The sequence below is a fragment of the Balaenoptera musculus genome, chromosome 4 (assembly GCF_009873245.2).
Source record: "Balaenoptera musculus isolate JJ_BM4_2016_0621 chromosome 4, mBalMus1.pri.v3, whole genome shotgun sequence".
Taxonomy (NCBI): domain Eukaryota; kingdom Metazoa; phylum Chordata; class Mammalia; order Artiodactyla; family Balaenopteridae; genus Balaenoptera; species Balaenoptera musculus.
The window spans coordinates 40,072,799-40,649,514 of record NC_045788.1 but is presented as its reverse complement, the minus strand read 5'-3'; the positions used below and the strand labels follow the sequence as shown (position 1 = coordinate 40,649,514).

Below are 576,716 nucleotides of genomic sequence, written 5' to 3'. Positions count from 1 at the left end.
TGTGTGGGAAACCCTCCCCGCAAACATACACATGTTAGAATTGGGTCCAGGAACCTAATTTAGTACTGATACTGCACAGGGCCCTATGGGGCTCCTGGGCACAAAGCCTTTCTGTGACCACCATTTCTTTGATTATAGGAAACAGCCTTCATTCAGCCTCCATGACCTTCCCTGAGTTCCAATAGGCAGATTCAAGCAGTTGTTAATTAGGGAAGGGAGGGGATATGAGACTGGGGGAAACAAACAGTCAAGAGCAGCCTTGGGGCAAGGTTCTGTTTCCCCATCAATGGATACACACAGTATCTTTGAGCTATTTTGAAGATACTGAAACCCCCTCCAGACAGGAGAAGTTGGGCTTCCCTGGTGGCGCAGTGGTTGAGAATCTGCCTGCCAATGCAGGGGATGCGGGTTCGAGCCCTGGTCTGGGAAGATCCCACATGCCGCGGAGCAACTCGGCCCGTGAGCCACAATTACTGAGCCTGCGCGTCTGGAGCCTGTGCTTGGCAATGAGAGGCCCACGCACCGCGATGAAGAGTGGCCCCCACTTGCCACAACTAGAGAAAGCCCTTGCACAGAAACGAAGACCCAACACAGCCATACATACATACATACATACATACATTAAAAAAAAAGAATGTAAGCAGACAGGAGAAGTTAACGGATTAACCGATGGTATGCTGCCAACAAGCATGTAGACCTCAGACCAGCTGGACATGAAGGTTGATGATGCTGACTCCTACTTACCTCACCACCAACTCATCAGAAGAATGTCCATGAGCTGATCACGCCCTCTTTGAACAATTACTATAAAACTTCTCACTATCTTCTCCAAGTTGGGACACATAGTTTTTCAAGGCAGGAGCCTGCTGTGCCCCTCTTTGCCTGGCAAAGTAATAAAGCTATCCCTTTCTGCTTCACCCAAAACTCTGTCTCCAAGATTTGATTCAGCACCAGTGTACAGAGAAGCTGAGCTTTCGGCGTCAGTACTGAGTATGCACAACAGAGTAGTACACGTACATAGGTAGCCTGTGAGTAACTATGAAGTCAGCATGAAGTTTCACACAATTGAGTAAAGCAGAAGAAAGAATATTTATACTTCTCTTGTCTCCTTGAGAGATAAGTAGTTACTCAAAACAGCCTGCTAGGTTAACTCGAGAATTGTGTGTGGACATTTCTAGGGGGTATGAAGCCCAGACCTTGGAGACAACTCTGCATAAGGAGAGAGGATATGGGGCTTATTTATTTAGCCCTGAAGAAATCTGCCTACATTCCAAAAAGTTAAAGTAGGGACTCAAGGACTATTCTGTTTCTAAACAGACCCTTTCAAAAGCGAAGGAAGAGAGAACGTTCTTCTTCTCCTTTACAAGCAGAGAAAAATCATTTTTATTTATACTCACACATGGGCAGCAGCTTTTTGGACTTTTGGGATGCTGTGTATGAAGGGTGGGACTACATGATAGCGACAACTGGCAAACAACTGAAAGTTGAGCTTTTTATTTATATATCCTGGTTGTTAGCCTTCTGGCAGCCACAGTTACTGGAATTTTGCCTGGAGCACCTCTATCTCAGCAGAGTCTGGCCTCCTGCCATGTTTTCTTATTCCCTTTCTGACTCCATATTCTCTGCTTCTCCCTCTACAGGCTCCTTCCTCCCCTAGGTTTCCCCACGAAACTCTATTTCCCTTGTATTATTATGCAGAGTAATTTTGTTTTCCATCCACTACTAGTCTCTGGAGCATCAGAGACATTTCTATTCCCCAATGCTTTAACAACTCAGGTATCAACTCCAGATCCCACTCCTTATCTGCAGAGAAAAATGGGCAGAGGCTTTGCAACTTCAGTCTTTTCCCTTCTTTTTTCCCACCAGTGTTTGAAGGGAAGGAAGAGAGAAGTAGAGATGTGTTGCCCAACTGCTGATATGAATTATGCCATCCTTCTCCTCGATACCCCCCTCAGAAGGCAGCAACAGCTATACTCAGGTTTAGTTTTAAATTATTATTTTCCTCTGATTTTTCAAATTTCTTTGCTCTAAGATATCTGTTTCTATTCATGTCATCTAAAAATTGAGATATATCTTATATATATGCCATCAAGTGATAAGATACCACTTTTATGTATAAAATTAGTAAAGACTTTTGGTTTTGTAGGATCAGAGGAGTTAAAAATATATTGTCAGTAGCAAGCTGAGTAGTAAGTTGGCATTGAAAATCATATTCAAGGTTCAGTTTTAACCTAAGTTTGGTGTCCTAATGTTCTTAAATTTTCTTCAAAAATTGTGCACCCAAAGTATGCTGAGATAGAGCTACAGAAAGTATACATCTTGTGAAGTAAATATTAGCCACTGAGGAATGACCACAGATAGATAAATCTGTCTTTCTTACTGTTACTAATACAAATGCAAAATGACTGCCTGTCACATGCCAGGAAATGTTGTCAAAGGCTGGAGAAATTATCAGAGCTTTTGGAATAGATCACACAATGCTCAAGGCTAGGAGAAGTTGATGTGACTGATCAATGCTTCAAAGACTCTCAGTAAGATGTTGACCATCAACTTGTCAAAAGCCTTCTTCTGACTTTTAGGAGAAGCTATTTATCTTCCTTCAAAATACAATTCATTCAGGAACGCAACAAAACCTACAAGTTTAGCCAAATAGATAACAATCAAAACGCTGAAATTCCTTGATAAGCCTCAAAATAGAACTGTCTGCAACGTCTGCCTGAAGGTTGCTAGAGAACTCACAATCAGGAGCACGTTCTGGACATTATCATGTCTCCATGATGATCTGCAGGGAATCTTCATATTCAAAATGTGGGAAAGTCCTGGACTCGGATTTCCATTGCAATACTGAAAAGCGGTAATTAGGCATATAACATTGTATTAGGCTGCCATAACAAAATACCACAGACTGGGTGGCTTAAACAACAGAAATTTATTTTCTCCCAGTTCTGGAGGCTGGAAGTCCAAGATCAAGGCATTGGCACGTTTGATTTCTCCTATGGCCTCTAAATTTGGTTGCAGATGGTTGCCATCTTGCCTTGTCCTCAAATAGTCTTTACTCTGTGTGTGTTCACCTCTGGTGTCTCTCTATGTGTCCAAATGTCCTCTTCAAAAGGACACCAGGGCTTCCCTGGTGGCGCAGTGGTTGAGAATCTGCCTGCTAATGCAGGGGACACGGGTTCGAGCCCTGGTCTGGGAGGATCCCACATGCTGCGGAGCAACTAGGCCCGTGAGCCACAACTGCTGAGCCTGCGCGTCTGGAGCCTGTGCTCCGCAAGAAGTAGAGGCCGCGATGGTGAGAGGCCCGCGCACCGCAATGAAGAGTGGCCCCCACTTGCCACAACTAGAGAAAGCCCTCGCACAGAAACGAAGACCCAACACAGCCATAAATAAATAAATTAAAATAAATTAAAAAAATAAAAAAACGCAGTTCAAGTACTTTCTTAAAAAAAAAAAAAAAAAAAAGACACCAGTCATATTGGATTAGGGTCTTCACTCTACCCCCGTTTAACTTAATCACCTCTTTAAAGGCCCTATCTTCAAATGCATGGCAAGGCCCACCTTAAACCATATGTTAGAAAACCTCATAAAAATCCTGCCTTTGCCCTCCGCACTCTGAAACACTAAGACCTTTCAAGGTAGCCTTCTCCTTCACCATTGTCAGCAATAAATAAACAAACTCAGCTTTGTTTTATCAACAGAATTTTTTTTTAACATCTTTATTGGAGTATAATTGCTTTACAATGGTGTGTTAGTTTCTGCTTTATAACAAAGTGAATCAGTTATACATATACATATGTTCCCATATCTCTTCCCTCTTGCGTCTCCCTCCCTCCCACCCTCCCTATCCCACCCCTCTAGGTGGTCACAAAGCACCGAGCTGATCTCCCTGTGCTATGCGACTGCTTCCCACTAGCTATCTATTTTACATTTAGTAGTGTATATATGTCCATGCCACTCTCTCACCCTGTCACATCTTACCCTTCCCCCTCCCCATATCCCCAAGTCCATTCTCTAGTAGGTCTGCGTCTTTATTCCCGTCTTTCTACTAGGTTCTTCATGACCTTTTTTTTTTTTTCCTTAGATTCCATATATATGTGTTAGCATATTTGTTTTTCTCTTTCTGACTTACTTCACTTTGTATGACAGACTCTAACTCCATCCACCCACTACAAATACCTCCATTTCGTTTCTTTTTATGGCTGAGTAATATTCCATTGTATATATGTGCCACATCTTCTTTATCCATTCATCCAATAATGGACACTTAGGTTGCTTCCATGTCCTGGCTATTGTAAATAGAGCTGCAATGAACATTTTGGTACATGACTCTTTTTGAACTATGGTTTTCTCAGAGTATATGCCCAGTAGTGGGATTGCTGGGTCGTATGGTAGTTCTATTTTTAGTTTTTTAAGGAACCTCCATACTGTTCTCCATAGTGGCTGTATCAATTTACATTCCCACCAACAGTGCAAGAGTGTTCCCTTTTCTCTACACCCTCTCCAGCATTTATTGTTTCTAGATTTTTTGATGATAGCCATTCTGACCAGTGTGAGATGATATCTCATTGTAGTTTTGATTTGCATTTCTCTAATGATTAATGATGTTGAGCATTCTTTCATGTGTCTGTTGGCAATCTGTATATCTTCTTTGGAGAAATGTCTATTTAGGTCTTCTGCCCATTTTTGGATTGGGTTGTTTGTTTTTTTTGTTATTGAGCTGCATGAGCTGCTTGTAAATCTTGGAGATTAATCCTTTGTCAGTTGCTTCATTTGCAAATATTTTCTCCCATTCTGAGGGTTGTCTTTTGGTCTTGTTTATGGTTTCCTTTGCTGTGCAAAAGCTTTTAAGTTTCATTAGGTCCCATTTGTTTATTTGTGTTTTTATTTCCATTTCTCTAGGAGTTGGGTCAAAAAGGATCTTGCTGTGATTTATGTCATAAAGTGTTCTGCCTATGTTTTCCTCTAAGAGTTTGATACTGTCTGGCCTTACATTTAGGTCTTTAATCCATTTTGAGTTTATTTTTGTGTATGGTGTTAGGGAGTATTCTAATTTCCTTCTTTTACATGTAGCTGTCCAGTTTTCCCAGCACCACTTATTGAAGAGGCTGTCTTTTCTCCACTGTATATGCTTGCCTCCTTTATCAAAGATAAAATGACCATATGTGCATGGGTTTATCTCTGGGCTTTCTATCCTGTTCCACTGATCTATATTTCTGTTTTTGTGCCAGTACCAAACTGTCTTGGTTACTGTAGCTTTGTAATATAGTCTGAAGTCAGGGAGCCTGATTCCTCCAGCTCCATTTTTCGTTCTCAAGATTGCTTTGGCTATTCGGGGTCTTTTGTGTTTCCATACAAATTGTGAAATTTTTTGTTCTAGTTCTGTGAAAAATGCCATTGGTAGTTTGATAGGGATTGCATTGAATCTGTAGATTGCTTTGGGTAGTAGAGTCATTTTCACAATGTTGATTCTTCCAATCCAAGAACATGGTATATCTCTCCATCTATTTGTATCATCTTTAATTTCTTTCATCAGTGTCTTATAATTTTCTGCATACAGGTCTTCTGTCTCCTTAGGTAGGTTTGTTCCTAGATATTTTATTCTTTTTGTTGCAATGGTAAACGGGAGTGTTTTCTTAATTTCACTTTCAGATTTTTCATCATTAGTGTATAGGAATGCAAGAGACTTCTGTGCATTAATTTTGTATCCTGCTACTTTACCAAATTCATTGATTAGCTCTAGTAGTTTTCTGGTAGCATCTTTAGGATTCTCTACATATAGTATCATGTCATCTGCAAACAGTGACAGCTTTACTTCTTCTTTTCTGATTTGGATTCCTTTTATTTCTTTTTCTTCTCTGATTGCTGTGGCTAAAACTTCCAAAACTATGTCGAATAATAGTGGTGAGAGTGGGCAACCTTGTCTTGTTCCTGATCTTAGTGGAAATGGTTTCAGTTTTTCACCATTGAGGACGATGTTGGCTGTGGGTTTGTCATATATGGCCTTTATTATGTTGAGGAAAGTTCCCTCTATGCCTACTTTCTGGAGGGCTTTTCTCATAAATGGGTGTTGAATTTTGTCGAAAGCTTTCTCTGCATCTATTGAGATGATCATATGGTTTTTCTCCTTCAGTTTGTTAATATGATGTATCACGTATCAACAGATTATTTTGGTGGTATTTTCAGGGAGTCAGTTCTCAAAATTTAGAAGACTCTTGAGAAGTTGTCCAGTCCTACTGTCCACCATACTTGAGTCCCTCATATATTATCCCTAACAAATAACATTCTGTTTTCTACTCATATACTTCCAGGGCCTGGGATCTCACTATCTCTAAGCCATTGCCCTTTAGACAGTGACATCTTTGGAGTTGTCCAGGTATTTAACAGGAGGTAACAATATGATGGTAATAAATGTCATCTGAGCGAGTGAAAGGATAGATGGTACATGTCAGGCTTCATTGGTATTCCTTCTAGTTAGCTGAGAAAACCATGATTAAAAATTTTACTTACCTCCTTTCAATCTCCTTTCTTTTTCTGTTTTATTTCTTCCCTACTCCATCATTATAAAACAATTTTTAAATGATTTTTGTGTGTGTGATTAAAATATTCTATGTGTAGAACATTGTTGGAAACTTTAAAAAGAAGTAAAGAGGAAAATAAATCTTTGGAAACTGAAAAAAAAAGCTTAGGTAATAGATGAAATTTTAGAAAATATGTTTACTTACACAGCTTTATAATTATTTTCTATAGATTTCTGATTTCTTTGTTATACTCTTTCTGAATTCACTTTGAATGAATGAAGACATTCTGAAATAATATTAATTTTAAAAATGAATAGGGCTTCCTTGGTGGCACAGTGGTTAAGAATGCGCCTGCCAATGCAGGTGACACGGGTTCGAGCCCTGGTCCAGGAAGATCCCACATGCCGTGGAGCAACTAAGCCCGTGCGCCACAACTACTGGGCCCATGTGCCACAACTACTGAAGCCCATGTGCCTAGAGCCCATGCTTGACAACAAGAGAAGTCACCGCAATGAGAAGCCCGCTCACCACAATGAAGAGCAGCCTCTGCTTGCTGCAACTAAAGAAAGTCCGTGCGCAGCAACAAAGACCCAACGCAGCCATAATAAATAAATAAATAAATAAATTTATTTATTTATTTAAAAAAATAAAAATTAATAAAACCAGCTTGTGAAAAAAGAAACGGAAAAAATATGACTAGCTTCCCAAAATCTATTAATGAGGAAAAATATAAACTGCTGACATATCAGCAAGGAGAATACCATTGCTGATTATCGTTTTGATGCAGAAAAACAGACGCATTTGCCAAAAGTTCCTGCCAGTAAACCAACTGAAAAGAAAACTGAAAATCTTTCTGAAGTTCTACTTAATATTCTAATTATTTCAAGGAGGGGAAAAATGTAAGAATCAGTCTGAATTAATAAGATATTAGTAATCAGTATATACAGAAAAGATGTGTATACATGTCTGGAGTGTTTTCCAACACCAACAGCCAATTCTCTGATTCTCTGGACACCAACTGGGTGTCCTATAATTCAATTTTGATATGAAATACTAATTCTAATACTCAGAATTAGCATAGATCCCACAGGTTTAGGACTCAGTCCTCCATAAGATTACCCCCACTTCAGATGCCAATCCCAAGTCTGGCCACCCATACTTCTAACCTACTGCTATAAATTGTGGGTTCCCATGATCCCCTTCTAAAGTTTGCTAATTTGCTAGAATGGCTCACAGAACTCAGGGAAACACTTTACTTACATTTATCAGTTTATTATAAAGGACATAACTCAGGAACCGTCAAATGGAAGAGATGTGTAGGGCAAGGTCCAGGGTTGGGGCAGGCATGGAACTTCCATGCCTTCTCCTGACTTGCCTCCCTCCCAGCACTTCATATTTTCACCAACCCAAGAAGCTCATTAAATCTCATCATTCAAGAGTTTTTATAGACTTAACTCTCCAGACCCAGCTTCTACCCCTGGAGGTTGATGGGTAGGACTAAAAGTTCCAACCCTCTAATCACTTGGTCTTTCTGGTGACCAGCCCCTCCTGAGGCTATCTAGGACCCCCACCCAAAGTCATCTCATTAGTATAAATTCAGGTGTATCTAAAGGTGCTCATTATGAATAACAAAGATACTCCTATCACTCAGGAAATTGCAAGGGTTTTCAGAGCTCTGTCCTCCACTTCCACCCTCTACCACACATGGTGTGCCTGAGACCTACTCCTCTGGTTCAGTTTCTCCAAGATATAAGCTTGTGATTGCTGCCTGGGGATAGTCACTAGGCACATAGGAGGGCAACTGGGGGTCTAGCCTCTCTGAATACCGACTTGAGAAGATCCTCCTGTTTTCAATACCATACCTTAACCCGTGGTATCTCCAATATGTGAATCCTTCAGGGATTCTCTAGGGCAAACCGACTCACTTCTTGACTCTCAGCTAGTCTTTAGCTTGTTTTGACCAATACAGTATGGTAGAAGTAATGCTGTGTGATTTCTGAGCCTCAACCTCAAAAGATGTTGCAGCTTCTGCTCTTATCCTCTTGGAACCCTGCCCTGACACTACCATGGAAGAGGCCTGGTATGACCTGCTGAAGACTGAGAGGCCACATGGAGAACTGAGGCCCCAGTCAGCTGCCAGACATGTGAATGAGGCGATCGAGAACCAGCTATTTCTCAGCCAACCTGCCAGCTGAGCACAAATGTATGACGGAGCCCAGACAAACCCACATTGAGCAGAGGAAAATCACTACAGCCAGGCCCTAGTCAAAGTTCCAACCACAGAATCATAAACAAATAAATGATTATTTAAAAATACTAGGTAATTTGTTCCCTAGCAAAAGTTAAACTGATACAGTGGTAAAGTATAATGATGTTTGCAACTTACTTTCAAATGTTTCAGAAAAAAAGTATATATATATATATACACACACACACACACACACACACACACATATACATACAAATATCTATAAAAATATATATTTGAGAAAGGTAAAGCAAATATGTCAACATATTAACATATTAGCAATTATTAAATCTAGGTGAAAGGTATGTGAATATTCACTGTACTATCCTTTCCATCTTTATGTACATTTGAAATTATTCAAATTAAAAGTTGAAGGGAAATAAAATTTAAAATACAGAGGAAAACAATATTGGCAAAATGTTGATAATTGTTGAAGGCAAGTAATGGATATGCAGGGATTCACAGTACCAATTTTTGTTTATGTTTGACGTTTTCACAATAACAAGTTTTAAAATATATAGCAGGAATGATTACCAGACAGGGAGTTAAAATTTAGCTCCTACTCCATTTCAACAGACATGCTTCTGTTGCCCCAACTAGGCTTTATCAATTTTTCTAAAGTTACAGGCTCTCTAGGTTGCCTACCTACTTTGCAACCCTCTTCTTCCTTCCTGGCAGGATTTGTTTCCTACTAAAGAAACTGAAAATGGCAAACTATCACCTCCCTAGCTCAGCTGCACTTAGGACATGGGCACGTGACCCCATTCTGGACCCATTCCTCTGAAAAGTGTTGATTTTTGTTGTTGTTGTTGTTTTACTAGGCAGTTTACTTGGGTGGAACCAAACCCCAAACTTTGTCTTCCCTGTGGTGGGTGTACATCTGAAATCACTATCACTATGCGGTTCTTTTATCCTTAACTGGGCTGTTTAGAGCCTTCCCCATGCACGTGTGCTTTAGAGTCCAACCAGAGGTTTAGGCAGAGTTTATGTGCAGAATTTGGGGTGCCCCTCTCTGACTCCTTTCCAGGATGTTCCCCTTTATCTTCCTGCTGTTGTGGTCCCTCTGACCTCTATCCCTGGTACTTTAAGCCAGTAAATTTGTGTATTTCTGTGCACAGGGGTTTAGCTCCCCTCCTAGGGCTTGTCCTCAAGCTAAAAGTCTTTAAAAATCGGGAAACTCACCCAGTTCATTTTTCCTTTTCCAATCGCAGACCCAATTTCTACCTGTTTTTAGTCTCTGATGCCTTCAGGGAATTGTTTATTTTTGCCCAGACTTTATGGTTGTCATATGCAGGAGGGCAGAAGCTACATCACACTTACCTCACAATTCTCTTTCAGAAGACAAAAGAAATATGACACGGGACTCATCATTTTTAGGTATTCAACCTTACAGAATACATAGTATGAAGAGAATTAGAATCTCTGTAGAGACTGCTTAATCTTGCTTTTTACTAAATATCCCAATTCTTTGAAGAACTGCTAATATTAAATGCCTTCATTTTTTAAATAAAAAATGTCCACTGTCTTAATATTTTAAACAGATAAAACTATTGATTTTTCATTCTTATATATAAAAGGAAATATTGTTAGTGATCATTTGACTTCCACTTGGATTGACTTGACTAATTTAGGGTCTTGCTCAACATTTTATAATCAATAGCAGTCTGGGAAAGTATGGGCACTTCATAAGTTGTTAAAATAAAATTCATACAATGAGTAATATATACAATTAATGGAGCCATTCTCTTTGCAGTTTTAATTGGGAAAGAGTATATTCCAGGTCAAAATTTAGAATGCAATAAATTTGACCCAACAGACTATCAGAAAAACAAAGTATTCTATATTACTTTTTTCAATAGCCAGAAATCAATAGGGTCCAAAATAGTAGCTGTAAGAAAAACAATACATAGGACAGAAATAACGGAATGTGAACCAATCTGCAAGAGGCTAAAGATGTCATCTTCCCTCATTTTCCAACAATTCCAAAGGTTTCTCCTGCTATGTAATTATGCATTTATAATATTCCTGAGATTATGATTAAGGACAACAGACTCAGATTTTACGTGCACAGTAGTGATAAACCTTGTGAAAGTGAAAAGAGTAAGGGTTAAAATAGAGCACAGTTATTTTGGACCCTCCAAATTGCTGACATAACTGAAGTGACTGTGATAGAATCCCAGCTTTCCTGACCCTTATGATGGTGAAAGTTAGCCAACTGACAGATGACCTTTTCAAGACTGGCTTCCATTTACTTCCATTTACCCATGTGAGTAGTTGTGTGTATTTGTATGTGTGTGTGTGTGTGTCTGATTGTATGCTGTGTGTTTGTGTGTGTATCTGGATGTATTTGTATGTACTTTTGTGTGTGTGCCATGTGTATGTACACACAAACATGCAGGTGGTAGTGGGAGAGAAAGACTCGCAGTATTTTCAAAGAGAGTTGATAGGAATAATGCTCACCAACAATAATACTGGTTATTTCAAGATAGTAGGATTCAGGGACGTTTGCTGCTTTTTACTTTAAATCTTGCTCTATTGCTTGAATAAGCAAGTGTCACTTTTTAGAGAAAAAAATCTCTTCTTTAAAATAATATTTTTTAGAGGGTAACTTTTCTTGTACTGACATGGAAATATGTCTAGACCATATTATTAAGTCAAGGAGTTTCAGAATAATAAATATAGTATTATCCCATTTTTGGAAAAAAATTTGGATAAAAATTTAATGTGGTATGAATATAGGTGGGTCCCAAAAGATACATACTAAATGTTAAGATTGTTTATCTCTGGGGTTCGGGCTGGAATTGGGTATTGGAAGTATGTCATACGCAACTGCCTAGAACACTGTCGTAAACAAGAAAGGGGGGTATTTTTGCTCACATAAGTCCAGAGGTAGGCTGTCTCGGGTAGGGGTGGGGGGAACCTCAAAGTTCTAGGCTCTTTCTAGCTTTGGTCCCACCATCTTTTGGGTGTGTCTTCCACACTCACAGTTAAGGGATTGTTACTCCAGCTCTAGGCATTGCCTACAAATTCCAGTCAGGAAGAAGATGGAAAGATAGAAAAAGATGTGTGCCAGATGAGTTTACCTCTTTTTCCCAGAACAGCTTTCCCAGAAGTCTTTCCCAATAGACTTAAAGTTATATCTCATTAGCCAAAACTATGTCATGTGGCCACATGTGGCTGCAAGGAAGCCTGGGAAACCTAGCTTTTCAGTTGTCACACTGTTACCCCAAACATAATCAGAATTTTTTTACATTAAGGGAGAAAAGATATATTCTATATATATTTCTCTGTGTGTGTATGTGTGTGTGTGTTTAATTTAGGAAGAATCCATGTATACAATAAGTGAAGGGAGGACATTCCAGATAGAGAAAATAGTCTGACTGATTTAAAATATCTAAATAGATGGAAAGTATTTCTAATATAATTGTATGTAATTGTGTATAGTTTTCATTAAAAAAATGAATTGCTAAAATGACCCAAACTGTTAAAATAGATTTCTTATGCAACATAATTCACTATGTTCAAGATACAATGTTTACAATAAGCTAAGAGCTGGAGAGAATCCTGCACCAGTGTAACTGAAAAAAAAAAACTCCAGATTTGCGCTTTATATTCAAATTACTCTAAAAAAATTATTTGTAAATCAAAGCTTGAAAACAAAAAAACTTACCTTCAATTATTCTATGACTATTTTTAATTTTAAAACATTCCTGCCTTTCTAGTCCTTATCCTTCTGTGTACATGTTTTACTTACCTCTAATCTCAAATGACTTTCTACTTCGTAAACTGGAAACCAATTATTACAGAGAAGAATTAATGCAAAGGTTTTTCTCATTTGCATAAACAAATAAAGAGACGACATACAAAGCAGTGAGATCTGAGAGAATAAATAGTGCAAGGTATTATCTTCTCAGTGAGCTTTTTTTTGGTTTTCCAAAACTCTGTATTTGAGAGTAGGTGATTCAGGATTTTTTTGTATTTTTAAAAATTGTCTTTCTGATGAACAGTGCTTTCGAGGCATTAGAAGAAAGGTTTCAGAAGGTGAAGCTCCCCAAACAGATTGTGGGCTCTGGTTAGAAGAAAGCAGCTGCCTGAGAAGAAACAGCAGCAGCTCTGGATGAGCCTGAGCGCCCTGGGGAAGGGCCAGAGCCCAGAGCCGACAGGATGACAAGGTACTGAGGGTGTGAAGGATGAGTCAGAAGCCTGAGCTGGGTGAAATCCAGATGACCTGGGGACAAGGCAAGTTCCTCATTTCAAACACTGACTTCCGGAGGGAAGTAGTTCCCTGCAACCTTGTGTGTTTGGGAGAAAAGTAATTGTTTCTAGAGTATGGCACAAAGAAAGCAAGGCGAGTGGACAGAGAAAAAGACCTACTAACTGCAATAACGATTTTAAAGGTCTAGAAGTTTAAAAAAAATGAAATTAAATACCATCTGCAAAGCCTCCAATAACGTAGGTCCGCAAAAAAATGTTAGCCCCTTCTGCCCCACTGGCTTTGTAGGCCCCTTGGTGCCTGTATGGTGCTTTGCATTTGCTAAGTGCTCACTAAGAACATACTGCACGACTGAGAATAGGGCTGATGGCCACAACCTATTTGTCCCAGGAGATATTTGTACAAGATTTATAAGATTTCATATTTATAAGCCTGGCTTTCTCTATCTCATAATCCTCTCTCAGCATCCCTTGAGTCCAATTTCTCCGTCTTTACCATCTTCCAGAGAATTGGGATCCTACTGCTTTATAGAACTCTCCAACCTATAGCCCTTGGGACCTCTTTCCTTGTCAGCATTTGAATCTAGGATTGAAGATTCATCTCTCCCACACTGGTGGCCGCACACTCTTCCTCACACCAACTCTGTCACTAGCTGTGTTGCTCCCTGTCCCCAGTGAGACACCAGTCATGGCACCCCATCACGCCAGGTGTGGACTAAGCAGGGGAATCCATCCTAACCACTGGCCTTTGGGCCAGCAGTCCTCCAGGGATGATAGAAACTTTTTTTTTTTTTTTTTTTTAAACTAAAAACAACCAGCTTAGCAGTTTTCCTTTTTCATATTCTTCTTCTTTCCTGCACTTAAACATTAACTATTTAAAAATCATGCCAGGTTTTACTAGGAATATTTAACACCTTGCCAGTATTTCAAACTCTAGTTATGATTCATACATTCCACGGCAGTTACGTCATCTTTGTTCAATACGAATATTCATGAGCACTCTCTTGCATGCCTTTTCTCCTAATTCAGACCATTAATACACCTCATGTAGATTCTCTGATCTGCCTAGCTCCTGGGGGAGGACAGGCCCTCCAGGCCCTACGTCACATCCAGTTTATCTAACTACCATGTCCTAAGACATCTTCGTGAAACACAGACCTGATCATGCGACTCTCCTGATCAAAACACCCTTGATGATTTCCTGTTGCAGAAAAGCAAACACCAGCTGCGTCTCAGTCATGCCTACCTCTGCAGCACCACATCTCCTTGGGCTTCATTCCACACACCTTGTCTCCGTCTGTCGTTCAAGGTATTCCTGATATACTGAGTGTCCCCTAACCATAGAAGTTTTCCTAGACCCTTGTTGTCTCAATCTTCCCCTCCTCCATACTCCAAGAGCTTTTTGAACCTCTTTCACAATCTGCCTTGTGCTGAAATGATTATGTATTGGCCTCTTCTATAAGATTGAGACCCAGGGACCAGAACTGGTATTTTACTCATCCTCCTCACTCCCATTTCTTCTTGGGTAATTTACCTGTGCGGTCCACAGTGTTAAAGCAACATCACTAATTATACATGATCTTGGAACCCTCCTTCCTGTGGCAAAAGCTGACTGGATGGGGCTGGATGGATACTTGACGTAGGCTAGGCCAGTCAGATCCTTCTGAATTTGGAACTAGAATACACACAAACTCACTTACACACACAAAATCTAGGAAGGTCATGTAGGTTTAGGGTCTGAAGCTCTAATTTGGGGTAGTCCTGATGGGTCATCTACAAGCAGGTCAGAGAGCAGAGAAGAGGCTTACAGAAAGCAGAATGAAGCAGAAATATTGCAAGGGTAGGACGCCATGCAGTAAACGAGAAAAAGGAAACAGAAGTGTTGACCAAAAACAAATAGACTGCCAGATATTTCTCCAGCAAAAAAATGGGCTTATTCAGGACCAGCAGAGAATTGCAGTTCGGGGTCTGCAATCATGGCGAGCCTTGTGCAAGTTCCCGCAGGCAAGGGAAGGAGAATGCTTTTATAGAGAGGAAAGGAGGTGGGGAGGGCTAGAGTACAAAGAGTCCATGGCTTTTCATCGGCTGAATCCTTCTCAGGAAAGAAGCAGAGTCTTTCTTCTTCCTGTTCAGGGCTCTGCTATCTTGCAGGGCATGAGAGCTCCCCACTCTGGTCACCCGCGCCCTTGGCTGTGAAAGCACAGAGTCCTAACCACTGGACCACCAAGGAATTCCCTCCCTACTCTATTAAATTGAGGTTTCTTTGTATTAATTTTCTACAGAAGACAGAACCAAAGAGGGTGTGTGGATAAGGGGAAGGGAAGGCAAAAGATGTCTGGCAGCTTTCTAGTTCCAGTGAGGCCTGACTGTCTTCCTAGCAGAGGTTTCTCTGCACCCTTACCCTTCATACAAACAAATCTGAGTTAGAACTGTCTTTCCTTATGACTAAGGGATCCCTTATTAATACAACCTAGCATTGTGCTTTGCTCATTAAATGTCTATTAAATTGAAGTGTTGGGACTTCCCTGGTGGCCCAGTGGTTAAGAATCTGCCTGCCAATGCAGGGGACATGAGTTCGAGCCCTGGTCCGGGAAGATCCCACATACCGCAGAGCAACTAAGCCCGTGTACCACAACTACTGAGCCTGTGCTCCAGAGCCCGCGAGCCACAACTACTGAGCCCACGTGCCACAACCACTGAAGCCCACGAACCTAGAGCCCGTGCTCCGCAACAAGAGAAGCCACCACAATGCGAAGCCCACACACTGCAATGAAGAATACCCCTGCTCACCGTAACTAGAGAAAGCCTGCGTGCAGCAACGAAGACCCAATGCAGCCAAAAATAAAAATAAATAATTTTTTTTAAAAATTGAAGTGTTGAACAACATTACATTGAATAGAATTTCCTTAAGTTGAATTGGGACTGGACAGCCTCAGGAATACAAGACACAAGTGGACCAACGTGCCATGCATGATGTTTGCTGGTTGTTCCCACTGAGTCGATACTCCAACGTGGAGGAGAGAGGGTAGGACTTTCTCCACTCTCCCAAACTGTCTCATAAATTTTACATTAAAAAATCATGAGTCATCTCTCCAGAGAACACACATTGATTACCTATGCTATTAAAAATGAATGATTCAATATTTTATATTTTATTCTAGATTTTCAGTAATCGTGAGGTTAATTTGACGTTGATTGATAGAATGAGCACTATTACTGGAAGCTACATATAAAATCCTTACAAGCACCATCCTATGGACTGATTTAGTCACAGGAGATTTGATTAAGATATATAGAATTCCATCTTTGCTGACCTTAACATGAGGGCCAAAGGACAGTTCCCATTATAATTAAACCCTGCATCCTGCATCAGAATTGACCTATAGGAAAATTTGACCATTATTTAGACATTTCTATTCTGAAACCCCTTCCTGAATTGGAATAAATAAATTATATATTAGTCAGCTCTAAAGCAAGAAATACTTTAAACATGAAATTTAGCTTGCATACAACCGAGAGGCTATGTTGCTACAAACAAATGTTAAGAACAGATTTTACATGTTGTACCTCATAACTATTACCTTTTCCATGTGTGCAGTTAAGCATACATATGTGACCAGAAATGTAACACAATACCTGTACCATAAGGTATGCTTTTTACAACAGTGAGAAATAGAGAGTAGCTTGATTTCCTCATCAAATAAAAGAGAGTGTTTTATATGTTCCTTTCCTTTCCTCATTCAATTTTATTTTTTATATGCACATGTGTGTAGCTAGTTATGCAAAGCAGAGTGAAATGCAAGATCCAGGTCACTGGGGCCAAAGAAATGGAAAATGTTAACTGTTTTCTCCACTTGGTTTCACCTCTGGCAGTAAAAAGGAGTTCACCAAGAAATTCAATGCTGGTGCAGACTGAAGGAGGTGCTGTTGAGCAAGACATTAAGCAATGCTACTCACATTGAAACTATACATATATAATCTCCTTATGGAATTCATTTATGGAAAGCAATTTGGGTAGATTGTATGTGCTTTAAAATGAAAAAGAAAAAATAAAATGACAGTGCTCCAGCATTCTTCTGTCTTTCCAAACCCTTTCTGTGAGCCTGTTAGTCTGGAAGTTTATAGTGCAGACCTGGCCAGTTTTATACAAGCAAAGCAGAACTGGTACCCAGTCCACTAAGTTGCTGAGTCGAAGAATTAGCGGAACAGTCCAGGGTGGTGTGAGCTGGGAATGGACACTGCCCACATTTATCAGCTAACTCTCCCCTGCCCATTTGATCTGACCTTGTCAAACCAGTCATATGACAAGTTCTACATTGCTGAAGCATGTGACACTTCACTTTTAGAGCTTATTAGGTCTTTGGACCAATATTTCAACTTGATTCATTATAAACCAAGATGTAGTTCAGTGAAAGGATCTGGATAGGTTAAGAAGTAACAAAATTATTTTGTTCTTTTTATGTACATTTCATGATAGACGTATTTTTGACTTTTTCTTCTTTAAGGAATATAATACAGTATCAAAAGATCAATGAGGTAAACTCTGAGATATTATGCAATGGAATATTAATGGAATAATATACACTCATTTGAATTATATGTATAGAGACAAAGTTCTTTGATATAATAATAAATAAAAAAGAATAAAAAGCTACATACATAATATGATTTTGACTATGTAATGAAAATCTACGCATAGAAAAAACACTGGAAGGAAATATATATAATAAAAATATTTATAGTGATTGTGTTTGCATGCCACTTGATGTCTCACTCATCGCGGAAAGAATTCAGTGAGAGACAAAGTGATAGGTCAGAAGTGGATTTATTTAGAGAGAAACACACTCCACAGACAGAGCGTGGGCCATCTCAGAAAGTGAGAAGGGCACCAGGGTTTGGGGTTGTCAGTTTTTATAGGGGTGGGTAATTTTATAGGCTAATGAGTGGGAGGAGTATTCCAGCTATTTCGGGAAGGGTCAGGGATTTCCAGGAATTAGGCCACCACCCACTTTTTAATCCTTATGGTCAGCCTTGGAACTGTCATGGCACCTGTGGGTGTGCCATTTAGCTTGCTGATGTGAGCATATACTGAGGCTCAAGGTCTAGTGGAAGTCGACTTGTCCGCCATCTTGGACCCATTTGGTTCTAATCAGTTTAAGTCATGTCCTCGGGCTATGTCATTCTTTCAAAGGTTGTGCCCTGGCCCCTTCCCTCCTCTTTCAGGATCATTAGGAGGTGAGGTGAGGTAGAACTAGTGACAGATTAGACGTGGAGGTAAAGGAGAGAGAAAAGTGTAGGCTGAGTCCCAGATTTCTCTATTCTACAAATGATGACTAGTAAGTGAGAAGACAAGAGAAGGAGTGTTTGGAGAGTGGGTAGAAGAGGAGGGAATTCCCCATTTAGAATTTTTGGGGGATCTAGGCGAACATGTCTAGTGACCAGTAGAATGGTCATGTGTAGAGGAAAAAAAGAGGATTAAGGGACAAATTTTAAAGTCATAAACAAAAAGAAAGCAATTAAAGTTATGGAAGAGATGACCTTTCTTAGAGAGACGCAGACACTTGAACCTAAGAATTTCCTCAAATGACACATGGAAATCAGGACTTTTACTGCAAATACATGGGTAGCACTTTCTTTATGAAAGACTTCAAAGACTTCTTCACAGACTTCCCTAGGCAAAATTAAGGCTTCCCATGTGTATTAGTTTGGAAGGGATGCCATAACAAAATACCACAGACTGGGTGGCTTAAGCAACAAAAATTTATTTTTTCACAATTCTGGAGACTAAAAGCCCAAGATCAAGGTGTTGGCAGGTTTGGTTTCTTCTGAAAGCCTCTCTTCCTGATTGCAGATGGCCATATTCTCACTGTGTCTTTACATGGGCATCTCTCTGTGCATGTCTGTGTCCTAATCTCCTCTTCTGATAAGGACACCAGTCATACTGGATTAGAGCCCACCCTAATGACCTCATTTCAACCTAATTACCTCTTTAAAGTCCCTGTCTCCAAGTACAGTCACATTCTGAGGTACTGGGGTTAGGACTTCGACATATGAACTGTGGGTGTGGGGACACAGTTCAGCCCATGGCCGGGCTAACACCACATCCCTGCCTGATCTTCCCCGCGTGTGCCATTATGCTGTGCTCTGTGCCTCTGCCCACATGCCCATCCCCTCATGAGACTCAGAGCTCCTTCTGGGTGGTAGCAATGTCTCACTCATCTCTGTGTCCCCAGGCACTGAGCCATTACCACTGGTTTCCAGAAGTTATTTGAAAGCTTGAGCATACTCTTAAGTTTGGGGGAAAACACCTCATTAACAAAACAGGCTTTTCCTAGACCAGAAACAGATGGCCCAAGGACAAATTCCAGTCCACAGATGTGTTTTGTTTGACCACATCATTTTTGTTTTATGAAAGTAAGAGGTTTTACTTTTTCTAAATCTGAAATTTTTTCTTCTTTTGAAAAATGTATAGATTTGGTAACTTGAGGCTTTGTTCCTGTGTAGCAATCAGCTTGGGCTTATTGGCAGCTGCCACCTTTATTTCTTTTTCTAATTTTCATCATGAATATTATAATGAATCCTCTTGTACCTTTCACATAACTGCAGCAATTATTATAGTTTTGCCAATCTCATTTTACCTATCCTTCTCTGTTCTTTTGTTTGCTTTTTGCTTTTTTTTTTTTTGGCCACACGGCATGTGGGATCTTAGTTCCCCGACCAAGGATCGAACCCACGCCCCCTGCAGTGGAAGCACAGAGTCTTAACCACTGGACCGCAGGGAAGTCCCATTTGCTTAAATATTTTAAAGCAAATTCCAGACATTTTAGTATGGCTTTGTAACTGAAAAAGATTTTATTTTTTACATAACCACTATGACATTCTTGTATCTCTAAAATTAGCAATAATTCCTTAATAACATCTAATATACAGTCTACATTCATATTTTCCTATCTAAAAATTGTCTCTTTATACTTAGTTTGTTCAAATTGGGATTCAAAATTACTCATCACAGTTAATTGTTATGTATCCTAAAGCCTTTTAAAAATATCATTTAGTTTTTGAAAAAAGTAAGTCATTTGTCCCACAGAATGACTTGGCTGGTTGTTTCCTCATGGCATCATTTAATTTATCCTTCTAGTTTTCATACTTCCTATAAACGGGTAGTTTGATCCAAAGCAGCTCTGCTCAATGTCACTTCCTACAAGGGATGAAGATTTTCTGTCTGTGCTGTCCAATAGAGCAGCTGTGAGCCACATGTGATGAGTAAGCCCTTGAAATAATGGAGGAACTGAATTGTCCAGCCCGTCTTCCAGCTATCTACAGCTATGAACTAAGATTTAGTGCATAGGAAGTAAAAGGAAGTGATGGGCTCAACTTCTGGGTCTTGCCTCTAAAGGGAAGGGAGTTATCTTTCACTCTCCCTTCTTCAGACTTCAGATTTCTGCCTGTGTGAACGCAGCGATGAGTCTTTCCCACTATATGCATCTAAGCAATATTCTACAGATGACAGAGCAACAAGATAGAATGAACCTGGATCCTCAATACCGTATCAACCCCAGACTGCTTATGTTTAAACTATTATGGGAGAGTTACGTGTGCTTCTATCTTACTTTAAGCCACTGTTAATTTGGATCTTACTACAAAGAAAACAGATTCTCTGACTAATACATATCCCATTTAACTCATCACACAAGCCTACGATGGAGGGAGGGAGGAGGCTTTAAATAACCATACACACAGGAGAACTGTTTCCATGGATGTTAGTCATCCTTATTCCTCAACCTGCTGGGTGTGTCTCTAATTATCTAATGAACAAAGTACCAACAGTCACTTGCAGAGATGGCAAACACACGGATTCAATAAGGGATTTTCCCTCCCAAAGGCCCACCCTGCCACTGTTAAGGGATTTTCCCTCCCAAAGGCCCACACTGCCACTGTTGAGTACTTAATTTTCCAGTATGGTAGCAAACCCTAGCACCAAAATACCTCTAGGGTCCTGACAACTAGCTACCTGTTGCCAGGCTGATTTTATTTGACCCCTTTCATCATGTAGACCATAAGAATAGATGCTTAATTCTGCATTTACTTGGCTTCCCCTACCCATCATTCTTCTGCCAGCACTAACATCTGTATATTTATTGAATATCCTATACACCACCATGCTTTCCTAGTCAATGTTGCCTCCAAACAGGAATTTTTTTAATGGCAAAGAAATGTGAAGCAGTGGTATAATGCTCCACCTGTTCTTATCATGGACTTTGGCCTTAAAAGCAGAAAAATGGAATGAATAAAGGAGAAGGGAAATCATTAATGCCAAACTAAAGCTGCATGACCAGCTGTAAAAATGAGAACAAAACCTCTACTGTATTTTCTTAATTGGGTACCTGGCCATCAGAATAAGATTTACATTTTCCAGCCTCCCTTGCAGCTGTCTGTGACTATGAACTAAGGTTTATAGAAGTTAAATAAAGTGATGGATTCAACTTCTAGGTTGTGCCTCTAAAGGGAAGGTAGTAGCTTTCATGTTCCCTTCTTCAGACTTCAGATTTCTGCCTGGTATGTAAGTGTATTGCAAGAAGCTTGAATCATCACCCCTTCTCCCTATTCTTTTTAAGATATAGCATAATTTGAACAAAAATCTTTCACCTCTTTACTCTTCCTTTTTCCCTGTTGTTGTTTATAGCAGTAGTCTGCAAATTTCTTTGCCAGTAATTCCTCAGAAGAATTTTTTTAAAAACTTTGTTGCACGATTTTAAGTTACCTAAAGTTTTTCAGCATAAGTTTAAATGGTTATAATGTGGAGTATATTATAAAAATTGACATTTTAAAATAAAATACACCATTCTTTCAAATAAATTCAATAGAAACAACAATATAGCAATATAAAAATGACCAGCATTCATTTAAGATTAGAAGAACAAGCTCTTTTTTAACAGTCAAAAGTTTTACATCATTTTTTTCTCCTTAAACTCATATTTGCATTCTACTTCCTTCACAAACTTTCACCCTAATGTATTATATTTCTATGCTTGAGTGTCTTTTACTGACCATTCTCTCATACTCTGTGTAGCAAAAATATGCATATATATTAAATTACTGTTTTTAGATTTTCTGTGAATTTAAGACTCTAAGATTTTTTTAAAATGTCTTCTAGATTGGATCAATCATACAATTATTATGTAAACACAAATGATCAAAACAATTTACATATAAAAATATTTTGATCAAAGAAAATAAAAATAAAAAACTTATTAGACATTTGTCACTTTCTGAATTAAATGGAGCTTTTTGAAATATATAACATGGATTTATGGGTGAATAATTAATTATATTCCAATTTTTAAATTTTTATAGATTTTATTGATGATAAATCTTATTCATACAAATAAGTAGTTGGGAAGAAAAGGAGTTTCAGTCTAATGGTATCATTTGGTTATTTGAATTCCTTCTGAGTTGTTTTGTAAAAACCATAAAATAAATTAAAAAAAAAAAGAAAACCATATGGTATCTAGCATCAAAAATATTTTTAAGAATCTAATACCTTACAACACAATTAGGTTCTCCTTCAATTTTATTGCTAGCAAAGAATTAGAAACCACTTGACTTATAAAGGAATTAGAACAGAAAAAAAGGCATTGGGTCAGGACCTGCACCCTGGGAGGGATCTGTAAGGAAGAGAAAGTTCACACGGACAGACCCTCGCCCTGGGGAGCGGGCAGGTCGAGCCACAATCTGGGTGTCCCAGTCTTGGAGTCCTGTGTGGAGGAGGCAAGCCCTCTTACCTGCTGGGAAATCTGCTGAGACAGACAGAAGGACTGGAGAAGCCTAGACTCTACTTGGGAGGAGTGTGCACATGCTGGCTTGCCAATATTCAGGGTAGAGAGAGCCGTACACTGGCAGCTGCTGCCCTGTCACATTTCCCAATCTGAAGAGGGGAACACCCCAATCCTGCTCACTCTACACCACAGCCTGGTGTGAGATCTGGGACAACTGAGCCCTGGGAAATGACTAGCTACAGAGAGACAGAGTGGGGTGCCTAGGGTGTAATCCAGATGGAGCCTCAGAAGCCATTGTCAACACATGCATGAGGTGATATCACAAGTGTGCTCAGTGGCTAAGTGCTGAATCTTGGGCAGACAGGCCCTGGGAGAGGACTCATCTAGCTACACAGGGACAGCCTGGAGGGCTTGGGGTGTGGTCTGGGTGTGGCGGTGATGGCTGCTGTCAGCACACTTAGGAGTAATGTTTCACCTCCCAGTGAGAGGGCCCCAGCTCTGCCCACTCCACACTACAGCTTAGTGCTAGCTCTGAGGCAGACAGGTCCTGGGAGAAGACTGCCACAGAGGCAGCCCAGGTCTCAGGCAGCAGTGCAGCCACCTCAGTTCCTGCAGCCACAATAACCTGATCTGCAACCCCAGCCTACTCCACACCACAACCTTGCACTGGATCTGGGACAAACAACAGAGAAATGGATGCAACCTTGGGCTGCTTCTGAGTGGAACTGAGGACACTTACACAGGTGGTGCATAGGTCCTCCATGATCGCACGGGCCTCACTTGCTTCAACAATCACCTCCTTTGTGGCAGGGCATGCACTCAAGGGCAATGGAGTCTGATCAAACCTGACCCTCAGGGTTTCTAATCCAACAACTGGGGCGCACACCCCACCCTGACAGGGTGGCATCAGCTATGGAGCAGAGAGGAGGCCCCACAAAATATCCAGTGCAGGCTCTGGACACCACAACACCAACCACATCCCCTATCAAGGTGATAACAGCCAGCACACCCTGAGAAAAGACATGGCTGGCATCCATACCAAAATCAGCCCTCACACCAAAAACACTGGATACACACAGCCTACACAGGGACGCTCCCTCATAAAAACACCCCTTAATGAGCACAGTAAATAACTGTTCCTCCTAAACTCATAAAGACAGAAGAAGTTAAGTAAAATGAAAAGGCAGAGAAACAACTCCAAATTAAAAGAACAAGGGGAATCCCCTGAAAGAACAAATAATGAAACAGAGCTCACCAATCTACTAAATCCCAAGTTCAAAAAAGTGGTAATAAAAGTGCCAACTGAATTATGAAAGATTATTGATAGAAATGCGATCACTATAACAAGGAACTGAAACAATAAAAATGAATCAATCAAAAATAGACAATTCAATTGCTGATATAAAAATTTATCTAGAATCAAAGAATAGCAGACTAACTGGCAAAGAAGAATGAATAAATGATTTGGAAGATAGAATAATGGAAATCACCCAACCAGAACAGCAGACAGAAAGACAAATTTTAAAAAATGAAAGCAACATATGAGATCTATGGGATAATATAAAACATATGCCAACCTATGTATAACAGGGGTTCCAGAAAGAGAAAAGAGAGAGAGGAGGATTGAAAATATATTTAAAGAAATTATGGATGAAAACTTCCCAAACCTAAATAAAGAAACAGATATCCAGGTACAAGAAGAAGCACAGAGGGTCCCAAACAAGATGAACCCAAACAGACCTACACCAAGACCTATCACAAAAAGTTAAAGAAAAGTTCTAAAGGCAGCAAGAGAAAAACAAAGAGTTGGTTATAAGGGAACCCCCATAAGACTATCAGCTGATTTCTCTGCAGAAACTTTGCAGGCCAGAAGAAAGTGACATGATATATTCAAAGCCCTGAAAAGGAAAAACCTGCATCCTAAGATACTCTATCCAGCAAGATTATCATTTAGAACAGAAGAAAAGATAAAGAATTTCTCAGACAACCAAAAACTAAAAGAATTGAGCAATACTAAGCCTACCGTAAAAGAAATATTGAAGGGTCTTTTCTAAATAGGAAAGAAGCAGGAAAATTTAGGAAAGGGTAAATCACAATAGGAAAGGCAAATATGTAAAAGGATTGAAGATCACTTATATAAGACAGTACATAGATTAAAAAACAATCAAAAAAAATTTGTAAAAGCAATTATAACTACAATTAACAGTAAAAGGATAAACATGAAGATGTAAAATAGGACATCAAAATCACAAAATGTGGGGGAGGGAAGTTAAAAATGTAGATCTTTTAAAATGTGTTTGAACTTGAATGGCTATCAGTATAAAGCAAGTAGTTATAGTTATGGGTCAACATATTTGAATGCCATGGAAACCACAAATCAAGAACATACAATAGATTCACAAAAACCAAAAAGAAAGGAACTCAAGCATACTACAAAAGAAAATCATCAAACCACAAAAGAAAAAACAAAAAGAAGAGGAAATGACCAAAGAAGAACTACAAAAACAATTGGAAAACAAGAATTAGAATGACAATAATTATATACCTATCAATAATTACTTTAAATGTCAATGGACTAAATGCTCTGATCAAAAGACAGAGTGGCAGATTGGATAAGAAAACAAGAAACCACAATACGCTGCCTACAAAGACTCACTCCAGGGCGAAAGACACACACAGGTTGAAAGTGGGGATGGAAAAAGATATTTCGTGCAAATGGAAATGACAAGAAAGCAGGGGTAACAATACTCATATCAGACAAAATAGACTTTAAAACAAAGGCCATAAAGAAAGACAAAGAAAGGCATTATATAATGATAAAGGGATCAATACAAGAGGAAGATGTTATACTCATTAACATACACACCCAATATAGTAGCACCTAAGTATATAAAATAAATACTAATAGATGTAAAGGGATAAATTAACAATAATACAATAATAGTAGGAGACTTTAACATCCCACTGACATCAATGGGCAAATCATCCAGACAGAAAATCAATAAGGCAATAGAGGTCCCAAATTACACAATAGACCAGTAGAACTTAATTGATATCTACAGGACACTACATCCCAAAACACAGAATATACATTCTTTTCAAGCATGCATGGAATATTCTCTAGGATAGATCACATACTAGCTCACAAAACAAGCCTCAACAAATTTAAGAGGAAAATTATTTCAAGCATCTTTTCTGACCACAACAGTATGAAACTAGAAATCAACCACAGAAAGAAAAATGGGGAAAAAACGAACACATGGAGATTAAACGACATGCTACTAAAAAACCAATGGGTCAACGAAATCAAAGAAGAAATCAGAAAATATCTCGAGACAAGTGAAAATGAAAATACAACCTTATAAAATCCATAGGATGCAGCAAAAGCAATTCTAAGAGGGTAAGTTCATAGCAATACAGTCCTTCCTCAAGAAATAAGAAAAATCTCAAACAACCTAACTGACAGCCCAAAGGAATTAGAAAAAAAAAGAACAAACAAAACCCACAGAAGGAAGGAAATAATAAAGATCAGAGAGTAAACAAATAAAATAAAGATTAAAAAAACCAGAGAAAAGATCAATAAAACCAAGAGCTGGTGTTTTGAAAAGATAAACAAAATTGACAAACTTCTAGCCAGGCTCACCAAGGAGAAAAGAGAGAGGATCCAAAATAAACAAGATAAGAAATAAAAGAAAAGAAATAAAAAACTATACCACAGAAAATCGTAAGAGAATACTATGAATAGTTATGTGCCAACAAATTCGACAACCTAGAAGAAATGGACAAGTTTCTAGAAACACACATCCTGCCAAAACTGAGTCAAGAAGAAACAGATAATTTGAACAGGCCAATCACCAAATGTGAAATAGAACCTGTAATAAAAGAAACTCACTGCAAACAAAAGTCCAGGACCAAATGGCTTCACTGGGAAGTTCTACCAAACATACAAAGAAGAACTTATACCTATACTTCTCAAACTCTTCCCAAAAATTGAAGAGGAGGGAACACTCACAAATTCATTTTATGAAGCCACCATTATCCTGATATCAAAATCAGACAAAGATACTACAAAAAAAAAAATAAAATTACAGACCACATTTTTGATTAATATAGATGCAAAAATCCTCAATAAAATATTAGCAAACCAAATCCAACAATACATAAAAAGGATCATACACCATCATCTAGTTGGATTCATTCCAGGGGCACAAGAATGATTCAATACATGCAAATTAATCAATGTGATACACCACAGTAACAAAAGGAAAGACAAAAAAAAAAAACAAACCACATGATGACTTCACAGATGTGGAAAAAGCATTTGACTAAATTCAACATCCATTTATGATATAAAACTGTCATATAACATATAACAAATAACAAAAGCCATTTACAACAAACCCACAGCCAGCATAATACTGTCAGTGAAAAGCTGAAAGCCTTCCCACTAAATTCTGGGAGATGACAAGGATGCCCATTCTCATCACTTCCATTCAATATAGTATTGCAAGTCCTAGCCACATCAATCAAACAAGAAAAAGACATAAAATGTATCCAAAATGGAAGGGAAGGGGTAAAACTATCACTATTTGCAGATGACATGATACTCTAAATAGACAACAACTCCAAAGACTCCACACAAAACTATTATTATTAATAGATGAATTCAGCAAGGTAGCAGGATACAAGATTAATATACAGAAATCTGTTGCATTTCTTGCACTAACAATGAAATATCAGAAAAAGAAGGTAAAAAAAAATCCTATTCAAAAATCACATCAAAAAAATAAAATACCTTGGAGTAAACTTAACCAAGGAGGTGAAAGACCTATATGCTGATAAATATAAGACACTGATAAAGGAAACAGAAGATAGTTCAAAGTAATTAAAAGATATCCCATGCTGTTGGATTGGAAGAATTAATATTGTTAAGATGGCCATACTACACAAAGCAAACTAGATTTAATGCAATCCCTAGCAAAAATACCCATGACATTTTTCACAGAACTAGAACAAATAATCCTAAAATTTATATATTACCACAAAAGGCCCAGAATTGCCAAAGCAATCCTAAGGGAAAAAACAAAGCTGGAGGTATCACCCTCTGAGACTTCAGACAATACTCAAAACTACAGGAATCAAAACAGCATGGTATTGGCACAAAAACAGACATATAGATCAATGGAACAGAATAGAGAGCCCAGAAATAAATCCACACACCTATGGACAATTAATCTATGAAAAAGGAGGTAAGAATATAGAACAGAGAAAAGACAGTCTCTTCAACAAGTGGTACTGGGAAAGCTGGACAGCTACATGTATATTAATGCAATTAGAATACTCTCTCACACCATATACGAAAATAAACTCAAACTAAGGAGCTTTTGCACAGCAAAGGAAACCATCAACAAAATGAAAAGACAACCTACGGAATGGGAGAAAATATTTGCAAATGATGTACCTGACAAGGGCTTAATATCCAAAATATATAAACAGCTCATACAATTCAATATCAAAAAAACCCCAACAAACCAAAACATACAAACAAACCAAAAAAACCAGCAGAAAACCTAAATAGACATTTTTCCAAAGAAGGCATACAGATGGCCAATAGGCACATGAAAAGATGCCCAACATTGATAATTATTAGAGAAATGCATGTCAAAACCACAATAAGGAATCACTTCACACCAGTCAGAATGGCTAGCATCAAAAAGTCTACAAATAATAAATGCTGGAGAGAGGGTGTGGAGAAAAGGGAACCCTCCTACACTGTTGGTGGGAATGTACATTGGTGCAGCCATTATGGAAAACAGTATGGAGGTTCCTTAAAAAACTAAAAATAGAGACCATATGATCCAGTAACCCCACTCCTGAATATATAACCATAAAAACTGAAAACTCTAACTTGAAAAGATATATGCACCCCAATGTTCATAAGCAGCACTATTTACAATAGCCAAGACATAGAAATAACCCAAGTGCCCATCAACAGAAAACTGGCTTAAGAAGATGTGATGTATACATATACAATGGAATATTACCCGGCCATAAAAAAGAATGAAATATTGCCATTTGCAGCAACATGGATGGACCTAGAGGATATTATACTTAGTGAAGTAAGTCAGATAGAGAAAGATAAATACTATACAATATCACCTATGTGTGAAATCTAAAATATAACACAAATGAATCTATATACAAAACAGAAACAAACTCACAGACATAGAAAACAAACTTATGGTTACCAAAAGGGAGAGGGAGGCTGGGAGGGACAAATTGGGAGTACTGGATTAACAGATACAAACTCCTTTACATGAAATAGATAAGCAATAAGGATTTACTGTATAGCACAGGGAATTATATTCAATATCTCATAATAACCTACAATGAAATATAATCAGAAAAAAATAACTGAATCTCTATGCTGTACACCTGAAACTAACAGAATATTATAAATCAACTATAGTTTAATAAAAAGAAAAAAAAGAATAAAATAAAATTCAAAACATAGTCCTGTTTGTTAATATATATCTAATTAGTACATTTTAGGACTAAATAAATGAGCAGAGAATTGGTTAATGAGTGACAGCTAGCTGTAAACTTCACTCCAAGTAAAAATAAATATGGATTTGGAGTAAGTAACACTCTTGCTAAACATCAATGAAAATGATTCTTCTACCAGTCTGAGTAAGAGATCAACAAAGGGCAAAACACTAACACTCTCAATGTAAGTTCTTTTTCTTTGAAGATATAATATTAATCTATTTCTCAGAAGTAAAAATAGAATTTTTAGCTTCCTCTTTCTTGAAATAAAAACAAAAACAAAAAACAAAACAAACAAACAATAAAAACAAGAAATGTACAACTGAGACATATACCAAGGCACAAGGGCATGGAAGTAACCACCAAGCAAATGGAGAGCGGTGTAAATGCAGAGAGAGGTTGCTTCTAAGCAAATGGGTATTTCTCGAACTGGTCTCATAAAATCTTTTTTGTTTCTTTCCAGTTTTATTGAGGTATAATTGACATACAGCACTGTATAAATCTAAGGTGTACAGCATAATGATTTGACTAACATACACCATGAAATCATTATCACAGTAAGTTTAGTGAACATCCATCCTCTCCTATAGATATAAAACTTAAGAAATAGAAAAAAAGAATTTTCCTTGTGATAGAACTCTTAGGATTTACTCTCTTAACAACTTGCATATATAATGTACAGCAGTGGGGTTTTTTCTTAATTGAATATGGTTCCCTGTGCTATACAGTAGGCCCTTGTTGTTGATCTACTTTATATATAGTACTTTGTATCTGCTAATCCCACACTCCTAATTTAGCCCTCCCCCAGCAGCGTTACTTATATTTCTCATGTTGTATGTTAAATCCCTAGTAGTACTTAATTATCTTGTAACTGGAACTTTGTACCTTTTGACCACCTTCGTCCAATTCCCCACCTCCTGCCTCTGGTAACCACAAATCTGATCTGTTTTCCTATGGGTTTGTTTTTGAAGTACAACTGACCTACAACGCTATGTTAGTTCCTGTTACACAACACAGTGATTTGGTATTTCTATTCATTTCAAAGTGATCACCATGATAAGTCTAGTTAGGATATGTCACCATGCAAAAATATTACATAGTTATTTACTATATTCCCTGCACTGTAGATAGCCGGTTTTTAAGTTGCTGATCCCTTAAGTTCAAACATATTTTAACAACTCTGCGGATTTTGACATCCTATTTTATATCTTTTGTTTGGGTATTCTTATTGCTGATATAGATTATTTTACTACTTTTATCTTTTAATCTTCCTACTAGCTTTATACATGGCTGACTTTTTACCTTTACTGTATATAATTGCCTTTACCGATGAGATTTTTCCTTTCTTCATTGTGTGTTTCTAGATGCGGTCTTTCTTTTTCACTTAGAGAAGTCCCTTTAACATTTCTTGTAAAGCTGGTTTGGTGGTGCTAAACTCTCTTAGCCTTTGCTTGTCTGTAAAACTTTTGACCTCTCCATCAAAGCTGAATGAAAGTTTTGCTGGGTAGAGTATTCTTGGTTGTAGGTTTTTCCCTTTCATCACTTTAAATATATCGTGTCACTTTTAAATATATCGTTCTGGCTTGTAGAGTTTCTGCTGACAAGTCAACTGATTACCTTATGGGAGTTCCCTTGTAGGTAACTTGTTGCTTTTTCCTTGAAGCTTTTAACTCTCTCTCTTTATCTGTAACTTTTTCTATCTTAATTGCAATGTTATTGGTGCGGTCCTCTTTGAGTTGATCCTGTTTGGGACTCTTCTGCTTCCTCGACAGAGTTCCAGCTTGCTGATCCATTCCTCTGTATCATTTAATCTATTATTGATTTCTTCTAATGTATTTTTCATTTCAATTATTGTATTCTTCATCTTTGTTTGGTTCTCCTTTATATTTTCTAATTCTTTGTTTAAAACTTCTAACTTCTCACTCTGTTCACCTAATCTTCTCTCAAGTTCTTTGAACATCTTTACGATCATTCTTCTTCTGGGGTTTTATCTTGTTCCTTTATCTGGAAGCTATTCCTCTGTAGCCACATTTTGTCTAATTTGCTGTTTTTATTTCTATGTATCTGGTAGGTTGGTTACACGTCCTGACCTTGGAGAAGTAGCCTTTTGTAGGAGATGTGCTATGCATCCCAGCAGTACACCCCACTCTGGTCACCAGAACTACATGCTCTAGGGGTGCCCCCTATTGGGTTGCATGGGTCCTTCTGTTGTGGTGGGCTGACTACTGTTGGGTGGTCTGGTCAGCGTGGCTGGCCCTCAGTCTGGTTTGTTGCCAGGCCCTGCCTTGTGTAGAGGTTGCCACAGCCACTGGTTGGCAGGGCTGGGTCACAAAGCTGCTAGCTGGGAACTCCCTGGCAGTCCAGGTTAGGACTGATTAGGACTTGGTGCTTTCACTGCCAGGGCCCAGGCTCAATCCCTGATCAGGGAACTAAGATCCCACAAGCTGCATGGTGTGGCCCAAAACAAACAAACAAAACAACAAAAACAAAAACAAAGCTGCTAGCTGCAGACCCCAGGTAATCCAGGGTATAGTACTGGCCCACTGGTGGCTGGAGCTGGATTCTGGAGCAGGTGGCTGTGGAGCTGGGGGTCCCAGATCTAGTGTTGGCCTGCTGGTGGTTAAGGCCAGTTCCTGACACAGCTGGCTACAGGGTTGGGGGTATCCCAAAGCCAGTTTTGGCCTGGTGGTGAGTAGGGCTGAATCCTGGGGCAGCTGGCTGAGGGGTCCAAGGTGTCTTGGATCTGGTCTTGGCCTGCTAGTGGGTGGGGCTAGGGTACAGGAGGTCTTGGGTTTAGTGCCAGCCTACTGATGGGCAAAGCCAGGTTCCCAGGTCTCTGGTTGCAGGACCCTGGGGGTCTGAGTGCTAGTGTCAGTGCACTGATAGGCAGGGCCAGGTCCTGGGCTCTCTGGTGGACAAGCCTGGGTCCTGGGGTGGCTGTGGGTTCATGGGGTCTTAAGGCAGCAGGCCTGCTGGTGGGTAGGACTATGTCCCTGCCTGGCCAGCTGCTTAGCCTGAGGCATCCTAGTACTGGTGTCAAAAGGCTGGTGGGTAGGACCAGGTCCCATTGCTAATAAGCTAGAGGGTGGATTCCAAAACAGTGCTTGCCAACACCACTGTCCATGTGGTAGAATGGACTCCTAAAGCTGCCTCCAGTGTCTATGGACCCAGGGTGAGCTCCAGTTGCCTCCTGCCTCTCCAGGAGACTCTCCAGGATCAGCAGGTAGGTCTGACCCAGGCTCCTTTCAAATTACTACTTCTATCCTGGGTCCCCGTGAGACTTTTTGTGTGTGCGCTTTTTTTTTTTTGGCTGCATTGGGTCTTTGTTGCTGTGCGCAGGCTTTCTCTAGTTGCGGTGAGCTACTCTTCATTGCAGTGGCTTCTCTTGTTGCGGAGCATGGGCTCTAGGCACATGGGCTTCAGTAGTTGTGGCACACGGGCTTCAATAGTTGTGGCTCGTGGGCTCTAGAGCTCAGGCTCAGTAGTTGTGGCGCATGGGCTTAGTTGCTCTGCGGCATGTGGGATCTTGCCGGACCAGGGCTCGAACCCGTGTCCCCTGCATTGGCAGGCAGATTCGTAACCACTGCACCACTAGGGAAGTCCCTTGTGTGCGCTCTTTAAGAGTGGAGTCTCTATTTCCCACAGCCCTTTGGGCCTCCTGAAAGTAAACTCCACTGGCCTTCAAAGCCAAATGTTCTGGGGGCTTGTCTTCCAGGTGCAGGAGCCTGGGACTGGGGAGCTGGATGTGGGGCTTGGATCACTTGTTCTTTGGGGAGGACCTCTGTGATTGTAATTATTTTGTTTGTGAGTCACCTGCCCAGGGATATGGGTCTTGACTATACTGCATCTCTGCCCCTCCTTCCCATCTCATTGTGGTTCCTTCTTTATATCTTTAATTGTAGACCATTTTTCCTGCTAGCCTTCCAGTTTTTCTCATCAATAGTTGCTTTGTACAACTATTTGGTGTGACCGTGGGAGAAGGTGACCTCAGGGCCTTCTTACTCTGCCATCTTGGCCTCACCTCTAGTCTTGTCAAATCTTTAGTATCCAAGTTAGACAAGACACAGATTCTTGTCATGGGTTTATCACCTAGGTGAGATAAGGGGCCAGAGCTCCCATTTCCTGCCAATGGTCTTTGCTCTGATTTTAAGGGACCCTCCCACAGAGGCATACTTCTTTTACAAGCCTCGGGGGTTAAGAAGACTAAGTCATTGAAGGAAAATTGTCATTTCTCCTGCTGTGCCACTTCCTAATATATCTGAATTCAGAATATCCTATTTCTAATGTTTTTCTCTCAACCAAAACACATGTTAGATAGCAAAAGACAAATAGCTTTCCTGTGGATTTATGGTGCCTTGATTAAAGAAAGCTTCTCCAATATGAATGGCCTAAGATAGCTTGTCGTTTGTTCCTCTGGAGTTTTACACCCTGATAAATGAACCATAGTAAGATCCATGATGGGGGAAAGGTATACTTATAAAGTAAGTCAGAGCCTACTGTAAAAGAGGAGATGGGGAAGCAGAGAGACTCAAGAGTCCTCTAACTCAAACACATTTCAGGGCTTCCCTGGTGGCGCAGTGGTTGAGAATCTGCCTGCCAATGCAGGGGACACGGGTTTGAGCCCTGGTCTGGGAGGATCCCACATGCCGCGGAGCGACTAGGTCCGTGAGCCACAATTACTGAGCCTGCGCGTCTGGAGCCTGTGCTCCACAACAAGAGAGGCCGCGATAATGAGAGGCCCGTGCACCGCGATGAAGAGTGGCCCCCACTTGCTGCAACTAGAGAAAGCCCTCGCACAGAAACAAAGACCCAACACAGCCATAAATAAATAAATAAATAAATAAATAAATAAATAAACCCAAAGTTAAAAAAAAACAAACAAAACACATTTCAGACAGATCAGTTGTAGGAAAGAAGCTGAGAGTCTGAACATTGATTCCCTCAAAACTTTCAATGCCGGAGTACCTCTTGGAACGTTTTTATGTACCTCTAAATTTACTTGTACCCCAGTTTGAAAAACCACTGTAATTTAGGATGTGTTAGTGATGATTAAATTTTCCAGCTAATTGATGTGTTGTATTGGGTTAGCCAAAAAGTTTCTTCACTTTATAAGTAAAAATAAAAGACACATCTTTCATTTTCACCAAGAACTTTATTGAACAACGTATTCACTGTTTTGTTCCACTATCTTCTGCCATTTTTCAGGCAGCTTCATAATTCCATCTTCCCAAAACTTTTTATCTTTTTGAGCAAAGAACTGGTCCAGGTGCCTTTTACAGTCTTCCAGGGAATTGACATTTTTTCCATTAAGAGAATTTTGTAAAGACCAAAATAAATGGAAATCCGAAGCTGCAATGTCTGGTGAATACGGTGGATGAATCAGAACTTCCCAGCCAAGCTGTAACAGTTTTTGCCTGGTCATCAAAGAAACATGCAGTCTTGCGTTAGCCCGATAGAAGACTATGCGTTTTCTGTTGATTAATTCTGGACACTTTTCATTGAATGCTGCTTTCAGTTGGTCTAATTGGGAGCAGTATTTGTTGGACTTAATTGTTTGGTTTTCCGGAAGGAGCTCATAATAGAGGACTCCCTTCCAATCCCACCACATACACAACATCACCTTCTTTGGATGAAGACCAGCCTTTAGTGTGGTTGGTGGTGGTTCATTTCGCTTGCCCCATGATCTCTTCCATTCCACATTATTGTACAGTATCCACTTTTCATTGCCCGTCACAATTTGTTTTAAAATGCAACATTCTCGTGAGGTTTAAGTAGAGCATCGCATGAGGAGATACTGTCAAGAAGGTTTTTTTCACTGAACTTATGTGGAACCCAAACATCAAAGCAATGAACATAACCAAGCTGGTGCAAATGATTTTCAATGCTTGCTTTGGATATTTTGAGTATGCTGGTTATCTCCCATGTGGTATAACATTGATTGTTCTCAATTAATGTCTTGATTTGATTACTATCTACTTCAACTGGTCTACCTGACCGTGGAGCATTGTCCAGCAAGAAATCTCCAGCACGAAATTTCACAAACCACTTCTGACACCTTTGATCAGTCACAGCACTTTCTCCGTGCACTGCACAAATCTTTTTTTGCGTTTCAGTTGCATTTTACCTTTCTTGAAATAATAAAGCGTAACATGCCAAAAATGTTGCTTTTTTTATTCCATCTTCAATATTCACCAGTTTTGATAACTTTTTTTTTAAATGCATGCTAATATGACAGCTGTCACAATACAACCTAACAAAATTGTTTCAAATGAAGTTAAAGACAACTAAGCGCTACTAGAGCCATCTTAACGGAAAAAACTGAACGAACTTTTTGGCCAAGCCAATAGAATATGTAAGGGTATTTTGACAGAACTGGAGGATTGAGCATGCTCTAGGAAATCCTTGACTTGCAGCTGTATGACCCTATGACATTGCCTCTAGATCAATACAGGGACAGGAGTTTGCATCATCTCTTATTGGAAAGTGGTGGCTGCAATTGTGTGTGGGAGAGATGTATCATGCAGAGATAGGAAAGCTTCAGATGTATGAGATGGGCAGGTGGGCATAATGGAGTAGACAGTTTCTAGAGTAGTGTTCAGCTCACAACACTTTGTTTCTTTGCAAACTTCCACTGATATACAGGGTTGAACACCCAGCAGTCATGTCTGTAATACATGGATTTCTCCCCCCCCAAGAATAGATAATTGATTTGGGGACTAATACTCAACCTAAGCTAAGCAAATCAGATTTTCCAAGGAATTTGAAATTTTGGACTACAAGTCACCCAGAACCTGAATTTTAGAGCTGAGTTACTTTAATGGCAGAATTCTAGAAAGAAGAACTATTCCTTGAAGCTTCCTGATTTCTGACATTCCAGAGGCTTAGGTTTTTAGTAGTTCCTTATATTTCATGCTATATTATAGCATCATCATAGTACCATTTTAAAAATTTGGTAGTACTACATAAATAAGTAGATCAATGAAACAGAATGGAATCCAGAAATAGACCCAAATATATTGAATTTAATATGAGAATATCATATGACAATATTAATATGAAATTATAAAAGTTGTATTCCAAAAATTAGTGGAGGAAAGAATTGTTCAATAGATGGAGTTGAGACAATCTCATTCCTTTTCCCAAAATAAGCTTAAGATAGATCAACTATCTCAATGAAAAAAATTCCATAAGTTATACCAAGAGGATTTTCCTAGCATGTTTTCTTCCAAGATTTCATTCAAGGTATGATTTGGGAGGAAGCCTTTCCTGGGAATGTACAACTTTTGGAGCTGACAATGCTGAGTGCAGATTTGGAGCTGTGATTATTTTAAGGATTGAAGTTCATAAGCTGTTGCTTTAAAATTTTTTGGCTTGTGATTACTCCAAAACTTAGTAGACTTCTGGTGTACTGTGAAAACCAGAGCCAAAAATTTATCCAGGCATAATTTTAATGTACATGCTTATCAGTTACTTGCTGGCCTCTCCATTCTGCATCCCTCTCATCCATAGGTAGCTTCAGACCATTTGGAAGATAGCACTCTTACTTTGAGCTTTGCTAATAAGTTTGTTTCTATTTTCTAGATGAAGATTCTAGGGAGATGTTACTGGAAAAGGGTTGAGGCACAGACTTCAGTAAGGCTACTGCTTTACAGTCACCAAATATTTAAAACAGCTCTAGTGTGGGACATAGAAGCAGTTGGCTTTTTCAAGCTCCAAAACAGAGTGGTCAGGGCTTGGATTGCAGGCTGCAACAAAAAGCACTTCCTGTATCTCCAGGCTGAGTTACATTCACGTTTGATTATTACTATTAAGGGGGGGAGGAATATTATTTTATAGGTGGTGGTGTGTTCTTCCAGGCACAAAATATCTGTTTACCTGTCTTTTTATGAAAATAACAGCCACTGGGGTTCAATGCTTAGATTCAATAATTCATTAGAGACTGTCAAAAAATGCTGATATTCAAATTCAATTCTTTCTTCTTTAGTTTATTTGATTGACCACTTCCATAAAGACCAACCTCACATCATCTACTATTTGGTTACCTAGTGTTACAGTTTATACAGGAAAGGCAGGATAAATGCTTGATTGTTTTCTTTTATTTACCAGTTTTCAAAATAAAGAGAGGGAATTCCCTGGCAGTCAAGTAGCTAGGACTTGGCGCTTTCACTGCTAGGGCTCGGGTTCAATCCCTTGTCGGGGAACTAAGATCCTGCAAGCTGAGAAGTATGAAAAAAAAAAAAAAGTTAATTCCTTAGCATCCTCCAGTGATGACCAGTTTTTTGCAATAGGATGAAATCATGGTTTTAAATATATTTGATGTGTTTCGATCCACTGAAGCTATTATTTTCACTGAAACTCAAAATGTTTTTAAAAATTTTTTTTAACATCTTTATTGGAGTATAATTGCTTTACAATGGTGTGTTAGTTTCTGCTTTATAACAAAGTGAATCAGTTATACATATACATATATCCCCATATCTCTTCCCTCTTGCGTCTCCCTCCCTCCCACCTTCCCTATCCCACTCCTCTAGGTGGTCACAAAGCACCGAGCTGATCTCCCTGTGCTATGCGGCTGCTTCCCACTAGCTATCTATTTTACATTTGGTAGTGTATATGTCCATGCCACTCTCTCACTTTGTGCCAGCTTACCCTTCCCCCTCCCCATATCCTCAAGTCAATTCTCTAGTAGGTCTGCGTCTTTATTCCCATTTTGCCCCTAGGTTCTTCATGAACATTTTTTATTTGTTTTAGATTCCATATATATCTGTTTGCATATGGTATTTGTGTTTCTCTTTCTGACTTACTTCACTCCGTATGACAGACTCTAGGTACATCCACCTCACTACAAATAACTCAATTTCGTTAATTTTTTTAGCGGAGTAATATTCCATTGTATATATGTGCCACATCTTCTTTATCCATTCATCTGTTTTTTAAAATTTTTATTTATTTATTTATTTATTTATTATTTTTGGCTGTGTTGGGTCTTCATTTCTGTGCGAGGGCTTTCTCTAGTTGCGGCAAGTGGGGGCCACTCTTCATCGCAGTGCACGGGCCTCTCACTGTCGCGGCCTCTCTTGTTGCGGAGCACAGGCTCCAGACGCACAGACTCAGTAGTTGTGGTTCACGGGTCCAGTTGCTCCACGGCATGTGGGATCTTCCCAGACCAGGGCTTGAACCTGTGTCCCCTGCAGTGGCAGGCAGACTCTCAACCACTGCGCCACCAGGGAAGCCCCATTCATCTGCTGATGGACACTTAGGTTGCTTCTACGTCCTGGCTATTGTAAATAGTGCCGCAATGAACATTGTGGTACAGGACTCTTTTGAATTATGGTTTTCTCAGTGTATATGCCCAGTAGTGGGATTGCTGTGTCGTATGGTAGTTCTATTTTTAGTTTTTTAAGGAACCTCCATACTGTTCTCCATAACGGCTGTATCAATTTACATTCCCACCAACAGTGCGAGAGGGTTCCCTTTTCTCCACACCCTCTCCAGCATTTATTGTTTGTAGATTTTTTGACGATGGCCATTCTGACGGGTGTGAGATGACATCTCATTGTAGTTTTGATTTGCATTTCTCTAATGATTAATAATGTTAAGCATTCTTTCATGTGTTTGTTGGCAATCTGTATATCTTCTTTGGAGAAATGTCTATTTAGGTCTTCTGCCCATTTTTGGATTGGGTTGTTTGTTTTCTTGATATTGAGCTGCACGAGCTGCTTGTATACTTTGGAGATTAATCCTTTGTCAGTTGCTTCGTTTGCAAATATTTTCTCCCATTCTGAGGGTTGTCTTTTCGTCTTATTTATGGTTTCCTTTGCTATACAAAAGCTTTTAAGTTTCATTAGGTCCCATTTGTTTATTTTTGTTTTTATTTCCATTTCTCTAGGACATGGGTCAAAAAGGATCTTGCTGTGATTTATGTCATAGAGTGTTCTGCCTATGTTTTCCTCTAAGCGTTTGATAGTGTCTGGCCTTACATTTAGGTCTTTAATCCATTTTGAGTTTCTTTTTGTGTATGGTGTTAGGGAGTGTTCTAATTATTCTTTTACATGTAGCTGTCCAGTTTTCCCAGCACCACTTATTGAAGAGGCTGTCTTTCCTCCACTGTATATTCTTGACTCCTTTATGAAAAATAAGCTGACCGTATTTGTGTGGGCTTATCTCTGGGCTTTCTATCCTGTTCCATTGATCTATATTTCTGTTTTTGTGCCAGTACCATACTGTCTTGATTACTATAGCTTTGTAGTATAGTCTGAAGTCAGGGAGCCTGATTACTCCAGCTCCATTTTTCTTTCTCAAGATTGCTTCGGCTATTCGGGGTCTTTTGTGTTTCCATACAAATTGTGAAATTTTTTGTTCTAGTTCTGTGAAAAATGCCAGTGGTAGTTTGATAGGGATTACATTGAATCTGTAGATTGCTTTGGGTAGTAGAGTCATTTTCACAATGTTGATTCTTCCAATCCTAGAACATGGTATATCTCTCCATCTGTTTCTATCATCTTTAATTTCTTTCATCAGTGTCTTACAATTTTCTGCATACAGGTCTTTTGTCTCCTTAGGTAGGTTTATTCCTAGATATTTTATTCTTTTTGTTGCAAGGGTAAATGGGAGTGTTTTCTTAATTTCACTTTCAGATTTTTCATCATTAGTGTATAGGAATGCAAGAGATTTCTGTGCATTAATTTTGTATCCTTCTACTTTACCAAATTCATTCATTAGCTCTAGTAGTTTTCTGGTAGCATCTTTAGAATTCTCTACATATAGTACCATGTTATCTGCAAACAGTGACAGCTTTACTTCTTCTTTTCCAATTTGGATTCCTTTTATTTCTTTTTCTTCTCTGATTGCTGTGGCTAAAACTTCCAAAACTATGTTGAATAATAGTGGTGAGAGTGGGCAACCTTGTCTTCTTCCTTATCTTAGTGGAAATGCTTTCGGTTCTTCACCATTGAGGACGATGCTGGCTGTGGGTTTGTCATATATGGCCTTTATTATGTTGAGGAAAGTTCCCTCTATGCCTACTTTCTGCAGGGCTTCTATCATAAATGGGTGTTGACTTTTGTCGAAAGCTTTCTCTGCATCTATTGAGATGATCATATGGTTTTTCTCCTCAATTTGTTAATATGGTGTATCGCATTGATTTGCGTATATTGAAGAATCCTTGCATTCCTGGGATAAGCACCACTTGTTCATGGTGTATGATCCTTTTAATGTGCTGTTGGATTCTGTTTGTTAGTATTTTGTTGAGGATTTTTGCATCTATGTTCATCAGTGATATTTGCCTGTAGTTTTCTTTCTTTGTGACATCTTTGTCTGGTTTTAGTATCAGGGTGATGGTGGCCTCGTAGAATGAGTTTGGGAGTGTTCCTCTCTCTGGTATATTTTGGAAGAGTTTGAGAAGGATAGGTTTTAGCTCTTCTCTAAATGTTTGATAGAATTCGCCTGTGAAGCCATCTGGTCCTGGGCTTTTGTTTGTTGGACGATTTTTAATCACAGTTTCAATTTCAGTGCCTGTGATTGGTCTGTTCATATTTTCTATTTCTTCATGGTTCAGTCTCGGCAGGTTGTGCATTTCTAAGAATTTTTCCATTTCTTTCAGGTTGTCCATTTTATTGGCATATAGTTGCCTGTAGTAATCTCTCATGATCCTTTGTATTTTTGCAGTGTCAGCTGATACTTCTCCTTTTTCATTTCTAATTCTATTGATCTGAGTCTTCTCCCTTTTTTTCTTGATGAGTCTGGCTAATGGTTTATCAATTTTGTTTATCTTCGCAAAGAACCAGCCTTTAGTTTTATTTATCTTTTTAATCGTTTCCTTCATTTCTTTTTCATTTATTTCTGATCTGATTTTTATGATTTCTTTCCTTCTGCTAACTTTGGGGTTTTTTTGTTCTTCTTTCTCTAATTGCTTTATGTGTAAGGTTAGGTTGTTCATTTTATTTATTTATTTTTGGCTGTGTTGGGTCTTCGTTTTCTGTGCGAGGGCTTTCTCTAGTTGCGGCAAGTGGGGGCCACTCTTCATCACAATGCGTGGGCCTCCCACTATCGTGGCCTGTCTTGTTGCGGAGCACTGGCTCCAGATGCACAGGCTCAGCAATTGTGGCTCACGGGCCCAGTCTCTCCGCGGCATGTGGGATCTTCCCAGACCAGGGCTCGAACCCGTGTCCCCTGCATTGGCAGGCAGATTCTCAACCACTGTGCCACCAGGGAAGCCCGGTTAGGTTGTTTATTTGTGATGTTTCTTGTTTCTTAAGGTAGGATTGTATTGCTATAAACTCCCCTCTTAGAACTGCTTTTGCTGCATTCCATAGGTTTTGGGTGGTCGTGTTTTCATTGTCATTTGTTTCTAGGTATTTTTTGATTTCCTCTTTGATTTCTTCAGTGATCTCTTGGTTATTAAGTAGTGTATTGTTTAGCCTCCATGTGTTTGCATTTTTTACAGATTTTTTCCTGTAATTGATATCTAGTCTCATAGTGTTGTGGTCGGAAAATATACTTGATACGATTTCAATTTTCTTAAATTTACCAAGGCTTGATTTGTGACCCAAGATATGATCTATCCTGGAGAATGTTCCATGAGCACTTGAGAAGAAAGTGTATTCTGTTGTTTTTGGATGGACTGTCCTATAAATATCAATTAAGTCCATTTTGTTTAATGTATCATTTAAAGCTTGTATTTCCTTATTTATTTTCATTTTTGATTATCTGTCCATTGGGGAAAGTGGGGTGTTAAAGTCCCCTACCATGATTGTGTTACTGTCGATTTCCCCTTTTATGGCTGTTAGCATTTGCCTTATGTATTGAGGTGCTCCTATGTTGGGTGCATAAATATTTACAATTGTTATATCTTCTTCTTGGATCGATCCCTTGATCATTATGTAGTGTCCTTCTTTGTCTCTTGTAATAGTCTTTATTTTAAAGTCCATTTTGTCTGATATGAGAATTGCTACTCCAGCTTTCTTTTGATTTCCATTTGCCTGGAATATCTTTTTCCATCCCCTCACTTTCAGTCTGTATGTGTCCCAAGGTCTGAAGTGGATCTCTTGTAGACAGCATATATACAGGTCTTGTTTTTGTATCCATTCAGCCAGTCTATGTCTTTTGGTTGGAGTATTTAATCCGTTTACATTAAGGTAATTATTGATATGTATGTCCTATTACCATTTTCTTAATTGTTTTGAGTTTGTTATTGTAGGTCTTTTCCTTCTCTTGTGTTTCCTGCCTAGAGAAGTTCCTTTAGCATTTGTTGTAAAGCTGGTTTGGTGGTGCTGAATTCTCTTAGCTTTTGCTTGTCTGTAAAGGTTTTAATTTCTCCATCAAATCTGAATGAGATCCTTGCTTGGTACAGTAATCTTGGTTGTAGGTTTTTCCGTTTCATCACTTTAAACATGTCCTGTCACTCCCTTCTGGCTTGCAGAGTTTCTGCTGAAAGATCAGCTGTTAACCTTATGGGGATTCCCTTGTGTGTTATTTGTTGTTTTTCCCTTGGTGCTTTTAATATTTTTTCTTTGTATTTACTTTTTGATAGTTTGCTTAATATGTGTCTTGGCGTGTTTCTCCCTGGATTTATCCTGTATGGGACTTTCTGTGCTTCCTGGACTTGATTAACATTTCCTTTCCCATATTAGGGAAGTTTTCAACTATAATCTCTTCAAGTATTTTCTCAGTCCCTTTCTTTTTCTCTTCTTCTTCTGGGACCCCTATAATTCAAATGTTGGTGCTTTTAATGTTGTCCCAGAGGTATCTGAGACTGTCCTAAATTCTTTTCATTCTTTTTTCTTTATTCTGCTCTGCAGTAGTTATTTCCACTATTTTATCTTCTAGGTCACTTATCCGTTCTTCTGCCTCAGTTATTCTGCTATTGATCCTTTCTAGAGAATTTTTAATTTCATTTATTGTGTTGCTCATCATTGTTTGTTTGCTCTTTAGTTCTTCTAGGTCCTTGTTAAAAGTTTCTTGTATTTTCTCCATTCTATTTCCAAGATTTTGGATCATCTTTACTATCATTATTCTGAATTCTTTTTCAGGTAGACTGCCTATTTCCTCTTCATTTGTTAGGTCTGGTGGGTTTTTACCTTGCTCCTTCATCTGCTGCGTGTTTCTCTGTCTTCTCATTTTGCTTAGCTTACTGTGTTTGGGGTCTCCTTTTCGCAGGCTGCAGGTTCATAGTTCCCGTTTTTTTTGGTGTCTGCCCCCAGTGGCTAAGCTTGGTTCAGTGGGTTGTGTAGGCTTCCTGGTGGAGGGGACTAGTGCCTGTGTTCTGGTGGATGAGGCTGGACCTTGTGTTTCTGGTGGACAGGTCCACGTCTGGTGGTGTGTTTTGCGGTGTCTGTGGCCTTATTATGATTTTAGGCAGCCTCCCTGCTAATTGGTGGGGTTGTGTTCCTGTCTTGCTAGCTGTTTGGCATAGGGTGTCCAGCACTGTAGCTTGCTCATTGTTGAGTGGAGCTGGGTCTTGGCCTTGAGATGGAGACCTCTGGGAGATTTTCCCCATTTGATATCACATGCAGCTGGGAGGTCTCTTGTGGACCAATGTCCTGAACTTGGCTCTCCCACCTCAGAGGCACAGCCCTGACGCCTGGCTGGAGCACGAAGAGCCTGTCATCCACACGGCTCAGAATAAAAGGGAGAAAAAAAAGAGAAAGAAAGAAAGAAAGAAGAAGATAAAATAAAATAAAATTTAAAAGTTATTGAAATAAAAAATAATTATTTTAAAAAATTTTTTAAGTAATTAAAAAAAAAAGAAGAGAGAAACCAAACCAAAAAACAAATCCACCAATGATAACAAGCACTAAAAACTATACTAAAAAAAGAAAAAACAAACAAAAAAACCGGACAGACAGAACCCTAGGAGAAATGGTAAAAGCAAAGCTATACAGACAAAATCACACACAGAAGCATACACATACACACTCACAAAAAGAGGAAAAGGGAAAAAAATATATATATATATCGTTGCTCCCAAAGTGCACCTCCTCAATTTGGGATGATTCGTTGTCTATTCAGGTATTCCACATATGCAGGTACATGAAGTTGATTGTGGAGATTTAATCCGCTGCTCCTGAGGCTGCTGGGAGAAATTTCCCTTTCTCTTCTTTGTTCACACAGCTCCTGGGGTTCAGCTTTGGATCTGGCCCCGCCTCTGCATGTACGTCTCCAGAGGGCATCTGTTCTTCACTCAGACAGGACGGGGTTAAAGTAGCAGTTGATTTGGGGGCTCTGGCTCACTCAGGCCAGGGGGAGGGAGGGCTACGGGTGGGGGGCGAGCCTGCGGCAGCAGAGCCCAGCATGACGTTGCACCAGCCTGAGGCGTGCCATGTGTTCTCCCAGGGAAGTTGTCCCTGGGTCACGGGACCCTGGCAGTGGTGGGCTGCACAGGCTCCCAGGAGGGGAGGTGTGGATAGTGACCTGTGCTTGCACACAGGCTTCTTGGTGGCTGCAGTCGCAGCCTTAGCATCTCATGCCCATCTCTTGAGTCTGCGCTGATAGCCGCGGCTCATGCCCATCTCTGGAGCTCCTTGAAGCAGCGCTCTTAATCCCCTCTCCTCGCACACCAGGAAACAAAGAGGAAAGAAAAAGTCTCTTGCCTCTTCGGCAGCTCCAGACTTTTTCCCGGACTCCCTCCCAGCTAGCTGTGGTGCACTAGCCCCTTCAGGCTGTGTTCACACAGCCAACCCCAGTCCTCTCCCTGGGATCCGACCTCCGAAGCCCAAGCCTCAGCTCCCAGCCCCCACCCATCCTGGCTGGTGAGCAGACAAGCCTCTAGGGCTGGTGAGTGCTGGTTGGCATCGATCCTCTGTGGGGGAATCTCTCCGCTTTGCCACCCACACCCCTGTTGCTGCGCTCTCCTCCGTGGCTCTGAAGCTTCCCCCCTCCGCCACCCACAGTCTCCGCCCACGAAGGGGCTTCCTAGTGTGTGGAAACCTTTCCTCCTTCACAGCTCCCTCTCACAGGTGCAGGTCCCGTCCCTATTCTTTTGTCTCTGTTTTTTCTTTTTTCTTTTGCCCTACCCAGGTACGTGGGGAATTTCTTGCCTTTTGGGAGGTCTGAGGTCTTCTGCCAGTGTTCAGTAGGAGTTCTGTAGGAGTTGTTCCACATGTAGATGTATTTCTGATGTATTTGTGGGGAGGAAGGTGATCTCCAAGTCTTACTCCTCCACCATCTTGAAGCTCCTCCTCTTTTTTTTTTTTTTAATTTATTTTTGGCTGCGTTGGGTCTTCGTTGTTGCACGCGGGCCTTCTGTAGTTGCGGCGAGCAGGGGCCACTCTTCATTGCGGTGTGCAGGCTTCTCATTGCAGTGGCTTCTCTTGTTGCAGAGCACGGGCTCCAGGTGCACGGGCTTCAGTAGTTGTGGCTCATGGGCTCTAGAGCACAGGCTCAGTAGTTGTGGCGCACAGGCTTATTTGCTCTGCGGCATGTGGGATCTTCCCGGACCAGGGCTCGAACCCGTGTTCCCTGCATGGGCAGGCGGATTCTTAACCACTGTGCCACCAGGGAAGTCCCCTCCTCTTTAATTTTTATTTATTTATTTTTGGCTGCATTGGGTCTTCATTGCTGCACGCAGGCTTTCTTTAGTTGTGGCGAGCGGGGGCTGCTGTTGTTGTGGAGCATAGGCTCTAGGTGTGTGGGCTTCAGTAGTTGCAGCACACGGGCTCAGTAGTTGCAGCGTATGGGCTTAGTTGCTCCACCGCATGTGGGATCTTCCCTGACCAGGGCTCGAACCCATGTCCCCTGCATTGGCAGGCAGATTCTTAACCACTGTGCCACCAGGGAAGTCCCCATACTCAAATTCTTCCATCTTTAGTCAGTAGGAGCCAATAACAATACCACCAATGTGATTATTGGAAAGAGTTACAAATTCTTTTGCATATGCTCTCCCCATTCTCACCCCAATTTTTTGCAGTTGTGCTGTACCTACATTGCCAGAGCACTCAGCTACTACATACTACAGACTCTTCCTTATATCTCTCATTTAGTCTTAGTTATACATAGAAATTATATGCTCATCTTCAGTCATTTTGTCCTGTCTCTTAAGTATTTTGCTTGTTCAATCCCCTTCTCCAGTAGATTCATAACGAATACTATTCCCTGAGTTCTTACATGTTGATGACAGCTTGTTTAGATATAAAATCCTTGCCTTTTATTTTCTTTCTTTGAATATTATAAATATGTTACTAAATTTTCTTCAAGCATAAAGTGTTGATGTTCAAAAGTTTAAAGACAATATTACTTTCTTCCCTAAGTGACTTGGGCTTTTTCTCTCAGTGCCTAAAGGATTTTTATTTCCTTTCCTTTAAAGTCCAGTAATTTCACTAGACTATGTCTCAGTGATGGTCATTCTAGGTCAATATTATCAGATAAGCCAAGTGCCCTCTCAATATTTCATTTCAATTCACATTTTATTTGTTTCTTATATTACAGATTTCAGGGTTTTTTTTTTTCTTTGTCAGGGTTTTCTGCAGATATTCCATATATATATATACATATATACATATGATATATACATATATATGATCTTCTCTGCCTGTCTTATTGTTCCTTTAATCCTTTTCATCTCTCTGTTCTTCCAGTGTAGTTTTAAAAATTTCCCTTCTTTTTATCTTCCATTGAGGCATTATCTTGTATTCATTCTAGTTTTGCTTTTATTTTAGTTTCCATTTCTTAATAATTTTGTTTTAATTATTTTCTGAGTTCTGTCACCTCAGATAAATTCTGATTTATTTGTTCTTTCATTTGTTATGTTGTTTTCTTTGTGTCTACTAGCTTGTTTTGAAATATTAATTATAATTTTTACTCTGCTTTATGGGAATGTCTTTTGGACATGATTTCATCATCTGTAGGAGTATTATTCTCTTTTTCCTTAATTTTGATGGAATTTGATTTCCATCTTTTCTGTTGCTTAATTTTTATGTCAAAGTAATTTAGAAAGCTCCTAAGCTTTTAGAAAGAAGATGTTGTTCTGGATAACTTTTTAAGCTTAACTTTCTATCTAAACTTTGATAACTTTATAGCTAACTTTTATACTTCTGAGTTCTCTTGCATTGATGTTTTTTCAAAGCATTCAAGAACATGTCAGGTTACATTTTGAAATCTCCTGACAGTTCTCTCCTGCCCCAACCCCAATATTAATCTGGATGTTCTTTTTCTTTGGCCTTTTCTATCTGTGTCCTGCTAAATTTAGATTTTATTCCCAGATGTTACTCCTCTTTGAGGAGTTTTGTCCTGGAAGGGAATTTAACTTAGAAGAGGTATGTGGCCCTGACCAGCCTTTTCAGATTCTGCTACAAACCCTTGCACTCCCCTCACAGAAAAACATGTAATATTGACTTTAGCAAGAAAAAAAATAAAGGGAAGTTAAGATACTAAAAATGTACGTCTGAGGTAGAAAAAAACAGGAAGAAAAGTTCTCTGAGGAAAGTCCTTTACTAGCTATTACAAAACTAACAAAAATAACTTAAAAAGTAAGATGCATGCCGCAACTAAGAGTTTGCATGCCACAACTAAGCAGCCTGCCTGCCGCAACTAAGACCCAGCACAACCAAATAAACAAATAAATATTTATTTATTTAAAAAATAATAAATAACTTAAAAAGAGAAATTCCCCAAAATTTCATGCAGAAAACACCATATTGTTTAACATTTTTCTTAAAAGTAATAGAAACCACCTCAAATTAGCTGAAACAAACAAATTTAATTTATCCTAAGGAAGAAGAGCTGATCACCTGAGGGTAGGATGCAACCAGGCCAAGAAGTCTTCCTACCCCAGCTTTCAATTCAGCTTTAATCTCTGCCTCTACTTTTTCCTCCTCTCTTACTACACACTGTCTTGGCCTACATCCTGGTTCACAAGGTGGAAATATCCACTGACATCTTCTGAGTTTCCATCTCCTTTGTTCCAAAACCCAGCAGAATAAGCCTAGAATTTCTTAGTCTGAATTCTAAATGCTGGGAATTCCTTGGCAGTCCAGTGGTTAGGACTCCATGTTTCCACTGCAGGGGGCCTGGGTTCGATCCCTGGTTGGGGAACTAATCCCGCAAGCTGCTTGGTATGGCCAAATAAATAAATAGATAGATAGGTAGATAGGTTCTAAACGCCTGCAGAGGGATTCTGATCGGTCCTGAGTGTATCTCTGTGGCCAAGAGAGTGGGGCCAAGTTGTTAGGAGAGGAGTGTTCCCACTGTGAGGAAACGATGGCACGGATGGAGCATAATGATGCGACGGGGGAGGGGCAGGGCAAGTGGAAAGAAGGCAAAGAGGGAGCCAAACAGACAAAATGAGAATGAAATCCAGATTTCTATTTTCATTAATATTAGACATGTGTATTGTACACATGATATATGCCTATAAAGAGTCAGGGGTTAAAAAAAAAAAAACTGGTTCAAAAACTAGGAGAATGAGTAAGAACTAGGAGATCTTTTCTACTCCATCTCCAACATTATTTTTTTAAACAACATCAAGACTGTGAGATGTAAAATTGCTGCCTGGGAGGTTAGAAGCAACAAAAACATAAAACAGAATATCCAAACTGAATGTTGAGTTTTAAGGAAGATGGGTTTGCTGAGCACTATTTTGCTAACTTTTCAGAAGCAAATTTAGACCCTCCAGTAAAATGAAGATGTAAAAGTCATATGAGCTTCTGAAATATTTTGTTTAAATGAACACAGAGAGGTTAGCTACTGAGCTTAATATAAGCAAAATAGAGTAAAATTCATATTTTGGAAGCATATACTTTACAAGCTAAGCTACTGGCTCCACTTGAGAAAGGTTAGCTATTTGAAGTAACTGTGATCAGTGACAGTGTAACTGGCAGCAACAGTCAGAAAGTTTGAATCCTCAAAAGATGCATTTTCAGAGGAATACAAGTCTCAGATCCTAGAATCAATTTACTGTCAGCTGTCACTTAGATTTATTATTTATTGTTTTACCTTTTTTTTTCAGTTTCAGATGAACAATAAATCCTCTTAGACTTTGGAAAGCAAATGATTTGAAGATAAAAATCTCAATTCTGCTGTCATATCCTTGATAAAGTCTTCTTGAGGAAGATACATGTCATTCATATGTGTAAATATCTCTGGTACATAAATTTTTTTTAAATAAATATATTTGTTTTTGGCTGGGTTGGGTCTTCATTGCTGCACATAGGCTTTCTCTAGTTGTGGCCAGGAGGGGCTACTCTTCATTGCAGTGCACGGGCTTCTCATTGTGGTGGCTTCTCTTGTTGTGGAGCACAGGCTCTAGGCATGCGGGCTTCAGTAGTTGTGGCATGTGGGCTCAGTAGTTGTGACTTGCGGGCTCTAGAGCGCAGGCTCAGTAGTTGTGGTGCACGGGCTTAGTTGCTCCGCGGCATGTAGGATCTTCCCAGCCCAGGGATCGAACCCGTGTCCTCTGCATTGGCAGGCGGATTCTTAACCACTGTGCCACCAGGGAAGTCCCTATGGTACATAATTTTTAAAAACAGATTTGGGCTTCCCTGGTGGCACAGTGGTTGAGAGTCTGCCTGCCAATGCAGGAGACACGGGTTCGAGCCCTGGTCTGGGAGCATCCCACATGCCGCGGAGCGGCTGGGCGCGTGAGCCACAATTACTGAGCCTGCGCGTCTGGAGCCTGTGCTCCGCAACAAGAGAAGCCGCGACAGTGAGAGGCCCGCGCACAGCGATGAAGAGTGGCTCCTGCTTGCTGCAACTAGAGAAAGTCCTCGCACAGAAACGAAGACCCAACACAGCCATAAATAAATAAATAAAATAAATAAATAAAAACAGATTTGGGGCTTCCCTGGTGGCGCAGTGGTTGAGAGTCTGCCTGCCAATGCAGGGCACACGGGTTCGAGCCCTGGTCTGGGAAGATCCCACATGCCACGGAGCAACTAGGTCCGTGAGCCACAACTACTGAGCCTGCGCGTCTGGAGCCTGTGCTCTGCAACAGGAGAGGCCGCGATAGTGAGAGGCCCGCGCACCGCGATGAAGAGGGGCCCCCGCTTGCCGCAACTAGAGAAAGCCCTCGCACAGAAACGAAGACCCAACACAGCCATAAATAAATAAATAAATAAAAATTAAAAAAAAAAAAAAAAAAAAAAAAAAAAAAAACAGATTTGAAGTTTAAAATACATGTATGAATTTACACTGTATAAAAAGTTACATAGTTACACCTGAGGTGGGCTTTCTATCATAGGAGAATCCTTCCAGAGAATGAGTGGGTTTTTTCATTCATGGTGAGGAAAGTTGGCATCTGCTTCACCATTTTCAAAGACAAAGAATCTTCCTGCAAATGTACTACTCTGGTGGGAGATGCTGATAATAGGGGAGGCTGTACATGGGTGGAGGCAGGGAGTATACTGGAAATCTCTGTACCTGACTCTCAGTTTTGCTGTGAACTTAAAACTTCTCTAAAAAATAAAGTCTTAAAAAAAAAAGAAAAGAATCATCCTGAAGTAGATCTGGATCTTTAAACTATCACTTGAGTGTTCTTTCCTGGATATGCAAGTTCCAGTATCTGGTGTCCCAGATCTGTTGACTGAATTGTCAAGGGGAGGCAGGTGGCCAGTAGGTCCACCAGGAATAACATCTGATTTTGCACACAAGCAATGACAACTGCAGCAGTCATGCCTGCTGCTTCGTTAATCACAATCATAAGACGCTAGCAGTTGTTAAATGCATCTCAGGTTCAGAGAGGTTTTTAAAAAAATAAAATGTTTTTTTAAAAGGTTTTTTAAAAAAATGTTTTTAAAAAATAAAATAAAAGTGCAGCTTAGAAGCAGCATAATTATTTCAGGTGTATCTCTGAAGTCATCTTTCAAGAGAAAGGTGAATGTTAGAAAGAACTGAGCCATGCAGAAATCTGGGAGAAAAGCATTCTAGGCAAAGGGGACAGCAAATGGAAATGTCCAGAGGTAGGATGTTTAACAGAAGGAAACAAGGGCAGCATGACTGGGGCAAAATGAGCCAGAAGTGAGGAGGGTAGGGGCCAGATGAAACAAAGTGCTGAGTCCAGTATTGAGGCTGGTTTCAAATACGGCAAAATGAGACGATGTCCAAGGGTGAACACCACATATTAGATGTGTGTCTATATGCAATTATTTCATTCGTCCTATGTCTAAAAATTGCTGAGGCAGCTACTTAACCAATGAGCATTACTGAAGCTGAATATCACCTTATTTTTTTAAGTTTACTAAATAATTAGGCTTTACAAAATCTCGGGGAGGCCCAAGCAGCTTTAAAATGTGAGACCACTCACCCCTTGGATTTAGTTAGATGGATATCATTTAAAATCATCATTTGGGGACTTCCCTGGTAGTGCAGTGGTTAAGAATCCACCTGCCAATGCAGGGGACATGGGTTCGATCCCTGGGCGGAGCAACTAAGCCAGGGCGCCACAACTACTGAGCCTGTGCTCTAGAGCCCACAAGCCACAACTCCTGAGCCCACATGCCACAACTACTGAAGCCCGTGCACCCTAGAGCCCGCGCACTGCAACTAGTGAGCCCACGTGCCACAACTACTGAAGCCTGCATGCTCTAGGGCCTGCATGCTGCAACTACTGAGCCCATGTGCCACAACTACCGAAGCCCGTGCTCCACAACAAGAGAAGCCACAGCAATGAGAAGCCCGCACGCCACAATGAAGAGTAACCCCCGCTCGCCACAACTAGAGAAAGCCCACACACAGCAGCAAAGACCCAACACAGCCAAAAATAAAAATCAAATCAAATCATCATTTGTGGTGCAGCTTTATCTTAATCCCTTGCACATAATTCTACTGAATGGAAGTCACAATTTGAGACTCCCTTGAACTTGAGGCCCAGAACAAATGGCCCTGACCTCTGGGTCTGCCACATGAAGTTCTGCAAACAGTTCACTGCACATTGGCATGCCACTGAGGGTATAAGTTAGGGCTGAAATCCAGCCCAAGTTCCACTAAGCCAGCTGTGTGTCCTGGCACTGGGCTGTGTCCACCAAAGGGGCATCTTTTTCTAATTTGCACAAAGTCATCATATGACCTAGCTTTGGCCCACTCCTCGTCCCACCCCCTGCTTTCTGGGTTTTGTAAATATTATAATCTGTTTGTATAACACTTCATAACTTTCAGAGGGATTTTACTGTGTTCTCTTGTCACATAAGGCAATCTTATTACCCCAATTTTTTTAGAGGAGTGAATGAAGGATCAGTGAGACAGAACAGCTGGTTCTGAGGGTGGCAGAATTGACTGAAAATCACAGATGTTCAGCTGGGGTCTCACCCTGCATCCCGATACCTCGGGTGTGATTAGAGTGGGGAAAACCACAGCTCTGCCTGAACTGATGCTCCAGGCTTTATATGCTCCAGGGACTTTTCTAACCACAGAAAGCACCTGTCCATCTGCAGGGCTAGCATTTCTTCCCCTTCCTCTCCTTATGTTTAAAACAGAACAGTTGCTACAACCAATAAAACTGGCTATTTTATTTCAAAAAACAACCACCAATTTTTTCACTTCACATAAGCTATAAAAAATATATAATTTTTTTTCCTCAGTTTTTTTTCAAAATACACTTTATTCATTTATTTATTTGGCTGCGCTGAGTCTTAGTTGAAGCATGCAGGATCTTTTAGTTGCAGCATGTGGACTCTAGTTCCCTGACCAGGGATTGAACCTGGGCCCCCTGCATTGGGAGTGTGGAGTCTTAACCACTGGACCACCAGGAAAGTCTCTCCTCACAGTTTTTCCATGCCAGAGAAGGGAAATGTGTTAAAGAAAGCAGAATAGAGATGATTTAATAGATTCAGATGTTATTCTCTAAATAGGTCATTCTAGTACCTTTAATTGTTTTACGACAGCTCTTTGATTTCCATTGTGGACTGCACCACCATTCATCTCCAATGGGTTTGCAATCTCTTCACACAACCCCACACCCACATCATGCTCATCTTTTCATGCCAGGCCTCCTTTCGGTTAAGGTCTCAAGAACCAAGGTTTGAATTCTTTCCAACTCATCCTAGAATCACTTCCTAGGCCTGAGTCCAAGGAAACATCTTTAACCCTCATTTACTAGACTGTGATCTCCCTCTTAGAAAGCAAGAAGTTCTCCGAACTTATGGTTACTGGGGGGCAGGTGGGGGAGGATGGGGGGAAGGGATAGTTAGGGAGTTTGGGATCAACGTGTACACACTGCTGTATTTAAAATGAATAACCAACAAGGACCTACTGTATAGCACAGGGACCTCCGCTCAATGTTATGTGGCAGCCTGGATGGGAGGGGAGTTTGGGGGAGAATGGATACATGTATATGTATGGCTGAGTCCCTTTGCTGTGCACCTGAAATTATCACAACATTGTTAATCGGCTATACTCCAATATAAAATAAAAAGTTAAAAAAAAAAAGAGAGCAAGAAGTTCTCACTTTAGCTTTCTTCCCAATTCTTTGTTAATTTAGAAGTCAGGAAAATATTAAGGTAGTTCCTTCTAATGCAGATGGAAAGTGAAACAGGCGAGTGAGAGAGTTTTCACCTGCTGACACAAAGAGAGAAAAATGACAGTGCAGTGAATTTTGAATAAGATTGAATTTATCCAATTTGACCATCCATTATTCTAAGGTTGTCTTTGTGCTTTTATGTTAGAATAGCTTTTTTAAAAAAATTATGATGGTAACAAGTAGAAAGCTGTTTTGTTTTATTTTGCTTTTTTAATAATGTCCTTTGACATTGGCAAAACAAGGTCACAAAGCCACAAGGATGGGAGCTATTTTCCTAAGGTACAGGATGAACAAAAACTCTCTGTGGAAGATACTTCCATTTTCCTCTCATGTGTGTTCCACCTTGTGGCCAGGGCTGACTCAGCAAAGTTCAGTCTATCATGGAAGCAACCCACTCTGCTATGATGCTGTGAGCAGTTATTCTGAGAATAGAGCACCGAAAGAACTTAAGTACCCATTAAAAAGGAAATGGTTAAAAATACCATAGAACTAGGGATATCATGCAGCAGTTACAAAGAATGAGGCTGTTGTAAATGTATGACAGGAAAGCTCTCCCTGACCAAGTATTTTATGAAAGAAGGAGTGCATTGGTTATCTAGTATATAGTCTGGGTTCTCCAGAGAAACACAATCAATAAATATATATTCTCTAAATACATAAATAGATACATACCTCTATACATCTATATCTGTATCTGTATCTATATCATCTACACATGGCGAGAGAGAGATTTATTTTAAGGAATTGGCTCACGCAATCATGGAGGCTGAGAAGTCCAACATCTGCAGTTGGCAAGCTGTAGACTCGAGAGCGCCTACAGTGTAAGTTCCAGTCCAAGTCCAAAGGCCTAAAACCCCAGAGAGCTGATGGCATAAGTTCAAAGTCCAAGAGTTCAAAGGCAGAAGAAGACTGATGTTCCAGCTTGAAAATAGTCAGGCAGAGAGAAAGAATTCTTTCGTACTCAGCTTTTTATTCTATACAGGCCTTCAGTGGATTGGATGAAGCTCACTCACATTGGGAAGAGCAATCTGCCTTACTCAGTTTACTGTTTCAGATGTTAATCTCATCCAGAAATAACGTTTAACCAAATATCTGGGCACCCTATGTATTGTTTTGTGTGTTTTTTAATTAATTAATTTACTTATTTATTTATTTATTTTTGGCTGTGTTGGGTCTTCGTTGCTACGCACAGGCTTTCTCTAGTTGAGGCGAGCGGGGGCTGCTCTTCATTGCAATGCACAGGCTTCTCATTGCAGTGGCTTCTCTGGTTGCGGGGCATGGGCTCTAGGCGCATGGGCTTCAGTAGTTGTGGCACGTGGGCTTAGTAGTTGTGGCTCGCGGGCTCTAGAGCGCAGGCTCAGTAGTTGTGGTGCATGAGCTTCATTGCTCCGCAGCATGTGGGATCGTCCCGGACCAGGGCTCAAACTTGTGCCCCCTGCACTGGCAGGTGGATTCTTAACCACTGAGCCACTAGGGAAGTCCCCTTACGTATTGTTGACACACAAAATTAATCATCACAAGTCCACTCCTTGTCAACTTGGCACTCATATGCACCTTCTTAAACTATACTTAATCTCCAAAAAACACATTAACAAGATCATAATTCCACCTAACATGATACAACTGTTCTGTGTATAACCAGAAACGTACTAATCCCTTACCCAGAAGAGGTAATATAATGTCCCTGAGTGATGTTTACTCTTCTCCTTGATATCCTATAACTTAAATACTATGACATAAAGTCAATACATCTTATGTTACACAATTAGGGAATAAGAGAGGGAAGAAAACAATGATATTTGTTTTAAAATACACACAGACACACACACACATATTCATAACAAAATAAGGAGGAATACTCGTGACAGTTACGGTCCCCATATCTGTAACTGGTCACATGGTCATAGCTGGTATTTATAACTACCTTCCTCCACTACCCATACTATATTCCCTTTGCCTTCAGTAAACACCTCAGCTGGTTGTGGTTCTTTACACACTGAAGTGATACAAACCTTCATTCCCGAAGGATCTGGGCCATTAGTAGTCCTGCCTGGATTGGGTTGTTGTTGTCTTCTACTGACCTTAATCTCAAGGAATGGTTAATACTAAGAGCCTTCTTAAGGGATCTCCTGCATTCCAGACATACTCTTCCATATCTCTGTCGTGGAGTAGAAGTACAGTTTCCTCTTGGTAGTCAGGATCAATTGTCCCAGCCAGCACAGTAACTCACTACTTTGCCTGCTGAGTCAGAGGCATGAGGAGTCCAAAGTGGCCAGACAGCAATTTTAACTTTCAGTTCAATGGAATCATTATTGTGTCTCCTGGCGGAAACATTTTTCTCTTTGGCCTAAGCTCTCTAAGCCAATAGAGCATTAGGTCATGGGAACAAGAAGCAAAAATTTTGCTAGCAGGTCACTAGGGATAATAGTGAGTAGAGCCGCTCCCATTTCCACCCCTTGACGCATGAATCTTTTTTTTTTTAAATTAATTTATTTATTTGTCTGCATTGGGTCTTTGTTGCTGCACGCGGCCCCTCTCTAGTTGCGGTGAGTGGGGGCCACTCCCCGCCGTGGTGCGCGGGTTTCTCACCGCGGTGGCCTCTCTTGTTACATAGCACGGGCTCCAGGTGCGCAGGCTTCAGTAGTTGTGGCACGTGGGCTCAGCAGTTGTGGCTCGCGGGCTCTAGAGCACAGGCTCAGTAGTTGTGGTGCACGGGCCCAGTTGCTCCGCGGCATGTGGAAACCTCCCGGACGAGGGCCCGAACCCCTGTTGCCTGCATTGGCAGGCGGACTCTCAACCACTGCGCCACCAGGGAAGCCCCTTGACTCATGAATCTTAGCTTTAGGAGACATAGCGACATATGTTGGACACTGATTCAGAGCATTCACAGCCTTCTGGAGAAACTCGGCCCAGTCCTGCAACGTATTGCCATCTAGTGGATGCTGTAACCAAGTCTTCAAAAGGCCATCCCACCATTCAATCAAGCCAGCTGCTTCAGGATAGTGGGGAACAGGTAAGGCCAGTGAATTCCATGAGCACGGGGACATTGCCACACTTCTTTTGCTGTGAGGTGAGTTCCTTGATCAGAAACAATGCTGTGTAGACACCATGATGGTAAATATGGTATTCTGTAAGTAAGATGGTAGTTCTGACAGAAGCATTGTGTGCCAAGAAAGCAAATCTGTATCCAGAGAATGGATCAGCACCCTGGGGAACAGTGCCATATCTAGGACTCACTGCTGGTCTCTGTTGCTGGCAGATTGGGCACTCAGCAGTGGCCATAGCCAGGTCAGCCTTGTTGAGCTGAAGGTCATGTTGCTGAGCCCATGTATAACTTTCATCCCTGCCACAATGGCCACTTTGCTCATAAGCCCGTTGAGATGACAGGGGTGGCTGGGAAAGAGGCTGACTGGTTTCCATAGAAAGGGTCATCCTATCTACTTAATCATTAATATCCTCCTCTGCTTAGGTCACCCTTTGGTGAGCATTCATACGGGACTCAAATATCTTCATGTTTTTGTCTATTCAGAGACATCTATCTATATCCCTCTTCCCTAGATTTCCTTGTCACCAAATTTCTAATCATGTTCTTTCCAAGCCCCTGACTATCCAGGAAAACCACTGGCCACAGCCATGAACCAGTATATAATCACATGTCAGGCCATATCTCCTTCCAAGCAAAGTGAACAAATTAGTGCAATGCTCAAAGTTCTGTCCACAGGGAGAGTTGAATGTAGCAATTTGGCCCTTGCCATCCACAGATCCTACTGCCCTTAGGTTTCCCAATTCAGTGACTACAGTCCCCACTGTAAGGTCTGGTGTACAGAGAAGACCAGTCACAGAACTCTTTAAGAATGCTGGGGCTCCTCTCTCAAATTTATTTCTCGCAGTAGTGATGACTGGTATATCTTCTGGACCCTCCAGTGCGGGTAAGTAGGTCTTAAATGACAAATCCAGTCTAATATTCCAAACTCCATAAGCCTTTGAATCCCTCCCTTTACATTAAACCAAGGCATGTCTACCATTTCTAATTTGGTCATCATGGGCCACTTTTTGATCCATGTTTCAGCCAACAAAGCAAGCAAACTGCTAGAGCTCTTCCTAACACTTCAAGCTGCAATATTAAATGCAGAATTTCTGCTTAGAGAGACCGTATCAACACATTTGGCCCGATCCAACTTTATGTTCCTTCTACCACTAACCCACACCTTAATATCCATTCCCACACATATTCTCCAGATTTCTTTCTGTACAAATTATAAAACTTAACTTAGTTCTTTTGGAGTATAGCACACCTCCTCATGGGTTACACTTTGTATCTCACTTTTAGGGCTGCTGGGACTTGAGTCTACTTATAGGTCTAGAAGCAGAGAGGGGTAGTGGGGGTGGATTATAAGGAGAACCAGCATTGCCTTGTTTAGCAATTGCCTCAGGGGAGGCCATTACAGTTTCCTCAGACAAGTCAGGGTTAATCCCCTCAGATAGGGGTGAAAAGACTGCTACCACTGGGGTAGGGAAGCCACTTCTAACGGGGATGGTGTGAAGAAGGACTTTCACACTTTCTTTTCATTTGCATTGTTTGAATTGTTTTACCAGAATGTATTAAAGTGTTACGTGTGTAACTGAAAATAAACACAAATCCAGAAAAATCCTCACTGAATTCCATAAAATATTCCTGTTCGTTGTTCAAGGAAAAAAAATTCTTTTAAAGGAATGAAATGTCATGATCACTAAATGTTCTTATATTGAAAGAAGAGCTTTAAGAATATCTGTAGCTTACATTATGAGCTACATGCAAAGGTACAATAAAACAGTGGGTTTTTAGTTTGGAATTGATTTTTCTAGGTTGAATGGAGCTCTGGTAGTGGCTTTTAATTGTTCTCTGATTAAATACGGCTAAAAGTATCTACTCAGGTTGTCAGTGGGAACCAGTAGGGCAAAGGGCAAGAGTTAAATGGGAGAGACTTCTTCATAAGCTAATTTTTGAGAATGATTTTTTTTTTTGCATACTCCTGAGATGGAATACAATTTTTCCCTGATAGACCTAGAGGCTCTTGGGAAATAAAGTGTGCTAACAATGATTAAGCTATATAACACCTTTCGGATACTTAATATGTGCCAGGCTCTGTGCTAAGAGCCTTACATACATTATCCCATTTAATCCTAACATTCCTATGCAGAAGGCATTGTAATTGCCCTCTTTTTCAGACTAGGAGAGGTGAAGTAAATGGCTCAAGGTAACACAGCAGTAAGTGGTTAAGCCTTGATCCAAACAGAGATCCTTGCTCTTGCCCTTCTCCATGAGAAATGAGGCCTATCTCTGACCTCAAGAACAGGAGCAGACTACCTGGCAGGAAATGTAAAGTGATGATGAAATTAAATTACACCTCTTTCCACCTGTTGTTCTCCAGAGCAGGGGTCCCCAACCCTCAGGCCACAGACCAGCACCAGTCCGTGGCCTGTTAGGAACCAGGCCACACAGCAGGAGGTGAGCGGTGGGTGAGCGATTGAAGCTTCATCTGTATTTACATCCACTCCCCATCGCTCACATTACCGCCTGAGCTCTGCCTCTGTCAGATCAGCAGCGGCATTAGATTCTCATAGGAGCCCGAACCCTACTGTGAACTGCAGGTGCGAGAGATCTAGGTTGCACACTCCTTATGAGACTCTAATGCCTGATGATCTGAGGTGGAGCTGAGGCAGTGATGCTAGCGCTGGGGAGTGGCTGCAAATACAGATTATCATTAGCAGAGAGGTTTGACTGCACAGAGACCATAATAAATCAACTGCTTGCAGACTCATATCAAAACCCTATCAGTGGGCTTCCCTGGTGGTGCAGTGGTTGAGAATCTGCCTGTCAATGCAGGGGACACGGGTTTGAGCCCTGGTCTGGGAAGATCCCACATGCCGCGAAGCGACTAGGCCCGTGAGCCACAACTACTGAGCTCCCACTGATTTTGCATTATGGTGAGTTGTATAATTGTTTTATTACATATTGCAATGTAATAATAATAGAAATAAAGTGCACAATAAATGTAATGCACTTGAATCATCCCGAAACCATCCCCCCCCACCCACCCCCATCCGTGGAAAAATTGTCTTCCACGAAACCGGTCCCTGGTGCCAAAAAGGTGGGGGACCACTGCTCCAGAGCACTTGCCTGCCCAGGACTTGATCTTTTTTTTTTTTTTTTAACATCTTTATTGGAGTATAATTGCTTTACAATGGTGTGTTAGTTTCTGCTTTATAACAAAGTGAATCAGTTATACATACACATACACATGTTCCCATATCTCTTCCCTCTTGCGTCTCCCTCCCTCCCACCCTCCCTATCCCACCCCTCTAGGTGGTCACAAAGCACCAAGCTGATCTCCCTGTGCTATGCGGCTGCTTCCCACTAGCTATCTATTTTACATTTGGTAGTGTATATATGTCCAGGACTTGATCTTAAGGTCTGGTGCCCAGCCCCTCCCAGACGGTGGATCTGGTTTTACTCAGGCCCTATGTCAGCACCCAGGAGAAAGGCCAGTTCTGGAGTACATACGGTATACTATTATGTGAAAGATTCCTCAGGCACTAAATAAGGAGATGAATGTTTTCTACTATCAAGACCAATGTTTTCTTCCTCCAACCAAGACCAACAGGAAAAAAGGGGGCCGCACACCAATAAATCAAACATGTTTTATCCACTGTGAGGGGGATGCCCAGTACGCAGGATTAAAAGGATATTGGGTACATCTACAGCAAAACTGCCTCATTTTACAATTGAGAAATCCAAGGGCCAGAGAGGAAAGTGATTTGTTCATGGACTTTCTACCAACAAGGGTGTAGCTGGGAGTAGAGGCCAGATCTCCTGGCTCCTGGCTGATACTCTTTTTCCATCATGTGTCAGGGTGAAGGCCTTGGGTCCTTCTGGCTGAGATATGCAGTGGGGTTAACAAAAGTGCCGGCTGGAGGGGAAATAATAATAAAGTGACCAAGCGGGGGTTGGAAACACAAAGAACAGGAAATCATTTAGGATCAGAATGAGAGCACCTCATCAAAGCCAGAAACGCAGGAGAGGGTCACTCACTCTGCAGCACGCCTTGCCACCAGGGCCAGGACCACAGTGTAAAAGAGTGAGAACGGCACCAGCTGGCACAGGCTGAAAAGCTACAGGGCAACTACCGGGCAGGTGGAAAGAAATGCACTTACTGTAAAGGGCTTCAGTGAAGACAGCCAGTTCTTGGGAAGATATCCCAGGCCTGGAGAAAGGAACAGACAAGGAGTGAGTCCGGGGGAGCAAGCCCCTTATGGAAAACGCCGTGGGCTCTGTCAACTTAAGGTCATTGGTGGGTCAGAGCTACAGCTAGGATGGTAACCCAGGTGGAGTCCAGGGACTTTGAGGAAAAAACTTTGACTCTGGGGAACAGTAGGGATGGAAAACTGAAATGCCTTCAGTAGCTGGAGGCATAATAAAAATAAATGATGTGAGCAGGGTGACTAGAAGCCTTTGCCCCACCACCCCTGTCCATCCCTCTCAAAAATATACATATATATTAATAATAATAACTACCAACTTAAAGGAAGATGGATTTCTAGGTTTTGACTAATTTGAGTCTCATATCATAGTTGAGAGTGGTGGAAACTGTGGCAAATAGACAATTTTCCCAGCAAACAGAGGAGCTGCTTTTCAGTCCCAGCAAACTTCTGATCTGTCAGAATGCAAAGTCAATACTGCTAGCTTTCCAACTTCCCAATAGACACCAGAAATCTAGACGTTTATGTGTAACCTCCTGAGTTTTTACTGTTGGCAACACATGCAGATATTTTAAACCTGTGCGGACTAGGCACAGGTCCTATCTTAGAGCAGGAGCCGGGGTGGGGTGGAGTTTATATCCAAGGATCAAAAGAAACAGGCCCTGCTTCCCTAAGGGTCCTGAAGCAGATCCCCAGCTTAAAGGAAGGTTAATACAGCTACAAATCCCATATCTAGGTCTAAATCCTCATCCCTTGTGGCCAGACAGGTTTTGGAATTCAGCAGTTTTCAGATTTTTAATTTTTCAGATTTATGGGGCCCCTGCCATGGAGCATGCCCAGAGAACTCCTGAGGCAGTACCCTATTAACAAACACATCAATTTTTCTGTAGCAAAGCATATAAATATTCAGAAATCAAGTGAGATAAAGAGTATAAATAATCTCACATAAGTTCCAGTCAAGTTTTGCCACCATATGAGACAGTTGCAAACTTATGAAAAAAATATTTTTTCAAAATCATTGGGATTTCAGAATTACTGATAGGAGATTGTGGACCTATTATAAGGGAGAGACAACCAATGAGTAATGGGTACATACTCCATTAATTAACAGGCACATAGAATTTATGTCTGACGACCTCTACCCTTTGGAAAATATGTTTGTATCTTTGTTAACTGGCAACATCTCTGCTATCTCCCCTTTGGCTCCAGGGGAGAGGTAGTGTTTTGCCCTTTACCACCATCCCCCTAGCTGGGGCAGGTCCTTCCCTTAATCACCTCAGCACAGCTGAGACAGGCTGTCAGGGAAGTTTAGCACAGGCAGTCACGTCCTTCCAGATGCTCTTAGAAGTGGCTTCTCTCAGAGATGCCACCCCCAGTGGGCCCTGCCTTGACTGCCTCCCAGTTGGGCTCCCAAATATCTTGATGTCTCAAGGTCCACACCAAACTCTCAACAAGGACCCAAACCAGGCGAAAAGTTCTCCTTCCTCTCTAGTTCCTGCCCCTCTTCCATGCTGAAGTTTTACACCCCAGTAATTTATAATTGTGGACCTATTATAAGAAGGGCAGACAGCCAATGAATAATGGGTACACACTCCATTATTTAGGTGGATGACTGCCAGTGGAATTATGTTTCCCTTCAAAAGAATTCCCACCCTAACCCTCAGGGCTTTGGTTATCCTGAGCTCCACCCCCTCTCACCCCTCAGGACAATTACACATAAAACCTAGTATCAGCACAATCTGGATTATGGAATCTCAGTGGGTGTATCCACAATCCACTCTGTGCTAAACTGTACCTAGTCCAGCTCACTTCAAAGTCCCAGAGGAAGATGAGGTGTGCATATCTCTCCTGCAGCTTTAGAGGTTCTGCTCCTGACTCTCTGTCATTACTCCACAAAGAAGAACATATACACAACTCCAGCGATAATAACCAAACAGAGCACAGTCTAAATCCAAATATGGAAAAGAATCCTTTCTCCTGTGGAAGACACAATTCTGCAAGGTCTTGGCTTTGCTAAAATACCTCTTTGGGGCAAGACACACCGGATTTACGTTACAAAATAAAGCACTTGGTTTAGCTTCTGAACATCTCTACTCTGATAGCCTCAGTCTCCCTCAGTAACAATATTTTTGTGTCTCTAGAGGTAGGAGCATTCCAAAACAACATACCCAAAGACAAACGGAAGTCTCTTCTTCCAATGACGATTACTGTTGAAGAACTCATAAAAGAGCTCCTCCCATTTCCAGGCTACTGAAGGTTTATAAAGATCAGCGTACTAGTCTCAACACATTCCAGGTGTGTGTGTGTGTGTGTGTGTATGTGTATTATATTGTAATTAATAAGTAACTGTGGGTGATACATGATAACATGTGAATATCCTATTGCTCAATAATCCTGCAAATGGCATTATTTCATTCTTTTTTATGGCTAAGTAGTATTCCATTATATATATGTACCACATCTTCTTTATACATTCATCTGTTGATGGACACTGAGGTTGTTTCCACATATTGACAATCGTAAATAATGCTGCTATGAACATTGGAGTGCATGTATCTTTTCGAATTAGTGTTTTAGTTTTTTTGGGTATATACCCAGAAGTAGAATTGCTGGGTCATATGGTAGTTCTATTTTTAGTTTTCTGAGTCACTTTGGAATCATGGGTTCTTTTCTAACTCAAGATAATATAACCATTACCACCATTATTCTTTTTGATGGTCAACTTATCACAAACTTGGCCAGTGGGAACAACTTTAAGCTAGCTCTTGTATCCTCTGACATGTCCCCATTAATTGTGAGCACTTCCTCACGTTTGTGCACCAGACGTCTCCAACTTACTGTGTACTTTCTGTATCCCAGACTTGGAATCAGCCATTTCTCCAAAGAACCTGAGTTCCTTTCAGTGGAGAACAATATTTAGAAATCAGCATCCGCATACTAGGTATGCCCAATGTTATTGAAATATTATTGCTTCTAGGCTTTTCAGGAGCCTAGAAAATAAAAATTTCAGAGCTAGAAAATATTAAACCATGAGTTAATATTGATAACTCCAATGCAAATCAAATCAAATTAAAAAAAAATGATTCTTCCTAACCTTCTCCTATTGCAACTGGTATCTCCGTTCTGCCATAGTGAGAAAAAACCTGGTTTCCAACAATTTTCTCTAACCTATAATAGATACAAAATATTTTCAGAATTTCTTCACTGATATCATTATAAAAAACAAACCTAAGAAAAGATCAGTATTTCTCTGTAATTCTTTTTGTACTTAAAATACATTTTATTTAGGGAGTACACTGCTCAAAAGTCAGTTGAATTAATTCTTTTTTCTGAATGGCCATGGTATCAATTTGATAGTTTCATTAATTAGGTTAATTTGTGGCTGTTTGTGTTCAACATTAGGACTTGCCTTTTAAATTTTTGTTGATTTAATATGCAAAACAGTTACATGGTTCAAAAGTGAAAACTATATAAAGCACTAAGCTCAAAGAAGTTGCATTTCATTTTCAACATTTTTGTTAGTTGCTGCTTTATCCTTCCTATATTTTTTAAAATTATAAGCAAATATATATGTAGTCTTTCTCTCCTTTTCATATGTTTACATTAAATATAATGTTTTATACCTTGCTTTTTTTCATTTAACAAAATATTCCTTGAAAACACTCCATATCAGTACATAGAGATCTTTGCTGCATAGTATTCCATTGTTTGGATATACCATCATTTATTCAACTAATCTTATATAGATGGGCATTTTAGGTAGTTCTCTATTTCTTCTCTGAAAATTGATTTGTTTAAACTTCAGTGACAATTTTGGAAATTTTTATTTTCCAAGGGAATTATTTGTTTCAACTAGGTTTTCAAATGTATTTGCATTAAGTTGTGCAGAGTGGTGTCTTAAATGTTTAACATTTTCTTCTCTTTCAATGCTTACATATCCCTTGTCATTTCTTGTTTTGTATATTTTCTCCCTTTTTTTTCTTTTCATGATTAGGTTAGTTGGTGGTTTGTCTATTTAATTGTTTTTTCAAAGAACAATTTAGATTATTTTTCCCAAAGATTTATTTATTTATTTTTCCTATTGTAATAATTAATTTCTGCTTTCTAATCTTTATTATTTTCTTCTCCCTGTTTTCTTTCGGTTTATTTTACTCTTCTCTTGCTAGGTTTGGAACTGAAATTTTAGTTCATTTATTTTTCAATCTTCAATTTTTACTGATAATATTATTTTAGGCTATTGATTTTCCTCCTATCACTGCTTTAACTGTTAATTCTTCCTCTAACCCCTATATTTCCTATAAAGTAGACTTAGATCTAGAAGCCTGATTAGATTTTTATCCAAGAATACTTCACCAATGGTGTTGTGTGCTTCAAATTACGTTTTACCACAAGGCACACATTACCAGCTGTTCTAGTTTTACTGTTGCTAAAGGTCTTCAGGTTCTGGTGGTGTTGGCCAATTTTCTCCACTTTAATGTTCCCTATCAACATTTTACCTAATATTTTTGGTAGCTAGATAGCCTTTATTTCATTAGAGGTTGCAAAATGGTGGAGGGCTATTCTATCACTGCTTCTTTATTCATTAGCTGAAATTCATCTATAAAAAAGGACTCTTCCTCATTAATTATTTCATTGATATGGGAAAGGTAGGATCCTTGATGTTTTTCCCTTTATTCATCAATGTTTAGAGTAGTGACTTAGTAATCTAGCAACCTCCAATGGTAACCAGTGTGTTTTTAAAGCAGCATCATGAATTCAGATTTATATATATTTGATGTTTCAATCCGTTGCAGTCATTATCCTGTTTTTACTTAACTTTTAAAATTTTACACTTGTATCTCTTTTCTCTTGCTGTGAAAATCTGTTTCTAATGGCATTAACACAACTATTTACTTGTTTGTTTTTTTTCCTACATCATGTCACTATTAGTGTTACAAAAAGAATGCAATATAAAATTTCTTTGTGGTTCTTTTTTTCTTTAGACTATATGCCACTAAGGGTATCCTATATTTTTAAATAAGGAATTATTTTCTCTATGCCGCTATGGCATCAAATTGATATACGGTTAAGTTCATTTGTTTCCATTTGTGTTCAATTTTAGGGATTTGTTTTTTCCCATTTTTGAATCATATAAACATTTATATGGTTCCAAAGCCAAAAATGCACCCACGGAACTTTTTCTTCTATCCTTGCCCCTTCATCTTGCACCCTCTCTTCCAACCTAGGAAACCGTTCTCATTAGTTTTTGATGTGTCATTTCATTGTTACCTTTTGAAAAATATCACAAATATGTTTATGATTTATTTACCCACTGTTTCTCACACAAAACGTAGCACAACATAAACACCGTCCTGCATCTTGCTTTATCTCATTTAACAATCGCCTAGTGATAGTTCCATACCAATATATAGAGGCCTCCCTCATTCCTTTTTATAGTTGCGTGGTTCTCCATTGCTTGGATGCCCCATAGTTTACTAGACCATTTCCCTATCACTGAACATTTGGGTTGTTTCCAGTTTTGTTTTTGTTTTGTTTTGTTTTTACTATAGCAAACAATGCCACCATAAGTAGCTTTATGCCTATTATAATAATTTTTATGTAATAACAATTTTATGTTATGACATAAACATAAATTGCTATATGTCATAACAATTTCATATTTTTGCAAGTATGTCTCCAGGAGACTTTCCTGGAATGAGTGGATGTTGGGTCAAAGGGTAAATGCTCATGTAATTTTTCTAGACATTGCCAAACTCCTCACCATAGTGGTTATACTACATTTTTTTGCCTTGCCACTAGCAATGAGAAGGCTTGTTTCCTCACAGCCTCACATAATCAAAGTTTTAGATTTTTGTCAATCTGATAGGTGAGAAATGGCATCTCAGTGCAGTGTTAATTAGCATTTCTTTGTTTTATTTTTTACTTTTTAAAATGTTTTTCATTGTAGTAAAATACACATAAGTTTTAACTTTTTAACCACTTTTAAGTGGACAGTTCAGTGGCATTAAGTATGTTCACATTGACTATCGTCACTGTCCATCTAGAGAACTTTCATCATCCTAAGCTGAAACTCTATACCTATTAAACAATAACTCCCCACTCTTCCTTCCCCTCATCCCCTGGTAACCTGTGTTCTACCTTCTGTCTCTATGTATCTAAGTATTCTAGGTACCTCATGTTAAGTGGAATCTTACAATATTTGTATATTTGTGTCTGGCGTATTTCACTTAACAGTATATCCTCAAGGTTCATCCATGCTGCAGCATGTATTAGAATTTCACTCCTTTTTAAGGCTAAATAATATTCCATAGTACGTATATGCTCCATCTTGTTTATTTATTCATTCATTGATAGACACTGGGGTTGTTTCCATCTTTTGGCTATTGTGAATAATGCTGCTATGAATATTAGTTTACAAGCATCTGTTCAAATCCCTGCTTTCAATTCTTTTGTATATATACCCAGAAGTGGAATTGTTGGATCATATGGTAATTCTATGTTTGATTTTTTGAGGAACTGTCATATTTTTTTTCACAGCAGCTGCATGACTTTACATTGCCACCAGCAACACCCAAGGGATACAATTTCTCCACATTTTTGTCAACACGTCTTCTGGTTTTTTTGATAATAACAATTCTAATGGGTCTGAAGTGGTATTTCATTGTGGTTTTGATCTGCATTTCCCTCATTATTAGTGATGTTGAACATCTTTTCATGTGCTTATTGGTCATCTGTATATCTTCTTTGGAGAATTGTCTTTTCAAGTCCTTTGCCCATTTTTGAACTAGAGTTGTGTGTGTGCATGTGTGTGTGTGTGTGTGTGTGTGTTGTTGACTTTTAGAAGTTCTTTATATATTCTGGATATTAATCTTTATCAGATATATGATTTGCAAATATTTTTTCTCATTCTGTGAACTGCCTTTTTACTCCATTGATAGTGTCCTTTAGCATACATAAGTTTTTAATTTTGATGAAGTCCAATTTCTCTTTTTTTTTCTTTTGTTACTTATGCTGTTGGTACCATATCAAAGAAATTATTGCCAAATCTGATGTCATGAAGATTGTCCTCTGTTTTCATCTGAGTTTTTATAGTTTTAGCTTTTATGTATAGGTCTTCAATCCATTTCGAGTTTATTTATTTATTTATTTATTTATTTATTTTTGACCATGACACACAGCTTGTGGGATCTTAGTTCCCTGACCAGGGACTGAACTCGGGACCTTGAAGTGAAAGCACAGAGTCCTAAACACTGGACCACCAATGAATTCCCAGTTTTGAGTTAATTTTTATATATGATGTTGGATGAGGGTCCAACTTCATTATTTTGGAAATGAATATCCAGTTCTCCCAGCACCATTTGTTGAAAAAGTCCTTTCACCATGAATGGTATTGGCACCCTTGTTGAAAATCGTCTGACCATATATATGAGGGGTTATTTCTAGGCTCTCTATTCTATTCCATTGGTCTATATGTTTGTCTTTATGCCAGTTCCACAGTGTTTTAATTACTGTAACTTTGTAATAAGTTTTGAAATCAGGAAGTGTGAGACCTACAACATTTTTCTTCTTTTTCAAGATGGTTTTTGTTATTTGGGGTCCCATGAGAGTCCACATGTATTTTAAGATGTATTTTTCTGCAAAAAATGTTAGGATTCTGATAGGGATTGCATTCAATCTGTAGATCACTTTGGGTGGTACTGAAATCTTAACAATATTAAATCTTTCATTCCATGAACACACAATGTTTTTTGCATTTATTTGTGTCTTCTTTCATTCCTCTGTGCAATGTTTTATAGTTTTCAGTATACAAGTCTTTCACTTACTTGGTTAAGTTAATTCCCAAGTATTTTTATTCTTTTTGATGCTATTACAAATGGAATTGTTTTCTTAATTTCCTTTTCAGATTGTTCATTGTAAAATATTTCTCTTACGATGGGCAGGCTGAGCACCTTTTCGTGTGTTTAAAGGCCATTTGTATTTCTTTTTCTGTGGAATTGTCTGTTCATATTTTTTACTCATTTTTCTATTGCACTGTTGGCATTTTTCTCTCAATTTTTAGGAGCTCTTTATATATTACTAATATTAGCCTTCTGGGTCGAGGTTTAAGTCACAGAGATATACGTATTTGTCAAAAATCAGTGAACGTACAATTAAGATTTGTGTATTTCATTCTATTTAAATTTTATATCAGAAGAAACACCTTAAACAAATACTGAATTCTGGTTAATAATATACATGCATCAATATACCGGTTTGCAATTTATTTTGAAATGCAACAAAAAATAATATAGATTGACAGATGGATAGAGATAAATTACATACATGATAAAGCAAGTATCAATACAGTAAAATGTTGCTGGTAGGATCTAGAGGGTGCATGTTCTCTACAAAATTTTTTCAGATTTGCTACATGTTTGAAAATGTTCATAATGAAATATTGGGGGAAATATTAGCCCTCTAATGATAGACATTACAAATATTTTCTCCAAGTTGTCAGGATTTTTTACTTGCTTATAGTTTTTCCTCATGAAAAGTGTTCTTTTAAAAGCTTATGTATAAATGCATTTATGAATCTTTTATTGCTTCTTCATTTTGAGTCATATTTTGTGGGGTTTTCCCTTTCTTATGTTATATAGCAATTCATTCACACTTTCTTCTACTACTTGCATTATTTTCTTTGTGTGTCTGTGTGTATTTCAGTTAAGTGATTATTTTTTAAGAAATAAATCACTGTAGCTTCAGTGAAGTGCCCTGTGCCACCCTAGTCTCTGTCCCCTTACCCTTCACTACAGGTGATCACTCCTGTGCTTTGGTTATATATGTTTACTATATATGACATATATACTTATAATGCATATATAAATTTATAATACATTTATATTTACAATACATATATATATTTACAAACAATAATATAATTATGTTTTTCACATTTGTAAAACATATTCATAAATAACACCTTTCTGGAACTTGCTTTCTTTGATCAACATTATATTTTTGAAATTTATCCAAGCTGAGAGGTATAGCTCTAATCGATCCATTTTAACTATTACATGAAATTCTTCCTAAAACATGCTGCATTTATTTATCAATCCTCCCATTTGTGCATGTTAGTTTGTTTCAGATGCCTCTCAGTTAAAAGAAAGCTGTCATAAACATTGTTGTACACACCTTCCTGTGCACATGTGCGTGTTTCTCCAGGGAAGACATCTAAGAGTGGAACTGCTGGTTTACAGGATATGCACATCTTCAATTTTATTAGATAAGTGATTTATACAATCATCAGCAGTGATTACTACCTGACAACTTAATATTATTGGACTTTAAAATTTCTGGCAATGAGTAGGTATAAAACTGTATCTCATTATGGCTTTAATTTGCATTTCCTTGATTCCTATGAAAATGTGCATCTTTTCAGATATTTACTGGCCATGCAGATTTCCTCTTCTGTAAATTGCTTCTTCATACCCTTTGTGAATTTTTCTACTGCCCATTTGCATGAGCATGGGAACTGTGCAGTCACACAGGGCCCTGCACTTAGAAGGGCCTTGTGCTTTGTTTAATGCTCTGCTGGTGCTGTTTTGAAATTCTTAATAATTTCTTACAAGGGGCCCTGCATTTTCATTTTGCACTGGGCTCCACAAATTGTGTAGCTGGTCCTTAGGCTGAGCCATGTTTGAACTGAGTTTTGACAGACAAAAAGGGATTCATATAGATCTGCATTGTTCAATATGGCGGCCACTTAGCCTTATTGTTCAGTATAGCGGCTACATTAATTTAAATTAAGTAAAATTAAAAATTCAGTTCCTCAGTCTCATGAGCTTTGTAACCCTTTAGACTGTGCCCTGTGGGGAACCACTGACCATTTAAAACCAGAAGTGCATGGAAAGATCTGGGTTTGAGGAAGACAGCCCTCGTGGTAATGTGAAGGACTAGATAGGCAACTCAGAAGTCAGGGGAGCAGACAGAAAGCTCTGACACAAACCCAAGTGAGAAGTGAGGCTTTTGGGGGAGCGGAGGATCAGAAGGTCAGGGTCTCAGAGAGAGAAAATCCACAGGGTCTTGGTGACTGTCTGGACATGTGGAGTAATGGAGAGGGAAGAATTGAGGGTCAGACTTGGGCGACTGATAAATGGGGCTGCTTTAACCAAATCCAGAATCCAGAAGAATAAACAGATTTTATGGGAAGGTACTGAAGTTGGCTTGACACATTCTTGAGGTATTCTGGGACAGTTGTTCACCAGTCTCCCTACCTTCTTTTTTTTTTTTTTTTTTTTTAAATTTTATTTATTTATTTATTTATGGCTGTGTTGGGTCTTCGTTTCTGTGCGAGGGCTCTCTCCAGCTGTGGCAAGCGGGGGCCACTCTTCATCGCGGTGCGCGGGCCTCTCACTATCGCGGCCTCTCTTGTTGCGGAGCACAGGCTCCAGACGCGCAGGCTCAGTAATTGTGGCTCACGGGCCCAGTTGCTCCGCGGCATGTGGGATCTTCCCAGACCAGGGCTCGAACCCGTGTCCCCTGCATTGGCAGGCAGATTCTCAACCACTGCGCCACCAGGGAAGCCCTCCCTACCTTCTAAATGAAGGTAGTGGTAGCATCTGTCCCACAGGACTGATGTATTAATAATCAACTGATACAGATATGTGAATACACTTTGTTAAATGTTTAAGTGCCATATACATGTTATCTAGCGTCAGTCCTGTATGTATCTGAGGTCTGATGGAAGGAAGAAGCAGTGGAGGGACTGAAATACTGTCTGCGTTTGCACAAAAGGAGCACCATCCATCTAGTTCAGTGAGACAGGAGATGCTGGAGGAAAATGCTGAAGAGAATGAAAAATGTGGATAGTCAAGTAAGAAATACAGGATAACAAATCATCAATTAGAAATACACCCTAGCTGCTTCTAAACATAATAAATTGTCAAAGCTTTCCATCAAGTGGAAGAAGACGGAGTTACAATGAGATCTGGGAGAAAACACATATTAAAAAATTCAACTAAGCAATTAGTAGCAGCATTTACTGTAGATTAGAAACCCTCTCCAGAATTACTTCTGCCTTGGAACATACACAGCATATATTCCAAACCGCTGTTACTTTTTTTTTTTTTTTTCACTTGATAGCATATATTTATTGGATTTGTTTTTCTCCCCTTAACCTCACTCTTAATGGGTTTGGATTTTTAACATTCTCCCTTCCTCCACTTATTAATTTTTTTTATTGGAGTATAATTGCTCCACAATGTTGTGTTAGTTTCTGCCGCACAGCGAAGTGAATCAGTCATACGCATACGCATCCCCTCCCTCTTGGACCTCCCCGCCTGCACCCCCATCCCACCCAACTAGGCCATCACAGAGCAACAAGCTGAGCTCCCTGTGCTGCTACATTTTGATTGTCATCTGCAGACACATTTAAAGTTAAAATGTAATATGTCCTTAAAGCTGATTGCTAGTTCAAACTTGTCATTAAGCATACTGCTTCCTAACGTTTGATTATATGTTTGGAAAACTGCTAGGAAGTTTAACTATCTGATTGATTAGACAGTATTTGGGTGTGAAACGTAACTCTTTGACGCATGCTGTTCTTCCAGAATTTGGAGGTAATGTGCAAGATTCTTAAATTAGTTTTGCTCTTGTGAAGTAAGCAAATAACCTGATGTTAAACCTCAGTTAGGCTATTTAATTAAATTCCGTACCTATCTATTGAAGATATATCACAGCAAGGCAGCGTGGTAGGGCATGGTCCTTCCTTCAAGGAGCTGATATCTCTTAGCAGAGACACCTATAAACTAGTACTGAGGGAAATGAGTGAGTGCTCACAGAATTCGAAACAGTCTGGGGTGATATGGTCAAAAGGGAGAGTAAGAACAGTGGCTGCCATCAGAGATCATAAATCCATAGTTTCTGAAGTTATCTGAATAAGGCTCTGAGAGCCAATCTAATATCAAGGTCAGCATCAGCCCTCCATCTCCCTGGGTGATGCAGACAGCAGAAGTCCTCCACTTAGTTAAGCTGGCTGTGGCCAGGATATCGGCAGCTCCTCCCACTGACAGGGAGTCTCTTGTCCATCCCTTCAATCTGGGTTGGCCTCGTGGTCTCCTCTGATCCACAGAATGTGGCACGTGTGACCCTGTGTGATTCCCCAGCTATGCCTTAACAAGTCTGACAGCTTCCACCTCCACTGTCTTGGGCGCTGCCCTCAGACTGACAATGGAGCCCCTGGAGGACGAGAAGCCCTGAAGATTCTCCAGAAGGAGAATCATGGCCTTCAGTGGACGGCATCACCAAGTGCCAGACATGTAACTGAGGTCACCTTTGACCTTCAGCTTAGCTGACTTTCCAGTTCAGAGGCTGGCAAACCACAGCCTGTGGACCAAATCTGGCCCTCAGACTGTTTCTTTGTAGGGCCCTTGAGCTAAGAATAGCTTTTGCTTTTTAAAGGTTTGTAAAAAAAAAAAAAAAATCAATAAATAACAAAGAAGAATATGCGACAGACACAAAACCTAAAATATGCACCATCTACCACCCCTTACAGAAACTTTTACCAGCCCCTGTTATAAGTGAATATAACTGTGTGAGTAAACCCACACGAAACCACAGAGGAGTCACCCAACCAACCCTCAGAATCGTGAGAAATATTAAATGGATATTTTTAATATCTGAGATGCAATAGATAACTGAATCACAAGCTGAATAAATGCTACACAAGGAACAAGGAAACTGCCTCAAAGGAAATAAGCTCTTGAAGGTTTTGGACCTTTTCTTCTCAATCATTTCACTTGAGAGGATTTCTTCCCCCTAGTCTGCTGTCCATGGCTCTGTTTTGCATCCTAGGGAGGTTTTGCCATCTATGAGCACATATATCCACTCATTATTCATGGGACATTCAAAACATTTTAAAAACAGGTATTGGAATATAACTTTTCAAAATAAAAATACAGAATTTGTAAGATATACTATCAGTGTCCTAAAGCATCCTTTCAAATACAGAGGTCTATTTTTTCCCATATATTACTCTATTTGCAATGGAGCCTTCCTAGTTTTGTTACCAACGGATTTCCTTTACTTAGTGAGGTGAACTGTCAGCCAAGGTGAGGTGAAGCATGGTTGTGATAAAGGCATCAGCAGGTAGCAATCACTTTACCCTTTGCAAAGGGCACAGCTATCTGCCAGGGCTGGAGCCAGAAAAAGAATCACAAGCAGGGATTCAGATCTGGATATTTACACAGTGTCAAAGAAGTCCAGTGCCTAGACTTACACTGCTACTATCCAAAAATAGTTTTGTTGTACACCCATTTTAACTCCTATTTCCACCTCTGTTATTTTCAGAGAACCTCCAAATTACCATAAATAATTTAAAAATGTACATTTCATGCCCCTATTCTTTCTCCTTCCTGTAGGGGGAAAAAAACACAAAAAAACAACGCATTTGTAAGGGAGAAGCAGTTGAACCAAGAAATCTGTAAACAAAATGAAATGGAGGCGGGGGGGGGCGGGTACTTCCCAGGTGGCGCAGTGGTTAAGAATCCGCCTGCCAATGCAGGGGACAAAGGTTCGAGCCCTGGTCCGGGAAGATTCCACATGCCACAGAGCAACTAAGCCCGTGCACCACAACTACTGAGCCTGCGCTCTAGAGCCCACGAGCCACAACTACTGAGCCCACGCATCTAGAGCCCGTGCTCCGCAACAAGAGAAGCCACCGCAATGAGAAGCCCACACACCGCAACGAAGAGTAGCCCCCGCTTGACGCAACTAGAGAAAGCCCGTGCGTAGCAACGAAGACCCAACGCAGCCAAACTTAAATAATTAATTAAATTTAACAAAAAAGGAATGGGGGCCCATATTTATAGTCTTGATGTAAATCTATAGATCACAATTGGGGATGGGTGATTATGACGAGGCTTGAAGTTAAATAGATGATCCAGACCCACCTGATTTTGAGCAAAGCACCACTACGATCAATACTACACATCTAAGTTTGCATTTGGCCTAGAGCAGTGTGGTAGCTCCCTTCCAAATATGTTCCCTCTCCACTCCACAGTGAGCCTCATCTCCTGGTGTTCATGCCTTGTCTGATCCCCTCCCCTTGAATCTTGAACAGTCCTATGCTTGCTATTGACCAATAAAATGTCACAAAAATGATACAACATAACTTTCAAGTCTAGCTTCTGCCTTGCAGCTTCTGCCTTGGACTTTTAGAAAGCTGACTCTGATGAAATTCAGATCAACTGGCAGAGGCATGAGCAGACACTAATTTGCTGATGCAAACAAAAACCATTGATATGATCCACTGACTCTGACTCACTAAAAATTGTAAAAGTGGAGATACAGGCTCTGTTTAGAACCCTACATCTGTCTGTGGAATAGAAGATGCCCTTTGAGAGTTCTCTTGTGGGAGTTGAAGTGGTCACTGTTATACAGAGTAAACTTGACGTAGATCTCACCCAGTGGAGCTTATAAGCTTAAATGGATGAGCTCACACCCACAGGTGTTTGATATGAGCCAGAGACCAGGTGATCACAGACCGAGTTTACACACAGTATTACATATTCTTGATTTGTTTCTGTTGTTAGAATGGAACTGGGAGTTTAGTTCAGGTATGCCCAGTTAAATATAGGAAACTCCTCCTGGATTTTATCAAGCCTTCTTAAAACATACATCACAAGACCTTGTAGAAAGTATCACTGCTTTTACCAGAATTATCCACAGGAACCCTAAAGTGGCCCAAACTCCAGAGAGTCCAGAGTTTTACTGTTCTTTGAATGAAGCTAGTACCTAATTCAATGAAGCACCTAACACTAGGTACCAGAATGATCCAGATGATTACTCTATCCACCTAGATGAATGGATTTGTAACCCATGTCCTCCTTGCAGGGATCTAAGACTTTCTCCTCCAAACAGATCCAAAGTCTCCACCCCACAGATTACCTATTAACCACAAAAGAGAAAATGGAGTTTAACAGAGAAATCTGGAGAACACTTCAGATTTCAGTGACCATTGATACTGGGACAACCTAATATTATGCATATAAAAATAACAGGGGTCTAATATTTATTATTATGTTCTTGCTGATGGAAAACAATAAGAGAACCTCATAAAGTGTGCCATCTTAGAAGGATTCTTGCCATCTAATCAGACCTCTCAACCTTCCTTTGAGCTTACAGGAAATATGGGATCTAGAGAAAAAAATTCAATGACATCAGGAGGAAAACAAGGTCAGACAAATTGTGAAAGTAGAACCCTCTGCCAAATAACTGGCCTAGACTCTTCAAAAAGTTAATACCACAAAAACAAAACAGGTGGAGGATTGCTCCGCATTAAAAGAGACAACCATAACAACAAATACAATGCATGAATCTTCACAGGACTCTCTTTTTTCTTTTTTTCTTTTGACTAGCAGCAGTTTTTAATGTAAATGTCAGGCAGAGATCCACACAAATTCGAAAAAAAGTCTTTAACTTGAAAGAGCTTAAAACAATAAAAAAAAGATTAAATAGACAATTCAGGAAACAGAGGAAACTCAAAAGAGAAAGTCCTGAAATTTGTCTTATTATCCATTTGGTAAGAGAAGATATTGCATCCCTTAAATAAGAACTGGACGCCATGGGACTATCTTTCTACAAAACCTATATATGACTTTTTTTGCTAACTGGAGAAATTTGCATATGGGCTGGATATTAGGTGATGTCAAATTATTAAGTTTCTTAGATGTAATTTAGTTTCTTATGTGGTTGCATAGGAGAATGTCTTTGTCTTTACTTAGGCGAGAGAGAAAGAAAGCAGTTACCGCAAAATGTTGAGTTATTCATTCTCGGAGGAACGTACATGGTTGTTCACTTAACTATTCTTTCGACTTTTCACACCGTGATGCCGCAGCCGACCTGTTCACAGTGCGACAGACAAGCGGCCAGAATGGGGAACTGTCTTCGGATGGCATTGTGTCAGGGGTGCCGAGAGAGGAGAGTAAATACTATCTTTGAATTAATTCAACAACCTCCACCCAGAGGCCGGTACAACCAGAGCCCATACAGCACACTCAGTTCCCGCGCCTCAAAGCTTCTCCATTCCTCCCAAGAAGCAACAGTTAGTGACAACTCGGGGTGGGACAGACCTTCTGTGAATTCTCCAGACCAAAGGAGAGTTTCGAGAGGCATTTCTCGAGAGCATGCGACTCCCGGGACTCCTGTTCACACCCCAGACCACTGTAACCCTGACTATCCCCAACCTTCTTTTTCTGTTGATTCTACAAGGAGAACGCGCATTTCTTCTGCGAGAGCAAAGAACTTCCCAAGGTGTCTTCTTCCCTTCATAGCTCTGTGCGGATTTTAAAAAGTAAATCCCTCCCGGACTGCCTCGAGGCCGAGCACTTACGCAACTTGAAAACAGGGCAAGCCGGGCAAAGAGAAGCAAGTCTTAAACAGAAATCCTTCCCGGGGTCAGCCCATCGACTAACCGCTGCCAGGCTCGAATGTAAAATGCCTACCTAGCACCGCGGTGCATGGAATGCAAGGTGACGCCGAGAATCCAGAGGTCGCGCCCGGATCAGCGCGGAGGCCTTGGGGCCGCGCGACGCCGCCCTCCTGGGGGCTCAGGGCCCGCGCGTGCGTGCGTGCGAGCGAGAGGACGAGTAAGGAGCTCCGGGCCCGGCGCGTGGTCTGCGCGCGCCCGGCCGCGCGTGCGGCTGCGGGAAGGCTGCGTGTGCGCGCGGGGCGGGAGCTTCGGCCATCCGACCACGTCGGAGCACGGTACGCGCCGCGCGGGAGGTGAGTGTGGTCAGGGGTGGGTGCTGGGGCGGCGCGGAGCCCTCGGAGGCCCCCGGCCTGGGTGGCGGGCGTGGCGCTGGGACCTGATCCGCTCGCGACGCGCCCTCCTCCGGGACACTGAGGCCCGGGCGGCTGGGCCGGGAGGCGGGCAGGGCGGCGCCGCCCACTCCTCCGGCCCTCTCCCGGGCGCGGCCGGGGTTGAGCCGCGAGCGGCCGCGCCCAGGGTCTTGGGCCTCCGCAACTATCCGCTCCCCCACCGGGTGAGCGCGGGAGGTGGGGCTGCGGGCGACACCGAGGAGCGCCGGGGTGCGTGGTAGGGCCAGGCCGAGGCTGCGAGGAGCACGCTGTACGCCCTGCTCTATCCCAGCGCGCAGCCCACCTCCTTCCCGTCGCCTCGGGGAGCAGCATGAAGCAAGTTGGCCGGGTCGGCGGGGGAGCGGACGGGGACGGTGATTCGGTGTCGGATTCCCCAGCCAGGCCTGGAGTGAAGCATTGACGAGGAGTTAGGGAAGGGCCCAGCAGCCGAACTGTGGGAGGCTTGTTCCTCCTGGGGAGGGGTTGGGAGGAATATGGACCTAAGGAGGAGAATGGGCGAATTGGGCAGAGAGAGGAGGACACCCGAAGAGGCTAGGGCTACATGATTTTTAAAAGGGGTCTTAGCAAGCATACAGGCATTTTAAAGGAAATCTTTTAAGGTGCAGTGGAGCCTCACTTTTCAAGCAATAGGGAAGGATGCCAGCACAAGCACGAGTGGCATTCCGTGTTCCTTCTCTCTCTTCCAGTGTTCTAGGAAGGAGAATGTGCAAAGCAGAGATGGTTTTCTTTCCTTCATGTGTTTTGCACATAGTACCAGCGTTTAGGAGGTGACTGCTTTGTCAGGTAAACCTATCAGTAAGGAACAAATTACCAAACCATGTCTTTTTTTCTGTTTTCAGAGGTAAGGAAGATTTGAGTTTGCAGTCTTCAACTGGGAACAGCCTTGTGTTTTAGCTTTCCCCAGGCGGCTTAGACAGAGGTAGGGAGCTGATTTTGTGCTCTCAGAATGTGTTGATGCCTGATAAAAGCATACATTGAACTTGTATCAGTGTAGAGAAGGGAACTATTTACTATTTAGAAATAAGAGTTTAAGACTTTTTTTTTTCTCCTGACTAGAAAGTTCATTCAAATGAATGGTTGTTGGGTAATTCCAGTCCTGAAAATAAAGCCTGTTACCAAGACAGTGGCCAAGTATAATTCCACATGAGATGAATGAAGTGATTTGAGAGCAAGGAGGAAGAAGAGAGGATCACAGCTTTTCCGAAAATGAAAAGAATGTTGATATATAATGGTTTGCTCCTATAGCAGCTTGCTAGATATAGAACATTAATTTTAGATATCTCATGCCCAATGTTGTTATGACTGAGATATATTCTTTTTCTGTTCTTCTGTTCAGTAGTGCACGGCAAATCTTTTAATTAAAGCATGGAATACGGAAAACAAAAAACTTCAGCTAGTGCTTTAGTCTCATCTGAAATGCTACAGGTAAGTTCCTCTTATTTTATTTTATTTATTTATTTATTTATTTTTTTAGCAGCATGATGAGTGGATTTATTTTTATTTTTTATTTTTTTTCACACACACACACTGTATTTTATTTTTATAAGAGATAAATAGACTGACACCAAGCATTGTACATGGATGACCACAACAAAAGCAACAATGATTGCAATTACCAAACATGAAACACACTCATACTATGTCATAATATTGACATTCAGTCCAGTAATCCTCCACTGTAACAGCTCCTTTACTTTGCAGTGAAAATTGATTTGTATATTCTTTGCCTCTGAGTCCTTGTGGGATTTTTTTTTTTTTAATTCAGACAGAAAGTCACAAAAATTATACTCATCCTCATCAGTTCACTCAGTCCCATGTAATTCATTTTTTTTTTCATCTTGATATTTTGTTAGCACTTTTATGAGTTCATCAGTTTTTCATTAGAGTTCTGAAAATGCTTATTCATTCAGTTCAGCAGTACAGTCAGTTACCAGAAACCTGTACTTGTCAGAGTCTTTTCCATGAATTTCTTGAAGATGGCACCCTTTTATAGGAACATATTTGCAAAATCATCAGAGTACACCCAGAACTGTCTGTAAATGACAAAAGACTTAAAAATGACCACGGTTAAAGATTTGATGAGAGTTCATAATAATGCAGTTGACAAGAAAATTAGTTATTTCTGAGATATACATTTTAAAGTAATAACTAGGATTATTACTTATAACATTATACCAGAACATATAAGATTTTTAGAAATTTCATGTAATGTCTGAAACATTTATATTAACATATTTCCATACATATTTCCATACAAATACAAATATAAGATTTTTAGAAATTTCATGTAATGTCTGAAACATTTATATTAACATATTTCCATACAAATAACCCAATGAAAGTTTAGTATTAGTTGTTTTGTTTGTTTTTTTATACTGCAGGATCTTATTAGGCATCAATTTTATACACATCAGTGTATACATGTCAATCCCAATCGCCCAATTCAGCACACCACCATCCCAACCTCACCGCAGTTTTCCCCCCTTGGTGTCCATATGTCCATTCTCTACATCTGTGTCTCAACTTCTGCCCTGCAAACTGGCTCATCTGTACCATTTTTCTAGGTTCCACATACATGCATTAATATACGATATTTGTTTTTCTCTTTCTGACTTACTTCACTCTGTATGACAGTCTCTAGATCCATCCACGTCTCAACAAATGACTCAATTTCGTTCCTTTTTATGGCTGAGTAATATTCCATTGTATATATGTACCACAACTTCTTTACCCATTCGTCTGTTGATGGGCATTTAGGTTGCTTCCATGACCTGGCTATTGTAAATAGTGCTGCAATGAACATTCGGGTGCATGTGTCTTTTTGAATTACGGTTTTCTCTGGGTATATGCCCAGTAGTGGGATTGCTGGGTCATATGGTAATTCTATTTTTAGTTTTTTAAGGAAGCTCCATATTGTTCTCCATAGTGGCTGTATCAATTTACATTCCCACCAACAGTGCAAGAGGGTTCCCTTTTCTCCACACCCTCTCCAGCATTTGTTGTTTGTAGATTTTCTGATGATGCCCATTCTAACAGGAGTGAGGTGATACCTCATTGTAGTTTTGATTTGCATTTCTCTAATAATTAGTGATGTTGAGCATCTTTTCATGTGCTTCGTGGCCGTCTGTATGTCTTCTTTGGAGAAATGTCTATTTAGGTCTTCTGCCCATTTTTGGATTGGGGTGTTTGTTTCTTTGATATTGAGCTGAATGAGCTGTTTATATATTTTGGAGATTAATCCTTTGTCCGTTGATTCATTTGCAAATATTTTCTCCCATTCTGAGGGTTGTCTTTTCGTCTTGTTTATGGTTTCCTTTGCTGTGCAAAAGCTTTGAAGTTTCATTAGGTCCCACTTGTTTATTTTTGTTTTTATTTCCATTACTCTAGGAGGTGGATCAAAAAAGATCTTGCTGTGATTTATGTCAAAGTGTGTTCTTCCTATGTTTTCCTCTAAGAGTTTTATAGTGTCCAGTCTTATATTTAGGTCTCTAATCCATTTTGAGTTTATTTTTGTGTATGGTGTTAGGGAGTATTCTAATTTCATTCTTTTACATGTAGCTGTCCAGTTTTCCCAGCACCACTTATTGAAGAGACTGTCTTTTCTCCATTGTATATCTTTGCCTCCTTTGTCATAGATTAGTTGACCATAGGTGCGTGGGTTAATCTCTGGGCTTTCTATCTTGTTCCATTGATCTATGTTTCTGTTTTTGTGCCAGTACCATATTGTCTTGATTACTGTAACTTTGTAGTATAGTGTGAAGTCAGGGAGTCTGATTCCTCCAGCTCCGTTTTTTTGCCTCAAGACTGCTTTGGCTATTCGGGGTCTTTTGTGTCTCCATACAAATTTTAAGATGATTTGTTCTAGCTCTGTAAAAAATGCCATTGGTAATTTGATAGGGATTGCATTGAATCTGTAGATTGCTTTGGGTAGTATACTCATTTTCACAATGTTGATTCTTCCAATCCAAGAACATGGTATATCTCTCCATCTGTTGGTATCATCTTTAATTTCTTTCATCAGTGTCTTATAGTTTTCTGCCTACAGGTCTTTTGTCTCCCTAGGTAGGTTTATTCCTAGGTATTTTATTCTTTTTGTTGCAATGGTAAATGGGAGTGTTTCCATAATTTCTCTTTCAGATTTTTCATCATTAGTGTATAGGAATGCAAGAGATTTCTGTGCATTCATTTTGTATCCTGCAACTTTACCATATTCATTCATTAGCTCTAGCAGTTTTCTGGTGGCAGTTTTAGGATTCTCTATGTATAGTATCATGTCATCCGCAAACAGTGACAGTTTTACTTCTTCCTTTCCAATTTGTATTCCTTTTATTTCTTTTTCTTCTCTGATTGCCGTGGCTAGGACTTCCAGAACTATGTTGAATAATAGTGGTGAGAGTGGACATCCTTGTCTCGTTCCTGATCTTAGAGGAAATGCTTTCAGTTTTTCACCATTGAGAATGATGTTTGCTGTGGGTTTGTCATATATGGCCTTTATTATGTTGAGGTAGGTTCCCTCTATGCCCACTTTCTGGAGAGTTTTTATCAGAAATGGGTGTTGAATTTTGTCAAAAGCTTTTTCTGCATCTATTGAGATGATCATATGGTTTTTCTTCTTCAATTTGTTAATATGGTGTATCACATTTATTGATTTGCGTGTATTGAAGAATCCTTGCATCCCTGGGATAAATCCCACTTGATTGTGGTGTATGATCCTTTTAATGTGTTGTTAGATTCTGTTTGCTAGTATTTTGTTGAGGATTTTTGCATCTATATTCATCAGTGATATTGGTCTGTAATTTTCTTTTTTTGTAGTGTCTTTGGTTTTGGTATCAGGGTGATGGTGGCCTCATAGAATGAGTTTGGGAGTGTTCCTTCCTCTGCAATTTTTTGGAAGAGTTTGAGAAGGATGGGTGTTAGCTCTTCTCTAAATGTTTGATAGAATTCACCTGTGAAGCCATCTGGTCCTGGACTTTTGTTTGTTGCAAGATTTTTAATCACAGTTTCAATTTCATTACTTGTGATTGGCCTGTTCATATTTTCTGTTTCTTCCTGATTCAGTCTTGGAAGGTTATACCTTTCTAAGAATTTGTCCATTTCTTCCAGGTTGTCCATTTTATTGGCATAAAGTTGCTTGTAGTAGTCTCTTAGGATGCTTTGTATTTCTGCGGTGTCTGTTGTAACTTCTCCTTTTTCATTTCTAATTTATTGATTTGAGTCCTCTCCCTCTTTTTCTTGATGAGTCTGGCTAATGGCTTATCAATTTTGTTTATCTTCTCAAAGAACCAACTTTTAGTTTTATTGATCTTTGCTATTGTTTTCTTTGTTTCTATTTCATTTATTTCTGCTCTGATCTTTATGATTTCTTTCCTTCTGCTAACTTTGGGTTTTGTTTGTTCTTCTTTCTCTAGTTTCTTTAGGTGTAAGGTTAGATTGTTTACTTGAGATTTTTCTTGTTTCTTGAGGTAGGCTTGTATAGCTATAAACTTCCCTCTTAGAACCGCTTTTGCTGCATCCCATAGGTTTTGGGTCGTCGTGTTTTCATTGTCATTTGTCTCTAGGTATTTTTTTATTTCCTCTTTGATTTCTTCAGTGATCTCTTGGTTATTTAGTAACGTATTGTTTAGCCTCCATGTGTTTGTCTTTTTTACGTTTTTTTCCCTGTAATTCATTTCTAATCTCATAGCGTTGTGGTCAGAAAAGATGCTTGATGTGATTTCAATTTTCTTAAATTTACTGAGGCTTGATTTGTGACCGAAGATGTGATCTATCCTGGAGAATGTTCCATGCGCACTTGAGAAGAACGTGTAATCTGCTGTTTTTGGATGGAATGTCCTATATATATCAATTAAATCTATCTGGTCTATTGTGTCATTTAAAGCTTCTGTTTCCTTATTTATTTTCATTTTGGATGATCTGTCCATTGGTGTAAGTGAAGTGTTAAAGTCCCCCACTATTATTGTGTTACTGTCGATTTCCTCTTTTATAGCTGTTAGCAGTTGCCTTATGTATTGAGGTGCTCCTATGTTGGGTGCATATATATTTATAATTGTTATATCTTCTTCTTGGATTGATCCCTGGATCATTATGTAGTGTCCTTCCTTGTCTCTTGTAACATTCTTTATTTTAAAGTCTATTTTATCTGATATGAGTATAGCTACTCCAGCTTTGTTTTGATTTCCATTTGCATGGAATATCTTTTTCCATCCCCTCACTTTCAGTCTGTATGTGTCCCTAGGTCTAAAGTGGGTCTCTTGTAGACAGCATATATATGTGTCTTGTTTTTGTATCCATTCAGCCAGTCTATGTCTTTTGGTTGGGGCATTTAATCCATTCACGTTTAAGGTAATTATCGATATGTATGTTCCTATGACCATTTTCTTAATTGTTTTGGGTTTGTTTTTGTAGGTCCTTTTCTTCTCTTGTGTTTCCCACTTAGAGAAGTTCCTTTAGCATTTGTTGTAGAGCTGGTTTGGTGGTGCTGAATTCTCTTAGCTTTTGCTTGTCTGTAAAGCTTTTGATTTCTCCATCAAATCTAAATGAGATCCTTGCCAGGTAAAGTAATCTTGGTTGCAGGTTCTTCCCTTTCATCACTTTAAGTATATCATGCCACTCCCTTCTGGCTTGCAGAGTTTCTGCTGAGAAATCAGCTGTTAACCTTATGGGAGTTCCCTTGTATGTTATTTGTCGTTTTTCCCTTGCTGCTTTCAATAATTTTTCTTTGTCTTTAATTTTTGCCACTTTGATTACTATGTGTCTCGGCGTGTTTCTCCTTGGGTTTATCCTGTATGGGACTCTCTGCGCTTCCTGGACTTGGGTGGCTATTTCCTTTCCCATGTTAGGGAAGTTTTCGACTATAATCTCTTCAAATATTTTCTCTGGTCCTTTCTCTCTCTCTTCTCCTTCTGGGACCCCTATAATGCGAATGTTGTTGCGTTTAATGTTGTCCCAGAGGTCTCTTAGGCTGTCTTCATTTCTTTTCATTCTTTTTTCTTTAGTCTGTTCTGCAGCAGTGAATTCCACCATTCTGTCTTTCAGGTCACTTATCCGTTCTTCTGCCTCAGTTATTCTGCTATTGATTCCTTCTAGTGTAGTTTTCATTTCAGTTATTGTATTGGTCATCTCTGTTTGTTTGTTCTTTAATTCTTCTAGGTCTTTATTAATCATTTCTTGCATCTTCTCAAACTTTGCCTCCATTCTTATTCCGAGGTCCTGGATCATCTTCACTATCATTATTCTGAATTCTTTTTCTGGAAGGTTGCCTATCTCCACTTCATTTAGTTGTTTTTCTGGGGTTTTTTCTTGTTCCTTCATCTGGTACATAGCCCTCTGCCTTTTCATCTTCTCTATCTTTCTGTAACTGTGGTTTTTGGTCCACAGGCTGCAGGATTGTAGTTTTTCTTGCTTCTGTTGTCTGCCCTCTGGTGGTTGAGGCTATCTAAGAGGCTTGATGGGAGGCTCTGGTGGTGGGTAGAGCTGACTGTTGCTGTGGCGGTCAGAGCTCAGTAAAACCTTAATCCACTTGACTGTTGATGGGTGGGGCTGGGTTCCCTCCCTGTTGGTTGTTTTGCCTGAGGCAACCCAACACTGGAGCCTACCCGTGCTCTTTGATGGGGTTAATGGCAGACTCTGGGAGGGCTCACACCAAGGAGAACTTCCCAGAACCTCTGCTGCCAGTGTCCTTATCCCCACGGTGAAACAGAGCCACCACTCGCCTCTGCAGGGGACCCCCCCAACACCAGCAGGTAGGTCTGGTTCAGTCTCCCCCAGGGTCACTGCTCCTTCCCCTGGGTCCCGATGCACACATTACTTTGTGTGTGCCCTCCAAGAGTGGGGTCTCTGTTTCCCCCAGTCCTGTCAAAGTCCTGCAATCAATTCCCACTAGGCTTCAAAGTCTGATTCTCTAGGAATTCCTCCTCCCGTAGCCGGACCCCCAAGTTGGGAAGCCTGACGTGGGGCTCAGAACCTTCACTCCAGTGGGTGGACTTCTGTGGTATAAGTGTTCGCCAGTCTGTGAGCCACCCACCCAGCAGTTATGGGATTTGATTTTACTCTGATTGCGCCCCTCCTACCGTCTCACTGTGGCTTCTCCTCTGTCCTTGGACGTGGGGTATCCTCCTTGGTGAAGTCCAGGGTCTTCCTGTCAATGATTGTCCAGCAGCCAGTTGTGATCAGTTCCTCTTATTTTAATTGAGAAATTATCCTTATCGGTTAAGATTGACCATAATAGTCTCCTTTGTAAGATTTTAAGGATCATTTATGCAGCTACAAGTTTTGTTGTATATTCTAGTATATTTCTTTCCCTAAAGGATTTGAGGAGTTGGAAGAGTTAAGCTCAATTAAACCATTTTAGGTTATATATATCATATTATAACCTATTATAATTATATTATAATTATAATAATTATAATTATTATATAATATGTATATATTATATATATTATATATATATTTTTTTAAATTGAATCATTATTAAAATACCATGGTATCTCAGGAAAACTTAACTATATAAACTTATTTTAGTGGTCATATTCAACTCAAGATCAGACTCAATTCTCTTTATCCCTACGAAAATACTCCAGTGGTTACTTTTCTCTCTTTTCCTTCCCTTTCAAATGATTTGCCTTGTCTCTGCCCAGTCTCCAGCTCTGTTCTGTCCACCATTGGATGATACAGGTAGAATCCCATTTTAGGAAATGCCTTTATTCCTTCTGCAACCATAAAATGTCCAGGCCAAATACGCTTTTCTGTTGCATCAGAAAACAGCTATCATTGCTCATCCCTGCTCACTGTGTAGTAGATAAACACACTACAGCTTCATGAATGAGGTCAAAACTGGAGGGTCAAACAGGATGCTCTTAAAAGACCTGGCACAACAGGTAAATTCAAAAGTTGCAGTTCATTTAACAGCAGGTTCTTTGGCAGGTATCTTTTTTTGGACTATGAGCAATGATTTTGTTTTAGTAAAAAGTTGCATATTATAAATATCGATTTGCTTTTGCAACCGGAGCTTTTGATACATTGTGAATTAGAAGAGAAGGGAAGGCGATGGTATAAGTTAGAAGCAACTTGTAGGGGGCATGTCTAGATGAGGAGGAAATGAAGCCACAGAACAGTCTGTAGTGTGGGACCCTGAGAGGCTACAGGCTAGAAGATTTGGCCAGGGGTGTAACTTGCACCCCTTGAAACTGAGAAATTAAGGAATAAAAAACAGAGCTAGAGTAGATTGTTTCTCATTCTGTGTGGATCTGACCCTGACACAGGTAGTTAGTCAGGAAGCCAAGGCCTTTTGTTGTCCCCTTATAGCATCCACAGCCTAGTTTAATACTTCTCAGCCCTTCTACCCTCCAGGAACCATTTCATGTAGGGAACATGTTACGAGCGCTAGGATCCCCTTTTCAGTAACATAGCCTTCTGGGGTAATGAGGAAACAGAGAAGAGAGATCTTAGGAGGTTTTGTTGCTGTTCTGAGATGCCATTTCATGGGGCTAGACAAACACTTTCAGACCAGCAGCCTATTTTGAAAATGGTTTTATTGGAGCACAGTCACATCTATATGTTTAATAATGTCTACGGCTCCATTTTCGCTACAAAGGCAGAATCAGGTAGCTGGGATAGAGACCATGTGGCCCACAGAGAAAATATTTGTCATTTGGCCTTTTATTTTTAAAAAGTTTGCCCACTCCTAGAACACAGATTTTTGCTAACCTCCAAAGCAGTGCACTTTAAGTAGGCTCTTTTAAGTTTGAATTAAGGAAGTACTGCTCCTGTTAAACATTTCACAAGTCTGCAACCACCTACTACCAGCATGACAGTGAGGGCTCCAACCATGTCTCTTATCTGGAGCTATATTTGGCTATTTTTTTCGGTAACAGAATTTGTTTTCAAGAATGGAGTTACCCACTTGCTGAGAGAAAAAATTATAATCAACTCTTATCTCAGTATTAAATAGTTTCATTCTCTAAACTGATATAATTTGTATAATTTGCACTTTTGGGGGGCATCTACACATTCTGAGAGTGCCAACTCAGCACCTTGTCATGAATGGTGGCCACAGGTTTGGAGACATTTGAGCTGGGGGTGGGGGGGTGTCCCTCCATCTTCTCCAGGTGGGCTTTGCTCATAATGTTCAGTCTAAAACTTGGAGTCATGAACCTTCCTCCATGCTCTGCATCGTGTCAGCAACTTGAGGGCCAGGCAGCCTAGCCTGTAACACAGGTCCGGCATATCGAATGAATGAATGAAATACATTCAAATAGCTAAGGACAGGGGAAACAGTAACTTAGCTTGACAGACAAGAATGACAAAGATCTGTAATACTCCTCACCTAGGGCAACAACGGGAAGAAGTGTTAACTAGAGCAGCTTGCACTGTCCTCTTCCTCCAATGAGTAAAGCTGTTTGTAGCAAAACAGAGACAGGCAGCTCAGCTCTCAAGGCAGCCTTGGCGCTAGTCTGCCTGACTTGTGTCATCTTTGCTCTGCTCCAGTTTTCCTAGCTTCTCTGAACCTGGTTATCCTGTTGCCTCTTCCCACAGGCTGCTCTGTCACATGGCTCCCTCAGACTGCCTACCACTCAGGGCAGAGTGTGTCCACTTTTGTTGTACTCTTTGCTCCCTACCCAGGAATCTCAAGAGGCTATGGGATTGGGTGTGAGGTTGGGCTCTTCTGCAGGCACTGTGCTCTGGAGAAGGAGCACAGCATTTGGAGTTGAACCTAAGTTTGGGTTCCAGGTCTGCTTGTATCTGGGCTGCACCAGTCTCTGAAAAATGAGATAGTGATACCTATTTTACCATGTTGTGAAATGTGCTTTGTAAATTGCTGTACAAGTGATACAGACTTAAGCCCAAGAGTCCACTTAACCTTAAAAAAAAAAAACCCTGCTTAAAATTCTAAGAATTCTAAGAATTAGAATTAAAATTCTAATTTGTAATTGCAAATTACAAAGAGTACCTTTTTTGTGTGTGTTGGATACAAGTGCAGATAAGGCAGAAGCAAAGAGAAAATCTTGAGTGAATTTTCCTTGTCAGGTTCTACTACTTTGGGCTGCTCCTCATCTTTCTAAGTCTTTCTCATGCCACAAGCCCAGAAATCTATAAAATACAGTTGTCCTCAGTATCTGCAGGGGATTGGTTCTAGGGCTCCCTCAGATACCAAAATCCATCTCAAGTCCCCAAAATGGCATGGTATTTACATATAATCCATGCACATCCTTCATATACTTTAACTCATCTCTAGGTTACTTATAATACCTAATGTAATGTAAATGTTATGTAAAACATAACGTTTAGTTATGTTAGTTGTAAATACAATGTAAATGATATGTAAATAGTTGCCAGCACACATGGCAAATTGAAGTTTTGCATTTTGGAACGTTCTGGGATTTTTTTTTTTTTTTAATATTTTTGATCCAAAGTTAGTGGAGCCCATGGTTGCAGAGCGCTGTGTTCCCATATATTGTTATTCCTACAATAAAATACTTTGTTTACAAACTGTATATGATATGTGTTTTTAAAATATGTTTTTAAAAACCCAGGTGTCTTCTACCTTAACATGCAAGAGGCTGGAGGTTTCCATTTTAATGAGGCTAGAATGAAGGGCATTCTCCCATACATCTCAGAATATCTGAAGGTGGTATCACTGCAACCAGCAGGGGATGCAAGGGCAGAATGGGGAAATAATGGAGCATTAGGTATTTATACTCACTGTCTACCTAAAACTGTGTAACAACCACAGAGAGTTATGCTTCATATGGGGGGTTTTCTTAAACTTATTGAGTACTTCAGATTCATTCTTAAAAATGGAGCAGTTTTAAAATTTTATGCAAAATGAAACCTTTTCTTTTTAAAGGTTTTTTAAAAATATATTTATTTATTTATTTGGCTGCATTGGGTCTTAGTTGCAGGATCTTTGTTGCAACACTCAGGCTCCTCTCTAGGTGTGGTGCGTGGGCTCTAGAGCGCACGGGCTTAGCTGCCCCGCGGCATGTGGGGTCTTAGTTCCCCGACCAGGGATCGAACCGGCGTTCCCTGCATTGGAAGGCGGATTCTTAACCACTGGACCACCAGGGGAGTCCCAACCCTTTTCTGTATACTACATTTTAAACATGAATAACAAAGTCATGGAATCTTGGAGTTGGAAGGGACCTTAGAAGTTATCTAAAATAACTTAAAACTCAGTGAGGAATTAACCTTCGTAACATTCCTGCCAGCTGCTTGAAGATTTCTGTTGGTGAGGAGCAGCCCATTCTAGTAATCTTTACTGAACCTTCCCACTGATTTTTTTTTTCTTTTTTTTTTTTTTTTTGCCCGCGTTGGGTCTTCATTGCTGCACGCAGGCTTTCTCTAGTCGCGGTGAGCGGGGTCTACTCTTCGTTGCAGTGCACAGGCTTCTCATTGCAGTGGCTTCTCTTGTTGCGGAGCACGGGCTCTAGGCGCACGGGCTTCAGTAGTTGTGGCGTGTGGGCTCAGTAGTCGTGGTTCGCGGGTTCTAGAGCGCTGGCTCAGTAGTTGTGGCGCACGGGCTTAGTTGCTCTGCGGCATGTGGGATCTTCCGGGACCAGGGCTCAAACCTGTGTCCCCTGCATCAGCAGGAGGATTCTTAACCACTGCGCCACCAGGGAAGTCCCCCACTGATTTTTATCTTTGGGCTTCCATTTGCCTTCTGGAGTTACACTGACGTATTGTTCAAAATATCTGAAAGCATCTACCACGGCCCTTTTAAGCTTTTGTTTTCCCCGGAACAGAACATTCCTCAGTTCCTTCAACCACTGCTCCATCCAATTATTATGGGAGTTGAGAAACCAAACCCTTAACCTTCCTCTCAACTATAACTCTAACTTGTCGATGATCCTTTTAAAATGGAACATACATGTGGCTATGGGTTTATGACCCCTTTTGCCCAGACTCCTTTCTCTTTCTTGAACCCAAGAGTGCATTAGGGGTTTTAGTGTGTGTGCTGGGGGAGGGAGACACATTATGGTACTAGCATGTAGGATTTCTGTTAGCACTGCCATTCATTTACAAGCTCCTGGGGAATGCTTTCCATGCTAGGTGCTGGGGACACAGCAGTGTACAGAAGTGAGCATTGTCTTTGTTCTGGTGGAGCTAGATGGGATCTGAGAGGTATCCTGGCCCAGTCCCTTAAAGGCTCTGATGAGAGAAGCAACTCCCTAAATTCAATAACTTGCCCCCTCCCCCAGCCACTGGAACTAGAATCCTTGTTTCCTGCCTCTCCAGTTATTCCTTTACACCATCACCTTTCTTCATACTGAATTCATACTCAACTAAAGCCTTTAGGTCTTCCTTAGATGGGTGTTAAAATGGTCTCCCATCCTCTCTTACGCAGTTGGTTTTTTGAACTGTGATATAAGACAGTAAATTTTTTCCCATCAGATTTCACCTTGCTTTGGCTCTATTCTAACCTGTTGAAAGCTTTTTAGGTTGCAATTATATCTTCTAATGAGTTTGCTATTTTTTCCTGCTTTGTCTTGCCTTCAAAATTGAATAAACCCATATTCATTTGTCTTTGATAAGAAATATTAAACAGGAAAAGGCTAAAGATAGGCCTGTGATTAAACCCTAGAGATTTTCTCCCAGGTTGACAGAGATGCTCTAACAGCCTTAGAACATAATTGGGAGGACAGGTCTTTGGCTGTTTTGGTCGATACTGTATTCTCACAGTCTAGCTTGAGCCCAAGAGGCGTGTGTTGAACAAAAGACTGGCTGTGAAAAATCCACTGGCCAAGATGGATCAGCCGATTTTGAACCATCTAGGCGCTGCCACTGGACTCAGCTTTTTCCATTTGGTTCAGAGGGACCCTTCAGTGCACTGCCCTCTTCAGAGAAGCTTCATTCTTGTGTGTTATCTGAGGCTTCCCTTGATCTTCTGGTCAAGGAACCCTTTTGAATATGGAAATGAGGTTAGTCAGACGAAGTTTTCTTAGTGACTCTGCTGGTTCCTGATGGTCACTGCTTCTGTGTCGAAGTGTTCACTAATGTTTACGTAAGTGTGGGAACTTAACTCACAGTTATTTGGAATATAAACTCACTAACATTATTCCCCCTCAGCAATTCCGCCATTTCTGAAAAGTGTACTTGGAAGAGACTTGTTGAAAATTGTTTGGGTGAGAATTAGAAAGAGCTGAGCATGATTTGCTCGGAGATTGAACTGTGTTTGCATTTAGGATTTCCCTTCTTTTAAGTTTCTGGTTTAGCTTTGTCAACTCTTTATGCCTGGGGAAGAACAGAGGTGCTTCACTACATGGAGGAAAGTATGAAGACATCAGACTAGATTCATAAAAACAAGTCAGGAAGGATGCTTTGTACTGCAGAGGTTCCAGACCTCACTTATGGGGTGAGGACACCTGGATTTCCAGCCCTGCTCTGCTGCCTGTGAGCCCCTGACTAAGGAGCAGGTCTCCAAAGCACTTACTATAGTGCCAGGACCAGGCAGGTGCTGTTGCTGCAGTTATGGAGAGAGGGGAGTATGAAGAAGTTAGGTAAGATAGAAAGCAAGTTCTTTTTGCCATTAACTTTGTTCGCCCCGACAGAGTAAAGAATATTTCATTTTTAAGCATTATTAGATTATGCACATGTAGTGGTTGCAGTTCATTCATTCAGTAAATAAAATTTGATTCCCTGTTATACTTCCAACTGTGTGCTTCAAAGTAAGAAGAAGTGTAAGTCTTATCAAATATGCTTAATCCTTAAAGTAGCTTGATGCCTCTTAAATATCTCATACCTCAGTTTGGAAAGGTTCGTGTATTTTGTAGTTCTCCTCCAGTTGCTAGAAGTACCTACTGTAGGACTTTGGACAGTGTACACCATCCCCAGTTGTAGGAAGACTGTGGGGCAGGGGGGAGGATCATAGGAGAGTGAAGCATGTGTATGGAGGAGGAACCAAAAGGTCCATATTTGGCATCATGGACCTATTAGTAGTTCCATGGCTTCTGTGTGCGTGGTAGCAGAACATTAGGAACTTTAAGATGCTATAGGAAACATAATCCAAGCCTCTAAAAGAAGGCCTACTGATTTGCAGGGGGAAGATGGATCACCTAGGATTTATTTGCATGTTTAAATGTGTCATGAAGCATAGAGCGTCATGTAAGAGACATCAGGAGCTAACAGCAGGGTTTGTAAATGGAACAAATTAAGAAAATAAAAGTAAGGGGAGTTCCCTGGCGGTCCAGTGGTTAAGACTCTGTGCTTCCACAGCAGGGGGCGTGGGTTCGATCCCTGGTCAGGGAATTAAGCTCCCACATGCCGTGTGGTGCAGCCAAAAACAAACAAACAAGCAAATAAATAAATGGTTTCCAAATTAAAAAAAAAAAAAGAGTAAGTTAGAGAGAGCATACAGTGGATGTGATAATAATAACAGTTCTCCAAGAGATGATAATATGCAATAAAGTTTGAGAACCACTGGCTTAAGAAAGAAAAGGGAAGGGAGAAGTAGTGGTCAGACATCACTGGTTCTGTTTCTAATATAATTGGAGGAGGTAAGAATGACAGAATTTTATATTGCTTTGTTTATGAATTAATGTGTTCAGTTTGAGAGGGTACTACTAGGGAAATTTTCTTCAAGGATATGTATTTTTAAAATAAATTTATTTATTTTATTTTTGGCTGCGTTTGGTCCTTGTTGTGGTACACGGGCTTCTCATTGCGGTGGCTTCTCTTGTAGCAGAGAACGGGCTCTAGGGGCACGGGCTTCAGTAGTTGTGGCTCACAGGCTCTAGAACGCAGGCTCAGTAGTTGTGGAGCACGGGCTTAGTTGCTCCGCGGCATGCGGGATCTTCCTGGACCAGGGATTGAACCCATGTTCCCTGCATTGGCAGGCGGATTCTTAACCACTGTGCCACCGGGGAAGTCCTATCATTTTGTATTAAACCCTATATGCATAGGACCTTTTTTAGGCAATTAGGATTTCTACTCCTTTGTAGTATCATGTTTTATGCAGAAGTCAGAATGTTGCACAGCTGGCAGCAGTTTAGTAATTATCTTTTTTTTTTTGGCTACTTGCGGGCAGGATCTTCGTTCCCCAACCAGGGATCAAACCCTGCAGTGGAAGTGTGGAGTCCTAACCACTGGACCACCAGGGAGTTTCCAGTAATTATCTTTAATAGTTAGCTCATGTTTTCTCCTTGGATGACCCTGAATCTAGCATGCTTGGGCCCAGAATTTCATTGAAATTTGTTTTTCGTTTGTTTGTGTGTTTGTTTTTTCCTGTCTGGTCCTTTTTTTTTTTTTTTTTTTAATAAGCAGACATTCATTTTAAATATTATTTATTTATTTATTTATGACTATGTTGGGTCTTCGTTTCTGTGCGAGGGTTTTCTCTAGTTGCGGCAAGCGGGGGGCCACTCTTCATCGTGGTGCGTGGGCCTCTCACTATCGCGGCCTCTCTTGTTGCAGAGCGCAGGCTCAGTAGTTGTGGCTCACGGGCCCAGTTGCTCCGCGGCATGTGGGATCTTCCCAGACCAGGGCCCGAACCCATGTCCCCTGCATCGGCAGGCAGATTCTCAACCACTGCGCCACCAGGGAAGCCCCTGGACCTTTTATTTTTAAATGAACTTTATCAGAATCAGTGCAGCCTGTTAGAATAAGGCTTTGTATTAGAAAATAGCTGAAGAATAGTAAGCATAATCTAACAGAAACTCAGGAATTTACTTTTGGATTCAGTTTATTCTTGGGAATATTTTCGTAATATGTTAAGTGGATAAAAACACATTACCAGACCATTTGTACAATATTTAGATATCCATCAAGCACCTACTGTGTGCTAGGCTCTGGGCATATGGCATTGAACAAGATGGGCAAGGCCTTTCCTTCATGAACTTACATTCTTGTGAAGGGAACAGACAACAAACAGGCAAAGAATTCCAGGTAGGGCTAAGGGCTTAGAGGAGAATAATGAGGAATGTGATAGAAGATAGGGGCTGGGGGAACTACTTGAGATAAGGGGCCAGGAAAGGGCTAAACTAAATGACATTTTGCTGAGACCTAAAGCATGAGAAGGAGCCAGACTTTCCAAGAACCAGCTTTTGAGTTAGAGGGAGAACAAGGGCAGACTCCCTGAGGGAGGGAAAGAGTTTGACACAGTCAGGGATCAGAAAGGAAGCCCTTGTGGCTGAAACAGGGGTAGGATGAGGGCAGTGGCAGCTGGTGGGATGGGGGCTTATGTTTTCCTGAGGAGAGGCAGGCTTGATAGATCTTCATCAAAAATGTTAACATTGCGGGACTTCCCTGGCGGTCCAGTGGTTAGGATTCTGTGCTTCCAGTGCAGGGGGCGTGGGTTGTTTTTTGGTTTTGTTTTTGTTTTTTTGTGGTGAGAACAGTTAAGATTTACTCTATTAGCAACTTTCAAGTACTAACAGTACAGTATTGTTAAACGGTCCACACATTGTACATTAGATTCCCCAGAATACATTCTTTTTTTTAAAATTTTATTTATTTATTTATTTATTTATTTATTATTTATGGTTGTGTTGGATCTTCGTTTCTGTGCGAGGGCTTTCTCTGGTTGTGGCAAGTGGGGGCCACTCTTCATTGCAGTGCGCGGGCCTCTCACTATCGTGGCCTCTCTTGTTGCGGAGCACAGGCTCCAGACGTGCAGGCTCAGTAATTGTGGCTCACGGGCCTAGTTGCTCCGCGGCATGTGGGATCTTCCCAGACCAGGACTCGAACCTGTGTCCCCTGCATTGGCAGGCAGATTCTCAACCACTGCGCCACCAGGGAAGCCCCCAGAACACATTCTTATAACTGGAAGTTTGTACCCTTTGACCAACATCTCCCCATTTCTCCCACCCCCTAGTTCCTGGCAACCACCATTCTACTGTTCCTATGAATTAAATGTTACTAGATTCCACATATAAATGAGACCATGCAGTATTTGTCTTTCTCTGACTTATTTCCCTTAGCCTAATGATCTCAAGGTCCATCCATGTTGTTACAAATGGCAGGATGTTTTCTTTTTTATGGTTGAATAATATTCCTGTGTGTGTGTGTGTGTGTGTGTGTGTGTGTGTGTGTATGCCATATTTTCTTTATCCATTCATCCATCAATATGCATTTAGGTTGCTTCCATATCTTGGCTATTGTGAATAATGCTGCAGTGAACATGGTAGTGCAGATATCTCTGAGGTTTGATAATTTCGTCTTCTTTGGATATATACTCAGAAGTGGGATTGTTGGATCATATGGTAGTTCCATTTTTAAGCTTTTGAGGAAACTCCATACTGTTTTCCATAGCGGCTGAACCAATTTACATTCTTACCAACAGTGCCCAAGGGTTCCCTTTTCTGCATATACTCTCCTACACTTGTTATCTCTTGTGTGTTTTTCATGGTAGCCATTCTAACAGGTGTGAGGTGATATCTCATTGTGGTTTTGATTTGCATTTCCCTGATGATTAGTGATACTGGACACCTTTTCATATACATGTTGGCCTTTTGTAAATTTGTAAATCTTCTTTGGAAAAATGTTTATTCAAGTCTTTTGCCCATGTTTTAATTGGACTTTTTTTTTTTTTTTGCTATTGAGTTGTAAGAGTTCCTTATGTTTTTTATTTTTAATTTTTATTGGAGTATAGTTGCTTTACAATATTGTGTTAGTTTATACTGTACAGCAAAGTGAATCAGCTATACGTATACATATATCTCCTCTTTTTTGGATTTCATATATCCCCTCTTTTTTGGATTTCCTTCCCATTTAGGTCACCACAGAGCACTGAGTAGAGTTCCCTGTGCTATACAGTAGGTTCTAATTAGTTATCTATTTTATACATAGCATCAATAGTGTATATATGTCAATCCCAATCTCCCAATTCATCCCACCCCCTCCTTTCCCCCTTGGTATCCATGCATTTGTTCTCTACGTCTGTGGCTCTATTTCTGCTTTGTAAATAAGATCATCTATACCAATTTTTTCAGATTCCACGTATATGTGTTAACGTACGATATTTGTTTTTCTCTTTCTGACTTCACTCTGTATGACAGTCATTAGGGTGTGGAGAAAAGGGAGCCCTCTTACACTGTTGGTGGGAATGTAAATTGATACAGCTGCTATGGAGAACAGTATGGAGGTTCCTTAAAAAACTAAAAATGGAACTGCCATGTGACCCAGCAATCCCACTAGTGGGCACATACCCAGAGAAAACCATAATTCAAAAAGACACATGCACCCCAATGTTCATTGCAGCACTATTTACAATAGCCAGGACATGGAAACAACCTAAATGTCCATCAACAGAGGAATGGATAAAGAAGATGTGGTACATATATACAATGCAATATTACTCAGCCATAAAAAGGAAAAAAATTGGGGCACAGATTTGATCCCTGGTCTGGGAACTAAGATCCTGCATGCCGCATGGTGCAGCCAAAAAAAAAAAAAAATGTTAACATTATCTTTCAGCTTTTATTGTCTTTGTGCTTTGTTTTTGCATTCACAGTTCTCTGATGAACATGTATTACATTTGCAATTAGAAACATTTTATATATTTTTTAAATAATTAAATTTACTTTCACTTTGTAGAAAATAACCAACATTTTTGCACCCCAGGAAAGAATATCAGGTTATTTTTGCTTAAATAATTGTACCATTGCTGTAACTCAACTCTCTTTTCCATTTCTCTAGAGCCCTTGCATTTGAGCTGATCACTCCGCCCACCGCCCCCCCAGTTTATTTTCTTGTGCCTAGCATGTTTTTGATGCAAAATAAAAGGTCCATACCTGCATGAATTATTAGTTACTATTCATTACTGTTGTTAGTAACTCATATTTCAGATTTTGAGAATGTGAATCTTGAGTGTTTCTGTGTAAAGATGGTAAGGCTGTGATGCTGCTTTACTGTTTCTCTCAAGGTTCAATGGTTCCAAGAAGTTAAAACCCACTCAGAGCAGCTCTGGTCAAGAGGGCTGCGGCAGACTCCCCAGGATAGGAAGGGCAGTGGCCAAGAACGTGAGGTTTGGAGTCCTGTTTGATTTTTGTCTCTACCACTTACAGCCTGTGACTTTGGGCAAGTTACTGACTCTCTCTAAGCCTTAGTTTCCTCACCTGTGAAAGGTGAACAGTAAAGGTCTTTAAAGCTCCTTAATTCGTGGGCTCTCTTGAAGATGACGTGGCTTAGTGCCTGTGCTCTTCCCATAGCTGGGGCATCCAGGGCCAGCACATCGTGTGGACACCTGCCTACACTGAATGCACATAGTATCTGAGTAAACAGATAATTGATTGGACTGCCAAGCTCTTTTGTACATTTCTATTGAAGTATGGCATGCAAAAAGAAAAGTGTGCAAGTTAGAAGATAAATTATCAGAGTGAACACACCTGTAGCTACCATCTAGGTACAGAAACAGCACATGGCCAACACCCCAGAAGGTCCCCTCCAGTCTCTCCCAATTATATTTCCTCCTTCTCCCCAGAAGTCACCAGTGTCCTGAATTCTAATGCTTTAGATTACTTCTGCCTGCTTTTCAACTTTGTGTAAATCTCATTGTAGTGTCTGTTCTTTCTGTACCTGGCTTCTGTAGCTCAACCTTATGGTTGAGAGATTCTCCGTGATGTCATGTGGAGATGTAGTTTGTTCGTTTTCATTTTGTATAATGTGCTATTCTCTAAATTTCTTTCTTCTACTGTGGGTTGTTTCCAGGTTGGGGCTCTCATGAATAGTGTGCTATTAAAAACTTTAGTGAACATTTTTTGGTGTCCTTATGGACATATATGTTGTTGAGTGTTCTGCCTGAGGGTGTAGTAGCCGTGTCATTGGGTACATGTACGTTATATCTTAGTGAATAACACTAAAAAATTTTCCAAAGTAGTTAAACCAGTTTGTTTAGTTTTTTGGGTTTCCTTTTTTGCTTCAAACTACTACTTAAATATTTATTTATTAAATCATCAAAATTAGTTTCGTGATTCAGTGAATACAAAGATGTTCTAGGATAGCATTTCCCAAAGTGCGGAATTCTAGTCCTGCCAGAGGCTCTGAAACTTAAAATGGGTTCTTTGTTCAGATAAGTTTGAGAAACATTGCGTAATATATCCTCTTCTCAGAGAACGTACATTAACATATTAAAAACTCTGAAAAGCCCTCCATTAAAAAATAATAGTTTAAAAAAAAAAAAAATAATAGTTTGAATGATGTCCAGTTTTTTGGTCCACAGCCCTTTTGAGGCTCTGTAACACCTGTAGATAAGACACAGGTGCAGCCATCTTTGGCTGCCATAAAGTTCTGTGCTTAATAACTGAGATGTTGGTTCCTTCTCTGAGGACAGTGGTTTCATTTGATGGTTAAAGCATTTGCATGCTTAATAATCTGGAAGCTGACACCTGTTCTGTCTCTGTAGGTTTTCTGGGCTTTTCTATTATTTGAGATGTTTCTTCAGCTGTTGTTGATCAGTCACCAAATCAACAGTAATTCCTGGTGGCCTGCTGTGCACCCAGCGTTGTGCTACACTTGTAAGATAGAGAAGATGGTTTGCTTAATGTAAATTATTTAGAGTCTAGTTGGTGAATGCATGTGCAGTTAATACAATCACAAGTTTATTTTTTATAAAATGAAAATTATTTTTAAATTATAATTTATTTGTTGACGGTGCTATGTGACATTATTATTTAAGAAGTCAGTAGTAAAATAATAGTGTCCTTGTTGGGCCTTTTTATATTTTTCTATGCATTGATGTTTTAGGTTTTTCTTTCTGTCCCTCCCCTGGGACATGGGATTTAGAACAGTGTCAGGGTTCACAAAGACCACTGCTCAGCCTTCCTAAGAAGACCTGTGCTCCCACTGTCAGGGAATGAGCCAATCCCAGATCTCAGGCCAGGCCAGCTTGACTTCTGTGACCTCATAGTGTGTGCATTTATCTGCATGGCTGAACGTCGTTTAACTTCAGAAACTACAGAGTGCCCTAGTGCTGACTGGCTAATTCATGTTCTCCACATAAACCTCACAGTAACTAAATTGGTACTGATGATGTATATCTGGAAGGAGACACTTTTGAGAAGTTAACTTCTCCAGGGTCACACAGCCATTAAGTGTTGCAGACAAGATTGAGGGTGAGCCATCTAACTGCATTTTTATTATGCTTTTTTTCCTGTTTTGATAAATTTAAATTACAAAGAAAACTATGAGAAGGCCTATTTTTCTATCACCCTGAATTAACAACTGCTAATATTTTATAGTATTTGTGTCTAATCTGTTTTCTCCTGTTTTCCCCACACACCCCCTTCATTCTTTCACAGTGACACCCACACTGCTTAGTGTGGAAGGTGTTCCTGCAGTCCCTTTAAAAAATAGTTTTATAGCTGCTTCTGAAAGCTTACTGTTTCTTGTATGTGGTTTAAAACTGTTTATCTAAATGGTGTATTTTATATATGTGTAATCATTCAACTTGTATTTTTTTACTCAACTTTTTATTTTCAAATTGATATACTATGTACAAATCTAGTAACTGTCTTGTAGGATTCCACTGGAAGACAGACCAGGTTTTATTTATCTATTATCTTATGGATAGACAATTAGGTTACCTCGAATTTTCCACTTTCGTAGTCCCCCTAATGAGCATGCTTGTACATGTCTCCACATGGGTACACGTATGAGAGTTTTTCTAGGGTGTGTTCCCACAAGAGGAGTGGCTGGTTTTCAGTTTTGCTAGATGCAGCCCTATTGCTTACCAGAGGGGCTGCAACAGTTTGTGCTTCACAGTGTGTGACAAATAGCATTTACTCCAGTACCTGATTAATATTAAACTTGGAGATTTTTCGATGGTTTAAAAATTTTGTATCTGACTTTAATTTGCACTTCCGTGATTACTATTGAGATCAACTTGCTCTTTTCATGTCCGTTGGCCACTCTTTCTTTCCTCTTCTGTGAACGTCTTGTTTATGTCACTCATTTTCCTTTTGATTGGTAAGTTTTATATAAACTTTATATAAACAGAAAATAATGACAGCAGATTATTACAAATATATATTATATAACAAATATATATCCAGAAGAGATTCTGTATACCAGTCCTTTGTTTTTACTTGTTGTAAATATCTTCTCTGAGCCTGAGGCTCATGTATTTTTTTTTTAATATTTTATTTTATTTTATTATTTTTGGTGGCACCACGTGACATGCAGGATCTTAGTTCCCTGAGGAGGGATCGAACCCACGCCCCCTGCAGTGGAAGCATGGAGTCTTAACCCCTGGACCACCAGGGAAGTCCCATGTGGCTCATCTTTTAACTGTGTTTATGGTGTCTTGTCTTATAAGTAGTTTGATATCTTGTTGTGACCCAATCTGTTTCGCCTCTCTTTTATGGGATATGCTTTTTGTGACTTGTTTACAAAGACTTTCCCCATGCTAAGGTCACAAATCTATTCTGTATTTCTTATGGTGGTATTAGTTTTGCTTTTTTTACATTTAATTCTTTTATCGACTCGGTATTTTATTTTAGAAATATGAATATAATTTTACTTTTTCCACATTTATTCCAAAACAGTTTATTGAATACTTTCCCCATTGATTTGCAGAGCCACCTCTGCCATTTTTCAAGTCCCTATGGATGGGTGGGTCTATTTCTGGTCCTGTTATCCAGCTGTTTAATACGTTGTTCTATTCCTCTGGTTTAATTACTGAGCTCTGCAAAATATTTGATAACACCAAATCCACCAGAACCCCAACTTCATTCTTTGTTCTCAAAATTTTGCTGGTTATTCCTAGATCATTAAGTTCCTTTCATAATCCTATGAATGTATTGATCAGTTTGGGGAAGTGGAATCTTACACTGGAGTTTTCTTATCCCTGAACATGTTATCTCTGTTGTTTATTCACATCTTTTTTATACTCTTCAGAAAAGTTTTTTAGTTTTCTACATCAGGGTTCAGCGCATCTTTTGTTACCTTTATTTGACACTGTAGTTTTTGTTGCTATTGTGTTTTTCATGTTAGATTTTAATTTTATTTATTGTTTTAATGTTTCTGATTTGTATGTAAGCTCATATCCAGCATCTTGGTAAACCTGTTAGTTCTTTGATGTTATCTTTTTCCCCTTGAGTTTTCTATGTAGATGATTATATAATATGAAAATAAGGGCAGTTTTTTCCCTTCCTTGACGATTTTTATATCTTATTTCCTCTTCTTGTTTAGGGGATAGTAAGGCTCACTAGAAAAACACTGAATAGTAGAGGTGATAGTGGGCATCCTTGTCTTTTTCCTGACTTTAATGGAAATACTTCTGAAGTTTCATCATTAAGTTTGCTATGGTTTCTTCAACAGGTTAAGGAACTTCCTTTCTATTCCTAATGTTTGTTTTTTTAATAATCATCTGTATTGGTTTTTGTTTTTCATTATTTTCTGTTTTATCTTTATTATTCCTTTTGTTTTCTTAGTAATAACATAGGAATTTTTTAAATTTCTTATACTCAGATCATTTATTTTCAATCTGTTTTTTAAAATATGTTATCTGTTAATGCTGATGAAAGAAGACAGACTAAAAAGTCTGCATAACATATCATTTCATTTATGTGACATTCTGGTAAAGGCAAAAATATAGGGATGAAAAACATCCGTGGTTGCCTGGGTGTTGGGGGAAGGACTGATTACAAAGGGACACCAGTAGAATGTTTGTTGTGATGGAACTGTTTCATATCTTGATTGTGCTGGTGGTTACATAAGCGTCAAAACTTACAGAACAGTACAACAAAAAGGATGAATTTTACTGTATGTAAATTATAAGCCAGTAAAAAAATATATCACATGGATACAAAAAATATATCACATGGATACAAAAAATATATAAAGTAATTCTACTTTTTTAAAAAGGTACATTATTTTTATGTTTTCTTTTTTCTTTTTTTATAAATTTATTTATTTTTGGCTTCATTGGGTCTTCGTTGCTGTGCACGGGCTTTCTCTAGTTGCAGCAAGTGGGGGCTACTCTTTGTTGCGATGTGCATGCTTCTCATTGCGGTGGCTTCTCTTGTTGCGGAGCATGGGCTCTAGGCATGTGGGCTTCAGTAGTTGTGGCGCGCAGGCTCAGTAGTTGTGGTGCACGGGCTTAGTTGCTCTGCAGCATGTGGGATCTTCCTGGACCAGGGATCGAACCCGCGTCTCCTGCATTGGCAGGCGGATTCTTAACCACTGTGCCACCAGGGAAGTCCTAAAAAAGTACATTATTTTTAAAAGTTAATTTTCTGTAAGGATTGTTTTAGTAATACCCAGTGCATTTTCATATGTAGCACTTTTTTAAATGAGGGAAAATTTTTGTTTTCATTGTTTTGAATTTTAATGTATTCAAGTATAAGAGTCAAAATAATATTTAAAATATATACAGGTAACAATGTAATATAACAAAGTGATGCCAAGTAGTATAACAAAGTAATATAAAAAGGAGTGCTCTCACCTTTCTTTCTTATCCACTGCATTCCTCTCTGTCCACTATGTGTGTCTTTCCACTGTTTTTCATATGTACATACAAATATTGGTTTTAATTCGTATTCCTTTCTGACACAAAAGTTAACATATTGTAAACATTGTTCTATATCTTACTTCTTCACTTGATGTATTCTAGAAATCTTTCCATGTCAGTACTTAGAGAACATCCTTATTCTTTTTTTTTTTTTTTTTACTGCTGTAAAGTTTTCTATTGGGTGGATGTATCATGGTGTATATAAGAAATCTCTCATTGTGATCCCTTGGCTTATTTTTAATTATTTACTGTTACAAACAGTTTTGCAGCCAATAACCTTATATACATGCATCATTTTGGACATATGCACCTGTATCTGAAATAAACTTCAGGAACAAAATTACTGATAAAATAATAAATGTATTTGTAATTTGTACAAGTATGTATTTCCAAACTGCCCTCCATAGAGGTGTTACCACTTTTTACTCCACCAGAAATACATGAGCGAGGGAATTTTTTTGTTTTCTTAACTCTCTTTAGTTTTTATTACTGAAATATTTTAAATTAAATATAGATATTGTGACATTCTACTCCTAAATATATCAGTGTATGACTCTTAAAAATAGGAAAATATTTTTTAAATTAAAAAAAATTTTAACAGCTTTATTGAGGTATGACTTACATACCATACAATTATTTCATTTTAATTATACAATTGAATGATTTTTACTAAATTTACAGGGTTCTGCAACCATTACCACAATCAAATTTTAAAATATTTCCATTACCCTAAAAAGATCCTTTATGTCCATTTGCAGTCAGTCACTGATCCCACCCCCAGGTAACCACTAACCTACTGCCTATAGATTTGTCTGTCCTGGGTATTTCATATAATATATGGTCTTTTGTGTTGGGTTTCTTTTACTTAGCATAATGTTTTTTAGGTTCACCCATTTTCTGAATTCTTTTTTTTTTTTTTTCTTGAAGTGTAGTTAATTTACAATGTTGTGTTAGTTTCTGGTGTACAGCAAAGTGATTCAGTTTTATATATGTGTGTGTGTGTGTGTGTGTGTGTGTATATATATATACACACACACGTATATATATATATATATATATATATATATATATATATATACATACACACACATATTCTTTTTCATTATGGTTTATTACAGGATATTGAAGATAGTTCCTTGTGCTATACAGTAGGAACTTGTTTATTTACTTTATATATAGTAGTTTGTATCTGCTAATCCCAGACTCCTAATTTATCCCACATCCCCCTTCCCCTTTGGTAACCATAAGTTTGTTTTCTATGTCGGTGAGTCTGTTTCTGTTTTGTAAATAAGTTCATTCGTATCATATTTTAGATTCCACATATAGATGATGCCATATGATATTTGTCTTTCTCTGTCTGACTTCACTTAATGTGGTAATCTCTAGGTCCATCCATGTTGCTGCAAATGGCATTATTTCACTCTTTTCTATGGCTGAGTAGCAGTCCATTGTATTCCACATTTTCTTTATCCATTCATCTGTCAATGGAAATTTAAGGTTGCTTCCATGTCTTGGCTATTGTAAATAGTGCTGCTGTGAACATTGGGGTGCATGTATCTTTTCAAATTAGAGTTTTTTTCTGGATATATGCTGAGGAGCGGGTTTGCTGGACCATATGGTAACTCTAGTTTTAGTTTTTTAAGGAACTTCCATACTGCTTTCCATAGTGGCTGCAACAGTTTGCATTCTCACCAACAGTGTAGAAGGGTTCCCTTTTCTCCACTCCCTCTCCAGCATTTATTATTTGTAGACTTTTTGATGATGACCATTCTGACCAGTGTGAGGTGATACCTCATTGTAGTTTTGATTTGCATTTCTCTAATAATTAGTGAAGTTGAGCATCTTTTCATGTGCCTGTTGGCCATCTATATGTTTTCTTTGGAGAAATGTCTGTTTAGGTCTTCTGCCCATTTTTTTATTGGGTTGTTTGTTTTTTTGTAACTGAGTTGTATGAGCTTTTTGTATATTTTGGAAATTAAGCCCTTGTCAGTTACATCGTTTTCAAATATTTTTCCCAGTCTGTAATTTGTCTTTTCGTTTTGTTTATAGTTTCTTTTGCTTTGCAAAAGCCTGTAAGTTTAATTATATCCCATTTGTTTATTTTTGCTTTTATTTCTATTGCCTTGGGAGACTAACATAAGAAAACATTGCTACAATTTATGTCAGAGAATGTTTTGCCTATGTTATCTTTTAGGAGTTTTATGGTGTCATGTCTTATATATAAAGTCTTTAAGCCAGTTTGAGTTTATTTTTGTGTGTGGTGTGAGGGAGTGTTCTAACTTCATTGGTTTACATGCGGCTGTCCAGCTTTCCCAACACCACTTGCTGAAGAGACTGTCTTTTCTCCATTGTATATTCTTGTCTCCTTTCAAAGATTAATTGACTATAGGTATATAGGTTTATTTTGGGGCTTTCTGTTCTGTTCCATTGATCCATATGTCTGTTTTTGTGCCAGTACCATGCTGTTTTGATTACTGTATCTTTGTAGTATTGTCTGAAGTCTAGGAGAGTTATGCCTCCAGCTTTGATCTTTTTTCTCAGGATTGCTTTGGTGATTCCATATAAATTTTAGGATTATTTGTTCTGGTTCTGTGAAAAATCTCATGTGTAATTTGATAGGGATCACATTAAATCTGTAGATTGTTTTGGGTAGTATGGCCATTTTAACAATATTAATTCTTCTAATCCAATAGCATGGTATATCTTTTCATTTCTTTGAATCAGCTTCAGTTTCCTTTATCAATGTCTCATAGTTCTCAATATATAAGTCTTTCTCCTCCTTGGTGCGGTTTATTCCTACGTATTTTTCTTTTTTGATGCAATTTTAAAAGGGATTTTTTAAAAACTTTCCCTTTCTACATTTCATTGTTAGTGTAAAGAAATGCAACAGATTTCTGTATGGTGATTTTGTATCCTGCTAACGTACTGAGTTTGTTTATCAGTTCTAGTAGTTTCTGTGTGGAGTTTTCTATATATGGTATCATGTCATCTACATATAATGACAATTTTTACATCTTCCTTTCCAATTTGGATACCTTTTATTTCTTTTTCTTCTCTGATTGCCGTGGCTAGGACTTCCAATACTACGTTGAATAGAAGTGGTGAGAGTGGGCATCCTTGTCTTCTTCCAGATTTTAGTGAGAAGATTTTTAGCTTCTTACCACAAGTATTATGTTGGCTGTGGGTTTGTCAAAAATAGCTTTTATTATGTTGAGATATGTTCCCTCTATACTCACTTTGATAAGAGTTTTTAACATGAATGTATGTTGAATTTTATCAGATGCTTTTTCTGCATATGTTGAAATGATCATGTGGTTTTTTCTTTTCTTTCGTTGATGTGGTGTATCACATTGATTGATTTGCATACGTTGAACCATCCTTGTGACCCTGGGATGAATGAATCCAACTTGATCATGTTGTATGATCTTTTTTTTGTGTTCTTGAATTCTGTTTGCTAGTATTTTGTTGAGAATTTTTGCATCTATATTCATTAAAGATATTGGCCTGTAATTTTCTTTTTTGGTGGTATCTTTGTCTGATTTTGGTATCAGGGTGATAGTGGCTTCATAGAATGACTTTGGGGGAGTGTTCCTGCCTCTTCAGTCTTTTGGAAGAGTTTGAGAACGATTGGTTTAAGTTCTTCTTTGTATGTTTGGTAAATTCCCCAGTGAAGCCATCCCCATGTTCTGAATTCTTAAATAAAATGTTATAGCCTGTATCAGTACTTTGTTTCTTTTTATAGCTGAATAGTATTCCATTGTATGGATATAGCACATTTATTTACCCAGGAACATTTTCAGTTAACATCATCACACCTAACAAAATAAAGAATCCTTTTCACATCACCTAATATCAACATTGTCTTCAGTTTCTCCAGGATCCAGTCTGGGATCATACACTGCAATTGTGTATGTCTCTTAATCTCTTTTAATCTCAAGCCATCCCTTGTTTTACGGGATTGACTGGCTGTAGACACCATGCTAGTTGTCCCATAGAACACCCCACCTCCTGGGTTTGTTGGAGTGTTTCCTTGTGGAGTTCTTAGCTTGTTCTTCTATTCTCTGTGTTTCATATAAAACGTGATTAGATTCCAGTTAAACATTTTGGCTAGGATGTACACTTCACATTGTATCTCATTTGGAGACACATAATATGTGTTTGTTCCATTATTTATAATGCTGAGATTGATGATTGGATGAGAGTGGTAGCATTCCTTCACTGTGAATTTTATATTTTTTTCAGTCCTTACAAGTAAAAAGTAATCTTTGTGGTGTTACTTTGGTACCATACAATGTCTAATTCCCCATCAATCTTTCATTTGATGATTAAAACACTGATTGATAATCATTGCCTGAATCAGTAATTTCATGAAAGGTTGCAACATGATAGTTTTCTTATTCTGTCATTCTATCTACATTCATAATTAGCAGTTTTCTATAAAGAAGAGCTTCTCCTCTTCACTTGGAGCTATTTGTCTTCCCTGAACTACAAATCACTCTTTAAAACAAAACAACAAGAGAAAAAAATTGACTTGTCTTCTCCCCCAGTAATTTTCAAGTAAGGGATTGGTATAATATCTTCCTCATTGAAATGTTATACATTGCTGGTATTCAGTTGTATGTATTTTATGATTACCACTGTGGCATTCTCTTTAAGTTCATGGATTAAACAAAAGTTGGGTGTGTAAGGGTTTTGAGTTTCCTGACAGGATTTTTTGTGTGTTTGTTTATGTGCTTTTCAAGATATGTTTTGATAGTTAAGCTGAAATAATACTGTGGTCAGATAATGGGGCCTGTGTTAAATTAAGTTTTGAATTTTGGAGACAGCTTATGTAACCTAATATGATCAGTTTTTTTTTTAGTATAACCATTTTATTTTTATTTATTTATTTATTTTGGCTGCACTGGGTCTTCATTGCCGCGCACGGGCTTTCTCTAGTTGTGGCGAGCAGTGGCTTCTCTTGTTGAGGAGCATGGGCTCTAGGCGTGTGGGCTTCAGTAGTTGCAGCACGTGGGCTCAGTAGTTGTGGCATGCAGGCTCAGCAGTTGTGGTACACAGGCTTAGTTACCCCACGGCATGTGGGATCTTACTGGACCAAGGATCAAACCCATTTCCCCTGCATTGGCAGGTGGATTCTTAACCACTGGACCACCAGGGAAGTCCATGATCAGTTTTTTAGTAAATGTTTCGTGTGGTCTTGAAAAGAACATTCCTGTTCTTTTTAATTGAATGAAAGGTACTAAATCAAGACTATTAATAATATTAATAATTTTATTTGAAACACTCACATCCTTATTTTTTTCTGCTTGATGTATTTAGTTATTTAGAGAGATTTGTTAAAAATCTCCTATTAGGATTATAGATTTTCCCATTTGTACTCATACTTTTCAGAGTTGGCTTTATGTATTTTGAGACTATGTTTCTATGTTTATATAGCTTCATGATTGTTAAATTATCTTTATCTGTGTGGAATGTATATGTTGGTTCCTTTTATTAGTAACAAAATCTCCTTGTCCCTTTTAAATGCTGTTCATTTAAATACATGATGTTAATAAATAACCACAGCAGATTTCTGATTGACATTTTCCTGATTTTTAAAAAATTTCCTAATTTTTAAACTTTTTGTGTTGTTTTGTTTTAGGCATGTATCTTATAAGTAGTATATGGCAGAGTTTTAAGCCAATCTGAGAGTCTGTTTTTCAGTAGGTGAGTTTACGTTTATATTTACTCTGATATCAGATGCATTTAAATTTACTTTAGCCACCTCCTTCTGTGGTTTTCCATTTGCCATGCATTTTCTCTGCTTTTTTCCTTTTCTCCTGCCCTCTGTTGAGTTGATAGCTTGCTTTGTTTCTTTTATTTCTTAATCTGTGTGGAATGTATATGTTCAGTGTCTGTTCTTTCAGGGTCGTCACTCTAAAGGTTAATATACATTATTAAATGAAACTCTTTTTACAGCAACCACATCATTTTTATATAGTATTTTGGTTTCACTTTTTTAACCACACCAAAAAATACTGTTTTTGTGCTTGTTCTTCGCTCTCTCTCTCTCTTTTACTATGTATATTTACTAGTTTTCATTATCTTTCAATAATCTCTTGACTTACCTTTGTTTCTTGAATTCCTTTCCTTCCTCCTGAGTTCATTTTTCTTCATACTAAAATACATTCCCTTGGTACTTCTTTTAGCTAGAGTTTGTGCACTTTATAAGTCCTAGTCCATTTCAGAGTGTTTTTATTTCACCTTCATTTTACTTGAACTCTAAAAGTCACCTGTAAAATATGTACAGTAAAACCAGTTGGCCCACAATATAGGGTTATTGGGGGGAACTAATAATATTTGTTGAAACACTTTATAAACGGTTTTGTGTGTGTATGTAATGCTATTATTATTAGCTAATATACATCCTATTAGAGGTATATTAGAATTACAGTGTTTTGAATGGATTTTAAAATCATTGCTTACTGTATTTAGTTAATATTTACTGAGACAAAAGAGAATAATACCTACTAGAAATATCATGAATTGTACATGCTCACACCTTGGGAGAAGAGCTGAGATAAGGTGAAACTTGGGATCCTAACTGCTAGCTTAGGGTTACTACCATTCAGTGGAACTTTGAGATACGCAAACATGAAGTCCAATTTTTTTACTTTGTTTTTATCTATTTACAAAGACAGTACACAAATAGTGTGGAAAGTCCAAATGATAAAAAAAAGAAAGAAATCTTCCAGGAAGTCCACAGAATTGAAACCATTGACATATTGGGACACATCCTTCCAGACATCTTGCTCTGCACGTGTGGCTATGTGGATTTATGGAGACTTGTCTTTTCATCTTTCAAAAGGAATCATACTACATATGCAATTTTGCTACTGCATCTTTCACTAAGTAATATATCAAGAGAATATAGCTAAGCATCATTGCATATAATGAATAAATGTATACTGTTGTATGGATGTATCATAATTTTGTTTAACCAATTCCCTATTGGGAGACTTTAAAATAATTTTTTATATTATAAATTATGCACAGTTGCCTGATTATTTCTTTAAGATAAATTGCTAACAGTGATATTGGTCAAAGAGTGTGCACATTCAAGTTTTTGATACATGTTTAATAAATCTCTCCAGAAAGTGCACAAGAATGCCTCTTTTCCTCACACAAACTAAGTATTGTCATTTTTCCCCCTTAATTTTCCAGTTTGAGATTTTTGTCAATATCTCTGCTTACTTGTGAGTTTGGATATCTTTTCTTGTTTTATCGATCATTTGTAATTCTTTTGAGAACTTCCCCTTTGGCTGTTTATTCTCTTTTTGCATTCATCTATTTCTTATTAAGCTGTATGAACTCTTATTTGGCTTATAAATTATTATAAATATCTTAGGTATTTTTTCCCTGTTTTTTTTTTTTTAATCTTTTAATCTTGTTTGTGCTTTTTATCACGTTGTTTTTTTGCTTTTCAACCTTGTTCAAGAACTTTCTGAAATTTTTATTTGATCAATATTTCCTTTATGAGTTCTGGGTTGTTTCCTTAGTTGGGATAACTAAAAGTTCTTCCCCACTTCAAAACTGTTAAATGTTCATTTGTATTTTTTGTATGTCTGTGCTCCTAGCAGTTTATTTTTCTCCCATTTGAATCTTTAATCCATTTGGAGTGTTTTTGGTATAAGGAGTGATACATATCAGTGCCTTCCTGTTTGTCACATCCTATTCTGGTTTTTAAATTTGACTGATGAAAATCAATATATGAGCATCCTAAAGCGTGGCAGGAATTGAGATGTGCTGCATAGTTTTCAGTTTACTAATGTGTCTTGGGTATTTGTAAGTAGAGATAGAGGTTCACAGGGGAGGGAGTAGATTGGGAGGTGGTAGTTGACAGTCTCATGTCAGGGTTGCCTTCTGTGTATGTGTGTGAAACAGAGAATTAAAGAGAGGATACCAGCAGAGTGTCTCTTAGAAGTTTCATGTTTCACTCCTTTTAGTGACCCTGAGTTCTTTATCCAGGCAAGTGGAACTGTGGTAGGATGTCATAAGACACCATCTGCCGTGAGAACTTAGAGGTTTTACGTCTTGAATACCAAGTGCTCTTCTTCCATGATGAACCCATGAACTCTCTGAATTCTGTAGATTCGTGGGCTTTTTTTAACGTTTTATTTCAGCACATGTTCAGAAAGAAATTGGAATGGGGAAGGGGGTTCCCTTCCCCTCTTTGACGTCTAATTCCCTGACCCATAAGTAGATGCTGTTAAATTTCTTATATATCTTACAGAAATTTCAAGCACTGTTTTTGACTACTACTTGCTACTGAATGTTCAGTTGATGAAATTGAAGGTCTTTCACTCAGAAGAAATAAATCAAGAAGGTAAGAAATAAAATCTGTTTACGCTTTGAAACATTCATCAAGTAAGAAGAATTCATCAAGATTATTTCTTTAGGATAATCCCTTTTGACAATAAAAATCAATTTAGTGAACATAAACAGGATGGAATAGCTGCAAAGGGTGGAACACGGCTCATGATGACAGCCTCTGTTTGTTGCGTACCTGACACAGGCCATCTGTGCTTTACACACGCTGTCACTAATTCACACTGTATTAACATCTTCATTCTGTAGAGATGAGGAAACTGAGGCTTCCAGAGGTAAATACATACCCATAGCTCTCCCTGGTTGGCAAAGGATAGAGCTAGGTGTGGGCTCTGGTCTCTGCCTTTGGAGCCACCTGTGTTGTGGGTAACCTGAAGTCTGTTCCAGCCAATCCTTGAAAGACCTTCCCCCACTTTTGGAATAGATAGTTCCTCTTCTTTTTGCTGCTACTTTATTTTCTTCATAGGCCCGTAAGCAGTAGACATCATAACTGCAGACACAATTTCACATTTATGAACTGTGGCTTGTAGAATGCATATAGGATAACTTTTATAATAAGATTTGCTGTTTTTGAGTTCTTCCCATTATTGAAGAGTAGCCAGGCCTCCATTGCCTGTGTGCAGTTATACATGAAGCCCCTTACTCAGGATGCTTTCCTTCCATTTGTCCGAAATTTGTTATAATGTGCCGATTTGTTAGAATGAGACGTAAAACTGCCATTTGATAACAGTTGTAATAAATGCACAGGTCATCGATGGCTGAGATTAGATGGAGCTCCGTAGGGTTGTGCTGTGTCTAGTAGCCAGGTGAGGAGAAAGTGTAAGAAGATATTAATTCCTTCCATAATTCTCATTCTAGGTCTATTCTCTTTCAGGTTTTTCTGGGAGCTAGCTGTGTAAGGCTAGCAAGGGGGAGAAAGGAGGATGGGGGTGGGATAGGTAGACCTACATTTTATGTTTATACAAATAGAAATAGCATATCAGACAGGTCAGTGTTCATTGCACTCTTGCTGTAGGTCTCTGTCTTGTACTTTGACTCTTGTCAAAAGAAAAATGTTTTTTCCGACAAGGTCATAGAGTATAAGTGGAAAGGCAAGACACATATACATGAAACCGAACTAGAGAGTTTGCCGAAACATTCCATTGTACTGTGTGACTTAAAATATAAAAAACATTAGAGGTAGGAAAGGATATTGTAGCAAGAAGTAATCAGGGCAGGTAAGATATGGCCAGAGGGAAAGGACAAAGAGTCTTGAGATCCTGTCATTTTTATATGTATTAAGAGGCAGAAGAACTGTGTGTCCAAAGACCTGAGATTGCCCCAAGGTAGAACCCTTGGTAGACCAGCCTTTCCATATAATGACATTAATGTGCGCCCTCCATAGCAAATTCTGGGTTCCCAGGATCTCTCCCCCAGTTGACTGTGGGTGAAAGGGCATGGTCAGAAGCTTCCTCAGCCTGCCCCTCATGTTGTTGATCTGTCCCTCATTCTGAAGTTCCTTAGCATTTGATGTAAACAGTCTGTACTACATTGCTGTGACATGTTTACTTGTTGCCTTGGGATTTGTACTCCTCCCATTTCCTTCTTCCTTTGGCCTCCTTAGTGCCTGGTGCAGTCTGTGGATGTTGAAGTTCTAGTAAACACTTAGTACATGAATGTCTTTGGACTGAAGCCCATGATCATGGCACCAGGAAAGCCCTGTGGGATCCCGAATTGTAAACCAACCTTATCCTTGGGATCCAAAGCAGAGCTGAGGCTGCGACTGTGAATGCGCTGTGTCTCCTAGCTCAGTTTTCTTGTCTCAGCTAGAAGTTCCGTGTAAAAGCAAGTGTTCTAGGAGGTTCCATCCCATGATTCTGATCTGGTGCAGGATTTCTGAACAGGGAAGTTAGATTAGATTAGATTGGAGTGGGATTAGAATGGGAAACACACAAAAACTCATACTATGGGCAGGCCTTTAATTTAAGCACTTGCTGTCCAAACTGAGCATTGAGTTCAGCTAGTGAGGTAGAAAGGGGGCTGGGGTGGTATTTTGGGCAGGTAAAAGCTGTTTCATAGTCTTGTGCATTTGAAAACTCCAGAGATGGTTATCGTTCTTGTGTTTAGAGGCCTCACCTTTCGGGGGAAGCATCTCCACCTTTATCTCATCCCATATCAAGCAGGTCACCATGAATAATTGTAGTTATTGGGTTTTTTTCTTACTCCTGATTTGCTAGAATTCACATCAGATCACACAGCTGAGAAAGACCCTTGGTTTATTTGGACATGTTGCTGATAATATCTCTTTGCATTAATGATTTTGTTGCTGATAATATCTCTTTGCATTAATGATTTCATTCTGGATATCCAGAGGGACAGAAAAAGATGAGTAATGGGGGAGTTACAAAATAAATCTACAGTAAAAACTAAAGCAAACTGCTTCTCTTCTTTACCATTATGAAAAAGAAGTAAAGAAATATTTCAACAGTTATGTCAAACAAGAAGTATTAATTTTCCTCAAATAATTAAGGGTATGTTTTTAACATTGGTCTTGATGTAAAAAGCTGAAATATACTTTTGGTTGTTGGTATCCGTTTGCTTCTAGTTAAATGAAGTTAAGTAGATTCAGGTCAGGATTTTTGGTTTTGCTTTGGAGCTTTTGTTCTCCCAACTCTTTTTCCTTAAGTAGATGATGAGGTATCATTTGAAAATGTGTTTTGGGTGGTGGCATACTAAGCAGGTCTTTGATAACTCTTCCAGAACCCGAGGCTCGCGTGCTCCTGAGTTGCTGTGAATGGCCCCGGCACTCCTGACCACCCTTCCGGGTAGGATGTCACTGAGATCCCTGAAATGGAGCCTCCTGCTGCTGTCGGTCCTGAGCTTCCTGGTGATGTGGTACCTCAGTCTTCCCCACTACAATGTGGTAGAACGCGTGAACTTGATGTACTTCTATGAGTATGAGCCCATTTACAGACAAGACTTCCGCTTCACACTTCGAGAGCATTCGAACTGCTCTCATCAAAACCCATTTCTGGTCATCCTGGTGACCTCACACCCCTCAGATGTGAAAGCCAGACAGGCCATTAGAGTTACTTGGGGTGAAAAGAAGTCTTGGTGGGGATATGAGGTTCTTACATTTTTCTTATTAGGCCAACAGGCTGAAAGGGAAGACAAAGTGTTAGCATTATCCTTAGAGGATGAACACCTCCTTTATGGCGACATAATACGACAAGATTTTTTAGACACGTACAATAACCTGACCTTGAAAACAATTATGGCATTTAGGTGGGTAACTGAGTTTTGCCCCAACGCCAGGTACATCATGAAGACAGACACTGACGTTTTCATAAATACTGGCAATTTAGTGAAGTATCTTTTAAATTTAAACCACTCAGAGAAGTTTTTCACAGGTTATCCTCTAATTGATAATTATTCTTATAGAGGATTTTACCAAAAAACCCATATTTCATACCAGGAGTATCCCTTCAAGGTGTTTCCTCCCTACTGCAGTGGGTTGGGTTATATAATGTCCAGAGATTTGGTGCCAAGAATCTATGAACTGATGAGTCACGTAAAACCCATCAAGTTCGAAGATGTTTATGTTGGGATCTGTTTGAATTTATTAAAAGTGGACATTCATATTCCGGAAGACACCAACCTTTTCTTTTTATATAGGATCCATTTGGATGTCTGTCAGCTCAGACGCGTGATTGCAGCCCATGGCTTTTCTTCCAAGGAAATTATCACATTTTGGCAGGTTATGCTAAGGAACACCACATGCCATTATTAATTTGACATTCTACCCAAAGCCTAGAGAAGGGAGGGATACTTTGTGGAAAACGTTAAAGTTAGACTATGAAATCTCCAATGGAAAACTCATGGGAAGGTCACTGTGTGGCTTACACGGAACTGAAACTCATGAAGAGGCTATAGGCTGGAGACTGGAGGGTTGTACTTGACCTGTGGTTTATTTTGACAACAATCAAGTCAGGCCTTTTAAAGATGATATTCAGAGGAATTAAACATCTTACAAAGGAATGGGAGGTTTTTGTTCATAAAACTCATAGGACCAAACAATTTGAACATGTCATTCTGTAGATTAAAACTTCTTAAGTGGGTTTCATTGAATTATAAACTCATTTGTCCATAACAACAAAGCAGTGTGGAGTATTATTCATTGAACAATCTAGTCAGTTCAGGGTTTTGTGTATATCTTACATGGATTACAGTTTTTTTAAATATATAGTTCTGTGTAAAACAACTGAAGTTATACTGAACAAAATTTCATCTCTTTTTGGTCATTCGGAAGGTACTTCAGGATGTTGCAGTATTTCAGTTATCAATTATTATTTAATATTACTTAAAGTTTTGCACTTTTATGAGCGTTTGAATGTTATGGTTGTTTCAGTATTGTATAAACAGAATAGTGAAAAATCACTCTATATTTAAACTTCTTTTCCAGTTACTTCACTGATGAGTTTATTATGAATAGCTCCATTAATGTGTAGATATTGGTCATTATTGCATATCAGTAATCTCTTGAACTTTGATAAATATTTCTTCGTGGTAATATAGAGAAGAATTAAAGCAAGAAGATCTGAATTATTGTCTTGTTTTTAAAAATATAATCCCTGGTGTTTTTAGATGTCACTTCATCTGTCTCATTGTTCCACCTGGAAATTAGGAGTAATGTAGAATGCCAGGCAGCATGTTTCCTTTTGGAAAGGACTCTGAAGCCAAAAAGAAAAGAGAGAACGTGATGGCCAGAATATTATGAAAGGAGTGTCATATTTCAGTGCTTGAGCTGGAAAGAGAAGACTAAAGATTCAAGTTGCATTGTTAACTGCTCCGTGTTTTTTTCTCATTAACAATCAGTTTGAGAATAAAAAGGAAAAAAAAAAAAAACCCACTGCTGCTATTGTTATTAGTTTCACATCAAGAGGAAAGCCCTATTATGTGGTCTAAAATCAAGTCTGATTTCCATGTCATGGAGAAGCACATTTTTTCATAGGAGTGGTGATGTAGGTCAGCTTTGACCTGCTAGTTGGTCCAAGAGGAGCACTCCTTGCCCCCCCCTCCGCCGTATTCTTGGGATTGTGCAATTTCCCATTATGCCTGATATGGGACAAGTGATTTCTTTTTTCTGGATTACATGATGGCGAAAGATCAAATCTGTTGGCAGAAAATATGAACTTGAAAATATATAGTCAGCTCTTGTAATACTCATATATTTATAATTCTCCTATAAGAAAAGCTTAATTTCAATTGGAACCATTATAATGTTTGATTCTTTATAACAAGGCTATTTCCATTTCCCTCCTCTCAGACCTGATCCAGTTACAATAAAATCAATTAAATGAAATACTCTGTGGAATTAATCTATGCCCTTGCTAATTCCCATCCATAAGAGAGTTACTTTCTTTTTTTTGTTTTTGAATTTTATTTATTTTTATACAGCAGGTTCTTATTAGTTATCTATTTTATACATATTAGTGTATACGTGGCAGTCCCAGTCCTCCAATTCATCCCACCACCACCACCCACCCTCCGGGAGTCACTTTAAGACACAGATGGTGGGTATTTTTGTGGTAGGATTAGATTTGATCGAATTTGCGTAACTTTATATTGGTGTTTGGGAAGCTAAGTCAAAGAATTTACAGAGGGAGAACTTTTAAAATAAAAGATAACTTCCCCTCACTTTAAGATGAGACCAAAAAAAGCAGTAAATTGTGAGTAATAATTGCCAGTTTTAGAAGATTGTTCCTTTTCAGCTACAGATTGGTGCTTAAGAGATCTCTAAAGAGTTAAATGATTATGGAAAACATTGAGGTTGGGTCGTTATATTTTTTGTTTTTAACTTCATGTTTGCTTTCAAGTAGTATTAGTCAGCTGTGTTATTAAAATCTTGGCCTCTGATGTTTAACCACATCAATAGCACCTTTTATTTTAACTGGTAACAGAGTTTAATACAGAGCCTAACCTTAGGCTGCTGCTTTTCTGCCATCCACAGCCCTGCCACATCCCCATGGCCTTCCCTGCTCTCTGCCTCACTCATTTACTTTGCTTGCCTGTAAGCATCGAGTCTGTGACCCCAGCATGTTAGCCTTTGCCAGATTATGCTGCAAGAACAGCTCCCAGATCTCAGAGGTTGACAACAGCCACGTGTTCTTTTCATCCACACCGCACGCCGCTGGTTACCCGCCTTGGCTACTGTGTGTATCTTCTCACCTCAGGGTCCCAGCTGAAGGGCAACGCCTGTTTGGAACGTGCCATTCTTGTAGAGGGAGAGGAAAAAGCTGGGGGAAACACTAGCATCTATATCCACTGACCAAAGCAAAGCCCATGCCAAGCCCAGTGTCCGTGGCGGGGTGGGGCAGGGATTTGGTCTCACAGGAAGTAGTGCAAGTCATTTTTTGGCAGCCAGGAATATTTTGTTCTTTTACAGGGTGGGGAAGGAATAGTTGGGTACAGTAATCTGCCACACCTAGTGCATGAAAGGGAGAAGGGGCTCAGGGACCTGGATTCTGAGTCTGGCCCCAGTGCATCAGAGGTTTTCTGGCTCACTTGGTTGGAGCTGGTGCTTTGAGCCCTTCCCTGAGAGGGCTGCCCTTTCACCCTCCTTAATCTTTCCCTAGCTCTATGCTAAATGGTCTTGGCATTATCATGTTCCCATCGACTCGCCAGATGAAGAGCGGCCAGAGCTGAGCTATTTATAACAGTATTTCTGAGTGTGAGGTTGGGGATAAAGCTCTTTTCTCTTGGCGTCTGGTAGGCAATTATTGCAGGATGGAGGGAGAGGGGAAGGGTGAGTATGAGAAATGTGGCAGGCCCATCTGACGTCTTTGGGGTTCTTTTAATCCACTGGGAATTAATCTTTATATTAAGCCAGCTCCTCTGGATTTTGTGTGAGCTATTAGAACCCTCTCACAGTCTCCATCAGCTGCTTGATTATCCCACGTGTAGTTAATATAGGACCAAACCTTTAAGGAGTCAAAACAGGTGACATGTGTTGATGGATGTGTTGGTAGGAGATGGAAGCAAGCGTGGGAAATGGGCCCCGAAAGCCAAGAGGCAGTTTGAGTGGGCAGTCCCTTGGCAGAATTTGTGCCCAAGGGAAGAGCCGACTCATGGGTCTTGTAAAGTCAAAGGAGGGCCCAACAAGGATGGATACCGTTGCTCTGTATTTAAGGTAAGTGATGGAAGCACAAAACTTGCACTTAGATAGTCTCTCCTCACGTGTGACCCTTTCTTCGCATTTGCAAGCCTTACCCTTCCTTTAGGTTTCAATGAATAATGTCTAAAATGTCTGCCAACTTAGCCCTTTTTATGTTTTACTCTCACCCCTTAGAGTAAAACATGGGAGGGAGGGTGGAGGTTAGCACTACTTACGTTTCCCCCTTAACCCCCTTTGAGACATTTCCCAGATAAAAAATCAAGGCCCCTCGTGGTGAGTTAACATCATTCTCTTAAAAGGCTGCAGCAGCTGCGGTGAAGGTTTTAAATAACACTCTTCCCCCTTCTCCCCCTTCTTCCCCCTTTCTCCCTGTAGAAACCGTACAGAAACAAGCAGGAGGAGAAAAATACCAAAATGTTAACAGGAGTTGCCTCTCAATGACTTTGCTCCCTTTAAGGTACCTTTTATTACTTCATTCTCAACAACAAGGATGAATTGCTTTTATAACATAAATGTTTTAACTATGTGAACAAATTTAGGTAAAGGTAAAAAGCAGAGTCAGAAGGTGTTGTGGGAAAAGGCTGGCGGGGGACAGGGTCAAAGGCTGGCTCTCTGCTGAGCTGCCAGCCCCTTCTGCGCCCTCCCGCTTTTTCCCGCAGCAGACTCTTGTGAACCAGTCCCTGCCGGTGGGACCCCAAGTGAAACCACACAACTCTGATTGGGACTTGAACCACTGTTAGTTAAAATTGCTCACTTCGTGTCAGGACTTGCTGAAGCTCAGGTTCTTTGTGTCTCATCGCAGACGGAATTCAGAGACAAAGTGAAAGGTAAGAGGTGGATTTATTTAGAGAGAGAGCACATTCCATAGGCAGAATGTGGTCCGTCTCAAAAGGCTTGAGAGCAACCCCAGGGCATGGGGTCGACTCAGAAAGGGAGAGCAGCCGTGGGAGAAATACACTCCATAGACGGAATGCGGACTGTCTCAGAAGGTGAGAGCGCCCCGAGGTTAGTTTCTGTGGGCCGTGTAATTTCATAGGCTGACTACAGTGGGGGGATTATTCCAACTATTTTGGGGAAGCGGCGGAGATTTCCAGGATTGGGGCCACCGCCCACTTTTTGGCCTTTGATGATCAGCGTCAGATGTCATGGTGTGTCATTTAGCGTATGCTAGTGTATTACAATGAGTGCATAATGAGGCTCAAGGTCTGCTGGGAGTCAGATCTTCTGCCATCTCGGACCTAGTCGGTTTTAGCCAGTTTATGTCATATCTTCAAAGGCTCTTGTCATTCTTTTAAAGGTTGTGCCCTGGCCCCTTCCTTCCTGTTTCACAGGTGATGTCTGCCTGTGGCCTCCTGTGTTCCTCCCTCATTAAGAAAAAAAGGAGAAAGCCTCCTTTTCCTTGATAAGATGTTCTGCCTACACTGCTGGAATCTGCAGCTAGCATGGTGATCCCATGAGCCTAAAGGCCAAGGCAGTGGGCTGAGGCGGTGAGCCTGGGCCCACATTCTTCTAGACCCTTTGGGTGTTAAGTAACCACACACATTTGGATGTCGTGGGTCCGGTGGTCGGTTCCTCACAGCTGGGGGAACCTAACTCCAGGGACGTAAGAACAGTTTCCCTGACTGGAGCCGTTGTGCCCGTGGTGAGTGGGGAGATGTGAGGAGATGAATCAAACTCTCCTCCAGGGCAGAGAGAAAACAGCTGGTTCGTGACCCGGGAGCTCTGAGGCTCTGGTTTGGATCCCGCTGGGGGATGGTGCCCCGCCTGCGAGCAGCCCACAGGGACGCGGTGGACACTCCTCTCTGGTCGGTGCCCGCCATCCGTGTCGTGTAGCGGGTCTGCAGTTGCACCCGCGGGGGGGCAGAGCGGGGAACAGAAGGCCGTGGGAGGGAGCCCTGAGCAGTCAGTACCTGTCTCACCTGTGGAGCCGGGTCTTCTCATTTGGGAGAAGAGAAGCCAGGGCCACATCTCTTTGCCTTTCATGGTTTACTGCCTGCCTATCATCCGAGAAGGTTTGTGTTACGCTCTTGGCACAAAGTAGTTTCAGAGTCTGATGGTAACGCCATTCACTCTGCCCTCTTTGTAAATGAGAAGCTGGAAAATCTCTGGATTTTGGTGAATTCACAATGAAATGACCGGAGAGCACCCAGGTCTAGCTGTTCTTCTGTGCCCCGAGGCTGCTATAATTACTTTAAATTTATTTATTTATTTATTTTTGGCTGTGTTGGGTCTTCATTTCTGTGCGAGGGCTTTCTCCAGTTGCGGCGAGCGGGGGCCACTCTTCATCGCGGTGCGTGGGCCTCTCACTATCGCGGCCTCTCTTGTTGCGGAGCACAGGCTCCAGATGCGCAGGCTCAGTAGTTGTGGCTCACAGGCTTAGTTGCTACGTGGCATGTGGGATCTTCCCAGACCAGGGCTCGAACCCGTGTCCCCTGCATTGGCAGGCAGATTCTTAACCACTGCGCCACCAGGGAAGCCCTATAATTAGTTTATTAAAAACGAAGTGTCTCAAGGTTTCAGGACAAAAACTGTTGAAAAGCCATAAATGACTAATTTGGTGTTCAAAGGTCAAGTGATCATCAAGCCTGTCTCTTAGCTCAATGAACATGAGGAGGAGGAAAGTAACAACCTCACCTTTGTTACTGAATCTCTTTTTATATGAATCTCTAAAAAATTTTGCACATTGTTTCTCTCTCCTTTAGTGAACCTTAACATAAAAACAGTAAAATTTTTAAAAGTGTTATATAAGAAGAAATTACATTTTGTATTTCTCAGCCTTAAATTTGAAAGCAAGTAGACAGGCAGTTATTATTTTGCCTGCTGAACAACCTCCTTCTTGAGAAACTTCTACTTTTGAGAAATGTCTTATCCACTAACTCCTTCTGCTTGGTTAGTACAGTGTGACCCAAGCCGTGAGGATTCTCCCCATCTTAAGATCCCAGTTCCCTGGTGACAGTCACCTGGTCCACTTGACACTACTGGGCAATTGCAGTTCCTCTTAAAGAATTTAGAATTAAGGCTAAGCAGTCTCAGTCTGAGCGTTTTCCCAACTAGGAGATATAAATCTGGGAAATTTTGATATTAGATGTTTTTTTAAAAAATACATTTCATTTTTTAGAGCAGTTTTAGGTTCACGGCAAAATTGAAAGGAAGGAACAGAGATTTCCCATATACTCTCTGCCCCCATGTACACACTCCCTCCCCCACCATCAACATTCCCCATCAGGACAGGACATTTATTACACTGGCTGTTGCCACAGTGACACATCGTTATCACCGAAAGCCCACAGTTTACACTGGACTTTTGGTGGATTGTCAGTGAGGCTAAGACTGTAATCCCTGAGGAAAGCTTCAGAGCTGGAGTCTTGGGCTCACGGAAGGGAAGTACTTTACAGAAACAGAAAAGGCCCACATTCAGATAAGCCCTTCGCCAGGGCCAGTTCCCCTTCTTCATGGCGGCCTAGGGCCAGGCTGGTGGGCCTGAGGCTCTGCAGGCTTCCCTTCCACCAGACCTCACAGGAAGCAGCAAGGATTCCTATGGATGCCAACCCTAGGCTGACCTCTGTACCAGGTGGGCCTGGAGGGTAAAGGAGTAAGATTGACATTTGGGGGATCCAGTAGCTTCAGGAGTATGGTTTCACATTGCAAATGAAGCCCAGCACCCCTCAACCTCTGCCCCATGCCTTGCATACCAGCCTTCTCCACTCTGCCCTTTGTTTCTCAGGCACCCCAGGCCCATCCATGCTGGCCTAGCTGCCTTCATCTCAGCTCTTTACCTGGAGTGTACTTTGCTTTTTCTGGATCTCCATTTCCTCATCTATGAAGAGGGTTAGTAGTTCTCATTCTCTTCAGAGTCAGATGATGATTTAAAGATGCCGGGACCATCAGCCTGGAGAAGAGGAAGCCTTGTGGCAGAGAAAACGGTCTTGACCAGAGTGACTCTGGAAGGCAGGACCAAGATAGTGGGAGGAGTGGCAGGGAGAGAGATTTTAGTATAGGATCAGAGAAATCCAGAGATAGAGCAGGATGCTTCAGGAAATAACAAATTCCCAACCTTAAAGGAGGTAAAAGAAGCTGGAGAATCCTTTGGTAAAGATGCTGGGAGTGGAGAATTAACAGGACCTGGACTTGAAAAGTCTAGCTCTGAGAGAAGTACTAGCATTAGCTTTGGAGTCACACAGATCTGAGTTCAAGTCTTAGTGCCACCTCTTACTAGCTGGATTACCCTTCTCTCTGAACCTCATTTGCCTTACACATGGCAGGAAGGTAATAAGAGTGTCTGGCTTGTAGTGCTTTTGCAAGAATTTGTTGAAATAGGAGATGGGAGGACCCCACAGGAAGTAGGTGCTCAGTACCTGGGAAATTTCATTAAATCACCATTTGGTCCTAAAAGATGGTTGTAAACAGTGGAGGGCACTATGGGGAGGATATTCCTGCTGCCCCCAGGGCCAGTCTGGAAAGGCCGCCAGCAGGAAGACAGACTGGAAGCAAGTAGTATATTCTAAGAAGAGGAACAAGGGAAAAAATGAAGGGGCAATAAGTGTATTGATTTTTTTTTTTTTTTTCCCTGAGCTCTGTAATTCTGTTCCATTGCTCTGTAAGTCTGCCTTACCATCACTGCCATACTATCTTGATTACTCTGGCCTTATACTAAGTCTTAAAATCTGATGATATAGGTCTTCCAACTTTATTCTTTTGCAATGTTGTTTTGACTATTACATGACCTTTGAATTTTCAAGAAAAGTTTGGAATCAGCTTTTCAATTTCTATAAAAGAGTCTTCTAGGCTTTTGATTAGAATTGCATTAAATATAGAAACTGGGGGGAAAAGGCTGTTTTTACAATATCGAGTCTACTGATTTATGAATGGTCTACCTCTCCATTTATTTAGATTTTCTTTAATTTCTCTCAGCAATATTCTGAAGTTTATAAAAAGGTAACAATCTTGCATATATTTCATTAGATTTATTCCTAAGTATTTTGTATTTTTTGATGCTATTGTCAATGAGTTTTTTTTATAGAGGTATAATTAACATACAGTAAAATGCACAAACTTAAGTGCTCAGTTCAATGATTTGGGGCAGTTTTATACATCTGTACAAACATCACCTAAAACAAGATAGAGAACACTTCCGTCATCCCACGAAGGTTCTTAATGCCGTTTTCCAATCAATCCCTACTCCTACCCCACCCCCATTACAGAGCAACCACTTCCTGGTCTCTATCACTGTAAGATTTAGTCTTGCCGGTTTGGGATTTCATGTAAATGTATTCATGCAGTGGGTATCATTTTGAGTCTTGCTTCTCTGATGGAACATAATGTACTTTACATTAATCCATGTTGTTTTGTGTGTCAGAAATTTCTTTTTACTGCTGAGTATTATTCCATTATATGAGTAAACAGCAATTTGTTTATCCATTTGAGTTGTTTCTAGTTTGGGGCTATCATGAATAAGACTGCTATAAAGATCCTTGTATGAGTTTTTTTGTGTGTATTTATGTTTTCATTTCTCTCTGTAAACACCTAGGAATGGAACTGCTGGGCCATAGGGTAGGTGTGTGTTTACTATGAAATGCCAAACAGTTCTCAAAAGTGTTTGTACCATTGTACATTCCTACCCAGTTTTTCTTTTATGGTTTATACTTTTTGTGCCCCACCCAAGAAATCTTTACCTACACCAAAGTGGGGGAGATTTTCTCCTATATTTTCTTCTAGAAGCTTTATGGTTTTAGGTTTTACATTAAGGTCTATGATCCATCTCCAATTTAAATTTTTATTCAGAGTGAGAAAGCATTTGAAATTCATTCTCTTTCATGTAAATATCTAGTTGTCTCAGCAGCATTAAAAAAAAAAAAAGACTTTCCTCATGAGGGAGTGTTTAGTCCATTTATATTTAATGTAATTTTTATATAATTGGGTTTAAGTGTACCATCCTGTTACTTACTTTTCATTTTGCACCTCTGTGGCCCCTTCCTTGCCTTCTTTTGAGTTAACTGAGTAGTCACTAGCATTCCATTTAATTTCCTCAATTGCCTTCTTAGCTATTGCTCTTGTTTTTGAAATTATTATTATTATATATATATCTATTTTTTGGCTGTGTTGCGTCTTAGTTGCAGCACATGGGATCTTCTTTGAGGCATGTGGGATCTTTTGTTGCGGCACGCAGGCTCTTCGTTGCAGCGCACAGGCTCTTCGTTGCAGCGGGTGGGCTTCTCTCTAGTTGCGGTGTGCGGATTTATCTCTCTCTAGTTGTGGTGCACGGACTCCAGGGCACATGGGCCCTGTAAGTTTGTAGCACGTGGGCTCTCTCGTTGAGGTGTGCGAGCTCAGTAGTTGCGGCACGTGGGCTTAGTTGCCCTGCAGAATGTGGAATCATAGTCCCCCGACCAGGGATTGAACCCACAACCCCTGCATTGGAAGGCAGATTCTTTACCACTGGACCCCCAGGGAAGTCCCTGAAATTATGTTTTTTAATTGATTGCTTTAGAGCAGAGCTTCTCAACCTTTGTACTATTGACATTTTGAGTCAGATAATTCTTTGTGGGGTATGCTTTCTTTGTATTTTGCTTCATTGTGGTCTGCTGATCTTCCTGGTTTTACACACTGATGTTTTTCATAAAATTTGAGAAATTTATGATTTATCTATCTATTTCTTCAATTATTTTTCTGCCCCATTCTCACTCTTGTCTCTTTCTGGTATTTGAGTAACATATAACTTACACTGCTTTATAGTGTCCTACATGTCTTTGTAGAACATGTTCAATTAATTTTCCTTCAATCTTTATTCTTGTCTTTTCTTCAGACTAGGTAATTTGTATTGATCAAGTTTACTCACTTCTTCGTCATCTCCAAGTTCTTTTAAGCCAATCCAGTGAATTTTCATTCCAGTTTTTTTATTTTTCTCTTCTAGAATTTTTATCTTTAATTTTCAATTTCTCTGTTGAGATTCCTTATCTATTTTCTCACTAAGACCATAGTTGCCTTCAATTCCTTGAATGTATTTATTATAGCTGCTGTAAATCTGCTAAGATTAATATCTAGGCCTCTTGGAGTTGACTACTATTGACTGCTGTTTTTTCTTGACTATTGGTCAACTTTTCCTGTTTCTTTACATGTCTGGTAATTTCTCAATTTTATATTGTACTGGACAATATGAGTGATATGTTAAAAACCTGTAAATATTCTGGATTCTATTACCTTTCTCTGAAGAGTTTTGATATTTGTTTTTTGTTCTCATAAGTAAAGTAGTTCAGTTATTAGCTAACTACCTTGATTATTTTTTTTTTCTTTTTTCTTTTTTTTTTTTTGCAGGGGGAGTCACGGGGAATGTGTTATGGTTTGTCTCAGCAAATCTGTAAAAGCTTAAGGTGTTCCCAAGCCCCTTCAATTTGTTGCAACTCAACTTCCCTACTCTGTCTCTCTTACGGATCTTGTCAGCACTTGGTTTTAGGCTCAGTTAGGTTAGATCTGAAGTGGGCCTTCATTTAGAGAGTGGTCCTTATTCTTAATGCACAACCTAAGTGTCTCCACTGGATGTCTCTCTACTCTGCTTGGGCCAGAACTTGATATTCCCCAGCAATACTCAGTCTCTAGTGTTTTTATTCCACTCTCAATCCCATAGCAGCCACGTTCAGTTGAGCCTCAGTGCTGGACCCTGCGCACGTGCAGTGAGCCCTCGGCTAAGGACTCATGAGGTGCCCACACGTAGACTTCCGAGCCTCCCCCTCTGTTACAGCTCTCCACAGACTCCAGCCACATTCCGTATCTTCGCTTCAATCTAGCTCTGCTTGGACTCCAGCTTGCTGTGCCACAACCAGAAAAGTGTCGCCTCACAGAAAGCTGAGGTGATCGCGGGGCAGCTTGTGATCCCTTCTCTCAAAGATGTTATCTTGCACTGCCTGTTGTCCAAGTTGTCCAACGCCTGAAAACAGTTGCTTAGCACAGTTTATCCAGTTTTATAGTTGTTTATGGTGGATGGCCTAGTGCAATACCGGTTAATCTGGGAAAGCTGGAAGAGGAAGCCCCTGTAGACTCCTTGAGAGTTTTTGAGTCTTTAGGTGTGCATTGTTCCCGAGGCCCCACTTAAATACTTATTGCCTTTGGATTCCATGAGGCACCACTAAAATCCTTATATTAAAGTCCCCTTTCTGTTGTTGTTACCGTAAAAAAAACAAATAGATTGTCACTAGTGTATTTCTAAAATAAAACAGGAGGAGGGAAAGAGAGAGAATATAACCCATCACTGAAGTGAAGGTAGGGTGTTTGTGTCTCTTGCTTCCCATTTCTCTGGATCTGTGGTTGGTGTTGGAAACGTCCATAATTCTTACTCTAATCCAGATAACAAATATTCACCCTGAAATCTCTAATCACATCCTTCATTTTACGTTAGAAATTTTCTATCCAGAGAAAGGAGTGGAAGACCAGAATTTGCAGACTGCACATTCTACTCTGGCTATCAAATATTATTCTTAATGAGAAGGAGAAAAATAATCCAAGGCCTCATTTTTCTGCTTTGTTACACCCAATTCCAAATTCAGCAATCTGGTGATTAACTTTTATTGTTCTTCTTCTAAGTTCCAAGTGCTGTTCACATCTAAGCATTTCATCTTTAGAATACTTAAAAATAGTATTACATGTGTACATGTGTGTGTGTATATATTTCCCTCTGTCTCTAAATTCCACACTCTTCCTTCCTGAATCTTGTGAAAACCTTTGCAGATGGATATTCTCTTCTGAACACTTTTCTCAGAGGTGTGTCATGTCATGTTGCTGGAGTTTACATGTGTGTATAGCTAGTTATCACCTAATACTGGTTACACTATATAAACTTTGTTGCTGTGGTATAAAGCTGGGATAAAGGTTGCGTTAACACTAAACAATTTTTACTGCATACACTTGTATACTTTTTTAAAAAAATAAGTTTATTTATTTTTGGCTGCGTTGGGTCTTCGTTGCTGCGCGCAGGCTTTCCCTAGTTGCAGGGGGCGGGGGCAACGATGTAGTGCGCAGGCTTCTCACTGTGGTGGCTTCTCTTGTTGCAGAGCGCGGGCCCAGTAGTTGTGGTGCACTGGCTTAATCGCTCCGCGGCATGTGGGATCTTCCTGCACCAGGGCTCAAAACCGTCTGCCCTGCACTGGCAGGTGGATTCTTAACCACTGCGCCACCAGGGAAGTCCCCAAAATATACAAATTTATCTTGCTTTGAATCGGAGCCAGGCTTATTCCTGTTCCGAATGAGAGCACCTTAAGTCTCGGTATCTCCCATATCTCTTATTTCTGTTACGCTTTTGTCTTATCCTCAGGCCATGAACTGTTTTTCTGCTTTCTATGTGGAATCCCAACTTAACAGCCACTCCAATGCAAAAGCATTGAAAAATTAGAAAATTCCAGCACAGACATTAGAATGTAAGATAAGTTTAACCAAAAGAAAAAGAATAGCAGCAGCTCTATGTATGAAGTCCAATAGTTTAAAAAAAAAAAAAAAAGTCCAATAGCTTTAATGTGTTTATTTTTGCTTTAATCTTGTCATCAAGGGTGAATTTTTAGCTGTTCATTTTGTATACAACACAGAATCAGTGATAGCATGAACACATTAGTCTCGACAATGCTAAATCTACCCCTAGCACACATCCAAGGGACCTGAGACACGCGCCATGCATCTTGAATGACCGTGCGCTGCCGTATACTCTGAGCTCAACATCAAATTGACATTTTAACTTTTTTTCAAATGTCTCTTAGAGACAAATATAGACTAGTAGGTATAAAAACCTCTGAAGAGTACCAAGAGTAATGAGGTTTTGCCAAGGTTTTGTTGTATTTTATGGATAGTTTTCAGGGACTAACTTACCAGACAGTCTGATTGATTTGAGCAGTCATTCTGACCCATGGTTTAATTATTAAATACAATTGGGAGATTCCTAAAAGAAAGCATTGTCTAATATTTTATGGATCCTGCTATCTTTTTATAAACAAATAACATCTTATGATTTTTAAAATAGCAAGAAAATGCTGATGGAAAATTTTTCATGATGTTAAAATAGGTATAGTAAATGCATATACAAAGTCACTGTTTCAAAATTCAGCAGGGAACAAGAGCAGAGCTTTTGAGATATACCATTCATGAAAAATACTTCTCAGTTATGTGGGGTTTTTTCTCTTACTCCCTGCAACCCGCCTTTCCTTCCTTAATAACTGGACTCCTCCTATGGTTTTAATCTTAACAAATCAGAAACTGGCTTGACTTAATTTGCATTTCTTGTTGTATGTTCTCATGATTAAAAACAAAACAACAAAAATTCCACTGCTGACCACAATGAGATATTCCCAATCTCTTATTCACTCTCTGTTATTCTAATTCAATAGAATTCTAATATAATTTGGCAAAAGCTAATATTACTTGGATAAAGAAGCAATTGGCATAAACAGAAAGAGATGTCTAGGGAAGATGACCAGCCAAAGATTTTAGAAAGAAGTGATGGCTTCTGTGTTTAAAAATAAAAGTCTGGCATTTAGTTTTGCTTTGCTATGCAGAAAATAGATGTTGCTATTCTTGTTCAAAATATAAAGCTTAAATTCCATGCCTAGAACCTGGAAAGTCTAAAGTAACTATGGATACCAAATTTATGCTTTTAAAAAAATCTGGCATTTAGTCTTCACAATTAAGATCAAGAAATAATTGTATTCCTGAAATATGTTAATTTTCTATATGATAAATTTGCTAATTTACATAATCAAGGAACACTGATGATAAAAACTCTCAGTGCGGGGTTCTCATTTGGGACATGAAGTTGGTACATAGCCTCTTGGGAACAAAAATAAAAACAAGCCATGGAGAGATGTTCTCAGTGTTCCCTGTTTGCCTTTGCTGTAATTCTCTCCTTCCTCCAGAGGACCTTGTAGAGAGAGACACCCTGGCTTGAATCATACCACTGCTGAGCCCTTGCATGGCTGCTGTCCCAGTGATGGCTCCTCACTGGGACAGCCCTACCCCTGCCCTGGTACCCAGAGGCTCCCTGTCTCACCTCCCCACTCCATCCTTGGGAAACTAGACGACCTAACGTGGAATAATTATCTGATGCAGTTTGCTTGGGTGTGGGCAAGATATTCCGAATCTGTTACCATTCACTGTCTTTAAAGTGTAGGAGAGAATGACTCTAATTCTGCCCTGTCTTTACACATCTAAACCCATTGGAGAAAATCATGAAAGATGCCCATTTTTATCGCATTCAGCCAATACTGAGCATTACGGTATCTGTGAAGCCTCCACTGGGCTGTAAGTGCCAAGGCAGGGATGGTGCCCGAGTGCTCACCTCTAGATACACTCCCTTAGGTGACCTGCACTTGGCATATGGTCGGTGCTCAAAAAAGTAATAATAGCAATAATAATAATAATGGAAAGAATATACAAGCCGATTTACTTATAGCAAAAATAGTGTAAAGATGTTAAAAAAAAATAGTGGCTTTCTCAATTAAATCTGTTCATAATGTAGATCAATGTTTTATGAATCCAATGATGCTTTTTTTTTTTAAACTTGTATATTTGATATATAGGAATTATGTATATGAACATAGTTCACACTGGGGTGTTTTGGAATGAACTGTTTCATTACTATTTTTCAGGCTTGTTAGAATAATCATTCCTCTGAACTCTAAAATGTCATCGTTTTTTGCTTTTGTTTTCTTTTTCCCGGCTGACCAAGGAGGCATTGCAAAATAGATTTCAACCCTTTATAATCTGAACTGAAATTATGTGAGTGCTATAAATCAAAGCCACTGGCTTTAGTAACTGACAGAGTAAACCAAAAACAATGCTGTAGATGTCAGTGTTTCAATGTGAACATGTATTTCTGACAAAATTTTAAAAAGGCAAACACTGCTTTCTAAAATAGGAGCAAAAGTTATTGGATCTTCTCCAATTCTGTATTTATTACTCCATTTTTCTGAATATATGCCTGAGATAAAGGGAAATCAAGACGAAAAATACATAGACTGGTTGTAGTCTTGGAGCCTAAATAGGGGGAGTATTCTTGCTTAATATCCCATGGTTATTGTTTTTTCCCATGTAGCCGGATTTATATCTTTTCATTATTACACTAAGCAGTCACTGTTTGTCTCTGCATATACTGAGACAGATGGGGATATAAAACGTGCGCAAGAGACATCATTCTCTTCAGTTAGAGATGTCTAATACAACATTTCTACAGGATTAAAAAAAAAATTATATGAGCAAACATGACCCTTTTCATTATATGGAAAACTCTCTAGGAAGCAGGAACATTAAATAACCCTGTGCTTTGTCTTTGTGAAATCGTCTGTTTTAAATTGAATACTCACTGGTATTCATGTTGGCATTTGGAAAATTACCAGTTTTAAAACTCGCTCCCAGATGTAGCTGTGACTGTGTTCATCTGACTTTAGTTTTATTGGGGCACTCTAAAATGGAAGGTCTATCATTTAGTCTCTCTTACTAAAAAGGGGTATTCCCTCCTTGAAAATGCACAAATTCTAAGGATTCAGGGTAAAACGATGTCTAGCATTTGGAAAGTAAACAGTACCTAGGACAGTAAAAGTGGTTTAGGAGAACAGTAAATAAGACCACATGTATCTATTTTCACTGGGAAAGAATGGAATAGGGATTGTAATTTTACTAACTTTACAAATAACTCAGAATTCATTCTTACTTCAGTGTTATCTCAGCTTCAGAAAGAGCACAAATATCAGAAAGCATGATTCACGATGTAATAAAATGTCTTAATTTAAAATATTTTATATTATTCTTCGATTTTTGTCTTGTATACTTTATTTTTTTAATTAATTAATTAATTAATTAATTAATTTTTTTTTAATGAAACTCTCTAGGAGTTAAGCCAGCATTTTTATTTATTTATTTATTTATGGCTGTGTTGGGTCTTCGTTTCTGTGCGAGGGCTTTCTCTAGTTGGCGGCAAGCGGGGCCACTCTTCATCGCGGTGCGCGGGCCTTTCACTATCGCGGCCTCTCTTGTTGCGGGGCACAGGCTCCAGACGCGCAGGCTCAGTAGTTGTGGCTCACGGGCCCAGTTGCTCCGCGGCATATGGGATCCTCCCAGACCAAGGCGCGAACCCGCGTCCCCTGCATTGGCAGGCAGACTCTCAACCACTGCACCACCAGGGAAGCCCCTAATTAATTTATTTTTATTTATTTATTTGGCTGCACTGGGTCTTGGTTGTGGCACATGGGATCTTCGTTGGCGTGTGCAGGATCTTTCGTTGCGGCATGAAAACTCTTAGTTGCGGCATGTGGGACCTAGTTCCCTGACCAGGGATCCAACCTGGAGCCCCTGTATTGGGAGCGTGGAGTCTTAGCCACTGGACCACCAGGGAAGTCCCTGTCTTGTATATTTTCTTGAGAATGCTTTTCTTTACATTCTGACTTTGATCTCACTGGAAATTAATTTTGCATTTTTTAAAAAAAATGTTCCAAATTATTTTGCTTAAATGTTATTCTACCTGTGCCATCAGTCCTAAGAAAAGGAGCTTTAGAATTGTGTTTGTTAACATGTAAGCAAAGCATTAGCCAATACTCTGAATGGGAAGCCTTGAATCTCAATAGGTGAAAAGTGGGGAAAACTGCCTTCTACAGATGTATGTGCAGGTGTCAGCAATTGCTATTAAATACAACCTATGCAGGTAAAAGTTTAATAATCTAAATTTTTGATAACCTACTTTTTATGTTTTTAATGTCTGAGTATCCTAAAGGTTTTCTCCACCCCCCACCTCCCCCAATTCCTTGACTATTACTTCTACCTTTGTTTCTGCACGAACACATTTTAAATTATGCATTGTCTAATTAATACAGGAATATGTTGAGATACTGCATGACATCACACTTAACCTCTGAATTTCTGCATGACAAAAGGTGATGGGAGAGTGTGGCTGAAACATGGGCCCTTTCCTATGGAGGCAGAGACCCAGGCAGACTCCCCTGCCCCCAACCCTCCCCACAACCACAATCTGCCATTGGAGCCCTCACAGTACTCTACTTGTGCTCAAAGCTAGGGACTGGTCCTTGGAGGTTTTGAGATTAATTTGGATTTGGCAAATGTCAGAGGGGATTATAATGCCAGATTATAGGATTTCTAGAGTAAATGGAACCACATCTCTAAATGTAATCTACACTTTTGCTACTTGCTTGCTTTTTGGTGGAGTTTTGAACTGTGCAAATGCTTATAATGATCTGCTAAAATGAACAGTTACTCCACGTTTTCTTCTAAGTCCTTAACTTGTATTTACTGAAGTGATTGTACAAATGATGGTGTCGTTACTACTAAACACATAAACATGATCATAATCAACCCTTGGTTAAACAGTTTGCAGCTTAACAGTAGTAAAAATAAAAAATAATGGACAAAGCATCAACATTATTAAGAATTAGAAAATAAATTTACATACTAGAAAACAAGTTTAGAGTCACATATCTAACAGAAGCCTTACAGTGTCAACTGTCACTTGCCCTTTGCAATCTGCCACCTAGTCTAAGTGATTTTACTTTCTGTTTTATACTATTCTGGATAACAACCAGAGGGAGGGTGTATTCCTAAATACTGGATATAATTTTAAGATAATGACTTTATCCTAAATTCACTTTGTACCATATTTTTGACTAGATTTGCTTCCTCTGTGATTTGGGGATTCTCTCTCCAAATAACTTGCCAAACTTAATTATATATATATAAAATGTGAAAGGTGGGACAACATGGGACAGGGATTTCAGAAAGAATAAGAAAAGAGAGTAAGTGTAAATAGTTTACATTTCCGTTATTATACAATGGATACATAATTTTTAAAAATCTAGTTAGAATTTAAAAAATGAATTAATACCAAATATGCCACTCCCCCTTTTCTATTATTTTAAATATTTTTTTTTACTCTCACATAGTGATAAAATGTAAAAATATTTATTTTGATTCCATCTGGAAAGCAAAGATAACTTCAAAAAAGCAACTGAAAGCCCTTGGAACAAATTTGAGAAATCCCTAGCTATGGCAAGGCTCTTGCTTATTATTCACGTAAAAAGAAGGGAGCCCATGTTTAGAGTTTCAAGCAGGATTGTTGGGCTTCTGCCATCAATAAAATTAGATTAAATCATACTATTTCTTAATACTGCTTTCACTAACAAATCAGTCTCTTCCGTGAAAGAATTAGTGCTGCTAAATTGCAAACTATACTGCAACTGCTAAGAGTCATAGTGAATGAGAAAACAGTAATATTTCTTTTAGCAGAATTTCCTGAAGTGGGTGCTGTGGAACATGAGCTCCTTGGAGTGTTACTAGGTGTTACTCAGAAAAGTTTACGTGGTCAGATTAATCTGGAAAACCCTGGAATTACATTTGTGGTGTTTATTTATTTCCCCTGGAGGATATTTAAATTAGAACCTTTGATGTGCTTATATGTACTAACTTTCTAGGATAGTATGTTTCCCAAACTCATTTGACCCTGGAGCCCCGTGTTTGGAACAGTATCTTTGGAACTTGTGTCCTGTGGAGCACACTTTGGGGAACACTGTATCTCATTACTCCTGCAGTGTTCAACTAATTAGCTTAGAAGTCTAGATGTGAAGGATTCAATCCAGAGTCAATTAAATAGGACCCAGCATGGTATCTAATGGTCATGTCATTTCTGCAGAGCTGAGTCAGGAATGCTGGTGTGATGAGCTAAGGTAATTTGGGGGGAAAATTAAGAGAAGATCAGTCTAATAATGGGTCAAAAGGAGGAAACAATTTTCTGAGGTCATTGGAAAATAAAACCTTATCCAGAGTATGAATTCCTATACTTACAAGTGTACAATGAAATGTTGCCCTTTCTAAAGTTTTTGTGTTCCCAGTTGCAAGAGAGTTCGATCTGGCCACAACTCGTGGGGAAAAATGTCAGGAAAATCAAATTTACCTGGCAAAGGAAAAAGCGATCACTCCCTTTGTGAATCCCTCATGTATTGCCAGATATCCTAGCGATCCAATTCAATCGTGTAATCAGCTTCCCAGGATCACTTCAAATAGTGTTGATGATGCCATCACTCATGCAATCCTGTTTGCACAAAATGTTCATGGACTTGAAATCATCACAGCTGCATGAAATATGACCTGTTTTAAATTATCCAGGTCACATATGCTCCATCACTCTATAAAACACTCTGTAATACTCTTACCACATAGACAAGATTCTAGAGCCCAATGCCTTCAGTCCAAGGCAAGGAATACAATGTAGCCACTGGTTACCAGTAAGATGTACAGTCATGTTGCATTAGAGCAGCGACCTCAGAGTTAAGTGCCTTGGGCAAGTTGGTCGTGTGAAATAAATGCCGGTCTTGGGAACTAGCTTTGGAGTTTTCCATATAAGTATTATTTATTCCTTTTATTAGAGAATTGCAAATACAGTGAATTAAAAAAAAAGTTTCCCTGTCTCTCCCCCCACCCCCCAATCCCAACCCATTTTGAGAGTACAAATTGCCAGTTGAGCAGCGGGAGAGCAGTGCATTAATGAAGACCTGGGCTTGGCATCTTGCTGGGGGCTCATAAGCACATGATCATCGGTTCCCAGCTTCATTTCTAAAAGACTATAAAACCATTCCAAAATTTGGCACCGTGGGGGCTATTGGCAATGCGAACTCAGGCTAGGGGGTCTGGGTGACAATTCCAAAGCTTTGGCAGTGCTGTTTAGGGAAGCTTCACATGCAAACTTCTCAAATCAATTTTCCTAACTAGACTCAACCTTCCCTGTCCCTGGAAAATGGGAGTGGCTGGCCGGTGAGCCACAGGGCATGCCGGGTGATGTCTGCAGACCCCCGACAGCTGGAGGCGGCTCAGGGAGAGAGAGCTCCAGGAGGATGGGGAAAGGGAACAAAGTAGCCTGATTTGAGACATAACTATTAATCAAACTGCTACTATTTTGCCTAGAACTTCTGTTTTTCAAGAATCTACAAGCCAAAGTGGGAGAAAAAGAGGCAGAAAGGGAGTAAAAAACACACGCACTACTTGATTAAAGTCAGAAATGAATTAATTCTACAAAGCAAAGTTTAGAAGATGCCTTGTGAACCTCAGAGGGAAAGCCGTGCACTCCTGCACTCAGCACCATCGAGTAAGACATTTTGCAGGGCAAATAAACACTGATTTACTAACTTAGTCGCTTTTCTCCTTCATTGTCACCAAAACAGTAGTACCGTTTTCATTTTAGACAATCACAATGATCATAGAATTTAAAAATGTCTTTCCATCGTTATTATGAATTTGGGGTTAAGTTAAAAATAAAAAAGGAAAATTAACTGCGTACCGTAATACGCTGACACTGCTTATTCCTGGACTCCGGTTAGAGGGTGGGCTTTGGTAACTCTCCAGAATCAGAACGTCCTAAAATCACCAAGCAAACTCAGGCCTCCTGGCCTGACTGTCCCATCACTGATCACAACCTGCATGTTTCCCACATTCCCTTCCCAACCCCCGCCTCAAATACACACATCCAAATGCTCAGTGTCTCTCAATAGGCAGGTACTCCAATCTAACATGGTGGCAGGTTATTTTGTACTAGAACATTCTATGGCTTAAAAAAAAGAAGGAAAAAAAACCGAGGTTCTAATTCTCATATTGTAAATTCTAATGTCATAGTTTACCAAAGTAAGCACGTCTCTTGGGAAACCACTATTAATTCTTTCAGTCAAAGAAAGGTTAAGTGCTTAGAGGAATCCAGACAGATTACAGTCCTTGGCAGCCACAAGGGAATCTTTTCATCCTCCTGAGTTCACTCCTAGAACCCGCTTCAGCAAAGCTCCACAGCTGAAGAAGGCAGGGAAGCGGCATGGTGGGCAGGAGGTGTCCAGTGAATGGGGCCTTTGAGAAGCTATAAAGGCAAATGCTCGCTCTGGAAGGACAAAACCAGGTGGACGCCCTGGCATTTCAGACACAGAGGGGTGGGGATGCAATGAAAATCTTGCTTGGCTGTTGGAGCCCCTCAGCCAGGGAAACAGGACGACCCAGCATTTTCTGTAATTAACTTATAAAATACTGAGATTGGAAATGTGGCTTTGGTGATAAGAAATGAAAAGCGGCAAGTCTGGCCGCAAAAATAACTCAGTAGTTTGCAACCAAATGTTAAAGACTGCTGCCTTTCCGCTGTCTAGCAGGAGCACATCCCAGTAGTTTACCACCAAATTCCAGAACTTGTCTGCGAACTCTGTACTCGGCTTCAGGGCACACCCGTGCAGTTCTACACCGCTGCTTCTCAGAACGCTGCTTCAGAGACACCTGAAAGCTACTAGAACAGGAGAGGAAAAAATGCACAAAACTGGGCAGCTGGAGCTCGATTCGAGATGGCAACCTCACCAGCGTTCTCTCTGAATGCAAATAGCAGACCTCCCAAAGGGCGCTGTGACTTATTCGGCCATGGTTTCCTCTATCTACCCTTAAAGGTGGAAGGAATTATGGTACTGTGATTTGCTTTTTTCACTTGGTAATGTAAAAAAGTCGTGGTGTCTGGTGGTAAAGTTTTAACAGCTGCCTATTACATTAGGTAAGGTGTAGGCCAAAGATTAAGGTCATGCATGATTAGGATAAACACACAAAGACTGGTCAGGTGGTACACAAAGTCTATTTAACTAATAAAGAAAGCGAGGGAAGAAGGTTACTTCTGCCGTGCAAGCGGCTCTCATCCTCCCCACGTCCCTCAGCCTCCAAGAGCAGCCACGGAATAATAAACCATTTCCGAATCTGTTTCTGCAGGGCTGCTGCAGGGCAGAAAACCTGGGCTCAGGAGGGCAAAGCATTCTCAGGACAGCTCTGCCCCTCTCAGCAAAGGGTGTGGCCACATCGGCCCTGACTCACTGCTCCAATGAGAGGACACAAAGGCTGATGCCTGGAGGGCCCTGTAAGGGATCTTGAAAACAATCGTAAAAGGAGAATATATGGCACATATGCCATTCACTTCATACATGTGACTCTACAGCTATATATTTATATATTTTGAACATTGGATGAAAGAGTTGGGAAAACACGAAGAAACCATTTTCCAGCCTCTCAACTACATTGGCCAAGGGCACCCTCTGTTCATCACGGCACATAGACCTAAGACGGCCGGGGATGGGGAACCCCATGTCTGGGATGGATAATCCTAACTGTAACTCCCACACCTTTCACTACATTAAAAGAGACCAGTGTGTTGAAAGTCCTTTAGTCTAAGGCAGCTGCAACCCCAAAGGGTTCACTGCTCTTCTGTTTTGCTGCTATTCCTGAACTTCACCACCATGACTGTTATGTTGTCAGGGCAGCCTCTGTAAAATGACTGTAAAACTATGCTCTTGGCCCCAAAGTGAGGTTCATCCAAGCGGTCCTTGATGAATCGAACAGCTTCTTCGTTGCTGAAAGCATCCCAGAGGCCATCTGATGCCAAGATCATGAACTCGGGCTGGAGCTTGTCCAGGTCAAAGGTCAGGATATCTGGGTCTGGGATGACCACGTTGAGATTTTTCAGCGGATAATCCCCCAGGGATCGAGACATGGCCAGGATTCCCTGGACCCTCCAGGAGCCATTGAAACTGATGAAACCACCTGGAAAGATAGAATGAGCCCATTAGCTTGACCAGCTGCTCTCTCACACCCCGGGTGCGGTCCGCGTGCATCTGCAAAGGGCTGACCTACTGCATGTGACCTGTGTGCTCCCCTCACCCCACCTTGGCGCTACCAGGAGGGAACAGTGTTCCTCTGCATGGCTTGAGGTTTGACGCTCTACGGGTAGATCCTCAGGCCCTCATCCTTGGTATCTTAAAAGGCTTCAAGACCAAATTAATAAGAAAATTGAAGGTAGGAGGTATGGACGGGTGAGGGCATCAGTTTTAACTTAAGGACACCTTGGCAGCTCGGTGACTGACAGTAGGGAGCTCTAGGGTGGGGATCCAGGGACAGCAGCAAAACAGCACTGAAAGGCAGGTGGATGGTACCAGAGAAAACCACTGGGATCCATCATTAGCTTGAGGCTGCCCTTGGGTGTGCCTACATCTCAAAACACCTCCCCAGATAGAATCAGGATTAAAGAATGGTGTATTTTAGCACAGTTGTTAAAGGCTCAGGCTCTCGGGTCAGACTGCTTGGATTTGATTCCTGGCTCTGTTACTTTTAGCTTTGTGTGACTTTGGATGAGAAACTCTTTCTGATCCTTGGTTTCCTTGGTTCAAAAATTGGGACAATATCAGTACCTATTCCACTGAGGAGTTGTGAGAAATAAAGGAGTTAGTTATTCCATATTAATCACCTGGCACAGTGCCTGCATGTACCATGCATTCAGTATTATCTATTATTATTTTTTCTTTAAGGGAGCTAGAACTTTGTCCATTTGCATATTATTTGTCAGATATTTATTAAATATATATTCCATGCAGGGCAATTTGCAGGCTATAAAGTTAGACAAGATCCAGACCTTTCTATAAAGAAGTAGACAACCTGGCAGGAGGGAAAAGCCACCTGTATCAACAGCTACAAGCACAAAGCAGTATTTCTTCGGGGAGAGACTAGTACCTGCTAAATGCTGTAGGCAGATGGGGAGGAGGGAGCGAAGATTTCTGGTTGTGATAATCAGGGAGGAGCAAGCATTAAAGCTGGGCTTTGAACGACGGGTAGGACTTCCATGGGCAGGGATGTACGAGAACATTCCAGGAAGCGTGGTCTCCTGGGCAAGAGCATGGGCTCTGGAGTCACTGTCCTGGGTCTCAGTTCTGGTCTCACCATTCACTAGCTGCGTGTCCTTGGGCACACGAGCCTCTCTGAGGCTCCACCTCCTTGGTTGTAAAATGAGGATAACATTATCAACCTCGTAAGGTAGGGAAAGAGAAAGTATATGTAAAGCGCTCAGCTTAGCTCCCAGCACAGAGCGAGCACACAGTAAATGGCAGCTGACATCACTGTTGTTGTGGAAACAGCTTAAGGAATGGAGATAGAAAGACCAATGTGTATTTGGCCTAAACTGGTTGCAGCGTACTGTCACACAAAACAGGAGGGGGAGAGATGTCCAGAAGGGAAGGCTGAGGTCAGAGAAAACACACATAAAGATAAGAAAACCAATCGTTGTCCATTAAGCCCTGATGTAAAATACACCCTTGACACAACAGGCGAGATTAACGTCCTTGGAGATGCTGTCAGAATTTGCTACTATAATCACTGCGGGGGCGGGGGAGGGTGGATGGGTATGGCAGGGAAGAGGAGAGAGGATAAAATGGGTTGATGTTTCAGAAGAGAGGGCTGGATGCTAAGGTGGCTTCTCCACCTGTACGGTATACACATCCCTGCCTGTGCTTCCTCAAGAGCAGGCTGACTGTATCCTAAATCCGGGGTCACAGTGGACGGAGATGCTGTCTTCGTAAGGAGGGGAGCTCGTCAAAGCTCGAGAGATGCTCTTAAAACACTGTTCCATCCCATCAACAGAAAACCTGACCAAAGCTTTCATTAAAAATTATTCTGCATCTCAAGCAGTCACTGAAGCAGGAGGTTGTAATAAAATTCAACGCTTTTGGACTCAACAGTATAGCTTCCAACTGTGAAAACTCAAATGTTGATTAGGTTCTGGGCAGAAGCTGATGTGTAGACATTGAGGGTCAGCCTGTAGATTCCCCCAGGCAGCAGGGGCCCTTCTTGGGCTGAGACCCAGGGTACCTGAGCTCCGTCGGCAGCTGGGCCTGCAGCTTAGCATGTGACACAGAGGCTACATGCTGTGGTTGTCAGTCTGGGGAGGGAAGGGCTCCTCCCCTGCACGGGTAGAAAAGAATCCCCCCCAAATTGACTATGAAAATGTAATCATCAACTGATAATCTTCCTTCAAGTCTTCGTCCCAGTGTCACCTTAGTGAGGCCTATGCTGACCACCCCGTGACACTCCCCGTTCCCTAACCTGCTTTGTGTCTCTCCATAGCAGTTATCACCTTGTAATATACTAGATAATTTACCTGTTTTTACTTATTTATTGTTAATGTCTGTCTGTCTACTGCGTTCCCTACCTGTTTCTCAATTCCAAGATGTAAGTTTGTACCCCCAGCCCCTAGATGTTGAAAAAGTGAAAAAGGGATTCTCCCCCTCCCCGAACTGAAATATGTACTTATATTAGGCACTGAGCTCAGTGTTGGGAGTATAGAGAGGAACAGACCAAGTTCCTGCCTCAAAGAACTCATGGTCAGGAAGGCAAGACAGACAAGAGGGCCAGGTATGTCCACACATCGTGAAAGGTGACCCAAGAGGTCCACATAGGATGCCGGGGAAAGACTGAAGGGGGTGACAGGGAAGGCTGCCAAAAGGACACCCTTAAACCAAGTCTTAAAGGACAAGGTCGTTGTTACCCACTAGACGGTGGGGACAACACTTGCAAAGGCACAGAGGTATCAGCTCCATGGTTCATTTGGTGGTTAGTAGTTTGGCACGGCTGGAGAGAAGCGGGGTGTGGCAAGCAGGGGCCCAAAGATCTCATTAGCCTTTAAACTAAGGGCTTTTTTTGGGCTCTTTTGGAATCTGTGGCCACGAAGGAGGGCAAATTCAGTAGCCACTCATTTGATAGGAAATGTTACAAAGTCCAGTCCCAGCTGCCTCAGCAGCAGCCTCTGTACTGATCTACTCATCACTGGGTAAAGGAACATCTTCATTCCCAGGGGCTCTCCCAGCAAGCCACCGTGTCCACTTGAACAAGACAGCACAAAGTCCTCGGGGGCATTCACAAACTCACCGGCTCTCTTTATCCTCTTCCTTTCCTTCAGCTGGTAAGGCTTGTGATCATGAGACAAAGGAATGGCATTCCCGTCCTTGTCACACAGGACCCCACGCGAGTCACCCACATTGGCCACGGTGAGGTCTTTATCTGACAACAGAGCAATCAAACACGTTGTGCCTGCAAAACAGGAGAGAGAGGCAATACAGGAGGTCAGCGGTGCTTTGAGGTTAGGCTGCTTCTCGTGGTTACTGGTTCTTCAGCCATTAAAACTGCTCCTGCTGGGTGACAATTTGACTCCAGCCACTCCGAGAATGACAGCTGTTCACTTCAACAACACGGATCAGATCTGAGAGTCAATTTTCTTAACCATGTTGGAGTCTCACTGAAATAGGCTAGGATAACATTATCATTTTCCCAAATCATTGTTGTCTCTGCTACTCTTGATTTAAATGCATATCACACTTAAAAGGATTCGGAGAGAATCAGAATCAGCTTGAAGCTTCAGACAATTGACATTTATCTTCTGCTGCTTTTTGGTGCTGAGTTTCTGTGAAATCCCTGTTGAAAGTGGGAAGGATGGGGGTCGGGTGGGCTCTTCAAGCAGGAGGGCCTGGAAGGGCCAGTAAATGACAGATGCCAACAACCAGGTCCTGTGGAGCCATGGGGAGCGGTGGGGAGCCGCGTATACAAGCTAGCCTATATGAAGTCTGACAGCAAAGACCGGCGGCCAGAAACAGGTCGGCGCCAGGGTGTGATGAAGGCGGACTGTAAAGGCAGAGGCAGGAAAACCCAATGTGAGGACAGAAATGAGGTCTATGTTGACAGGCAGTGGGCGACTGGGGTGGTGGTCAGAGTCAGAGGGAAGCAAGAGGGAAGAGCTCTTTGCCTGGAGCCCACACAAGACACAAAAGGACGAGCTCTCTCTCCTCAGACTCCTCATGGAATGAGAATGGATAAAAGCAAGGAGAGCTGCACAGTCGGGTCTAGTTGGAGGCCGCCCTTCTTACCTGCCCGGTGCCCTCTGTCCAGCCCCTCTCCTTTCTCCTCTCCCCCTTTCTTGACAGTGTCACTGAGTATGCAAATACCTGCTGAAACGCACAACCCATTAAGCTCTGGCTTCAAACCGATAATGCCTTTCCTTGTTAAAATTATTCATCAATTAGTCTTCATTAATATTTAACCTCCTCATTAAGAAGGTCAGATTCAATAACAGAATGCAAACTGCTTTTTATCTGCACAGAATGACAAAAAAGACTGAATTCTTAAATAGACATAAAGAATAAACACAGACTGATATCAAGAGCGGGGAGAGTAATTAGCATTTTCAGCTATTATAGTCCTATTGGAAATTCCATTCTAAAGCCTGGTTAACTCAAAAGTGCCTTGATCAGAAATGGAAACACATGAAATGTTGGTTAACTCAGGATGTCTGATGTGAAAAGCCTTGTGAAAGGAGAAAAGACTAATCTCAGGATTATCAAAGCAAACAGCAAATCTTTCACCTTAAAAAGAGCTGTAAGAATGAAAATGTAAGCACAAGACGGACAATTCATATGATTAGAAATCATTCTTCTCAGTTTTTGATATTAGTTGCATTTTGGTCTTCAACCATCCTCACTTTGTCCTCAAGCATCTGATTGTGTTAACCTGTCTATCACAATGAGAGCACAGATTCTCCATAAGGCACACTCTTGGAGTTTGAAAGGTGAAATGGAGACACTGCGTTATTGGATGTTACATGGCTTGGGGGCGTTATATCAGTTCAACTCTTGGAGTTGTGTCTCTCAGAGGCCCTCTTCCCTTCTCGCTCTGTGCACTTCGAGAGATCATGGCCCTGACCTTTGCTTCCACCACCATCTCACCTACACCGCTAGCCTGGTTGACACTCCTGGGGTCCATATCAACTGCCTGCTAGGCATTTCCATTTGCGCGTACAACACGGGATCCAGAAGAGGCTTTGGGGTCTCCATGTGAGGGGGGTGAAGGGATCCACCTGGATGAGCTATAAGCCGTTTCCCCACCCCCATTTCAGCCACAGCAGCGCTACATCCATTGTTAGCTTTATTGAACTGCTGCATGTTCTTTCTGTCTGTCTTGTTTTTTTTTTAAAGAGGGAAGAGGTAATTTCTATAGCTAAAAAAAAAAACCTTTGAAGCTTAATTGTATATGTGATTAAGAACCACTGAAGGGTTTTAAGCAGGAGAGTGACATGACGAGATCTGTGTTTTAGAAGATCATGTCAGTGGCTTTGTGGAAGATAAACTGGAAGCAGGGGGAACAGGCAGAGTTCATGAGGATCTGAATTAATGTAGGAAACACAGGGATTGAGGGTCGGGGACAGATTACTTAAGACCAGAATGGATAGGTCATAGAGAATAAGGAAATAAAGGAGAGGGGGAGGTCTAGGATAATGTCCTGGCATCTAAAAGGGGGGCACTGGGTGCGCCATGGACAAGCACTTAAGGAGATGTCGGCTTGGGCTTTTGGGAAAGGCTCTCTCACTGAAAGAGACATGATGCAGAACACGACCCATTTCTTTGGCCTCCTGTGGCTCCTGTGTTTCCAGGGGCTGTGGCAGCCATCTTGCACCATGAGGGGCTATGGCTCAGAGTCAAGGCTCTGTGTCCAGAAGGAGGAGCGGAGAGGTGAGGAACCCGAGTCCCTGAGACATCACAGAACTGCTGAACCAGCCTGGACCCGTCCTGCTCTTGTTTTGCAAGACACTAAATGACTTGACTACTTAAGGCTTTTTACGTTGGATTTTTTATTGTTGTTGTTCCTTGTGGTATCCTAAGTGGTTCAGGGGCTTACAGTTCAATAAGGGGCTTCTGGATGAGAGATTTAGAGGGTGACTGCTTTGCTTCACTCACATGTGAAGATTCATGGCCTGTTGATTCCTCTGTCAAGAACACGATCCCATTGTTTCTACGGGTCTATAAAATCTACCTCCTGATGTGGATTTCAGGAATGTACTGCTTTGAGAAAGTGGAAATTGCCTGTGTCAACAATAGACTCTTAGACCGGGCCGAAATGGGTGAGCCCCAGGTGGTGGAAGGAGAGCTGCAGGCTGTGTTTAGGATCACTGAAATGTCACTATTCCCACACCACAGAAACCTGCCTGCGTCCTGGGTGGAGGCCCAAGCATGACCGAAAACACTGTGAACAACTTATTGTTTGGGCGTTGCGGTCTTAGCTCAGGATTACAAGAGACAATTTATAATCTAATCTTACATTACAGCAGAAACTACCTTGTGGCTGAGGAAAACTCCAGAAAAACATTATGCCCAAGAGGAAAGGAGAAAATCACTTTTTCTTTTGTATGTATGAGAAAAAACACTGCCAAGACTCTGGTTATTAGTTTTGAGATAAACTTAGCCATCATAGTACTATTGATCAGAAATACCAGGGTCTGACAATATCACTTAACCCTGAACCTCAGGATTGTCTATATTAATAATTTAATCTAGGTGATACCTTAATTGCAAATCTGGACAATATTCTGGAGCTTTAACCTAATAGTCTGACTTAGATAAAAAAAAAAAAACAAAAAACTGAAAAAGTAAATTGACACAGACTAGACTTCAAAATCCTAGCTGAGTGAGGGCTGGCAAGTTATTTAACTTTTAAGCCTCAGAAAATGGTACCACCACCCACTTAGTTGCTCAAGCTAGGAAACATCCTTTGTTTTTCTCTCTTCCTCATTCCTGACATTCAATCCATCGTTAAGTTCTGTCACTCGTACCCTCAAACACATCTTAAACCCCTTCCCTTCTCTTGTTCTCATCGCGCTGACTGTAGTGCAGGCCACCCACCATCTCAGCCAGCAGGCTATTTCAGCTCTCCAGGTCCTGCATGATCTGCCCCTGCCCAACCTGTCCAATGCTACGGCATACCACCCTCCCCTTGCTCAAGGCCTCCCTTCTGTTGCCCAAACATGCCAAGCTTTTTGTTGCCCGTGGGCCTCTGTACGCAGTGTTCCCTCTGCCTAGCGTAGCTCCTAGTCCTTGGCACTGGCTGACATGCACGTGGTGATGTCTCAGTTCAAGTGTGACATCTTCAGAGGCCTTCTCTGATGGGGGGGTCTCATTTCCTCTTTATGTCCTTTATTGCCCTCCCAACACACAATTATGTAAATATCTTGGGTATTTCTTTAAACAATTTATTTAATGCCAGTCTTCCCCTGTACGATGTCAACTTCACAAGGGTAAGAATATCATCTGCTTGTTTTTCTTCCTATAATGCTGAGGTCTAGAACATCACAGACCTCATATTTGCTGAAGAAACAAATTAATAGAGGAGTGATAAACAATCACACACTCTCTTCCTTGGTCCTGATCTGACATTATGCTAAGCTCCCGCTGTCTTGCTCTGAGTATGTCAACCCAGTTCAATACCACACTGTACCACATCTTCTAGATAATGCCACAGCAGGGAGATAGCCAACTGTAGCAAAATACATTTTACACATTGATCAAAACATAAGGACCCTCCTGTACATGTATAACCATGCTCACAGGCACACTGTTAGTAAGTGGAGAGAAGTTCCAGCCCAGGCCTGTCCCTAGCTCTTTCCTCCAATCCAGGCTCCTGGAACAATGTTAATGAAACATGAGCAGGGCATCCATCCTCACCAGCTTCTAAAGCCATGGCACCTCAGGAAGCAATAAAAGTGCATCATGGTGGTCATTACATGAACAATCTCTGTCTACGTCTGACCTCAATTTGTACTTCAGCAAGCAGGCACGTTTTTGTGTTGTTCTATTAATTCTTGTTCTCCTTAGGGAAAACACACGAATGCCAATTATTCATCAGTCTATTTCTCTAAACCAGCCTTCTCTCTCTTGATTTAATTTCTAGGATGCAGACAAAGTAAAGGTACACAAGAAAATCTATTCTGGACTTATCTAAGTATTTTCATTGGATAATATTAGGCAATGAATTCATTGGATGAGTTGAGCTTGAGAGAAATGTAAATCCTAATGAGGATTAAGTAGTTTGGGATATCTCAGCCATCTTTTAAAACTCTAGCTAAAAACTTTCCCAGTTCAGTTAATAACAAAGTAGTAATAACAATTTGTTCAATGCTACAAACGCCACGAAGTGGCTAACAAACACACTTGCAGTTGAGTTCCTGACACCTTAGGGTGGGGGAGAGGCAGGTATTATTCTTCCCTTTAAACAGATGAGAAAAATGGGACTCAGCGACTTCGTGTCATACTCATGATTACACTGCTCAATGTGTATGTACTGAATGACCAAATGACTAAAAACCCTGGGAATCCAGAATTATTACTTTAGTAATAATAATAATGATAGACCTACTGCTTAAGCATTTTACTATAATGCTAAACATTTTATTTACATTACATAACTTAATCTGCACTACCTGTGAGAAGGCATAATTATCCCCATTTTACAGATGGGGAAACCAGGTCTCAGACAGTATAGCAACCTGCCCAGGTCACACACACGGACTGACTGATTCCACTGGGCCAAACCTTTGATAATCGACACTCCTTCTTGCTTTAAACTGTTCTCTTCCTACCCCCAGAAGGAATGATCTCTGTGACCAGTTTCTACATTTCTGTGTTTTGAATAGTCCCCATCAACTCTCCCCCTTTTGTAGTATAAACTGGCGCATGTCACAGAAAAGTCTGTAAACCAGGATAAAATTTGATCAGTGTGATGTGAATTTCCTTTAATATAACTGTGATTCTGGATTAACTTAAACAAAGCTGGTACATTTCAAATTCTCAATAATAATCAATCAGAAAGCAAGTGAACCTCTGCAAGTAAAAAAACAAGTGACTTGGATTAGTGTCAAGTCCTTTTCACCTTGAATATTTTGCTGGTTTTGAACAGGAATTGCAAACTCCAACGCCTTTGGGTAAGTAGGCCAGGTATAAGAAAAAGCTTATGACCTTCTTGGAGTAGCTTTACCCCTGTACTTTTGACAGAAACATGGGTTCTGAAGATGTTTTTCTACTCTAAGAATGGGCAAGCATGATGATAAGGGACAACTGACATCAGGTTTCAGTGTTGGGTCCACAACAGGGAGTGGTGTGGCTTGTGGCAAACTAGAGAACACTTGCTAAGGGGGCAGCATATCCTCAGCAATGAAGATGGTTGCCATGTGGGAATGCAGGCCCACTGTAACCGGTTACTCAGATTTTTCAAGGGAAGCCATTTTTATGTGAACTCTCCTGACTTTTCAATGTTGACAACGTTTATTTAAAAAAACAATGCAAGCCAAACAAAAGGCAACTGTAGGTCAAATGATTCTTTGACCCATTAGACTAGCAGCTTCTTTTAGGACCAGGGGGATGCCTTATTCATTGCTGTATTCTTATCGTAGTGCTTTGTACCCTGCACAGACCCTTAATGCTGGGAGGGGCGCTAAGGACTGAGGTGGTGGTGAGGAAAGTGGAGGTGTTTTTGTACAACTTGTACTAATTGTAGTATTTGTACAATTCACACCTTCATACTATGTAAATATATATACTCTTATTTTTTAAAAAATATTAACAGGGTTATCTAGGTGATGGGATGTTAGACCACTTTGTTTTCTTCTTTATGCTTTTCTGTATTGAGATGAATTTAACATTACTTAAAACCACAACGGTTCAGGAGCATATCCACTGCAAAAAGCAAAGTATTCAAGACATAAAACAGAAAATGCAGAATTGACAATCATGGTAGTAGAATGGTACAGGTAAAAAAAAGGCCCAGAGGAATAAGGCAGTGACAATAATGACAGCACCACTGTTGACAGATCGTCAAGTTCAGATTCACGTTCGCCCACCAGTGACTATCCATCAGTGACTCCGTGACAGACATGTGAGCCTCAGCTGCCTTCAGGTTCCCCCTGCACAGCCTTACCTCACCTCTGAGCAGTGCCATCTACAAAGAACAACCTGCCCTGAGTGCCAATCAAAGCACATTACCCTCAACCCCTTGCACTCCCCTCCCCCTCTTCCTGTATGCACACAGCTATGATTTAAAAGTTGGAGTCATGAGAATCCTTATTTTATGAAAGTTCAGCTTACTGCAACATTTTCTTACGTGACTGACACCGCAGTTTCACTTTTTCTGGGGTGGGGATGGGAGGCTGGGCAGAGCAGAGAAAGCCGAGTGCAGTTAACATGCCTTAGGAGTCCTGCTTCACAAAGCAAGTGGACTCTCTCCCAAACAATGAATGCCACTCACTCATGCTAATAGTGATTCCCCTCAGTGACAGAAACTCTGTTGTAAGAGAATAAAGGAAATTGCCATTTTTTTCTTCAGGAAAGAAAGAAAGAAATTGGGGGTGGGTGGAGAAGAGGTGACGAGGGGAAAGGAAGGGAAGGGGACACACACACAAAGAAACAGAGAGAAAGAGAGAGAGACAGACAGAGAGAGAATGAATGAATGAATATTTCAGTGAAGGTGTTACAACGGCCTAAAAGCCATTCATTATACCCAGCAAAGGAGATTCAACACATTTATATGATAAGGAAAAATAGGTTTATCTTGAAAAGATTTGACAATGAATGTTAGTTCAATAACACAATTCCAGGGCCTAGATGACATCAAGGCCTGGAAACTGACAGAAATTATACTGGTGTGCAACATATTGGAAAGAGAGCAGGCAAAGCCAGTCATTAACGAAACCACCATGGGGAATGATAAGATCAGTGCCGGCAGGGCTTCCAGCCGACACCGATCTCCCACAGCCAAAGCTGTGATGAGCCCTGAAACACAGATAAAGTACCAGGCAGCTGGCAGATAAGACTGACTCCCTGTGGCCCCATCCCCTGTCTGCACAATCTCTAAGTCTGCCACAGTTTGACCTGCTCAGACTCTGTTCACCAGTCTTGTAATAATTAATGCCATGGCAGAGACAGACCTGGCTGGGATGATCCAACCTCTGGAAAACTAAAGAGTAAGCTCTACTCTTTCCTTCTTTACGCCTTTTCTCTCATCTATTGCCTGAATCCTTACACTTCCCTGCTCTACATTCTCTTGGAGGCGGGCCCTCTTTAGAATTATATTAACGTGCATGGCTGGGGCCGGAGAGTCACCGGACACAATTGTCTAACTCCGTGCAGGAAGGAGGCTACTGAAATAATACCAACTAACAATTCATACTATTAAGTCAGTAGCTCCACTGTGATGAGTCTTATAGTGAGAGTCTGAAAGTTATTTTATGCTATGAGAGCCATGAATGGAAAGTGACTGGAAGGAAATCTGTGTGTGCAGAGAGACACGTGCGGGCCAAATTGTGGGAGCGACCACACACCGTCCATTCACCCCGTGCCAGGCTCCGTGCTCAGGCCTTGGCATAGGCAATTTCTTTAACCCTAACAGCCTATGGGGTACTATTATTCCCATGTTACAGATGACAAAACTGAGATTAAGGGATCAGCCCAAGGTCACGTGGCTAGCGAGGGACAGAACTTACCCAGTGTGTTGTCAGAGTGCTACTTTCAACCTTGAAGCAGGCTGCGGCTAGTCCATAGTTACTGTTTCTGGGCAAGCCAGAAAAAGGCATCTCTTCCTCAAGACACTTTACTAGCATCTCCATATAAGGGCCATAACGCATGTTCAAGTTGACGACAGTGTGAACGGCGCCTCCTAGAGCCGTGTAGTCAAACATGTACAGTGAGGTAGGCAGCCCTGCTCCTGGGCTATACCCTGCCCCCGCCACCCCACTCCCAGCCCCGGAGGGAAGAGACCAGAGGAGAGGGTCGCTCAATGAGGAATTTCTGCAGGACAGCACATGAGAGGTTGTCACACAGAGACTGGCAGCAGCCCTAGAGCCCAAACTGGAAGAGTGAAATACTTTTTTTTTTTTTTAATACGTCGTTATTGGAGTATAACTGCTTCACAATGCTGTGTTAGTTTCTGTCGTACACCAAAGTGAATCAGCCGTATGCATACATATATCCCCATATCCCCTCCCTCGTGAGCCTCCCTCCCACCCTCCCTATCCCACCCCTCTAGGTGGACACAAAGCACCGAGCTGATCTCCCTGTGCTATGTATGCGGCTGCTTCCCACTAGCGATCTATTTTACATTTGGTAGTGTATATATGTCTATGCTACCCTCACTTCGCCCCAGCTTCCCCCTCCCCTCCATGTCCTCAAGTCCACTCTCTATGTCTACCTGCCTAGCCACTAGGTTCATCAGTACCTTTTTTTTTTTCTTTAGATTCCATATATATGTGTTAGCATATGGTATTTGTTTTTCTCTTTCTGACTTACTTCACTCTGTGTGACAGACTCTAGGTCCATCCACCTCACTACAAATAACTCAATTTCGTTTCTTTTTATGGCTGAGTAATATTCCATTGTATATATGTGCCACGTCTTCTTTATCCTTTCATCCGATGATGGACACTTAGGTTGCCTCCATGTCCCGGCTATTGTAAATAGAGCTGCAATGAAATACTGATAGCAACACATCTGAGTGTTCCTGAGAACACATTAAGGCCTTCTTCCACCAAGACCTAGTAGGATGGCAAACTATCTTTGCGGGTTTCCAAATAGAGGAAGCAGTGATAGGACATACCATATAGGGAGGGAGGCTCATGTGAGGCCCCCAGACCGGGCCCAGAAAGAAGCCCCCCACCATAAATGGGACCCCTTTGGGTCTTCCTTTGCAACCGAAGCTGCCTCAGCTTCCCTTCGTCACATGCTGGAGCGTAGAGTGGCAGGAGTAACATTTTGTGAGAAAAAGGTCTATGACAAATTATAATTTTCTTCTCCTCTCTGAGATTTTTGCATAAGCAAAAAAATCAGCTATTGAGTGGGACACTGGCTGAATGTGAGGCAATCAACTTGATGACAAACTCTATTATTTTAAACCCTAGTACTAGGAGTCTAATTCCAGATTTAGGTCTACTTGGGCTCTTCCTCAGCAAACATACAGTAATTAATAAAATGACTAGAAGAAATAAGAAACAGTGTACAAGTGCCAGAAAGGTCTTTTCCACAAATGAGGTGTGCCACCCTAAATAAGACAAACAATCTATTTTATGAGGTGATGGGAGATGGGGGAAAGAGGTCATAATTCAAGCTTTTAGAATCTGATGGAGAATTCATTAAATTTTCATACTTCACCAAAGTTAAAATATAGATGCATCACCTGATGTTCTTGGACACCATTTTTATTTTTATTTATTAAAAATTTTTTTAAATTTTATTTATTTATTTTTGCCTGTGTTGGGTCTTCGTTTCTGTGCGAGGGCTTTCTCTAGTTGCGGCGAGCGGGGGCCACTCTTCATCGCGGTGCGCGGGCCTCTCACTATCGCGGCCTCTCTTGTTGCGGAGCACAGGCTCCAGACGCGCAGGCTCAGTAGCTGTGGCTCACGGGCCTAGTTGCTCCGCGGCATGTGGGATCCTCCCAGACCAGGGCTCGATCCCGTGTCCCCTGCATTGGCAGTCAGATTCTCAACCACTGCGCCACCAGGGAAGCCCTTGGACACCATTTTTAAATCGCAGTGTTCTTTAACTTCACACTTCAGCTGCAGTAATGATGTTTACTTCATACTTGAGTGTGGCCTGTGGACACCCTTCTAAGCCTTCCTTTTTAGTTCAGTATGAACATGTTAAAGAGAGTCGCTTCCTATTAAACTGATCACGTGTACTGGGGACTCTTAGAAGATCCACAGCATGTCCTTTTGCTGCAGGAGCCTTCATGTCTCCTCTCTGGCATGACTATTGTGAGGTACAAGTAAGCACACAAGCTTCTTTGAAGCTCATTAACACACTTCTCATAACTCCTGCTGACATTTAGTTCAGATGATAACATGCTACTGAAATTAATTTCTAATTACATAATCACAACCTGGATTCTAAGTTCAGTATCTTTTAATGGTGAATAAAATTAATTCCATGGTTCTTTGATTCTTCCTACATAAGCCAGAGATGGACTGGCTGTAGTTTTTCAAGTCTTCATGTTATTTAAGAATTCTTCAGTGAGATATTTCATTTCTCTTTAGGGTTCCCAGCAAATTACAAGTACTGTTTCTGTTTCTTTATGAATGCTATGGGAGTGAGGTACAACAGGAACTTCTGAAACTGAGCTTTATTAAAAGGGATACTTGCTTTTTAATAAAAGGCAGAGAGGAGAAAGGGCACAGAGAGAAAAGGGGAGAAGGCTGGGAATGAGAGGTGCAGCCTGATTCATCTGGTGCTTAGCAGAGAATTGCACTTTCTTTGACCTTTTTTATCTCAGTGCAGAGTCAACCCTTTTCCCTATTCTTTCCATTAAAAACAAACCTGGTCTTTGAGGTGATTAAGTTATCTTTATTTAAATTACCATACAGCTAGCCATCTATTTAAGTATATGTGTTGGAAGGATGACATCTGGAGATACTAATGAAAGTTCCTGCCCCATGTGTGTACATGACTGTCTTTCATTCAGTGTGAGGCACTCATTGTCCCAGGGAAGATTAGGATTGCTATGGCTGAAGTGCAAAGAGAAAGAAGTAGTCAGGTTTAGCTTTTGAATTTCAAGGAGATTGGAAACTCACAGAGAGACAGTATTCTCAAGAGAAAAAATTTTTTGAGCATCCATCAGCCTCAGTTCTGGACTAAACCTCAGGCATATGAAGATGGAGCGAGTTTTCCTGCCCACGGGTCCTCTCTTCTTGCTCCCCTGACACGTAAGGCTGGGCAGGAAGGAGGGTGGTGATGGGGGGAGGTGGAGGGAAGACAAAGAGTCTTTGATGTGTGGATCTCCAAGAATTACATGAAGCTCAAAGCACAGGGGACCTAGACCTTGCTTTCCAAGGCACAACCCAAGAAATCAGAAACCTTTGCCCCAGTATAGAGAGGCAATGGCTGAATGAGCTCACTTGGACAGCCTAACGTGGAGTAGAGAGGACAGCTGAGAACTGCTGGGCTTCTCCTGAGGGAGAAATGGCACCTTTCAGGAGCTTCGGAGCCTTCCAACCACAGGTCCTGGAGACCCTGGGTCATCCCAGCAGGTGCCATCCCAACATCCTGACACTTAGATCACCCCTGGGGAAAAGGGTGGGGGCGGTGAACACATAAGCTCAACTTGGTATTTACACGTAAGAACCTGAGGGAAAATCGGGAAATTACGGTATCTTCATGGAAATGAATACAGCAAGATTTAGTAACAGATCCAATATGGACTCAAAATCTGTTACATTCAGTCCTATGGAGACAAATTAAATTAAACTTCAACACATGTTTATTTTGTAGCTGTGTAATGTGTGTGCGTGTGTGTGTGCACGTATCTGCCTATCGCACGTTGCACATCTTAAATTTTACCCTGGCATAGACACTAGGAAATTTAAATTTTAAAATGCTACAGCTAGTACCAACAATGTCTGATAACCAAACAAGACTTCCTTGGGCACTGAGTTAGTTAACACATACCTGTCACTGAAGAATTCCAGATGGAAGGAGAAATTGTTTCCAAAGCCAAATTTGCCCTTGTGAATGAAGTACACCGTTGGCAGGTTTTGCAGTTACACATAAATTATTTTCAGATGATCTTTTCCATCCAAACAGAACAAAGTCCCGTTTAAAGGGACAAAATAAAAGTTGTACAATTATGTTCATTTAGGATAAATAAATAAAACCAAATATGATTTGGGGCCGATCTGATCCAATAATTAATTCTCCAACTTGCTTTCAGCTTAGTGGGCTACAAAATTGACTCTAAAGCTATGTCTCCAGGAAGGCTGCTTCCTCAAAGATCTGATAAAATCCTGACTTTAATTTCATCTGGCCCATCTGGACACATGCCAAAAAAGTGGTATCCCATCTCTATATCTACAGCCAAGAATATACAACCATGTTACTTCTTGAAAATGACCGTCTTTCTCCTCTTTCTCTCTCACACCTATATGTCCTGTACCTAATAACAGTATAAGATTGGAAGGGTGTGTGTATTTTGACTAAATAGTTTTATGGTCTTTGTTCCCTTATTCAGTGCCAACTGTGTGTAAATTACGAGGCTTGGTGCTGGAACAATAAAGATGAACAAGATATAGTCCTTAACCCCAAGCACTTACTGCCTAATGGCAAGATGGAATCAGACACTTAGAATCCAGCATGGTAACTGCTGTGACAGTGCTATAAGAGGCTGGGCATGTGGATGGGGGTGATGGTCTAGGGAGATAGTGGGTTGTGGGGAGAAGTGCAGGGAGGATTACTGGGAAGAAGTGAGACCTTAACTCTCTTTAAGATGCAATAGGATAAGGAATTCACGTAGCCTAATTTGGTTCTTGGCACAAAGGAGGAGGTAAAGAAAGAATCTGTAGGATAAAAATGAATAAAGAGAGTAGGTCTCTACAGGGGACTTCTTTATATTTCATTTCAAAACAAAGACTAAAACAAACACTTGTTTAAACTCTGACTCGACAATGTCAATTCTTGAATTTTATCCTAAGGAAATAATCAGAGATATGAACAGAACTTCATGTATAAGGATTAACCTCACAGAATTAATTTAAACAACAAGACAATAGAAATAACCAAAATGAGTAGATGTATAATGCATCATGAAATATCCAAATAATAAAGTACTGTATGAACATTAAATATAGTGTTTCTGAAGAACATACATTCTTCAGTGCTCATAAGTGAAAAATAAAAACTGTACATAAAATTTCTTTAAAATATAACACATTAGCATTTTACTTGGAAAAAACTGTACATAAAATATTATTCCAATTTCACTTCAATAAATACATATGTGTATAAATGTATGCAGAAAAATGTTAGAAGGAAACAAAAAGAGAAGATTGGTTATTAAAGTTCATTTAAAATTTTTTTGAAAAAATTTTCTGAAATCTTCTACATTTAATGGGACTCATTTATAGAAATTATTTCACTTTTACCAAATTCAGGGCTTTTTACTTTCATGTTCCTTGATGTTAGGCCTTCTTATCCTTCTGAGGGTCTTCTATCATGGTCTGCAATGACTTGACTGGATTTTTGGTTGAGCTGTTTGATTTTAGTCACTGAACCGACTTGGCATTTTAGTAACAAGCCTGAGGCTATGCCTCCCCTGTTTCCATTTTGGCTAATGTAGTTCCAGGAAAAGAAGGAACAGGATCGGGGGAATGCCAGGCCCCAGACTCATCATGGGTATGGCTCAGAAAGCTCCAGGTTTGTGACACCACACTTGTGTGACACCACCATGCTACATGATTAGATGCTGCTGCCCAGAAAGGGACAAGGGATGACCCTAGAGGGCGGAGGGCAGCAGGACCAGGCTGATTCGGACACATTTCCTGCACAGGAAGCCTTGACCATGGAGAGCCAGTTCCTCAAGGCAGCAGATGGTGAGTCTATTCTTCCTACGATCATTGCCGAGTGGGTGTCACATTATTGGAAGTGAGGCTGATGGTGGGGTGTGGGGGACAGGAGACAAAGGAGGAGGAGTCTCAGGATGCCAGAATCTCACATCACAGAGGGAGATGTCATTAACTAGACAAGCTACAGTGGGCCAGACACTCTGCTTGTTGCTCACACATGCCTGACTTTTTTTTTCACAAAAATCCTGCAAGGTATACATTATCATCATTATCATCGTCATCATCATCACCCCTATCCCTCCATTCTACAGATAAGGAACAAGAGGCTCACCAAGGTCACACAGCTTTTGAGTGGAGGAGCTGGAATCTGAACCCAGGTCTGACACCCTCAGTCAGGCTTTAAAAATTTTCCCTAAGAAAATTTTATCAGGGGTGTGACAAGGAAGCAGTCAGTTTTGCCAGCAAACAGCTTTATCTAAGGATTCTTTAAAGTTTGTATTTGCTTCCGCTGAAGAACAATACAGGGCGATATACAAACTAGGTATTCAAAGAAATGCTTCTGGCACAGTATGCAAATGATGTATAAAATATTTTTTAAAATTGTTTTTTAATTCATGGCTGAGTTGGAAGATGAGTAGGTGATTTTCTAGAGAGGCTAGAAACAATATGAAGGTGAAAAGCCCAAGGAGTAAGTAAGGGAGAAAGAGCTTCTCAGTTTGGAAACACCATCAGACACACACCTTCTCCCAGGTCTCTGAGGCTAAGTCACTTTGGAAGGGGCTCTGGGGCATTTAGGATGTAATGTTTACAGTGCATCTGAGGGAGGGCTAGATAGTCTGCAGAGTTTGCAAAGGAATACCAAATACGTCTTCTAATGACCCTGCATGATATTAATTTTCAGACGCAGCCTAACCAGAACTTAGGCTGCGTTTCAGCTGCTCAGTCTAGTACTCAGGGCACCTCCCCACAACTGGGGCGTATTCCAGGCTGCTGGCTTGAGCCTCCATTGAATAAAACCTAACGGCTCATATTTTCGAAGTGTGAAAAGAAAGCCTTAGCAGTTATAAGCCCAAGGGTTTAAATAGACACTCAAGGCATCAACTACATGAACATAACTGATAAAGGAGCTGGCCAGGTCAGTTAAGAACAAGGAGATTCTGTAATCAATTAGGAAACATTGGGCTCTAAGTAGGTTTAAATCCCCTCTTGACCCTTGACTGTTTAATATATGAACTGCAGGAGACATCTTTTGAACTGAAAAATAAGAACCTATCAAGGAGCATAACCTCCATTTATCTAAACACTATTCTCAGGACCCCTGGAAAGTCCTCCCTCTGGTTGATAGCTGAGAAATGGAGCTTCTCACAGCCCCACTGCTCTTTGGGACCCACCCTAAGTTGAACTGGCTTCTGAAGGCAGTTTTTTCACTGGTCTCCAGTCTATTTTCCAGGCAAATGTAATGAAGTCAACCTCTGACTTGAATAGAAAACAAGGTTTTTAAACATTAAGTATGATTCATGGAAGTGATTTTGTTTGGGGCTCCTCCAAGGAACTGTTTCCTCTACCTATTTTACTTTTCGGAGTTCCCGAATAAGCAAAAAGTTTGTAGGAGCCACACACAGAAAGCTGGTTGTGGCCTACAGACAGCGCAAAACTGCTAGGCAGCAGGGACCTGAGGTGGGAGGGCATCTCAGCATGTGGTTTCCATGTTGGTTTGGCCTCATACAACCCCTGAAGGAGCTCTAAACCCTAGGGTGGCATTGTTGTCGACTTGCTGGGTTTCTGCCACTCTGGCTGCAACAAGATTCTGGCTGAGTTTATAAATGATGCTTATTTAGCCTCTGAACTCCTCTGCTAGCTAGCCTAGAGGCTGAAGTTATTCATTCATTTAGCAGGCTTTTAAGAAGCACTTTCTGCTATGCCAGACATTCTGACACGAGCTGGGGACTCAGAAGCAAAAGATGTAGTCTCTACGTGAAGAAGTCACAGTTTAATGGGGTGTCAGTGGGGAGAGAATAGAAAAACAATTCTATGATGGCCGAACTTGAGAGAGGCAAGCACAGAAGCCCCCCTGCAATCATATGAGGAGCAGATATCTGAGCTGAGTTTTTTTTTTTTAATTTTTATTTATTTATTTATTTTTATTTTTGGCTGTGTTGGGTCTTCGTTTCTGTGCGTGGTCTTTCTCTAGTTGCGGCAAGCGGGGGCCACTCTTCATCGCGGTGCGCGGGCCTCTCACTGTTGCGGCCTCTCTTGTTGCGGAGCACAGGCTCCAGACGTGCAGGCTCAGTAGTTGTGGCTCACGGGCCTAGTTGCTCCGTGGCATGTGGGATCCTCCCAGACCAGGGCTCGAACCCGTGTCCCCTGCATTGGCAGGCAGATTCTCAACCACTGCGCCACCAGGGAAGCCCATGAGCTGAGCTTTGACTGATGAATAGGAGTTAGCCAGACAAAGTTGGTCGGGAGGAAGGCTTGGATTACGTGTATGTATGGATGCTCTATGTGTCTATGCATGTGTGTGTATGGTGTGGGGGGAGTTGAATAAATAAATGAATAAAAGGGGATTTTTTTCTCTTCTATACTTGAGAAGGATTTTTAAAATATTCTTTTATTATGATGATGACTAGGACATCTGATTTAACATAAGTCCAAATATGTCAAATCTCAATATGGAAATTAGTGACATTAAGAAATGTCAAAGCTGTCAAACATTGTCAAGCTGCAAATATGATTATATAGACCCACATGCTATTTAAGAAAATTATGTTTAGAAAGAAAACATGATAAAGCATTCCCAACTTGACTTTAGAATGTTCACAAATCATCCATATGGAATTTTCTGTGATTACTTAATTAATAGTAAAGATTTCCACCATATGCTATACTGCCCCATTTCAGCACTGTAGTTAGTCAATTACTGTACTTAATTTTGGTCTATTTTCAGTTCATATGTTTAATCTTATAGAGAGTTAGGGAACACGTGCTCTTACTCGCTTGCAAATGTAATGTGTAATGGGAAATTCCCAGCCTTGAAAAACTTAAATTAAGAGCACATGCTATATCAGTCCTTTGTTATGATGGCTGGAAGACATCCAGCTGAGGAGTTTTGAAAAAGGAGGAGGAGTGTTTAAGCACTACTTACTAATTAAATCTCTAAGGCTATGATTTAGAAACAATTTTAAAACTATGTATTGTACTTCAAAATTTTGATTAAAAACTGCTGAACTGTCACTCCTTGAAAGAAATATCTTAACGTAAAGAAGAAAGTAAAGGGTTACCCAGAGGTAAAAGAATGTATTTCACTAAGCACCAAGCCACTGGCCAGCTAAGTTTTCAAAGTATGATCCTGAACTCTGGCACATCCTTGTCGCCTTAGAGAGGGTACACAAGTGGAATAACCCATCTTAGACCCAAACCTGGTAGGTTCATACCCAGTTTCCAAAGGGAGTAGATGTTGCTTGAGATCCAGGACCAACTTTCTGGAAGTCAATGTTTAAAGATCCAAAGGCTTGCAGAAATCAGATTTTAGCATTTATATTGGAGAAATTTATTTAATTCAGGCTCCATTTTGCTCAGCAGATGGGAAGCAGTTTTGTTCAATGCTTTCTACCTAAATTTACCAAATCGTAGAAATTTAAAATACAGTGAGGTATGAGCCTCATAAAATTCCAAGAGAAATTGAACCTCGGAAGTTCCAATGCTAAAATAGCTTCAAATGAAAAAAATCCATGCCTCCTCCTTACAGCTTCCCCACTCAGTCAGTCTGCTTTCTAAGAGGGCAGAGCACCAAGAACCTGGATCATTTTCCCAGGAGAGTCCTCAAGGCTGTCTCTTAATTGATAAGAGGCAGAACCACTGAAGAAAATGGAAGACTTTTCACATGATTTTCAGACTAATTACTGAAGAGGAGAAACTGGATTATAATACACACCAAGGAGATGTGCTTACAGTAAAGAATGAAAAGGTGTTAGGATGTAATCAACTTTGCTTTTTAAAAGAAAAATAAAACTCTCAACTATACTAACTGTTATATGCAACCTAAAACTAGCCCTCTGCTATAAATGTATGTGAGGTGATGTGACTTAGCCTCTTGCTGAAGAAATGGACACAAGAATATAAGTGTTAGCCACTTATATTCTTGGCAGGAAAAATGGACTTGTCAAGTATCTTTCTAGCTTTACCAGAAATCCCTTAAAACCATGGATCTCTGCTCTGAAAGCCCTTTGAATTTCCAGTATTAAATGCATGTAGAATGCCCTGACTGGTGACCACAGGTTGATAATAACTAGGCAAAGGGACTGAAGGAAACATGAAAAAGGAGGAAAAAAAAATAGATAAACAAGAAGGAATCTATACTCTGCATCAAAAATTCCCCCAAGCTCTGCAATGTCTTAACCAGCAGGAGACAGGCTTGACTTAACCAAACTCTATGACTATCTAGGTAAAATTCACCATTTACTGAAAGATAATAATAACAGCTCACGTTTATTGAGCATCTACTCTGTACCAAACATTGTTCTAAGTACTTTAAACATATTAATTCCCATAGTCCTCACAGCAACTCAACTACTAATACTCTCATTATCCCCACCTTACAGATGGAGGAACTGACACAGAGAGGTTAAGGAATTTGCCCATGGTTACACAGGTATTAAAGAGAGAAGATGGGACTTGCACTCAGGTACCCTGGATCGGAGGTCCACGATATTAACTTCTACGGGGTCTGGTCTTCTGTACTTAAATCCAAATCTTTAAGTTCCAGTTTCTCCCTATATTACTACTCCATATATGCACTCATAACCAGCCATCCCCAGAGGTGAACAACTTATCAATAAAGATATGTCAAGTCAGTAAGTATATCGCATAAAGAGGATGATCACGGAATATCTCTATACCCCCTCACTGACTTAAATAATTAATGTTGTCCCAAAAGTAGTTCTGTATTTAAGATAGAACAGGTCAAAGTAGATTCTGATCTTCTCTTCCTTAGGAAATCTGACTCAGCTTGATTCAGACTTCCTGAAATACCATTTCCCTTTTATTTCTGTGGTTTCTGGTGATGAAAATAAAAGAGAACATCACATGTACAGCCTATTAACTGGAGACAACCAAGAAATGTTTAAATCAGCTGGCTGGACTGCCACAACCCTTTCAGAGTGTGTGAGACTATAAATCAAAAAGCACTGCAAAAGAGACTAACGTGTTCAAACCTGAAGGATGTCCTGAAGATGGCAAAATCATCCATTAGGATGTCCTGGAACTGGGAAAATGGAACGATCTGTGTAGTCACTTTAACTCTGGTATTCCTAGCAAGAATCGCCATTTATATTCATCCAAGACATGATCTTATTCAGTTGAGAAATACACCAATCATTCTGAGATGAGGTAAGTTTTAGCCTTGTACTTCTCCCATTCATGTCATGAGAATCCTGCATCTCCTATTCTTTTGATTCATTCTTTCAGCAAGTATTTCTCTATCAACAACAAAGAGAAGCTGTAAGTATCTTGCCTTTAAATGATGAGACACAACAAGCCCTCTGCACTTGTGAAGACAGTCAAAACAACTTGCTAGAGACTTGAAAGCAATAGTTACTTCTCTCAGAATTACCTCTTTCCCCTTTTGGCCAAGGGGGCCTGTACCACGTAAACCATGAAAACTCCACATGTGTTACGTCAAGTTTGAGAGCTTCCTGCATTGCCTGCCACTTCTTTTAGTTTAGGTTCCTTACCTATTCAATAAGGAGAAGCATGCTCAAGCAAAACTGTGAGATGGCCTCATTTTGTCTCAGAGGATCTCATACTCTCTCTCCTCCTTGGGGGTGACAGTGGGGTTGGGTGTGGGACCTTAACCCCATTCCCCAGCACCCAACACTTTAAGGCTTTTCTGTCTACTGAGCCACTCTACTCGGGTCTGTTTGCACACGGAATGCAACAATGCTCCAAGCCTCCAAAATCTCCCACTTTTCTACCCATTCCCTTTCCACCATCCGCTCCACCGCCCACCCCCGTACGCCTTAGGATTTCTATTACCTTGGTTTGAAGATCCTAGGTGTTAGGTGAACATTGAGTAATAGAAACTTGATCTACCAACACAAGGTTAGGAATCTGCAATGGTAGGATTTCAGGGATTGTCATATACCAGTAGGATCTATGTATTTGAGTAAGGGAATCTTTCTTGTGTTTTTCAAAGTGTTTCAGGTAGGTGATGACTAACTCCATTTATGTCTAAGGACAGTCCTTGTAATAAAATTGTGAGTCACTTTGGGTGTTCACAAATTGCTCAGGGGTGACCTGTTGACTGATGGACAACGAACCAAAGCGAGAGTAGGAACTCTCTCTTTTTTTTTAATTTTATTTATTTTATTTATTTATGGCTGTGTTGGGTCTTCGTTTCTGTGCGAGGGCTTTCTCTAGTTGTGGCAAGTGGGGGCCACTCTTCATCGCGGTGCACGGGCCTCTCACTGTCGCGGCCTCTCTTGTTGCGGAGCACAGGCTCCAGATGCGCAGGTTCAGTAATTGTGGCTCACGGGCCCAGCTGCTCCGCGGCATGTGGGATCTTCCCAGACCAGGGCTCGAACCCGTGTCCCCTGTATTGGCAGGCAGATTCTCAACCACTGCGCCACCAGGGAAGCCCGGAACTCTCTTTAAAATACTGGGATACCCAACCCAACAGGATGGAATGGAGGCAATTTCATTGCTTCCACTTATAGGCAAAGGGACGGGCTCCACTTTACCCATTTGGTTAAATCTACTGACACTACTACAAGAAAGTACTTTAAAAATTGGCCTCTTGTGTTCAAGCCCTAAAATAAAATGGGCTGGGGGAAAATTAGAGGTGGAAGAGAGACAAAAGGAGAAAAGGCCAGCTCTGTTAGACTTTGCTATCTCTTCCCCTTTTTCCCCCAGGCAGAGAAAGATGCTACTGAAGCACCCTTGTTGCCCAATTTCACACTCCACGGCCCCTTGACAGAAAAGCTGTTTCGGATGTGACGGCACCAGAAGCAGGTGAGCTAAATAGGCTGAACCCTTATCACAGAGCGTTGCTGTTGCTGCTTCAGGATGCAGAACACATGGCTGCCACCAACAAAAACAGGGAAGAGTGTCATGGAAGGAACACGAGCTTTGGATCGGACAGCCTGGCCTCACAGTCTAGCTAAATGCCCTCAGGCAAGTGAACCAAGCTCTCTTGGCTTCAGTAGCACATAGCAAGGCCTGAGAAATTATCTGGCACATAGTCGTTGCTCAGTGGTTGTTTGCTCCCTGTGGCTTCCTTTCCACATCACTACAAGGTCACCTTTACTGCCAGCTTGCACCTGTGGTATCTTCCTGAACTTTCTGCCTTAACTACACCTGACCTCTTGCCTAATTAGACAGATAAAGGGCATCTGATTCTTCCTTAGTACTTCTCAGAAACACAAGCCTCTCACCTGCCTGAATTTCTGCTGGAAGGGACCTCAGCGGTTGCAGCTTATGAAGGTAAAGAAACAGAATGGGGGTGAATCATTTTGGGTCCCCATTTCAGGAGGGAGACTGGGATATAGTCTTTACGGATGAGTCTACTTGCCTAAGATTTCTTTCTCCTGTTCTTTTACTCGGAAGTCTTGTCTGACATCCTATTCCTTTTCTGAGGTCTGATGGATTACACCAAATGAATGACCTCTGGAAACCTTCCTTTCTGGTTCAAGGGGGGGGGACTGTTTCTATAACCTGTGTTGTGACTACAATATAGTAAGTACATTAGGGACCACCTTTCTTTCATTTCATGTAACTTAGGATTTTGATATATGGATTCTGTTTATGGGGCAGGACATATATAGCTTTGAAAAACACATTTGGAAGCAAAATTGTTGGAAGCTTGGGCCCATCTCCAAGTCTGACTCTAACTGGTGGCTCTCTAAATACCTAGATTCCTACTTCTGTATCTCCTGCTAATAGATATGACTGTAATGGTGACAGGAGGAGGAGGCTGCTGATTGGGAAATGATGGAGAGGTCATCGTAAGATGCAAAACAGGAGTTCGGAAGGTTTCGTCTGAGACAGGCACGAAACAGCTCATGGTGTGCTCTCATGGTATCAGCGGGCAGGGGCTCAGGAAAGCTTCCCAAGCTTCCACGGGCCAGCTTGGGCCCAGTCTTTTCTCCATGGTTTCCCAGGACCCCAGGGAGGCCACAGGGTGGGAGGTGGCGTGGGGTACTGATACCAGGAATATAATCAAGTCACATCCTTTTATTAAATAGTTGCTGAGGCAGAGAGGTTAAAGGCTCACTCTCTTCTGGTTTCTCTTCACCAGTACTGCCCTCTATCCTAGCAGAATAGCCAGGAAGGGAGAAATGCTATGGGGTGTGTGTGTGTGTGATAGTAGAGTGGGGAGATGGTTTCCACAAAATGGTATGTATAAAAATGAGCTCTGGGGGTAGTGATAAACAGCAAAGTCAAGAGAAAATGGTAATATATTAAAATTCTTTTCTTGGGGGGCCATCAAGAATGTACTTTTAGAGATTATTGTGAAGTGTCTTTTATGCTTTCAGATACTACTTTTGATGTTAATAGTGGAAATTAAAAATATCCTGCTTGCATATAGCTTTCTTGTCTAAGTGCTTTCACGTACCTTATTTATTTGAATGTTACGACATCATTCTAAGGCGTGCAAGTTGATTTCATATGATTCCATTTTGGCATCATTAGTGGAAATAATTAAGCTTTGGCGTGAGATGGGCAGGAGTTTCAAATCTTAGCTCCTTATTTACTAGTTGTATGACCCTGGCCTTGGCAAGCTATTAGCCCTCTGAAACTCAACTTCCTCACTTGCTCACTAAATCTGGCTCTTTCGCATAACTGCCTGAGAGGGTGCTTCACAGGACACAATGAGATAACTTCTGTAAAATGCTGGCCATGAGGAACACTCAATAAGTGCTATTTCCCTTTGTGTGAGACTTCAAATCCATATCCGCCCTTTCACATGTGAACTGCCGTTAGACTGTATAATTAGGTGTTTTGTTTTCTGTGTGCTGGCTCTGAGGCTAGAATTGAGATGAGTAAACAATAAGCAAATGATCACTATAAATGCTTAATGGCACTGTGAGTGTAATATAAAACCACAAGTCCATTGAATGTGATGAATTAGACTTCTATTAGTACAGATGACCTCCCTGAATCCACACTGACCAGAGTCCATCAAGATTACTGCTATTACATGGAGTCGCATGTTAAGGAGTACAATCCCACCAGTTAAAATTTTGTAGGGCATGCGCACTGACATTCTGTCAGCACGCTGATAATTTTTTATTAATGACCGCCTCAGGCTTAGGGCACCCTCTCCTAACATTCTGCCATCTGGGGGAGCCTTTCTGTCTTTGGTGTCATGTACCCTAGTTTACTCACAGGGGAAGGACGGTAGGAAAAGGGATGGTTATCAGATTCTGCTTTGCAGTATGGCCGGGATTCTTAGTAACAGCTGATGCTAATCTAGCCCCTCTTAATCTGCCAACCTGGAGCTGATTTTCTCCTAGATTTCTGGGCCCCTCCTCTTTTTCTTTCCTCCTTTATCTCTGCTCAGCGTCCTTTTACAGTCTACTTTGCAGAAGTTTCTTCCTCCACTGGTTTCCCAGCATCCTGTCCTTGGTCCCCTTTCCTGTCTTCTTCTGTACTTGCCTAGGATGGTCCCAGCCACATCCCCACCTGCAGCCACACCCGCCGGTATCCTTCTGTCTGCCAAATCTGTATTTCCAGCTCGAATATCCAACCTATCAGGACTCTGCACTCTGTTTTCCTACAGAGACCTCAGAAGTTTATTTTAAACATTTAAAAATTAATTTTAAAATGTCTTTGCTTTACCCTTGCTCCCTATTGATTTCGCCAGAATCAGAGAATGGCATCAACATTAATCCAAATTCAGAGACCTAGGAGTCAACATTGACACCTCCCTCTGTGCCCAGAGCTAATTACCCAGCAAGTCTTGTTAATTCTATCACTTTACTATCTTTGAAATTCCCCCTTTCCTCTTGGCACTCTCTGATTAGGAGAAGAAGAACATAGTGGCTAAAAGCATCAGTTTGGGGTCTGATTCCTAGGGTTTCTACTAAATAGCTGTGTGGTTATGAGTAAGGACCTTAGCCTTTCTGAGCCTTGGTTTCTTCATCTGTAAAATACGGATAACATCTGATTCGTTGCTTAAACGAGTGAGTGTTTGGTATGTAGGCCACAAGGAGCCCTCCACATAGTTATGTTTTAATCAGTTTCTCATCTCAGTTACACCAGTGTAACTTGGGTGCACATAAGATTCACCTGGAGGGCTTGGGTGCACATAAGATTCACCTGGAGGGCTTGCTGAACCCTACATTGCTAGGCCCTATTCCAGAAAATCTGCATTCCTAACAAGTTCCCAGGCGACGCTGACACGGCTGCTCCTAGGCCCACACCTTGACTAAAGAAAGGCCTCTTGGCCTGCAACCTTCCCACTCCCAGGCCCACCTCCACCCCATACACAGCCATCTTTTTAAAACATTATCTCATCTTTACATAAAAATTGCTTGAACTTCCTAGCAATTGCTAAGCACTTTTTCTGTGGTCAGACATACTTCTAAGTAAGTGCTTGACATGAATGAACTTATTTAAAGCTGAGAACAGCTTGTGAGATACATATCTCCATTCTACAGATGAGGAAACCGAAGCACAGAGAACTTAAGGAACCTGTCTAAGGTGACACAGGTAGTAAGTTTCAGAGACAGAATTTGATACCAGACTCCAGCCCTTGGCTCCAGAGGCCAGAATCTTAAACGTTATAATCACTGCCTTTCTGCCCTGTCATTTCCTCATCTTAAGATCCTCCAAAAAACAACAGTCTATGGGATTTAAATCCATCCCTTTGCATGGCCTATGTGACCTCCAAGTGTCCTTTTGCACCACTCACTACATTGTTCCCTGACCTCTAGACTGGTTACAAACTGGTTTGTCAAGTACACTTTACCCCGCATGAAACACCTCCCTACCAAGTCCTATTCATTCTTTATAAAGCTCAGCTAAGATAGTACCTTCTTTGAGAAGTCTTCCCAGCTCTTCCCCACCAACTGTGGATTAAAAGCCCTTCTTTTGTGAAAGTTCCCCTAGCACTTAGCACTTAGCTCTCTTGAAGCTATTCCACACACACCTGCTTACTTGTTGGACCCTTCACCAAAGAGTGAGCACCCAGTTCAGGGCAGGGCAGACTCTTGTCAGTGCACCTAGAAGGCAGTTAAATATCATCTGTTAATGAGTGAATGTAAATTACATCCAATGGCACTTTCAGGCTCTCTTCTCTTAATTCCTCAGTGGGTTCCTTCTTTGGGCTCCTTCAGGCTTGTGTGAAAACCAGTCTTGATGACATTTCTTTAAAAAAGATTTTATTTATGTTTATTGTTGAGTATTTCCCTCAAGGATAAAACATAAAATGTAACAAATATCCATATACCTACTATGCAGCATTTGTTTGGTTTTTTTTAATTGAAATATAGTAGATTAACAATATTGTGTTAGTTTCAGGTATACAGCAAAGTGATTCAGTTATATATTTTTCAGATTAATTTCCATTATAGATTTATTACAAGATACTGAATATACTTCTCTGTGCTATACAGTAAATACTTGTTGCTTATCTATTTTATGTATAGTAGTTTGTTAGTCCCACACACCTAAATTGTCCCTCCCCCATCCCTTTCGGTAATCATAAGTTGGTTTTCTATGTCTGTGAGTCTGTTCCTGTTTTGTATATAGATTCATTTGTATTATTTTTTAGATTCCACATACAAGTGATATTATATTTGCCTTTCTCTGACTTACTTCACTTAATATGATATTCTCTAGGTCTATCCATGTTGCTCCAAATAACAATATTTCCTTCTTTTTTATGGCTAATATTCCATTTTGTGTGTGTGTGTGTGTGTGTACACCACATCTTCTTAACCAATTGTCTGTTGCTGGGACTTGGGTTGTTTCCATGTCCTGGCTATTGTAAACAGTGCTGCTATGAACACTGGGGTGCATGTATCTTTTCAAATTAATTTGCCTCTTTTCTGGATATATGCCCAGGAGTGGGATTGCTGGATCATATGGTAGCTCTATTTTAGATTTTTAAGGAACTTCCATACTGTTTTCCATAGTGCCTACACCAATTTACATTCTCACCAACAGTGTAGGAGGGTTGCCTTTTCTCCACACCCTTCCCAGCATTTATTATTTGTAGACTTTTTAATGATGGCCATTCTGACCGGTGTGAGGTGATACCTCATTATAGTTTTGATTTGCATTTTTCTAATAATTAGCAACGTTGAGCATCTTTTCATGTGCCTGTTGGTCATCCGTATGTCTTGTTTGGAGAGGTGTCTGCTTAGGTCTTCTGCCCATTTTTTGATTGGGTTTTTTTTTTTTTTTGATATTGAGTTGTATGAGTTGTATTTTGGATATTAAGCCCTTGTCAGTCACCATTTGCAAATAATTTCTCTCATTCAGTAGGTTGTCTTTTTGTTGATGGTTTCCTTTGCTGTGCAAAAGCTTTTAAGATCGATTAGGTCCTCTTGTTAATTTTTGCTTTTATTTCGTTTGCCTAGGGAGACTGACCTAAGAAACTATTGCTACGATTTATGTCTGAGAATGTTTTGCCTATGTTCTCTTCTAGGAGTTCTATGGTGTCATGTCTTATATTTAGGTCTTCAAGCCATTTTGAGTTTATCTTTGTGTATGGTGTGAGGGAGCGTAATAATTTCACTGATTTACATACAGCTGTTTTTTGGGGGCCAGAAATTGGCAAGCTGCTTCTAAAATTGATATGGTAGTACAAAGGACCCAGAATAGCCATGTTAAAAAATGAACAAGTTGGAGGACTCAGACTTCTCAACTTCACAACTTACTATAAAGCTACAGTAATCCAAGTGCAATATTGGGCTTCCCTGGTGGCGCAGTGGTTGAGAGTCTGCCTGCCAATGCAGGGGACATGGGTTCGAGCCCTGGTCTGGGAAGATCCCACATGCCGCGGAGCAACTAAGCCCGTAAGCCACAACTACTGAGCCTGCGTGTCTGGAGCCTGTGCTCCGCAACAAGAGAGGCCGCGACAGTGAGAGGCCCGCGCACCACGATGAAGAGTGGCCCCCGCTTGCCACAACTGGAGAAAGCCCTTGCACAGAAATGAAGACCCAACACAGCCAAAAAATAAATATAAATAAAATTAATTAATTAAAGAAACGTTAAAAAAAAAAGTGTGATATTGACATAAAGATGGACATACGAATCAATGGAATAGAATTGAGTGTCAAAAATAAACCCTTATTCTTATGGTCAATTGATTTTTGACAAGAGCGCCAAGATAATTCAATGGGGAAAACGTAGTTTCTTCAAGTGGTGGGACAACTGGATAACCACATGTGCTACAAATAAGATGGATCCATGGGGATCCTTACCTCACACTATATACAAAAATTAACTTAAAATGGGTCATAGATCTAAATATAAGAATTAAAACTGAAACTCTCAGAAGAAAACATAGGGGTAAACCTTTGTAACCTTGTATTAGGCAATGGTTTCTTAGATATAACAGCAAAACACAAGTAATAGATAAATTGGACTTCAAAATTAAAAACCTTTGGCTTCAAAGGACATCAACAAATAAGGGAAAGACAACCCACAGAATGGGAGAAAATATTTGCAAAGCATATATCTGACAAGGAATTTGTATCTAGAATACATAAAAAACTTCTACAACTCAACAATAAAAAGACAATCCAAGTTTAAAGTGGGCAAACTTTTCTCCAAAGAAGATGTACAAATGGCCAATAGACACATAGAAAGATGCTCAACATTAGGGAAATGGAAATCCACAGTAAGATACCTCTTCATACCTACTATGACAGGTAAAATTAAATAGACAATAACATCTGTTGGCAAGGATGTGGAGAAATTGGAACCCTCATACATTTCTGTTAGGAATGTGAAATGATGCAACCACTTTGGAAAACAGTTTAGTAGTTTCTGAAAAAATTAAACATGGAGTTATCATGAGACCCAGCAATTGCACTCCTAGGTATACACCTAAGAGAAATGAAAATATGTCCACACAAAAACTTGTACATAGTTTACATACTGGGTATTCATAATATCTCAGCAGTGGAAACAACCTAATTGTCCATCAATTGATGAATGGATAAACAAGATGTGGATATCCATACAATGGAATATTATTAAGCTATAAGAAGGAATGGAGGACTGTTAGATGCTATAACACAGATGAACTTTGAAAACATCATTGTGCTAAATGAGAGAAACCAGCCACAAGAGATCTCAAATTGATTCCATGTATATGAAATGTCCAAAACAGGCAAACTTACAAAGATAGAAAGTAGTTTAGTGGTTGCCTAGGGCTGGAGGGTACGGAGGTGGAAGCACAGGGAATGGCTACTAAAGGCTACAGGGTTTCTTTTGAGGGTGTTGAAAATATTCTAAAATTGAAGAGTGGTCTGTGAATATACCACGAAGCACTGACTTGGACACTTCAAAAGCATATATTTTATGGTCTTTGAATTATGTATCAATGAAGCTGTTTTACAGATAAATAAAAAGAAAACAAGCACGTATACTTCAAGTTACTCTGGCATCTCCTGAGATCCTGAATAATCTTTGCTAAGAAGCAAAATGTGGTGTCAGACACCAAATCTGTTCCTCTAGAAAACTAAATCTGGTAGAAGTAATGTAATTGTCAGCTAGAAGCTAAGCACCCCAGCTGGGAGTCTGTGATGTTTCCTTTCATTGTCTCGCCCTTTCTGCAGCTGTTTACATGGTCCCCCTCAATCTGGACTGTATGTGTTGTGCAGAGGCTGCCTCTCCCTTCCCCCTTCATTCTAGTTTCTGCATGTATGGTAGCACATGGCCACATTTATCCAACTGAAGTTAAATGCAGACGGAGATGCAGACGGTTGCAACATCAGTAACGGTGTCTGTAGTTGAAGCTTGGATAGCAAAATGATCACTGTGAAGCGAAATGAAAGGATCGACCTAAGTGGACTTTTATGTGATATCTTACAGAGCACAGTCAGGAAAGCTCAATCCTAAACAACAGAATGCCTCTGGGGGCCTCTTCACCTTCTGAATGTTCCCTCCACATAGGCATCAAGCAATTTATTTCAGAACATTGGTAAGAGGACAGCAATAAAACCAGTCCTTGAGCCAAAGGCCAATATTAAGCTCTTTTCTATCACTGTTTTTATATTGTGTTTTTGTTTTTTGGGTTTTTTTTTTTTTTAGAAATGCCACCTCTAAGTAACTGGACATAGGTTTGAGGTTTAAAAGAGTAGAAGAAATGTTTGGGTTTGCTTAGTTCTGTGCTTGCTTTTCCTTAACTGTGATCCAGGGACTTTGAAAGGACCCCATTTTAACTTGAAATTCTAAGTACTTGTAAACAAATTCCTTCGGATGGCAGCAACTTATTTTCCTCACATTCATCTAACTTTGGTTGAAATTGCCCAGATATGCTGCTGCAATCTAGAATACGTAATTGTCAGAAGAGCTGATGAGTGACGTCCTGTTGAACGCGGCATTTCTGTATTTAAGACGCGCCGCGAGCGTAAAAAACTCTAATTATAAAACTAGAAGCATCAGCCACAGTAGCAGCTGCAGGCATTAGTGACAAATGATTGTTTTGTACTCCTGCCACTTTTAATGTTTCAGGATGGTGTTTCCGAAATCACATTCAACTGACTTAGGATAAACAAACTCCACCCTTGGAAAGCACAAAAGATATCATCAATGGCCTGGCTCAAACTTACAGGGAAATGCAGGCCTAAACACCAAATCTGCTTCCTCCACAACCTGCTCTCCTTCTACGCAATGATTCATAAATCAGTTTAAAAGAACCTCGTCACTTCTGAACAGCAACTTAGTGATTCAAACAGAGAATCAACCTCTATTGAACCCAAAGATTTTATTTTTATAGGATGCTAATGAGTGTGTATGAGAAAATGGAGAGAGTGGGTGTGTGACCACAGGGAAAGGAAGAGATTCCAGCATAATTACCTTCTCTCTCCCACTCTTGAGCTGCTAGTCGAAGAGCACAGAAATTACCATGTGGTAATTTGTCTCCACCATTAAATAGCGAGCTCCTTAAAAAGACTGCATTGGGCTTCCCTGGTGGCACAGTGGTTAAGAACCTGCCTGCTAACGCAGGGGACACAGGTTTGAGCCCTGGTCCGGGAAGATCCCACATGCCGCGGAGCAACTAAGCCCATGGGCCACAACTACTGAAGCCCGCACTCTTAGAGCCCGTGCTCCGCAACAAGAGAAGCCATCGCAATGAGAAGCCCTTGCACGGCAACCAAGAGTAGCCCCCGCTCGCCACAACTAGAGAAAGCCCACGCGCAACAATGAAGACCCAATGCAGCCAAAAATAAAAATAAATAAAATAAATAAATTTAAAAAAAAAAAAAAGACTGCATTGTTTTTATCTCTGCAAGCATGGGACATAGCACAGCTTCTGCTCAAAAAATGTTCCTGAAGGAAGGGAAGAAAGGGAAAGGTAGGAGAAAAGGAAGGACATTCGACTTGTCTTGCCTAGTGAGCAGCGCTAGTGTCGGCAGCCTGTCTCTGGCACGTGAGGAGGGTGTTTCTTGGGGCGAGGCGGAGGCAGGATGTCTGGAGTACAGGCTTTAAACTGTGGCATTCTTTTTTCTTTTTCATGATCAAAGAGGATATCAATTCTGGCTTGGACCGAGAAACTGATAACTTTATGGAAATGTGAGGAAAGGAAAGAAAGGAGGGCCAAAACAGGTTGGCAGCCTAGGCTTTGCAGCAGTTAGATACACAATAATAGGGGGTGTAGTCATTTTCCCTTGCTGTGTAACAATTTATTGCAAATTTTAGCAGCTTAAAACAACACACATTTATTACTGCACAATTTATTTGGGTCCCAGGAGTCTGGGCATAGCTCTACTGGGTCCTCTGCTCAGGAGTCTCCCAAGGGTGCAGCCAAGGTAGCAACAGAACTGTGGTTCTCATCTGGACCTTGGTGTCCTCTCCAAGCTCATTCAAGCTGATGGCAGAATTCAGTTCCTTGAAGTTATAGGACTGAGGTTCTCATTTTATTGTTGGCTGTTGGCGGGGTGGGGGTGGGGTCCCTGTCAACTCCTAGAGGTCACCCTTAGTTCCTGGTCACACGGGCCTCTTACAACGTGGTAGCTTCAAAGCCAGCAGGAGTAGTAGGCGATGACTGCCCCATCACCTTGCTCATATGAAATAGCCCCAAAAGGGAGCCACTAGCCCAGCATATTTGCACGTCCCTCCCACACTCAAGGGGAGGGAATTATACAGGGTGTGTACACCAGGGTGCTGGAATCTTGGGACCATCTTAGAGTTCTGACTACCACAGGAGGTTCTGACAAGTGCCAAAGGAGGGCCAACTCATTCATCACTTAATAGAAAAAGGTATAGACTTTCCCTTGTGTTTCAGATTTTTATTGTTTGTTAGTCATTAAAAGATATTTCCCTTATGGTGGGCCAGGAATCCACAAACTTATTTATGGAAGAATTATAGGTAAATGAGATACCAGAGTGATGGGAGTCTGGGCAGTTGCCTGGAGGTTGTGGAGCTTGAAACTCCTCTCTCCACACCAACAAAAGAAGATCCTTTTCTTTTTCTTATCAAGGATACTCAGACCTAACAAAAACGTCAATTAAGCACCACAACAGCCAAAGGCAATCTAAATATTCTACAAAACCAGTGCAGTGCGCTAAGGCTGCACCACCAGAGTGACTGGGAAGACTTTAGCATGCCCTTCCCTGACCTCCTCCTGCTCCCTCCCACTCTGAAGTTGGTCTTTCCAATTCCCTTGCTTTTCATTACACTTTAATCACATAAGGATGGCTCTCTAAGGAATATATTGTTTAGTTTAGTCATGTTTTAACTTTTCAAAAATAGAACCCTTCTTTATATATTCTTCTTCAACTTGCTTTTTTCATCTAATATTATATTCTTGAGATTTACCTATGTTGACATATGTAGCTGTAATCCATTCATTTTCACTGATTTATTGTATTCCTTTAATTGTACATTCCATATTTATTTATCCATTTTCCCGGTGATAAGTATTTTTGCTTCCAGTTTTTCTTTTCTAATTATAAGCAAGTGACTACAAATATTCTTGCACATGTCTTCTGATACAAATATACACATTTCTCTAAGAAAAAAACCCAGAAGATGGGTCTGTTGGGTCATGGCATGTGCACATTTTCAACTTTGCTAAACAGTGCCAAATTATTTTTCAAAGTGCTTCTACCAAATCACATGCTCAACTGCAGAACTCTTGTTGCTCCACATCTTTAGCAACACTTTATATTGCCAGCTTTTTAATTTTTGCTAATCTGATATAGATAAAATGGTGTCTCAAGGTGGTTTTAATTTGCATTTGCTTGATCAGTAATGAGGTTGAGCAGCTTTTAGAGAGATATTTCTATTTCCTCTTCCCTGAAACGCCTGGTCATGTTAAAATCAGGTTCCTCAATCAGCTTTATCAAAATGAAGCTGTTATTTTGATTGCTACTTGATTGTCTCCTTTGTTTTATTTCTCAATTGCTTATAAAGTTAAGAAGGAAAAAAGTATTGTGTCCCCCTGAAGAAATTAAATAATGAACAGGACCAGGAACCAAGATGGCAGAGTAGAAGGACATGCTCTCACTCCCTCTTGTGAGAACACCAGAATCACAACTAGCTGCTGGACAATCATTGACAGGAAGACACTGGAACTCACCAAAAAAGATACCCCACGTCCAAGGACAGAGGAGAAGCCACAGTGAGACGGTAGGAAGGGCGCAATCACAGAAAAATCAAATCCCATAACTGGTGGGTGGGTGACTCACAGACTGAAGGACACTTACACCACAGAAGTCCACCCACTGGAGTGAAGGTTCTCAGCCCCACGTCAGGCTTCCCAACCTGGGGGTCTGGCAATGGGAAGAGGAATTCCTAGAGAATCAGACTTTGAAGCCTAGTGGGATTTGATTGAAGGACTTTGACAGGACTGGGGGAAACAGAGACCCCACTCTTGGAGGGCACACACAAAGTATTATGCGCATCGGGACCCAGGGGAAGGAGCAGTGACCCCAGAGGAGACTGAACCAGACCTACCTGCTAGTGTTGGAGGGTCTCCTGCAGAGGTGGGGGGTGGCTCTGTTTCACCGTGTGGACAAGTACACTGGCAGCAGAAGTTCTGGGAAGTACTCCTTGGTGTGAGCCCTCCCAGAGTCTGTCATTAGCCCCACCAAAGAGCCCAGGTAGTCTCCAGTGTTGGGGTGCCTCAGGCCAAACAAACAACAGGGAGGGAACCCAGCCCCATCAGCAGTCAAGTGGATTAAAGTTTTACTGAGCTCTGCCCACCATAGCAACAGTCAGCTCTACCCACCACCAGTCCCTCCCATCAGGAAACTTACACAAGCCTCTCAGACAGCCTCATCCACCAGAGGGCAGACAGCAGAAGCAAGAAGAACTACAATCCTGCAGCCTGTGGAACAAAAACCACATTCACAGAAAGAAAGACAAGATGAAAAGGCAGAGGGCTATGTACCAGATAAAGGAACAAGATAAAACCCCAGAAAAACAACTAAATGAAGTGGAGATAGGCAACCTTCCAGAAAAAGAATTCAGAATAATGATAGTGAAGACGATCCAGGACCTCGGAAAAAGAATGGAGGCAAAGATAGAGAAGATGCAAGAAATGTTTAACAAAGACCTAGAAGAATTAAAGAACAAACAGAGATGAACAATACAATAACTGAAATGAAAACAACACTAGAAGGAATCAATAGCAGAATAACTGAGGCAGAAGAACGGACAAGTGACCTGGAAGACAGAATGGTGGAATTCACTGCTGCAGAACAGAATAAAGAAAAAAGAATGCAAAGAAATGAAGACAGCCTAAGAGACCTCTGGGACAACATTAAACGCAACAACATTCATGTCAAAGGGGTCCCAGAAGGAGAAGAGAGAGAGAAAGGACCAGAGAAAATATTTGAAGAGATTATAGTCAAAAATTTCCCTAACATGGGAAAGAAATAACCACCCAAGTCTAGGAAGCACAGCGAGTCCCATACAGGATAAACCCAAGGAGAAACAGACTGAGACACATAGTAATCAAATTGGTAAAAATTAAAGACAAAGAAAAATTATTGAAAGCAGCAAGGGAAAAAAGACAAATAACATACAAGGGAACTCCCATAAGGTTAACAGCTGATTTCTCAGCAGAAACTCTACAAGCCAGAAGGGAGTGGCATGATATACTTAAAGAGATGAAAGGGAAGAACCTACAACCAAGATTACTTTACCCGGCAAGGATCTCATTCAGATTCGATGGAGAAATCAAGAGCTTTACAGACAAGCAAAAGCTAAGAGAATTCAGCACCACCAAACCAGCTCTACAACAAATGCTAAAGGAACTTCTCTAAGTGGGAAACACAAGAGAAGAAAAGGACCTACAAAAACAAACCCAAAACAATTAAGAAAATGGTCATAGGAACATACATATCGATAATTACCTTAAACGTGAGTGGATTAAATGCTCCAACCAAAAGACACAGGCTTGCTGAATGGATATAAAAACAAGACCCATATATATGCTGTCTACAAGAGACCCACTTCAGACCTAGGGACACATACAGACTGAAAGTGAGGGGATGGAAAAAGATATTCCATGCAAATGGAAATCAAAACAAAGCTGGAGTAGCTATACTCATATCAGATAAAATAGACTGTAAAATAAAGAATGTTACAAGAGACAAGGAAGGACACTACCTAATGATCAAGGGATCAATCCAAGAAGAAGATATAACAATTATAAATACATATGCACCCAACATAGGAGCACCTCAATACATAAGGCAACTGCTAACAGCTATAAAAGAGGAAATCGACAGTAACACAATAATAGTGGGGGACTTTAACACCTCACTTACACCAATGGACAGATCATCCAAAATGAAAATTAATAAGGAAACAGAAGCTTTAAATGACACAATAGACCAGATAGATTTAATTGATATTTATAAGACATTCCATCCAAAAACAGCAGATTACACTTTCTTCTCAAGTGGGCACGGAACATTCTCCAGGATAGATCACATCTTGGGTCACAAATCAAGCCTCAGTAAATTTAAGAAAATTGAAATCATATCAAGCATCTTTTCTGACCACAATGCTATGAGATTAGAAATGAATTACAGGGAAAAAAACGTAAAAAACACAAACACATGGAGGCTAAACAATACGTTACTAAATAACCAAGAGATCACTGAAGAAATCAAAGAGGAAATGAAAAAATACCTAGAGACAAATGACAATGAAAACACGATGATCCAAAACCTATGGGATGCAGCAAAAGCAGTTCTAAGAGGGAAGTTAGAACTTCCCTCAATCTAACCTTACACCTAAAGGAACTAGAGAAAGAAGAACAAACAAAACCCAAAGTTAGCAGAAGGAAAGAAGTCATAAAGATCAGAACAGAAATAAATGAAATAGAAACAAAGAAAACAATAGCAAAGATCAATAAAACTAAAAGCTGGTTCTTTGAGAAGATAAACAAAATTGATAAACCATTAGCCAGACTCATCAAGAAAAAGAGGGAGAGGACTCAAATCAATAAAATTAGAAATGAAAAAGGAGAAGTTACAACAGACACTGCAGAAATACAAAGCATCCTAAGAGACTACTACAAGCAACTCTATGCCAATAAAATGGACAACCTGGAAGAAATGGACAAATTCTTAGAAAGGTATAACCTTCCAAGACTGAACCAGGAAGAAATAGAAAATATGAACAGACCAATCACAAGTAATGAAACTGTGATTAAAAATCTTCCAACAAACAAAAGTCTAGGACCAGATGGCTTCACAGGTGAATTCTATCAAACATTTAGAGAGGAGCCAACATCCATCCTTCTCAAACTCTTCCAAAAAATTGCAGAGGAAGGAATACTCCCAAACTCATTTTATGAGGCCACCATCACCCTGATACCAAAACCAGACAAAGATACTACAAAAAAAGAAAATTACAGACCAATATCACTGATGAATATAGATGCAAAAATCCTCAACAAAACACTAGCAAACAGAACCCAACAACACATTAAAAGGATTATACACCATGATCAAGTGGGATTTATCCCAGGGATGCAAGGTTTCTTCAATATATGCAAATCAATCAATGTGATACACCATATTAACAAACTGAAGAAGAAAAACCATACGATCATCTCAATAGATGCAGAAAAAGCTTTTGACAAAATTCAACACCCATTTATGATAAAAACTCTCCAGAAAGTGGGCATAGAGGGAACCTACCTCAACATAATAAAGGCCATATACGACAAACCCACGGCAAACATCATTCTCAATGGTGAAAAACTGAAAGCATTTCCTCTAAGATCAGGAACAAGACAAGGATGTCCACTCTCACCACTATTATTCAACATAGTTCTGGAAGTCCTAGCCACGGCAATCAGAGAAGAAAAAGAAATAAAAGGAATACAAATTGGAAAAGAAGTAAAACTGTCACTGTTTGCAGATGGCATGATACTATACATAGAGAATCCTAAAAATGCCACCAGAAAACTACTAGAGCTAATCAATGAATTTGGAAAAGTTGCAGGATACAAAATTAATGCACAGAAATCTCTTGCATTCCTATACACTAATGATGAAAAATCTGAAAGAGAAATTATGGAAACACTCCCACTTACCATTGCAACAAAAAGAATAAAATACCTAGGAATAAACCTACCTAGGGAGACAAAAGACCTGTATGCAGAAAACTATAAGACACTGATGAAAGAAATTAAAGATGATACCAACAGATGGAGAGATATACCATGTTCTTGGATTGGAAGACTCAATATTGTGAAAATGACTCTACTACCCAAAGCAATCTACAGATTCAGTGCAATCCCTATCAAATTACCAATGGCATTTTTTACGGAACTAGAACAAAAAATCTTAAAATTTGTATGGAGACACAAAAGACCCCGAATAGCCAAAGCAGTCTTGAGGGAAAAAAACGGAGCTGGAGGAATCAGACTCCCTGACTTCAGACTATACTACAAAGCTACAGTAATCAACACAATATGGTACTGGCAGAAAAACAGAAACATAGATCAATGGAACAAGATAGAAAGCCAGAGATAAACCCACACACCTATGGTCAACTAATCTATGACAAAGGAGACAAGGATATATAATGGAGGAAAGACAGTCTCTTCAATAAGTGGTGCTGGGAAAACTGGACAGCTACATGTAAAAGAATGAAATTAGAACACTCCCTAACACCATACACAAAAATAAACTCAAAATGGATTCGAGACCTAAATGTAAGACCGGACACTATAAAACTCTTAGAGGAAAACATAGGAAGAACACTCTTTGACATAAATCACAGCAAGATCTTTTTTGATCCACTGCCTAGAGAAATGGAAATAAAAAGAAAAATAAACAAATGGGACCTAATGAAACTTCAAAGCTTTTGCATAGCAAAGGAAACCATAAACAAGACGAAAAGACAACCCTCAGAATGGGAGAAAATATTTGCAAACGAGTCAACAGACAAAGGATTAATCTCCAAAATATATAAACAGCTCATGCAGCTCAATATTAAAGAAAGAAACAACCCAATCCAAAAATGGGCCAAAGACCTAAATAGACATTTCTCCAAAGAAGACATACAGATGGCCAAGAAGCACATGAAAAGCTGCTCAACGTCACTAATTATTAGAGAAATGCAAATCAATACTACAATGAGGTATCACCTCACACCAGTCAGAATAGGCATCATCAGAAAATCCACAAACAACAAATGCTGGACAGGGTGTGGAGAAAAGGGAACCCTCTTGCACTGTTGGTGGGAATGTAAACTGATACAGCCACTATGGAGAACAGTATGGAGGTCCCTTAAAAAACTAAAAATTGAATTACTATATGATCCAGGAATCCCACTAGTGGGCATATACGCAGAGAAAACCATAATTCAAAAAGACACATGCACCCCAATGTTCACTGCAGCACTGTTTACAATAGCCAGGTCATGGAAGCAACCTAAATGCCCATCGACAGACGAATGGATAAAGAAGTTGTGGTACATATATACAATGGAATATTACTCAGCCATAAAAAGGAACAAAATTGGGTCATTTGTTGAGACATGGATGGATCTAGAGACTGTCATACAGAGTGAAGTTAAGTCAGAAAGAGAAAAACAAATATATTAATGCATGTATGTGGAACCTAGAAAAATGGTACAGATGAACTGGTTTGCAGGGCAGAAGTTGAGACACAGATGTAGAGAACAAACGTATGGACACCAAGTGGGGGAAAGCCGCGGGGGGGTGGGGATGGTGGTGTGATGAATTGGGTGATTGGGATTGACATGTATACACTGATGTGTATAAAATTGATGACTAATAAGAACCTGTTGTATAAAAAAATAAATAAAATAAAATTTAAAAATAAAAAAAACCCTAATACTAACCTTTCTTTCGGTTATTTGTATGGAAATATGTTAATATAAGTGTTTCAGACATTACATGAAATTCCTAAAAATCTTATATGTTCTGGTATAATGTTATAAGTCATAATTCTAGTTATTATTTTAAAATGTACATCTCAGAAATAATTAAATTTCCTTGTCAATTGCATTATTATGAACTTTCATCAAATCTTTAACCGTGGTCATTTTTAAGTCTTTTGTCATTACAGACAGTTCTGGGTGTACTCTGATGCTTTTGCAAAAATGTTCCTATAAAAGGGTTTCATCTTCAAGGAATTCATGGAAAAGACTCTGACAAGTACAGGTTTCTGGTAACTGACTATACTGCTGAACTGAATGAATAAGCATTTTCAGAACTCTAATGGAAAACTGATGAATTCATAAAAGTGCTAACAAAAGATCAAGATGAAAAAAAAATTAGTTACATGGGACTGAGTGAACTGATGAGGATGATTATAATTTTTTGACTTTCTGTTTGAATAAAAAAAAGAATAATGAACAAATTTGACTACATAAGATTTCAGGACTTAAGTACATGTTCAAATAGTTTGAAGCACTAGAATACTTCAGATTATAAACTTCAGTTATGCGGTATCTTGTCTTTTCTAGGTTGACCACAACATTTTACAGTTAGCTTGGCTTAAGATTTTAGAAGTTAAGGCCAACTTGCCTTATGACATATTGTCTCATTAATGTGTTATTGTGATCCTAGTGGACATACATCATGCAATAGATGCTCAGCAAATATGAGCAGATTGACTGATGATACAGTATGGCAAATAATACAAACTACTCAAATTTATTTGTGAATTCATTCTATACACAAAACTTTCTAATAAACAGTGCTTTGATTCTGTTTTACTTCTGAATGAATTTCCAGGTTTGTAATATTTAAAAATCAGCTATTGACCTCACCAAAAAGTATCCAGAACTTATCCTCCTAGTTTAAAAAAAAACACAGAATTACCAAAAATGTCTGAATTTGGATTGAGATTTTCAGCATCATATATAGTATTATCTAAAGTTGAAAATCAACTAAATTCAGCAAATAGCCTTATCCTACACTCCAGTGTTTCCCAAAGTGGTTTCCATGCAGTACCAATTCAGCTTTACATAAATAGAGGTTATTCACTAAAAGGGTTCAGGCTTTAGTAAGTTTGGGAAAACCAGGTTATCAAGTTAAAACAGTTAAACTCTCAGTCTTTATATAGCCTTTAATGTACTGTCAAATGGTGGATCCCAAGTAGAAACATGGTTATACAACATACCCCAAATGTTTTTCTAGAATACCTGGGTCCCAAGGTACATACATTGAAAAATGTGCAGCTCTGCTTTGATTCTCTTGTCATCAGCTTCCTATAATAATAAGATTCTTTGTTAAATTTTTTTCTGACCATTAAGTTGTATTTTTTAAGAAATATTATTCTTGGATTTAAATTTTATATCAGTTTTATAATAGGCAGTATGTAATAAATATTTACACTACAAGAAAAATAGTCACATTCCTGAAATTCTACACACTTCTTTTTTAAAAAGGTATGATTCAAGTTCATTAAAATGCTAATTAAATCTAATCCTAAACTAATTATTCTTTGTCATCAAGTGTAGTTTGACATTTTACATAATACGGTATCTTAAATCCAAATAATAAAAAAAACCCCAAAGCAATAACATTGGAATTTCATTTATAAAAATATCTATGCCATCTTTCATGTTAATAGAAAAATGACAAACTATGAAAGCCACTTGATATTATTACTGTTGAAGAAACAAAATATATTTGAAAATTTCTACTTGAAAAATTCCTGTTTAGAGCCAATTTACTTGTAAAATGAAAAGAGTGCTTTTTAAAATTGACTCATCACGGTCTTTTACGTGTAAAGGCAAATCCTGTATTTGTGATTTGCCATGGAGCATTCTTCTATAAAGACGGTCCTTTCTGCTGCAGAGAACAGGCTTGACAGCATTTAATCTATGAGGAAGCAAACACATTCACACACAGTCTACATGCAAATTTAATTTGGTTTATTATCTGCTCAGTTTCTTTTAAGATTGATACCTGAATTAAATAATGCCAGGATATAGACCCCATTCACTCTTATAAAGACAGGCTGGCACCTTTGCACCAAGGACAAAATGGGACACGGCAGAGGATTTAAACGAGCTAATTACCCTCTCTCTTTGACCACTGAAATATTTTCAACTTCCCATGACAATTCTGAGCTTAGTAAAATTATAACACAGTAGGCATAATGGGCACTTTACATCTGAGGTTGGCATATACTTATGAAGATGGAACCCAGTGGACTTTCAATAAAACACTCAAATGTAGGCAGTTCATTACGCTATGTGCTAGAACCTTGAGGGTTTTTGGCGAATAGGAAAATTGGTGAAGAAATGAAAATGCTGCTGAAGAGCCAATCAGCGTAATAAGTTGCGTCAAGATGCTCAGACTCCGTAATTGGGCTGAAAAGAAAATTGTAACCCTGCTCTATATCTAATCTCCCTCAAACTCCTTAGCGTTCCAACAATTTGCTGTTTACTGTCTTCTATGACTTTCCCTTTTCTCTTTAATTTTCACCACGGCATTGATTCAAATGTTCTTTAACTTGAACTCATTTGGGCGAGAGTTTTACCATGTTCCCTGAGCTAGCTGGAGACACACTCTCAACTCCCTCTTTCTAAGGCTTCGCATGCAAAAACGAAAGCTATGAATCACCTCTATTCATAGTTCTACTTTAAAAATAATGACATATCCCATAAATCTATTCATTTCCAGATAGAAATACCAGCTGAAATATTTTAAACTAGTTCTTTCATGATCTGGCAAGATAAGCATAAAAAGAAGAAAGTGAATTGTGTTTGGTTCAGACAACATTCCAAACATCATCTTTTAAGAAACTGGGAGATAGACTCTTCTCCTCCAAATGAATACTTAATCCACAGGCATGTGCTATACTCTTAAAGATTCATTCACCGGTTAACCCTTCAGAAAGTTTCCAAATCATGGACATATCATTCTAATCAGGGCCCAGTCTAAAGAAAATTGAGAATTAGTAAAGCTGCTCTCGACAAGCTTCCCGTTCCCTAGTCTGGTGTCCTATCACTGTGTCCTTCATGCTCAACCCTTTTTCTCTCCTACCAAAACCTATTTGTACTATGCCTTACTTCTCTGACAGGGACATGATGAAATAATAGTTTCCTGCAAAAAAGCAGTTCCTCATGTGTTTTCTAAGCCCTATTTAGAATTGCCCACTAGACAGTACAACCTGGATGCCCTGTGAGCACCTGAAACCCAAATTAACATCTTTCTCCCTCTCTCCCCTTCCTGCAACCTGTTGCTACTTCAGCGTTCTATATCTTGGTTAGGGCATCATCATTCACTCATTTGCCTCATTTAGAAATCTGAGAGACGGTTTATCACATTGTAGTAGAATTATTTGTTTGCATAGTTGTTTCATCCACAAGACTGTTAGTTTTTTTTATTGTGGTAAAATATACATATTTATCATTCTTTTTATTGAAGTATAGTTGATTTACAACATTGTGTTACAACATTGTGTGTTTCAGGTGCACAGCAAAGTGATTTGCTTCCATATATATATATATATATATATATATATTCTTTTTTCAATTCTTTTCCATTATAGTTTATTACAAGATATTGAATATAGTTCCCTATGCTATACAGTAAACCCTTGTTGTTTATTTTATATATAGTAGTATGTATCTGTTAATCCCATACTCCCAATTTATCCCTCTCCCCCACTTCCCCTTTGGTAACCGTAAGTTTGTTTTCTATGTCTGTGAGTCTGTTTCTGTTTTTGTAAATAAGTTCATTTCTACTATTTTTTAGATTCCACATATAAGTGATATCATGTAATATTTGCCTTTTTCTGTCTGACTTACTTCACTTAATATGATAATCTCTAGGTCCATCCCTGTTGCTGCCATCGTATATATATACACCACTTCTTCTTTATCCATTCATCTGTCAGTGGACACTTAGGTTGCTTCCATGTCTTGGCTACTGTAAATAGTGCTGCTATGAACACTGGGGTGCATGTATCTTTTCAAATTAGAGTTTTCCGGAAAAGATGAAAAGACCGTTAGTTCTTTAGGGGAATATGATGAGTCTCTCCCAGAATACAGCACCACACAATACTGCCTAAGTGAATACACGTTTGATGTTGATAGAGATCATAGTCAAACGCAGTTAACTGCACATATATTTATATATATATATAATTTTTTTAAATTAGCTGCTAGAATGCTCCCAAAGGAATTACAGAGTTGGGAAAGCTTCCATAACTGGGTATCCACTTTGCATGAAACTTTGATAAATGAGTATAAACGGCTAATTCCAAAGCATCTCAGGAAGCCAGATGTCATAGGTGATACAGCCATATTTCTTTTTTTTTTTTTTTTTTTTTTTTTATAAATTTATTTATTTTTATTTATTTATTTTTGGCTGTGTTGGGTCTTCGTTTCTGTGCGAGGGCTTTCTCTACTTGTGGCAAGTGGGGGTCACTCTTCATCGCGGCGTGCGGGCCTCTCACTGTCGCGGCGTCTCTTGTTGCGCAGCACAGGCTCCAGACGCGCAGGCTCAGTAATTGTGGCTCACGGGCCCAGTTGCTCCGTGGCATGTGGGATCTTCCCAGACCAGGGCTCGAACCCGTGCCCGCTGCATTGGCAGGCAGATTCTCAACCACTGCGCCACCAGGGAAGCCCCCAGCCATATTTCTTGTTGACCTGGCCAACCATGAAGTTAAAACCAGGACAATCCTTTCCATAAGATTCCAAGACTGGAAATTCTGGGCCCTCCTTTTTCCAAGTGGGGATATACTTTCACAAGGGCATGCAATAAAAGGCATACACTGCATTCAGATTGGCGGGGGGTAACTCACAATACCCACCTGTTCTAATGAATAAAAAGGGTGCTCAAGTTCTGTGAAGGGCAGTATTTGGCTTGGAGGCTGCCTGCACACACACAGAGCAGGGTTTTTGTTTTTTTTTTTTTCATTCAGCAAATGTTTATTACTTAAGATAAATCATATACTTTGCCACAGTCTATGATTTTAATAAGATAGGCTAACACAGCTTGTCACAGATTTCATATTGAGGTATGTGTGTAGTGGGGAGGGCAGCTAATTAAGATGCAGTGTGTTAAGTGCTAAGATATATGTTGTAAAGGGAACTTTTTATGCACAGGGGCATCACTCCATACCTGAGTGGTAGAGAGAAGTGATATCTAGGCAGAGATCACCATCTTCTAAATACTTTGTTAATTAACTGATTATTTGTTGCTTTGCCTTCTTTTCTTTTTTTTTGGCCTTGTGGCGCAGCATGTGGGATCTTAGTCCCCCAACCAGGGATCAAACCCGCGCCCCCTGAAGTGGAAGCGCAGAGTCTTAACCACTGGATGGGCAGGGAAGTCCCGCTTTGCTTTCTTTCTAAAGGCAAAATTGAGCAGGTTTTAATTAGCCACTCCAAATAACAGCTAGCTTGGTAAACTGACTCTTGCTGAAGAAATACAGCAAACCAATAAGAGAATCACTGAATCCAGTTGGACAAAAAGAATTAGAGCTAAAATATTTACTCTGACATGAAACAGAAGGGCCCAGACCGGGCTCAGCTGCATGTCACAAGAAAGCCTTCTTCTGAAGACAGGTCCCAGGCGGTAGGTGTTGGAGCTAACTCAGAAGATTTAATTAGTGAATGCAGTTGAAGGATATAAATAATGACCTGTTTAGATATGTGGCTGGCGTCTTCTGATCAGTCAGCGCCAGCATTAATAGAACACATCTGCTGGGAAATCCCCTTTAGGGTTTCAGATCACATTTAACAAATTGCTTTTACTACAACTGCGTTATCTCCAGGCCCTGGCACAGAGGTTTTATGAAGAACTTGCACATATCAGTAGCACAACCATATTTCAGTCCACTGCTGACTTCACTGAGGTACCCTGTAAATACCTACTTAGTTTTCCAGTGAGTCTGGAAGCACCGAACTGAAAGAAGGATCACCAGCATTATCTCAAAAATGAGACCGGCTCTGCAGTGGGATTCTAGGCTCAAACTGCTAAAACCTGGAAAGTAGACTCAATATAGTGCATGATTACATTATAATGCTTTTGGTGTGTATGTGTATGGGGGGTGGGTAGAGAATCCACTAACGATTTTCCCCATTCACTCCCCCTTTGCTCTTCTCTCTACCAACTACCTTCCACACACCACACACACCTAGACTTATTGCTCCTTAATTTACAACTGTGACCTCTCCCCAGGGAGCAACTTTCTCCTATGCCAGCTCCTTATATATGGAAGTGGCGTTGCCAGCACACAGCACTGGGGAAACTCAGGCGTACTTATTTTGCTCCAAGCCTGGTTGGATTCAATTGCTTGGAGGTGGTATATTACACTTCCCCACACATACCCAGCCAGAAGATGAAGGCAAAGACAGAGATAATCTGAAAAGTTAGTGTTTATCCTACTAATCTACTTTCTACTACTATTAAAAATCTTGACTTGGAAAAAGGAAGTGTTATTGTTTGGCTTTGTGAGCCAATGGCATCAATTCCCTAAATTTGGGAATCTGGAGCATAAAAACAACATGGATATTTAACATTTGGGGGTTGATGTGAGAAACAATTCTGTTAAGTGACACACTGAATGTGAATATCCTGTGTAATAGAATTTTAGGGAAAGATAAATCCTGGCAAGCATTTCTTCCTGCGTGTAACTAAGAGGGTGTAGCAAGCCAAAATGTTTGCTTTTAAAGTACAACGGATTCAGTAGGACATATAGCTTGCAGCTGGTTTTGAGCTTTGCTCTTGTGACTTTCTAGTTTAAAAAAAAAAAAAGCTTTGGGAAAGAATAGGAAAGGACAGTCTATATACAGTCTTTTTATCTCACCACCTTTTCTGACTCAGACTAATTTGTGGTCAGAGGCAAGGGAGGAAGGTGCAATGAGTGAAATCAATAGGTTCTTACGCTGCTTTTTAAGAGGCTGCAGAAAGGCGGTATTGACTTCAGAGGGTGAGAGATGAATGAGAAGAGGGGTTAGGTAACAAATCTGGTCAGACTGAGATGTCAAAACATTTTCATTGAGATGATGTAGAAGATCGATCTGCATCTGATTTAAAAAAAAAAACAAACACTGCATCTCTAACTGTTATGAGTACTATGTGGTCACATGTTTTTTTAATTTCTGAGTAAATTTATCTTAGCTTTCCATATGTAAGCTTACATAATAATAAATGTTTCATTCTAAAAAGAGGGGAAAAATTGAAACCACCTATGGGGACAACACTGTGGGCAAACTAACCAGCACACTTCGTTTTACAATTCATCAACACCACCCAGGTACCCGCCAACTGATAAAACACTGCAGAAATTCCTATTAGCATTGACTAATCAAACAGTCACTTGCAAAGGGATATTTTTTGAGACATTTCTCCGCCTTCACTGGCTGCTCCTCAGGCCCTGCAGTTGCTTATTTCCCCATGTTGATGTGGGCACCCTAGGGCTCAAGTCCACAGAACTCCTCCTCAATTACACTTACTCCCTAGCTGGTCTCATCCAGTCTAATGGTTTTAAATATCATCTATCTGCAGATGATTTCCAAACTTTTATTTCCAGCTCTGATCTTTCCACTGAGCTTCAGACTCATATATTCAATTACCTGCTTGACCTAACTTAGCATCTCAGACTTAACATGTCCAAAACTAATATCCTGATATAATCCCAGCAAGTGTGTTCCTCTTGCAGTATTTCCTGCCTCAGTACAGTAACTCCATCCCGATAGCAGCTTGGGCCAAAACACTTGGAGTCATCCTACACTCTCCTCTCTCACCTCACATCCAATCCATTAGAATCCCCACTGGCTCCACCTTCACAAGGTACCCAGATCTCACACCTCCTTGCTACCATTTGGTCTCAGCCACCTTCATTTCGCTCCTGACTTGCCTCCCTGCTTCCCTCTTCTCCCTCCTACAGTCTATTATCTGCTGCCAGAGAGACCATCTTGCTCAGCATTCTCCAATGGCGCCCATCTGATCACAGTGAAAACAAGGTCCATATAATGGCCCATGAATGCTCTGCCCCCAGCTTGTAAATAGTGCTGCTATGAACACTGAGGTGCATGTATATCTTCAAACTACTGTTTTTTCCAATATATACCCAGGAGAGGGATTGCTAGATCATATGGTAGCTCTATTTTTAGTTTTTTAAGGAACCTCCATACTGTTTTCCATAGTGGCTGCACCAACTTATATTCCCACCAACAGTAGGAGGGTTCCCTTTTCTCCACACCCTCTCCAGCATTAATTATTTGTAGACTTTTTGATGACAGCCATTCTGACAGGTTTGAGGTGATACCTCACTGTGGTTTTGATTTGCACTTCTCTAATAATTAGCAATGTTGAGCATTTTTTCATGTGCCTGTTGGCCATCTGTAAGTCTTTTTTGGAGAGATGTCTATTTAGGTCTTCTGCCCATTTTTGGCTTGGGTTTGTTTGTTTTTCTGATATTGAGTTGCATGAGCTGTTTGTATATTTTGGATGTTAACCCATTCTTGGTCGCATTGTTTGTTAATCTTTTCTCCCATTCCATAGGTTAGCTTTTTGTTCTGTTGATGGTTTCCTTTGCTGTGCAAAAGCTTGTAAGTTTGATTAGGTCCCATTTGTTTATTTTTGTTTTTATTTCTTTTGCCATGGGAGACTGACCTAAGAAAATATTGATGCAATTTATGGCCAAGAGTTTTCTCTATGTTCCTTTCTAGGAGTTTTATGATGTCATGTCTTATATTTAGGTCTCTAACCATTTTTAGTTGATTTTTGTATATGGTGTGAGGGAGTGTTCTAATCACAATTTTTTACATGTAGCTGTCTAGCTTTCTCAACACCACTTGCTAAAGAGGTGCTTTTCTCCATTGTATATTCTTACCTCCCTTGTCTTAGATTAATTGACCATAGGTTAATGGGTTTGTTTCTGGGCTTTCTATTCTGTTCCGTTGACCTATATGTCTGGTTTTGTGTCAATATAATACCATGCTGTTTTGGTTATTGTAGCTTTGTAGTATTGACTGAAGTGTGGAAGGGTTATGCCTCCAGCATTGTTCTTTTTCCTCAGGATTTCTTTGACAATTCTGGGTCTTTTGTGGTTCTACAAAAATTTTAAGATTATTTGTTCTAGTTCTGTGAAAAATGTCATGGGTATTTTGATAGGGATGGCATTAAATCTGTAGATTGCATTGGGTAGTCTGGCCATTTTAACAATATTAATTCTTCCAATCCAAGAGCATGGGATATCTTTCCATTTCTTTAAATCATTTTCAGTTTCCTTTATCAATATCTTATACTTTTCAGCATATAGGTCTTTCATCTCCTTGATTAAGTTTATGCCTAGGTATTTTATTTTTTTTACACGATTTTAAATGGGATTTTTTTTTTTTTTACTTTCTCTTTCTGGTATTTCATTGTTAGTATAAAGAAATGCAACAGATTTCTGTATATTAATCTTGTATCCTGCTACCTTGCTGAACTCATTTATTCTAATAGTTTTTGTACAGAGTCTTTAGGGTTCTCTACATAGAGTACCATGTCATCTGCAAATAGTTACAATTTTACCTCTTCCCTTCCAATTTGGATACATTTTATTTCTTTTTCTTCTGATTGCTGTGTCTAGGACTTCTAATACTATGTTGAATGGAAGTGGTGAGAGTGGGCATCCTTATCTTGTTCCAAAATTCAGAGGGAAGGCTTTCAGCTTTTCACCATTGAGTATTATGTTGGCAGTGGGTTTGTCATAAATGGCTTTTATTATGTTGAAATATGTTCCCTCTATGCCCACTTTGGTTAGAGTTTTTATCATGAATGGATGTTCAATTCTGTCAAGTGCTTTTTTGTGTCTATTGAGACAATCATGTGTTTTTTGTCTTGTCTTTTGTTAATGTGGTATAATCACACTGATTGATTTGCATATGTTGAACCATCCTTGGGACCCTGGAATGAATCCAACTTGATTATGGTGTGTGATCCTTTTTATGTATTGTTGGATTTGGTTTGCTAATACTTTGAAGATTTTTGCATCTATATTCATCAAAGACACTGGCCTGTAATTTTCCCTTTTTGTAGTGTCCTTGTCTGGTTTTGGTACCAGGGTGATGGTGGTTTCATAGAATGAATTTGGGAGTGTTCACTCCTCTTCAGTCTTTGGGAATAGTTTGAGAAGGGTAGGTTTAAGTTCTTCCTTGTGTGTTTGGTAGAATTCCCTAGTGAAGCTGCCCAGTCCTGGACTTCTGCTTGCAGGGAGATTATTATTATTACTTTTTTTTTCTTTTACAGATTCTATTTCACTTCCAGTGATTGGTCTGTTCAAATTATCTGTTTCTTCTTGACTAAGTTTTGGCAGGCTGTATGTTTCTAGAAACTTGTTCATGTCTTCTAGGTTGTACAAATTGTTGGCATATTCATATTCATAGTATTCTCCTATGATTTTTTGTATTTCTGCAGTATTGTTTGTTATTTCTCCTCTTTCATTTCTTATTTTGTTTACTTGGGTCCTCTCTCTTTTCTTCTAGGTGAGCCTGGCTAGAGGTTTGTCAATACTGTTTATCCTTTCAAAAAGCAGCTCTTGGTTCTACTGATCTTTTCTATTGTTTTATTGATCTCTAAATATTTCCTCTGATCTTTATTATTTCCTTCCTTCTGCTGACTTTGGGTTTTGTTTATTGTTTTTCTAATTTTTTGTAGGTGGTAGGTTAGGTTGTTAATTTTTCGTTTCTTGAAGAAGGCCTGTATCACTATGAACCTCCCTCTTAGAACTGCTTTTGCTGCATCCCATTGATATTGTAAGGTTGTGTTTTCATTTTCGTTTGTCTTGAACTATTTTTTGATTTCCCCTTTGATTTCATCCTTGATGCATTTGCTTTTCAATAGCATTTGGTTTAGCCTCCATGTGATCTTTTTTCCCCCCTGTGGTTGATTTCTAGTTTCATACCATTGTGGTCAGAAAAAAATGCTTGAAATAATTTCTATCCTCTCAAATTTGTTGAGGCTTATTTTGTGACCTAGTACATGGTCCATCCTAGAGAATGTTCCATGCACACTTGAATGTGTATTCTGTTTGTTTTTTGTTTTGTTTTGCTTTTGAGGTAGTGGCCTGTAGATATCAATTAAGTCCACCTGGTCTATTGTGTCATTTAGGACCTCTGTTGCCTTGTTGATTTTCTGCCTGGAAGATCTGTACATTGACGTCAGTGGGGTGTTAAAGTCTTCTATGATTGCATTTCTGTAAATTTCTCCCTTTATGTCTGTTAGTATTTGTTTTATACATTTAGGTGCTCCTATATTGGGTGATATATGTTAATGAGTATACTATCCTCTTCTGGTATTGATTCCTTTATCATTATATAGTGTCCTTCTTTGTCTTTCTTTATGGTCTTTGTTTTAAAGTCTATTTTGTCCAATAGAAGTATTGCTTCCCCTGCTTTCTTGTCGTTTCCACTTGCATGAAATATCTTTTTACATCCTCTCACTTTCAATCCATATGTGTCTTTCACCCTAAAGTGAGTTTCTTGTAAGCAGCATATTGTAGGTTCTTGTTTTTTATCCAATCTGCCACTGTTTGATCAGTGCATTCAGGCCATTGACATTTAAAGTAATTATTGATAGGTATGTACTTACTGACATTTTAAACCTTGTTTTCCAGTTGATTTTGTAGTTGTTCTTTGTTCATTTCTCTCTCTCTCTTTTTTTTTTTCCTTTTGTGGTTTGGTGGTTTTCTTTTGTATTATGCTTGAGTCCCTTTCTTTTTCGTTTTTCTGAATTTACTGTATGTTTTCGATTTGTGGTTACCCTAGTTTTTAAGTATGTTGACCCGTAACTATATCTACTTACTTTACACTGATAGTCATAAGTTCAAACACATCCAAAAGATCTACATATTTTTACTCCCTTCCCCCACATTTTGTGATTTTTGATATCCTATTTTACATCCTCATGTTTATCCCTTTGTTGTTCTTTGCAGTTATAATCATTATTACAATTTTTTGTTTGTTTTTAACCTATGTACTTACTTATTTAAGTGATCTTCAATCCTTTCATATATTTGCCTTTCCTATTGTGATTTTTCCCTTTCCTATAGATTCTTGCTTCTCTTCTATTCAGAGAAGACCTTTCAATATTTCTTTTAGGTTAGGTTTAGTGTTGTTGTAGTCTTGTAGTTTTTCTTTGTTGTTGTTTGTTTGTTTTTGTCTGAGAAGTTCTTTATTTCTCCTATTTTAAATGATAATCTTTCTGGGTAGAGTATCCTAGGTTGCAGGTTCTTTCTTTTTAGGACTTTGAATATATTATGCTACTCCCTTTTGGTCTGCAAAGTTTCTGCAGAGAACTCAGCTGACAGCCTTATGGGGATTCCCTTTTAACTGACTCTTTGTTTTTCTCTTGCTGCCTTTAGAATCCTCTTTATCTTCAACTTTTGTCAGTGTAACTATGAAATGTCCTGGTGTGGGTCTGTTTGGGTTCATCTTGTTTGGGACCCTCTGTACTTCCTACACCTGGATATTTATTTTCTTCTTTAGGTCTGGGAAGTTTTCAGCCATAATTTCTTCAAATATATTTTTGATCCCACCCCCCTCTCTTCTCCTTCTGGAACTCCTATTATGCATAGGTTGGCATGCTTTATATTATCTTACAGATCTTGTGTGTTGCCTTCATTTTTTTTTTTTTCATTTGCCTTTCTGTCTGCTGTTCTGATTGGATAAATTCCATTATTCTATCTGCCAGATCACTTATTTGTTCTTTTTCATTATTTATTCTGCTATTCATTGCTTCTAGATTGGTTTTTATCTCAGCAATTGAGTTGTTTAATTTTGATTGGTTCCTCTTTACAGTTTCTACTTCCTTGTTATGGTGATATGCCTTTCTAACAATAATCTTTCTTAGTTCTTTTAGGATTTTTATTACCTCCTTTTTGACTTGGGGTGTAGTAGACTAGTGAGGTCTGTTTCATTATTTATTCTTTCAGGGGATTTCTCTTGTTTTTTTAATTGGGAGTAGTTCCTCTGCTTTTTTATTTAACTTAACTTTCTCTGTCTCTATGAATCTAGGAGAAACACTTATCTACTGTGGTCTCAAAGGGGTATTTTTAAGTGGGACCATCCCTGTATAGATTGTGTGAGTCCAATATTTTTGGTGCAAGGGCTGTTTTTGGTATGAATGCCAGCCATGTCTTTCCTCAGAGTGTGCTGGCCATTAACCCCTTAATAATGGGTGTGATTGGTATTGTGGTATCCAGAGCCTGAACTGGATTTTGGGCAGGACCTCCTCTTTGCTCTGTGGCTGCCACAGCCCCATCAGGGTGGGGTCTGCTCCCCAGTTGTTGCAGTAGAAACCCTGGGGTCAGATTTTATAAGCCTCCATTGCACAAAGGAGCAATGCTTTGTCTCAAAGGAGTGCTGAAGCATGTGAGGCCCCTGCGGTCACAGCGAATCTATGTGTTGCTTGTGTAGGTGTCTGCAGTTCTACCCAGAAGGAGTCCAAGGTCGCATCCCTTTCTATGTTGTGTTTGTCCCACACCTAGTGTTAGGCTGGTGCTGGGGACTGGGGAATTGTGGCTGCAGGAATTGAGGTGATTGTGCTGCCGCCTGGGACCTGGGCTGCCTCTGAGAGGTCTATTCTAGGACCTAACCCCCCTGCCCCCCACCAGATCCAGCTCCAAGTTGTGGTGTGAGGTGGGTGGAAGTGGACAGCTCCCACCAGGAAAGGAACTGCTGAGTATTCCTCCCCAGAGGCTGTCTGCTGAAGACACACAATTCTGTGATGCCACCTGGTGTATGTATCAACAAAGTCTGCCACTGCCAGACCCACCCCCAACCCTATTCCCTGCCATGTGAGAGCAGACAATGGGCTCCAAGGTTCAGCTTGGATCACACCCCAGGCCTTCTGGATTTCTCTGGGCAGCTAGACTGAGTCCTCTCTCAGGGCCTGTCTGCCCAAGTTTCAGCACTTAGCTGCTGTGTGTACTGGCAGCTCCACTTGGCACACATGTTGAGCTGGGAAGTGCAGTGAGGTGGCAGGTGGCAGCGCACTGGTCTCTTTTGGCACTGATTGCTAGCAAGCCAGCATGTGTGCACTCCTTGGCATCAAAATCCAGGCTCCTCCAGCCCCTCTTTCTGTGCCAGTGGACCTCCCAGCATGTGAGGGGCTTCCCAGAGTAAGGGTGTGCCTGTGCAGACACTCCCTCCTTCACAGGTCCCTCCCATGATGCCTTTTTTTCCCCGTCCCACCCAATTATGTGAGGATCTTTCTTGCAGGTTTAGTTGTATAAGAGATCTTCTGCCAGTTTCCAGTTGTATTTCTGTGAGAATTGCTCCACATATAGATGTATTTTTGATATCTTTGTGGGGGAAGGTGAGCTCCGTGTCCTCTTACTTCACCATCTTGATCAGTCAACCCCACCCTGCCCTTAACTATTTTTAGGTATACTTTTCAGTTGTATTAACTATATTAACATTGTTGTATAAGTAGAACTTTTTCATCTTGTAAAATGGAAACTCTATACCAATCGAACAAGTTCCCATTTCCCCCGCCCCTAGCAAGCACCATTCTACTTTGTGTTTCCATAGATTTAACTACTCTGGATATCTCATAAGTGTCATCATCCACTATTTAGCTTATTTCACTCAGCATAATGTCCTCAGGTTGATCTATATTGTAGCATGTGATAAGATTTCCTTCTGTTTAAAGGTTGAATAATATTCCACTGTATGTACATACCACATCTTCTTTATCCATTCATCTGTTGATGAACATCTGAACTATTTCTACTACCTGGCTATTGTGAATAAAGCTGCAATGAACATGGTTGTGCCAATACCTATTCAAGATCCTGCTTTGAATCATTTTGGATATATTACCAGAAGAGGAATTGCTGGATCATATGGTAATTCTATTTTTAGTTTTTTGTGGAACCTCCATACCATTTTCCACAGTGGCTACACAATTTTACATTCCCACCAGGTGTACAGGATCCCAGTTTTTCCATATCCTCACCAACACTTGTTATTTCCTGTTTTCTTTCTTTGTTTTATTTTTTGATAGTGGCCATCCTAATGGGTATGAGGTGATATCTCACTATGGTTTTGATCTGTACTTCTCTAATGAGTAGTAATGTTGCATCTTTTCATATACATGTTGACCATTTATATAATCTTCTTTGGAGAAATGTCTATTAAGGTCTTTTGCACATTTTAAAATAAGGTTTTGTTGTTGTTGTTGAGTTGAAAAAGTCCTTTGTATATTGTGGGTATTAATCCCTTAATAGATGTATGATTTGCAATTGTTTTCTCCCATTGTATAGGTTGCCTTTCCATTCTGTTGATTGTTTCCTTTGATGTGCAGAAGTTTTAAAGTTTTTTTTTTAAGTTTTTAAAAATTAATTAATTTATTTTTATTTTTGGCTGTGTTGGGTCTTCGTTTCTGTGCGAGGGCTTTCTCTAATTGCAGCAAGCGGGGGCCACTCTTCATCGCGGTGCGCGGGCCTCTCACTATCATGGCCTCTCTTGTTGTGGAGCACAGGCTCCAGATGCGCAGGCTCAGTAGTTGTGGCTCACGGGCCTAGTTGCTCCGCGGCATGTGGGATCTTCCCAGACCAGGGCTCGAACCCATGTCCCCTGCATTGGCAGGCAGATTCTCAACCAGTGTGCCACCAGGGAAGCCCCAGAAGTTTTAAAGTTTGATGTAGTCCCATTTGTCTATTTTTGTGTTTGCTGCCTCTGCTTTTGGTGTCATATCCAAATTATTGCCAAAATACAATTGTTTACAAAATACAATTACAAAACACAATGTCATGAAGCTTTTCCCCTATGTTTTCTTCTAGGAGTTTTATTGTTTTATGCTCAAAGTTTACTTTTTAAAAATAATCACATAAGCAGACAGTTAATTATTAAGTTCATATTTTTTGATCTTTATTAAATTCTGCAAATTTTTAGTGTTACTTATGGTGTTTTTTTTTTTTTTTTTGAGGCAAGGAATAGTGACTTTATTTGGAAAGCCAGGCGTCTGAGAAGATGGTGGACTAATGTCCTAGAGTACCATCTTATTGGGCTCTGTATGCTAGTTTCTTTTATAGAACAGAGAGGGGAAGGAGGTGAGGAAGTAAAGTAAAAAGGCCATAAGTCTTGCAAAACATCTCCTGATTTGGCCAGCCTCGGGGAGGGGGTGTGTTAATTTCTTCTTTCTTGCAGCCATTCACAGGTGGGCAGGGTCAGAATGTTTCCCTATGAGCAACATTTGTTACTTGTAGACTTTTTGATGATAGTCATTCTGACAGGTGTGAGATGATATCTCATTGTGGTTTTGATTTGCATTTCTCTAATAATTAGAGATGTTGAGCATCTTTTCATGTGCCTGTTGGCCAGCTGCATGTTGTCTTTGGAGAAATATCTATTCAAGTCTTCTGCCCATTTATGATTGGGTTGTTGGTTTGTTTTTGATATTGACTTTATGAGCTGTTCAATGTACTCTTTTACTTCATCTGCTAGTGTTGGAGGGTCTCCTGCAGAGGCGGAGCGGGAGGGGTGGCTGTGGCTCACCGTGGGGACAAGGACACCAGCAGCAGAAGTTCTGGGAAGTACTCCTTGGCATGAGCCCTCCAGGAGTATGCCTACTTATGGTATTTTTAATGCAGTTTTTTGGGTTTTTTTAATGGTAAATTCATCAACCCTTTCATTTACAGCTTCTGGATCTGAGGTCATACCTAGGAAAGCCTTTCCTACCCTGAGATTATAAAACTTATTCAGATTTCTTCTAAGGTTTAAGTTTTTATACTTTATAATCTTTGCTCCTTCTGAAATTTATTTCAGCCTGTCTCATTTTTGCTTGTCTAAATCCTATCTATCCTATCTTTCAAGGCCCAGTCTAAAGAATAATAGTTAATCCTTTGTGGAGGACTTATGTTCTAAGTACTTTACATGTCATAACACATTTAATACTCAGAAGAGATCCATAAGGTAAACACTACTATTTTCATTTCATAGATAAGGAAACTGAGTCACAGACAGCTTACTGAGTAACTTGCCCAAAGTCATTCAGTAAGTGACAGTTAGGATTTAAACTCAGGTAAGGCTGGTTGAAGATCAGATTTTTAATCATTATGCTGTGCTAACCTCTCAACTACCACTCTTTCCATAACACTTCCCCACACCGAGCTTGAGATGGACCTCTCCTTTCCCTAAACTCTAGAAAACCTATACTCCTCACTTTTTAAAATCTTAGCTCATGGTTAGTTGCATATGTTTAATGCTACTTTAAAAAGTAGTAGCTTTCATATCTAGTTCACCTGATATTTCTCACAGAAACTAGTATTATGCAGAAGGCTCAATACGTATTTATTGGGTAAATAAATACATAAATTAGAAAAATGCCTAAAATGTAAATACCTTAGGAGGATTCATATTAAATTCACATTAAGTTATGAATGGTTGATAAAAGATCCTTTCCAATACTAAATAGGAGAGAGAAGAAAGGGAGCTTGAGGGCACTGATAGCTAGTGATGTTTTGACAGGAGGAAAAAAGAAGGCCTGGAGGCATCTTTAATTATTTTTAATATATATAGCTAGCTAGCTAGCTAGCTAGAGAGATAGATAGTTTTGTAGCTGGGCCTGATATACGAATATATAGTATAGAGTTTTATATATTTTTCCTATCATTGGGAATAGCTGGTTTTGTTTGCTTTAAAACTACAGGGTTTTAGTTCCTAGGGTGTTTTCTGCAATCTAGTCTATAGCATACTCAGAGAATTGGCCAAACAATAATTAGCCTGTGATTCTTAGAAGAATAACAAGTGAAAGGAAGAAACAATTATTGTTATTAGACAATCAGAAATTACAGTTATTTATAGAAGATCGTAAATCTTAATAGTTTGAAGTAGACTCAAGCCATGTTATGAAATTAAATTCCTAGGAAGAGTTTATAATACACCTGGCTTTTAGGAAGTAAAATTAATTCTTCAATGATCTGGAATTTTTTTTTCAATTGAGGTATAATTGACATACAGCACTGTATTAGTTTCAGGTGTAGAACATAATGATTCAATATTTGAATATATTGCAAAATGATCACCATAATAAGTCCATTGTCACACAGTTACAGATTTTTTTGTGTGTGAGGATTTTTAAGATTTTCTCTCTTAGCAACTTTCAGGTATGCAATACAGTATTATTAACTATAGTTGTCATGCTGTACATACCCCTACCTCTACAGCCACCAATCTGTTTTCTGTTTCTATGAGCTTGTTTTTGGTTTTGGGGGTTTTTTTGATTCCTCATATCAGTGAGAAATGATGTGGTATTCTTATCATTCCCTGAAAGAAAGCACCCAGCATAGCCTTTAACATGGTCATTGATGGATTAAAGTCAGATGTATCTTTGAGCTGCGTAAAGTGTTGACAGAAAGAAAAAAAAAAAATCAAATGATTTGTTTAAGAATGTATTCCACACAGTGCTACTGAGGAGAAATTCCTAAAATGATTATTTCTAACTGGTAAATTCCTCTAGCAACTCTTATAAAAATGGCAAAAGACTACATACTGGGAAATAGTTTTTGTTAGAAATCAATGCAATCAATGTAAATAAATGAGAAATGTGAAAAACAAACTACTCCACTGGAAGTGTACTTTTAAAGGCTTCTAATAACATTTTGTTGTTGCTGTTGCCAAATTCACTGGCCTTCTTGCCCTCATTTTTCTTGATTTGCCTCATATATCTGACCCTACTTACTGGTCATGTGTTTGTGGGTTTTTCCTGGTCACTTTTTTTGTGTGATTTTTTAAATAATTTTTTTTTAAATTGAAGTATAGTTGATTTACAATGTGTTAATTTCTATTGTACAGCAAAGTAATTCCATTATACATAGATATATATTCTTTTTAAAAAATATTCTTTTCCATTACGGTTTATATCATAGGATATTGAATATAGTTCTCTGTGCTACACAGTAGGACCTTGTTGTTTATCCATTCTATATATAAAAGCTTACATCTGCTAACCTCACTCTCCTATTCCATCCCTCCCTCAACCCCCTCCCCCTTGGCAACCAGAAGTCTGTTCTCTATGTCCGTGATTCTGTTTCTGTTTCATAGATAGGTTCATTTCTGTCACATTTTAGATTGCACATATAAGTGATATTATATGGTATTTGTCTTTCTCTTTCTGACTTCACTTAGTATGATAATCTCTAGGTCCATCCATGTTGCTGCAAATGACATTATTTCATTCTTTCTTATGGCTGAGTAGTATTGTATTATATATGTACCACATCTTCTTTATCCATTCATCTGTCAATGGACATTTAGGTTGTTTCCATTTCTTGGCTATTGTGAACAGTGCTGCTATGAACATAGGAGTGCATGTATCTTTTTGAATTACAGTTTTCTCTGTATATATGCCCAGGAGTGGGATTGCTGGATCATATGGTAATTCTATTTTTAGTTTTCTGAGGAACTTCCATACTGTTTTCCACAGTGGCTGCACCAACTTACATTCCCACCAACAGTGTAGGAGGGTCCGTTTTCTTCACACCCTCTCCTGCATTTGTTATTTGTAGACTTTTTAATGATGGCTCTTCTGATTTGTGTGAGGTAGTACCTCACTGTAGTTTTGATTTACATTTCTCTAATAACTAGCGATGTTGAGCATCTTTTCATGTGCCTATTGGCCATCTGTATGTCTTCTTTGGAGCAATGTCTACTTAGGTCTTCTGCCCATTTTTGGATAGGGTTGTTTGTTTTTTCGTTGTTGAGTTGTACGTGTTGTTTGTATATTTTGGAAACTAAGCCCTTGTCGGTCACATCATTTACAAGTATTTTCTCCCATCCTGTAGGTTGTCTTTTCATGTTGTTTATGGTTTCCTTTGCTGTGCAAAAGCATGTAAGTTTGATTAGGTCCCATTTGTTTATTTTTGTTCTTACTTCTGTTGCCTTGGGAGACTGTATTGTTCACTTTTTGAAACTCATTTCTTTCCTAGCTTCTGATAGATGCATGTTCTTGAACTGCTTCTAACCTCTCTGAATGCTGCTTCACTAGCTCCTTTGCTACACCACCTTCTCCTATACTTCGTGTGTTTTCTTCAAGGTTCACTCTTTGCTTCCCCATCCTTCACTGCTTTTCTCTTTAAGACATATTTTGAATTACAGCTTCAACTTCAAACTCTTTATTAGAAATGTGAGTGTCTGTATGTGTAGCTCTGACCTCTTATCTAATTTCTGACCTCTAACCTCTAATTACTTAAAGAACATGTGTTTTCTTTCATTATCAACTTGCTGTATCAAGGAGCTGTTCCTTTCCATGACCTGTTTATTTAATCATCTGTTCATATAACAAACATTTACTAAATGTCTACTATGTGCTAGATTATGTGGCTGCCAAGGTGAGCACCAAGATCCCTCCCTGGAGTACCTCAGTCTTGGGAAGGAAAAACACCTAAATTAGTACTTAGAATACAAATACACAAAAGATGTTGAATCCATAAAACTGCCATTTTAAGGGTTACAATTAGACTTTGGCTGTACATCCTCTCTTGATTCTGGGAAGGAGATTTTTGGTAAGACAAATGTAAGAACCTGAGCTTTGTTTTTGGTGAAGTCCTGAACAAGCAAAATGACCCAAATTATAGAAGCTTCGGGTCAAGACACTGGTATCATAAACTGGGCAGGTGAACAGAACTTTGAAAGTTACTAGGTGAACTCTGAGGAACTACAGGAAGCTATGTCAGTCATTCCTGAGGTCCAAGTTGGGGGATTAAGCTGGCTGCATCCAATACATAATTATGCCTGGCATAGCGGCAACCTCCTAAGAGTACAGCAGATGTGAGGGAGGAAGAAATTTTCCTCTACCTTCTAAGTGCTTCTGGCTGGTCAAAGAATTAAATTGACATGCGACAGATCAACAAGAGAAAATCAAACAAAAGTTTAATAACGTGTGCATGGAAGAGAGCCAGGAAAACTGAGTAACAATGGCTGAAACCCCTACCTTGAATGCCATCTTCAAGCTAAAAACAAAAGATGTTGGGGTAGTGGCTGGGGACTTCAAAGGGCAGGAAGGCAATTCACATGGAGATGGAAAAGCAAATGTTTGGTAAACGAATGTTTGCTGGCCTGCAGAGACAATGGGACACAAAATGGACCCTGATGAGTTTCCCCCACTACACCTGACCTATGTTCTTTGCAGATATCTCTGGTGATGGCTCTATTCCAAGAACAGCCCCTCATCTAAATTCTTTTAGGCAGCTAAGGGACAGGTAACAAGAACTTCCTGAGTCTTTTGTTTTTTCAAAAATAATCAACTTAAATTAATCTTTATGCCAAAGAGACATATTTTGGGGTGGCAAATTTTGCTCCCTATACAGAAATCATAGCGGCAAGGTGAGAAGGCTGGAAAGAAAACTCTGAGCACATGTGAAGTGATACCCTAGGAAGCAATAGCTGGGTTTTGAGAGATTCTTATTTCCCTCTGTCTTGTTGGTACAATAATCTGGATTCAAAATGAATATTATGAGTCATAAGCAGATTAGGGCAGTGAAATATGGCTTACTAAGTGTAACACAATACGACACAGAGCTTTACTAGACTATAGGCTCTGGAACCAGACTATTAGCAGTAGAAGCCCAGTGTGGCCACTTACATGTGTGTGGTCTAGAGCAAGTTACTCTACTTCTCTGTGCTGCAGTCTTTTCATCTATAAAAATGAACATATTAATTATTCCTTCCTCATAGGGTGTTTGTGAAGACTAAGTGAATTACTACATCTAGAATGCATAAAAGAGTGCAGGCACATAGAATGTACTAAAAAGTCTAAACTATTATTAGTATATTTGCATTGTACCCCTCATTGCACCATAATTGTGTTTGTTTTGCCAAGAGGTAGCAATCATGTCATATTTTGAGTGACATTTACTGAGAAAGCGTGGCTCCGTTCACAAGCAGCTTTTTAAAATTTCAATAGAGTCATAAAAACTAAAATCAATTCTCTTATAGGGCAAGGTCTTTATTAAAAAGCCATGTACCTTTGTAACTCATTATTAATAAGTGCAAGTATGAAATAACTTTCAGGTCAACCCCATCAGTTCTGGGCTTACTGGGATCATATCACTTTCTACCCACAGTGCTTTACAAATTATCCCTGTATTACAGTGATATAACTTAATGGTCAATATTTATTCTTCATAAAAATGTACACTAAAGAAAAGGTTTCTAATAGTCTTGCTAATAGTGCCAATGAGTTTATTCATTCTTGCTCGATTTCCTAAAGTGTCACCTAGGCGCTCCAAGTCTCCCCAGACGTCTTTTCAAAGATGCCTGTCAAAAATCTCCCTCAAAAAAGTCCTTTTGAATTCTGTGACTCTAATGAAGGTGACAACAAAGTCACCTTTATGATTTGCTGTGAAAGAAAAAAAAGGGGAGGGAAGAGAGAGTGAAGTACAAGAATAAGAATTACATCAGATTAAATAATATTTTATGTGTTTTGTTCCTGTTATATTAATTTGTACATACTTTTTGCTATTTGGCAAATAAATACATGCTCTAGCAGGGATGATAATAAAAACATTAACAACCAGCAAGGCACAGATGCTGAACAATTAGAACAGATGCTGGCTGTAAACAGCTAGAACAGTGAGTCCCAGGTGAAAATCAATCCTGTTGTGCGTAAGTATGGCATTTGTGGTCATTTCAAATACAATGTGAGGCACTTTCATTACGTTGTTTTTAATGTGGAAACTGGATTGTAGAAATGTCTTCCAACACATAGAAATTTTTTCAGTAGTGTTATTTGTCTTGAATGCAAAAGCTACTTACATATTCAAAGTAATTTGTAAAATAAGAGTCTTTAGTTACATATTACTTTCCTTCTATTATATTCTATTATAGCCTTCTATTATATTTTCCAAATAGGCTCTATGATAATCTCTTCTGAATTTTTTCATCAAAACTCTTTCCTTGTGTATGAGACTGGGATCCTGCTTCCTGTGGTCCTGAGCCATTCTAAGTCCTGGTAGGTTCTTCAGGACATGAATAATTTTATTTTGAGATTGTTAGTAATAGGTTTTTATTATTTAATCTAGAAGAGAAGAAGTAATTTATAATACTAGAAAAGCAAAACTGCAAAATATATCTGCTTGTTTGCTTCCTACTTGTCCAACTGATTTTTTTTTTTTTCCTTTAATCCCATCAAGAGAATTTTAGAGCCAGAATAAAACCAGCTACCAAGACCTGGAATTACTCAGTCTTGTTCCAGACTGATCTAAGGTTTTCCTTAAGATGACAAGTTAGTCATTAAACCAGACCACTTGGCATCTGACAATATGACTGCTTGGAACTGCCCAGATTATCCTATGCCATACTTAAATAGCCATAAATGACACACGTAAAAGAATACAACAAATAGTTTCCCCAACTGGTTTCCCCTGACAGCATCCTAACTTCTGCCAACAGCATTATCATTCTCCCTTTCACTCAAGGTCAAGAACTCAAAAGTCATCTCCAGCGGATACTTAACAGATACAGAGACATCTTCATCACTTTAATAATGGGTCGGAGGCAGAGTCTACCTCCTGCTACAGACACTGAAAAGCCCAGACACTCAGTTTCACAGCCTCCCTTGACAGGGAACAAAATGTCAGGGAACAAAATTTGCCACCCCCAAATATCTCTTTGACATGCAAATTATTTGGAGCTGAAAACAATCAAGACCCAAAAGACTCAGGAAGAAACTTCGACCTTCTCCCTAACTGCCTGAAAGAATTTAGATAGAGGGCCTGTTCCTGGAATAGAGCCATCACTAGAGATATCTGCAAAGCACATGGGCCAGGTATGGTGGGGGAAACAGCAAGGCCGAGAAATCGAATCCATTTTGTGTCCCCTTGTCTCTGTATGACCCAACAAACATTTGTTTACCAAACATTTGCTTTTCCATCCCCATGTGAATTGTCTTCCTCCACTTTGAGGTTCCAAACCACTACCCCAACATCCTCTTTTGTCTTTAGCTGAAGATGGTATCTAAGGTGAAGGCTTCAGCCATTGTGACTCAGTTTTCCCGGGTCTCTAAGGACAATAAAAACTCCATTAGCCAGCACATTTGAGACTGGTGGTTGCCTGATATCCAAATTCCAGATTGTCTTTTCACATAAACCACATCCATCAGGTATTATCTGGAACAGTTCTTTTCAAAATGTGTTCCCTGGACCAGCAGAGTCAGTAACACCTGGGAACTTAACAGAAATACAAATTTTCAGGGCCCACTCCAGACTCACTGAATCAAACCCCAAGGTGGCGCCTAGCTCTCCAGATGATCCTGATGCATGCTGAAGTTTGAGCACCACTGATCTTGGCGATCCAGTTTCAGGTTCTCTAAGCAGAGTAAAATGTCATCCATTTAAAGACAAGTGCAGAAAACAATCTGCGCGCAGAATACTTCTTGATTTTTTATATATTTCTCCCTATTTATTCATTCAGTCAGTCATTCAATAAATGCCACGCATGTTCTAAAGCACTCAGTATTTAAGTTAAATTAGACACAGAAAACTCCTAGCAGAAGGTGTGGAGAAAAGGGAACCCTCCTGCACTGTTGGTGGGAATGTAAGTAAGTTGGTACAACCACTATGGAGAACAGTGTGGAGGTTCCTTAGAAAACTACAAATAGAATTGCCATATGATCCAGCAATCCCACTGCTGGGAATATATCCAGACAAAACCATAATTCAAAAAGATACATGCACTCCTATGTTCATAGCAGCACTGTTCACAATAGCTGAGACATGGAAACAACCTAAACGTCCATTGACAGATGAATGGATCAAGAAGATGTGGTACGTATACACAATAGAATATTACTTAGCCACAAAAAGAATGAAATAATGCCATTTGCAGCAACATGGATGGACCTAGAGATTATCATACTGAGTGAAGTAAGTCAGGCAAAGACAAATATCAAATGATATCGCTTATATGTGGAATCTAAAATATGGCACAAATGAACCTATCTACAAAACAGAAACAGACTCATAGACATAGAGAACAGACTTGTGGTTGCCAAGGGGAAGTGGGGGAGGGAGAGGGATGGACAGGGAATTTGGGGTTGGTAGGTGCAAACTATCACGTTTAGAATGGACAAACAGCAAGGTCCTAATATAGCACAGGGAACTATATTCAGTATGATGTGATAATCCATAATGGAAAAGAATATTTTAAAAAAGAATGTGAAAGAAAAAAATACAACTCCTAGCCCCAGTGGAACTGGCATTCCAGCAAAGTATGTTCCAGAGAGCAGCTGTCTTCGTGGGGGTCCAGCTTCCCATGGATGTCCATCGGCATGTTTTACATGGGGGCCAGGAACACTTAGTTAACCTCACAAGTCAATTAAGTGCAGGTTGGTTAGAAGAACTTCCTAAATAAACTTAATTTTTAAAATATTGGCTTATTTATTTCTGATCTCTCATATAATTCCTAATTCATGTTTGACCAATTATTCCTACTGCTGTCAACAGCGAAAAGTAAAAACAACCTGAATGTCTAATAGTAAATGAATGACTAGTCATAACAAATTAAAGGCCATTACAGGGACTTGTTGGAATAACCGAAATACCCCAAATTAGTGGGTGGCTTAAATAAATGATAGTAAAGTTATAAAACAGCATGTACAGAATAATTACAATTCTATAGAAAAAATAATAATATATGATTACGTATGTATACAAAAAGGATTCTGGCAAAAAATATATATGATGGTAGAAGCAGTATTTGTCTCTAAATAGAATTATGGATTTTTAAATCTACTTTCGGTTGTCTGTACTTTCTGATTTCACTAGAACAAACCTCTATTGCTTTTATATACCTAAGATAAACATTAAAAAATAAACCACACTCCCTCTGCCAAATCTGAGCTTATAGGGGATTTGTGGTATGTTTTCTATTTTAAGTGTTCTAATTCATTTTAAGGCAATTATGTTTTCTTGCCCTTATTTGTTCAATTTTCAATTTTTATGTATAAGGCTGAAGTAAATTTAGCTCATTCTGATTTTTAGACAGATTTTTTTTCATTTTTCCTTCTAATCCTTTAATTTGAAGCACTGAAGTTGTTCTGACTTATCATCAGTGGGTGGGTTTTTAGGTTATTACAGGTTATTTTGAAACTTTAGCTTACTACAATTCTTCCCTACTGTTGGGCATATAGATTGTTTGACTTGATGCTAATGCATGCAGCCCAGATACTCCCTTTCTCAGCCTTCCTTGACAGCTGCAACCAGCACATGGTCCAAGCCAGGAAATCAGGCAAACCTGCTCTAGACTCTGAATCCCAAGCAGTCATACAAAGTCCCACAAGGCCCCACGTGGCTGCAAGGAAGGCTGGCAAATATAGTTTTTATTCTAGACAGCATTGTGCCCAAATAAAAATCAGAGGTTCTAAGATATGAGGGTGGGCAGCCAGCAATCCCTAGCCCAGAAAACAATCCCTAAAAGGAGGTTACACTCAAGTTCCCCTAAAAGATCATCATTCACAGCATGAAAGTAGAAATCAACCACAGGAAAAAAAAAAGAGAAATGATTACATGGAGACTAAACAACATGCTACCAAAAAACCAATGGGTCAACAAGGAAATCAAAAAGAAAATTAAAAGATACCTTGAGATAAATGACAATGAAAACACAGCCATACAAAATCTGGGGGATGCAGTTCTTAGAGGGAAGTTCATAACAATACAGGCCTTAGAAAAATCTCAAACAACCTAACCTACCACCTAAAAGAATTAGAAAAAGAAGAACAAACAAAATCTAAAGTCATCAGAAGGAAGGAAATAATAAAGATCAGAGAGAAAATAAATAGAGATTAAAAAACAATAGAAAAAAATCAATAATACCAAGAGCTGGTTCTTTGAAAGGGTAAACAAAATTGACAAACCTCTGGCCAGGCTCACCAAGAGGAGAGAGAACCCTAATAAACAAAATAAGAAATGAAAAAGGAGAAATATCAACCAATACCACAGAAACACAAAAAACCATAAGGGAATACTATGAACAATTATATGCCAACAAATTCGACAACCTAGAAGAAATGGACACGTTTCTAAAAACATACAGCCCACCAAAAGTGAATCAAGAAGAAATAAATAATTTGAACAGACCAATCACTAGAAGTGAAATAGAATCTGTAAAAATACAAAAAAACAAAAAAAACTCCCCACAAACAAAAGTCCAGGACCAGATGGATTCACAGGCAAATTCCACCAAACATACCAAGAAGAACTTTTACCGATACTTCTCAAACTCTTCCAAAAGACTGAAGAGGACGGAACACTCCCAAAGACATTCTATGAAGCCACCAAAACCAGATACCAAAACCAGATAAAGATACCACCAAAAAAGAAAATTACAGGCCAGTATCTTTGATGAATATAGATGCAAAAATTCTCAACAAAATATTAGCAAAACCAAATCCAATAACACATAAAAAAAAGATCATACACCATGACTAAGTGGGATTCATCCCAAGTTCCCAAGGATGGTTCAACATATGCAAATCAATCAGTGCAATGCACCACATGAACAAAAGAAAAGACAAAAGTCACATAATCATCTCAATAGATGCAGAAAAAGCATTTGACAAAATTCAACATCCATTCATGATAAAAACTCTTACCAAAGTGAGTACAGGGCTTCCCTGGTGGCGCAGTGGTTGAGAATCTGCCTGCCAATGCAGGGGACACGGGTTCGAGCCCTGGCCTGGGAGGATCCCACATGCCGCGGAGCAACTAGGCCTGTGAGCCACAACTACTGAGCCTGCACGTCTGGAGCCTGTGCTCCGCAACAAGAGAGGCCGCGACAGTGAGAGGCCCGCGCACCGCGATGAAGAGTGGCCCCCACTTGCCGCAACTAGAGAAAGCCCTCGCACAGAAACGGAGACCCAACACACCCAAAAATAAAATAAAAATAAATTAATTAAAAAAAAAAATAAGTGGGTACAGAGGGAACATATCTCAACATAATAAAAGCAATTTATGACAAACCCACAGCCAACATAATACTCAACAGTGAAAAGCTAAAAGCCTTCTCACTAAAATCTGGAAGAAGACAAGGATGCCCACTCTCACCACTTCTATTAAACATAGTATTGGAAGTCCTAGCCACATCCATCAGACAAGAAAAAGACACAAAAGGTATCCAAATTGGGAAGGAAGAGGTAAAATTGTCATTATACATAGATGACATGATACCATATATAGAAAACCCTAAAGACTCCACACAAAAACTACTAGAACTGATAAACTCAGTATGGTAGCAGGATACAAAATTACCATACAGAAATGTGTTGCATTTCTTTATACCAACAATGAAATATCAGAAAGGGAAAGTTCTAAAAAAATCCCTTTAAAAATTGCATCAGAAAAGAAAAAAACTTAGGAATAAACCTGACCAAGGAGGTGAAAGACTTATATACTGAGAACTATAAGACATTGATAAAGAAAGTTGAAGCTGATTCAAAGAAATGAAAAGATATCCCATGCTCTTGGATTGGAAGAATTAATATTGTTAAAATGGCCATACTACCCAAAGCAATCTACAGATTTAATGTGATCCCTATCAAATTACCCATGACATTTTTTAAAGAACTAGAACAAATAATCCTAAAATTTATATGGACCCATAAAAGACCCAGAATTGCCAAAGCAATCCTGAAGAAAAAGAACAAAGCAGGAGGCATAACCCTCCCAGACTTCAGACAATACTACAAAGCTACAGTAATCAAAACAGTGTGGTATTGGCACAAAAACAGACATATGGATCAATGTAACAGAACAGCAAGCCCAGAAATAAACCCACACACCTACGGTCAATTAATCTTCAACAAAGGAGGCATGAATATACAATGGAGAAAAGACAGTCTCTTCAGCAAGTGTGTTGGGAAAGTTGGACAACTGCATGTAAATCAATGAAGTTAGAACACACTCTCATACCATACACAAAAATAAACTCAAAATGGCTTAAAGACTTAAATATAAGACATGACATCATAAAACTCCTAGAAGAGAACATAAGCAAAACATTCCCTTACATAAATCATACCAATGTTTTCTTAGGTCAGTCTCCCAAAGGAATAGAAATAAAAACAAAAACAAACAAATGGAACCTAATCAAACTTATAAGCTTTTGCACAGTAAAGGAAACCATAAACAAAACGAAAAGGCAATCTATGGAATGGGAGAAAATATTTGCAAACGATGCGACAAACAAGGGCTTAATTTCCAAAATACATAAACAGCTCATACAACTCAACAACAAAAAAACACACAACCCAATCGAAAAATGGGCAGAAGATCTAAATAGACATTTCTCCAAAGAAGTCATACAGACAGCCAGTAGGCATATGAAAAGATGCCCAACATCGCTAATCATTAGAGAAATGCAAATCAAAACCACAATGAGGTACCACTTCACACGAGTCAGAAGGGCCATCATTAGAAAGTCTACAAATAACAAATGCTGGAGAGGGTGTAGGGAAAAGGGAACCCTATTACACCATTGGTGGGAATGTAAGTTGGTGTAGCCACTATGGAAAACAGTGTGGAGGTTCCTCAAAAAACTAAAAATAGAATTACTGTATGATAAAGCAATCCCACTCCTGGGCATATATCCAGAGAAAACTATAATTCAAAAAGATACATGCACCCCAATGTTCATGGCAGTGTTGTTTACAATAGCCAAGACATGGAAACAACCTGACAGATGAATGGATAAAGAAGATATGGAACATATATACAATGGAATACTACTCAGACATAAAAAAGAACAAAATAATGACATTTGCAGCAACATGGACAGACCTAGAGATTATCATACTAAGCGAAGTAAGTCAGACAAAGAAAGACAAACATATGTTATCACTTACACATGAAATCTAAAAAAACGATACAAATGAGTTTATTTACAAAAAAGAAACAGAGTCACAGACTTCGAAAACAAATTTATGGTTACCAAAGGGGAAAGGTGAGGCGGGGATAAATTAGGAGTTTGGGATTAACATACACACACTACTATATATAAAATACATAATCAACAAGGACCTACTCTGTAGCACAGGGAACTCTATTCAATATTCTGTAATAACCTATACAGGAAAAGAATATGAAAAAGAATGGATATACGTATATGTATAACTGAATCACTTTGCTGTACACCTGAAACTAACAGAGTATTGTAAATCAACTATACTCCAATATAAAATAAAAATTATAAAGTAATAAAATTATAAATAATAAATTATCAATAATAAAATAATAAAATAAAAATAAAATATGACACAAATGAATTTGCTCATATGCATGAGAAAGAAAATGTTCAAAGTGAAATTAACTGAACTGTGAAAGAAAAAGGAGGAAATGGAGGGGGGATTGGCATGGGGCAGAAAAAAGCAGTCTTTGCGTGTCAGTCCCTGATGGGAGAAAAATGAGCTAATAAAAGAGTCCGAAATAGCTCTGTCTTTGAAACGAGGGACAAGTGTGAACCCCTCTATGTCTGGAGATACCATTTGAAGGTTGTTTTTATGGCTTGGGTGTGCCTGAACTGCTGCTCTGTATTCTTACTATGGCATCTGCTCCTCTATAAATCACAGAGGTTGATTATTGTAGTTCTCATGTCTAGCTGCAACATCACTTATCCTGGGAATCTGGGCCCCTCCTCATTTACAAATGACTATCTACGAAACACAAACAGACTCATAGAGAACAGACTTGTGGTTGCTGGGGGTGAGGGAGGAATGGAGTGGGAGTTGGCGGTTCGCAGATGCAAACTATTGCATATAGAATGGATAAACAGCAAGGTCCTACTGTATAGCACAGGGAACTATATTCAGTATCCTGAGATAAACCATAATGGGAAAGAACATGAAAAAGAATATATATCTATCTATATAAACATACACATATACATATATGTATAACTGAATCACTCTTCTGTACAGCAGAAATTAACACAACATTGTAAATCAACTATACTTCAATTCAAAAAAAAAGAAAAAAATCATCATTCACCATTTTGTACGTCCTGTTTTCCCTGTCATCATGAAAAGTCTAAGCCTCACTGTCAGGACTCATCCCAATTTGCCTCTAGACATCCCCTAAGCTGCCCCCCATCTCCTATTTCTCCCCTTTGCTATCCCCTTTCTAATCTTTCTACTATGTCCACTGGAACTTCTCACCAGCAAAATCTCCTGATGCTCAGAACTCTTTTTTTTTTTTTTTTGCATTTTCTTTGTTTATTTATTTATTTATTTTTAAACATCTTTATTGAAGTATAATTGCCTTACAATGGTGTGTTAGCTTCTGCTTTATAACAAAGTGAATCAGTTATACATATACAATATGTTCCCATATCTCTTCCCTCTTGCATCTCCCTCCCTCCCACCCTCCCCATCCCACCCCTCTAGGTGGTCACAAAGCACCGAGCTGATCTCCCTGTGCTATGCGGCTGCTTCCCACTAGCTATCTATTTTACATTTGGTAGTGTATATATGTCCATGACACTCTCTTACCCTGTCACATCTCACCCCACTCCCTCCCCATATCCTCAAGTCTGTTCTCTAGTAGGTCTGTGTCTTTATTCCCGTCTTGCCACTAGGTTCTTCATGGCCTTTTTTTTTTTTTCCCCTCAGATTCCGTATATATATGTTAGCATACTGTATTTGTTTTTCTCTTTCTGACTTACTTCACTCTGTATGACAGACTCTAACTCCATCCACCTCATTACAAATACCTCCATTTCATTTCTTTTTATGGCTGAGTAATATTCCATTGTATATATGTGCCACATCTTCTTTATCCATTCATCTGTCGATGGACATTTAGGTTGCTTCCATGTCCTGGCTGTTGTAAATAGAGCTGCAATGAACATTTTGGTACATGACTCTTTTTGACCTATGGTTTTCTCAGGGTATATGCCCAGTAGTGGGATTGCTGGGTCGTATGGTAGTTCTATTTGTAGTTTTTTAAGGAACCTCCATACTGTTCTCCATAGTGGCTGTATCAATTTACATTCCCACCAACAGTGCAAGAGTGTTCCCTTTCCTCCACACCCTCTCCAGCATTTATTGTTTCTAGATTTTTTGATGATGGCCATTCTGACCGGTGTGAGATGATATCTCATTGTAGTTTTGATTTGCATTTCTCTAATGATTAATGATGTTGAGCATTCTTTCATGTGTCTGTTGGCCATCTGTATATCTTCTTTGGAGAAATGTCTACTTAGGTCTTCTGCCCATTTTTGGATTGGGTTGTTCGTTTTTTTGTTATTGAGCTGCATGAGCTGCTTGTAAATCTTGGAGATTAATCCTTTGTCAGTTGCTTCATTTGCAAATATTTTCTCCCATTCTGATGGTTGTCCTTTGGTCTTGTTTATGGTTTCCTTTGCTGTGCAAAAGCTTTGAAGTTTCATTAGGTCCCATTTGTTTATTTGTGTTCTTATTTCCATTTCTCTGGGAGCTGGGTCAAAAAGAATCTTGCTGTGATGTATGTCATAGAGTGTCAGAACTCTTTTTTTGACCATTCCCTTCATCTCCTTGTTCCAGCTGAAGCCTGGCTCCGTCTTCTCTCACACCCCTAACACCAAAGGATCAAAGGGCAGGGCCAAGCTCTTCTTTTTCTCTTCCCTCAGTGCTGCTTCCACACCACTTCCCTTGCTGCAAACATCCAGCTCCTTGGAAGCACCTGCAGGTATACTATCCGACCCCCTGCTGTATGTTGCGATCATTTACTACTGTCCTCCTGGTGGACATGAGGATGAGCACTTCTCCTTCTATCACCTTCTCTGCCACTGCCATTGTCACCATCCACACAGAGCATCCATTTGAAGCCCTGCCACGTAGTGAACCTTGAACCACTTCAGAAATCTTGACTTGAAGCAGCTTTTTCTCCAACCACCACCTCCTAACTTTCTAGATCATTCTCATTGGCACTTGGACTCCCAAAATTTATTCAGCCCACCAAAGTTCTGATCCATTAACTCCATCACTTTTTCAGTGTCCCTCACTCCCGCTTAAGTCCTCATATCCCTCTTACCCTGCCCAACACAGAAATTCTTCCCTTGTTCTTCCCTCTGTTGCCTTGCCTGGAAAATCTCCAAATCTGGTAAAATCCAACCCTCTTTTGACTTCATGTGTATACTCTATAAATGCAGTCTTCCTGGCTGTCTCACCTTGAATTTATGATCATAAATCTCAGGACACTCATCGCTGAATTTTTACTATATTCTCCTAGTTAATTCAGTCTCAGTCTCTGAGTGGACTATTTCATATATTTCCCTCTTTTCTTAAATTTCCAAAACCACTTTCCTTGTTCTCACTCTCAACTCATGACCTCACCTATTTTACTAAAAGAGATGCAATCAGAGAAAATGAAGATATTCTCCCACAATCAATTTATTAACCCACAGAACCAAAAAACCCTTGTCTGCCTTCCTCCTTGCTCCCATCTCTCTCACCTACTCAAGAGCTCTCATCTTGCAATTATTATTCTCTCTCCTGCATCGCCAATTTCTCCCGTTCTAGAGGGTCATTCATTAGCATATCAGTATGTTGTTATTTCTATCATCTTCAAAAAAAATCTCTACCTAAATACCTAACCCTCTAGCTACTGGCACATCTCTTTGCTCATCCCTATGGCACATTGAAAGAAAAACTCATCTTTACTTAAAATTTCCACTTTCTCACCTTCCACAATTTCCCCTTAAACCACTTCAAAGAGGTTTTTGTTCTCACCAAAACTGGTCCTATGGAGGAACTGACAAACTGTATCTGCCCAAACCCAATTGTCAACCTTTGTTTTTCACCTTATACCACCACTAAATAGTATCTGAAATAAGCCTCACGACTTTCCTCATCCCTGCAAACTTACATCCTACCATCCTCTGCCTTGCTCATTCTGTCATTTCTTGAACAGACCAAACTTACTCTTGCTTCAGGGTCCTTGCATTTGCTGGTCACTGGGCTTGGAGTGCTCTTCCTGCAGGTCTGAGAAGGGCTTCACTTCAGCCCATCAGGCCTATGTTCAGGGGCTTTCCTTGCCTGCTCCCCTCGGCCTCTCCTGGGTCCCACCCACCAAGCTCTGGTGCTCTGTCCCGCTTTATTTTTCTCCACAGCACCTACCTACATTCTGTGTGCTATCAGTTCATCATCATGTTGTCTCCTTCACTACACTGTAAGCTCCATGAGGGTAGGGAACTTGTCTGGCTTGCTCACTGTTGAATTTCTAGAACCTAGAGCTATGCCTGGCACATACTAAGTGCCAGATAACTATTTTTTGAATGAATGAATAAAATTTATCAATATATTTAAGGTTACTTTTATTCATGAATAAACAGAATATTTTCCCTCCAAAACCAATCTTGAGTAAGATTTGCAAAAGAGACCAGAAAAGGTGTCAGGATGAATTTGCTCATATGCATGAGAAAGAAAATGTTCAAAGTGAAATTAACTGAACTATGAAAGAAAAAGGGGGAAATGCAGGGGGGATTGGTATGGGGCAGGAAAAAGCAGTCTTTGCGTGTCAGTCCCTGATGGGAGAAAAATGAGCTAATAAAAGAGTCCAAAATGGCTCTGTCTTCGAAACGAGGGACAGGTGTGAACCCCTCTATGTCTGGAGATACCATTTGAAGGTTGTTTTTATGGCTTGGGTGTGCCTGAACTGCTGCTCTGTGTTCTTACTATGGCATCTGCTCCTCTATAAATCACAGAGGTTGATTATTGTAGTTCTCATGTCTAGCTGCACATCACTTATCCTGGGAATCTGGGCCCCTCCCCATTTACCAAATAGGTCTCCAGGGTTGAGGTCCGTGAGCTATAGTTTTACAAAGCTCCCCCAGCCACCCAAGGCAGGCAGACTGCCAATGATGCTTTAGAATCATTATCAGAACAATACTTTCCAACTGGCAGACCTGCGGCAGGCAAGAGGCAACTTTTTCTCCACTATTCTAACCCTCTTTAGTATGAAAGGTTGTAGTTCAGCTCCCATATTTTCTTATGCGACTTCCTTTTCCCCTACCCAACTCTGCTGTAGCGAATCAGATAACTTATCAAACTCTAGAGTAACAGAGATTAGGAAATCCTGCTCCCTAATTCATCTAATTGCTGACAAGCCTTGGGATATTGTTGCTAGGCATCACCTGAGACCGGAATACTCTATAATAAGTTTTTTGCTTGACATTCATTATTGAGGCAATATCAGAAATATCATTTTTACTTTTAAGCATAGAATAATATCAGCTAACAACTACCCTATGCCAGGCACTGTTTATAATTCTATATCCTCATGTATAAAACAAAACAAAGGAAAAAAAAAAAACCTCATGATGACAAAAGTGAACACTGTACCTGGGTCAACAATTCAGTTCCAAGTTGGAGACGAAACGGCCTGGAAATACAGAAGTAGTAGCAGTCAGGTTCTGGCTTAGCTTATGTCCTGGAAGCAGTCACCTGTTGTTTTAACCTGTGCAGCGCTGCTTTCCCCTGGGGCGCCACCTGTCTTCTAAGCCATGAGGTCCACGATGTCTGCCTACCCTCCCACGGAGGGCTGAGGTAGATGAGCACATGACTCAGGCTGGCCAATCAGAGTTCTTTCTCCTTGGCACAGCTCTTGGTTTCAAAGATGAGCATGTGACCCACAATGGCCAAAGTCTCCCCCGCGGATAACAGAAAAGAGAGGCTCCTTCTAACTCTGGAATCACAAGCTGTGAGTATTCTTTGTGGCTCCAAGGAGGAAACTATTTGCAAGGGACAAGAATAAGGTTAACATGCAAAGAGAAGCAGAGCTCAGAGAGGGAGAGATAAGAGCTTTGATATCATTTGAGACTTCAATCAAACCATTTATAAATCAAGTGTATCCCCTGGACTTTTTCACTTATGGAACCAATAAATTTCACATTCTATTTTTTTTTTTTTTCTTTGCTTAAATGAGTCAGAATTGAATTTCTGTAGGTTGGAAAGTCCTGGGCCCCAGTTTTGATGAATTGAATGAAGGTGACATTTGCCATTTTCCCAGTTTTACAGACAGTGCTGTTCATGTGCTTCTGGTTACACTGAAATTAACACTGGGAGTTCCCTGTAGACACTTAAGGAATAAAGCTGTAACAGTTTTCTCAACCATTATCACCTCCAAACATTTAGCTTGATCAGACTTGGGAGCAGGATGTAGTTAAGAGGTGCCTCTTTGGGATTTCTCTGGTGATCCAGTGGTTAAGACTCTGTGTTCCCAATGCAGGGGGCACGGGTTCAATCCCTGGTCGGGGAACTAAGATCTCTCATGCCACACGGCGCGGCCAAAAATTAAAAAACAACAAATAAATAATAATAAAAAAGAGGTGCCTCTTTGTGTATTATGAATTGCCAACCCAACCCATATCTTCAGTCTTGTTATTTCTTAAACATGCATAGTATAATGGTTAAGAGCTTGGGTTCCAGAAACACAGACTGCCTGGATTCAAATTCTGGCTTTGCTACTTACTAGTTACAGAACCTTAGGCAAGTTACTTAACCACTTTTTGCCTCAGTTTCCCTATGTAAAAATTCCCCATGTAAAATAATAATACTTATCTCTTAGGGCTGTTGAGAGAATTGAACATGTGAAGTGCTTGGAACAGTGTCTAGCACATAGAAGTGGTCAATAATTGTTGTCATTATTGGTTATTATATTACCCAGGGGAACCCAGAGATGGCACTCTCTTCATAAATTTACTATAAATGCATGTACATATACATACGTATAAATGTTTATACTGATGGCAACATAATGAGATGAATGGTATACATTTTAGAAATTAGACTGGTCACTTTCTAGTTAAGCACTTTGGGTTCTCATTAGTACATAAATGGTTTCAGGTTCCTCTTGTGGGTCTTTCCCATAGGCCATAGCTCTTGGGACTACAGTTAATGCCCAGGTTCCAAGAATTCCACAGAAAATGAGACAGTGTGACCTTCAGGAGATTCTAATAGACACACAGTGGATCTCGATAACTCCTAGAAAGATATATATATATATAATGTAATATAAAATGTAAATAAAATGTATGTAAAATGTATATATATTATATATATACTTAATTTCATAAAATAGTTACACAATTGCCCAAGATATAACTGACCCCATTTTCTGGGTTCCTTAAAATGGTGATTAGGCTTGAACCAGTATCTGCAATTGGGCGTCTTCTTTGCCTAACCAAATTCTAGGGATTCTAATGAAACTCAAATGGTTTTGTGAAAGCTATAAATTTAATGCACTGTATCTAAACCATCACACCACCTTTCTTTTTTCCTGAGAAGATCTTATGGTCTGAAGGTTCCAATATTTGAAAATGGAACAGTGGCTCTCAACATCTCAAAACCAAAGAAAATGAATCAGAAACATTCAAAATGTACTCAGGAAGACTCATCTCTCACCTAAACTTAATTCTTCACCTTTGTTCCAGATTATCTAGAGCACTGGCTCTGAATGGGGGCATTTTGAATATTTAGGGGAGCATTTTTGGTTGTCACAATGACTGTGGGTTACACACACACACACACACACACACACACACACACACACACACACACAGATGCAACGGTCAGGGACACTAGAGCTTCTGCAACATGATACACAGTCCTGCAAAACACTTTCCCACATCCCACGCTTTCCAATAACAGAGGTGAAAAACCTGTTTATAATCACATGAGCCTAGACCTTCTGTTTTATGTATAAACAAAAAGTGTCTTTGGAATGGCTTTATTATACACTGAATTTTCCAGGAATGCAACTACTGTGCAAATTAAGAGGAACTTGCACTCTGTTTTGCTTCAAACTTTATGACGAGTTAGTCCCATCTTGGAAAATCACTTCACCAACAACAGCACCATTCACTGTATTTGAGTTGTCAAAATAATTCAACTGTCAGCCTGCATCTGTAGCTGCTGTACTTATGGAGGTATCGCCAGCATTAAGCGCAGGCATCTGACAACTCCATTATGACTTTTAATGTATTGTGGCCTGAATATTTATATATTGAAATACATGCAATTTTACTATACATTACTTTTCCTTTGTTTTTCCCTTTGTATTAGGGCATTTCACTGAACTTTTAAAACATTATGCATGTAGGTAGATTATATTATCTATGGATTTCATTTCAGGATGGTAAATAGAGTGCTAAAAAGTATTTGTTATAAAAAGAAAGTGCTGGTTTGTAAGGGTAAGAATTACTGTTTTAGGTATTAACAGAGTGGAAAGAAATACTCAAATTGTTTCTCTCTAAGACTTCCCACTGCAGAGGAACTTATTACAGGGTAATCATCATGTTGATTTTACAGGACTTGGTGTAATAAATATTAAAGAAAAAAAAAGGAAAACCGGACAGGTAAGTAAACAGATTAAGAAATATTGTTAGGAAAAGCTCACTTCAACATGAGACACTGAAGTCCTTATACTCTTCAGATGTCAGATTTTCCTAAGGAATTGTTCATTTTGTTTCAGTCTATTTTCTCCTTTCTTTCCCTTGACATAAGAAGTGAGTACAGATTGGGATTGACATATATACACTAATATGTACAAAATAGATAACTAATAAAGACCTGCTGTACTAAAAAAAAATAAAATATACTTTTTCAAACTCTTCAGAAAGTAAATCATTTAACCCTCAAAAAAAAAAAAAAAACCAGTGAGTACAACATTCACTTCAATCAATACATTCTACAAAAGAATCATGCCTTCTCCCTTTCCATACCAAATATCTTTTTCTAGTAAAGGTCTGATTACCCTTAAAATCTGCTGCTCATGAGATCCACAGAACTAGTTTACAAAGTCACAGACATTCCCTAGCCTCTTCTCAAGCATAAAGAATCGTACAGACATCTTTGGCTAACTGCACTACCACTATAAATTCTATATGAAGCAGGTTAGTAGTGCTTAAATGTTGGCTCCCAGTAAAGTTTTGGTAGTTAAAGACTGGCTATTCTGTTCTACTCAATTGTTCTGAGATCCTGAAAAAAGTTACTTAACCTCCCAAGTTTGTTCTCCCACGCAGAAAGGAAGATTAGAAAACATTCTTTTCTTTTTTAGCGCCTGCTCTTATAGCATACACACCAAAATAAGAACCATGTTTCCCTTTGCTTACTACCCCAGGATGCTCAGCTAAACTTAACTGATCAGTTTAAGCAGCTTGAGAATCTCAGAGGAAAGATATTTCATTCAGTGTTGCTAATTATTGATAAAAGCCAAGAAAATCTGATATTTAACATCTGCTTCTAAAAGTCGGAAATCTACAGCAGCTGTGAAGTGGTTCTATTGTTTTTGATTTTGCTCAAGGTAGAATCTGTTCTCATTTCAAGAACAAGGTTGATCTCCTCCTATCTTTCACTTACCGCTTAACCTAAATGCTTCCAGACCTCATTTTCTTGTGATGTCATATAAACATAAATAACTCAAATGCCATGCTCTTGATAGAACCTGTGTGTTCCATGGGCTTCATTCACCCTACAGTGTTTTCCCTATTTCTTCTCTCTTGCCCAGGTTCCCCCTATTCACCAGAGTGCTTATGGAAGGCGGTAATATGGTTGCCATTCTTGGCAGTGTCTACATTAGAGATCCCATTATTTCTTCCTCAACCACAAGCTCTTTTTAGATAACTTGCCTATTCCAGAGCCAAGGAAGAGAAGTTCTACTAAATATGAAAGCCTGCACCGTTTGCCACAGCTGACAGGACCAGAGGAATTGATCTATATAATGAGCTGAGCCAATCAGTTTCCCTAGGTCAAGAATCTAAACCAAGAAACAAAGTCAAGATGGTGGTCCAGTGTAACAATTTTTTAAAATGGCCACAAATGCTTTGATACTCCTCCCCCCAAAGAGGTGGAGTCTCTGTTCCTTCCACGGGAGCCTGGGCAGGACTTTGACTGCTTCGACCAAGAGAATTTGGCAGAAGTGACTCCCAGGCTAGGTAAGTAAGGCACGCACCACCATAAAGCAATCATACTCCAGTAAGGATGTTGAAAAAAAAAAACAAAACAAGATGGTTGAGACATGGAGGAGGAAATATTACTTATCACAATGTCCTTCATTAAGAAAATAGAAATATATTTTTCAATTTTGCATAAGCATAAATTGCTATAATTTATTAAGAATTATCTATTTTGGTACACATTATTAAATATGTACACAATACTCAATATGCATTTTGACTTATCTTGTTCATTCAAATAAAATGATTTCCCCTTAAAACAAACAAACAAACAAAAAAAGGCATGCAACTTCTACCCGGATCTTTTGGAATGATTATTTCTTGGACCTTCCCTCCTAGGACACTCCCTCTCAAAACGCTGCACTGCCTAATAAAAAGTCTATCTTTTGGCCCCCGTATTAATGAGCCCATGTGTAGGCACTCAGGCCAACAGTCCCAAGGGAAGCCCAACCTTTTAGCAGTTGTTACCAAGGTGGCAAAAGTATGCGTGAAGAAGCTATGTTGGAAGTGGCTTCCCCAGCCCCAGCCATTTGAGTCTCCCAGCTGAAGCCCACACATCAGGTGGCAAAAATAGGCCATTCCCCTTATACCTTGACCCCTAGAATCCATGAGCATAAGAAAATGCTTGTTCTTTTTTTGCCAGAGAGTTTGGGGTGGTATATTACAAAGCAGTAGTAACTGAAACAACTAATCACGTGAATGACAGTGCCCCAGAATGAAGATCCATACAATCCTATGAGGGTTTCTAGAGCTGCCCCGGTTATATGACTATTCAGCTCTTCCTTAAATTCCAAAAGATTCTGTTCTTCTAATAAACCTTTTTTCTTGAGATAATTTAAACAGATTTCTTCCTTATAATCCAACATGCTGTAAGGGTATGTCCATCACAAATTGTCCACGACAAAGGTGCCATCTCCCGATGCAACCAAAGCCGCCCATTCTCGAGGAACCTAATGGGTGTCAGGGCGTTCCCAAGCAGTGGTGTGAAATTGGTCCTCTACTGCACCTTGACCCCTCGGTCCTACAGCAGCACTAAGTATGCCCAGAGTCTCCCACAATGGGGACTTTAAATTCCTTTAAATTTCTTACCCAAATCCCTGTTCCCATTAATTTCAGATTAATCCCTGTTCCCATTAATTTCAGATCTAGACTAGGGCTAGGATCTAGGGCTCAGATCTAGACTAGGAGTTAAGCAGAGAACAGACGATATCTGTGATTGAAGGAACAGCACTGTCCAAAAGTGACACTGAGGGCTGACTTTAACTGCTTGGATGATGAGCTAATTAAGGACTAAGGAATCTCCCAGCGGGAGGGATGACCCAAACTCAGCTTTCCATGGTATCTGGAATTTCCTCCTCTAGACTGAGGGGCTACAACTTCCTGTGGCCCAAGGGCTTCAGGGTCTGGGAAGCGGGTATTCCCAGCTAACAACTGTAAAAAGCTGGCATCTAAATCTATATAGTCTGAGAAGTTAATGTGTTCCATCACTGAGAAGAATGCTCTCACACTTGCTTATAGAAAAAGGAAAGTAATGTAGGGTGTGAAGATATGGTTTCTCTACATTATATAGACACCATGATGTGTCCAGTAGAGAGCCCTGGCCACGGGCATACCTCTCTGTGGAGTGCTGGAGTATGGCGAACCTAGACCGTCTCTTGCTAATATTGGCCTTAGAAGTTCTTTCCTTCCCTAGTGAAGCCTCGCTATTACTCCATGCTTTGTGATACTGAGAAACTTGTCTTAAATTCTGGTACTTGCTAGGTGGTAACTGAGACAGCATCCCTGGCATGACAGTATCACCACCTCTCCTTTGTCCTCAGGTGCACATCCATCCCATATATTAGGAAGCCATTAAAAAAAAAAAAAGATCCACTTCTCCGTCCCTTAGCCAAAAGTAAAATAATAATAATAAATTTTTTAAAATCCCATGCATGTAACCCCTGCACGCTGCATTACACACGTATTATGTCATTTAATCTTAACAGCAATCCTATACTGTAGGTACCATTGTTTATTGGCCCCATTTTATATTTTGTTATTTTTCTAGGTTCTCTGATATTTGGGTATTTGTTAGCTCTTTAAATTTATAATTTGTTGTGGTTTCTTTTCTCATGCTAAATAAATCTTCATTTTACACCTAATGTTTATTCTTTTTTTCCTAAAGACGATTCCGCAAATTGTGTAAACCTCAGTCCCCAGAAAACCTGGGCTTGTCCCCGTCCTGCCTGAGATACATGACTGACCTCTAGAACACGAGCAACCTCTGGGCTCTGCAGTCACCACCACCCCCTTCCTCCCTCCCATTCCTTCTGATTACCCCCCAGCATCCACCGACAGACGCTGGGAGCACAGGCGGCAGAGCGGGTTAGTGACCCAAATATCAGAAGGCTCTCCATGAGTAACACCACACTCTGTTTCTTCAAAGAAGCTGGGTGTTTTCCAGAGTTCCACAACCTGATTTCCACTAAGGTTTTGAGACAAATGTGGAAGAGGACAGTTTTACTGTTTACTAGGCAGGTGTGTGCTGGTTTTTATAAATGGAATGGTTTTTACTATATAATACATCACTGAGAATTGTTCAATTTACCCTGACTGTCAAAAGCCTTGAAAGGCATTTACGGTTTTGGGGGTTTCCTGAAAACCTGCATCATCAACACAGGCATCTGAAATAAAATAAAAAGCTCTATGTTAATAATATTTGGAGAATATTTATTTATTTAGGGTGGCTGTCCATGCATTTTAAGATTTAGTTTTTGGTGGGAGAAAATGGTGAAGAATGGAAGGCAAGGGCAAAAATTCATATAAAATATTCTTAGAGAGGATACTTCATATCCTATACTTTGCACAGCACATCCATTCGGGTAGATACAAATGATGAAACTTGTTCATCCAGTAAAAAAAGATACATGCGAAAACTTCAAGGGAAACAAATCAACAATGTTCCAAACATGCCCCAAATGTTATCTGAGAGAACTTTATCCATTAAAGCTACCAGTAAATACTTGCAATCTCCACTTACTAGAAGGATAGAAAGAGCCAAGGGAAACAAACTTCCAAAATGATAATGAGAATAGCAGTCCCTCAAGTTATAAGTACTGGGTTTAGAGAATATAAAACGTTGTTAAAAATTCATTTGAACCTCACTATCATACTATAATGGGACATTGCCCAATACGTCAAAGCACATTTCAATGATGCCCTTTCAGGTACTTTAGTAAGGAAAGCATCTGGGTTGATGCCTAAGCTAGTCTCGCCCTCTAAAAATGTTTGCTCTAAGGTAGCGGTTCTCAACCTTGGCTGTGTACTTGGATCACCCGGGAAGATTTAAAAGACACCGAGGCTTGGGCCTTACTGCTCAGATACTCTGATTTAATTGGTCTGGGTGAGTCTGGACAGAAGCCCCCCAAGGTGATTCTATATGCTACAAAAATTGAGAACTATTGCTCTAAGTTTCTCCACCTCAGCACTATCAACATTTTGGGCCAGATAATTCTTCACTGCAAGGGGCTGGCCTGTGAGCATGTTTAGCAGCATCCTAGACTTCTACCTACTAGATTACACTAGCCCTCACTCCCACTCCCCTTCCTCAGTTGGGACAACAAAAAAAGGCCGCTAGACATTGCCAAACGTTGGGGGGAAGAGGTAGAGGCAGGCTGGAAATCGCCCCCAGTTGAGAACCACAGCTGTAAAGAGTATTATAGTAAACTGATTTGATTATCTGGGGCTGGTAGAAAACAATTCCTGACAAATAAAAGCAGAGCAAAAGAGAACCTCACCAAGGGGGAAAAGCGGCGAGGGGGGTGGTGGTGATGTGATGAATTGGGAGATTGGGATTGACATGTATACACTAGTATGTATAAAATGGATAACTAATAAGAACCTGCTGTATAAAAAATAAAAATAAAAATAAATAAAAAAGAAAATATCAAAAAAAAGAACCTCGTTTGAGGCTTTAGTAAGCAGGACCCAGTGGGTACCAGCAAACAGGGCACTGATCGACAAAGCACAGAATGCAACCGAGCACCCCCAAATGCTTAGAGATACGGGGAAATGCTGAGAATGTCATAAATTCAGTAAAACTTCAAAATATCCATTTAAAAATTAGCACAACTGCAGGGATTTACAGATTAGAAGTGGATTTGACTACATCTGTCGTATTTGACCTCATTCCATTTTGTAAAGCTTTCGTATTACCAGAAAAAAACAAATCTGCTAAAGTCTTGTCAACAGGCAACTATTTTTAGACAAGCTCATTTTCTTTGGTGGCTCTGAAATACTAATTTCCCCTACAGGGGAAGGTTTACAAGGAAGAACAGTCAACCAAAGAGGTTTGAAGTTACTGACATTACAACAGAAAGGGAAAATTAACCCACCTAATTGTACTCTGAGCTTCCTACATTTTATTTGCAAATGCAATTACACCAGGCCCATAACACTTTCAGGTATGATTTTAAAACACATGCAGGTCTTCAGACTAGTAGGCAAATTTGGCTGTTTATTTCTTTCTATTTATATGGGCCAATACTTTTCAAAAGCTGAACCTTGAGTGCAAAAATCAAATGCATCTCTAATTCCGTAACGGCATTTTCATTTTTCCTAGTCCCTTAATCTCAGATTGATTTTCCTGTAGATCAGAAAGCTATCTGAAGACTGGTAGGTTAAAAACATATGAGTTTTCTCAACAATAATGTTTTTCTCAAAACATTTTTAACAAATCTAGCCACAAAGAAACAGTCCCTAGGAAATGAGGGGATAGTTACTTGTTAGTTCTATCCACTTTTTTCTTCCACAAATGCTGACACAATGAGAGACTCACTTGTTCACTGCTGTTTTCTTTAAGAACAAAGAATTTGAGATGGGATTTGGTAGAAAAGCAGAAGACCACAAATAAGGGAAATTATGGCATTGTAAAAAGTGGAAGAGGGCTTCCCTGGTGGCGCAGTGGTTGAGAATCTGCCTGCCAATGCAGGGGGCACAGGTTCGAGCCCTGGTCTGGGAGGATCCCACATGCCGCGGAGCAACTGGGCCCGTGGGCCACAACTGCTGGGCCTGTGCGTCTGGAGCCTGTGCTCCGCAACAAGAGAGGCCACGATAGTGAGAGGCCCGTGCACCGCGATGAGGAGTGGCCCCCACTTGCCACAACTGGAGAAAGCCCTCTCACAGAAACGAAGACCCAAGACAGCCAAAAAAATAAATTAATTAATTAATTTAAAAAAAAAAAAAGTGGAAGAGACGGACAAGATCTTCAGTGACTTCTTCATTTTCACTTCTTTACTTTTTTCCTATACAATAGAAGAGACAACCAAGAAGCAATAGAGAAAGAACAGGAAACTTTTTTTTACTGAAGATAACAGCTGAGTTAAATATAAAAACAATTTATCCAGTTATTCTACCCGTCCATTTTAAAAACTAACAGAACAAGTCATCAAAATTTTTAATAAATATAAAAATTAAAAATGTAATAAATTTTAGAACATAGCCAGTTAAATGAAAGAAACAAAGAGAAAAATAAGATGAGGGGTGGGGAGTGAGGGATTGTAGAAGGATGAGAGAGAGAAGGAGACAGAGATGGAGAGAGAAACTATTACCATCTAGAGGGAAACACCTGAATTTTGAAGTATTCAGGATACTGCTGTGAAAACTAAACTGCAGTTTCACAACTGTTGAGGTACTGAGTGCTATGGTCTGAATGTCTGTGCCCCCCACAAATTCTCATGTTGAAATCCTAATGCCCCATATGATGGTATTAAGAGATGGGGCTTTGAGGGGGGTGATAAGGTCATGAGGGCAGAGCCCTCATAAATGGATTAGTACTCTTATAAAAGAGGCCTGAGAAAGCTCCAGAGCCCTTCCACCACGTGAGCACACAGGAAGTCAGAAGAGGGCCCTCACCCGACCATGAAGGCACCCTGATCTTGGACTTTCAGCCTTTAAAAACCATGTGAAATAAATTTCTGTTGTTTATAAACCACCTAGTTTATGGTACAGATATTCCTTGACTTACGATGGAGTTACATCCTGATAAATCACCCTCGTAAATTGAAAAATCGAAAATGCATTGAATACATCTACTGAACATCATAGCTTAGCCTAGCCTACCCTAAATGTGCTCAGAACACTTGCATTACCTACAGTTGGCAAAATCATCTAACACAAAGCCTATTTTATAATAAAGTGCTGAATATCTTACGTAATTGATTGAATACTGTACTGAAAGTGAAAAACATAATGGTTGTCAGAATCGGTTGTTCACCCTCGTGATCGTGTGGCTGACTGGGCGGTGCGGCTCGCTGCCCCTGCCCAGCATCATGAGAGAGAATCCTACTGCGTACCTCTAGCCTGGGAAACGAGCAAAACTCAAAATTCAAAGTACAGTTTCTTCTGAACATGTATCACTTTTGCACGATCATAAAGTCGAAAAATCATAAGCCGAACCATCGTAAGTTGGGGACTGTCTATATTATGTTATAGCAGCCTGAACAGACTATAACACTGGACACTGTGTTAAGATGCTCTAGAAGGAAATATTCTCATGAGTTAGAGAAGTCAGAAATGATATTCAAAACATTTAATAACTGATACATTGAGGGCACTGCCTCTGGTCAAATGAAATGAAGCTGCAGGTGTGGGAAAGGATGCTGGGTGTAAATACCCTAAGGCTACTTGGTACTGAGTGCAGGGCTCAACATTCCAGCTTTGGATTTAGGGAAGCAGGACGTAGGTAGTGATTAGGAAATCAGAGGAAAAGATGATGATACTAGAGAGAGGAGATAGAGGAGCTGGCAGAGTCAAAGTAGGTATGTTTACAATGCAGACTGTGGTAGCGAGCCTCCAAGATGTCCCCAAGATCACCACCTCCTGGCATTCATACTTTTGTGTAGACCCCTCCCACAATGAATTAGTGTTGGTCTGTGTAACCAATAGTATATGGCAGAGGGACTTCCCTGGTGGCGCAGTGGTTAAGAATTCACCGGCCAATGCAGGGGACACAGGTCGATCCCTGGTCCGGGAAGACCCCACATGTCATGGAGCAACTAGGCCTGTGCACCACAACTACTGGGCCTGCACCCTAGAGCCCACACGCCTCAACTACTGAGCCCACGTGCCCCAACTACTGAAGCCCACATGCTCTAGGGCCCGCATGCCGCAACTACTGAGCCCGCATGCTGCAATTACTGAAGCCCACGCGCCTAGAGCCCGTGCTCCACAACAAGAGAAGCCACCGCAGTGAGAAGCCCGCGCAGCGCAATGAAGAGTAGCCCCCGCTCGCCACAACTAGAGAAAGCCTACGAGCAGCAACCAAGACCCGACGCAGCCAAAAAAAAAAAAAAAAAAGAAAAAAATATATAGTATATGGCAGAAATTATGGTATCTCACTTTCGGTATCAGTTTATAAAAGACTGCAGCTTCCATCTTGGGTTCTCCTGGGCTCTCTCTCTTAGGTCACTTACACCGAGGGAAGCCAGGTAGGTAGCAAACAGGCTGTGGAGAAGCCCATGTGGAAAGGAACTGAAGCCTCCGGCCAAAAGCCACATGAGTAAGCTTGGACGTCACACTTCCAGCCCGTCTTTAAAGACTAGCTGACAACTTGACTGCAACCTCACGAGAAAACCAACCATCATTCTGGACACTCAGAAGCTGTATGAGATAATAAACATTTATTGTTTTGAGCTACTAACTAATTGGTTATGTATCAAGAGATAACTAACATACAGCATTAGAAAAAGTAAAAACAAATAAACATATAAAAACATACTACAAATACACTAAACTCAAGGAACTGCTTTTTTATCCAGGTCAGGGTAAGAAATGTAAAGGAGGTTGATGGGGTCAGAATTTTGCTGGTTTCTGTTATGTCCTGGGTAAAAAAGAAGGTAATCTATGCAAAGTGCATGATAGTTAATCCTCTCTACCATGAAAGCAATTGGAAAAATACACCTATTTACCAAGCTGAGTATACGCCAAGTAACAACAAATAAGAGAGAGGCTATCGTTGTTAGAGTGTCCACCAAATGTCCATCATTTTCCATACGTTATCTTTAATCCTCATAAAAAGCCCCATAAGGTATAGCATAAGGAATTATCATGGAGCCAGTCTGGCTTCAAGACTGGGCTCTTTCCACTGTACTACACTTCCCTGCCAAAAAAAAAAAAAAAATCAGTAGAGGTTTGGCTGTAGTTAAGGAAAAAGAGGATCTGAGTAAAAGGCCAATTAAAGCAGCAAGTCAGGTAACTTGTCAGCCACAGGAAGACCAAGCTCAGGGTGAAGCAGAGGCAACTAACAGGAAGTGAGATCAGAATCTGCTGAATTCCCAACAGCTTGCTGCCCATGAATCTTGTTCTCTTTCAGATGAACTTTTTTTTCCCCTGCAATAAGGTCAGCCCCCTCCCTGGACTCTGGGATCAGTTCTGTCTCAGGGCATGAAGACTACCAAGAACCCAGGTGCTCACTGGCACAGTACTGAGTTGGTCTCACAGCTGACCTTCTCTGACCTTGCCATTGCAGTTCCATGATGGCTGGCCTTGTCGCTGAGTTCCTTTCTTGACTTATTCCTTGGATATACATAACTTAGAGGTAAAAAGCTTTACTGAAAACAAGAAGACTGGCTTTGTGCCTTATTCTATTCCATTTCCAGTACTGAAGATAAGAGGAAATGTACTAGGAAGGCTTTGTTTATTTTTATTTATTTTTCATAAATTTTTAAAATTAGACAATACATGGACAAAGTTAAAAATTCAAACAATACAATATGAAGGTTCAGCGAAAAAGTAAGTCTCCTTTCCCAGCTTCTCCTCTCCAGACTAACGACTGCTGTACATTACCTATGGAAGATAATTATTTTTTACACATATGAAAAGCTGAATTTTACTGTGCCACTCAGGTTGAAGGGCCTAGGTACTTGAATTCATTAGTTATAAAAATGAGGATTAGTTAATTATTTTGGTTTGAGCTGGAAAGCTGCCAACTGTCAAATCAAACAAAGCACCCTCTCCTTTTCTTACATACATCTTCTACTACATGTAAGATTTTTCTCTAAATGCTTTTGAACACTCTGCATTGCCACATGCTATACAGGAGCTTTGAAAAACATGAATAATCATGCTTTTATAGATGGTTGTCACACACGAAATGACTATAAGATGAACTCACATGTATTTCCTATAAAGTTGTTTTAAGATTTCATTTGTTGTGCTTGTATGACAAATCTCCTGCATAGCATTTCATACTCTCTCAGTCCCAGCCACTGGTACGGGGACCAGCTCAGCCAGAAGCAGCCTTTGAAACAAGAGGGAAGGGGGCAGGGCACAACCTTTAAAAGAATGACACAGCCGTAGGACATTACAAAAATTGGTTAGAACCAACTACATCCAAGATAGCAGAAGATTCAATTTCCAGTAGACCTTGAGCCTCATTATGTACTCATGTAATACATTAGCTAAATGACACACCACCAGTGCCATGACAGTTCTGAGGCTAGCCATAAAAGGCCAAAAAGTGGGTGGTGGCCCATTTTCTGGAAATCTCTACCCCTTCCCTGAAATACTTGGAATAATCCTCCCACTCATTAACCTATGAAATTACCCAGCCCATAAAAAACTAGCCACGTCATATTTCGGGGCCCTCTCGCCTTCTGAGATGGCCCACGCTCTGTCTGTGCAGTGCGTTTCTCTCTAAATAAATCCCTTCTTACCTATCACTTTGTCTCTCACTGAATTCTTCCCACGACAAGACATCAAAAACCTCCAATTCACCGGGAACACCTTGGCCTGAACCCTTTATCACTTGCTCCCTTCCCTGGAGCTTCCCTGATGCCAAGGTGTGGAATGCCCCCAGAACCCACTCAGCACTCAGGCATATGTAACTGCGGGGAAGCTAATGTCTGTGGAGCTACCCTTGACAAACGAGGGGATGAGACTAGCTGCTAAATGCTTCCCCCTTCACCTCCTGGCGACGGTTCTGGGATGCTACTCACAAGCGCCCTTGGTCAGGTTAAGCAGCAGTCACCCTCAGGGGGGGCCAGCTCCATTCTGTGTCCTCATGGCAGCTTCCCCTTGTTTCTCTTTTCCCTCCTTCCTGGTTCACTCCCAAGGCCCCCCACCCCTGCTCCTTCAGCTGCATTCCTAGATTAACTGCCTGCACTCAAGCCTTTTGTTTCAGCCTCTGCTTTTGGGAAACTCAAGCTGAGATAATGTTGCTCAATGTCCAAAGTACAAAGTACCTTGTGAAAAAGTCTCCATCAACTTTAGTATTAGAAGTTGTCTCCAATGAATAACTGTTTCATTTTGTCTGTTCTTTATGGTTAGTGCACTTGTTTCCTTCCACCGTTTTGGCTTTGATTTTCTGTTTCTATTTTAACATTATTACTGTATGTATAGCAAATCGAACTTTCAGGAAGCAAGTAGGATATAAATAACAAACGTGTAATTTGTGTTGCCTCCTTGAATGAGAAGAACTGAGATCAGAGGAATGGAAGGCCCTGGCTCAGGTAAGGGAGAAGCCAGCTAAGGTGTCATTTTGAAGCACCTCTTAGAGAACGGATTTATAGAGACAGTAGTCAAGATTAGCAATAAATTCAAAGGGAAAAGACCTCTGACTTGACTGTCCTTCCCCATTTCTTAGACTCTCAGCACCTAGCCAGAACCCGGCACACAGTAAATGTTTGTGTTGAATGAACAGTGTTTGTCCTAGTGATTTCTACCTAGCTGATTTACAGTTCCCTTGGACTGATTACAGAACTACAAGAGCACATTCATGTGCCTCTTTAGAGTATATACTGCAGAAACTCCATCAAAACAGCATCAGAAATAGCCTAAGCCACACAGCCTTGGGACAAGGACATTAAGTAAAGAAAGAAACACAAAGAGAATTCCTCTGGGCAATAGAAGGTGGCTTAAAAACAATGCCTTTCAGGAGGCAATTTACCAGATGAGACTGGAATACCTAGTAGCTCGAGGAAGATTGAATTTCACCTTCTTGCAAAATGACATTAAACAGCAGTCCAGCTGCCTATGATTACAGATCTTCCGAGTCTGAAAGTCAGCCAGAGGCTGCATTTTGCTTACATCTCACCACTACAAATGGACAGTCACAGTACATTAGAAATTCTGGCACTTCAAAAACTATCCGATTTTTCCCTACAGACTGAAGGTCTTACCATTAACTTGGATCTCATTAAGATTTATTACAAGCATTCCAACAAGATCTATGGAAACTTGGTTACAAAATTCCCATAGTACAGAAAGGAAGAGATACAGATGGCAGCGGCATCCTGTCTCTGGCTGGCCGATGCAGTCTAAATTGTGACCACCTGGTACAATTATTTTCTTTGAAGTGTACACATTTTCTCCAGGCCTTGTAATCAAATACTACTTTAGAGCAGGTAGTAACATTACTTCCCTTGTGGCAAACAATGACAACTTGATTAGAAAGATAAACACGGCTCCAGTCAAATGTTTTAATCACCGGAGGCAGCACGTCCTTATTCTAAACCTCAGTGTTAGCCAGCAGTTTCCAGTATTCTCAGCAAAGTTCTTTACAATTTAAAATTTTATTTGCACACTGCAAAACTTGGATCAATTTATTCTCAGAGTGCATATGAGGCCTTCTATTAAAAAGATAACTTGAAGTTGGAAAATGTGATTTTTAAAAAAATAACTCCCCATCATATCACTTTTACAAAATTCAGTCTGCATTATCATTTCCTTTTTCTGCGGCGGGAGAGGTCTCATAAGAAAACAGGTGATGCTGATAAGCATATTAATATAAGCTAATTGATGTAAACTAAAATTAGTTGGACAGCGACACTTAGAATGTGGAAGGTGATGTTACAGCAGAGGTTAAGAATAGGTTTGTAGGGCTTCCCTGGTGGCACAGTGGTTAAGAATCCGCCTGCCAATGCAGGGGACACGGGTTCGATACCTGGTCCGGGAAGATCCCACATGCCGCGGAGCAACTAAGCCCGTGACCCACAACTACTGAGCCTGCGCTCTAGAGCCTGCGAGCCACGCCTACTGAAGCCCACGCGCCTAGAGCCCCTGCTCCGCAACAAGAGAAGCCACCGCAATGAGAAGCCCGCGCACCGCAAGGAAGAGTAGCCCCTGCTCGCCGCAACTAGAGAAAGCCCGCGTGCAGCAACGAAGACCCAACACAGCCAAAAATAATAAATAAAAATAAATTTATAAAAAAAAAGAATAGGTTTGTATAGATGGCCAACGGGCACATGAAAAGATGCTCAACACCACTAATTATCAGAGAAATGCAAATCAAAACTACAGTGAGGTACCACCTCACATCAGTCAGAATGGCCATCACTGAAAGTCTACAAATAATAAATGCTGGAGAGGGTATGGAGAAAAGAGAACCCTCCTACACTGTTGCTGGGAATGTAAATTGGTGCAGCCACTATGGAAAACAGTATGGAGGTTCCTCAAAAAAATAAAAATAGAGTTGCCATATGATCCATCAATCCCACTCCTGCGCATATATCCAGAGAAAGCGAATTTGAAAAGGTGCATGCACCCCAACGTTCATAGCAGCACTATGTATAATATCCAAGACACGGAAGCAACCTAAACGTCCATTGACAGATGAATGGATAAAGAAGATGTGGTGTATATATATATACAATGGAATACTACTCAGCCATAAAAAGAGAATGAAATAATGCCATTTGTGCAACTTGGATGGATCTACAGATGATCATACTAAGTGAAGTAAATCAGACAAAGACAAATATAATACGATATCACTTATATGTGGAATCTAAAATATGATACAAATGAACTTATTTACAAAACAGAAGCAGCCTCACAGACATAGAAAACAAACTTATGGTTACCAAAGGAGAAGGATGGGAGAGGGATAAGTTAGGAGTTTGCGATTAGCGGATACAAAGTACTATATATAAAATAGATAAACAATAAGGTCCTACTGTATAGCACAGGGAAGTATATTCAATATCTTATAATAAACCATAGTGGAAAGGAACATGAAAAAGAATATATATACATATATATATAAAACAATCATTTTGCTATACAGCAGAAATTAATACAACATTGTAAATCAACTATGCTTCAATTTAAAAAATTTAAAAAAAAAAAAGGTCTGTATAAGGCGCTGGCACATCACCACAGTTACTGAGCAAAGAAGAAAAAAAGCATCACTCACAATAAACCTGCCTTTAAACATGCAACTGACATTCAAGACAAACAGTTCAAAAGATTTACGGGTTCTCTTATGATTTTCTGATTTATTTAAGAACTCTTTCTCAATCCCAAACCTAATTCTTTCCTCCTCTACCCATTCACTGTCCTCTGAACACACACTCTGTAGCACTAATTCCACTGCACTCTAGTTATCTGTTTCTACCACTGTCTCTCTGTCCTCCCACTCCCACACAGACCTGCACATGCACGTATGCATGTGCGTACACACACCTGGAGTGAAGGGCCACGTGGTCATCTGGGCATTCCCAGTGGCAGGCACCGTGCCTGGCTCCTAGGCACTCGGTCAGTGTTTACAGAGTAAATAACTGAATGCACCAATGAGTGTTAAATGAACTGAGCACAAAATCACACACATTGTTAAAGCTGGGAAAGACTTCGGAAAATATCTAATCCAATGTCCTTTTTTACAGTCGACGAAACCAAGCAAAGAGAGGCGTAATGTCTCGCCACAGACATAGAAACCAACCCCAGGGCTGGTGAATCACATATTTGGGTACTTTCAAACAGCCATGGTGGATAGTTTTCTAGTTTGTAGATGGCAAAGTCACTCTGTTTAGTTGCTACTCCCCCCCCCTTTATCTTTTGACTTTTTAAATCTATGATGTAAAGGGGGAAATATAAGAATTATAACTGAAACTCAAATCAGTTTGGTTAAAAAGATTGGTATTACTGGCCAGAAAGAAGTTATCAGTTTATAAGTGGATTTTCACTACCTCTTTTAGTCCTCTGCTCCCACTGCTACATGACTAATAATTGGCTGCATTACAGAAGTCTTCATTATGTTTTTGTTAATCATACCACCATTCTCATCTTTTCACAGATAAGAAACAGACCTCCAAATTCAGGGATTCTATATGGTGACAAGAAATGAAACACGAATAAACGAGAGGGGCCATGCTGAAAATGTTAAAAGGTTATGGGAACAATAACTGTGGCATATCCATTCAGTAACATACTATGCAGTCATTACGAATTACTTTTGAGTAGCTTGTAAGAGCATTGAGAAATATGATTATATTTCAGTGTTAAATGAAAAGAAAAAAGGTATAAAATTGGGCACAAATTATTAAAACCCAGCAGAGAAAAATGACTAGAAGTAAATATACTAAAAGATGGTGGTTATATTTTGGTGGTAGAATTAGAGATTCTCTTTTCCTTTTCTATTTTTCCATATTTTAAAAATGTTCTAAAACGTATTTATATTACTCTCATAATGGAAAAGTAAAACAGATTTAACTTTTTACAGAAATTCAGAAGTTGCTGTCAGAGGTTACACAACCAATATTAAATTTCCCTTTATGACGTTTTTCTTAAGTTTCCCTGTTTTTCTCTTCCTTCCAAATCCTGACAGAAAGCCTCTGGTGAGAACATCTTTTGAGCCCAGAAATAAGGTCCTGATTGAAGATATAAATTAAGGAAACCTAAAGCCACCTCTTCCCTTAGGATCTGTTTGAGAAACAGACTGAGAAATTCACTATATTTGTTAGAGTGAAGAACTTCCTGCAAAGGCCTTTTACTGAATTTTTTATGTTCTTAGAAAACCTGAAAGGGCCCTAAATAATTTACAGTGTCTTTCCTGGGTTTGGTTTCTCGATGTGTGTTCAATTTTTTTCTCCGTGACAGTAAATGGTTTTCCTTTTGAGATCACTGATTACTCTGACACTAATGGCTCAATTAAATCAGAGGTGTAACTTTTAGGTACCATCTATATTAAGAAGAATAAAATAAGCTCAGTAGGAGGGAACCCTCCAGCTACTTCCTAAATTGCTTACAGCACATTTGCCACCCTTTTAAAAAGCTATTTCTCCAAAAGTACAGTACAGTACTTGGTGCCTCTTCATGGCAGGTAGCTTTGCTTGCTTGGGCTCAGCTCTCAGGCATTTCTAATGTTAGGCTGCATCAGGCAATCACCAAGCAAAGGCTAACAAATTAATGCTACTCCTCCTTCCTCACCTCCTCTGGGAAAATCCTACATGATTGCCTGACACCTGTCAATGGATCTGCAGGCCCCCAGCTTTAACTGATGCCCAAATGAACACAATAAACAGCTGGCTGAGTTTTCTCCCTCATCTGCACTGTCTGGTCTGCTCTCTACTCGTAAGTGTTCTTTCTACATGGTACAAACATGTGCTCATTGGAAAGCTGCCTGGGTTTCCAGTGAACTGTAAGAACAAATAAAACCTTTGCTGGTCTTAGGTTTAACTCTGAGAAGGAGATCAAAGCAGCAACTTAGGCAACTGTCCTGAGACTCGAAGCAAGATACCACCGCTGGACTGTCCACCCTCTTACAGGCATAGCCAGCTCTTCCCAACGGGAGAAGGAGACGCTTTCTACTTCTGTTTCCCATGCCTTAGGGTTCTTGACTGTGCAACAGAGAGTATCATTCTCAAATAAATGGGCCTACTCTCCTCACAATTCCCTCAAACACAAGGCATTACAAATCACACTACTTTAACAAGGGAATGTGTAGATTATTTATGCCCAAACTTAAGAAAAAATTATAAACGATTTGAGATTGCTTAGAGAAATATGAATAATGAACAAGCATAAAAATAAATAATGCGAGAAAAGATTCCCTCTCGGGCTATTTCAACCCTTCAACTTTTGCCCACTATGACAAATTATAAATATTTAGGTTCATGATGCTCTCTGAGACAGTGTGAAATGCTATTTTGATCTCTTCAAGTCATGCAACTGTTTTCCTTGGAAATTTCTCTCTGCTAAACCCAATCTATTGAAATGTGTATGAACTTGTGCTCCCATTCAAATAAAAACATTAATGGATCAAATGCAAACCATATCTCCTCATGCTAGATTTTGCTTAGCATTAGTAAGTGCTAATAAAAATATCTAAGCAATCTTAACAAGAATCCATCAACGATGGCTCAGAACCTTTCCTTCCAAAATCTAGTTTTGCTTCACTCATACAGTCTCACTGCCCATCCCACCAACAAAAGCATGCCTGGGCAAATTCATGTGCAGATGCCAGGATAGCTAAGCAGTGGTCTTCTTTTAGTCAGGTATTATAAACAAATTACATGGGCTGTCTGGGGAGAGAGGAGAAAAGCAACAGAGAAAGCAGAAGATTCAAGAAGAAGCTAAGTGCAACCTTGCAGAAACTATGGCTACCTGAGTTTTCCACTGTCAAGATACCAGAATCATAGTTTTAGAAATGGAAGACATCGATGAGATCCTGTTCATACGTTCGATTTATAGGGAAATAGGCTTTAGGGAGGTTTGGTGACTCATTCAAGGTCATATATCTGGTTGGCAGCAGAGCTAGGAATAGAATCTGGGTCTTCTGGCTCCAAGACCTCTTTCAATTATATTACAAAACATCTTTATTCCTATTAACAGTCAAACTTAAAAATAAACCATTTGGATGAAAATCTTTATAAACTGGTTTATACAATCCCTATTTTTATATACAGAATATAATTAACATTATTGAACCGTTTCTCTGTGAATGAAGGCCACCGTTATGGAGATCAATGATGTCAACTCTGTAATACAGGGTCTGTGAATGCTGATTTGACTTAGAGTGTAGTGCAATGCTGGGGATATGATGACTACTTTTTATGGATGTCTATGGATTTGCTCTTTGCTCTTATATCTTGCTGCTCTGTCTGCTCTAAGTATCATCCCCTTCCCTCACCTTCTAATTCTAATTCTAAACCCACGTTTTCTAAAGTCTGTTCCCTAGAGTCACAAGAAATGCAGACAAATGTATATATTCATTGCAGCATTACTCATAGTAGCAAAAACAAAACCAAAAACCATAATTGTCCAACATAAGAAATGTTTAGTGAGTAGTACTTTCAAGGAACAGGTACTATGCAGCCATTAAAATTACCTTCACATGAAGAGGTTTTAATAAAATGAAGTGCTTAGCTAATAATGTTAAGAGAAAAAAGCAGGATATAAAACTGCAAGACATGAAAAAATGCTCAAAATCTCAAATCTCAAAAATGATTAGAGTGAGGGAAATATACCCAAAATGTTTACAATGGTAGGATTACAGATAATTATTAGTCTCTTATTATACCCTTCTACTTATTTCTATTTATTTCTGCAATAAAAGTGTGACACTCAAATTCAGAAAAAGAATTTTTAAAAAGAAAATGTCACATTGGAAAATATAACCTAACTGGTCAGAACTATATAAAATAATAATATATAAATCCTAGGTGAGAATCTATAGCCTCTGTGACATGGTATGGTTGCATGTGGCTTTAGCTTTCTTCTCATTTTTTGCTGGATTTCAAGTATGTCAGGTTGCTGGAGAGTTGAATTCTGAATGAGTAAAGCATTAAGATATATATGTATTTAAAGGGGGCGAGAGGATACTGAGAGAGAAAGAGAAAGGAGGGAGAAAAGGTCGTGAGCCAATGCTTTTAGACAAGCATCTAGGGGTTTTTTTTCATTAACTGCTTTTAGAAGTTTAGAAGCCACAGATGGTGGTAACTGTCATTAAGTCACTCAGGCTGATTTATCAGTGGATGAGCATTAAAGACAAATTAACCTCTCAAGAGACCAGGATATTGTCTAATTAACAATTAACTACTTCCTAAAACTCAGGAGAGCTGAATTAAGAATGCAAGGAAGTAAAACTGGGAAAGCATGGAAAGAAGCTAAGCAGTTTAAAGCAAATGAGTGGCTTAGTGTTAAGATGTTTGTATCTGAAGGTATTAGATATTATTACCAATTTTCTGTCCTGATTCCTTTGTATCATGATGAAATTTTTTTCTGTTAGATAGTAATAACTTCTGATAATTTTCTCTTTTTTGGAATAAAATCACTCATATGTTCATATATGGGTAGTGGAGGAGAAGGCAGTGTTTTGATTTCACAACTCACAGTGACATTCATGTGTCACCTCATGCAGGAATGACCAAGGGCAAACGGAGCCTGGAGCGGGTGATTTAAAGGTAGTTGTTGCCTGACTTCTCAGGGCTTCTGAAGATATTTTTAAGAATTTGCCTCTGTCTCCCCAAACACTGCATGTCAAGAAAAAACTCGGGGCTTCCCTGGTGGCGCAGTGGTTGAGAGTCTGCCTGCCAATGCGGGGGACACGGGTTCGAGCCCTGGTCTGGGAGGATCCCACATGCCGCGGAGCAACTAGGCCCGTGAGCCACAACTACTGAGCCTGCGCGTCTGGAGCCTGTGCTCCGCAACGAGAGGCCGAGATAACGAGAGGCCGAGATAACGAGAGGCCCGCGCACCGCGATGAAGAGGGGCCCCCACTTGCCGCAACTAGAGAAAGCCCTCGCGCAGAAACGAAGACCCAACACAGCCAAAAATAAATAAATAAATAAGTAAATAAACCCAAAAGTTAAAAAAAAAAAGACTCCTTCTTTAAAAAAAAAAGAAAAACTCAACTAGCACTTTAAACTGGTCTCAGTGGTAGACAAGATCCAAATCTGTTCTCATTCAGCACTAGTGGCATTTGCAATATGAAGGACTAAGGACTTCCTCAAATATAATATATTTTACTATCATAATAACCCTGTGAGATTTTATTAGCCCAACTTTATACATGAAGAAACAGAGGCTCTAGGCATTAATCATACCAGTATTAAGCTAGAGGAAAGGCTGGGAATTTAGATCCTCTCTCAATCCTGTAGTTATTTCCACTATTTCATGCTGTAGAGTTTATTGATAGATTAATTCCATGGCAAAGTATTTGTTCCGAAGGGTCACGTACAAATGTACCTCTGCAGATTAGATTAATCATTGCTCAACAACAGCGCAGGTGAGTGGAAAATTATTCCTGAGGAAGGAAAAGTTGAGTGGTGGGAGGTTGCAGCTGATGTTGATTCCCATCTTGGCGTCCCCTTGGGACCCTTCATCACATGGACTGCATCTCTCTTCTCCTCACAAACCCATGTTCATTGTTTGTCCCTCAGGGTTTAGGCAAATGCCTCCCCTAAAGAATTCCATTGAAAACTTGAGCCACTTTCATTATTCCTTTACGCCACATCCCCTCAGCTTAACTTAAATAGCTTGTGCATATTACAGAGCATACTTATTTCAAAATCCTCAGGAATTTTTCTTCAGAAGTCATATATCTATGTTTCAGCGCCCACCTAGACTTCATTAAGGAAGGTCTCTGTTTTCCTTTTCTATACTCATACCCCTTTCTTCCAACTGCCTAGCATATTGCTATGCATTCAACAAATGACTACTGAGTGAATGAGAACCTGCATTAATATGGTGAAAGCCCAGCTTGATTAGCAATGAGGAGGTTGGAGTCCCAGCTCTACAACTAAGTAACTGTGTTACTTCAGGCAAATCTGTGGGTCTCAGTTTTCTCATTATAAAATGGTTATGGGTAATCCTAATATTTATATGGAACCATAAAAGATCCAGAATTGCCAAAGCAATCCTGAGGGAAAGAAAAACAAAGGAGGAGGCATAACCCTCCCAGATTTCAGACAATACTACAAAGCTACAATAATCAAAACACTGTGGTATTGGCACAAAAAGAGACATATGGATCAATGGAACAGAATAGAGAACCCAGAAATAAACCCACACACCTATGGTCAATTAATCTTTGACAAAGGAGGCAAGAATATACAATGGGGAAAAGACGGTCTCTTCAGCAAGTGGTATTGGGGAAGTTGGACAGCCACATGTAAATCAATGAAGTTAGAACACTCCCTCACACCCTACACAAAAAATAAATTCAAAATGGCTTAAAAACTTAAACATAAGACATGACACCATAAAACTCCTAGGAGAGAGCATAGGCAAAATATTCTCTGACATAAATCATACCAACGTTTCCTTAGGTCAGTCTCCCAAGGCAATAGAAGTAAAAGCAAAAATAAACAAATGGAACCTAATCAAACTTATAAGCTTTTGCACAGTAAAGGAAACCATAAACAAAATGAAAAGACAACCTACGGACTGGAAGAAAATATTTGCAAATGATGCAACCAATAAGGGCTTAATTTCCAAACTATACAAACAGCTCACACAATTCAATAACAACAAAAACAACCCAATCGAAAAATGGGCAGAAGACCTAAATAGAGGTTTCTCCAAAGAAGACATACAGATGGCTAACAGGCACATGAAAAGATGCTCATCATCACTAATTATTAGAGAAATGTAAATCAAAACTAGAGTGAGGTATCACCACCTCACACCGGTAAGAATGGCTATCATTAAAAAATCTACAAATAATAAATGCTGGAGAGGGTGTGAAGAAAAAGGAACCCTCCTACAGTGTTGGTAGGAATGTAAATTGGTGCAGCCACTGTGGAAAACAGTATGGAAGTTCCTCAAAAAACTAAAAATAGAGTTGTCATATGATCCAGCAAGCCCACTCCTGGGCATATACCCAGACAAAACTATAATTTGAAAAGATACAAGCACCCCTACATTCATAGCAGCACTATTTACAATAGCCAAGACATGGAAACAACCTAAATGTCCACTGACAGATGAATGGATAAAGAAGATGTGGTACATATATACAATGGAATACTACTCAGCCACAAAAAAGAACGAAATAATGCCATTTGCAGCAACATAGATGGACCTAGAGATTATCATACTAAGTGAAGTAAGTCAGAAAGAGAAAGACAAATACCATATGATATCACTTATATGTGGAATCTAAACTATAACACAAATGAACATATCTATGAAACAGAAACAGACTCACAGACATAGAGAACAGACTTGTGGTTGCCAAGGGGGAAGTGGGGTGGGGGAGGGAAGGAGTGGGAGTTTGGGATTAGCAGATGCAAACTATTATACATAGGATGGATAAACAACAGGGTCCTACTGTATAGCACTGGGAACTATATTCAATATCCTGTGATAAACCACAATGGAAAAGAATATGAAAAAGAATATATATATATATATAACTGAATCACTTTGCTGTACAGCAGATATTAACACAACATTGTAAATCAACTATACTTCAATAAAATTTAAAAAGTGATTATGGGGTCAGGAAGTAGATGGACTATTTGACTTCTGTGATCTCTGAGATGCTATGAAAATTTAAATATTATTTTGATTGGGCTGATCATAGCCTTACTTTACTCCACTGGGGATGAGTGAGGAGATGAATGAGAATTCCAAAGAGAAGATTGTTAAACACAAGACAAATACAGAGACCAAATAAATAAATATCCAACAGGCAGAAGAGAGCCATTGTGTCTGGAAAACATAATAAAGCAAAGGAGAATCAGAGAGAGTAGAGATGTCCTGGGTGAGGCTAGAAATGGGTATCTATCGTGTGGATGTAAAGAGGTTAAAAGGTTGAATGAAAATGTGGACAGCTTAATAACTAGAAAAACTGCATCAGTGGTTAGGCATGTGCAGCATTTTTTTAAAAATCTGCTCTTCTGTTTGCTATTCAAGCTTGAAATCAAGTGTTAAGAATGTCAGCATTGAGACTGTTTAGATCATGTGAAAGAAAATAAGATGTAAAATAACAACTTCCTTGTAGAAATAAAAACAGAAGCTCCTGGTATTAAAAAGGAAATTAATACTACCAATGTTTGACCATTAGAAATCTATTTTCCCATACTTTTTTCTCCATTTCTGGGGGGAGGGGGGCAGGGGTGGTATGACAATTTTAATCAAGATATTTTTCCTGAATAAGTTTAATTTTATTAAAGATTTTAATAATTCCAAGTAATACTGTACTGGTTTCATTAAAATTAGGTTTTAGCCGACAAACCATGTAATAGATAAAATGGTGCTGTAAGGAGGTCTATCCAGGCCTTCATTAATAAGCTCCTTCGGATAATATGAACTTATGGAAGGCAGTGAACCGACGTGTCCAGTGTGGTGTTAGGGGCTAGGATTCATCTGAGGAGCTTAAGGAAAAGAAAGTCAAGTTCAGCTTGAAACTTCAGGGAAAAAATGGTACCTCTTTATAAAAGAAGATCTCTGAAATTAAAAAATAACACTTGAAGCAACTAACGGTTCTTGGATTATTGGATGTAAAAGTTTTCAGCTGGTATCCAAAATTGAAGTGACACTTTAAACGATTAAATCAACAGGAGCACATGGTTGATCAAAGGGCAGAACAATTCCATTTAAAAAAGAGCCAAAATTTTAAAGGGATTTGATATTTAAGAGCCATTTTTAGAAATCTCCTGATGAAATCTTTGATTCTAAAACTGCAGAGAAGAAACTCACTGTTAATCCATGTTATAGAACTTTGAATCCAGTCTGCCCTTCATCTTCTATCAAAGAAAAGGACCTAATTTAACCAAAATCTAAAAAGAAATTTTTTCAGGGAAAAAACATTGTGTGTGTGTGTGTGTGTGTGTGTGTCTATTAAAGACCAACATACCTGCTTCATCATAGGATACAGTCAATTTTTCTAGCATTTCTCGGTCAATTGATAGAATCTGCTGTTCGAGGATGGTCTGGTAAGACAATACACTATTTTCTTTGTCTTTCTCATAGTCTTGAAGATGCTGTTTAAGGGCCTCTGGGAGTCGAGATTTTACATATTCAGCTGCCGTCTGCAGATAAAACAAGTAGAGAACCCCATTAGTATTTCTCATCTTAGGCTTTTCACTTCCCCTCAGGTGCTGTAGTGAGAACTCAAAGTACTGTGGAACCAGCCCTTTAGACAATCACATCCTTGTCACTGTTGTCATTTTTAGACTCCACTGTACCAAGTAAGGCTGATCTTCAAATACACAGAATTACAGACCTCTAAGAGTTTTCTATCAGGTTTAAAGGTACAAAAGATGATGGATTGGCATTCATGGAGTTGAACTCAGAGTTTCAGCTATTCCACTGAACCCAGAGGGCCCTGTGATAGTGATTTTACTGGATATAAATCTGACTCGCCCTAATCTAGAATGCATAAGCTAGTAACTCATCTCAGCAGTAAGCCCTCCTATGCTGTGGCATCCAAACCTCTGCTTTGCTTTGTTGTTCTCTGCTCATTAATGCTTATGCAGGAACTCTTGTGAAGTAAATAAAAAGGAAAGCCCTCTGCTAGGGCTGATAACGGAATCATAGGAGAAACAGAAAACGAAGAGACCTAAAACAAAGATGCCTCAACCTGAAAAGAACTGTTCACCACTTAAATATCTTGGCCTCTATATATATTATTCTTAACTTTTTTTCCCCTGCTTCTACATTATCTGCAGAGTTTACTCCCACGTAGTAACATCTGAAATTACACACAGTGACTTTCAACCAGGTAAGCAAGCTTCCCTTGGAAGTAGGAAGGAAGACATCTGTACTTTGAAAAAGACCTTCCCCAAGATTCTGATACATTCTTCTGGTGGACTGGGGCCACAGCACACTCTTTTCCCTTCCAGTTAAGAATCACAGTTAGGGCTTCCCTGGTGGCGCAGTGGTTGAGAATCCGCCTGCCAATGCAGGGGACGCGGGTTCGAGCCCTGGTCTGGGAAGATCCCACATGCCACGGAGCGGCTGGGCCCGTGAGCCACAATTGCTGAGCCTGCGCGTCTGGAGCCTGTGCTCCGCAACAAGAGAGGCCGCGACAGTGAGAGGCCCGCGCACCGCGATGAAGAGTGGCCCCCGCTTGCCACAACTGGAGAAAGCCCTCGCACAGAAACGAAGACCCAACACAGCCATAAATAAAAAATTAAAAAAAAAAAAAAAGAATCACAGTTAAAGTTAAATAGAACTTTAAGGGAGAAATTAAGTAATACGGCAGCATGTATGACTCAGGAGAATTGAAATTCTTAAAACATATCTCTTGAGAATGCCAAGAGTTTTGGCATCTTCTTACACTGCGGTCCTCCATCATATGTATAGGGTCTAAAGTTGATAAATAAATGAAGGCATACATCTATTGTTTAAAGTTATACTCACAATCAGTAGAAAACTAAAATAAAAGAAACTGTTAAACAGGATTGTCTCTGGGGTATGGGCCCAGAATAAGGTGAAGACACATCTACATAGTTTAATATTTTTTTAAAATTCCTGTAATTAAAAAAAATTATCTTTAAAATATGTTCTTTTGGTAAAGAACCTTCATAGTTTTCCTTCTAAATGTTAGCACAGTTTAGGATGAAAAGAAACTTGCCAGAACAATGACAACTGACTTCTCAGGAAAAACTCACTGGGAAGTGGTGGAAAAAGTTATATTTCAGTCTTCAGAGTAGCCAAATATAGCACACAACACTTCATTTCCAGATTTATATTTGGATCCCCTAAGTTGGTTGCTGATGAAATTACAACTTTAAAATATCACCAGTATATCAACAGTGAAATAACACTGTTCATTTTCTCTGCCAGCCAGCTAGTGCAGAACAAATAAAATTATTCCATAGAATGTAAATGGACTCAGCACATTAGCACAACATATTTAATTCTAGAGTTTAACAACAATTTTCTCCTGACAATGGAAAATGAAGAGACATACTGCAGAATAACTATTTTAAAATTCACACTACCTTGCTATTCAGTGTAACACGTGTCTTTAATTTTTTTCCTTGGAAATATCTATGCAGTACAGGAAATAATTCCATAATGCACGTTTAACAAATATTGGTGTATTCAGTATAACTGAAAGCATACCACACATTTCCTTCCTATTGTGTTCACTGATTTACTCTTTTAATTCAAATCATGGTGGAGGTCTTGGAACCGGGCCTATATTTTTTACTACAGTGGAGTTAAATTTTGGCATTTCATTTCTAAAACAGTATAACCTCATGTATAGTCAGCCCTCTGTATCTGCGGGTTCCACATCTGTGGATTCAACCAGCTGCAGACAGAAAATATTTGGAAAGAAACCCTGCCCCACCAGCCCAGGTAGGTGCCCTCAGCCAGAACCAGAGCTTCTCCAACGTGGCCCTCAGCCTTGCCCATCCCATCGCGCACCCTTGGCAGGCACCGGCATCCCCCCAAAGCGGCTCCCGCCCCAGGGGTCAGCCCTGCACACCAGAACACCTGCAACAGTTGTAGCCAGTCCTTACAGCCAGCTGCACTGGGGGCCAGCCCCGCACACCAGTGTGGCCTCAGTAAGAGGACCATTTTCTTACACCATATACAAAAATAAACTCAAAATGGATTAAAGACTTTAAGGCCTGAAACCATAAAACTCCTAGAAGAAAACACAGTCAGTATGCTCTTTGACACTGATCTTAGCAATATTTTTTTTGGTTCTGTCCCCTCAGGCAAAGGAAACAAAAGCAAAAATAAACAAATGGAACTACATGAAACTAGAAAGCTTTTGCACAGCAAAGGAAACCATCAACAAAACAAAAAGGCAACCTAATGAACAGGAGAAGCTATTTGCAAATGGTGTATCTGATAAGGGGTTATTATCCAAAGTATATAAAGAAGTCATACAATTAAATTTTAAAAATCCATTTAAAAAATGGGCAGAGAACCTGAATAGACATTTCTCCAAAGAAGACATACAGATGGCCAACAGACACATGAAAAGATGCTCAACGTCATTAATTATCAGGGAAATGCAAATCAAAATCACAATGAGCTATCACCTCACACCTGTCAGAATGGCTGTCATCAAAAAGACCACAAATAACAAGTGTTGGTAAGGATGTGGAGAAAAGGGAACCCTTGTGCACTGTTGGTGGGAATGTAAATTGGTTCTGCCACTATGGAAAACAGTATGAAGGTTCCTCAAAAAATTAAAAATAGAACTACCAAACGATCTAGCAATTCCACTTCTGACTATTTACCCAAGGGAAAAAAACCCACTAATTCAAAAAGATATATATACCCCTATGTTCACTGTAGCACTATTTACTATAGCCAAGATATGGAAGCAACCTAAAAGTCCAGTAATAGATGAATGGATAAAAGAAGATATGGTATATCTTCAAAGGTATATATTCAAAGGAATATAACTCATCTATAAAAAAGAATGAAATCTTGCCATTTGCAACAAAATGGTATTATGCTAAGTGAAATAAATTAGGCAGAGAAAGACAAACACTATGTGATCTCATTTATATGTGGAATCTAAAAAACAAACGAACAAACCAAAGAACACAGAAACAGACTTATGGATATAGAGAACAAACTGGTGGTTGCCAGAGGAGAGGGAGTGGGAGGTTGGGTGAAATAGGTGAAGGAGATTAAGAGGTGCGAACTTCAAGTTATAAAATAAATAAATCATGGAGATGTAATACACAGCATAAGGAGTATATAGGCATCCCTTATTTTATTGTGCTTCAATTTATTGCTTTTGTTTTTGTTTGTTTGTTTTTAAGAATTGAAGGTTTGTGGCAACCCCACATTGTAAGATAATGGTTAGCATTTTTTAGTAATAAAGTATTTTTTTTCAGAAAGTCTTCATTTTAAGCCATGAAATTGTTTCTGCAAATCTTTTTTTTTTAACTTTTTATTTCATATTGGAGTATAGTTGATTAACAATATTGTGTTAGTTTCAGGTGTACAGCAAAGTGATTCAGTTATACATATACATGTATCTATTCTTTTTCAAATTGTTTTCTCATTTAGGTTCTTACATAATATTGAGCAGAGTTCCCTGTGCTATACAGTAGGTCCTTGCTATAAACCCTGTAAAAGGACTCAATGGATGAAAAAGATAAAAGAAGCATCATTTGGTTAGCTATTTTAAATATAGCAGTGTGTACATGTCAATGGCAAACTCCCTAACTATCTTACTCAGTGGACTCAGCGGATGAAAAAAAATAAAGTATTTTTAAATTGAGTTACATTACAGACATAATGCTATTGCACACTTAATAGACTATAATGTAAAAATAACTTTTACACGCAATCGGAAACCAAAAAATTCGTGACTCACTTTATTGCAATATTTGCTTTATTGCGGCGGTCTGGAACCAAACCCACAATATCTCGGAGGTATGATTGTAGTCGATAATACTGTAATAATTTTGTATGGTGACAGATGGTTACTGGACTTACTGTAGTGATCATTTTGTAACGTATTTGATTGTCAAATAACTATGTTGTACACCTGAAACTAACATAATACTGTACGTCAACTATACTTCAATCCTTTTAAATTCCAAAAAAATACCAGAGTTCCCAAAAGCAAAAAGTGAATTTGTCATGCCAGCAACTATTTACATAGCATTTACATTGTATTTAACAACTATTTACATAGCATTTACATTGTATTAGGTATTATAAATGATCTAGAGATGATTTAAAGTATATGCATAGGTTATATGTAAATATTACACCATTTAATATGCAACTTGAGCGACTCATATTTTGGTATCCAAGAGGGTCCTGGAACCAATCCTCTGTGGATACTGAGGGACTACTGTATAGAGGTCTTTCCTCTGGGAAAGATTTTTAAGAGGAATAGAAAGAAACAACTCTAGCAAAATACTAGCTTCTATCAAGATATTTCAAGAAATCACCTTTATACTGAGGTGATTCTCTAAATGTATTCAAATGTCAGTCAAAACCTTATGTTCAAGCATAAACCTATGCCAAAAAACAGGATGTCATACAAATACCTTATGATCTCACTTACATGTGGAAAATAAAAACAAAACCAAAACACAAAAACCAAACTCATAGATACAGAGAATAGACTGGTGGGTGCCAGAGGTGAGCAAAATGGGTGAAAGTGGTTAAAAGATATCAAACTTCCACTTATAAAAAAAATAATAAGTCCTGGGGATATAATGTACAGCATGGTGACTACAGTTAATAAGGCTGTATTGCTTAGTTGAAAGTTATAAGAGAACAGATTTTAAATGTTTTCATCACAGGAAAAAAATGCATAACTATGTGTGGTTAACTAGACCTTACTGTGGTGATCATTTTGCAACATATACAAATATTGAATCATTATGCTGTACACCTGAAACTAATATGTCAATGATATCTCAATAAAAAACAGGCTGTCATATTATTAACTGAGATTGGAATTATTGCACAAGTGATAGATAATACAAATAGCAATTTAAATTTTAAAACTTCACTAGAATTCTAAAAATGAAGTGAAAAACAAAATTAAAATATAGGATTACTTATCTATTCTTTAATCAATGATAAGTGCTACTAGAAGTTTAAGTCCTAAATTGCATATTCTTATAACCTAACTATTCCAGAAACAGTACTTTGTTACCATTTTCAGTGTCTTGTCTTGTGCGGTACTTTATACTTTTCTGAGCAATTTATGCTGTTATCATTCTGTATCTTCAAAATAACTTTGAGTGAAAGTAGGCAAATTATGGATTTGGCCAATCCTTCACATCCTTCAAAGTAGGCTCAAATGCTATAAACTCTGTTAGTGAACCCACCTAATAGCAACCAACAGTCTTTCAAGTATTTATAGAGGTACAGGTATTTTAGCTCCCCAGTCTGGCTGATGTAAGACTGTATCTTAAACATCTTGTGTTCTCCCAGCACCCAGTTCAGTAGTTTCTACCATAGAAGCTTAATATCTTCACTGTATCCAAGAATCAGGGACTTTGAGATAGCTTTTAGAGAAAACCTTTGGACAGTTCATAATTCTTTGCCTGCAATCAGAACTTCCTTTCATGATTCTAGAAACAGCATACAAATCTGGTTTTCTACTGGCAAATGGAACTACACCTGGTCTTCAATCATTATTGGAGCCATTATTTTAGGAAGTAAACGGCTGAAACCCAAATCATCATTCACATGCCAACATGGTAAATTATGTACTTCATATACAAAGCTGTATATGAAGCTTTATTTAATGATTTCCTCTCCATAATTGTTTGATCTTTTCCATTCTTGCCTTTATTTCTTCATTTGGCAATGAACTCAGTTCTGCTAGGGACTCTCTGAGCAGTCATGCAGAATGCCTCAGAATTGTGTCCGAGTGAAGGGTTGCCTTGAGGGGTGTCAACTCCTCCTGGGCATTCAGGTTTTGCTTGTCTGAACTGCTGAGTAGGTTCCCAAACATACCCCAGGTGGTGGCAGAGAAGCCTCAGGACAGAAAGGGGAAGACACAGGTTCGTCAGTTCTTCCGGTTACACCTGGGAAGATGGTGAACAGCTAGAATAAAAAGATAAGCTAAAAGCTTGAGGTAGGGCACAAAAGGTGCCCAAAGCACCTTCTTACAGAATGTGCATACATTCATATTACCCATGCCAACTGCAGTCTGGAAGACAGAAAAGGGCTAGAGTATAAACCCTGTAAAAGGACTCAATGGATGAAAAAGATAAAAGAAGCAGAACGATTGAGGATCTAAATTCTGGGAACCTAGTGGATAGAATGCTGACCTACTAGGTCATTATGCTAAAACGCTATTTACTATAACAGTTGAATGTTCTTTAAGAAATAACCAATGTATATGAAAGAGTTTGATGGGGGACAGGGAGGGAGAGTGCAAAAAAAAAAAAGTGCATTTCAAAAGCTGCTAAACGCTTCACAGTTCATCTTAAAAAGAAAACCTGTCAGCCAGCCAATTCTAATTTATTGAGCGTCTGCTGAGTGAAGCACATTAGATTTGACACTGTTGGGAGAACAGACCTCTGCCATCAACCTGCAGTTTTAACATGCAAACAGCACACACAGGTGAAACACTGGAAAAACACATTTTACAAACCAATACAAAAACAGACATGAATCTTGAGGTGAATTTTGTTTAACATAAGAGCTACTGTGAGTGCTGAGCGGCCTCTAGGGAGATAAATTAAAGAGGGCACAAGAAAAAGAATCAGGACATCATTTCGGCAGAGTTTAAGGATCAGTTTCGAGGTAAGAAGTTCTTGCTGGAGGAAAGAAAAGCAATCTAGAAAGTAGTGAATGTGAGTTCACGGGGAGAAATCATAAAAGAAGGTGATGAAACTAGGAGTCTGAGAGAGCTGGCAGGTGGAGAAGTTTTAACTCCCTGTTAAACCAGGGAGCTTTGATTTGTAGCAGTAACAGGAAACAACTGAAACATCAAAAAGAGTGAATAAATTATCAAATCTTGTCTGAGTAAGAATGTGCTTGGAGTTGAGCTTAAAATGCACTGAAAGAGAAAAAGATTAAAGCAGGGAAACAAGTAAAAAGTCTGAAGGAAAGGAAAATGGCCCTCTACACTGTGATTGGAATATAAATCAGACACTTTGGGGACAGCAAATGAAAAAAAGTAACAAAAACGTAAAGTAATTTACTTTTAACCTAGTAATTGTCTTTCCAGGAATTTATTTTAAGAAAAAGTTAAAGATGAGCATAAAGACTTGTGTAGCAAACATGTTTATCAAAGTATTATTCAAGATAATGAAAGTTTGTCTACAAATTGGTTGATTACATCATGGGATAGCCAAGAAATGGAATACAATGCAGCTATTAAAAATCATGTCATGAAAGAATACTAATAATGTAGGAAAACGTTCATAATGAAGAGCAGATTACAAAGCAGTTTGTTTACGACACACATGAGGGGGAAATGGTTGAATTATGTTAATATGCATCATTAGCTATCTCAGACTAGTAAGAGTTTGGGTGATATTTTTTCTCTATGCGGTTTTCTTCATTTTCCAAATTTTCTAAAATAAAAAAAATAGAAAAATGATTGACCACTTTCTATGTGCCAAGCACTGTGCTGAATGCTTCACATGTGTTCGCTTATTTCACCCTCACGAAAACACTTATTGGTTTTCACAGATGAGGAAACAGACTCAGAGAGGTTAAGTAATTTATCCTTGGTTACGCAGTGAGTCGTGGATTGGAGCAGGAATCACCAAATGCTTTTGAACCAGAAAAGAAAAAAATTTTTGTATTTTAAAAAGAAGGCAATGCCTACAGTGGTCCCTTCTTTTGTAGGGTAAAGCAGCCCCAGACTAGGACAAAGCCGTTGAGAAGAGAATAAAAGAGCACATGAGCAAAGCTTGGTGACAGATGGAAAAGCAAAACCCATAAAATGGCTTCAGTGTTGCAAAACTGGAAGCTAAAGATGATGGAGATGCTATTGAAAACAACGGGGAAACAGAGTACAGTGAAACAAATTAAATTTACTTTGAACACTTAACTGTAAGCCTGAAAACCATCCACCTCTCTGTATTTTATGGAATAGCCACCACCCCTTAAAAAAAGAAAAACCTCTAGGAGGAAAAAGTATTATTTTATAGAACTCCAAAGAAAAATATCATACTAACGATTTTGGTTACAAGTTCCAGGGAGGCAAAAGCTATTTCCAAGAAAAGATATTAAATGATATTAAATTAAATTCTAATAGAGCCTCCATTAGAGAAAGATCAGGAGTAAATTAGAACTATGTTCAAAACACTTTTAGTATTTTTCTCTAGGACTTTGCAAAGGGTAAGTTACTATTCATTTTAACTTTAATAGATTTAAAATAAAAATAGGTTTCTGATGTCCTTCACTATGAAAACATGCCTTACAATTTTTATTTAGTACTGCATATTTCATAGTTGTGGGAGGATATTTTGTCCCCTTCTTTTCAATCAAATGTTCTATTTTATTACCAAGTCTAAGACCTAGTATACAGTATACAATTTTATATTTTAAAAAATTAGGTATGGTATCCAAAGGAAAGAAAGCTTCCCCTACACTCAATAAATTCTTACTTAGAAGATATTTTTAAAATCAAGGAATGGATTTTATCATTAAGTTTGTAATGAGTTGTTATAAATGTTGATCCTGATGTAAAGACCCAATTTCAAAGCAAATTTGAAAAACCAACAGATGAGATTCTAAGATTACAAACCTGGAAAATTCATCTTAAGAAGAAATATCACTTTTGCCTCAAGGATGGTACAGGCTGTGCTTTGCCAAGATAAGAAGTTTCAGGATTTTAATATCTTTCCAATTATCTGATTTTATAAATTACCCTTCCCCCTTCATTTTACTTAATGTGCACACACACACACACACACACACACACACACACACAGTAATTTGGCAGAGAGACATCCCCAAGCTCCACTGAAATGAATGGGACGAATAACTGATGGCAGAGCCTTTCAGTTTATATTTACACAATATATGCCTGGCTTGGAACACACAGTGCTGCTGCTTCTGATATGAGTGTCGATTATGAATGGACACAGGCTTCTAAGACTGGATCAAAAGGAGACTAAAGCAAAGGGGCTGATCCTGGGACCCATGCTAAGGCTAAAGTTAACATTGATGCCACACACAATAAGGTGCTATATCTGGCTCCGAGGGCATCTGATCAGCGACCCTCTGAGGAGAAGCAGATTTTGACACTGAGGAAGACACACAAGGGAGGTTAGGTGGGAAATCAATTCTGCAAATGCTGAGTAGAAAAGAGCTGAATTTTAGGAAACAGTACCTCAGGGATGATCGCTAGGTATTCAGGAGATAAAAGAGAGATCATAAAAGAGATCATTCAAAATTCGTGCCACAGGACGACAGAAGAGAGAAGGGAGTAATATTTTTATTGCAGACAAGGTTGCCCTGCCCTTGAAGGGAGGTGAATGCACGTGTGCTGAGTTGACAGTAGCCAGCATGGAAGGCATGTGAATTTACTTAGGTCCACCTTGGCATCCATCTTTCTTAGGGTAACATATCATTAACTTCTGACAACGGCTCTTTGGCTCCAGGCACTTCAAAACAAAGTCAGAGTGAGCGCCCTTGCCCACCAGCAAGAGGGCAGAGGCAAGGGAGTTGTTCTTTTCTCTCGCCTACCAAGAGTGTCATTTCTTTCCATTTTTAGTCTTTGCCACTTCTAACCTGGAGGGGTTATTTAAATAAGAAAAACCTCTTAGAGAGGACCATTTTGCACTCCTGAATTCATAATTCTGCCTCAAGAAGGCAAATTTGATTCCTTCAAGACACACGGCATCAGGAAAAAGTCTCAGACTTAAACCTGAAGTGTGTCAATGCTATCCTATGCTTATTATGGAGATTTGAGATTGCTCTGGAGAACCAAAGCTGTGGACGTGCAAATGCTGGTCAGTTGTGTGGCAAAATGACCACCACAGAGGGCATAACACTCAGCATGCTAGGGACTCAGAGCCATATAACCTAACCTACTTAATATGGAGAGTGAAGTTTTCATTTAGCTTAAACACTAAGATGACGACTGCTAAGTTATAGGTTCAGGACAATTCCTCCGGGATTCCTCAAGGGACAAAACTTTAATAACTCTATCAGTCATCTGATCCATATGTAATCTGAGGCATATTCACATGGTAGCACCAAGCATGCTCTAGCATGAAAATATAATTAAAACTCCACTTCTTGACTGATGACTTCCCTGACAGCAGATGGAGGCTTTATATATATATCTCTCTCACAGTACGGCGGTATCAAATACTGTTTAGCCATGTGGTCCATTTTCCTAATCTTATTATCTTGGTGAAATCTACATTCAAACTCTAAGGGATTAAAAATTTATCTTTTTACAGTCTAAAGAAAAGTTGAGGTTATTTCGCTACTACTACTACTAAAGTGATGATTAATAAATTCTTTGGTCCTCAGTTGGTCCAGGAAGATCCCACATGCCACGGAGCAACTAAGCCCGTGTGCCACAACTACTGAGCCTGTGCTCTAGAACCCGCGAGCCACAACTACTGAGCGTGTGTGCCACAACTACTGAGCCCGCGAGCCACAACTACTGAGCCCATGTGCCACAACTACTGAGCCCGTGTGCCACAAGTACTGAAGCCCGTGCGCCTAGAGCCCGTGCTCCGCAACAAGAGAAGCCACTGCAACGAGAAGCCCACGCACCACAATGAAGAGTAGCCCCCGCTCGCGGCAACTAGAGAAAGCCCACGCACAGCAATGAAGACCCAACACAGCCATAAATTAATTAATTACTTAATTAATTAATTTTTAAAAAAAGAAGAAGTGCCTTCAAAACCAGTATGAGATTTAGGCTCCTTGTATGTGCAGTGGGGGGCTGGAAAAGGGTTCATCTTTCTGTCCAGGAATCTGGTCTAACAGAGAACCCGAAAAGGATCCCTGCCCCCAAATCATTTTACCTTTTGGCTTTGAGCCCTAAAATTCTAACATTACAGCTTGCAATCGCTGGTTTATGCCAGTTCTTCCCCTTCTCAAAAGGCAAATATTTTAAGGAAGAGTAATACACCAAGAAATGGTCAGTCTTAGTGTGGACATGTTGATCAGATTTTTACACACAGGGAGGGGGAATGAGAAGCAGGAAAGCACCCAGAGAAATCCCTGGGAATAAGGTGTAAAGTTGGCAAGTAAAGGTCAGGAAAGACAAATGTTGTCTACTCTGAAATTTAACCCTGTATAGAGGAAAACACAAAAATCTGTACTGCCTGAAAGTTTTATTTAGTCTTCACCACCACTGGCTCTACCCGCAAGACCAACCATCAAAACTATTTTGAGGTTAACCTGAGAAGGAAAACGTAATTTGTTGCATTTCACACATAGGTCAATAAAGAATGCATTCGGTAGCCATCTACTGTACATTGTTTTTCTTTTTTTTCACGTACTAAATTTATATTTTACCCCTTTCCAGACAGGATATGAGGCAACTGATCATAACACGGTACTTTCTATGTTAATTAATTTATAACATTGAAACTAAAGATGGAGTAACTTTAATATATTCTAAATATTACATCTTAAGGAGCCTTCACAGTGCCTTTTATGTTAAAGGTGCACAATATATGTTTCTTATATAAATGAATGAATGAAGTCAAACAACAAGACCAATCTCAGTGGCACATTGTTTTAAAACTACTCCTGTATGGATAGGAGTCATCGCTTATGTTGCAAACGTATCTTCCAGAACAAAAGCTATTGTTGCCTCACCAGAGCTGCCACAGCACTGCCCTTCATCAGACCTCTACTACAGCTCTCTACCACTTAATTCTTAGTGTCTCTATCTAGTCATCTATTTGCCTCCTCACTAATTTATGAGCAACTAGCAGGTAGGACAAAAGTTTTTTCACATACGACGGTTTCCCTAATATCTAGCCCAGTGCAGGCATGCTGGAAGAAAATGATGGGGAGGGGGTGCTTTAAAACTAGGCTTAAAACCCTGTGAGTGATAATTCTATATAGCCACAAACATAAAAGAGAAAAGGACCAGGCCCCCCTGGGATTCTTTCTATCACTCTGACATTTGCCATAAGGCATATAGATGTCATACTATTTTATATTTCTTGGGCACCAAATCTTGTTTAATACCACAGAAACAGGACGGCTGGTTTAGGCAGAGCCAGAGTTTGTTTTATCTCAAACCAAGAAAGTGTTTCTTGTAATTTATGTATAATTTCGAACCTAAATGAAAATCTGATGAGAGCAATGGATCCTCTTCCCAGAAACACACACAAAGTATCTAGTGTCCCATTTTAGGAACCCAGGTATGAAGTCCATGAACCGGCTCACCCTGAAGTCTTATTAGATCCAAGCATGAAGAGGGCACTAGGTACAGGGCTGTAGTTTTTCCTACAAAATGATGTGGTTAGACTTGATCAGTATTTCTCAAGGGTGGTACTCCAACCAACTGCTTCCAAAGCACCTGGGAGTGGGGAGGGGTGTCTTAAAAATGCAGAATATGGGTCCTGCTCCGTAGTTAGTAAATCACAATTTTTCAGGTAGGACCCTAGAATCTGCTTGTTAAACTTGTGCTACATTTCAACAAGCTCACTGAAGGGTGAAACCCACGGTCTCTACCCCTTAGAGTTCTGATTTTATAACATCTAGGCACATGTGTTCTTACAAAGCTAGACAACAAATTCTGATGTACATCCAGAGTTGTACCAGACTCTCCACAATAACAGCCCTCTGCATCCCCCAGGACTCAGTTTGGCAAATAAACATGTTTAATTCTTGTAACAACCTTGACTGTGTGCAGCGACATTCCCACACAGCCTGTCTACCCTCAGTGCCATGGGCATTTTTTACGGCATCAAATTGCCAATCTGCTCAGCCTCTGAAAGGGTGAGCCCTCCCTAAAGCAACCTAACTGACCTTGAGTACTTCTGATACCAGGAGGACCTGGAACCCTTTTCCAACAGCTTGTGGGCAATCAAGCAAATCTCAGCAAGCTGTGTGAAATAGGCCACAGGATGACCTGTAGCAAAGCACCTTGAAAACACAGTGATTTCCTCTTGACCAAGCCCGGACATGATCAGAGCACTAAGCTGACCTCTGCCGGGGATGGCCAATGGAATTGTGAAGCCTGGATAAGAGAAGCAAAATGCAGCAGAGAGGAAAGCAAATCAGCATTCCCAGCAGTGTTGCATAACTTTGCATACAGAGTTTGAAAGGGTATCTTATTTTAGCAAGAAAAAAATGGGATACCTAATTGTGTGAAAAAGCTATAATTTCAGCAGTGAATGCACCTGCTTGTGTAAATATAAAACGACACATTTTAAAATCTGAATGGGCAAATAGTTCAGAGAAAAATATACCCTTTCCCAAGTCCTGCTTCACCTCCAAAAGACGACAGCAGTATGAGCAGGCATGCAGTCATGGGCTAGAACTAATCCTTTCAATTAATACTTGAGTGTCTACTATGTGTCAGGCACTGTGCTAGCCACAAGGAATAAATGGTGGGCACAAGTCAACATGTCTCTGCCCTCATGGGCCATTAAGCCCAGACCCACCGTGAGAATCCTTCTCAATACAGTATTCCAGGCAGCAACCAATCAACCAAAGTTAGCGTAGGAGATGAAACCTGTTCATGAGCCTTGGTCTAAATCCAGGGTGGCCAACTACTGTAAAAACACCTGTTTTTGTGAATAAAGTTTTATTTGAACATGACCCCACCCAATTGTTCATATATTGTCTATGGTTGCTTCTGAACTTCAACGGAAGCATTGAGCAATGAGATAGAGTCTGTATGGTACACAAAGCCTAAAATATTTACCGTATGGCTCCTTACAGAAAAAGTTTACCAAACCCTGGTATAGATGAATTGCCAAACTAAAGCAAAATTAGCAGACGTGTGTGTGTGTGTGTGTGTGTGTGTGTGTGTATACAATTGACGTTGTTTAGCTTGCATTTATTATTTGCCCTCAAGTATTGAGCACTATGTTGGGTTTCAGGTGTACTAAAATCAGTTGTACAGAGTTGTCACCTTGAAAGAGCTCACAATCTAGCTACAGAAATGACTAAACAGATAATCACAAAACAATTTGATCAGTTCTAAAACATAAATACATACAATTCGCTATGTAAACCCAACAAAGTGATTGAAAACTCTAACACCCCAGAGAGATTTCTTAAGCATTCTATTGCTTTCCACTTGACCACACAACCTAAAAAGTCAGGGAGAGTCTTGGACATTGCAGTCCTGTGGCAATCCTCAGAAGAAATGAGTGGATAAAAATGTAGCCAGACAATATAAAGACTGGCTGCTTGAACTTGATGTAACGTTAAAAATGAAAAGGTCACTAGGCATTCTAAAAACAACGGGCAACTGGTGATGCCCCATAAAAAAACTAACTTTAGCAACTTTGGATTCTCCAAACTGTCGTTTGTCAGGAACCACATGATCAAGAGAAAATGAATAAGGTTCCAAAGAGACATGTAAAGTTTGAATTAGGATTCACAGTAGACTGGCAGGGACATAATAAATTCATAATTATAGTAACCCACAGCTGCTTCAACCTTAGAAAATAATGAATTGCTTAGTGAGGGCTGCTGTCTCTGAAATGGCAAGAAAAGCCATCTGCTATGGAACAGTGTCCTGTCTTTAGGTCCTATATCCAGACAGTCGATATCCAAGGGAGACCCACCTCGAGATTTACTGTTGCAACAAGCAATTTCCAAATGTCATAAATCAGTATGGAAATTGTTACACAAGAAAAAATATAAACTTTGCCGTTCGCAATACTCAATTATTAGTTTCCTTTTATTCCCCAAGGTAGTACCTGTGATTCTTCTCCAAAACATATTGATCTGAATGCCCTAGGATAAAGAAGTCATTAAATAAGTCAACATGACTTATGACACCCACTCAACAAACCAAGCTTTCTTTTCTAACACAAATCATATGTCCACATTCAGGCAATTAAATAGTGAAGGTTAACAGAATGTTAGAAGACAGGTGGCTGGCCATTTTTGCTTTGGATAGCTATTTATAAATTGAGTTGCCAGCTCTGAAATCATTCTTTCGAGAGATGTATGAAACAAAATTTTATATATAACACATTTTAACTTAACACTTTAATGGTACCCTTCCAAAGAACTAGATAAATTCTCAGGGCCCTTTTTTGGTTCTTCAGTTAAAGAGAAAATTAAATTTGGATATATATGTGTGTGTCCTATGTAATTTTTCAAATGAAAGTTCTATAAATGATAGCTCAATTCCGTAATACCTCATTTAACAAGTGCCATCAGGGAATGAAGAGTTCCACATAAATGAATGTCCCATTTAACTCAACTTTACTACTCTAAATGATGAAAAATTATTTTAACCTCTTTTGATGGAAATGTTTCTAAATTGAAACACATACTTCTGCAGTTTTTCAAAGAGAATGCATGGAAGAAAATTCAGCATTTGGGGGTTGATTTAAGGCCATTTTTGGAACATGGAGGGAGGGTTGTAACGTACATGTCTCCTGCATATGAAGTTGATTCCCACACCAAATCACCCTGGTTACTGTAAGAAGCTCTGGGTTCTCCTTCCATAGGCAGATAATGCTACTTCTAAGTGGCTACTTTAGGCACAATTATCTACCCTAAAGACTTGGAAAATGTTTAACTTTCTTATTGGAGAAAGGTGCGTGGGCTTTGTGATGTTTCCCCTTAGTACTTTTTTGTTAACCTCCTGGTCCATTATAGTGCTCCAGATAGCTGAAATGGAGAAATAAGGTCTATCCATCAGATAAGTGGAATATAAAAAGTCAGCAATGTGAATATTGAATGCATATCTATACTTTTTATTAGAAATCATAAAGAACTTCCCTCTAGATTCATATACTCCAAGAAAACCCATCAAAACGGCATGAGTAAAACTGGTATCTTTTTTTATATAAATTTATTTTATCATCTATTTATTTATTTAGGCTGCGTTGGGTCTTCACTGCCGTGCGGGGGCATTCTCTATTTGCAGCGAGCGGGGGCTACTCTTTGTTGCGGTGCACAGGCTCCTCATTGTGGTAGATTCTCTTGTTGCGAACCACGGGCTCTAGGCACATGGGCTTCAGTAGTGGTGGCTCACTGGCTCAGTAGTTGTGGCTCACAGGCTCTAGAGCACAGGCTCAGTAGTTGTGGCACACGGGCTTAGTTGCTCCGCAGCATGTGGGATCTCCCCAGACTAGGGATCGAACCCATGTCCCCTGCATTGGCAGGCGGATTCTTAACCACTGCGCCACCAGTGAAGTCCCCAAAACTGGTATCTTTATATCTGTGATGTTTATAATGCACATGGATGGGTCAACCAACCTAAGGGACTCTTACGAAAATCTAAATGGTGTTGGTATGATTTGTCTTATGAAAACTTATATAGCTTTACATTCTTACCCAAATATTCATTAATTGAGCCAAAATTGAAAATACATCTTTCATCTCTGGTTCTTTAGCATTTTGTACAATATCAGGCATTAGGTAGGCACTCAAATGCTTGGTGAATAAATGAATCAAAAGACTTCAGTGTCACAGAAACATTTTAAAAATTCAATATCCAAATTTTAGGTAATCAGTTTACTTTAAATCACTTAAATTACTAACTATATCTTTCTCCATTTTATAAGAAAAAAAATCATATGCAATCTCAGAAGTTAGAGCTGTATACACTGGATGGACCATTTGCTCTAGTACCTGTGCTACTAGTTTTCACTATTCTCTATATGAGCTAAAGCAATTAGAAAAGCAGTTAGAGTCTGGAAAGTTCCTAAAGTCATAGTTTAAATATTTTTATAAACAAGCATTATAAAACTTTCCAGTTTTATTCTATTACATACTGGAACATATAAATAATATTTAGTTCCATACATCTTATTTGCCCAATGTTTGAAAACATTATTTGTGATTGACCAACTTCTTAAAATATTAAGAAAACAAATGTACAGGAACGAAAGAACAATACCAGGGAGTTTTTCTTGACTCTTTTTCTGGAAACCAACATAAAACAGTGGAAATCTCATATTAAGGAACAGTAATCATCTTCTGTATGGTTTTAGTTAACCATGAACCTGTAGTTACCCTTTTCTTCCACCAGATGGCAACCATGAATCAAGTGAAATAACTTTCATGATACTCAAGAGGGAAACTAAAAATGTAGTGAGGGATGGTTGTCCTCGGGTAGACTAGAGGAGCAATTGCTAAAACTCAGTTATGAAAAGCGGATAGCTGCCTGTACTGGGCTGCAAAGCAACCTTAATAATTCATTCAAGTATTCATTCCTTCAACATAATTACTGAGTGTTAACAATGCTCCTAGCGTTGCGCTGAATATAGAGAGCAAAAATAAAGTCCTTGCCCTCAAAGAGCTTATGACTTCAGGAAGCAGGTGAGTGGTAAAGAGATAACTACAAATGAGTACAATAAATTCTATAAGTGAGAAGCCTTGGAAACACCACGTCACAAGAGATACATGAGCTGAATCTTGAGAGATGTAAGCAATGAGAAGAACAATGGCCTGGGTAGCAATCCAGGCAGCCAGCACAGCCCATATAAAGACAGAGGGATGAAAAAGCCTGGTATGTTTCAGGCTAAAATTGGGTGGTAAGGCTAGAATGAAGAGTGTGTATGTGTGTTTCAAGGGGGGAGGAAAAAAATGGAGGAAATGGAAGATGCAGAACTAACAGCAGGCTGGAACCATGTATGTATACTTAGAATTTTATTTCTATGATAATAAAAAATAGTGATAGCTAATACTTATTGAAATTTTTTATATGCTGAACACTAGGCTAAACACTCAAATGTAGTTTTATTTACTTCTCATTATGACACTCAAAAATATGTACTACTTTTATACACATTTTTCAGATAAGGCCAAAAATATTACTTAACTTGCTTACCTTAGTAAATGGTAGAGCTGGAATTTCAACCCCAAGTCACTATTTGATTCTATGACCAAATTATTAAATCCGTAGCTTGAAAAGAAACTTCTTGTAGAGTCTACAATACAAATAAATCCCTAAAGTGTTTTAAACAAAAGAATGGACCACCAGGTTTGTGATTTAAAACAGCAAATGGGGCAGCAGTGTAGACAATGCAATGATACAGGAAAAGTTCAGCAAGAAGGAGATCTGAGGTAGATATACGTACTAAGGTCATCATATTAAATCAGATGGAAACAGAAATTATTTTCAAACACAATTGCCTAATAAGGCCTTAAACTGTCTTTATCATGTTGAGATTAAAAATTTTTTTTTATATACAATTTCTAGGCTGCAAGGTTAACTATACTTTGGGGCCTTATAAACTAAATATTTCTCAGAGAAATTCCAAGGTATGATTGAGTCAAGTTTCAGTTGTTCTTTTCTTCAGCTTAATTGAGGTATAATAGACATATAAATTTGTAAGATATTTAAAGTGTATATCATGGTGATTTGACATACATTTACAATGTGAAAGGATTCCCCCCATCTAGTTAATTAACACATCCATCACCTCATGTTTTCCTCCTCTTTCTCATTATCCCCCTCCTCTCCTCCTCCTTCTTCTTTTGTGGGGGTGGGAACATTTAAGTTCTACTCTCTTAGCAAATTTCAACTATATAATTCAATTGTTCTTTAAGTAGGCAATAATCAGGGAAGGGATGACTTAAAATGACCTATATGATAATTTACTTTTCCAATACACTTGGTGGAAGAAGGAAGAAATGTAACATTCTTGTTGAGCTATCTCATGGATCTGTGAAGCAAATGTGATAGATGGAACTAAGTTTGAGAATGTATGAAGAAATGCAGTTATTTTCTCTATGACTTTAAAAGAACAGTTGAACCAATTTATAGATGTTACTTTAAAAAATAAATCTCCCAGCTAATTCCCAGCATTCTAAACAATGTGTTGGAGCATTGCCATTGGTCTGCCCTTAGGTTCCCACGGTGGACCGGCTCTAATAACAGTTTCTCCTACCACCCACCTACCTTCAAAACCTTTGGAAATGGCTAGGCATGCTTTCCTTGGGCAAGTCACTCTATGCCCTAGTAAACTGTGGGACAATAAAGTTTTCCATTGTTCTAGCTTCTTCTGGAAGGAGTCCCCAACAGGACTAGGAAATATGCGTTCCATGTCACACTGCAATTTGCCGCCTCTGTTGGCTATGTGCTCCTGCACACACTCCTTAACCTCTTGACCTTCAGTCTCCTCATCTGTAAGACAGGGGAGTGGGCTGAAGGGAAAATACTGGGTTGGAGGATCTTCAAAAATCCCTTTCTGTCTTAAATTTTATTCCACGAATGTTTAAGCTGTCTGTATGTTTGTATGTATTTAATATTTCCCTCTGTCACACCATCCTACTTTGGAGGTGCTAATGAGTAATTTAAGGCAGGATACAAAAAAATCTATAAAACCTATGTAAGTGTAGAGACTGAGAATTAACTATAACTTGATAGACTAATCACAGAGAAAAAAATAATAGTTCACAAGTTGCTTATATCTGTTTTGCAAACTTTCTGTTTTGCAGGTATCATGCTAAGTAGTAATCTCTCAAAGTTAAATTGCATAAGCCTAATGAACAGAAGGCATACTGATTATCCAGATGGTTAAAAATATGCTTATATTTTCATGTATCACTGGAACAGAAGTTTCTCCAAAACCTCTATGTTAACTTCAGTGACTTAGCAGCCATCAGTTGGCAGTGTGAAGCCATTACTGAATTAACAGAACCAACTCAGAAATCAGATGGCTTCAAATTCCTGCTGTCACATTAGCAACAATGAACAAATCCATTTATTAAATAACAGCAATTTTCTTGTTGAGTCTTAACGAAGGCAGCAAAAACAAGACCTAGTGTGACTGATTTTCAACACTACAAGAGTATGGTGTTAATAAGCAGTCATGAGTTAAGAATCAAGTAGGAAAACACGTGTTAAGAATTTTAAAAACACAACACTTTAGGGCAAGCACGCTTGATGCCAGTTTAAAAAAAAAAAAAAGATTGACATATCGTCAGACTTAAACCACACACTCTTTATTTTATGTAGATCTATACCTGTAAAAATAATATTCAACAATAATTTAAATATTGAAATACACACAGAAGGTATCCTGAACTTGTGACATAACAGTTTCTACAGTTCAATGACTCTTTATGCTAATTCATTGCCCTTTGGAGCATAAAACATTTGGATGAATCTACAATTTTAAAAATAGTACAAAGTGTTGAAGTGCTTTAAACAGACAATAAGCATTTTATTCCTGTTGTGTCAAATATTTCCCTCATGTGGTTTTGCATTCTTTTATCATTAAGTGAAATGGATGATAAATGAGACGAGTTTTAATTCAGAGATGACTATGAAATGAATTTAAATTATTTTACTAGCTCCTGGGAAACACACTTTATTAAAATTTATTCAGAGTTTACTTTTAATTCTGTGCGACTCTGTAAATACTTGGAGATTTAATTATTTCAAACAAAAACATATGAGCTGCTATTAGAGATTTTAAAAAATGAACTGAAATATTCTGGAAAACAGAATGAAAATGTTCACAAGCGCAAACATTTATTGAGCGTTTACTATGGGCCAGGCACTGAGCTAAGAACCATACATGTATTCCCACAATGAAAGTAAATAAAAATTGGGAAGAAATAAAATCCACTTGGCCAGCCCGAAAATTACACTAGATTGGCTTTCTTGAGTGAAATCATTCCACTTCAGAGTTATTGTATCAAACACTGCATAATTATTACTACATATGGGAGTAATATTATTTCACCTATGTGAAATAATAAAAAAAATAAGTAATTTAAAAGGTCATGATCAATAAAATAATTATGGTGACCAATAAATTAAACTCTCCTAAAAGGGAAATAAAATAATATTAGGCAGGATTTATTAAGTCCATTTGGGAAACATAAATCTCAAACTATTTCTAATGCTTCATATTTTAGGTTGTTTTGTATTATAATGGACCTGCCATTAGCTCAAAGTACCTTGTATGTTAAGAAACAATTCTGTTGGGGCTTCCCTGGTGGTGCAGTGGTTAAGAATCTGCCTGCCAATGCAGGGGACATGGGTTCAAGCTCCTGATCCGGGAAGATCCTACATGCCGCAGAGCAACTAAGCCCGTACTCCACAACTACTGAGCCTGTGCTCTAGAGCCCGCGAGTCACAACTACTGAAGCCTGCGCGCCTAGAGCTTGTGGTCCACAACAAGAGAAGCCACCACGATGAGAAGCCCTTGCACCACAATGAAGAGTAGCCCCCGCTCGCCGCAACTAGAGAAAGCCCACGCACAGCAACGGAAGACTCAACGCAGCCAATAAATAAATAAATAAATAAATAAATAAATAAATAAATAAATAAATAAATAAAATCTATTTAAAAAAAAGAAAAAAGAAACAATTCTGTTAATGCTGCCACCATATTTCAAAACACAAGACAAAACACACCATTGGGAATACTAAACATCTGAGAAATTCTATTCACTTACAGCTGTTTAGAGAAGACACTGCGTAAGTTCTTCACGTGTTGTTAGAATGATACTTAGGGTTGAATGAATCTTGAGCCATTAAAACAATGTCAAAAAATTCAATGAAAAATTCTCCCTCAATTCCCCACACATGACAGTTGTAACAGAGGAGAGAAAGAAACAGATAAACAAAACACCTAGGTCAACGATCCACCTCAAATTTGACCCAGATGAGTTTTAGGTTATTGCTGAACCTTCGAATATGTTTCTTTTACAGGCCTTGTTGGCAATGGTGAGAGCACTTGGAGAGCAACGGTGGCCTAGGGCACAGCAGCTGGCACCTCCAGCTTTACTAAACATTTACTAAAATGTTTCTCTGATCTTTCTACCGGGCAATAAAACATGAACCATTCAAAGGGAAAATGCATTCTTTAAGGGCTGATTTAGCACAAGGGCCTGATGACATTTTCCGGCAGTGGTGCAGCTAGTAATTAAATATCAAGGGGTTAATGACCTGGCTGACTCAATGAACTTTGATTTGGTGCAATTAAGACTCCTTCACTGAGGCTCCTTCTTCGCTGGGGTTCCTGAGGTGCAGAGCTCAGGACGAGTAGCTGGGAAAAGCAAAGGGGAGCAGCAGCTTCTACTGTTTATGCAACACTACTTCAGCTCTGCCTAAGCATACACTATCTGCACATTTCCCAACGTCTCTGCTGCAGTGCAGCATTCCTGGCCGGCCAAACTGTAACTGACGGATCACTATTCTTTCGAACACACGAAACACCAAACACAAGAAAGACGCATTTATATACATATACAGATGTCTGCGGCCAGTCACTCACTAGCCTCCTCCCTGCCAGAAAGGTTACCCCAGCTGTTGCAAATCACACCATTATTCAAAGACGGAGATTGAGGAGAGATGAGATTAATAGATTAGAATCTAAACTACATCCTGCAGGATGAGAGAATTAAATGATTGTCAATATAAAGTTCATAGGAGTCATTATTTATAATTAAAAGGAGTTGAACAGTCCTGCAGACTACACGTTCTCATGACTTTAAAGAAAAAAAAATTGTATATGTTATCTTGTACACTTCGAGCAATGATAGCTGAGAAACCCTCTCCCAAGGTTTTGTTTTTTTTTTAGCCACCAAGGAAGCAAGGCACCAGGCAAGAAAAAGCAGAGGTGGAATAGTCCAGACTTTCCTCAAAGTCCTACCATTTCAGTTCCCTGCACGTCCCAGCAGCCTGGCCTTCAGTGAGCTACACCCAGGTCCGCACAGGTGCATGGATTGTGCGTTGGTCCTTACACGGATTGTGACTTACCATCAGGGTTTGGGGTGTGAAGCTTTTGTCTTCAAAGAAATATTTTGTCCCTGTCTGGACACATTTATATGATAGAGAGAACACCATACAACCAACAAAAATGATGATGTAAAAGAAGTTTTAATAATGTGAAAAATTTATAGTATTGCTCACTGAAAAAACAAAAGTTTACCAAACTGTCGCTCTGGTGTGAACTCACACACACATAAAATAAGGATGTACATCACTACACAGAACTACTATCAATAGTGGTTCTCTCTGGTGGAGGAATTACATGTGATTTTTTTTCTTCCTTAAGTTTTTTGTATTTTTAAGGATTTCTACAATGAATACATATTACTTTTGTAACAAAAAATCTTGGATGAAAAGAAGGGAAGAAGGAAGAAAAAACAATAGGTGGATAGGTGGTACCATCTCTTTCTCCCAGAGAAGAGTAAGCAAGGGAACACTAAATGTGCAACATCTTAAATTTACCCCTTAAATATTAACCTTCCCTACTTTCCAATCATTTGACTCTGGTCTCAGCAGGAAACCTACCAGAAAAGCATTTGGGGTGGGGAAAAGCAGAGCAGGCACAGATGTAACCAACAGAAAATCAAGGTCTAAAAATAGAAGAGGCAGCAAGAAGTCCTTGTACACTGTATAATAGCACAGAGGGGGATGCCATGAGGCATGCATTTTGAACATGGCTTAATGGTTTCTGCTTTTTAAAAAACTGATCATCTAGATCTCTTATTTTTCATATCCTCAATTTGCCAACTTACATTTAAAATGAATAATGTGCTAAAGTTGAAAACACTTACTCTTCTTACCCACTAGCTTCAGAAGAAAAAAAAAAAAGAAATTCCCTGTAGGAATAGGATTAATGACATATGGTAATTACACCATTAGGTTGAAATATCCATAACAACATAAACCTCCATTAAACACATTTCTCAAGAGGCACTTTTATTAAAGAGAAATTCAGCCATTTTAAATTCATAAACAGAAGGCTTTGCGTCAAAATCTTTTTTTCTGTGATCAGATTGTCAGAAGTCATTTGTTCCACCATTCCTGGCCCAGAAACATTTCAGATAAAGAGAGAAAGTTAGGTTACAGCCCAGGCAAGAGACTTGCAGATGCAATATCTGAAGCTCTCAATTCAGGAAAAATTGTCAAGGCAACAAAAAGAATGTACACTTTCTATCTGTGTGCTATGAATTCTTGGTCAGCTGTGGGTCATTTCCCACCACCTCCCAGGCTCCCAAGTCTCCCATTCCTGCAAATGATGAGCGGCCTGCACAGGGAGGGAGGGGAGGACACCCAAAGAGGGACAAGGAAAACTGATGGTCGAATGACAAGAAATGCAACACAGTAGAGCCCTTGCTCTCCTCTTTCGGAGGTACTTTGCACCACGTATCATCAGGTTTCTGAGAATACCTAACTCCTTTTCTTTTGGTTTTCTAATAGTTAAAATTAACTTATTCTTTTTTTAAAATTTATTTCATTTATTTATTTACCTATCTGCTTTTCTTATTTTTGTTCCAACTTCATTTTTAATTGCTTTGTTTTCTATTGGGCTTAATTTTGTAAAGCATTTTAAAACTTGTCTTGAAATAGGTAAGATATAAACCCCACATAAACAATAAAAATCATTTATTCAGGTTATAACATTTCAAATGGTAATAAGATAAAAATAAATTGCTTCCTGTAATATTTCTATCCAACAGCTCTACTCAGTTCATAATTAGTATACAATACAAAGACTACAATGTTTTAAAATATGTTATTAGAATCCCTTTTAAAATTCTATCAAAAATTAAAATAAAATACTTAGGAATAAACCTGATCGAGGAGGTGAAAGACTTATATATTGAGAACTATAAAACGCTGATAAAGGAAACTGAAAATGATTCAAAGAATGGAAAGATATCCCATGCCCTTGGATTGGAAAAATTAATATTGTTAAAGTGGCCAAATTACCCAAAGCAATCTACAGATTTAATGTGATCCCTATCAAATTACCCATGACATTTTTCACAGAACTAAACAAATAATCCTAAAATCTATAGGGAATCACAAAAGACCCAGAATTGCCAAAGCAATCCTGAAGAAAAAGAACAACGCTGGAGGCATAACCCTCCCAGACTTCAGACAATACTACAAAGCTACAGTAATCAAAACAGCATGGGGCTTCCCTGGTGGCGCAGTGGTTGAGAATCTGCCTGCCAATGCAGAGAATACGGGTTCGAGCCCTGGTCTGGGAAGATCCCACATGCCGCGGAGCAACTGGGCCCGTGAGCCACAATTACTGAGCCTGCGCGTCTGGAGCCTGTGCTCCGCAACAAGAGAGGCCGCGATAATGAGGGGCCCGTGCACCGCGATGAAGAGTGGCCCCCACTTGCCACAACTAGAGAAAGCCCTCACACAGAAACAAAGACCCAACACAGGGCTTCCCTGGTGGCCCAGTGGTTGGGGGTCTGCCTGCCAATGCAGGGGACGCGGGTTCGGGCCCTGGTCTGGGAAGATCCCACATGCCGCGGAGCGACTGGGCCCGTGAGCCACAATTACTGAGCCTGCGCGTCTGGAGCCCGTGCTCTGCAACAAGAGAGGCCGCGATAATGAGAGGCCCGCGCACCGCGATGAAGAGTGGCCCCCACTTGCCGCAACTAGAGAAAGCCCTCGCACAGAAACGAAGACCCAACACAGCCATAAATAAATAAATTAAAAAAAAAAAAAAAAAAAAAGAAGAGTACGGGTGTTCAGAGCATCATGAAAAATTTAAAAAAAAAAAAAAAAAAAAAAAGACCCAACACAGCCATAAAAATAAATAAATAAATAAACCCAAAGTTTAAAAAAAAAAAAATTAAAAAAAAAAACCAGCATGGTACAGGAACAAAAACAGACATATGGATCAATGGAACAGAATAGAGAGTCCCCCCCCCAAAAAAGTAGAGAGCCCAGAAATGAACCCACACACCTACGGTCAATTAATCTTCACCTAAGAAGGCAAGAATACACAGAAAAATATGGAGAAAAGGCAGTCTCTTCAACAGATGGTGTTGGGAAAGCTGGACAGCCACATATAAATCAATGAAATTAGACACACCCTCACACCATACACAAAAATAAACTCAAAATAGCTTAAAGACTTAAACATAAGACATGACACCATAAAACTCCTAGAAGAGAACACAGGCAAAACATTCTCTGACATAAATTGTACCAATGTTTTCTAAGGTCAGTCTCCCAAGGCAATAGAAATAAAAACAAAAATAAACAACTGGTACCTAATCAAACTTATAAGTTTTTGCACAGAAAAGGAAAACATAAACAAAACAAAAAGACAACTTATGGACTGGGAGAAAATATTTGCAAATGATGCCACTGACAAGAGCTTAATTTCCAAAATATATAAAACAGCTCACACAACTCAATAACAAAAAAACCAAACAACCCAAGCAAAAAATGGACAAAAGACCCAAATAGACATTTCTCAAAGAAGACATACAGATGGCTAATAGGCACATGAAAAGATGCTCAACACCACAAATTATCAGAGAAATGCAAATCAAAACTATAATGAGGTACCACCTCACAAGGGTAAGAATGGTCATCATTAAAAAGTCTACAAATAACAAATGCTGGAGAAGGTGTGGAGAAAAGGGAACCCTCCTACACTGTTGGTGGGAATGTAAGTTGGTGCAGCCACTATGTAAAACAGTATGGAGGTTCCTCAAAAAACTAAAAACAGAATTACCATATGATCCAGTAATCCCACTCCTGGGCATATATCAGGACAAAACCATAATTTGAAAAGATACATGCACTCCAATGTTCACAGCAGCACTATTTACAATAGCCAAGACATGGACGCAACCTAAAGTCCGTCGACAGATGAATGGATAAAGAAGATGTGGTATGTGTATATATATTTATATATATATATACACATACACACAATGGAATATTACTTGGCCATAAAAAAAGAATGAAATAATGCCATTTGCAGCAACATGGATGGACCTAGAGATTATCATACTAAGTAAGCCAGACAGAGAAAGATAAATATCATATCATTATGATATCGCGTATATGTGGAATCTGAAAGAAAAAAAGATACAAGTGAACTTATTTCCAAAACAGAAAGAGACTCACAGACACAGAAAACAAACTTATGGTTACCAAAGGGGAAAGGGGGGTTGGGGGAGGGATAAATTAGGAGGCTGGAATTAACATATACACACTACTATATATAAAATAGATAGGACTTCCCTGGTGGCGCAGTGGTTAGGAATCTGCCTGCCAATGCAGGGGACATGGGTTTGAGCCCTGGTCCAGGAAGATCCCACATGCCGCAGAGCAACTGAGCCCGTGCGCCACAACTATTGAGCCTGTGCTTTAGAGCCCACGAGCCACAACTGCTGAGCCCGTGTGCCACAACTACCGAGGCCCGCGCACCTAGAGCCGGTGCTCCGCAATGAGAGAAGCCACTGCAATGAGAAGCCTGCGCACCGCAATGAAGGCTAGCCCCCACTCGCTGCAACTAGAGAAAGCCCGCACACTGCAACGAAGACCCAACTCAGCCAAAAATAATTAACTAAAAAAAGAAAACAAGTGCAGATGTGCCTCACTTTCTCAGCTGCAGCAAAATTTTAAATGACGCTGAATTTGTGTTATCATAACCCCTCATGAATGCTTTTATAGACAAAAAAAATCTGTTTTGCAAATACTGGGATCCATACTGTTTTGTTTTGTTTTGCTTTTAAGGGGAAGAACACTAGCACTTATTAAAAGCCTATCATAACCAGCAGTGGGTTAGGTGCTTTCATCATTTTTATCACTTAATGCGCAAAGCCATTTCACAAATGAAACTGAAGCACAGGAAGAGTAAATTCCCCTAGGGTCATTTAGCAGTGACAGCTGGGGCTGAAATTCACACCCAGTTCTTCTCTGCTTGGAAAGACAGACTTTTCTAACATGCATGACCCTCAGGAATACCTGCATTAGGAGCAACCATGTCAGAAAACGTTTACCCGATCAGGTACACGGGCAAGATGTCATGAACTCTGGCCTCAGGATAAATGAACTTGGGAAGAAAATTTAGGCTAACATCAGTCATAAGCACAAAACTCAAAAACAGACAAATGGCAACGATAATAATTTATCAAATGTGAAGGTTTTTATTATCAAAGAACATTTTAAGGTTTCTTCATCTATCCCCACAACACTCCTGAGAGGCAGTGAGGCAGGTACTAGCGCTACCCTCCTTCTTGTAGCTAGGGACACTGAGGAATAGGGCACCAAGTGACTACCCAAGAATGACCATTAGTCAGGGGTAAAACAGAAGCCAGAAACCAAGTTTCTTAATGTGGTGTCCAGCGCTACTTCTCCTATGTCATCCAGCATTCAGGAAATGGTTTCTATCAAAATGAAACTGACAACCGATAGCCTGAACAGGTGTCAAGCGTTCTCAGTAGTCCACACTTTAAGCAGATATTGCATCGCAGTGGAAATACAGTGGAGTTTCTCAATTCATCCCATTTCTGTCTAGCCAAATTGTTCTATGTCACAATATACTCATTACCATATTCATTTTCTTGCTTTCTTGAAGAAAACCTCAGGTAATTTGTCTTGGAGAAAACATTGTTATTAGTAAACTATTCATAGCCAAAAAGGCTTTCCTCACTCATCCTACTGACCCTCTCCGTTTCTCTGGGATCCCTGCTTTGAAATAGAATAAATAAACAGAGGGATTAACTGCTGAGGATGAGAAAGCAGAAAACAAAAGAATGACTCCTCTGGGAGAGCTCTTTAGGTTTCTGATAACTAGAAGCTCTGAGAGGGCAGAACTGACCACCTAGAGAAAATATTATACACAAACTTCTATTCCAGTAAACATGGATGATTCCCAAAGTAGTCTTGTTAAACAAATTCTAAGCTCTACTTGGGAAAACAGTCAAGCACCATCTGAAGAAGACAACATTTTGGAAGAACGGGCTTGAGTCGTGCTCCTGTAAAACACTACGTCCTAACCAAATGTAATACTTCATTTAGCATTAGTGACTACTGCTATTTAATTAGGGATACATGTGAACTGCAAACTTGGACAAATAGTGATACCTACCCTTCATACTCCCTCTGTCAAGAATGCCTCCCCAACCCCGAACTAAGGTAGGTGATCCTGCCTCCCCCAACCCCATCCTATCATTTTTCTTATCCTATTTGCAATTGTACACTTAAGTGTTTGATGTTTGTTTCCACTACTAGATTGTAAGCTCTGTCTGTTTAGCTCACCCCTATAGACCTAGTGGCTGATGTAAGTGCCTGGGGAAAACAGTAGGTGTTCAGTAAATAATTGCTGAATAAACTTAATAGATGAAGGAGGACTTGTGAATTCCAAGGGGCAAGTGCAGCTTCCCACTGGATCTCTACTTTTCTATAACAATTTTTCCAACCCTTGAATGAAGAAGGTTCTTCTCTGAGTGAGGTATATAGGTTGGTCAATCAGACTGTGCACCTTGGCAAAGTACCACAACCACAAAAGCCTACGCCGAGGGTGTGGACATGGCATGTATTAGTACAGACTGCAGGCTGCTGAAATTAAAAGGGAGAGAAATGCTGTCTCCCTGGGTGACTCTCATTTTTCATTTTAAATGTTTGTCCCCCACTGTCTTGATTACTGCCATTTATACATTTAGTTAGGAGAGCAACACAAATTGGAAGCTATGTATTATTAACAATTCCACCTTAACTAAGTAATAAAGCATGCATTAACTAGACACAAAACAAAGTCCCCCGGACCAACCTATATAAATCTGTTGGAAATGTTTGCTTCTTCAAGGACAGTTTATTCTCTGCTCTGGCTCATTCAGTCCCTGTACCTCTTCAGAGCAAAGGGAGTCAATTCCCTACACTTGTATAGCACTTCATGGTTTACAAAGTACTTTTTTTTAAGGTCTGCTAAATTGAAAGTTTCAACTGAGATACCATGGTCATGAAATTCCCACTTGAAGTTCCAGGCCCACAGGCAAATTTGTAAAAGAAACATTTAACAACCCGCTTGTGATTCTAAATAGACCTAACCCACATTCAAAATGAAAGGGTCAAGAGAATAACGACAATTAAGCGTTTCCGAGAAAGATTTCTTGGGAGAGTGCTGTTTTGTGTGTCCCTTCCCACACATAACACAGAGGGCAGGGTGCAGGTGGTGGATTCATCTCCCTTCACTTCATGTCAGGAAAGAGGGGCTTCAAAAGGACCATTCGGAAGGCCTAGCATGTGTCCCTCAGTTTGGAGTTCAGGGGATGAAGGTCTGGCTTCCACCTGGGAGAGCTAAGAGCACAAGAGCTGAAGGAGAGGTGGGAGGACAAGGTGACCATGCTGGATGAGCCTGCGCCCCGGCACTTGTGCGCCCCAGGATCCCCCTTGAGTACTTCCTGTAGACAGATGTGGGCCACACGGGGAGAGAGCTGGTGTGACAGAGAAGCCACTGGATATGTCCCTGGAGGATGGCCTGGAGGGGTGAAAGGACTCCAGACAGAGTCTGTATGGAATGGATTGCTGAGAACCAGGAGGTAAGGAAAAGGCACTGCTTACAGCACGACTAAGTAAAATGTAGGGGGCAGGGGAGTGGCTGAAAAATTCACAAAAGTGGCCAGGAGAGAAAGAGGAAGCACTGAAGGCGTGAAGCCATTTTGTGTCACCATCAGTCAAGAGCACTTCCCTGTCCCTCTCTTTCTTTTCCTCCCTTTTCCAGCTTAGACCTTGGCAAGATCAGAAACTTAAGGTAGGGTTCCCAACTGCAAAGATCTTACCTGGGGGAGGGAGGCAGGAAGAAGATTTACTTTCAAATCAAGTTTGAAGTTGTAATTACTTCATCAAACTGGCCATTTTACCCTCTGATCTGAGCCTGCATTTGCAACTTAAAAGTCCCCGTAATCAAGTATATTACTTACAAATTGTCAGAAAGTCATAGGACTGCCCGAGCTTTCATCCTGGGGTAGGGGAATAACTTCCTCTCCTGAATACATTCTAATTGGACAGTGAGAAACAAAAATCAAGATGCTTTCTGATTAGATCCCATGAACCTTGTTTGTGGTTACTAGATTAACTGAAACTTTTTCAGTAGCAAGTCATATCCGAAACCCAACAAAATATCTGTCATGGACTCAGTTGTATCCCCTAAAACTCGTATGTTGAAATCCTAACCCTCAGTGCATCAGAAATGTGACTGTATTCAGAGATAAGGCCTTTAAAGAGGTAATGAAGTTAAAATTAGGTCATTAAGGTGGGCACTAATCCAGTATGACTGGGGTCCTTATAAGAAGAGATTAGGACACAGATTCACACAGAAGAAAGACCCTGTTTAGACACAGGGAGAAGACAGCCAGCCATCTGCAAGCCAAGGGGAGAGGCCTCAGAAGAAACCAGTCCTGTCAACACCTTGATTTTGACTTTGTAGTCGCTGGAATTGTGAGAAAACAAGTTTCTGCTGTTTAAGCCACCTAGTATGTGGTACTTTGTTACCAGCCTATAAAAATCACATAAAGTGTAACAGTTTTGCCACCAGCATGTGTAAGTCTCCCACTTAAAAAGAAAATTCATCAGCATCAGAACACAGACACAACTACAAAGTAAAGGCTGAAAACAAAATTTTAGGTAGGTTATTTTTTAGGCCTTAAATGTGGTTGTTCAAACAGTTCCTCTGTGTATCACTGTATAATTCTCCCTATTTTAAAAATATCCACAGTATGTATTAAATACCTATGATACCACACCAGACAACTTCAAAGACACAACTGGAAGTTATTCTGCTTTTCCAACTGTACTTTCCGGAGAGCTTCTGGTTAGAAGAGATAACACAGCCTGGCTTTGATTCTGGGGCTTTACTGAGGTTGGTTTATTAAAGTGACACAGGTTAGGGTTTTTTTAGCTTTACTTTTAGGCATGGGACGTTCCTTATACACACATCTGGCAAAGGCAAAGATGCAGAAAAAGGCCTCCTGGTCCATCATCTTTCAGAGCATCTATCTGCACGACACCAACCCATTTGCCTCAGGTAGGAAACCTAACAACTCTGGCTTTCTTGATTCACCTGCAGAACAGAAATACTTGCTGTGAGGCATCCTGGGAGGATCAATGATTATTTATAGGGCTGTAACAAGCTCCTTGGAATATACTTGAAATAAAACAAGCACAAGTGACTTGCCTCTTAAAGAAGTGCCTCTATCAGTTCATGCTCTACCCATGCAATATTCAAAACAAGTCAGGAGGGCTCAGGAAAATGTCGTCATGAAGCCCATCTATTTGGGTCAGAGTGCAGGCCTGTGACATTAGTATTTGATTTTTTAACCCATCACCTACAGCCACCATTGCCACAGCAAATTCATAGCAGAGCCAGAAAAGAGCGTTCTCAAACTGAAACAAATATCCCCCTACTTGGTTGAAGGAGGCCACAGCCAGCACAGCTAGCAGAATTCTTCTGCTCCAAAGTCAACTCAGTATGCACTTCCATGACTGGAATTTTTCAGCACTTGTGTAGCTATCTTGGGGAGATCTAAGAAGTCCTCGTCCTCAAAGAGCTTAAATTCTTGGTGTGGAGTCGGCCTTATTGAAATGAAACTACAGAGAGCAATCATGTGGTGGAAAGAGATATAAAATAGCTCTGGTTCCAGGCCTACTATTTATTAGTTGTCTCATCTCAAACATGTCAGTTTCCTCACTCCACTCACCTTTGAACAAAGGGCCTGGCCAGATGGTCTGTAAACTTCAGTTCCCAAATTCTAGAACTCTAATCAAGCATCAAAATGCATGGTACAACCTATCACGGTTCAGAAGTCATAAAGGGAGGTGCCACTGCAGCCCTCTAGAAAGAGAGGGATTCATTTGAGTTATGATATGAATTAGCAGAGAAAAAGAAACCAGACGAACAGGGCAAAGGGGCACTAGTTACAGAGCCAGCCTTTCTGGCTCCATCTGCATTAGGTCCCTGAAGGAGACCCTTAGTCAGGACCCTTGTCTCAAAGGCTCTCTCTCTCTCTCTCTCATCCTGCTTCCCTCACCTCTGTCTCCACTTTGCTATCAATAGTATTCCTGGCTGCTAGGTTTGTGAATCCAGAGGTTTATGGCTGTGAGGTTAGCTTGCCTTACAGCTTGAGTAGGCTTAATCTTTTACCACCATCAACCCTGGCAAGAGCATCCTGTAAAGAATGCTAGCTCCCTGTAAGAGTGGGAAGAGTAGAACTAGAAGGTGGGATTTCTGTCCTCTCTGGCCCTACGCTTAACTAACTCTTCAACCCTGGACCACCAGTCACTTAACCTCTCTAGATTTCAATTCTCTCCTTCAGAATATCTGCTTTAGTTATATCTCCACTTTCATTTGAGGAACCTACATGACATGATAGACAGGACTAAACCTTAAGGTTCTCTAAAAACTTAAGGGAGTTATTTTTTTTTCTCATGATTAATGGTACAGATGTGAGGACTTATTGAGATGATGAATTAGTAAAAGAGTTTGGTATTCTTACTTCCAGTAACAGCGGACTAGTTTACAGCAAAACAGTCTCCTGAGAACACAAGGACTCACTTACTAAAACACTTTACAATTGCTGTAAAAGTTGAAGACCACAGATTTTGTTAACAATGACTAAATTCAAATAATATGCCCAACTCATCTGAATTGTTGCTTCGATCACCAAATGGATAGCTTAAAGTAAAACTGTATTGCATTTCCATCTGTGTGCTCTATAATATACACATACTAAATAAATTAAAAACCTCTCAAAAATGTCATGATTCCTATTTCCAAAACTCACTGGCAGCATGAATTGGAATGAGAAATTCAATTTTATGCATGCAAATGTGACACTTACAAATAGGGGTTTTAGTGAACTGGTAAATCAGATCTGCAGAACAGCAGCTGTTGCAAATGGCCATGATGTTCCTTGTTTGATAACAACGTGTGGTTTCTACATTGAGAATTCTAAGCTGATTTCAATGATTAGAAGTAGCTTCCTGATTTTCTGAATTTTACAAGTTGAGTTTGTTTGGACAGATGCAGTTTATGCTTAAAGGGAATATAAAACAAACAAGAGGAGATAGTCATTTTTCCTACTTTTGCTGAACCAGGTCAAAATGGACTTCCAGCACTTCTACAATGAAGTTTTATGTCAATAAACAGCTGACAGAGGATAGCAGACCTGAAAGAAAATCTAAATGTGAATTACTTCGTAGCATCAGACATGAGTCAGAATTTAGCTTGTCACCTTGCAAAAAATGTCATAACTGACCTATCTTGGTCCCATACGGAGAAGTCAGCCTAACTATTATATGACTGCTCTGTGCTTTATGGTATGCCACAAGGTGCTATATATTACAGTTAGATTGTGGCGGGCATATGCCAGTACCTGTATCAAGCCTTGAAATAGCAAATGTTTTCCAGGCACCAACTATGCTGAGGATGCTGTATTTTTCTAACACTTAAGCCCCATGGCTTATTAAACTGTTTTATTCTGTCCTTGAGAACAATGTATAGGTAGGTACTGACTTCCACATCTAGAAGTTGCCCCATTCATTATAAGGGTAGATTTGGCTGGTTAGACTTGCTTCTCTCTCTCTCCCTAGGATAGAACTTGCCAAAACTAAGGATGATTTCCTCTCTGGGCTAGACCTTCCTTTAATTCTAGAAGTTTTAGAATATAAAGAGATGAGGAACAGCCAAAAGTTTTTAATGTTCCTCTCAAATACAATATTTAACTATTTCCCACACTGCTTTAACCCTCTGCAGAAGATTGGATTCTTCAATGTATCCAAAATTTCTAGGCTTCAAGTTGATGTGGCTGGGTTTTTCTCATAGCTCATAGCCAAGCACTGTGGGAGTCATCAATTGACTGTTCCAAAGAGGATCATGATTTTCCCCAGGGCAGAAATCATGGCTCAATGGCAACACCCAATCACATCCTCTTTTGTCATTTAGGAGAGAGGTTAAACCTTAACTAATTTCCTTTCTAAAATAAACAGAAACAGTGAACCTAATTTCTAAAGAGAGACTTTTAACAAGGCATTTGCAGAAAAATTTATACCTTCTTTGCTAAAGTAGCTCATCCTCTGGGAAAGGGACACACAGATCGTGGTTTAACTTGCCTAAGAATAACAGATAGAGTTTGATAATTCCACCCACTTCTCCTGAGAAGAAAAAAAAAATCATCTTCTGAAGGTGTCAGGAGTCCCAGAATCCACGAAGATTGTCCTGAGACTTTATCATGCTCAAAGGTTCAAATGCACCCCTACAAGCTTTGTTGAAAGACTATTTTGCCCAGCAGAGAATCATTCTTAGATCATATCAAACAAGGGTAAGCCCCTACACTGCCTGAATTTCTAACTCAGCCTCAATATTCAATTAAAAGTGAGGATGACTGAAGAGGAAACTAATATTTCCTTATGGCTAACTACTTTTCTTTTTTTCTTGAAGTACAGCTAACTAGTTTTCTATTTAATATTCTAGCACTCAGGTCAATATTCTTTGATGTCACATGATTTGAGAGCAGTGGTGAGACAACAAAGCTATTTCCCAAGTGTTGTCATGAGTTAAACCCACTTAATAAACCAGCTGCATATACTATGCAATGACCTAAAACTTGCTAAAATAAGGCCACGTTTTCTAAGTCATCTTTTTTTCTTTTTCTTTTTAATAAATTTATTTACTTATTTATTTATTTGCTGTGTTGGGTCTTCGTTTCTGTGCGAGGGCTTTCTCTAGTTGCGGCGAGTGGGGGCCACTCTTCATCGCGGTGCGCGGGCCTCTCACTATCGCGGCCTCTCTTGTTGCGGAGCACAGGCTCCAGACGCGCAGGCTCAGTAGTTGTGGCTCACGGGCCCAGTTGCTCCGCGGCATGTGGGATCTTCCCAGCCAGGGCTTGAACCCGTGTCCCCTGCATTGGCAGGCAGATTATCAACCACTGCGCCACCAGGGAAGCCCTCTAAGTCATCTTGACTGACTAACTTCTAAAGCCCTTTCTTAAGAATCAGGAAATACAACATGGTTCTCATGAAGCTCTTCCAGAACGATAAAGTATTCATTCAAAAAAAATATCTTCAAGTGGAAATAAGGCAGGAATCAGCCTAACTGGGCTCTGTAATGTGTGACTCATTTCAATTTCCTGACTGACTTCAAGGCGAGCTGCCCAAACTCCCTATGATCAAGCTTTATTGTGACATCTAAAGTGAGATCTTAAAAGGCAGAGTGACTTCATTTTCAAATAAAGCTCATCAGTGAATAGGGAATACATTGATTGCTTTTAGAAGTGAACTTTCTCCTTTGTTCCATGAGGTTACTCTTGATATAACCAGACACAAATTGTAGTTACTTTGCTAGTAAAAATAAATAAATAAATATAAAAGTTAATTTTATAGCAACTCCAATTGGACAGGCATAAATTTCACTTCAGAGAAGGGGTAAATTAGTACCTTTAGTAGTTTATTCAGTGGCGATTTATTGGCAATCAGTTTATTTACTGGCAAATCAGGCCCAATATACAAATACCTGTCCTTATGTTACCCAAATTTCACTACTAGGATATGGTCAACCTCACTTTATCACATGCTTTATGAGGAGAGAATCCACAACTGTCTTAACTATGATTGTATTCCTTTTGCCTAGCACAGAGCCTGACATATAAGCAAACTATATAACTTTTATTTTTTAAGAACCATCTAAGTTTGCTTATCTGAAAATACCCAAAATGCATAAATTCTTTCAGTTTTTACTGCTGTGGGAATGACTACATAAGAGGTGACTTCAAGGTAGATACTGAGATATCCAAATTCAATCTATATCATTTAAGTATTGTCAGCGTTGTATGGTCCTAAGAATAGGAAAGAATATTAGATCCCATCTAGTTCGTTAGACTTAGATGGAAGAGCCACTTACATAACAGGAACCAAAAAGATGCAAGCCATGAACCTGGTGGAGGATGGAGGCTTTTGGATCGTGTTATAGTCAGTTTCTAATGTATGAAGAAAGTCTGGGGGATGAGTAAAATAAGTTTATAAGATTAGCATTCCAAGACAAAGATTCCCTCACCACCACCCTTTGATTGCTAAAAGAGATTGTCCAAAACTAATATTCTCAGTCTTTAAAAAGTGTGTGTGTGTGAGTGTGTGTGTGAGAGAGAGAGAGAGAATGGCACACCAGTCTTTTTTTTAAGACTATGTGACAGTCACACACTTGCAAGGCATAGAAGACCCTAAATTCTTAAGCTGTAGAGCATGCATGATTAGCCTTGCAGAAACTTGGGTGGGGCGGGGGCGGGTGGGATGTGGGTGACTGAGGATTTAATGTGGCAGGATATGAAAACTAAATGCATAAATGCAACTGCTGGGTTTCAGCTGTCTCAACAAAATATGCAGTTCATCCTTGGGGGATGGGAGACCACATACTGCATTCCTAAAAACTAAGACCTTCTTACTTACCGGAAAGTAAATGGGCTTTTGTGGTCCTAGAGTTTTATCCATTTAGAGCTTCCAGATGGGTCATAAACCTCATTGTGAAAGAAAAGGCCAAGGAAAGTCCTTCCAGAGTGGAGGTACCAGGAGCCTGGGAAGGGGGAGGGGCAGGCTGGGGGTGCAGTGGGTCCCTTAAGTCGAGTCGGGGGGGTCTGGCCCTTATTTCCATAAAGCCTTCAGACCTCTTAGCAAGGGGACCATAATGAGTATTCTGGCTCTGGAACATGCTGCCCTTGGCTGGCACCATGGAGCCTTCCTGCAGGGACAAGGACCGTGGGCAGGCACTTCAGAGAGACCCTCACAGTGAGAGACGCAAGCAGTGGAGCGCCACTTCCGCCTTGGCAAAGTAGACAGAAGAAGCCATGGTGACCATGACGACAGCTCAGGGCCAGACCTCTCCTTGTGTTCCCAGGACCATTTAAACCCTGGACGACATAGTGTGTGTGCACGTACGCAGCAGTGAGTGGGGGAGAACGCCAATAACAACTGACATCAGATTCTTCAACAACCCTAACAAGAAGGGCTCAAAAAGCAATTTAATTTGAATGATAAAAAAGACAAGTAATGTTTTCTTGAGCCCAAGTTTCACAGAGCAATTCACACCAGCTACTCACTTATTAACGTTCTAACACAAAACAGGAAAAAGCAGACATATGACATTTGGATTGCAGCTATTTCTGACAGGGGAAAAAGTTTTCTTCAGTCTGAAAACAAACTATTAAACTTTTAGCTTTTGTATAACAAGTAAAACAATATGTATAAGACACCCTCTCCCTTTCTAAGAGCCTCCTCTATGCCTGAGCCTAGGAGGGTACATACTGTAGGCGGCATGAGAATACAGCCCGGATATACCTATTATATCCACTGGTTACTTTTTTATCTTTAAGACAACACTGTCAAAATGGTCACAACCAAATATCCTATTTAGGAAGAAAGCCCAGTTCTTAAGTGGCCTCAATTATAACCTCAGATAAATGAAAATGCAGAAGAACACAGTGGTCACAGGCCAGATGGAGGGGAAAAGAAAGGAGGAAAAGAAGCCCTTGGAAAAGGCTTCTCAGTCTGTCCTCCTGCTGAATCAAAGGGTGTACAGAGCTGGCCCTAAAAATAACCCGTCTAATCCGACTCTTCCTGTATTTAGTGGGTTTCACCAATTTTATTCTAAAACTAAACAGAATAGTGGTTATGATTCTCACGCATACAAAAAAAGGGGATTTCAAAGCCATTATCCTAGTCTGAGAAGATTTCACAATCTTTTTCATTAACCACCCAGGGTTTAATAACCCTCCTCCACAATCTCTGTTTTATTCCTGGCACTGCACTTTAAACCTGTCTCCTCTTCATTGGTGTGTATCATTGTGCTTCCAGGTCTAACGACTTGAACGTGGCATTTTGAAATTTAATGCTTATTGCCTAATGTTATCTGTGGCCATCTAATTTCTGATCATTAGCAAACTTGTTAGGAATGAGTTTTGTCTCTTTTCTGGATTCAAATTATTCCAAACAACAGTAGTTTATTAGTTACTAGATCTATGAAATAACATATTTCTTATTATTCTCTTTCAGCCAAGTCAATGGTGAACTATTCATAGTCCCTAAAGTATCATTTTCCAAGATATTTTTAAATTATAGAAATATAATCTATCCAATTGTGTGTTTTGATGTGGACATTTTTAATATCAAACAAAAACTGTTAAGGAAAGATACATTTAATCTATAATTTTTCTATTATGTTAGAATATTTACGCATGGTACCGCTTTTTATATTCAGTTTTGTTTTGTTTTTCACATCTGAAAGACATCCCTGATCCTACTCTGAATTCTTTTTTTTTTTTTTTTTTTAGATTGCTTCTCTCTAGCTGCGGCGTGTGGGTTTTTTCTTCTCTAGTTGTGGCATGGGCTCCAGAGCACATAGGCTCTGTAGTTTGCAGCACGCAGGCTCTTTAGTTGAGGCACGCGAGCTCAGTAGTTGTGGTGTGCAGGCTTAGTTGCTCCACGGCATGTGCGATCTTAGTTCTTGGACCAGGGATCGAACCCGCGTCCCCTGCATTGTAAGGCAGATTCTCTACCACTGGACCACCAGGGAAGTCCCCTAATCTGAATTCTTATCTGCTGTGATGCTTTGCAAACAGATTAGAACACACATTTTCAAAAGGTTTGGGCATGCTGGTTTTCCAAGATACTATACAGACAAATCTTGGCTACCCAGAAGTTATTCTGGACTCATTCACATCTGTTCAGCCATTCATTTATTCAGGGACTATTTGTTAAGCATCTATTCTGTGCCAGTACTACTGTGCTAAGTGCTGGGCGTATACATCAGTGAATAGCTTTTGGTCTGGTGGGAAAGATGAGCAAGTAAACAGGCAATTACCATATGGTGTTGTGAATGTCATAAGGATACATACAAGAAAAGGGTACTCAAAGGAGGGGCAGCAAACCAATTTTTCCTAGGGAAAATGCCCTTAGCAGGTGAGGGTAAGAAGGAGTTAGTGTGCATGCGTGTGTGTGTGCAGGGGATCGGAGGGAGGGCCCAGAAGCATTAGGACAGGGAGCAGGGGAAAGTTTACCTGATGGTCAAAGGCCTTAAATCTTGATGTATAACAACTTTTACTTAATGATTTTGGTTTGAAATCTACCTAGAATTTTATTACAAAGAACAAAAGGATGATAATTGAATATATTCTTTATAACTCAGGGCCATCACGTTGTTGGTATGCCTTATATCACAGGGATGTCCTTGGGGTTCGTTGGGACTTGCTACACCTATACTATATGGTCCCAAATTGGCTTTGAAATCACGTCCTTTTTTCATATGGTGGTCTCTTCCTCTGATCTGCTGTCACTGTTTCTGAATGTAGGAGTCCCTCACCACCCCACCTTCCTTTTTGCTTTTAATATCTGTGGACATGGAAACCAGAGAACCAGACTTATGAAAATCATGTTTAATAGAAAACATAAACTCTGAGTGAAGCTGGAAAGGACTTTAATGATATCTATTTTAGTCATCCAGGGATCACTTTGCTTACTGTCCACTGATTACTTATATTCAAAGTAATCAAGGCCAGAAATGCAAGTTCTAGAAAGGTCAACAATTTCTAAAAGAAGAGACACTTTCACTGATCTGTCACTTTATAGTTTACATAACAATGTAAGTTTAGATGAATCCAGCTAGAACAGACTATTTATAATGTCAGTAGACTGGGAGATTTCTTTAATACCTTTCAGCAACTGTGGGCCTGTGAGACCAAATGTGTCCCACTAACGCACTTGCAGAATGCCTACTCAATGTCACTGAACCAAATACTGTCATGTAAGCCTCTAAGTCAACGAGAGCAGATGAGGATAAGTTGCAGAAGGAACAGAAACGAATGGCATTAGAAGCATTCAAGAATCCTAATTCCTTCTCTTGTCCTCAGCATCTGTTCTCTAAGTACTCTTGGGAATTATGTCTGTGTTGTCCACCATTAAGTTAAGCTTAGACCCATGCACAGAGATGGCACAAGAAACAGCTGATGAGCAAGTGTCCCTATAGCTTAAAAATTAAAGTCACAGACAGAAAGAGGTATGGCGCATTATGTTTCTAAGTCACTTTTTAAAAACTGGTAGGGGGCAAGTTCACTTTTCCCTCCTATATGGAGGGCCTGCTTCCTCCAATAAGCTCCATGAACTTAATCATGCACATAACCAGCCCAAATGCCTTTCTGATACCTAGAAATGGAACAAGAAGCATATGGAGCAAAAAGCAGTAGCTGAAGTTGGAAGCATATGTTTTTCAAAGGTGTTGCCAGAAAAAAACTGGAATGTGAAATTAGAACTCAACTGGCAGCTGTCTAAAAAAATATACTTTTTAAAAAAAGGTGGATTCCAGAATGTACTGAAAAGAGACACATAGGCAGACATCTTGTTTGAAATCTGAGATCATGAAAGTTGAGGATGACAAAAAGTATTTTTAATCTATATTTTTCTATTACACTCAAATGAGCTACAACACAGCAAATGTGCTACACTTTAGCATCCAGACCAATATTTTTATTTCGATTATGCATTGAAACCACTACTGTGGCAAGATTTTCAGTAATTTCTAGTAGCCAAAAATTAGTTTCAGTATTCTTGGTATCTGATAAAGAATTTATATCCATAATATATAAAGAACCATTACAATTCAATAAGAAGAAGGCAAATAACACAATAAAAAAAAAACTGACCGAAGACTTGGGCACTTCACAAAAGATGATATATATAAATAGCCAACAAGCACATCATTAGTCATCAGGGAAATACAAATTAAAACCACAATGATATACCACTACACACCTATTAGACTGGGTAAAATTTTAAAAGAATCACCATGCCAAGTGTTGGCATAGATGTGGAGGAACTTGAATTCTCATTCACTGCTAGAATGAAAAATGGTACAACCATCTTGGAAAGCAGTTTGTCAGTTTCCTATAAAAGTAGACATATACTAAATATACAACCTAGTAATTCCACTCCTAGGTATTCACCCAAGAAAAATGAAAACATATTTCTGATCAAACATTTGTACATGTAAGCAACCTAAGTGTCCATCAACAGATGAATGGATAAAGAAGATGTGATATATATATATGTATATAAATATATATATATATATATATAATGGAGTATTACTCAGCCATAAAAAAAGAATGAAATAACGCCATTTGCAGCAACATGTATGGACCTAGAGATTATCATACAAGTGAAGTAAGTCAGACAAAGACAAATATGATATGATATCACTTACATGTGGAATCTAAAAAATAGACAAATGAACTTATTTACAAAATAGAAACAGACTCACAGACATAGAAAACAAACTTATGGTTACCAGAGGATGGGGAGAGAGGGATAAATTGGGAGTATGGGATTAACAGAGACATACTACCATATACAACATAGATAAACAACAGGATTTACTGTATAGCACAGGGAGTTATATTCAGTATCTTATAATAAACAACAATGGAAAAGAATTGAAAAAAAAAAGAATATAGATATACCAAATCAGTGTGCTGTACACCTGAAACTAACACAATATTGTAAATCAACCATACTTCAATAAAAAAAATTTGTACATGAATGTCCATAGTAGCTTTATTAATGGTAGTCAAACATTGGAAACAACCCAAATATCCATGAACAGCTGAATGGATACATACTACTCAGCAATGAAAAGGAATGAATTGCTAATATACAGAACAACATGGCTGAATCTCAGAAACATGCTGAGCAAAAACAAGCCAGGCATAAAAGAGTACACATTGTACAACTCCATTCAGATGAAATTCTAGAAAAGACAAATATAATCTACAGTGACAGAAAGTATCAGCAGTTGCCTGGGGCCAAGAATCAAGGTAGGAAATAACTGAGAAGGGGTACAACGGAACTTTTTGGAGTGATGAAATGTTCTGTATCTTGATTGTCGTGGTGATTACACAGCTATATAAATTTATCAAAAATCACTGAAATATACTTAAAATGGGTTTGTTTTATTGTAGGTAAATTGCACCTCAGTAAAGCTGATTTTAAAATGTTTCATGCTAACAAAACTAAAAAGTATTACTGAAATCATATTTTCTTCAACCTCTCACAATACAGTTCCCTGTCTACTTCTAGATAGCCTAGGTCCCTACACTTACCTGGAATATAGAATTTATCTATTTTGCAACCTCATAATTTCACTTTTTGTACATTACCTCCTTCAAAACTCATTAATCCAACTCTACTAGCTGTTGAGAGACCAAGAACTCTGTGTACTCTTATTTGAACCTCTGATCTTCTTCCTCTTAAACATAGTCCAGGTATATCTCATCTATTTTGAAAAATTCATAAGTCGTTTGCATGGAATATTCATATGTTATCCACAGAACATTTTAGCTACAGGACATCCCACTAAACATCTCATCTGTCCCCTGAAAACCTGTCTCATATTCAAGTTACCCCATCACAGCATATAATGCTGCCAAATACACATCTCAAAATGGTTATCAAATCCAACTTTTACAAAAGGAAACTCAGAGTTATCTATCTCACTATTCTTCATTTCCCACAGCCATTCTGTTTCCAAATCTCCCTCTCTCTCTACCAGAGGGTCCTATACTACATTATAAAATCTTTTGGGAAGGAATCATTTATTATTTTGCACTTTATCCCTCACAGTACCTAGAGCAGTGCCCTGAAGTTCACAAATTCTTAATAACTGTTTGTTGCATCAATTAGTACATCAAGCTATCAAACAATCTGCTATAATTAACACTTCTTCAACAATTTCTATCTGACACACTTCAATCTGAGCAAATAACTCTCCAGCATGGATAGTCACATTGTTATAGAAGGTCACAGGAGACTCAGAGAAGTAAATTGGTAGAATCGGTGAAATTTCAGGTCTTAGTAGAGGAAAGGGAATGCCTTCACAATCCCGCAGACAAGTGCCTCTTAGTATCTTTTTCCCTACTTTTAAGAGTTTGTTCTCCTAGTGCAGAACCCTGTTAACAGAAGGCAGCTCCGAGGTGGTATAAAGAGCACCAACTCTGAACAAGGCTTTACTCTAAGTGCCTCAATTTCTCCCTCTGTGATTAATGAGTAGGCTTAAAAGTTAAGATAAGGGCTTCCCTGGTGGCGCAGTGGTTGAGAATCCGCCTGCCAATGCAGGGGACACGGGTTCGAGCCCTGGTCTGGGAAGATTCCACATGCCGCGGAGCAACTAGGCCCGTGAGCCACAACTACTGAGCCTGCGCATCTGGAGCCTGTGCTCCGCAACAAGAGAGGCCGCGATAGTGAGAGGCCCGCGCACCGCGATGAGGAGTGGCCCCCACTTGCCACAACTAGAGAAAGCCCTCGCACAGAAAGGAAGACCCAACACGGCCATAAATAAATAAATAAATAAATAAATTAAAAAAAAAAAAAGTTAAGATAAGAGAAAGCTCTTTGAAAATGCAATACCAACAATTATAAAGGATTATTGCCTAACAAGTAAGAGGTGAGGAGGCATGGATTTGCTCAGAAATGGCAAATAGATCCTACCTTGCATAATAATTTGCCTGACTGAAGCACTACTTTAGGAAAAGCTTAAGTGAGGTTTGTCCTTGGCCCAGGAGGGGGCTTGAAGACTAAATACCGCAGGTGACCTCTAAATTTCACTCAACTTTCAGGGTGTGTGATTCTAGCCTTAATAAAACCACACATCTTATGGCTTTGCACACATCATTATCCAGGTCTTCCCAAGCTTTTTAAATCCCAACTATCCCTTCTCACTACTGCCCCTGATTTAACACAGATTAATCTCATAAACTGAGAAGTCTTTTCTACCAGCTTCTCTGCTTTCCTTCCTGAATGTAGAGATATAAACAACCCTCAGGGGTTCAAGACACCCCCTCCATCATCACAAGCAGCAGAATCGGTATTGCGATGGGATTAAAGCCAAATGGTCCGCATGTTAGGAAGTGGGACAGATCATAGCTCTTGGTCCACTCTGCATGCCCCTTTTGGATTCTTCTGTTAGATAGAGTCTATAGAGGTTGCCGATCCGCCTTTGAAATGCCTCCTCCCATGTGTAATAAGGCTGCCTCTTGCTTGGTAGGACCCCTGCCCTGTGAAGGCCTAGACTAGAAAGTAATGCTAGTGCACTCTTCTTTCTCTTCCCTGGGATTTGTTTTCCCATACCACAGGGCAAGAACCTAGGATAAAAAGTAGAGGATTGGACCTAGTGAAAGGAGTGGAGCCCAGGGAGCCTTCTTTTAGTCGAAGTCATAGATGAGACGGATAAAATGAGTACTCACAAGCGGTAGAGACCAACCCACCAGAGGCAGGCCTTCCACAGAGGGCTTTGGGATCAAAGCCCACCAATAATGAACAATGTGCATTTGCTAGGAAGGGCAGCACTGCAGAGCTCCCTGCAGAACCGACGGTAGTACTAGATGGCTGGGGTTGACAGCTGGGGTCCTGCCTGTCCACCCCTCCAACTCTCTCCATTGGAAACATACAATACAACCTTCCTCTAAATGTCATCACCCTAATAGTGAGGTATACTCCTACTAATAACACGCTCAACGACATTCATCTTTATTCAGATCCCTTACTTGTATTCTGCCAAACCTAACAGAGAGGGAAAGGGTGAGGTTATTTGTATTAGAACAGTACAGTCATGGTAGGAAAATACCAATAAGAACCCTAGTCGTCCATGAAGCTATAGATGTACAACCCTGATACTCAACCATCACACATGACAGCTATTTTTTTTTCCTCATTATAAATGATTGGATGCTAATCTATCCTGTTTGGTCAATCTCTTTAACCTTCAAACTCTATAAAAATACCATAATGTTGAAGCACTTTATAGAGTAAGTTCAAATTTCAGCTCCTGAATCCTTGAGTTCAAAAAATGCCTTTTGAGTACCATAAGAAATGGCTCACCATAGTGTATATCATCTTGGTTACCTGCTGCAGCCTGCAACCAAGATGCAACATTAAATAATGTTATTTCAATGTCTTTGAAAAAACAAAAACAGAAGCACGAAAACCAAAAGAAACACATCATAAGAGCTCACTTAGTACACGCAGTTGTTAAGAAAACTTTTAAACACACATACATAAAAAAATTAAATTAGATTTAGGAAACAACTGAGTTTAAAAAAAATAAAGATAGAAAAGCCATGGAATTAAACTGAAAGACGCTTGGAAAGTTTCAAGTTTTGATTATATTTTGAGATTGGGAATCCATAATAGAGAACATTATTGTTCTTCCTACATGTTCAAGGTTTTAACAAAACAGCCAGATTCTTCTTTTACTTGTGGCTTGAAGGGGAAAATAGTTAATTTCCATGACAAGATTTGACACCACATGATGGGACCTATCATGACAAGAAATGGATTCTTCAGCCACACGCCCTTCTTTCTTCCCAGGACTAAGGGGTATTAACTAGGCCAGAGCACCACCTCAGCTACAGGGATCCCTTCATGGTTTTTAGAGAACCACTGGTTCTCTAAAAACTCCTGCAGATGCTGAAGATCCCCTCACCTACCTCTATGGGCAGAATTTAGAGCTCCTGGGAAAAAAGAGCTGATTTGCAAATTGCTATAAACAAAGTTCTTAATGTTGCATTGTTGACTTCTAGCACTCCCTCCCCTTGGCTTCTATGACAACTGCAGCTCTCTGATTTTCCTCCAAACTCTTTAATTTCTCCTTCTCTGTCTTCTTTATGGCCTTTGGTCCAACCTCTCTTTAAACAGTTCTCTCTTTAGCCATTTCTTCACCCTGAACTCTCTCCATGGGAGAGAACTCATTTATTCTCATGGTTTAAAAAATCACCTTCAAGCTGATGTTCCCAGATTTCTATCCTGAGCCCAGGCAACTCCTGAGCTCCTAACTCCAATCGGTCTAATGAATATCTATATGAGACCAATGCTCCAACACCTCAAACTCAAGAAGTCTAAAATTGAATTTAGCTTCCTTCCAGGGCCAGGTCTTTGTCCTCTATTGCCTGTTAGGTGACAGCAATCATCTCAAATGAAAATTAAGAAGCCCTCCCCACATCTATTATCAGCACCTATGATGTGTCATATCTGTGGTTCCCATGCCATAGCCTACATGCAAATCCCTCCTCATCCTTCCTGCACTGTTGCCAACAACAGCCTCTCTGCACCATTCTCTTACATCTCAAGTTGATCCCTTAACTTTACCACTATTTATCTCCCTTTTCAAAAAAAAAAAAAAAAGTCCTTAGAGGCTATTTAGAAAATTTTAAGTTCTTAGCAAAGCACTCAAGGACCTTAACAATCCAGCCTTATTCGCTCTTGCTAGACTAATCTTTTATCAAATGTTTCTGAGCACCCTTTACTCTTGTCATTGTTTGTACATATAGGGGTTCACCCACCTTCACATTTATATTTTTATTCATTTGTGCCTCTTTCATGCCATCCCCTGAGCCCACAATGAATTCCCTCTCCTCACTGTAACATCATATTCACTGTTCAAGCCCCAGCTCAAATACCAACACCTTTGTGATCACTCTCTGAACTCTTGTAAAGGAAAGCAGAGAGTCTATACCTCTAACAGAGTACTTATGGGACTCTGCCCATCACTACAGTTAATTGTTCATGCATTTAACTGCCTTACTTGGTGGTGAACTGTTTGAGAGCAAGGACTCTGTCTTGGTAATCATCATATTCCTACACTATTTATCTCCGTGCATTCACATTACGTAGGCAGGCCTCCATAAATATTTGGTGAGTAAATTTCATCAATCCTCTTTGCTTCTCTGTTATGATTACGGTTTCTAAATATAAGGTATGCTTTTTAAAAAGGAAAGTAGTGGTAAGCGGATTACATATAGTCTCAACTTCTGTCAAGCAGACTTTCTTCCCCAAGTTTATGGGTGTTTACAAAATAGCGCTCAAAGAAACTGATAAACAACTATCCAACAAAAATTATTTGTTTGTATAAACATGACATCCATTTCTTATTGCTCCAATAAGAGCAAGAGTAACAAGGATCCATACTTCTTCTTTGTAAGTCGTTTTAAGGTCAAACGTCCACAGTAAAAGCAATTCTTAGGTCATGACTTTCACCATAAATAGACCCTAATATAAACATGATCTAATACTTAGAAAAGAAAAGCTAAGGCCAAGTTTCTTGAGTTGACTGTAACCATTAAGGGTTATTCAAGTTTAAAGACTAGCAAAAAGTCAAAACTTTTTAAGGTAAACAGTGGATACATTCAAATAGGTTCATATTTCAAACAAGGACAATATAAAGAAATAAAAAGATTTTCCTTCTTTGCTGAATATTCTCCTTTTGCCCCTCCAGAATCATCCTCCAACTTCTACAGTGCTCTGCCCTGAAATGCTGATCTGTACAGCCAGTGTCAACTGGACTCCCTGCCTCCTGGCCTCTCATTGAATTTGACTAATGGGAAGTAGGAGATCAGAGGGTGAGAGGACAGTTAGGTTGAGACGTTTATCTCCTTGGACACCTCCCTGCCAGACCACAGACTGGCAGTGGCTCTGTTCCTGCTCCTGTTGAACAGTCCCCCTCTCATATCTTCAGCTCTTGCTGGTTTCCAGGAACACGATACCTCTTCCCCTTAAGGCTTAGGGGTAGAAACAGCCTCCCACTGTTGCTAGCCCAGAAGTCCTTCACCATCCCTTTTTGATTTCTCTTAACTCTGTCACACTTTTGTAAATGATCCTTCCATTAAACATAGTGACAATACTTGGAAAGGAATTTGGCAAGATAGTTTATGATGAAGAAGATAATCGCATCTTAGCAATAAATACAATAAAACAAAATATAATACACACATACCTAAGAGCAAAAACACTACACTGCCAATTCAGAAAAATGAAGAAGCACAGAACAAATGAAACTATAAACTTGAGAGAAAAAGAAGAAAGCATGCAGATACTTTTAAAATTTTTATGATAACCTCATATCATAAAAAACCTTTTTATGATAATCCAACAAAGGCCCTCTTCTGAATGAACATGTTAGAAAACTGGAATATACATACTCATCCTTGTCCACCTTTTCTCGAAGCTTCTTTAGCTGTTTATTTTGGCTGAACTTCAAGTTTTGAATTATGTTCTCAAAGTATTCGTCTTCCCTGTAGCTCACTACATTAATTTAAAAGATTTGGGGAAAAATATTAAAACCTGTATCTTCAAAGTTTTTGCTAAATAACACTAAGAGATATTTTCTTAAATTCTATCACTTAATAAAGTTAACAGAGAAAATTAAAACTTGCCAAAGAAGAGTTAAGTTCCAGCTAGCTTAGTTCCATATTACAGGTCACTGCTGCGCTGGCTGAATCACTACTTCAGTCTATTCTTTTGTAATGAATCAAATGAAACTAAATGTCAAACAAGCTTTTCTATATTCATATTAATCCTTACAGGACAGACAAGATAAAAGCATTCGTATTTAGTACCTACTATGTTATAAGAACACTGTTATAAGAACTTCATATATCACATATATGATATAGGATATGATAACCTCCTAAATATTATTGCTTAATTATTCTTAGTTTTGATGTGATTTTTTTCTAAGTAGACTGGAATTAATGTTGATAAGAAAGTTTTCTTTAATTTTCATCCTAAACTACTTATTTCTCATTATGTATATTTTTACAAAGCCCTGCTACTGTTCTAGTGTTGTAACCCAAGATATTATCTCAAACCTGTCTTCCATCTCTGTTCTATGGAAGCTATGCTTTTGTTGCATCCAACTATGTATTATGTTATGTTCCCAACATACATAGAGCCGTATGTGGCCCCAAAGAGTGCTCCCAGTAATCTCTGCCTCCTGGTATTTATGCCCTTGTATAATCCCTCCCCTTGAATGTGGGCTGGACCAAGTGACTTGTTTCAAATGAATAGAATATGGCAAAAGTGATGCTTCTGGAGTTATAAAAACACTATGATGTCTATCTTGGGTACTCTGTCTTGCTCTCTCGCTTGCTTGCTCTGAAAGAAGCCAGTGCCATGTTGTAATCTGCGCTATGAAGGCCCATACGGCAAGGAATTGTGAGAAGCCTCCAGGCAACAGGCAGTGAGTAACTGAGGCCTTCAGTACAACAGTCCACAAGGAATTAAATTCTGCCAACAACCACATAAGTGAGCTTGGAAGTGGATCCTCCCCCAGACAAGCTTTCAGGTGAGGCTTCAATATCAGCCAACAACCACATAAGTGAGCTTGGAAGTGGATCCTCCCCCAGACAAGCTTTCAGGTGAGGCTTCAACATCAGCCAACACTTTGACTGTAACCACATGAGAGATCTTGAATCAGAAGCACCCAGGTAAGTGGTGCCTGGATTCCTAAGCCACCAAAACTGTGAGAAAATAAATGGTTATAAATGGTTAAGCTGTAAACTTCTAGGGTAATTTGTTATGCAGCAATAACACAATACTAATATACATATATCACCAGATATGTAAGTCAGTTCTTTTTTTTTTTTAAATTGATAGTCCTATAGACATACAATCTGCAGAAACTAATAGCACCAAGGGAAGGATATAAAATTTTAAAACGTCAGAACATATGGTCTTTCCTTAAAATTAATATTAAGAAGCAGCAGGAAACAGAAAGAAATCTAGCTAAAATTAGGGATTATTCAATGAATAGAAGCCCAATAGGAACCCACTGAGAAATGAGAGGCTAAAACTGATTGATAAAGGAAAACTAGAACTAAGATTTTAAAAGGCTTAAATGAGAAATTAAAATGTAAAGCACTCAAATAAAGAGAAAATTGTCTTACAAATAATGTGATAGTTTAAGAAGATTTAAAAATATGTTTTCTCTAGTTCTGTTTTTCCCATCAAAAAGCAATGGGGGGCTTCCCTGGTGGCGCAGTGGTTGAGAATCTGCCTGCCAATGCAGGGGACACAGGTTCGAGCTCTGGTCCGGGAAGATCCCACATGCCGCGGAGCGACTGGGCCCGTGAGCCACAATTACTGAGCCTGCGCGTCTGGAGCCTGTGCTCCGCGACAGTGAGAGGCCCGCGCACCGCGATGAAGAGTGGCTCCCGCTCGCCGCAACTGGAGAAGGCCCTCACACAGAAACGAAGACCCAACACAGCCATAAATTAATTAATTAATTAATTAAAAAAAAAAAAACAAAGCAATGGGAATAGGGTTAACCAGTACTAGAATATTAAGAACAGAAAGCTGTTCTTAAAGGGCACCAGGTCTAAGAAAGAGAAAGAATGAAAGATAATACAAAAAGCTACATAGATTCCAATCTGTAGATTTGATGACTTGCTCTTAGGATACTAAAAGAAGGTGCGTAAGTCTCTTGATGACCACTTGTCATAACTGTTTAAAACAAAGTATCTGTAATGTATATAAATTATAAATATGACCGTGGTTTTGAGTATGACTATTAAAAGAAGGTAATCCTAGAAGTTACTGATTTGTAAGCTTAATTTCAATGATGGGGGGAAGGGGGAGGAGTCACAAAAAAACTAGGAAAATAAAATAGAGTTCTTGGAACTATTAAATGGGCACTCAAGTGATTGGAAGGTCAATATTCCACATTTATCAGTGAATCAGTGTCAGCCTGTAAGACCATAATGGTCCAAGGTGAACAGGGTTCAGTTTGGAGTGTAATGAGATTGAGAAGGACCGATAGACAGGTCATGCTCTTTATAGTTGGAGTGGTAGGGCCACAATGAGAACACTTATTCAGAAAGACACTGTTGTATATTAGAACTAGAAGGAAAATGCAAAAAGAAATTCAGTAGAGTAACCTTATATGAAGTTAGATTAGCAAATCACACAGTCAAAATTACCCTTAAGATCCTTAGAAAGGGTCATGGAAATACAGACAGTAACATCTCTGTGAGTCTAACTCAGCCAGTCTTTCCTCTAGCCCTGGAACAGACCTTTATTTTTCTGCTGTGAATGAGATGAAGAAGTTGGAGCATGTTGCACAAAATCACATATCTTTCAACACCAAAATCACACCCATCACAGCAAGAGGCTCACAACTTAATAGGCATTAGGCAAGCAAGATGACTGAGGAACAGCAGGGTCACATCTCACATCACAGGTGCACTCCAGGAATAGCACAGGGGAATCTCTCGTATCATGAAAGATGATGTCTGTCTGTCTCTCTCTCTCCTGTCTCTATCTCAATCTCTCTCTCTCTCCTCTCCCTCCCTCCATTTCCTTCTCTCTCTTTCTTCCTCTCTCTCTCCACTCCCATAATATCACGTGCACATGACAATAAGCTACTGCAGTTGAACATGGTGGAAAAGATCTAGTTATAATGGCAGCTGATAGCAATGCAGCACTGATACTTTTAAAAGATAAGGTCAGTTAAGAATTTGGCCCAATGACTCGAGCTCACCTTCCCAATGCAATAGACCATAGTCTTCCCCTTATCATCTTTCCCTCTTCTACACTAGGATTATACTAAGTACCCTACAACAGAGGATAGACACACCAAGGGGATGGAATCAACACTGCTCTAAAAGTCAAGAGACCTGGGCTCTAGATTGGTTCTATCCTACACTAGTTGTGTGAACAGGAACATGTCCCAAGACTTTTCTTGGTCTCAGCTTTCTCTTTTTAGAAACATAAGTATATTATCCTAGACAATAATCTCTCTAAGGTAATTTTCAGCTCTGGATTATGTCTTTATTTCCCATATATCACGTTTTGAAATCTTTTTTTTTTTCCTAGTACATAATGAATCTCTTGTGAAGTGTTACAGCCTAATGCTTAAGAGCTTGGGCTCTGAAGTCCAATAAATCTGGGTTCAAATCCCAGTGCTGTCACTTTCTAACTGTGGCAGTGGGCACGGTTGCTAACCTCTCTGAGCTTCTGTTTCCCCTTCTAAAATGGGGACAATAATATCCCTTTTGCAATAGGATTGCTATGAAGACAAACCAGATAATATATATAAATCACCTACTACAGTGTCTTGTAAACTCTAAATAAATGTTATTATTGATGATGATGTTGTTACTGGAATAAAAATGTATTAAATGTCTGGTTAAAATGATGCCCCAGGCCTTACCTAAAGAACAGGAGAATGGGAAGCAAATGATTCCTAGGGGATTAACCAAGATGGCGGAGTAGAAGGACGTGCTCTCACTCCCTCTTGCGAGAGCACCAGAATCACCACTGGCTGCTGGACAATCATTGACAGGAAGACCCTGGACTTCACCAAGGAGGATACCCCGCGTCCAAGGACAGAGGAGAAGCCACAGTGAGACGGTAGGAGGGGCGCAATCAGAGTAAAATCAAATCCCATAACTGCTGGGTGGGTGACTCACAGACTGGCAAACACTTATACCACAGAATTCCACCCACTGGAGTGAAGGTTCTGAGCCCCACGTCAGGCTTCCCAACCTGGGGGTCCGGCAACGGGAGGAGGAATTCCTAGAGAATCAGACTTTGAAGCCTAGAGGGAATTGATTGCAGGACTTTGACAGGACTGGGGGAAACAGAGACCCCACTCTTGGAGGGCACACACAAAGTAATGTGTGCATTGGGACCCAGGGGAAGGAGCAGTGACCCTGGGGGAGACTGAACCGGACCTACCTGCTGGTGTTGGGGGGTCTCCTGCAGAGGCGAGTGGTGGCTCTGTTTCACCGTGGGGATAAGGACACTGGCAGCAGAGGCTCTGGGAAGTTCTCCTTGGTGTGAGCCCTCCCAGAGTCTGCCACTGACCCCACCAAAGAGCACCGGTAGGCTCCAGTGTTGGGTTGCCTCAGGCAAAACAACCAACAGGGAGGGAACCCAGCCCCACCCATCAACAGTCAAGTGGATTAAGGTTTTACTGAGCTCTGACCGCCACAGCAACAGGGAGGGAACCCAGCCCCACCCATCAACAGTCAAGTGGATTAAGGTTTTACTGAGCTCTGACCGCCACAGCAACAGTCAGCTCTACCCACCACCAGAGCCTCCCATCAAGCCTCTTAGATAGCCTCAACCACCAGAGGGCAGACAACAGAAGCAAGAAAAACTACGATCCTGCAGCCTGTGGACCAAAAACCACAGCTACAGAAAGACAGAGAAGATGAAAAGGCAGAGGGCTATGCACCAGATGAAGGAACAAGAAAAAACCCCAGAAAAACAACTAAATGAAGTGGAGATAGGCAACCTTCCAGAAAAAGAATTCAGAATAATGATAGTGAAGATGATCCAGGACCTCGGAATAAGAATGGAGGCAAAGATTGAGAAGATGCAAGAAATGATTAACAAAGACCTAGAAGAATTAAAGAACAAACAAACAGAGATCACCAATACAATAACTGAAATGAAAACTACACTAGAAGGAATCAATAGCAGAATAACTGAGGCAGAAGAACGGATAAGTGACCTGGAAGACAGAATGGTGGAATTCACTGCTGCAGAACAGACTAAAGAAAAAAGAATGAAAAGAAATGAAGACAGCCTAAGAGACCTCTGGGACAACATTAAACGCAACAACATTCGCATTATAGGGGTCCCAGAAGGAGAAGAGAGAGAGAAAGGACCAGAGAAAATATTTGAAGAGATTATAGTCGAAAACTTCCCTAACATGGGAAAGGAAATAGCCACCCAAGTCCAGGAAGCGCAGAGAGTCCCATACAGAATAAACCCAAGGAGAAACACGCCGAGACACATAGTAATCAAAGTGGCAAAAATTAAAGACAAAGAAAAATTATTGAAAGCAGCAAGGGAAAAACGACAAATAACATACAAGGGAACTCCCATAAGGTTAACAGCTGATTTCTCAGCAGAAACTCTGCAAGCCAGAAGGGAGTGGCATGATATACTTAAAGTGATGAAAGGGAAGAACCTACAACCAAGATTACTCTATCCGGCAAGGATCTCATTTAGATTTGATGGAGAAATCAAAAGCTTTGCAGACAAGCAAAAGCTAAGAGAATTCAGCACCACCAAACCAGCTCTACAACAAATGCTAAAGGAACTTCTCTAAGTGGGAAACACAAGAGAAGAAAAGGACCTACAAAGACAAACCCAAAACAATTAAGAAAATGGTCATAGGAACATACATATCGATAATTACCTTAAACGTGAATGGATTAAATGCCCCAACCAAAAGACATAGACTGGCTGAATGGATACAAAAACAAGACCCATATATATGCTGTCTACAAGAGACCCACTTTAGACCTAGGGACACATACAGACTGAAAGTGAGGGGATGGAAAAAGATATTCCATGCAAATGGAAATCAAAAGAAAGCTGGAGTAGCTATACTCATATCAGATAAAATAGACTTTAAAATAAAGAATGTTACAAGAGACAAGGAAGGACACTACATAATGATCCAGGGATCAATCCAAGAAGAAGATATAACAATTATAAATATATATGCACCCAACATAGGAGCACCTCAATACATAAGGCAACTGCTAACAGCTATAAAAGAGGAAATCGACAGTAACACAATAATAGTGGGGGACTTTAACACCTCACTTACACCAATGGACAGATCATCCAAAATGAAAATAAATAAGGAAACAGAAGCTTTAAATGACACAATAGACCAGATAGATTTAATTGATATATATAGGACATTCCATCCAAAAACAGCAGATTACACGTTCTTCTCAAGTGCGCACGGAACATTCTCCAGGATAGATCACATCTTGGGTCACAAATCAAGCCTCAGTAAATTTAAGAAAATTGAAATCATATCAAGCATCTTTGCTGACCACAACGCTATGAGATTAGAAATGAATACAGGGAAAAAAACGTAAAAAGGACAAACACATGGAGGCTAAACAATACGTTACTAAATAACCAAGAGATCACTGAAGAAATCAAAGAGGAAATCAAAAAATACCTAGAGACAAATGACAATGAAAACACGACGACCCAAAACCTATGGGATGCAGCAAAAGCGGTTCTAAGAGGGAAGTTTATAGCTATACAAGCCTACCTCAAGAAACAAGAAAAATCTCAAGTAAACAATCTAACCTTACACCTAAAGAAACTAGAGAAAGAAGAACAAACAAAACCCAAAGTTAGCAGAAGGAAAGAAATCATAAAGATCAGAGCAGAAATAAATGAAATAGAAACAAAGAAAACAATAGCAAAGATCAATAAAACTAAAAGTTGGTTCTTTGAGAAGATAAACAAAATTGATAAGCCATTAGCCAGACTCATCAAGAAAAAGAGGGAGAGGACTCAAATCAATAAAATCAGAAATGAAAAAGGAGAAGTTACAACAGACACCACAGAAATACAAAGCATCCTAAGAGACTACTACAAGCAACTTTATGCCAATAAAATGGACAACCTGGAAGAAATGGACAAATTCTTAGAAAGGTATAACCTTCCCAGACTGAATCAGGAAGAAACAGAAAATATGAACAGACCAATCACAAGTAATGAAATTGAAACTGTGATTAAAAATCTTCCAACAAACAAAAGTCCAGGACCAGATGGCTTCACAGGTGAATTCTATCAAACATTTAGAGAAGAGCTAACACCCATCCTTCTCAAACTCTTCCAAAAAATTGCAGAGGAAGGAACACTCCCAAACTCATTCTATGAGGCCACCATCACCCTGATACCAAAACCAGACAAAGACACTACAAAAAAAGAAAATTACAGACCAATATCACTGATGAATATAGATGCAAAAATCCTCAACAAAATACTAGCAAACAGAATCCAGCAACACATTAAAAGGATCATACACCACGATCAAGTGGGATTTATCCCAGGGATGCAAGGATTCTTCAATATACGCAAATCAATCAATGTGATACACCATATTAACAAACTGAAGAATAAAAACCATATGATCATCTCAATAGATGCAGGAAAAGCTTTTGACAAAATTCAACACCCATTTCTGATAAAAACTCTCCAGAAAGTGGGCATAGAGGGAACCTACCTCAACATAATAAAGGCCATATATGACAAACCCACAGCAAACATCATTCTCAATGGTGAAAAACTGAAAGCATTTCCTCTAAGATCAGGAACGAGACAAGGATGTCCACTCTCACCACTATTATTCAACATAGTTCTGGAAGTCCTAGCCACGGCAATCAGAGAAGAAAAAGAAATAAAAGGAATACAAATTGGAAAAGAAGAAGTAAAACTGTCACTGTTTGCGGATGACATGATACTATACATAGAGAATCCTAAAACTGCCACCAGAAAACTGCTAGAGCTGATTAATGAATATGGTAAAGTTGCAGGATACAAAATTAATGCACAGAAATCTCTTGCATTCCTATACACTAATGATGAAAAATCTGAAAGAGAAATTATGGAAACACTCCCATTTACCACTGCAACAGAAAGAATAAAATACCTAGGAATAAACCTACCTAGGGAGACGAAAGACCTGTATGCAGAAAACTATAAGACACTGATGAAAGAAATTAAAGATGATACCAACAGATGGAGAGATATACCATGTTCTTGGATTGGAAGAATCAACATTGTGAAAATGAGTATACTACCCAAAGCAATCTACAGATTCAATGCAATCCCTATCAAATTACCAATGGCATTTTTTACGGAGCTAGAACAAATCATCTTAAAATTTGTATGGAGACACAAAAGACCCCAAATAGCCAAAGCAGTCTTGAGGGAAAAAAATGGAGCTGGAGGAATCAGACTCCCAGACTTCAGACTATACTACAAAGCTACAGTAATCAAGACAGTATGGTACTGGCACAAAAACAGAAACATAGATCAATGGAACAAGATAGAAAGCCCAGAGATTAACCCACGCACCTATGGTCAACTAATCTATGACAAAGGAGGCAAAGATATACAATGGAGAAAAGACAGTCTCTTCAATAAGTGGTGCTGGGAAAACTGGACAGCTACATGTAAAAGAATGAAATTAGAATACTCCCTAACACCATACACAAAAATAAACTCAAAATGGATTAGAGACCTAAATATAAGACTGGACACTATAAAACTCTTAGAGGAAAACATAGGAAGAACACTCTTTGACATAAATCACAGCAAGATCTTTTTTGATCCACCTCCTAGAGTAATGGAAATAAAAACAAAAATAAACAAATGGGACCTAATGAAACTTCAAAGCTTTTGCACAGCAAAGGAAACCATAAACAAGACGAAAAGACAACCCTCAGAATGGGAGAAAATATTTGCAAATGAATCAACGGACAAAGGATTAATCTCCAAAATATATAAACAGCTCATTCAGCTCAATATCAAAGAAACAAACACCCCAATCCAAAAATGGGCAGAAGACCTAAATAGACATTTCTCCAAAGAAGACATACAGATGGCCACGAAGCACATGAAAAGATGCTCAACATCACTAATTATTAGAGAAATGCAAATCAAAACTACAATGAGGTATCACCTCACTCCTGTTAGAATGGGCATCATCAGAAAATCTACAAACAACAAATGCTGGAGAGGGTGTGGAGAAAAGGGAACCCTCTTGCACTGTTGGTGGGAATGTAAATTGATACAGCCACTATGGAGAACAGTATGGAGGTTCCTTAAAAAACTAAAAATAGAATTACCATATGACCCAGCAATCCCACTACTGGGCATATACCCAGAGAAAACCGTGATTCAAAAAGACACATGCACCCGAATGTTCATTGCAGCACTATTTACAATAGCCAGGTCATGGAAGCAACCTAAATGCCCATCAACAGACGAATGGATAAAGAAGATGTGGTACATATATACAATGGAATATTACTCAGCCATAAAAAGGAACGAAATTGAGTCATTTGTTGAGACATGGATGGATCTAGAGACTGTCATACAGAGTGAAGTAAGTCAGAAAGAGAAAAACAAATATCGTATATTAATGCATGTATGCGGAACCTAGAAAAATGGTACAGATGAGCCAGTTTGCAGGGCAGAAGTTGAGACACAAATGTAGAGAATGGTCATATGGACACCAAGGGGGGAAAACTGCGGTGAGGTGGGGATGGTGGTGTGCTGGATTGGGCAATTGGGATTGACATGTATACACTGATGTGTATGAAACTGATGCCTAATAAGAACCTGCAGTATAAAAAAACAAACAAAACAACTAATACTAAACTTTCATTGGGTTATTGTATGGAAATATGTTAATATAAATGTTTCAGACATTACATGAAATTTCTAAAAATCTTATATTTGTATTTGTATGGAAATATGTATAGAAATATGTTAATATAAATGTTTCAGACATTACATGAAATTTCTAAAAATCTTATATTTGTATTTGTATGGAAATATGTATGGAAATATGTTAATATAAATGTTTCAGACATTACATGAAATTTCTAAAAATCTTATATGTTCTGGTATAATGTTATAAGTAATAATCCTAGTTATTACTTTAAAATGTATATCTCAGAAATAACTAATTTTCTTGTCAACTGCATTATTATGAACTTTCATCAAATCTTTAACCGTGGTCATTTTTAAGTCTTTTGTCATTTACAGACAGTTCTGGGTGTACTCTGATGATTTTGCAAATATGTTCCTATAAAAGAGTTTCATCTTCAAGAAATTCATGGAAAAGACTCTGACAAGTACAGGTTTCTGGTAACTGACTGTACTGCTGAACTGAATGAATAAGCATTTTCAGAACTCTAATGAAAAACTGATGAACTCATAAAAGTGCTAACAAAAGATCAAGATGAAAAAAAAATTAATTACATGGGACTGAGTGAACTGATGAGGATGAGTATAATTTTTGTGACTTTCTGTCTGAATTTAAAAAAAAAAAAAAAAAAATCCCACAAGGACTCAGAGGCAAAGAATATACAAATCAATTTTCACTGCAAAGTAAAGGAGCTGTTACAGTGGAGGATTACTGGACTGAATGTCAATATTATGACATAGTATGAGTGTGTTTCATGTTTGGTAATTGCAATCATTGTTGCTTTTGTTGTGGTCATCCATGTACAATGCTTGGTGTCAGTCTATTTATGTCTTGTAAAAATAAAATACAGTGTGTGTGTGTGTGAATAAAAAAAAAAAAAAACAAAAAACAAAAACAAAAAAAAAAAAAAAAAAAAAAAATGATTCCTAGGATATCAAACCAACACCCTTGCTTCATTAGCTGCTTGTGCCAATCCACAAAGCTCTCCAAATCAAATCCTGTCCAAGGTATCATGTCTATTCTGGCTTCATAGTCTAGGATAGGCTTCCAAAATATGGATAGTGGTCTGTGCTTAAATGGAAGTAGAAAACCTGTTTAAAACTGAGATTATTTGCATGTATGAGAAAAAGTCAAAGAAGGGTATCTGGGATTTTATTCTGCTATAACAATCACACATACCCCTCTTATCAATTTTTCTTTTCTTAAGTTTAAAAGGTATATTTTAAAAGGGAGAGGAAAAAAGAGGTGAAATACCTAGAATTAAAATTCTGCTAATAGAAAGGTTGAGGACAAGAATTTACATGCCATACAAGAGAGTTAATTAAAAACAAATTATTTAAAAGGTATTATGATTTTTAAAAACCATAATTAGCATGTTTATTTTAGTTAGCTTCTGTCCATCAAAGAGAAATTTAATCCCAAAACACAGAACTACTTCAAATTCAAAAGATGTAACTTAGTGACATTGAAATGAATAGTTTTTTTTAAAGCCTGTTCTTCTAATAGATATTAACCTAAGAAAACCCTGCTCTTACATGGTATGTACTATATATCCAGTTTGTATAAGAAAATGGATTCATTTGCCTGATAAATTGCTTTAGCTGATGAGTTTTCCATTCATATCAGTTTCTGGAACACTCTGAGTTTCCACTGTTCTTACTATTTCATCTAAGTAGCATTGTATTTCAGTATATTTTATCCACAGCTTGTGCTGCCCTAAATCTCAATGGATTTTTGTCCTCAAATGCCACGTTCTTGATTTTTGTTGCTGTTGTTGACTTTCACTTCGCCACAGCTATTGGAAAATAAATATGACTTCAAAGGAAAATAAAGATGAAATCAAATAAATGTCTTAAACACTTATCTTGATTTGTCTTACCTTTGAAGGTAAGACAGGGCTCAGTAAAAAGTAATTGCTAGAGGACCTTGATTCCCTAGTCTGATTCTAAGGCCCCCCAGAAAGGTTTTATTTGCCAGTACAGGGTACCTAGAACTAAGAATAAATAGCAATGGGGTGTGACAAACAAAAGAGCAAAATAACCACAAGACAATTTTTAACTAATTAACAATTTTAACTAATTAATATTAATAACCTTTGGATAATTAAAAGGAAAACAGAACAAAAACATCAACAAAAGTCTTCCATGAGTAATTTTTACAATTTGTCAGTTTGTTGACAGGAAAATCTGAGCATGTATTGTTCCTGCAGATAGAGTTCTGAATCTAGAAGACCTGATTCTACTTCTGACACTACCTTCATAGCCTTTAAACATTTATTTAAGTTTTATGCCTCACATTCCTTTGAACCTCTGATCAATCAGACAGAGTAAAAAGATACAAAATATCCCCTTCCTATAATACATATATAGTAAAGACTTTCAAACAGAGCAAAAAACAGAGAGGGATACTACAGATATTAAATTTCAAGTTAAGGACCACTTCCTACAGAGTAGTGGTTCTCAAATTTTAGCATGCATCAGAATCACCTGGAGGACTTCTTGAAGGAAGAAGACTCCCTCCCCAAGTTAAATTTGCCTCCTAACAATTTCCAGGTGATGCTGATGTGTCTAGTCAGGGGACCACACTTTGAAAACACTGTTTCAGAATTCGGGATGGTAAGCCACATCCACTATCCCCACTGTCGCCCTACCCAGGAGAGTTGGGGTAGATAACCCGCAACCAAACCAATTCTAATCCATTTACATAATACCCAGTTATCTTTCTCTCTGGCTTTCATTCATTCACTACAAAACAATCTTATAATACCCGAGAGATCCTTTCATTATAAAGTGAAAGATAGAGCCTTTCATTATCCATCTTTCCTATAAACTCTAAGCAACAAGTTTCTTAATAAAGCTCATTAGCTTTTGGTAGGCAGCCTCTCTTTTATCCATTACTGTCAATTCAAAATTCTCACGAAAATTTATACATGGTGCCTATCTTTCCTTTTCTGAATTTAGTAATGCCAAATGCTGCAATACTTAAATACCAAGACAATTTGTAAATATGGGTAGTTTTCACGTTATTTTATACAAACTTGTGTATTTTGCTTAACCATATATTATATCAAAGAAACTTAACTGCTCCCCTTCAATTCCATATATTTTTTTCTGATATATAAGTAATAGGAGAGAATTCTGATAAAATGGCAGAGTAGGGAGCACCAGGAATTGGTCTCTTCACCTAGACAATAATTGCCCCAGCAGAATCTGTCTGATATAATAACTATTTTGGAACTCTAGACTCTGTTGAAGGACTGTAATTTCTAGAAGAAGACTTGCAGAATCAATTTCAGCTCTTAACATAGTAACACTTGCCCATCTCTCACCCCCAGTCACATGGCAGGCAGCTGTACACCTGTTCCTGAAACAGCTTACACACAGCTTGTGCGAGTTAGGGTGAGAAAAAAGAACCTTGTCTTCCAAATACTGGGGCTCTGTGGACTGATTGCTGATTGCTGCTTGAGGTGCACAGAGGTGCAGACAAAAATTTGGGCAGCCATTGTTGTTGCATCTCTCCCCATTCTTGTAAGCCACTCCCCCTCCAGCAGAAGTGACTTTTGGGGGGATTTAAAGGGCCAGCAACCTTTTCCCCCCTTCATTTTTAACTTTTTCCTCTTTTGGAAGCCAGACATTAAGAACTAGGGCATTAAAAAACAAAGGGAAAACTAGAAAGTGACTGCACATGCCCAGGGAGAGGCTCAGAAAAGACCTAAGAAGACATTACGTTTATATCTCCTGATGATACTTGGCAAAGAGACAGCCTACAACTATCAAACAAAACAATAACAAAAAACAGCAAACTCTTGGGAAAGGGGAGAATCTGATTTGAGTTACCACATTATTAGGTTCAAATGTCCAGTGTTCAACAACAACAACAAACAACAAAAATCACAAGGCATTCAAAGAAATAGGAAAATATGGCCCATTTAAAGGAAAAAATAATAACAAATCAATAGAAACTGAACCTGAAAGAGACCTAACGGAAGATATACTAGATAAAGACTTGAAAACAACTGTCTTAAAGATGCTTAAAGAACTAAAGGAAAAAAAAAAAAAAAAGAACTAAAGGAAGATGTGAAGAAAGTCAAGAAAAGGATGTGTGAATAAAATGGAAATATCGATAAAGAGACAGAAAACCTAAAAAGAAACCAAAAAGAAAGTCAGTAGCTAAAAAGTACAACAATCAAAATGAAAAGTTCACTAGAGGGATTCAAAAGGCAGGTTTGAGCAGGCAGAGAAAAGAATTACTGATCCTGATGACAGAACAATGAAAATTATTTAGACTGAGGAACAGAAAGAAAAAAGATTACAGAAAAGTGAACAGAGCCTAAGGGACCTGTAGGATACCATCAAGTGGAACAACATATGCATCATGGGAGTTTCAGAAGTAGAAGAGAGAGAGAAAGGGGCAGAGAGAATATTTGAAGAAATAATAGCTCAAATTTTCCCAAATTTGATGAAAGACATGAATATACTCAGCCAAGGAACCCAAGAAACTCGAAGTAAGATGAAATCAAAGAGACACACACTGAAACACATTTTAATCAAACTTCAGTAAGACAAAGACAAGAGGAGAATCTTGAAAGAAGCAAGAGAGAAGCAAGTTATCACATACAAGGGATTTTACTACAATTTTTTAAAAAAGGGAATAAAGTAATAGACATTCATATTAAAAAATTTAAGAAACACAAAAACATATAAAACAGTCAGTCAAAACCAACTATAATCCCTCCACCTGAAAATAGCCACTGTGAACTTTTTGATATATTCCCTTCCAGTCATTTTCAATGCATATAAATAACATTTTATATTAATTTTTGCCTACCTAACAAATTGTAAGAATTTTAAATATTCTTTTAGAATGACTTAATAACTTTGTAATATTTTATCATACGGATGAGCCATAATTTAACTGTACACAATAAAACCCATAGAGAAGTAGAGCTTTAGCCTTGGTACACACAGGAAAAGTGTTTTATTCATGCATTGCTTTTGAAGAGGGTCTTTGCAATACCTTTGTAAACCACATAGCTGCCTGACACACTATAATAATGGTTGGAGTTCATTTTTGCACCGACATCGACCATTGCTTATCCACAGTAGGGTCATCCAAGACAAGTTTTTTCTTCCCTCCAAAACAGGGCAAAGATGGAAACAAGGCCTGGCTAATTAAATGGATGATTGGATGAGTGGATGGATGGATATATAGAATTTGATAAAGATAAACATAAGTATAGGTATAAATATAAATATATACCAATAGCATACATATATATTTTATAGTGTTATATATCTATCCGTAATTCCTAGTATATTATAATTTCTCTTTGACTTGCTGTCTCTCCCATTAAAATATAAACTCCTACAGAACAAGTGGCATATCCTATCCTTATTTATCCTCCCCAACCACATATACCTAACACGTGCCTGATATATGGTAAATGCTTAATAAATGTTTAGTGAATTAAAAAATGATAATCAAAGTAATAGAAAATATCACCCTTAAAAACAATAGCTACGGAGCTTCCCTGGTGGCACAGTGGTTGAGAATCCGCCTGCCAGTGCCAGGGACACAGGTTCAAGCCCTGGTCCGGGAAGATCCCACATGCCGCAGAGCAACTAAGCCCGTGCACCACAACTACTGAGCCTGCGCTCTAGAGCCTGTGAGCCACAACTACTGAAGCCCGCGTGCCTAGAGCCTGTGCTCTGCAACAAGAGAAGCCACTGCAATGAGAAGCCCACACACCGCAACAAAGAGTAGCCCCCACTCACTGCAACTAGAGAAAAGCCCGCGCACAGCGACAAGACCCAATGCAGCCAAAAATAAATAAATAAATTTATTTATTAAAAAAAAATAGCTACCATTTATTAAATATCTACTAAGATGGTTAAATTTTATATGCCAACTTGACTAGGTTATGGTGCTCAGTTGTCTGGTCAAACGCTAGTCTAGATGCCACTGTGAAAATATTTTGTAGATGTGATTAACATCACAATCAGTTGACTTTAAGTGCAGAAAATTACTCTCAATAATGTGGTGGGCCTCATCTAATCAGTTGAAGGCCTAAAGAGCATAAACAATTTCCCCAGAGAAGAAGGAATTCTTTCCCAAGACAACATAGAAATCCTGATTAAGTTTCCAGGCTGCTGGCCTGTTCTACAGATTTTGGACTTTCCAGCCCCCATAATCACATGAGTCAATTCCTTAAAATTAGTCTCAATACACACACACACACACACACACACACACACACACACACACACACACTCCTATTGATTCTGTTTCTCTAGAGAACCCAACACGCCTACTATTTCGTACCTTACCTTAGGCAATGAATTTCATAGACATTGTCTCCAGTCTTCACAACAGTCTAACAAGGTGGGTATATTATTCATCTTTTTACAGATGTGTAAGACTTAGAAAGGTTAATTAACTCGTCCAATGTCCGACAAGTGAGTTCACAGGTAGCAGGGATGAGTCCAAACTCCAGTTGTCTGATTCCAGAATCCATGCCCTTTCTTTCATGCTTTCTCTCTTTTCAGAGCAAGTGAAATGTTATCTAAAGCCCCTCAGTTCTTTAACTTTGCAGACTCTGGTATTCAGTGTTAGTCTAGCGACGTAAAAGCCTTAAATGGCATATCCATGAAGGGCAGAAGAGGAAGGAGCATCAACAAGTAACACAGGAGAGATGCAACTCAAGGTTATCCACACAAATACAAAAATGTCTTCTGCGTCTGATGATTGAATCTAAAAATGTTGGAAAAGAAACTAAATGTGTAAAAAAGTAAATCAATAAAATTCTTTTTTAAAAAAAAGAGCTGTCGGGGAGATTAACCAAGATGGCGGAGTAGAAGGACGTGCTCTCACTGCCTCTTGCGAGAGCACCAGAATCACCACTGGCTGCTGGACAATCATTGACAGGAAGACCCTGGACTTCACCAAGGAGGATACCCCGCGTCCAAGGACAGAGGAGAAGCCACAGTGAGACGGTAGGAGGGGCGCAATCAGAGTAAAATCAAATCCCATAACTGCTGGGTGGGTGACTCACAGACTGGCGAACACTTTTACCACAGAATTCCACCCACTGGAGTGAAGGTTCTGAGCCCCACGTCAGGCTTCCCAACCTGGGGGTCCGGCAACGGGAGGAGGAATTCCTAGAGAATCAGACTTTGAAGCCTAGAGGGAATTGATTGCAGGACTTTGACAGGACTGGGGGAAACAGAGACCCCACTCTTGGAGGGCACACACAAAGTAATGTGTGCATTGGGACCCAGGGGAAGGAGCAGTGACCCTGGGGGAGACTGAACCGGACCTACCTGCTGGTGTTGGGGGGTCTCCTGCAGAGGCGAGTGGTGGCTCTGTTTCACCGTGGGGATAAGGACACTGGCAGCAGAGGCTCTGGGAAGTTCTCCTTGGCGTGAGCCCTCCCAGAGTCTGCCATTGACCCCACCAAAGAGCACCGGTAGGCTCCAGTGTTGGGTTGCCTCAGGCAAAACAACCAACAGGGAGGGAACCCAGCCCCACCCATCAACAGTCAAGTGGATTAAGGTTTTACTGAGCTCTGACCGCCACAGCAACAGGGAGGGAACCCAGCCCCACCCATCAACAGTCAAGTGGATTAAGGTTTTACTGAGCTCTGACCGCCACAGCAACAGTCAGCTCTACCCACCACCAGAGCCTCCCATCAAGCCTCTTAGATAGCCTCAACCACCAGAGGGCAGACAACAGAAGCAAGAAAAACTACGATCCTGCAGCCTGTGGACCAAAAACCACAGTTACAGAAAGATAGAGAAGATGAAAAGGCAGAGGGCTATGCACCAGATGAAGGAACAAGAAAAAACCCCAGAAAAACAACTAAATGAAGTGGAGATAGGCAACCTTCCAGAAAAAGAATTCAGAATAATGATAGTGAAGATGATCCAGGACCTCGGAATAAGAATGGAGGCAAAGATTGAGAAGATGCAAGAAATGATTAACAAAGACCTAGAAGAATTAAAGAACAAACAAACAGAGATCACCAATACAATAACTGAAATGAAAACTACACTAGAAGGAATCAATAGCAGAATAACTGAGGCAGAAGAACGGATAAGTGACCTGGAAGACAGAATGGTGGAATTCACTGCTGCAGAACAGACTAAAGAAAAAAGAATGAAAAGAAATGAAGACAGCCTAAGAGACCTCTGGGACAACATTAAACGCAACAACATTCGCATTATAGGGGTCCCAGAAGGAGAAGAGAGAGAGAAAGGACCAGAGAAAATATTTGAAGAGATTATAGTCGAAAACTTCCCTAACATGGGAAAGGAAATAGCCACCCAAGTCCAGGAAGCGCAGAGAGTCCCATACAGAATAAACCCAAGGAGAAACACGCCGAGACACATAGTAATCAAAGTGGCAAAAATTAAAGACAAAGAAAAATTATTGAAAGCAGCAAGGGAAAAACGACAAATAACATACAAAGGAACTCCCATAAGGTTAACAGCTGATTTCTCAGCAGAAACTCTGCAAGCCAGAAGGGAGTGGCATGATATACTTAAAGTGATGAAAGGGAAGAACCTACAACCAAGATTACTCTACCCGGCAAGGATCTCATTTAGATTTGATGGAGAAATCAAAAGCTTTGCAGACAAGCAAAAGCTAAGAGAATTCAGCACCACCAAACCAGCTCTACAACAAATGCTAAAGGAACTTCTCTAAGTGGGAAACACAAGAGAAGAAAAGGACCTACAAAGACAAACCCAAAACAATTAAGAAAATGGTCATAGGAACATACATATCGGTAATTACCTTAAACGTGAATGGATTAAATGCCCCAACCAAAAGACATAGACTGGCTGAATGGATACAAAAACAAGACCCATATATATGCTGTCTACAAGAGACCCACTTTAGACCTAGGGACACATACAGACTGAAAGTGAGGGGATGGAAAAAGATATTCCATGCAAATGGAAATCAAAAGAAAGCTGGAGTAGCTATACTCATATCAGATAAAATAGACTTTAAAATAAAGAATGTTACAAGAGACAAGGAAGGACACTACATAATGATCCAGGGATCAATCCAAGAAGAAGATATAACAATTATAAATATATATGCACCCAACATAGGAGCACCTCAATACATAAGGCAACTGCTAACAGCTATAAAAGAGGAAATCGACAGTAACACAATAATAGTGGGGGACTTTAACACCTCACTTACACCAATGGACAGATCATCCAAAATGAAAATAAATAAGGAAACAGAAGCTTTAAATGACACAATAGACCAGATAGATTTAATTGATATATATAGGACATTCCATCCAAAAACAGCAGATTACACGTTCTTCTCAAGTGCGCACGGAACATTCTCCAGGATAGATCACATCTTGGGTCACAAATCAAGCCTCAGTAAATTTAAGAAAATTGAAATCATATCAAGCATCTTTTCTGACCACAACGCTATGAGATTAGAAATGAATAAAAGGGAAAAAAAGGTAAAAAGGACAAACACATGGAGGCTAAACAATACGTTACTAAATAACCAAGAGATCACTGAAGAAATCAAAGAGGAAATCAAAAAATACCTAGAGACAAATGACAATGAAAACACGACGACCCAAAACCTATGGGATGCAGCAAAAGCGGTTCTAAGAGGGAAGTTTATAGCTATACAAGCCTACCTAAAGAAACAAGAAAAATCTCAAGTAAACAATCTAACCTTACACCTAAAGAAACTAGAGAAAGAAGAACAAACAAAACCCAAAGTTAGCAGAAGGAAAGAAATCATAAAGATCAGAGCAGAAATAAATGAAATAGAAACAAAGAAAACAATAGCAAAGATCAATAAAACTAAAAGTTGGTTCTTTGAGAAGATAAACAAAATTGATAAGCCATTAGCCAGACTCATCAAGAAAAAGAGGGAGAGGACTCAAATCAATAAAATCAGAAATGAAAAAGGAGAAGTTACAACAGACACCACAGAAATACAAAGCATCCTAAGAGACTACTACAAGCAACTTTATGCCAATAAAATGGACAACCTGGAAGAAATGGACAAATTCTTAGAAAGGTATAACCTTCCCAGACTGAATCAGGAAGAAACAGAAAATATGAACAGACCAATCACAAGTAATGAAATTGAAACTGTGATTAAAAATCTTCCAACAAACAAAAGTCCAGGACCAGATGGCTTCACAGGTGAATTCTATCAAACATTTAGAGAAGAGCTAACACCCATCCTTCTCAAACTCTTCCAAAAAATTGCAGAGGAAGGAACACTCCCAAACTCATTCTATGAGGCCACCATCACCCTGATACCAAAACCAGACAAAGACACTACAAAAAAAGAAAATTACAGACCAATATCACTGATGAATATAGATGCAAAAATCCTCAACAAAATACTAGCAAACAGAATCCAGCAACACATTAAAAGGATCATACACCACGATCAAGTGGGATTTATCCCAGGGATGCAAGGATTCTTCAATATACGCAAATCAATCAATGTGATACACCATATTAACAAACTTGAAGAATAAAAACCATATGATCATCTCAATAGATGCAGAAAAGCTTTTGACAAAATTCAACACCCATTTCTGATAAAAACTCTCCAGAAAGTGGGCATAGAGGGAACCTACCTCAACATAATAAAGGCCATATATGACAAACCCACAGCAAACATCATTCTCAATGGTGAAAAACTGAAAGCATTTCCTCTAAGATCAGGAACGAGACAAGGATGTCCACTCTCACCACTATTATTCAACATAGTTCTGGAAGTCCTAGCCACGGCAATCAGAGAAGAAAAAGAAATAAAAGGAATACAAATTGGAAAAGAAGAAGTAAAACTGTCACTGTTTGCGGATGACATGATACTATACATAGAGAATCCTAAAACTGCCACCAGAAAACTGCTAGAGCTGATTAATGAATATGGTAAAGTTGCAGGATACAAAATTAATGCACAGAAATCTCTTGCATTCCTATACACTAATGATGAAAAATCTGAAAGAGAAATTATGGAAACACTCCCATTTACCATTGCAACAAAAAGAATAAAATACCTAGGAATAAACCTACCTAGGGAGACGAAAGACCTGTATGCAGAAAACTATAAGACACTGATGAAAGAAATTAAAGATGATACCAACAGATGGAGAGATATACCATGTTCTTGGATTGGAAGAATCAACATTGTGAAAATGAGTATACTACCCAAAGCAATCTACAGATTCAATGCAATCCCTATCAAATTACCAATGGCATTTTTTACGGAGCTAGAACAAATCATCTTAAAATTTGTATGGAGACACAAAAGACCCCGAATAGCCAAAGCAGTCTTGAGGGAAAAAAATGGAGCTGGAGGAATCAGACTCCCAGACTTCAGACTATACTACAAAGCTACAGTAATCAAGACAGTATGGTACTGGCACAAAAACAGAAACATAGATCAATGGAACAACATAGAGAGCCCAGAGATTAACCCACGCACCTATGGTCAACTAATCTATGACAAAGGAGGCAAAGATATACAATGGAGAAAAGACAGTCTCTTCAATAAGTGGTGCTGGGAAAACTGGACAGCTACATGTAAAAGAATGAAATTAGAATACTCCCTAACACCATACACAAAAATAAACTCAAAATGGATTAGAGACCTAAATATAAGACTGGACACTATAAAACTCTTAGAGGAAAACATAGGAAGAACACTCTTTGACATAAATCACAGCAAGATCTTTTTTGATCCACCTCCTAGAGTAATGGAAATAAAAACAAAAATAAACAAATGGGACCTAATGAAACTTCAAAGCTTTTGCACAGCAAAGGAAACCATAAACAAGACGAAAAGACAACCCTCAGAATGGGAGAAAATATTTGCAAATGAATCAACGGACAAAGGATTAATCTCCAAAATATATAAACAGCTCATTCAGCTCAATATCAAAGAAACAAACACCCCAATCCAAAAATGGGCAGAAGGCCTAAATAGACATTTCTCCAAAGAAGACATACAGATGGCCACGAAGCACATGAAAAGATGCTCAACATCACTAATTATTAGAGAAATGCAAATCAAAACTACAATGAGGTATCACCTCACTCCTGTTAGAATGGGCATCATCAGAAAATCTACAAACAACAAATGCTGGAGAGGGTGTGGAGAAAAGGGAACCCTCTTGCACTGTTGGTGGGAATGTAAATTGATACAGCCACTACGGAGAGCAGTATGGAGGTTCCTTAAAAAACTAAAAATAGAATTACCATATGACCCAGCAATCCCACTACTGGGCATATACCCAGAGAAAACCGTAATTCAAAAAGACACATGCACCCGAATGTTCATTGCAGCACTATTTACAATAGCCAGGTCATGGAAGCAACCTAAATGCCCATCAACAGACGAATGGATAAAGAAGTTGTGGTACATATATACAATGGAATATTACTCAGCCATAAAAAGGAACGAAATTGAGTCATTTGTTGAGACATGGATGGATCTAGAGACTGTCATACAGAGTGAAGTAAGTCAGAAAGAGAAAAACAAATATCGTATATTAATGCATGTATGCGGAACCTAGAAAAATGGTACAGATGAGCCAGTTTGCAGGGCAGAAGTTGAGACACAAATGTAGAGAATGGTCATATGGACACCAAGGGGGGAAAACTGCGGTGAGGTGGGGATGGTGGTGTGCTGGATTGGGCAATTGGGATTGACATGTATACACTGATGTGTATGAAACTGATGCCTAATAAGAACCTGCAGTATAAAAAAACAAACAAAACAACTAATACTAAACTTTCATTGGGTTATTTGTATGGAAATATGTTAATATAAATGTTTCAGACATTACATGAAATTTCTAAAAATCTTATATTTGTATTTGTATGGAAATATGTATGGAAATACGTTAATATAAATGTTTCAGACATTACATGAAATTTCTAAAAATCTTATATTTGTATTTGTATGGAAATATGTATGGAAATATGTTAATATAAATGTTTCAGACATTACATGAAATTTCTAAAAATCTTATATGTTCTGGTATAATGTTATAAGTAATAATCCTAGTTATTACTTTAAAATGTATATCTCAGAAATAACTAATTTTCTTGTCAACTGCATTATTATGAACTTTCATCAAATCTTTAACCGTGGTCATTTTTAAGTCTTTTGTCATTTACAGACAGTTCTGGGTGTACTCTGATGATTTTGCAAATATGTTCCTATAAAAGGGTTTCATCTTCAAGAAATTCATGGAAAAGACTCTGACAAGTACAGGTTTCTGGTAACTGACTGTACTGCTGAACTGAATGAATAAGCATTTTCAGAACTCTAATGAAAAACTGATGAACTCATAAAAGTGCTAACAAAAGATCAAGATGAAAAAAAAATTAATTACATGGGACTGAGTGAACTGATGAGGATGAGTATAATTTTTGTGACTTTCTGTCTGAATTTAAAAAAAAAAAAAATCCCACAAGGACTCAGAGGCAAAGAATATACAAATCAATTTTCACTGCAAAGTAAAGGAGCTGTTACAGTGGAGGATTACTGGACTGAATGTCAATATTATGACATAGTATGAGTGTGTTTCATGTTTGGTAATTGCAATCATTGTTGCTTTTGTTGTGGTCATCCATGTACAATGCTTGGTGTCAGTCTATTTATGTCTTATAAAAATAAAATACAGTGTGTGTGTGTGTGAATAAAAAAAAAAAAAAAAAAAAAAAAGAGCTGTCTCCTTCCAAACTTCATTTTTAGGACATGCTAATTCCATCTTCAGAAAAATCACAAAGCATGCAAAAAATTACTATTTAAATTCTCAGCATCACAAAACGGTTTGAGTGTGAACTGTCTCCAGAAATCTAGCCAATGCAGAACACTGGCTATATACATATATACATATATATGTATATACACACACACACACACAAACACATACATACATATACATATATATATACACACATACACATATACACAAACACAATAACAACAAAGATGGAAAAGTAAAATAGGTGTCATAAATAGGTACAGTTCACATACTATGTGAACTGTTCTAACAGTGCCTTTCAAGCTCTCTTATCAACCATTTTTTTCTATAGTCTCCAGAAAATGAAGGAAAATGTTATCTTTATAACATTTCTGAAGAGCTGCTATCCTTCTTTTTTCCTGTACCTGTGTTCCTTACCCTGAATTTTCTAAGATATTATCGGGGAAATACCTAAGATGGTTTTGGAGTATGAAACAAGAAGATTAAAATACTCTACTCCTAAGAGATACCACCTAGGAACTATGTTTCCACCATTCCTAACAACTGTGTTTCTGCTATATATTCATAGCAATGGTTTCAAATACCAGGGCTGTGGAATTACTGCAAAAGGTTCTGAAAATCCATGCACACCACCAAGCATTGTCATTAGACTTAACAAATTAAAACAAACATACACACTCTGAGAAATATTTAACTTTTCAAATGGATAGATATGTTTGGAATTGGTTAAATCCAAACACATTTTATGTATTTCTGTTTTAAAGATTCAGAATTGAGCTATACATTTACCTCCCATCCTTCTAAGAAATCCTATGAAAATAAGACAAAGAATAATTATAAGCATAAATATAGCATTGAAAAATCAATTCTGAGGAAATTTTTGGAAAATATGAGTAAATGAGATCAAACTTATCCAAAACAAGCATAGAAGAGTTTCCTCACACCCTATGAAATAAGATGAACAGTTTTCCCCAAAAGATTCTTAAAAATTGGTCTGATCAGAGTTCTAAGGAAAAAAAAGGACATAAAATTTTACACCAGTCATGATAAAAATCACTTTTCAATGATGCACAGACATCTGCAATATGTATTAAGGAACTACAACTCATGAGACACAGTCCAAGCACTGGAAATAAGGTGACCTATGAGCAGAGACCAGAAGGAAGTGAAATCTGGGGGAAAGCACTCAGGCGGAAGGAAGAGCAAGTGCAAAGGCCTGGGAATAAATATTGATATATGCTTGCTGTGAAAGAAGAACAACAAGGAGATCAATGTGGCTAGAGAAGATTGCGTGAGGAGGAGACTTTTAGGGGAAGATGAGTTTAGAGTAGGGTAGGTACAGATTTTGTAGTCCATTACAAGGATGTGGACTTTTAGTGGAAATTGATGCTGACTGGCTGCTGTGGAGAATGGGCTGTAGAGGGCCAAAGGCGGAAGAAGAAAAACAGCTAGGAGGCTACGTGAAAATAGCAATAGATGGTAGTGGCTTAGACTAGGCGGTGTAATCAAGGAGGTGTCTAACTATAGATATATTTTGGAAGGTAGAGCCTACAAGACCTTCCAATGAATTTGATAACCTCAAGGTTTTTGGTTTGTTTTTTTTTTAACATCTTTATTAGAGATAATTGCTTTACAATGGTGTGTTAGTTTCTGCTTTACAACAAAGTGAATCAGCTATACATATACATATATCCCCATATCTACTCCCTCTTGCATCTCCCTCCCATCCTCCCTATCCCACTCCTCCAGGTAGACACAAAGCACTAAGCTGATCTCCCTGTGCTATGCGGTGCTTCCCACTAGCTATCTACTTTACATTTGGTACTGTATATATGTCCATGCCACTCTCTCACTTCGTCCCAGCTTACCCTTCCCCCTCCTCGTGTCCTCAAGTCCATTCTCTACATCTGCGTCTTTATACCTGTCCTGCTCCTAGGTTCTTCAGAACCATTTTTTTTTGTTTTAGATTCCATATATATGTGTTAGCACACAGTATTTGTTTTTCTCTTTCTGACTTCCTTCACTCTGTATGACAGTCTCTAGGTCCATCCACCTCACTACAAATAACTCAATTTCGTTTCTTTTTATGGCTCAGTAATATTCCACTGTATATATGTGCCACATCTTCTTTATCCATTCATCTGTCGATGGACACTTAGGTTGCTTCCATGTCCTGGCTATTGTAAATAGAGCTGCAGTGAACATTGTGGTACATGACTCTTTTTGAATTATGGTTTCTCAGGGTATATGCCCAGTAGTGTAATCGCTGGGTCGTATGGTAGCTCTATTTTTAGTTTTCTAAGGAACCTCCATACTGTTCTCCATAGTGGCTGTATCAGTTTACATTCCCACCAACAGTGCAAGAGGGTTCCCTTTTCTCCACACCCTCTCTAGCATTTACTGTTTGTAGATTTTTTGACAATGGCCATTCTGACTGGTGTGAGGTGATACCTCATTGTAGTTTTGATTAGCATTTCTCTAATGCTTAGTGATGTTGAGCATCCTTTCATGTGTTTGTTGGCAATCTGTATATCTTCTTTGGAGAAATGTTTATTTAGGTCTTCTGCCAATTTTTGGTTGGGTTGTTTGGTTTTTTGATACTGAGCTGCATGAGCTGCTTGTAAATCTTGGAGATTAATCCTTTGTCCGTTGCTTCATTTGCAAATATTTTCTCCCATTCTGAGGGTTGTCTTTTCGTTTTGTTTATGGTTTCCTTTGCTGTGCAAAAGCTTTTAAGTTTAATTAGGTCCCATTTGTTTATTTTTGTTTTTATTTCCATTTCTCTAGGAGGTGAGTCAAAAAGGATCTTGCTGTGATTTATGTCATAGAGTGTTCTGCCTATGTTTTCCTCTAAGAGTTTTATAGTGTCTGGCCTTATACCATGTTCTTGGATTGGAAGAATCAACACTGTGAAAATGACTATACTACCCAAAGCAATCTACAGATTCAATGCAGTCCCCATCAAATTATCAATAGCATTTTTCACAGAACTAGAACAAAAAATTACATAATTTGTATGGAAACACAAAAGACCCCGAATAGCCAAAGCTATCTTGAGAAAGAAAAACGGAGCTGGAGGAATCAGGCTCCCGGACTTCAGACTATACTAAAAGCTACAGTAATCAAGACAGTATGGTACTGGCACAAAAACAGAAATATATATCAATGGAACAGGATAGAAAGCCCAGAGACAAACCCACGCACATATGGTCACCTTATCTTTGATAAAGAAGGCAAGAATATACCATGGAGAAAAGACAGCGTCTTCAATAAGTGGTGCTGGGAAAACTGGACAGCTACATGTAAAAGAATGAAATTACAACACTCCCTAACACCATACACAAAAATAAACTCAAAATGGATTAAAGACCTAAATGTAAAACCTCAGGTTTTATTTTGCCTGATGAACTGGATAACTCGAATGTTTTTTGGCTCGAGCACTGGAATGTTAGATTTGCCACTTAATAAAATGAGTAATACCTAGGAAAGTTCAGGTTTTCAGTCTGGGGGCATGTTATGTTTGAGATATCAAGTATACAGTGGGAGAAGGGCATTCACAGGAGAGGCTGAGCTAAAGAGGTAAACTTTGGGTTTATATGGATGGCACTGAAAGCCATGAACCTGGATGAGATCACCTATGGAATGAGAGTAAACAGAAAAACGAGAGTTGAGGAGTGAGCCCTGGGACATCTCAGTATAAAGAGACTGGGGAGATGAAGATAAACTAGCAAAGAAGTAATATCCAGTAAGCTCAAAGGAGAATCAAAAGAAAGGGGCATGCATCTTAGAAGCCAAATGAAACAAGAGAAAGCGATCATTTGTCAGTTGCTACAGAGAGCTTAAGTAAGCTGCACAAAAAGAATTAATTGCAAGGTATAGCGATAGCAAAGTCACTGGTGATACCAATGATACTGTCTACTCGTTTATCCCTTCTGGAAAAATTACTTGAGGGAATGCTTCAGCCAAATGACAAATTAATCCAAATTTAAAACTCAAGAGGCCTTCCTTGGTGGCACAGTGGTTAAGAATCTGCCTGCCAATGCTGGGGACATGGGTTTGAGCCCTGGTCCGGGAAGATCCCACATGCCGCGGAGCAACTAAGCCTGTGCGCCACAACTACTGATTCTGCGCTCTAGAGCCTGTGAGCCTCAACTACTGAGACCGCGTGCCACAACTACTGAAGCCCTTGCGCTTAGAGCCCGTGCTCCGCAACAAGAGAAGCCATCGCAATGAGAAGCCCGCGCACTGCAACGAAGAGTAGCCCCCGCTCGCCGCATCTAGAGAAAGCCCACGCACAGCAACGAAGATCCAACACAGCCAAAAATTAATTAATTAATTAATTAATTTTTTAAAATAAAACTCAAGAAATGGATGTTATAACAGGTATGAAATAGTTGTGAGCAATGAATCCAATAAAGCTCAAAGTTAAATATATGTAATTATTACACTGTAGCTGTAAATGTTTATATAATTTAAAATAAGAAAATATTTTTGAATAAGAAAAAACATATAGATATATAGGTTAAATACACCTGTATGTGTAGTGATGTGGAAATAAAATTTTAGATTATTTCTATAAAATATTTGAAGTTTTGCAGGAAGGGGGCAAGAAGAAAGGATAAATTAAAGCATGCTAAATATATGTTCATTTAGAGGTTACAGATTTTTTTTATTTTGATATTTATAAAGTATATATGTATTGATTAAAAGCCCACCACTAGTAGAAAAGTAAAAGAATATATAATTTTCAAGCATTTTAAAAGAAATTAATAAAGTCAAAGAGAAAAGGAAGCTAAAATAAAGCACACCAAAAAAGTATCAGAAAACACAAATAAAATGGCAGGCATTAGACCTATCATATCAGTGATCAAAACAAATGTTAATTGGTTAAATTTTTTAAAAGACCATCTGACTGAGTAGAGAGCTGTTAATATAAAAGACAACCCTAAAACCAAATAACACAAAAGGGTGGCCACAATGTATCTGGTATACAAACAGATTAACTATGACAATATTCATAATACTGTAAATTTAAAGCAAAAAAAAAATTAAGTGGAGCAAAGATAGATATTTTACTTTGATAACAGGTATAATCCAAGAAGATATAATAATCACAAACTTTTATATACCAAAATACAGAGCATCAAATTATATTAAGTAAAAACTGAGAAATATGAGAAGAATCTCATGAATCCAAAACACCAGTGGGAGATTCTTGTCTCAGAATTTGTTAGCTCCTCGAAGAAAAAATATGTGAGGATCGGAGTAATCCAATTAATAAACCTGATTAATAAACAAGTTTGTACTTTTGACTCTTTAGAAAATTCATCTACATTTGAATATTCTTTTCAAATATCCATGGAATATTTCCAAAAGTTGATAATTTAATAAGCCACATAGAAAACTTTAATAAATTCCTAAACTAAGAATGATTCAGTGATGTTCTCTGACCCAAAGACAATACAAATCAAAACTGCTAAACAGATAACAAAAATTCTAACCAATTAGAGATTTTGACACTAGAAAATAAGTCATGAGCCACTGAGAAAGATTTAATTCAAACTATTTGAAATTAATAATAAAAACATTATACTCTCAAATCTAAGGAAAGCAGCCAAAGCTATACTCAAGGGGAAGCTAATTCCTTGGTCTGAAATGTGTCTCCTTTCATTCTTTGTAGTTTGAAATCCAATTCATTAAATGCCTCCAGCTTATCAGCAAAACAGTTCTAGACTTTCTATTTGACGTTAATTGTCCTAACTCTGTACTTCTCAAGCACCTTTTAAAAAATCACTTAATTTCACATTTACATCATTCTGCTTGGCTTTACAGACACTTGAGTTCATGTCCACCTCAACCCAGTGGACTTCCTGCTACTACAGTATAGGGACCATGCTCTTATCATACTTCTACCAACTCAGGACACAGCACAGTTGGAGTCACTGTCTCTAATGGTAAGAGCATAGGTTTGGAAGGTCAGGTAGACCTAGGTTAGAATCCTAGCCCTGCTGTTTTCTAGCTGTATGACTTGGGCAACATGCTTAACCCTCTAGGCCTGCTTTCTCATTAGTAAGTGGAACTAGTATCATCTATTTAGCAGGTTTACAGAATAAAACACCAAGCACAATATCTGAAACATAGCCAGTGCTAGATAAAGGGAAGCTACGGGGAACACTGAGAAGTTAGATGAATAAAGGAAAAACCTAAGGGATAGATAAATAGTGGAAAACCATGGCTACTGGAGCCAAACACACCTATCAAATCTGGTTCGGCCAGTTACTTAACATCTCTGAGTCTCCTTCCGCACATCTCTAATTCTGTACGGTTGTTGTAAAGATTAGAAACTGGAAATACAAGACACTTAGTAGGGAGTCTGGCATATATTAAGTGCACATAAATAGTAGCTCTTGTCATCACTCCCATATTGCTCAATTATAGGTCTTCATCAATGTCTGATGAATTGAATTAGAACTGTACTGTCAGAATCTCACTTGGGTTAGCCTGGTCCCCTCATAATCCAACAAGGACGAGAAATGAGAGCAAGCTATCAATTTAGTGAGGCAAGTCCTCAAAACTCTGCCCCAGTATGTGACTGTGGTTCAACAGGGGTCAGAGTAACTGAGGCTTCAGGATTAAAAAACAATCTCAGATGAGGTTGTCTTGCTGAATAATTTGTTAGGAATCCTTTTCATGAAGTTAGATCATTAAAATTGGCACCAGAGCAATCTATGAGAGAGCCCTAGGCAGGTCTCACTCCTCATTAATATAAATTAAATTCCTCAGGAGACACTGAGTCTTCCCACCTGACAAACAGTGTTGACATTTTGCTGGATTTCCCTCTGACCTTTCTGGACTTAAGAAATATCTCCAAATATTAGCTATGAATAAGCTATTATTTTGGTTTTTACTTCACCACTATCCCTGAGAGTAAAGCAATTTTGTCTACACTTTGTTTTTTAGAATGACCCTTCATTTAATGTGTCACCTTCCTATTATGCTTACACTTGAGGTCCTGCATGCCAAGAGAGGAGCAAGCGTGAAGGGAATGACAATTCTGAGGCATTTTCTTTATTGGAGATCTTTTTTCCTCCATTAAGTAAAGACAGGTGATTTTTTTTCTTCCTTAAAAGTCAAAGCTAAAAAATCTTTCACTTGGTTTCCCAAATCCTAGAAATATTAAAGGTATTAAAATATCACTGTTACTCCGTTTTGTTGGTACTAATGGATTTCATTAAATTACACAGTTGTAAAATGTTAAGGGGGAGAAAGGTTCTTGCTAAGTGAGTGATTGGGTGGAGGTGGGATGCTGAGAATATTGTTATTAAAATATGCAAAGATGAATGTTCACCAGGGATAGTGCAGACTGGAGCTTTTAGCTCTGCCATTTCCCTGTACCCAGCTGTCAGTCTATCTAATTATCACAGTGCCACTCTAGCAGATGAATTTTGATGAATTATAGAATCTTAGAGTCAGAGGGATCTTTGAGATCACCTAATATAACCCACATATTCCAAATCAGGAAAATGAAGTCTGGAGAGGAGAAGTCATTTGCTCAAAGCTTTAGCTGTCAGAGCATTAGCCAGCATTGAGCTCTCTTGGTCTCTTTGCTCTATTCCACGTTCCTTTACATTAGGATGAAGGTAAAGACTACCTCCACTCCAGAGGTGCATGGTGGGGTCATTGCAGAAGACTAAGAAAAGCAAAAAGGGACTATCTAGTCAGAGACTTCAGAGGCATCATCTGATAATGGATCTCTACAAAAGTCAATAAAAATAGAAACGTCAGCCATTCACTGTGACTAGACTAGTAATCATCACAGGTATAAGAGGTGTTAACAGTCAAAGAAAGGGTGCGTATAAAGCTACACTCATTGTGAGCACCCAACGGTTAAAACACAAAAAATAAAGCACTATTTCTACTTGGTCATGGAGCCATCTGATTATCTAAAATTTCAAAATGACCTTCTAATAAGGCTGGACAAGACCATAATGAAGTGATTCCCATTAATGTCGACTTGAGTTATGATTCTGTCAAAATTTCCTTCATAACTCCAGACAAAGCTATCAGAAACACAAGGCTCTCAGCCGATAAATATCTTTTCTTTTTGACCATAATATTGTAAAGAATGATTTTTGTCACTTTAAAACACTCTGGTAGTGGAAAATGAAATGTGAAGCATCATTGCTCACAACGGCTCCTATACTTACTTTTTTTTTTTTTTAATTTTATTTATTTATTTGTTTATTTGTGGCTGTGTTGGGTCTTCGTTTCTGTGCGAGGGCTTTCTCTAGTTGCGGCAAGTGGGGGCCACTCTTCATCGCGGTGCGCGGGCCTCTCATTATCGCGGCCTCTCTTGTTGCGGAGCACAGGCTCCAGACGCGCAGGCTCAGTAGTTGTGGCTCACGGGCCCAGTTGCTCCGCGGCATGTGGGATCTTCCCAGACCAGGGCTCGAACCCGTGTCCCCTGCATTGACAGGCAGATTCTCAACCACTGCGCCACCAGGGAAGCCCTATACTTACTTTTTAAAGGGGGTAGGAAGGTTACCATCTTGAACATGTCATCAATCTTCAAGATAACACATTTTTATCCTAAGAATTGATTTCCTATGAGTAAATGGAAGTAAACTTCCTTTTAAAAAATAAATATAATTTTTGAGGAATTATTTGCCCAAGATTCAAATATGTCTTTGAAAACTTAAATATGATCACTAGCGAAAAAAGAAAACCATGAAGGAAAAATAAGATTAAAAATATAAGCTTTTAATTTAAAAAGTACAGCTGAATTGATTTATAAAATAAACTATAATCCTCTAAAATACCACTTTTTTTTTTTCAACCTCTGAACTTCCAGTTAATATACTGAAAGGCACTGGAAGTTAAAGGTATTTTTCCCCACACTATTGCTTAACTCTAGGTAAATAATTCAAAGTAACATTATACAGAAGGAATTCAGAAACAATGCTAAAAAATGCATTTTCCCCCAAGATCAATCTAACAAATATGACTGAGCAACTTTCTCCTAGATGTTTCATGAAATCAGTCACTGAAGGAATTTTCAGTCTAGTTCTGGACTAAATTTAAAAAATAATAATAATAATAACTATGATACTCAACCTAATGTGGGAGGGGAGAGGTGAATCAGAGAAGCTTAAAGAAACAGCAGCATTGGAGAGGGGACTTCAGGGGAGGGCAAGATGTTGACAGATAAGAGACGGCAGCAAAGAGCAGAATGAAGCAATGTCTTGGTCCTAACATAGCAATTAAAAAACTTTGGTTGGGGGCTTCCCTGGTGGCGCAGTGGTTGAGAATCTGCCTGCCAATGCAGGGGGCACGGGTTCGAGCCCGGGTCTGGGAAGATCCCACATGCCGCGGAGCAACTGGGCCCGTGAGCCACGATTACTGAGCCTGCGCGTCTGGAGCCTCTGCTCCGCAACGAGAGAGGCCGCGATAGTGAGAGGCCTGCGCACCGCGATGAAGAGTGACCCCCGCTTGCCGCAACTAGAGAAAGCCCTCGCACAGAAACGAAGACCCAACACAGCCATAAATAAATAAATAAATAAATAAATAAATAAAACTTTGGTTGGGGGGTAGGGGTGTCGTACTAACAATATTAGACCACTTTACACTGTCAATTTATATAAAGCATTTTCTCCCCCTCTTCTTCTTCCTTAACAGATATTGGGGGGTTGGGTGACACTCTTGATGTCCCTACTAAGACAACATACCCAAAGGATGAAGAGCCCCAAACAAAACAAGGCACTCTTTTATAAATTTCTCAGAAAAGCTATGAGTGTCCCATTCTAAGATACAGAATGGATAACTATTATTCCCATTGGTCTTTCACAAAACAGATTCAGAAGGCACAGTGAGGACCCAAATGAAAACCAGAGGTGAAGAGTAGCACTGCAGGAACTCGGACAGGTCTTCAGAAATGACGAATAAAGAGCTTTTCCCACCAGGCTCACCAAAGTGAAGACAAAGTTCAGAGTGAGGCTGTACACAGTAAGGTCCCAAGATACATCTAACCCCTGTTCTTAAGCAATAATGTGAATGTAACATCAGATAGAAGCTATGAAAATTGCCTTTTCTTCCCCAAGGCACAGTATAATAAAAGTCATAGGAGAAAAAAATAGAAGACATGTAGTTTAGCAAAAAGAATTTAAAAAGAAAATAATAAGTTAACAAGGTTTTATGAAGTGAATTACAATACCATACTAATCTAGACTTTCAAAATCATTAGATCCACACTTCTAAATTGATCATGATGCTTGATTATGGGAAAAGCAAATCTCCTGAAGGCAGATTTGTTATTCGTTGAGTATACTTTTTATGCAAAAAAAAAAAAAAGAAGAAAGAAAGAAAAGGAAAAAGAAAGGTATACTAACAAAATGGGCAAAGCCAACATGCTTTGTGGTTGTTCGCCTTGTTGCTAAATAAGATTCCACATCTACTGGACTGAAGAATGAATAATAAGCCAGGGATCTGGGGATTAGATGGTTCCTATCTCAGCTCCACCACTAACTAACTGGCTTTGTAATCTTGGACAAGGTACCTCACCTCTCTAGGTCTTTGTTTCTGATCTGAAAAATGAAGTGATTCAACTGGATAATATTTATGGGTCTTTCTTCTCTAATTGAGTCTATTAATTACTAAGCGTTTGGACATATGTCAAGGAATTCAAAAGACCACATGAGCCATTTTCCCTTAACAGAATGTTATAAAACTTGTACATGCGAAAACCTAAAATGCACACAGAACAGGTAAGTCAAGCTCCATGAAACCAATATAACACCCAATACTTACACAGAACTTTGCTGTTTCAAAGTACATTTTCATGTATCTCCCACACCTTGAAGACACACTCATATTATAAGTACTTGGAACAGAAACAGAAAGCAATCTAACTCTTTCTTGCAATGCTGGAGATATTAAAATGGCAATAGAGTTTCAGCGTAATGTTTGTACAGGTGCTAGAAGTATTTGCTACAATGATTATCCAAGGCCTATAATAATTTTACTTTGGCAAAATTTACAAAACAAATTACATAACTCAGCTAAAATGTCCTCCAAGTATGGTATATTGTCTTAAACAACAATGAAGGTTATAGATGACTTAGAAACGCATAGGGTCAAGCCTTTACTTTGGGATCACTGACCAATCTATTGGGGCATGGAGGGCAGGGTATAATCTTGGTCTATTGGTTTGATTTAGGAAGCTCTGTAAATAAAAACAATTTCATTCACTTTCACCTTCATATTTTGACATCTGGAGACCAGTTTGTGGAATCAGGAAAATGACAGATGAGACTGAACAGGAAATGCTATTTGGTTCATGTCCCAGGGATCTTATTTAACAAAAATGTTGAGTGAGCTATTTCAATGGCTCAGCTAGAGGGAAGGCATTCACTACATGCTATTTATGATGCTTTTAGAAACATCCCAGGAAGTATACATTTTGGGAACTTATACACATTCCTTTAGGCATTTCCCTATGTTGGTTCCCTGCCTTCTACATAGAGAAAATTTTTATCCATAACAAAAAGGAGAGATGTTATAATTTCCAACAAAAAGTATCAATATATGCATTTTGATGATGATAAGAAAGCAAGTTCAGTATATTTCGAGGTACTCAGTCAGGAAGTGAAGATATCTCACTTCTGAGAATTACTGAAGACAGCCTTCTTTGGTCTGCTCTGTGATACTACATTTAACATGCATTGATTATATATATACATAATGTATATGTATACATTTTTATAGTTTTACACATTATATATGTATAAATTATATGTATATTATACAGTTTTACCTGAAAACTATTAAGAAAAATTACCATGGGGATCTTTTTCAAAATACCACACACTTAGATTTAAAAAAGAAATACAGTTATACAGCCAAAAGAATAGTGATTTCTACTGAAATGACTGATACCTATTATCCTATTATCAATAAATTCTAGGAATCTAATGATTAATTGTAATCTCCCCTGCTTCCAGAAATGATGACATGTGGTAAAAACTTGAATTCTATCTTCTTTCTGATCTTTTTAAAAAGTGCTAAGAACTTGGGGCTTCCCTGGTGGCACAGTTGTTGAGAATTCACCTGCCAATACAGGGGACACAGGTTCGATCCCTGGTCTGGGAAGATCCCACATGCTGAGGAGCAACTAAGCTCGTGCGCCACAACTACTGAGCCTGTGCTCTAGAGCCCATGAGCCACAACTACTGAGCCCGCGTGCTGCAACTAGTGAAGCCCGCGTGCCTAGAGCCCGTGCTCCACAACGAGAGAAGCCACCACAATGAGAAATCCCCACACTGCAACGAAGAGTAGCCCCCGCTTGCCGCAACTAGAGAAAGCTCACGTGCAGCAACGAAGACCCAACACAGCCAAAAATAAATAAATAAATAAATAAATAAATAAAACCTATTAAAAAAAAAAGTGCTAAGAACTTAAGAAACAAAAGAAACATTCAAAGAGAAGTAATATTAGTTGTTGAGCAGATCCTTGATAATTCTAAGCCAAATTATAAATTCGTTTTACTGACATTCATTTCAGAAAATCAAACCTCAGTCTGCAGCAGAAAGTTTTCTACACTTTGCATTTTTGGTTTGAAGATACATTAATGTGAGTTTAAAATATTCATAGGGAAGTTAATTAGGCTTAGAAATAAACTTGTAAATTCTAAAATATATTTCCTTCACATGATAATAGTCCAGGCATGTTACAGTCTATTCCAATGATCTGCTGCTATTCTAGAGGTGGTCAATAACCTACTTGGCCTTTGCTTACATGTTTATATTTATATTTTTCTTCACAACTTTTTTTTGGTGGGTGGGTGGGCAGGACATGCGGCTTGTGGGATCTTAGTTCCCCGACCAGGGATTGAACCCAGGCCCTGGCAGTGAAAGTGCCGAATCCTAACCACTGGACCACCAGGGAATTCCCCACAACTTTTTTAAAAAATAAATTTATTTATTTATTTATTTATTTATGGCTGTGTTGGGTCTTCGTTGCTGCACGCAGGCTTTCTCTAGTTGCAGCAAGCGGGGGCTACTCTTCGTTGCGGTGCATGGGCTTCTCATTGTGGTGGCTTCTCTTGTTGTGGAGCATGGGCTCTAGGCACACGGGGTTCAGTAGTTGTGGCACTTGGGCTCAGTAGCTGTGGCGCACGGGCTTAGATGCTCTGCGGCATGTGGGATCTTCCCGGACCAGGGCTTGAACCCGTGTCCCCTGCATTGGCAGGTGGATTTTTAACCACTGCGCCACCAGGGAAGTCCCTCCACAACTTTTTACTAAGGTTTTTCTTATAAAAGTTTAGCAATTAGGGATGAGGAGAGTGAGCCTTAACTGTTCATGCAACTGACAGAATGATTTATGATACCTTAGGTCTGGTCAGAGAAGGGGTGGAGACAGGCAGTGGGAGGCTGGAGGCGTGGACGGGAGATAGCAGGACTGCCAGAGCCCACATGCTCCTAACCTTCTGAGTGCCTGTCTCACCCCTGCCCTGCCAAAAGTCTGATGTGCTGGAAGGGGATACAGGTAAGGGAAAGGATAAGTAGAGCATCTGCTTTTGACAAAGCTCCACAGGTAATAAGAATACTGACCCTGATGACTGGAAGAGAACATCTTGGGGAGATGTTAATATAAACTCGGGGAACAAAGGGTTCTGAGGCCCTATAAGCTCAGGGAATGCTACACATCAAATCTCCCTCCACGGGACTCTGCATATTGGCGCAGTAAACTTTCCAAGGTTAAGAGTAAAGAAATCTGTTTTACCTTATTTAGTGGTGTTAAAACTGTATTCATCTATTAAGCTTTCCCTCAACCCTAATTTGGGAAGATAATTTAGAAACTCTGAAATATTTATGAAAATGGCCCAATTCCATTGTATGGGGGCTCTGTGCCAGATTCTATTATGTGTATGGGCACTTTAGTAGAGTGACCACATTTTTAAGAACATCCAGCAAAAACTAAATTTTATTCAAGTACAAGGTTATTTACTTGGTAATGGTGCCACAGTGATTACTAAACGCATTAGTCTACTCAAAAGCCATCGACAGCATTGCTAAAACTATCTGTGCCACTGGGTCCCTTACAACACACAGGCCACAAAGCAAAATGGCTGCTTAATTGCTACTCTGGAGAACTAAGGCCACTTGCTATTCCTTAAATGTCTTTTCTTTCCCATCTCCATACCTTTGCTCTTGCTTTTTGCTCTGCTTGGAATATGCTCCCCACTATTAGGTCTCCAAATGTCAGTCTTACTAACTCATGTAGACCTGCCTGTCTAAATGCTAGCTCCTCCATGAAGCCTTTCCAGATTGTCCACAACTGGCTGGCTTCTACCTCCTTTAAAATATAACCCCAACCACTGTGTATATCTCTTAAAGCAATAATCATAGTCTTGTTACATGACCATAGTTCTTCTAATCTCATCCTCGAATTAGATGGTAAATTCTTCAGAGATAGGAACTACATCTTTCCCCTATATAGGTAAAGAAAAATGCAGCCATTTGTCTAAGGTCACATAACTAGTACATGGCAGTGTTGGGATTCACACCAGATCTGTCTAATCCTAAAACCCAGGCTCTTTCTCCTATCCTCCGTCGCCTTACCACCTCTTAGACAGCAAGGCAGTGGTTCCTATGGCAACAAAAAGAACATAAGTCTCCTCCTATTGGACACAGGCAGCATAAAAGTTCTACCTTTCTGCCCTAATTCATTGCCTGGCTTCTGACTCAATGTTTTAACTCTACCTTCTGCTTTTAAACCTTTATTTCTCCGAGCATATTCTGGAAAATAATAGTAATGAGAGGTATAATTGTTTTTTTAAAAAAATAGCTTTATGGGAAACTGTAGGCTAAACAAAGTTAGACACGTTGGTTGCTTACTGCAGGACTCTGCGGATCATTTAATATGCTACTATGCAGCATTATACACAGTTTTTTTATATATATTTTATATTTTTAGAAGGTACAGGATATTAACACATATTTTGTTTTGTATCAATGAACAAAACTATCCTTCATAAATTTCATCTAATTCAATATAGCTGTGACTTATTTTAACAGCATCATTTTCACAATATAATACATACATACAATACATAGCAAGAAATTCATTTCAAAACCATTTAATAACATATTTTAATAAGAAATCTCACAACCAAATACTGTAGGATTTAATGTTACTAGTATTTAAAACTAGCAACAATCTACTTTGTGCCAGCAAGTGAGTGATTAAGTGCTACCCACACAATGTATGACATTTAATGAGGGAGTCACATGGATATAGAATATGTTTCACTCAATGATTAATATAGGCTCACAGTATTTAGTTTGTACTTGAACATTTCATCTTTTCTTCCCCATCGCTGAACCCAGCCAAGGACATGGGACAAATGTGATGACTAAAATCAGGAAGTTTTGATGAATGTAACAGATGAGAAAAAGACTGACTCTTCAAGGAGCAAATGAGACTTTTCCCCCGTTATCATTTTTAGACTAGATGCATCTATTTAAAATAAACTAAAATAACATTGGTAACCTCTGAGGAGGGAAACTGGGTGACCTGGGGAGAGCAAGAGAGGGAAACTTTTCATTTATACCCATTTACATCTGTATGGATAGAACTGTGTCCCCCCAAAAGAGAGATGTTCAAGTATTAATATCCCCGATATCTGTGAACGTGAGGTCACAGTGGATCCAGGTGGGCCCTAATCCAATGACTAACGTCTTTGTAAGAAGAGAGAAAATTGGATACAGACACAGAGGGGTGCACAGGGAGAACCCCATTTTGTGATGACAAAGGCAGAGACTGAGGTGATACAGTTGTAAGCCAAGGAACACCAAAGATACCACCTAACCAGCATAAGCTAGAAGGGGCAAGGAAGAATTCTTTCCTAGACCTTTCAGAGAGACCAGGCCCTGCCAACACCTTGATTTCAGACTGGTAGCCTCCAAAACTGTGAGAGAATAAATTTCTGTTATTTAAAGCCACCCACAGTTTGTGGTACTCTGTATGGCAACCCTAAGAAACTAATACAATACCTTTTAAATTTTACACAAAGTGACAATACCATGTATTCAAAAATTAGTCAAATTAAGATAAAGTAAGCTCAAGGGAATGAAAACACAAGCCACAGACTGCCAGAATAGCAAAAGATACACCTGATAAAGGACTTAACTAAAATATACAAAGAACTCTTAAAACTGAACAAGAAAACAGACAATCCTACTAAAAATGGGCTAAAGACCTTAATAGATACCTCACCAAAGAAGATATAGAGATGGCAAATAAGTATATAAAAACATGCCCCACATCATACGTCCTCAGGGAAATGCAAATAGGGAGGGTGGGAGGGAGGATCAAGAGGGAGGGGATATGGGGACATATGCATGCATATGGCTGATTTACTTTGTTGTACAACAGAAACTAACACAGTATTGTGAAGCAATTATACTCCAATAAAGATCTATTAAAAAAAACAAAAAAAAAAACAAAAAAAAACTTGAAAACAAAAAACAACAACAACAACGAGATACCACTATACACCTATTAGAATGGCCATAATCTGGGACACTGACACCACCAGATAAATGCTGGTGAGGATGTGAAGCAACAGGAACTCTTTCATTGCTGGTGGGAATGCAAAATCATACAGTCACTTTGGAAGACAGGCAATTTCTTACAAAACTAAATGTACTCTTACCACACAATCCAACAATCGTGCTACTTTGTATTTACCCAAAGGAGTTGAAAATTATGTCCAGACAAAAATCTGCACGTGGATATCTATAGTTGCTTTATTCATAATCACCAACACTTGGAAGCAACCAGGATGTCCTTCAGTAGGTAAATAAATAAATAAACTGTGGTACATCCAGACAGTGGAATATTATTCAGCACTAAAAAGAGATGAGCTATCAAGCCATGAAAAGCCACGGAGGAACCTTAAATGTATATTATTAAGTGAAAGAAGCCATTCTGGAAAAGTTATATACTGTATGATTCCAACCACATGACATTCTGGAAAAGGTAAAACTATGAAGACAGCAAAAAGATCAGTTGTTGTCAGGGGTTAGGGTGGAGGGAGGGATGAATAGGCAGAGCACAGAGGGGTTTTAGGGCAGTAAAACTGCTTTGTATGATACTACTATGGTGGATGCATGTCATTATACGTTTGTCCAAACCCACAGAATATACAACATTGAGGAGTAAACCCTAATGCAAACTATGGGCTCTGAGTGATGATGTGTCAGGGTGGGTTCATTAGTTGTAACAAATGTACCATTCTAGCGGGGGGGTGTTGATAATGGGGGAGGCCATGCATGTGCAGAAGCAGGGAGTATATGGAAAATCTCTGTAATTTCCACTCAATTCTGCTGTAAATGTAAAACTGCTCTAAAAAATAAAGTCTAATAAAAAATTGTTTTAATTATTAAGAAGCCAAAAGTTCTACCCTTTGTGATATTATAGTTTAGTAACCATCTTGAACCCATGACTAACATATGCATACTTTTCCTCAAAGCTTTTGATGTTCCGTTGTTTGTTCATTCATTCACTCAAACTTCAACTAAGTGCTGACTTTAGGCCAGATGTGGTAACCTGGGACAGGTTCTAGAGAATTCAGAAATCAGATACTTCCTGTCCTTTAGGATGATGTCTACTCTTAAAAATAATCATAGAGGAAATATATCAACTAGTAGTAAAAGCATTATTCATGTATCTTGGGGAATTAAGATTAAGATCAAATTTTCAAGTGCTATTCAACCATGTATATGAGACGGATTCTATTTCTCTTTCCCTCTGTTCAAAGATTAATGATATCAAATATATATTATTTACTTGACTGGTTCAAGAAGCATCTTGGGAGATAAGACAAAAATTACAAGAGAGTGAGGTCATTGGATATGTACCTTGGCATGGAAACTCTATCAAGAACTCTGAAAAAGGAAGAATAAATATTAAAAACAAAACAAAACAAAAAACCACTCAAGAGAGTAGTTGAAAATGGAAGCAGACTCTGAAATCACTAAAACTCTAGTGTTAAGAGAATGAAAACTGGAGATGAATGAGTCATATGACGTTGGAGGATTCTACTATCTTAAGAAAGAAAGGGAGGAACGTCTTAAAATTATTCTGAAAAGATACAAGTCAAGAACAGAATTATGTACAAATCAGGCTCAACTGTCCTCCCCTACCCTCTGTTCCTATGCTCTTGCCAAATTAAGAAAAAAATCGATAACTCAGTTTCCAGAAATTGACAGTATAATTCAGTCGTTTCCTCATCATGAAAAAAACATTGGAAGAAAACATTTAAAAGAAATGGTGCCCTTTCTTGGAACCAGGTCCTCAACCTTCTTAGAAGTAAAAATACAGCAAAAGTAATGGACATCATGTAACATGCATCTTCACATCCAAAAGATTACTGTCCTGTAGTTAAAACCTTTGCAAAAATATAGTACAGTCCTCCTTAGTGCCTGATTAGTTGTACACATTGGTATGCTTCGAGACAGAAGAACATTACCTTAGAGAGAGAGTGGTATTCTTTAAATGCTGCTGAAAAAGTAGGAAAAAAATAACAAGCTACTCTCTATATTAAGAATCACATGCAAGCAGGCATTTGAAAAATTACCATAAAGGAAAACAAAGAACTACTGTCCTATGAAATACACACCAAATTTCACTATATCCCCAAATCCTAATATCACTATATTTGGGGAGTTGAATGTGCATCACTGGAAGAGAATGGAGGAAAGGGATATAGCTGCAAAATCTGGGTTGCAGGGGAGTAGGACTGTTGGGCTGCACCCCGCAGGCCTACAAGGCCTATGCTTGCCCAGCTTCAAAACTGAAGAAAGAGCCCAGAGTCAGCAACAGAGACATCAATGGTTTAACGGATGGGGGAACTTACACATCTGAAGCAAGGTCCTGGAGCAACACCCCACCATGTGAGGCTAATGGCGGGCAGGACATGGTAGCAGTCTTCGCTCCCACTCCCTGGGGTAAGGAGAAATTACCAGTTATAGGGGAATTGATGTCAGGTGGGCTCATTGGTTACCGGGGGAACCAGTAGAGGGGCACGCCCCTCACCGCCCCTTTGATAAGAATGATCACTACCTGGGGCCTGGGGCAAGTCCATAGCAAAGTCAGTCTTGTGCGTAGGGTATCCATGAAGCAGACACTGGTCGTGCAGGGGACGTAGAGAGCCAGAGAACAGCCATCTTGAGTGGCCTGGCCCTACAAGGACTAGTGGTAACATGTTCCTGCTCAAAATGCCCAGAATCAACTTCATTAGATCAACCTTAAGTTATTGGCAGATTAAGAGCTGGTTTTAGCAGAGGACAGAGATACTGTAGGAAAACTTTTTATTCTGCTTGTAGTGGTATTTGATAGAAACTTCAGATGCATTTAAGTAAGGCATCAAATGCATTTAAGTAAAGATTCCTTGCTTTAAAAAAAAAAAGAAGAAAGAAACTGCAGAATGCTATTTCCCAAGTAATACAAAGTAGTAGGAATACATATTTGGGAATAGAATCGTTTGAATTGCTACTAACTTAACAGCAATGAAACCTCCCACCACTTCGCTGCAGTAAAACATTACGGCAAACCCCCTTCTAGAGGATGGGAAACTGTTATTGCATGTCTTCTCCAGGAATGTATATACACAATCAGCAAGTGTTCTTCTCAAAAGCACCAAATAAGCCCTTGCAAGGAAGCTTGTTGTCTGAACTCTTCACCCTACATAACTTCTGAATTTTTCTCCTCTCCATTTTCCTAATTTTAACTTAATTGGGTATGAATTCCAAAACACGGTGTTTCCTATTTGCATTTGGCTGCAGAAAAAAATTCTTAATGTACTTTACGGAATGTAGGGGTGAATGCTGGAAGTAAGAGAATGGTAAAAGAGAAAATAATAATGGCTAAACAAAACCAAGAATACTGTTTCTCTCCTTCTACTGTTGCCAAGAAGACGGTATAAATTTCCTCTCCTTGTGGAGAAGTACCTAATTATAGGAAAAAGCAGGCTCTCTGCTCATGATATCAAAAGTGGATATTTTAGAGTGCTACAAGCTGTCCTCTTAAAATGGGGCCAGAAAAAAGAAGCGTGGGTACTGCAGCACTTGGGGCAGGAAGCGCCATCTCAGTACACATCAATCATACCTTTGTCATCACCTCTCTGTTCCCTGATCTCCTAGAGCAGCAGTTAGCAATCACGGTCTCCAGATCAGCAGCATCAGCACCAGCTGGGAACTTATTGGAAATCCAAGTTATGGGGCCCCACCCTAGACCTACAGAATCAGAACTCTGGGGGTAGGACACAGGAGTCTGTTTCAACAAGCATTCCATGGGATTCTGACTTGATTAACCATGTCCTACAGAAACTTACTATCTTTCAATTTATTCTGGCTTTTAATCACAAGTGACTGGAATTGTTACTAAACATTTTCATGTGTATACATTCTCCAACTAATTTATACTATCCTTGGGGCAAAAATTCTCTCTCTCCCCTTGTCCCCTTTGCTTTCCCTCGCCCATCAGTACCTTACATAGAGCCAGTAAGCAAAAGGAAACATAATGAACATTCATAATGACAGGAACGGGGGAGAGGTCCTTGGGGAGAGCTCTCTTTTTGGATATGATACTCCCACCTACCTGAGATAGATCTATTTCTCTTAACTATGATCTAGGAATAAAAGGACCCAGTTCTCCAATATACAGTCTAGAGAGGATTCATTCATTCTATAGATAGAACTGCTCAGCTTCATAATTTGGGTAATCCAACTGAAAAACAAATTAAAAGTTGCACAAAATATTTCCCCCAAAGGCTTGGCAACCCTGAATACCGAGGGAAGAAAGAAGAGGTAGCACTTCTTTTTCAGAAGCACACAGTAGGGGTCACATACATGGGAACATTCATTAGTTACCCCTGCAGCTAGATATAACCTTCCAAACTCTTTTAATATGAAAATGCTATTCTGTTTGCCTGCTCTTTCTTTGCTATGTCCAAAACATAAAAGGCGAATAGCTCCCCTCACACACAGGGTACCCTCACTATCCCTAAGCAAAGTAGAACTAGTGGCTCAGTTGCTAATGATTCAGGTTCTGAGTTTAATAAATGTTGGGAGCTTAGTGGTGGTTCCTGGGGAGGCTTTACATGGGAATTCCTCCACCTAACATGAATAAATGAAATTTGTTCAGATGTGTTTGTTAGATTTGAGCATGTATCCTATTAAACTGAATGTGCAGAGATGTTCCACATTATGATAGAAAGGATCACCTGTGCCTCCCCTGTCCTGGACCTGTTTTTTTTTCTTGGGGGGTGGGGGTGGGGATTTGTACAACTTTTTTTTTGTAACTGAAGTATAGTTGATTTATAGTGTTAGTTTCAAGTGTACAGCAGAGGTTCAGTTACATATATATATATTTTTTAATATATTTATTTATATTCTTTTTCAGATTCTTTTCCATTATAGGTTATTACAAGATGTTGAATATAGTTCCCTGTGCTATATAGCATGGACCTGATATTTTTAAGAAGTATCTGCACACTTAAAAGTATGGCTTCTCCTAGGTTCTTCCATGTCTCAAATTAATACATCTGTAGGTATCCTCTTTTGGACTAAATGTTTGTGTGCCCTGAAAATTTACATGTTGAAACTCTAACCCCCATGGTATTTGGAGGTGGGGACTTTGGGAGGTAATTAGGTTTAGATGAGGTCTTGAGGGTGGGGCCCTCCTGATGGGATTAGTGCCCATAAGACATCAGAGAGTTTACTCACACATAAGCTCTCTCTCCCTCCACCATGCGAGGAAAAAGCAAGAAGGCAGCTGTCTATATACCCGGAAGAGGGCTTTCACCAGGAACCAAATCTGCTAGCACCTTGATCGTGGACTGCCCAGAACTGTGAGAAATAAATATTTGTGGTTTAAGCTACCCAGTGCATTGTATTCTGTTACAGCATCCTGAGCAGACTAATATAGACCCCAACCGTGAACTTCCCTTTCATGGCTTCTCGCTAGACCTCTGGTCCCAAATCCTTAGTAAAGATAGGAAAACCTTTTGTTTGCATATGCCAGTGCATGTGTGAGCTGACTCATCTGCACGCAGTCCAGCTGGACCAATGTGAGCAGTGACCTCTGGAGAGGAGACGGTAGGCACTGGGTGCCTAGACTCAAAAAACAAAATAATTTCCATGAGTCAGGCATAATCAGAAGCAACAGAGAGCTGCCAGACTGAAGAGGAAGTGTACACTGAGGCAAGAGGTGTCTCAGCAGAAACGACTGCCATCCTCAGCTTGCCAGGAACTTGGAGTTGGGAAGAACTCTAAAACTGACAAAGGTCAAATTTCTCTCCACCCTGGTGGAAATGGGGAAGGTACTCTGCTGAAAATTAAGCTATCCAAAAAGAATTTTTAAAGGGTGAATATGTCTAACTGACCTGAGTTTGAAGACAGATTTATACCCGTGACACACATGGCTCATAATAAATAGCCCCCTTAGAGGAGTATTCATGTCAAATCTAGGTCTCTGCAGTGAAACACCAGAGCAAATATTAGACTTTAAAAGTAATGCAAAGCTTTGTCCTTGGCTGGATTCTTGCAAACCTAGATGCTCTAGAATGTGGCAATGTCCCTTTCTCTTTGGCTACTTAGTAGAACTTTCCTCTCTAGTTAGGGGTCTTCAGCCTATGATTGGTTACCTAGGTGCAGAAGTCATTCTCAAAGAATATAAAAAGAGCAAGAGCTTTTTGTCACATGCTAGGTCCAGGTTGCTGTGTGCAAGACAAAAACAACATGAAGTCTTTTTTCATTCCCTTCTCTGTCATTAGGGAAAATGGGACATGCCCATCTCCCAATAAGGCAACTTCGACCACTGTAGTTACGCCCTCACAAAACCTCTGTATTAAAAGGACTTCTGGTAACTCGATTCTAAGTATTTAGAAGTACTGAGCTTCCAAGGGCTTGTTGTTTGCTAGTAAATCAATTCCTCTAAGTATAAAATTCACTGGGGCTGTCATACGTAATAGCATAGTGTCTGCAGTAATATACAGGAGCATTTCAGAGAGGAGATTTGGGCTTTGGTGAGGAGCACAGAGATGAATTTCTTCTAACATCTTGTTTGCCAATTTTCTCCCATAAATCATCTATGCTGAGGAAGCTAGGCAGGATGTACATATTAAAAAAAACACTAAAGTAATCAGGATCTCATTCAATATCAATATAATTTTCCTTGTTCTCCTTCGACTCTATGTCAGCATAGTTTGCTGACATCATTTCAGGTAACAAGCGTGGCAGGGAGAGTGCACACACACGCAAGACATACAAAACAATAGTCTCCACGTCCTTCCCTCAGAAGCCTTCAAACCCTTGAATTACTGTCACAAGTCACTGAAATTTGAAGTATCAGAGGTAGAAATCTTCTACTGGAAATACTTAACAATTAGTGTCGTCATGAAGGGTAAATTATTTTGCATGATTTGTATACAACTTGTACACTTCCTACAAGAAGCAGACTTGATTCAGAGAATTGCTGGACACAGGTGCCACAGAGGTCGTCAAGATCCTCATAAAACTTATGTTCTCACACTTTTCCTAAAAACGGGGAGCCTCTTAAAGCACATCAAGACCAGGGCTTAGAGCAAATGGGAGAAGGTGTAAAAAGTGTATCTTTGATTCTGAAAGGGAAATGCGCAAAAAGGGCTAAAGTTTGTGTGTGTAGACATTGAATATAGGGGTCTTAAAGGTAATCCAGGACGAGGAAGAGGAAGAGGAAGAAATGAACTAAGATACTGAAGCATCACTTATAGCCATTCTAGCTGTACAGCATGATGGTTACAAATACACTGATCCTGGAGATACACACAGCCCTGGGTTCAAATTCCAGCTGCTAGTTCCATGACCTGGGCAAGTTTTCCTTATCCTAAATGTGCTTTCTCACTTATAAAATGGAGTGAGAGGAATAAAATCTACCTCATAAGATTGTTGTAATGATTAAGTGAGAAGACCTGGAAGCACTGAGCATAGTGCCTGGCACACAGTAAATCCTCAGTAACTTTTGCCTCTTTTTATTTAATTTCTAAAACTCCCTCCAAATCCTCTTCTGTTAAGTGGGCATCCAACCCAAAAGAAGAGTTTTCATCTTACTTCTTGAAAGGTGTGTTAGAATCTTAATAGGGGGAATGAATTGACATTTAGAGACATATACGCAGGGCACTGCCAAGCAACATTTTATCATGACCACAATGGAATCAGATGTAAAGCTGCTACAAATATCCAGAAAACTAATATTTTTAACATCTCAATATTGAAGATAGCCTTGATATTTTATAAAGCTCTATAATGTTATTCCAGCCAAGTAATTCTACAAAAGACCAACCAAGTACCACTCTCTTAATCTATAAAATGCAAAAGGGGGAAACTAGATCAAAAAATTCATTCCATATCAATAACTCTGTCTTTTAAGAACCTGAAAGCATGATTCTATGCTAAGAGTTGCAACTCAGGTGTTCTGGTTTGAATATTTATAATAGCCATAGTTCCGGATATATAATGCTGTATAATACACCCAAAGCGGCTTCAGACAACAGCAATGTTTATTTTGTTCATGAATCTGCAATCTGTACAGTGCTTAACAGAGACAGTTTATTTCTGCTCCACTCAGCATCTGCTGGGCCAGCTCAAAGACTGGGGGCTGAAATCCTCTGAAAAGCTTACTCACTTATATGCCTGTACATCATCTAAACTGGGAAAACTCAATCAGCTAGGAGCTGGAACAGCTGGGGCTCCTCTGGCATTCCCCCTCTAACTCTGTGTAGTCTTCCATGTGATCTCCCCTACAGGGCAGATTCAGGGACCCTGGACTCAGGACTCACAACGCACAGGTCACAAGAAAGGAGGAGAACCAGGAGAAAACTGTATTGTCTCTTATGGCCTCACCTTGGAAGTCACCCATCAGTAATTCCACCACATTCTATTGATGCACCCAGGTTTAAGGAGTGGGAACAAAGATCCCCCACCTCTCACTGGAGGACTGTGAAACGACAGTGTTTCTGTAAGCTCTTTCCTGTAAGAAGAGCATACAGGATAGGATATATATTAGTGGGACCATTTTTGGAAAATGTAATCAGCCACAGTTAGCTTTCACACAATGAATCAGTCAGGGTAGCTGGTTATAAGCAACAGAAACCAAGTTTAGCAGACTTCAAGAAGAAAAAAAGAGTTGATCTGAAGGGTATTGAGAATTCTAAGACTTGAAGGAAAAGCTGGAAGCCTGGCCTGGAAATGAGTCAGAATCAAGCAAGGCTGAAGGGAGGCTGGGAAACAGGAGTCTGAGCCACAGAAGAATTCAGCTAAGACACCTTTCTCACCACCAGTCTTGACTGAACAGTGATGTTGGTGAGCTCTCAACACCACAACCACTAACAAGAATAAACTGTCTATGATTCTTTGAATCACACCCTCAAGATTCAAAATTCTGAGTGATTCTGATTGGCTTAGCCTAAGTCACATGCCTGAGACCTGGCATCAGGCACAAGGAGGATCTGGTACTGGAGGAGGAATCCTGCCTCCCACAAGGGCCCGTAAAGTAAAGAATTCATCCCAAATAAGAAGAGACGTTCGGTAGCCAAAATCCCAACAGATGTCTGATACACACAGAAAATTAACAGTCCTCTACAGCTTTGAATTGAGGGAATTCCCTGGTGGACCAGTGGTTAGGACGCCACGCTTTCACTGCCAAGAGCCCGGATTCAATTCCTGGTCGGGGAGCTAAGATCCCACAAGCTATGCGGCACAGCCAAAAAAAAAAAGAAAAAAAAAAAAAACCGTTGCATTGAGAGATCATGCCATTTTCTGGCAGTAAAGAATAAGAATGGAGCCTGGTTAATAACCAGGTTTCAACCTGGAATAAAGGCCAAATCCTCAATCCACAATGCAATCCACGAGGATAAGAAAATTCCTCACAGTGAACTGTATTAAGTTAACTAAAATCATAATTCTACTGGAGCAAGGTTGAATTCTAACACCATGGATATCCTACACATAGAAATGTGCCTGTTCTCTTCATAGAGGATAGGCTTGTACATACTCAGTGCAAGAGTGGGTAATATTTCAAAGTCTACCTATAGGTCAGCTGTTCTGAATTTAAAGCAAAATATTCCAAACAATGATTAAATTTCCAGGTTGGTACATAAGCATCTAATTAGTCTAAAAATGTCTGCAGCTGACTAGAGCCAGTAATATTGTCTACAAAATGTAAGCAGTATTTAGAACATGGCTTGTACATGGGAGGGATGCCCACATGCTTGAACACCCTTGCCTTAGTCTTGGCAACAGAAAGACTCTCCTTACCTCGTCTTTACTAACAGCAGGAAAGGACGTACCCTGTTATGGTAGGACAAAAAGATTTTCCATGCCAAGGTGACTGTTCCTTTGGAAGGAAATTTCGCACATTGATTTTTTTAAAAATCATGTTAAACACCACCTAAATATTAAGATAAAGGAGCTATCGAAAGCCTTAATAACTTTTGAATGCAAATGTTGATAAATAATGGATTCTCCCAAACCCTAACCAGTACCGTCGACCCTCTGTGTCGGTGGGTCCGCATCCGTGGTTTCAGTCAACCGTGGACTGAATTTCTGAATCCGCGGCTGCGGAACCTGTGGATACGGAGGGCCAACTGTACCATGCCATTTTATATAAGGAACTTCAGCACCCACAGATTTTGGTATCCGTGGGGGTCCTGGAACCTGGAGTGACAACTTATAGCTAATATCTTTATTGAATATGTAAAACTAGTAGTATATTTAGTGTTTTCTTATATTAAAAATAAATTAAAACACAGTCGAAATATTTACTGTGTGCTATGTCTCAGGCACTAATTCTAGTTATTCCTTGTCCTATAAGTGAGCACAAAATAACGGAGAAAACATCACCTCTATGAGGGTAAGGACCTGACCTGTCTGTCCTGTTCACTGCTATGTGCCCATTTCCTAATATGCAGCATATGGCGGGACTCAATAAATACCGAGTTGTTGTTGCAGCTTTAAAGAGATGGAAGAGAGAGAGGATAACAGAAAAAAGAAGAAATAATAATAATGGATTATTTTTTAAAAGATATTCAGGCCAACAATATCGTCTGTAAGGATTGTTCATTCATTTCTTCTGGACAGGTGGATGCAATAAACAACGCCCTAAACTATTCTCCTCCAAAATTCAGATGCCTCATCTCTTTGCCCCCCAAAAGGACAGAAAATGACCAACATATACTTCTTAAACCCGAGTGATTGCCAGCTGTTAGCTTCAGTGCATACTAAAAGCCCGTATAGCCTTTCAATACTACAGGAATTCTCACTTTGGGTAAAGACTTATTTCTCTGGAAATTGTTCTGAGTAAGATGGAGAAAAGATCTGTGCTACATATAACATAACTTTAGTGTTCAGGGACTGCTTGAAAAAATAAATAATAGATTAAGAGGATGCTTTAATTAGAACACAAAAGTGGACATTTCCTGCTCAATAAAAATATTCCAATTATGATATCTAAATATACCCCATGAACCATAGTAAAAAGGGACACTTTAACATGAATTTTTTAAATGACACCTAAAGGTAAAATACTATTCAGTATTATACAGAATAATAAAGGGGTGGGGGGAGGAATGAAGGGAAGGAAATAAGCACATAATTTAGCTAATTTTTTAGGATTAGAGATAAGCTTGAGACATATCTGACCATCCCATGTCAGTTTAAATACTATCCAGGGAGATTCAATATTCTACAACCTAGTCAGGTTAATAGGGTAGAATTATTGGTATTCTTAGTCTTCTTTAGATGGTTGAGGTACTTCGTTTAATAAGCAAGTATTTCTAAATGATTTCCTTGTCTAAGCTTAATCTCTTCATGTCTCCGTCTTAAAATCATTTCCTTTTATTTTGCCCTTAGCAGAGATGAAGAACAACTAATCCCCAAAGGCTAAAATCAAGACATTTCATGTGTATGAAGACTTTTACGATAACATATCACCTTTCTACTCTCCCTTCTCTGGAATAAATCAGATCTGTCCCTTCAACCTCTTTTTGTTTTGGTTTTTAGATCCCACTGCTAAATACTTCTTGATTCTTCCAAACCATCTTCTCTTCCCACTCAAGTTCAAATCCAAAAAGGATTAGAACAGTCCAATTATAAGAAAATAGTTTAGACAAGTGTAGCAGCAGACTCTGAAACTCAAGCCTTGACATTTATATATAAATATATTTTTAAATATATATTTTAAAGCTGGGGTAAAACAGGAATAAAATTTCTAAAGCATCCCAGAATAGATCCTTGGACTTCAAACCAATTACTCTGAAGTTATCTATTTAAATTTCCAGCTCTGGATTCAATCAAAGGGTAATGCTATTTAATTTCTGAGAAATTACAAAGGTGTGCTCAATACATGAGTGGGCGGGTCCCACTCATCTACCGAGATTTAAAAATAACTACTCTTTCACACAGCTGCCTTCACTCTTTTATTATTGTTATTATTATTATTATTACAGATTTTGCCAAGAGCTAAAACCATGCCACAACACTTTTTAAATGAAATATTACAAATATAAATTTAAATAATTCTCTATTATTCTGTTTTCATAAACTATGTGTAAATGCCTATCTTATGTGAGAGGACCTCAGGAAGTCTAATTACCAGCTTCAGACAACAAATTACAATCTTTAAAAATTAAGCCTTAAGAATCAATGGCTGGGGGCTTCCCTGGTGGCGCAGTGGTTGAGAATCTGCCTGCCAATGCAGAGGACACGGGTTCGAGCCCTGGTCTGGGAAGATCCCACATGCCGTGGAGCAACTAGGCCCGTGAGCCACAATTGCTGAGCCTGCGCGTCTGGAGCCTGTGCTCCACAACAAGAGAGGCCGCGATAGTGAGAGGCCCGCGCACCGCGATGAAGAGTGGCCCCCACTTGCCGCAACTAGAGAAAGCCCTCGCACAGAAACGAAGACCCAACACAGCCATAAATTAATTAATTAATTAATTAATTAAATTAAAAAAAAATACAAGGTGCTATAGAAGCACTTTAAAAAAAAAAAAAAAAATCAATGGCTGTAAAGCCACCATTACCTGCCCAAATACAGAAATGACAAAGAACTGTCACAGTTCATGAGTTACCATGGAGACACACCAGTGTTCTGTGCGTGTCCACCACCTGGTCTATATTGTGGGCCTTAGGCCACTGTGATGTCATCAGCTAATGATTTGCTGGTGATTACTATGCCCTGCACCAGAGCCTGTGGCTCTTAATTATTACAGTGGCATGATTTTTTAAATGTATGATGAATTTAAACTATTTAGACACTTATGGTATCTTGACTCCCCAAAAAACAATCTTGTATTATATTCTTATATTCTTGGGTTACTTTAGGAGGATGGTTGCTTGTTGGCCTTTGACCAGGCTTGACTCAGTTTTGGCGAGGAGGGCAGGACAACTTCTTACCGTGATGAAGAGGTAGTTACAGCACTCTGCCCTGAGAGTCTTTACCTGGTATTTGAGCCTTCTACTTTGTGGCCTGATTTACAGGGTTCGTCACCCTCCTCCCCCTCTTTCTCCTATACTTCAGGGCAGGAGCTGGCAAGAAATACTAATCCAATCCTCAGGGGCAGATTCTCAATTGTTGCTACTACAAAGATAGCTATCAGGAGGGACCGAGTTACAGTGACAGCTGGACAAGAACAGCATGTGATTCTGGCAACAATGGACAAGGCAAGACTAAAGCATCCCACAGCAAGACCTGAAGTACATGCAGGGCTTCTGAGCTCTATGCAACTACACTCTTTCTAGAATTTTCTTGACTAGAGAGAACATTCACATACCCAATGATGTCCGCAATATCCTTCTTTTGAGTACTGAAAATAAGCCCAATTTACATCCATACAAACATTTGTATACACAAACACACACACGCAACACCAAAGGCAGGAACTATAAAAGAAAAGATTCATATTTTATTTTATTGAATATGACTTGGTTTTTTCACATTTTCACATCTCTAAAAGCAATATATGTCATATAATCATGGTTCTCATATCTGAAGAAAAACAACAGACCTCATGAAATGAAAACACAAGTTTAGGTTTCTACACGGAAGAAAACACCATATATACCGTTAAAAGCAAAACAGAAAAAATATTTACAAGATGCCTAACATAAGGTTTATATCCTTAATACACAGGCGCTTTTACAAATCAAACCAAAGATGAGCAAACAACAGGGAATTGGGCAAAGGATATGAACAGGAAATTCACAAAAGAGGCAGAAAATTTTATGTCTAAATATATAGTTGTGTTGTTACTGTTAAGATCATTTTAAAGCCCTACCTCCACCCTAATGCTCCTAAAAATCCAGTTATTAATGTGAGCTGGAGAAAAGGGAAGAAAGAAAGCACCTTCTCCGTCCCAGGCACTGTACTACTACACTTCATGAACATGAGTTCATGAAAACCTCACAACACCCTGGGGAGCTAGATATCATTGTACAGATGAGGAAATCTAGCATTAGAGAAGCTGAATGATTTAAGCAAATTCTCCAAGCAAGTGTGGTAAAGCCCAGATTCCAAGTTCAGAGCTCTGATACAGCTTCTGCTCACAGCACAACTCTAGAAATCCTATTCCGACAAACGATTCCCCCCCTGAGAACAAGGGGCTGGACCTCAGAGTTTTAAACCCAAAGCACTAACTTAAGGCTAAAGGCATCAAGTTTTATGAATCTGAAATGTTTGTATCCAGCTACATAGGAGATTTCTTAAAGTCCTGTTTGCAATTTTCTCACTTTAGAAAAGGAGAAATTGTCATACTATGTTTAGATTCAAAGATGGTGTGTTTGGTTTAAAATATAGATAACTTTGTACTAAGAGTGAAACCATGACTTGAAAAAAACAAAACAATTCTTAAGTGTCACTAAACTTTGTCCACATCAGTAAGATAAAGCAGTTGCAGTTACTAGATCCCTATTCCTCAGATTTAGTTTTAGATGGAAATAAGCCAATGGGGGGAAAAAAACATACTTTTATTGACACACATTCAAGGAAGAGGGGCAGTGACAATTAGGTCCTGCTCTGGTGTCCAGGAGGGAAGGAGTGTTAATGAATGGGCTGAAACAGGCCAGGACTCCTCGAGTGACTGTTGTGGCCATGTGGCACAGGTGAGGCCTGAAACTTGACCCTAATGCTCCAAGTGCCCCCGCACTTGTCTTAGGAGGGTGCCTTGAAGACAAGCCACGGTCCAGGAAGTCACCAATATGGCATCTGCTGCCAGCCACCTCTCTCGCCAGGTGAAAAATGACAGAACCTTCCTTCTGAGTCCAGAGTTAGGAGAACAGAGGAGACAGGCAGGAGGTGTCACTTGCGAATCTGTCCACTATACACAGAAAAATAGGCCTCCTACCCTTTTAAAAAATATCAGGTATTAAGGGTGCTCAGTTTGATGCATGTGACTGGATTACAGAGGATTAAAACAGAATGCCTCCACTCCCTCAGTCTTAGAAGCCATTCTACAATATCAGCCTAAGGCTTATATAATACTTCTCAACTTCCATTAAAGATTGGTATTTCTCCATAGCCTTTTTGTAGACCAGCATGCTCCTTTAAAAACCAACTCTATTTTTTTCTGGACAACCAAAATGTAATCCAGTAGGAAATCAAATAGTTTAGGGTATTTAGCCTGAATTCTGATCATTTTTGAGAATATGTTAAATATGTTAAAGTGTCATAGACATTCTGTCCTGGAACTCAGCCTCCAAAAAAGTGGCCAGTTAAAACAAATAAACCAAAATGACTCTTTTCAGCCCAGGTGCTTAACCTTTAGACTGATGGCATGCCACCAACTGCACTGTCAGCCACATTTCACCATCCATTCATCAAAACGGTATCATTATTTTTTTAAAAATAAATTTATTTATTTATTTTTGGCTGCATTGTGTCTTCTTTGCTGGGCACGGGCTTTCTCTAGTTGCAGTGAGAGGGGGTATTCTTTGCTACAGTGCGCGGACTTCTCATTGAGGTGGCTTCTCTTGTGGAGCCCGGGCTCTAGGCGCACGGGCTCAGTAGTTGTGGCATGCGGGCTCTAGAGCGCAGGCTCAGTAGTTGTGGCGCACGGGCTTAGTTGCTCCACGGCACGTGGGATCTTCCCGGACCGGGGACCAAACTCATGTCCCCTGCACTGGCAGGCAGATTCTTAACCACTGCGCCATCAGGGAAGTCCCAAAACAGTATCATTATTTTTTAACCATCATAACAAAGGAGAAAATGAATCCTATTTTCAAGTACTTCATCTACAAAGATGTAATTTACAATTGTCTGTTTGCAATACTGACTAAAAAATATTTTATGCAGGACAAAGGTTTCTTCTAGATTTAAACATCTAAGGAAAAGGGAGTGGAGGGAAGAAGGCCAGGAAATATGAGGTGTCAAGGAAACTAATATAATTCTAGTTACATCATAACAGTGCAAAGTGTGTGTTGGGGGAGGGAGCGGTGAAGACAGAGAACCTAGGGTAATGCTTAGATACGTGTCCTCAAAATCTGAAATAAAAGGATAGAAATGCAAACAGCTTAACAAGCCTGTTTGCCCTCTGGTAAGAAATAGAATATGGAACTGATTTTAGGCCAAAATGTAAATAGGAGTCTTATTTTCAGATTCCTACTAAAACAATTAAGGCAACAGGTACTTTTAAAAGTTCATGAAAAATTCAAGAACAGTCAGGTAATTTCCAGTAACAATATATTATTTTCTGATCATCTTTTCTCTCAGTTCTTTTAAAAGCTGCAAAATAAATGGATTCTAAGAGTCTAAAAAGACAATGAGAAAAAGCTTTTGTTTGAGTCTAAAAATTAGTCTGAGAGATTATGAATGAGAAAAAGAGAGGTAATCAGATGTCTTATTAGTTGCTCAAAATACCTGATGAATAAAAATAAGGCACCTAAAATACAAGGGGGAATGAGTTCTTTGGGGACAGATGGTTTACCATGAATATCACCTCCAACTTTTAAGACAGATCTATTAAAGTGGTTTTAAGCTGAAAATCTTAAAGACATTCAATGCTTATATTATGTGGTGATATATATCATTATTTCAGTATTAATATTCTCATCAGGAGCACATCATCATCTACAATATGAACTAAGGCTTCAGTAGCTTGAGCCTATGATAAAATCTAGCAAACAACTCCACCGGCCTCTGTAATTTATAAAACTAATAAAGTTAAATCATCCCATTAATATTAAAATCCCAAACAGTGTGTCTGCATGACCATTCTGCATAGCACTAAATACAAAGCAGGTATTTTGTAAACAGAAGGCTTTACTCTCTTGATATTCAGAAGAGCTTTAGCCAAGTACCTTTCTGGGCATGGAGAGGAGAATTCCCTGACTATGTCTGATGGGGGGAGGAAAAAAGCCACAGCAACTGTAATAGTTCAGGATAACATAAGAGATGCCTTACTGAATGAGACTAATGTCAACTTGGTATTTTGTCTCTGACAGAAATATCAAAACGCATTTTAAAGTGCTGGTCGGCAACGTAAAATAGATAGCTAGTGGGAAGCAGCCGCATAGCACAGGGAGATCAGCTCCGTGCTTTGTGACCACCTAGAGGGGTGGGATAGGGAGGGTGGGAGGGAGGGTGGGAGGGAGGGAGACGCAAGAGGGAAGAGATATGGGAACATATGTATATGTATAACTGATTCACTTTGTTATAAAGCAGAAACTAACACACCATTGTAAAGCAATTATAGTCCAATAAAGATAAACAAACAAACAAACAAAAAAACCGCATTTTAAGAAAAAATACATTGGCTTTCCATGACAACTTCTGATGCTAAGAGACACACATGTAACATTGTCTATTTCTTTAATAATCCACTATGAATCTACCATCCACTACTTAATGGATATTCATTTAAGAAGTCCATATCACACTCACTGGAATAAAGAGTTTCCTAGTTGTATCTTAAATTCTGCTAAAAGACCCATTTACCTTATAATTAAATTCAGAAAAAGGCAGAACAATTTTGAAACTAATCCAAGGGGGGCTAATTACCACAATAGCAAAAGATATTTATCCTAAAATGGTTTCATCTTAGGCAATCTTACAGCTTAGACTTTAAAGCCAACAATAAAAATACAATCCCCATGACTTTTCATCGACCCTAAAATTACTTTTTCAAAGGTTTAAAATGTTTTCATGATTTGAGGAGAAAGTTTGTTATTTGCCCTATTCACGTACTTCATGATTTTGTAAACCTGGATCATGTCTCCTCTGGGACTTCGTCTTTCTGGAAAGTCAGTCTTCCTGGTTAGTCATTATACTGAAGCTACTTTAAAGCCTCAATTACTGACTATTCCAGAACACCTCAGCTCTATGCTTTATGATATTTGGCATCAGAACTGGATACATTAGAAACAAATTATGGCTAAGACAAAAATACTAGAATTTTAAAATTTTTCCTCTTTTTTTCAAAATCCCTTCTTTGGCTGGTTTTTACTAGCCTGTATAAATCTACCATGGGTCATCTTCATCTACAGACAACACACAGTAGATTAAAGTGCTAGACTTTTACCTGAAGCTTAGACACTTGACAGGTTAAAGTCCATCTTTTTGGATTTTTCAGTATATGCATTTCTTTAAACTTGCAACTCTGAATTCATTACCAATTTTTCTACCCACTCATAAGATATAAACTTCCTACACAATCTTGGTTAATACTTTATCCAGAAATTTCTGCAATCTGCTACCTTTAATTTCCTGTTGAGAATAAATTGCTCTAGTTTCCCTGATGAAGACTCAGCCTTCCTTAGGCCTTTCCCTGGAGATAGGAAGGGTCTTTTCTGGAAATGGCACCATGTCTGTGGTGATGGTTTCCATGAGGATAAGACTCATGTCTTATTGATCCACTTATGCCCAGCACCAGCGAATAGTAGTTGCTCAACAGTAGTTGCTAAAAGAATTGATCAAGATTTGAAATCAACTATGATGAAGTGTAAATAAATGGATTATTCTGGAATTCTGATTTTTATTTATATATCCTTTGACACCTACCTTCTGGGGCAGTAGCAAATGGAGGTCAAGAAAGACAGGGGGGGAAATGAGGTTCTAAGATCTCCTTGGAACATGATTTTTTAAAAAAAGAGTCAGTTGGACCGCTATAGTTCAATATAGGGTGGTAGCAAATCTAATAGAATTCTGAGAGAGGGAGGTAGAGACTCTGAGATGGTCTGTCAGGTAACTTTCAGGCACTGCTGCAATCAGCTTCCTCACCTTCTCAGGCTTCCTTCCTCTCCTCACATCCATCCAGCTGCTTTTTCCAACTCAAATATTCCAATTAGATTAGTTAACTTCCTCACAGAATGAACATTCTCACCCTGAGCTCTCCACAGGAGCTTTCAGGGAACTATGAAATCCCTAGAACTGCACCCTCGACACCTGGAAGAGACGAGTTTTCAAGGGGAACCGGGGGACATAAGGTTTCAGGCAAAAGGAAGAACCGCTTACTTGAAGAATAGGGCTTGTGTGATCAAGAAGCCAACTATTGATTATAAACTGTTAAGGTTCAAACTGCAGCAACATACTTGATAGCTGTCCAACCTATACGGTGCCCCTCCCAATCTAATAACTTCAGAGTCACACTTGATGCAGGTACTGGACACTTTTCACAATAGCACATGACCTCAATCAGGTCTAGGACCAGGGGTTGGAGCTTTAAGAAGAAATGTTAACCTGTTTCACCACTGCCTGATGAGAGCAAAGCTTTCTCCAGATGGCAATAATGATGGATGATGTTAAATTTCTGTAGGAAACTATAATTTAATAATAAAAGGCAGTTAGTGAGGGGAAGGGGAATATACAAGTGCCAAGCAGAAAAGAGTGAATTAGCTGACTGGCAGACAGCACTGGATATCCCAGGAGCTGAGAAAGAAGGCTGGAAGGCTAAGGTAGAACCAGATACCTGAGGACCTCTGGTTTGCTATAGAGTGCTCTGAACGTGGTCTCCTCTCCAAGTCTGCATTTGTAAAATGCTACACACTTCATCTTAAAATCACTATTTTAATATGTAGTCTTTTATTTGAAGTTAAAAAAATTTTAATTTATACTTGTCATAAATTGACAAAAATACCCAATATGTGAAAATGTATTAGTGGAAGCATCTGGCAAAATAAAAGCCATGCAGGTACTGTGTCTGAGAAAGGCTAGTAAATGAACACACTGAATGACTGTCAAAATTAGTAGAGTATCCTCCTGCTGTATAACAATTTGTCTGATTTGTGTTTTTAAAGGAAATGACAGTCTGTTCTTTATTTTTCTCCTTAGCAGAACTATAATTTAAAATAAAATAGAAGGAAAATTAAAGCAAGAGGTATTCTTTACAGTAGTGTTTTTAAAAAGCTAATCATCATTTTATTCTATTGCCCCTTCACTCGAGCTTTTTTTTTTTTTTAACTACTTTCCCGAATATAACCTCTTCGTTTTTATCCATAGTTTTCCCTGAAAACTAAGACTCATGTGGAAATTTGACAGTATTACAGTTTCAGAATTCTGTGCGTGTGTGTCTGTGTGTGTGTGTGTGTGTGTGTAGAAACAAGGATAGAGACTAAAACTTTCTGTGCATCTTCTGTGTAAGACTGTCCCCTCATTTCAATATTTCAAATATAATTATTGACCCTCTGCTATGAACAATTATTTTATCTCATTCTAAATCAAAACCCACCTGTCCTGTTTCACATCTCCTCAGCACCTCACTTGATTTTCCTAATAGTCACTTGTGCTAGACTGATAGTTGGTTTCTTTCCAGAAAACATAATTGTACTTTGCTGGCCTTTCAATGCTTGAATCAAAAGGATGACTAATGTAAACATTCCATGGGTTTCCAGGCAATCCAGTAAAGGAAGACATTTTTGACTGCAGGGTAAAGACACTTTTATCAAATCAGAAGTTCAATCCCCTTATCAGGCCATCCGTGCTCTTCTTACATGTTTTGGGATAGAAGAGCTTATTTTCTTCAATGAAATACTAGAAGTAATTTTGGGAGCAGTTGAAATAATAATAGTAGTAACTATTATTCCTCATCAGCTTCATTAGTATCATCATTATCAGTGTGGTAGGCAGAATAATGGTCCCCAAAGATGTCTAAATCCTAATCCCTGACACCTGTGCATGTTACTTCACATGGCAAATGGGACTCTGCAGATGTGATGATGTTAAGGGTCTTGAGATGGGAAGATTATCCTGGATCTTCTGACTGGGCCCAAGATAATCACAAGGTCCTTCTAAGAAGGAAGCAGGAATGTCAGAGTCAGAGGAAACTTAATGACAGAAGCAAAAACTGAAGTGACGCCACTGCTGGAAGGGGGCCATGAGCGAAGGAATGTGGGTAGTCTTTAGAAGCTGGAAAAGGCAAGAAGCAAATTTCCCCTTAAAGCCTCTAAAGGAATACAGCCTTGCTAACACCTATTAGCCCCATAAGATCCATTTTCAGAAGTGTGACCCCCAGAACTAGAATAATAAACTTATATGGTCTTAAGTCACTACAATTTTGGTAATTTCCTGCACTAGCAGGAAACTAATGTAATCAATAGGTACATCAACCCTGTAAGGTAGGTGTTATTATCCCCACTTTACAGATGAGGAAACTGAAGCTCAAAGGCACCTCAGACAGCAAGTAACACAGCCAGGAATTGAATACAGAACTGTTTGGCATCAAAATTCGCCTTCTAAATATATAATTACACTATAATGCCTATAAGACCAGCTGGCATGAAGAAAAGAATGATTTAGCATTTCTTTATATCAGCCACTAAGCACTAGATGAGCCAGCTTAGGTAGGTGACTACCTACCCTATCTAAATGGTCCAACATCTTGGCTTTTCCGTGTCAAAGCTACCAGTATCTTCAGAGTTGTATCCATCCAATAGTAGGGAATTACACTATATTCTGCCTAGTACATAGTTGGTCCTCGTTAAAATCCTTACTCTATCATTAAAGCTTCCATTGTTATCTTTGGGTTGATGGCACAAGAAGGCTGTAATGGAGAAGAAAGAACACTGGCCTTGGAGTCAGCAAATAAACATTCTACTCCTAGCTGTGCTACTGACAATATACTATGTAAACTTCCACTTTGATTCAACCTCTTATCTGAAAAAAATCAAAGCCAAATGATGTCTTAAGGACCTGCTATTGACTGAATATTTGTGTCCACCGCTCCCCCACCCAAATTCATATGTTGAAGCCCTAATACCCATTGTGATGTTATCTGGAGGTAGGGCCTTTGCGAGATAATTAGGTCATGAGCATGGAGTCTCCTGAATGGGATGAGAGCCTTCAAAAGGGTCATGAGACAGCCTGCTTCTTCTCTCTTTCTGCCATGGGAAGCCACAGCAAGAAGGCAGCTATCTGCAGGAAGAGGGCTCTCATCAAGCATCAAATCCACCAGGACTTCCCATCCTCCCGAACTGTGAGAAATAAATGTTTACTGCTTGAGCCATCCAAGTCTGTGGTTATTTTGTTACAGCAGCCCAAACTGAATAAGACAAGATGCTTTGAGATACAAAGTTCAATGACTTCATAACTTCTAGATCTACACAGGGACTCCATTCCTTCCACTAAGTGCTATGCCTAAATCTGCAACTTCCGATGCAATGATTCCAGATGGGTGTCTTATCACCCATCATGGGTCCCTTATCAATCTGCCTCCTGTTAATAATACCACCACTGTCCCAAGTCTCTCAGATATATTTTTACTCTATATTTTTACCTATCTTTCATTCCCTGTATTCTATCAGTCACCACATTCAGCTGCCTTCTTCCTGTAATTAGGGTATGTTATTTTCAGGAAGATAAATATGGCAACAGGAATTTGGATATGGAAGAGACTGGCATCCACAAGGTAGGTCAGGAGTTTGTACTGGTTGTGGGAATGAAGAGAAAAGAACAAAGTTCAAGAAATGATCTGGGGGAAGATACCTGGAAGTGGTAACTGACACTCGCTTCTTTAAACAAGTTTAAACTCCTCAGGCTGGATTTCAAAATCTGAAAGTAACTTTATATCTAATCTTATTAGATATTTCCCAGATTTGGTCTTCACTGTTCCGATGGTTCCAACCCAGTCCAGTGTCTTTTATCCAGAGATGTGCATATGACCCAGTGCACTACCTCCTCTGGCCACTGTGGTTGGTTAGAGTTGACAGGCAACCCAGGCTGGATGAATCAGAAGTCAACTTCTGGGCTTTGTCTGGAACTGTTGAGAAGAAGCTTACTTTTCAATAAGGTTCCTTATATTTCCCAATCTGTTGCTTGTGGCACAATTCATCAGTGAAACTCACTGAATAAACTAGGTACATTCATTCCTAAATGATTTCAGCCATCATCAGGTTTTATATGCAAACTGCTTCCACGCACATTATACCACATCCTCCTCACAACAACCCAAACATCTGAAAGATGAGGGAAGTTTACAAGACTCGATCAAGATTACCTGGGCTTCTGCATCCATGTTCTCCCTCTTCCACTTCACCACCTCATGAACCCTCTCACAAATGCTTATAATTTTTCACGCATCCTTCAGGTGTTCTCTTTTTCTCCATTCTCATGCAGTATTCTTAAAAAGTCATCTTCCCAAAATGCTCATATTAAGCTAGGGGTGGGGTGACTCAGAAAGGGATCATTTGTGTATGTGATTCAGAACAGGATAATTTCTCACATCAGGCAGAGTTTTGCTTTTCTTTTTTGTTTGTTTTATTTCAGAGGCCCTAGAGAGTACAACTGGACCAAAGGTGGATAAGAGTCACAGAAGGTGAAGTATGCTATAAAATAAAGATAAATGAGATCAAAATGTAGAACAACTACTCTTGACCTTCCACTGATATTTCTCAGATGGGGAAATTACTTCTCCTGTTAGACAGTTCTTACTTGTCTAACCTCAATCAATCAAAGTAATCTAACTTGCATGCGATACAGGAAGGCAGAGAATCACAGAATGTGGACATGGAAAGGCTATGGTGGTTAACGAACCCAACTGAATTAGCCTGGACCTTGCCATTTGCATGTGACAGAAGAAAGGACAACTCAAACTGACTTTAAAAAAACAACAACAAAAAGACTTTATTGGTCAAATATCTGAAAAGGCAGTAGCAGATCCAGGTATCTACTGGATCTGCTTTCCTCCATAGAGGTTCCATCTCTACTGCTCCTCATGTGGAGGTTTCTCCACAATTCCAGCCTTCCATTCTACTTAACTTAGGAACCTTATTGAAAAGTAAGTTTCTTCTCAACAGTTCCAGACAAAGCCCAGAAGCTGACTTCTGATTCATCCAGCCTGGGTTGCCTATTGATTCTACCCATCCACAGCGAGCGGAAGAGGAGGTAGCAATTAATTGGCTGGGCTGGGTCACATGCACATCTCTGGATAAGAGGGACTGGACCGGGTTGGAACCATCTGAACAATGAGGACCAAATCTGGGAAAGCAGCAACTCCCTAAGAATAGTGAGGAATGGAAGCTGAGCAGAAAAAAAAATGTTTACCACACCGACCCCTTATTAAAGATGGAGAAACTGAAGCGCCCAAGGTCAGAGGGTTAGGACTATCCTTCACTCAGTAATTCATTCAGAATTTAAAGAGATAAATTAATACCACCTACACTGACAATCTTGGATTTTATTTACCTGTTCTGCATTGTTTAACAAACACTCTCTCTTAAGCCTGTATTTTTACTCAAAATATAACTAATATAAATAAAGGGAGAGACTTCCCTTTAAGGGTAATTTATTCCCTTTCATTTTAAAAAACAAACATAAAAATAAAGAGCTAAGACTCTACTATGAATTATTACACTTAAAGCTGCTTTGAAAGCTATTTGTCCTAAAATTGAGGCACTGTTTTACTTAACTGCATATACGTGTGTGTGTAAACTTACATATATATCTGGTTCCATATTCTATAAATAGCTCACATTATATAATATGGATAATTTTCCTTTCAGGACCCTAGGCTCTGCCATTTTTCATATCAACTGTGATACCCTAAATGCTTCAAAAATAATGAGACACATTATTTTTCTCTCTGTTAACACTTAAAGGCAAAGCTGGGATATTAGAGAGAGCTACCTAAAGAGTCAGGAAAGGGAGAAGACACAGGAAAAGGCTTTCACACCTAAAATGAGGAAACCTGGAGCAGAAAAGAATAAGCAAGCAATATCTATATGTGTGTATCCGAAAAAAGGGCTGAGAGACAGGAGAAAAGATCCACAGAAGAAAATAATCAGTTGGGGAATGGGGGCTAGAGAGTTTAAGCCACAAGGAGGACTTTGTCTTACCACTATAACAGCATTTATTATTTTAGGCTGTAATTATTTGTTTATATGCTTGCCTCTCCCACAAGCCTGTAACCTCTTTAAGAACAAGGATCATGCCTTGCATTTCTGTATTCACAGGACTGGCACAGAAAAGATACTCAATATGAAAGAATGAATGAATAAACAGAATATAAATGAATGGAGTCCACACAAAAAAGGACTGTTATACATATGAAGTACAGAAAACAATATGGTCTCAGTTGTAAGACAAAAGACAAGAGATGACTGGGTGTTGGCATTACATTTTTAAGGCAGCCACTTTAATTACACGACTCACTCACAGAGTCTACCCTTGATGATCCAACCAGAAACAGAACCAAAACAATTTTAGCTATATATCAAAGTTGGAGTTCTGTTTTGTTTTAATTCGAAACTTGTGATTTTTCTGAATGATGGTTTAAGACCTAAGGACTGTTAAGGCGAAAGATCAAATGTGTTGAATTTTATGAAAAGTACATTTAAGAGTTATGATAGTACAATTTTCAGGGCCCACACGGTCAGAATTTTAAAGAATGTAATTAGAAAGAAGAAACCATGACCTTTTGGAAGCAAAATTTCCATATTTTGTCTGGAAACAAAAGGCATTTTTTAAAAAGAAGTATAACATCAAGAATACTGACCTCTTTCTTTCTTGCTTTCTTTCTTTTCAAATGGTAGAAACTCTCAAAGTTCAGGGTTTCTTTGTTACTTTTGGCCAAAAGAAAAAGGTGGGAAATTTAGAATCAAGCATCAAAATACACTTTTGGAAAGGAGTTTCAGAAATTTGTTTAAAATTATAGAAAGGAAAACACTACTGAAAAAGCAACTACAAAAATAATCTAAGTAAATCCACTATTATCTAAGAGGAAATAAATAGGGAGAAATAGATTACATGAAGAGGTAGAGGATCAGAAAAAGAAGAAAATCCACATTTCTAAGCCCGGTATTCAAGGCTTTCCATGATTAGGATTCAAAGAATGGTTCCACCCTTAACTTTCACTGTTCCCCACAAATGCCTCCTGTGGCACCCAGACAGGTACTATACTCTAAAAACACCTTACCCTGTACATTTACCCCCCATACACAAGGAATGGGAAAACACCACCCAGACAAGAGTCTAAGATCAGACCCCAGAGATACACCAACTGGCTCTGGCTCCTTCAAATGAGTTCCTGCATTTCAGGTAAACATGGGCAACAGGGCAATTCTTCCCCAGAACTCAGTCTTCATTTTTTTTTAATTTATTTAATTTATTTTTTTTATTTATTTTTTTATTTTTTATTTTATTTATTTATTTACTTATTTACTTATTTACTTATTTACTTATTTACTTATTTACTTATTTACTTATTTATTCATTCATTCATTCATTCATTCATTCATTCATTCATTCATTCATTTATTCATTTATTTATTTATGGCTGCGTTGAGTCTTTGCTGCTGCTCGCGGGCTTCCTCTAGTTGCAGCGAGCGGGGGCTACTCTTCGTTGCTGTGTGCGGGCTTCTCATTGCAGTGGCTTCTCTTGTTGTGAAGCATGGGCTCTAGGCATGCGGGCTTCAGTAGTCGTGGCTGGCGGGCTCTAGAGCGCAGGTACAGTAGTTGTGGCGCACGGGCTTAGGTGCTCCGTGGCATGTGGGATCTTCCCGGACCAGGGCTCAAACCCGTGTCCCCTGCATTGATAGGCGGATTCTTAACCACTGCGCCACCAGGGAAGCCCCCAGTCTTCATTTTTAAATTAACTGAACCACATGATGGGGGTCAAGCTATCTATCTGGTTTACATGTCTCAGACATTTCTACAGTCTGAAAGAGAGATCTCTCTAAACAACTTGGTACTGCCTGCCTAGCATGCCAAGACCACCTGAAAATTCAGTAAACCTTACTAGTTGGGCACACACTAACTTGACACTGCTGTCAGCAACTGATGTATGTGGATTCATAACTATAAATACCTGTATGCATAGGGAAAGTCCAGGTATAGACAGAGAGAGGTTAATAAAGGTTTGACATTACATGCTCTCTTCTTTCTTAGTACTACGAAAAGGAGAAACGTTTTGTTGGCATCTGTCAAAAATGAATTAGGGCTTCCCTGGTGGCGCAGTGGTTGAGAATCTGCCTACCAATGCAGGGGACACGGGTTCGAGCCCTGGTCTGGGAAGATCCCACATGCCGCGGAGCGACTAGGCCCGTGAGCCACAACTGCTGAGCCTGCGCATCTGGAGCCTGTGCTCCGCAACAAGAGAGGCCGCGATAGTGAGAGGCCCGCGCACCGCGATGAAGAGTGGCCCCCACTTGCCGCAACTAGAGAAAGCCCTCGCACAGAAATGAAGACCCAACACAGCCATAAATAAATAAAATTTTAAAAAAAAATGAATTAAACTGTAAACAAATCCAGTGCAAACTACCTTTACTTTCACAAATACTTTGTATCAAAATACTCCTGCTAGCTTGCTCATAATGTATGCACCTTGTGGATTATTTCATTGACAAAATTTCAATCCCAAATAAATTATTTTCAACACCTAGTCAGCATAACCCAAATGTACCCGTTATCACTCAATACTTTCCAGGTGTATAAATTATGGTAAAAATGATTTTTTATATTTTAATGATTTTAGTATTTTTATACTTGTATAGTTAACCAAGATCAAATATAAATGGTACTAGGATTATCTTCCTTTTCATATTTTCTATTTTTAATTTCACTAGTGTGACCTATAGCATGAAAAATTAAATCTAGGTTGATTACTGGGAAAGGTAAAAAGTTCATATTTTCATCTCTATTTAAATCTATTCAAAATTTAGAAAGATTATGATGGTATATTCCTAACGTAGGTAGAATAGGTAGATTGAACATTCCAAGTCTTACAGACCAATAAATAAGAAAGAATAAAGTACTTTCTTTGTCTGAATGATGGCCCCCAAAAGACACGTCCACGTCTTAAACCTGGGAACATGTGACTTTTACCGTATATGCAAACGGTGTGATTAAGGATTTTAAGAAGAGGAGTTTACCTTGGATTATCAGGGTGAGCCCTAAAAGCAATCAGAGGGGATTTTCAGAGGAGGCAATATGACCATGGAGGCAGAGACTGGACCGATGTGGCCACAATCCAAGGAATGCCAGGAGCTTGCTGAAAAGGCAAGGAAAGGATGCACCTCCGGAGCCTTCACAGGGAGCACCGCCTTGCCAACACCTTTATTTCAGACATCTGGCCTCCAGAACTGTGAGGGAATGAATTCCTATTGTTTTAAGCCACCAACTTTATGGTAATTTGGTAACAGCAGCCACAGGAAACTAATATAATACCCTAAAGAATATGTTTTTAGTTAATTGGGGGAATAACACTGGTTTTGGTGAGCCCCAAAGAAAATAGATACTATTGTATTATAAACATAAATTCTATAATAAACCACCTGAAGTGCCTACCTAAGTATCCATAGGATACAATTGGAAAAGCACAATATTAAGTACAGTCAGCATAGTTGCTGACTGACTGACAGTGAAAAGCTGGGACCCTTCCAACTAGTTTGTTCTAAGGAGATGAGCTGATTTTTGCAGCATAAGGGTCTGACTTTGTGCACTTGGGTCACATGCTTCATTGGATGAATAAGGTCAAGGTAAAATTACCAACCCACTGAATCCTGAACCAATAGATTACTCAAATGGAAAGATTTTATTTGAGGGGAAAAATAATAAGACAACAATTGGGGGAAGCTCTCCCACTGGTATCCCTTGTCATTGATCTATCTCCTTCAGGAATTAACATGCTTCATTAAAATAGAGTAGGCTTTTAAAGAGTAAATACTTTCCTTAATTGCTTTGAGGAAGAAGACTATACAAATACATGTTTGTTTGTTTTTTTTGTAAGACAGAAGACTGCACAAGAAAAATGTAGTTGTCCCATTTGCCCTTGATTGTCCTGGATGCTCAGATGCCCCAGCTTCTCTTCTGATGTTGCCATAAATCTTACTTCTCAAAATGGTTTCTTATCAACAATTTCCTTCTGAGGAGCGATAATAGACAGCATCTTCCTTTATGAAACACTTGTCATGAACATTAAACTCACAGAGTTTAATACATCCTAACTAATCTTCATTTGCCCTGAAGATTAAAGCTGAATTTCACTTGATGGTTCAGAAAATGATTATCTATTTGCCCTCAAGATTAACGCTTGAATTTCACTTGATGGTTCAGAAAATGATTATCTATAAAACAGATTATAGGACCTTTTCTTCATCAGAGAGTTCTAATGATCCATCCCTTGAGGGGGAGAAATCGACATGATGTCAAAACAACAATGAACTCATTGCTTTCTATGAAGAACAAAACCAGGGTTTATACTTGTAAGAGAACAGAAGGTCTTGTCTCAGAGAATACAGGCTCCAGCAAGCCTCACTCTAAGGAATAATGGTATAATGTCCTTCCCACCCTCCTGCCCCTTTCCTGGCTTCCTCTCTCTCCATCCCCCGAATATCTGATCTTTCCCTCTAGCTAACTAATGTCCTACTAAACACTTTACCCAAGATATCTGCTTTATAAAACGTCCTGTTCTCTAAAATTTATCTCTTTTCCTCCCCCATCAAAGCTTCATGTTATGGACCTAGAGAATATTATGCTTAGTGAAGTAAATCAGACAGAGAAAGACAAATACATATGATATCACTTACATGTGGAATCTAAAATACACTACAAATGAATTTATATACAAAACAGAAACTGATTCACAGACATAGGAAACAAACTTATGGTTACTAAAGGGGAGTGGAAGAGGGACAAATTAGCAGAATGGGATTAACAGATACAAACTACTATACCTAAAATAGATAAGCAACAAGGATTTACTGTATAGCACAGGGAATTATACTCAGTATCTTATAATACCTATAATGGAATATAATCAGAAAAAAATAACTGAATCAGTAGGCTGCACACCTGAAACCAACACAATAGTGTAAATCAACTATACTTCAATAAAAAAAGGTTTTAAAAAAGCTTTATATTAGATGTTCAACAAATGCTTTCATGATTTTAATAAGCTATTTTTCTCAAAGATAATGTACCTCTTCCAGGAATATCTAACTTCCTAAAAGGAATAATTAACCTCAACTTAGAAAGCACTGGACTGGAGCAAATTACCCCTGCCAAGCAGCCATGGAATCCACTGGCAGAGGTAATTTATTTCTATTTTTAAAAAAAAAAACGGCATTTGAATTGCCAATTTTCACATAGTTTGGGCTTACCTTTGGACATAGCCCTAAGCTTTTCGAAGAAAAGAATAGAGTCACTGCTTTGATGCCTTTTTTTAACCCTAGGTGATAGACAATCAAAAACGCATCTACTTAGGTAAATACAGATTCATCAGAAGCAGGTACTGTCTTTAATTTTTTTTTTCCCACATCTTTATTGGAGTATAATTGCTCTACAATGGTGTGTTAGCTTCTGCTGTATAACAAAGTGAATCAGCCATATGTATACACATATCCCCATATCCCTTCCCTCTTGCGTCTCCCTCCCACCCTCCCTATCTGACCATTCTAGGTGGTCACAAAGCACCGAGCTGATCTCCCTATGCTATGCGGTTGCTTCCCACTAGCTATCTATTTTACATTTGGTAGTGTATATATGTCCATGCCACTCTCTCACCTCGTCCCAGCCCACCCCTCCCCCTCCCCATGTCCTCAAATCTACTCTCCACGTCGGCGTCTTTATTCCTGTCCTGCCCTTAGGTTCTTCAGAACCTTTTTTTTTTTTTAGATTCCATACATATGCGTTAGCATACAGTATTTGTTTTTCTTTTTCTGACTTACTTCACTCTGTGTGACAGACCCTAGGTCCATCCACCTCACTACAAGTAACTCAATTTCACTTCTTTTTATGGCTGAGTAATATTCCATTGTATATATGTGCCACATCTTCTTTATCCATTCGTCTGTCGATGGACACTTAGGTTGCTTCCATGTTCTGGCTATTGTAAATAGAGCTGCAATGAACATTGTGGTACATGAGTCTTTTTGAATTACGGTTTTCTCAGGGTATATACTCAGTAGTGGGATTGCTGGGCTGGCTGTCTTTAATTTTTAATCATCTCTGATGGAAGGGGCTACACATCTGATTTTCTAAACAAGATTCCATTATCCCATTCTCCTATTTAAAAAAAAAAAATCCTGCCTACAAGATAAGTGAAATTTAACATCTCTCCGGACTTACAGCTGTGTAATATTTCAAATCCTTTGTGACAGAAGGAGGAGAATAAAAATAATGTGCAAAATAACATATTTACAAGGATGTCTCCTTAGGAATGGGGACTGAAGGGATATAGAAACACTTGCAGGAATGATTAGGAAAGAAATTACTCTCTGACGAGTATGGGGAAGGACAGAGAAAGGATGATGACAAAAAAGCAACCTTCCTTAAAGTGCAGTAAGCTCCCGCCTCTGGTGGATTCAGCAGTGAAGCCTTGACATGGAGCTACAGACTGAGGGCCGGCTAAGCAGCCCTGTTCCCTGCACAGCCCAGAGAAAATTGAAACTGTCTCCAATTCCAGCCCAGGCTCTGGGACAACCTAGAAATTGCAGGTTGGGACTTCCCTGTTGGTGCAGTGGATAAGAATCCGCCTGCCAGTGCAGGGGACACGGGTTCGAGCCCTGGTCCAGGAAGATCCCACATGCCATGGAGCAACTAAGCCCGTGGCCACAACTACTGAGCCTGCACTCTAGAGCCCACGAGCCACAGCTACTGAGCCTGCATGCCACAACTACTGAAGCCCGCGTGCCTAGAGCCCATGCTCCACAAGAGAAGCTACCGCAATGAGAGGCACGCACACCGCGAAGAAGAGTAGCCCCTGCTCGCTGCAACTAGAGGAAGCCCGCGCACAGCAACGAAGACCCAACGCAGCCAAAAATAAATAAGATTAAATCTTTAAAAAAAAGAAATTGCAGGTCTCCTGGACCAGAGGCCTCTGCCTGCCACTCAAATACAGGGTAATGCCGAATGTGAGAGAAGGTTTGGAGAATATTCCCTACTGGACATGCCATGCGGCTCTGGAAAAGACTCGAGACTTTCTAGGTCTAGGGCAGCCCAGAGAATTCTAGGGCAGTCCAGGCCAGCCAGGAAATTAAGAAATAGTACATGGAGAGGTGAGGAAAAAAAATATAGAGTGATTCCAGAAATGTCAGGGCCAGAAAACGGCACAAATATTTATGTTTAATAACTGCCCACATAACTGATAAATCGTTTATTACTAACCTGACATAAAAAATGAAGTCACTGGGCTGTAGGGTGTCAATTTCTCCACTCCCCAGATGCACTCTCCACTCTGCAGAAGTACTGGAGAGAGAAGGCAGTAGTTTTGGAATAATGAAATTAATTTGTAAAATGTCTGGGAATAAAATTGACAGGTCCTCATGGGTAATTTGAAGGGGATAACTGAGGACGAAGGATCTTGGAGAACAGCTAGGTTTCTAGCTTCAGTACTTGAGTAGATGGTGGTTTCGACAAATGGGGGGGGGGAGGATATAGAAGAAAAATTAATTCAGCAGGAAAGAATGAGAATTTCATTTTACACATGTAGAATCTGTGAAGCTTTGGGCTATCCTGGTGGCAGTACGAAGGAGACAGGTGGCAAGATTAGAAGCATGCTCACTCAAGACCCCAATCTGGGGATTATGGTCAGAGAACAGAAACAAAGGGAGTGGTTGAGATGCCCCTCTGTGTACACAAAAGGGCAGGAGCCCAAGACACAACCTGAGGACACCAACAAAAACTTAAGATGCAGTCAGAGGAAGAGGAGCCTGTGGGGATGTGATGGTTGACATCAGGAGACGTGGGAGAACACACTGTTCCAGAAAGAAGAGAGTTAAGAGCTTCAAAAGTGGAGAAGTTATAATAGTGTCAAATGCAGCAGACAGCTCTAGAAAAATAAAATGGGGGGGGAAAGGTACACCAGATTTGGAAAGTGGGTCATTGTTGACCTGGCAAGAGCAATTTCAGTACTCTGTTGTGTGCTAGAAGCCTAACGACAGCGCACTGAAGAGGGAATAAATGTACAAAAACTCCATTTATCCTGAAATTTAAAAAAAAAAAAAAAATCTACCAAGCCCCCCAAAACAGAATTATCTGTACTCCACAAATCACTGTCACCCAGAATTCATTCATTAATTCAAGAAAACATTTAGTAAATATCTACTATGTGTCAGAACCCCTATGATGCACCAGGATATACAGATGAATAAAAGATGAGCCCCGCCTTTGAGGAGTCTACAGGTACAGAGACACACATCCATTATCACCTCTTTCAACTTAACCACACTGCCCTAGACTCCATGACAATACATAGTGCTAATTACAGCAACAGAGCAGGAAGAAAGTACCTGGAGAACATAGCAACAGGGGACACCAGGACAGAAGTTACACATGTACTTGGAATGGAGGAAGGGGTGGGGATGGGGGGAAATAGGAAGGGTCATGTGGGGTTGACAGTGGGGGCATTCCAGGCAGAAAGGATCTGGAAAGGACTGAATATTGGCCCAGATCTGGGAGATACTTAGCATATCATGAAGGGATTTTATACCAACCCAAGAATTTGGGGGTAGGATTTTGGGGTTTGTTGGGTTGTTTTGTTTCTGTATGTGTTTGTTTGGTTTGGTATGCCAGAACTTCATCATTATTTCCAAAGCAGAAACACCAGTGGCAAAGAGAGAACATGTACTAGGAAGGGTAGAAGGGTTCCTAGGATCAGACCCCCTATAACTGAGATCAAGAACAACGCTTATTTGAAGTCCTACGTTGTATTTCATGCAAATTCTGCATTCTACCCCATATTCGTTTTCTATATTAAGCAATGTTTTTAAATTAATATAAAATATTGGTTTTCCTCTAAAATTTTTAGGTATAATTGATGCCACAGCAGATGCACCATATTTACGCCCCTCACATACATACCCCTACCCACCCACCAGTTTCAATATACATGACCCTGAATGAGTCTCATATATTAACTTGAAACATGACTTTTGACTGTGGGAATCAAGAGGGAGTTTTAAAGAGGAAAGCACTGTGATGTGACTTTTCACGAATATAATTCTGGATCCATGATAGAATATGAAACACTATCAGGTTAGGAGTTTTAAATTTACATACTTTGCTTAACAGCAACATTACATTAGCTTCAGTCTGAGTTTTTGGTTTATTTATTCCTCCCTCCCCACTAATGTTTTTGATGTCTTATATCATACTGACCCTGTTATAATAAGTCTGTTATTGTAAACCACCTCAAATCTATTTTGAAGTAAACTAGGCATATAAAATTAGCAAAAAAATAAGTCATATGAGATTGGCAAATAATCAACATCATGATGTTCTGGAATTAGATACTAGTGATGGTTGCACAACTTTGTGGATACACTAAAAACCACTAAATGATACATTTTAAAAGGGTAAATTTTATGGTATGTGAATTATAAAATTATATGCCAATAAATAAAATATTTTAAAAAGAGCACAGCAAAAGCACTATGCACATAGTTAATGTCAAATATACTTTATAATTAACCAACTGATTTCACTGATAACCCACATACAGTTATATGGTAATTCTCAGTTATTCAGCTATCCTAGGTAACAGGAGGTTGTTGTACCTTTAAAAGCTTATCTTATATGTCATAATCATTTTTTGAAATATATCTTTCAAACTGAGCAACCGAATGATACAAACTTTTAAAGGAACCTGATGAGGTATAAAGTATCTAATGCATGACTGTAAAACTTAAGAGACAATGAATAATATAAAACAAATATAAAGTATCTGCAGAGATTTCCCAAGACAAAAAGGCCAGACTTTTATATAACAGAAGTTTGTCTTAAAGCAAAATAACTGCAAAGAAAGAGGCAACAAAACCACATGGAAAATTTATATTCTATTAATGAGGTGTAACTTCACCATATGTCCACCAGCTGTTCACAAACTACCTAATTAAAGCCATGGACGAACAAAGTTCCAGACAAAAAGACTTGAAATACGAAAAGCCAAGTCTTTTTTATTGTGGTTCATTATTTTAGCTTGAAGACTTTAGAACTTTTAAAATAATATATGTGTTTCATCTTCAAGGAGAAACTTCCTTTCCATTTTCTTTACTGGGAGATAATCTTATCAGATGAGACAGTTAAGTTTTAACCTAAGAATTGTATTTGAGATCAACAAATGGTACTGACACAACTGGACACACCTACAAAAATTAACTCAAATGGATCACAGACTTAAATGTAAAATGTAAAGTTATAAAACTTTTATAAAAAGCATAAGAAATACAATGAGTAAATTCTGAGCATCTAATGCACAGCATGGTGACCACAGTTACCAATATTGTATTACTTGAAAGTTGCTAAGAGAGTATATCTTAAATGTCACTACAAAGGAAAATGATAATTATGTGAGGTGACAGGTGTTAACCAACCTTACTGCAGTAATCATTTCACAATATATATGTATATCAAATCATCATGTTGTATACTTTCAACTTATACGATGTTATACGTCAATTATATCTCAATAAAGCTGGAAAAAAAATTTTAAGTGTTAGAAATATTTATACCATGCCCAAATCTAATTGAAAATGGACCACAAACCTAAATCTAAATGTAAGAGTTAAAAATATGACTCTTAAAAGAGAACACAGGGACTTTCCTGGTGGCACAGTGGTTAAGAATCTGCCTGCCAACGCAGGGGACACGGGTTTGAGCCCTGGTCCGGGAAGATCCCAAATGCCACAGAGCAACTAAGCCCATGTGCCACAACTACTGAGCGTGCGCTCTAGAGCCCACGAGCCACAACTACTGAGGCTGCATGCCATAACTACTGAGCCTGCATGCTACAACTACTGAAGCCTGCGCACCACAGCCCATGCTCTGCAACAAGAGAAGCCACTGCAATGAGAAGACCACACACCACAACGAAGAGTAGCCCTGCTCACCGCAACTAGAGAAAGTCCGCGCGCAGCAACAAAGACCCAATGCAGCCAAAAATAAATAAACAAATAAATAAATTTATTTTAAAAAAAAGAGAGAGAGAACATTGGCGTAAATTTGTGACTTGGCTCAAGCAATGCAATCTTAGACATAACAACAAAAGTACACAAGAGACAAATATATAAATATATATTTTCCCAATGGACTTGACTGAAATTAAAAACCTTTGTGCTACAAATGATACCATCAAAAAGTGAAAAGAAAGACAACCCAAAGAATGGTAGAAAATATTTGCAAATCATATCTGATAAGATAATTATACCCAGAATATATAAGGAACTCTTACAACTCAACAATAAAAAGATAAATAACTCAATTTTAAAATGGGCAAAGGCATAAAAAGGAACAAAACTGGGTCATTTGTAGAGACGTGGATGGACCTAGAGACTGTCATACAGAGTGAAGTAAGTCAGAAAGAGAAAAACAAATATCGTATATTAACGCATGTACGTGGAACCTAGAAAAAATGGTACAGATGAACCAGTGTGCAGGGCAGAAATAGAGACACAGATGTAGAGAACAAACGTACGGACACCAAGGGGGGAAAGTGGCGGGGGGGTGGGGTGTGATGAATTGGGAGATTGGGATTGACATATATACACTAATATGTATAAAATAGATAACTACTAAGAACATGCTGTGTAAAAATAAAATAAAATAAAATTCAAAAATTTAAAAAAAAAATGGGCAAAGGAACTAAATAGACATTTCTTCAAAGAAGATACGCCATATCTTTTCATGTGCTTATTGGAGATATATGTATATATATCAGGGTCAGGGAGCATGGGTAGGGAGAGAGGGATTCTCATTAGGGAAATGTTAATCTAAATATATCTCAATGAGATATCACTACACACATGAGATTAGCTAAAGTTAAAAAAAAAAAAAAAGTGAAATACCAATTCTGGTGAGGACTCAGAGAATGCAAAGAACCTGGTCTTACTTTGCTTATAGGAATGTAAAATGCTACAGCCACTCTGGAAAAGAGTATGGCAATTTCTTATAAAAGTAAACATATACGTCTTACACTACCTAGCAATTACAATCTTGGACATTTATCCCACTGAAAAGGAAACTTATGTTCACACAAAAACCTGTACACAAATGTTCATACCAGCTTTATTTATATTAGCCAAAAACTGAAAACAATCCAAATGTCCTTCCAAAGGGTGACTGGCTAAACAAACTATAATATATTCATACCATGGAATACTACTCAGCAATAAAAAGGAATGAACTACTGATACACACAACTTGGATGTATCTCAAAGGAATTATACTGAGTGAAAAAAGTCAGTCTCAAAAGCTTACATATACAATTATCACAATAAAAATAGCAATTAATAAAAAATTCATGCATATCAGATTTATGTATTTTCTTTTTTTTAAGATTTTTTTGATGTGGACCATTTTTAAAGCCATTATTGAATTTGTTACAATATTGCTTCTGTTCTATATTTTGGTTTTGTGGCTGCGAGGCATGTGGGATCTTAGCTCCCCGACCAGGGATCGAACCCGCACAGCCCCCTGTATTGGAAGGCGAAGTCTTAACCACTGGACCGCCAGGGAAGTCCCAGATTTATGTATTTTCATGAACATCTCTGTGAGGTAGGGAAGCTATCTAGAGCCTGGAGGATTAGCTGTTCTTTGTCCTTCTCTCTGTGGTGAATGACTAAGACTTAAACAGAGGTTCCTAGGCCCAGAGTGTTTACCAAAAAAAAAAAAAAGATAACATACTGCATGGTTCAATTTATATAACATTCTTGAAATGGCAAATATGGAGATCAGATAAGTGGTTGCCGGGAGTTAGGGAAGAGGAAAGGAAAGAAGTAACTGTGGCTAAAAAGGGTAACACGAAGCAGTCTTGTGTTGACGGAACTGTCCTGTATCCTAACAGTGGTGTGATCACATATACATGTGATAAAACTGCATAGAATTACACATGCATACACACACACTCACTCACTTACAAATGGGTACATGTAAAGCCAGTGAAATCTGAATAAGCACTGTAGATTGTATTATAGTCAATTTCCACATTTTGTGATATTATACTATAGTTATTCAAGATGTTACTTTTGGGAGAAAATGGGTGAAGAGTATAGGGCATATCTCTGTATTGTTTCCTACAACTGCTTGTGAATCTACAAATATCTCGAAATAAAAATCTTTTAAAAATTCAGTTGAAAAACCTAAATGGATGGTGAAAAACAGAAAATATCCAAGAGTTTTTGCAATAGCACATTTTAGTACATGAAAGAATATTTTCAGATGTGTGATCATTTTTACATATTTGTTGTTAGTGTGATGTGGCATATATTTTACTGAGTCTGACTCTCGGAATTCTAGAGGTGATGACCAGTACAGGTATTTGTGATGGCAAAGCAGAAACTAGCACTAAGTGTATGTCAGTTGAGGCTGTGAGGTGAGGCACTGTTGAGATCATACCCCAAATTCTAAGACTTCACTACTGTAAAAAGAAATAATGGTAATATTAGATTGAATGATTACAAACAAAATCTTAATCTCTTTAATTGCAAAGTGAAAATGCTTTATAGTAGATTAAAAACTAAGGGTAAAATATTCTACATAAGAATATCAGTGAAATGAAAACACATTTATAGAATATTTAAGATGATTATACGTCCATGAGAAAAATATCACAATTGGTTCTGTTTCCATGGGGACACCGGCCTAAGACACAGGAGCATATTGAATGCCCTGGCAGAGGCTGTTGGCTATCCATCAAAACCTGATCTTCCCTCTTCCATGGTAATGGCTACGCAGGGAGGAGACTACATTTCCCAGCTTCCACTGCAGCCAGGCATGACCACGGGACGAAGTTCTGGCCAATGGGATGGAAGTGCATTATGTGGTAGTTTCCTGGCACCTCCCTTAAAAGACAACTCTGATTCCTAAGGCTTTTTGTTTGTTTTTTCTCTCTTCTAGCTCAAGATCCTAGGCTCTGAACACATCCACATCCTACAGGGTAGTAGGAAAGGAAATAAAATACAGGAAAAAGAGTGGCACAGCTAAAAAATCAAAAATTAATTAAATTAAACCCACCCAAATCCCACCAACCACTATAATATCAGCTACTATTTTACAGAGTGCCCTGAACAGACGTAGCATTGTACGAAATTATCTATTTTTATCTCCATAATAACCCTATAAGGTAAGTATTATTCTCCATTTTAAAGATGAAGAAGCTGAGGCTCAGAGACAACAAGGGCTTGGAATCTGAAGAGACATAACCCTTAACCCCCCTTTTTACCCAGAGACTCTCTCCACCTCCTCTAGTCTGTATCCCAACCGGTCTCAGAAGGATTCTAGGCTGAGACGCCCTTAAAAGTCTGTTTGTGTTTTTATCCATACTCTGCCACTGTGATTCTCGGAATAAATTCCACTTATATAGAGACAAAAGAACCTGCTTTAAGTTCTACCCATGGAACTCAAAAAACGCTGTGTCGTAGTAGTAATACGCTCAGGTCACCCAGGCAGTGAGTGGCAGAGGGAGGATTAGAAACCGGATTTTTCTGGCTCCAAAGCTTGCACTATGATCTACTTATACCCACACCACAACTCCTGCTGCTAATACTGACACTGTCCTTTAGAACTTAATTTTAGATGTTTAAAAGCCTAACTTCCATCAATGCCTCACACTTCAAAAAAAATTCCATTCCTCTAATTTGTGAGATATGAAATAGGAGGGCCAGGAATAAAATTTTTTTAAAGAATTCTCACCTAATATTTGGAGAAATTCTTTTTATAAGTATAACTTTTTAAGTATACTGGAAGTCAAAGACTACTCTAGGAAAAAAAATGGAGTGCAGAGGAATCTAAATATTCTTGGCTCTGAGTTATATGCCTTTTGAGTCTGAAAGAGCCAGACAAATATTTAAGCAGAGAAGGAATAAAACATATACTTTTAGTTAACTGGTGAGTTATAACTAGGCCACATCTCATTTTTATGTCCCAAAGTGCTTAATTTAGAATCGGATTTTAAAAACAGTCCTCCACAGGCCAGGTCTGGCCCTTCCAGTTGGCACCTGGACATCAAACTCATGACAATCTGGAACAACTGAAAATAGCTCTGGGCATTCAAACTATCATACAGTAAGGAAGGTCAAATTTGAATTAATGTATTTTAAGCCTGCAAAAAGGGTTTTATACAAGCCTTAAATGAGAACAGGAAAAATAGAGAGAAGAATGACAATTAAGCAGCCAACCCAACCTACATCCCCATCAGCAGCGAAGCCAGAGCTTGCTCACATTTTCACCACTGTCTTCATCATAAGGCACCTCAGTTCCTAGCTGTGTGCTGTCGCTGCTCTAACTACAAAGCCATTTCTTGCATTTTCTACTTATTCTTGTCCAACGACCTTCACTATTTATACATTTTCTACCGAATAAAGTCCAAATTCCTTTGTCTGGCATTCAAACCCTTTCTGACTTGAATTCAACCTACCTTTCCAGGTTTATTTCCCATTATTCTCCTTCATGAGTTCCCTATTAGAGCCAAACAGGTCTACTCACTGTTGAAAAGGCAGGCACATTCCAGCCCAGCCGCCTTTGGTAATGCCACCAGCATCCCTCCTACACTTCTCCACCTGGCTGAATCCTTCCCATCTTCAGGGACCAGCTCAAGGTCCAGCTCCTGCACAAGTCATCCCCAGCCACCCCAGGACGTATAAAAAGTCTCTCTCCCTCTGAAATCCTATGCCAGTTATGTAATATTCATTTGGGACTCATCATAAACTCTCTCATACTAATATTTCTTTATCTTATTTCTATGTCTTAATTCCTCAAATAGATCTTAAGTTCCCTGAGGGAAAGAACTTTAGTCTTCTTTATCACTATATTTTACATTACCTCTAACCAGGAACAAACTAATGTTACATGAGCTCCAGCTAACAGGATTTTAAAGCATTCACGCAAGGATGCTAAGCAAACTGTTATTTGTAAGCCAAACAGGGGAATATATCACAGCAGAAAATTTCAATATTTCATTGTTTCCACATTTCATAATATAAGACAATAGTTTCTTTAATCAAACTAAAACTAAAGAAGTCCTAGTGTGTTATCAAGCCAGGAAAGGGTAACTACTGAAGACAAAGCTATTTGCACCTGCTGAAAAAAGCAGCAATAAGTTTAATCGCAGCAAGTAGGTTTCTCTGCTTGACTCCACATAAAATATGACTGTGCTGCACCCTGCAGTCTATGGAAGAAAAGGATTACAAGAAAGCCTATTCAAAGATTAATCAATGTTTGGGCAGGAAATAATTTTCCTGCTGTTTTAAAAATACTAATCAATTTTCCTCCCAATGTTGTCATTACACACTGAGAATACACAATTGAGTTGTACCTGCAATCACCATTTCATATATGGAAATAGAGTTCTGCATTCATTTTCCTTATTCTAGAATCAAAGAAAGTGACATGAGTGTCTATAAAACCACAGTACTTTATAATATGACCTCTGATCCTCTGAAAATAATCTCAATAGTTAAACCACCGTGTTCACTGAGTCCTCCCTGTGAGAATACGGCTGAGTTCTGGGATAGGCCTTAATAAGCAACCTCCCAAGCTCCCTTTTAAGAAGTATGCTATCAGGAGAAGAAATATACAGATAAAGGAAGTCTTGGACTCTGGGAATTCCACGCTGACCCACAAGTGTAGATCCAAATTCCCAAGACCAGATTGCCAAATTCCATTTCTGCCCGGGGTCCACACTGGGATAATTCCAGGTTCAAAGACCTTGTAAGCAAATGGTCACACTAGGCCTTCCTATGGATTCCAGAACACTCAGGTAGACCTTATGGAACCCGATGCAAACTGGGATTCAACAAAAAGTCCCCAAGATGAGTAGACACACATTTTCCCCCCCAAGAGGATTCCAGAAATACCTCAATATCAGTGCATTCTTAAGACCATGTTTTGCAAATATTTCATGGTGTTTTCCAAAGGCGCTGCCAAAGGAAACATTTTAAAGGTACCATTAGCAAATGAAGTTGATGTTCCTACTGGAGACCACTCGTAGGAAGATGGTATGTGGAATCTAAAAAAAATGATACAAATGAACTTATTTACAAAAGAGAAAGAGACCCACAGACATAGAAAGCAAACTTATAGTTACCAAAGGCGGGGGGGTGGGGGCGGGTAAATTAGGAGTGTGGGATTAACATATACACACTACTGTATATAAAACAGATAACCAACAAGTACCTACTGTATAGCACCAGAACTCTACTCCATATTTTGTAATAACCTATAAGGGAGAAGAATCTGAAAAAGAATAAATAAATAAATAAATAAATATATGTATCTCTCTGAATCACTTTGCTGTGTACCTGAAACTAACAAAACATTGTAAACCAACTAAACTTCAATAATAAATAAATAAATAATTTTTTAAACAAAGAAGATGAAATGCTCTGGGAAAAATCCTCTTAAAAGAAAACAATTTACCTTCACTTAAGCCAGCATTTCCCCAGCTTATCTGAAATCCTACTAATATTTCTCTGGGGCTATCCCTCTTCACCCCATGGGTTTTATGCACTATATGTCTCATCTCTACTACTAAAGAAATTCAAATAGGAAAGATGCATACATTCAAGTTATATATATATATTTTAACATCTTTATTGGAGTATAACTGCTTTACAATGGTGTGTTAGTTTCTGCTGTATAACAAAGTGAATCAGCTATACGTATACATATATCCCCATATGCCCTCCCTCTTGCGTCTCCCTCCCACCCTCCCTATCCCATCCCTCTAGGTGGTCACTAAGCACTAAGCTGATCTCCCTGTGCTATGCAGCTGCTTCCCACTAGCTATCTGTTTTACATTTGGTAGTGTATATAAGTCCATGCCACTCTCTCACTTTATCCAGCTTCCCCTTACCCCTCTCCGTGTCCTCAAGTCCCAAGTTATATTTTTGGTGTCACTTAGGGAAAGGCGTGCCAAGGCGCCTCCCAAAGTGACATTCATTACTTTGGCAAATTTGCCATAGTATAGAGTCCATGCAAATTCAAAACTGAATGCATCAGCACACCAGAGATTCCAGACTTCACTGGCAGATCCACGGTAACCACAGTCATAAGTACAAAACCAGAATGTCAATTTATTAAATTACAATTAACAATAAGTACTCACAGAAACACCTACATTCTAACCTGCAGAACCCATGCATCCCCTCCCTCTGCTAGATTCACTTGGGAAGCCAAGTCATAAAAAAATGGTGAGCACACAAACAGGGGAAAAAAGTGGTTAGATGAACTGCATTTTTAATGGCATCAGACTAAGAAAGCGAGCCTGATGTGCCCATCTCATAATGTCTTGTTTTAACAATAAACCATAACAGCAATGAGCAAAAGATTGGTCTGGGGGTAAGAAGCTTTTACTCCTCCTTAATCTCTAGCAGCCCTAAAGCTCTTCTGTCCATTCCTGCAGATGGGCAGTTGCTACCTTTTCAATCTTCTCTAAAGCGTAGGGAAAAACGTTAGAAAGCTGAATTAATTTTTATGATCTATGTCATACAATTTGAGTAAAAACAGTGAGTTTACTATGCAAACACAGCTCCAAAATAGGTCTCCTAAAACCAAGCCCCCTTTTAACCCCGAAGCCCCTCCAATATAGAAAATCTGGAACTCCTTCTGTATCATAATCCTCAACATCCATTGGCAACTCTGGCCCTAACTCCATCTCCTTACTAGGGATGGCCTCATCAAAGATATTAAAGTTAGGTCCATTACTATGGCTGCCTCCCCTAAAACAGTAATTTGGTCACTTCCCATGTTTACCTTTAGAAAACAAGGTTTTTGGGTTTTTTTTTTTTTTGGCTGCGCGGGCTTTCTCTAGTTGCTGCGAGCAGGTGTTACTCTTCGTTGTGGTGCGTGGACATCTTATTGAGGTGGCTTCTCTTGTTGTGGAGCATGGGCTCTAGGCGCACGGGCTTCGGAAGTTGTGGCACACAGGCTCAGTAGTTGTGGCTCACAGGCTCTAGAGCGCAGGCTCAGTAGTTGTGGCGCATGGGCTTAGTTGCTCCACGGCATGTGGGATCTTCCCGGACCAGGGCTCGAATCCGTGTCCCCTGCATTGGCAGGCAGATTCTTAACCACTGAGCCACCGGGGAATTCCAAGGTTTTTTTTAATGTCTATTTAAGGATTGAAATGAATTTGACATGTTTTAGTCCACACGGTATTTTTCTTTAATTGGAAAATGTCACAGTCAAAAACAAATCAAGACTTCTGGCTTCTGACTTCAACTCTCCTCCTAAAAAACCTGGAGAGTTTAGCCAAATTGGACAAGGATGCGGCTAAATACAACAAGCTGAAGCAGAACACAGCTTTTCCTTTACATGGGTCATGCTTCCTCTGGTGCTCAGCCTGACTGCCCACCACTCCCTGCTGCCTTACAGTCACTCTTGGTGGATATCTACACTTGCCAGCCCCTGCTTGATCCAGCATGGGTTGATTTCACAATTTAATTCACAGAGCCCAATCTTACTGCACAATGTTTTCAAGTTCTTAAGGGTGAGTTCACTGCATTGCTCAAGTTTTCCTTATATAATTTGCCATTCCCTCTGTTACTCTATAACCACGAAAGGAAGGCAGGAAGGCAGAAAGGCAACCAGTCTGCCTAGGAGTTTAAGGCAAAACGAATCCTGGAATCCAGTGTTGAATCCTTTAATCTATGAGCTAAGGTCAATCAGAAGGGACCTACCACGTAGTACCCGAAACCTCCTTCTTGCAACTCATTTCTAGTTTTCACTCTTCCATTTCTACCCCATGAACCTAAATTATGACGCTTTCTGTAAATATCTCCCTACTCTACCCCAAGAACTAGCTATATTTGCAGAGCCCAGTGCAAAAGGAAAATTCAGGGCCCTTTTTCACAAATTGTTAAAAATTTCAAGATAGAGACAGATGAGCATTAAACCAAGTACAGGGCTCTTCTAAATGTGGGAACCTGGGCAACCACACAGGTCACATGCCCATGAAGCCAGCCCTACTCTCTTCCTTCCTTCTAACCAAGCTCTACAATCTGTTTCTGGCCTCCAAGGATCCTGCCCTTGGCTTGGCAATCTGAATCTGACCTCATTTGCTTCTGACTCTGCTTCCTGCAACAAAGACAAGAATTCCTTTCCCTGGCAAAAAGACTGGCCTTCTTGACAAGATGTACAGCACAGCATTTACATCCACATGGTCTGTGACCGCAGTGCTATTCAATGAAGCAAGAGTCATTTAAAAAAAAAAAAAAAAAGAGGGCAAGCATTTAAGGCCCAAATGAAATGTCATTTTGTTAGACTTCCTTCTTTACATGCACAATTTTACCTTGACAATAACAGGGACTTGAAGTCAAGGAAACTCATTTGTTTGTCTTTTATAAACTCATGTTTCCATTCTTATTTATCACCTATATAATTTATACACTTATAACAATATCATTTTTATTTACCTTTTTTTATTCCTCCCTTCTTTTGCCATTCAACCAACAGACCCAGATGGTCTTACATAAGGTTTTCCAAAGCACAGCACATACACACGAGATGTTTTTAGATGACATAAAGGTCCTATTTTTATATGTAGTTAATGACTTTAAAGTGAATTGGAAACAATATAATGAAACAAATATGTAATGAACAATTTGAACAAATATAATGAACAATATAATGAAATCAACCTGTGAATAGAGTTATTAAAACTTTTCAGTGTATTTAAGTAAAATAAAGTCAATTTAATGAAAATAAAGTAAAGAAAAAGTAAAATACTTTTCAGAAAGTAAAAAATATCAAGATGGGACTCAAATAATTAAATGTAGAAAATACTGCCTTAGATTATAGGGCAAGAGAACTCTGTTTCTTAAGATAAAATGAGCATTTGTGTCTTCTTCCTCCAGTGAAGCTGATATCTCCTTAAGAGCAGTGGAATACCAATTTGCATTTAGAGAACATTATTTGAGGTTTCCATAATCCTTATCAAATGAGACTGGTGAAAATCCACAGAGAGGTCAAAAAGAAACCAACCAGTCTAAGGACCTTAGAAATGCCTGGAATGTACATGGTAATAACCAAGAGTGCTTCATTGACTAAAGCTGGGCTGACCAGAGGAGTCCATTCAGAAAGCACAGGTGTCCAACCTCCACTAAGCTAGTCTACTAGTCATGTACAAGGCAGATGCTACAGGGACACCTATATGCAACAATGACACTAAACTTCCAGTGCTGGCCCTGTCATGGGTGAATCATGTGACCTTAAGTGCTACGGAGGGAATGTTTGTATCCCCCCCAAATTCCAGTGCTGAAGCCCTAACCTCCAATGTGATGATATTTGGAGGTGAAGCCTTTGGGAGGTAGTTTTAGAGATGAAGTCATGAGGTGGAGCCCCTATGATGGGATTAGTGCCATTATAAGAGGAAGAGGAGGAGACTGGAGCTTTCTCTCTCTCACTACCAAATGAGGACACAGCAAGAAGGTGGCCATCTGCAAATCAGGAAGAAAGCCCTCATCAGACACAAAATCTGCTGGCAATCAGACACCTTGATCTTAGACTTCCCAGCCCTGGTCATCATTTCCCAGCCAGGGATCACTAGGAGTTAAGGAGAGACTACCAACACTGGCTTGGAACATGTCAGGCACTGCACTAGGTGCTTTGGATTTAATCTTCACAACAACCTATAGATTTAAGTACTACAATATCCATTTTACTGATAAGAAAACCAAACCTCAGAGAGCTTAAGCTTTGTTAAGATAACATACGTGGCAAATAAGAGGGAGCTGGGACTCAAATCTACATTTCTTATATCTCTGCTCACTGCTTCACAGATTCTAAGCTTCTCACAAACAGCCTGTCTGACCCTAGAAGGTGGCCTAACAGATTATTGGTGGAAAAAAACAAAACAGTTCCCATGAACTAGCAATGCAGAGGGCCTTAGCCACCTGGCCCTCATCCTTTCTGTACACAGCTTTGTGTAGCAGGGGTCATCCTAGCTTGCTTAGATTAACTTGAAATAGTATTTTAAACAAAACATCTTATTACATAATTTTGAGCTCTTTAAGCTTAATTCCACTCAAATTAGATCACGATACTGGGGTATCCCAAAGGACTGCTGGCAAAAAGAAAATATATAAACAAAGCCTCTACTGCCATCAACTCATATTTGAACCACACCTAATACTCCCTTGCCCCCAACTCACCACTGATTTTTATTAAAAAGTTAATTCAGACCATACACAGGTTGATTTTTAATCATGTGGCCACTAATGAAAAACCCAGATTCTTCCTGGCAACACATGAACCATGTTTAAACAAGTGCATTCCAATGCATCTAATATTAAACCCTCTTGGGTGCTGTCCAAGGTAGGTGCAGGCTATAGCTGATACTGTTTGACTAAATTCCATCCCCAACACCTAACACAGTTCCTGGCATGGAACAGGAATTTGCAAAATGTTTTACTGATTTGTAATCTGTGCTAAAGTGGGCAATTAGAAAGCTTCTTTAAATAGTTCTTAAATACTCTTAGATCTGCTACTGCTGTAACCTTAGGCATGCTTACAAGTAGCAAACTTAAGGCTATTTTTAAACTACTTAAACTAGTTTTGAAATTGCGTGAGAAAATATAACATCAAGACTCATCAGAAAAAAATCTGGAGTATAGTTTTTAGGTCTTAATTTTCCCCACTATAGAATGTGTAACTGTAGATTGAGGATAGAATCTGACCTATCAATCTCACATGGATCTTGAGGTCAAAAAATTCATCGATAAATGCAAAGACCTTAGAGTCTAATTTCCAGAACAACAAAGTATAAGTATGATTTGACTTATTTCTCTTCTATATGAGTCCAAACTCCTCTAATCCATTTAGAAAACAAAAAACTAAACTTTCAGGGTGGCATGGGATTACTATAAAATCCTCTCACTCCCAGGAAAAAGTTTATAAATTACCTCCCTTCGTGGCTTTACCCTACCTCAAACTCATGCCTCCACAGGAAAATTTATATGGTTTTTCTTTTTTTTTGGCTGCATTGGGTCTTTGTTGCTGCGCGCGGGCTTTCTCTAGTTGTGGCGAGCGGTGGCTACTCTTCGTTGCGATGCACGGACTTCTCGTTGTGGTGGCTTCTCTTGTTGCGGAGCACAGGCTCTAGGCGTGTGGGCTTCAGTAGTTGCAGCACACGGGCTCAGTAGTTGCAGCACACAGGCTCAGTTGCAGCACGCAGGCTCTAGAGCGCAGGCTGAGTAGTTGTGGCGCACAGACTTAGTTGCTCCACGGGCATGTGGGATCTTCCCAGACCAGGGATCAAACCCGTGTCCCCTGCATTGGCAGGTGGATTCTTAACCACTGCGCCACCAGAGAAGTCCCTATATGGTTTGTCTTTCTGATCTAGTACCAGATTGTGATTTAAAGCTCAGGGTCACTCCTTCCTGGGAAGGTTATAGAAGGATTAAATGACCTAATCCATGTACATCATAAGGACCACAGCTGTCTCAGAGTTGACATTCAATAAATAGCAGCTTTTATGACAATGACCAAAAGGATAACAAGGATGAGAATGATGATGAGAACAGAAGAAAATCTTTCAGTTTCATTTTAAATTAAACTAAAAACCACTGTACCCAGAGAAACGCCTAACAGAGAGGAAGCTAAGTGCACAAAGCCAAGATTCATCACGCCAGGCTTTTGAAATTCCTTCCTGTTTTCTCAACTGCCCAAAGGATTTCAGTCCTGTTTATGTGACAGGTCAATCCACTTGAGTTTCCCAGGGCTGAGAAGCAGCTGTCAGGCTGCACCTTTGCAGGCTGAGGTGCAACATGTGTAAAGGACACCCTAATGTGTTTAAGGAACAGGCCAGAAAAAGTGTGCAGATGATGGACCCAAAGCTTGAGATTTCTGCTGTCATTAATGAACTGGAAAATATCTGTATATTCATTCTGTACCTCCCACCCCCTGATAAACCAAAGCTACTGCTCCGGTAATAACTCTACCTCCCAAACCCCTCTTAAAGCTCAACCAGATCTCTGCCAGCTGACGAGTAGAGCTGACAGGCTACAAATGCAATCCTGTTCCAGTCTGTCTACCTGCAGGATGCGAAGAGAGTTAGTGAGGCAAGAAGGGAACAGAAGGCCCCCAATAAGGGAAAAATAAGCCATTTTTTAAAGGTAAATGGAAAAGAGTAAACTGTATTTGACGTCCACTTCAGAAACATGAAAGCAAAGGAGCCTCCATCTCTGGTAGTTGAGTTAGTTGTCTGGCAGCCTCCTTAACCATAGCTTTGCCTTGTTTTATTTTTTTTATTATTTATTTTTTTTTTTTGCATGCAACTTTTTTTTTTTTAACATCTTTATTGAAGTATAATTGCCTTACAATGGTGTGTTAGCTTCTGCTTTATAACAAAGTTAATCAGTTATACATATACAATATGTTCCCATATCTCTTCCCTCTTGCATCTCCCTCCCTCCCACCCTCCCTATCCCACCCCTCTAGGTGGTCACAAAGCACCGAGCTGATCTCCCTGTGCTATGCGGCTGCTTCCCACTAGCTATCTATTTTACATTTGGTAGTGTATATATGTCCATGACACTCTCTCACCCTGTCACATCTCACCCCACACCCTCCCCATATCCTCAAGTCCATTCTCTAGTAGGTCTGTGTCTTTATTCCCGTCTTGCCACTAGGTTCTTCATGGCTTTTTTTCCCCTTAGATTCCGTATATATGTGTTAGCATACTGTATTTGTTTTTCTCTTTCTGACTTACTTCATTCTGTACGACAGACTCTAACTCCATCCACCTCATTACAAATACCTCCATTTCATTTCTTTTTATGGCTGAGTAATATTCCATTGTATATATGTGCCACATCTTCTTTATCCATTCATCTGTTGATGGACATTTAGGTTGCTTCCATGTCCTGGCTATCGTAAATAGAGCTGCAATGAACATTTTGGTACATGACTCTTTTTGAACTATGGTTTTCTCAGGGTATATGCCCAGTAGTGGGATTGCTGGATCGTATGGTAGTTCTATTTGTAGTTTTTTAAGGAACCTCCATACTGTTCTCCATAGTGGCTGTATCAATTTACATTCCCACCAACAGTGCAAGAGAGTTCCCTTTCCTCCACACCCTCTCCAGCATTTATTGTTTCTAGATTTTTTGATGATGGCCATTCTGACCGGTGTGAGATGATATCTCATTGTAGTTTTGATTTGCATTTCTCTAATGATTAATGATGTTGAGCATTCTTTCATGTGTCTGTAGGCCATCTGTATATCTTCTTTGGAGAAATGTCTATTTAGGTCTTCTGCCCATTTTTGGATTGGGTTGTTCATTTTTTTGTTATTGAGCTGCATGAGCTGCTTGTAAATCTTGGAGATTAATCCCTTGTCAGTTGCTTCATTTGCAAATATTTTCTCCCATTCTGATGGTTGTCTTTTGGTCTTGTTTATGGTTTCCTTTGCTGTGCAAAAGCTTTTAAGTTTCATTAGGTCCCATTTGTTTATTTGTGTTCTTATTTCCATTTCTCTGGGAGCTCGGTCAAAAAGAATCTTGCTGTGATGTATGTCATAGAGTGTTCTGCCTATGTTTTCCTCTAAGAGTTTGATAGTGTCTGGTCTTACACTTAGGTCTTTAATCCATTTTGAGTTTATTTTTGTGCATGGTGTCAGGGAGTGTTCTAATTTCATACTTTTACATGTATCTGTCCAATTTTCCCAGCACCACTTATTGAAGAGGCTGTCTTTTCTCCACTGTATATGCTTGCCTCCTTTATCAAAGATAAGGTGACCATATGTGCATGGGTTTATCTCTGGGCTTTCTATCCTGTTCCATTGATCAATATTTCTGTTTTTGTGCCAGTACCAAACTGTCTTAATTACTGTAGCTTTGTAATATAGTCTGAAGTCAGGGAGCCTGATTCCCCCAGCTCCATTTTTCGTTCTCAAGATTGCTTTGGCTATTCGGGGTCTTTTGTGTTTCCATACAAATTGTGAAATTTTTTGTTCTAGTTCTGTGAAAAATGCCAGTGGTAGTTTGATAGGGATTGCATTGAATCTGTAGATTGCTTTGGGTAGTAGAGTCATTTTCACAATGTTGATTCTTCCAATCCAGGAACATGGTATATATTTCCATCTATTTGTATCATCTTTAATTTCTTTCATCAGTGTCTTATAATTTTCTGCATACAGGTCTTTTGTCTCCTTAGGTAGGTTTATTCCTAGATATTTTATTCTTTTTGTTGCAATGGTAAACGGGAGTGTTTTCTTAATTTCACTTTCAGATTTTTCGTCATTAGTGTATAGAAATGCAAGAGATTTCTCTGCATTAATTTTGTATCCTACTACTTTACCAAATTCATTGATTAGCTCTAGGAGTTTTCTGGTAGCATCTTTAGGATTCTCTATGTATAGTATCATGTCATCTGCAAACAGTGACAGCTTTACTTCTTCTTTTCCGATTTGGATTCCTTTTATTTCTTTTTCTTCTCTGATTGCTGTGGCTAACACTTCCAAAACTATGTTGAATAATAGTGGTGAGAGTGGGCAACCTTGTCTTGTTCCTGATCTTAGTGGAAATGGTTTCAGTTTTTCACCATTGAGGACAATGTTGGCTGTGGGTTTGTCATATATGGCCTTTATTATGTTGAGGAAAGTTCCCTCTATGCCTACTTTCTGCAGGGCTTTTATCATAAATGGGTGTTGAATTTTGTCAAAAGCTTTCTCTGCATCTATTGAGATGATCATATGGTTTTTCTCCTTCAATTTGTTAATATGGTGTATCACATTGATTGATTTACGTATATTGAAAAATCCTTGCATTCCTGGGATAAACCCCAGTTGATCATGGTGTATGATCCTTTTAATGTGCTGTTGGATTCTGTTTGCGAGTATTTTGTTGAGGATTTTTGCATCTATGTTCATCAGTGATATTGGCCTGTAGTTTTCTTTCTTTGTGACATCTTTGTCTGGTTTTGGTATCAGGGTGATGGTGGCCTCGTAGAATGAGTTTGGGAGTGCTCCTCCCTCTGCAATATTTTGGAAGAGTTTGAGAAGGATAGGTGTTAGCTCTTCTCTAAATGTTTGATAGAATTCACCTGTGAAGCCATCTGGTCCTGGGCTTTTGTTTGTTGGAAGGTTTTTAATCACAGTTTCAATTTCAGTGCTTGTGATTGGTCTGTTCATATTTTCTATTTCTTCCTGGTTCAGTCTCGGCAGTTTGTGCATTTCTAAGAATCTGTCCATTTCTTCCAGATTGTCCATTTTATTGGCGTAGAGTTGCTTGTAGTAATCTCTCATGATCTTTTGTATTTCTGAAGTGTCAGTGGTTACTTCTCCTTTTTCATTTCTAATCCTATTGATTTGAGTCTTCTCCCTTTTTCTCTTGATGAGTCTGGCTAATGGTTTATCAATTTTGTTTATCTTCTCAAAGAACCAGCTTTTAGTTTTATTGATTTTTGCTATTGTTTCCTTCATTTCTTTTTCATTTATTTCTGACCTGATCTTTATGATTTCTTTCCTTCTGCTAGCTTTGGGGTTTTTTTGTTCTTCTTTCTCTAATTGCTTTAGGTGCAAGGTTAGGTTGTTTATTCGAGATGTTTCCTGTTTCTTGAGGTAGGCTTATATTGCTATAAACTTCCCTCTTAGCACTGCTTTTGCTGCGTCCCATAGGTTTTGGGTCGTCGTATCTCCATTGTCATTTGTTTCTAGGTATTTTTTGATTTCCCCTTTGATTTCTTCAGTGATCACTTCGTTATTAAGTAGTGTATTGTGTAGCCTCCATGTGTTTGTATTTTTTACACATCTTTTCCTGTAATTGATATCTAGTCTCATAGCGTTGTGGTCGGAAAAGATACTTGATACGATTTCAATTTTCTTAAATTTACCAAGGCTTGATTTGTGACCCAAGATATGATCTATCCTGGAGAATGTTCCATGCGCACTTGAGAAAAATGTGTATTCTGTTGTTTTTGGGTGGAATGTCCTATAAATATCAATTAAGTCCATCTTGTTTAATGTATCATTTAAAGCTTGTGTTTCCTTATTTATTTTCATTTTGGATGATCTGTCCATTGGTGAAAGTGGGGTGTTAAAGTCCCCTACTATGATTGTGTTGCTGTCAATTTCCCCTTTTATGGCTGTTAGTATTTGCCTTATGTATTGAGGTGCTCCTATGTTGGGTGCATAAATATTTACAATTGTTATACCTTCCTCTTGGATCGATCCCTTGATCATTATATAGTGTCCTTCTTTGTCTCTTATAATATTCTTTATTTTAAAGTCTATTTTGTCTGATATGAGTATTGCTACTCCATCTTTCTTTTGATTTCCATTTGCATGGAATATCGTTTTCCATCCCTCACTTTCAGTCTGTATGTGCCCCTAGGTCTGAAGTGTGTCTCTTGTAGACAGCATATATATGGGTCTTGTTTTTGTATCCATTCAGCCAACCTGTGTCTTTTGGTGGGAGCATTTAATCCATTTACATTCAAGGTAATTATCGATATGTATGTTCCTATTCCCATTTTCTTAAATGTTTTGGGTTTGTTATTGTAGGTGTTTTCCTTCTCTTGTGTTTCTTGCCTAGAGAAGTTCCTTTAGCATTTGTTGTAAAGCTGGTTTGGTGGTGCTGAACTCTCTCAGCTTTTGCTTGTCTGTAAAGGTTTTAATTTCTCCATCACATCTGAATGAGATCCTTGCTGGGTAGAGTAATCTTGGTTGTAGGTTTTTCTCCTTCATGACTTTAAGTATATCCTGCCAGTCCCTTCTGGCTTGCAGAGTTTCTGCTGAAAGATCAGCTGTTAACCTTATGGGGATTCCCTTGTGTGTTATTTGTTGTTTTTCCCTTGCTGCTTTTAATATGTTTTCTTTATATTTAATTTTTGACAGTTTGATTAAAATGTGTCTTGGCGTGTTTCTCCTTGGGTTTATCCTGTATGGGACTCTCTGTGCTTCCTGGACTTGATTAACTATTTCCTTTCCCATATTAGGGAAGTTTTCAACTATAATCTCTTCAAATATTTTCTCAGTCCCTTTCTTTTTCTCTTCTTCTTCTGGGACCCCTATAATTCGAATGTTGGTGCGTTTAATGTTGTCCCAGAGGTCTCTGAGACTGTCCTCAGTTCTTTTCATTCTTTTTTCTTTATCCTGCTCTGCAGTAGTTATTTCCACCATTTTATCTTCCAGGTCACTTATCCTTTCTTCTGCCTCAGTTATTCTGCTATTGATCCCATCTAGAGTATTTTAAATTTCATTTATTGTGTTTTTCATCGTTGCTTGGTTCCTCTTTAGTTCTTCTACGTCCTTGTTAAATGTTTCTTGCATTTTGTCTATTCTATTTCCAAGATTTTGGATCATCCTTACTATCATTATTCTGAATTCTTTTTCAGGTAGACTACCTATTTCCTCTTCATTTGTTAGGTCTGGTGTGTTTTGACCCTGCTCCTTCATCTGCTGTGTGTTTTTCTGTCGTCTCATTTTGCTTATCTTACTGTGTTTGGGGTCTCCTTTTCACAGGCTGCAGGTTCGTAGTTCCCGTTGTTTTTGGTATCTGTCCCCAGTGGGTAAGGTTGGTTCAGTGGGTTGTGTAGGCTTCCTGGTGGAGGGGACTATTGCCTGTGTTCTGGTGGATGAGGTTGAATCTTGTCTTTCTGGTGGGCACGTCCACGTCTGGTGGTGTGTTTTGGGGTGTCTGTGGCCTTATGATTTTAGGCAGCCTCCCTGCTAATGGATGGGGCTGTGTTCCTGTCTTGCTAGTTGTTTGGCATAGGGTGTCCAGCCCTGTAGCTTGCTGGTCGTTGAGTGAAGCTGGGTCTTGATGTTGAGATGGAGATCTCTGAGAGATTTTTGCCGTTTGGTATTACGTGGAGCTGGTAGGTCTCTTGTGGACCAGTGTCCTGAAGTTGGCTCTCCCACCTCAGAGGCACAGCCCTGATGCCTGGCTGGAGCACCAACAGCCTTTCATCCACACAGCTCAGAATATAAGGGAGAAAAAAATAGAAAGAAAAAAAGAGGATAAAATAAAATAAAATAAAGCTATTATAATAAAAAATAAGAAAAAAAATTATTAAGAGTAAATGTATTCAGAAAAAATTTTTTTTAATTTTTAAAAATAGATTTATTAATTTTTTATAGTAAAAAATAAGAAAAAATTTTTAAGAAAAAAATTTATTAAGAGAAAAAAATGTTAATTTTTCAAAATAAAAAATATGAAAAAACATTAAAAATTTTTTTAATTTCTAAAAATAGAAAATACGGAAAAAATTATTAAGAAAGCATATATTAGGAAAAAAAATTTTTTTTAAGTAAAAAAAAAAAAAAAATGGACGGACCTAACCCTAGGACTGATGGTGAAAGCAAAGCTATACAGACAAAATCTCACCCAGAAGCATACACATATACACTCACAAAAAAAGGAAAAGGGGAAATTAATATATCCTGCTCCTAAAGTCCACCTTTTGAATTTGGGATGATTCGTTGTCTATTCAGGTATTCAACAGATGCAGACACATCAAGTTGTTTGTGGAGCTTTAATCCGCTGCTTCTGAGGCTGCTGGGGGAGATTTCCCTTTCTCTTCTTTGTTCGTTCAGCTTTGGATTTGGACCCGCCTCTGCATGTACGTCGCCTGAGGGCGTCCGTTCCCCACCCAGACAGAACGGGGTTAAAGGAGCAGCTGCTTCGGGGCCTCTGGCTCACTCAGGCCGGGGGAGGGAGCGGTTCGGAGGAGGCGGGGCGAGCCTGCCGCGTCAGAGGCGTCGTGACCTTGCACCAGCCTGAGGCGCGCTGTGTGTTCTCCCGGGGAAGTTGTCCCCGGATCACGGGAGCCTGGCAGTGGCGAGCTGCACCGGCTCCCGGGAGGGGCAGTGTGGAGAGTGACCTGTGCTCGCACACAGGCTTCTTGGTGGCAGCAGTAGCAGCCTTAGCGTTTCCTACCAGACTCTGGGGTCCGCGCTGATGGCCGCGGCTCGCGCCCGTCTCTGGGGTCCGCGCTGTTAGCCGCGGCTCGCGCCCGCCTCTGGAGTTCGTCTAGGCGGCGCTCTGAATCCCCTCTCCTTGCGCGCCGCGAATCAAAGAGGCAAGAAAAAGTCTCTTGCCTCTTCGGCGGCTGCAGACCTCCTCTCCGGCTCCCTCCCGGCTCGCCGCGGCACGCCAACCCCTTCAGGCTGTGTTCACGCCGCCAACCCCAGTCCTCTCCCTGCGATCCGACCGAAGCCCGCGCCTCAGTTCCCAGCCCCGCCTGCCCCAGCGGGTGAGCAGACAAGCCTCTCGGGCTCGTGAGCGCTGCTCGGCGCTGAGCCTCTGTGCGGGAATCTCTCCGTTTTTCCCTCTGCGCCCCTGTTGCTGTGGGATCCGCGCTGATAGCCGCGCGGCTCGCACCCGCCTCTGGATTTCGTTTAGGCAGCGCTCTGAATCCCCTCTCCTTGCGCGCCGCGAAACAAAGAGGCAAGAAAAAGTCTCTTGCCTCTTCGGCAGCTGCAGACTTTTTCCCGGACTCCCTCCCGGCTAGCACCAAAGCCCGAGCCTCAGCTCCCAGCCCCCGCCCGCCCCGGCGGGGGAGCAGACAAGCCTCTCGGGCTGGTGAGTGCTGGTTGGCGCCGAGCCTCTGTGCGGGAGTCTCTCCGCTTTGCCCTCCGCACCCCTGTGGCTGCGCTCTCCTCCGCGGCTCCGAAGCTTCCCCCCTCTGCCACCCGCAGTCTCTGCCCGCAAAGGGGCTTCCTAGTGCCTGGAAACCTTTCCTCCTTCACGGCTCCCTCCCACTGGTGCAGGTCCCGTCCCTATTCTTTTGTCTCTGTTATTTCTTTTTTCTTTTACCCTACCCAGGTACGTGGGGATTTTCTTGCCTTTTGGGAGGTCTGACGTCTTCTGCCAGCGTTCAGTGGGTGTTCTGTAGGAGCAGTTCCACGTGTAGATGTATTTCTACTGTATCTGTGGGAAGGAAGGTGATCTCCGCGTCTTACTCTTCCGCCATCTTGCCGCTACCTCTCTTGTTTTATTTTTTTTGTTTTGTTTGGTTGGGGTTTTTTTGGTTGTTGTTTTTTATTTATTTATTTATCTTGCCTTGTTTTAATTAGAGGAATGTGAAAGGAAGGAGAAACTAAGACAAGTCAAAGGTGGTACAAAACCTGGAAATGCCACTTCTACCAGCTATTTGTGGACTGGAAAGTGAGGTGGGTAAATGCCAGGTGGCCTCCCCTCTCTCATCCCATTCACTCATTCATGTAGCACACATTTATTGGCCACTTACTGATGCCAGATACCACAGAAGCTGTCAAGGACACAGAGATAAAGAGCTGGGTCCCGGGACTTCCCTGGCGGTCCAGTGGGTAAGACTCCACGCTCCTAATGCAGGGGGAGCAGGTTCAATCCCTGGTCAGGGAACTAAGATCCCACAGGCTGCGTGGTGTGGCCAATAAATACATAAATAAATAGAGCTGGGTCCCTATCCTCCAAGAGATGGGTGTTTTCATAAACAAAAACAAGAAAGGAGAGCATTCCAAGTTTAAAAACAACAGCAACACTTAACTGGTAGGGAAAAAAAAGATATGCAGAGGAAGGCAGCCAAGTGCAGAGCATGTTCTGGAAGACTGAGGAGACCAGAGTCTTCTACTACTCGCTCTTCGTTGGGCCAGTAAATGACAACATGTACCATGTTCTCACTGTGTGATATCCCTGCCCTAGAATTGGCGCTTTCTTCTAATCACTGGTCTCCTTTGTTAAGGCAAGAATGGCAATGCTACTGGAGGTACAAAGATTCAGACTCAAATGCTTGAATTAAGAGCTTTTTTTTTTTTTTTTAAGTACACAACTCTCTCAGGGTATCTAGATACTTATTACTTAGTTGTTTTAGCCAACTTGGCTATAAATAAAAGGTGTTTGGGGTTGTGCTTTGGTCTAGTTTTTAGTGGTTCTACCTAACTCTGTATTATAAAAGGTTTTCTTTTCTTGAGGTCAGAGCAGGTTATGGAATCTACGGAAATAGTGCAGGAGACTCAAGAGCTATGGGTGGGCAGAGCACAGAGATGGTATCACGTGTCCCAGGTATGAATATGGCTCACTCCCTACCAAAAATTACAATTCCTACACACCCCCAGCAACATTTGCTGGCCCCTTTCTATATGCTTAGTTTTCTCCCTAGTATCCATCACTATCCAACTTATCCTACCTTTTTTTTTTAACTTATTTATCTATTTATTGTCTATTTCGCCCTTTAGAAGATGAGGGATTTTGTTTTATTTTATCACCACTGCATCCTTCTCACCCATAATAGTGCCTGGCATACAGGAGGCATTCAGTAAGTACCCACTGAATGTATGAATTCTGTGGGATAGTCCCAATTCTAAATACTTTGTCACACTGTCCCTGTAAACATATCCTTACTTACATCATGTGTCATGATTTAGAGTTTGGCAATTATGGTCAAGCAAGACACGGAATATGTACATGTATAGGTAAAGTAGTTTAATATCCGCTATTCATAGTTCAAAGTATCTTATTACCTGCTATTTGTAGATACTTAAGTATCATCCTTACATAGCATCAAGAAGTACTAACCTACTAACCCACATGGTTTCTACACACATTAATCTACACTTAATTAATCACATTAAGTCATTAGTAAATTGGATAAGGTGCAGAAGCCTGTTTGAAAACACAGTCTAAAAGCCAGCCCTTTGTCAGCCACTGTGATTTGGCCACATTTATACTTTCTGTGCTACCTCTCCAAGTGTCTTCTTTAAAAGTAGAAGTCTTTCTGGATACTACAGTATGCAGATAGTTTCCCCAATTCTGCCACTCCTACCCTTGGAATTTAACACACACACACATCTTATACCAAAACTCTTCCCCAGTAGGCATTCGGTATATGAAGGCATGCATACTCCTAAAAAGGGGGAAAGGAAGAGTGTAACAAGAAGAAATATTCCTGTTACATCTAACGAAGCCTCTTTAAACATTAAGATTTTCAAAAGAAAAAAAAAATCAGCCTGTGAAAAAGAATCTCAGAGGAAAAGAGGATTCTGCTGGAGGCCAGCCCTTGCAGAGGCTGACCACATTTGCAGATGCAAAATTCCATTACCTCCTCAACAACCTAGCCACATTAGTCTCTGGTCAAAGGATCAGAGGGGGAGGGAGGGGGGCTGTCCGCTGTTCTAAATGGGGAAGGAAAGCAGCCAAGCAAAAAGAGTCTGAGAAAGAACAATGGCCTCCTGGTGAGAAAGCGTGTTAAGTAGGTCAGTATTGGAACCGCATTTTGTTGCACACAAATCCATCACTGTTCCTTTGTATTTTCTTTTCCTTTTCTTTCCCCCTTCTTTTCTCTCCTCTGCCCTATTCACTATAACTGTCATCTTATGTGAGTTTTTTTAAACCATGATATATTTGTTCAATTATCTGTAGAGCTAGAGCCTCTTCATCAAATTAGCTGATCTCTATTTATAGCTGATAATTCTGTACAAAGAATCTAATGAAAATTCCTGAGAGTGATAAAACTAAGTCAAATTTTGCATTGCTGTTTTTGACCCAAGGATTGTTGCCACTATCCAAAAATTTGTTCCAATGAGTGTTATAAATATACATTTTCTTTTAAAGATGGTACTTTCCAATAAGAAAAACTAGGCTGAGTAGTATCAGGAGATGACATTTCCACAATTTCCTTCACTCCTTGCTCCAAGATCACATTATCTTAAAAAATTAACTTTGAGAGACAAAAAGACAGAATAAATCTAAACAGACTTTGAAAAATGATTCTATCAGGGAGGGAATTCATCTATACCTGGTAAGTATAATCACAGAAAATGTGCTGATATATTTTTAGCAATTAAAATGTAAAACTGCCAAAGAAACTCATCTATGCTCAGTTCTCTAGTGTGACTTTTTTGTTGTTCCTATTAACACATTTCCGTAGTCATTAGTTACACAAAACATTTTATTTCATTTACTATACTTGACTTACCAATTGCCCTAATGGCCTCTAATGATATTAAAAAGTGTCATAAAGAAAAAATTAAAACATATAGTATCACTAAGCCAGGGTCAAAGGCCCCAAACCATGTTCTGAGCCATGGATCAAAACGTACGTTAAAGCCCGAGCTGCAGTTCATCATACCTCTTTCAACAATTAAGGTTAAAACACCTAAATGCCAGTGCACTCCTATGTCCATCGTAAGACTCATCTAAGAAGCAAGACTAACACTTTTACCTACGGTGAGACCACGTCTGAAAACAACAAATCCTGACAGTCAAGTCAAGGCATGGGTAGCCAGGCTAACCAGGAGGGTCAAGACTAAGCATCCTCTTGCAGAACAGGGTCCAGCAGATTCCACAAGACTAGGCAGAAAGCGATCAGATCCATGCAGATCAGCTAGGCAGTTAGGAGCTGCTGGGTTTCAGAAGTCTAAGCAGAGGAACTTCCCTGGTGGCACAGAGATTGAGAGTCCGCCTGCCAATGCAGCGGATACGGGTTCGATGCCTGGTCCGGGAAGATCCCACATGCCGCAGAGCAATTAAGCCCACGCACCACAACTACTGAGCCTGTGCTCTAGAGCCCACATGCCACAACTACTGAAGCCCGCACGCCTAGAGCCCGTGCTCCACAACAAGAGAAGCCACTGCAAGGAGAAGCTCGCACACTGCAACAAACAGTAGCGCCCCGCTCACCACAACTAGAGAAAGCCCACATGCAGCAACGAAGACCCAACACAGCCAAAAATAAATAAAATTAATCTTAAAAAAAAAAAAAAGTCTAAGCAGAAAGGCAAGCTCTCACCTAGAATGTTCAAAGGTTGGCAAAAGCAACCAGAATGAGAAGTAATAATAAACCCTGCTCACACGGCAGAAGCTGGCTGCATCCTGCCCTGTTTTATAGCAGTTACTGGGTATGAGTGTGAAGGGTTCACAAATATCAACCAGAGCTAAAAAGAAGCCAGGAGCCTTTACGCATTTCTCTTCCAACTAATGATAAAATTATTGCACAACACCAATGGCTCAAAAAGCGTCAAAAATGATTCTGGCTCAAAAGTGTCGAAGCTGTTTTAACAGTCAGATATTCTCATCTTCTGTCTCATCCTGTCAAATTCTATTGACTCAGTCAGCACTGCCAGCCAAAATAATGAGGGGGTTAAACAGCTAAGAGTGCTGCTCTCAGTGACTTTGAAAAGGTTACTTAACTTCTCTAACCTATTCCTCTGTCTGGGAAATGGGGAAAAATAATACTTGTTTCACTGGGTTGGAGGATGCAGTAATGCATGAAAGCACTTAGGGCAGTCCAGGCATATAGTACAAGTAATCAGTACAAGTGAGCTGCTATTGTTACCAGCATTTTAGGTTAAACCATTAAAAATGCCATTTGGGGGACAGCTACATGCAAAAGAATCAAACTGGACTACTTTCATACCATATACAAAAATAAACTCAAAATGCTTTAAAGACTTAAACGTAAGACCTGAAACCATGAAACTCCTAGAAGAAAACATAGGCAGTATGCTCCTTGACATCAGTCTTAGCCACATATTTTTGGATACACCTCCTCAGGCAAGGGAAAGAAAAGCAAAAATAAACAAATGGGACTACATCAAACTAAAGCTTTTGCAGAGCAAAGGCAACTATCAACAAAACAAAAAGGCCACCTACTGAATGGGAGAAGATATCTGCCAATATCTTAATATCCAAAATATACAAAGAACTCATATAACTCAACAGCAAAAAAACAAACAACCCAACTAAAAAATGGACAGAGGACCTGAGTAGACATTTTTCCAAAGAAGACATACAGGTGGCCAACAGCCATGTGAAAAGATGCTCAACATCATTAATCATCAGAAAATACAAACCAAAGCCACAATGAGATACCACCTCATACCTATCAGAATGACTATCATCAAAGCAACAACAAATAACAAGTGTTGGCAAGGATGTGGAGAAAAGGGAAGCTTTGTGCACTGTTGGTGGGAATGTAAATTGGTGTAGCCACTACAGAAAACAGTATGGAGGTTCCTCAAAACTTAAAAATAGAACTATCATATGATCCAGCAATTCCACTTCTGGGTATTTTTCCAAAAAAATAAAAACACTAATTCAAAAAGATATATGCACCCCTATGTTCAATGCAGCATTATTTACAACAGCCAAGATATGGAAGCAACCTAAGTGTTCATTCACAGATGAATGGATAAACAGGATATGGTATGTATACATATACACACACACACACACACACACAATGGACTATTACTCAGAAAAAAAAAAAGAATAAAATCTTGCCATTTGTGACAACATAGATAGACCTAGAGGGTATTATGCCAAGTGAAATAAGTCAGAGAAAAACAAATACTGTATGATTTCACTTACATGTGGAATCTAAAAAACAAAAATAAAATGGAAACAGACTCATAGACACAGTGAACAAACTGGTGGTTACCAAAGGAGAGTGGGTGGGGGGGATAAGTGAAATAGGTGAGGGGATTAAAACATATAAGCTTCCAGTTATAAAATAAATGTCATGGGGATGTAAGGTACAGCAGAGGGAATACAGTCACTAATATTGTGATAATTTTGCATGGTGACAGATAGTAACTAGACTTACCATAGTGATCATTTTGTAATGCACAAAAATATCAAATCACTATGTTAGGCACCTGAAACTAACACAATTTTCTAAGTCAATTATACAACATTTCAAATTGAAATAGGTTTTCCAATCTATACTGCTCATGAATAATTACTATCATGATGCTCAATAAAGTTTGGAAGAAAGTCTAATTATGGAGAATCAATAGGCAATTTTTTTAAAAGACAGAGACTTTTAAAGAATCTAAAGATAATGGCATTACATTAGAAAGTAAATGCACAAACCAATTTTTTTTGGACCTAGAAACACTCTTGTAATATATAAGCATATATATATAAATTACATACATATATATTCTAATGCATATAAAATATCCTTAGGAATTTTTTCCTTTGAGGACTATTATCATGGCAGGTGTCCTGTAAGGAATGGCAATAACTAAAGAAGTAAAAATGAGAAAAGATAAATATTTTGGTTTATTCAAATGATAGAGCTCTTGAGTCCTTTCTTTAGAACCAGAATCCAGGGATGACTTCATATTTTCAATAAAACAATACTTATTTCTTTATACAAAGACTATCTCATTTAAAAGAAGCCAGCTTTTAGAAAGAGAAGCTAAAAGATTGCAAAAGAATGACAATTATGTTGGGTGATTTCTCCTTAATGTTAGATAGCTTATAATTAACACTGTTACCAAAAAGTACAAAAATAAACATATACACACAATATTATGAATCTCTTTCAAATTTTATTTTTTTAAAAAAAAGCCCAGAACTTTAACACCCCACTTGCATCAATGGACAGATCAACCAAAATGAAAATAAATAAGGAAACAAAAGCTATAAATGACACATTAAACAAGATGGACTTAATTGATATTTATAGGACATCCCATCCAAAAACAACAGACTACACTTTCTTCTCAAGTGCTCATGGAACATTCTCCAGGATAGGGAATATCTTGGGTCACAAATGAAGCCTTGATAAATTTAAGGAAGTTGAAATCGTATCAAGTATCTTTTCCAACCACAACACTATGAGACTAGATATCAATTACAAGAAAAAAACTGTAAAAAATACAAACACATGGAGGCTAAACAATATGCTATTAAATAACCAAGAGATCACTGAAAAAATCAAAGAGGAAATCAAAAAATACCTAGAAACAAAGGACAATGAAAACATGACAGCCCAAAACCTATGGGATGCAGCAAAAGCAGTTCTAAGAGGGAAGTTTATAGCAATACGATCCTACCTCAAGAAACAAGAAACATCTCAAATAAACAACCTAACCTTACACCTAAAGCAATTAGAGAAAGAAGAACAAAAAAACCCCAAAGTTAGCAGAAGGAAAGAAATCATAAAGATCAGATCAGAAATAAATGAAAAAGAAATAAAGGAAACAATAGCAAAGATCAATAAAACTAAAAGCTGGTTCTTTGAGAAGATAAACAAAATTGATAAACCATTAGCCAGACTCATCAAGAAAAAAAGGGAGAAGTCTCAAACCAACAGAATTAGAAATGAAAAAGGAGAAGTAACAACTGTCACTGCAGAAATACAAAGGATCATGAGAGATTACTACAAGCAACTATATGCCAATAAAATGGACAACCTGGAAGAAATGGACAAATTCTTAGAAAAGCACAACCTTCCAAGACTGAACCAGGAAGAAACAGAAAATATAAACAGACCAATCACAAGCACTGAAATTGAAACTGTGATTAAAAATCGCCACCAGATGGCTTCACAGGCAAATTCTATCAAACATTTAGAGAAGAGCGAACACCTATCCTTCTCAAACTCTTCCTAAATATAGCAGAGGGAGGAACACTCCCAAACTCATTCTACAAGGCCACCATCACTCTGATACCAAAACCAGACAAAAATGTCACAAAAAAAGAAAACTACAGGTCAATATCACTGATGAACCTAGATGCAAAAATCCTCAACAAACTACTAGCAAACAGAATCCAACAGCACATTAAAAGGATCATACACCATGATCAAGTGGGGTTTATCCCAGGAATGCAAGGATTCTTCAATATACGCAAATCAATCAATGTGATACACCATATTAACAAACTGAAGGATAAAAACCATATGATCATCTCAATAGATGCAGAAAAAGCTTTCGACAAAATTCAACACCAATTTATGACAAAAACTCTCCAGAAAGTAGGCATAGAGGGAACGTACCTCAACATTTAAAGCCATATATGACAAACCCACAGCTAACATCATTCTTAATGGAGAAAAACTGAAACCGTTTCCACTAAGATCAGGAACAAGACAAGGTTGCCCACTCTCACCACTACTTTCAACATAGTTTTGGAAGTTTTAGCCATGGCAATCAGAGACGAAAAAGAAATAAAAGGGATACAAATCAGAAAAGAAGTAAAACTGCCTTTTCTTTAAAAGTAAAACTGTTTGCAGATGACATGATACTACACATAGAGAATCCTAAAGATGCTACCAGAAAACTACTAAAGCTAATCAATGAATTTGGTAAAGTAGCAGGATACAAAATTAATGCACAGAATCTCTTGCATTCCTATACACGAATGATGAAAAATCTGAAAGATAAATTAAGGAAACACTCCCCTTTACCATTGCAACAAAAAGAATAAAATACCTTGGAATAAACCTACCTAAGGGGACAAAAGTCCTGTATGCAGAAAACTATAAGACACTGATGAAAGAATTAAAGAGGATACAAACAGATGGAGAGATATACCATGTTCTTGGATTGGAAGAATCAACATTGTGAAAATGACTCTACTACCCAAAGCAATCTACAGATTCAATGCAATCCCTATCAAACTACCAATGGCATTTGTCACAGACTAGAACAAAAAATTTCACAATTTGTATGGAAACACAAAAGATCCCGAATAGCCAAAGCAATCTTGAGAAAGAAAAATGGAGCTGGAGGAATCAGGCTCCCTGACTTCAGACTATATTACAAAGCTACAGTAATCAAGACAGTATGGTACTGGCACAAAAAGAGAAATAGAGATCAATGGAATAGGATAGAAAGCCCAGAGATAAACCCACGCACATATGGTCACCTTATCTTTGATAAAGAAGGCAAGAATATACCATGGAGAAAAGACAGCCTCTTCAATAAGTGGTGCTGGGAAAACTGGACAGCTCCATGTAAAAGAATGAAATTAGAACACTCCCTAACACCATACACAAAAATAAACTCAAAATGGATTAAAGACCTAAATGTAAGGCCAGACACTATCAAACTCTTAGAGGAAAACATAGGCGGAACACTACATGACATAAATCACAGCAAGATCCTTTCTGACCCACCTCCTAGAGAAATGGAAATAAAAACACAAATAAACAAATGGGACCTAATGAAACTTAAAAGCTTTTGCACAGCAAAGGAAAACATAAACAAGACGAAAAGACAACCCTCAGAATCAGAGAAAATATTTGCAAACAAAGCAACTGACAAAGGATTAATCTCCAAAATATACAAGCAGCTCATGCAGCTCATTATCAAGAAAACAAACAACCCAATCCAAAAATGGGCAGAAGACCTAAATAGACATTTCTCCAAAGAAGATATACAGATTGCCAACAAACACATGAAAGGATGCTCAACATCACTATCATTAGAGAAATGCAAATCAAAGCTACAATGAGGTATCACCTCACACCGGTCAGAATGGCCATCGTCAAAAAATCTACAAACAATAAATGCTGGAGAGGGTGTGGAGAAAAGGGAACCCTCTTGCACTGTTGGTGGGAATGTAAATTGATACAGCCACTATGGAGAACAGTACGGAGGTTCCTTAAAAAACTAAAAATAGAACTACCATATGACCCAGCAATCCCACTACGGGGCATATACCCGGAGAAAAGCATAATTCAAAAAGAGTCATGTACCACAATGTTCATTGCAGCACTATTTACAATAGCCAGGACATGGAAGCAACCTAAGTGTCCATTGACAGATGAATGGATAAAGAAGATGTGGCATATATATTCAATGGAATATTACTCATCCATAAAAAGAAATGAAATTGAGTTATTTGTAGTGAGGTGGATGGACCTAGAGACTGTAATACAGAGTGAAGTAAGTCAGAAAGAGAAAAACAAATACCGTATGCTAACACATATATATGGAACCTAAAAAAAAAAATGGTTCTGAAGAACCTAGGGGCAAGACAGGAATAAAGACGCAGACGTAGAGAATGGACTTGAGGACACGGGGAGGGGGAAGGGTAAGCTGGGACGAAGTGAGAGAGTGGCATGGACATATATGCACTACCAAACGTAAAATAGATAGCTAGTGGGAAGCAGCCGCATAGCACAGGGAGATCAGCTTGGTGCTTTGTGACCACCTAGAGGGGTGGGATAGGGAGGGTGAGAGGGAGACGCAAGAGGGAGGAGATATGGGGATATATGTATACGTATGGCTGATTCACCTTGTTATACAGCAGAAACTAACACAACAATGTAAAGCAATTATACTTCAAGAAAGATGTCAAAAAAAAAAAGCCCAGAGACTATGGGATGAATACAGGCTTTGCAGCCAGAAGACCGCAGTTCTAATTCCACTTTTGCCTCTTTACTCCTAAAGCTATCAAGGGAATTAAATAAAATTACATAGGTAATATATTTTGTGCAGTACCAGACACCTAGTAAGGGCTCCATAAATAACAATACTGTAACCATTAAAAGAAGCACATTGAATACGTAATTCATTTTGTACCCTCCCAAAATTCTTCAACAACGCTGGAATCCAAATGAAAACTTAAGTCTATAGTCTACCTCCACCAAGTGGGTCTTATGACTCAGTTTCTTATGCTATGTTAAATGACTCTATATAATGTCACTAAACCATACATCTCAGTGTACATTAGAAAGTTCCATTTTTTAAAAATTCTTATAATTTAAAAGAATAAATTTAGACCAATGGAAATTGAGCAATATGTCTGAAATCAGACCTATTAAAGACAGGTTTAGAATTTGGACTCAGAGAATATAATTTTAGACTCAGTGCTACCATCTACCACAATTATGGTACTCAGTTTATACTACGGTACATTTCTTTTCAGCTGCTGTTCAACTTTGCCAAGGTTGTTAAACACCAATATATCTATCACTTTTGACCAAACTCTAAATATCAAGGCAAGACTTCTGGCAGCTCACCAAAAGAGAGAGGGGAACAGAAGTTAGAACTGTGCATAAGTAAGACAAAGGAAGGCTTGTTTTTGCTTCTCCTGAAACATATCGGAAGATACCATCAAATGAGAGCAGAAGAAAAGCAGTCTGACAAGACCAGTGGAAGCTGAAAGGCAAAGAGAATCAGATTTTTAATAGTAAAACTGTTGCATTTCTCTGTGGGCTATAATTTTCAGAGTTTAAAAAACTACCAATTGATTATTTTAGTCAGTATTTTGATGTACAAGAAACACTACTAAATGGGATAAGGAGTTGAAAGAATTGTAGGGCAGTGAGCTCAATAACTCAGTTGAACATTAGATCAAAGGCATTTCAGTTTACTAGACCTATGTTGCAAAGGCTTACGTAGGTAGACAAAGGCTTTCAAATAAATATACTGTCCCAGCAGTCTGCGTGAAGCACTAATTTTATACAAAACATATCCTGGATTATTCTTCTTCTTAAGCTTAATAGTTTCAACTTCACCACCAACCGTTCTTAAGCTGCAGTTCTGTCTTTGCTCCATAACCTTTCCTTTGTGTTGCATATTACTCTTGAAGATTTCCTAACTCTAACAAATCCAGTTCGCTTTGCCATCTTTTCAGCATCTGGCAATATTAAACTTTTTCTTCAAACTCTTTCCTCCTTGAACTTCCCTGACTTGTACATTCTGGTTTTCTCATACTACGATTCCATCTCTCTTTAAATATTCCTTTTCCTTCCATCTGCTGACTATTCCTTGATGAACAGACTGCATTCCATGATTTTAACCAACAACTCCACACAGTTGGTTCTCAAATCTCGTGTTCCAGTCCCTGTTTCTACCACCCATTCCAGGCTATAGCCAATAAGAGACACTCATCTGGCCAACTGTCTCCTCAACCTAAATACTTATGTCTAAATCTGAACTCCCTCTTCCAAACCATGCCCCTCCCTCACTCAAACCAACTCCCTTTCTCAACTTCCCTCTCTTCCTCAATGGCACCACAGCTCTCTCAGTTACTAAGACACAGATATTTAGAGTCACCTCTGCCTCTATGTGTACTTCAGTCCATTAAGGTACTGAAGTCTTTACTTACAGAACCAAAATTAGAACATGATCTACAAAAATAAGAAAGAAGAAAAGTGCCACCACAGAAGTAAAGCAATTAAAGAAAAACAGTGTGAATATTAAAATATTGGGATTTCCCCCAAATTACTACAGTTTGAGGAACAGAATATCTGAAGTACATGCTATGTAAAAATCCCAATGTATGGTTACCATACACATCCAGTGACCGTCACCCCTATTTTAGCAATTCTTGTCTTCACAGCCATCTCTTCCTCATTACTAACCAACGCCACTGCTCTAGTTCAGGCTTTCATGACCTCCCATCTCAATAAGTCTTGCCCCTCTTCCAATCCATTTTGCCCAACAACCTCTGACATCAATCAGTGCCTAATATTTATTATGCCATTCATTTACCCGAAGACCATCAACGACTCCTCAAGCTCCTCAGTCTGGCATATAACTGTATATCCCCCTCCTGGTGGTGGGGTCGGGGAGCTCTTCCACTTCAGATATATCCTCACAGTTCACAGTTCTCATGCAGGTATGAGATCAAGAAATAACTGGTAGATTCAACTCGCGTCTACAACTTCCTTTTCATTTTCTTTCTCTCCTATTCTTCTCTTCGCAACTTTTCTTTTCTACCACTTTCTTGTACTTAATTTCTTTTTCACCTCCTTCTCTATGCTGATGGCTCCAACTGGAATTTCTAATCCTTAGGAACGCTAAGAACTAAAAAGATTATCAATAATTGTTCTAATCAATAGTTAATAAGAAAGACTCAGAACAGAACGGAAAGTGGAAGGAAGGAAATCTTAGCTCTGGAATAATTGTGTCCCCCAGGTTCTCACTGAAATTCTAAAACAAAGTCAGGAGTGAGGCCATAAAGCTCTCAGATCTGACAATGGAGGCCTCTTTGAGGATGAATGGTATGCCTTGCTGCCCTTTTATTCAGGAATACAGAGTAGCATGAACAGAATTCTTCTCATAGTTTTCTAGATTTTCCCCTATCTCTCATCAGAAGCTAGACAGGGCCCTGGGCTTTCCTCTGGTATAGATATATATCATATGGAAAAGAACTCAATATAAAAGTAAGGAATCTTGGGAAATGTATACACTATACGTTCCTCTCTCCCATCAAACCAAGGATATCTTATCCTTACAGAGCCTGTAATTAGTTGGGGTTGGGTTAAAAAAAATACCTTCTCTGCCTTTCTTAAATCTCAAATTTTAACTGCATTTTCTTAGGCCAAATTTACATCTTCAAAGGAAAGTGAATTTTCTTTCCCTCTTTATAAAATGCTCCGTTTTTCACAGAAGAGAAATACAACAATTCTCACTGTACTCACAAATATTTAAAGTCCCAATCAAAAGTCTATGGGTTGATGAACAGCGTAGGGGAGGCTTGCACCGACATGAAGCGTGAGTACGACCAGTGCTTCAATCGCTGGTTTGCCGAGAAATTCCTCAAGGGGGACTGCTCCGGGGACCCGTGCACCGACCTCTTCAAGCGCTACCAGCAGTGTGTTCAGAAAGCAATAAAGGAGAAGGAGATTCCTATTGAAGGACTGGAGTTCATGGGCCATGGCAAAGAAAAGCCTGAAAGCTCTTCTTGACCTTGACAGTCACCTTGAAAATGGACTCCTCAAATCAGGAAATTGAGGACTCTGGATCATGTCAGTTAAAGCTGTGAAGATAGCATCGATTTGATGAATTTAGGAGAGAGGAGTTTCCTGTCCTCCTTCTTGATATTTTTCTCTCATTTGTAAATGATGAAAAAAATCACTCTTTGCTTTGAAATTTCTGGCTTTGGCATCAGCAGGAACTCAATGTGCTAAATAATGGGATTATGGTTGCAATACTTGGTCTGGGATCGGTTTTAAATATACCTTGTATGTAAATGCTGATAAGCTTGTCAGGATGACCAAGGCTGCCAGAGTTATGCTTCGAAGGACATTACTTGTACACTGTACTGGGGTTATTGTTCATGGAAGCAACTGGTTAGGATCTCTCTTTTCTCTCAGGGAGATAATGCTTTGGAAAGGGTTCCCAGCACAACAGTTTCGATCAATGCTTGGGAGCACAGTTTTATTTTTATATAGTAACTTAACTGTTAAGATTGCTGGTGGACTGGGTTAGCCAAGAGGAAGACAGCTTTTAACAGTTCCCTACCTTAAGAAGAGGTGTCAGATCTCATATTAAGATGTGAAAGCTTCAAGAACACTGTGAACACCATCTCAGAGCTCATGGTGTAGTTCAGCAATTAAGATCCTTGGAGTGGCTATGCAGGAGGATCCTAAATTGCAAAGATTTGCTGTTGCCAGTTTTCAACTTAAGTAAATGAATTAAGTCAACCTGTGTATCATAAAAGTGCCAAAATGCTGCATCTGGTTAAATGGGGGGAGAAAAGAGTTCACTTTGCCTCCTTTACCCACCCTGCCCTGTAATGCCTGTAATCATGAAGATGGAACAAATTGTAACATTTAGTTTCTATCATTATTTGCCCCTGAAACTCAGTCCACTTTATGGAACTACCACCCTGTAACCCCACACGTCCCATATATACACTGGGGGGAGTTTTATAATTTAAAAATGAAGATTTATCTAAGCTAGGTAGTATCGTATAGCAAATGGAAACCACTGATTTCTAAAATTTCCACAGTAAGCTACACAAATATCTTAAAATGTTTATATAATGGCACCCAAAAAAATGTCAGGATCAGGTGAGCACTTACATACTTTAGAATGTCATGTAGTCTCCACAGTTGCGTATCTTGAGTAATGTGGTTCAATTTTTTTTGTGCCTATATAGTATGAAACTTGATTTACAGAAGTCCTAGATCCTATTATCTCTTCTCCACTTTACCAGTTATTTTATAAATAACTTCATATTTAATGTGACCAGTCCTTAATGTCATTGCAATATGTTCTGCATTTATATTTTGACAGGTTAAGGTCCATTATACAAAAGATATTTGGAACCCAGTTGAGGGAGTCCAGGCAGCAAGCTAGAGTTACGTATAACTGTCCTGAAGTAAGCCTGGCCACAAGCCAGTCAAAACCTTATAGGCTCTTGAATCTTACCACAAAACTGTCTGGTTGAGCCTTGAGAATAAAACAAATGTTATTATAATTGCTACTGAGGGAATAATTTTTTTCTGATTGTTCCTCATGCTATTTTGACTTTATCCTGCCCTTATAAAATGGCTCCCACTATCTCAACTACTTAAAAGGTTTTAAATTTTGAAGAGGAAATCTTAATTGCTCTTCAATGGTGGTCTCTCCTAATTCCTATGGCTACAGGAAGGTTTTAATTCCAGAAACAAATAAAGCCAGTTCTATATGCAGAAGAAAAAAAAAAAAAAAAGTCTATGGGTTCACCTAAAAATGAAATTGCTGTTCACTGCAGATATACTCACATATACACACAATTCTTTCTCCTTGTCCCTGATACTTTTTACTCTAAAGAAGGAGAAATCAGTTTATTGACACCTAGGTATTTTAAAACTTCTCCTTTCCTCTGTCTCTTCTTTTACTGAAGGAAAAACTGGGGGTTCTGTGCAAAAGGGAAGGTCATTTGTATTCCAACAGCATATTTCTGTGAGAATGCAATGAGTACAGGAGGAATAAAAGATGATGTCCAGGTAACAGAAAAGGAGTGTTTACATTTAGGATTTCTCTTCCTTTCAGTTCTTGGCATTTAACTTAAACACGCTCTCCTTGCTAGGGAAAAAGAGCCCAAAATAATTATAACCTTTCGCGGCTCCAGTATCTGTCCAGAGGGTTCAGTGTATGCCCAGCCCGGGCAAAATGTAAAATGTTTGTTTTGTTTTAGCAAAAGTCTTTTTTCTGCATTCTTCATCCTTCCCTTTCTCTTTGATTATAACTATATCTCCCAGAAGTCTGGTGCTTTCTGCACAGGTCCTGGGAATAATTTCTAATGGTAAAATGGCAGATATTATATTATGAGGTTATAAGGCCAGTTATTCATTGAACAAATGTTTATTAAGCACCCATTATGGAGCTTCCCTGGTGGTGCAGTGGTTAAGAATCTGCCTGCTTGGGCTTCCCTGGTGGCGCAGTGGTTGAGAATCTGCCTGCCAATGCAGGGGACACGGGTTCGAGCCCTGGTCTGGGAAGATCCCACATGCCACGGAGCAACTAAGCCTGTGAGCCACAACTACTGAGCCTGCGCGTCTGGAGCTTGTGCTCCGCGACAGTGAGAGGCCCGTGCACCATGATGAAGAGTGGCCCCCGCTCGCCGCAACTAGAGAAAGCCCTCGCACAGAAATGAAGACCTAACACAGCCAAAAATAAAATAAATAAATAATAATTTTAAAAAAAAAAAAGGTGTATCTTTAAAAAAAAAAAAAAAAAAAAGAATCTGCCTGCCAATGCAGGGGACACGGGTTCGAGCCCTGGTCTGGGAGGATCCCACATGCCGCGGAGCAACTGGGCCCGTGAGCCACAACTACTGAGCCTGCGCGTCTGGAGCCTGTGCTCTGCAACAAGAGAGGCCGCGATAGTGGGAGGCCCGCGCACCGCGATGAAGAGTGGCCCCCACTTGCCGCAACTAGAGAAAGCCCTCGCACAGAAACGAAGACCCAACACGCCAAATATTTTTTTTTTTAAATCCAAAAACTTGATAATGACCCCTGCCTCTTTAGCTCTGTAACCTCCCCTCCAACTATGCACCTCTTCATTTAAAAAAAAAAAGCACCCATTATGGACAACTTGGACCTTCCTCAAAATGTCAATCATTGTTCCTGGGAGAGAAAGGTTCTGTAATCAAAAGGTTTTTTTTTTTTTTTTTTAACATTGGATTAAGCAGGTTTCTCAGAACCTTTAATATGCTAATGAACACCTGGGACTCTTTAAGAGGCACGCAGGGGCTCCCAGGCTTACTGACCAGCACTACTTTTATTGAGCACCTATTTGCAGCTCTGCAAAATGGTTTGGGAAAAGTTGTGCTTGGAGAATTCAGGGACAGCAGAGAGCATCTACACTGGAGTAGAAGATTTAGAAATAGCCTCATGGAGGACCATTTGAGCCAGGTCCTGAAGGATGGGTAAAATGTGACTGCGCAGAAATGGGAATAGGATGCCAAGTGCGGGGAAGCCCTGAGCAGTGCCCCTCTGGTCACTCCCTTTGGGTCATCTACCCACTTCGCTTGGGCTGAAGCTAGTCTGTCCTGTCCCGCACCCCAGGCTGAGGGAGTGTCTATTGCTCAGAGCCCACCAGGCCCCAGACGCCCAGACAGGCATGAAGACCCAGCTCTGAGGAGGAGGGGAAGGCAATGAAATGTGAAGGTGGAAGGTTGTGAGTTTACTTCTCATCCCTCCCCGACCTCCTTCCAAAGACTTCTTTATTTTAACTCTCTTTTGGTCTAAGCAAGTTAATATATCTTGCCAGTTCGTTTTTAAAATATAAAATCCTTGAGAATAAAAAACCTTTACTTTCCTTTGTATCTCTAAACAAAATTTCTCAAATGTGTAAACTATACTATTGCCCCGTTTTATTTGTTTCAGATGTAGAGAGCTGTATGGCAAGCTGTCAAAAATTATTGCTTTCTAGAATAAAGTAGACTTATAGTGTGTGCAGATTGCTCCATTGACTCAAACTCACTCCCTTCACTTCTGGCTCTCTAAGGCAAGGGTCATTAGAGAATAATATTTTTGAATTTAAAAATAAAAATATGTGGCTTAAATGCAGGCATGAAGCTAAACCAATGGGCTGCTACAGAAGTGTGAGGGGGTAGGGAGTATTGTTAGTGTTTGTAGAACTGTGCCAAAAATAAATTGTTTTTATCTGATTATAAACGCAATGCCTATTTATCATTCAAAAAAAAAAAAACAAGCAACAACAACTTAGAAATGTAAAAAAGCCAAAGAAGAAAATTAAAACTACCAAGAGATAACTTCTACTTAATAATTTCTTTAAAACTGAATTCTGGTAATTTAAAAGAGACTTTTAAAATTATGGTACAATACACATAACAAGAAATTTACTCTCTTAACCATTTTTAAGTGTACAGTTTAGTGGCATTAAGTACATAAAATAGATTTTGATGTCCAGAAAACTTGGGTTTCTCAAGCCGTTTCAGGAAAAAAAAGCCATTTGGCCCTTAAACAACAGCAAAACGCTATTTATTAACACTACATAAGGGGATAAAAGGGATATCCTTACAGAATATTTAAGTAACATCTTAATAAAGCCATTCTGTCTTTGAAGGAAAAATGCTACATAAATAAAAGGCATTATAAACATGATCTACTTTCTCCTAAGGTTGGCAGGGACTTTCTCACATTCGCGTTTCTTCACTTCCTGCCAAACACAGCTGTGTCCTACAGGTGCAGAACCCTAATTTAGCATTTGCTACCTGTAACCAGAGTGTTAGAAATCCTGGCCAGCAGCCCCATCACTGACGTCACACACTAAGCACACCTCTAAGGCCACACTTGCCAAGCAGTCCCACCCTTCCAGGAAAAGGAGAACAGCCTTATCTTTGCACACCCTCTTGGTTACACTGCTCAGAATCTCATAGATTAAGTGCAGTTCTCCAAAGGAATCATTCTATTAAACTTGTCCTTGGAAAATCAAGCAATGTATAACTACACAATCAGAGAACCTCTTGGCCCCTATCATTTCAAAACAGCAAGCATAAAGAAGACTTTTTCTAAAACCACACCCATGACTTCAGCCTCCACGGAAAGGTACCCAGGCACTCTCTTCCGAGAATGCAATGCTTCTGAGTCTTCCTGGTATAGAACAGAGATGTCATCTATTTCATTTTATGAAGAAAGAAAAAGGAACAACAGTTTGAGTCCCCTGCCTGGAATCACTTGGAAATCACAGTGACAACTTAGGAAAGGGACAGTTAAGGATCGTATTCTTTTTGACCCAATTAATGGACACACTGTCCTTAAGGAAAAGCAGGAGGAGAGAAGAAGGAAGAAAGAACAGTTCTTGGCCACAAATCACCATCAAAGGCTCAAATGTTCACACGTATTTGGCTAAGTGCCCAACGCTTAGACTCAAAGACACAAACATCTCTGGGCAGCTGAAGGGCATGGAAGGCACCAAAGTAGTGAGCTGAGAGAAAAGTGTCCTCCACAAGGTCTGAAGCAGGGACCAGCTTAGGAGGAGCAACAGCAATGCCACAGTCCAGGGGAAGCTGCTTTGGGATTGAAGGGATAAGGTGATGCCCACCCAGTGCCACACCAAGTGCCTGGAACGTCCAATTTGCCCATTTGTAGACAAGCCTGCTGCGTTCTTTTTACAGGTCTTCACGGGCTTTACAGATGGTCGAGAATTATTGTTTGCTATAATCCTACTAAGTGCAAGGGTGGCGTTACAACACCCTGGGGAAGCTGAGGCTTAGGGGAGTAAAGTAACTCTCCTGAGGTTCTCAGGTAGAAAGTCACACAGCCAGGATTCAGAACCAGGTCTGCCCAGCTCTGAAGCCCACACCTTTTCCACTCTTCCACTGTGCTGACCTCACAGAGGACACAGGTTAGGACGTTCAACTGAAGCTCATAAAGAGAAATATCTTATTCATAATATATTAAAACAGGAGTTGGCAAATAGAAAAATTTCACTTTTGTTTTCTCTTACAACCCTTCAAAAACATTAAAAGAAAAAAAATTCTTAGCTCATAAGGCTGTGCCAAAACTTGGTATAGGCCCAGTTTACCAACCCCTGGGTTAGAAGACATGGTCCAGGCAAAGCTCAGTGATTCTGATGGATGAGAACTGTATCACTGACTCAATCTCTTGATTTACCTAGGCACTTTTCACTTCAGAATGGGGAGAAAAAGAGGAGGCTAGAAGAAGATCAGTACTCAATTTAGTCACTTCTTATACATTCCATTATTAAGTGTAAGGAATAGCGGTCCCTTATATAGACTCCTTCATTAGAATGGTTTTAGAAGCTATCCAGCATTCATTTCATTTATCTCCTCATTCTATTTCCACGCTTTTGCATATTCCAACTTAGGCATTAATCTGTCACTGAGAATCAATGCTTTCTGCAGCCTAATTAAAAGTGACTATTTCAGGGGCTTCCCTGGTGGTGCAGTGGTTGAGAATCTGCCTGCCGATGCAGGCGACACGGGTTCGAGCCCTGGTCTGGGAAGATCCCACATGCCGCGGAGCGACTAGGCCCATGAGCCACAACTGCTGAGCCTGTGCGTCTGGAGCCTGTGCTCCGCAACAAAAGAGGCCACGATAGTGAGAGGCCCGCGCACCGCGATGAAGAGTGGCCCCCGCTTGCCACAACTGGAGAAAGCCCTCGCACAGAAACGAAGACCCAACATAGCCAAAAATAAATAAATAATAATTTTAAAAAAAAAAAAGATCACCTGGAAGCCTTGTTAAAACACATTAAAAAAAAAAATGTTTAAAAAAAAAAAGTGACTATTTCAGAGGGCCATAACATAATGAACAGAAACCTAGGGAGATTCGAGTTGACCATGGGCTCTTTCAGTATGATCAAAGACCTCTCTGGGGTTCTGCTATTTGAAATTATAGAAAATATTTTCCATTCACTTTATGACACTTGTAAAACAGGCGTTTGAACACTCCCTGCAACTTGCAATAATCATTAAGTCAACCTAACAGATGTTGCAAACTGGATCCAGTTCATCAACACTAGAGCACATAATGAGATGCATTTTAAATGACATTCAGATTTCACTATGCAAGCAAAAATAATCTACAATTTATGACCTCCTTAATATTCTCGTTAGATACTAAAACTTGCATCAAGGATTTGCTCTCAGACCATCCTTAAGCATACACTAGCCATGTGCCTTGTCAGTTGTTGGCTGGCCGACCTCTGCCTTGGTCTGGGCAATACAACTTTAGTGCCAGGTCCAAGTGTCTCTGGTTAAAATATTTTCAACTCTGCTGATTCATGCCCAGCTGCTTGGTAGCTACAGAGTGGAAACAGAAGATGGCCACCAGAGACCAATTCAACAGCAACAAATGTTATTTTCACTGCTGAGCTAAACATGTTGGTAACCAGAAGATTCCAGATTCCAAAGGCCAGGGCCTAATTTCATAAGTCTGCATGTAGAACCACACAGCCTATCCTACAGGTAAATATATACAGCCCAATTTTGATCACAGGAACAGCCAGCAAACCAGGACAGAAGTGAGAGCAATAAAAGCAGCTCCCTTCTTGAATTTTGCCCCTTTTGTCCAATTGCATAATACCCTCTTATGAAACCCAGGACAGACAGGAAAAAGACCCGGCCCAAGACCTACTAACACAGATTAAAACAAGACTGGAAAAAAGTGACCAACTGCAAAAGCCAATTAATTACAAGGCGCAATGAAACAAGGAAAGTGCTTCCTTGTCTACAAAGCGCATGGCAACCTCGTTCATGATGAAGACTCCCAGCACCTAAGGGCTTGGAAGTGTGCATTTTACATACAGTATATCGTATAATCATCATTAACTTGTAAGATAGGAAATAGCACCCCCATTTTACAGACGAAGAACTGAGGCTGGAAGAAACACAGCCAAGATCACACAAGTAAGAAGGCCAGGCCAGGGATTCAAACTGGGTCTGTCTGGGATCAAACTCGCCCTTTCATTTCATCAGGCTTGTTCTCCCACAGGAAAAATAACACAGCAGAGCATGGAATAGAGAACATTCAGGAGTTATACAGGCAAGTGGTATTAGTAAGCAGCAGGGCTCCAAGCTCAGGCCAGGACTCTACCATTCCATGGGAGAGATGGCAAAAGCAAGCCAGGATGCAAGGGCCATAGCTGCAAACAACGTCATACTTGGCACCAATCATCTTCCTAAAGTCAGTTCCCAACACCCAGCACTGTCAACATGAAGCTAGAAACCAAGGTGAAAGTGCAGAGAGCTGGGACTCAGCGCCATGGGAGTCACCTGTCTGGAAAGGTAACATGGACCCCACCAACCGAGAGGCTGAAGCTGTTTAAATACTGTCTGTCTTGGCTCCAGGTTGGTCCGGGAACTAACGTTGAACCTTCAGGTGAGAAACTCAAGACGGAGAGGAAGAGGGAGAGGGCAGGGGTTATGACAAAGGACTGGCAATTTTTAACTCAGGACCATGGCAAATACAATCACCTTTCCCTTCATTTCTTCACGTCAATGACCTTCGCAGAAGGCCAAGTCTCTGCGATCAAAAGAACAGAAGGGGACTTCCCTGGCGGTCCAGTGGTTAAGACTCCGCGCTTCCACTGCAGGGGGCACAGGTTAGATCCCTGGTTGGGGAACTAAGATCCCGCGTGCCACCCGGCGCAGCCAAAAAAAGAAAAAAAAGAAAGAAAAAAAAGAACAGAGGGAATCAGAATAATGATCTAAGCAAACTAAAAAAAAAAAAAAAAGTATTTTGCCAGAATTACATCAGAATTTTATATTTCCCAACACCAGCCCCGTGCTGGCAGAGCCGGGCCTCGGGAGCTGATTCCGAGAGAACCCTGGTGCCAGGCACACCAACATCAGCAGCTAGCATCCCCTCCCCCCGGCCCCTGCTACCAGCACTCTCACCCTTCTGCGAGCTACTGCCACACTTCCTACCCAAGTCATCCAACCAAACATATAAAGCCAGTCCTGAATTGTGGGAGGTGGAAGGCAAGGAAGCTGGGAGCAGGGGTGGTGAACAGAAGGGGAGGTGTCCAGGAAGGTAAAATAACCTTCCTCTTCTCTCCAGAAAGAAGCTACTCTACAAATACAGGGGGGAAGGAAGGGGCAGGATTTCAAAATTCAACCCCTGATTCACTAGGCTATGACTGAGGAGAGATCCAGCTGAGTGCACTGGGCTGACTAGATGATTAATCAGTCCCCTTCTCTGCTCTGTGACGGAAGCCACTGTCTCAAGACTTGTAATTACATCCCAGGTGTCCTCAGGCACCTGAAGGTGACAGCCAGGCCTGGCAGAGCTTCAGGTCTGGCCCTTCTGGGCTGGCTGCCTCTCCCTCCAGGTCAAGTGACACCACTGTCACAGGCCTGAGAATAAGTCAGGCGGGGTCACGGGTGGGGCTGGAAGGTGAGGTCAAAGGTCCTCAGGCAGCCCCACTAACCTGACTCTATCCCGTTAATAGATTCCTGCATCTCTCCAGAAGCCCAGCACCCCACTCACTCCTCCCACAAGGAGGAGAACCCCAGCGAAGGGAGAGGGGAACAACCAGATCCCTCCCCTCTACCCTCAGCCCGAAGAGGGAAACAGAATTGAAAAGAAAATCTTTAGAACATCTAAAATCCTACGCCAATAAAGTGCAATTGCTGGATTCAATCTAGATAAATCAACTTTCTCAGTGAGATAAATGGGCACTTTGAAAAAGATCACTTGCTTCAGATACAAAAGATTAATTGGAAGAGATTTTTTTTTTTTTGATCATAGAGATAAAACAAATCTCAACAAGTTATCTGGTCAGACAGGCAGTAGTCAATCTTCTTCATAAAGCTCTCCTAGAAAAGAAATCCCACGGTTAATACCACTATCTAACAGCCTTTGTAAACAAGAAATGATTCTTTAGACATAAATCTCTAAAACTGCTTTAACTTTACACCAAATGCCTACTACTTCATTCTCAGTGGAAACAAAAGATACTATCCACAAAAAAGTATGGATACAGAAATTTCTTTACCTCAGTCTATTCTTCTCCAAAATAAAGACATCCCAATTCATAAATGTTTCCTCAATTCTTTCACTATTTTCTTTCTTTCTTTTTTTCCTGAACCCTCTCCAAACTAATTATGAGCTCAGGACTGATCATTTAATTATTAGACAATACAGCTGGTGATAGTTTTCACCAAGTTAAAATGGTTTTTATCTCAAGTGTGTTTTCCATGCAACACCAGTTAATGTTTTGTTTTTGTCTATTTTCCAACTAGATGTCCCAATATAAACAAGGAAGAATATGCAGAAAAGAGAAGCAGTTGGTGTTGAAAACTCAACAAACGCCTAAGCTAATTTACAGAGTGACTGAAAAATAATCCACTTGAATCTTAAATCAAAATGCAGTAAGCTGGAAAATGGCACATGACTACACAACATAAACTACCAAAATTATAAAAACTGTTAATGTACTGCAATAACGTTGCTGCTTAGCTGTTTGTCACCATTACAGCTTGCAGAATTATTTCACTGTTGAAGGAGAAACTGATTTTTTGAAGACAGGCCTCAATTTGTTTAAACACCTATGTGCTACCGCAGTTAAATAAAAATGTTCATCGCAGGTGGACTTTCCTAAAATCATCACGAGATGTTCTGATCCAAAACTAAACATCATGGCAAATTGCTTTTCTTAGTCACATGTATTAGACCAGTTTCTCTCAACCTTGGCTGCACGCTGGAATCACCTGAGGAGCTTTAAAAACTACTCATGCCTGAGCCCCACCCTCAGGGATTCTGATGTAATTGGTCTGACATTTTTTAGAGCTCTCCAGGTGATTCTAATATGTGGGTAAGGCAGAGAACCACTGCCTTAGACAATATTAAACATATCAATTAAAAATAATGTATTACAAGCTTACTGTATGCCAAGAATTGTGAGTTACTGAGTAAAAGGAAAAGTGTAGGACAGACCCTGCCCTCAAGACCCCCAGTTTAAGGGGGAAAAAGACATGTAACTCAACAGTTACCGCAGAGTGTGCTAAGTGCTATGACCAAGGAGCAGAGAGCAGTGAAGGGAGCCCAGCAGCAGGGCATCTAACCCAACCAGGCAGAGAGGGAGTGGTGTCAGGGGCAGCTTCTCCAACACCACCATCAGGCTGGGTCGGCCAGGAGGAGAAAGTGTGGAAAGGCATCTCAGGAAGAACGACCAGAATGTGCAAATACCCGGAAGCTCTCCTTGGAGCTCTGCATTTGGTTCTTTACAGGTGAGGCAGAGAGGGTGGATGTGAAACCAAGAGGGAAATGAGGCCAGAGGGGTTTTCCAAGGTGCCAAGAGGCCCCCAACTGGTAATATGAATGGACCAAGTAGTCTGAGTGTAAGGCAACAGTTGGTGTAGCACCTGGCCCAACCCAAGGCAGAGCAGGGAGGTGGGGGGAAGGGGGCGTGCAGGGAGGAATGGCTGCTGCTTCTTAGCTCCAGTCAATGTGAGAATAAAGGCTCAATATTGACACATCTTCCAGATTTTCAAGGGATGCCAAGAATCTGGTCCTTAAGTGAAATCTGCAGGTTTTAAAACATGGAGCAGGAGAAATAAACAAGTCTGCAGGCCAGATACTGCTCACAGAGCTGCAGGTATGGGCCACACCTTTTCACTACATTATGGAAAATGACTTAAGGATTTTAAAGGGGTGAAGCCAGCAGTATCCAATTTAGGTCCAAATACATTTTTAAACGTGAAATTGAACTGCAGTGTTGCAGATAGCAATCTGATAAGTCCAATCGCATAAAGCTTTCACCCCACAGTAATGCTAGTCAAGGTGCCACTGTTCTGAAATTAGGCCCCCTACTTTTTCATTTTTCAGATTCAATACAGGACCTTCTTACTTTTCACTGTAGAGAGAAAAAATCTGGTAAATATTAAGACCACACTTATTAGGATTCAAGGTAATGTAAATTATAGTCAGATCTGAATTACATATTCAGCTGGAGTACAGAGGTGGTAATCGAAAATCACAGATGATCTGCCACACTGGGCTAGGGCTCTAGGTCCCGGGCAGGGATCCTCTGTAGGCTGGGAACACAGCCAGCTGTCCAAGCAGGACAGCCTGACAGGAGGGAGTGGAAAACCCAGATGCCAGGAGAAGGTCACCCAGTCCCCAGAGAGGACTTTGCTTCCTTCATTTGGGCACCACCTCGACCTCCTCCCCAAAGTCAATTTTGCAAATGTAAGCGAAGAGGCAGATCCCTTACACAGGGTGATCAGTTGTCAAATACTGTAAGGGCCAAATGCAAACAGGAATTCTCCACACTCTTAGTATCCATTTAAAGTCACAAGGCAAAAGCTCCATGCGAAGCAAACAGAGCACTCATAGAAGATTCTCAAAAAATCTATAAAAAGGCACTTGGCTTAAACGTCCCAAAGGTATATTTTACAAACATAGCTGTCTATAAACAAAATTAGGAAGTGAGAACATTTGTAGGACCTTATAGATTTTTAGGGAAAAAAAATCCTAAATCAAAAACTGGGCAGTGGTAAGAACACATCACAGACACATGGCTACAAGTGATTCTCAAATCAAATAAATGGACAGAAGTACTGTCCAAAGAAAGACAGACTGTTTATCTAGTAAAATGCTGTTTGATTTTTTTCCTTCAGGTTTTAACAAAAAGAGAAAACATATCATTACCATGTCTGGTAAAATGCCTGTAGTCTCTGCATGTCATTTCTAATTTTAGATATGGAAATGGGATTCTCTCAGGCATTCTGACTTCCAAAGAGCGGTTGCTGAGCTGTGAGATATTAGACTCTCTGAAAGCTTGGAAATTACATAATAACATTTATAATTCAGCAAAAACAATGGTCCTTTCTTTCACAGGAAGAGGCTGTTTAAAGTTAAATTACATTTAACAATCTCTACACTGTCTCTCAAGCACTTTTTAAAGATTAAATGTTACATAAACTCATAAAAGACCTCTAAAGGCAGAGAAGGGGAAATACCCTTAACTATGAAGACTCAAAACTTAATTTGGAAAATTGTTCTCCATCCATCAATTGTCATGCACAATTAAACAGCTAAATAAAGAAATCATAGCAGTAAAATCATTAGAAGAGTTTCTTTTTTCAGCAAGAAAATAGTCACCTTAGTGAACCCATAAAGCATGTATTAGAATGTATTATATGTTAGAATGTATCAATAACATGAACACTTCATTAAGTCCTATCTAAACACACCCAACATACAATTTTAATTTTTTCCTTGATATAGAAACTAATATTTGTGCAAAGTTTTACCAGTGGTTTCTTTAAAATATGACACAAGTCCTTAATTTCTGAAGTTGTTATTCAAAGAGGATGTAACTTTGATTAACCAAGCATCAGATGCTGAAATAGGGATGGTCCTTCCAAGGAGAGGGGCCTAGATTAATGACACCACGTAGGGAAGAAGGAAAATGGATTGTATGAGTATATGACTGCCTACTGGGGATGGAAGGGGGACATACAAACAAACAGACCTCTTTCTACTGGATTAGCTTTTGAGAGCAGCCTAAATTTCCCCTTTGCGTATTTTACACTCAAGGGTTACCACTTTAATGCTGCAGCCAGACCAGCTGGCCAGCACTGTTTCTTCCATTTTCACCTGTTTGGGCTTACTGAAAACTCTAGGAATCTTGCAGTTAATCCATGAGGGGATTTTGCCATTCTCTTTAATAGAGTTAGTGTTCTACCTCCAAAGGGCCTGTACAACCACACCAGTGGTATGAGTAGTGAGATATTTTTAATTGTGTTTTTTTTAACCAAAACTCTGTATTTGTTTCTTTAAAAAACATAACTTTTTAAAACTGCTTTGCCCCAGGAGGACTATTGCTTTTGCCTAGACAAAAGTGAGATTTAAACTCAGGTCTCTGTGACTTTCCAAAGCCCATACTATACCATTACTGTCTTTCTATCATACCACACTGTCTTCTAGTGTGACTTTATTAGGCATATTCAGAATTTACAATATAAATAATGTGTGCATATATTTGTATCCATATGCATGTTTTCCTAAATACATCTGCCACTTACTTGCTCCTCCACAGGAATACTGAGGGCTGAATGAGAACAGGGCTCTATAAACATTCATGCTCTTCCCAAGACCTAGTCACCTACCTTTTAAAATGAAAGAATCTAATGAAAGACGGCTTCCCTGGTGGCGCAGTGGTTGAGAATCTGCCTGCCAATGCAGGGGACACGGGTTCGAGTCCTGGTCTGGGAAGATCCCACATGCCGCGGAGCTACTAGGCCCGTGAGCCACAACTACTGAGCCTGCGAATCTGGAGCCTGTTCTCCGCAACAAGAGAGGCCGCGACAGTGAGAGGCCCGCGCACCGCGATGAAGAGTGGCCCCCGCTTGCCGCAGCTAGAGAAAGCCCTTGCACAGAAGCGAAGACCCAACACAGCCAAAAAATAAATAAAATTTTAAAAAAAGAAAAAAAAAGATTGCTTACCTGCACAGAATCATATCAGCATCTTTAAACCTCATTTCTGAACTCTGGCTCATAGATTTCTAGCCACTTGCTTAGACGGACGGCATACCACAGCCTAGCCACACGACCACCACAGCCTTCTCTCCTGATCACACCACCAGGCACTACCACAGACCCCAGAGAACACCTGTGAGATAGGCTGATACCTGGGATCCTCTACCAGAGTGACTGCACCTGGACAAATGTCTTCTCAAGCAGCAGAATACAAAGGAACTTTAAGGGACTAAAAATAACTGCACACGTGGGCAGCTCGGGCAATTATGAACAGTAAGATGCAAAAAGGCCACAAACCAACTGCCATTTCTGAGGTGCTGGTAGCAAAAGCAGGGTACTGCTTATGATCCCTGCACACAGCACCACCAAGGGGCGGGGAGACCACCTAAGCTACGCCTCCTGCCCAACCCATAGAGCGGCCTCTGTTGTTACCCCGTTTAAGGACCCAAGCACCTCCTCTCAGGGAGCAAGCAGGGGCACCTGTTTCTTGTTCTCGCTCCCTCATGCTGCAGCATGAGCCCTGATAAAGCCTTATCTGGAATTCTCACCTGGCCTCTTATCAATTTCTATTGATTAAAGGGTCCAAGGGCCTGGTTTGTAACACCTGGGGTGAGTTTGGGGACCCAGGGTAAGAGAAAGTAGGGCAAAACCATGAGGGCAGAGTTGTGAGAAAACTACAGCTTTCCAAAACATTATAGAACCAAAAAGACAAAGATGAGCCTTTCCAATGTAAGGAATCAGTTCAGGGAGGAGGACAAGGCATCCTAGGGGGTGCCATCTAAGTAGAGGATGCTGTCTTAATTCCCAGGACAGGACGTCTATGGAGGGGATGCTGGCAGAACACGATGAGACACCAAGGTGCCTTCTGTGAAGGGCCAGGGAAAGCACTTCTGAAGCTAAGGATGGGAGGGGAGCTAGAGCTTGCTTTCCCAGTGACCAAGGCAATGGGTAGAAATAGCTCCAGCCCAGATTAGACAGTAGAGGAAAGTAAGAAACTGGAAGGGGAGCTGGAAGTGACTATATAAGTTCAAACCATGTGTGACACGGAGCCAATGAGAAGTGAGCAATGTGAATCTATATAATATTCTAATTTGCACAGAAGTCCCCAAGTTCCTGTACACTATAGAGAGTTAAATTATCTCAGGCTGAGACACTGTGGAAGAGGGAAAACACTAAAAGAGAAGTGCACTAGAGGCAGAGGACACCGCTTGGAAGGGAAAAACAAAAACCAAAAAAACACTGCAGAAGTCACCTGAGTAAATGCAGGAGCATACAAGTTACCTCAGCACAAAGAGCCAGGCACTGCGCTGGAGCTGTGCCGAGTGTCATCACATCAACACAAGAAGCCCTTGGCACAGGGATCATTTGCTGATGTACAGGAAACTTAGAAAACGTCGATGGTTCTGCTTTAAGCACTCCTCCTCATGCGAATGGCCAGGGACCGACAGTCTTCAATGGACAGTGCTCTCCACCCAGGTTGCAGAAATTAAGTATTATTACTTCTCCAGCACTGCAAGATATAAAATCTATTTACTTAAATTTTGCTTTGCTCCAAGTGCAAAATGTCCTTCAAAGCAAAGGCTTTACGTTCATATTCAGAAAAGGTTATTTGGCCCTAAAATGGATAAACCTCCTAGATAAAAATCACCGATGTTTGAGATGATCTAGGTAGGTACGATAAGTAACCTGGTAAATATTTTTGCCTTTTCTCTCATCATTACTAGAAGGGAAAAAGAAAGTGCCTTATGAATATTACTAAACATTCAGTAAATGTCATCAATCCCACATTGAAAAGACTTATTTGTAGGTCCATGTTTTCTCAAATAAATTGTGAAAACTGACTTATAGCAAAGTATAACACTCGCTGGATGGGCTTGATACACAGAATAAACAGAAAATTAAAACCGTATGCAGTCTTATTTAAAAAAAGAACGGAACTTGTGAACTAGCTCATTAAAAAAAATCTATCTTATCAAAGTTTATTTTAAAAATTGTTTAAACTGCTAATCACTCTTCCCTACCCAAAATAAAAATACAGAAAATATGTGAAAGCCATAGACTGATAAGGATACAAGATATTCCTGTCTTTAGAGTACTTTGTTAACCCAAAAGAGTCTAGGTGCAGAATCAGAGGTGAAGCATCAAATAGGGTGGAAATAAAACAGGATCTTAGGTGAGAGTTGTAATACATGGCAAAACACACGTCTGGCAAGTGAAACTATCAGCAGAATTGCTAAAATAAAAATGACCACAACTCTGGTTGTTTAAATATTGCATGCTATTCTTTCAGGAGTAAACAGAGAAATTTTTTTTTTTAATTCAGCAGATTTTTTTCCCCACAATGGCCCACTGGTTTTTGGCCACAAAAAAATCTCCTGATACTGCTTTAGGTTATTAAGAAAATCTGCCTCAATAGATCATGTATTTTCAGAAAAGAAAAAAGTACTGGGATTTTGACAATCAGCTGAAGGTCACAAAAAATTGATGTAAGTAGAACATAGGTCTCTCCCTGTTTTCCCAATCCACCACACAACAGTGACCTACAGACAGGAATGTTAATGATACAATTAAAAGTTCTCTAAAATTAATACTGTATGAAGGGAAAAAGCCTCAGAAGAAATCATATTTTAATATAAAAACAGTGAAGGCTAAAAATGGTTACCTCTACATTGAATAATATTTTGAGGTGATAACAATGAGACAATTTAAATATTTTAACTATTTTTAAAATCAGTACACATGTTTTTTCTTGAAAAACTGAAGGAAAACTAGCATGCATAAAAAATAATATTCAATTATTCATGCAATAAATAATTTGAATAAATAAATGTTCATTGAGAACCAAATCCAGGCCAAGTATTGTCCTAGGCACTGAGCATAGAGCAATTAACAATGAATCCCTGTCCTTAGGAGGTTTATTTTAATGGGGGGAGACAGATAATACAGAAACAAAAATGTGCCAATAGATGCTGAGTGGCATGGAGAAAAATAAACAGGGTAAAGGGGATGGGAAATACCAGGAAATAGAGGGCAAGTCCTATTTTATATATAATGGTCAGAGAAGGCTTTTCTGATAGGTGACATATGAATAGAGACCTGAAGGAAGTGAAGGAGTAAGCCATGTGGATATCTGGGAAGCACAGTCCAGGCAAAGGGAATAGCAGAAGCAAAGGCCCTGGGGCATGAACATACTTGGGGTGTTGAGAGAAAGGGTAGGCATGGTGACGGGGTGGGGGGGTGGTGATGGGAGATGTCCTTTTGTTTATTCTGGATTATCCAAAGCATTTAGAATTAACTGGCTTCAGAAGGTAAAGGGTAAGAAAAGCAGGAAGTGAGAGTGAAAAGACAGGAACTACATTTCATTGAGCTCCTACTAAGTGACTGATAAAGGACATTATCTCATTTAACCCACTCCTATTACAGGTGTTGTTACAAATGAGGCACAGAGAAGTTAGGAGACAGCTAGTAAGTGGCAGAACCTAATTTAAATGCAGATCCTTCCAACTCTAAAGTTGAAGTCCTTAATCATTATGCTTCTCTGTTTCCTTTAGACAGCCAAAGGTATCAGCTGTAAAAGGGAGAATCTTCAAACTAACTGAGGTCCCACAAAGGGAAAAGCAAAATTACACAGCTGACACCCATGCGATACTTCTATGTGTACATTCTTGTCAGCGTTTATTTCTTCAGATCACACAAAACAAGGCACAGAACATGCTAATTGACGTCTTCAAAAACTGAGGATGAATGATGAATTAGGAATCGAAGTAACAGAGTTGCAGCCCAAAAATACCTGTCACCGAGTCTAGGCAGCTCATTCTTCCCCTTTCCCAGGCCCCACCTCTACCTCCATCCCCTTGGCAGATGCAACCTCCCAGAAAGATAGTTATAAATATGGAAACCCAAAAGGAAAAGATGATGGAGGCAAGAGATGCTTGCAGCTTTTCTTTTGCTTTACTCCATTTTTACATAAGGGCACCCATGCAAACACCATATACCTTTGTCTACAACGTACATAAGCTGTTCAACGAAAGTAGTAGAAATTTATTCCTTTTAGTATTTCCAGACCAGCATTTTCCTCAGCTCCCAGATTTGAATGAGGAGGAGGCTGAGAGGGGGAAGTCTTTGGTTGCTGGTTGGTTCCCTGATTGAAAAGAAAATATTCCCACTCTCTGCTGTAAGTTCAGATTTAGGGGAAAGTAGTAAAGGGATTTCCCTGAGATCGACCTCACCAGTTATTTCTCTAGGGAATGTTTTGCATATAGTTGAAATCACTAGCACTGGTTAGCAAAGCCACTGTGAGATCAAAGAGCTGCAGACAAAAACTGCTGGGGGAGCCCTGTGAGCCTCTGCAAAGAGGTAACTGGGGGAAAGTCTGCAGTTTTCCTAAAAGTAAAAAGATAACAAGAATACAATTAAGCAGTGACTGAAGACAGTTTAAATTCACCTGGGGAAATATGTACTTGTAAATATGATTTGGATTACTTTAAAACTGTTCAACATTGTGTCACGATAAATTTGCTATACAAAGTTATTCATTAGTGTTTTATCTTCTAAACCAAACCCAGAAACACCACAAATGGGCACAAGTAACATCTCTCATTTTGCAGCTGGAGGAAAGGAGACTGGTGGTGATGCATGGCACTGCCAAGTTGCACATCATGGTCAAAAGTGGGGACTGAAGACTGTTTTTCTAAATTTAGAGCAGTGGTTCCCACCTAGGGGCAATTCTGCTCCCCAGAGGATATTTGGCAATGAACACAAACAATTCTGTTTGTCACAACTTGGGGTATGAGGGTTGAGCAGAAGCCAGGCATGCCGCTAAACATCCTACAATGCACAAGACAGTCCCCACAACAGTAAAGGATTATCCAGCCCCAAATGCCAACAGTGTCCAAGTGGAGGAATCCTGGTCTAAAGTTAATTAGAAAGGGGGAGTATCTGTTGTTTGAGGGGGAAAAAAAAGGCAAAGTTGGGAAAATTACTGGGGAATAAAATACTTCTTGATGGATCAGAATTTTGAAGGAAAGGTATGGCCATACATCACACAGTCTGCTATCCAGATGGTACTTGCCCATTTTCCAGTCCATAAGTGATATTTCTCCCTAGAAGTGCTATTCCCTGCAAGTTTGGTGAGGTTCAGCAGCTATAGCAGAAGCAGCTTTTCTTTTCAGTTAGATATGGACCCAGTCAAGACAACCAATGCTAATCTCCCAGGTGCAGCCACTGCCTCAGATCAGATCATTTTACCAATCATCCCCTGGGTTTCTTCTTTCCATAAAGTGAAAATACCACTCTTGCTTTCAGAGGGTGTTGTTTGGATTAATCAGCCCCTTAAGAATGTCATGTTTGGGCTTCCCTGGTGGCGCAGTGGTTGAGAGTCTGCCTGCCAATGCGGGGGACGCGGGTTGGAGCCCTGGTCTGGGAGGATCCCGCGTGCCGCGGAGCGACTGGGCCCGTGAGCCACAATTATCGAGCCTGCGCGTCTGAAGCCTGTCCTCCGCAACGAGAGAGGCCGCGATGAAGAGTGGCCCCCACTTGCCGCAACTAGAGAAAGCCCTAGCACAGAAACGAAGACCCAACACAGCCATAAATAAATAAATTTAAAAAAAAAAAGAGAATGTCATGTTTTATAATGAAAACAAAAGGGGCTAAGTGTTTTTAGATGTTACAAATGATGCTGCTTGGAGCACTTGAAGGAAAAATAATAAAAAGATGCAAATCAAACTACAAGGTGAATAACATCTCTTCCCACCCCCAGACCAAATGCTTTTCAGTGAATATTCTGACTTAAAATTTCATATGATTTGCATACGGCTGAAAGGTAGAGTTTTATCATGAGGAGAGCTGTTTGCAGAAGGACACCAGTCACGGTAGGGTTCTCAAATCCCTCAGCCAACTCAGAATGCACTTTTCCCCACTCTGCAACTATCAGATTTAATACAGTGCTCCTCTTTTCTCTTAGTGGTTCTACAAGTAATTTGACATGCCAGACCACAGAACCTGAACATATATAAAACATTAAGACAATCCTCCCATAAGCCAAAAGTTGAATCTTCCCAGAAAAAAACAACAAAAACAAGAATCTCCAAATTCAACATCTATGGAGTTCTTTCAAGGAAGAATTAAATTTCATGGAAACAAACGTAGGGGAGCAGAATTTGCCATCTCAAAATGTGTTTCTTTGGTGCATTAATTATTTTAAGCTGGTTCTTTTCTAAGAAACAGCAGACATGGGGAAAACTCTGAAAATGAAGTAGGAGTTACCCTTTTCTAAGAAACGTTTACATTTGTAAGGCAAATTTCCATCGGTAAGGGTGTCTTCCTCAATGTACCATAAAGAGGAGGATGACCAAATCTCTAGAAATTTACCAATGGAAAAAGCAACAACTTAAATCCGCATCACAACCTTACCTGTGTTTACCAAGCTCTTCCTGGAGACCTCCCAGAACTCACTCTCCTCACCCTCAACATCCTCTTTCCTCTTTAGCTGAGGACAGTATTTACATCAGGGCTTTGGCCATTTTGGAGAGTTACTCAGTTCTTCTGAGTCTTTCCCATGTTATAAATGTTATTAACCTTTTGTTTAATTTTCTCCTATTAATCTGTCTCATGTCAATGTAAGTTTTAGATCAGCCAGAACCTAGAAAGGCAGAAGAAAATCTCCTCCTCCCAAACATAAACGCGCACACCACATTACTCAGCTGAAATTAAATAACAGGCACACAACTTTACACATGGAAAGAAGCAGCTCTCACCATATTTTCTATCACAAAACCCATGAGAAAGCTGGGGGGAGGGGTGGGGAAGAGGGGGATGATGACAGCTTTTTATTTGGCAGGGTTACCGTAGGTTACCTCACACCCCACCTATAACAACCTGAGGCAGAAACCTGTAAATGCAGCACTTGAATCATCAAAATCCCTCTCTCCAACAGTGAACTCTATCATCTATCAGTCTCCAACTCTATGGCCCCTCCAAGTTTGCTTATCTTAAGAAAGATCCCACTCAGCTCCCAGGATTCCACTTTTCTAACATTTGAAAAAATTAACAGATTCTTAAAGACTTACAAATTTCAAATCTTTTCTTCCTCTCTATCAAAAATACCATTATCTTACTCCATACTCAAGGTGATAGAGCATAACTCCCCACTCCTTAAGTGTGGGCTACACATAGTAACTGCTTTCCAAACAGTACAATATGAAGGCGGGGGGGGGGGGGGGGAGAGGGGGGGCAGGCAGTGGTGGATAACTTTACAGTGGAGAAAACTGATAAACACTATCTCACCTGATGATTACAGTCAGAATCAACAGTCATAAGTCATATTGGTTATGTACCCTTGATATGATGGTGCAAAGGAAAAAATGTTGCCTGCCATTCCAGTTCTACAAGGATCAGACCATTAGCCACTGCAGCTGCCCACCAACAGTGTCCCCTGAGGGGAGTACAGGATGAAGAAAAACAGGACGCATTCTGTGCTTTGGATATACCAGCTCCTAGATAGTTAAGATACCTATCTAAGGAAAAATGTCAATGACTCCAGATTCTTGCATCTTCCCATACATAGCAAAGCACTAAAGCCATTAAATTCAGATGTCTGTTCTTTGTGATTAGCAGTAATCTTTTGATGTCCAACTACTTTTTTTTTTCAGCCAAAAAAAATTATATATATATAATTTTATATATATATATATATATATATATATCCTGGCTCCTTTGGAGCAGTTCCTCAGAGCTATCTGAGAGGCTATCTCCTGGGCTAGAGTCCTCAGTAAGGTCCCTGAATAAAATTTAACTCACAACTTATATGTTGTGCATTTTTCTTTCAGTCTGCAGTTTTGGCAACCACGAAGAGACCCAGAGCAGACATCTCTCCTTAACCTGAACTCTACAAGGATCCAGAGCCTTGCTAACAGCAAGGGCCACTTGTGCCCGTCCGCCTCCTCACTGAGTCCAGACGACTGGGTGAATCTCTCCTGGGTCTTGGATCTCCCATTATTAGCTGATGATCCTAAGTTTTATTTGGTGGTGGATAAAAGGTAACTGACTCCTCAGTTGAGAGACACTGAGGAGGATATACCCAGTTGAAAGACACCAAGGAAAAGTGTCCCAGTTGAAACATTAGATTAATTAATGTTAATTAGGTTAGCAAGGGAACAGGAAGAAGCTGAGAGGAAAGTCAAGTGACTTCTTCCCAAGAAGGTGAAGTCCCAGCAAGATGAAAATCTTTACATGCTTATTAGGAAACAGGACATATAAAACAGATGTTGATGGCATTAAAACAAAGGTTTTAATACAATATTACCAAAGGTTGGGTGGGCCAAAGGAACCCCCTATTGGTCCTCCTAACATTAAAGGGCCCCAAACAAGCCCACTCTTTTTACTCTATTTTAAAAAAAAACAAAAAAAATTAAGGCTATTAAGGCTAGAAGAAAATTACACTGAGATACCTGACCCGTAATTGATTTGCACCATTAATCAAGGTAAAGATTGACCAAAGGGCTTGGGTACCTTGGCTCAACCCTTCACTGGGGACCCCAAAGCCTTTTATACAAACAGATAAAATGGCAGGGAATAAAAGGAAAGTTTCTGGGACTCCTTGTAAGACCAAGACTTGCTGATGGGATCCTAATGGAGGCTAAAGTTAAAGGTATAAGAGTTGATAGACTTAAGATAAAAGTTTATTAAAAATTGGTGTATTTGAATGGACTTTATGTAAGATGGTTACGTCTCTTTTGCCTGATTATACTGTGGGACAGACATTATATCTCACTGGGGAATGCGTCCCCTGCCTGCTATTATAAGACAGGGCATATAAATCTGCCCCTCAGACAGTATTAGACGTACTAAAGGAAACCAATAGGGTTACCTAAGCCCACACAATATGAAGTTAAAACTGGGGTCTAATATTCAGGGGCTAATAAGAGCAATAATGGAGGGTTTTTTTTTAACCTCTAGGGTAAATTGGTCTGCGTTTGACTTGTACACTCAAAAAGAGGGCCTTTGTTGAATGCCTTGCACAAACTTTTGAATGCATGATAGATACATTGAACCCTGAAGTTCTAGAACATAAAAGTCTTTTGATTTCCAGTTTGGTTGGAAATCTTCTCACTGATAGAGAGAAACAAAATTTTTTAAATGTGGTTAGACAAATCAATCTTTTGATATCATTTGGGCAATAACCCAGTTCTTTGGGGAATTTAAAGCACCTGTCTTTAACTTGCAACTATCTACAAGTCAGAAATGTAAATACAGTCCACAATGACCTGAGACTGAGCTTAATTAGTTCAATCAGGTAGAACCTGAAACCAAAAAGAAAAAAAAAAAAAAGAAGGGGGGAAAAGGCCTTTTTAAACTCAAAGTGTTGAAAAGGCTCCCTCACCCAAAATCTAATTCACAGCCTCCTTAAGGATTCATCAAGAACAAATACAAATCGTAAGTCTCTTCTGCAAAGAGTAAAAAGCCTTAGTCATTTGAGCAAATAAATTTAACTTATTCCAGCTGTTATTTACAAACTAGTAAGTTTTGTATTAAAATACCTGACTCATGACTAAGTTTTAAAATGAAGCTATGCAATCTCTGGTTATGTCTGTTTATATGTTTGTGTGTCCATTAGAGATATACCAATATTATGTCTCTAGCTCCAGATGGTATTCTCAAAATTAACTTGTAAAAGAGCTCTATTTAATTGACTTAAAAGTAAGTGCTTATACTTGAAGGAAGTATTGAAATTATTATATGCCATTCAATTTGCACTATTCAAAATAAGTACAGCTGGTCCTTGCCTAATCATGTATTCTAAACTATTCAAATTGTTTATTCCTTTAAGATCTGATTCAATTTCTATCTATCCAAATAAAGAATAATTCAACAACTGTTTGAAAAAAAAAAGTAAGTGCTTATAAATTAAATATTTCTAAATGTAATAGAAACTAACCCAAATGAATTTTGAGTTCATGTGATCTGGGAAATATTCAATATTAAAGTTTAAATTTGTTGGTTTAATTAATACAGACGTCTTTTACTGCACCTAGGTTTACTAAAAGTCAAATAAGGTCATATTATCTCTGTTATCAAATTTATCAGCAAGAAAAATAGCTTGGGATGAATGATGACTTGGTCAAGTGCCTCATGAAATTTTCATGGGTAATCTAAACATAATCGTTGGGAACAAGTAAATTAAGTAAATATAAATGGAGTAAGAGCTTTTAGGTGAACTCTTTAAGAATAATTATGTTTTATGGTATGCCTACTTAAAAATAGTTTCTCCAGAGTTTTAGTAACTTGAAACTTTAGAAATTTGCTAAGTTAAATGATGGAAGTTTATTAAATACCTAGATCATTTCCAAATAAAATGAGATACTGAAACATTAATTAAGGAATAGAGGCTTCCTTTTACAAAGAAACTGAAGATATTTAGTTTAACATTAATAAATATGTTTGGTGCCACAATGAAAATTGTTCTAATAAAAACACGTTTTTAGAAATCATAAATAGTATTTATAAGTTTACCAATCTACAAAATGCTAATGTAAAAAACGGTTCATAATTGCTTACTTTTTAGTTTTCATTAGAAATTAAGGTTTTTTTTTTAACCTTTCTTTAATTAATTTATTTATTTATATATTTTTTAGTTTTGGCTGTGTTGGGTCTTCGTTTCTGTGCGAGGGCTTTCTCTAGTTGCGGCAAGTGGGGGCCACTCTTCATTGCAGTGCGCGGGCCTCTCACTATCGCGGCCTCTCTTGTTGCAGAGCACAGGCTCCAGACGCGCAGGCTCAGCAGTTGTGGCGCACGGGCCTAGTTGCTCCGCGGCATGTGAGATCTTCCCAGACCAGGGCTCGAACCCGTGTCCTCTACATTGCCAGGCAGATTGTTAACCACTGCGCCACCAGGGAAGCCCAGAAATTAAGGTTTTTAAAGGTTAAGATTTCTAATTAATATATGTAATTAAAACTACTAAATTAGTAAGGAAAACATTTTTGTATGTAAGAAACAAAAAAGTATAAGGAAAGGAAATGCATTTTGTTAAGACAGAGGAAAGTAATTTTGTCCTGGAGAAAAATAAAATAAAAGAAAGGGAAAGCATAGGGCAAAATCTGAAGGTAAAAAAAGGAAGTTATAAAAAAAAAAAAAAAAAAGAAGTTATAGAAGGTCTGTGGGAAAAGAACTCTGAGAAAAGAGTTTTGTGCACAGTCAGGACTCACTAAGATTAGAACAAAACTTAATTGAGTAAATAAATTTTAATATTAATAGTAAGCTGATACAAAAGTAGGGTTTGGTTTTTTCTCTCTCTTTTCTTAGACTATTGACCTGCTTTTGATAACCAACAAAAAAAAATTTCTCTACCTTTTAGAAAGTTACTCTACCTTTTAAGTGATCTGTTGTAACTTTATGTATTTGCCTTTAAAATCTTTATTGTCACCTTGGTTAAGTAAATAAATATTGTTTCACAGTGACCTATGATCCTATTTGACCAAGTGTTTTAAAACTTTTTGATATCTTTGACAAACTTCCCCGAAGTCAAATTCTAAATGAAGTTCTTTTGACCTCGAGCTAACTCTGGGATGCTTCAGAGGGCCCCTGAAACATCCCAAAGAGAGATATTAAACTAATTAGATTTATTTGGTATGTGAATTACATGGGAAACATTGTCAACAAAGTGGTGATAAACCTTCTTAGGGTATATTGTATGGGTAAATGTCATTAATATAGGTATTCTAGAAATTATATGGAATTCCTAAAAATCTGGTGTGTCCTGTATGTTCTGGTATAATGTTATCATTCATAGTTCTAGTTATTATCTTAAAACGTTGTGTATCATAGAAATAACCAAATTTCCTTGTTAATTGCACTGTAAGCTGATCTTTAACCATGTTGTGTTAAGTCTTTTGTCACATATAGACCAGTCATTGTTTTCTCTGACGCTTTTGCAAAATGAAGATCTTCAAGAAGATTTATACAAAGAACTTTTTGACAAATATAGGTTTCTGATGACTTTTAGATCATACCACTAAACTGGGTAAGAAATTACAAAACTCTACTGGAAAACCTGCTCGCTTCATTCAGATCAACAAGAATTAATTACCTGGGACTGAATAAACTGATAAATATGATTTATAATTTTATAAATGTTGTCTGAAATATTACTGGCTTTTAATCTTTGTTTTCCAGAAAACCTTTTCTCTTAACGCTATGACCTACAGCAAGTTGATAAAGTATACCTTTGTAAATTTAGATGAAACACTTATCTTTTTCTCTCTACCTGATCCCTCCAGAATTTGGCTTCTCCAGATGGCTCCCCTCTAGACTTGATGGCTTATCGAGATCCAGACTGCAACTATACTAACAATCGTTTAATTTGTTCTCTCTTTGTTGTTTTCAAACTCCTTACGCTTTGTGTCTCTCTCTGCTGTACTATATGACCTTATTAATGTTACTGGCTATATTACTTATATCCTATCTATTTTATAAGACTGTTCTCTCTTGTATTACCTGATGTGTAACCAGACCTCCGACAAAATTAATGATAGCTGAACGTCTTGAGGCAATCAATCACATATATAACTCTATATAAAATTAATTGTAATAGTGCAACTCTAGATATGGGAAGAAGCAACAGGAAAAAATTTCCCCTGGATCATAACAGACTAGTAAGACAGATGATCCAGAGAATTTTAGGTTATTAAGAGGGCCTAATCCAGACAAAGCACCGAGGAAGATCCTCGTCTGACTGGGGATAAGCGTTCCTAGTGGTGTGGGACAAACTGGTCATGAAATGCCTCCCAGACATTGGTAGAATTTATGACCAACAGGGCCACTATAAAGAAAAAACTACTGCCTGCCATTCCAGTTCTACACGGATCAAGCCATTAGCCAGTTTGAATGATCCCAGATTCTTGCATCTTCCCATACATAGAAAAGCACTAAGATCATTAACTTGAGACGTCTATTCTTTGTGATTAGCAGTAATCTTTTGATGTTCTTTGACTATATGTTTTTTTCCAGCAAAAAAAAAAAATTCACCCTGGCTCCTCTCTCACCTCTTCAGAGCAGTTCCTCAGAGCTATCTGTGGGCCTGTCTCCCAGGCTACAGTCCTCAGTAAGGTCCCGAAATAAAATTTAACTCACAACTTTTACACTGTGCATTTTTCCTTTAGTCAACAATAGGAGAAGAATGGCACTTTAACTCTGTGGTCTTCTTCCCAAAAAAACCATAACCCCAATTTAATCAATCATGAGAAAAACATCTGACAAACCCATATGGAGGGACATTCCACAATGAGTTTTCCTGGCTGGTAATCATCTATCAGTGTGCCTGGAAGCTGATGCATTCTGGGGCTATGGAAGCTCCCCATTTGGGACACTCCCAAACCTCGCCCTAGAGACCTGCTTCTCTTCATTGGCTACTCCTGATTTGCATCCTTTATAATAAAGCTGTAATCACAAGTACAGCACTCTCCTAAGTTCTGAGTCATTCTAGAGAATTATTGAACCTGAGGATCTAGTGGAAACCCCTGGATTTATAGCTAGTTGGTCAGAAACACAGATGGTCTGGAAACCCCAGAGCTTGCAACTGTGTCTGAAATGAGAAGAGTCTCGTGGAGGACTGTTAATAATAGCAGAAACTGGATGTGGAGTATATGGAAACCCTCTGTACTATCTTTGCAACTTTTCTGCAAATCTAAAACTATTCTTTAAAGTTTACTTTTAAAAATATACCTTTATCTTAATTCTAAGCTACCATCAAATATAAGTGATGTTCAGTACAAATTTGTTACCTAAGTGGTCATACTTTTTATATCATGCCACAGTATCTCAAGAATTACTATAAAAAAAAAAAAAAAAAAAAAGAATTACTATAAACTAAATGGCAGTAAGAAAAATAATTAAAAGTTAATTATATGAGCATATTACTTTAATCACCTCTCATTAGCTAACACAAAAATTAGTTATGTGTATTAGGCCTCACTTTGATTTTTAATCCACTTGCTTCACTATATTAAGATAAGGCTCTCATTCTCATTCTCCCCAAAGGATAATATTATGTATATTATCCGGGTGCATGCTGAGATTTGACTATCACCACAACAGTTCAGCCATGAAAATTAACACATATCCATCAATCTCGGGCTTAGAAGAAACTGCGAACTCCCCTCACACTGAACTCCAGATGCTGGCCTGTGAGGTCCCTCACGATCTGGCCCTTGTCTGAACATCTCCATCCTTCTCTTCCTGGAGCATAACAAGTTCACTGCCACGTTTGCACTATCTTGTCCCTCTGCCTGGAATGTTCTTCCTCTAGATCTTAATATAGCTGGCTCCTTTTTGATATTCAGGTCTCAGTAAAATGTCACTTAATCTCAGAAGACTTTCCTGTCCATCCAATCTAAAGAAGCACTTCTAACACTCTATTTCTATTTCTCCTTGTTTATATTGTTTATCATGTTGCTAATCACCACCTGATATTTTCTAGTTTGTTTTTTTTATCTCTTTCTCCGTACCTAGAACGCAAGTTTCATTAGAACGGGGACCTTGCCTACCTTGATCTATCTCTAATCGCAGCCCCTAGAATAGTGCCTGATACAGAGTAGGCTCTCAATGAATGTTTTCAGAATGAACAAATGAATGAAATGGAACTAGACTTAAAGAAAATCATGCAATAAAACTAAATCAGAAGCTATCAAGAGAAAGGAACTTTATTAAATAAATAAATTTATTAAATGCTAATTATGCTTCAGGTTCTTCAGATATCTTATCTCATTAAATATTTACAAAATCTTACAAAGTACATAATATTATCCCTATTTACTATTCACAGATGAAGGGTAGGAAAAGTCTAATAAGCAGTTCAGTGACAAAAGTGACATGATTTCACATCTGACTGATAAGCCTGTGCTCTTTCCATTCTTTAATGTATAAACCCAACCCAATTCTTCACTTTATGACCCTCTTTTAAAAATGGTCTCATGACAACTAGGAGTCTAGTGGAATGCTGATTGCAGTGACTGGGACCTTAAGCCTGATAAAACTAGTGAGCGAGACCAGAAGACGGAGTAGCACTAATCCAGCTGGGCACAGTAAGTGAAAATACCGTGAGCCGGTGAGGTGTTTACAAGTCAAAGACCTTCTGAATTGCTCTCCTGGCCAAAACACTCAGCTCAAATTCAACTGAAAGATGACATCCTAGAGCCTAGAATGCTCTACGAACACCGTACAATCTGAAAATAACTCTACCAGGTCAGCTTAACTCTGACTAACCTAATCCTTAATCATTTCCTTCCCAAGTCAAACAGACACACTTTGACTATCATGGATGAGAAAATACAAAAGTTGTTACATATGTAAATCTAAATGCCAACCCTTAAATGACTCAGATTTGGCTGGTCTCCCATGGCAGGCTCTGCCATCCCTCAGTGATTTCCCTGCAGCTTGCTTGACTCTGTCACTCTGTTCCATCTCCCAAAAGAAGATCCAACTGCACAGGGCATTCTCAAGTAATGTAACCCTCAGCAAGATCTCATGACAGTAATACATCTTGTCCTCAGGGCATTTCCACCATGTCACAGGCTCTCCCTCATGTCCCTCTGCTTTCCAAAATCTATGTTCCCAAATGGGACCCTCTCCACTAGGCAGAGCCTACACAAAAAAAGATACTCAGCTCTCTGGATTCACTGCTTCTCTGCCAGGCCAGTTTGCCTTCCCCAGCTTACCTTCATCTTATTATATATTTACATATAACATATTTGCAAAAAACTGCATTACGTTTTTATCCTGAAAAATTCTTATAATTCTTATAATGTGTAAACATTATAGTTAAAGAAGCATACCTAATTTCTAAGGTGCTACAGAAGAATGAGAATACTAGCAAAACTTTAAATGCTAAAGATGATCATCTGAACTCTCAAAAACAAACCAATGTCAAATATACAAACAGCATGTCATTAATTAGTGTTAGACTTCATCAAAATAGGTTAACAACAGTTCATGTAACTAAGAAATATTATCAAAGCTCTATCTCACAAAGCACCAGGCCCATAGAATTATACAGATGAATTCTACCAAATCTTCAAAGGAAAGGATAATTCCAATGTTTGCAAGTAAAAGGTAAAGAGATTTAAAATTCTTTGTATAATGCCAGAATGACTCTGTTTTAAAAAAGATCAAAAAACCATAGTGCCATCTCACTTATGGATATCATATGATTCATACTGTTATTCAGATTAAAATATCAGTACAGAAATCCTGATGAAAAATGAATCAACAGAATCCATCAATACTTTAAAAGAATGATACATGCATGCTCATGTGAGGTTCATACCAGTAAGACAAAGATAGTTCAATATTAGGGATCTACCAGTGTAGTTTATTTACCTCATTAGCAGGTCAAAGGAGGAAAAAAAAAAAATGATCATGTTTATAAATATGAAAACATGTTTGATAAAACTCAACATAAATTCCTAGCTTCAAAAATTCTTAATAAAACAAAAAAGTATATATAAGTTCCTTAACATGATTATATATGTATATATGTAAATATAGACATAGTCCAAAGCTTATATCATGATTAATGATTAAATTCTAGAAACAATCCTACTAAACTCAGGAACAAAACAGAGATGTACACTATCATCATTATTATTTAACATTATTCTAGAAGTCTAAGTCAGTGCAATTAGAACAGAGGGAAAAAATGAGAGCTATAAACAGCAAAGGAAGAAGCAAAATTATCAGTATTTACAGCTAATATAATTAAATAACAAGAAGACCTATAAAAATCAACTAGAAAAACTATAACAAAGAGTAAGAGAATTCAGTACAGTGGCTTTTCTGTATATAAGAAAAAAATTAGAAAACATTATGCCATAAAAGATCTCACTTATAAGAGTAATAACTAAACAAAAAATCCCTAAAAATAAATTTAGTAACTTATTCTTAAATGTAAAAGATCTATATGAAGAACTTTAAGACTCTAAAAAAGCCATAATAGAAGTCTCAAATAAAGAAGTATCCTGTTCCTGGGTATTGTAAAATTATCGATTTATCTCAATTTAAATTGTAAAGGTAATGCAATCTTGATAAGAATACCAGAAGAATTTTTGTCATTGTTGTTTGCAACCAGATAAGCTGATTCTGAAGGTCAGATAGTAAAATGAAACACACTAAAGTAGCCAGGGTAAATTCTAGGTTTTAAAACATTATAAAGCTATAGTAATTAAAATAATTTGTACTGGGTGCATGAAGAGCAATGAAATAGAAAAAAGTCCTGCAATAGACCCAATGTATATTAAAAACTTAGTATACAATAAAATTGCACTTCAAACTAGTAGAGAAAAAAATGGATTATTCTAGTAGGCTGGAAAAACAAAACTAAATTTCTATCTACGTCACTTCTCATAACAATTTCTGATTGATCAAAGGTAAAAAGAAAACAGTGTATAATCTCTATCTCTTCTAAACGTAAATGTGCTTTCTAAGTGAAACACAAAAATTCCAAAACTATAAAAGAAAATAGCTAAATTTGACAGCATAAGAAGTTGTTTTAATCTATAAAGAAAAAAATGCCATGAGTCAAAACACAAACAACAAACTGCAAAACTATAATGGCAGCACATATGACAAAGGGCAATTTTTCTTATATAGAGAGAACTCTTATAACTTGGTCAGAAGACTATAATGCAGTAGTAAAAAGGCAAAGGACATGAACCAGAAGTTCACAAAATATAAATACTAACAAACAGCTTTTATCCAAAAAATGCTCAACTTTACTCATAGTTAAAGAACTGAAAATTATAATGATATACCATTTTCACCTAACAGGCAAAGGTCAAAAAGTTTAAAAATACACTGTTCTGGTAACAACGTGGGGATTCAGGAACTCTTACCTAGCACTAATGGAAGTATACATTGGTCAGCCCCCAGGGAGCTCCTTTTGACAATAAATATCAAAATTAGAGCTACAGGGACTTCCCTGGTGGCGCAGTGGTTAAGAATCCGCCTGCCAATGCAGGGGACACGGGTTTGACCCTGGTCTGGGAAGATCCCACATGCCGCGGAGCAGCTAAGCCCGTGCGCCACAACTGCTGAGCCTGTGCTCTAGAGCCCGCGAGCCACAACTGCTGAGCCCATGTGCCACAACTACTGAAGCCTGCACGCCTAGAGCCCGTGCTCCGCAGCAAGAGAAGCCCACGCACCGCAATGCAGAGTAGCCCCTGCTCACCGCAACTACAGAAAGCCTGCATGCAGCAACGAAGACCCAACGCAGCCAAAAATAAATAAATATTTTGTTAAAAAAAAAATTTGAGCTACATACTCTTTGACCTAGAATTCACAATTCACTTATAGGAATGTATAAAGATACACACATGGGAAAGAGATATCTTAAAAAAAACAAAAATCCAGTGTAGCATAGTCTATTAGAGCAGAAACCTGGGGAAAACTTAAATGTCCACCAGCAAGGAATGATTAAATAATGAATAACAGTTCACCCATACAATAGACTATTGAGCAGCCAGTTTAAAAAAATGCAGTAGATCTGAAAAGCACAAGGATCAGAAGAGTTTATATAATATGCTCCCATTTGTATGAAAAGGGGACTGGAATCACATAGATATGTTTGTACATGCTTAAAATATTACTCAAAAGATGCAAGAAAAACTGATAATGATAGTTGCTTCTGGGGAGGAAGTTTAGAGATCAGGAATAGAAGGAAATTTAATTTTTTATTAAACACATTTTTACACTGTTTGAATGTTTCAGCTTGGGTATTTTTAAGTTAAAAAAATAATATAACTTTTATTTTACTTTCAGACTTAAAGTACTACAAGTCACTCACCAATGTTGCTTTTAGATAAAACTTTTCTTTTTTTTGATTTTTTAAAAAAATTTTATTGGAGTATAGTTGATTTACAATGTTGTGTTACTTTCTGCTGTACAGTAATTTTTTTCTTTTTAAATAAATAAAATAATCATTTACTATTTCCTTTACAAAGCTTAAAATTATATAGAACATTCAAAATGTTCCAGAAACTGAACTTCTAAAATTCTTTCCTCTAAAAATGTGGCTCCTTAGACCCTTAAGCATAATCCTAATGAGTTAACCACTGGTTTTGAATACATAACACACTGGTTAACAAAGAGTAAGCAAACACTTTATAAATGCTTGTTGGATGTGATAAAGAAAAAATAAACTAGATGAAACAAAATATACCCCCCAATACTAGTCTTCAAATATAAGCAGTAACTTTCTGATTATATCAAAGGCTTGGAGAGTTTCCAGTCACCCTCAGAACAACCACAGAGCCAGATATACTGGTCAGAGTGGTTTCTTGATGATACACTCTTTCCCAAGCAATTGCCACTTTTGTCTTTCCACTCAAGCTTATCGAAGATCGGCACATCTTTTCTTCAGCCTCCCCTTAGGTAAGGTTTATCTGGGACAAATAAAAGAAGTACTTTCCTTTCAACTAACCCAGCTGACGACTGATCTATCCAAAATTCAGTGCTTACTATATAGTAGGAGCACAAATAAGGATTTGTTAAGATACATTAATGATTGAAAGGGAGATTACACAAGGCAATGAATTTGCCTTTGGGTGAGAGAGCATGTGGGGGCGGGGGGGGGGGAACAAAAACAATGTTTTAAAATACTATTTAATAAGTATTTAATAAGTTCAACTTCTTGTGAACTGTTAAACACACAAGGCAAGCTTCAGAGCCTTCACAGGCGGCTCTGTTTTATTGGGAAAACAAAGTATGTGTAACCTGACCTCATTTATACTGTGTGGGTGTTTTTTTGTGTGTTTGTTTTTCCCATTTTCTCTTTCAGTAGTGAGTGCTATCTAATATCCATTAAGGCTCCAGATTTTTCTGCAAGGTACTCTTTATACCTGATTAACCATTCATATAGTAGAAGATGGTTTGCTTAACCCTTTACAATTTTTTCCAGTCCATTATCAGTATCAAGTTCCAATAGCCACATAACTCCAGCAAATGATACTATATATGAATGAAACAGTATGGCAGAGGAAATAGTATTAAACTATTTTAAAAATACAGTGAAGATACATATACATTAAGTATCCTAAAATTAATTTGCTACAAGTTACCCTGGTAGAATGAAAACATTGCAAGTTCGAAGATGCTACATCCATTATTAGGTAGTTGCTCAGGCAATAGCTGAATCCAACTTGTTTATTTTAAGTAGTAGTTCACATACAGTATATATTCTTTCTAGATACTTCTGACCTAAAATAAGTGTACGATTCTCTTCCAAATCCCTTTTTTGGTACTTAAAAAAGCTTACTGCTAGAGCCATCTCTTTACCTGTAAGGTATTTCTTGGGTCCAATACCTGATTCCCAAGAACAAAGTTCTAAAGTCAAGCATCCCTACACAATTACACACAGTCTTTGGGAAACTCTAGGAGACAGTGCAGAACACTAGGATTCAAGAGTGAAAAAGGAAATATGACAGAGAAACGCTCAAGTGAACATTTCAATAAAAATATGTGTACTGTTTTGTCCAATAAAATATGTAAGAGATTTTTTTTAAACGAGTGAAAAAGGAGAGACATTTAATATCGGGAGGGGGGTGGTTTCTAGTGAATCCAGTCAACTGCGGAATTTTGACACCTCCACTGTTTAATTTCTATACATAGTATATGATAAATACCATTATCTTTCTGAGAATTACTAAAACGTGTGCATGTACAACTTCATCACCATGATGAAATATCTGTGCCTGAAGAGATGCAGTGAGAATTTGGAAGTCATTTGGTCCTGAAGCCTTTGGACAAAAGCTGTTCTCAGAGAGGAGGCCTCTTTAAGAGTTCTGGACTCATGCAGCCTTCTTTGATGATAAACAGACCTAGCTTTGGAAGTATGTACATTTCCATAGTTGCTCAGAAGTTCCACTGGACCATGAACAAGTCATAGTAATTTTCAAGAAAGATTACTTAGAGTTTTGTTTTGTTTTTTAGCAATCACCACTTTAAAAAAAAAAAAGTTTTAAACCTTCCAGAAACTTTAAAATAGTGTTAAATTATAGAACAACACAATTCAATAAACAACTGCACTTCTGCAGTATATTTAAAAATTAAGAAAAAACTGGAATATGATCAATAATATTGTAATAACCTTGTATGGGGACAGATGGTTACTAGACTTATCGTGGTGATCATTTCACAATATATGCAAATGTCAAATCACTATGTAGTACACCTGAAACTAACATAATATTGTACATCGAATATTCCAATTTTTTAAAATATTGAAAAAATCTTTGAAAATAAAAATGTTAATGATTGAAAAGCAAAAAAAAATTAAGTAGAAATTAAACAGGTTATATGATTAGACATAAAAATACTTGAAGCATAAACTCTATAGAGAGGGAGGATGACAACTCTTTTTTCACTTAACTCTTCTAAGCTCTATACATGAAAAAAAAAGGTTTTCAACTAAAACATATTACTTTTGAAATCATAAAAATACAGATTCAAAAAGAACTTTTAATCTAAATGAGGTTTTTAAAATAGGTTAATCACATTCATTTAGAAACAGTCTATTCTAAGCCTTCAGAAATCAACTAAGAGTTAATACAAATACATCTTACGCTTTTTTTTTTCCCAAAAAAAAAGTTAGTCTAAGAAACAAATAAACCTAAACCTTTCCACAGAGGCCAGAAGAATTGGTTTCTCAATCCATTAAACTCTTAAAGCACAGGCCCAGCTTTGGCAGATTATCAGAAGTCTTCACCATGCTAGTTAGTTTTGTAGAAGCCACTCTGTTGTTCATACGCACTGAAATTTTCATAAGTGATTGTGACTAACATACAGTCATTTTATGTCCTATAACAGTTTCAGTCAACACGTTGTTTGTGGTAGTGCTGAAAAATGCACCCCCAAATCAACTTTATTTTATTTATTTATTTTTGGCCGCGTTGGGTCTTCGTTGCTGCAGGTGAGCTTTCTCTAGTTGCGGCGAGCGGGGGCTACTCTTCGTTGCAGTGCGCAGGCTTCTCCTTGCGGTGGCTTCTCTTGTTGTGAAGTACAGGCTCTAGGCGCACAGGCTTCAGTAGCTGTGGCACACAGGCTCAGTAGTTGTGGCTCGCGGGCTCTAGAGCACAGGCTCAGCAGTTGTGGCGCACGGGCTTAGTTGCTCCACAGCATGTGGGATCTTCCCGGGCCAAGGCTCGAACCCGTGTCCCCTGCACTGGCAGGTGGAGTCTTAACCACTGCACCACCAGGGAAGTCCCAAATCAACTTTAGAACAGAAGTTAGGATGGGGCAAACCTCTACGTGAAATGTCACACAACTGTCATGACACCCTGTAGAAGAAAGACTTATACAGAAAAAAAAAAAAAAGATAATAAGCACAGCATTTATCTGATAAAACTAAATAGAATGAGGCTTCTCATGGCCACAGGGTTTCTTCTTGGGGTAAAGAAATGCTCTAAAATTAGATGGGTGATGGCTGCACAGCTTTTATGAATATATTAAAAACCGCTGAACTGTATACTTTAAAGGGGTGAATTTTATGGTATGTGAATTATATCTCAATTTAAAAGAAAACTAACTAAATAAATAAATCTCAAGAAATAAAATACCAGCCAAATATGAGGAAAGACGTTCTGAAATGCATGTACAATATTTTAGCAGAGCCGTTAGCTGGGCCCAGGAAGTTAAACAAGACACACAAGGCAAGGCTAACACACTGGTGGTTTCAAAGTTAATCTGTTCTGTACTTTGATTTCAAAAAGAAGATATATAAAGAGCCTCAAACTCAACCCCCGAATTTTTATTCTTCTTCTGAGAAGCTGCCTTCTGAAAAACTACCATTGGTTTTCTGAATGTGCCCAGACAAAAGCAGGGTAAACACACTGCAGCCCATTACTTCCAGAAGTGGCCAGTCCTTCAGCCTAATCACGTCGTTCGATGGCAAGAGATGAGGGCCTACAAGTGCACCCAGCATTGTGCAGCCTTCCTCCATCACAGGATTTCTTTCATGTCCCCTGAACTCTATTGAATGTGGAATGCTTTTAGAGAGGACATCTAAGAGTTCCGTGTGGCTGAGCCATTCTCCTTTTCTTTTAGTACAATGGACTCCTTTTTGGTTTCAATGGACTTTTACAGTATGGACAAGTAAAAGCAAAGAACACATCACCTATCTGCAGAGGAAGAGCTACAAGATCACTCAGTCTATCCATGTCCAAATATAACAACCCACAGGACTGAAATCCCTTTCCAGGAGATGTGCTCTTGAAAGCAAAAGAAAATAAAGGCATATAATAAGGCCATCCCTAAGGCTGTAACTGTCAGTCATACCTATTAAGAGTTACATAAAGCCATAAGGGAAAAACTTTTTTTTTTTGCTAAAAACTAAAGGATAATGGCCAGAAGGGAACATGAGTGGGGCACTGGTAAAAGTCTGTTAAGTGTTGATTGCATGAGTGGGTTCAGTTTGTGAAAATTCATCAAGCTATAGAATCATGAGTTGCACTTTTTTTAATGTGTGTATGTCCATAAAAGTTAAAAATAAAAAATAAAATAAATAAAAGGGAAATCGAGTTGCTGAATGAATAGTAAAGACTTCCTTTCTAAACTAAACCAAACCATAAAATTTAAGAGTAACGATGATGATGATGATGATGGTAATGACAACTTCAGCTAACTCATAATAAAGCACTATAATGCCAGGCACTATGCTAAACGCTTTACCTACAATTTCCCTTATAATGAAATAATATATTCTTGCATTTTAAGAAAGGGCTGCACCATGTATGACCTATAAATATGTCTGTCTAAAACACAATACCTGGCAGGAACTGGTACAACCCGATAGTTCGTTTCACAGTAAATTACCTTTGAGTGAGTCTAAATCCCCTATACTGTCTAGAAGGACAGGACCCCTTCACCCACCCGGATACACGTCCACACCCCAACGATGCACGTAGAGTTTGAAAAGAATTAAACTTCCTGCTGTTTCTCCGCTTCCTCTCCACGGAGGGTAACTTCATGAAAGCTGGACTAGAAAAACAACTGTTTCCAATCCAAACCTCCCTCACTGCTCCATGCATTCAGTCACTCTTATAATTCCACAGAATCCTGGCCTCTTCTAATTTGGCAGAAGTCTGGCTAGGACTGCAATTCTTTAAGCACATTTTTTAACAAGAATCCAAAGGAGTCTTTGCCAGGTACAAGGAGGAAGCAACAGAATGACCAGTTTCCTTTTTGCATCCTGAAAACATCTTAAGATCAAATCCCCACTCATTTAACTTCAGGAGCTAATGAAATTTTGTTATAATGGCATTATATTACAATACACTGCTACTAAAATTTAAATGTTTAAAAACTAGTCCTCAAGCACCGTCTATTTGTTAGACACTACAGGGTTCTTTACATCCTTCATCTCAAATTAATCCCCAAAATAGCTAACACTTACTGAGTGCCTACCATGTGCCAGGCACCACTTTAAGTGCTTTACATGTATTAATTCATTTAATGTCATAACAGCCCTATGAGGTAAATACTATTATATTTCTTCTCATTTTTCAAATGAGGAAACTGAGGCGTAGAAAGGTTGAGGAACTTACCAAAGGACACACAATGAGAAGCAGCAGAGCAAAGATCTGAAGGCAGGCAATTAAGTGTGCGGGTTCACGGCCTTAACCACTGCACTCCACTGCCCCTCATCACTCAGTGAAGCAGATATTACCCCCTGGCAGAGAAGACAATACTGAGTTCAGAGTATATAATTTATACTGCCCAAGGTCAGACAGCTAGTAATGGATGGGCTTGGAATCAAATCCGGGTCTACAGGATGTCAATGTTCATGCTATCGGGTTGGCCAAAAAGTTCGTTTGGGCTTTTCCGTAAGATGTTATGGAAAAAAACCTGAACAAACTTTTTGGCCAACCCAATATTTCCATTCTCCTCCCAGCCTACTGGAGCGAGTGATAAAATAGAGCTGGCACCCAGCTTCTCTGCCGTGAACGAGAATGGTAAGAAAGTCATCTAAGACATCTTTCCCCAACACCACTGCTTTCTTCCTCTAAGCTTCAAGACCTTTTGTATAGTAATGTTTGCTTTTTTCTGAGTTTACACAGCTTTTCTACAGCACAGAGTGGCAAAGAAAAGAGAACACAGTAACAGGAACATGTGAGCTATAAGTGACTGCAATACAAAATAAAACCAGGAAAAGCATTTTTAGACAGTTTACTGCAAAAAATTTATAGTAAGCAGACCAACTAAGTCCTCTTATTGGGCATTATACAGAAAAAAGAAAATATTCTTTTTCATGCCTATTCTTTAACCAAGCATAAGCTTCACCGTGTTATCCAAGTGCTTTGGATGTGTTTGAGAGAGTCTCTGGGCCCAAAGCCTTTAAAGTTCTCTAGACAGGTTTTCTTCAAAGTCTGGTTCCTGAGGATAGGGCAAGGTTTCTCTCCTTTTGGTGCTATTAACATTTGGGACTGGATACTTCTTTATAGTGTGGGGCTGTCCTAAACATTGGAGGATGTTTAGCAGTATCCCTGGTCTCTACCCACTAGACACCAGTAGGACAACTTCGCCCCATGCCCCCTGCAGTTATGACAACCAGCATGTCTTTAAACATGCCATAAGCCCCCGAGGGGACAAAATCATCCCATGTTGAAAACCACTGGGACAGGTCTCCAGTTCTAATAACTCAAGTTATTCTCACTTTTGGCCCCCTTTCACTGGTGTTCTTATCTATATTATTCTCATCTGTACTTGCTGCTTTATAAACATTCTTATTTGTTTTCCATATTCAGACAGGGGCCATGTTTATATTTTTATATCTCCCACAGCCACAAGTAATTCATTCTGTTTAGAAGGCTCAACAAAAATGTCAAGAAACCTAGGTGCTCAGTGATTCTGAATAAAGAGTATGCAGAGGCTCCCCTGGTGGTGCAGTGGTTGAGAATCCGCCTGCCAATGCGGGGGACACAGGTTCGGACCCTGGTCCGGAAAGATCCCGCATACCACGGAGCGAGCGGCTGGGCCCATGCACCACAACTACTGAGCCTGCGCTCTAGAGCCCGCGAGCCACAACTACTGAACCCCGTGTGCCTAGAGCCTATGCTCCGCAGCGAGAGAAGCCACCGCAGTGAGAAGCCCCCGCACCGCAACAATGAGTAGCCCCTGCTCTCCGCAGCTGGAGAAAGCCCGTGTGCAGCAACAAAGACCCAATGCAGCCAAAAATAAATAAATAAATTTTTAAAATAAATTTTAAAAAAAAGAGTATGCAGGAGTTCCTTGTACTAGTCTTGCAACTTTTCTGTAAGTTTGAAATTATGTCAATTTAAAAAGTTACAAAAACATTACTAGAAATATGGGAGAAAATATTTCAAATCATTTATCTGATAAGGGGTTAATATCTAGAATATAAAGAACTATTAAAACTCAACAACAACCAAAAATATATAACCTGATTTAAAAACGGACAAAAGACTTGAACAGACATTTCTCTAAAGATGATTTACAAATGGCCAACAAGTATATGAAAAGATACTCGAGATCACTAATCATTAGAGAAATGCAAATCAAAATATGAGCTATCACCTCACACCCATTAGGATGGCTACTACTTAAAAAAGCAGAAGTGTTGGTGAGGAAGTGGAGAAGTTGGAACCCTTGTGTACTGTTGGCAGGAGTGTAAAATGGTGCAACCACTATGGAAAATAGTACGGCAGTTGCTCAAAAAATTAAAAACAGAACTACCATATGATCCAGCATTCGCACTTCTAGGTATATAATCCAAAAAAATTGAAAGCAGCATCTCAAAGACATATTTACACACCCATGTACATAGGCACATTATCACAATAGTCAAGAGGTGGAAGCAACCCAAATATCCACGTTCTACAACATAGATGAATCTTGAGGACATTTTGCTAAGTAAAATAAGCCAGCCACAAAAAGACAAATACTGAATGATTCTATTTATCTGCGTTATCTAAAGTAGTCATTCATAGAAACAGGAAGTTGAATGGTAGTTATAAAAGGATTGAGGTAGACAAAAATGGGAAATACTGTTTAACAGATACAGTTTCGGTTTTTCAAGATGCAAAAGTTCTGGAGATCTGTTGCATAACAACATGAATATACTTAAGAGTACTGAACCGTACACTTAAAAATGGTTCTTCAGATGGTAAATTTTATGTTATATGATTTTATCACAATTTTAAAATATTTTAAAGAAAAGAAAATATTTTAGAAATTATTTAGATTAAGTTCTCATTCTAAAAGAAGTAAAAAAGCAACCAAAGAACCTTCATAGTACTAATCTTCTCTGATTCCCTGATGAGATTAATCTGATAAACATTTATGGGGTACCCACTCTGTATAAGGCACCAAGGTAGTACAGTATATCTGAAAGGAGACATACAATAACTAAAAGGTAAAAACAGTCATAATGCTAACCCAAACATTCACAGCCATAACTTCTACCCAATTTCAGCAAGGTAAAAATGTTTTTCAACTCAAATTCAACACTGCCAAAGGGAAATTTAGTCAACTGCTTGAGGAAATATCAAGTTTTCATCCTTTAAGACCTCATCTTTCTCTGGAATGGTGCTTAGTGATAACTGCATGGGTGAAAAGAACCACAAAGCAACTTCTGTTTCCCCATGGTTGGAGGAGCTGAGAAGGACGTAGCTAACAGTTACCTGTTAAGAATTGAGTTACTTTGGTTTTCAACATGATTCAAAAAGCTCCCCAAAGTAGAAAATGTCCATTTTGTACGTGAGAAGTCTATAAACTCCTCATGCTGGATGTTTCCTAAAATGCCATTCCTTCTACTCAATAATTAGTATAGAGGAGACATATATTTTGATGACATTATGTAGAATAAGATAAAGTTGATGACATTTATTCCTTTCTAAGGTATTCCCACACTATCAGTAAGCTATTTTCTGTTCTGTCATGCAACTTATCTGACACGTCTCTCCTTTGAGTACAAACCAAGAATGTTTGAGTTCCAAATCTCAAGTCTATGAATCACCGTTTCTACCCCCAGGCAGCTGAAATTGTTCATTTATATTTCCCTACTCTTTGATACTCACTAAATACTATGTATAATTTTATTTTGCATGATGCTTTTGGGAGGGAAGTTATAGACTGAACTTTTTTTTCAGTTGAGCTCTAGGATGTTCTTTTGTACTTACCTTTGAAAACTGAGGCATGCCTAATGCCCTAAAATCCATAAGAACCCAACCAAATAATTGAACCGCCTTTGGAAGGGCAGACTGAGTTAAAGCAGAGACTGTTGCCTAGTTTCCTCTGAAGAGCCAGCTTCAATTCCCAAAATTCCTGCCTTACAACCAGAAACAGAGTCACCTGTCAAACTGATGATGAAAACCACTTGCCTAGGCTAATCTTCAGAATTCTATATATTTAATCTGCATTTTCTTTGGTCATTATTTAAAGGGCTTCTGGATGGACCATACATTGCACAAGCCACGAGAGTTGATGAGAAAAACAAAGAGTAAATACAAGTGAATGGTGTAAATAAATTACTTTATCTCCTCAACTTGATTCCATTCCCATGTACTTGAAACATTTATTACAAATCATCTAAAGTGTTACAAACTGAGTGCTAACAGTACCTCAGAAATAACCCCCATGTGAATGCTTTGCCAAACCTTGTCCTTGCCTATAAAGACGGTGTGGCACAGAGAAGAGGAGGGCTTTGGAATCAGGGCAGACAAGGGAAATATTTTCATCCCAGCTCTGCCACTTGGCAGTTGTGTAACCCTGGGCACACAGTAGTCTGAGCTTCAGTTTCCCCAACTGTAAAATGAAGATAACCACACCTGTCTCAAAGGACCATGAGGAATCAGTGAGAGAGCATCAGTGAAAGCACCTGGCAGGTTGCAGCCACTCAACAGTCAGAATGAGCAGGGCCCTGTAGTTTCCAACTGATAGCATGAAAACAAACGCAGTCATACAACTTGGTGTTTCCTTTCCATTTTCAAGGCATCATTATTTCTAGAATTACTGTAAGGCATTGTTATTATCAGAATGCAAGCGTCTGGAACAGTGCAGGCACACCGGAGAGACTTCACAGAGGCATGAAACTCAAGGAAGTTGAACTCTGGCTGGAGAGAAAAAGTACCTTAAAAATGAGTCATAACACAAAATGTTCAATTGTCTGTCACAGATCATAAGTTCAAAGGAGGGAATGATTACTTAAAGCTGACTTACCAAGCAAGAATTCGTAGAAGAGCAGGAAATTGAGGGAAGCCTTGGAATAAGGACAAGACATAGCTATGGGGGAAGAGGAATGAGAAATCTCTCAGAGAATGGAATAGAGCTTTTAACAAGTAGCAGCAGTGGGCATGTGTACCCATCAGGTATTCGGGAAATAATAAAGAGACCAATTTTGCTGCAGTGCAGAGCTTTGTGTAGGAGAGCAACAGAAGATAAGGTTAAGTAACGTAAAGTAGTCAGGGATGCCATTAGGAGAACTCTGCAAACAAATTTCAGAGAAATAAATCATGGTTGGTAGAAATCACAGACTTTTTAAAAGAAACAGTGTACACCCAGTGAGTTTAGAAGAATGATCTATCAGAGACATCAGTGAGTGGATTGGAAGGGAGAATGACCAGAGACTAAGTGACCAGTTACGAAGCCACTGTCACAATCCTAGCAGGACGTGATGAAAAGCCTGAATTAGGATGGTGGCAGCGTGACTGTAAAGATGGAGACAGAGATGACAGGTATGACACAGTCTCACAGACTTGAATGAAGAGGGAAGAAGCAAAGGTGACATGGTAGTTTCAAGAGTGGGAGACTGAGAAAAAGCACCATGACAGAAAGAGACAAGTCTGGAGATGAAATTAATCTATGAACACAGGAGGCAAATTCGGTTTCAGACAGGTTGTTATGGAGGTGACACCAAGAAAGGAAACAATAAGTCAGCATGCAAAGATGTGGACTCTAGATGGGAAGGAGAGCCCTCTGCTCAGAAAGGATGGCTGAATCCATGGAAGCTGCAAAGATTCTGGTGCAAAGAAACTAAATGGCACCAGCACACTGAGTATAGCCGTCCTCAAAACCCAGGTTCATAAGGAAGTGAAAACCTAACAGAAGTCAGAGGAGGAAAAGAAAAACATAAGTGTGTCACCAAGGCTGGGGAGATGAGTCTTAAGAAGACAAAGGTGGTCAAGAAAGCCAGATCCTACAGAAAAATCTATGAAGATGAGGGCTGGAAACAAGCCATCACACGTGGCAGTTATGAGGCCTCTGGAGACCTGCAAAAAAACCAGGTTTGAAAAAGAGTCAGATGATAATAGGAAATAAATAAGTAGAAAGAAAGCAGAAGCAGTGTCTACAGTCTCTGTTTTCAAAGGCACTTTTTTAAGAGAAGTCTATTTCAGATTTTTCCTTTGGAATACAAGAACATGTGGTTTTAAGAACATGAAAGAATCTGATAATACAAACTGTCCTTAGTGGTCTCAGGCCCTGGTCTTCTCATGAACTCTCCTTGTTTCATCTGATTTCTTGGTTACCCTGTGCAACCTCTCAATGCCTCTTATTTTTGGCTATACTCCTAGCCTATCTCAGTAAGAGAGAGTCATGTCTAATCACTCCTACCTCTTTCATTTCTTATTCTCTTTTTTCACTCACAACATAGAGACAAGGATAAAAGTCAGATTTTACAACCATCCTCTTCTGTGCTTTCAAAAGAAGACCATCTTCCCAAAAGTACATTAAAAAGATAGTCCACATCATTAGTCATTAGGAAAACGCTAACTAAAACCACATTAAGCAACCACTTCATGACTATTAGAAGTACTAAAATTTAAAAGACTGGCAAGGATGCGGAGCAACTAGAACTCTCATACACGGAGGATGAAAATGTAAGATAGTACAACCACTTTGGACTAGCAGTTTAGCAGTTTTTTTAAAAGCAAATATACACCTACCGGGACTTCCCTGGTGGTCCAGTGGCAAAGACTCCACGCTCCCAATGCAGGGGACCCGGGTTCAATCCCTGGTCAGGGAACTAGATCCTGCATGCCGCAACTAAAAAAAAAAAAAAAAGATCCTGCCTGCCGCAACGAAGATCCCACGTGCCGCAACTAAGACCCAGCACAGCCAAATAAATAAATAAATAAATATTTTTTAAAAAAAAAAGAAAGCTAATATACACCTACCATACGATCCAGCCATTCTACTCCTAGGTATTTACCCAAGGGCAATGAAAGCAAAAGTCAATACAAAGACTTGTACATGAATGTTCACAGGCAAAAACTGGCACCAATTCAACTGTCCAACATCATGTGAATGGATGTCCAAATGTTGGTATATCCATACAACAGAATGCTAAGCAATAAAAATGAATTAACTATTGATAGATGCAACAACATAGATGAATTTCAATGATTATGCTGGGGTGGGGGGCCGGGAGGGAAGCCAGGAAGAAAGGAAGTACATACTGTATATTCCCATTTATATAAATTCCATTTACAAAATGCAAACTACCTCTATAGTGACAGAAAGCATATTAATGGTTGCCCAGTGATGGAGGGATTGGAGGACATTGAAAGAAAGGTATTACAAAGGGGCATGAAGAAACTTTTGAGGGTGATGGATATGTTCATTATCTTGACGGTGGTGATGGTTTCACGGGTATATATAAAACTCATCAAATTGTATATATTAAATATGTGCAGTTTACTGTATGTCAATCATATCTAAAGCTGTTTTTAAAAAGAACAGTTGGGACAATCAGCAAAATTGGAATAAGGACTGTGTATCAGATAATATCGTACCAATGTTAAATTTTTTTAAATGAAGAAAGTGGATATCCTAATCTCCATTAACAGACAGTCACCATGAAGGCTGGAGATGAGGGCTTCTCTGTGGTAAAGTGGAAACATCACTTGGGCACTCCCACTGTTATCCTATTTTTGAGAGAGAGAAAAAAAAAAAAGTAGCTGTCCTTTCCATCAAATAATTCCCTCTTATGCGATATTTCCAAAATACATGCCTGCCTGTACTCTTTCATGTCTAAAACTGCTTGCGTTACATAATCCTTTGGGGATAAAAAATTTCCATCGCTATGTGGCTCTGTGGACCAGAGCAGGGTCTATGGCTCTAACAGGAAAATGTAAAGAGCTTCTCTGGCCACTGTCAGGATCCCAGTTCTTTACTCGTGTGATTTCTTCATCAGCAGCCACTTGGATCTCATAGATACTTAAAATACAAGCTTCCTTTCCAAGAATTCCTTGCTGCTCAAAAAGTCTCACTCTTAGACAAACCCAGGACCAGACATTTATCAAAAGAGTTTAGGCCTGAGGTACCATATCAGACACTCAGGAGAGACACCAGGAAAGTGGGAAAGGTCAGAATTCCTGATTGGTCTCTCTTCTGAAATCGCTGGAGAATAAAATCCCCCAGGGTCTCAAGCCATAGGCAAGAAAGAAATAGCAAGTATAAACTACTTCTATGTATTTATGAATACAAATCACCAGGCTGAGTGCCCATCTCTGTATTCCCATCTAGCGTCAAAGATATGGCTGTCACTTAGATTAAAAATAAAGTATTCAATATGGCATTATAATTATCTCTCTAAAATTAACTTTCAAAATAATCAGGATAAATTAATCTTACTCCTAACTCCAAAAAGCCACATGTTTATTCTGCTTTGTACTTTTAAAACTTTAAAAAACTAAAATTTTTTTTTTTTTTTTTTTTTTTTATTTATGGCTGTGTTGGGTCTTCGCTTCTGTGCGAGGGCTTTCTCTAGCTGCGGCGAGCGGGGGCCACTCTTACCGCGGTGCGCGCAGGCCTCTCACTATCGCAGCCTCTCTTGTTGTGGAGCACAGGCTCCAGATGCGCAGGCTCAGCAATTGTGGCTCACGGGCCCAGTCGCTCCGCGGCATGTGGGATCCTCCCTGACCAGGGCTCGAACCCGTGTCCCCTGCATTGGCAGGCAGATTCTCAACCACTGCGCCACCAGGGAAGCCCAAGAAACTAAATTTTCTCAAAGTGATCACACAGAAATATATAACATGCTCTCTCTAAAAGAAGTTCCTGTTGTCACCTGAAAAATCTCAAAATATTCTTTAATTTCTTATTCTATTATCTTACAGAAGGTACAGTGAAATGGTACTATTTACAAATTTACACAAATTCAAGATACCCTTTTATATCATTTAAAACACCTTAAAACTATATTTTACCTGCACATACTGCATTTTATTCTATACTATATGTTACTTGGGATATTACACATTTATAACTACATATTGCCCTACAGAATAAGAGGTACAACATCACATACACTGTTCTTTACAGTCAATTTGAGGGAACATTCCAGGGAGATTTTGGTTATACATGACCTTGTTTTTTTACACCAACTTAGGACCTAACCCCCTCAGTATGAGACTCTTCCACAATCAGCTGCCGTTTTCTTACAAGACATGTAGTAGAAATTAGGGCAAGAATCTTCTTGAAGTCCCAGGGTAAAAATAAGGATAACCTTCACCAAAACCGGCAGAGGTGCCAGGGGAAGATGGCTCCAGACCTTCCACTCCTCTGGAACCAGAAGGAGGGATTCCTACGTGCATCTAATCTTGCTAGGTCTTCCACAACCTGCAGAATCAGTACCCTGTACGTCACATACTATGCCTATTGTTTAGACTACTAATGCTTCCTAGGACATTTTCATGAGACGGACCTAGTGATGACAATTTTTCCCCAAAGAAGAAAAGACAGTGTTCTTTGCTTCATGTAATCAATGCACTCTGGTTTTCAGCATCATATCTACACTCAGTTCTAGTCCTTTCTTATGATTGTTCATTCTCTATATTACTATCCCTGGAATATCCTTTCTTCTTTGGCTCTTACTTTACCATTGGTTTTCATCTTTCTTTATATCAGTAAAGAAACTTTAGCCCTATTGTCCATAAACTGAAGCCATTTCACATTCCCCTCACCTCAAACTTTTTAAATCATCTCAAATACAAAAACATGATAACACCCACTATCATGAGTATTACAGAACATTGTTCTGTTCTAACTAGTCCATTGAGGCAGGAAACAAAAACAAAAAGTATAACTATTTAGAAAGTAGGAGACACAAGTACATTATTTGTAGATAATATGACTGCATATCTTTATGGGGGAAAAAAATGTAGTGAATGAATCACCAGAAAAGCTACTAAAATTAAATGGGAAGTTTAGTCAGTAAGTGCTTCTACTGACTAGCAATAATCAGTCAGGAAAACAACAAAAAGATGTCCTTGTAATCAATTTATAGCAGGAGCAGTAGGATGAGTACTCTAGAGGCACACACAGAATTTATTCCAAGTGCATTCATTTGTCCTACAGAAAAATCTGAACACTTTAATGCCCTCCTTTCTCCCTGTAGCCTAGACCAATGCCAGAATGCCCTGCTCCAAAATGCGTACAAAATTTTGAACCTCTCAGGAATCTCCTCTCCTTGGCCTGGAGTAGATTCAAATATTTTTAAACAAAATAATAAAACTTAATGACATTTAATAATTAAGGGACAAAAATCCTACTGAATTTGACCAAATTCGTTTTCTGAAACAGAAAGATGGTAAAATAGAAATGGATAGCCAACAAAAAACCTGCTGTGATACTTCCACATTTATCAATAGCATTAACTATACTGAACACACAGTCATATATTAGAGGAAAAAAAAACACCTGTTACTCTCCAAACACCCAGGTCCCTCCTTGTTGTGTCTTTACAGAGAACAGAGAGAAAACTTGAATTATTTAGAAAACTACCTCCTCATAGTTTTTCAAGACTTCCTGGAACCCTAAAATACCAAATTTATATCTCAGCTTCCAGGCAAAGTCATCCCTAAGCCAATTCGAAAATAAGATGGTTTACCCTTTTCTAAAGTCTTCTAAATTTCCCCCCCACCATGTCAGTGTTATATACTTTACAGCAACATTCTTCAACGAGGTTGCAAATGTGTAGACAAGAAATGTTCCAGGCTACCTTCTCTGAACCCCCTTCCCACCTGTGGGGTCTGACCAACAACCATTCCCACGTCCCTTTCTTCTAGATAACAAAACTCTAGTTTCGTTCACCTTTCTAGGCTGTCATGACCTCCAGAGGCAGCTGGGCTCCTCCCCAGACATGGGGTGAATTATGTTGGGTCAGAGTTCATCATCATGGTGATGGTATTCCCATGACCAAGCCATTGGTTTAGACATGGACACAATTCTGGCCTAGGAGATGTGAGGGGTAGTTTCTAGGAAGGTTTTCCTCAGGCTTTAAGAACGCAGGACAGGTACAGTTTCTTTTTCATGTCTCTGGATGTAGTTATATAAAGACTTGAAGTCACTGAGCTGCTGAATTAACCGACCTTGGAAACACGTACTTCCAGGCCATTTGTTATGTGAGATAATAAATGTCCCTAGAGTTTAAGCTGCTTCCACTAGAGTATTCTGTCACTTGCAACCAAAAACTTTCAAATAATGCACCACCTAGATGTGCAGCTCAAATTTACTCCAGCTGAAGCGTTTAAGTCTCTGACAATGGACATAAAAGACAAAACCAGTCAATCTGTAAAACTGGAAGAGGACATTTCCTTTATTGCCAAACTAGCTCTTTACAAAAAGGAGGCATTATTGATTATCTGGAAACATCATTCTGTCTTCGGTTGAAATTATCTTGTATCTCCTTTTTCTGAGATGAGTACTTCTCCCATAAATTTGATGTATCTATTTAATATGGGGGGAGGAGATTTTTGATTACCATAATCTTACTGATTTACAAATGGTAACAACTTAATCCTAAATTATCTCTGTTGAGGCCAGACTAAAAGAAATAGGCTTAAACCAAAGGGATGTAGTTCGCATATAAAGACGATTTTCCTGAGAGGATTATAGAGAAAAAAATTCTCCAGGACCAATGTGGAATCTCCTTGATGAAAGTCTTTAAAAATAGATTATTCATGTAGCTGTGAAGCCTTAGGCACTATATTTGGATTATATGACAATTGAAGATCCCTGCCAGGCCTATCTAAAGAGAAAATTTATCTTCTTTCTAAACAGAAATTTAGAAAAACATCTAAGTGTTAAAATAAAAGCGAAGTAAAAACTTCTTAATCCCAAATTCTGGGACAGTTATATTTATCACATACCTGTGTAACTCAGTTCTTATAGCAAATTCATCTCATTATACTAAGGATCAAAAAGGTGAACAGTATGATCGAAATCTATGCCTCAATTTCTATAAAATCCTGACAGTGTCAGTTAAGAGGCTTATTGGCCAGAAAATGTCCAGTGACTAATTTAACTAAGAGTTAATTTATTTAATTAAAAAGAGAAATGAAAGCACTTACTAGATTAAAAAGGAAATGGTATATACTTATCAGAATAAAACAGTTTCTGACCTATGGCAATTCTATAACTAAGAGAATAAAAATTTTGTAATGTTTTTAGGTTTAAAACTTTACTGCCCAAGAGTAGTGCTGAATATACACTGTCCTGTTAAAAATACCATTTCAAATATTTAAGATTTATTACTACAGGGCATTAAACCCCCATTCACATTTATAATGACCAACAATGTTGAAAAGCAAATGCAAATAAGTATTCACTTCTCTAGAGAAGTCATAAGGTTTGCTGCATAATGTGCAGTGGATAACTGGTCTTCGGCTTAGCAACTAATACACACAGATTATCTGTCAGCTGCTCACACAGGAGCAGAACAAGGAGGGCAACAATGATGGATGGTATAGTAAAGAATGTGAGTCTCAGAAATACAGCCTGGGCTTCCCTGGTGGCGCAGTGGTTAAGAATCCACCTGCCAATGCAGGGGACATGGGTTCAAGCCCTGGTCCAGGAAGATCCTACATGCCGCGGAGCGACTAAGCCCATGTGCCACAGCTACTGAGCCTGCGCTCTGGAGACTGCGATCCACAACTACTGAAGCCTGCGCGCCTAGAGCCCTTGCTCTGCAACAAAAGAAGCCACCGCAATGAAAAACCCACGCACCACAATGAAGAGTAGCCCCGGCTCACCACAACTAGAGAAAGCCCGCGCGCAGCAAGGAAGACCCAATGCAGCCAAAAATAAATAAAATTAAAAAAAAGAAAAGAAAAGAAAAGAAATACAGCCTATTGCTATGGTGACTTACTTACACTTTTGTAGAAATTATAAAAAGGCACCCTTTCCAAGTGATTACAGGCCCAGAGATGCCTAACTTGCAGATTTATATTAAAAACAGATTATAACTAGCCATCACTAAAGACTGGGCTTGACTAAGAGAACAAAGTATTAAGTAGTCTTCTGCAATGGAAACACAAGACGTAGCATCTACTCAAGCTAAACATACCAACTCAGTATTATAAACAAATGAAAAGGGACTTCCCTGGTGGTCCAATGGTAAAGAATCCACCTTACAGTGTAGGGGACTCGGGTTCGATCCCTGGTCGGGGAATTAAGATCCCACATGCCGCGGGGCAACTAAGCCATGGGCCACAACTACTGAGCCTGCGTGCCTCAACTAGAGAGAGAAAACCCACATGCCACAACTAGGGAGAAGCCCACGCACCACAACGAAAGATCCTGTGTGCCACAACTAAGACCTGACACAGCCAAAAATAATAAATAAATAAATAGATAAATAAATAAACAAATGAAACAATAATATTTTGCTCTTTTAAATTTATAGTCATTTATGTATTAGGAAATTATTTTGGCCCTCAAAAAAAAAAAAAGGGGGAAAAAAAAAAAAAAGTGCTTCAGTATAAAGAGAAATTACGCAAATATACACACACCCCTACATACTTATTCTAAAGTCAAGCCCTTGGTACTTTAAAATAAAATGTAAATCGTTATTGTTTATTGAGAATGGCTACGTTAATGCCACCATAACGTCTATGCAAGCCTTTCATGAGTCAAGAGGCAAAAACGTCAGGGATTCTCTGTAGTGGGTTAGAGATTCTGCCAGCAAAGAAGGGGAGTGTCTGAGAACGGCTGTTTAAGTGTGAGTCACCACCTGCTCTGACTTCTGACCTCTAATTTTTTTAACTTCAGGACTTTCTCAGGTAATTATAAGATCTACCTACCAAGGTTCCAGTGTAGAGTTTTCAAGAGCAACATGTCACAGGGACACGGGGACACAACTGTCAAAGAAGAAACACCAAGTCTTACTGACTAACACAAGAAGACCAGGCAGGGTCCACCTAACAATGCTATCTGCACTTTATTGCCCAAATTATGAGATTTGTAGAACTCCAACCAGAAACTGATAGCACAGGCTTTGGAGGTAAATAGCTCTAACTTTGAATCCCAGTTTCAAATCCTAGTTTCACCATCTATGAACTGTGGACAGTCCTTGGGCAAATTACTTAACCTCTCAGTGCTTTAATTTCTACATATGTAAAATGTGGATAACACAGTACCTACCTCAAAAATTGTTATGATAATTAAAATTAGATAACATAAGTAAAGTACTTTAAACACTACCTGGCATATTATACATATTCAATAATTGTCAACCATTATTAATATCATTACTACCAATAATAGTGGTTTCTTTACTTCTCTTCTGATCCAGAAATCCCACTTCTGGAAATCCACCCTGGAGAAATAATCCAAACTACAGTAAAAGCACAAAAACACATATTACAATGTTATTTATAACAGTGAAAAGTTAGAGGAACCTAAGTGTATACCAATAAGGAAGCAATTGAGTAATTTATCAAATATCCATTCAGTAAAATATCACTCCATCACTAAAAAATACATTAGAAATATAATAAAGAATTATGGAGCAAAATAACTAAGGGTTTACAGGATTATACAAAGTGAAAAAAAGCCAAGATTTAAAGCTATATGTATAACAATGTAAAATTATATTTTAAATGCATATAAAGACGAGCAAGTAATACACCAAAATCGTAATAGTGGATGTGACAGGATAATGAAATTTGGAGTGATTTTATTTCTTTTCTATATTATCTATCATGTAGTCATATTACTCTTATAATTTTAAAATTAATTTATTTTTAAATATGTTTAATTTGCTGCAGATTTACTTTCATATTTATTAAATAGGATTATTAAAATGGTAATAAAAGTTAAACCACAAAACTATATTACTGAAGTAGTTCAAGATTAAAGTAGAAATTAAGAATAAAACAAATGCTTCAAGTATTAACATTCAAAATTGAAATATCACTTTTTAAAAATCTGAGTCCCTGACGAATTATGTGCTTACATTTAAACTGAACACAGCCCAGGGAACATTTTCATCTGAGACTGAATGATATACATATTTTTTATTTTAAGAGCAGTGTCAAGGAAATGAAATCATTTAAGAGATATGAAGATATAGTGCTGTTTTTTAGTCTTGGGAAAACCATACCTCGTAACAAAGCCTAAATTATTCCTGGTAACAAAGTAAAATAGTAATAAATGTCTTTCCATTTGAATAAATCAGATATTACATACAATGTATATTTTCATTGTTTTAAAATGTATCCATTTAGATAAGGTATGACAGAAATAATGTTTTACAAATTGGGGAGCTAGACAGTCAACAAACATTTTATGAATCCAAACAAACATCTAAATATACAGGGGAAAAGGGAAACAAGTTTACAGCCAAACTCACACTATTCTCACTACTGCCCAAATTTGCTCTTCTATCAACCGCCCTCTATCATGTTGATGCTGTCACACTGGGGACCCCCACAGCTGTCTTACTACTTCAGAGGGTCTCTAATTCATCCCTTCCCCCCCTTTTCAGCAATGGCCCACACCCCTGGGTTTCCTCTTCACTGCTCTGGCCCAGGCTTCCCCAATTGACACCCCCCACACACACACCCTTTCTATCTTGTTCATTCACATCAATCCTCTATATAGATTAGAGGAACAGAATTACTAAAGCATGGATTTAAAAGCCATTCCCTTGCTCAAAAATATCCAGTGGTTCTCCAATATCTACAGCACATGGCCCAGGCTCCTCAGTGTGGCTTTCAGTGTCAGTGCTGACAAACGTTCCAGCAGCATCTCCAACTCCTCCCCTGGGTATACCGTAAACTCCAGGCTAAGCCTCCTCAACTGTGGGTCCCAGCACACATGTCACTGTGTATCCTGTCATTGTAAGTAGTCACAGTTTGTAACCAATAATGGCTCAAGTACCAAAACTTATGAATTATTTACTTTTTAAACTAAGCTAGAAAGGATTCAGGTTTATGCCTATAATGTCTTCTCATGTACCTGCGTTAGAAATGGGGGTGGAATTTCTGCTAGAACACTGTGAACTGCCTATCATTCTGGGTTCCCCATGGAGGTGTAACACATGAAATCTTATCTGTCACATGAGTCCACAGAGTGGAAAGCTGTTCCAAACCAGGGTTCCTCAAAGAGTGGCATCACCAGAGGTACCTTCCACCTGCGAAGGGAACAAGCAACCTGCCTCACTTCAATTTAATTGGTCAACAATTAAATTTTAAAAGCCACCTTTCTGCTCATGAAGAGCCAGGGGAGGGGGACAGAAGGACTCTAGAGGCAACCAGAGACTAGGAAAAGAACTTTTTTAGTATCACTCTACTCCATCAAGATGGAGATAGATTATTAGCAAGTTGGAGGCCAAGAATTTCATTTTATGGACTTTCTACTCACAGTGCTGATATGAAGTTTCTTTTTTAAACAAATATACTTAACTTTAAAAAAACAGATATCTAAAAAACAATATGGGACTTCCCTGGTGGCACAGTGGTTGATAGTCTGCCTGCCAATGCAGGAGACACAGGTTCGAGCCCTGGTCCGGGAAGATCCCACATGTCACGGAGCAACTAAACCGGTGCGCCACAACTGCTGAGCCTGCGCTCTAGAGCCCGCAAGCCACAGCTGCTAAGCCCACGTGCCACAACTACTGAAGCCCACGCACCTAGAGCCCGTGCTCCGCAACGAGAAGCCACCACAATGAGAAGCCCGCGCACCGCAACGAAGAGTAGCCCCCGCTCGCCGCAACTAGAGAAAGCCTGCATGCAGCAACGAAGACCCAATGCAGCCAAAAGTGAATAAATAAATAAATTTATAAAAATAAATCAATAAAAAACAATATGAAGTATATCATAAAACAGAAGGTACTTAAATATGTAAGAAAAATGAGTGGGCTTCTAGATTACAGCATATGGAGAAAGCCTGCTCTAAACAAATAGAGCTACCTGCCTTTCTTCCAGCTGTGACTGCATTTTACTTCCTCTGATCCATTTTCACACTTTTTCTTCCACCTGTGATGTCATCTTTTCATCCTCCCTCCACCCAATCTCTGTCTACTGAAATGCTAGGATATAGTCAAATGTCAGTTCCTCTTCAAAATTATCCAAGACTCCCCAAGCTCCCTCAGTCAGGCCACCACTCTCTTGTAGGTGGTCCAACTGCATCTTGTAGTTCTGCTATTTTTTAAAAACTCATCTCTTCAAGTAGATGGAATGCTCCCTGAGGACAGAGAATATACTGATTCATCTTTGGGCATCACAGAGAGCATAACTCTGTTATGCCACAGACTATCCAGAAAATGTTGGTTTAATTAAACTGAATTTCTAAACAATCTGTTCAGAAGATGCACCATGGTCAGCAGTCAGGTTCCTACATTCACCTACAAACAGCTGCTAAGCACAGGACAGGGATGGGTTATTAAAGGGAAAGTGCCGGGCTTCCCTGGTGGCACAGTGGTTAAGAATCCATCTGCCACTGCTGGGGACACGAGTTCGACCCCTGGTCCGGGAAGATCCCACATGCCGCGGAGCAACTAAGCCTGTGCACCACAACTACTGAAGCCCGCGCCTAGAGCCCGTACTCCGAAATAAGAGAAGCCGCCGCAATGAGAAGCCCACGCACTGCAGTGAAGAGTAGCCCCCGCTCATCTCAACTAGAGAAAGCCCGCGCACAGCAACAAAGACCCAACGCAGCCAAAAATAAATAAAAATAAAATAAATATATTTATTTTTTTAAAAAAGGGAAAGTGCCTCCCCCTTTTGGGGCAGAAATGTTAATGTGCCATTTTAAACCAAAATAACCTGAATTTTCTCTTAAACCATAAGGCATTTGTCCACACTAAATCTACAGGCTTCTTGTACATCAGTAATGTGGGAGCCCAACATTTACTAACGTCAGTTGTAACATCTGGAAGGCAGATCATTCATTATGCCACTCATAATTTATTTATTTGGAACTAGCATATCTTATTTCAGAGAGGAGCCAATGAAACTTACATAAATACATATACCACAAGATATAATGACATATCTAAGAGGAGAAAGAGAAAAATGGGACAAAGGAAAACTAAATGTAGGAAATATAAGCTGTCCTGGGAGTGAGGTTCATGTACCAAATTAATAAAATTCTGCACACTTGCTAGAGGTAGGTCAGAGGTTTGGCTCTAACACTTCTGGCAGCCAACAAACACAGGATGATCCAATCAGTTACATGATTCAGCATCCTTAAGATAAAAACAAAAAGCTCTTAGAGAACTCTCTCTCCCTTGGTCCTCATAAAGAGGATATTATATACTGTAACAAATAAAGTCCTCAGGGACATCCCTAAAGTTGATGTGTCAGAGAGCTTTGGGAGACCGTCCCTCATAACAATCCTCACAAACAAATGCCAGCACACAAGTCAATAAATGCAAAATGACAGAGAGGAAGGAAGAGGAAGGCAATCAGGGCAAGGTGGGGTCCGGGTACACAGCTCCCTGCAGGTCTAGATTTATCAGAGACAGATTTTATTCTATCTAGACTAACCTAAAATCCAGAGGCTTCAGGCATCTAATTCTCTTTGAAATTATAAACAAAACTTGATGCTAATGTCCATTTCTCTGGGGGATATGTCGGTAGTTTCATAACATCCTCAAAGAGAAGCATGACTCAAGAAAAGTTAAGAACCACTCATCTAAAGAACTAGACTGTATATATCCTTCAGGCAACCCTCCATAAGCAGTTTTTCTTCTGAGCTTCTGAGAAGTGCTAAGCCTCAAGACTATAGCCCCTGACAAGCACCGGAAGTATAGCTTCTCTCTGATGTGAAGTGTGGAACTCTAAGCTTAAACCGTTGGCCAAGTTGTGTGTCAATTTTATGATACAATGATATATGACCTTTAATACAGTAATGTCCATAAGCATATGGAACACATAACAATCATTCTTCTATATAAGTTTCAGCCATGAACATTGACAAAGGTGCCTCAAACGGTCAGTGATATTTCTTCTAGCTAATATAAAAAGTTTAAAACAAAAAACACATTTTGCTTATCTATAAAAATTATAGATAAGCACCAAAAACAATTTTCTTAGATAAACAGTATTTTGTAATTTTAAAAATAACCTTTCCACATTAGTTGATACAATCTAAGCTATTTTTTTCCTTTTTGTTATTTTAATTTTCATTATACAGCAAAAGAGTCACTGTCATAGCTTTAGACACACACACACACATACACACACACACACACACACACTTTCAACCAACCACCCATAGTATGGTGGTTAGAATGTTACCAAGGGCCCAAGGGAATCAAGTAAGGAAGCTAGCCCATAGCACCTCTAAAAAAAACATGGCTCATTAAGATATCATCCATCTGGAAGTCACAGCCATCCAGAGTCTGGTCCTCAGCATAACAAGTCTGGAGACATAGCTTTGTTAAAAATACACAGTTGAACAGACTCAAGAGAACTAACTCAGGTTAACAACTCAGAAGAGGCTGAAGTACAAGTCAGAATACCAATTCATTAATTAATCATAAAGAATATTCCTTTTCACTAATCAGAAAATTTGCACCTGAAGCCAGGATGCTACTTCCCCAATGCTAGGATACCTGGAATCCTAAATTAATAATCAGTTCACCGGAAGTTAGAACAAACAGTGATAGAGAATTCGGTGGATACCTAATGAATTATCTGTATCCAACATACACCTTTCTAGTGATCAAAGTTGTGGCTTTCATGTGTAGAGTCTCTTTCCTTCCCTTGGATACTGCTGCCCCAACACTGCAGACTTCTTGGTCTCTAAGCTTTCTTCTTCCACATCTTCCTCTCCATCAAATATTTTTCTAGATAGGATATTAACACAACTGATGACGGTGAACCTCACATGCATTATTATGCATATTTTTCAGATTAAAAACTCCCAGATAAAGCTGCTTAAGCAACTTGCCCAAGGTCACAGCTAGTTTAAGGCAGAGCACAGATTCAAAGCCTACACTTTTAACCTTGCAGTAAATGATGCCTTCAAGGTGTCTTTCCCAGGGCCTCGCACCTTCCAATTTGATTTAAATGACCCTCTTCAGTATTCCAATAACACCCTAAACACACAATGACTATAATTTCTGGTATACAGGTCTATCTCTCTCACCACACTGAAACTTTCTGAGAATGGGAATCATGTCTCATTCACCTCTGTATCCCTAGTGTGCTATCTATTTACCTAGGTAAATATGCAAACTAATTTGTCCACTGGTTTAATATAAAGCTTATCAAACTGAAGGCCTTGAATAAGCCATGCAGTCTAAGGAGGGTCACAACTTCTCCTGCCATCAATAAACATCTCATCTAAAAAACAGAATGAAATAGATATAAAAGGTGGCTTAGGTTCCTTCTGTATCTAAAAGCACTACCATTGTACATGGGTCCTGATTTTTAATAGCCTATCTTATTAGTTTGAATTATTAGAAATAAAATTAAATTCCTCATCATCTTCCATACCACACTACGGACAACATATATGTGTATGTAGACAGTTCAGAAAAAGCTTCCTCTTTTCTGAAAGGTGATAACTATCATCTACACCAAAATCAAACAGTGGCACCCTCCTCTGGTGAATATTAAAGAAGCTACACAACACAGAAGACAAGAATTAGATGGTCGGATTTTCTTTGAATGAAAGAAAAAGGAAGAGAGAAATACCTAAGATTATTTATCATCACATTCGCAATAGCAATTAAATAGCTCTTTTTTATAACTCCTTATTTTGCCCTAAAACAAAGCCAAAATGAATGAACTGGCTATGCACTGTAGGATGTTATAGACAGAACAATTGTTCTGTTTTTCAGGGTACTGATAATATTAATTATTTTGCAAACAGCAAGCTTTTTAATATAAGGCACAATGAAACTCATTTCATAGTTTAGCTAACAATGATGATCTCCTTTATTATTTAAAACTTTAATGAAAAGCCCTATACATGTAAAATGTTTCTAGTTAAATAAAAGCATTTTGCATGTCCCTTTTCTGAATGGTACATTTGCCAGAAGATAATACTGGAAATTTTTCAACCTGAAATCTGTTGGAGTCTTTAATATTCACTTTTTAGAATATCAACTTAGAAGAAAATTTAAAAATACCCATTCACTTACATGTGCAGGCTCAAAACAGGCCAATACAGCACACCCAGACGAGCACAACCCAGAGTTTCACAACATTAATAGTACATCCAGACATTTAAGTTATGAATAAAACTGTACTTTCTAACACAAGAATCAGATCATCATCTGCCAACAATTTTAATGTTAAGTATATAATAAATATAAGCTTTATTAAATGGTTTACAACTGTCGAGGCACATAAAATGAAAATATAGACATTCTCAGACCAGGAAACAAATCAGCCATTATATTGGCAACCTTATCTTTCAGATATGTTTTTTACCCAAATACACAGTGTCCCTTCCCTCAATTAACTTCACATCTTTCACCTACCCAAGGGGAAAGGAAAGAACCCCATACTACACAAGAGGCTACAAATTTACAATCAGTGAGAAACCTTCCTTTTGAAACACAGAATATAGAAAGGGCTTGGGTGGATGGAAGATAGCAAAAACTGATTTCAGCTCTACCAAATAAATTTTCCAATCAAGTTTGTCATTCCTGGCAAAGTTGGTTCTACCAGGTAGGTACATGCAGTATGTGGGAAAGATTAGCAGAGTGGTGGGTGAAGGGACCTTGTATCAAAGAGAGAATGCAGTTAAGATACCCAGTACAGAGCGTTCTCAATGGTCACCCAAAACAAAGGCCAAAGAACAAGCTTGAAAGAGAATGATATCCCCTACAGCCCACCCAGAGATCAGAAGCGCCAAGAGAATTTAGGGGGGAAAGTTGGATGGGAGAAGGGGGCGGGGGAAGGAGGAAATGATGAAGAAGGGGTGGTGAAGAGCGGGTGTGGGGAGTAAGAAAGTATGCTTTAAAAAAAAAAAAAAAAGTATGCAGAAATGAAACTCTTTTCCAAACTGCCAAGTTTAGAGAGATGGGGTGGCTGGCCTGCTACTCTTTGGAGCACCGCTCTGGAGCCACATTTGCCACTCACTTCGCCTGGGCCGATGCCCAAGGACCAAAGCCAACTCTCGCCCCGACCTCCAGGAAATCTGAGCCCCGGCAAGCAATCAGGGTGCCGCAGAAATGCGGGAGAGGGACTTGAACCGGCCTCTAACCTTATCTCTTGCTCCCACATGAACCCCAAATAAAGGAATTTAGAAGCAGGGAGACGTCTGTGTCCCACGCCGGCCAGGGCGCAGGGGCGAGATCTGGGCACCGCTACCTCTGCGGGGATTGCCACCTCTGCAAAGGCCAGAGGCATCTCGGTCCCGCGCCTCGATCCAGCTAAAAGCAGGCGGCCAGCGAAGCGCTGCTGTCAAGTGGCCGGATTGCACTTGCAAAGTTAATGGAATTGGGAAGAAGCGCAGCGCTGCCCCTCGGGTTCCTCCTCAGGGCGAAAGAGCTGGAAAGGAGTCAGAGCTTCCTTCATCCTCACTAAGTCCTCACTGATTTGGCTCTGCAGATTTTATCTTTTTCCTAACGAGAATCAAAGATTTCTTCCTTCTTTGCGCCTAGCTCGGCCTCAAACCCCAGAACAGGGGCGCTGAGGCCCTGGGCCAAAGTTCACTGTAGAAACCATTAACTCTCCCAGCAAAACTAACACAGTCATTTGCTGGGCTCTGGCCTTGGGAAACTTCATAAATTATGAGGCACGAAATAGGTTATGGATGACCCTTCCTCCCCCACACTGGACCCTCAGTACAAGAGGTCTGGATCCCGCGGTGTTTCTGGCAACTTGGCCACGTTTGTAACTAGTGGCTTTGTCCAGTCCGACACCAGGTCATCACCACGCCCCTCGCGCTCAGGTGCTACCCGACACGCACACCACGTCCTGTTGTTTACACATACACAAACACACACACACACTCAAACAAAGCCCCAGAGAACTCCTACCTCGCCCCCGTGCCCGTCGAAGATCCCGAAGATGGACGGATGCGTCTTATTGGCTAGGTCCGTAAGAACTTCAAAGCGGTCCTCCATGTGGTCTCTCCGGCCCTGGATGGAATACACGGCAACATTGTGGCTCTTGAACTCCCAGGTCTTGGAAAACTCGGCCTCCAGCACGTCGAGTCCTCCCAGTCGGTCGTTCTGCATGATCTCGGCCACCTTGCCCTTCACCATCTTGACGGCGTCCCGGCTGGACTTGACGATGGTCTTCACCTCGTCCGTGTGGAAGAAGTAACTCCACAGCGCCAAGCTGATGCACAGCAGGAAGAGCGTCTCAGGTCTCAGCAAGAAGTAGCGCATGATGCGACCCAGTAGAGACAGCAAAGTCATTGTATCCTCTATCATTTATTATCGCTAGAGCCCCAACCGCCAGCAGCGACGCGCGCCCCGAAAGCTCGCCGGGTCCCGGAGCACTGCGGGGACAGCCCGCGGGGAGGGAGGCGGAGCAGCAGCCGAGGGTTAGGGGGAGGAGGCTCACAGAGCCGGGCGGGAGACGGACGAGCAGGCAGCTCCGAGCCCGCACGGTGAACAGAGGCAGTTTCCCTTTTGTCTCCCGGCCTCGGCGGCCCGGAGGCCCGCGCCCAGCACACCGACGTCTGAGCCCGCCGCCCGCGCCGCCTCCCCTCCCTACGCCCCTTTGTGAGGCGGCGGCTGCCGAGACGCCGGCGGTGGCAGCAGCAGTCGCGGGTGCCGGGGCTGGACGAGAGAAATCAAGTTAAAGTTGCGCCGGGCGGGTCTGCCGCGGTGGGCGGGAGAGTTCCGGGGCGCTGGCGCCCGCGCGGGCCCTCCGCGGGTGCCCCCTCGCTGCTCCGGGGAGCGATCGGCAGGTGAAGAGGCACGAGGCGCTAGAGCCCCGCGGGTGAGGGATGCACGTCCCCTTGGTCGCCGCCGCAGGGGAGCGCAGAGCGGGCCGAGCCCTCCGAGTCCTTCAGACACCCAGAGGGCCCCAGAGAATAAAAGTTTTGCGGGAGCCTGGGCAGAGGCGGGGGTACGCGGAGCCCGGGGACGCAGCACGATCGGCGCGGAGCCGCAGGCGGCCGGCCGGGCTCTGCCTGCCTGTCCACAGCACCTCTCTGCTCCGCTCCGCTCGGCTCTGCTGGGCTCGGGCACTCCCTCCTCGCGCCGCCGCTCGCGCTCGCCCCGCCCAGCGCTCGCTCGCCCCGCCTCGCTCCGCCCCTTGAGCCGGGACTCGAGGCCTGGAGGTGCTCGGGCCGAGCTGTCAAAGGCCGAGGCAAATCGGCGGCGGCTGGCGCGCTTGCAACTGCGGGCGGTCTGGACGAACCGAGGGGGGAGGGAAGGGGCGCGTCTGCAGCCGAGCTCGAGTGGATGGTCTTGTCTGCCGCTTGTGCGAACTCTCAGGACAATATAATACTGACCCTGGTAGGCTGAACGGTGGTTTCGCGGGATCCGCTGCTACCGGCTGGAAAACAGAGGGCCGCACGTGAGCGTCCCCCCCTCCGGCTGGCGGCACGGTAGTGCGGTCCCCGCCTCGCCCGGCATAAGGCAAGCGAGAAGGGACGCACTTCTCCTGGCTCGCAAAGCGAGGCAGAGAGCTCGGACCCTTGGTTTTCTGGGACAGAGGCCTGCCGGAATCTCCCGAGAGGCTGAGAGCGAGCGTCGGGCCTAAAAACCTCGCGACGCGAAAAGACCTCCCGAGAGCAGTGGGATGTGAGGACTCAGAGCCACGTGGAAGTGCGCTCTGATGATAACCTCGGGAGCGATGAGGCTGGGCTGGCCTCTCTGCGAGCTACACGCCCCTGGAGCGGGGACATAGCCACGAAGTCTTTCCCGGGTCGCATCCCTTCCATAGAGAGACACGGAGCCTCCTAGTGGAGCCCCCGGGCGCTCCTGACCCTGCGGCGGGGCGAGGGCTCCGACTCCGCTGTTCAGGTTTGCAGGTCCCTTTGAAGCTCCGAACTAACGGCCTCCTACCACCTCCTCAGTCACCGCAGGAGAAGGTGAAATGGGGGCAGGAGTCTTTCGTTAAGCAGAAGAGAATGGGCTTCCAGAAGCCATCAAGGATAACTTGTTGAAGCATGGGGCAGGTGCCGGTGGCCTTGAAGATGCTGGGGGGAAAAGAGAAGAATGTACAAATCAGCTTAGAATACGGAAACAAGTGAACTTTAAAGGAAAATATTCACTCTCGCTACCCCTGTCCAGGAAGAAGAGTGCTGATCTGCAGCTTCCAATTAGCTAGACTCGAGAATAGAGGCTGCCTGATTCCCAGCCCAGTCAGAGGCTGTCTCCCCAAACATTGTGCTTTGGAGTGATCCCGACTAAGTTTAAAAAAAAAAAAATTAAATTAAAAGGAGTAAAACACTGGAAGGAAATACACCAAGATGTTAACGATGGTTAACTACAGTAATAAACTGTATGTGATTTTCATTTTCTGATTTGAGCTTTTATCTGTTTTCTACAACTTTTCCAAAGTTTTTACAAGTCATAGATTGCCATCTTAACCAGAAAAAAAAGGAAACTTTGACATTTAAATGGCATGTACAATATGATCTCAGTTATATACATAAGCATAGAAAAGGAAGGAAATGTGAAGAATTGTTAACAGCGTGTTATTTTTGACAACTAAGATATGGTCTCCTGTTCTACTTTGCACTTTTTGGTATTTTCCACCTGATAAATAGAGAAAATAAGCAGTTTAGAAATAAATGAGATCGGTACTTTCCAGGTGGTGCAGTGGTTAAGAATCCGCCTGCCAATGCGGGGAACACGGGTTCGAGCCCCTGGTCCGGGAAGATCCCAATGCCGCGGAACAGCTAAGCCACAACTACTGAGCCTGCACTCTAGAGCCAGTGAGCCACAACTACTGAGCCCGCAAGCCGCAACTACTGAAGCCCGCGCGCCTAGAGCCCTTGCTCTGCAACAAGAGAAGCCACTGCAATGAGAAGCCCGCTCACCGCAACTAGAGAAAGCCAGCACGCAGCAGCGAAGACCCAATGCAGCCAAAAATTAATTAATGAATTTTAAAAAAAAAGATTGCCCCTTCGTTTAAAAACAAAAAACAAAACAAAAAAAAAATGAGATCATTCTGTTCAAAAGTCGTTAAGTGATGAGGTTCCAAAATGAGCTAATGAATTCAAAGGTTAGGAACTATAAAGCAAAGTGATGCATTAGTGTTATTATGAAGATAAGTTTATGATATTTCTTACTGTAAATTAGCAAATGGATTTAGGGTGCATTATCAGTCTCTCTGTACATGAATCTGTTTCTCTGTGGCAAAGGCAACTTGCAGATAAGCTGATCAAGACCTCAAAACTACAAGTGAAACCAGGCCCTGGGGTAGAAAAATTCCAAACCTAGGGATCAGTCCAGCCTGTCCACAACATTACTGCATTGACAATAGCAGCGAATATTCATGAGACGCATGACTTCTGTTTCTTCCATACCTAAATAAAGAAGAGAAAGGACCGTACTGGTCTCTGGAGGTTAAATAACAAAAGGAGGGCTTGACTTGATTAATAAACCTAGATATCCTGCAGATTCTGTGGTTGCTTTGACATTTACATCTAAATAGTTCATTTGTGTGAAAATCAATAAAATGATTTTTCAAGCAGACTCTATAGGCATTTTCTTATTTCTATTAAGAAATTAATCTAGTTTCATAGTGATTTCTTAAACACCCTAAATGAGCTTTTTGTTATAGTTTACTGTGAATTTTTTTAATCTTTATAAATCCATTGTTTACTGTACGACAGAACTGAGACCCTTTATGAAATAATTATTATTTTAACCTTATGTCTTTTTTTTTCATTTTTATTGGAGTATAGTTGATTTACAATGTTGTATTAGTTTCAGGTGTACAGCAAAGTGAATCAGTTATACATATACATATATCCACTCTTTTTTAGATTCTTTTCCCATATAGGTCATTACAGAGTATTGAGTAGTGTTCCCTGTGCTATACAGTAGGTCCTTATTGGTTACTTATTTTACATATAGTACTGTGTATATGTCAATCCCAATCTCCCAATTTATTCCTCCCCCTGTGAATTTTAATATGTATGAGAAATAAAAAAGACCTTCCTCTAGTGACAAACATTTGCATATTCCTTGGGAGGGATTGTAAAGGTTTTTCATGTATATCAACTTATTTCCATTCTAATAACAATTCTATGAAGAAGACAGAGGAGCTATTATCTCTGTTTATAAATTCAAGGAAAGTGAGGCACAAAGATGTTAAATGATTATCATAATTCAGCAAATATAAAGTTGGAATCTCAAACTCAGTTCTTCTGACCACCAATTCAGTACCCTAACATCCATTGATTGCTCAATGACACCGAGATGATTAGTCTAATTTTTATACTTCTCTAGTAACATTTCAGTAGATCTCTGTTATAGAAATCTCAAAAAGAATACACAGGTTCCTTTTCCACAATTCTGACTTAAACCTTTGGGATAAGCACTGCACTATGAGTATTTACCTCACCCATCAAGGATATTTGTGGGACAAAAGACAAGTGCAAGTAAACTGTCCTTCATCTTGAAGTAGAAGTCTAAAAGATTTGTTGCTAAAGTAAAATGCTATCTGAATTTCAGAGGGAAGAAAAGAGTACCATAGAATGTACATTATGCAAATACTTTACCGTTACAAGTGACATGGTAATGAACGGAGAGCTAATTGCAATCCTAGGCTTTCATGAGATACAATAATAGTGATAAATGGTTACCAGGTAATTACCATTTTCAACTATGCAATTAGCTCATGTCAACCTTGTGAGTATATAAAGAACATAAAATATGGTGTATTTTCAGAAAAAATTTCAGAGTTGTAGCTCTTAGGTTTAAGAAATCTTTATAACACAGTTTGATAACAAATCTATGTTCTAGTGTGATGTTGATCCATGATGTCCTCATTTCTTTTTGTTTTTGCCACCTGTTGCAAAGTTATAAAAATCAAATATGTCAGCTGAGCCTCTGAATGATGAATGTAATAAAAATTCCCTGAAATAAATTTTAAATGAATCTTTTATATAGAGAGAAATTCTCTGCACATCTTAAAATTTCCCAATTACCAGTTTGATTTGTATTCTTAAATTGTTCCTGCCATCTGTATATAAATATGTACTGAGTATTAAGTAGGACTCTTACTATTATTCTATCAATATACATCCATATATGTATAACCTTTTAAACTAGACATACAAAAGAGTGCATGAAAGTATTGTTATGAAGCACAACAACCATGAGTACTACACCCATAAAGCTGACCTAAAACTGGGCTGTGACCAACCTTTGTACTAACCTAGGAGTTCTTTCCCTATCCCGCCTCCCTACCTGTCCTCCACAGGTAGCTACTAGCCTGAGTTTTGCATTTTATCATCCCTTTGTCTTTTTAAAAATAATATCATCACATATGTCTGCATCCATAATTAATATATTTTTTAGTTTTGCTTGGTTTTGAGCTTTATAAAAGGGTATCCTACTGTATATGGTCCTCTGGTACTTGTTTTTTCACTCAATGTTATATTTCTAGATCCTTCCATATAGTTCAAACATTTCACTGCTATATAATACTCCACCTTGTGACTGATCTATAATTTATGTATTCATCTTCTCTGGTCATTTGAGTTTCCAGGTTTTTGCTATTATGATCAATGATTTCATGAATTATTTTTATACTATCTCTTGGTGCATATATGCAAAAGTTTCTCTAGGGTATATAGCCAAGAATTAAATTAATGGATAGTTGGGAATGAAAGTGTTCAACTTTACAATTTAGGGCCAAACTGTATTTGAAAATACATTGTTCCTGGGTTTCCCTGGTGGCACAGTGGTTAAGAATCCGCCTGCCAATGCAGGGGACATGGGTTTGAGCCCTGGTCTGGGAAGATCCCACATGCCGCGGAGCAACTAAGCCCATGCACCACAACTACTGAGCCTACACTCTAGAGCCCGCGCACCTAGAGACTGTGCTCTGCAACAAGAGAAGCCACCGCAGTGAGAAGCCCACGCACCGCAACAAAGAGTAGCCCCCGCTCGCCACAACTAGAGAAACCCCGCGTGCAGCAACAAAGACCCAACACAGCCAAAAATAAAATAAATAAATTTTTTTAAAAAAAGAAAGAAAGAAAATACATTGTTCCCATTCACATTCCCACCAACAGTGTGATCAAATCTCCTTAATGTAATATAAGGGACCATTACTATAAATTCTGTCTTAAAAGTGATTTTCAAGATTGGTCCCTTTGGAAAATGGTTAACGATGATCATGACTATTAACCATTTTAAATATTCAACGCTTCTCAAACAACCTTTCTAGATGCAAAATTTAAATGCTCTTTACAAAATGAATCTGTTTTAGAAGTACAACAAAGAAAATAAATCCATCATTTAAATAAGTATAATAATATGTCAATCTGGACTTATAATTTTAACCTTAAGTGTTCTGTCAAATGGAGCTAATGTGACAGACACCAGTCATGTGTAATATCGTTTTATTTCACTGTTCTCCAAAAGCACAACATCCTTTTCTACAACCCAATTTTTTGTATTAATTACAGAGATATATTAAGGATACTTGTTTCCTGAATACTTGTTTTGTACCACTGCACCAAGTCTGTTTACAAAAACCACATTTATCCTAAGAATCCTTCATCTAATTGCCCTAGGCTTCTCTATGATAATTTTCAAAGAAGCTTCCTAAATTATAATGTTAATCTAAAGCATTACCTAAATTTTTTATTCTAATTAGCGCACATCAACACTCTAGCTAATTCAAATGCGAGATATTTGAATAGTTGAATAATCCTGCTTAAAACCCTTAAATGACTTCTCACTGCTCTTAGAATAAAGACAAAAAAGTCTTAACTATCTCCTTCTCAGCCTTATGCCACCTGCTGCCTCAGCCCATCCACTTCAGCCACATTTGCCTTCTTACAATTCCTATAAAGCACGGAGCTCCCTCTTGACTGGGATCCTTTATTCATGCAGTTTCATTTAGCTGGAATGCTGGCTTTTCCCAAGCCCACTCTCCCACCCACACTCCTCCTAGTTAACTATTATCCCTCAGATCTCAGCTCATATATCACTCTCTCAAGAGCCCTTCCCGACTCTGTGGTCTAGGTGAGGTCCCTCTTCCCCACTCTCATGGCACCTTCAGAGTGTTCATCAAAGTTGTAAATATATTTTTTGTGTGTGATTTTTAAAAATTAACGTCTGTTTTATCATAAAGAACAGATTTGTGGTTGCCAAGGTGGGAGGGGTAGGGGAGGGATACACTGGGAATTTGGGATTAGCAGATGCAAACTACAGGATGGATAAACAACAAGGTCCTACTGTATAGCACAGGAGACCATATTCAATATCCTGTGATAAACCATAATGGAAAAGAATATGAAAAGGAATATATATATATGTCTAACTGAATCACTTTTCCATACAGCAGGAATTAATACAACATTGTAAATCAACTATACTTCAATAACATAAATTTTTTAAAAATCTATGTCTGTTTCCCCCCACTCTCATTGTAATTTATATGCTCCACAAGGGCAGGAGTTGTGCTTTGTTCTCCATTATAACTCCAGCACCTGACACGATCCCTGGCACACAGTAGGTATACTATAAATATTTGTTCCTGAATGAACAAAGGTAGTTATTTTAAATCATGATTCTAGCCCTGGTAATAGGTGAAACTAATCAATGTGCCTTTCAATCCTAGACAGCAATAAAAAGAAAAGTCAAAAAATAACTCACCCATGGATAGTTGAAAATTGACTTTACTAACAGATAGAAAACATTAAAACCCATTCAGATTTTTTTACTTTTTTTTTCATTGTTGCTTATCTTAAGATCATACTTTCATTATAGACACAGGGAAAGTCTTCGAAAGAACAAATATCTTTACAAAATGAATGTCCTTTGTCCATTTTTCTACTAGGGTATTTGTCTTTTTTTTTCTGAAGTGTGAAAGTTTTTTATATATAAGGCTGATATTTTATGTCATTCAAGTTGTAAATACATTTCCCATCTTGTCATTTGTCTTTCCATTGTTTATTTTATTTTTTTAAATATTTATTTATTTGTTTGTTTGTTTTTGGCTGTGTTGGGGCTTCGCTGCTGCACGTGGGCTTTCTCTAGTTGCCGCGAGCAGGGGCTACTCTTCGTTGCAGTGCATGAATGAAGCTGGCTTCTCATTGCGGTGGCTTCTCTTGTTGCAGAGCAAGGGCTCTAGGCATGCAGGCTTCAGTAGCTGTGGCACGCGGGCTCAGTAGTTGTGGCTCACAGGCTTAGTTGCTCCGCGGCATGTGGGATCTTCCCGGACCAGGGCTTGAACCTGTGTCCCCTGCATTGGCAGGCGGATTCTTAAACACTGCGCCACCAGGGAAGCCCCTTTCAGTTGTTTATGATGCTTTGAAATATAAAGAACTTTATTTGATTTTTGTTTTTGTAGCTTATATTTTATTTTTATAAAGTCAATTTTATCTTTTCCTTATAATTTGTGTCATTTAAATCATGCTTAGAATGGGCAAGTAAGCTTTTTATTCCTCCATGCACACCAGAATCTGCAATGCACTAAGGGTACATTTCTCCAGCCATTTTTCCTACCACCCCCAAGACAGTATAGAGTATAACCACTCATTTACTCATTCATCTATTTATAACTTTATCATTTATTCAGCACTGTACTAGGAACTAGGCAAAACTAACACAATTCCTATCTTCATGGAGCTTATTGTGAGAAGTTCTTTAACATGCAGTCATTCATAAATATACTACAGATGGACAAAAGTTTCTTAACAAAAGCATAAGAATGCAGTATATACTTCCTGTGGTGAACTTGCCAATTGTAAAGTCAGACAACAGAGCTGGCAACCCTTCTGTAATGGAAGAGATTGCCATTCTTGGATTGGTTCTCCCTGAGCTGGTTTTCACTACTTCCACCTTGTTGATCTCTTGTCACTTCCACTGCCAAATCACGTGCTCATCTCCACCACTCAAAACACACTGTGGGGCTGGGCAAGTTATTTAACCCCTTTACACCTCAATTTTCTCATCAGAAAAAATAGATATAATTATCACACCTATTCCATAGGTCAGTTTAAGGATAATAGGAGCTAATATACATGAAATGCTTGGAACAGTGCCTGGCACATAGTAAGCACCCAATAGATGTGAATTATTCTTAGTTGAAGGGGATGAAATAAGTTTATAGGCAACTCTTACAAATAGAGAGCAGGGTATGATAAGACCCTATCTGACACAAGACATTGTGGGGATTTTCAGGAGAACAAAATTATATCTGGTAGTAGGGATCAGGAAGGCTTCATGAAGGAGGGAATGTGAGGATGTGGGATAGAAGGACTTGGACATACAGAAAAAGGGGGTTAAGATAAGCAGGATAGAGTTCCAGAAAGAAAAAATGTCACTCACTCTGTTTATTCACATAGTCTCGAAGAAAAGAAAGCTTAGAAGACTAACAGGAGATAAAGCAGCATTGATCACTTGGCACTGTATTTTGAAGAGCTTTGAATAGTAAGTTTGTATTATTTCATTGGCTACACAGAGAAGCTGGCAGTTTTTGAAAGAGGAACAAGATCAGAATTATGGTTACTAGAATATGATTAAATCCACTCAAATTCATCATCATATTAGGGAAAGATGCCTCAGAATTTAAACCTTGCATTTGCACACCCATTTTCAGAGCAGCGCTATTCAGGATAGCCAAGAGGTGGAAGCAACCCAAATGTCCATTGATGGATAAGTGGACAAATAAAATGTGTTCTATACATACAATGGAATACTATTCAGCTTTAAGAAGGAAGGATATCTTTGTTAAATGCTGCACAGTGGATGAACCTTTAGGACATTACTTAGTGAAATAATCCAGTCACAGAAAGACAAATACTGTATGATTCCACTTATTTGAGATATCCAGAGTAGTCAAATTCATAGAAACATAAAGTAGAAAGGTGGTTGCCAGGGGTCGTGGGGAGTGGATAATGGGGAATTACTTTTTAATGAGTATAGAGTTTCAGTTTTGCAAGATGAAGAAGTTCTGGAGATTTGTTGCACAAAAATGTGAACATACGTAACCTATTGAACTGTACACTTAAAAATAGTTAAGGTGGTAAACTTTGTTATGTGTTTTTCAACAATAATTTTAAAAAGACTTAGTCCTTGCTCCTGGTGACTTCAGCATTTCCCACTAAAAAACTGATTTGGAATCCTTTTTGAAAGAAGAGTCAGCCTCATCAACATTTATTTATGTACGAATGGTGTCAGGTCCATCTTTTATGCAAAGTCTTCCTTTAAAACAGACTGATCACATCTGGACTTAGTGCCTCCACAGTTACAATTCTATGAAAGTCAAGCTCAAACCAATGAGACTTTAGCACCAGAGTACCTAGAAAGACATTAGTGACCTCAAAGGTTGTGGCATCCAAACATGAAGTGACTTCATTTAGAATTGATGTTGAAATCATGATTACCCTTTTGGGAAGAGAAAGGTGTGAGCAGACATAATGTCAGTATAAAATATCACTCCACTGTGATTGTAAACACTTACTGCTCAGTGAAAATGTCTTTTGATAAGAATCCATGCTTGCTAGATGAGACCCAGTCAGAAGTCAAAGAGAAGGCCTGATTGCTGTGATTATATGTTTGAATCTAATTTTGAAATATCTGTAATCCAACAATAGAAGTATCCTGAGGTTTGGGAGCTTAAGAGGGGAGCACATTCTTATCTGGGATTCATCCCAAAGATTTACAGTTACTGAACAATTAAGCCTCATCATTCACGCAGATGATTCTCATTGGGAGTAAGCAGAGAGGAGGAGAGAAGAGAGCATATATAAGAAGCAGATGAGAGAAGGAAGGATGTGGTTTGACAAAGCCTATTTTTAAAGCTTCTTTTTTATTTTTTAAAGAAATACAAATGTAACAGGGTAGGTTGAAAAGAAATCTTTTTTTTTAAATTTTTTGTTTTTTATGTTTTCCTCTTTTTGCCTTGGGAGGAAAAAAAAAGTGGGGGAAGCAGTTTCTGTGTTCCTCTCTGTGAGGAAGAACCTCCAGACCTCAGGCTCTAGATATCTGGGCTCCCTTACCCGGGGAAGGCGCTAACAGCTTAGTCAGAGGTATGGCGGCTGTCCAGCAGACCACCCAGGTTGGTGTGGAAGGTCTGTGCCTGTGAGAGAGAAGGAGCCTGGAACTGGAAATGGGATGGAGAGCTTCTGGAGAGGAGGAACACCAAGGGGTCGGGCCATAGCACCCTTGGGGCCTGTGTGAACTCCTGAGGACTGAGCACCAGGTTCATGACCTTGGGAGTCCAGGTCAGGCTCAGCGGCCCAACCTTGAGACAGAAGGAGTGCAAGCCGTCATGAGAGATCTCCTGCTGCCTCTGGGGCAGCTAGGTGCGAGCTGACCTGGACACAAAGCCAGGCCAGGGAGACCTGCTTCAGATGGGCAAAGACTGGATGGCTTCAAGGAGAGGCTTCCTTTCCAGTGAGGATTCCCTGAGACTCTGATCTACGGGGCTGCTTTACAATTGTTATGATCCCCAAGCACTTACTTTTGGAGACCCCACCTTGCATCATATAAAACGTAATGAAATTTCTTTGGCCAAAAAATTTTTTTCAGTTTTCATTGTTTTGCTTCGGAGATTATTTTCGTATGCCTACTTCATTTAATTTATGCCTGGCTTTAATTTCTGAGGGAAATATTATACATATTGTAAAAAAATTTTTTTTGAACTGTTTTCAAATGTGACAGTTTCTTAATATTAAATTTACTTATTAATAAATATGCAACAATAGAACATTTTCCAAAAATTTAAGTAAGCATTTATTCATTTTGATTTGGCTGGCTTTTTAAAATTTAACATCTTTATTGAAGTATAGTTGATTTACAATATTGTGTTAGTTTCAGGTGTACAGCAAAGTGATTCAGTTATATATATTCTTTGTCAGATTTTTTTTTTTTTTTTTTGGCTACGGCTTGTGGGATCTCAGTTCCCAACCAGAGTTTGAACCCAGGCCACGGCAGTGAAAGCGCCAAATCCTAACCACTAGATCACCAGGGAACTCCCTAAATTCTTTTCCATTATAGGTTATTACAGGATATCAAATATTGTTCCCTGTGCTATACAGTAAATCCTTATTGTTTATCTATTTTATACATAGCAGTGTGTATCTGTTAATCCCAAACTCCCAATTTATCCCTCCTCCCACTTTCCCCTTTGGTAACCATAAGTTTGTTTTCTATGTCTGTGAGTCTATTTCTTTTTTTTTTAATATTTATTTACTTATTTATTTATTTATTTATTTGACTGCACCGAGTGTTAGTTTTGGCATGCGGGATCTTCGTTGCAGCATGCAGGATCTTTAGTTGCGGTGTGCAAACTCTTAGTTGTGGCATGTGGGATCTAGTTCCCTGACCAGGGATCGAACCCAAGCCGCCTGCATTGGGAGCATGGAGTCTTAGCCACTGGACCACCAGGGAAGTCCCTCTATTTCTGTTTTGAAAATAAATTCATTTGTATCATTTTTTTTTTAGATTCCACATATAAGTGATATCATATATTTGTCTTTCTCTGTCTGACTTAGTAGATAATCTCTAGGTCCATCCATGTTGCTGCAAATAGCATTATTTCATTCTTTTTTATGGTTGAGTAGTATTCCATTGTATAAATACATACCACATCTTCTTTATCCATTTATCTGTTGATGGGCATTTAGGTTGCTTCTATGTCTTGGCTATTGTACATAGTGCTGCTATGAACGTTGGGGTGCATGCATCTTTTTGAATTAAAGTTTTCATCTTTTCTGTATATATTTGGCTAGTTTTTTTTTTTTAAACGAGTGATCGTTTTTCATCTTCAGTACTTAAATAGGCCCCTGAAAAGCTTGTGGGTCCTAACACTCTGACTCTATGGTCTAATGGGTAAAATATTCCTGGATGTGTCCTAGGAAAAGGGAAGGGGCTAGAAGGATGACCACATTCCATATATTATCAACCTTGCTGAGTAGAAAGCTCAACTCAGGTTTAATTGAGGGTATTAAAGAAATGCAGCATTTCTCATCTCCAGGTGTCATAGAAGTATTCATGCCTGAGACAGACACTGAGGAGAATAGCTATAGGGGGTTGGGACTTAAAAGTCTGAGAAACCCTGATCTACTCAGTTCTTGTTCCAAGGGTCTTTAGCAGCACCAAACAAGGAAGAGAGCGATTGGTGACTGCTGATATGAGGTGCCCACGCACCAAATGGGGGCTATTAGTTCCAAAACTGTTTTAAAAAACTGCACAAATTTTGAAGTGATTAGCCTCCAAAAGTAAATGTTTTTAAAGACAAAACTCATTTAGCTGAATGTTTGCTAGTGTGCCTAATTTTATTTTATTATGTTATGCTTATCGCTTGTGCTCTTGCGGTACACGTAGGATAAAATGCCGATTTATAACAGGATGTTTTAAGTTAGCAAGCTGGCTGTGGCATAGCTTTAATTTTCTTTGCAAAATGTAAATTTGCGTACCACATAAAATGAAGTGGTGGCTTTGTCTAATGGCAAGGACATGAACTAGGTAGTCTTATTTCTCCAAATCCATTTACGACATCCATTAAGATGTCTTGATAGCCGACTACACTAGGCACCAACATTTCCTCCACTTTGCCCCCAGTGTGTGTTAGACCCTGCCACCAGCAGGTTACGCTTCTTTGTAAGAGAAAATGATATACTGTCTTATCCTAGGTCCTCTAGAAAACAGAGCCTGAGGCAAAACTGATGTGCCAACACTTTATTTGGGAGGTGCAATACAAGGAAGCAAGAGCAAGGGGAAAAGGGAAATGAATCCAGAAAAGAGGGAAAGCAAACACAACGTGGTACATTACCAAGCTGGCCACAACTACACCACAAAACACAGCTGGGTGCTCGTCTCTCAAGAAACTATATGGGAACACTGCATCTCAGAACAGTGCACAGGCAGAAGAGGAGAGCGATGGAGAAGTATTTGTTTGCCTGCTTCTTCACATCTACACTTTCTTATTGGTCAAAGTTCACCCCAAGGGGCACGAACTCCCCCCTACTTCCCAGTTGTTACCTGGCCCTCTGGGCAGCTACTGGACATGCCAAAGCCTATGTCTGCGGAGGCGGCTTCCTCTGAGTGAGTTATAGAGCAAAAGAGAGCCAGTAAGAACCAGGAACACTCTCTGCCTGCCCACCTACAGCCTCACAGGTTGTATGGTCAAACCAGCACATGTCATGGGGGCTAAGCAGGTCCTGCAGTGTGTTGTGCCTCATAGTGACAATGAGGCCCCAGGGGAGCAGATAAGAAGAGTGCGGGGTGAGGCGTGAGGTGTGGTGCTCATGAGTTGTGCTGTGAGCAGAGGGGACTGGAGGAACTTCTACAGAGAACCCCGCTGCCAACCTGGTGAAAGGCCACAGCACAACTTTCCAGGTGAGTTCCTTTTGTGAAATCTCTTTGCAGCCTATAAGAATGTGCTTTGTGCCAGACGATCTTCCCAGCGGGTCATCAGTTGCATTGAGCAAGAAGCCATCTAGGAAGGTTCATAAACTAAGTCTAGTCCACACTCAACTAGAAAACAGAGATCAATGCAGGGCAGCATAGGTATATGCCACAAAGCATCTTCCCAGTCAGCATATTTCTGGTAGGATGCCTCTTGATTTCAGTGGTCTTTACTATACTCATAAGGTTGTGCAACCATCACCACTATTTAATTCCAGAACATTTCTATCACCACAAAAGAAACCTTGCAGGCATTAGCAATCACTCTCATTTGCCCTTCCTCCAGGCCCTGTCAACAACTAATTTATTTTCTCTCTCTTTATTTGCCTGCTGTGGACATTCCGTATAAATGGAATTATACAGTATATGGCCTTTTATGAATGGCTTCTTTGACTTAGCAGATGTTCAAGGTCCATCCATGTTGCAACATGCATCAGTGCTTCCTTCCTATTTATGGCTGAATAATATTCCATTGTTTGTATATACCTCCATTCATCGATGCTGATGGACATTTTGGTTGTATCCACTTTTTTTTTTTTTTTTTTCACTTTTTGATACTTCTTGATTTGAACACTCAAGCTCCATACAATGTCATATCTCTTGAAATAATGTTTTTCAATAATGTTTATATAGGAAAAATTTATATTTCCGTCCTCAAAACTTAATACAACATTTTAAACAAAATGATGTAGGAGAAAAGTAATGGTTTATAGTCTAAATAAAATTGGTAAAATGTCAGAATCACACATAGATATTCTGAAAAGCATGCTGAGTGTCAGTGAATGGGAGGTCCAGCTGAGATATTGCTGGAGCAAAACATCATAGTCACCCATGGTGCGTAAGGTTTATGGTAAAAAGTTCCTCAAAAGCAGAAACCTAAGACAAGGATTCAAGCGCAGGTACTTTATTTGGCTAATGATCTGCGAAATACCGGTAAGGAAGTCAGTGTAGAGCATAGGCCTCAGAGTAACTCTGGGGGGAGGGGGAGTGTATTAAGGGTATTAAGGGGGTTATTAAGTGGTCTTTATCCACCCACTCCCATCAGTCATTGGGTGAGGTCTGCTCCCAGAGGGCATTAATTGGAAGACAAAGTCCTAGTGAGCTAGAGCAGTCTGTGAAAGCCCTCAGGCAATAATCTCAGGTGCTGGCTGCTGGAAATCAGCTAGCTGCCGGAAAGACCAGAGAGATATGGGCAATCACAGACAGTGCCTGCTACTGTCTTAGTCAGGGTTCTCCAGAGAAATACAACTAACAAAACCAATATCTGAGAATATACAGGAGATTTGTTATAAAAATTGGCTCACATGGTTATGGAGGCAGAGAAGTCCCACGGTCTCCCATCTGCAAGCTGGAGAAGCAGGAGGAAAGCCAGTGGTGTGTGTTAATGGTTCATTTTAGGAAATGCTTAAGCACTGACCAATAGCCATTACAGTTTTTCCCATTTAAAATAATGGCAAATAGGACCCCAGTTAGTGTTTGCTGCGTATAATATCTGATTTTCAGGATTGGAGTACTCGTGTTCAGAGGGAGATGCCTGTTTATATAATCAAGTGCTCTACTCTAGGTCAGATCCCATAATGGAAAGAGACATCCTTGTACACGGCTGTAGGTGGGAAGCGCCTCACTGGAACAGCCTGAGAGGAGAGTGTCCAATGAGGAGGAAAGCAGAGGGGCCGTGACTGAGGTGTGTGGGGGTGAGATGTATTGCTGAACCCCCCTGCAATGTAGCTAGCCAGAGTGTATTGAGCTACACTTCACCCGCAGGCATTTCAATTTGTCTTTTGCCGAAATGGTCTTGGGCCCACGAGAACTGGGGTCTGTCCATATGACCATAGGAACTGTTTACCAAACAGCTTTGTCCCTGAATTTTCAGGACAAATTACAGATACAGACATAGCAATTTATCAGCTACTGAATAATTCTGTAACAAATCTTTAGTAAGCCATTTATAAAATATCATTCCCAACAAGGCACTCCTAAAATAAACATCAAAACAGAAGATACTTTTCTACAGAAGATATTTTTCTATTTCCCAGGTCCTCAGCCCCTTCCCCCACCTCAGAACAAGTGAGGGCCACGACACACCCCGCCAGCCTCTGGCAGCTGGGCAGCGCTTCTTCCCTGGGCAGCAGGTCCCCACAGCTGCTAATGACATCTTGAGTTGGGATGAAGGGGCTGGGGCTGGAGGTGGTGGAAGATGCAGAGAGGCAGCTCCCCAGGTGATTCAGATATCCGCTCTGTGGCCAGGAGACCACACCTCTCCAACTGCCAACCACCCAGTAACTGACCAGGGACCCCTCGCTGAGGTCCACGGCTGAGCTTGTGTGGAGGCCAGGCTTCCCTTGAGCTGTTCCCAGCCCATGACTGAGTGCTACAGGGACACTAAGTACCAAGACAGGCCCTGCCCTGGGAGACATGGGACTTCCCTAGCCAGTGACTTCAGCTCCAGGATTCCCTGATAGCCTTGCTGAACCTTCCTTGGACCGTAGGTGATCTGGGACATTTCCACCTACCCTGCATCCTTCAGAGTCTGCATCCTTCAGAGTCTGACTTACATCACAGTTTGACAGCTCTCCCAGTTTATCTGCCTTCCTCCCCATTTTCTCTCACACAGATGTTTCCCTTAATAAAATCCTTTCGCGTCTAATCCCATTTTGGCGGCTGATTCACAGAGGACCCAAAATAACACACTTTCCTAGTTTATCACCACTGATTTAGATTCTCTTTACCCAGAGTTTCTCGCATTGCTTCAGAAATAGAAAGCTTATAATACTCTGTTGTGAATTCTTCAGAATATTCCTCTAGCCAAGTGGCTGGTTTTCTATGAAGTTACCTGCTACTCTTTACAATTTGCCCTCAAAATAAGCCCTTCTAGGCTTACCTCCCCAGCTTTAATTCAACTGATTAATAATTATTCACTAAATGGTGCCATAGTCACAAAAACTGAAAGAAAAAAAAAAAAGCAGTTGGTTTCCTCTACACTTCCCTTTTAAAAGTAAGACAATCAAAAACATATTTATTTCTCTGTTACATTTTTGCTCACCGAGATTTTAAAACAAAGAATTCTCCTAGGTTCTAAAACACTATTCGCTGATGCGGTGTTTCTCAATTTTTACTGGGTTTAGAGACCCTTCAGGGATCCAGTACTTGCCCCAGGAAAACGTACATAGGCAAAATTTTACACAAAAACTCTAAGCTAAGTGTCTTTCTCGGCTAAGGGGCATTTCAGAATATCCTAGTTACTGCTTTTTTTTAAAAAAGATTGATTGATTGATTGATTGCTATGTTGGTTCTTCGTTTCTGTGCAAGGGCTTTCTCTAGTTGCGGCGAGCGGGGGCCACTCTTCATCGCGGTGCGTGGGCCTCTCACTGTCGCGGCCTCTCTTGTTGCGGAGCACAGGCTCCAGACGCGCAGGCTCAGTAATTGTGGCTCACGGGCCTAGTTGCTCCGAGGCATGTGGGATCTTCCCAGACCAGGGCTCGAATCCGTGTCCCCTGCATTAGCAGGCAGATTCTCAACCACTGCGCCACCAGGGAAGCCCCTAGTTACTGCTTTTAACGAATATTTTTTGCTTCCTAGTCTTAGCTGCTTTTGAAAAGAGAAAGTCAAATTTGCCCACACTAATTCCATGGAATCTGTGTGTTAGTCAACAAGTATAAGTCTATATAACTTAAATTTAACTGTAATAATCATTTTTTCACAAAATCTTCCTGTCTGAAGCAGAGAGCTTATAGAGGAGAGTGCAGAAGATAATGTGGGAATATGGAATACAGGCTCTGGAGACAGACTTCCTGGGTTTAAATTGCACACCGCCATTCCTTAAATATACCAAGCACTCTCCCACATCAGGGCTTTCGCACTTGTTGTACCCTCTTCCTGGACACCTCTTCTCTCAAATACTTCCATGGCTCATTCCCTTACTTCTTTAACTCATTTCTCAAGTGTGACCTTATAGAGAGGAGCCTCCTCTCCCTCACTCTCTACCCTGACTGCTTTATATTTCTTCATAGAACTTAACACCACCTAACATATCATCTATTTATCTACTGTCTGTGTCCTCCTGAAAGGATATAAACTCCATGTAAGCAAGGATTTTACCCGTGCACACACATGTGCACGCACACACACTCATCAACCCAATGCTAGAACAATGCCTTGCACATGGTTAGTGCTCAGTAAATATTTGTTAAATAAATGGTAGAACCAGGACTTCCCTGGTGGCTAAGTGGTTAAGAATCCACCTGCCAATGCAGGGGAAAACGGGTTTGAGCCCTGGTCTGGGAAGATCCCACATGCTGTGGAGCAACTAAGCCCGTGCACCACAACTACTGAGCCTGTGCTCTAGAGCCCGCGAGCCACAACTACTGAGCCCACGTGCCACAACTACTGAAGCCCCCGCACCTAGAGCCTGTGCTCCACAACAAGAGAAGCCACCGCAATGAGAAGCCCGCGCACCGCAACTAGAGAAAGCCCGCGCGCAGCAACAAAGACCCAACACAGCCAAAAATAAATAAATAAAAAATTTTAAAATAAATACATAAATAAATGGTAGAACCTTCACATAATATACATTTTGGAATGTCTATACAGAACGAAGACTACTTCTACTAAACTACTTTTAACGAATATTACACTCTATCTTCTGATAAGATAGTTAAATGACTTTTCAAAGCAGATACTTTTGTCTACAAATTTATATAGTATGGAAGTATATATTGATTTAGTTATCTTGGGATTCCAATAAAACTTCCTTCAGTAAATGTATCTGAACATTCATAAATAATTACAGCTAATGCTAAATAGTGCTTACTACTTCAAATGCTCTATATATGTTAGTTCATTAAATCCTCTAACAGCCATGACACAGGTACTTATTATCCCCACTTTACAGATAAAGAAGCCTAGGCACAGAAAAAGTTTATAATCTATCTGAGATCATCCAGTTAACAAAAGGCAGAGCCAGGATTCAGCAGTCTGGTCTAGATCCAAGCTCTTAACCACTACCTTATACAGCCTTTTAGGTACATGAAAGAGGAAAGCTGGAGTTTATGTCTGGGGAAATATCAATGTTTTCCATCACTTGCACTTTCTACTTACAGTGAGAATACAGTACTGCAGTGGTTTTTTAAAGTGCCCAAATTGTCTTCTCTAGAAATGCGAATAAAAATAAAAGGTTAATTGCTCAAACCACAGACAATCTCAAAGCATTAGTAAAGAATTATCATTGGCTACCGCTTTTCGCCCCATCATAAGCAGCTTATTTATATACACATTGCACCACACTGAATTTTCAAAATATTATTGCAGTTCAGTCCAGGAATACATTTCCATAATAAAAGTAATTAGCTTGTAGAATTGCTTTCTAAGAAAAAGTAGTAAAGTCTTTATAGCTTTAGGCATGAATAACCTCACCTGACTAGGAATGTTTCTGAGGGGAGAACCCGGGGTAAACCAACCCCAGGACCACAGCTTCTCCATTTCTAGTTTGTGCAGCTCTGGTCAAAGTGATAAGGACCTCTTATCAGGTCCTGCCCATGGGGCTCCTTTCTGAGGTACGTATCACCCTTTTTTTTTTTTTAATTAATTCCAGATGTCCAATGAATTTGAGTAGATTTACTCTGATCTATAATCTTGTACAGTGGGTTGGAATTTTTGCCAAACCCATCTGAGAAAACAAGTTGGCAGTATTTCCAGGTTTCAAAAGCAGGTGTGAAATAAATTAAGGTTTACAGGGTGATGAACACCTAAGCTAGGCTCTCAGATGACCATGGTTTACCACTGAGCATCATGTGCCAGGAACCCTTGCAAACTTAGGCTGTGGATTTCAAGTGTCTGCAAATAGCTAGTTGTGTATCCTGCTAATTGTGCTTCATTTTCTGGTGCAAATGACAGCTGTGCTAGTAAGTGTCTGTGGATTTGACTGAATTGCATTGCATTCTTTTTTTACACTAGTAATTTGGATTTCAGAAAAGTGAAGGTGTTGAAAAGAGTTCATAGATTTAAAATTTTTTCATTAACATTTTTAAAGAGCAAAGAATTTGACATTTCTCCTGAGGCAGCTGTTTAAAATCACATTTGATTGCCTTGACATGTAGTTTTGGAAATAAACAGAAGTCCTATCTCACCAATGTTCAAACCAGAAATTAGCAGAGTTTCTCAGAGAAACTGAGAGAAATTCCCAAAGAGCTCACCAACTATTGTGCTTTATTGGTAGAGTATAAATAAATTCCAAACACATTTTTAAAGTTCCTTTGCATTATAATTCTCAGTCCATGGAATGGACACTTCATCGTTGGGTCTCAGCATTTCATTTCTCCTTTCCAATCTCCAGTTTCCACTTAGGGACCCATGAGCTTCTAGGAAATGTGATTCCATCCTCAGCTCCTGAAATTGAGCATGTGACTTAGGCTAAGCCAATCAGAACATTTCAACCCTCTGGCCAATCAGATGCCTCAGCCAGAGTTTGTGGGCTGTGGAAATGTGAGGCCTGAAACTACTGCAAATGTCTGGCTACCTTGAAGAAAACCAACCTGAAGAAGAAACCAACTAATTGGAGGACAGACCTGAGAACATCAGGCAAAAAAAGCCAAGTTACTGAAAACATCAGGAACTTCTAGATCAAAGTCCCTGAAGCCTGCCCTACTTCTAGACTTCTCATTTATATAAGCCAATGAATTCTTTTTCTTATTTAGATGTGAGTTGTGGCTTCTGTTACTTGTCATTTAAAATACTTTTAGAAATAGTCTTTTGCAAGGCATAAAATGGTACACAGAAGCAGTTTCTTAATACTGGAACCCTATCTTCCCCACTTTATGAAGTAGGATGGTTTTGGCTACAACCATAGAAAATCTATCTAAAAGTGGCTTAAACAATGAGATCCAGGACCATGGTGTTATACGATGTGAATGGTTCCCCCTGGAGTTATGCAACATAGTAGTCTGATAAGGCTACTTATAATATTGAAACAGAGCAGGACCCTCTGATCCTCCCCGCCAGGTCCTCCACTTACCTTTTGTCTGTGGAAAAACTTTAACCAAAGAATAAGTTTAATCAGAGAAATGAGAAAATACAGAAACAAAGGAAAACAGTCCAACAAGGCTAAATAATAATAGTTGAGCCATGAAGCAAATTCAAGGACCTTTAGTTCCTCCTCAAGGGCTATAGATAATATTCTGAGCCATATCCTGTGAACCATCTAAAAGATACTGAAACCTCCACCAGGTGGAAGAAGGTAACTACATGGTGACCGGACCATAACCATGACATAAGCTGCCACAATTCCGAGAACTGGCCTCAAAGAAATGCAAACAAACTGACCCTGGAACTGAAGATTAACTGTACTTAAAACAATCAAGATGACGTTGGTCAGACCATGGATGATCAATTTCAAGATGTCTGTCAGAGCTGACTGTGCTGTTTCTGCATGTAGCCCCCCTCCCTCTGTCTATAAAAGCTCTTGCCCCCTGATTGTCAGGGAGGAGTCAGCCTTTGGACAGGAGTCCGCCCTCCCCACCCAGTTGCCAGCATCCAAAATAAAGCAAACTTTCCTTTCCACCAACCTTGCCTCTTCAATGGCTTTTGAGCGACTTTTGGTAACAATATCGCATAACAAAAACTTCAGAGGGAGGCCTGATGCAAGGTCGATTAATTTAACACCTCAACAAGATCATTAAAGACCTAGATTCCTTCATCTTTCCATTCCGCAGCCTCAGTGGGTTGGCTCTGTCCCTCGTAGTCCCAAGATAGCTGACAAGGAGGAAAACTTTCTCTCAGAAGTGCCCTGCAGACTTGGCCTCATATGTCATTGACCAGAACTGGGTCACCAACCTATACAAAAACAGAAATAAAAAAGATTGAGCAAATTATAGTTTATATTTTGGGGCTCAGGAGGAATCCCACCCTTCCCTGTGTACATTGCCAGCTGATAATCTGAGAAGAAATTAGGGTTCTTAAAAGGTCGCATTGGCAACTAAAAGTATTTGCCATATCCACCAAGAATATGATCAGAATATGTGTTACAAACATGTTTATGTTCTACCTAGAGAAAAAATTTTCTATCAGAACGTTCAAAGTGCATTCATACAGTGAAAAGAAAGGTGACATTCAGATTCAAATTTTTTAAATTTAATTTTATTTTTTTATACAGCAGGTTCTTATTAGTCATCCATTTTATACACATCAGTGTATACAGGTCAATCCCAATCGCCCAATTCATCACACTACCACCCCCACCACCCACCACTTTCCCCCCTTGGTGTCCATACGTTTGTTCTCAACTTCTGTGTCTCAACTACTGCTCTGCAAACCGGTTCATCTGTACCATTTTCTAGGTTCCACATATATGCGCTAATATACGATATTTGTTTTTCTCTTTCTGACTTACTTCACTCTGTATGGCAGTCTCTAGATGCATCCATGTCTCTACAAATGACCCAATTGCATTCCTTTTTATGGCTGAGTAATATTCCACTGTATATATGTATCACATCTTCTTTATCCATTTGTCTGTTGATGGGCATTTAGGTTGCTTCCATGACTTGGCTATTGTAAATAGTGCTGCAATGAACATTGGGGTGCATGTGTCTTTTTGAATTACGGTTTTCTTTGGGTATATGACAAGTAGTGGGATTGCTGGGTCATATGGTAATTCTATTTTTAGTTTTTTAAGGAACCTCCATACTGTTCTCCATAGTGGCTGTATCAATTTACATTCCCACCAACAGTGCAAGAGGGTTCCCTTTTCTCCACACCCTCTCCAGCATTTGTTGTTTGTAGATTTTCTGATGATGCCCATTCTAACTGGTGTGAGGTGATAACTCATGTAGCTTTGATTTGCATTTCTCTAATAATTAGTGATGTTGAGCAGCTTTTCATGTGCTTCTTGGCCATCTGTATGTCTTCTTTGGAGAAATGTCTATTTAGGTCTTCTACCCATTTTTGGATTGGGTTGTTTGTTTTTTTAATATTGAGCTGTATGAGCTGTTTATATATTTTGGAGATTAATCCTCTGTCCGATGATTTGTCTGCAAATATTTTCTCAATTTCTGAGGGTTGTCTTTTCAACTTGTTTATGGTTTCCTTTGCTGTGCAAAAGCTTTTAAGTTTCATTAGGTCCCATTTGTTTATTTTTGTTTTTATTTCCATTACTCTAGGAGATGGATCAAAAAAGATCTTGCTGTGATTTATGTCAAAGAGTGTTCTTCCTATGTTTTCCTCTCAGAGTTTTATAGTGCCCGGTCTTACATTTAGGTCTCAAATCCATTTTGAGTTTATTTCTGTGTATGGTGTTAGGGAGTGTTCTAATTTCATTCTTTTACATGTAGCTGTCCAGTTTTCCCAGCACCATTTATTGAAGAGACTGTCTTTTCTCCAGTGTATATCCTTGCCTCCTTTGTCATAGATTAGTTGACCATAGGTGGGTGGGTTTATCTCTGGGCTTGCTATCCTGTTCCATTGATCTATATTTCTGTTTTTGTGCCAGTACCATATTGTCTTGATTACTGTAGCTTTGTAGTATAGTCTGAAGTCAGGGAGTCTGATTCCTCCAGCTCTGTTTTTTTCCTTCAAGACCGCTTTGGCTATTCGGGGTCTTTTGTGTCTCCATACAAATTTTAAGATTTTTTGTTGTTGTCGTAGTTCTGTAAAAAGTGCCATTGGTAATTTGATAGGGATTGCACTGAATCTGTAGATTCCTTTGGGTAGTATAGTCATTTTCACAATATTGATTACTCCCATCCAAGAACATGGTATATCTCTCCATCTCTTGGTATCATCTTTAATTTCTTTCAGCAGTGTCTTATAGTTTTGTGCATACAGGTCTTTAGTCTCCCTAAGTAGGTTTATTCCTAGGTATTTTATTCTTTTTGCTGCAATGGTAAATGGTAGTGTTTCCTTAATTTCTCTTGCAGATTTTTCATCATTAGTGTATAGGAATGCAAGAGATTTCTGTGCATTAATTTTGTATCCTGCAACTTTACCATATTCATTCATTAGCTCTAGTAGTTTTCTGGTGGCATCTTTAGGGTTCTCTAAGTACAGTATCATGTCATCTGCAAACAGTGACAGTTTTACTTCTTCTTTTCCAATTTGTATTCCTTTTATTTCTTTTCCTTCTCTGATTGCTGTGGCTAGGACTTCTAAAACTATGTTGAATAATAGTGGTGAGAGTGGACATCCTTGTCTTGTTCCTGATCTTAGAGGAAATGCTTTCAGTTTTTCACCATTGAGAATGATGTTTGCTGTGGGTTTGTCGTATATGGCCTTTATTATGTTGAGGTAGGTTCCCTCTATGCCCACTTTCTGGCGAGTTTTTATCATAAATGGGTGTTGAATTTTGTCAAAAGCTTTTTATACATCTATTGAGATGATCATTTGGTTTTTCTTCTTCAACTTGTGAATATGATGTATCACATTGATTAATTTGTGTATACTGAAGAACCCTTGCATCCCTGGGATAAATCCCACTTGATCATGGTGTATGATCCTTTTAATGTGTTGTTGGATTCTGTTTGCTAGTATTTTGTTGAGGATTTTTACATCTATATTCATCAGTGATATTGGTCTCTAATTTTCTTTTATTGTAGTATCTTTGTCTGGTTTTGGTATCAGGGTGATGGTGGCCTCATAGAATGAGTTTGGGAGTGTTCCTTCCTCTGCAATTTTTTGGAAGAGTTTGAGAAGGATGGATGTTGGCTCTTCTCTAACTGTTTGATAGAATTCACCTGTGAAGCCATCTGGTCCTAGACTTTTGTTTGTTGGAAGATTTTTAATCGCAGTTTCAATTTCATTACTTGTGATTGGTCTGTTCATATTTTCTATTTCTTCCTGGTTCAGTCTTGGAAGGTTATACCTTTCTAAGAATTTGTCCATTTCTTCCAGGTTGTCCATTTTATTGGCATAGAGTTGCTTGTAGTAGTCTCTTAGGATGCTTTGTATTTCTGCGGTGTCTGTTGTAACTTCTCCTTTTTCATTTCTAATTTTATTGATTTGAGTCCTCTCCCTCTTTTTCTTGATGAGTTTGGCTAATGGTTTATCAATTTTGTTTATCTTCTCAAAGAACCAGCTTTTAGTTTTATTGATCTTTGCTATTATTTTCTTTGTTTCTATCTCATTTATTTCTGTTCTGATCTTTATGATGTCTTTCCTTCTGCTAACTTTGGGTTTTGTTTGTGCTTCTTTCTCTAGTTCCTTTAGGTGTAAGGTTAGATTGTTTATTTGAGATTTTTCTTGTTTCTTGAGGTAGGTTTGTATAGCTATAAACTTCCCTCTTAGGACTGCTTTTGCTGCATCCCATAGGTTTTGGATCATCATGTTTTCATTGTCATTTGTCTCTAGGTATTTTTTGATTTCTTCAGTGATCTCTTGGTTATTTAGTAACGTATTGTTTAGCCTCCATGTGCTTGTGTTTTTTACGTTTTTTCCCCTGTAATTCATTTCTAATCTCATAGTGTTGTGGTCAGAAAAGATGCTTGATATGATTTCAATTTTCTTAAATTTACTGAGGCTTGATTTGTGACCCAAGATGTGATCTATCCTGGAGAATGTTCCGTGCGCACTTGAGAAGAACGTGTAATCTGCTGTTTTTGGATGGAATGTCCTATAAATATCAATTAAATCTATCTGGTCTATCGTGTCATTTAAAGCTTGTGTTTCCTTATTAATTTTCTGTTTGGATGATCTGTCTATTGGTGTAAGTGAGGTGTTAAAGTCCCCCATTGTTATTGTGTTCCTGTCGATTTCCTCTTTTAGAGCTGTTAGCAGTTGCCTTATGTATTGAGGTGCTCCTATGTTGGGTGCATATATATTTATAATTGTTATATCTTCTTCTTGGATTGATCCCTTGATCATTATGTAGTGTCCTTCCTTGTCTCTTACAACATTCTTTATTGTAAAGTCTATTTTATCTGATATGAGTATTGCTATTTCAGCTTTCTTTTGATTTTCATTTGCATGGAATATCTTTTTCCATCCCCTCACTTTCAGTCTGTATGTGTCCCTAGGTCTGAAGTGGGTCTCTTGTAGACAGCATATATATGGGTCTTGTTTTTGTATCCATTCAGCGAGCCTGTGTCTTTTGGTTGGAGCATTTAATCCATTCACGTTTAAGGTAATTATCGATATGTGTGTTCCTATGACCATTTTCTTAATCGGTTTGGGTTTGTTTTTGTAGATCCTTTTCTTCTTTTGTGTTTCCCACTTAGAGAAGTTCCTTTAGCATTTGTTGTAGAGCTGGTTTGGTGGTGCTGAATTCTCTTAGCTTTTGCTTGTCTGTAAAACTTTTGATTTCTCCATCGAATCTGAATGAGATCCTTGCCGGGTAGAGTAATCTAGGTTGTAGGTTCTTCCCTTTCATCACTTTAAGTATATCATGCCACTCCCTTCTGGCTTGTAGAGTTTCTGCTGAGAAATCAGCTGTTAACCTTTTGGGAGTTCCCTTGTATGTTATTCGTCATTTTTCCCTTGCTGCTTTCAATAATTTTTCTTTGTCTTTAATTTTTGCCTATTTGATTACTATGTGTCTTGGTGTGTTTCTCCTTGGTTTTATCCTGTATGGGACTCTCTGCGCTTCCTGGACTTGGGTGGCTATTTCCTTTCCCATGTTAGGGAAGTTTTCGACTATAATCTCTTCAAATATTTTCTCTGGTCCTTTCTCTCTCTCTTCTCCTTCTGGGAACCCTATAACACGAATGTTGTTGCCTTTAATGTTGTCCCAGGGGTCTCTTAAGCTGTCTTCATTTCTTTTCATTCTTTTTTTCTTTATTCTGTTCCGCAGCAGTGAATTCCACCATTCTGTCTTCCAGGTCACTTAACTGTTCTTCTGCCTCAGTTATTCTGCTATTGATTCCTTCTAGTGTAGTTTTCATTTCAGTTATTGTATTGTTCATCTCTGTTTGTTTGTTCTTTAATTCTTCCAGATCTTTGTTAAACATTTCTTGCATCTTCTCGATCTTTGCCTCCTTTCTTTTTCCAAGGTCCTGGATCATCTTCACTATCATTATTCTGAATTCTTTTTCTGGAAGATTGCCTATATCTGTTTCATTTAGTTGTTTTTCTGGGGTTTTATCTTGTTCCTTCATGTGGTACATAGCCCTCTGCCTTTTCACCTTTCTATCTTTCTGTGATTGTTGTTTTTGTTCCACAGGCTGCAGGATTGTAGTTCTTCTTGCTTCTGCTGTCTGTCCTCTCTCAAATTTTTATGTTCATTTTATTGTATGTCAATTATACCTCAATAAAGTTGTCATTAAAGTGTTCAAGTTATTGTTAGTAATGATATCATAACTGTCATGCCTGATCCATGTTTTAATATTAAGACCAAAATCCCTGGGTCTTGTGAATTAAACATCAAAGATATTAAACAGAAGAGGATGCTGAATTAACCTGTTGTGGAAGCAAGGTGTATCAGATGTGGAAGTTAATATCTCTCAATATCTTCTCTTAAGGAAAATAAGTTGGGAGCCAGACAGTAACTGAAATATCTGTTTCATATACTTGTGATTCAAGATATAGTATTGCAAAACCTAGTTGTGTTCTTAAGACTCAAAGCAAAGTTTAAGCAACAATAACTTAAGAAATGACAACTAGGAGAAATAGAAAAAATTAGATAGGGAAGGGAAAGGAAATTGAACTAAAGAAAAAGGGAAATAGGGAATGGGGAGCAATAAAAATAATTATTTTTCAAAATTTGTATATGCTTACCTTAAAAACTTATGTATACTTACCCAAATATAAGTGATATCTATGTTTTCAGAGATACTGCTATTCATTTAACACTTATTTGAGTTTTTTAATACCAACAGTCTCTTATTATAGAAATTACATTTGCCATGGCTCATTATTTATTCTGCATTAAATTACTCTAGCAAAAATCACAAACATACTCTTGGTTTCTGTGAATATTCTGATGTGTCATTTCTGTTATTTTGATTAGTATGGTAGTTTTCCTACTACCGCAGAATGGTTTCTAGTAATGGAGAATTTGACTTTGGCTTAATAGTTAATACTTTCATTTTTCTAATAACATCCTCTTAGGTTCTACTTATTTCAATACACATCTTGCCTTTTTACTGTTTCATTGTTTATAATGTCAATTGCAAACTCTGTAGGGAAAAAAATGGTCTAGTATAGAGAAATTCTGTCTACAACTATCATGGTATGTAGTAATAACAATTGTATTAAGGCTTCTCTTTGATATCATTCAGTTTATATTTGTTAATCAGAAGTTTAATAACAATATGTTGCAAATTGTTGTTTCTGGTATGCATCATCTTCTAGTGTCACATCCTCTACATTTATCTGTCTTTGATGGGACTTAAATTGTGACATATTTCTCAGGGTCCACATCTGCTGGATGGGTCCAAAACTGTTGCTGCAGTAATCTTAGGTGAATTTTTTCAATGGCATTTTAAATTGATGCTTCAACTGGAAAAAATCTGAGGTAATGGCTGTGATAGCTTCTAAAATAGCCCCTAATAATCCCTTCTTCCTGGTATTCATGAACTTGTACAGTCCCTCCCTTTGAGTGTGGGCTGGACCCAATGACTCACTTCTAATGAGTAGGATATGGCAAAAGTAATGGGATGTCACTTCTGAAATCGGGTTACAAAAGACTCTTGGGAAAGCCAGCTGCCATGTTGTGAGTACCCAATGGAGAGGACTACTTAGCCAAGAACTGAGGGAGAGCTCCTACCCACAGCCAGCAAGTAAGGGAGACACCTCAGTCCAACAACCCATGAAGAACTGAATACTGCCACCAACCACATGAGAAAGTTTGAAAGTGGATTATCCCCATCAAGCCCTTAGATATCACCCTGACTGCAACTTGAGCCAGAGCCACCCTGCTAAACTTCACCCAGATATCTGACCCAGAGAAACGTGTGATAATGAATGTTTTGTGTTTTCAGCCTCTAAGTTCTGAGGAAACTTGTTAAGCAGGAATAGATAACTAATATAGTGTTCAATCCAGTCCTCCCCCACCCTACCCCAAAGGCTGGATTGAGAATATTGGGAAATGGTCTATCAACTCTGAAAAAAGGAGAGTGGTTCAAGATTACCAACTTACTTTTTGAAGTAGTCCCACTCCCTTCATTTTAATGGAGAGTTAGGGGTGGAGGGAAACTATAAGATAACTGTCTGACTTCACAACCCTGCAGTCCATCCATAGTCAGTGTCTGTTAAGTGTATTGGGTGGGCCAAAGAGTGCCTTCAGTTTTTTTAAGTAAAAATAAAAGACACATTCTTCGTTTTCACCAAGAACTTTATTGAACAACATATTCACACTTTTGTTCCACTACCTTTTGCCTTTTTTCAGGCAACTTCATAATTCCATCTTCCCCAAACTTTTTATCTTTTTGAGCAAAGAACTGGTCCAGGTGCCTTTTACAGTCTTCCAGGGAATGGAAATTTTTTCCATTAAGAGAATTTTGTAAAGACTGAAATTAATGGAAATCCGAAGGTGCAATGTCTGGTGAATACGGCAATGAATCAGAACTTCCCAGCCAAGCTGTAACAGTCTTTGCCTGGTCATCAAAGAAATATGAGGTCTTGCGTTATCCTGATGGAAGATTATGCGTTTTCTGTTGACTAATTCTGGACGCTTTTCGGCAAGTGCTGCTTTCAGTTGGTCTAATTGGGAGCAGTACTTGTTGGAATTAATCGTTTGCTTTTCCGGAAGGAATTCATAATAGAGGATGTCCTTCCAATCCCACCATATACACATCATCTTCTTTGGATGAAGACCGGCCTTTGGTGTGATTGGTGGTGGTTCATTTCACTTGCCCCACGATCTCTTCCGTTCCATATTGTAGTGCAGTATCCACTTTTCATCGCTTGTCACAATTTGTTTTAAAAATGGAACGTTTTCATTATTTCAGTAGAGAATCACATGTGGAAATATGGTCAAGAAGGTTTTTTTTTGCTTAACTTATGTGGAACCCAAACATCAAAGTGATGAACATAACCAAGCTGGTGCAAATGATTTTCAACGCTTGGTTTGGATATTTTGAGTATGTCGGCTATCTCCCGCGTGGTATAATGTTGATTGTTCTCAATTAATATCTCGACTTGATCGCTATCAACTTCAACTGGTTTACCCAACCGTGGAGCATTGTCCAGCGAGAAATCTCCAGCACGAAACTTCGCAAACCACTTTTGACACGTTTGATCAGTCACAACACCTTCTCTATACACTGCACAAATCTTTTTGTGTGTTTCAGTTGCATTTTTACCTTTCTTGAAATAACAAAGCATAATATGCCAAAAATCTTGCCCTTTTTCTTCCATCTTCCATCCAATATTAAAATGGCTACACACAAATTCACCAATTTTGATAAGTCCTTTTTAAAATACATGCTGATATGACAGCTGTCACATACAATCTAACAAAATTGTTTCGAATGAAGTTAAAGACAACTAAGTGCTACTAAAGCCATCTTATGGAAAAAACTGAATGAACATTTTGGCCCACCCAACATTACAGTCCATTCTTCATTGTCTCTTTCTTAAAACAGGCTTGAGGCCACTTATATTAAAGAGCATAAATACAATAACATCAATATTGAAATAGAAAATCAAGACCATAAGCGGGAGAGTGCATTGCATTTTTGGAGTGTGATGGTAGTAGGTCGGATAATGTTCACCCAAAGATGTTCACGTCCTAATCCCTAGAGGCTGTGAATGTGTAATGTTACATGGCAGTGGGAAATTAAGGTTGTAGATGGAATTAGATTTGCTAATTAGATTAACTGACCTTAAAATAAAATAAGGAGACTATCCTAGATTATCCAGGTGAACCCAGTGTAATCACAAGAGTGCTTAAATGGGGAACAGGAGGACAAAAGAGTCAGAGCCACAAGCCAAGCTAATAATTTCAAACTCCTTCAATCTTCTGTCCTTTTAGGATTGACTCACCATGTATTTAGAGAGGCTGAAATTTGTGTGTAGGAAGGTCCCAGAAGGGTGATGCCTGGTGTCAGTGCTCGACGTAGGTTCCCTGCTTGGAGAGGCTCAGCTCAGCCTCTAAATCCACACACCCCACCTACTCAGCAAAACAAAAGCCCCATCACAAAATGAACCATACAGACCTACATATCTTAGAAGAAATTTAGCAGTGATTTGTTGCTCCTTGAGCAAGCCTCCTTGGAGGTCTCATATCCCACACCCATCACCTTCTTAAAGTGCTCTGATGCATCTCCTTCCCCGTCTTCCTCCACTCCAGCCGCACTGGCCTCTTTTCTGTTCCTCAAACAATCCTGCATGTTCCTGCCTTGTAGCCTTTGTGTTTGTTTCCTCTTTCTGATATGTTCTTCCCCATTGCTCTCTTTAGAACTCTGCTCAAAGTCACCCTACCAGAAAACTCTTCTCTCTCCACCCTGTGTAAAATGCTCTTCCCCATCACTCCGTCCCCTTAATCTGCTTCACTCTTGTTCATAGCTCTTGTCACTCCCTGAATTCTTCTGTATCTATTTTATATTGTCTATGTCCCCACCTAGAATGTAGTCTCCACAAGAGCTGGGGCTCTGGCTTTTTGTTCACTTCTTATCCCCAGCCTCTAGGACAATGCTAGGCACACAGAAAGCATGCAGTGAATTTTAGTGAATAAATGAATGAATGCTTTCCAACTACCTATAGTCCTCTCCCCCAGAGAAGTTTACATAAATCATCGTGTTACATTTTCACAGATGTATATACAATCCAGTACCTTGGGGAGTTCTCTGGCACCTGGGAAGCTCCTTGCTGGCCCTCTGCTTGACTGGACTTTGAGCAGCCACAAATTTGACTTGTGTTTGCTTGTTAGAGTGTCAGTAACATCTCTTCCATTCACCCAGAACTTTACTTCTCCCAATTTGAATCTAGTTCTCTAATAAATAATAGGTTTCAGTGCTGTTGTTTTCATACTTATTTTAGCCCCAATCCCTTTGTTCAAAGGATAACATGTAAAAACCAAATAAAGCAGCTAGCTCCATGCCTGCTCCAAACTTACCCCTCCACTGCCTACAGCTCCCAAGGGGGCTCCACCAACTCCCCACTCTTCTGAGATCACATAGTGTAAAGACATTTGTCTCTGGACATATATTTTTCTTCTTGATCCCTCAATTCAGGGCTCAATAACAATAAAATCTCCTGAGCATTTATTACCAATTTACCACTATCAGAGTCATGGGAATATTCTAGAAGGTAAGAATTTATAGAGTTCTTCTGTCCCTTTCTTTTGGCAGAGATGTCCTCTAGGTTTAGGTGATTCATGGTCTGCTAATCCTTTCTCAGATTCCACAACATCTGCCTAAATGCTTAAGATGTTTGAATCCAGTCAGCATTAATGACATGAAAGTTCTACATAGGCTGCTTTTTTCTGTCACAAAATTTCCTCTCAATTATTGTAAAAAAAATTTTTTTTAATCAAACAATACAGAAGTGAATGAAATAGATACGACCCACTTCACCAGTCTGAGGTACAAACTACAGTAACATCTCTTTCATTTTCCCATAAACACTCGCACCCACTATGCACCTATAAGCAGGAAGCCCAGTGTCTCTTTACTGAAGCTTCCTCTCCTTCTTCTCATTTGTCCAAGAACCCTGGGCTCACTCAGGCTGCTTCCAAACAGGACACTGTCACCAGTGAATAGCCGACCGCTTTTTGGCTGATTTTCTCGAGTTGCTGCCACCCAGGATGGCTGAGAGAGTGGTGGTGTGCTGCCCTTGAAGATCCACACTCTTGACAAAGTCCGCAGGGTCCTTGTATCCTTCCCCAGCAATGTGCACATTCACCTGACACACAAGGGACAAAGTACGGCCATTCAGGCAGGGAGGAAAGACCCAAACAAGAGCTACTCCATAGAGGAATTCCTAATCTGGGGCCCACAGATTATTTCATTATAATTAGTTTTCTTTGAAAGTATATATTTTAATTTTATGCTCTTAAAAATGTTATTCTGAGAAAGTGTCCATAGGTTTTACCAGATTGTCTAAAATGTCCACTGTACAAAAATGGTTAAGAACCCCTTGAAGAATGCCAATTCCCTAGCTTAAAAAAAAAAAAGTTTGGGCTTCCCTAGTGGCGCAGTGGTTAAGAATCTGCCTGCCAATGCAGGGGACACGGGTTCGAGCCCTGGTCTGGGAGGATCCCACATGCCGCGAAGCGACTGGGCCCGTGAGCCACAACTGCTGAGCCCGTGCGTCTGGAGCCTGTGCTCCGCAGCGGGAGAGGCCGCGATAGTGAGAGGCCCATGCACCGCGATGAAGAGTGGCCCCCCCTCGCCGCAACTAGAGAAAGCCCTCGCACAGAAACGAAGACCCAACACAGCCATAAATAAATAAATAAATAAATAAATAAATTTATATTAAAAAAAAAAAAGTTAAAGTTCTGTATCTTTGGACACCCATCACATATAGTACATAAAAAGTACAAGTCTCTTGCAATTCTGCTCTTCATTCCTTCCCCCATGCCTGATTCTCCTCTAAGATTTCCTATTGCATTTGGGGATTCTTCCTTGACCCACCCCCAATGCCAACTCCTAAATATTTCTTGAATCCATCCACTTCTCTATCTTTCCATGGTTACCAAAATAAGCCACCATTCATCCCTTGCCAGAAGTATTGCCATGACCTCCCAGTAAATCCACTCTTCCCCTACTACTGCCCATTCCTGCCCCTGAACTCCTAACATTTGAGCAGAGGCCTGAGGAGGCGAGGGAGCAAGTGAAGTAGATGGTGGGAAATCTAGTAGGGGAATCGTGTCCAGGCAGAGGTAGTAGCAGGTGCATGGACCCTGAGAAGGGAAGATGCACAGAGATTGGAGAAACAGCAGGGATGCCAGTATGAAAGGAGAGGAATGAGTGGGGGATGGGGAGGGAGGGTGAATGCTAATAAAGTAAGGGAATGTGGACACGACATTTAGTGTATTGAAAACCACCGTAAGTACTTTGGTTTTTACTCAGAATAAGATGGAAGCCATTGGAAGGCTCTGAGCAAGGGAGTAAATGATTCATCTCCTGGTTTTTGTGTTGAGAATGGACAGCTGATGAGCAAGGTGAAATCAAGTAGGCCAGTTAGGAGGTCTGGATTGCAATAATCCACTGACCCATGGTGGTAACAGAAGCAGTCAGATTCTGTACATAGTTTGAAGATAGAGCACACAGGGTGTGTGGATGGATAAAACGTGCAGTGAGAGAGATAGAGAAAAGTCAAGTATGACTCTTAGGTTTTTGGCCCTTGCAACTGTTAAAATGGAGTTGCCATTCACTAAGATATTAACCACTAATAACAATGATATCTATCTTTCTAGATTTGTTCTTTCAAAGCACAGATAACATGTTTATTTTAAAACAATAGGATCGTACTTGATTTTAAAAGTTCCACCATAAAAGTAACACATCCTCCAGGTAGAAATTCAAACAGGAGAGACGGACATACATTGAAAAGCAAAAGTACTCCTCAACCTCACATTTCCACTCACCAGAGGCAATATCTTTTAAGATTTCTTTTTATATAATTTCAGAAAAAATTTTTTACAGCTACAAATGTTTATGCGTATGTTCTTTTTTGCATTAATAGAATCATACTATTTGAACATTTTTTATACTCATCTTGCAATAATATCATATATAGATTTACCTCTTTATTCTTAATGTCTGCATGATATACCACTGCATGCAAATACAATTATCCCCGACATAGATAGACATCTTAGGTTAACTCTGGTGTTTTACAACTTAAAAAAAATGCCTCCACTACAACAGCCAGGTGATCAAGGTCAGCATCAACAGTGATAAATCATGTTCACAGTATGCACACTTGGTATGATATGTTCAAAATGATACTTTACCTCTGTGGTCTTCCTTCAAAAACCCATGACTCCAATCTGATCATGAGAAAAACATCAGACAAATTGCAGTACAGGAGTATCCTACAAAATACTTGACCAGTACTCCTCAAAACTATCAAATAATCAAAAACAAGGAAAGTCTGAGAAACTGTCACAGCCAGGAAGAGCCTAAGGAGACATGATAAGTATGTGTGATGTGGTATCTTGGATGGGATCCCAGAATTTAAAAAAAAAAAAAAAAAGACATTCAGTAAAAAATAAGAAAAATAATTATCTATATAGGATGATGGATTTAGCTGAACCTATTATGGTAATCATTTCACAATACTATATGTAAATCAAACTATCATGCTGTGTGCCTTAAACTTCTACAGTGATGCATGCCAATTATTTCTCAATATAACTGGGGGAAAAAACCAATTAATCTGAATACATTATGTTCTTTAGCTACTAATAATGTAAAAATATCAGTGCATTAATTGTAACAAATGTACCATACTAATGTTAAGATGTTAATAATAGGGGAGCCTGGGGGAGAGGGTTATGGGAACTCTATGCTATCTTCTCAACTTACCTGTAAGTCTAAAATGGTTCTAAAAAATAAAGTCTATTTTTTAAAAAAAGCAATGCTTCAAAGAATAGACTTGTATATATCTTATAGTTAATTAGAAAAGTGAAATATATCAGTGCAAGCATTTTTGCATTTAAATTAAAAAAATTTTTTTCTTCCACTTTTTTGGAGATATAATTGACATACAGCACTGTATAAGTTTAAGGTGTACAGCATATGATTTTATTTACATACATCATGAAATGATCACCACAGTAAATATAATGAACATTCATCAACTCATATAGATACAAAATAAAAGAAAAAATATTTTCCCTTGTCATGAGAACTCTCAGGATTTCCTCTCTTAACAACTCTCATATATAAAATACAGCAGTGTTCATTATATTAATCATATTGTACATTATATCTCCAGTACTTGTTTATCTTATAACTGGAAGTCTGTACCCTTTGACCATGACTCATTTATTTTGCAACTGGAAGTTTGTACCTCTTAATTTCCCTCACCTGTTTCAATAATCCCTCAACCTTCTTCCCTTCTGGCAACCACCTGTTTGTCCTCTGTATCTATGAGTCTGTTTCTATTTTATGTTTGTTCATTTGTTTTGTTTTCTAGATTCCACATGTAAGTGAAGTCATATGGTATTCATCTTTCTTTGTCTGACTTCTTTCACTTAGCATAATATCCTCCAGGACCATCCATGTTGTTGCAAATTGCAAGATTTCGTTCTTTTATATTCCATTGCCTTTATATACCACGTCTTCTTTATCCATTCATCTATCAGTGAACACTTAGATTGCTTTCATATCTTGGCCATTGTAAATAATGCTGCAGTGAACATAGGCGTGTATATAATTTTTCAAATTAGTGGTTTTGTTTTCTTTGGAAAAATACCCAGAAGTGGAATTGCTGGATCATATTTAGTTCTATTTTTAATTTTTTTGAGAAACCTCCATACTGTTTTCCATAGTGGCTACACTGATTACATCCCTACATTCCCTTTTCTCCACATCCTTGCCAACACTTGTTATTTATTGTCTTCTTTGATTATAGCCATTCTGACAGGTGGGAAGTAATATCTCATTGTGGTTTTTACTTGAATTTCCCTGATGATTAGTGATGTTTTCTTTTCATATGTCTGTTGGCCATCATATGTCTTCTTTGGAAAAATGTCTATTCATATTCAGGTCTTCTGCCCGTTTTTAAATTGGATTGCTTGTTTTTTGTTTTTGTTTTTGTTTTGATGTTGAGTTGTATGAGTTCTTTATATATTTTGGTATTAACCTCTTGTTGGATATATGATTTGCAAATATCTTCTCCCATTCAGTACGTTGTCTTTTCATTTTGCTGTGCAGAAACTTCTTAGTTTGATGTAGTCCCATTTGTTTATTTTTGCTTTTGTTTCCCTTGCCTGAAGAGACATACCCACAAAGATATTGCTAAGACTGATGTTGAAGAGCATACTTCCTATATTTTCTTCTAGGAGTTTTATGGTCTCAGGTCATACATTCAAGTTTTTAATCCATTTTGAGTTGATTTTTGTGTGTGGTGTGAGATTGTGGTCTAGTTTCATTTTTTTGCATATGGCTGTCCAGTTTTCCTAACACCATTCATTGAAGAGACTACCCTTTCTCCATTTTATGTTCTTTGCTCCTTTGTTGTAAATTAACTGTCCATATATGTGTGCATTTATTTTTGGCTCTCAATTCTGTTCCATTGATCTGTGTACCTGTTTTTCTGCCAATCTCATGCTGTTTTGATTCCCATAGCTTTGTAATATAGTTTGAAATCAGGGAGTGTGATAGCTCCAGCTTTGTTCTTTTTTCTCAGGGTTGCTTTGGCTGTTTGGGGCCTTTTGCAGTCTATAAACCATATAGATTTTAGAGTTTTTTGTTTTACTTCTGTGAAAAATGGCCTTGGCCACCATAAAGTCAATGCCTGGTGTATTTAAGAAAGGCAAGGAGACTGCTCTGGGAACAAGCAAAAGAAAAAAATTCTAGGAAAATAATTCAAAAAAAGCAAAAAGTAAACAACAGAAGAGCTAGGTCATGTAAAAACAAACAAACAAAGCAAAAAACAAACAAAAAAGAAAAATCGCCTCAGAATTTTGATAGGGATTACATTGAATCTGTTGATTGCTTTAGGTAATATGGAACTTTTTCCAAAGAAGACATACAGATGGCCAACAAGGACATGAAAAGATGTTTAACATCACTAATTATTAGGGAAATGCAATTCAAAACCGCAATGAGATATCACCTCATGCCTGTTAAAATGGCTATTATCAAAAAAGCAAGAAAAAAATGAGTGTTTGTGAGGATGTGGAGAAAAGGGAACCCTCATACACTGTTAGTGGGAATGTAAATTGGTTTAGCCACTATGGAAAACAGTATGGAAGTTCCTCAAAAAATTACAAACAGAACTACCATATGATCTAGCTATCCCACTTTGGGGTGTTTATCCAAAGAATATGAAAACACTAATTTGAAAAGATATGTGCACCCCTTATGCTCATTGCAGTATTATTTATAATAGCCAAGATATGGAAACAACCTAACTGCTCATTAATGGATGAATAGATAAAGACGATGTGGTGTGTGTGTGTGTGTGTGTGTGTGTGTGTGTACATAAAATGGAATGTTAGTCATAAAAAAATGAAGTCTTGCCATTTGTGACAACATGGATGGATCTCGAGGGTAGTACACTAAGTAAAATAAGTCAGACAAAGAAAGACAAATACTGTATGATTTACTCATATGTGCAATATAAAAAGCAAACAAAAATAAATAAATGAACAAACCAAACCAAACAAAAACAAACATGTACATACTGAGAACAGAGTAGTTGTTACCATGGGGCAAGGGCCCGGGTGGGTTGGGGGTATGGAGGGAAGATGAAATGGGTAAAGGGGATCAACTGTATGGTGACAAATGAAAACTAAATTTTTGGTGGTGAGCACACTGCAACATACATAGAAGTAGAAATATAATGTTGTACATATGAAACATATACTGTTATAAACAAATGTCACCTCAATAAAAAATAAATTAAAAAAAAAAGAAAGAGAAAAATATGATTGCAAAACTGTTGTCTTGTGAAGAGGAGATCAAAGTGTTTGTAGCCAAAACATAAATGGAAAATGTTATCCTAGAGGTGAGTGAGGCAATTAGTTAATAAGCATAATATACCATTTTCCTAGATTTTTATGGTATTTATAGTATTTTTAGTCCTAAAATATTGTCATATTTGAGATTTTTTCCTCTATCTAAATAAATTTTCATTTGTATAACCTAAAAAATTTTTTTAAATAAATATAACCTAACCTTCAGAAAAGCTGTACAAATTTACATTGTCACCACCAAAGTTTGTTTCCTCACACTGCCCAGTCTAACATTAAAAAAAAGACATTTCACTTTAATTTGCATTCCTTTGATTGTTCCTGAGTCTGAGGCCTTTTCAAATGCTTATTGGTCATTTGCATTTCTTTGAATTGCCTCTTCATGTCCTTTGCTCATTTATCTATCAAGTTGGTTACCTTTTTCATAATTTATTTGCAGAAGCTCTTTATGCATTAAGAATATTAACTTTTTTTTCTGCCATATAAACTTAACTTTTTTCCCCAATTTTTCATTTTAGCTGCTTTTGGTGTCTTTTGATGCACTCAGAATTGTCAATCTTTTCCTTATGATTTCTGGTTTCGGTACATGCTAACAAAAACTTTGCTTCAAAGATTATATTTTCTAAGATTTTCTCCTATTACTTCAATGTTTTTACTTTTATATATAAAATTTCATGTTCTTCATAATTATTTAATATATGATATGAAGTAGGAATATATATATTTCTATGGATATTATACATATTTCAAATGGCTAATCAATTTACACAGCACTATACATTGAAAAATCTGTATTCTCCCATTGACTAGAAATAGAAAATATAATATCTTCATCATATACTTAATTTATTTGTATATATTATATATATATGACTTATATTTAGAATATAATTTCTGGATTCACTTTATTGATTCCTGGATTAGTACCACACTGCTTAATAACTGTAATTTAAAATATAACAATAGGTTTTGATATTGTGTAGGGCAAGTCCCTCATCGTTAATCTTTATTTTCAAAATATTCATGGTGTAATAAATTAATTAATTTATTTTCCCATTGGAATTTTAGAATGCATATTTCATCCCTCTTCTCATGTCTCCCCAGACTCTTTTTGAGGTTTGGGCAAAGATTTCACTGAATTTATTGGGGAGAATAGTTATGTTGAATCCCCTCATATGGGAATATGATATATTTCTCAAATTATTTATTATTTTTATTTTTTATTTTTTGGCCATGCTATGCAGCCTTCAGCAGTGAAAGGGTAAAGTCCTAACCACTGAACCACCAGGGAATTCCCTTGTCTTCTTTTAAACTCAATATATTTGTGTCTTAGATATTCCTTGGTAAGTTTATTCCTACACATTTTATAGGTTGTTATTGGGAATAGAGGTTTTTTCCCATGGTTTCTTAGGAATTATAGCTAGTGAAATGTTTTTGCATAACTAATATTAGTTTGTGCGTGCATGCATGTGTGTGTGTGTGTGTGTGTGTGTATGTGTGTTTGTGGTATTATCCTAAACTTTATCAAGTTTTGTGTTAATGTTACAGCAGCCTTTAGTGCTAGATATGTATATCACTGTTCGCCTACCTCTAATGCTTGTTTAGTCCATCTGGCCATGCTATACGTCCTGGGTTTTTAAAAAATATTTATATCATATCTAGATATCTGATCTTTCTATTGGTCTAATTTTTTTTTTTTAACTGTAAGTTCTTTTAGCAATTCAGGTCTAATATGTTTTTAAGTTGACTGTCCTGATTCCTAGGTAAATAACCAGATTACATCCCCTGCAAAAAATAATTTTGCTTTTCCTTTCCGATAGCATGCTTTTTGTTTATTTTTCTTATAACATTGACTAGAACATTCAGGAGAATGTTAACAATAACAAAAATGATAGATACCTTTGTCTAATTTCTAAACTTAATAGAAATAAATATAGTCTAGTATTTCACTCAAGTACAGTGTGTGTTGTTAACTTCTGGAACATAATTTTGATGTTATTAATGTAGTTGTTTTCTCCTAGTTTACAGAGTTGATTTTAAGCTTCTTTTATTGTCTTTTTTTTTTTTGGCCATGTCATGCTGCTTACGTGATCTTAGTTCTCAGAGACGGAGGAATGAACTCAGGCCACCACAGTGAAAGTACCGAGTCCTAACCACTGAACCGCCAGGGAATTTCCCAGAGTTGATTTTAGGAGTCAGAATTTAATATTTAATTTTATCAAATGTATTTTTTTCACATATAGTGATAATTATTTAATATTTTTTCTTTAATTTGTTGATGTGTAATAATTGATTTTGTAATATTGAAGCATTCTTCCTTTCCCTTGAACATTCTCACTTTTGCTCCTGGGCTCCTGGTTGACCCAGGACCCTGACCCCCTACCCCATCTAGTGATACATATTCTGTTACCTCCCCATCAACAATGTCTACTTGGACCAGTAGATAATACCTGATCAATGTACTTCAATTCCAGTATCTATGCATTATATGACCTGACTTTTAAAAAATGAGTTCCTAATTTCAATTATCATATATTTTAATTCTAGAATTTCCATTTGCTTTGTATGCATGTGTGCACTTTACGGTTCTCTGATTAAATTTTCATTCTTCTATTATTTTCTTGAACATACTAATGTAGCTAAAGTCCACAAGTGATAACTCCATTATCTAGATCCTCCATGAATCCATTTGTACTGTGTGTTTTTTCTCTTGGTTTTGAACATGTTGCCTTGTATCCTAAAGGTCCTTGTTACTAACACCATATAGTGTATATGAAAAGTTGTAGGGAGAATTTACGTTTATTTCTGGTTGGTAGTTGGAGACACTAGCAATTCCAGATCCCTTTAATTCTTATTGAGATGATTTAAAGCTGGGCTTCAGTCCCTAGAGAATCACTCTATTTCAGGTTTACTCATAGGGTGTAGCCCTTCCAGGTCACAGTCCAAAGACTGGGGTGTTTACCAAGTCTTCCTTGCTTGATGGGATTTGAACTATAATTTTGTCCTTCTAACCTCAGGACTCTCTCAGGAGTTCTGCTGAGTTTCTTGTCCTTTGACTGCCCCTTCTAGAATTGATAGATGTCACCAGGAAAAAGCAGCCCCAAATGGGCTTACATTTCTCTCTATGCATCTAATCTATCCTCTGCAAAAGAACAGAGAGGAAGAAAGAGAGAGAGAGAGAGAATATATATACATTCTATTGAGATTTTCTAGCTGTTCTCAGGAAGAAGTTTATATCAAGGTTATACCAAAGTTTATTACCTAGTTCATCATTACTGTTGGCTCCTTGTTTTAAATATGTACTCACATTCTCTTCCATTTTCCCTCTCTTCCTTTTAGAGTTTTTTTTTTTTCTTCCTACTGCTTACTGATATTGAGAAATACAGCTTCAAGATAAAGCCATAATCTTATCCGTACCACTCATTTTTGCCCTTCACTATAAAGACGAAGCTTTATATTCCATTTTTATCCCGATTGTATTAACCTTTAAATGTTGAAAAAAAGTCCAGTTTAAAATTTCTGTGTCTTTCTCCCAAGAACACAAAAATTTTATAATGCTTTTACTTGCCCCTTTTCTACTACGCTTCTCCCCACTTCTACAACGTGCCATTTCTCAGATTTTCTTTTTAAAAATCTAAAATTACAGACTCTTATTTTTAAGCTTCTACATTATTCTTCTTCTGTTTCAAAAATCCTCTTTAACTACAACATAACTCTACAACCACAATTCAATTACTTCAATTTAATTACAATTCTTACTGGTTTTATTGCTCACGATTTCTTGTATACCACAGTTCTTTCTTTCCTTTTTTTCCCCCTTGAATTATCTTCTCTGACTCACACTAATTTGACTGAAACAACTTCCTCAAGTACACTTTTCTTAAGGGAGATATAAATTCTTGCATACTTTTAAAGTTCCCTTTTCCTCCCCCAATATGAAATCTAATACCAATTCGATTCACTTTGCCTTTCATGGAACTCTCCCCCAGATATCAATATAGAACCTGCCTTCTCTTCCTTCAAGTTTTTGTTTAAATTTAACCAGCTCAGTGAGGAATTCTCTAACTCTTTACATTGAAATCTTCACATCATCTCTATCCCACTCCTTTATTTTCTTTTCTTCTGTAACACTTAACCTCCTAACATACTATATAATTTATTTTGTTTAATGTATGTCTCACTCCACTAGGAAGTAAGCTTCAAGAGGGTGGAGAGTGGTTTTTTTTCCCTTCAGTTTTATCCTACCCATGAGAACTGAAACCTGGCTCTAAGCCTCAGCATCAGGAGGCTGCGTTTTTGAATTGTTAGGGATGCCTTTGATTAATTGCCTGGTCCTAAAACTTTCCAAGGGATATGCAAGCAGGGAAAATGTAAAGAATATTGATTTCCTGATCCTTAACCTCCAGAGGTACTCTTTCCCAAAACTGATGTGCCAGAGAATGTGCCTCTGTTCACATCAGCCCTTCAGGCACTTTTTAAATACAGGCACACCTCTCACCCATCCCAAGTCTTACAGTGGAGCATTTCTTAGAGTAAAAACCTCCAGGGGACTAAACAAAGGAGTAGGCTCCTTTAATCAGGACATAATAAACCCTTAGAGTTTCTTGTCTTTCCCAGCTTTATATATATTTTTGCTAAGAGTAAAGCATTGTGTTACAAACAGAGTTTTGGCCTTAGGTTCTGCTATGTAGTAGTAAGGTAGTGGGAATATGAAAAATTCTCATGTAAGGACTTTGCCTTTTCTATTTTCTGTCTACTTGCAAATAAATAAATAAATAAGCATTATTATGGAACAGTCCATGAAAATAAAGCAAAGAAAGAAACAATGAGGGACTTCCCTGGTGGTTCAGTGGTTAAGAATCCGCCTTCCAATGCAAGGGACACAGGTTTGATCCCTGGTCAGGGAACTAAGATCCCACATGCCACGGGGCAACTAAGCCCACATGCCGCAACTACTGAGCCCATGTGCTCTAGAGCCTGCGCGCCTCAAGTAGAGAGACCGCGCACCACAACTACTGAGCCCGTGAGCTCTGGAGCCCATGCACCACAACTAGAGAGAAGCCCACGCGTCACAACTAGAGAAGTGTGCCGCAACTAGAGAAGCCCACACACCGCAATGAAGAGCCCATGCACTGCAACAAAAGGATCCCACATGCCGCAATGATGATCCCACGTGCCACAACTAAGACCCGACACAGCCAAATAAATAAATACAAAAAATTATAAAAAAAGAAACAATGAGATGTAGTGAATGCTTAAGAGAAAGGTTCCCCTGCCCCCATGTTTAAACACAAAGCATTCTTTTCAGATATCCTAATATTGTCTTCTAGGATTTGTAATTATTTACAAAGAAAAGCACCTTAAAACATCCAAAGCTGAATAGATTAATGTATTAGTTATCTATTGCTACACAACAAATTACCACAAAACATCCAAAGCTGAATAGATTAATGTATTAGTTATCTATTGCTACACAACAAATTACCACAAATTTAGCAGCCTAAAACAATACACATTTATTATTTCACAGTTTCTGTGGGTCAGGGGTCTGGTAAGAGTTCATCTGAGTCTTCTGCTTGGGGTCTCACAGGGTTGCAATCAAGGTGTTAGTTGGGCTGCATTCTCATCTGGAGATTTTACTGGAAAAGGATCCACTTCCAGTTTCACTCAGGTTCTTGGCAGAATTCATTTCCTGCAGTTGTAGGACTGAGGGCCTCAGCCTCTTTCTGGCTGTCCGCTGGCAGCAGTCCTCAGCTTCTTGAGGCCACAGTCAACTGCTAGAAGCCACCCACAGTTCCTCACCACATGATCTTCCTCAATATGACCAATTCCTTCATCAAACCAGCAAGGAGAGGCTCAGAGTGTTTCCTAGCAACACAGAGTCATATATGACTTTACATAGTCAAGGAATTACTTCCCATCACCTTTGCCATATTCTGTCGGTTAGAACCAAAGGGAAGGGATTACACATGAATTCCAGATGACAAGGATCATAGGGGAGTCACCTTAGACACTGTCTACCACAGTTAGTAACTGACTCTTCATGTGACTAAAATGTTTTCTTGAACTACCAAGATTTTAAAGACTCAGTGGATAAAAATTACACATAAAACTTTACAAAGTTTTTCTACAATGAGGTATCACCTCACACCAGTCAGAATGGCCATCATCAAAAAATCTAGAAACAATAAATGCTGGAGAGGGTGTGGAGAAAAGGGAACCCTCTTGCACTGTTTGTGGGAATGTAAATTGATACAGCCACTATGGAGAACAGTATGGAGGTTCCTTAAAAAACTATAAGTAGAACTACCAAATGACCCAGCCATCCCACTACTGGGCATATACCCTGAGAAAACCATAATTCAAAAAGAGTCATGTACCACAATGTTCATTGCAGCTCTATTTACAATAGCCAGGACATGGAAGCAACCTAAGGGTCCATCGACAGATGAATGGATAAAGAATATGTGGCATGTATATACAATGGAATATTACTCAGCCATAAAAAGAAATGAAATTGAGTTATTTGTAGTGAGGTGGATGGACCTAGAGTCTGTCATACAGAGTGAAGTAAGTCAGAAAGAGAAAAACAGATACCATATGCTAACACATATATATGAAATCTAAAAAAAAATGGTCGTGAAGAACCTAGGGGCAGGATGGGAATAAAGACACAGACCTACTAGAGAATGGACTTGAGGACATGGGGAGGGGGAAGGGTAAGCTGGGACAAAGTGAGAGAGTGGCATGGACATATATACACTACCAAATGTAAAACAGATAGCTAGTGGGGAGCAGCTGCATAGCACAGGGAGATCAGCTCAGTGCTTTGTGACCACCTAGAGGGGTGGGATAGGGAGGAGATATGGGGATATACGTATATGTATAGCTGATTCACTTTGTTATAAAGCAGAAACTAACACACCATTGTAAAGCAATTATACTCCAATAAAGATGTTAAAAAAAAAAACTTTACAAAGTTTTTAAAGAATTGGAAAATTTTCAATATGGAGTTATAATCTATTTTTATCAAATCAATGAAATATTTACTTCAATTGCATTTTATCTTAAAATGTTTAGTATTTTCTTTTTGAAAAAATAAAAGCTGATGGACTAATTATTTTTAATAGTACTATTTATATTTCTTTTTCTTTAAATATATAGGAAAGCTTGATCATGATGTCTAACAAAATTAGTGGAGTTAGTTCTAATTTTATATATGATTCTTATTTAGTTAATCCTAGAAGCTGAGCACCAGCATCTGAGCATACTTTTTATCATACTCTCTATCCATAAATAAGTAATATTTTAAGCTACAAATTACACTGCACCATTATAAACTACGTAATGAGAAATAGCATTTTGATTTACTACCTTTTATAACTTGTTATAACATTGATGAATTAACTGTTAGATCTACATCATTTAAATCTTGACTGCTCTTAGAAATCTATTTTATAAAATGTGTTCTATAACCTTTTCCCAGTGGTTTTTATGCTATTTTTGCAAATGTATAACATATAAATTAAACTGAAAAATGAGATCAGAATTTTTCTGATTGACAGTAATCTGATTGGGGCTGATGAGACTAATAAAGATGACTGGTTTGCCAATAAAACCCTTCTGCTATCCAAATAAAGAAATTTTTCAGCTCCAGTATTTAGATGAAAGTATGTTTAAATGATGTGATAAGATGAAACATATTGTATAGGCAAAGGTATAGAAAATAAGCAATATTTCAATTTTTCCAGTTATCTCAAAGTAAAAGAGTAATAAATATAATTAATAATCATTTGTTAAGTTTTGGTAAATTCTTTTCAATATAATTCCCAGAAATGTTGAGGAACCGAATACCTCTGATGGCTGGGCAACAATCATTTTGCAAGTTGTGTAGTTTCCAATTCATTTCTTTTGCCAATTTGAAAGATGATCTAATTAAATTGTCAGTTAATAGATGAGGTAAAATAATTAGTTATTATTATTATTATTTGGCACATAGTTCAGAAGGAGCTCAAAGGACTGAGTGGCATTGTTATAACTTCTTCCATTTTTACTACTTATTTATAAGAACAATATTTCTTAGCACATTTTTCTGAAAAAATGGAAAAGAGTAATAGAATTAATACAAACTCTGTCTCATTACAGCAATAAGTAATAATCATTCATAGATTCATGAACTAATTGGAGGAAAAAACCCAGTTATTTCATTGAGAATTGGATTTCCAACAAAACTTTATATTTATTGATTATTTATCAAAATTTATGATCTTTATATTGTTTTGATTATGTATTGATAATGGTTATAATAACTCAAGCCAAAAGAAAAATTTGTTAACACTCAGTCTTATAGTTATTGTCAAGGAGACAATATAAAATTATATATATGTATATATATATTTTTTTTTTTTGCAGAAAAGTAGGACAAACAATAAGACTTTCATGCTTAAAAATGTATTAGTTGAGGGTTAAATTCTGTGAGAGAATTAAAATGGAAATGTGAGTTCAAGGAAGAAAAAAGAAATGTGCAAATTTCCAACCATTTTAAAAGGACTTGTTCATGAATATGTAAAGACGTGGTAGTGGATATCAAATCATTATAATATTTGGATTCCACTGTGATTGAACAGTTTTATTTTAAAATGTTAACATACTACAAAGTGTCCAAAATTACATCTTTTGCAATTATTTAAACTAGCAATGAAAAATTTTAGATGCTAACTTAAAAATGTGTAAGGAGATTCATAGTTTTTCAAAATTAATTTTGAAGGTTTTTTTAAGCTAAAAACTTAAAGACTACTGCTCTCTACAGCCAACAAATGCCAAGAACTGCTTTTGTTCCCCATAAGGCCTCTCTCACACAGGCACCTCGATGGGATGCCATTGACATTCACTCAGATTAATTTTTTTTTTTTCTTTTTGGCCGCGCCCCGCAGCAAGTGGGATCTTAGCTCCCCGACCAGGCATCGAACCCACACTCTCTGCAGTGGAAGTGCAGAGTCTCAACCACTGGACAGACAGGGAAGTCCCATCACCCCTCAGATTAGATACCTGTTGATCACCCCTCTAGAATACCAGGCCAATCACAAAAAGGAACAGACCACCTCCAGCCTCTTTTCTCTTTGCCAATCAGAGTGGAGCGTCTGCTCCCTCCCTGTTCTATAGTAACTCAGCTGGTGCAGTACCAGGCAAAAGCAGGGCATGGACTAGGTCCCTGAAGAACTGGTCTCTTGGGCAGTTACCAAAACCTCAGACATGGCTGGGTCAAGATAAGGACCCACTTATGAGAATATGAATTAAAGACAAGGACTTTATTTCAGAGAACATGAAAGGGATTTATTATTAGGACTAGAGATAAAAGATCAAGGTGACTTGATGCAAAATAGTCATGATAAATGCCTGGGGCTCCTGGATTTTCCCCCAGCAACTGGAAAAGCAGAAAGCCTACAGAAAATTCTGAGAGATGTCCGCCTGACTTAATGGTCTAAAGGACTTCAAACCTAAGACCTCCTGACTCCAAGGCCTTCTGTAATGGGTTGGATTGTGTCCCCCATAAAGATATGTTCAAGTCCTAACCCATGGAACTGTGAATGCGATCTTATTTGGGAATAGTCTTTGTAGATTCAATTAAGATATAAATTAAAATGAGATCCTACTGGATTATGGTGGGCCCTGATCCAATCTCTGGTGTCCTTATAAGAAGAGACACAGAGATACAGACACACATAGAGAGAAGACAGCCAAGTAAAGACAGGCAGAAATTGCAGCTAAAAGCCAAGAAACACCATAGATGTTGGCAACCACCAGAAACTAGGAAGAGGCAAGGAAGGATTGTTTCCTAGAGCCTTCAGAGGAATCATGGCCCTGCCAACCCCTTGATTTCAGTCTTCTAGCCTCCAGAACTGGGAAAGAATAAGTTTCTGTTGTTTTAAGGTACCCAGCTTGTGATCATTTGTTACTATAGTAACGATTTGTTACTATAGTCTCAGGTAATCTGCCACTCACCTACTATTTGGTTTTATGCAAGTTACTAACCTTTCTAAAACTCAGTTCAATTCAGCCAAACATTTACTCACTGCATACTTAAAGCCTGTCATTGCACATTATGTGCTTGCATGATTTTTACAATGGTGAAAAAGACAAGACACACCAGCTCCTGACTCCATGGAGTTTTCAGTCTAGAGAGGTAAAGGCTGGAGGCTAAACAAGAAATTATAAGAAATAAAGAGGAAGACTTCATGTCCTTTCAATGTCATACTTGGTCATTATTTAATCAGGCTGCCCAATAACTGATTCCCTAGAATGTATCTTTGCTTGACTTTCCAATTTGCTATTTGATTAGAGGCCCCAAATTATGAAGTTACATATTAATTTGTAGATTGCTGTCCAGTAAAAAAATAATAATAGCAAAGGTTACCATTTTATTGTCTGTAGACATTAACAATCTTTTAAAAATTCCTTTCGTGGTATGCTACATAATCCCCTCTTCCTCAAATGCTCTTGGAAACCAACTTTGCCATCTTACTAGTTCCTTCATTTATTAATTAGTTGAATATATTTTTGACATACATTCATTATATTTTTGTGTGAAAATCATGTTTTTAACTTTTTGAGAATTGTACTTTCACGTAGAACTATTATAAAGCCTAAATGGTATAATATGGAAAAGATTAATATGGTTCTTGGGACACAGCAGGTGTTGAATGAGTGTGAGCTCTCCCTTAGCAACTTAGAAAAGCCTGGAAGATTCAGGAGAAGCAACCTCTTAAGCACTCTCTCCAATGCCAGGGACTGGTGTACAACAATGCAATTGTGTATGTGCCTCATTCTTTTCTTTATTTCCTCCTACCTGCTCATCTTATTCTTGTCTTTTATTAAGGCAGACACCTTAACTGAGAATTTTTTAAGTTCTTAGGTCTTCTCTGTTGAGAAGCTGAAATCTGTAAACATTACTCCTTCCTCCTACTCTGAGCTCCCGCTTCCCCACCTCAGGAATTCACTCATGGTCCAGCCACCCAGCCCTATGGCTTCTTATTAGTCTTCTGTAGGGACCCCTTGATTATAAAAAATCTGCTTTTATTTAGCGTTCTTTTTCTTAATCTCTTGGACATAGTTTATTTAAAGCTACAGGGCAAAATTTATGCTAAATCCAGAACTGTTGGTAAATTTTAGACAAGTCTTGGCAATCTTTGCCACAGTGCAAAAGTAGTGAAATCCAAGGAAGATTTCTGTAAGTTAAAAAAAAAAAGAGAAGAAAAAATGCAGGGACAGTGCTCTTGGTTTCTAAGACACTCAGGAAATGTAAGTACTTTTGAAAAAACTAGGTAAGTTACCCTTAACCTCACTGAGACACCTTCATCCCTGAGCTTGAACACTTAGTAACAATTTTAAAGAACACTTAGTAACAATTTTCTAAAAATGGTGCCCTTCTTCAACAGTTAATATGACCAGAAACAGTGATGAATTCCAGCATCCACAGGACAGTATAAGAAGCACAATGTATAGTTTCTGCACAGATGGAGGTGGCTGGAGAGAAGATGGGAAAGAAGCAAGCCACTGAGAACCTAGAACCTGTGTGACTTTCTAACTTTTGAGGGCAAGACACAGGGCCAGGTGTACTGGAAAAGCCCAGCGGAGTGACTTTGGGTGAACAAATTACATAGCTAGGCACCATATGGGGCAGGGATAATTCATTTGTTTATCTAACATTTGCATAGAGGGCAAATTTTATTTGTTTCAGAAATTTAGTAAACACATGTTTTCCAAATGCTTTTTAAAGCAAAATTTACAGTGCCATATCTAATAATATTAGTGAAAGTAGACATGTAATTGTACTTTTTCTCTTCCTTACCATCAGTGTATTATTCTCTCCTTGATACAGTGGTTTTAAAAATAGATTTATTCTATTCACAGGTCAGTCGATGAAGTTGTGTGCCTGAGTCCCACGCGTAAGAAAATGGGACCATGGTAATTGCTGCCACCTTGTGGGAGAGAGAAAGAAATTCAAGATATCGTTACCTCCCTCAATGCTTCAGCACCCTCTGATTCAAGCACTCATGCGCTGGTTCACCCTTGCGTTTGACATTTACTCTTTGCCAGGCCCTGGCTGATAAGATAATCAAGGTATGTAGAATGCAGAATGCAGTCATCCAGGGACAATTTACTGTTAAAATATTGTCCCAGGAAAGAGCACCCTTCTTGGGTGGGGGAAGTGGAGGAACCCAAAAGACTTTCCCAAAGAAGCATAATCCAAGATAGCCAGCTGCATAGCCAGGCTGACTCTATTCTATGTAGCTTTCTGTTATGAGAGTAATTTCCTACGCAGGAATTTTTTGCCCGTTCCTACTGGTTCTTTCCCAGTAATAAGAAAGGAGAAGAGAGATTGGGAGTTTGGGATTGACATGTACACACTGCTATATTTAAAATAGATAACCAACAAGGACCTACTGTATAGCACAGGGAACTCTGCTCAATATTCTGTAATAACCTAAATGGGAAAAGAATTTTTTAAATTTAAATAAACAAATAAAAAATAAATTTTTTTTTTAAAAAAAGAAGAGGGAAGATGCAATGCTGACCAGCTTCAGAACCTCAGAGAGTATGTGGAATACCTTTCCTTTGCTTCTCCAGATACGTCCTCCACCCACCTCCATCCTGCTCTGTCCCCAGAAGGCTGACCAGTGTGGACTGCCTCCATCCCCTCTCTCACACACTCACTTATAGTTCCGTTCAGAGAATATTGGTAGAAAGGAGACATTGGCAAGAGATCTGCCAAAGGAAGAAGAATTCGATCATGGTATTTATGCCCAGATTCTCTCCCATCCAGGAGGGGATCCCACAATGAAAAGTCTCAGTTTCTCTCCCCCACTTGGCCTTCCAGACCCAGAGGTGGTAACTGGGCCCAGCTGTTGTTAGCTCCAGAGGGCTGCACTAATCCTTGTGGTTTTCCTACACTCTGCCCACGCCTTTGTAAATAATCCCTTTAAATCATCCTGATTTGAATGTGCCATTGGTTTCCTGCTTCCCTGGCTGATATAAAAGAAATTAATAAATAAATTTTTGAGTATATAAATGCTATGTAAATGAATGACTGACTTCAAAATTGAATGAATAAAGGCATGAATGAATGAATGAATGAGTGCTGGGATGAGTGTGTGAGAACTGATTACAGACATGTAGAATATATTAATATTTCATGCAGGAATAAGTTCATAATGACTAAGCAAATGAATGATACCCACGTGAAAACATGAATGGACGCATAAATGAAGAATGAGTTCATGAAAACATGAATTGAGACCAGTTTGAACAAATCTGAATGCTTGACTTCATCACCTCCCCATACTCCCATCTGCTAGAACACATGCAAAGAAAAGGAATGATGAGCTTCTCCCTAAAACAGGGCTATTACATAGAAACATGGTTTAGAGAAAGGCACTCGGAGCTTAGGTTAGGAAAAAAGATTCAAGAAAAGAATAAGTTAACTTTTAAAAGGGCAGAAAGTAAAGGTAGAGATTTCCTTAGAGGGGCAGAAAACAGAGATGGAATAGAGTGGAAGGATTAAGATCCTTTGCTCTAGAGGGAAATCAACAGTTCAGAGACTCAGAGACAAGAAGCCATGGGATTGGAAGCCGGCCAGCAACTATTGCCAGGAGGATCGGTTAAGCTATGAATGGGAAAAATGGAAGCATCTAAATGTCACATCTGGGTGCCAAGGTGGGATGATCAATGAAATATATTTCTTAAGACTCAGATATCATCCATTAAACTATTGGGTCATGTTGCAAAAACCTCTTTCCAAAGGATCATGGCCACTCGTACAAGGTCACTGATCTAACTCACTTGTTCTGAAAATGAGACCCTTGGTGGAGATCCAGTGCTGCTGTGTTCATGCTAAAACATACAGATGATGGAATTAGAAGCAATTTAAGTCGAAAGCACCAAATGATAATCTGAGCCCATGTTTTCTAATTTCCTCTCCCCCAAGTTTAAATTCCTATTTAATAATTAAAAAGAGATGATAGGAGACATCTGTATTTATAAGTATAGTTCAGGGAGGACACAAGTCTCATGCTAGAAACTTTAGGTAAATTCTGGAAAATATAAAAAGTATCATTCGGGAAAGGGGTCATGACAATTGCTCTAGAAATTCAATTTCTAAGAACTTTCTTAAGAAAATAATCACACAGATATAAGAAAATATAGGGGAAAAGATGTTTACTGCAGTATTACACAAGCTAAAAAACAACAACAGTGTAAATGTCTATTATTAGGAGACTGTAAAGCAATAGCTAATAATGGGTAACTCTTGTCAGGCATTGATCTAAGTATATATTAACTCATTTAATCTTCACAATAATCTTAAGAAGTAGATAATGTTATTATACCGCTTTAGAGATGAGGAAACCGAGGTATAGAGAGTTCAGTTTACTCTCACAAAGCTAGAAATTTGTGGAACTAGCACTTGAACTCAGGCAGTCTGGTCCAATGTCTAGGTGCTTAAAACCATGTCATGCTGCCTTTACATCATCAAAATTCTCATGCATGTTTATGTTCATTGATAAGGAAAGATGCCTACAGAATATTGATCCAAAAAATTTGGTTACAGAACAGCACATACAGCCAGATCCTATGCATGAAGAATTAAAAACAAAAGCAGAGAGATCTGGATGAACGGTCTCTCAAATGGTATTTTTTTACAATTAATATGTATCATTTTAACAAAAATGATAAAGCTAATGTCACAAAATTAAGCAACACCTCACTTGGACACTCATCCATCTCACACGTAGGAACACCGTCATCTTTCAGCCATTGCCGTAGATATTGTAGGCTAAGGCCCCCTGCAGCACTCTGGCCTTGCTGCAGTAGCTACACCATTTTGCCTCTGATACTTAAGTGCTATTTTCTAGCCTCTGCCATTCTATTAATAGAATCCCGACATCTCCACTGATATCGAGTTCCATTTCATGATAGTGACTACACAACTTGCAGAAAACTGTGATTACCAAACTTTTCGAGTAAATGTCAGTGGCTTCTCACCAATGCATTTCTTATTATCTTAGTAAAGAGAATGTCTGGCTGTCCTGGATAACACAGGTTAAGAGTCCTTAGGCCTTCCATGATAAATGTATTCTAACATTTCCTATGTCAAGGAAGTTCTGGAAACTCCACTTCATTTACTGTAAGCTTTCATTATGTCTAGGGTTCAATGAGCCATCAGAAACAACACTTAAACCAATTCCAGTGTCTCTGTCAGATATTAAGTCCTGAGTCATCAGTATCTCCATGTCAATGAATTCCCTTTCTCCCTATTCCCATGGTAATAACACCTGCCAGATCCACTCACATATCTTTTCCCTCATTCTTTTCTGATTGTATTAGCAAAGTTCTGCAACTCCTTGGGTAGGTAATTTATGTGTTCCTAGAATAGGGCTCCTCTTTCACTTCTAAGGTTGGGCTTAGCACTGACTCTATTTATTTATTTATTTTAAATTTATTTATTTTTTGGCTGCGTTGGGTCTTCATTGCTGCACGCGGGCTTCAGTAGTTGTGGTGCACGGGCTTAGTTGCTCTACGGCATGTGGGATCTTCCCGGACCAGGGTTCAAACCCGTGTCCCCTGCATTGGCAAGCGGATTCTTAACCACTGTGCCACCAGGGAAGTCCCTGACTCTGTTTATAAGCCTGGAGGTAATAAGGGGTTGTAGGGGAAGGTCTTGAGGAGAACCAACATCATCTTATAAGGTACGGGCTTCACATAGGGTCATTGCCCACCTCCAGGTAAGAGAGGGACAGAGCTGTTTCTGACAGGTGGTAAGGCTCAGGGAAATCTGAGGTTTAAGGGTCTCAGACTCATCCACCCTATCCCAGGTCTCAGGGTCCCTTTCTTTCTTATCAGGGCCCTGACTTTGACATAGGAGACTGATGAAGCTGTGCATCTAGTCTTCTTGGAGCTCTGCCACCCTTATAATCAGATCTGAGCCTGATTTTCAGGACAGTCAGTAGAGATAAGTCTACTTTTGAGCTGCCATAGAAGCCTTCTGGTATTCAGGATCCCCTTGATTGGGCTATGTGAGACTGACTGACTCAGGTTAAAACCAGATCAGCTATGGCTACATTCATCAGGGCTGTGGCTTAATATTTCCCTGGCACAAGTCTGGGACTTTGCCTTCTCCCAGGCCAGGACTCAGGAAGGATGTTTGGATGTGAGGGTGAAGGCAGTACCTCTTCCTGTAGCAGCCTCTGCTGGAGACTGGAACAGGACACATTCAGAGGGTACACGGGGGCAGGGGACACTGGGCGACCCAGGGCTTTGCAGCACACACTACTGTGGTTCCTTATGCTCTGTAGGACCCAGCCACCCTCAAATTTTGGCTAAGCTCCTAATTAGCTGCTTATACTGTTGAAGCCCAGCTTTTAATAATAGCCGTCCTGCAGAGTTATTTGGAAAATTAGAGATTATAGATATAGCTACGTTACAGTATATAATAAAGTATTAATAAGAAAAAGTTACTACAGTTATTTTTGTCTGGAAAAGAAATAGCAGCCATGAGTGGTGGAAGGGCAATGCTGCGCCCAACAATTAATACAAAATTAAAAAAAATCATTTAGAGTGAGAGGCATTTCTGGCACCCACAACTCTCATTAGGTGTTGTGTTACCCAACAAACTGGGTTTACCTCTTTGTGCGTGTTGAGCCAAAAGATACAACCAAGGCAAAGAGTGGGAGAAGGGAGGATTTATTACTTTGCAGCAAGTAAGGCGAACACTGGGATCTTTCCCAAAGCAGTGTCTCCCAGCAAAATTGGGGAAGTTTTAAGCTAAGGGTATGTGTATATTCATAAAGGGGGTTGGGAGGTGTATGCATATTCATGAAGGGGGGGGGCTTGTGCAGTATATGCATATTCATGAAGGGGCTTCAACAGAGAAGAATTCAGGGTAGCGCTGGGGCAAAGGTTGATAGAGTCCAGGCTCTAGTTGACTGAAGTCAGTAAAGTCGACATCATCATTCCTTTGGTTCCAGATAGTCTGGTGGTTGAGTGTTCGAGGGGGTTTGGATCCTGCAAAACAGCTCAAGAGTGTGCTTCAGGCTAATCTTTACCTTCAAAACAGAACTGGGAATCTTTGCAACTGATATATTATCTTCATTATGGTTAAGTTATTTCCCTGGCCTAATAATAGCTGTTTATTCTTACATTCTTTTGTTTCCTGAACTTTCTTTCCTTCATTAACTACTGAGACCCAGTCTCCTGCAAGAGCAAGCATTGTGGCCAGGCTTAGATCCCAAAATGTCTCAGGGCTAAAATGGCTTCTCTTATGTCAAGAAAGTTATGTCTAGTTCTTTTCCTCCCAGGACCCCCTACCCTACTGGCCTACAGTTGGGGGTACGGTAGCCAGGGTCTTTCAGGGCTCTGAGAGCTGTGAGGACAGCCTATGAGTTGGGGAATGGCCCTGTTCTCACCAAATTCACAAGTTTGGTGTTAGGAGCCTGCTGCTGTTGGCGTCAGATCATAGATCTATACCCACACCACCTCCAGGACCACCCACCCCCAACACTGTCTGCCAAACTGGTGCTCAGTGCTTTGCATACCTTTGACTTCTACCCTGGGACTGCCCTTAGGTGGCTCCTAATGGAGCGGCTGAGGGCTGGAGCCCGGAAAGGGGGTGAGAAAGTATTGTTATGCAGCCTTAAAGAGCCACCTCTGGGGAACCTGCTAGAGGTGTGCTCAGTACTCAGAGAGACCCATGCATCTACCCCATCACATGCCCCTGCGGTTTTTCTCTCCTTCCAGCTCCTCACCTCCTACAGGCTCCAGCCCAGAACCACCCACCATCCAAATTGCTGATTCCCATCTGTGCTCTTCTTGAAATACTCCTCATATTACCTCTCTATACAGTCCCTACACACTATTAAGGCATTGGTGGGGTTCAGGACACACTACCCCAAAATATGGCACCTTGGCATATTAAATGACTTCAGCTGAAAAAACTTTTAAGATTGGTAGGAAGTTCACTCTGACTTCCCCCTGTTTCCCCTACTTCCCTGAAATAGGTCATAGAACTCCCATGTGAAAGGTACCCTCCCTGTACTAGCAGGAGGGAAGACATTCTTATTACCAGAGATGGGAATTTGGAGCCAAGAAATCTGTCCAGACAAACCTTATTAAACTCACCCTTATCTTCTCGTTACTTCTACACCACTTACAACCTCTAGCCCAAACCCCTTTGTCTTGGCAATTCTTCACAAATTTATTGTTTCTCTGTCTGAAAGGTATGAGTTTCCTGCTCTGGTCACTTATTCTGGCCCTTCATTTTCTTGTGAAGGCTCCCATGTACATGCAAAAATTCAATAAAACGTGCATGCTTTTCTCCCCTTAATCTGTCTTTGTCAGGTTAATTTCGAGACCCAGCCAGGGACCCTAAGAGGGTGGAGGAAAACTTCTTCCTCTCCTACAGCATCAAAGGGACGGGACTCATAGGAGGGGCATATTTTTTGAAGAGGAAATATCGGGAAGGGGTAAAACAGAATAGAAATGGTGTGTTGGTATCTAGGGGAAGATGATGAAGGCTTTTCTTCCCCATTTCTTTCCTTCTTTCCTCCTTCCTTAAGGATTGGTCTTCATTACTGGGTAAGAATTGCTTACGATTAAATCTGTTCATGAGTTCCATTGTGCTAGAGGCACTGTGCATCCATCCATCTCCAAAGACTTGCCTGAGGGTTATTTATTTATTTATTTTACTGAAGAAATTTTCTTTATCATTCTATTGCTCTTGCTCTTCCCACACCCTTTCTTCCAGTTACTTGGCTAAGTTTCTCTATGACAAACAATGCCTCAAATTTTATCTTGTTGGTCATTACAGTTATTTCCCTTTAACAAGAAATTATATATATATATATATATATATATATATAGCTTTGGAATTGCTAAAACAAAACAAAAATCATCCTAAAATGATTGAGAATATATCCTAGCCCCAAATGACCAAATATCAGTGAACTGATTTATCTTTTAAATTGTATCACTAAAGGATCTATATTGTTTAAATGTAAAAATCGTGATTCTCATACAAATATAAAATGACATATGTGTCAAAGGTTTTACTTAAGTATGTAATTCATGAATTAATGAAGGAACCAGTAAGATATTATAACTGGTTCAAAGGAGAATTCAAAGTGACAGCTAGACAGATAAGGAATACCGACATGAATTGACAAATAGATGCAAAACTGGCTTTTCCCACGAGGGTGGTGAGAGAAATCAATCAGTGTCCCTCCACTGGACAGAATTCAATTGCACATTTATGGACAAGAGTCATTTGCATTGTTTACAGTATCTACCATTTACAGAGTTATAAGTAGCTCAAAGAAACTCAAAGGAGGAGATAATCCAGAGGGATGCGTGAGATAGAACACTCAGTAATCTTTTTTTGCCATTTCAAACTCTTGCACAAATTTTACTGAATGGTAAGTCAGGATACTTAATTCTCTGTCCATAGTATATAGTTTGTTTTTGTTAAAAAATAATCTGGTATGGCTTTTTATTACTTATTCAAAATTATGAGGACAGGAGTCCTAGTTTTGTATTGATGCGTGCAATTCATTACCTATAAAATTCATGTTTGACAAAAAAATAATTATCACTGTAAAAACATTTTTTTGCTAGTCTGACTGTGTTTATATAAGTATATGTTACTGAGGAATATGACTGTTGGATATATCAGTGTTAGGGTGGCCAAATAAAATACAGGATTAATTTTTTTAGTGTAAGTATGTGTGAAATATCAAAAGGAAAAGAGGAAAAATGGCTGTTGGGTAGACAACTACTACTTGTACATCACTAAGCTAGGTCTTACTTTGATTTTTCTAGTTGTAAAATAGATGGTAGTATTAGGACATAAAATAAGCTGCAAAAATTTTTTTTAAACTTTACTTTTATTACCTATTATAGGGGAAGAAAAAGTTTTCCTCAACCTTCTTAGGGGCCCTGGTGGTCTGGAAATTAAACTGACAAAGACAGATTAACAAGAGAAAAGCATAAAAATTTATTTAATAAAATTTTTATGTGACACAGGAGTCTTCATAAGGAAATGATGACCCAAAGAAAGGGTTTATCTGGAGTATTTTTATGCTAAATTGGTGAAGAGTAGACAGTCCTAAAGAAATATACTAGGTCAAAGAGTCTGAGGTAAGTGTAGTAAACTGGGGCAAACTTAACTTAGCAGGGCCTGTTCGTTTGGATTCTCTCTGTCCTTTTGTCTACAGAGAAGGATGCTCCTTTCCCAGTAGAGGGAGAACACCTCTCACAGGAGGGTCTGATGACCTGTTTCCAGGAAGAAGTTGGGGGAAGGGTCCAAAGTGACCTTCCTGCTTCTACTGTTTTCTCAAACTTCTTCAGCTTAAAATATTCATTATGCCGAGGTCATATTTGGAGGTAGCACATCCTGAACCCCATCCAACACACTGCTAAGAAATAGTTATGACTTGCATTTCTGCATGAACATCACCAGGCCCAACTGCCCCGAGGGGAGTGCCCTGACCACCTAACTTTCCGGAGGCAGGAGTGCTGAGCCTGTGGTGACAACCCATCACACCTTGCTTATACCACTTGAGACAGTCTTCATTATGATAACTAATCACAACTTTCTAGCTCAATCAAGACACTGAAGGACATATTTGCCCTCTTTTCTAATAAAAACTAAATAGCTAAGCAAGCATAACTCTTGGATGCAGAAGAACACCTCACAGGAATTTGACAAATATGACATGTTTTCTTCCCTATTGTATTGTCATAATTTATCTTTGTGGACAGGGTCACACTGGTTTCCTCAAGTTTGTTATTTCTACTACTCAGCAAAACAAAGGAAAAAGCCATAATGTGGTGAAGGAAGAGTGTTTCCCATAACATCAAACAAGGTCATAATAGTGTGAATAAAGAAGAGGGTAAAATTCTAGAAAAGTTTCAGAGGTAGAGTCAATAGGTTGATGTGTGATTAAATAGGAGAAATAAATTGAGACAGGAGGGGAGAATGATGCCCAGGCTTCTGGGTTTTGTAGCTGAGTACACGGCAAGGCCATCACTGAAATGGAAAATTGGGGAGAAGCAGATTTGGCTTTTATGTAAAAGAGACTGTAAAGGTGGGATCTGAATTTCATACTTTACCGTTTTTCACATTTTCCTTCCATTCAACAGCTTTTCCGCATTCTAAATAATTTCACTTAGCAAACTGCAATAAATTTCAGTTCATTTTTTCTTTTAAAAAACCGGATACCTCTGTCATCTCATCAGAGCTTCTGATCAGCCTGAGATGATCAGTGTTCTCATAATGAGTTCTTTTAAATTCCAAGCCAAAGAAAATAAATATGGAATTTTAATCACCCTATTCAGCCTTGTTGAGCGGAAATGCACAGTTTGCTGTTAGGTGTTTTGACATACTGAAAATAGCTTCAAGGTTCCCCCTTCCCTTCCCCTCCCCCACCATATGCCTGATCATGACTGGTACCCTATAAACAATTGCTGAAAAATAAGCAATTTTTTAAAATAATAAATAAAAATAATCTTCTTTAATATCTCATTTGGCTCTAATGTATAATTCTAAGGTCTACTGGAAACTCCTTTAGTTCATAATCACCTACCAGTAGCTGGCATATGTAGATTTTGATTAAGTATGTAAGGTTTATTTTGGTCTATTTACATAGCTAATGTTGTCCGGTTAGTCACAATTTTATCTATAACAACGCTAACAACAGAGGACCACTTCACAACTCCATTTAAAAATCTCTGTTGGCTTCCCCCGTGGAATAAGATCCAAACTTTAAGTCCCTTGATGATATGACTCCTGCCTATCCTTCCAGCTAATCTCATTTGTATTCTGTTTCCAAACAGAATTTGTTACCCAACCAAACGTGGATCCACCTCCCAATCTACTGACCCTCGGTTGTGGTGAAGGAAAGCGCAGCATTTATTGTAGGGTGCTGTACAAGGAGTCCAGGACAGCTAGTGCTCAAAAAGTCCGAACTCCCCATGGGTTTCAGCAAAGCATTTTTGAAGGCCAGGTGAGGGCGGGGCATCCCAGTGTATGTGATCAGCTCGTGCACAATTCTCTGATTGATTGGTAGTGAGGTAACAGGGCGGTGTCACAGGGGTTAATGTTATAATCCTTAGGCGCCGGTAGGCCTGGGGGCCACATGCTCATTATCATCAAGTAGTTAATTTCTCCCATTTGGTGGGGGTTTTCATATCTGTAAAACAACTCAGGAAATGTGCATCAGATACTATTATCTAGGTACTTCAGAGAGGAGCCAAAGCAGAGGATATGGGGAAGGGGTCTGTCCGAGGAAGGCCCTTTAGGGTCCTGCTCGGTTACAAATGTACACCTCCGCCTAAAGTGCCAGTTTCTCTCCTTTTCACCTTACTCATATTCTCAGTCCACTAATATTGAAAGCCAAAACTCAAATGTCACCTCTATCAGGTTTTATTTGGAATCCTCCAGCATCCTACATAGAGCCTGCCCAAAGATAAGTGCAAAAAAATGTCTGCTAAATAAGTGAGTTTTTTTAAAGTTTCATTCCAAGTATCTTAGGTTGAATTATTAAACCGAAGTTCCTTTACTAGATTGCAATTGATCTAGCCATTTAAAAAAAACCGCTAGCATCCTTGAAAAAAACACCTTTAATAATAATCCTTTGGACATCAACCACAGAAAGTATTTTTTTATGCCATTTTTCTTTAATCCAAAGTATTTTTCACCTAACATAACCAGATATATTTTATAACGATCTGATGAAACACTTGTTTTAAATAATGAGATTTGTTACAATTAACTACTTGAATGATAAAGCCCCAACTAGGGGATGAATAACATGCTCAACCCATTACGTGTTCTACTAGCTGAGAATACAGCAGTAAACAGTATAGGTAAGGGCTCTTCTCACTGAATTTACATACTTTCATTTTAATTGGGGGTGGGGAGGTGGACAATAAACAAATGAGGGTGTCATGTATCAAAGTGCTTAAACAGATGACTGAGCGGCCACTTTAGAACGGAGGGTCTGGGAAGGCTTCTCTGTGCAGGCAATTCTCAAACTGAGATCTGAAGATTTTTAAAAAGGCAACAATGCAAAATTTAGGGGAAACAGCGTTCCAACCAGAGGGCCCTGCAGCACAGCAGGGAGACGGAAAGTGGTAGATGAGGTAGGTGAAGAGGCACGTGTAGATCATGCAGTTCTTTGGAAGCAAGCATAGGGAGTGTGGATTTCAATCTCCAAGCAAAGGAGAAGCCATTGGTAGATTGTAAGAAGGGGAGCAATATAATCTAGATTATACTTTCTGTCATTTTTTTTTTGGTTTGGTTTTTTAAACGATCCCTTTAGAAGTGTGGAGAATGGATTGCAGAGGGGGTGAGGCCCACTGGAAGGCAGCAGTGCGATCCACAGATGATTTCGGCTCAGAGTAAAACGGTGTTTGTGAAAATGGAGAGGTGAATGCAATTTTGTAAATTGAGTCAAAAGAACTTGCTGATCCATTGGATGGAGGAGAAGTAGAAGAGGGAGAGCTGTACATTCACTTCAGAATATAGACTATTTATGTTCCTTAGGATTCTTTGTAACCTCGTGCATGTTCCTCAGTAAGGAGTTAAACTCTTTTGACACGTTTTCATTTTATATTTGTATATTTGCATGCAAATATATTTGTGGGCTTTCACCTTTTAAAAATAACTAATCTTTAACAGATGAAATGAGTTGAAGAGTGAGGGGGAAATGAGAAGAGGAAACACTTGTATATAACTCCTTAAAGAAGTTTGGATTAAAGGTCTTGTTCTTCTCTCCAGAGAGGCAGCACCTACGTTGCTCTGAGGAACTACCCAATCACTACTGCGTGCCGACTCAGTGCAATCGTCAGACAAGATGCCCCTTGGCCCAGATATGTCCCTTCCAGGAGGCCAAAGCCATCGATTACTACAAACTGCTGTCACACTGACTCCAAACGAACACCACCACCTGCTCCTCTTGCAAACTGCCTTTGGAAGTCTTCGCAGGCAAGAACCCCCGCGGGGAACCACCAGGGCCAGCGGAGACGGAGAATAGTGTGACGTCAGTGCGTCGCGCCGGCCAGGGGCGGGGTCTAGCTTTTCCTCGGCTCCCGGGCGGCTGCGGCTGGGGGGTGGAAAAGTGCCGTGACGCCATCTCACTGCGCGGGCCAAGGGCCGGGCTTCGTCCCCGCCCCACGTTTGGGTCGTGGTTCCCTCCAGGTGTGAGGGGGGCGGCTGGGCGCTGTGTTCGTTGTGTGCGCGCGGTGTTTTTGGTTGCTTTGGCCTTCTTCCTAATCTCTGGTCCTTCCGCCAGCCTCGAGCCCTCACCACTCTCGGTGTAAGTAGTATTTGAAAATTGAAGGACTAAAGGCACGGAGAGGTGAAGTAACTTGCACAGGATAACACAGCAGATTTGGATTCTAGATAGTCTAATAATTCTCTTCACTGTAAAAGGAACATAATCGTCGCTTACTCATGGAATGTTTTGAGAGGTTGCGTGCAAAGCTCCTTACATGCTCTTTACCTATGGTGGGTCTATCCATCCACTCCAGAGCAGGGACCGATTTTGCTTTCTAGCTGGCGCCCCACCGCCTCGATACAAAGGACAGAGTATCCTGAGCGAAGGGCCTAAAGCCCCGATTGCTGATCTTACCCAGCAGAGGGTGGGGTCAAAATGTAGGCGTCTCAGCTGCACTCTACCAATTACACACGTAGGCACAAATCCAAATGTGCACCTTCTCATCTCTCTCTCTCTTTTTTAATTGGCATTACCCTTCCTACACTGATCCAGACTGAAAATCTCTAGTCATACTGCTCTTTCACACCCTGCACATCTGATTACTCACTGACTCCCGTCTCCTGTTCCTTCCCTGCTCTCTATTTCTACTAGGTAAGACTTCATCAGATGATCTCTTACTCTCTCGAATTGGTTCATTTGTTCAATTAGTAAATATTAATCATGAATAAAAATTAATCATCACCAAACACTGCCAATTTTACCCCTCCTCAGCTCATAGTGGGATTATACTTCCTGGTCCTGATCCATGAGGTGTGAGTGGATGTGACCCCTGTCACTCTCAGACACAGCATTTTTTTTTTTTATAACATCTTTATTGGAGTATAATTGCTTTACAATGGTGTGTTAGTTTCTGCTTTATAACAAAGTGAATCAGTTATACATATACATATGTTCCCATATCTCTTCCCTCTTGCGTCTCCCTCCCTCCCACCCTCCCTATCCCACCCCTCTAGGTGGTCACAAAGCACCGAGCTGATCTCCCTGTGCTATGCAGCTGCTTCCCACTAGCTATCAGACACAGCATTTAATTGCTGTTTCGAGGCGCTCCAGAACTCTTTTCCCTCTTGCCCAGAAGCAGGCAACGTTTGAAATGGTGGTAGCTTCATCAGCCTGCAACCCTGAATGGTTAAGATGAGCGGAGGCCCACGTTGACCCTAATGAACATGTAGCATGGGAAAGAGATAAACTTCTTTTGTTTTAAGGCACTGGAACTTCTGGTGCTGTTGGTCACCACAGCATAACTTAGCCTGTTCTGATTGGTACAAGTGCCTGTGGGAGTGAGCAAAACCAAATTTGGTCTCTGTTCTAGTGGAGCTTATACCAGAGGTATCTCTATAAAATATAAATCTGACCCCCTTCCCTGCTTTAAAACTTTTATTTAAAAATATCTTCCCATTGCTTGAAGGATAAAGTCCAAACTCTTAGCTTGGCATTCTAGGCCCTTTACCACTAGGCCCCAAATTGCACTTCCATTACACTTTTCCATCTATTTTATGGTCCAGCCAAACTATACTACTGGCTATTTACTGCCTTAATCCATATGCTTTCAAACCCCTGCCTGAACCTTCACCCATGCCATACCTTCAAACTGGGATGCTCTCCGCCCATGTTTGCATATCCTGGTTTACTCCCCTGTGCTCACTAAATACCTCATGCCACCCCCTACTAACCCTTTTAGAACCCTCATAACAATCTTAATTACATGTCTCAGTGATTGTCTTCCTCCAGAGCTGTAAACCCCTTGAGAAGTCCATCTTATTCAGCGTTGGGTCAGGCAGATATAAGGACTACACATTTGTTAAGTGAATGAATGGCTTGTTGGATCCCTCAGGGTTCACTAGAAATGCTGTCAATTCCATGTATTAGTTTCCTATTTCTGCTGTAACAAATTACCACATAATTAATGGCTGAAAAAACATAAATTTATTACTTTACAGTTCTGTAGGCAGGTCTGTATTCCTTTGCAGAGGCTCTAAAGGAGAATCTGTTTCCTTGCTTTTTCTAGGCACTAGAGGCTGCCCACATTCCTTGCATTGTGGTCCCCTTATTTCATCTTCAAAGGCAACAATGTTGCATCTATGAGCATTCTTCCATAGTCACATCCTCTAACTGTGAACTCAGCAGGGAAAGTTCCTCTGATTGTAAGGATCCTTGTAATTAGTTTAGGCTCACCTGGATAATCCTGGATGATCTCCCCATCTCAGCATACTTACTTTAATCATGTTTTCCTTCTTGACATGTAAAGTAGCACATTCACAGTTCCGGGGACTAGCACAAGGGTATCTGTGGGGGGGCCATTATTCTGCCTATCACATTGCGGAGCCTTTCCTTGCTTCTCTCTCTAACTTGACATTTACCCTTCAACATCAGCCAAATGAACTCTTCCCTAAGGAGCATCAGGAGTCTCCTTGAAGTAGGGTAACCAAATATGTGCCAAACTTAGACACTTTTAAGAGTGAAAGGGAGTACCATAAACAGGTCAACAGGTGTACACTGGTCTGACCAGATATGGCAGAAAGAAATGGATGTGTGACCTGCAGAGGCCCTACCCCAAATTGCAGCAACATCAGTATAGACTTCTACCCTCCAACCTGGTCTCTTAAAAATCAAGTAGATGTTGGGAGGTTTTACTTTCCTCAGAAGATTTATGCTTTAGACTGGAGATGGGACGCTTTATCTGGCTCAGCAGGCTAAACAGAATCTTTTTCCTTTACAGTTTTAACAATACATAAATAACAATATATAAACAACATAATATTTATATTAGGGACATGAGACTTTATGATGTATATTGCATATATGTACATCAAATGTATATGCAAGTATATATCAAACTCACAATTTGACATTTGTCTTTCGATTTTGTTACTGATGAAGCCTCTTTTAATGGGTAGTTCCAGTACACCTTGTAGCCACATGACAAAAGATGAAAAGAATTCAAGGTCAGGAAGCTGAGGATTGTACTTGTAAACGGTGATTTTCAGCTTTGGGGAGAAAGGAAAAAAACATGCTAAAGTAGGGATCCCATAGCTTTTCCTAAACCTTTATCTGATCAAGGTTTTCCATTTCAGAGTCTCTTAATCCTAGATCACAGATAAAGCCAGAAGATATTTCAGGAAATCATCTTGTGATCTTACTATACAAATAAATTGAGTGTTGTACTCAAGGTTAGTTATTACTTTGCAGTTGTAAAATAGTGGCTTTCCAATTCTATCATGTCCTTGATATTTTTCTCTGTAAGAGAGCCTCCCCCTGACCCCACACCTTTTCTTTTCTTTTCAACTTCTTAAATTTTTTTTATATACCACCTTGGACTTAGAGTTTTTATTTTTATTTATTCGATGTGTTGTCATCTGTATTCTTTTTTGATGCCCAGATTGTCTAAGATTTGGCCAGTGGGAGTCACTTTAAGCCACTACTTTTGACTTATCTCCATCAGCCTTTGAGTTCTTTCTTACTTCCTGGCATAAGATATTTCAGGCTCACTTGTACTTTACATGCCCCAGATCTGAACTGCCATTTCTCCGAGGAGCTCTGGTTCCTTTCAGTGAGGTATCATATTTAGAAACCAAGATCTGGGCTCTAGGTGCACTAGTTGCTACTGGGGTGTCATTGCCTCTTAGCCCTTTTAGTTTCCCTTTGGCATGCCCCCTTTTTCATTCTTTTGTTTGGCTGAGTAGTATTTCACTCTGGGAGTATACCTTTTTCTTTTTTAACCAGTCTCCAATGGAAGAACGTTCAGGTTATTTCCAGTATTTTGTTATTACAAATAATGCCACAATCAATAACCTTCTACATATGTTGTTTCAGATCTGTGATTGTCTTCAGGGAAAGATTTCTACAAGTGAGATTGCTAGAGTAAAAGGTAAGTGCACCCAACTGGATGAGATTAACTGTTTTGATCAATTGTCTGCCATATTTAAAAGGAAATGTCTAATTTGAAAGATTTAACATAAGGAGAAGTTTAATAAAAAGTTTCAAAAGAAGGTAAGTGCAAATGTAGCTTTGTTGGATAATGCAAGATTCTCTACAGAAGTCATATTTCTTTTTCCAACAGCACTGGAAGAGATTGTTCATTTTCCCACAGTTTCAACCAACAGAATTACAGAATATGATATCAAACTTTTAGATTTTTGCAAACATGATAGGTGACAAGTGGTATCTAAATGTAGTGTTAATTTGCATTTCTCTAATAGTGAAGCTGGAGATTTTTTTTCATTTGTTTAAGGATGATTTGGATATTATTTATTGTTAACAGTGTGTGTGTCTTTTGTACATTTTTCTACAGAGTTTTGGTTCTTTTTCTCTTGATGAGTATTCTTTTAGGGACATAAGTTATTTTTGTATGATATATATTGCAAATATTAACACACAGTTTGATAATTGTATTTTGACTTTGTTTATGATGTTTGCTACAACATTCATTTTTATGTAGTCGAATTTATCAATATTTTCTTTTATTATGTCTGGATTTTGAGTCATAGTTAGCAAAAACTACTACAAATTTTGGCATTAATTTTTTCCTGTCATAAGTGATTTGAAATTTACAAATTTAACTACTCAAACTACTCATGTTGATTCTTCAACACATAAGGCTGTAGTCATCAGTCATCTAATAGCTAAACGTTTTTACATCTCTTTTATTCCTTATTTTTAAAGAATCCATTTAGAATAACCTGATTTTGACCTTTTAGAAAGCAATTTGACAGTATGTATTGAGGCATAAGACTTTGCAACCTTGAAATACTATCCTAGGGGAAAAAAAATCCTAAACCCAGAACCTAATACAGTGCCTGGTATTTATTAAGTATTCAGGCAATAGTTGCAGAATAGGGGAATAAATATGAGGGAGGGGAAATACACGCATGAAGATGTTTGTTGCTGAATTATTTACATGAAAAATTGGCTGCAACCTAAAAAACCAATAGTAGAGAAATGATTAAATAAGCTATGGTTTACCTACTTCATTGAAAATGATGTAACACTGAAATGGGGGTTCTGAAAGATATATAATAATATGGTAAAGCTATATAATATATGGATGTGATGATAGATGAAAAAACAAATTACCAAATTATCAAAAAAGATCTATTGAATATATACACACATTGAAGAAAAATAAAGACTGGAAGAAAATGTAGCAAAATGCTAACAGAGAGTTGTATTTTCCTATTTTCCAAACTTTCTATTTCTGATGAAAAACTAAAAATGTTTAAATATTCATTGTCTGCTCTCTAGCTGTTCTTAGACTCTGAGTGCAACAATGGAGAGATCATTTGAGAATGTGAAGTAGGCCTTAGAAGAGAATTACACAGAGGTACACTATAGAATTCTCTCCAAACAACTGGCAGTAGGAGCTTGATTATATACAAAAGACCACTGTAAATGCTTTCACAATTTTAGGTGGCTGTGTGGCTTTGAGTCTCAGATGTCTTAAGTGAGGATAATAATGGTACTATCCCGTAGAGTTAATATAAGGATGAAATGAGATAATACATATAAAGGCTTAGAACAGAACCTGGCTGACAGTGAGTGCGCACTAATGTTAGCTGTTTTGGTTTTTGGTTTCTGGGTTTTTTTCTTAAATTATAAAAACTTGGTTACAATGCCCCCATGTGTCTGTACATTGCAATATTTCTGGTCATTAAAAGGATTTCTTATTACTTTAGATCAATGCATTTGAAATGACAGTTCTAGGGCCATGCATTGTCCACTCATGTTTTATATAGACTCTGAAGATTAAACAGCTCTTTTGAAAATAATGTTTTATCCCCTGAATATAAAAGTAACACATGCTCACTATATAAAATTTGGAAAGTACTAAGAACTATAAGGAATTATAGCTATCTATAATGTAACCACACAAACATTTTGGTGTGTTTTTATATTTTCTATGTAAATATATATACATATATATTTATGTGTGTGTATGTGTGTGTGTGTGTGTGTGTATATATATATATATATGCTTTATTTTTACAAATTCAGGGTAGTGTATTTTTTTACACAGGAATAAATTTTAGCATAAATGTAAAATGTATATTTTACTTTAAAACACGAACAGAAATGTAACTATGTAGATAATGGAGGTTATCCCATGGTAAACAGAGGATTGCATCTCGCTGTCACCAGTCTCTCATGTTTCCCATTAATAGTAGGTACATTGAACTAGAGTGGAAAGATGCCTTAAAAAAATGCTATAAAGTGAAAGAAAATCCAACCTGATTTAGAAGTACAATGCCACTTATGTATAACTTGAGGAGGGAATTATGAGAATCAGTTTGTTGTACTAAGGAGGCTTTCCTCTTCTTTTTTTTCAAAAATTTATTATTTATTTATTTATTTTTTGGCTGCACTGCGTGGCATATGGGATCTTAGTTCCCTGACCAGGGATCAAACCTGCATTCTCGGGCTTCCCTGGTGGCGCAGTGGTTGAGAATCTGCCTGCCAATGCAGGGGACACGGGTTCGAGCCCTGGTCTGGGAAGATCCCACATGCCACGGAGCAACTAGGCCCGTGAGCCACAACTACTGAGCCTGCGCGTCTGGAGCTTGTGCTCCACAAAAAGAGAGGCCGCGATAGTGAGAGACCCGTGCACCGCGATGAAGAGTGGCACCCGCTTGCCGCAACTAGAGGGGGCCCTTGCACAGAAACGAAGACCCAACACAGCCAAAAATAAATAAATAAATAATAAAAATAAAGGAATTCCTTTAAAAAACAAAAAACAAAAAAACCCTGCATTCTCTGCATTGGAAGTGTGGAGTCTTAACCGCTGGACTACCAGGGAAGTCCCTCCTCTTCTTTAATGTAATAATGAGTTGGTAGCAAATCTCTATTTTAAAATTATTTCTTCTCTGTATATAAAATGTGGCATTTTGTATAAGAAATAGGAGAAAATGAGAATGTAATTATATGTATTTGATTAGTTTTGCAATGAGAAAACAAAAGAAGGGTAAATCAGAAACTAATGAAAATAGTTACAGGTTAGGGACAGGTGGGAAAGGCTAGGATGTGAGCCAGACTTCTCTGAGTATACCTTTTCATACAGTTTTCACTTCTGAGGCATGTAAATGTTCTATGAATTTGAAAATTAAAATTAATATTAACTCAAAAGATAAAGAAGAGTCAAACCTTAAAATTGAATACAAATAGCAAAAATCAACCAAAATCAATATCATATTTATAACATAGGCACAGAAAAAATTAATTAAAGTAACTTTTGAACACAGCACTGAGTAAAAACAGAAAGAACTAAAAAGAAGTCTTGAACTTTCTTGAGTGGGTTTCTCAGAGATGGCAGTTTGGTATAGTGATTCTGGAAGTATTTTGTTGTGTTGTAGCATAAGGCAAATGAGTAACTGTACTGATGCTTTTTAGAACCAGAGTTCTTTGTAGGAGAAGAGGGATACAAATAAAAATGGGGAAGATAAGGAAAAATCCTATGGTGTTGATTCAATCTGGAGGTATCAATATTATTTTTAAATATATAGGTATTTCCTTGCTTTTAAAGATATATATAGTATGTTGTGTGTGTGTATATATATATATTCCCTTGCTTTTTCTATTGAATGGGCCTATAAGCAGTGACACCCCAGTAACAGTGAGCACAGCTAACACCATTATTCAGTTTCTAAATACCATTCCCCAGTGAAAGGCACCAGGACTCCTGGGAGAAATGGTGAATTCCAGGTCTGAGGCAGCTGTGTAGGGAAAGTACAGGATGACTCAATGTCCTCCCAAACAAGGAATTACTCAAAGACAAATAGGGACATGTCAACAGAATACAGAAGCTGGCTTAAAAGAGCTTCTCCTGGGCAAGTTTGGGACAATTTGAGCATTAGAAAGAATTGGGACAGAAATGGATCATAACAGTGTCAGTAACAACACAAATTCCAGGAACTTAGCTTCATACACCTCCACCCCACCCACCCCAAATATTCTGACAAATAGGTCTGGGGTTGGGTTTGAGAATTTACATTTCTAAGCAGCTTGCAGGTGATGTTGCTGCTGCTGATCTGTGGACCTCGGTTTAAGTAGCACTGAATTATAAAAGTTTGAATTCAAAAAGTATCTATGAGTCTAGGGCTTCCCTGGTGGCGCAGTGGTTAAGAATCCCCCTCCCAGTTTAGGGGACATGGGTTCGAGCCGTGGTCCGGGAAGATCCCACATGCCGCAGAGCAACTAAGCCTGTGCGCCACAACTGCTGAGCCTGCGCTCTAGAGCCCACGAGCTAAAACTACTGAGCCCGCGTGCCACAACTACTGAGCCTGCGTGCCTAGAGCCCATGCTCCACAACAAGAGAAGCCACCGCAATGAGAAGCCTGCGCCACAACTAAGAGTAGCACCCGCTCGCCGCAACTAGAGAAAAGCCCGTGCACAGTAATGAAGACCCAATGCAGCCAAAAATAAATAAATTTATAAAGAAAAAAGTATCTGTGTGGATTAAAATGCAAAATGCAATCTACTGTTTAAAAAGTATCTATGAGTCTATAATGAGAAAGGGGAGGGGGAGATTGATTGCTTGCTTATGGAGAAGAGGGATTAAAAAAAAAAGTAAGCTCTTTTTTACAAATGAATGCCAGCTCATAAATGTACAAGGAAAAACAGGTTTAGCAAATCACCATTTTGCAGTTCCCTGTGTAATAACTGACTCAGGAAAGGATCATCAATGTATGATAAAACCATTAAGAGAAAGGCTTTGGGGGAACAGAATGTTCATATGATCTCAAAATATCATACTTACCATATCAAATTACTTATTTAGAACGGAGGGGAAAGTTATATTTTTACCATGGGGAAATCTAGTGGGCACTATCGTAAAGGAAGTGATCAAATGGAGCGTCATCAATAATGGGACAGTGTGACCCTATGTGCCTCCTAATGGATTTAGTGGGAACTGTAACAACACCTAAGGAATATTCTTGCCAAAAATGTTTAACTCGAGTTTAATCATGAAGAAACAATCAGACAAATCCAGATTGTGGGACAGTCTTTAAATTATCTGGACTGGACTCTTCAAAAATTTCTAGGTCATGGAAAAATAGGAAGAGACAGTGGAAATATACTAAATTGAAAGTGAGGACCAAATGCAATAGATCAGAGAAATTTAATGGTTAAAAACTGTTAAATTTAAATTGTTAAATTCATTGTATGATAATACATGAGGTTTTTAAAAAAGATCTTGGAAATTGGAGGACTAGGTTCAGTAAGTGCTTAATCAGTTCCTCATTTCTTTAAAATAGTGTTGATAATATTTGTTATGCTTCCCCATAAGATTTCATGAGAACAAAATGAGATAATGTTTGTGAAAATACTACCCATATGGTTATCATCCAAACTTTTATATTTGTGTGGTATTTTCAAGGTAAAATGTGCTAATCTAATCTACTGCTAGTTAACACTATGCTAAAAATCTGGTGGACACTATATCCCATAATACGTTAAAATACTATTAGTCCTGCCAAAAGAGAGGTCTCTCTGGCTTCTGTCTTTCTGCTTCTTAGTCTCTGTCTGTCTGTCTGTCTGTCTCTCTCTCTGGAGAGAGAGCTCCTGCAAATAAGAGCAGGCCAGCCTGTAAGCAGGGCTTACAGAAGCCTGACAGGTGATGTTTCCTGGGTTGTTCCTCCACATACTCAACACACTGATGCCTCTGCAGATTGTCCCTTGGTGCCACCTACGAGGGACAAGCACTTCAGGACACTCCATCTGAAATTCCCAGTCTTCCTTGGTTTGGCAGAACCCAATTTGTTCATCATCAGAACATAACAATGTTCAGCTTTTTAAAATGACAAATTAATTTTAACATGTATCAGTCACTGCTGCCGCTTTGTTTATTTGCCATTCTTTATTCTTAGGCCCTGCAGGCATTTTTTTTCACCTGGGAATACTTAGAAAATCAGATAGAAATATTTAACTGGTATTTACCTTTCAGTCTCTAAATCTTTAACCAAGGAACATTTCAGAAGTGTGATTTTGGTTGCTACAGATCCATGGCAGCATGCTACATTGATAAATGTTTTGCCGTGCTACACATAGATAACAGAGAATAAAATGTATGACAATAATAAGTATCAAGGCATGCATATTCACAGCCTCTTTCCTCTCACCTGCTAAGGAATATTTTGGTGTTGTCCATCTAACCTTTTTCCCTTCCTTTAAGTCTGGCCTTAATTAGGTAGAGCAGAATGAAGAGTGTACTCTGTGTATGTGTGTGTGTCTGTGTGTGTGTGTGTCTGTGTGTGTGTGTGTGTGTCAGAGGGTGTAGAGGAGCATGTTGGGAGAGCAGAAAGGAAATGCCTAAGAAAGGAAAGATTGGTAAAATTTACATTGAAAAGAAAGCAAATGACTGAGGAAAGATAGATTGGATCCCAGGGAAGAAATGGGATAAAGCATGAGAGTGTTTAAGTTTGTTGGAGAATATTAGTAGAAATTTTGAGGAACAGCTGCTTATGGGGGAGAGATGTTGAAATGACAGATAGGAAAAAGCTACTTTGTAAGTTTTGCTCTACATTAAGGATGTATCTGCTCACCACACCCACCACACACACCCAGTTTTCTGAAGTAAAGATTTTAATTGCTTTTCATTATTTTTTGGGACTGTTTTCTCTGAATTTTACATTATGCTAAGACTGGGCCACAAAGGGCTTGACTTAATTCAGACTACCAAAATAGTCAGGAACACCAGGATACATTTTCTATTCTGACATTTTCTATAGACATAAGCTAGTGACCCCTAATTTTAAGATTATTAAGAAGGTTGTTTTTTACTCCCCCGCCAGTTTTACTGAGAAATAATTGGCATACATCACTGTGTAAATTTAAGGCACACAACATGATAGTTTGATTTACATATATATTGTGTGAATGATTACCACAATGGCTCAGCTAACATCTATCATCTCATATAGATACAATAGACACAAAAGGAAGAAGAAAAGGAAAAAGAAACAAATTCTTGTGATGCAAACTTTTAGGACCCTCTTAACATTTGTACCTCTTGACTACCTTTCCGCAATTCCCCCCCCCCCGCCTCATTCTCTGCCTTTGGTAACCACAAGTCTGATCTCTTTTTTATGCGTTTAGCTTTTGTTTTTTGCTTTTCTAAGTTTCACATATGAGATCATACAGTATTTATCTTTCTCTGTCTGATTTACTTCACTTAACATAATGCCTTCAAGGTCCTAGGAAGGTTTTTTAAAAATCAAATAGGGAAAATGTTAAGGGACGATGCATTTTTTTAAAAAGATGCATATTTGCAGTTTTAATAATCTCATGAAATTTAGGAAAAACTCTGCTATGAAGCATTTAACATTGCCACTCCCCTGAGATCTTCCTGAAATCAGAGACTCTTTTTGCCACAGTCTTTCAGCATGTTTCTTATATCTGTTACTGCACTTAATTCATTCTGCCTAGCTTGTTTTTCAAAGAAATTTCTTACTATAAAAGCAGTATATGTTGGCCTAAATTTATTCTTTTTCCCCCCAGCTTTATTGAAGTATAATTAACAAATAAAATTGTAATATATTTTCTAATATGTATATAATAATATATTAAAGTATACAGCGTGATGATTTGATATCATATACACTGTGAAAGTATTCCCACAATCAAGTTAATTAACACATTCTCCATCACCTCACATAGTTACTTTTTTTTTTTTTTTTTGTGGTGGTAGAACGTTTAAGGTTTACTCTCTTGGCAAATTTCAAGTATATAATACATTATTATTAACTATAGTCACCATGATGTACATTAGATTCTCAGAACTTATTCATCTTATAATTGAAAGTTTGTACCCTTTTACCAACCTCCCCCATCACACCACCACCACCACCCCGCCTTGGCAACCACCAATCTACTTTCTGTTTCTATGAGTTTAGCTTTTTTAGATTCCACATATAAGTAAGATCATACAGTACTTGTCTTTCTCTGTCTGACTTGTTTCACTTAGCATAATGCCAAACTCCAGGTTCATCCATGTTATCACAAATGTCAGGATTTCTTTCTTTTCGTGGCTGAATAATATTCCACTGTATATATATATACCACATTTTCTCTATCCATTCATTCATCAGTGGACACTTACATTGTTTCCATGTCTTGGCTATTGTGAATAATGTTGTAATGAACATGGGAGTGCAGATATCTCTTCAAGGTAGTGATTTCATTTCCTTTGGAACTACACCCAGAAGTGGGATTGCAGGACCATATGGTAGTTCTATTTTTAATTTAGCTTGGATTTATTTTTTTTTAATTTTTTAAAATTTATTTTTATTGAAGTATAGCTGTTTTACAATGTTGTGTTAGTTTCAGGTGTACAGCAAAGTGATTCAGTTATACATATATATATATTTTTTGGTTTTTTTTTGATGGTTTTTTAATACAGCAGGTTCTTATTAATTATCTATTTTATACATATTAGTGTATATATGTCAATCCCAATCTCCCAATTCATCCCACCATCACCACCCATATCTTTTTTTTTTCAGATTCTTTTCCCTTTTAGGTTATTACAAAATACTGAGTATAGTTCCCTGTGCTATACAGTAGGTCCCTGTTGGTTATCTGTTTTATATATAATAGTGTATGTATGTTAATCCCAAACTCCTAATTTATCCCTCCCCCACCCCCTTTTCCTTTTGGTAACCGTAAGTGTGTTTTCTATGTCTGTGGGTCTATTTCTGTTTTGTATATAAGTTCATTTGTGTCATTTTTTTTCTTTTAGATTCCACATATAAGTGATATCATATGATATTTGACTATGTCTGACTTACTTCACTTAGTATGATCATCTCCAGGTCCATCCATGTTGCTGCAAATGGCATTATTTTATTCTTTTTTATGGCTGAGTAATATTTAGCTTGAATTTATTCTTAATTGAGCACACTGAAGACAGAGGCCATACCTTATTTATAAAACAATATCATGGCAATTAACAGCACAGGACTTGAAGGCAGACACCTGAGTTTGAATCTTGGCTCTGCCACTCCTCACTTAAAATACCAAATAGTTTTCTGCGGTTGTTACTGTTGTTTAACTTTGTTTAGTCTCAGTACTCTCATCTGTAAAATTGAGATAATTATGCCTATTTATCTCAGGGCAGTTGTGAACATTAAATGAAAAGATGTATGAAAGCATTTAACACAATTCCTGGCACACACGGTATTCAACCAATGGAAACTATAATTAACTATATGCCTACTTTATTATTTGAATCCCTAGCATGTAGCACAGAAGGATTTATTGCTGAACAACAAATCATGGCTAAGGTGAGAGAAGAAAACTATGGAGGAATCCAGGGGCTGGCAACCTTGCTTTACTATACCTTTATTTTTTTCTGTGACCTTAAGATTTGGAGTCCCAGGGTGTGTAGTGGGGTTTTGGGGCCTGCTTCTAGCCCAGATGAGCCTTGTTGGAGGTGGGCTAGGAGGAAAGAGTGTCTTCTGTTAGTACCAGGGCCCCCCTGGGCATTCTGAGCCTCTCAGGGGAATTGCAATTCAATCTCCAGTTCCTTCTCCCCTCCTCGCCTCCCCCCACAGTGTCTCTGGAGAGTCTCCTGGTGATGGGAACTTCCACTGACTAACCTGCATCTTCAGTGGGGTCCCCAGGAGTTGGGGACTCTCTTAAACACCACCTCCTGCACGAAGCACTTCTTATTTCTCCAGGTCAGAAGGAGTTTCTCCTGTTATAGCACGTAGTACTTATTCCCCTGTTCTAGCTACTGGCTTTGTGTTGTTTCCCCTGTGAATTGCCAGGTGTCTGAGAGCAAAGTCTGGCTCTGGTTCCTGTTTGATCAGTACAGTGAGCTGTACATATGTTCCCAAGTAATAACTGTTATATTGAATTTTACTGAAGCCGGTCTTGGGATTGCAGCGTCCAGCTGAGCGATAAGCCCAGACCTTGCCCTAATATCTAAGGTGCTACCCTGATCCCAGAGCTTTAAGATACAAACTTCTGCTCCCTATAGGAGAACACAGCCTCTGGGCAATTAACAGCATAGAGTTCATTATTTGACTCATTGTAAGAAGTTCCTAGCAATAGATTTCAAAAAGCTAGCAGGAATGCAGAAAAAACAAAAACAAAAACAAAACCCCTTTATTTAGATGATAGGGATTTACAAAATATTAACATCAAACATTTTCCTCTTCATAATTTAAAGTTCGTTTTTTTACACCACCCAGCTATTACACAGGAGCATGGTGGAAATTCAATACCTGTAACAGCTGGAAACAGTCTGAAAGAATTCTGACTCTATTAGCAGAAGAATTCTGACTCTATTACTTAAACTTTGTTCTAGTAGTCATATAAAAATAATAAGGCAAGAATTTATTTGGTCTCAAATATGATTATTCTGAATCATCCAGCATGCACAAAATTGTAAAATTTTCATTCTCAATTATCATTACTACATAGTTTGCTAAAGTGCCTGACCCCAAATAATATTTTCTAGATATTATTCTGAGTTGTTTAATGGAATTTAGGTGAAATAACATTTCAGGAAAAGTTTGCCAACTCGGCAACTTGCTTTTCTCACTTGGCCTGGAGAAAAAATTACCCTTTCAACTTCATCAGCATCTCTTTCCCCACTTGGACCTCAGTTCTGCTTGAAGAATGCTAATATGTCTCCTCTTGATTTCATGTGGCTTTTCACAAATCCAGTTAACTTCCGGAACCCCTCCATCAGCCCGTCCCCGGTGACAGCACAGCAGGGCTGCACGTACCAGTTCCGGTCACTGCAGAGTTGCTTCACTTTGAACATTCTGGTGATGTCCTCGGCACTCAGAGCACCAGGCACGTCTTGTTTGTTGGCTAACAGGATAACAGGCACATTTTTAATGTGCTCATTCTTCAAAATCTGCTCAAACTCTCGCCTGGAGTCTTCCAGTCGCTGTGTATCTGTACTGTCCACAACATATACCAGCCCATCGGTGTTCTCACAGTAGAGGCCCCACACAGTTCTCATTTTCTCCTGTCCTCCAACATCCCAGACCGTAAGTGGAACACCCTTTTCCAGCTCAATCATCTCCACGTTGAAACCTACTGTTGGGTTGGTCACAATATCCTTAGCAAGTTTTAATTTGTAAAGGAGAGTAGACTTCCCAGCAGCGTCAAGTCCCAGAAGAAGAATTCGGGCTTGCTTGGCTTTGGGGTTTTTAGAATTCAATAGGCCCATTTTAGGCTTTTTTTTTTTTTTCTTTGAAGACCTTTTCTTTTGGCTGGAGCCAGTGTTTCCTCTCCAGGTCTTGCATGAAAATGTTAAGAGGAAAGAAGAGAGCAAATGCTTCATGTTATAATCTAAGAATAGGAACTTGCATGCATTTATGTTGTAGCTTATCAACTTGATTATGGGCAAACAGTGTTTCATTTGCAGTCCCAACCAATCCTGAGGAATCTGCGATGTGAGTAACCAGCCAGTGTCATAGAAGCTCAAAGGGGAAATTCTTTGTGAGTGAGTAGGACTTAGGAGGGGCCTGCCTGTGTGATACTGCAGTTTGTTCTCTTCCAGATGTTGGAAGTCTAGGGTAATCAAAGGTTTGGATATGCACGGGAACATGGTTTGGTAGTGGGATAAAAACTTAACTTTACGAATAGTTTGTAGAAATTCTGTAGTTATTTGACTATTTATCTTATCCCAGTTGTAAATAAGTAACCAGACTTCCGAAGCCATGAAGAGAGAGTTTACCTCACACTGCCCTGAGCAGTATCTTTAGTACTTTCCAGATTACTCAATAGGAAACTTTAAACCATCCAAAGTTATCTGAACCTCTCCCATAATCATATAGAGAATCACTTCTTTAATCTTCTAGATAGAAAATTTACACCATTCACAAGACCAAATTTACAGGAGGGGGAAGTTTGTAACACAAACACTTTTAAAATTAAGCAGTCTGATTAAAGGTGGCAAATGAATACATATATTTATCTCCTCTCCTTCTCAAGACTCCACCAAAATGATGGTAAAGGAATAAAAAGAACATATAAACTCATATCTAGAGCAGGAGAGTCCATCAGAGGGTGAGAGATTTCAACAAAATTCTGAAACGTGGAATATAGATAGAAGATGAATGGTAACTAATGCAGCAGGATAAAGCTGAGGCTTGGAGTACTGATACACAGGATACAGAGGGAAGGGGCAAAATGAGCAACTAAAAACAGAGGGTTAACTGAAAGTCTGAATAAGGAACAGAAAACACATACACACACACACACACACACACCTCTGCTGGGTGACAATTCAGAGTGAGATGTTACACCCTGGGCCAAAAAAAAAAAATCTTTTCTAAAGAAATTGTATGATGTCAGAGAAGAGACCTTCATGTTTTGACAGTTGGGAGTTTCCACCTCATAATGCCTAACTCAACATTTAATTAACCTATAGTCAACCTGGCAGTTGGCAAACCTCACTCATGTACATGGAGTTCCCAGTCAGCTTTCAGTGCACAGAGGTTTTCATACTTAATACATAACATGCTTCTAATATAATAAAAGACCAAGATAAAAATAAGAAGGTTTTAAGAAAGCTTTAACAGAGGTAATGCAGGGAACAGAAGAAAATGTTCAATAAGTTCTAATTAATATTTCCATAGAGATTTGCAAAGATATTGCATCCATAAAACAAGAAATGGATGCTATTTAAAAAGCCACTCAAAAAACAAAAACAGAACTCTTGAAAATTAAAAACATGGTTTCCAAAATGTAAAAAGATCAATAATAGGTTAGAAGAAAATCCAGAAGTTTCAGAGTCTGACTTATAGGACTTTATTCCAGAAAGAACAGAAAATATGCAAAGAGGAAATTATCAAAGAAACAATATAAGACTATATTCAAAGCTAAAGAATAAACTCTCCAGACTGAAAGGCTTCCCTCAATGCTTAGCAAGTTGATTTTAATTTTTTTTTAAACTTTAAAAAAAAAAAAAATATATATATATATATATATATTGATTGATTGATTTATTTGGCTGCGCCGGGTCTTAGCCGTGGCACACGGGATCCTCGTTGGGACATGCAGGATCTTTAGTTGCGGTTTGCAAACTCTTAGTTGCAGCATGTGGGATCTAGTTCCCTGACCAGGGATTGAACCCCGGCCCCCTGCATTGGGAGCACAGAGTCCCAGCCACTGGACCACCAGGGAAGTCCCAGCAAGTTGAGTTTTAAAAGAGCTATATATACTAAGGCATAAAATATACATGTTTTATTCTTATTAAAACTAAAATTTTATTTTTTAAATTAAGTAGACTATTCTGGGTGTAGAAAGTACACTTATGAAGAAATTATGTAAACCTTTAAAAAACTATTAAATTCTTAACCAACTCCCTATATCTCAGAAACCAGAGATAGCATTCTCATTCATTTATTCATCCATCCATTTATTCAGCAAATGTATTTATTGATCGCCTACTGTGTGAACTACCATGTGCTAGATTCCAGGGAGGACACAAAGATAAATTAGACCTTCCCTTAGGTGGCTTTCATTGGGGAGAAGTTTAAAGATATGTGAACAAAAATAATAATACAAAGTTTTAAAAAATGTAAATGCTATAAGAAGAAAAAAGCCAACATATTCTAGAAATTCAAAGATTACTTCAGGATGGAGGGCATCAGGGAGATCACCCTAGAGAAGTTTCAACCTCAAACCAGGCCTTCTAGAGATAGGGTGGGGGAAGGGTATTTATTAAAGAGATGGTCTGTGTAAGCAGAGTCTCAGAAATGGGAAAACATAGGATGTATATGGAAAAACAACAGGATACAAGTATGCACATGTAATGGGGTTTTTTTCCTATAAACACGTTTAACTATCATGAGAAAACCATCAGGCAAATCTTGATTGTAGGACATGCTACAAAACAACAGACCTGAACTCTAAAATATGTCCATGCCATGAAAGGCAGAAGAAAAAAAAAGAACAGAAGAAGAATGATCTAAATTAAGATACATTTAAGATACGTGATTGGATCCTTTGTTCAAAAAAATCGGTTATTACTATAATTGGGGACATTTGATGATGATGATTATTCATATATTATTATGTATATGAACTGTATATTAGATGATGTTATTTATCAATGCTAAATTTCTTTTTTTAAATTTTTAAAAATTTATTTTGGCTGCATTGGGTCTTCATTGCTGCGTGCAGGCTTTCTCTAGTTGCGGCAAGTGGGGGCTACTCTTCTTTGTGGTGTGCGGGCTTCTCATTGCAGTGGCTTCTCTTGTTGCGGAGCACAGGCTCTAGGCGCACGGGCTTCAGTAGTTGCAGCATATGGGCTCAGTAGTTGCAGCATGCTGGCCCTAGAACACGCGGGCTTCAGTAGTTGTGGCGCTCGGGCTCAGTAGTTGTGGCACACAGGCTTAGTTGCTCCACAGCATGTGGGATCTTCCCATACCAGGGATCGAACCCACGTCCCCTGCATTGGAAGGCGGATTCTTAACCACTGCGCCACCAGGGAAGTCCAATGCTAAATTTCTTGAGTGCATGATGATATTGTAGTTACATAAGAGGATGTCCTTGCTCTAAAGAGATATATGTTAAAATACTTAGGGGTGATACCAGCAAGTTAATTTCAATTGGTTCAGTGCGCGCACACACACACACACACACACACACACGCACACACACACATCAGAAATATGGCAAAAGTCAGCAATTGGTAGTTTATGTGAGGGGTTTTGGGTGTTCACTGTACTATTTTTAAACTCTCCTGTGGGTTTGAAAATGTTCAAAATAACACGTAGAAAAAAAGAATGTAATTGAAATAAGCTAATCAAACTAGGCTGCAGTCTGCAGTAATGTAGAGAATAATTCAGCTTACACATGTGGTAAGACCATATTTCCCAAGATGAATTTAGGGACTGTGCACTACCACGTGGGCTCTTCTCCATCCATCTCTGGACTTTCAATAGATTGAATTTTAAAAGAAAAGGTTTAACACTTATTTCATTTTAAACTTGATACAGTCTTTATGAGATCCACTGTCCATACTGGGGTAATACTTTAATTTGTTTTGCCTATAATGAGGATAATCATACATATATATGCCTTCACTCTGTTTCCCATTTGACCAATTATACCTTGTTTTCAGGATAGTCAACCAGATGAGGGGTTAAATTCTGGATGAATATTATATCCAAATGAAAATATGACTCTCTCTTCTGTAAAAGGGAGTAAATTCTTTCTCAATGTTAATTTTCCTGAAAAATTCTACAAATGTTTCAACATCCTTTTCTACTGTCTTACAACATTTATGGATTCATTTGTCCTGGCCAAACCTGAGGGAAGGCAAGGTGTTTGTTTTCTGTGAATCATTCCGAGATTATGCAAATAAAAGCAGGATTGTGAGAGAGTTACTGGCAAGCTCTGTGGTATCATAGGAAATTTGTTTTAAAATGCAGGAATGAAAGAAACATTTTTTTTAAACTTCTTACCTTGGAGATGGGAGGCAAAAAGCCCTTACTTAGAAACTCAACCATGTACTGACCAAGTAAAGATATAGAAACTCATCTCTTGGAAGAAAGTGGCAACTTATTCAATTAACTTTATTTTTTATAACTAAAGAAGAAAGAATGGGGAGGTCGTTGTGTGACTTGCTTAGTTTATGCAGACTTGGAACATCCCTGCTTTTCCTATAATAACTTTTTGTTTGGTCTTTTTAAAAATGAACTTTTGGAAAATGGAAGTATAACATACGTAGATAAAAATGCAAAAATCATAAATGTATACAGCTCACTGAGTCACAAATTGAAAACATCCATGTATATACCAGTGAAACCAGGCTTAATTTTTTTTTTTTAATTAATTTATTTATTTTTGGGTGTGTTGGGTCTTCGTTTCTGTGGGAGGGCTTTCTCTAGTTGTGGCGAGCGGGTGCCACTCTTCATCGCGGTGCGCGGGCCTCTCACTGTCGTGGTCTCTCTTGTTGCGGAGCACAGGCTCCAGACGCGCAGGCTCAGTAGTTGTGGCTCACGGGCCTAGTTGCTCCGAGGCATGTGGGATCTTCCCAGACCAGCGCTCGAACCCGTGTCCCCTGCATTGGCAGGCAGATTCTCAACCACTGCGCCAGCAGGGAAGCCCCCAGGCTTAATTTTTAATTTTCCATTTTTGTTGCAAGTAAAAATTCTAGACCTCAAGCATCTCTACCCTCAGTTGTCAGAAATATACTCTGTTCTCGAACATGTAATGAGAACAACAGGTGCTCATTAACCTAGTTGAGATTCTTTGGTGCTGTGAAAAATGGTATTCCAATCCACGAAGCTTTTCCAAGTGCCGTTTTTTTCCCAGGACAGAACCAGCACTTTCATGCACATCACCAAATGTGGAGCATATGGGTAGACCACTGGATCTGAGTTCAAATCTAGCCTCTGGCACTTACTAAGTGCTGAATGGTGACAAAAACAGGGATGTTGTGATAGCTTATTATATTACATATAATAAATGTGAAAACACATATCACAGAACCTGGCACATGATTGATGTGAATTTTCTTCCTCTCCTCTCACAAGTTTTGTATATTAGCTAACATTTAAAAATACCTGCAATTCTTACTTATCATGATAATCATTTCATGACATATGTAAGTCAAACCATTATGCTGCACACCTTAAACTTGTACAGTACTGTATGTCAATTATATATCAATAAAACTGGGAGAAAAAAATTACCTGCAACTCTTGGTTCTGGAGAACCTAGGGGCAGGACAGGAATAAAGACGCAGACGCGAATGGACTTGAGGACACGGGGAGGGGGAAGGGTAAGCTGGGACGAAGTGAGAGAGAGGCATGGACATATATACACTACCAAATGTAAAACAGATAGCTAGTGGGAAGCAGCTGCATAGCACAGGGAGATCAGCTCAGTGCTTTGTGACCACCTAGAGGGGGTGGGATAGGGAGGGTGGGAGGGAGGGAGACGCAAGAGGGAGGGAATATGGGGATATATGTATATGTATAGCTGATTCACTTTGTTATAAAGCAGAAACTAACACACCATTGTAAAGCAATTATACTCCAATAAAGATGTTAAGAAAAAAAAACCCTGCAACTCTTAACCTTTTCCAGACAAGGAACAATTAGGTGATTACCATCAGAGTACTGTATTCCCTTGGCAGAATAAAGCACTGTGTGCTGAACCCCTTCTCCAACACCCCAACGTTGTTATCCCCCTTCTCCCAAATAAGATTAAAATGAACAAGGATACAATACAATACAATTAAAATGAACAGAGGGACCGTCTGAGGGCTATGTCTGGAACTTGGAAGGGGCATTCACTCATTTGCCTTGGTGAAGACAGGCATTTATATAAGGACAGATGATGCAGATATCTTTGGCCCCAGCTACATGTGAAGCTCTCAGTATGCTCTGTCTGCCCAGCCAGTGGCAAGGGGACCCCAAAGAACTGGGCCATGCAACCTGGCCACCATGAACCGAACTGGCTCCTTTTCATGACAGTGATCCAAATCATAGGTTTGCATAGGTATGCAAATTCTTTTTAAAATTATTTTAAGGTCTCCATTCTTTACAGCCTCTCATTTCTCTTCTAACTCACAATAAATTTGTGATTATTCATTATTCAATATTTATTGGGTACACATGAAATGGCAAGCACTATTTGCTGTGAACAGAATAACTGAGATTCACCCTTTAAGAAGTAACTGAGGATTGAACCATTTAAAAAATATATATTTCAAAAATACTCTACATTACAATCTTGCTATTTAAAAAAGTATATTGTTATAAAAACAGTATTAAAAAGTTTTAAATCATCTGAAACATTTAAAAATCTAATGTGACTAGGAATTTACTTTTGTCTATTTTCTTTCTGTCTTTGTTTATGTACATATATAATTTTGATACGCTTTATTCATCAAGCTTGTATTGAGCACATACTATATCTGGATTTAATGCAAGACACTGGTGATATGTATGCAATCAAAACAGTCTCCATTTTCAAGGAACTAGTAGTCTAATGAGGGAGACAGATACATGGCATGCATATTGTTATAAATAAGGTAACAGAACCTTAAGGAAGCACAGAAGTCATCAAAAAGAAGGGTGAAATAGCACATTGTATCCAGGGAACTGGAAACAGTTCCATAAGTGGAGTTGAGAAGTGTGAGGACAGCAGAGTAAGAGGAGGGGAGGCTGCAGGTCAGTGTCCAGCAAGCATGGCTCATGCCTGGGGTGCCCACATCATTTATCATCCTGGACCGTTTTGAAAGTGGAAGGGATGCCAATAATGAATATACCAGAAAACACGTGTAAACAGGACAGTCCTGGAATAACTAGGCTATATGGTCACCCTAGTATAGGTCACATGAGGCTTGCCTGGCTTCATGCGAGGACACTTGAGCCAGTTTCAGGATGAAGGATCAGAGTGTCAGGTCCGCATATCTACTTCTCAGATACTTCCACTGTCACTCGCTGACATTCTCCTTTCCAGTTTTTCTAGAGAATAAATTAAGAAATCAAAGTTGTACACTGGAGAAAGCTGAATCATAGGCTGTCAATGAGGGAAACCAAAATGGGAAACCTACTTCATGCAGCAGAATCAGTCCTCAAAAACTCAGAAATAGACAGTATCAAGCCAGAAACTAGGGTAAAGGAAGATAATTAAAAAGCTGAGACCTTGTCATTAGAGTTGACAGGTAAAATACAGGACACCTAGATAAGTGTGAATTTCAAGTGAACAATGAATAACTTTTTAGTATGAGTATGTTCCAAATGTTGTACAGGATACACCTATAATAAAAAAGCATTCATTGCTTTTCTTCTTCTTCTTCTTCTTCTTATTATTTTTGGTTGAGCCTCGCAACTTGTGGGATTTTAGTTCCCTGACCAGGGCCCTCGGCAGTGAAAGTGCAGAGTCTTAACCACGGACCGCCAGGGAATTCTGCACTGCTTATCTTAAATTCAAATTAGGTGGGTGTCTTTTATTTTTATTTGCTATATCTGGCAACCTTACTTGGAATGGACACAGCCCCAGGAATGCTTCTCTACAAAGGAAGGAGAGAGGTGTAGAGAGAGCAAACGCTGGCTTCTCCCATCTCCCTGCCATGTGAGTTCCTAATGGTGTGTCCTATTAGCAGAATCTAACTGGAAGCCAGTTGGCAAAAAAAGTCTGGGAAATATTGTATTTTGGGCCCCTAGTCACAGCATTACTGAGCAGAGGATAGAATGAGGGGTCTGGGGATAACAAACTGTAAGTAGATAGCCAGCAATCTCTTATATGAATGATGTAGAATTTTAGCTTAAGATACTTATAAATATGAAGATGCATCTTGGTTAATATCTTTCTATAGATGCTTTTGGTTGCCTACTTTGATGCTCAAACATTTTGACTGCTTCCTTTGAGGTGGACAAAAAATAGCAATGATAAATGGAATGTGAGGTGTCATAAAACAAGTACCACACTAGAGGTCCACTTGGAAATGCCACAGGAATGCAGAAGGAGGACTGTTCATTCTAACCAGGGGTCCTTTACAGGATGAGTGGTGTTCGACTGAGACTTCATTTGCATAATGAAAGAGAGGGAAAGGGAAAAACATACCCAGATGGACAATGAGATCAAAACCAGAGGAGAGAAAGTGTGCAGTGTGTTCTGAGAATAGCCAAGGTTTGGTGCAGCTGAGTAAAGATGACATGTGGGTGTAGGATGGAGGTTGAGTCTTGTCATGTGGGAAGAGCACCTCATTGGAGGATTCTTGAATACTGAGCTAAGAATTTGGTTTTTACTCTACCATATGATGCATAAGCAATGGGAAGTCATTCCAAGACACTGAAACCAAGGAAAAAGATTTGAACCAAGTGTATTTGAGGCCAGATTAATGGATGAGATTTCTCAGGAAGCAAGTATAGAGAAATGGGTCTTAACCTTGTAGAACCCATGGCTCTTATTGATAAACAAGTAAATACTCACAGATACCTACCCTGGGGGATCTTTATGACACCTACTGTAAATCACTGCTTTCTTCTGCTTACCCCAACCAAACCCAATTTTGTCAAACTTTCTTCTTCTAGTATTTTGAAAAAGAAATTTTCTCTCCTAAATCAAAATATATCATAATTCCAAAAGTGTTTTGCTTATCAAATTATATTAATGTCACACTCATAAGCTATTTGAGGTAAATGTAAATTATTAAAGTTATTTCATGAACAATTTGGCAGTGCACATTATATTTCATTGCAATTTTAAAAAAAAGAAATCAAAGTTGTAAGAGGACAGGATGGGATAATAACATCTACCTGATATAGTTGTTATGACTTCGTGCTGCCTCCCAGGAGAATGAGCAGCCACGGGGAGGGGTGGTTAGGGTAAAGGTCATCTCTCTTTCCACCCTCCTACCCTCCTATCTCCTTGCTTCTCTGCTTTTTCTTTCCTCTTTCAATTTATTTCTTTCCTATTTCTTCCTTTCTTTCTTTTCTCAGCAAATGCATAGTAGTTGTTATTATTTTATTATTGGTCATGGAGATAGCAAATAGGTTTATATTTGCTTGGCCAAGTGAGAATTATTGTTAGCAACTTTTTTGAGAGGGAATATAAAGTTGTATCTTGGCCCCTTGGGAAAGAGTACTATGCTCCATTACCAATGTCTGTGTGATGGTTAATTTTATGTGTCAACTTGAGTGGGCTAAGGGATGCCCACCCAGATAGCTGGCAAAACATTACTTCAGGGTGTGTTTGTGAGAGTTTTCCTGGAAGAGATTAGCATTTCAATCAGTAAACTGAGTAAAGGAGTTTGTCCTCGCCAATGCAGGTGGGCATTGTCCAATCATTGAGGGTCTGGTAGAGGGCCTGGTAGAACAAAAAGGCAGAAGAAGGGTTCCTTTCCCCTCTGCTTCATCAGGGATGCCCATCTTCTCCTGACCTCGGACATCAGACGGGGACTTACAGCATTGACTTCCTTGGTTCTCAGCCCTTTGGGTTTGGAATGGAATTGCCTGCAGACAGCAGATCATGGGACTTCTCAGCCTCCATGATTGCAGGAGTCAGCCCCTCATAATAAATCTCTTTCTATATATTTATATCTATAACTGTTCTATTTCTCTAGAAAACCCTGACAATTACAGTCTGTTATGAGGATAGCAGGGGCATATTTCCATATTTGCCATTCTTAATTGCTGGTATCAGACAAAACATGGTTCCCAAGCCTTTAATCCCTCCCCCTACCATGGTTGAGGCCACTTGATCCTCTTTTAGAAGCTAATTGTAGTCTCAGTCCTGATCTGAGACATCAGGTACTTAAGTAGCTCCAATCTTCCTTTGTAAGACCCAGCACAGAGTCACCCTAAACACTAACCTAGTCATAATTTCAACTAGACAAATGTCTTTTTAAATTTAATTTTATCTCATTTTATTTTTATTTTTTGCCTTTCAAAATAAGTCCCAGTCCAGATTGTTAAACCCAGGTCTGGTAACTAAGTTTCTTGCACTCCGGTCTCTTTCTAAAATAGGTATCCTGACTCACATTTGCCATACTCTTTCCAAAATTAGAATCCCTAACCCTTGAAATCTAACTTTCAGGATTAAGCCCTTTTTACCCATTGAAAACTTCTGTATTCTCCATCAATTTTCTATCTAACTATGTGTTGGGACATCTTGCTCCACCAACCTTTACTAAATACTTGCCAAGTCAAAAATATACACATAAGTTTGCATAAAAATACTTACAGAAATCTCAGCATGAAATGTAAATGCCCAGAAGTAAGTAAGACCTAAAGTTCACAGAGAGATTATAGGATATTTGGCTTTCTCTTGAATAATATGGACATTTTTGATTTTTTTTAACTTCGCAGGTTGACAGAAATCAAATGTATTCATTCAAAAAATACATATCTTTATGTGAGGAATTAGACAAATATTTCTGAATTGCCATGTGCCAAGCACTGTTCCAGGTAGTGGGAGGGAGTGGGCACAGAGGCTACTAAGAAGCCTAGTGGAAGAATCTGTGACTCTGTCTTAGGTCAAGGGAGCCCTCCCAGGGCTGCTGTGTGGTGCTGAGTCTAAGGCCCAATGAGTCATGCTGGTTAGAGGCAAAAGGTAACCCATCATCCTCCAAGATTTGGAGAGTTCAGATCGTGGGGGACTTCCCTTCATGGAAGCCACAGCTTTTTTTTCCATCAAAATATTCCTCCCATGGAGTGCTGCTTCCCTGGGGATTTGGGCAAAGAGGGCCCTGAACAGAATCTTGATACCGTCTCTATGTCAGCTACCCTCCAGAGTTCCTATTTCAGGTTGGAGGAGTGCCTCCATTCCTTGGATCACGTTTTGGAGCTAGCTGGCCAACATCAGCCAGTTTGATGACCTGACCAAGTTTGTCCCCAGATTGGGTTATTAGCTTCTTGCTTTTCCCCAAATGTTTACTGATGATTTTCCCTCCCACCCACATATAAGTGGTCTCTAGAATCCTACCATTACAGGCTCACAATAACCCAATGTCTGACATAGCTTACAAATAACAGACATCAGTTTCACTAAGGAAAGAGGAGGGACTTATCCTCTCAGCTGAATACCAAATAAGTACATTTGTAGTATAGAAATGTTATAAAATATTAATTTAAATAACATCAGGGAGCCCAAAAATATAAGACAGTCATCCAAGAATCCCAAGTCAGAGGGTAAGGCAAGGAAATTTGTAGACGACATGACTGTGTACCTAGAAAACTCAGAGAACTGGATGACAAACTGGCCAAGACGCAAGATCAACATACAAAAATAAGTAGCATTCCTCTTAGCCAGCAATAACTGAGAAAAATCCCATTCTCAGAAGCAATAAAAACTGTAAAATATCTAGGAATAAACTCAATAATATATGTACAAGGTCTGTATGAAGAAAATATTAAATCTTTGCTGCTGGTCTTTTAAAAAAATGCCAAATAAAGAAGGAGATATAACATTGTAAAAATGCCAGTTCACTCTCTGTAAGTTAAATTCAGCCCCAGTCAAAATCAGTAACAAATATTTGTAGAACATTTAATTGAGTCAGTTACTATTTTAAGCAGTGGAGGTACAGTGATGAGTGACACAGACAGAGTCTCTGCCCTCAAGTTTACATTCCAATGCAAGGTGGGAGGGGGGAGATAAATGTATAAACAAATAAACAAGATGCAGAGTTTCTTTCCTCATTCTGGGACCCAGGCTAATGGAGCAGCCCCTACCATGAACATTGCTGATCACTGTGGTATAGGAGAAAGAGCTGTGAAGGATCTTACATAGTCAATTAAATGTTCTGGGCCAGAGGTGCACCTACAACTTCTACTCACAACTCATTGGCCAGAATGAGTTTCATGGCCCCATGTGACCACAAGGAGGCAGGAAGTGCTGTCCCACTGTGCACCCAGAAAGGGAGCAAACCAGATCTATCTGGCAAATAGTATGAATAATTACCTCACCCTATCAATGGTCTGATATTTTTATTATTCTGCTTTTTAGGTTTAGATTTTTAATGTCTGGAATTTCTTTATGAACAGTATATCTGGTTTCCAAATGTACAGTAAATCTTTTTAATACTATTGATTTAAAAGACCCTTATTTGTTAATAATTGTGTTTGGTTTCAAGCAATAGACACCAAAAAAACCCTAGTGAGTTAACAAATTAGAGATTTTATTTTGCTCACACATGAAGAATCTAGAGGGAACAAAGCAGTCTAGAGATGGTGCCTCTAATGTCATCAGGCACCCAGCCTTTTGCTGACCACTTCTACCTACAAAGGAGAGTAGGATATATAGGGATTTTTTTTTTTTTTTAAGAATAAGGACATATTACCATTACATGAAATTTCTTAAAATCTTATATGTTCTGGTATAATGTTATAAGTCATAATCCTAGTTATTACTTTAAAATGTATATCTCAGAAATAACTAATTTTCTTGTCAACTGCATTATTATGAACTTTCATCAAATCTTTAACTGTGGTCATTTTTAAGTCTTTTGTCATTTATAGACAGTTCTGGGTGTACTCTGATGCTTTTGCAAATATGTTCCTATAAAAGGGTTTCATCTTCAAGAAATTCATGGAAAAGACTCTGACAAGTATAGGTTTCTGGTAACTGACTGTACTGCTGAACTGAATGAATAAGCATTTTCAGAATTCTAATGAAAAACTGATGAACTCATAAAAGTGCTAACAAAAGATTAAGATGAAAAAAAAATGAATTACATGGGACTGAGTGAACTGATGAGGATGAGTATAATTTTTGTGACTTTCTGTCTGAATTAAAAAAAAAAAATCCCACAAGGACTCAGAGGCAAAGAATATACAAATCAATTTTCACTGTAAAGTAAAGGAGCTGTTACAGTGGAAAAAAAAAAAAAAAAGAATAAGGACATATTACCATTACCAGTAAATATATTTGTGTGTGTGATCAGATTCAAGATATATTTTGGAGGCAGTAGCCACAGGACTTACTAATGGCTTAGGTAGGGGTGAGAGACAGCACCCAAGATAACTCCTAGGTTTTTTGACTAAACTAGGAGGAGAATGATGCATTTACTGAGAAGAAGGAAAACAGGGCTTTAAGAAGAAAAACCATAGTTAAAATGTAAGTTCTTTAATAAAACTTGCAAGCTGATTGAAATTTGGCATGGAAGAGAAAATGGGCAAACCCCCCCACAAATAATCATGAATAATAAGCAATTTAAAAAAAACTACAGAGAAGGAGGTACAGAAACAAGTTTATATACACACAGACACACACACACAATGTAAGTCAACTCACAATGGATGGGTAGCATAGGCATGAAAATAAACAGTTCTTGTTATAAGCTACCAAGATTCTAAGTTTGTTACTTTTGCGCAACCTAGCTTATTCTGGTTGATACACTGTGAAAGCACACACACAAAATAATGAGATAGGTATCCCCATGTACTTACAGGGAAAGTTTGCTAAGAGGTATTATTAAGGGAAAGAAACAAATTCTAAAATAGTACAGTTGGTATAACATCACTTACGTGATATAATATCAACCCCACCCCACAAAATAGCAAACTATATATTTCTCAGATATATGTATGTTAATGCATAGAAAAAAATCTAGAAATATACGCCTGAAACCGATAAGAGTTTATCCTCCTCTAGGGGGAGGCTTAGTTAGAAGGCGATTTTTGCTTTATCTATTATTAAAATTTTTTTAACTTTAAAAAATGTGAAACATCACAATATGAAAGAAATTATATACTGTTTATGCACATTTTAAAGAAGAGAAGTAAAAGTGTAAATGGTTATCAGTGTCTCTCCCACCCAGCTGAGAAAATAGAACATCACCTATACCAGTGAAGACCTCTGGGGACCCCTAAATGATTGCTTCCCCCGCCTCCCCCAGAGAAATAACCATTAAGCTGAGGCTAGTGTCACTCACTGCTTGTTTTTGGTTTAAGTTTTTTTCTATGAAAAAAAATATACAGTATTATATAAGTAATATATAAAAATAATACTTATTACTGTAAGTAATAAATAATGTTATTACTTAAGTAATATATTGTTTACTAAGTAGTAAGACTTAAGTAATATATTATGAATGTATAAAAAGTAATATATATATTTCTAAGTAATACATCATTAACTTTATTTTCTACTTTATCAATTTCTGCTTCTATCTTTATTATTTCCCACATTCTGCTTTTTCTGCTTTGTCCCCTGTTGTTTTTGTTGTTGTTTGTTTTTTATAATATCTGAAGGTGAATTCTCATTTATTCTCAGTCTCAGTTATTATCATTTTTTCTTTTCCATATAAGCATTTAAGTCTGGAAATTCCCCCAAAGTATCACTTTAATTGCATGCCACACATTTTTTTACTCATTTTCTAATTACCATTATAATTTTTTTCTTTGATCCATCAGTTATTTAGAAGTATTTTTCTAAATTTGCAAATATATAGAAGTTTTAAGTTATTATTTTATTATTTATTTCTAACTTAATTTTATTGTGGTCAAAAATACTGGTTCTTGGACAATTATTGAGATACTTTATGTCCTAGTACATGGTCATTTTTTGTCAAAGTTCCACATACATTTGGAAAGAATGTGTATTCTCTAATAATGGAGTACAATATTCTGTATCTATTAGGCCAAGTTTTATAATTGTTTATTCAGATCTTGTCTGCTTGAACTATTGATCAAAGAAGGAAGAATGTTAAAATCTTCAACAGTGACATGATCATTTCTTCTTGAACTTTTGACGATTTTTGCATCCCATGTGTTGAAGCTATCTTTAGTGCTGACAGGTGTAAAATTTTTATATCTCGTGATTGGACTGGATTTTTTTTCAATAGGTAGTGACCTATTTGATCTCTAGTAATATTTTTTTCTTGAAGTTGAATTTTTCTGTTTCTAATATAGCCATCTCAATTTCCTTTTGGTTAGTGTTTACTTGCCTTCCTTTCAACCTTTCTGTGTTCTTATGGTGAGATGTGTCTCTTCTTAACAGCAAAGAGTTGAACTTTAAAAAATTCAATTGACACTTTTTGACTACATTAGAAGAATGTAGTTTCTTGATAATGATTGTGATTTATTTATCATTTTATTTTTATATTTTCTGTTTACCCCACTTTTCAGTGTTTTCACTCTTTTCTTTGTTTTAGTTGACTACACTTTTTCTTTCCCTTATTCTTCTTTCACCTTTATTGGTTTGGAAAGTATGGAATCTAATTGTACTTTTTAATGGTTACTGAGGTAGGCAGAGTTCTGAGATAGCCCCCCAAACTCCCATCCTGTCATTTATAATTCCCTTTCCATGAGTGTGGATGGGACTGTGAATATAATGGATATTACTGTCTTGATTAAGTCATATGGCAAAGGTGAAGGAATTTTGAAAGTATAGCTAAGGTTCCACTTTAGTTGATTTTGATTTGATCAAAAGGGAATTTACCCTGGGTGAGCTTGACCTAATCAGGAGAACCCTTAAGAGGGACTGGGCCCTTCCAGAAAAGGGAAATTTGAAGCAGCAGATTTATCTTGCTGGCCTGGAAGAACACAAGCAGTCATATTGTGACTTGCCTAGTGCGCAGCCACTGGTAGCTGAGGCCTCTGGCCTACAACCACAAGAAACTGAATTCTATCAGTAACCTGAATGAGCTGGGAAAGGACTCTGAGCTCCAGATGAGAATCCCAGCCTGGCCAACACTTTGACTGCAGCCTTGTGGGACCCTGAGCAAAGGATTCCACTATGCTATGCCTGATATCCTGACCCACAGAAGCTGAGAAACAGAAATATGTATTATTCTAAGCTGCTAAATTTGTGGGAATTTGCTATAAAGCAATTCATATGAATGAATATAGTTACCTTAGAAATTTTAACATTTATATTTAACTTAATGTCTGAAGAATAATCAATGTGGTTATCCACATTTAGGAAAAAAAAGAACCTTAGAATGTTTTAACTCCCTTTACCACTCTTGCATTATACATTCTATTGTTGTCTAGGTGTGTCTAGCTTAACTTTTTTAACCATCAAAGTAAACACTACCATTGGTTTATTCAGTAAATGTTTGCTTAGATTTATCTACATGTTTACCATATTCTTTGCTCACGATTTCTTCTTACACTCAGACTTTCTCCTGTGCTTATTATCCTTCATCCTGAAGTACGTTCTCTAGAAGATCTTAGAATAAGGGTTTGCTGTAATAAAAGCTCTCAATTTTTTCCATCAGAAATTAACTTTATTTTAACCTCAGTTTGAAAGATAATTTGCTGTATATAATAGTATATTTTGACATTTATCTTCTCTCAGCACATTAAATGTACCATTTCACTGTCTTCTGGCTTCCTTTGTTGCAGTGGGAAAATCTATCAGTTTAATACAGTTCCTTTATAGATAACACTGTCTTTTTCTCTAGATGCTTCTAATATAGTCTCCTTGCTTTTGGTATTTTAAATTTTCACTATAATATGGCTAAGTGTGGATTTTGTTTTATTTATTGTTTGCAATTCTTTCTGTTTTCTGAATCTGTGTATTGGTATTTCTCATCACTAGATGAAAAGAAGAAATTCTCTCCTCAAATTTCAGGATTTCTCAGCCATTATCTCTTTGAATAGTATAATTTCTCCCTTCATCTTTGTTATCTCCTCATGGAACTGCAGTGGGTTGGAACTTCTCTCTCTGTGTCCTCTATGTCTCTTAATATTTCTTTTGTAGTTTCATTCTTTATCTTCTTCTGAATTTGTTGTAATTTCCTCCAATCTGTCACGTATTGTCTCTTCAAATGTGCCTAATCTACTCTTTAAGCTATCCATTAAATTTCTAATTTTAATTATTACATTTTTAATATGTAGAAATTCTATTTGGTTCTTTTTCAAATCTGGCCAATTCTGATAGCTTATAGTTTGGCATTCTTCTAATAATCTTTAAAAATTTTTCTTTAAATACATTAAAATACTTATATTTTATTCTATACCAGACCATTCCATTATTTGAAGATTTTAATGCCTGACTCTGCAGTGTGTTAGTTCTGCTATTTCCTCATGCATCTAAAGTCATATTCCTTGAAAATGTATATGTAGATTTGAATTTAACAAGTATTCTTTTGAGGAGGGTTTGGATTTGCTTCCTCTACATATTAGGGATACTCCCAACTACATTTTTGGCTTGGGGCTTTTTTGGAATGTACAGATAGTATGAATTCCGGTTCTAAACACATGTGAAAGTAGGTTTATGATTAAGAATTCTCAGGCCTTTTTCTTCTTTGTTCAGCTCTGCCGAGAGTCCAAGTGAGATTGGCAAATATCACCACTAACACTCTGTTGGGTGGGGTTTTTCTAATTCAGCCACTGAAAGAGTCATCCTTGAAGGTACCCTATTCTAGCTCCCACCTTGCTTTGGACCCCAGTTTTCTCTTCAGCCCTGGTACATTGAGCCCATTAAAACTTGGGCCATTGACCACTAAGGATCACATAAACACTTAGGGCTTTGCCTAACCCTACAGATTTTGCTTTCTTTTTCCCCAACCTCTGAAAAATTCCCTTAATTTCTCACCAGCTCAGCCTCAGACAAACATACATAAAAAGTTTTTGTTTGTTTTGATATTTTATATGGCATTTTTACATGTGCTATACTGGGAAGGATTTTACTTAAGACCTAGTTCATCATATTTCTAGAAATTCTTTAAATTTTTAGTGAGAATGTAGTCATATTTTAGAATTTTAGTTAAAGACATATTTAAGATATATTAAAATATTAGAAGAAAATGTTGAAGAACATGTTAATAACATTGGTGATATATGGCCTTCTTAAGCTAAAATTCCCAAAATTATAAAGCCTATAAAGAATTAATATTGATTAATATATTTAACTGAATAAGCATTTAACATTTTTGTATGCAAACACCTTAAACAAAATCAAAAGACCAAAAGAGCTATAGAAAATATTAACAATGTATAATGAAAGTTTCATATACATAATACATAATGAATTCATACAAGTCAATAAAAAAGACACACAGACGAATTAGAAAATGAGCAAAGGACATGAACAGACAATTCATAAGAGTATATACAAATGGTCAAATATTATGTAAAATTATGCTGGATGTCACCAGAGACCTTAAAATAGTATCTTAAAATAGTAAGATACCATTTTTCACCCATCAGATGACAATTGATAGTATGTTAGACTGAATCACTATTGGTGGAGTACAAATTGATACCTGCCTTTTGGAGGGTAGTTTGGCAATATATCTATTAATATTTTAAATATATTATTTTGGGGGATTTTGAACTAATGGTTAGAGGATATACCCACTCCTGACAAATCCTCAGTAATTAATATTTTCTTTATATAAGTCAGTGAGTGAAAAAGTTCTGAACTCCAAGAGACAGATATCAGAAAAGTTTTTCAGAGAAATCACTTTATTTCCTTCTCAAGATAATATTAAGTGTTCAGATAGTACTCACTCTGGTTTCTCACCACTCAGATAGTAAGGTTTTCCACATTAACTGTTGAACCGTGTCTGTGGAACAGATACAAGTCTTGAGATCTATTACCTTGGCTATAACCTGATGACTGATTCTCTTGATATGACCCACCTTCCCCTTCTTGAGCAAGATGATAGACAGTAATGACTTATAACAACATTTCCTTTCTCATTGGAAGTACTGAAGGCAGCTTCCCCTGTTCATTTACAGAGGTATCACAAAGTAGCAGGGATGCAAAAATCTTCAAGACACAATGCAAATGCATGGGAAAGGGCTCGGAAGGATATTTTCCATACTGCTATGCTGTGGAAGAAGATAGCCACAGGATGTCAAAGGGATGTTAAAGGACATCATATGGTTTCTATCTATGGTCATACAACTTACATAAATTATCTCCTTGGACAGGAACAGTCTGAGTCTTGCTATGTCATTCTGCTCTAGTACATTTTAGCAAGTCTATTTGGTTTACAAGCAAGGAAACATTGTATGGCAAATGGCCAGGAAAGCCTCTTCCTCAGGATATTCCCCAGAACCTACATGTACCCTTTAACCTAGCAAGTCAATCTCTAAGGATCTATCATTAAAAAACACTTGCACAGGGCTTCCCTGGTGGCGCAGTGGTTGAGAGTCTGCCTGCCAATGCAGAGAATACGGGTTCGAGCCCTGGTCTGGGAGGATCCCACATGCCGCGGAGCAACTGGGCCCGTGAGCCACAATTACTGAGCCTGCGCGTCTGGAGCCTGTGCTCCGCAACAGGAGAGGCCGCGACAGTGAGAGGCCCGCGTATCGCGATGAAGAGTGGCCCCCACTTGCCACAGCTGGGGAAAGCCCTCACACAGAAACAAAGACCCAACACAGCCATAAAAAAAAATAAATAAATAAATAAATAAATAAACCTAAAAAGTTTAAAAAAAAAAAAAAAAAAAAAAAAAAAAAAAAAAAACACTTGCACATGTATCCAAAGAAGCGTGTAAATAAATGGATGTTCATTGTTTCATTGTTTATAACAGTGAAAAATTGCAAATGGACTATATGATCATCAATAGAGAAGTTAAATATATTTTAAATGTATTTTGGTTCCTCTGTGCTACAGAATGCTTGCAGCAGCTAAAAGAACAAGGAAGATGTATGCATAGTGACATAAAAGGATATCAAGCAATTCAGTGGGGAAAAAAAAAAAGCAAGTTGCCGAGCAGTACACAACAGCATAAATTTATTTAGTTTAAATATGTATATTAATATATATTAGTATACACATATATATATCTATTTTAGTAGATATATAATACATATATAAAAATACATGGGAAAGGGGGTGGAAGCTATTCCCACACTGCTATGCAATGGAGGAGATTACCATGGAGTGGTAATGGGCTTTTACAGTCGCTTTGTGTTATTTTATCATGTTATATTGATAATATTTTCATGTAGTACTTAGGTAATTCAACAGTTTTTAAAATAATTTGTTTTTATGAAGAAGAGGAGAGGTTGTTTAAGATTAAAGGAGATGGAGGGGGATGCTTGATCTGTGTCCAGGCCAGCAGAGATAAGAGGTAAGAGAAAGTCTGAAGTGAGGATTTGAGGGCAGAACTTGTTGGAGTCGTGCATTCATTTTGTTTCATTCCAAAAACTTTTATTGTGCATCTACTATATTATATACAAGGTATTGAGCAAAGGAATATTCAGAAATGAAAGTTATAATGTCCTGCTCTCCAGAGGTTCACAGAGAAGTAAACACATATTCATAATGCAGTGAGATGAACAGTAAGACCCAGTTATGCCTGGTGAATCAGAAAAATACAAAGGATGGGAGAAGCCACCTGTGTCCATCCAAGTACAGGAGTTGGCTTTCTGGCCTTCCACTGTCCCCCAGTGACCACTATGTATACTGCCATGTTTGGAAGCCAAGACTGACCCTGTGTGTGCCATGTGCGTTACATCAGGAATTACAGGAATTCTAGCAAAGTAGGATCTGTGCTGAGGGTAGACAACAAGGTCTCCTCCATAACTAACAAAACTTTCTGAGCTATAATGACATGGACAACAGGGTTTTAGTACCTTTAGCCATTTCTCTCCACCATTACCCTGCCCTTTCTGTGATACTTTCAATTTATTTAACAACATATAATATCTTTCGTTATTAAATTAAAGATCTGAAATTTTTAATGCAAATGCTATCTGAAAGCTATTCACACTGAAATATACATAATCAATTTGTAGGCAACAAATACGGAACAAATTAATGAATGACCAAATAAACGAAATCAGATCCTTACAAAATTTGATAAAATGGGGAAAGGGGGAAAAGTACTGAATAACTGCTATAGCAGATTGATATTATGGTATCAACCATATACTTTTCATTTTCCATACTTCCCATTTGTTCTGTGACCTCTTCCTCAACTTCAGGCAGCAGAGGGTAGCTCCTTCTATGGCCTTGGGGAAGGAAGGCACAACAGAGAACAGAGAACTAAAGAGTCCATTTTCACTCAGCTCTTGAGTTTCAAACTAGATTTTAAAAATTCCTGGCACAGACAGTAGATTAAGAGAAAGGGTTTTTAAGGATCAAAAGATAAAACTAATGCCATAAACATTTGATTTTTAAAGAAGACATGATATCAGAATGTGTTGTCCTTCCTGTATTAGTCTGCTAGGGCTGCCATAACAGAATACCATAGACTAGGTACCATATAACAGAATACCATAGACAGAAACTGATTTTCCCACAGTTCTGGAGGCTGGAAGTCCCAGATCAATGTGACGGCAGGGTTAATTTCTGGTGAGGCCTCTATTCCTGGCTTGTAAACTGATGCCTGCTCACTATGTCCTTACCTGGTCCTTCTTCTGTCTGTGCCTTCCTGATGTTTCTTCCTTTCTTATATGGACACCAATCCTTTTGGATTAGAGCCCCACCCTTATGACCTCATTAAACACTTATAGGTCTTAAAGGTCTTATCTACAAATACAGTTACCTTGGGGATTAAGGCTGTATGAATTTGCATGGTGGGGTGAGACACAATTCCGTCCATAACACTTCCTTAAATTTGTTAGATGTGCTCTGTCCAAAAGAAATATAATGCAATTTAAATTTTCTAGTAGCTACATTTTTTAAAGTAAAAAGAAAAAGTGAAATTAATTGTAACACTATCTTATATTTAATTCAACATATCCAAAACATTATAATTTCAACATGTATGTAAGCTATACTAAAAATATTAATGAGATATTTTACAATATTTCCTTCAAACTAAGTCTTTGAAATTCATGTGCATTTTCACTTTGGGTACATCTCATTTTGGACTGGCTACATTGTAAGAGTAACCACATATGACTAGTAGATACTGTAGTGTTAGATAATCTCCAAGCTGAAGAGAGAGAAGGGTCAAATAAGAGAGCAAGGGAGAGTGGCTCAAGATATGGCTGAGGTCCCAGGAGCAGGGGGGTGGGGAGGAGTCACGATGACTGATAGAATCCTCAAAGAGGTTTGGGGATCTGAGAGAAGAAGGACCTGTGTTCACTTCTCAGATGGGACTAAGGTAAACAGGAACAGGTAGAAGTAGCAACCAGATGTGTCTAAGACAGCCCCCCAAGTCTCCAGAGTGGCACTGGAGGACATCCAAGTTTCCCAATCCCTAAGAGAGGTGAAGATGTGGCTCAGGGAGGATCACCGCAGTCAAGATAAGGAGCTGCTATAGCAGGACTGATGACTGGGGACCATGGGAACGTGGACATGAGCAGTGAATGTCAACCTAAAGGGGCACTGGTGAACCTGACACTTCACCTTGTGTCCCCTAGAACTTAGATGCCACTCTGGGGAGATGGGGTGGGGTGGGGGAGGGGAGTTCTGAATTCATGGAATTTACCAGAAGTGATGAAAAAAACTCAGATGTAAGCTTATCTGCAATCTACTGAACTATATTTCCACTATCAGGCAGAAAAGAAGCTTGAAATAACAAGTTCAGTGATAGTTTTTTTTTTTTAATTCATCATTTATTTTTGGCTGCGTTGAGTCTTTGCACGCAGGCTTTCTGTAGTTGCAGCGAGCAGGGGCTACTCTTCACTGCAGTGCACGGGCTTCTCATTGCGGTGCCTTCTCTTGTCGCAGAGCACGGGCTCTAGGCGCACGGGCTTCAGTAGTTGTGGCACATGGGCTCAGTAGTTGTGGCTCACAGGCTCTAGAGCGCAGCCTCAGTAGTTGTGGCGCACGGGCTTGGTTGCTCCGTGGCATGTGGGATCTTCCCTGACCAGGGCTCGAACCCGTGTCCCCTGCATTGGCAGGCAGATTCTTAACCTCTGCACCACCAGGGAAGCCCCAGTGATAGCTTTTTAAGTTCAGTTTTGTGAAATGAAAACATAGCTCTGGGTACTCCAGACTGCGCAAAGGGAGCAGTAACTACCAAGAGGGTGAAAGGGTCCCTCAAAGTGCAGCCAGGGCTTTAAAGCCATCTGGCAGGGAGGCCTCCTTCAAGGCCCCACACCTAGCCCAGCAGAGGGAACGTGGACCCAGGAGGAGCCCAGGACACTTTGTGTACATAATTTATTCTGACCTTTCTTGTTTTGTTTTTTTTTTTCACACCTTATTTCTTCCCTACTGTCCCCATATCATTCCCCAGAATTAACTGTCCCTTCCTCTTTGTGGGTGCTCCTGGGAGAGCAGGAAATTAGGGTTGTGAAACTGTCGGAATTTAGTGCCTGAGGCCAGAGACAGTACACAACAGAAAACAAAGGACTTCTCAGTTTAGCTCTTCGATAGATTTGATTGGCTTCTCCAACTCACACTGCCAGCTTCAAGATTCCCAGGTTTGTGGCTGCTTGTTTTTTCCCTGGAACAGACCTTGTTAAGCCCTTTTCCCAGGGCGGGATTCCTGGGGTACCAAATTCAGCCTTACTCTCAGGCTGCCTGAGAAAGCGGGTGTCTCGTTAAATTTGTCACCCAAGGTGCCTCACTGCCTCCCCCCAGCCTAGGCCCTGTGACTTTCTCCCACCAGGAAGTAAAACTGTTTCCTGCCCCAGTGCCTCCTGTGGTCTGCCTTTGTGGGCAGCCTTGCTGTTTGCTCCTCTGTGTCCGAGGTCTCTCCTCCACACACACATCCTCATGAACAGTGAAGAAGCCGCAAAGCAGCAGCAGGTCAACCTTGTATATCACCCACTGGGTGAGAGGACATCTTTTTTTTCTCAGTTTTAGAATTACAGCATTTTGGACCTAGAAGAGACTTTAATGATCACGTAGTTTTATGAGCCTTCTAATGTTCAGGATTTTGAGATTTTATGTTTGTTCATTTGCTTGTTTTACTTTGGAAATTCTCAAAAGGGCTATTAATGAAGGTATTTCTGTAACAAGTAGCTTAGAGAGGAAAAGTCATTCCCAGGACTGTCACCTATTGAGAAGACAGTAAAATCCAGGTCAGCTCAAAACCTGGAGCTTCCAGCAATCAGTGACACGATAATCAGAGCATTGGTAATAAGAGAGTCATAGCTAGACCAATATGTAGTGGAATGATTGGGTTCAAGCAAATATGCCCTTAAGGATTGGATGGGACCAAAGACAATATTAAAATAAATAATTTTAAGCTAAAATTATGAAATCTCTAGAGGAACAGTTTCAAAGAAACTAGAATAAGTAAAGTCAACTAGAGTACGTAATTCTATATCCACACTACGTCAGAGACTGACATACTGTCATTGCTAAGTGAGTCTAACATAGCATTTCCCTCCAAACACCAGCAACTGGGCTCTATATTTAGCTAAGTTTCTCAATCCTAGGAAATCCATTCAAACATGACAGTAATGAGTGAGCAGTTTTTTAATATCTACTCTGTATATTGTTATCTAATAACATTCAGAACTTTTAACCTTCAAAGCATTTTATAAGCACTTGATGAAATATCCTTCACCATTCACCTAAGTCTAAAAATATCATTATAACATTTTATGGGTGAGGAGCCAATACACAGACATCAGTGACTCATCGTCAAGAGAGCCAGGATTTGCACCCAGTCATTCTGGGTCTCCAGTCCAGTGACTACTTCATGTGGACAGCCTCACTTCCTCTGCCAAGAGATGAGTCAGTTAATTAGTCTGATGGCAGAAACATCATTTTACTAATTCAATTTTTTCTCAATTAATTCTCTAAAGACTAGAGTACATCACACTGGATTCGTCCAACAGAAACGTTTGAATTTATGTTTATGTACATTTTAGATATATATGTTAAGTTTCTCAGCTACATAAATTTATTTCCGCTCATTCTGGATTTCTCAAGAAACCTGAACTTACATAAATATTTTTAAAGAGGTAATTTAATTCAAAAGATTAAATAAAGCTAGTTAAACAAAATATAATCATAATTAATTTTAAGAAAACATTCTTAAAGGGTGGTTCAGAAAAAAATCAATTACAAAAGGGGCTGCCAATATTTGTCAAGTAATGAAATTGTCTTCCGAAATTTCTAAATAATACTTCAGAGAAATTAATAAATATCTGTAAAATTATTAATAAATCCATCTAAAGATTATTGTTCAGATTTTACCTAATAAAACATACTAGTGCTTCCATTACTGGAGTTTTATTTTTCTGATTCTAAATGTACATGATGACATACCTTCTTAAATAAATTCTGCTGGTGTTTCATTTCCTTTGTAGCTATCAAAATAATTGTCGTTATTATATGACCTAACATTAAATTTTAAATAAAGTTGGCATTTCATTTATAATATGATGCTGGAGAGTCTACTTATTAACTACAAATTCAAAGCATCATGAAATCAAATATAAAATACCACGGTCTTATTCATTAGCCATATAACAAAGATTAACTACCTTCTCTTAACTGTATAATTTTTCATCCAAACCAAAGAAACATTCAGCTTAGTCATGAGAAAGGTTAAAAGACGGAAGCTCCTCTTGCCAAGAATGAACAGTAAAATGAATCAAAAAATATTGATTTAATAACAGGGACCAGTGTTAGGTGGATATGGCTAGAAGTCAAATACAGGAGGACTTCTGTTTATGGGGAGAGCTGCAACTTCTCTCTCACACCTATTTAGCATCAAGCTTTATGTTAATACAGAAATTTATAAGAGCAAGCCAAAACGGTGGCAAGGAAGTCTGTCGGACATAAAATAACATTGTGTCTCTCATTTTGAAGTCAGTGCAAAAATTAAAGATAAGAATGAAGAGCTAAAGTCTTTTATCCATTAATTCAAGGGCAAACACTTGAAAGGTAACTGGAACGAAGGTGAATCCGTTCTGGGAAGTAAATTGGGAACTCTAGATTTTTTTTTAAGGCATCTCTATTACTGATTCATTTGTAGAGCGAAGTGGGCTTTCTGCAATTATAGGATGAGTGTAACTATGAAATGTTATTATTCAAACAGCAGAGTTTCTGTCCTAGTGACCCAGGACTCTCCCTTGGCTGTATCTGCGCAAAGTCACTGCGTCACTCTGGCCAAGTAAATTAACATATCTACGTCTCGTTTTGCTTTTCTGTAAAATGTTGGTCTCCCCAGAAGCTGCTGGAAGAATGTATTAGACAATAATTGTAAAAGGCGTTGCAATCCTGCTATACTAGTTGCATGCTAAGTAATACTGATTACAAATGAAGTATCCTTCAAAAGAAACTTAAGGAAGAAAAGAAACTACTTTGGGGTTCCTCTGAGAATGACTGAGACTCAGAAAGAAACTTTGACTCAAATGTTCTTCAGCAGCTAGTGTTCAGGGGAGGAAGCTCTTTTTCAACTTTTTTTAGAAAAATACACGGGAAAGACAGAATATAAAGGAAATTATTTATACCCTAAATAATGATGCTTCCTACTAATGCCAGTGCATATGCATATATATTTATATATTTTTATATAAAATATAATATTTAAAAAAAATAAGACGATTTTAAGTAAGACTGTATTTTAAACTTTTTTGGAAAATCACCTTCATTCTCTAAGTGATTTTGCTGGTTTTGACCACATTGGGATATGAGAAACTAGTTCAGATAAGTTAGGATTATTATCATAAGAGGAATATCAATAATAATTAAGTCAGTGAGAAAGGTCTACAGAATAGGTTGGGATGGAAGGAGCATGGACTTTGGATTCAGACAGACCTGAGTTGGAAAACTGGCTCTGCCGCTTGCTGGCTTTGGACAAATTACTTAACCTCCTGAGTCCCAGTTTTCTTGTCTGTAAAATGAATAGTAATATCTCCTTCTTAGGGCTGCTGTAAGGTTTAGATGAGATTACATTTGAAAAGTACCTTATTCAGAGCCTGGCTGTCCACTAGGCACTTGTAAACAATAACTATTCTCTTTTAACTGAATCCTATACTTAAACGTGAGCCTAAATGATCCCATTTGAGAAAATCTCAGTTCATTAGCACGTTTACAGAATGGAAGCATATCAAGACTTCCACAACTACAAGTGCTATAGAAAACTCTTAAGGGATAATTATTCGTTTCATGATTGATTTTAAGGTTCTACTAGTACTTCATGAATTTTATACAGGATACCCATTTTATAAGTTTCTCAAAGCAAGTATCATTTGGATGTGTATCTGTATATGTGTGTATATAAATATACACACATATAATAAATATGTATGTTTATTATTCTTTTTTGATAGAAAACCACTGACAGCCTGTGGGATATTTCCTGTATTTTCAGGATGTTAAGGATGAGACATCTGAGCTCTCACCCAGTCTAACTCTTTACAGATGAGAAAACTGAGGCCCAGAGAGTTTGAATAACTTGTCAAAAATAACAGAGTGCTAGAATTATGAATAAAACTCACGTCTCTTGACTATCAATCCAATTCTTTTAGTGCCTTTATTTTTTATGCTTATTGAAGTATGATTTACATATCATTCACAAATTTTAAGTATGTAAATTGATGACTTTTGACAAATGAATGCAGTCTACATGTCTACCACAATAAATATAACCATAAACATGCCATTCACTGTTTCTTAAACTATTTGTCGTATCTACTCAATATTTTGCAATTAAAGTATGCATATTTATAATTATTAAATCTTTTTTTTTTTTTTTACAATTTAAAGTTATACTGAGGCAGGAGATAGATGGGCCCCCAGGGCAAATGGTTTGAGTTTGTTCCTTGTGGACCGATACTCTGGGCCGGGAATAACAGGACAATTGAGAGAGGAGGCTGGGCCCTGCCCAGATAGAAGATAAGAAACCACATATTCCTCATTCTCGAAGTCAGGAGACCTTCCCGACTACACATGCACAGAAAGTCTCCTTGGAGGTCAAAAGGGGAGGGATGCTAACTGATGTCAACTGATGCTCACTACCCATAGACCTCTTCGGTAGACTCCATCTTGGCTAAGATGTGTGCGCACACATGGGAAAATCCTGAGCTATACCCAATACGGACTTTGAACCAGGCAAATCAAAATGATTGGCCAAAAGAAACCTGGAAGAAATGCCCCATAAAAGTGATTCAAACTGCCACGAGGGTGTGACTCCCTGTCTGAACCCGCCTGTGTGTCTATCCACACATACTGTACTTCTTTTTTCCCTAATAAATACTTTACTTGTTTCACAACTTTCTGCCTTTGTGGGAATTCTTTTTCTGCAAAGCCGTAGGGCCAGGGCCTTGTCACTGGTCTAGTGGCTAGGAGTCGGTGCTCTCACCACCGTGACCCGACCTCAATCACTGGCGGGAACCGAAACCGTGCTTCAAGCCCCTGTAGGCCGAGGCCACCCGAGATCAATAGGAGTAGGTAAAATAAAACTACACCTTATTCCACTCCCTGTTCTGTTCCCCAGAGGTAGCTCTTAAAAACTATTGTAAAGCCTCAAACAAATACTTTACGTCTTCTTTTTTTTTTTTCCTTTTTTTTTTTTTTGGCCATACCACGTGGCTTGTGGGATCTTAGTTCCCTGACCAGGGACTGAACCCGTGCCCTTGGCAGTGAAAACATGGAGTCCTAAGCACTGGACCGCCAGGGAATTCCCACGTCTTCTTAAGATAAATGATATTGTATTATACATATTTTGATTAAAAACTTGATTATATCATCTATCATATATACACATATGCATACATATATATACACACATAGATACATACCTATTTTGCTCTATTAGCACTAAATATATATCGTTTCCTAAAGAGTAACACTGATTCTCTCATTTATGTCTTTTCTAAGCTCCCATAGCCTGGAAACTTATTTTTCCCTACCTTTCTTTGTCTAAAACAAAGCTCAGTTTGGTTTAAATTTTATACACCAAAGGGAGCACACTGTGCCTAATTATAAAATAATATTTAATGATTTTTTCTTTCTTTTGTCTTTTTACTTCCTAAATTACTCTACTTTCTATAATCTTCTTTTCATCAAGTATTTTATTATTCTTTATATTCCCCAAACCTAGAACTGTTGGCAAAATAAACACTTGCTGTTTTTTTTTTTTCCGGTTTTATTGAGCTATAATTGGCATACATACTGTGTGAGTTAAAGATGTACAACATAATGATTTGACTTACATACATCATGAAATGATTAGGGGCTTCCCTGGTGGCGCAGTGGTTAAGACTCTGAGCTCCCAATGCAGGGGGCCCGGGTTCGAAAACTGGTCAGGGAACTAGATTCCACATGCATGCCGCAACTAAGAGTTGCATGCTACAACTAAAGAGCCCACATGCCATAACTGAGGAGCTGATGTGCTGCAATAAGGAGCTGGCGAACCGCAACTAAGGAGCTCACCTGCCGCAACTAAGACCTGGCACAACCAAATAAATAAATAAATAATTTTAAAAATGAAATGATTATCACAATAAGTTTAGTAAACATCCATCATCTCATATAGATACAAAATTAAAGAAATAGAAAAAAATTGTTTTCCTTTTTTCTTAATGCCTTTAAATAAAACTTAAAAGGCAATACAATACACTGCTGCTTTTTTTTTAAAGTTCCTGATCAGAGATTTTAAGTGTCTCCTTGGCAGGCAGTATGTGTTATACATCTTTGTGTTCACACAGGGCTTAGTAGAGTTCTTTGGAATAGTGAGTGCTCAATACAAAAATTAATGGATTTTTCTTATGGCTATTAGTGTGTGTGTGACATTTTCTTTTTCGAAAGGGAGGGATAGGTCAACAAAATTGGATTTTGCTGTATGTAATGGTTGGAAACTACATTAAATTTATGATGACATAAGCAAATGAATAATGAAACAGTTGCTGGAATTTTAAAAAATTACCTGGCATTATATAAAGACTGGCTACCGGCATGGATGATACATACTAAAAGTCCCTTTTTCTAAAGAATGAAGGTTGTGTTTTTGTACTTAAATGAAACAATTGCCTGAAAATTTCATCACATTTCTTTCCTTATCTGCATTGAGTCTTGGACTGTGTCTCTGTGAGGTCACACATCTTGATGAAAATTGGAAAATAAGGTAACCATCAAGATGTTGACATAATCACAGCATAAATGAAAGAATAAGCATACAGTTGTAACCAGAGAAGTTATACCTATTGACTTGCACAATATTATATTTACCTGGTAAATTTACATAGTTAAGCCATTCCAACTGTTGCAATATTGCACAGCCACTAAAATTCATGATCTTGAAGATAATGTGGCAACATGGGGGGAAATGTTTGTGTTCTAATATTTCACTAAGTAATCAGTATTCATTGTCAGATAATTTTATAGAAAAGAATTCTGCATAGAGAAAGAGCAAAAAGGAAACATATCAAAATAATAACAGTGGCTATGTTAGGGTAATGGCAGTCTGAGTGCTTCTTTCTTATCTCTAGTTATATTACTTCTGTAACAGAAAACGAATTGACAAGTGCAAAGAAAATGAGTTCTATAAAAGAAAATATAGTAAGCATCTGTTTTTCATGGCAGCCTCAAATCTGCTCAAACCCCACATCTTATAGTTCCCCATGTGAATTCTATCCTCCTGAAGTAAATTCTAAAATTTAACATTTCATAATCTCCCTAGCCTCTGAGTCTTAGATGAGGTCCTATAACTTAGTTTCTGCCTCTCAGTTGTACCGGTCAGAAACTACCTGTAGCACAGACAGGGCCCAGACATCCATTCTGCTGGCACAGTTGGCTTCAATGTCATGGTTCTGGGGTCAGCAGTGGGAACAGTATCTTCCCCATTGCAACAAAGACTGGTGGGTTTGGGGACTGGTGGTAGCTTGGCCTAGAACCTGTTCCTCCAGCCTTTCCCACGATTCCCTGGGCTTTCTAATCTCCCTTCATAAATCCCTTCTCATTTAAATGACCTAGACTTGATTCTTTGTCTATACCTAAGAATGCTAACAGATAGAGGAGGCTAACAAAAGTAAAATTCACCTAAGAAAAGAAGAAGGAGGGTTGACATAATTAAAGACAAGATCATTCTGAACTTCAAAAGAACATTGTGATCAAATAAAATACCTTTTTAGCAGGTAAATGTCATGAGTGTCATTTCCAGGCAAAGCATCTAAGAGCTGGTGTGAGACCCTGTGGCTCTCTCTTCTGCCAACAGCCATGCGGCCTCATGTTCTGATGATGCAGCTACAAGATATCAGATCTCCCATCAGCCCAGGTACCTGAGAGACTGTGTGGAAGACAGCCTCCCACTGGCCCAGAGAGCACAGCTGATGTGAGCAAGAAATAAATCTCTGTTAGGTGAAGCCATGGAGATTTGAGAGTTAATTTGCTACTATGGCTTAGCCTAGCCTAACCAAACCTGATTAATACACAGTGGTATCAAAAATGGGATGTGTTTAATGATCAAAATAAATAAATACATAATTTTAAAAGCCTTGTATGATTATAGAACATTTTATCTAATGAAAGTAAATCAAATAAAACATGGATTAAGGATTTGTTGTCATTTTTCATCAAGTAAAGATATCTGGGTTTACCTGAAAGCAACAGCAACAAAAATGTCACACACTGTAAAACCCCCTAAATATTTAATGGTCTTAAAAACAACAAATAGGTTATGCATTTCAATTCTCATATTATAAAAAAAATAGAATTTGTGATGCATGTTAATTTTATTAAAATAACCCCCCCAAAAGCAGTATGCAATAATAAAAAAGAAAATCATATTTACTTATTGTGAAATTTTTGATGTTCTGAGGAGAGAAGTGTGAGAAAATTGCTAACAGGATTTGTTGAAATTGCTTCTGGCAAAATTAAAGAGACACGAACGCAACACTCATTGGAACAGATTCATCAGTGTCTGCTTGCTTTTGCAGCCCTTTTCCTTTTCAAGTGTCTGCTTCAGCCTGTACAACAGTAGTTTTTTCTGCTCAGTAGTAAATGACCTTTATTTCATAGAAGGTATGCTATCCTTTCACGTGAAATAGCCACTGACAAGGTTGTTTTCTATCTGTCTATTATAATCAGCACCACCCTGTCTGCACTGAGTGATCCTGGCCACTGGGCCAACACTGGCAGAAGAAGTCATCATCACAGTTCTGTTGTTTGAATGTTCCCAGTGTTCAAAGGCCCTAATAAATGATCCTTTACTACTTCTTAAAGACTAAAGGGGTTTTGAAAGAGTTGGCTTTGTTTTGTTTTGTCTATAGTACAGAAGATCAAATAAGAGAAAATAGGATTAAAGTTAAGAGAGATTTCTATTGGACATAAAGAACTTCCAGATTACCAGAATAAAAAGATACTGGAATGGAGTATTGAGGGAGAATGCCTGGTCTTTTGTCAGGCACATGATTAAGAAAGACTGACTTTCTAATAAAAGGAAAAATAACCAAATGGGACCTAATCAAACTTACAAGCTTTTGTACAGCAAAGGAAACCATAAACAAAATGAAAAGACAACCTACAGACTGGGAGAAAATATTTGCAGATGATGCGACCGACAAGGGCTTAATTTCTAAAATATAAAAACAGCTCATACAACTAACTCAATAACAAAAAAACAACAACCCATTTGAAAAATGGGCAGAAGACCTAAATAGACATTTCTCCAAAGAAGACATACAGATGGCCAACAGGCACATGAAAATATGCTCAACATTGCTAATTATTAGAGAAATGCAAATCAAAACTACCATGAGGTGCCACCTCACACCGGTCAGAATGGCCATCATTACAAAGTCTACAAATAATAGACTTTTAATAATAGTCTACAAATAATAGAGGGCATGGAGGAAAGGGAACACTCTTACACTGTTGGTGGGAATGTAAATTGGTGCAGCCACTATGGAAAACAGTAGGGTGGCTCCTCAAAAAACTAAAAATAGAGTTGCCATATGATCCTACAATCCCACTCCTGGGCATATTCCAGAGAAAACTATAATTCGAAAAGATACATGCACCCCAATGTTCATAGCAGTACTATTTACAATAGCCAAGACATGGAAGCAACCTAAATGTCCATTGACGGGTGAATGGATAAAGAAGATGTGGTACATATATACAATGGAATACTACTCAACCATGAAAAAGAATGAAATAATGCCATTTACAGCAACATGGATGGACCTAGAGATTATCACACTATGTGAAGTAAGTCAGAAAGAGGACAAATACTATATATCACTTATATGTGGAATCTAAAATATGACACAAATGAGCTTATCCACAAAACAGAAACTCACAGACATAGAGAACAGATTTGTGGTTGCCAAGGGTGGGGGGGTGGGGGGGAAGGGATGGACTGGGAGTTTGGGATTAGCAGATGCAAACTATTATACATAGGATGGATAAACAACAAGGTCCTGCTGTATAGCACAGGGAATTATATTCAATATCCTGTGATAAACCATAATGGAAAAGAATATATATA

General features: G+C 39.2%; 4 protein-coding genes across 20 annotated transcripts; 2 read left to right on the top strand and 2 right to left on the bottom strand.

The window, feature by feature from the left end:
* Window positions 1–77,183: 77,183 nt before the first annotated feature.
* B3GALNT1 (beta-1,3-N-acetylgalactosaminyltransferase 1 (globoside blood group)) lies at window positions 77,184–116,990 on the top strand. Of its 17 annotated transcripts, XM_036850757.1 has the most exons (7): window positions 77,383–77,745; window positions 78,681–78,760; window positions 79,178–79,266; window positions 97,697–97,798; window positions 108,924–108,988; window positions 111,555–111,647; window positions 114,389–116,990. In XM_036850757.1, the coding sequence occupies exon 7, from the start codon at window positions 114,423–114,425 to the stop codon at window positions 115,416–115,418; it is 996 nt and encodes a 331-aa protein (XP_036706652.1). In that variant the 5' UTR covers window positions 77,383–77,745; window positions 78,681–78,760; window positions 79,178–79,266; window positions 97,697–97,798; window positions 108,924–108,988; window positions 111,555–111,647; window positions 114,389–114,422; the 3' UTR covers window positions 115,419–116,990. The 17 variants fall into 17 exon arrangements, 16 of the variants coding, with proteins under 16 accessions (XP_036706663.1, XP_036706666.1, XP_036706657.1 ...); XM_036850768.1 differs by lacking the exon at window positions 97,697–97,798 and having other exon boundaries at window positions 77,372–77,745; XM_036850754.1 differs by lacking the exon at window positions 97,697–97,798 and having other exon boundaries at window positions 77,383–77,727.
* Window positions 116,991–137,396: 20,406 nt separating this feature from the next.
* PPM1L (protein phosphatase, Mg2+/Mn2+ dependent 1L) lies at window positions 137,397–465,452 on the bottom strand. Its single transcript, XM_036850381.1, has 4 exons — window positions 464,684–465,452; window positions 242,898–243,072; window positions 141,522–141,683; window positions 137,397–138,371 (listed from the first exon to the last, which is right to left on the bottom strand). Exons 1-4 carry the CDS (start codon window positions 465,080–465,082, stop codon window positions 138,025–138,027), a joined length of 1,083 nt encoding a protein of 360 aa, XP_036706276.1. The 5' UTR covers window positions 465,083–465,452; the 3' UTR covers window positions 137,397–138,024.
* LOC118894293 (TP53-regulated inhibitor of apoptosis 1) lies at window positions 402,730–403,838 on the top strand. The gene has a single exon (XM_036850383.1). It carries the CDS (start codon window positions 402,730–402,732, stop codon window positions 402,958–402,960), a length of 231 nt encoding a protein of 76 aa, XP_036706278.1. The 3' UTR covers window positions 402,961–403,838.
* A 77,172-nt stretch (window positions 465,453–542,624) lies between the features above and the next one.
* Window positions 542,625–543,268, bottom strand: ARL14 (ADP ribosylation factor like GTPase 14). Its single transcript, XM_036851178.1, has one exon. The coding sequence runs from the start codon at window positions 543,219–543,221 to the stop codon at window positions 542,643–542,645; it is 579 nt and encodes a 192-aa protein (XP_036707073.1). The 5' UTR covers window positions 543,222–543,268; the 3' UTR covers window positions 542,625–542,642.
* Between the last annotated feature and the right edge of the window lie 33,448 nt (window positions 543,269–576,716).

What these genes read in the sequence shown, in the direction of transcription:
- PPM1L (XM_036850381.1), bottom strand. Translation starts at nt 465,082, where the DNA reads ATGATAGAGGATACAATGACTTTGCTGTCTCTACTGGGTCGCATCATG. An exon ending in TCGACGGGCACGGGGGCGAG is followed by an intron (nt 243,073 to 464,683) that starts GTAGGAGTTCTC and finishes TTTTATCTGCAG; the next exon opens with ACGGCAGCTGAATATGTAAA. An exon ending in TGTATCCTATGATGAAGCAG is followed by an intron (nt 141,684 to 242,897) that starts GTATGTTGGTCT and finishes CCTGTTTTGCAG; the next exon opens with GCACAACGTGTTTGATTGCT.
- ARL14 (XM_036851178.1), bottom strand. Translation starts at nt 543,221, where the DNA reads ATGGGCCTATTGAATTCTAAAAACCCCAAAGCCAAGCAAGCCCGAATT.
- LOC118894293 (XM_036850383.1), top strand. Translation starts at nt 402,730, where the DNA reads ATGAACAGCGTAGGGGAGGCTTGCACCGACATGAAGCGTGAGTACGAC.
- B3GALNT1 (XM_036850771.1), top strand. Translation starts at nt 114,423, where the DNA reads ATGGCCCCGGCACTCCTGACCACCCTTCCGGGTAGGATGTCACTGAGA.